The sequence below is a fragment of the Dermacentor variabilis genome, chromosome 8 (assembly GCF_050947875.1).
Source record: "Dermacentor variabilis isolate Ectoservices chromosome 8, ASM5094787v1, whole genome shotgun sequence".
In the NCBI taxonomy this organism is placed as follows: Eukaryota; Metazoa; Arthropoda; class Arachnida; order Ixodida; family Ixodidae; genus Dermacentor; species Dermacentor variabilis.
Window position 1 is genome coordinate 67,932,068 of NC_134575.1, and position 576,716 is coordinate 68,508,783.

At 44.9% G+C, this 576,716-nt stretch overlaps 4 protein-coding genes, 1 long non-coding RNA gene and 1 other non-coding gene across 9 annotated transcripts; 2 read left to right on the plus strand and 4 right to left on the minus strand.

The window, feature by feature from the left end:
• The first annotated feature begins 16,463 nt into the window (after positions 1–16,463).
• Positions 16,464–34,654, plus strand: LOC142591078 (uncharacterized). The gene is made up of 5 exons (XM_075703446.1): positions 16,464–16,727; positions 22,579–22,895; positions 24,878–24,971; positions 30,732–30,976; positions 33,990–34,654. Exons 1-5 carry the CDS (start codon positions 16,551–16,553, stop codon positions 34,357–34,359), a joined length of 1,203 nt encoding a protein of 400 aa, XP_075559561.1. The 5' UTR covers positions 16,464–16,550; the 3' UTR covers positions 34,360–34,654.
• A 30,903-nt stretch (positions 34,655–65,557) lies between these two features.
• LOC142591432 (uncharacterized) lies at positions 65,558–66,133 on the minus strand. Its single transcript, XM_075703759.1, has one exon. It carries the CDS (start codon positions 66,131–66,133, stop codon positions 65,558–65,560), a length of 576 nt encoding a protein of 191 aa, XP_075559874.1.
• Positions 66,134–102,634: 36,501 nt separating this feature from the next.
• On the minus strand, positions 102,635–401,112 carry LOC142591079 (uncharacterized). The gene is made up of 6 exons (XM_075703447.1): positions 401,044–401,112; positions 373,849–373,992; positions 369,521–369,546; positions 363,986–364,053; positions 350,928–351,029; positions 102,635–102,812 (listed from the first exon to the last, which is right to left on the minus strand). Coding segments are annotated over exons 3-6 (312 nt in total). The 5' UTR covers positions 369,523–369,546; positions 373,849–373,992; positions 401,044–401,112; the 3' UTR covers positions 102,635–102,672.
• Positions 401,113–404,446: 3,334 nt separating this feature from the next.
• On the plus strand, positions 404,447–423,452 carry LOC142591080 (uncharacterized). The gene is made up of 4 exons (XR_012830330.1): positions 404,447–404,523; positions 408,606–408,667; positions 421,663–421,724; positions 423,101–423,452. It is a non-coding gene; the product is annotated as an uncharacterized LOC142591080 (long non-coding RNA).
• Positions 423,453–477,685: 54,233 nt separating this feature from the next.
• Positions 477,686–565,982, minus strand: LOC142591081 (japanin-like). Of its 4 annotated transcripts, XM_075703450.1 has the most exons (8): positions 565,814–565,971; positions 560,299–560,476; positions 550,809–550,843; positions 526,141–526,284; positions 521,411–521,436; positions 514,496–514,563; positions 495,995–496,093; positions 477,686–477,862 (listed from the first exon to the last, which is right to left on the minus strand). In XM_075703450.1, the coding sequence occupies exons 2-8, from the start codon at positions 560,315–560,317 to the stop codon at positions 477,726–477,728; spliced, it is 528 nt and encodes a 175-aa protein (XP_075559565.1). In that variant the 5' UTR covers positions 560,318–560,476; positions 565,814–565,971; the 3' UTR covers positions 477,686–477,725. The 4 variants fall into 4 exon arrangements, with proteins under 4 accessions (XP_075559565.1, XP_075559567.1, XP_075559564.1 ...); XM_075703452.1 differs by lacking the exon at positions 526,141–526,284 and having other exon boundaries at positions 565,814–565,982; XM_075703449.1 differs by lacking the exon at positions 560,299–560,476 and having other exon boundaries at positions 565,814–565,972.
• TRNAS-GGA (transfer RNA serine (anticodon GGA)) lies at positions 489,362–489,436 on the minus strand. Its single transcript has one exon. It is a non-coding gene; the product is annotated as a tRNA-Ser (tRNA).
• Positions 565,983–576,716: the final 10,734 nt, after the last annotated feature.

A 576,716-nucleotide genomic window follows, 5' to 3' on the forward strand; every position in this document is an offset into this window, starting at 1 on the left:
TCAACCAGCCCTTTAGGGGGATCGATCTAATATTAGACACGCACCTGCACCATGTGTAACGCGATGACATACGATGCCGATGGACATGCAGGTGCGGGTACTCTTTACTTGAGCCCGTGTGAACTGTATATTATGCAGCTTTCTTTTCCCTTTCCGTGAATAGGATCGAAATAAACACATTTAGTGACTTCGTAATCTGGTGGTGGTGATGATGATGATGATGATGCTAAAAGCGGCATAAGCCTCGCCGACACAGCTGGCAATTGCTCCGTCTGCGGGTATTTTTATGTGCCCACTATGTGTCCATGATGAACATGTGTGCATCAGTCTCGCGGAAATGTGAGAAGAATGCGTGACACTTCTACTGCCATTGTTTTCCTGGCGGTGTGGTGAATGAGCCAGCCTGGTTTCGCGTCTCTGCGCTGGTGCAGACGCCCGGAAATGGAAGCTGTCAAATCGGGCGGTGTAATTATTTGCCGTTAAGATAACACCTCAACTGCAGATGCATGACGTGAGATCATGGTATCAGCTGACTGCAGCTGGATCATTTCTTGTCGTTTAATTTGATGTTTGCTCCCTTCTTACTCTCATGCGACGGCGTAGGTTGAATGCGCTGCCACTTCGGTTGGACCTTTATCTTAGCGTAAGAACCTTTTTTGGCTAAGAAATTTCATGCAAACAGCGCAGCTTATTGAATTCCGCCCCGGTTCCATCCACATCTTTCTCTGGAACACAATAAAAGCGATGACAAAACATAATTCGCATTCTAGTTTGAATAACTTTTGAATCATCGACCACTTCCTTTCGGGCCTGCTACATAAATGTCAATATATGGGTGTCCCAGCTAATAATTGATCATAATATAGGCAGCTCTTGCGCTTATCAAAAAAGTACTATCATAGAGTGTTTACAGTGCAGTCGCGTGTCTTTGCGGATGTTATGCATACTAATTAGCACTTGACGAATGGCGTTAGTTGACTGGGTCTAGGTTCATCCCGTCTAAATTGTCAGCCTGCAAATTATGTTGCCAGGAACTTGGTACAAATAAGCTCACATTTCTTTGGCTTGCCGGCAAACTTGAGTTCTGTATCGTAAATGTAATACTTGAGTCAGCGTTCCCACTAAGCAGACAATTCTTGAGCAAGAGCTCCGTCGCAGCTGCAACCTAGGAGGACTCCCGAACTAATATGAACACAGTATTTACCAACGTTTGACTAATTACTTCGATAACGCTTGAATTTAGTTGTTGTACCTATGTCTGTAGAAAGATTTATGAATTTCACAATAAAGGCATTGATATTGACTATACACTATTTTAAAAATGAAGTTTTTTCTATTTTAAAGACATAATATATATGGAAGCAACTCAGGAATCTGAAAATACATTGTTAATTTGAGCATAATGTAATTTAAATGAAATCTGTTGGATGAATTCATTTTCATTTTCTTAGATTAGTATTGCGAAGTATTTTATCAAATGCAAAACGCGTCCACGAAACGATATACATACACTACTCTAAAATATTCCGGTTCTGATGCGCTCCATAGCACGTGTTAATATTATTGCCATTCACGTTCGGTTTTGCTCTCTCCTTCAGTATTGTGCCGGCTTGTACATCGTTAGAGCGAATAACCTTGGGAAATTCGGCCTCGCTGCCTATGACGTCAACTACGACCAAGGCCTGAGCACCGTACTCTTGTGTGATTCGACCATCAACAAAATCGGCAACTTTGCTCGAGTAGACTTTATGAGAAAAATGACGGATGTCTTCCGAGACCCTAAAATCGGCACCCTTGATCCCAGAAAGTGCTTGGACGCCCTTCCAAAGTAAGGTAGGTAGCTCGTCATCGACGCATGAATGCTTCACCAAACCCCATATTCTCATGTTAAGGAAAACTTCCAAGAATTGATGATGCACTGAAGGAAGCATGAAATGCCTGGAGCGGGTGGTCGGTACCTTCGACTGGCAATATTATGACGCGTGAATAGTGCTGTCACTAGCCCAACTGAACCTGTCTTTGCCAATCCCTATTTAGACACGAATAGCTTGCGAGAAGGAGTATTCTCCTTGAATTACGAAGTAACAGCGCCAACGAAGACGATCACAAGTGGGGAGAACGACACAGGACCACTTGTGTCGTCTTGTTCTTCTTGTCTCCCCACTTGTGATCGTCTTCATTGGCGCTGTTCCTTCGTGATTCAAGTATGCACCATCTAGCCCAAATGAATGTTGTCCTGGAGTATTCGCCGATGAATGCTGGCGAGGGAACTGCTAATCCAGACGAAAACCAAATTAAGGAAGGCGTATAAAAGGTTTGTGAATTCTTCCTACGGTTTGAATGTATTTGTGATCGCCAGGACTGCGTTACGATTGCTGATACATGCCTCGTCATTTCAATTATTACACGAATGTCAGAACTACGGAGTGAATAATTTAGATCACGCATGCGGTTTGCAGCTCTGTATACATGACACCGTACATTAAAGGAACGCGCAAACCAGTTTTTTACGAGCCAGAGTTAATGTGGTATGCTCCATATTGAGTAGGGAAAATAATTTTAGCCTGTGCACTAAGACTTCCTGCATAGAATGAAACAATACGGCATTGCTTTTTCGTGCTCAAGATAGCCTTCGATATGTGCATCCAACGTCACGTGTCGAGGGTGCTGTCGTCGAAGACGCTGTGAAGCTAAAGAGCAGACAAACATTACTATCGCTCTCTTTGCTCGTTTATGCGTGATCTAAATTATTCACTCCGTAGTTCTGACATTCCTGTAATAATTGAAATGACGAGGCATGTATCAGCAATCGTAACGCAGTCCTGGCGATCACAAATACATTCAAACCGTAGGAAGAATTCACAAACCTTTTATATATATATATATATATGGACGAGAAGAGAGGATTACCCGAGGGGCACCATATTTATTAGTCATATCATCGGAAGCCAACAAACACTGACACGAAGGATAGCATAGGGGAAATTACTTGCGCTTAATAAATTAAAATAAAGAAGCGATAAAAAATGGAAATGAAAGTGGATCAAAAACTAGGAAAAACAAATACCCAAGAAAGTGGATGTGGTAACGGCGCCCCGGTAGCTCAATTGTTAGAGCATCGCACTTGAAATGCAAGGGTTGTGGGATCATTCCCCACCTGCGGCGAGTTGTGTTTTCATCCACATTCCTTTCCAATTATTCACTGTTTCTTCATTTCATTTATTAGGCATAAGTAATTTTTGCTATGTTCTCCTTGGTGTCAGTGTTTGTTGGCTTCTTATGATATGACTTTATATATATATATATATATATATATATATATATATATATATATATATAGATATATACACATACATACAGTCATATCATAAGAAGCCAACAAAGACATCAAGGCCAACGTAGGGTAAATTACTTGTACTCCCTAATTTTATGAAAGAAATTGAATGCTGTTCTGCAGCGGATGTGTAGGCTCTACAGCGAAACTCCTTCACGCCGACATGGCCGTCACGGTAGACGCAGCTCGAAGAGGCCTGTTGACGCTTAATTGGATCGCCGGGTATGGGCCACTCGGTCTGCGCAGGTATTCAGGGGGCCTCTTTGATGCCAACTTGTGTCACTAGGTATGTGCCAGTAAGCGTGTGCCACTCTTCAGTGAAGATATTTGATGCCTACTTGAGGAGGTAGGCTCTTGCCGCTAGGAGCGCGCCGCTCGACAATGACTAATGAGATGCCCTAAATTTCTGCAACGCTCAGCGGAATGGTGGCCACGTCGCAAGTGTTCGTCAAGGATAGCAGGCCGAAGCATGCGCACTGACGTGGGAGCATCCCGCATCAGTCCCAGACTGATCCCTCAGGACCTAAATAAAATTCTTGATACCATAGCATGCGCAATGAGTATGTGCCGCTTTCAATGAACCCGCTTCAATACCGACGCTTTAGCGAGCTGTGTCACGGATGCATTAGGTACGTGCCGCTCTTCAATGAGCCTTTTGCCGACTTGGGAGAAATTCGCAGCGTTTGCAGGCACCCGCGCGTCGCACTTCACGTCTTGGAGGCCAGGCGTAGGTTTTTCAGCAATGCCACTACTTGACGCTCCATCGAGTTTCATACAATAATTACTAGAGGGAAAACTGGGGATAGTGTCTATGGGAGCTATTAGAGGCTCGATTGCGCACCATTTGGACGACACACACACAGGAGAGAAACACACCACCTCAGAGCGCTACTTGCAACTATCGTTTTATTCCCTTGTCAATGGAATAAATACTGGAAGATGCTCGGGGGGGGGGGGGGGTAACGACGAAAACAAAAAAGATTTTTACACACATGGCCATCCACCAATGCCAAGCCAGCTTTGTCATGTGATCATTTTTGAGATCGCAAAAAAGAAAGCACGATACAAAATTCCATTTTGTATCAAACTTTGTGTAAAAAATTCCATATTTTAATTTTGTATCTTCCACAATTTATTCCATTGACAAGGCAATAAACGATAGTTGCAAGTAGCGCTCTGTGGTGGTGTGTTTATCTCCTGTGTGCGTCGTCCAAATGGTGCGCAATCGATCCTCTAATATGCTATACCAACACGCCCAGTACTGAACCTTGGCTATTGGAGCTGCAATGGGAGCAGTTGACCCAGCATGGGATATTCGAGAAGTACATGGATTTGCCTAAACTTCTTTTTTCTGGCCTGAAACGGCTTCGTCTCTTTGTAAGCGCGTCATTTTCACCGAAGAGTGTACTGGCATTCTTTTAAACCATTCGAGGACATCTTCTGGGCCTCCACAATTTGACATACAGTAAATCGGTACAGGGAGCATAGTGCCATTTAGGCAACTGAAAAACGTCAGTTGGTGGGGCCATATCGCCAGATAAGCCTTACGAACGTCGATTATACGACAGTTATGAGGGTGTTGGCCAGCGATTGCAAGGTGTGATAACGAGGCTAGTTGGCATGCATCAGACCTGTGGTTGAAAGGGTAGAAGCATCGCCACGAACATAGACGTAGCTCGAAGTGTGCTGGAATGTTGTGATGTATTTGGTGAGTGAGTGGCTATGATGCAACTAGATTTTGCTAAAACCTTCGACCGTGCTTCCTACGATGTTCTCTTCCCCATATTAGAGCATTCCGAAATACGAAGCGCATTAACAGATGGTGTCAGGATGGCGTATGCTAACTGCTCAACTCGGGTCATTGTAAATGCGGGCCTGACAGACAGCGTGCAACTGCGGTCTTCTGTGAGGCAGGGATTCCCGCTGTCACCCCTGTTATTCGCGGCTTACCTTGAGCCTTTGTGCAAGGCCATCCAAACAGCTAACGGATAACTGGCTTCAGATTGCAGCCAACAAAGGCGAAACTATTGGCGTATGCCGATGGCATCGTCATATTTTGTTTACATAGAGATAGTATTTGCGAGGCCGTGGTGGTAGTTGATAGTTGATGCCAAAGGCCTCGCCCGTGGCGGTAGTTGAAACCTTCTGCAAATGCACCGGGGCGCAAATAAACTGCGAGAAGAGTTATGGGTTTTGGCATGGTGAATGGGAAGAAACGCCAGGTTACTTCGTTCGACTTCGGCGGTCAACCACTGCAACAACGTATATAGGCGGGTCTAGCACTGCGCCTTCCCTTTGGTACAACAGGCTTCACACCGTTGAACGATGCGTGTCTACCCAAGCCTAATCACAGTCATGTCTCGCCACCGACCTAAGCACAGCCATCATACCTGGCTTAATAATAGTAATAGTAGTAGTAGTAATAATAATAATAATAATAATAATAATAATAATAATAATAATAATAATAATAATAATATTTAGCCTATCTTATGTTTACTGCAGGACGAAGCCCCCCCCCCCTCTCTGTGATTTCCAATTACCCCTGTTCTGAACCTAGCGATTCCAGCTAGCGCCGGCTAATTTCTTAATTTCATTAACCCACCTAATTTTCTGCCGTCCTGGACTGCACTTCCCTTCTCTCGGCACCCATATTGTAACCCTAATTGCCCAATGATTATCTAACCTACGCATTACATGACCTGCCCAGTTCCATTTTTTTTCTCCTAATGTCAATTAGAATATCGGCTATCCCAGTTTGCTCTCTGATCCTAAGCGCACTCTTCCTGTCTACTAACACTACGCCTAACATTCTTCGTTCCATCGCTCTTTGTGCGGTCGTTAACTTGTTTTCGAGCTTCTTTGTGAGTCTCCAAGCTTCTGCCCCGTATGTCAGCACCGGTAGAATACATTGATTGTACACATTTCTTTTTAACGATAACGGTGATCTTCCAGTCAGGATCTGACAATGTCTGCCGAATGCACTCCAGCTCATTCTTATTCTTCTGTAAATTTCCTTCTCATGATCAGGGTCCCCTGTGAGTAATTGACCTAGGTAAACGTACTCCTTCACAGACTCTATAGAGGCCGACTGGCGATCCTGAACTCTTGTTCTCTTGTCCGGCTATTGATCATTATCTTTGTATTCTGCATATTATTATTCACACCCACTCTTACACTATCTCTGTTAAGGCCCTCAATCATTTATTGGAATTCGTCTCCAGTGTTGCTAATTACGACAATGCCATCTGCAAATCCAAGCTTGCTAAAATATTCGCCGTTGATCGTTGCTCCTAAGCCTTACCAGTTTAATGGCTTGAATACTTCTTCCAAGCACGCAGTGAACACCATTGAAGAGATTGTGTCTCCTTGTATGACGACCCCTTTTTTATAGGTATGTTCCTACTCTTCTTGTGGAGAAATAAGGTAGCTGTGGAATCTCTGTAGATACTATCCAACATACTTGCGTGGGCATCATGTACTTCTTGATTACGTAATGCGTCTATTACTGCTGGTTCTCGATCTAACCAAGCGCCTTCTCGTTATCTATGAAAGCCATATATAAAGGCTGATTGTGCTCTGCGGACTTCTCGATTACCTGGTTGATGACATGAATGCGATCCATTCTAGAGTATCCCTTCCTGAAACCTCCCTGTTCCCTTGCTTGACAGAAGTCGAATGTTTCCCTTACTCCACTAGAGATTATCTTGGAAAATATATTATATAACATTGGAAGTAAGCTAATGGGCCAATTTTTTTTTCACTTCCTTGCCATCTCCATTTTTTCAGATTAGTATAATATTGGCATTGTTCCAGTTATTTCGGACCCTTGAAGTCGATAGACAGTTCATATAGAGGGCCGCTAATTTGTCAAACATTATGTCTCCACCACTTTTAAATAAATCGATTGGTAGTGCATCTTCTCCTGCAGCTTTCCCCCGTTTTAAGTGTTACAAGGCCCTTCTAACTTCACCACTAGTTATAGAAGGAGCCTCTGTAATCTGCTCTTTACTACTACAAATGGAGCTATCGTGGCTGCTTTGGGTACTGTAAAGGTCAGCATAGAATCCTTCCGCGGCATTTACAATATCTTCGAGATTGCTGATCATATTACCCTGCATAAATTTCCGTGCATAGTTCTTGGTTCATCCGATGCCTAGTTTCGTTGTTATAGTTTAAGAGGCTGTGTCCTTTTTTACTGCTTCCGCGGTCTTTCTGACGTTATAATTTCGAACATCTCTTATTTTCTGCTCGTAGATTAGTTTTGACATTTTCGCGAATTCTGTCTGGTCTCTTGAGGTTGACACTTTCATTCTTTGTCTTTTCTTTATTAGATCGTTTGTTACTAGGGAGATCTTACATACTGGTCGCCTTGGTTCCGCGGCATTTACAATATCTTCGAGATTCCTGATGATGTTACGCTGCATTAATTTCTGTGCATAGTTCTTGGTTCGTCCGATGCCTAGTTTCCTTGTTCTTATTTCAGGCTGTGTCCATTTTTACATCTTCCGCAGTCTTTCTGACGTTATAATTTCAAACATCTCTTATCATCTGATTTTTGATTAGTTTTGACATTTTCGCGAATTCTTACTGATTTCTTGAGTTGGACACTTTCATTCTTTGTCTTTTCTTTATTAGATCGTTTGTTACTTGGGAGATCTTACTTACTGGTCGCCTTGGTGCCTTACCTCTCACTTCAATTGCTGCTTCTGAAGCCAGCTGAGTTACGGTTTCATTCATTGCCTCTATGTCATCTTCATCTCTCGGTTCCAAGGCTGCATATTTCTTTGCAAGTGCCAATCTGAATGGGTCTGCTTTTGCCCTTACTGCATCTAGGTGGGACTGTTTCTTCTAAGGCAATTTTACTCTCTCTCTCTCTTCAAATTGAGGTGAATCCTTGCACTTACTAACCTATGATCCCTTTACCCTAACGACCAACGAAGCTGTGTATAGTGATGAATATATTGATTTAATATATGGTGAATACTGTATCGATTGAATAAAGACACACACAAGTGGCTTCGTGATTCCACCATCCTTTATCATATTTTGTTACCATAGTGATCATCGCTTTATGGTCACTATAGTAGACGGTCATGGGCTGAACGACGATGCCGGAAATACTTTTAGCAAACGTAAACTCTTTACGTGACCGATGGCGTGTGGTTGGTGCGTTGACATGTGTGTAGCATTGAATGCCGAACCCATCCTCCTCGCGGTATTCGGGGTCCCGACGGTTATCGCGCATACGCTTGGCAGTTGGCGGCCCGCTCGTCGTCGGCGGTCTCCTTTCGGCCTCCGCCGGGGCCGGTTCCTCTTTGTGTTCACAAAGGCGATACTCACGGGCACGCTGTGGTCGGACGGAAGGCGGCTGCGCTACCGTTCAGGCTGCCGGGTGCCTTCGCGCCCATTCCAGCGTAGCTCTTGTAGCGCCCATTGCATTCCAGCGTCGCTCTTCTAGGGTACGCGAACGTTCCTCGGTGCACACAGTACCTCGCCCTACCCATAGCACGGCCGGAACGCAACGGCTGATTAAAGTCGTTAGGCGGTGTTGAGGTCACAGTAAATAGGTGCACCCGCAACGTCCGACTACAAACGCGCCCTTATACAGTCCGACGTTTTCGGTGCGCGGGCGAGCGTTGCTCGACGCCGGGCGCGTCGAAGGGCTGGACTTAGCTATGTGGATTTCTTGGTCTACGCGAACCTCTCCTACGAGCGCAGCAAGAACTGAAGCCTGGCCATATGCAACTTCGCTGTAAAACTAATGAGTAAAGGAGGAGGCTGCGGTTGCAGCTGAAGACTACGATGTGTGAGCTTTTGCCGTAGTTTTCCTTAAAGAAGGGCTCGCAACACTACTCAGTCAAGCAGGCACACCGTATGAACTTCTGTGTTAGCTATAAACATGGATGAGTCACCCTGTAACGCGAACCGAATAAGTACCCAAATAATGCCTAAGCAAAGGAATGTATGAAATAAGGATGACCCAAATACTGCGAAAAGAGCGAGAAAGCCAGTTTAGTACGCGTTCGGACATAGCCGTAGGAGAAGGTAACACTTCATATATATATATATATATATATATATATATATATATATATATATATATATATATATATATATATATATATATATATATATATATATATATATATATATATATATATATATATAGGAACAACAGGGAACCTTTAAGTAGAATTTATAAGCGAAGGAAAACAACCTAGCAACTTTGTGAACTGTACCGGCGCACAGTATCGTTTTCTGACAACCTGGGAAAATAAAGGTGCGGCTACTGCAAGAACCTATATTTTAAGTTCGAACTTTTTATACAGCGTCGTACGAACATATTGTATTGAGATGGCTGTTGTGGTGTTACATCTGTCGATGATGTATACCGGCAATGGTAGAAAACAGCGTGCATTTCTTTTCCTTTCAGGTCACCACGCCGACTGGCCAATGCACTACGCTTTCGCCACCTGTGCTTCCGAGTGGAAGATGATATTTTGTTTGACGCTCCTTGGTATCATACTGAACTGTTATTAGGACGTCCGACCCAGAGAGCGGCTCGTTGTGTGTGCTCATGGGACAGTCCGGACTCACTAACGGCTCGGATTTCAGTGATTGCGCAATGGGACAGACATTTGAAATCACCTTTTGTTTATTTTGTTCTCGTTTTGTTAACGCTTGCAAGACTTATTGGTGAACGTATTTTCGCGTATACGTTCCTTTTTCGCATGCGTTGTCTGCGGCATTTGCGATGCACTTTGGTGTACGTGTCGCGCATCCGTTTCTTTTATGCCACATTTATCGCTGGTTTGTTGTATCTGAAATAACTACAATTTTGTTTCTTAAGTAACCTGTTGCACCAACCACCTATAGGTTGATGAGAAGTTCTTGTGCAAATGGCCTTTGGTTTACGCAGAATTTTACTTATTCTGTCACGTTTCTGTCGCCCTTTCACTTACCTACACTTGTGCACTTTCAAATGAGACCAAACTGCTGTTTCCTCTTGAAAGCACTGCTATATTTCTTGCAGGTTCCGAAGTCTTTCTTCTTTTCTTTATTTAATACTGCAAACCTTGTACAGGCCCAAGCAGGGTGGGTTAAATGGCAGCAGAACAATAATGACAAAGTTAAAAAAACATCAAAGTGTGGCGAAAGGCAATAAAGAATCATTCCAGTTGGTTACAGTGCGAGGAAAAAATGAAAACTTGAATAAATCTGTTCGAGCAAAATACGGTGTCAATGAATTAGGTTGATGGTTATTGCGTAACAACTTTAGCACTCTACGTAATAACTCGCGTTATTACGTAGAGTGATAAATATACTAGGCGGATCATGCTTCACCAACAATGAGCAGCGGCGTGTATTCGTGATTAATTTTAGGCTTGAACAAGTGTGAATGATGGGCTGAGGCGGAGAATTCGGTAACGTGGACGTGGGTCTATTGCCAGGCTTAAGAAATACCTTCGACAATAAAGCAATTTACAGCAACCGTAGCATTATTTAGTGGTGGTGATCTCAATCTTCTGGAGAGCTCTTGCGCAATGCTGACAACTCCGCCCTCGTCCGCTTCAAGTCTCCCTGTTGTTGCCTCCGAAGTGTACGCACAGAAGCCGCCGCTCTCGGAGTCTGTCTGGGGCGCAAAATCCCGAAGAAGTTTCGAAGCACTGCAAGGGTGTACACCTCCCAAATGTCCATTACCGTAGGAGTCCCAGTTCAATTATAGGTGGCTACTGTATGCAACAGTAAAGCAAGAGTGAGCAGATGCCGTGATCTCCATCCGTCGTTGGCGTAACGTAAAGGGCGCACAGACACAGTAACCAGTTAGAGACTCAGTCAGATCACTGCGCTTCCGTAGGCGACGCCATGCTTGGTCACGTGGTGATACTTGCATTTCTTGCCTCCGCTTCCTCTGTTCATGATATCGCGCTCGACGGTGGCGCGGCGCAGCAAGCTGCTGTTTCGATGCTTGTCGACAATAACAGTTTGAACGATGTGAAACATTAGCAAAGCGTCAGACGGGGTGTGGGGAAGGGGATGAGTATAAATATAAACGTCATACGTCAATTGTTGTCTACCCACGACACCTTGTGGAAGCGACGTGCACTAAAAAGCAGGGCTCCACACTTTTTTAGGACGGAGCTACTGCATACTTCCCGCCGGTGAATTAGATCTGGATAATTCTTTCTAAAACGATGGCTTTCTGTGGCTCTTTCCCTCGCGTTACCGTTTGTATATTTCTGGCCATTTATGCGACCTTGATGAAGACCTTGACGTGTCATGTGTTATTGCAAACAAATAAAGCTAATTTTTAAAATAAAGATGTGTTCCCTACCACAGCACTAGATCTGAAAGGTCCAGCTTGGCGGCCATGGGTTAGTTTCTTAACTGAAATCTGAAACGCGCCTTCAGTCATTATGTGCGATTTTGACATGCTGGCTCACGAAAACGCGCACCTAACCCCACATCGCGTGAGACCTGCATAAGTTTCGCGTCACGTTTTTGTTATTTGTTGGTCCCTTAGCTACACGTTTTCATATTTTTCGATGAGTAGAGCTTCTGGGCCGATGTCGTCTGAATAATGTCTACATATTTGCTTGCGAGTGTGGCTGTTTGCAGATGAAATGGTTTTGATGCGCTCATAGCTTAGAACTTGTATGAATTGAAGTTTTAGTAGCTTTTAGAGAAGGCGCACTATCGCCCGTCACTCGTTCACATCATTACTCGTCACAAAACGTTTAGCTTCGAACGTTCATATGTAGCGAAGGTAGACAACTCACTGGTCGGCATGCTCCCTAATGAGTGCACGCATTTCTAATACGCACGCGTGACTCTGAGTGCGGTGCGATGCCAGACGTCTGGATACCACAACAAAAAATTTAGCTAGTTTAGATACAAAAATCCTTATTTTAGAGCATATGGCGCCTCTGCATTTTATTCCGGCGTTCCGCAGTAGAACAACGAGCACAAAGAACTCAAGCATGCCAGCATTAGACTAGATTTAGGCGAAGTAAGCATTGTAACATATCCACAGCTACTCACGAGTGGTAAGTATTTTTCGATGGGTTTACATTGTGCCACAGCTGTGAGTAAACTAACCAGGAAGCACCCTTAGTGATATTACTTTTGTCATTTATGCATATTGACCTTACAATATTGATTCAAACCATAGAAAGGCGGCTTCGAAGTGTTCTACGGGCTGCAGCAATATTATGCCACCCCAATATGTGGACGTGATGTAATTATATACCAGAGCGCATTCTAACGATAAACCAGCTCTCACACAGTATCGGACGAAGGACCAAATTTTTGCGCGCAAGCGTACATGCCTCGTCTGTGAAATCGGCGAGATTAAGTCGGAAGCCGCCGAGCTGGGAGAGGTAAGCGAGCGCCGCACGGACGAGAAAAAAAATTTATTGAGAAAAGTAACTGCGAAATTGCTAGCCCGGGATCAGGCCACACGGGCATTACGTGCGGTGAGGCATAGACTTTCCGCCGTAGCCCGGGCCCGCTGGGTTGCCCATAGTTGGTCGCGTAGATCTGAGCTAGCTAGAGCGCTTAGCCATCTCACCCCGAGATGGCCCCGTTCTATGTTGTCCTCTACCCATATTTCTCTGATCTCTGTGCATGTGCATATGATGTGTGCCACGTCTGCGTGTTCGTGCTTGCTGAGCTTGCAGCTAGCTTCTGCGTACTGCGTGGAATTTAAACTGTTTAAGTATACTTGGTGTCGAAAGGTTCTGGTTTGCAACATTTTCTAATCTGTTTGTTGAGACCTGTCGAGTTGTTTGTGCGGTTGTAGGTATGCTTCTCTCTGTTTCGTATAGTGTGCCAATATGTCGTGGCACGTGACCAGTCTGTCGATGATGATAATGACCTTGATGTGGTTGGCGCATACCCCACTCACGGGGATTGTCCCTACCGTCTTGTAACGCTACCTCGTCGTCGTCACCTCATCCGTGTTTTCCATCACCGCCGCAGTCCTCCCCCTTCTAGGGAGGGGGAGGGGGTGGGGGTGTGCGGGGTGTTGTGCTGTCACTGTCCGAACTGCGGTGGGTTACTACTCGCGCAGCTCGGTGGGCTTTCTCGTTGAGGTCGGGAGGGGTGTTTGGGTCTTCTGTGGTTACTTCGCCCATATGTGCCAATAGTCATTTAAGGTGTACCTGTGTGATTTTGTCGCTCTTGAAGATTTCTGCTCCGAGGGTTAGGATTTTGGCCGCCTCGGTGGAGACCCAACTCTTCGTGAAGTTCCTAATGACTGTCTTGAAATCCCTGCCTTGTTGCCGACCGTTGATTAGAGCGAATGCGATTGCCGTTTCTTCCGCTGCCTCCGACTATCTCGTGCTTACGGAGTCCGCAGTGACGGTCTTTCCTTACGTGTGTACGGCCGCTATTGCGAAGAGGGAGGTACCCTTGTGACAGCCGACATCACCATTGTACTCCCGAATTTGCGGGTACCGGGCGGCGTCTACGAAGGGCACACACTCCCGCGCACCATGGTTTTTGAGGATCGCTTTCGAGCGGAATTTTCTTCTCTCGACATTGTGCACGGGGTGCATGTTATTCGCTGTGTTTCACGTGTTTATGGCGGTTTGTACGTCCGGCTGAATCTACGTCTTGGGGCCCTTCATTCCGTGGTAGTTTATGCCGATCTTTTCCATGACCTCTCTGCCCGCCTTGGTTTCGGAGAGTCCTTCGAGTTGCGCTATCCTTTGTGCTTCCGCGATTTCATCCAGCGTGTTATGGACCCCGAGTTGTTTTACCCTTTTGTTTCTTATGTAAGGCGGCAGATCCAGTGTCGTACTGCACGCTTTTCTAATGAGCGCGTCGATCTGGTCTTTCTCAGCCTTGTTCCAATGAACAAATGCCGCCACGTACACGACGTGGATGATCGCGAAGGCCTAGACCAGCTATACGACGCTTCTTTCTTAAATGCCCTTCTGCTGTTAGAGGCCCTTTGTATCAACCTAACGGTTGCCGTGACTTTCTTTATTAAGCGCATTAGGTTTTCCGCGTTTGTTCTACTGGCTTCTATCTAGATTCCCAGGACTCTGATCTTTAGGACCATGGCTATCTGTGTACTTTTCTCGTGGTTATTCTGGCTCCCGTTTTGTGTAGTTCCACCACGCCTCTGGACGGTTTGCCTAGCCTCCTGGGGCGGTAGAGTAGCAGTTCGGATTTCTCCAGTGGTCATTCTAGTCCGGTGCCCTCCAGATGATTCCCGATTGCCTCCATAGCCCCTTGAACCTCGTTCTCCACATCGCCCTCGCTTGCATCCTTCAAGGTCCTAAATCGTAATGTCGTCTGCATAAACTTTGTGATCAATGCCTTCTATTCGCTCCAGTTTTTCCGATACACCGATCATGACGAGATTGAAGAGCCTCGGTGCCTAGACGGACCCTTGCGGTATTTCCGCGCTGCCCATGTTTACCTGCATGCTCTCCTCCTCGTCCAGTGTGAATCAGGCTGTTCTTCCCGTAACTAAATTTTTGATTTACTTATACGATTGGTTTCTGAATAATTATACGTTCGTTTCTCGAAAGCAGAAGACTTCCCATGTCTTCTGGTGAGTGCTCGTCGCTTGCGTTCCCGCCTGTCAGCTCCCCTTAGAGACCGATGGCCAACATCAGCAATAAGAAAACTTTCCAATTGAAAGGAACAAGTATTTGTAGCATCTACGCGGGATTTAAGCGAACGCACGCGGAAAGAACCAAAGTCGCCAGTTACAAACGAGTTACTTTTAATACAGCAGAAGCTTCAACCATCGCGCTAGCTATTAAACTAAGGACGCTCTGGGACAATCGTCGATAACTCTTACAGTTTCCAAAGTCGCATGTAGACCCTTCCTCACCGGGAGGCTACCATACAGCACCACTCACCTATTAGGATCACACATAACGCAGAAACACATGATCATTTGGTGCCTGGGTCACGCAGGACTCGAGGGCAATGAGAGAGCGGACGGTGCAGCTCCTCCTTTTGTCAACCGAGCGGCCGACCACTTTGACAAAACCACCTTCTCAACACGACACATCCTTGAGCACCTACGGCGCGAGCGAAGAAAGTACAGTCCACCACACCCTGATCTATGCAGGTGGAACTCCTATGACTGGCGCCGAATACAGACGCACCTATTTCCAAACCATTATTTGAGACATGCCATTTCACCCACCGCTGTACAGCTTTCGCTGACCTTGGTGCGGAGGCCGGCCAACTCTCGCCCACATTACGTGGGAATGTCAGAACAGGCGACCCAAAATTATTACACCAGAAATATCTGGCAAGCTTTCCCGAAGGGAGCAGAGGCAGACTTGGCTCGCCAGCGAGGATCGGGAGATGCAACTATCGCTCCTCGACCAGGCACGGCGGACCGCTCAAGCCAGTGGGGCCCTGGACTAGGGGCTTCACCCACTCGCTTTCTGCACTTTTGTTTTTTAAATAAGCGTTTTGATATATATACTTATGCTGCGACTGCTCTGCCAACGCCGACGTTGGTTGCGCGTCGTAGTGCTAACCGACGCGGAGATCGCATGGGGGCTTCAGCGCTGCGACGAAGGCTCTCGTTGCTAGCTGCTCAGAGCTCGATTAGTCGATAACCTACATAACTTTATGAAAAGTCAATCGTTTCTGCCTTCACTAAATTAAAGGAGCTATGCAAGGCCAGAGAAATCGAAACCGAAACTAGGGCCAAACTCACCCGGACTACGTTGTGTATGAATGCATGCGCAGGGGCTCCACCCTGTCAGCTTTCCCTTCACAGCTAATAATATATGCAACGCGAATGTAGCATTGTTTCTGACTGCGGTAGCTTGCTTACAGCTACTGCCGCGGATCTATTTGTCAGATGAGTGCGTCCAAGGCTTTATAATTAGGTCAAAGTCTTACGTAGGTAAATCTGCTTTCTTTGGCATTAATTTCAGTTTCTTTATATTCAGGCTCTCCAATTTATTTTCTTTGATCCTTGTAATCAAATTTCTCAATTTTCACTTATTTGTGAATGAAAGCAACCTTTTCTGTTCATTAGTTTTACTCACTTGACCTTGCCGAATTTTTCATAGCGGCTGTGAAGCACGAGCGAAACGGGCAACAACAAGAATATGCACGAGCAGACAGCGCATGACCTACCGGTCTGAGAGGCATAGATGAGAACGTAGAAGAAGCGCCACATTTAGTCTCTTGGCAAGCCGATCAGGTGAAAGTTGCGTGAGCCGAAATGGAGGACCTCGCCATGGAGCAGCCGCTGCACCAGAACCGGGGCCGTCGCGCTGGAACAACGCCATTTGAGCTGCAATGGGCGGCCTCCCCTTACTGGCCCGCGGCTCCTGTCGACTTCTGGGCGCAATCGGCCACTGGACAGGGCTTTCCCGACTTCTCCGCTAGCTGCACCGAGGTCAGTGTTGTTTAGTGTCGATGGCTCGCTGGTCTCTGGTCTCGTTCAACTTGTGCTGCAGTAGTGCTATTTGTTCAGCAGCGGTTCCTGACAAAGACAGCCGGTGCTATAGCTTATAGTGGCTATGGCGCTGTGCTGCTAAATTCGAGGTCGCGGAGTTGATCCGCGCAGCGGCGGCCGTATCCAGTGATTGCGGAAAACTAGAAACGCTCGTCCGCGGTGAAGAATCCTCCACTGCGGCGTGCTTTGTAATCAGATCATGGTTTTCACATCTAAAACGCCCGAGTTTAATTTAGTTGAGCTGTTAAAAGGGTAAACTGGGCAACTTGAAAAATAACACCTGCGAAACGAAAACCACAAAACAGAAGAAGAACATTCACTCGCTTGGCTAGCGAGCCCATGGGAGCAATCAGCGACAACGTAACCATCAAGGGTGGACCGGGCGCACAAGAAAAAAAAGAGGCGGTGTTTATAGCGGTGCAGCGATGGGGAATTCTTGCCATGGTACATCGCACTGGCAAGTGAGAGATACATCTAAACACAATGGGAATGCTTCGCAGATGAAGTCTGTGTAACACGTTGACAAACGCGCCTTAAGAGCTAATTCTCATGCGAGTTGTCTGTGTAGACGCAGAGTGAACGCGGTATATTGTAGGTCGCATGTTTAACGCTACGGCATTAAAGACCCAGTGTCGCGAAAAATCCGGTGTGGGCGTCGGCCGTCGTTTCGCGAAAAATCATTCCCAACCACAATCACGCACGCCCTTCGCGTAGCGCAGAGGCGTTACTTAAGGAATTGAATTCCTCAAAGTAAAATACGCAACCATAGCCGTAAAGTACGACCTAAACACAACCTGAAGACCTGATAGCGTCGGATTGTAATTTGAATATACCAGCAAACATAATTTCGTTACGCGAAAACCCAAACACAAACCCCGTTTCCAGTGTTTCTCCCATTCATAGAGCGGCGGAGGCCACCCGGTTCCTTGCAACTACACCATGCAGATGCCGCTTACTTGCGCGCTTCCACTAATCTTATTTAGGGGCGTTACGCATCCGCAAGAAAGGTGCCTTTGCCGGGAAGTGTCATAAGCAGTCAGGAATCTTTGGATGATACCGAGTTCCACTCTCAAAGGCGTAGCTTAAGCTTCCTCCAATTTTTTATTGCACTGGCAACACCGCTGCCTTGCGGGGGTGCGGTATTAATAGCAACACGCCGCATTTCCAGCGCTGCCTTGAAGGACATTCCTATACGTAGCTTAACAAGTAGCTGTGAATGGTGAAGAAATAGTTTTGAGATAATGACAATTGTGTTTTTCAGCGTTATGAATGACAGTGCTTTAAGTATTGCCTTCATAATGTATTTTTTTTTGTTTCTGAGTGCGGTTGTGCCCATATGTAATCGGCTAATAGTGCTGTGTGTCGTCTCGTGTGTCTTATGGGCCCGTGTCATCGTGCCTTCACTTCAACAAATTAGAAGCAGCCAAACTCGGTAATGTTTCTGGCTTAACGTATCATGTTAAAATAGCAGCTTGTGGAACTGAGCTTGAAATTGTGTTACTAGAAAGTAGATAAGTAAACTGTTTTGCCGAAGTATGCTCGCGCGAAAACATTTTGCGTCTTACAGCGCAACTCCTATAGGCGCCCGTTCCTGCAGTGAGCGTCGGCGTGCCCTTTGTAACCGAGTGAAGGAACACAGCGAAAGATTAATGCGAACGTGGTGCGCAGCGGGAGGCTCGGCTAAGCAAGGGAAGAGAGCGCGAGGAGGAGTGTGCAGCGGAACCACGAAGGCTCAATCACACTAGCGACTTAAAGGGGTTGAGGCACCAAATTTTGACGCTATAAAAAGCCTGTTGTAGGCTGCTTCTGTATGCGAGGACACCCACAACGAGGTATTGGACGCTGCAAACATTTGAAAATAATTTTAATTCAGCTCCAGAAAGTCATTAAAACCTCCTCCTCGTGGTCGAGACCCATTGCTAGCGCGGCTGTTATGACGGGACAGCAGACGAACGAAAATATTGGCGTTATAGTACACTAGCACAAGAACGTGACGTATGATGAGTAGCGATGAAATTCGGATTGCTGAACCGAGCGACCGAGCATAGCTGCCACTATGACCGAGCTACAGGCACATAGAAATCCTTTCTCTACGCTACAGGCTTCTAGAACACTGTAACCGAGCTAACCCTGGCCCCTGGCTAACCGAGACATGCACAGCGCTGTAGCGGAGCGCTGTTGACGTTGCATCTGTGAGTCACATAGTTCGGCAGGTCGGAGTGGTGTCTTGTTCGCTTGGCGTTTCTCAATGTGTAAAGGCCCGTCCACGTTACCGGCACGGCAACTCGCCGCACGCCGTTCGTGGGCCGCCGTGCGACGGCGGTTTTGCTCGCGAACGGCGACAATTACTCGCCGTACATAGGATGGGTGCGGGACCCATATCTGCGGCAGCCGTACGACGAAGCGGCCAATCAGCGACCGAGGAGTGGTCACTTTGGCGCCGACGGCAGCCTCAGCGCCGCTGATAGTTCGGCAGCGCCGATACCGTCGCTAGGCCTCCTCCGGTTCACTTCAAAGCTAAAGCTGATGGCGCTTCGGAATGAATCACCTACGCTCACAAGCCGCAATAATTCTTACCGTTGTTGTCGCTCTTCGCAATTTTATAATTATCGCGACATGCACTTAGAGTCGCCAGTTGCTTACCTCTGCTCAGAGAGCACGCGTATGCGCTAGCAGACGACGAAGCATAGTTTTACGTCTCTATTTTTTGTGGCCCACGTGACCAAGCCGTGTTGCGTTTCCTCTCCTACGACGTCATAGCATCACCCGAAGCCCAGAAACCGAAACCGATATCTCTCGGGATAATAATGCTATTACTAAAGTATTTATCGAGTATATATGAATCCCGCGGTGTGTATCGTGCTTCCTGAAGCAATACGCAACGCCTGAGTAAAAGAACGCATGAACGAAAATTTTCTCGTCTCCACCCCTTTAAGGAGGTCGAGCGGCCATTTGCTACTGGCTACCAAAAAGCGACTGAAGGCGACCGATGCTCACACAGGTAGGCACGGTTGAGCGTGACCTGCAAGTCGCAATCTCGGAGAGTATCGTTCTCAGGGGGAGCTGTAGGGACCTACGCAGTTCACGCGCACTTCGCTGGTTTCGCGTTCTGACAGCAGTCATGGATATTGATTCGACCGAAGACGAAGACGTCGTCACTCTGCTGGTGTGCTCCGCCGCGGTGTCAGGTGTGGGAGTGCGGAAGCCTCCGAAAAAAAAAAAACGACTGTAATAGGTGCCCCCACGCCTCTGTTCGCGATAAGTGGGCGGCCGCACAAGTCACCTCCTGCACGAAGTCCGCGCTCATGACGAGAAGTATTATCGAGAGTAAGTCGTGATTTCTTGTTCGCGTTGCGTGGGAATCGGTGCATAATTTTTGCGCTGTCTTTTTCTGTTGTTTAACTTCCTGACAATACCACCGCGTTCATTTAACACGTTGCCGGAACTGCTGCAACTAAGCGCCACAAGCCAATACGCCAATTATAGGCCTGCAGTCTGCCGTGGACAATGTAGTTGGCGCGACGCAGGATGAAAACACATGATAACGTAACTTTCGGCGCGCTGCTGATTAGTTTAGGAGTTTTGCGACCACAGTCGCGCGACTGAAAAATTGAGTAGCGAGCGACTGGACCTGAATAGTCCCTTTTCGAGAAAAGCGACCATTTGCGACTCATTGCTGTGCAACCTACTTGGTCGCGCGACCGCTGTCAGTCTCCAGTGTGAATGAGGCAGCGGTGGAGGAGGGCATGTTGAAAGCTTGAGAAGGAAAGCGTAGTGCCGCGCTGTACGCGCTTTGCGGCGACGATGGCTACGAGATGGTCCCAGAGTAGCGCGCGTCATTTGTACGGAAACAAAGCACTGCATGAGTGGAGCTCTGTCTGCGGCGGCCCCTGTCAATCGCGCCTATGCGTCGCACACGCACGGCCTCTCGCTGTCTGCCGATTAGCGAGGCAGTCACGCCACACACCACTCTGTTTGCAACGTGCCGCACGAGATAGATGGTCCGTGTCAACCAAAATACTGAGAAATTAAAACACCTGTACAGCTGAGCTTAAATTTAGCATTAGGGAGTATCGTAATCGTCAGGGATATATTTTTAAATCTCTCGGTGCTCTGAAGGCACTACGAAGTGCATAACGGTCTGGCGTACATGATACCTTATGTATTTTCTCGTTACTGCCGAATCAAAACATTTGCCAATGGTATGACTTGCTGAAAGGGGCGCTGTGCGCGGTTTAGTTTGCCGTAAAATCCACATACGGCGGAATTAGGGACCTGTAAATACAAATGACCTTGAAGGTATATTCAACGACAAATAACGGGAAGCTACAACTACTCTTTGGACCGCATAAAAAGCCCATTGGGTAAGCTGGCGTAATAAGCACGGTGCAGTACAGAAGGGGCCTATGGCAAAGTTTGGCCGTGCTAAGTTTGCCCTTGGTCTTGGAAACACATATCCCCCCCACACGCACACAGAGACAGACAGACAGACAGACAGACAGACAGACAGACAGACAGACAGACAGACAGACAGACAGACAGACAGACAGACAGACAGACAGACAGACAGACAAACAGACAGACAGACAGACAGAAGTGCGGCCATCTCTACTCGCCGGAAGTGACAGACGACCTAGAACACGCTTCCTCAGCATGACCTTCAAGATAACCCAGCGCACGTGGCTACTCGCGATGTGTGAGCGTGTGTGTGAGCATAGCATCAGCCTCGAAGATAAGTGTTTGTTGTATTTCTAAAAATTCATCTCGGGAATGTCCTATTACCTCAACATTCTCCCCGAAATTCTAAGCGGTTGTTTAGCATGAATTAGTAGTGAAGAAACATACGCGACGATTGTAACAGTGGGTACTGTTTTGCTGCGAAATAAGTGGTGCTGTTTACTTTAACAAAAGCTCAAATCTTTATTAAAGATACAATACGCAACTGCCGCGTTTATTGGACGGGGTTACCACCAACGAACCAAATAGTTTGGTCAGGGATAACAGCCGGCCGTACAATATGAATCACACTTGCCGAGTGGTCGAGCGCGCCCGGCTATGAACAGGGCTAGCGTCCGAAGCATGTGGTAGCTGCTGGGTAATACATATGTTGGCTCTATAGCACTTGGGTCGGGCGTGCAACATTATCACGCGCGGTCCTACTGTGCAGTTCTTGCGTTTCTTTTCTTTTTTCGCAAGAGATGCCGACACAACTGGCCGATTGACCACTGCGCAAATGTTTTATAACGACTGGCACTTGGGCGTTTCGGGGTTGAATTGCTCTGGCCGCGTACAGGACCACGCTGACGTTTCACTTCCCGCGGGAGGCGATCAAATAGCAAGAATATTTTCCCATTGACGCTGACAATTCATAGACGCCGCTGCTTTTCGGAAGCCGATATAGCCAAAGTTGTTCGCAACGTAACCACACCGCGGCTGATGACGCGAATCGCATGTTCGCCCAGCCTGGAGACATTCCGCATGCCCTATAGTTACTTCTGCACCCGAAGGCTGCTATATGGTTTGAGGATAATCTTGTGCCAACTGACTTCAAGCAAACTTTTTGGAGAACGTGCTAATACATCACAAAATCTAACCGCAGTACGTGAAGGCGTAACGTTATGCAGCCCCGCTTCGGCTCGCAGAAGCCCCAGAGCAGGAATGGCCCGAAGCGCGTATTTTCCTCCTCGCCCATTGTAAAGTTCTATACTACTCCTTTATAACAAATTCAGCAAAAGTGAAAATTCGTGACAGTTGCCTTCCAAGTATTACCAACGCTGCATCCATCCTACAGGAGGCGCAGCCGTCGACGGCCAACAGCGGCGTCTCGGCCGGAGAGACCAACTGGATGGGCAACCTAGCCCGGATGCTGGTCTTTTCGGTGCTGCTCATCGCGCTGCTGGTCGCGTCGCTGCTGCTGGGACGCACCAGCGCCTGGCTGGCCGAGCACGACGAGGCCACTGGTCAGCCGGCGGACCTGCACCACCTGTCACCATTGGCGGCGGGTGTGGCGTCGGGGAGGGGCGGCGTCGGATCCTGGTTGCACGCGAATGCGTCGCGGCCACTCGCAGCTGGCGCAAATGACGACGCTCGAAGAAGACTTAACTCTCAGTGAGCACTGTGATATTTCGGTGGGCAATGTGCTGCTGATTGGCACCCTGGCAATCCAACCACAAGTATTTGACAAGAGGCAGTACATTGTTGGGTTTGGAAAGAGAAAATTATTATCCACCCGTCTGTAGCCTCAAGCTGCAAAAAAGACTCATACGGGTTTCTCATTTTGAGAAACCCGTATGAGCGCTCTTTAGAAGGACGTACAGTGCTCACTGAATGAAAGGTGACAGGGAAGATCTAGCAGAACCGTTGATATATAAAGTGCCATGTCCTGTCGCTAGGAATCTAGGGCCAAGTTCACAAAGCTTTTGCGCTCTTTTCCGTTGGCTGATTGCATTCGCTAATAATATTTCCCACATGACTATTCGCTGGCACGAACGCTTTTAGAGTAAGAACGTTTTGTGAATTTGGGTACTGGCCACCAACGGTTACGCGGATTCTGATCTGTGCTTGCGCGACAAAATTACGCCGATGTGACACGAACGTGAGCCGGTGGAAACGAACGTATGCGCATTAGCTAGGCCTAAATTGAAGCGTTTCATTCCGTGAGCACTGTACAAAGGATACGTGCGTCGGGAGGTTAGCTATTTAATTTTTGATGTCTATCCCTTTTAATTTTGCGGGCTTCCGTAAAAATGATTTGCCCTAATCGTACGATCTTACTTTACCACTGATTCACTGCACTTGCTATCCTTTTGAACAAGAGACCCGTACAGGGCCCCAAATGTAGTTCTTCACTTTTCCTTATACATTTGACGAATGTTTGTTCAAATTGCATCATAACAGAGTGATTGAGAAGAACAAGTACGAAGGAACCATTTTCGGCTGCATTAAGTCAACAGATGATGGAGCAAATGAGATCACAGCAGAAACATTTTTTTTATTTAAACGCAGACATCGTAAAGTAGGAATAACCAAGAAAAAAAATGAAAGTGGGATAAGTAGGCAGCAAGTTCATCCTTTGAGATAATTTTACCCATTGACGTCATTAGCAATCTTGCGATGGGCGCGTAATTAGTGGAGATATGTTCTATGTGTTATTACGATTGTTAAGGAGAGCAGCACATACTTCGTGGCGCACATTAGGTAACCGAAGTTGGCGTTGAAGAAGTCAATTGGAGTTAAGCAGATATACCTATTGGCCCATACTCAGTGACCGAAGTTGGCCTGAAACAATTAGATCAGGACATAGATAGCGGAAAGCGGGCGAAACATCCTAAGATTCCGAAGGGAATTGAAATACAACTTGGCGGTGGTGGGAGTAACACCGCGTACCTTCCGATTGTGAATGCGATGTTATGCCATTCGTCGTCTTCTGTAACTCTTGGGATGTGATAGAAGGAGGTATGGAGCATCGATTTACCACATTAGGTCGCCTAACGTTCATGGAAGAGTTTGTCCCTTGTGATTTTCTCGTTTCTGAGTACTGGAAAAATTGATTTGCCTCATTTCAGCAGAAAGAGTTCAGCAGTAGGCTGGCTGGAAGCGTAGGCGACATCAGACGTGATATTGAGTACAAAACGACTTGTGTTGAGTTAGAAGGTCGCCACAATTACTAGCACCATTAGATCAAATTTATCTCTATAGGCGTACCTGTATAAAAGGAGTGAAATATACCATATCTGTACGACAACTATTTCGAAAAAGAAAGACCAATAAATTTAAAATTTCTCAATGATTGCAGTTTTATGTTTCATCGAAACAGACTCTCAGGGACCAAAGTATCAATAAATATTGCTTAGCAACGCCGAATTTCATGAAATTCGGTGGAGCGTAAATTATCTTAGCGGCTGCTGATTAGCATGTCACCCATTAACTTTAAGTATGCGGGAGTTGGTAGCGTTTGTATACTTCTTGTTTGCATATTATCGGAATATTGGCTACGAATTTAACTGCTTAGAAAAAGTTTTGTCATTTTACGAGGTATTCGAACCATGCTTGTGCATTCAAGAGCGTGCTTTTTTGTTCGGATGGATCAGCGAGGTGACCAAGAGGACATCCAAAGAGGAAGTGGAAACGACAGAGGCTGAGACGAGCACGCCAGCGGATATGCCTCGTCAGGCTTCACGGCGGGTGAGCATGAATACCTTTCTCGACTCTTCTATATATCTTCACGGTTGTATGAGCTACAATTCTTCGTACCTTATTACATCAACATTTTAAATAACGCGGGGCACCAACGCCGATGAAAGTTTCTCGGGGGATTGCATCGTAGAATATACGTAAAATAGGAAAATATAATTCACATCCATCGCCACGAAAGTTTCTTCTTTATTTCAAAGAAATGAAAGCCCATATTTCTGTGTAAAAGCAACACATTTACGCAATTTTGGCAGGGTGCTTCCAGTGAACGATTAGACCATTTGTGCAATTTGAATATCAGTACAGATATAATTTTAAATACAACTGGTTGACAACGTCTCCGGACCTGCGTAACGTAGCACAAAAGCATATCCTCAAGTGTTGGAAATTTAAATTGCCTTACATTGATTGCCGCTGTATTGTTTGTCGTGATTCATTATTAACTGTCGCACAACAGGAAGAAAACGGAAAGAGACGAAGTGAACATACCGAGCGCTGAGGCAACAACAACAACCTCGTCTTCGTTGTCTTTCTGCCACGCAGCTGTCAATAACAGAGAGTTCTAGCATACCGTGATCTGCATTCTGCTTCTCTGATCCGCGACTGTAGACAGCCTCTGCGCATGCGCGAACTTCGCCTGGTCCTTTACAGCCACTGCGGCGCATCGCCGCGTTTTAAATCTTTCTTTTTTTCTTTTTTAACAGCCAGGGTGGAGGCACCAACTTCTGTCGCCATAGTGATGGCGTCGTGAAACTCGGCAACCATTTGTGTATGACGCATGTTTAAAAACTGGGATCAATAAATACTGTAAATGAATATTCGGCGCGCGGTGAAGTTGGTGCCACTGGGCGGCAGTCAGGTCAGCGAAACCCGAGGCCTCGAGTGATCGTTCGCGAACGCGTGTGGTTGTCCAAATGAACGGTTGTCAAGACGTGCAGGACCTCACGGGCCTACTTTGTCACTGCGCGTTCGCCACGCTGTCCCGACCGTAACGGAAGTGATTGTACCACTTGTACATGCCATTTTTTGACATATTCCTCTGTTCATACACCTGGCGCAGTATCGCGCCAAAATCCCTTGGTGTTCTCACAAATTTGAAGCAGAATTTCCCGTTTTTACGGCACTCCTTTTCGTCCGTAACAGTGTCACTGCCCTCCACCGTACTGCACGATTGGACAACTACACAGCTTCGCGAGCGATGACCGACAGAGCTCCGGTTTCACTGATATGACCGTCAACCAGTCTGTCGAACTATACCGTATAGGCCAGGAATTAGTTGACCGTATATATTGAACACATGTTGTATAATAAATATTATGAAGGGATGTAAAAAGCGCTCCTCATTCACGCGGCATCATCTTAGAATAGACGCGTTGTAGGAACCACTAGATTGACCGAAATACAGGATACGAGGGCGTTTTGTTTCTCGGACAGGCAGCGCGCGCAGCGACCACCATGGAGGCTGTTCGCCTGATTTGTTCTTTGTGGCCTACTGTATAGAGAGAAAGGAACATATTTTCATTTACGCGCGTCCAATTCATGCATACTTTCCGAATTCTTGAAGGGGGTTGTTCGGCATCGAAGTGCAAACCAGTGGGGACATTCATTAAGAGTACAGCTAGCGGACTGTCCATTCGGCCGCCGCTATGTGGCTGGAGCTTGACCAGCGAAGGGGAGACTTGCTCGGGGCGGCTGTCTCCTTTTCACTGATACTGCACCCCAGCCAACCACACACTTTAGGAGCAGCTGAAACGGGTAGATTGATACTTACAGAATACACCTCCAGGCGAATCACCTCACACAGCATTCGCTGCGCCTTTTCTGTCTACGAAGCCTCAAGCTCTCGGAGTGTGTCTTTCGACGAATCCAGTTAAGTGCTACACATTGATTCTCAAATGCGGTAACGTGGATGAGCTCGATTTCATCATCACTTGATGATACATATTACGAAAAAATGTCTGACACTAAGTGTTGCCGAGTTTCGCAGCGCCGTCACCAGTGAGAGAACTTGGAGCCTCTTGTACGAAAAAAAGAAAACAAAGAAAAACAACAACAATAATCGCGCTGGCATCACATAGGCGGTAATGAACTGGGCGAAGCGCATGCATGCACAGTTAGCCTGGCGTGGTGGCCTCGTAGCAGCGTCTATGGGAGGTGGGCTCACACCTATGTGTAGATGCATTTCACGGTAGCGGATTGCGGAAGCGGATCGCGGATCCCACTTTGCTATAACTATCTAATGAATCAACACCAACGAGCCCCACTGTTGGCTCTATTCTCCTCACCTGGCCACACAGTATCGTCGAGCTTAAGTTGGGGCCGCTGCCCGTTAGCTGTGCTCCCCAATTTGGGCGCACGCAATAAATGGAAAGCTTGAACACTGTGCGAAAACGTTGCGTAGTGGAGCTGTCCATACCGCTCACACCCCATTGCGGAGAGTGGATATCCCCGTAATTCCACTCGCGTTAATTTCTCGGAAAAGTGAGGAACCATTTGCACTCCTGGAGTGGCTTAGTCGGTCCATACCACTCCTTCAATGTATCGAGTAAATGAAAGCCTACACTATAATTACTTAATTACATACTTTCACTTGCATGGCTGGCGACAAAAACAACATATTCGCGAAGTCTTAGCATGATAACAAATAGCCTTACATATTTTTTTTCGCACCAGAACAAACATGTTTTGTGGCCTATATATATTCAGAGAATTGTTGAATGTAATGAATGAAATTAACAGAGATGGGCGAACATTCGAAGTTTCGAATACAAATCAACTAGTTCACATCACCTATTCACATTTGTATTAAAAGAGGAACTGCACGATATTTTGAAATAATACTAACACACCAAATATTTTGCGACAAAGGAATGTTAAAGTATGATTGCTGTTCTGTCCGCAGAAGAAAACATAGCAAATTTTCAGAAGTGAAACAACCACAAAAGTTTTCGAAACCATGCAGAAGCAAAATAATCAACGCAAGTCTTGTTTTAGGTCTTGTCACTGAGGCTTACATGACAACGTGTGGGTTCTACATGTATTCTATCATTTCAGCTTTCGGTTGTCTAGTCATGCCGCAAATTGTTTACGCTACAACCAGTTATGCTTTCTTTTCAATGGGCCCTTTCCCTCGTCTCCACGGCACACTTGTCCTTCTATAGCGATTTCTTTCTTTTTCCACAACGACTGACATTTTTTCAGCAACCAAATATATGGCGTTCTTGGAAAGCTAGTCATACAGCAGCCATCCATTAGTCGATAGTTTGCAACTTGGCTCTAAAGGTGGTTGAAAGGATATTTGTGAAGCTTTATTATGACACACTTGGTGATTCAGTGCTTAGAACTGATTGTCCGTACCTGATATAGTGATTTGTCTTTTTTTCCAACTGGTTAGTACATACGTGGTACTTAATTATACCGCAGTAGACATTTCTGCTGTATATATAGGCCTATACGTTTGACTATAAGGCATTCGAAACTTCGTATTCGTATTCGGCAAGTTGTACATTCTCCGACTTCTACTAATTATTATTCGGGTAAAACAAAGTACAAACTTGCCTTACTTCGTGTGTCTCGTAATGAGTGGGCCCAATTATTTAAGGAAGAAACAGGCCACCAAACATGGGATGGTGGTTTGTCAAGGAGAAGGCTGCTGTCGGCAGTAGACGAGTTCCTAGCCGATGGTGTCGCTGATGTCTGGGGCATATTCTTGTCTCACGTTTACTGGCGTATTCTTCGGTACTATGTTGTAGCCCACCTCTCTGCCCTACTACTACCGCGGCAACGTTATACTCGACAGTGTGGGAAAAAACAAACAAAAAAAAACCACCATGCCTAGCTTTTCAAACCGCAGCAGATCCACACAGTGCAACCGATTGCGTACCTGCCAACATTTACGATTTTATTGTAAAATGCTCGGATTTCACCGTTCATTTACGATTGTGGTATCGACAGAAATATGTTGCAGTACGGTATTGCCGCTGGGTACTGCCGTGCCACGATTAATGTGAAAGCATTAGCTGGTAGTGCTGCTCGATGCGTAGAGTAACGTGATAGGGATGATAGTGATATTGGTTAGGCATTGCGGAATAAGGCAACTACGTGACGAGCGAGAAATACTCATTCTCGCGAATATTACAGAACTTCAGATTGTCCATACAGGCATTACTCTTTACGCAAGTGGCGGGTTACAGTAAGCGTGGAGGACAGTAACAATGCCGGTAGCAACATCTGAAACTTCGTCCAATAATATGTGCTTCTGCGGATATTCTCGTCGTACCAATGTATATAAAAAAGAACTGCTCGTTGTGAATCACATCGCTGTCGACACTTTAAACGAGCGGGTAAGTAGCATGTTAGGTACCACAATAACAAATAATGCCACGTCCTCTTAATTAAACTCTCCATAACAATTTGGCGCCGCCAAAGGAGCTGCTTCAGTTTATGGTCCGAGTTAAAAGTGTTATCTACTTCTGCCACTTCGTCGCGACATAGAAGGGAATTTAAATTTACTCGTCCCTTGGTGGAAAAAACACGCGAGGTTCTGGCCGACGCCATGTTCCTGCTGCGGCTCGACTTGGTCCGGCTGAGTTCGCAATAGACGATGCACACGTTACCATATACGGCAAAGGCTCCTTACATTTCAAAATTTTATACGGAAATATTTCCCGTACGGCCTACCCGGATATGCGCACTTTTCTGGCCGGCACGGCATTACCGCACTTACCGCACGGCACACGAAACTGTTAAAACTCTCTAAGGTCGAGCGGCGCCGACAAAACACAAACGTCACAGAAAAGGGAAGATCTCGCATATCGCGCTGAATGCCGTGCTTCGCGCGAGAAATTACGGAAGAGGAACGTCACTATGATTATGTCGACGCTATTGGGATCAAATTCAAGCAATGCGGCTTGACACCGTAGCTGTCTTCAAAACACGTCGTGTATGATTCGCGTACTGCAGCGAGATTCTTCTCCCACGCTTCCGCGCTCTACCCGCTGTGTAATGTGGTTGCGCGCCCGCCATGTCCGGCTCATTTAGCCTGGCCTCCGACATTGCAATTGTGGCGCTCCAGTGCGTGCGAATACCAAGTTATTTCGTCGCTGCCCGCGGGCATTTGGGGTAAAAGCGCGAAAGCGTCGGGCTACTGCTTTTGGGGAAGCTGCGTGATGCGGCTTCAAATCCGCCCAGTGGAGGAGCAATTTTGAAGAATATTTTAAATCGAACAGTGGCGTAAAGAGGCTAGTGGTAAATACATAGAGACAAAGCTGTGGAAACAGGATAAGGATGTTAATCGTAATTAAACCGCGGGACAGCTCTTCCATGATGTAGCAGAGAAGGTCGCGGCGCGCATTACGAGAAATTCAAGTTTTTTCAAAATTTTGACGCGACAAGTAAGGTGGTGCGACGCCAAAATGAGTCCACCCTTACGCGACTATACGGTATATTAAAAAAAATCACGTTATCCGTGGCTGAACGGCATGTAGATTAAGGTGAAAACTTTTTTCTTAGCTGCGCGCGACAGGCCGTAGCTAGCTCTTCCCGGAGATGTCCAATTGCCTTTAACATGCGTGAATGTAATGGACACTATGCACACCAATGTTTTGTAATCTGTTCATCTAATTATCTGCAGTCCTCGGATGCCGATATCTCTCTTCGACAACATAAATCACACGGCCGTGAACTGAAAGAGACATGGGAGAGCGCGATAAACAGAGTGTATAATCAGTGACCGTCGTTTGTCAATTGCAGGCTAAGAGAGAGAAGTTTTGCGGGGCCTTCTACTTCGTGTTCTGCCAGTCTCCGGAGCACGAGTTCTACTTCGATGCATCTCAACGAGCGTGCGTCCCGGTAGCTGACCAGGAGGCGGCCGCCCTGTGTAACCGAGGGGCCAACAAGTTCACGTCACTGGCCAGCTGCGACGCCGCCTGCGGTGCAAATGCGAACACCGTGGAATCAAAATGCCACGAAGATGTTCTGTTCACTGAATGCAACAGGTAAGAAGGCCTTGCGACTCTTCAGTTTTCTACAGTCATCGAATGTGCTTTCATTATCGAAGTGTCTAAAGCTACGGTGGACTTATACGCGCAAACAATCCACTTTGTCGTCTTAAAGATACCGCCAATCTGTAAGGAGAGAGCCTTTTCGCAACTGGTTTTCGCGCACCTTCAGGAGTTAGAATACGTACAACGCTGCCTATCATGCGTGCATGTCTTCCCATGATCAAATGTACTACGTGGAATCGTGCGCAAACAAGCGGCATAATTTACGAGCTACAGCACACTTCGACGACACTCAGTGCCAGTGCTGCAGAGATTCTAACGAAAAGGCTGTTAAGAAGTTACTCGAAGCACTAGATACGTCATATGATAAAAGCGTAAAGCAGAATGAACGTTAGAGTAAAAGAATGGGCTTCGAAATGCTGAAATGGGCAGAAATGATGCGACAGAAGCCTGAAAAATTTTGTGCAGGATGTTAATAATAGCTATTAAATGCAACAATAGCCCTTATCTTACATGCGCTCTTGAGCGCATGTGAGAACGGCGTAATAAACTTACCTAGACTCGTAATCCGACTGTCCAATGTGTGTGGCTGTGCGGCAGCGTCGAGGAAGGACTGATTCCAGCCTTGCGACATGTGGCGAGAGAGGTGATAGCCACGTCAGGCAAATTACCACAGAGAAAAAGGAAGTGAAAGACAAATGATAGTGAATTGTTATCCCACCGAGGTACCTGGCGCATTAGTCGGCCATCACAAAACGACCGACTGTTCATCGTTTCTGTATCAGTTATATTAACTACTGACTCAACTGTTCATCTTTCTGCCGCACGAACTTCGTTAATTGGGGGACTCTGAAAAAGTAATTTAAGGGCGCTTTACCTACGTTCTACTCTAATATTTTTGTTTATATCATATTGAACGCATAGAGCCCCTGTATGCTTCGTTAAAAAAGCAAGCCCGCAGTGGCGCAGGCACTGATTACCATCCAAGCGCGCTATTGCATTTACACGCATATTTTATATTATGTCTACGGAGAACTCCATCTGTATACCATTAACTACTTTAAGCAGACAAAACATCATCAAAGCACGACGTTCTATAAATTGCAACGGCCGGAAATGAGTTTAAATATATACGAGCTTCTACGTCTCACGCCACAGCGTAACACGCGCCACCCATTTTTAAGTTCATATTAGTGGTCTGCACAGCGGTATCATTGAAGCAGGCTTGCGAAGTAGCGTCAGCAAAGAACTGCTTTGATTGACAAAGCAAACCTTACGACAAGGGTCACTGGCGCCTGATCGCGAATGAAAACTGAAGTTGACATGCATAGTATTCAGCGGCACAAACAGTTCGGAAACGGGTTGTAGTTGTCGGCGTCTGTTAGTAAACTCGTAAGCATTTCTGTGCTTACCCAACGAGAAAAGCCCGAAGGCAGCGGCGAGAACACACCGCTCACGAAACACACCACGCGCCCTGCCCTTTTCTCAGATCGCTTTGAAGATATGGGCCCGCGCTTCTCTCTGCAACGCGAAGCGGCGGAAACACAGTACTTTGAGCTATCAGCAGCCGGCACTCTCGGTCCGCACCGCAGATCGTTGTCGAGATACAAGCCGCGTGACCATGCCTTAGACGCAGGCACCACCGGTGTACGTTTGATCACGGTTCATAATGGTTCGACGGGGATGGATACGGCGCTGATGAGCGATAACGGTTTATAACGATGGAAACGTCATCAGCGCACCTGGCGTCGCCACTTGCAGTAATTTGCTTGCGTTATCAATGCACATTGCGCCACCGTTCGCTCCAGTTCGTGTCATCGCAGCGCTGTCGTTTGTACTTGGCGGATCAATCTCCATAGCATTGATAATGACACCGGGCTCGTGGAAATTAGCAGGTGGCACCATGCTTACGGCTACTTGGACAACACCAGTACGAGTTTCAACGCTTATTTTTTGACGTTTCTGTTAACTGTGGATCGCAGTTTCGAATTCCCCATCTTCGTAACTGCTGAATGCTGCGACAGGGGCGCATTTGCACCAGTCACGTTAGTGGATTGAAAGTCAGCCTTACGTAACTGCATGCTTGTTTATTTGCACTTAGCACACGTTGTCGTAGTATCGCGCTGAGGGGAAATAAATTGAATGCATTTATTTCTTGATAGGAAAGCGCGCATCGACGCACTGGATGCAGATGCGGCAGTTGTTACGGGAATGATGAGCCCGCCGATCGACGCTGGCTCCGCAACAGCACACGCAGTATAAGCGATGACGCGAAGGAAACATTTATTTAGTCATTCAGCGCGATTATTGCCGATGTATCCCAACGTCAGACACGTAAAACCTCTACGAGAAAAAAATGGACGTAAGTTAATAAAACACTGCCGGTACTTCTAACATACCTATAAAGAAAGTTGAAGAGAGACGACGAGCGCACCTTTAGCAACGGCATTTTACTAAAAGGTACGCGTTAATTAATATACCTCAGTTATAATTTTGTCCTATGAACGTTTAAGATCAAAACGAATTTTCTGTTCAGTATGTGCGGATACCAAACACCCTAATTATCGACTCTACGTGCCATTCTGTTAAGTTTGGTGTGCCGACTCTAAGTCAAGGCGCTGCTAGTGCTTCGATTCCATGCTATGCGTAAATATGAAAAAAAAAAACGCTTGAAGGACAAGCTGCCATAAATGTGAGCAGCTTCTCCTTCACTATATGGCCGCGTGTACTAGCAGAGCCACCTGTACGTGCACAGGATTAGAAACATACCTGAATACCATGGTTAAGCAGGTTCCTCTTCAGAATGACCATGCGCAGGTTGAGCTTGAACTCTGAGAATTCTTCGGTAAGGAAAGAGCCTTTTGACTACAGAGTTTCTCCTTGCGCATTTGTAGCCTTGGCACGCAAGGCCAAATGAGCCATAACTTATAATGCAAAAAAAAACAAAAAAAAAAAACAAAGCAGCAGGTGCAGAGCTTTTGGCGCCGACTCTCTAACCTGTCTGCAGTGAGGACGTCGTGGGCCCGCTCTGGTTCTTCAACGGCGATCGGTGTGGACCGTGGAACTTCCCGGGCGGCCTCTGCCCGGCAGCGAACGACAGCAGGGGCAATTTGTTCCCTACGTCCGAAGAGTGCTGGCGCTCGTGCCGCGAGCTCAGTTCGCGCACCACCGGTTGTCGAGTCCCCAGGGAGGAGCGCTGCGCACCGGAAAGACTGAAACAGCCGTACTTCGCCCACATGGCTGCGTCGGGTGTGGCTGAGCGATGTGTGAAAGCCACGGCCAAGAACCTTGCCCGCCACCTGTGCCTCTCGGGCAAGAACCGCTTCAGCGCATTGGAGGCTTGCAGAAAAGCTTGCGTGGGCAGCACTGGCGTGTGACAACAGTGCGTGGAGTGCCAGCGCTTCTCCAGAATTCATACACGGTTCTCTGACTCGGCTGCTCAATCGCGCTGATAATTATTAAAAATTTTTTCATCCCCGCCCCTTTCTTGAGCCACTCTATCCGAGCAGGTTTAAATATTCTAGAGCCATGAGCAACTGATAAGCTATTTTCTTCGACCATGGTTGCTTGGCAAAAGAATCGCGTTATGGGGGCGGGTGTCCTCATGGGATATTTATTGACGTGACGAGCTTTTTCGTATGTGCCTCTTCATGAAACCTATAACTCTAAACAAAAAAAAACATGAATAAATCCAAGAAATAGGTTATATGTAGATGGTAATTTCATTTCTCCCTTATGAGCATAATTGCCTTTGTGGGTGTGCGTCACGTCCAAAAAAGAAAAAGTGAACGTCAATACGAATGCAGCAAAAAAAAAAAAAAACTGGCTAACAGAAAGGACACTAGACAGACCTGCCCTCAGCGCCTTTCCTGCTATGTCTTTTCTATGTTCTGCTGTGTCGGTCTGTACAATTAAACAAACGCCTTGTACACATACTACTTCGCATCGTTAAGGATTTTCTCCGCCGATCAGTGATAAAAACAGGTAGATGAGGAACAATGTAATGAAATGCATGTGTTAGCTCAATATACCTCATTGCGATGTAGCCTTTGTATTCATCTGTGTTGTGCGGAAAGGTAAGGAATGCAACTCCTACCTGCTCTATCAACAACGTGTACTACTAGCCTAATGAAACTTTAAAAGGTGAAACCGTCTATGCATACAAGAACGGTTTCCAAGAGTGAGAAAGATAGCAAGATACGGAACAAAGTAACATGACAAGAGGTTCTAGAGTTAGAACGTGGCCCAAGGAACAAGCGACATAACTAAACAGCGTCACTGCTCAGTTCATATTTTTACTAACCGTCTTTCAGTGAGTTTGCATACAATGCAGCAAAGTGTTTAAACGTAAGATGTCTCTAGCTTCAACTTCAACAGCCTTCGAAAAGCATCAAAATCCTCGAAGTCCACGCCGAAGGAAACAAATGTTTGTATTTCGAGTCTCTTAAAACGGGGCTATTAAAACAATCAGATACTGCTCTCGGAAAGTAACAACTGCTGCTAAGAATCGTAAAGCTGTTCCTTTGAAGCGCTCGCCACGTAGCCTTTGAGTTCTGAAGAACAATACTGAAGAACAATAACGGCACTCGGAATGAGCGCGCTGAGGCTCCCTCAAATTCACCGGGCAACGGAAGCCCAACGTACAAAAGCATTTGTGTGATCAGTGTAGAACGTGTGAGGTGACTAGTGTACTTCGATAGACCGGAGGATATCGGGCCGTTCTGACGACCGTAGCTATGCACGCTACGCTTATATGCCTAGTCACACTAACCGTCATTACTCAGGTACTGCCACAAGCCTCGAGTCTCCCTTTGCGGTAAGTACGATGTGTTCGATTTCCGCATGTTGAGCGACGCCTCAATTGAACCCGACCTAATTGTTTCTTGACAGGGCAAGCAAGCTTGTGCAGCAGCTGCGGACGTTGCTTCGCTACCGTAGAATTACTGCCTTTATATTTGATACTGGAATTGAAATGCCGGCAGCGTAAATCAAATAATGCAATCGCAGGCTGTCTGAACGAAGCTCTCTAGGTACCGATCATAACTGACTCAACTAACAGTATACAGAAGCGGATTATCCTGTTCCTAGTCTATTGAACGTGCAGCCGACCGCGGTAATGCGATTCGCTGCTGGTTCGACATGGTTGAGCTTGCATAGGAAATATGTTAAGGTAAGGTATCTATTAGCAATTTAGAGCTAATCAGACCAAGCAGATGGGGACGCGGTAATAAGGACGGCAGTACAAATAGGATACCACAAAGCGAAGTCATACGTTACAGCTTTAGTGCAGGGATGAATGGATGGAAAAACTATTGAGGTCCATCGGAACTTGTACTAGCACGTAGCAAGCCGCTTCCCCGTCGGGACACACAGATCTAGTTTCTCCGCCACGCCGCAGGCCCGTTGCACAGCCCATAGTGCGTAGGACAGCCTCCCACTTAGACGACGTAACGTCTTCGTCACCCCGTAATGCGAGGCACTGCCAGAGAATATGATCTAAGTTGGCAAAACTTGAGCAAAGAGTGGAAGCGTTGAACATTTGAATTTCGGGGTAGGTCCGGTGTAAGACGGCGGGGCTAGGGTATGCCCAGAGTTACAAGAGACAAAGTCAATTCCTGATGTCTGTTCAATTTACTGTTCGGTGGCGGATACTTCCGCTTCGCCAGATAAAAGTACTTTGTGAGTTTGTTGTACGAGGCACGGGGCTCCCTACTGTCCGGAACCTCAGCGCCGCGCCACCCAATCACTACGCGGTCGACGACTCCTGGCGCAGCTCTGTGGGCTGACTCGTTGAGGTTGAGGCCCTTGATGGGTACCACGTGAGTGGGGAACCAGAAGCTCGTGTCTTGCTTGATTTCCTTATCCCGTAGTATCCGCAAGACCCGTTTCGAGACGGTGCCCTTGGAATGCTCGGAACACTGATCTCGAGTCACTGTATATAGTCGTTCTCCTTTCGTCCAGCAGTTCCAGTGCTATTGCGGCCTGTTCCGCAACCTCGGCCGCCATCGTCCGGACCGTGAGGAGTTTGTTATTTTCCTTTCTTGATAGACGCTGACTGTAGCGAACGCCTTTCCGTCAGGGTACCGGACTGCATCGACGAAACAGCAACTCCGCGCCTTTTCCAGGAGGGTTTTAGCCCTAGCCCTGCGTCTGACCACGTTGTGCTTGGGGTGGACAGTCTGAGGAATGGTGACAACGGTAATGCGTTGCCTCTGTTCGCGAGGCATGCCGCAGAAACTAGCCTCGATCTCCGTTGGGGCAACTCCAAGCTCTCTCAGGATTTCAATAGATTAAGCGCCAAAAGTGACAGCACACAAGAAAAAATACAGACAGGACAAGGAAGCGCCTTGTCCTGTCTGTATTTCTTCTTGTGTGCTGTCACTTTTGGCGCTTAATCTATTGAAAGCTATGCACCAACTAGCCCCACAGCGTGTTTTACTGCAATATCTCTCAAGATGTTCTTTCCCGGCACTCGTAGAAGTCATTCTGGTAAACTAAGCCCTCTCCTGTGACTCCACTATGTCTTCTAGCGTGTTGTGCATGTCGAGGAGCAGCAGTCGCTCCGAGCTCGCGTACATGGGAAGCCCGAGGGCTCCCTGGACCGCCTTTATGATCAACGCGTTCAATTTGTCCGGTTCCGACCTCTGCCAGTTGTGCATGGCCGTGACACGAGTAAAGTGACACATCACGAAAGCATGAACCAACCGGATGAGGTTGTAACTCCTCCCGTAACCTGGTTGTAACCGGTCGGTAACTCCTTTATCAACCCGATGGCGTTGTCCGTTTTCTTGGTGAACATCAATACCGTCTCGTTATTGGAGCCACTCGTTTAGATCGTCCTACCCAGAACCTGGAGAGAGTCCACCCTGGGGATGAGACAAGCCCTCACGTGTCCTTAGAGTGATGGCGATGCCCTCCAGAGGCCTCCAACCTTTCGGTTTGGGAGCCCTGTGCTTGGGCCTCTAAACAGTTGCGCCGATTTCCGAGGTGAGCATCAGAGACCGGTTGGTCTCAGTCTTTTGTGACTTCGATGGCTTGTTGAAGCGCAGCCTCTTAGCGTCCATCGCTGTCACCGCTGCACCATATGGTGACGTCGTCTGCATATATTGTGTAGTTAATGTCGTCAATCTCGGAGAGTTTCCTCGATAGACTGATCATGGCGAGGTTAACGAGGGCTGGGAATATGACTGACTCCTCTGGCGTGCCTCGAAAACCAAACCTAACCGAGTCTGACGTGAGGTCTGCCACAACAACACTCGACTAAAGCTTTGCTCCATATAATTCCGACATGTTTCTTTCGTCTGCCAAATTTTTGGTATATAGGAACAAGTAGCATTTGTCTCGCGGTTGCATGGCGAACAAATCATTATGTTTTCATTTGCTGTATACTATCATTATTTATCGGGTGCCAAAATGAATAAGTTCAGTAATTTTGATTCTGCAAAACAAGAAATCTTCTTCTTCACCTTATATTAACGTCAACGTCAAGATTATGACCACTTGATTCTTGGCAAGACAGGCAATCTTCATCATGGCGGCAGTGCCCAAGCACAACCTGCAATGACGCCTCGTGTTTTGAAGTTTTTATAGACATCTTGATGGTTTCCAAGAATTTACCTCAGTAACAATCCATTTCCATAATGTCCCTCCGTACAAAGAGCCTACTCTTCAACTTTGTGCGATGGAGCCTTAGCGGCGATGTTTCGTCAAGGAAATACAATAAAGCTTAATTATAGAACAAGTATATGACGTTGAGTAGAACCAATCCTTTTCTAAAATTTTTTATGTGCCTGCGGTGTCGATGATGAACCGAAAACGTAAAACCATTGACGGGGGAAACAAGGTTTCCCCAGTGAATGGTGCTACGTTCTTACGTTTTAGCCAGCAAAGTTAAGTGCGTTTTTCTTCTACTTACAATAGGCCGGACATATTTAAACCAAGTGGTAAGTGGACGGTCTTTGCTGAAATCTATGTCTCACTTCCTTATATATGTCGTAGCCAATAATTTCACCAAAGAATATCTGAGAAAGGCTTGAAGTACCCTCTACTGTTCCTTTATTTGCTTTCTTTATTGCAACTTCAGTAGTACAAATACTTCGTCGTTACGTTTAAGTGATGGGAAAAGACCAACTCTGGCAAAACCATGAAATAAACATATAACACCTCATTGGGCGAACTTGCACATAGAAAAAGTTCAGAATGTAGGAAGCATAATACTTTGACTCCAAATGCACATAATAGCTGCCTACGCAAATTGCGCGGCTTCGTATTAACTCACAGTGTTTGTTTAAAGTTTGAATAAACTTCTTAAAATATGCATTCATTATATTCGGCACTTTGGTATCTGCAGGTCGACATTCTGAAGGGACATAAGTTATGCGCATGAAAAATCACAGTGTCAAGACAGAAATTAAAAATGCTTGCTAATTCGCCTTCTGTATTCTCATTCACCTTACTACACATGTCGAAATTCGGATATTGAGGTCAGGCGCAAGAGATATGGCACATATGCTGAATGCCAATCCAAAGAAGAGCACCAGATTCATATAATCCGCCCTTCGAGTGTGCTACCGAATACATCAGTGCCCATTGAACTATTTACCAAAATTGCTCATGTAGAAGCAAGGGACAATCTAAGCTAGAATGCCGATGCTTCTTTTTGCATAGTTTGGGAATGCACATTTAGACTGTCGGGCTAGTCTCGCGATTGTAATGAAGTAGATGCAGCCTTGCCTCTGAGTACTCGTGGTACGACTATATAGCTGAACTAGTGTATCGGGGACCGAACACGACTGCTCCGAGACAGGGCTGCACGAAGAAGCACGCTACGCGATTTGTGACTTGTGGAGTTGGGTTTGGGGTTCGAGATTCCTCTCAGCTTCCGAAAGTCGTGTGAAGGCCAAACGGACTGATGCCTGAATGATAGACTGAGGACGCATTCCAACAAACTAAACATACTGGATGGTGCGCAGCTTAGCGCACATTGCAATTCCTGCCCGTGTGAGCCATACTTTAGTAGCTGTGCCATAGTGGATAGGAGTGGTTATAAAACTGCTTGTGAACCCTTGGAGGCACGCTACATCAAAACGAAACGTACCACGTGCGTGAGCATTACCTCAGTTACGTTGTATGCTACTGATAATGCACTTGTTTGAAGCAAAAATATATCGGCAGAGATAATACTTGAATGGCAGGTCATATCTGTTATGTTGCGCGTGGCAGGAATTGCACCGTGACTTCCTACCCTCCTACTTCAATAAATGAGTTGGTAGTTGGGGCTTCGTGCGTTTGTGTGTTTCTCCCTTGCGTGTGTCTCTTTGGCGCCCTAAAAGCATGTTTTCCAAATTGCACGAACTTCCCCAAGAAGAAGGTTTATTATTTAGTTTGGCTACATGCACATCGGAATTTCTCGTTCTGCTATTTCCCCAGCTACAAGAAATTTACCTAAACAGTTTGGATTTCTGCCACAGGCAATAATTCCGTGATGTTCAAACTAAAGAAGGAGGGATGCTGTCTCAAGAGGAAAGTTTAATACGATAAGCGTTGCCTTCAAACTTACAATTTCTCTTCCTAAAGATACGGCTCCACTCTTCATCTGAAAAAGTATATTCTATATCTCATAAAAGCCGCCGTGCTAACACCTGCATTACAAGACGTATCTCACGTTTTTCCTTTTGCGGTAAGCAAAAAAAAAGAAATCATGAGCCATTCCACTCTAAGAAGGTGGTTGACCAGCGAAGCTGTTTACCACACTATACGGCGGTGACACACAATTAGGAACAAAGGTACCAACTCATTTATTGTCTTGCTGGGTATTCATCGTGACGAAAGGCACGCACACTCATTTCTCTTGATCGGTGGTCGTTATTTCACTCGCACCTGCAATCACATTCTTCGATATTGTCCAATCGATGCACGTACACCTCTGGGTGGTCGGTTTCGCCGGATCGGTGTGGCATCGCAAGGGATTAGTCTGCAACACGGAATGCGTAAACCACTCCCTTTTCAGTACCGACACATCCACATTGAAATCACTGACAACAGGATTAGTATCATCGCAGCTAATTCACGCAAAGTGAGTAGCCATGAACCTTACGGGACTATGAATCGTAGCATTTTTTGCTTGCTTAAGGAGGTATGAGCCATTGATGAGGATAGTTTTCGATATGCTGTTCTGTATGGTATATGCGTGATTAGAAAGAATTTAATCACTGTTCGCTTCCATTTGCTGAGTGCTTAAGCCTCTGCCGTACTGGGATATGAGCCATTCCATTTTTTGCTTGCTTGCGGGCGTACGAATGCTTACGGGGATCTGAGCCATGATAATGATAGTTCTTGCTCACGGAAAACGAAAATTCACGGAACTGCGGCCATATACCGCGTCGCTGTAATATTTCACACGTTTTCGGATGTGTAATCACGCGCTTTGAAATATATTTGTACTGGGATTCTGGAATAAAAATCTATGAGAAATTATTATTTCGTCTGCTCCAGTTTTCATTTGGTAGATCTGTACACTATCGTCATCCCATTACGTAGAAACACAAGACAGAATTGAGGCCAAATATGTTCACCATCTTAACTTCTCAAGCCGTGTATTTATAGTAAAACCCCAAATAAAGAAAAGAATTTATGCCATGGACACCCCGATAACGAGTTATAAGCAGAGGGGAAGCTTTTTGAATGTGTTTAAGTTAGTGGTAAGGCTCGAGCCTTGTTACAGTTATGGATGGAGCACGCTGCTGCCATGGTTATAATGTCTTAAAATTGATAACTATTAGAGGCTTGAGCTGTTAATAGGAGAATTCGATAGTACACTACTTGCGATTCAATTTATTTATAGAATACGGTTCTCCTCTGACGTAGGCTCCACTGAAAGAAGGAGAGTGGAAAGGAAGTAAAAAATAAATTTTGGACTCTTTAATGAAGGATATTTCGGACTACTGTCAAAATATTGATGTTTCGTTCGCCATCTTTTCTTTGGTGATGCGAACTTAGATAAATAAAACTGTCAGTACGTGGTAACGAGCTGTGAGTTTAGTTAGACCGACCAAGTGACAGTCGGCATGTGACATAAGCATGTTTGCGGAAGACCTGACAAATGAGTACTATTTGAACTCGTCCTGAATATTTAAAGCGCCCCAAGCATGTTAACGTTAAGCGTTGAATGTTTAAGTCAGGTCAATTTATAAAAACAATCAACTATTTCACAGCCTTGCGGCATTTGTGTACAACATAGTAGTTACCTATGCTAACAAGAATACAAGAATACTTAATAATGCATATTGAACACTGCCAGTAGCAATGACGCAGAAGTTGTGTCCGTTATTATTTTCCAGAGTTTCAGGAAAAATATACTGCGTCCTAACTTAGGAGTTAAAAAGAATGATTGCTACAACAACAAAGCGTTACATTAACGAGCCCATTTCAATTCTTTGTTTCTCTGTTGACATAAAATTCTTCAGTAGTTGCCTGCAAATTTTTGTTTGTTTCTATCAGGCTAATAAATTGAAGCGACTGACAATGTAGGAAAAGTTGAGAAACAAAAGACGGCCGCACTCATATGTGAAAAGGGCTGTAGTTAGAGTTTGAATTGATAGTAAAAAGTTTCGTTGCTATACTGGACCAACTTTCTTCCCAAGCAAACATAATTGGTCCTATTATAAAAAGATCCTTCGCCTTATGGAAAAGCAGCACCGCGTATAATTTTCGACGCCAGATGCCCTTAGACATGCACATTTTTGTATAAACGCCCATTATGTAATTGGGAAATTTATGCAGGAGGGTCTCAGTTAATGGCCTTTATGAATGCATTTATTGAAAGTAACCAAGTGGAAGCCGCGTAAGGACGTCGGTCTTCTTTTTAAGCTTTTTGTGTTGAGTAAATAGTGGTATTTCGAGAATGAGACGTTGATGTAAAGGCAACGCATTTTTTAAAAATCGGCGCACTTGTGTGTGTGCAAGTCACGAAAGCAAAACCCCAGAAAACGCAACCGCGCGCTTTGATGTCAGTGATAAAACGAGGCCTGCAAGCGCGGACTACACGTCAAGTGCCATTTGGTCATCTGGTGTTGACGGAATGGTGGAACTTGTTCCTGTTAGAGTTGGCTAAAAATTTGCGGGAAAGTGACATGACTGCGTTCAATAAAAACACACTGAAAACAAACAAGCAAAACAAGAAGCACTGGCCAAGTTAAATCAAGGCCAGTGGCAAACAGAAATACAGGAGTCCACCCAACGCAAGCGGTGAAGTAAAATAGTGCGGCATTAGCGGAAAATTAAAGTATGTGCCACCAGACAGTGATTAAAAAACTAAATCCACCTAATGAGTAATCACAGCAGCGTCTCGTGAAGCAGGTCTTTAAAATAATATGTTCAACGATATATATATATATATATATATATATATATATGCTACAGTCGCTGCTGAAAAGCTCTGAAATATTTAATCATCTGTTTTCCCGTATACCCTGGATAAACCTTATTATTCGTATGCATCTTACCAACAGGAGATTTCATCTTTCCTAAAGCACGGCCATGCTTGACTTCTTGCCTTTTCCTTCGCGCGTCGAATAATCTTAAAATCACGCTTGTGTGCGTTTAACATAGGGATACAGAGCACAGACAATTCCTAGCCAATGTATAGCAACAATGAGAAACCCCTAGCGCCTATGTTTCTAAAACTACAAGCCTAATGAGCTCCCCTACTGGCAGGGATGTGCTCTCTCCATTAGCAGACGCATCAATCTTTTTGAAACAGGGGTGCAAAGTTAAACAGGGTACTAAAGCTCCGTAGTAAGTAGCTATGCTGAATTATATAGCTCTAAAGCAGGAAAAATGAAGGTTGTTGTAGCTCTCTTTCATTATGCATGGACCTGAAAGTACAAACCATCGAAACTGCAGGAACTAATAACAAAGCCCTGATCTACTGATATTTTACTCCAAATTGAATTATCGCCTTTCAAGAAATAGAGAAATAAATACAGAAGAAATAAAGTTTTGAAGAGCATGTTCTGATAGGTATATAGGTCTGAATGATTTGAAATATGGACGTTTTGGGCTGCAGTTTATTTCTGACAAGATATGGTAATGCCTTGAAAACCTCAAAACCATTCTTTCTTTTATTCTGCGGTTCTTTATTACTGTGACTGTTCCAGCAACAACGCGACGCAGGCATAAGATGCAATGGCTTCGTAACATACGCCCTTATTGACATCACGCTGAATTTGGAGAGAATGACTACTGATAGCAGGGCGTTACCAGTAGAATAAGCCAAAAGATTTTGGGGTGGAGAGTTTGAAGCAGGGCCGTACCGGCAGGGCAGAAGGACTGAGACAAACCGAATAGTAGAACATTGTTAAATAATATTTTAAAATGTGATGGTACATTGAGCTGAATACAATAAAATATCTCATATAATCATTAGAAGAATTCGACGAAACGATAATAATGTATGGCGTTTTATAAGAGGCTCCACTCCACACGACGTAGAGGGGAGTGTTTACCAGGGATAATTCAGCACTTCAAAAATGCTCAGTTCAGTCCCGTGACTATGCAGCCGGTAGCTGCCTTAGTAAAGAGCCGGCTCAATTGAAGCTGGGCACAGCTGGGCACTATAATATTTATTTACTTGACCTCCTCTGACATTAAATTTAGAAATCTAGCAATAGTGCCATAAGCCTTAACATTTATTCGTATTGTTTCGTGCGTTCGGAGACCTGCGGCTAATCATGCGAAGTGACGAAGTGCTCGACGTTAAGAAGCTTGCAGTCAAGTTGTACGTTTTTTTTTCTTTGACATCCAGATATATTCTCGGTGGCTGAGCGGAGTGCGCTAAGCAGATTACTACTGTCAAGCGGGTCGATTTACATCTGCCGGCGCCTAAGGTTCTGCCCACAAATTTAAGAAAATCCTGCCTTGAAGCAGGACAGGCTGCAGCCTTCCGCTATTGCCATATGATGGTGCCGTGTACTTTCTAATGTGTATGCAGTCATCACAACGCGACAGGTCGCAAGGAAGTTGCAAGAGCTCACCTTTTTTGCTAGTCCTCGAGTGGAAGACATGCCTCTGCTGGGAGTACATAACATTAACGTGAAGGGTAGGAGATAGCAAGATGAAAGTCACCTTGAACAGGTCCAACCGCCGACATTCTGACTGTGAGCGCTGATATGAGCAGTAAACTGCAATAAATGTTACTAACTGAGAAGTACGCCTCTTAGGGAACATAAATGAAACAGCTATAAAACTATCCTCACGCCAAAATATCCAAAGCAGCTGCATAAAAAATGGAGATATCACGGTTATTCCTGGAATGTTCAATTTCATGACAGAAGTTTCTTTTTTTCTCTTCCTTTTCTGTAGACATGTATATAGATGAGACAAACGACCGTAAGTACGAACTCAGTGACTTGATACAAATTAAAATTATTTGTTAGTAATTGGCGCTCTCTGCGGTCGGATAACGTAAAAAGAAATGATAGCCCAATGTAGTTAGTATAGATTTACTGAATGCTGGGCGAGTTGGTATTCTATATTGACGAAAAAGAGATCGAAAAAAAGGACACGACAAACAAACACGATATGAACGCAGTGGACTAGCAATTGTAGTTTATCCACAGGAATAGAAATATGTACGATTGCAATAACTCGCGAAAATGCTTAAGAATTCGCGGCTCACTAATGAATTCAAAGGTCATGCAGCATCATAGACGGCTTCGCGGCGCACATATAACCGGGTTTCGGAATAAAGAATTCTTCATAAATCTCCCGCGCAGTTCGATCTTTGTACCTTGACAACACCGTGACAACACCTCTGCGCTCGCATCGTGTAGCTTTCTCGCAGAGAGGCAGTGTCGCATCCAGTGAGGTTCTTTTGGTCCCGTGTTGTTTTTTATTGCGCCAATTTTCTTCAATCGTTAGTAGACTGCTTCATTTCAGTCCACGATTGTTCATTTGAGTGTTGAAGCGCGCCCCGACTTTCTTCAAGGGACAGAGTACATTTTTGGGAAACCGTTTCTTCATATATGTGCCTACAAACTGGAGAGAGAGAGGCGAAAAAAGTTCGAGCGAGAGCTGGGGGCTAAAGAGATTACTCGTTGGTTCCAAGGGTAGTCACGTCGCAATCAATGTGGCGCCCACCCATATCGCTGGCAGCGTTCGGGTCGCTCACAGGTTCATTAAGACGAGTGTCATCGGTTCGGGAAGGTTGTGGGATAAGAAAAGCAATGGCGGTAGACGAACACGCATGCAATATTGCGGTGTTCTTATCCAACAAAGTTCTTTGTACAGTTAAGTATATATATATATACATATATATATATATATGCAGGTTAACGAATACACGCACGTAGGTAAGCTAACGGGACTTTACTGACGCTTTGGCGAGGGTCTGGCCTCGCCAAAGCGTCAATAAATGATTCATTTGTTCTGAAAAGGTTGCATTTCAAATGTATTATACGTACACACATGAAAAACACACGAAAAAACCACAAACTCTCCAAGCTTATACATGCGCTGCAAATGTTCCATATGTGCTCCTTTGGTGACGCGACACACGTCCAGACGATAATCGAGCTCATTACATACATTTTGTAGCATAGGCCTGTAAGCTGTCTGCACTGCAGTACTGATGCGATCTTTGAGCTCGACTAAGGATGGCGGAAGTGTGGGTACCTTAAGGACCTTGTTTACATACCCGCACTACCGCAATCCTTAGTCCAAGAATCCAATGGTCCAACAATCTTTGCTTCACTGGCAGTAGTCCTTTCCGGACGAGCACAATGACGAGCACCTCTTTGACCCCATTTGCGACAAGTGACTGTTCATGGTTTTTTGTCGTCGCCGGAAGAGGGCCGTGGCCCAGGGTAGTATTGCGAGGCACAAGGAACGAAACAACGGTGGCTGTTACTGCCAAAAACAAGGTTGCGAATGAGTTGTTGTTCGCGAAATAAGGCCTAGAGGGCGACTGCCTTCGACTTCGAGGGCCGTGCAACGAATGTTAAAAGGCATAGAAATCGAGGAGTGGGAAGGGGGAGGAGGTTGTGGGGCACCTAAACGTTGGCACAACTCACAGCTGGCAGCGTACTTTCCCTCGCTGTCACGCATGTTTCGCGAGTAGGAACACTCGCATACTTACATCATCGTTCTGGGTAAAGTCATTCTGGTTTTCGTGCGCTGCGTCTTTGAAGGAATCAAGCAGCCAGACGGCGGCGCCGATTGGTAGTAATCACTGGCCTTGATGCAAACTGGCGCACGGTAGAAACTCGCGCCTGTTGTAGTGCGGTCGCAGGAAACCGTGGTGTCTGTGAATGTGCGCCGACGCTGAAATAAAAGCAACCAAAATAATAAATCACAATGTTTCTGGTTTCTGGTGGCCTCAGTGATTGAAATGATGACAAAAGGAATACCAAACGCATAGCATGTATTGTTAACAGGGAAATAAATGTATTGTCATTTTTCAGTTGCATTGCCACGAGATGACCCTGGAGAGGAAGCTGGTAAGATAGAACAATGTCAATATTGATTCGCATTCTTTACTAATACTACTATTGCAACTAGTACAATTAATATTGTACACAAACAAAAATATTGGCAGAAGACGCCTTTATATCACGCAAGCCGGCCCTTTCTTACGCCCTCCCAATTTTAACAACTTACGCGCGAAACAGAGCAACAGTCAAGGGGAGAGCATGTTCTCGCATGACATGGGCCGTTGCAGCAGCGTTACTTCCGTGAGACAGTGACTTCAGTGACGCAAAAAGAAGAGGTCTAGATTCCCTAGGAACACTGACATGCTGCACTTTTTGTAGGTCTACGCCCCTACATTCAGTCATGATGACCAGGAAGTCCAAAGCTTCTATGAAGACGTGGAATCGGTGATGGGTAAGGTCAAGATACGCTATACCGATGGGCGACTTCAATGCCAGGGTAGGTAAGAAGCAGGCTGGAGACAAGTAAGTGGGGATTATGGCATAGGTTATAGGAATCGCAGGGGAGAATTATTAGTAGAGTAGAGTTTGCTGAACGGAATAATTTGCGCATAATGAATATCTTCTTCCGCAAGCGGGATAACCAAAAGTGGACGTGGAGGAGCCCGAATGACGAGACTAGAAATGAAATAGACCTCACACTCTGTGCTAACCCTGGTATCATACAATATGTGGACGGGCTTGGCAAGGTGCGCTGCAGTGACCATAGGCTGGTAAGATCTCGAATTAGCCTAGACATGAGGAGGGAACTGAAGAAACTGGTACATAAGAAGGCGATCAATGATTTAGCGGTAAGAGGGAAAATAGAGGAATTCCGGATCAAGCTGCAGAACTGGTATTCGGCTTTAACTCAGAAAGAGGACCTTAGTGTTGAAGCAATAAACGACAATCTTATGGTCATCATTAAGGAGTGCCCAATAGAAGTTGGTGGTAACTCCGTTAGACTGAAGACCAGTAAGCTATCGCAGGAGACAAAAGATCTGATCAAGAAACGCCAATGTACAAAAACCTCTAACCCTACAGCTAGAATAGAACTGGGAGAACTTTCTAAGGTTATCGACAAGCGTAGGACAGCTGACATAAGGAACTATAATATGGATAGAATTGAGCATGGTCTCAGGAACAGAGGAAACCTCACAGAAGTAAAGAAGAAACTAGGAAAATGCAAGAATCAGATGTATGCGTTAAGAGATAAAGCCGGCAATATCATTGCTAATACCAATAAGGTAGTTCCAGTGGCTGAGGAGTTCTATAGAGATTTATACTGTACCAGTGGGGCCCACGAAGATAATAGAAGAGGAAATAGTCTCCAGGAATTTGACATCCCACAAGTGACGCCGGAAGGAGTAAAGAAAGCTTTGGGGGCTATGAAAGGGAGAAGGCAGATGGGGAGTATCAGGTTACAGCAGATATGGTGAAGGGTGCCATGGTGTGCAGATTGTTATAGAAAAACTGGCCACCCTGTATACGCGATGCCTCATGAACTCGAGCGTACCGGAATCTCGGAAGAACGCCAACATAATCTTAATCCACGAGAAAGGGGACGCCAAGGACTTGAAAAATTATAGACCGATCAGGTTACTCTCCGTTTTCTTCAAAGTACTTGCTAAGGTAATAGCAAATAGAATCAGGAACACCTTCAACTTCTGTGAATCAATGAACCAGGTGCCATTTCGTGAAGGCTACTCAACAAGAGATCATATTCACACTATCAATCAGGTGATAGAGAAATGTGTGGAATATAACCAACCGTTATGTTTAGCTTTCATTGATTACGAAAAAGCGTTTGATTCAGTCGAAACCTCAGCAGTCATGGAGGCATTACGGAATCAGGGTGTAGATGAGCCGTATGTAAAAATACTGAAAAAATATCTATAGCGGCTCCACAGCCACTGTAGTCCTCCATAAATAAAGCAACAAAATCCCAATAAAAAAGGAAGTCAGGCCGGGAGATACGATCTCTCCAAGGCTATTAAAAGCGGTTTTTAACAAGGTATTCAAATAATTGCATTGAGAAGAATTGGGGAAAAGAGTTAATGCAGAATACCTTAGTAATTTGCGATTCGCTGATGATATTGCCTTACCTAGTAACTCAGGGGACCAATCGCAATGCATGCTCACTGACCTGGAGAGGCAAATCAGAAGGGTGGGTTTAAAATCATTCTGCAGAAAAGTAATGTTCAACAGTCTCGGAAGAGAACAGTAGTTTACAATAGGTAGCGAGGCACTGGAAGTGGTAAGGGAATCTATGTACTTAGGGCATGTAGTGACCACGGATACAGATCATGATACTGAAATAATCAGGAGAATAAGAATGGGCTGGAGTGCGTTTGGCAGGCATTCTCAGATCATGAACAGTAGGTTGCCATTATCCCTCAAGAGAAAAGTGTACAACAGCTGTCTCTTACCAATACTCACCTATGGGGCAGAAGCATGGAGGCTTACGATAAGCGTCCTACTTCAATTGTGGCCGGCACAATGAGCTATGGAAAGAAGCGTGATGGGTATAACGTTAAGGTGATAAGAAGAGAGCAGATTGAGTGAGAGAACAAACGCGAGTTAACGAAATCTTAGTTGACATGAAGAAAAAGAAAAGGGGGGCATGGGCAGGGTATGTGATGAGGAGGGAAGATAACCGGTGATCACTAAGGGTTACGGACTGGATTCCAAGGGACGGGACGCGTAGCAGGGTGCGGCAGAAAGTTAGGTCCACAACAATCCACAACGATCAGTAGCATATGTCCATCGAATGGCCCCGCAGAGTCAGTATGGAGCATGGACCAACGCTCGCCCGTTCCTGGCCATGCGACAGGGGTTTTCTTGGGGGCATAGGCGCTGCTTCTACGCAACTGGGATATGACTTAACCATGTTCTCAATATCGTTATCAATCCCGGAATACCAAAGCAGGGAACGGCCTAGCCACTTCACTGAACAAATACCTTGAAGGGTGTCATGCAGCAGGCGTAACATTTCCGCTATTAGGCACGATTACGCGATGGCCCCAGTATAGAAGCCCATGACTTCAATTTATCTCAGCCTCCCGGTTGTAGCATGGTCGGAAATGTAGGTCCTTCGGCCCCAAGTTTCTTGGCCATCCTTCCCGCACCCATTTTTGCACCTTAGCAAAGTTGTCATCGTGCGAGGTGAGAGCGGCCAGTTGTTTCGCGGACATAAGACCATCATTGAAGTTTTCTGTGAGCAACACCCCATACTCGCCATCCCCGGTTTCTTCCAGGGTCTTTGGCTGAGACGTGGCGGGCGTCGGGAGTCGGCTGAGGGCATCTGCTGGATCGTTTTCCTTTCCCGGCATATGTTTGATGACGTAGTCGTATGCACTTAGCAGGGCGCATCGCGGGATTCAGGCGGCGGCCATCACTGGTACAGCCCGATCTGGATGAAGCAGTCCCACAGGCGGCTTATGGTTAGTCAGCAGTGTGAATGGCTCACCGAGTAGCGCAGCAGTTGATACAGTGGTGCCATGGCCGTAGATGCATTGAGAAGAAACTTGTAGTATTGTACCATGCTTAGATATGACCGTAATTCTTTGAGGTTCCGCGGCACCTGCATCTGAAGAATGGCCTCCACGTTTTCAGAGATTGGTTGCCGTTCTTGAGCACTAATTCGATGTCCCAGGAAATGCACCTTTGCTCGACGGAACTTGCACTTGTCCGCATTTATTCGCACGCCATTTTCCCTAAACCGCTGCAATAATTCCTGCAGTGTGGTGCAGTCATTGTGTTTCTCTGCGATGATGACGTCGTCTAAGTAGACCTGAACTCCAGGAAATCCTTGAAGATGGTCTCCATGCGGCATTGGAACGCTGCCAGCGCGGAAGCCACTTGAAATCGCAGGCGAGTGAAGCTAAACAGTTAATTGGTCGTAAGTAGCATGGCTTCCTCGTCCAAGGGTAGCGGACAGTAGGCCTCCCGCAAACATATTGTGGTGAAAACCTAACGACCGCGCTGTAGATCAGGATATCTGATATCCTGGTATCAGGATGTCTTCTAGCCGGATATCACGATATCCGGGCAGAAATGATATCTTCTACCCGGGGCAAAGGATATTGCTCAGTATGACAAGTTTTGGTTACCGTGAGTTTAAAATCACTGCAGAGGCGAATGTGGCCGCTACGCTTTACTACCGGCATCACTGGTACGGGCCACTTGCAATGAGGCATAGGGACAATAATCTCCGCGACCGAAAGGCGCTCATGTTCAGCATCTACCCTTGGACGAAAGGAGTCCGGAACTTCGCGTGCTTTCCGGAATTTCAGTACCACGTTGTCCGGCATCTCAAAGTGTACCGGCGGACCCCTGATGAGACCTAGGCCTGGCGTGAACATGAACACGTCAGCAAATTCTGTTACCAAACGGGGCACGTTAACATCGTCCGTCCCGACGAACGGCAATCGCTTACCTGTCGTGTTCAGGTTCATTACTGGCGCATCCAGCAAGTTGAACACCTGGCTCAGGTCGCATCCGCACAGGTTGGATCCGGAGCGACCAAGGGCTGTCAGGGAACCGTCCGTCGAGCGGTTTCCGCAAGAATCTTTGAGCTTGAGTTGTCCCCGAACGGGAAGCCTTCCCAGGAAGCAAGTCAGTTTCAATGGCGAATCACGCATCTTGGGCTACACTGTTTTGTTTTCCTCAAATGTGGGCCATGTGATGACCGACACTGGTGACCCTGTATCGACCTGCATGTCCACTGGAACGCCCCCACAATTGATTGCGCGTACAGTGGGTTGCGTGATGCCGACGTGGCTGACATGACTGTCTCCTGCTTCCAACGCAAATATACCGTCCGTGCCCACAGATGTGCTCTCCTCCTGAGACGATAGGTACTTACCTGAGGCGACAGCCCTGGTGGCCCTTCAATGAACTCTCTCTCACGGCGTAAACAAGCTCGGGCGATATGACCTTGCTGTTGGCACTGTAAGCATGTTGCCTAACGGAACCGCCAATCCTCTGGTTCGTGCCCTTTGGCTGGGTAGCGGTTGCACGAAATAATCCGTGGCCGTATTATTGGGCGATAAGACTGTCCTCCCATAGCATGTACATACGCTTCCTTCAGCGGCGTCGATCCTTATCTGCTGTGCGCTCGCTTCTGCCATTTCAGCTGATAGCACGATTTCTTCTGCTTCACTCCTCTTCAGCTGCGGCTTCGTAAGTGACTATCGACACACTCCTGCGCTTTGCAGCCCACAAACGATGTGATCTCGGAGCATTCGATCCACTGTTGAGCCAAAATTGCATGCGTCCGCTATTTGACGAAGGCAACTGAACTTGGTAAGCTCTCCACTTGTCGCTCATCTCGTCAAACTGCGGTGGGCTAGCATATCCTCCCTTGGTGGTGAAGGCTGCGGCGTAGTAAGAGTGCGGCCCGTTGTTATCTCATCCTCGTAGCCACTGAAGAATCTGTCCCATACACGGCGGTGGCTGGGCCAAGAAAACGTTTATTGCTTTGATGCTTATAAATATAGGCGTTGTACGAGACGGTTCCAGAAGGAGTGTGAGGAGGAGGAACATTGGCAATAAGTTTTGCCCTACGCTGGCGTGACGTCATTACGATGTAGCAGTATCTATCTATCTATCTATCTATCTATCTATCTATCTATCTATCTATCTATCTATCTATCTATCTATCTATCTATCTATCTATCTATCTATCTATCTATCTATCTATCTATCTATCTATCTTGGACCCAGTGGCAGAAGCTGCGTACCTGCTTGAGCCACTGGGCATGCGGTCGTGGTCGTAATGTCGCCGTTGTCATTCTGTTATCATTCCAGCTTCATGATATCTGACTATCGTCGTGCCGTCATCGTCACGCCTCCTGCTACAAGTGGCGCAAGATGTTTAATGCTTTCGGCCACAAGGTCTTGTGGTTGTGACATGGCATCCTGGTCGTTACATCGCCGGGGCTTCATTCCACCTTTATCGTCCGGCGTTATGCCGCCATTATGCCGTCGTCGACATGTCACCATGATCATTCAATGGTCATCGTCAGAGCTTCGTGATCTGGCTATCGTCATGCAGTCGTCATCACGCCTTGTATTCCGACCCAGCGGTCCATGTTGCCTAATAATCCGGGCCACTAGGTTTGTTTACAAGTTTCTGATGCCGGCATAGGAGTGGCATTGTGTTCATTACTGCTGTGTCATTACACTTCACAGGGGAGGCGAATAACATTATCATCCTACTCTCGAGATGCGGTAATCATCACACCATGCTCGCCAAATAGTATTCCTCATGCCATTCGTCTTCACGCTGTCGTTTTATTGTTGTCATCAGTTCACTAACGTCATCCTATTTTCATTCCATCGCCATCAAACAACATTCTTCGCTACATCAACGTCAATGTTTCTTCTTCATTGCATTGTAACCATGCCGCCTTCATTCAATCGTGACTATGCCATGCTTTTCATGTCGTCATCGTCAGACAGTCTCTACCATGCCTTCATTATGAGAGTGTCATCGTAATGCCGTAGCGGTCGTGCCATCATCGTCAGTTCAGCTTTGCCAAACCATTCTTGTCATGGCGTAGCCGGCATGTCATCGTGCTCTTACAGATTTCGTGAAGCAGTCATCGGCACACCATTGTCATTATACACTCGTCGTCATCCCTCAGTTCTTATACCGTGGTCATGTAATGATCATCGCTGCATCGTCATCATACAGTAGTCGTCGTGGATTCGTTGTCACACTGTCATCGAGATGCCGTCGCAGTCGTTTCGTTGTCATCAATGTAACTTCGACAACCAGCTATCGCCATGATGTCATCATCAAATCGTCGTCGTTATGCCATCATCGTCACTATGTCGTTTCCCCATTGTCCTCACTTCAGTATTATGATCCCATTGTCATCATGCCGTCGACGTCATCACTTCTTCCACATTCTGTCGTCATCATGCTGACATCATTCAATCGTTATGCCACCGTTGTCGTGCCATAGTCGTCATTGCATCCTCTTCACGCAGAGGCTACCATGCATTCGTTGGTCATAAAGTCGTTGTCATGGCGCTTTGATCGTGCCATCGTCGTTTCCCCTTCTTCAACTCGTTTTCGCCACACCACAGTCACCATGATATCGTTGCCATACAGTCATCGACATCTCATTCTCCTCGGGCCGTCGCCAATTTGTCGTCATTAATAAATAATTTAATTTAGCACTCTGCGTCACATTGTCGTCATACAACTGTGTCCTTCGAGTAATATCACTTGCTGCCCAGAGAAATATGCCCCACTGCCTGGCAGGCCACGCCGAATCGTTAAACTTCCCATCGAATATTTTTGTGCCTTCGACTACAGGGAAGGCATACTGCCAATGAGGCGCAGAACTTGGTTCTGTGGACCAGCGTTTGACAAAGGAAGCATGCCAGGGTTTAGACGGTTGCTCGTACGCTAGTACCATTTCGTAACCCAAGAAAGTTTCTTGTAGGACATCGAAGGAGACAAGAAGCATTTGTGCCTTCCTCATGATTCTAAATCGCAATTGTTATTATATTCACTGCGAATGTGACTGGTGGTGTATTCCGCGGTGAGCATCCGTCTAAGTTTCGTGACTTCCTTGCTAGTGACGCCAGCAGGTTTGGTTGCATCTTTTATTCTAACAGGTATGCTACGCACCTCAGCTGATGATCACAGCGTTATTGTGAGCTATTGCTGTTGCAGCAAACTTTGCAATAGCGGTTCATCCCAAATATAAATTCTGACTGCATGATTTCGGCTGTGCACCTAAATGCCGGATTTTAAGTTGCAACCTATAGGGATAGTCGGTGCTATGAGGCGGTTGATATTTGACTTTGGGATCTCCTTTACCGACACATGGTTAAGCGACCTGATGAGCACGAAAAGCTGAGGTTTACTCCCCTGCTCCTACCGCAGTTCCCTTGCGTCTTCGCGTGGTGTGTCTGGGGTAGTTGGTTGTGCCCCCACTTCAGCGCGTAATCGGTCTCGCACTCGATACTGTCCTCCAGGCTCGTCGTCGTGAGCGGCGCCACTGTCAGGGACGCCGATTCGGTCAACCCCACCTCCGTGTGCACGTAGGATGCCGGGGGCTTTCCCTGCCGTGTTCAGCTGGCGTTCCAGTGTTCAACAGAGATTTCATCATTACGAGAGGCCAGGGTTTATTCTGGGGGGCGCTCTAATTGTTGAAATGGGGCTAGGGAGGGTAGATAGCCGTGAGCTCATAGAGTCCATCCGGTAATACCAGCCGGCAGGGCCGTACTCGTGCTAAGCCTGCGTGTGAGTAGGTCTAGCTCGCTCGTCAGGAGTGAAATTGATTTGTTGAAGAAAATGTCCTGATAATGGTTGAAAAGAAACACTCCACTTCCGTTGGAGTGGTTCATAGTCCTGTGCACCAAGATTCGTACGCAGACTGTGAGAATATTTGCTGAAACGCTAAAAGAAAACAGCACCCATATGAAGCATGTCTGACCGGGAAGCGCCTTTTCTCTCTAATTTACCGCTAAATCACCACTGGATTTTTTGTCGCTTTGTTTATGCAGAACACATATCCATATCATATTTGCTAGCTAATCAATGTTCCTCGTATACATGTCTAGTTTAATCATGCGAACAATTCAAAAAGTTTCTTTTGCTCAACAAATAGCTATGTGGAATTTGTGTGGTCAGTCTATCACAATTTGAACTATTGCAATTTTTGCAGCAACAAGAACAACACCTTTTGCGAGTGAGTGACAATATTTTTAATAAATGCAGGTTTTCCTCAAAACAGACATCAGCTACTTGCTTTCCCGCGAAGGTCAGGTGTAGCTAAACTATCTGTTATTATCATATCATTAGGTTACCAGCAACAAAAACTGCAAACAAGAGGAAGCGTTGTGCACTGCTCGAATACAGGATCTGATGGGTCATAGTTTATTCCATAATATCATTTCCGGAGCTAATTGATAAGCCGCAGTTGCGAGAATTATGCAATATTTTTCGCGCAATCCTAACTGTCCAGCTCTAGAAATTGGCGGGAGATGTGTGAGGCCACGAAGCAAGAGATCGAGGAAGGGCCCTGGAGGTGAACAAAATCGCGCGCCGGGAAAAGGAGGGCGCTGCAAAGTACTGGCACCTAGACGAACGTGCAGGAGAGAGAGATAGAGATTGTAAGGAGAAAGAGGCGCTATTTTTTGCAGCCCATTAGGCAGACGACTCCGCGCCTTGGAGAAGGGAAGGGGGACATTAAGCAGAAAGAAAAGAGAAGAGAAAGAAAGTCGAGACGATTGCAGATCCGAGTACCATTAGGTACCGCTGTCAGGGGTAGCCTTGCGGCGTATTCACAATTTGCAAGACAGCCCCGTTTCCTCCAGGAACGTAAGAAGGTGCCGGAAGGCGGAGCCGGGAGACAGCAGCTGAGATGCCCAGAGTGCCGGGAGTCCGAGGCGTCGGAATGAAACATAGAGAGAAGCCCTCTCTTTGGACAAGGCGGGGCAGAAACGAAGTATTTTTTCGATTGTTTCGTTCTCGCCGCACGCTGATCAGGCTGGGGATGAAGCCTGGCTTTTGCTGTACCTCCAGGTTACCGTTCAAGAGCAGCCAGTTTGGAGGCGCAGAAGGTATGGCCGCTCCTTCCCTGTGAGACCGCGATCAGCAAGTAGACAGGTAGGGAGACAACTGGCGACGCGCCGATCCGGGTGGAGTATGCCGCTGCAACGTGTGCCTTGCATATTCGAAGGTCGTTACAGCAGGGCTGACTGGTACAGTGGCCTGGTTTGCTGCCTTTGCCAGGAAGTCAGCTTCCTCGTTGCCCTGGACACCGACGCGAGAGGAGAACCACTGTAGCGACAGTTTCAAGCCACTCGAAGCAAGGGCGCGAAGCTTTTCCGCCAGCCGGGCAACACCAAGGCCGGCGGTCATCGGTCTATGAAGAGCAAAGAGCGCCGCTCGCGAATCGCAGAAGGTCACCAGCCGGATAATCTCGGAGATCCTCCGCCAGAATGTCTGCAGCCAGAATGTCTGCAGCTTCTGAGGCCAGCCACCTCAGAAGCGGTGGAGCTTCACGCGGAAGGCAGCCGACACACTCACGAGCGCCGAAAGGTAGGGATCACGCAGGAAGCAGTGGCAGATCCGGAGTCTGTACCGACGGAGCCGTCTGTGTAGATGTGGAGATGTCCGTCTAGCCGGTCCTTTAACAGGAACGCCAGCGCCTGGTAGAAAGCCCAGGAGAATGTGCTGGTTAGGTTGAGCGAAGTGAGGATAGAAACGAGGCGAAACGTGCCGATGAGGAAGGCTGGCGGAGGCACTCTGGGTTGACATCCTCTAGCAGTTGCTACAGGTTTGAAAATTCGATGCATACGTGTCGGTTTCGTTTCGTGCTAACATCATCCTCGCGCGCCGTGCACTGTGTGTGCGAGTGAAAGCGTGCGACGGTGAGCCAACGGTGGTGGCTCAATCTGGAGTGCAGAAGGGCAAGAGGCGCGCCGTATTCCGCCGCGCGCATCGCACCACGGTACGAGGGATGTGGTGGACGCGTTCTATTTCGGCAGCGCATGGTCGCTCGCGCTTCTAAGTGGGCCGACGGCTTGCAGTTTCGTGTGCGCTTTTTTCACACCGTTCATTTCACGATGAAGCAATGAAAGCACAAATGTTGCTTCGCTCGCTGCTGCTGCCACGATTGCTCACATCAGCGTTGTAACAGCGAGTGGCCGCGGTCATCGATTGTGAAGTGTTAATGTTTGCCTGAGCGCACTGACACCATGTTAGACAACTTAAATAGTAAGCGGAAGCTTACAACGGGGTGGTCCACACCGGCGGCAAGTGCGGATGACACGGCCATGCGAGCACTGTCTTGAATGCAATCGGTGACACAGACAGTGCAGGCGTGAAGGTGCGCTGAGGGTTGATAGAGTCGTGTGCGCTATAGTACCCATCGCATTCGTGTCACGCGCTTTCACGACGTGAAACGTCATTGTACCTTTTTTGCCATAGCTTTGGATCTGGTAGAGCACTAAAAGTGGCATGAGCAATGTAAGGACTGGTTCAGGAGAAGGTGGTCTTGTTGTAGTCTTCGTGACAAGTGGAATTAGCTGTGGATTCAGTCGGGTGAGCTCATAGCCGAGTATTTTCTTTCTAGCTTGCATCAGTGGGCTTTCGAGTCCCTTTTAGGCGCTTCTCAACCAAATCACGGGAACACTCCTGCTCAATTTTCCCTGAATGGTTAACCTTTGCGATTTAAGTAAAAACAAAAGATAGGTAGATAGGTTCAACAAGATACGTGCCTTCGAGATCGTGCTGTCGTGGTGTCGTGGAATCGGATAGTTAGCAATCGTGGTGTCGGATAGTTAGCAATTGGGATGCGATCTGATGCCTTGGTTAGCTGGCAACATAGAATGTCTACTTCGAAAGTATGCCTGTTCCCAATACTGTATCAGGAGGAATTTCTAGCCACTCGTGGCATACTATCTGAACGGACTTTGCAAGTATTCATATTGTAGCTAGGGACCCGCTCCGTGGCGCAGAAAATCCTATGTCGGAAGTCTTCCGATTCTTTCGTGAGCGAAAGTTTGAGCTCCCGTTAAATGACGTTTTTCTTTCTTAAAGAAAGAACCCAAAGAGGTAATCTTGAGTTCACCATCTCCAGTACTCAAACGTTTACAGGCTTGGAGTGGCGCCTGACACCGGCTAGAACGTCGATAACCAGTATGGCTACACTAATCGAAATAGGAAGGCCCACTAAGCTTCAACAAGGACACTCCCTCACCAGAAGAGGAATTGGCCTCCCTGGTGCATCATTCGGCCCCTATCTCACTCGTGACTCCTACTATTAACCCATGGCCCTCAGTACCCAGCAGCTGCAGAGCCCCTGGCCAAGCCGGCGGTCAGGCCTGTAACGTAGCAGGGGGTGCTAAGAATCTCTGGACCCGGACTGGCCGCCAATGGAAATTGGCCCTTGCAACCTTTAAAACTCGATTTCTCTCGAATGAGGCTAACTTAGCAGGACTCTTTCAGGAACTATCAGGCATGATAGTTCCTGAAATCATTGACCTTAGTGAGGTAAGAAGAACTGGTGAGGCTTTTACAGCGCTGGCCAAAGGCCACGTCCTCTGCTATAGAGGACTTCCAGAGAGAAAGTTATGCGGGGTAGGATTCCTAATACATAAGGACACAGCTGGCAACATTGACGAATTATAAAGCATTATATATAGTGTAGCAGCAATCTTAATAAAACTCCATAAGAAGTACAGAATAAAGGAGGTACAAGCCTATACTCCCACCTTCAGTCACGATGATGATGAAGTAGATTAGTTTTATAAAGATATGGAATTAGCCAAGCCCCAATATTGAAGCAACGAATGAAATCGATGTCATACTTTCTACCGATCTCACCATAGTGCGGGATGTAGAAGTGTTAGGTAGCGTGAAATGCAGTGATCATAGGTTAGTGAAGTCTAGGATTCACCTCAATATGAGAAGAGAAAGACTACAATTGGTCAAGAAGAAGCAGGCCAACACAGACGCAGTAAGGATAAAAGCTGACAAATTCCGCCTGATAATTGCAAACAAATATGGAGCCTTAGAACAGCGAGATGTAGGGGACATAGAGGTAATGAATGAAACCTTAACAAGGGTGGCTTCAGAAGCAGCACTTGAAGTAGGAGGCAATGCACCAAGACAACCAGCAACCAGTCGCTAAGCTCCCCCATGCAACGAAGGACCTATTAAAAACGACAAAGAAATAAACAGCCCAATTCAAAAGATCAGGTAAAATTCACGGAATTGTCAAAACTGACCAACGCAGAGAAAATAAAGAATATCCGAAATGATAAAGTAAAAAAAGGCTGAGGAAGTAGTAATAAATGAACGCAGCATGAAATCAGTGAGAAGAAAACTTCGTATAGGTCAAGCAAAGATGTATGCACTGAAAGATGAGCAGGGTAATATCACCAACAATATCGGAGATATAGTAAAAGCAGCAGAAGAATTTTATAGTGACCTGTAGAGTACTCAGAGCAGCCAGGACACCTCCATTGAAAGTAGTAATGAGCATGTTACAAGGATATTTCTATACCTTGTAATGAAGTTAGAAGGGCGCTAGAAAACATGAAACGAAAATAGGTGGCAGGAGATGATAGAATAGCACTCGATTTGATAAAAGATGGAGGAGATATGAAGCTTGAAAAGCTTGCGGCCCTTTATACGAAATGCCTCACGACTTCAAAGGTCCCAGAGAACTGAAAGAATGCCAATATTATACTAATCTACAAAAAGCCAGACGTTAAAGAATTGAAAAATTATAGGCGCATTAGCGCACTTCCAGTATTTACAAAATATTCACCAAGATAATTTCCAATAGAATAAGGGCAATACTTGACTTCAGTCAATAAATTGAAGAGGCTGGCTTCAGGAAGGGATACTGTACTATGGAATACATCCAGTAATCAATCAAGTAATCGAGACATTTGCAGAGTACAATCAGCCTCTCTAAATGGCTTTCATTGATTACGAAAACGCATTTGATTCAGTAGAAATACCAGAAATCATAGAGGCATTACGAACTCAAAGAGTACAGGATGCTTACGTAAGTATCTTGGAAAATACCTACAAAGATTCCGCAGCTACCCTAATTCTCCACAAGAAAAGTAGGAAGGTACCTATAAAGAAACGTGTCAGACATGGAGACACAATCTCTCCAATGCTATTCAATGCGTGCTTGGAAGAAGTATTCAAGCTATTAAATTCGGACGGCTCAAGACTACGGATCGACGGCGAATATCTCAGCAACCTTCGGTTTGCATATGACGCCAGGTTCAGCAACACTGGGGACGAGTTGCAACGAATTATGGACGACCTTAACACAAAGACTGTTAGAGTGGGGTTGGAGATTATTATGCTGAAAATAAAGGTGATGATCAATAGCCTGGCAAGGGAACAAGAGTTCAGGATCCCCAGCCAGCCTTTACAGCCTGCGATGGAATAGGCTTACCTAAGTCAATTTCTACATAGTCAGCCTCTACAGATTGCGAAGGAATAGGTTTACCTAGGTCAAGCAGTCACAGGTGACCCTGATCATGAGAAGAAAATTTACGGAAGAATAAAATTGGGTTGGAGCGCTTCTGGGAGACATATCCAGATCCTTACTGGAAGCTTACCATTACCACTTAAAAGAAAGGCGTACAATCAGTACCCTCTACCGTTACTAACATATGGGGCAGAAACTTGGAGACTGACGAAGAAGCTCGAAACCAAGTTAAGGACCGCACGAAGAGCGATGGAACAAAGAATGATAGGCGTAACGTTAAGAGGCACGAAGAGAGCCGTGTGGATCATAGAGCAAACGGGCATAGCCGGTATTCTAATCAACCTCAAGAGAAAGAACTGGAGCTGGGCCCGTCAGGTAGTGTCTAGGTTCGATTACCCGTGGGACATTAGGGTTACAGAATGGGTACCCAGAGAAAGGAGATGCAACCGAAGACGGCAAAAGTCTAGATGGAGTGATGAAATTCAGAAATTCGCAGGCGCAAATTGAAATCGGTCGGCGCAGCACCGGGGGCAATGGGAGATCGGAGAAAGAGGCCTTAGACCTGTAGGGGACTTAAAATAGGCTGTTGATGATGACCCACCGTGGTTGCTTAGTGGTAATGGTGCTGGGTTGCTAAGCCTCGCGTCCGCTGCTAAGCCTCGGTGATGCAAGCAAAAGATTGACGCCAGTCCTATGTAGCCACGAACCCCCAAAAAACCCCGTGTTTATTAGACAGCCGCGTTTTATCCCTCTTCCTCGTTGACGTCACAGCCTGCGCACACGAGTGCTTGGTCAGATCAGAGAACCGATAACACTACATCTGCCTTTTTTTCTTTTTCTTTCTTTTACAACTGATAGAAAACATATGAACCACAATACAACCAAACAGTACGAAACATACAAACAGGATGAGTATAAAGCACTGAATTTCAGTATGAGGCTCTCAAGTATAGCCATATCGCTGTGGCGGCCTTATTTCTCGACCTTAGCGTGTCATATAACCACCGGGTCTACCATCCTCATATGAGGCAGCAGCCGGCGTTAAATTAAGCGCAGAAGGCTCTGCCGAGGCCTTGATTTTTTCGGATTGGCCTGCAGCGTCTGTAGTCGCAGGAAAGTCATAGAATGGGTCATGCACGCCGGTTCGCTCGCTGTACCGGACCAACGTGCGTCTGTTCCTCTCTAGTTCAACCCCGTCGTCTGTCCGCACCCAATAAGGCCGAGGCCGCATGGCTCGACTAAACACTTTTGCTGGAATTTTGCTGTCTTGTATCCATACCCGGTTTCCTGGGGCGAGCAGCGGTAGCTGCGTTACCTCATTGTGACGGTCGTAGTAGAGTTTTTCCTTAATCCGCACTGTCTTGTCTTTGTACCGGAGGCTCCTGAGACCACTCGTCATTTACAGTACTAGCTTTTTAGGGTGCACGGGAAGGGTAGAGCGCAACCGTCGGCCCATCAATAGCTGGCCTGGGCTTGTACCCAAAGGACCTGGGGAGCCCCTATAAGCTAGGAGTGCCAGGTACGGGTCAACCAATTTTTTCAACATCTGTTTTACCGTCGACACTGTACGTTCAGCAGCTCCATTTGACTTTGCGTACCTGGGGCTGGAAGTGTCGTGATGGAAGCCATAACTAGTCGCAAACAATGCAAATTCTGCAGAAGCCAATTGAGGACCGTTGTCTGTTACGAGAAGTTCTGGAATCCCGTGGCTAGCAAATATACTCTTGATTTGCTCAATAACCGCCGCCGAGCTCGTGGAAGATAAAAGGGCAAGCTCTGGGTAGCGCGAAAAATAATCTAGGACCACGACGTACGACCTACCACGCAAGTGGAAAAGTTCAGCTCCTACCTTCAGCCAAGGCAAGCTGGGGGACTCTGATAGCATCGTGGGCTCGGCATTCTGAACGCGCAGTCTCGCGCACTCTCGACAACTGTTTACCAGAGCTCCTAGCTCAGCGCTGAGATGGGGCCACCACACAGATTCCCGGGCCCTTGTGCGACATTTCACAATGCCCTGGTGATCAACATGCAATGAACAAAGTATTTCACTTCTTAGGTTCTGAGGCACCACAAGATGAGACCCATGCAGAAGCACAGCGTCACATATTGTAAGGTTTGCTCTCTCCAACCAGTAAGGGCATAGCCAACTGCTCACTTTAGCGCGATGTGGCCAGCCCTGTTTACAATACAACCGAAGTTGTTGGCAGGTTGAGTCTTTTTCTTGCGCGAACTTTATTTTGTTCCAATGGGCTGAAAATTTCAGTTCGCTGATGCATCCTTGTGCGTGGCTCGATACTTCACTGCAATCCAGCTCCCCTATGTCTACATCCGCTTCCGTGCAAGGTTTCCGAGAAAGGGCGTTGGCGGTGCCAATCTGCTTTCATGGGACAGAAGACGGAAAAGCGATATGGAATGAGCCTCAATCGGAAACATTGTATTCTAGGGGGAAGCACGTCAAAGGGTGACCGACCGAGTAGCGATATGAGTGGTTTGTGATCGGTCTCAAATTGAAATTCCAGCCCTATCAAAAACCCTTCCAACCTTTCTGCCACCAACGTAAGAGCAAGAGCTTCCTTTTCTATCTGCGCGTACAGTTGTTCTGTTGGCGTTAATAACGAGAGTGGTATGCAACCGGCCGCCTTTCCCCATCTGATTGCACTTGCATGAGCACACAGCCGAGACCAAATGACGACGCGTCGGCTGACATAATAGTGCGCTGCTTAGGGTCGAATTTTGCGACGCATTGCGCCGGGGTGGTCAGTTCTTTCAGAGCCTCGAAGGATTTTTGCTGAGGCAGGCCCCAGTGCCACTCACAGCCTTTCAAGAGAAGACTACGGAGAGGTGCTGACATGTCGGCAAGGTTGTTCACAAACCTTGCCAGATAGCTTATCATGCCCAAAAACCCGCGCACATCAGCAACATTTGATGGCGCAGCCATTTCGTTTATGGCTCGAACTTTCTTGGGATCCGGCGTCAATCCCGACGCATCGACCACGTAGCCTAAAAACGCTACTCTGCTGACACAAAAAGAACATTTTGTCTGAGTGTTACCACCGCTGCAACTAACCTTTTGAGCACTCCGTGCAGCCGTTCATCATGTTCACGCTTCGTTGCTCCGTAAACCAGAACGTCGTCCATCAGGTTCACTAATTCTTAAAGGCCATCTAAGATTTCCGCCATTCGCTGTTGAAAGTATTCCGGGGCCGAGGTGATACCGAATGGCAGCCGCTGAAAGCAGTACCTACCAAAGAGGGTGATAAATGTGAGTTCTTGACTTTCTTTCGCCGATTTAACCTGGTGAAATCGTGAATTGGCATCTAATTTCGAGAAGTATGTGGCTCCCCCAATCGCCCAAGTGCGTCGTCTACGGTTGGCAAGACAAACCGTTCACGTAGGACGCTGTTGTTCAGCTGGGTTAGATCCACACAGATTCGAAATTCCCCACTCGGTTTGACTACTGGAACCATTCCTGCACACCATGTAGTCGGGCCATCTGCCATACGAATAACTTTGCTTTTGACCATATTGGCTAACTCTAGTTTGATGGGGTTTTTAACGGTATGGGTACCCGCCGCGGCGCGAAAATTGCAAAGGGGGCAGCGCCCTCTTTCATGCGAAAGGTGTATTCGCCTGACATCTTGCCCAGTCCAGAGAAGAGCTGCGGATACATGTGCTCGTACTGTTTATCGTCAACCACATCAAGAAATCTGACTGCACCAAGTGCTTCAATGGCTGGGAGCCCTAATAGGACATATTGCAGTGCTTCTACAAACCACAGTGTGTGTCGCGTTGTTTTGCCTTTCCAAACAATATCTGCGGAAAAACAACCATTCACTTTTGCAGGGACGGCATGGCCACAATTAGTACATGACCGGGGTTGTTGGAGAAGTATGGGAGAGGCCTTTGCCCTGCAGTGGGCGTAACCAGGCTGATGATGATGATGATGAACCATTCACTTCGAGGATCTGATTCGCAGCGCTTCTCAACATCGCTTGTGACCCGTCTATACGAGGCGTTACACCGGGGAAATCGGGCGGAACAACAGTGACTTCGGCTCCTGAATCAATTTTTGCACTTACGCGTACACCATTGATAGACACTTCCGCGTATCTGGCATTTCAGCCGTTGAGCGTCCCAACAAAAAAGTTTTGTTCATCTCCTTCTAGCATACAAACGCCCACCTGGTTGTTTTCTGTTCTCTTGTGACACACCACGGCGAAATGTCCCTTGGTTCCACAGTGGTCACACCGCGCTGAACGTGCAGGACCCCGGGCTCTCGGGTGGCTCGACCGTCCGCAGAACTGGCACGCCTGCGTTCGCAGCTGTGCTTTGGCGCCAGGCTCCCAGTTGTTGGACGGCTTCCTCGTTGTTCGTCGGACCATGTCAAGTTCGCCTGTATTTGCCTCGTTGGTGACGGTCCGGAGTTCCAGTTGCTGTCGGTGAACTGTTTCCTTGAGCCTGGCCCTCGCCAGAGCGATCGCTAGCGTAAGGGTGGCATCCATCTGGAGCGCTTCCGACAGCTGTGCGTCCTCGAGGCTGACCACAAATCTGTCGCGGATCATTCGATTCCGGAATTCTGCAAATTCACAGCGGCCTGCAAGTTCGTGCAGGGCTGTCACAAAGTTGTCCGCACTTTCCCCGGGTTCTTGCTTTCGGCGATGGAAATTTGTGCTTTCATAGACTATATTCTTCATGGCCAGAAAATGGGCGTCAAACTTTTTTTCTCTTTCTCGTAGCTTCGAGATTCCTCTTCGGTAAGGCCGATTGTCTGAAAAATTTTTCTTGCTTGCCTGCCCATGGTGTACAAAAGCGTTCACACCTGGGCCTCCTCCGTTCTGTCGTTGAGCCCCGACCAGTAGCGGTAGTCATCGAATGAAAAATCGAAATGCGAAGGTTCTGGGTTCGGTTCACACCTGCGGCAAGTTGCTTTTTCATCCACTTTAACTTCTATTAATTTACTGTTTCATTATTTCATTTATTAAGCACAAGTAATTTCTCCTATGTTGTGTTTCGTGTCAGTGTTTGTTGGCTTTTTATGATGTAATCCATTCTGGCCATTCGGAAGTCCGGTCGAAGTGGAAGGGTGCCGATGGCGGGATGGCTGCCGGTGGCGGGGCTGCCGCCGCTGGCGGAGCCGTCATCATGCAGATCGAACGCCGGGTGAGCGCCGCAAAGGCAACTACGAAGGGGGGGGGGGGTCTCGATCCCACTTCTGACACCATGTCGCGTCCGCTGCCGGAGTGGTGATGCAAGCAAAAGTCTGACGCCACTCCGATGTAGCCACGAGCCCAAAAAACCCCGTGTTTATTAGAGAGCCGCGTTTTATCCCTTTGCCTCGACGACGTCACAGCCGGCGCACACGAGTGCTTGGTCAGATCAGAGAACCGATAACACTACACTAAGCGCGAGGCCGCGGGATCAAATCCCGACTACGGCGGCCGCATTCCGATGGGGGCAAAATGCGAAAATGCGGATGCACTTAGATTTATGTGCACGTTAACGAACCCCAGGCGGTACAAATTTCCCGAGTCTCCCACTAGGGCATGCCTTATAATCAGATCGTTGTTTTGGCGCGTAAAACCTTATAATTCAATTTAATTTGGTAGCTAGTGATACCTTACTGTAAGCGTTACCACTATAAGTCGCAGGTGGAACTATTTGTGAAACAGCTGCATTTCTACTCACTTGACTGCCCTAAAAAACATAGCTTCATCCTCATGGGTACGGCTGTTTATATGCAATGCTATCGCGGTAAGATTCAGCGATGGCGTAAAAAAAATACGAGGGCTAGATTACACCTTAGGGGAAAACTCGCCTTGCCATATGTTATATCGCGAATAGCACCAAACTAGGGATTGCGGGAAAAACAGGACGTAAATGTATCTTTTAATCTTGAGCCGATTTTCTGACACTTTTACGAGGCACTCTTCAGTAGGATCTAAAATTGTATTGTCGATATAGATCGAATGCCCTATTAACCCTTTGAGGGTCAATGACGTAAATATACGGCGCCGCGAACGAACTCCAAAATTGTCGATGCCGTATATTTACGGCGCCGTCTGCATATTTAAAAAGCGCGCCAAATTCCTAACTTTTTCTTTCCTGTCATGTGCTGCCACCATGTGGGAATACAGGGAATCTTTATCGCGCGCCTCCCTTTCTCACTTTTCGTTGCATGGTTTATTTTAGCGCTACTTTGCTCCGCGCGCACGCGCGGGCTGGCGGCGGCTTGGGTTTTGTTCCGCGGGCGGCTTCGGCCTCAGTGCGCTTGCAAAACTGATGGCTGTCTCGTTACTAATCGCTCAAAGGGCGACCGCTTGTTTCTCGCTCGTTTAGTGCTCACAGGGGAGCGCATAGGAAGGATGCCGCCATGCATGCATTTCCGTTGCTTTTCTTCTTTAGACTCGCGAAACCATCTTGCCTCTGGTTGGCGATAAGATGAATATTAGCGGAAGTTTGTCGCACATTTTGCTTTTTTGACGGGCAAACAACCACACAGTTTTCTTGAGTGAGCGCACCTACGCAGTTCGATCACGCTGTGGATGTACATATTAGTCTAAGAGCAGGAACATTTGGGTCTTGCGAAATATTCTAGTGTGCGCATTTTCAAAGCCTTGAAGTGTCACCATGTATACAATTTTCAATTCTTACCAGCTTATTTCCATTGTTATTGTTCTTATTCATGAATGAAGAGTACATATATACCAACGCAAAATGTCTTTTTCTCACTTTACGGTCATCGTAGAAAAATTACGGAAACCTTTTTTCGAAATAACTCCTTAAGAAGAATTGGAATCTTCCATAAAATTAGACCCTGGGCCATCGCATCTGGCGGAAGAAATCGCCCCTCAAAGGGTTAAATAATTTAATGTACTGAGACGTACAAAAATTGCAGCAATAGACTACGTAACAATGAGATACAAATGACTACACACCAAAGAAAAGTATTAAGAGATCATACTCGGGAGCTTAAGGATATAAATATAACCGCAGTGAAAAGGGTTCAGTACAGAAAAATTCACGGCAATCGATGATTTGTTGATAAAAAGAACCAAATAAAAGCACGCGCGGAAGCCACTGTTCTTGACCAGTGCTCCATCGTGTTTTTTCCAATATTTTTGTAACACAAAGAGCTAGAAAGCAACGAACATGTGACGAATAATCTCCAGTATTTTTGAAACTCTTTTGAAACGATTACATGCGTAAGAGCAGCGGAGTATTAAACGCAATGAAAACAGAAAGTCGAATACCAATGAAGGACATACTGGGACAGAGGAAGACAGACATATCGTACATGAATAAAAATTGCGACGTGTAATATATATATATATATATATATATATATATATATATATATATATATATATATATATATATATATATATATAAGCATAATACGCCGAAAAAGACACCAAGGACAACACAGGGGAAATTACTTGTAGTTACTAATTGAAATGAACAAATTATCAATTACTGGGTGTGAAAGTGAATGAAAAAACAACTGGTCACAGGTAGGGGACAATCCTACGTCTTCGCATTGTGCGTGAGAGGCTCTACCAATTGGGCTACCGCGGCGCCGCCTTCCCCTCCACTTTCTGGGATATTTATGTGTTACTATTAGAACTAACTCTGAGAGTGCTGACCAGCGTCACCACTCACAAACCGTGGCGGCGGATGGTCACGGTACTCATCACGCCTGCGGCAGAAAGGATGTACCACATCGGCCCCCAAGGTTTGTTGGTGGTGGCGCAGGCTAACACTCTCGGGGCAAGTTCTAATAGTAACACATAAATAACCGAGAAAGTAGAGGGGAAGACGGCGCCGCAATAGCTCAATTGGTAGAGCATCGCACGCTTAAGGCGAAGATGTGGAATCGTTCCCCACCCCTGCGACAAGTTGTTTTTTTATGCCCTTTCACTTCCATTAACTGATAACTTCTTTATGTCAATCAGTAAGTGCAAGTAATTTACCCTGTGTTGTCCGTGGTGTCTTTGTTTGTTGGCTTCTTAACATGGCTAATAAAAATCGGACGCATCGGTTAACTCCTTCCTTCTGATATATATATATATATATATATATATATATATATATATATATATATATATACACATACATATATATGAATTGAAATATGAAAAGTGCGTCGGAGGGGAATTGAACCGAACGCATACTAGTCGCAAAAGCCTATAGTAACTCAGTCAATTGTGTGTTTTCCCCATAACTCACTAATTAAGTTTAATTACCCAACTTTGTAATTATTGGCTGAGGGGTCCAAGTATGATACGCACACATGTAGAGCACTTTCAGAAACCACCGATCCAGTTGTTTCCTTTACGATACGTCTCACGTAGTCCTTTTTTCTGGGTTGCAAAGAAGGTACGCGAAATATGAACAAAGCCACGTGACTGAGCGCTTGCATAGTGGTATTGTGCTGCTCTCAAGCCTGTGTATGGTTGAAGGTTCATCTTTCTTTGACCATGACTTAAATAACCTATTTGACACCGAGAAGGTACTACGAGTTCTTAAATACTATGTAGATAACTTTCTCGTGATTTTAAACACTAATACCTTCCAGATGAGTACCTGTGTTGTTCATGAAATCTTAAGCCTCTTTAGAATGCATAGAGAAGGCCTAGTTTTTACTCATGAATTTCCTGACAATGACACCTTGCAGTTTTTAGATATTAATATGTTTTTAGTGGCTGCACAATTGCTGGAACTACTCTCAGCAAGCTCGTAAGGTGATAAAACGAGTGATCGCAACACAAAGTCTTGAGTCGGTGCTGAAGAAGACTTGTGCTCACTTGGCTCAGGATAGATTCAATTGCCACATTGGGCGCCAACTGGCGACTGGATTTCATTGATCGATTTTGACAGCTGTGTCCGAGACCCTCCTTCAGAAACTGAAGGGTTGAAAAATGCCTCAGCAGGTTATACGAATAAGGAAGCCGGAAGTGGTGCCCAACGTTAACAAGGTTGCGGACAATCTGAAGAATGTGGCAAAAAGGTAGGACGTGCCTATTGTGTTTTCTGCTCCACGAAAACTTGATGGGTTTTGCCATGCATTTCGGGACGTCCGAGCAAACCTGCCTGGGTAAAGAAGCATACCAAGCCATACGTCTCATTCACCGTTGGCCTGGTGTACGAGATGCCGCTTAATTGCGGAAAGGTGTATATCGGACAAACCGGCCGATGCGTCATCAATCGGGCGCGGTAATATGAGTGCTCTGTCGGTAACAAAACTTCTTTTCATTTTCCTATGCATTGTAGGGCCTGTCTCTGTGATCCAATTCTTTCCGCTATTCTAATTCTTGGCAGGAGTGGCACTGCTTTGGCCAGACATATCACGGAGGTATATCATATCAGAAAGAACACAAAAGTGCCCGTATCATCGATACATCAGCTGTTTTGCGTAACATAGAAAAGCTGATTTTATTAATGATGCTGTAATCCATACGCTTCCTGATATGATGCATTGGTTGGCTTGGCGGCTAGTGTGCTGTCGCGATCTAGGTCTGCTTTGTACTTAAGTAAGCGAAGTCTTCAGACTAAAATTTAGATGCGAGTTAGCGCTTGTCCTGTGCTTTTTTGTGTATCTTCTGTCCCGTCTCGGAATTGCGCTTACCAGTACCCAGTTGTTAAGCATGAACCACCTACCACAGAAACAAGTTTTGTTAAAGACGGATTATACCACCATCACCTGAGGGTGGTATATTCGACAAGTGGAGGTCTTAAAGCGATGTTTACACAAAATAGAGTTCATAATAATATGTTTGAATAATAGTTGTGCACAGCGTCGATTGCACATGTGCCCAGATTGTAACTTATAAAAATATTCTTTCTCACCTTTGTTTATTCATTAAAATACATATATGCACCCCAGAACAACCTGTGCTTGGAGAGGTCATTAGTATATATGCACGTAAGGTAGCTTTTAGAAAGATATCGCGTATATGTACTTTCAAGAAATAGCTACCTGTGGACGCTTCCGGCATAATATTTTTGCCAATTGAATATGAGGGTGGTATTCAATTCTATCTAATTATTCTCATGGGCCTCCACAGCATTTTGCGATTAAGGATGGCATTTCTGAACGCTTACATAGACGTGAAGACAATTAGGCTATATTCAAAAGAAAGCATAAGAACAATTATGGCGGTGCACTGCTTTCAAACCCCAGAGCCTGAATTTCTCCCAAGAATTGAAGCATTGTTAAACACGAGTGAATAATAACGGGATCGGCAAGGTCAGTTCCTAGAAACTGTTCCCTGGAATGTATAGTTTTCTGGGATTGTGCTGGTGCATTGTGGTAATAAAGAAAAAAATATTAATATCTCTGTCATTTTTTTTGCGCGTTGAGTTTCTCGCCTGTGTCATTTGTTCATTTATGCACAGTGGAGTTTACTATACGCAAACTTAATGTTCCTGACGTGACTCTTACGTGCCATTGTTGGATAGTGTTTAAACATCAGCTAACTATCTCGTCATGAGGCCCAAGGTTTTCTTTACTCTTCGGGAAATGCACGATGAAAACAGGTAAACGGGAACAACAATTAATCTAGTGAAAGTTGTTTTAAATGACTAAATACATTAATTAAAGCGTAATTAGTATTTCGCTAAATATTTCTTTCCTGCTTGGCGTTCTCCCTTTTACATCACGTGCCTACAATACGTTTTTAGAACACAAGCAACTTTATTGCTTTTTGGCAACGGAAGTGCCGCTAGTGAACGCAAAAGGCGCCACTAGCTTAATTTGGTTGTAAATGCATTGTATAAGTGCTGTTGCAGTCTATAGTTTGTAAAGTGGCTACATATGCTATTCGTATATGTAGTAACGCAACCAGCGCTGTTATTACCAACTGCCCTTAATCAGACTCTGTATAAACAACTGTATTACCGCAGGCATATTTTTGACACGCTTTCCAATAGCACACACATACATACATAGGTAGATACATACATAGAGAAAGACAGACAGACGGGAGGACGGATGGACGGACGGGCGGACGGAAGAACATATTTTATCAAGACAAGTGTCATACATGCACGATAATTGGACCAATAGCATCTGTATAGTGGAAGGTACCATGTCAGTTTCTGCCCGGCATATTCTCTGAGTTGCTTTTCTGGGCTTCGGTTTTAGGAAGTTAACTTTCGAGATTTTGTTTACTTACCCGAAAGAAAGAAATGATAAAGAAACCAAACCTGTTGGATTTTTTGCAAGTTTGATTGATCCAATCACCAGCCTTCTAAAAGAGCAGAATGCTCGCAACGAAGAGAGCGAGCACTGTAGCGCAGTGCGTTTGGCAGAAACCAATATGAGTGAGACCTATTGTGCAAGGAGCGGGTTTGAGAGAGAAACTGTCGAGTGGAGATTACATGATTTACGTGACGTTATATTACAATATAGTGTAGCTCTAATGCTAGCTAGTGCTACAATGATACTAAATCTATCTTTATTGCAGCACCATGGGAAGATATATAACAGCAAGCAGCAAGTGTTTATACATTTCAAAGAGGAAGAAGTGGTTTCGAGTTACCTGAAGATACCATATGACTAATAATATCTTTATGCATAGCCGTTGACCTAGACTTCTCTGAGATGCTGCACTGGTTAGGATGCCCTGTGATTTAATAAACGCAAAGTGAACAAAAATTATTTTGTTTTATTCAGTGAAAGCACCCAAATTATTCAAATCTCACTCCACGACATTTTGGGATTTGCTATCGTCCAACAAATCTACGTGTGGAATATGGAGCCATGTAAATTGTGAGTCATAGCAGAATTGTGCTGTCGAAAACATAACTGATTATTACGAACTCGAGCAAAAAAGTTTAGCTTCGCTACGCTTCAATGCTTCAATACGGATTAACGGCGGAAGCTGCAGTAATTGAGGCATTATTCGGGAAAATTATATTTCGATTAAGGTGGCCGTGGTAGGTATCGAGCGTTGAAAGGCACTGCTGGTGTGTCTGATGCAATAAAGTCATTACAATAAATGTAGAAGCAAGAGTAGTGATATTTGCTGTGTGCATATGCGCATATAACATACGCTAAGGGTCAGCGGTGAAACATAAACCCATTATTCTGCTATGCAGTCACAGGAACAACTGGAAACCAGGATGGCGGTAAGCGAGAGCCTTTGTCTCTCTTTGTTTTATTAGATGACTAGTACCACTGCGGGAGGAACTCTCAGTGTTTTCTAAGGTAGATACGCACTTGTGATGGCTTTTAAACGAGCTAGCAGAGGATCATATGAAATGTAAAAAGTGATTTACCTCGACAGGGAGAGAGTGCAAGAGATGCTAAGGAAATGCTGGACGATGAGCAAAACGAGAACAAGGTGAAAGCAGGAACCAGCGTTTCGACAAGTGGCCTTGTCTTCTTCAAGGCGACATATGCTTTCCTCGCCACTAGAATATACAGGTGGGGTTTTAAAGAGCGTAAGGTGGGTGGGTGCGGCAACGAGCGAAGGTGTGTTAGCGGCGAGGGTGTCGACTTGAGAATAAAGGACTGCTGTGCACAAGGCCAACACGGCCGTTTGTCAATCACGTGTCAACGCCCGTGTGTGAGCCAGCGTGTCTGGTGTGCTGGCGGTGGTGGGCTATCGTGCCTCTGAAAGAGACAATAGAAGGAGCGGCAAAAACCGGTGCTCATGAAAAAAAAGAATGAAAGGAAAGTACTAAAATGTTATAAATAAATAAATAAATAAATAAATAAATAAATAAATAAATAACATAAACACGGAAAAAAACAAGAAGAAAAGAGAAAAAGTAGAAAAACAAACAAAAGAACGGCTAAGGAAGCAAAGTTCTATCGTCCCACGCTTCACTATTCAAATATAGTTTCTCTACACTTCTAACCTTACGGAAAACCGCCTGCTTCTTGGCCAATCCCCCATAGTGGGTACGCGCCACTGTCTGGGACACAAGACAAGACTAAGTTTTCTTGCCCATAGCTTGAAATTTATCATAGCGACTAGATTCTAAAGCTCCCTTTGAAACGTTTGTGACTATGGAAAGAAATGCTGGGAAGTTAGGAGAAAACGTCTGGCTTGTTTATCTGCGTTGGGGTAAAGGGAAGGGCATTTAAAAATAGCACGTAGAAAAATATATAGAAGTGGGAATCGGAGCACAAGATGTCGCAGGCCCGTAGGCAACAGGAAGCGCCCTTGGGCTGTGGCTGCCTTTAGCGCACACGTTCGGTTTCATTAGTGTTGAAGTACATTTTCCTCTGACAAGCGCCAGCTGTCGAGAGTCTGGAACATGAAACATAGCTCCAGCTACTCCTTACTAATACATGCGCAGATTCACAAAAGACGTGATCGTTTTTTCACAGCTGCAAGGGCCATGGGTTGAGTTGCCGGCCCATTCAATTATGGGCAATTATGACTTGGTAAAGGCGACAGCAAGACACAGCAGCTACAGTAGAGTTTTTTATACAATGCTCGCCCGGGTGGTAGGCAGGGCTTGAAGCCAGGAGCCAGGAACTATCGGCGACTGTTCATGGAAATCGCTGATTTCCACATGGCCTACGTGCTATATTTACAACGTGCTATAATGCTACGTGTAAGTGCTTCGTATGCTATTGCGAGTGGAAAATAACAGATATCAGCCACTGTCGTGGGTACAACAAACTGGTTGACCCGCCGTGGTTGCTCAGTGGTTATGGTGTTCGGCTGCTGAGCACGAGGTCGCGGGATCGAATCCCGGCCACGGCGGCCGCATTTCGATGGGGGAGAAATGCGAGAACACCCGTGCGCTTAGATTTAGGTGCACGTTAAAGATCCCCAGGTGGTCAAAATTTCCGGAGTCCTCCACTACGGCGTGCCTCATAATCAGAAAGTGGTTTTGGCATGTAAAACCCCAAATATTAAATATAACAAACTGATTGGTTAACACGATTTCTTCAAGTCACACCAACGTTTGCGTCAGCCAGTCATAAAATGTATCGTGTCCCTATTGAGTCGCGTTGTAACTGCGGTATCTCTGACACTATTCACATCGCGAGATTCAAATACGACACAAAGCTCGTGTGATAATGGACACTTAAAGGTGTCATCAACTGCGCGCGAAATAAGCAATCATTTATCCATTCTTTGCACGCGTACACGGCTTGTTCATTTGTGTGTGAAAACTTGGCATGATCCTCATGGCACTGTGATTCACGCTCCACATCGGATGTCATGGTCGTATTAGTGGGTCGCTGCAGGAGCCAGGGAAAGGCCGTTGTTTCGGATTCTCCCAGCTTCATTGTTATCCAACACTGCCACTTTTGCCATTTACTAAGATTACACTTATAGACAACATATTTTTTCATATTTTTCATTTATTATATCCCTCAGGGCCAAGGGCATTACAGAGGGGGCGTGGTAAGTACAAAAAGAAGACAAAGACAGTTGGTTACATGAGTGTTTAAATGGCACCTGTATATAAAATATTAGCTAAGGCTTCACGGAATCGTTCATAATTGATAACGCCCACAACTTCGGCAGGAAGATGGTTCCAGTCACGCGAGGTTCGCGGCAGGCATGATTGTGAAAAACTTTTAGTGCTGCATGACAAAATACCGACTTTGTACTGATGATCAATGCGACGGGATACATAAATTGGATGGGGGATGAGGTGATCTCGTAGAGTATGGTGATGGTACAACTTGTGGAAGAGGGCAATACGAGACACTTCTCTGCAAGATGCCAACGATGGGAGGCAAAGATTAGATTTCATGTTAGTTATACTCGCTGTGCGGTTTAGTTAGCAAGAATAAAACGTACAGAGTTATTTTGTATCATCTCGAGGTCAGTGATTCGGTTTTCATAAGCAGGGTGCCATACCAGAGTCGCGTATTCGAGTTTGGGTCGTATTAATGTTTTATATAAAAAAAGTTTCAAATTAGTAGGTACGTTGAAAAAGTTGCGACGTAGGTAGCCAAGCATGCGATTAGCGTTTTTGATTACGTTCTCAGTATGAAGAGACCAGTTTAGGTGAGAAGTGATGTAAACACCAAGATATTTATATGAAGAAACTGATTCCAACGACATGCTGTTAATGTAGTACGACGGTATTGTAGATGTTTTCCTAGAAACACGCATGACTTTGCATTTGTTAATATTGAGCTCCATTAACCATTCATTGCAGCAGTTCTCTATAGCGGTAAGGTCTGACTGAAGTAATTCAATATCATTAGCCTTGGTAACTTCTCTGAGAATGACGCAATCATCAGCGAATAGATGGACATGGGAGTTGATAAGCGAGGGAATATGAATAATGCAAATTAGGAACGGTAGGGTTCCAAGGACGCAACCCTGTGGAACACCTGAACGGACCTCTGTAAAACCGGTGTTAATGCCGTTAGCACAAACCAATTACCAGCGGTTGAGAAGAAAACACTCAATCAATTTCAAAAGGTTACCATCTATGTCAAGTTGTTTTAGTTTATGAAGTAATAGTTTGTGGCACACCTTGTCGAATGCTTTTGAAAAATCTAAGAATATACAATCAGCTAGCGATGATTTGTCAAGAATATGGTGTAGTGCATGTGTAAATGATATTAATTGGGTTTCACAGGAGTAAGATTTCCGAAAACCGTGCTGCGCTGACGTAAAAAATGAGTTCAATTCAAGGGAATTAACCAGGCTAGTAAAATAATACGTTCGAGCATCTTACAGCATGTACTGGTGAGAGAGATGGGACGATAATTATTAGGGGATGCTTTGCTGCCGGATTTGTACACTGGAATCACTTTGCCTATTTTCCACTCATTAGGTAGCGTACAATGGTCAAGGGATTGCTGGAATAGTTTGGATAGTATGATGGAAGAATAATATGTGAAGTGCTTTTTTAAGGATTTCGAGTGAATACAATCGTATCCGGGAGAAGAATGAATGCATAGTCCATCAATAGGCTTAACGACACCGGATGGAGCAACAATTATGGAGGGCATGGTAACATAGTTACGGTGCTGTGTACTTGGCATATGTGTGCTGGATGTGGCTGTGAAATTTGCTGAAAATGTATAGTTTAGTATGGTGGCAGAAAGGTCGGAAGAAATTGGAACACCGGAAGAGTCGGTTAAGGTAAGGCTGTCGTCAGTCGCAGGAATAATTGCACGCCAAAATTATTTAACTCTAGTGGTAAGCATTGAAAGGAGAACCTGTGATTCGAAGTGCTTTTTGGCGTCTTTGAGCGCTTGCACATATGCATTTGACTCCGCAGTATACGATGCCTAGCGTTCAATTGTCGGTGAAAGCTTTGCAATGCGGTAGAGACGCTTCTTTTTATTCGAAAAGTGCCTAATGTAATTATTGTACCAGGGAGAGTTTGTGTAAGGTCTAATGGTACGTTGAGGAATGTACTGTTCAGTTAAATGGTTGACTATAGCTGTGAACATGTTCCAATTAGTCTGTACACTACGGTGTTCAAAGCCATTAAGGAAAACGCCAATAAACGAAGATACTGCATTATTTATGGCCTGATAATTTGCTCTGTAGTAGACTGGTATTATTTTTTCTTCTTCTTAGTTTTCGGACCGTTTAGTTTAATATCGAACTGTAGAAGTAAGTGGTCGCTAATTCCTGGCAGGTACGTTACAGGCGATACTATATCGGGTTGATTAGTGAAGACTAAATCTAGTGTATTCGCCGTGGTAGCTGTTATTCTCGTTGCCTGAACGCACATCTGCACCAGTGAGAATACTGAACACACATCTAAAAAGTCACGAGCTTGAGGTGAGAGTGGGGATAATAAAGGGGGGTCGGTATTCCATGTAATGTTTGGTAAATTAAAATCGCCAAGTAGGAACAGCGGTGATGAAGCAAAGCGTGTTGCAGCGGTGTTAACAGCGTCATAAAGTTTGTTACTAAAGTTTGGTGACGACGAAGGTGGACGGTAGCATACCCTTATTACATCTTTTTGATGATAAAGTGTTATTGCTGACCATACTAATTCTAGTTCAATCTGCACGTGTATACATGATGATGGTATATCATTGGAAATTGGGAGAAGCACACCGCCGCCTCTCTGCGTGTTACGATCACAGCGATGGAATGAGAAGCGATGAGCATTGACGAAGATATCAGCGTCGCAGACATGCGCAGTGAGCCATGTTTCCGTTAGTGCGATTATTTTAGCAGAACATGTATCAATTGCTGATGTGTGTGAGTTGTACTTGTTAAGGACGCTTCTGATATTAGTAAGAAGAAGCGATACTGAAGCCGAGGATGTCTGGCCACTACCCCTCACTCGTCCCTAGGAAATATTAGCAGAGATAGTAGCAGAGGGCGAGCTGGCATGTGCGCTTCTCATATCAGTGGAAATGACAGTGGCAGTGATAGGGCCATACATGTAAGATTTCTTAATCATAAGTAACTTGTTGTAGCGCAACTTATGGGTTGGGGATCGAGGTTGGGTTTTCGCAAAGTCGAGCAACTTTTTTCGGGCTAGACGTGTTGCGACCGAGTAATCTTCACTAATGGTGACCTTGCTTTCCTTCAGGCTGTTGCGTTTGGCGAGTATTAGATCTTTAGCTTTGAAGTTTAAACATTTTGCAATGACATGGCGACATTTGTTAGGTGCGAATCTTCCTAAACGGTGCGCGCGTTTAATTTGGCGAGGGGAAAGGGGGTGAGTTAGGCAATCACTAAGGATAGAAGTCAGTTTTCCCTCAGTCACCTGCCAGATTTCATCGGAATCTGGGATGCCATAGAAAATTAAATTGTTACGCCGTGACCGGTCGTCAACATCTTCCTGCCGTGATTGCAAAGTGGTGGCCAGTGCAGAAAGTTCGTCTGTTTGAGTGTAAATGGTGGCAATATCCTGGCTGAGTTCATCTAACCGTTTATAATTTTTCTCTAGCTCATCTAACCGGTTTTGAATTGCTGTGATTTTGGTTTCAATTGATTTCTGTCCAGTTTTAGTAGCTTTAACGTCAGCTTGCAATTCCGTTTGTGTTTTAGAACTATGCAGCGAACGGGTGCGTACGTCCTTTAGCAAGTGAAAAATTACTTTCATCTGTTCATTGGGATCCGAAGGTAAAGATTCAATGTCTAAAAAGGCTTTCGAGCGGGTGGGTGGGGGCCCAGGGTTGCTCTCAACATCACCGGCGCGCAACAATAAAAGGGTCATAGAGAAACATTCACAACAAATTTCGCACAACACTTGTGGGCACAGGAACAGCAATAAGCAGACGTTATTGCTCTTCTTAGCATACAAGGGAAGGTTTATACTTACCTGCATAGCAAACGGAAAGCAGCTCAGTGCTCTGTCAAGGATACTGTCCCCGTGTCCACTGAAGCAGCTGTTGCAGGGCCGGGTTCTTAAGTACTGGGCCGAGGATGATGTTGCTGTCGATCCGAGGGATGTATTAAGGTCGAGTTGTACAGGGCAGATGAGTCGACGAAGGGTGCGAAAGCAAGCTGCGATGAAGGTACCTCGTCAATGCGCAGGCGTAGCGATGATTCACGGTTACGGGTGAGGGAAGCTGGCATATCAGGTCACATGACGGGGCCGATAGCCAGGGCATGCAGAATGCAGGCAGGGCCTGCATACAAAACGGAAAGTAGCTCAGTGCTCCGTTAAGGATACTGCCCCCGTTTCCACACGGGGACATTGTCCATACTGGGGCATTCCCCGGGTCCACACGGGGACATTTTGCCCATAGTTTCGCTACTTTCCAAAATGTTTATTTATTTTTATGCTGTTTTCATGCAGTGCATGTTGGCCTGAACATTGTCGCGTATTTCGCCTGCACAAACGCATAGAAACACATACTGAAAGCCGTTTTCATATATTGCTAGGGTAAAGAAACCGGAAATTCTTCTCAAGCATTGTCTAGTTCCGTGGCACTGAAGAGAAATTACAAGATGCTCCAAGATGGCATAGCTCGGTGCAATAGCTATGCAAAAGCGTAGGTGAAGCTTCTACTCACAAAGGCATGTTATCCTACTAACGTCACAATCTGCCGATGAAACCTGAACGCAAGCCCCTAATCAATTCTCACTCTCTCGCTACTGTAATACAATTTTCCCGTACTTCGCCTGCAAGTGTCTAGTGCCTTAGCACAATTAGGTAGACGACCTGTTCATGAATGCCAGCCTAGCAGCCGTGAAGAACAAATGTTACGACATCATTCCACTTGATTACATGCTGCTGGTGTCTCTGTCATTTCTCTATGAAGGCAATCTGCTACTAATCCTAGTACCTCGAGGCGCACTTATCTAGGGCTTACGCACTTCCCCATGTTTTCCTAATGAGCCGGAAACTACTCTCTAAGCAGGCCCGCTTACCTGATGGAAATAGCGTTACAGATACCATAAGCATCTCTTCCGCTGAAATCGCGGTTAGCGGGTCTTTCTTCAATAGCAGTAAGCTACCTTGCTTGACGAACTAGTTCCTGGCAAAATTAGACCAACAAACGGCGCTATATAGATATTACACAACTTATACAACACAGGATAATGCTTTCCAGTTTTTACAGGCTCCATCCCTGCGACAGTTTGCTGAAATTCACAAAATTGTCGAGCACATTGTTAAGGCCCCTAGCAATGTACACTTGTCTGATGTGCTGTGGAGCCACATTAAACCCACTAGCGTCGTGTTGGCGTAGTATTTCGTGTCGTTGGACTGAGCTGTGTAAAAGAAGGTACGATGAAATGTGAACATTCTTCTTTACTCTACGTGTTAAGACCCTGTCAGTCCCTTAGCAAAGTTGCGAGAGCGGTAGATATTAAGTCATGATCGAGTAACATCATACGGGAAATATCAGAAGTTCGTTTTCTCAGATGACGCGCGCCGTTGACCACTGAGTAAAACATTAGGAAAATGGCAAGAATCCAGAAACGCCAACGTGTGCAAGAGGCGGAAAGAAGAGTGCAAAAAAAATTAGACAGGAATTCAAGATTAAAGGAGGAATGGTGATTAGTGTAGGCGAGTTAAAGCATTAAGATAATCATACGAGCTCCTGTCGTATCATGGATGACTTTTGAAAGCCTATAATTTTCTCAGTTTTGGCAACCATTCCATTTTGGCAGTGCTGGAATTAGACGATGAAGCAAGCTCTCTCTCGCTTGCTTAGAGTCCGTTGTTCGTTCTCTCACTCTCGCTGTCCCTCTCACTCACGTTCAAGTTCACGCTTTGCTGCTGGCTTGTTTCTTTTTTCGAGCAATTAGCTTGCATTTACAATTATTCTATATAATTAATGGTCACTTGTAATTGTGCTTATGTGTACTGACTGGATTCTCGCGTAACGTCCTTCTAACCCCAAAGAACACAATGAAAACAGGAAGAATTTTGACATTTTACACCGGTGCAGAAACGCCAACTTTTGGCGAAATGCCTAAAGAACACTGAAAAAAAAAAGGGAAAGTAATGCAAGATAAAAGGAGGAATGGCGATTTATGTAGGTGAGTGAAAACATTCAGATAATCACACGAGTTCCGGTGTTATGAAGGATGGATTTCTAAAGGGAATAAATTTCTTTGGCTGCTTTAGACATTTTCGTGTTTGGGCGGGGCTCGGATTACACGAAGATGCAAGTTTCCCTCTCGCTAGCTTAGAGTCTATTGTTCGCTTACTCACTCTCGCTTGAGCTCTCGTTCCCGCTTTGCTGTTGGATCGTTCTGTTTTTCTTGAGGGAATCAGCTTGCGTTGATAATCACCGTAGATTGTATTTGCTGTCTAATAGTAATACACTACAAGAGAGCAGCAGGCAGCGTGTCTCAGCCAGAGCAGCTCAGGAAATCTCGAGCTTGCGGCTCCCGGACGACTGGCGATGTGGCTATAGCGCCGGGCATTCCTATTCACTAGAATTGCCCACCCTCCATAGGAAAAGGGGCCATCCTGGCGACTCATGGTGAACATAGAATCTTGGGGTCACAATACTGCTTCAGGCGTTATACGTGGATGGTTTAAGGACCATGACACCACTGGTCCGTAGGTGGCGTGACTGGCTCGACAATATAGTTCACATGCGACGTCTGCGCTACAACGGACGGGGTAGGGTCCTTGATATTTGGAGGCAAGCTTGTATTATAGTCCAGCAGGAACGGCAAGAACCCAAAGCCACACAAGGGAGTCCGGAAGAAAGTGACAATGCGGGTGATCATTGTCACGTCGACATTTTCGTTGCCGTTGGTCAACGGCTGTAAAGAAGGGGTGAGCTGACGGCATTCCTCTGCGCGGCGGGCAGCTTCAGACATGGGTGTACATTCGGATGAGGCGGGCGTGTGCGGAAGAATGGTGTTGAGGGTAGTCGAAGGTTCGCGGCCGTACAAGAGCAAGAATGGGGGGATGTTTGTGGTCGCCTGTGGTGCAGTGTTGTAGGCGAACGTGATGAATGGCAAAATGGAGGTCCCCAACAGTGTGGTCAGTGGCGACGTACTTGGATAACATGTCGCCCTGGGTGCGGTTAAATATTTCCGCCAGAGCATTAGTTTTAGGATGGTAGGCGGTGGTGGTCCGATGAACGATGCGACATTCAGCAAGGAGCGCGCCTACGATTTCGGAGAGGAAGACACGTCCTCTATCACGCAAAAGTACGCGAGGTGCACCATGACGGAGAATAATGTTTTTCAGGAGGAAGGATGCTATATCACGAGCGGTGGCAGCAGGCAGAGCGGCTGTTTCTGCGTATCGCGTCCAAATGGTCGATAGCGAAGACTATTCAGCGGTTTCCGGAAGCCGTGCTCGGAAGGGGCCCATACAGGTCAATGCCAATGCGATCGAAGGGCCTGGCAGAACACGGGATTGGCTGGAGTGGACGACAGACATGCTCAGCAGGCGGTAACCTGCGGCGTTGGCACTGAGGGAACAACCAAATGTACTTGCACACAAAGTTGTGCATGCCCCGCCAATAAAATCCGGAGCGAAGCCGGGAGTGCGTCTTGAAGACACCCGCATGTGCACGCTGCGGGGCAGTATGGAAGGCAGAACATATTTCACCACAAAGATGTCGAGGTATGACCAGCAACCTCTTGCGGACCTCCGAGAGGTAATTCCGGCGATAGACAAGTCAAACCCGAATTTCGAAGTGAGATGCTTGACGGCGCAAAGCTCGAGAAGGTGAAGCAACGGTCGACGGGTTTGAGCGGAAGCGGGTAAGAGCACTAATCTAGGCATCCTTGCGTTGCTCCGAAGCCACGTCACAGCCTGCTGGGACCGAAAGTACTTGGTCAACGGCGGAGAGGCAGGCATCGCTTTCGGTAGACACAGGCGAACGGGAAAGCGCGCCGGCATGGGTGTGGCGGTGGCCAGACCTGTAGACAACGCGTACGTTGAAATCTTGACACCGCAAAGCCCAGCGAGCTAATCGACCGGAAGGGTTCTTCAACGTGGACAGCCAACAAAATGCATGGTAGTCTGCAATCACGTCGAAGGGGCGGCCATAGAGGTAGGGTGGAAATTTACCAAGTGCCCAGATTATGGCCAAACACTCCTCCTCCGTAACGGAATAAGTCTTCTCGACTTTGGTGAGGGTGCGCCTTGCGTATGCAACGACGTACTCGTCAAATCCAGATTTGCACTGCGCGAGTACAGCGCCGAGTCCAACACCGCAGGCGTCGGTGCGTACTTCGGTCGAAGCTGTCAGGTCGAAGTGACGCAGTATAGGCGGCGAGGTCAGCCGACGACGTAACTCTTGGAAGTCATCGTCACGAGCGGGCGACCAAGCGTAATCGTTCAAGTGGCTCCGTAGAAGCTGATTCAAAGGAGCGGTGATGGACGCAAAATTCCGAATCAAGCGGCGAAAGTAAGAACACAGGCCAAGGAAGCTGCGACGGTCGCGTATGGAGGAGGGTTTGAGAAAATCAGCAACTGCACTGAGCTTGGCGGCGTCAGGAAGAATACAGTGTTTAGTTGCTACATGGCCAAGGATGGTGAGCTGACTTCCGCCGAAATGCCATTTCTTCATGTTGAGCTGAAGGCCGGCGGCAGTTAGGCACTGTAACACTTCCTCCAGCCTACAGAGATAGGTGGGAAAATCGGGCAAAAAAATAACCACATCATCAAAGTAGCACAGGCACGTTTTGCACTTGAGACCACGCAAAAGGTTGTCCGTCATACGCTCAAATGTTACAGGGATGTCAAGCCTGAAAAGCATGACACGAAATTTATATAGGCCATCCGGTGTTACAGAGGCCGTTTTAGGTGGGCCTTCGGGTACCATGGGGAATTGCCAATAGCCGCTGCGTAAGTCGATAGAAGAGAGCTCCGCGCCTGGGGGACAGTCAAGGGCGTCGTCAATTTTCGAAAGAGGGTAAAAATCTTTACGGGTTATTTTGTTAAGACGACGGTAATCGACACAGAATTGAATCGATCCATCCTTCTTCTTAACAAGAACAACGGGAAATGCCCAGGGGCTGTCCGAAGGCTGAATGACGCCGCGCTTGTGCATGCCCGCTACTTGGTCGTCAATAACTCGGCGCTCTGTCGCGGATACACGATATGGTCTTTGTCGGAGTGGCTCACTGGTACCCGTGTCGATGCGATGACAAACAGTTGACGTGCGGCCCAAGGAACCATGCTGGCAGTCTAAAGACGAACGGAACTTGTCAAGAAGGCGTAGAAGCTGGGCGCGGCGATGGAGCTATGTAAAACATCGGGCGAAGTCGGCTACTGCGCGGGGTTACAGGTCACTTCGGCGACTTCATGAGTAGCGATGGAACCAGTTGGCATTTCAATGATGACAACAGGGTCGACACATTGGGCACGGCTAACGCACTCCCCAGGAAGCAAAGTGAGAGGACAGGACAATCGGTTGGTGATGAGCAGTCTGCTGACGCCGGCGTGAACGTCCAAAAGACCGAAAGGCAGCGGGGAACATTTGCGATGAGCGAAAATTGCAGATGGCGTAAAAAGTGTGCTGGCATCAGCAACAATGTTGCATGACACTGTGGCAAGGGGAGATGAGTGCGGTAGAATTGTAACGTCTTCGGCAACAAATACTTTATCACGAGGTTCACGAGCGTCAAGGAGTGGGGAATGATACAGCGTTTGAAATTATACTTCAGCACGAGAACAGCCGATGACGGCCTTATTAGCCGAAAGGAAGTCCCAGCCTAAAATAAGATCGTGGAAACAAGAACACAGAACCAAAAATTCCACGATGTAGAGGATGCCGTTGATCACAACGCGAGGAGTACACCCAGCTGCAGGCGTGATACGGTCAGCGCTGGCAGTACGAAATGACACGTTTGACAGTGGCGTCTTCAATTTTATGAGCGAACGGCAAATTTGGCACTAATAACTGAAACTGCGGCACCAGTGTCAACGGGGATGAGTGCAGCGACGCCGTCCCCGTATACATCAATACCATTAGTCGGAGAAGGGAGAGGCCTTGGTCTGTTCGTGGGTGACGCAGTTCGTGTCTCTGGAACTCCAACGATTAGTTTTCCCGTTCCGGCATAGAAGGACGACGACGCGCCGGCGAAAGTGAGCGGCGTAGAGGTGATGGCGAACGGTGGCCAACAAGAGGGCGGTGGTCCGAGTAGGAAGACGTTTTGCTAGGGTTCTGAGACGCGGAGGATGATGGGTATGGGGAAGCATATGGTTCCGTGTCGAAGCTACGGCGGTAGCAAGCCGACAAAATCGTGTAACGTGGACAGTTAGACCACAAGCAAAACATAGTGCCCGGTTGTCAGGAGTGCGCCATTGTCCACTGGTGTGTGGCTACCGCGGCTGAAGGAAGGGAGGAGATGGAAGCAGAGGCACGACTGATGAGAATGGCGCAAATGTCGGAGGTGGTGGCCACGCGAGAGCATCGGCATAGCTGAGAGGTGCAGTCACCTCGGGAAAGACAACGGGAGTAGGCACCGGCGGAGTCTCGCGGGCAGAAGGCAGAGCTGCGCAAACCTGGCGAAGGTTGGCCGGCAAAGGCGAAGGTGGTGGCGTGGCTAAGGCCAGCAGCGAACGCTGACGAGGGACATCAGCATGGACGAACTCCTTTATCTGGCAAAGCAGGGAGTCCATCTTAGGAGCCGCGGTCATGCTCGCGAGGGTTTCGTCGGACGCAGGAGGCGTCACGTGCGATGACGCTATTTGCAGAGCTGCTCGAAACTCTGGCAAAGTTCAATGACGTGAGAAACATTGCCTCGGTTTTTGGACAGCAGCATATGAAAGGCATCGCCGGAGATGCCCTTCATGATGTGATGCACCTTGCCCGCCTCCGCCATCGTCGGGTTGGCACGCCGGTAGAGATCGACGATGTCCTCTATGTCCCCGAATGGGCAGGGACCCATACGGGTTCAACAGTATTTTCATTTTTAAAGTCCCGTAGGTCATGCGTTGCACATGCGCCTATGCTGCCTCTCGAAAATTTGACGATTGCCCTTTCGGAATCACCTATGATAGTTTTCACGGAGGGGTTCATGATGGCCAAAGCAATGGCAGTCTCTTCCGCTTCCACGGTGGACGCTAAAGGGTAAACGTTCTTTTTAGTAATTCGGTTCAGGTCGCAGCAATCAACACTGAAACGCCACGTGTCATCTTTCTTTTTGAAGAACACGACTGGCGGTGCCCAAGGACTCGACGAGGGTTCAACAATGCCTCTGGCGAGCATGTTGTTTACTTCCTGCTGAGTAATTTGCCGCTCTGCCATGGACACGCGATACGGTTGGCGTTGAATGGGAACAGCATCACCAGTGTTTATGCGATGCTTTACAAGGGACGTCTGACCAAATGGTCGGTTGTCAGTGTCAAATATGTCGCGGTAGGAAAGCAGAAGGCGATATAGGGCGGCTGCTTGGTCAGGCGCGAGGTCCCGAGCGAGTATGGGACGTAATGAGCCGTCGAGGTTCAAGGCATCGTGCGGGTAATCAGGAGAATCTGGAGACGCGTCGGCTGCAAAAGCAGTGACGTGTTCACCTGTCACTGACCGGAGCGTCGTCACCGCTATGCCTACAGGTAACACTTGCTTCGTGAAGAAGAAGAAGAAGCAGAAGAAGAAGAAGAAACTTTATTAATGAATGGTCTGGCAGTTTTTTGTTCTGATGGCCTCAGGTAGCGACTCGAAGTCCTTGGACTCGGGCGGCATCTTCTGCTTGCCGGACGGCCCAGTGCTGGTCTGCTAGCTCTGAACTTTCGAGAGGCGCCTCCCAGCGCCGAGACAAAACTGATAAAGGGGAGACATATCCGATTAGCGGGAACGGTTACGACGGAGTGTGGAACAGCGATTTCGCGCGCCAGGAGGACATCACGAATAGGTGCGACGACATAGTCGCCATCAGGCACGGTTGCCATTGAGGCCAATTCGACGAAGGTGAGGGCTTTTGGAGTTAAGCTAACAAACGCTGTATTCCAAAGGGTGTTTGGTTTTTCGGGGCTAACGTCTGAAAGAGGAAGCCCGAGGCAAAGCGTACCAGTGGAACAGTCAGTGAGGGCAGAATGCTTCGTCAGAAAGTCGAGCCCGAAGATTAGGTCATGAGGGCAACTGGTCCGCATGATGAACAGGACTGGAACTTGGCGGTGAGCAATTCTTATGCGAGCAGTGCCCATACCCCTGATGCCACCAGTGGCGCCACTGGTGACGCGTGCTCCGTCTCGAGTGATGGCAGGCGTAAGAATTTTTCGAGACGACCACATAGGTTAGCGTTTATTATGGACACTTGGGCTCCAGCATCAATTATTGCCCTCAGCGGAACACCATCTACGTCTACTTCACTTGGGCTCGTGTTAGTGAGGAGCGTCAACGGAGGATTTGGACAGGACGATGATAATGCAGCACTACCTCCACGAGCTGCATGGTCTAGTTTTCTGTCCGGGATGGTCGGCGATGAATAGCGGTGGGGCTGGGGGGGAGACGGGTACAGACGGCGCTGGGGTGACTGCTAGCGAGCAGGATGAAGGACATCGACGGATACGCCCGACGTAGGAGGCATACGGCGAGGCGAGTAACGGCGTGGGTCGGCATATGGGCGAAGAGGCGGGGAAACGCAGCTCGAGTACGGCGACCTCGAGTGGCGAGCGACGTGGCCAATGCGGAGGCAACGGAAGCAAATGGGCTTGTCGTCCGGAGTTCCCTACTCGGTAGGGTTGCGGTATCTGTGACGGGAATACAGATCGCAGTGAGGCCAAGCAATCAGCACCGGTAGGGCGTCAAGTCGGGAGACAGAGCGGGCAGCAGAAAAAACCTAGGTTTGCAATTCTTGCCGTACAACTGCCTTAATGAGAGAGATCGCCGGGGCTGGTTGGTCAATGGTGGGTTCAGGTGTGCGTGAATGGAACACGCAGGACTTGTAGCCTCGAGTTTGCGGCGAAGAATACGTGCGACATGCTCATTTAAGGGTGGTGAAACGGTAAGTTCAAGGCAAGACGACGTCGCAGCCGTGTTAGGGAGCCGGGAGAACTGTGAAATGACGCGACGGCTTTTGGCGAGCACAAAGCGGCAGCAATCCTTGAGAGTGACGTCGATGGAGGACACATTGTTGAAGACCAACTAGTTGAAGGCGTCGTGAGCGATTCCTTTCAGTACGTGGCCGACTTTGTCAACCTCGGCAATTTTCTGGTCGACTTTCCGGCAAAGAGAGAGCTCGTCTTGTATGTACGAGACGTAGGATTCAGTATAAGACTGAACTCAGACAGCAAGCTCTTTTCTAGCAGCCAGCTGCCGACCGGTGGGATTTCTAAAAGGTCGACGAGCTTCTCCTTGAAAGCATCCCAGCTTCAGATCTCGTCCTCGTGTGTGCGGAACCAGACACTAGGAGTTGCGCCCAAATAGAATAGGACATTGGCTAGCAAATGGTAGGGTCCCAGAAGTTGTTCTGCCTAACACGCTCATACAGGTTGAGCGAGTCCTCAACGTTTACATTATCTTGGCCTGGAGAATATGCCAGGATCACGTGGATTGGTTACGGTAACGTACGTTGTTGTCGGGGTCGCAGGAGTATAAGGAGACGAGATGTCGCCACCGGGAGCCATGGTGGAAAGCAGGACGGTGCGGCCGCTGTGGAGCTCCGTGGCGAGGACGGGGAACGGCACCCTCCACCAAAATGTTACGCGAACCAAGGAAAAAGACTGGAGGGGCCAGTTCAGCCGACAGCTCGAGAGCCAGAGAGCCATCGTCGTCTTCATTGGGGCACCCATGCGCATCAGCCACAAGAAACACGCAATATGGATTTATCAATATTGTAGTCTACATGAGCGCAGCACGGACATGATCACAGTTTGCCTTTTCATTTCTGTTTTTTTCTTCACATTATGGTTAATTTGCACCACGTTAGTTCAACTTTTCAGATGTGCGTGCGCTTCTCGATTTTGCCACAGTAAATATTTGCTTGATGTTTGCTTTACATACTTTCGCGAATGCCATTTGTCTTGTCCTGGCCACTTTGGATCTCGCTTCTAGTGACACAAAGTATTATTGCGATATACTTGGGCGATGCTTTACAAAAAAAGATCAAAGCGACCCTGAAAGCAATACAAAAGCATTGATGCATAGGCCGAGTGCACGCAAGCAATTAGTTGAAGCTAATATGTGTACGCATACTTTTTTGCCACCTTATGTCTTCCTCTGTAAACAGGAATACATAGTATATCGTAGTAGTATGCATATAATAGTAGCATCCATATCGTAGTAGCATATCATAGTAGCATACAGAGTAGCATCGTAAATGGGCCTATAGATAGATAATGAGGCCTCCAAGCAACTGAGCAACCGTACCCATTACGGAAAACTGGACTCCAACCCAACTTCAGAGTACAGAAATATTGTTACGAAGAGTTGCGAAGAAATGGTTTTATTTACAGGAGATGGCCGATGATCGTAGCGTGATCGCAGCGCAGCCCGGCCTCTCAAACTCCTCGTTCTCTTCGTCTTCTCTTTCTTTTCTTCTTGTTTGTGCCTTTCGTATCTGTTACATTTCCCCGCAAGCAGACGAAGCCCGTGGGTATAGTCAGGATGGACAAGCAGGGTAGAAAGGCTTCAGGCGAGCAATATGAGTCAGCTAAGTTCTGCTTGATCGCCGACCATTGCACAGTACGTGAGCTATTACGTAAGTGAGTTCGCTCGGGCGGTCCACAACTACAAACGGGCCTGAATATAGGGACAAGAACTTTTGGCATAATTCACGCTTGCGTTGCGATGTCCAAAGGACTAAGTCACCTTTTTCCAGCGATACATGCACGTGACGGTCGTCGTATCGCTCTTTCGAACGACTTTGCGAGGCCAGAGTACGAAGACGAGCTATTCGACGCGCTTCTTCAGCGAGACAGTCTTCGATACAGAATCCTCACTGTGCAGAAAGAAGGGTAAGAAAGTGTCCAGAGGATTTCACGGTAACCTTGCATACAGGAGATAAAATGTGCTATAGTTCGTGGTTTCGTGCTTCGCCGTGTTGTATGCGTAAGCGATGAAGGGCAGCACATCGTCCCAGTTCTTATGATTGGAGGAGACGTACATGGCAAGCGTGCTGGTCAGCGTTCTGTTTGTCCTTTCAACGAGGCCATTGGTCTGTGGATGATACCACGTGGAATGACGGAACTGTGAAGTGCACAAACGAAGTAACTCTTCAATGGCATCAGCCCTGAACTGGCGACCACGGTCGCTGATGATGACACGTGGTGGGCCATGACGAAGGACCACGGAACGCAGCAGGAAGACCGCCACACAAGCAGCAGTGCAAGACGGTATGGCTGCAGTTTCTGCATACCGTGTAAGATGGTCTACGCAGACAATTATCCAACGGTTCTTGTTGTAAGATAACGGGAATGGACCCAAAAGGTGAAGGGCTACTTGCTCGAACGGCGTACTGGGCTGTGTCAATGGCCGAAGGGGACCCGGGGCTAACGGTGGTCGATCGCTTGTGAAGTTGGCACGTTTCACAACTAGCGCCATAGCGCTTGGTTGTTTCGTACATCTTGGGCCAGTAAACACGCTCCTGCGTGCGGCGCAGCGTTCCTACGAAGCCGAAATGGCCGGATGTCACATCGTCATGCATGGCGCGTAGAACGTCGGAGCGGAGACTCTCGGGGCAACAAGCAGAAAACGCGCTCCATTCCCGGAGTAATTAGTTTTGTAGAGCAATTTATCACGGAAAGTAAAACGACCGCTGCCGTACGGGCGGCGACAAAAAGCGGATCTAGGGTGACATCATCCCATTGTTCTCGCTGAAAGTCTGCCGCGTCAGGGAACGTAGAAGTAGCAGCAGCGAGACAGTCATCAAAGTAGCAGCAGCGAGACAGTCATCAAAATTCTCAGCATCGTTGTCGGTAGTCGCAAGAGGAATGCGAGAGAGGCAGTCTGCGCCAGCGTGACGACGGTCACTCTTGTACGATACCAAAAAGTCGTATTCCTGGAGGCGCAGCACCCAACGTGCGAGGCGACCAGAGGGATCACGCAAACCGACCAGCCAGCATAAAGAATGATGGTCGGTGATAATCTTGAATGGTCTACCGTAAAGATAACATTGAAACTTTTGTATGGCGAAAACGGCTGCCAGGCATTCCTGTTGCGTAACCGTATAATTGCGTTCAGATTTGCTCAGGCAACGGCTGGCATATGCGACAACATGTTCTGCGCCACTGTGACGCTGTACAAGCACCGCTCCTACCCTGATTCCACTAGCATCAGTGTGAACTTCAGTCGGGCAAGATGGATCGCAGTGACGCAAGAAGGGTGCTGACGTCAGTATAAACTTCAATTGAGAGAATGATGTGTCACACTCTGGTGTTCAATTGAAGGATGCATTTTGTCGCAAAATACTTGTCAACGGGTAAACGATGTCGGCAAACCAGGGAACAAAACCACGAAAACACGAACATAAGCCAATGAATGATCGGAGTTCTCGTGCTGACTGCGGTGGCTTGAAGAAGGAGCTCACTGCTTCAATCTTACGAGGATCGGGTCTGACGCCATCCTTGTCGACTAAGTGTCCCAGGATCAGTGTTTGACGTTCGCCGAACCGACACTTTGTTGAGTTTAGGACCAGTCCAGCTTTCTCAATGCAGTCGAGGACGAGGCTGAGGCGTTCGTTATGTTCTTCAAACGTACGGCCAAAGATTACAACATCATCGAGGTAACACATGCATATCTCCCACTTTAGACCACGTAGTACTGTGTCCATGAATCTTTCAAAGGTGGCAGGAGCATTGCAAAGGCCAAAAGGCATAACATTAAATTCGAATAGGCCATCTGGAGCAAGGAAAACGGTCTTTTCCTTGTCGGCAGGGTCCGTAGGTATTTGCCAATACCCCGATCGCAAATCAAGTGTTGAGAAGTAAGAAGCAGCGTGTAAGCAATAAATGACGTCATTGATTCGCGGTAGTGGATAGACATCCTTCTTCGTCACTGCGTATATATTTCTGTAAACAACGCAGAATCTCCAGGAGCCACCTTTTTTTCTGACCAGGATTACTGGGGCTGCCCATGGACTAGATGACTCTTGAACGACACCTTTGTTGATTATCTCGTTGTCTTGCCCTGCCATAACTTTGCGCTCGGATGATGACAGTGGGTAGGGCTTCTGGCGGATGGGGTGTGCTGAGCCGGTATCTATTCTGTAAGGAGCGCGGGACGACGGTAAATGAAGGGGTGCATCTCCATGCGTCAAGTCGACGGCAGCCTCATGTCTGGCAAGGACTTGTACCAGTGCTTGCCGTCCCGATCTACCGAGAGCCTTGCTGATCATGCCAAGCATTAGCTCTTCAGAATGGCGATTATCGCAAGAAGAGCAAGCTGTAGCAAGCTGTCCGTGGTTAGTGCCGCTATTGAGCTAGATGCGGCTTCATCCAAGAGAGCGGTTTTCATACCGCGAGGAAGGACAACCGGCATGGTGGAACAGTTCAGCGCCCACAATGTAGTGACTCCTTTCGTCATGCACACGACAAGTATATCTTTTTTAGCACAGTTTATGCGGAGAGGCCTAACTACGAGATCAATACAACCAGCATCAACAGTAGTTGCCGAAACACGATCGGGCGTCAGGCAACACGATGGTGGAATCACTTCATCAAGACTACTGTGTCTGTGTCTGTGTCCCTGTCTTCACCACCCGAGCTTTGTTCGGAATGTGCTGATATAAATAACTTGGTCAATGAAATTTCGCCACAACCGCAATCCACGGAAGCACCCCACTGTTCAAGAAAATCGATACCAAGAATAACGTCGTGCGAACAACGAGAAAGAACAAGGAATTCCGACACAAACACTTTCCCAGCCAACAAAACACTCACAGCACAAACACCAAGGGAATGAAGCTACTCGCCGCGTACTCCACGAAAGGTAATACCGTCGTTCCAAGAAAACATAACATTGTGGCCTAGCCGGTTTATGAAAGCGAGGATCATCACAGACACAATCGCCCCAGTATCAGCAAACGCCATGGTCGGTATTCCGTCAATCGTGACATTCACTTTGTTTTTGAACATCACAACAGGCAGACGTATTTCTTGCAAAGACCGTCCGGCGACCACACCTCCACTGGCCGCGGATGCTAGTTTCCCGTCAGCGGGGACGAAGAACGGCGCCGAGGGGACGGAGAGCGACGGGGACGGTTATTTGGCGGCGTCAAACTCCGCTCAGATGCTGGCGCATCGCTGCGTCTGGTCTCGTGTGAGAAGTGGTCCATTGGGAGGAAATCGGTCGTCCGCAAGTGATATAAAGTACGAGTTCTGGGTGGTGAGAACATCGGTGGTGTCCTACGTGATTGACGGCCTTGGCGACAATACCGAGCTATATGGCCTGTGGAAGCGCAGTTGTAGCACACGAGAGGGTCGCGGTTTACAGCGTCTTCCTCGAAACGAATGGTAGGCGGCTGCGGTCGTCGAGAAAGTTCGTTGTCACGTGGATAACGAGTCTCAGCTGCTTGCTGAAATCCGTTATATCGTTCATAAGTCGCGTCGTTGTAGTAGGGTCGGTGCTGTTCTTGTCGCGGCCTGACAGAAGTCACAGGGCCTCGGGAGTGAAAACGCGGCTGCTCTCGTTGTGGCCGAGCGTCATAAGTAGGGCCTCTGTCGTAGAGACGTGGCTGCTGTCGGGGCGCGTGTTCATAATCGTCAGTGCCTGTCGCCACAGGATACGGGGAGAAGGATGCCACGTTTGGCTCGACATCTGTTGATAGGTGGAAGCTATGAGTGCCTGGATGTGTCACTTGCGCGTGCAGGCTGAGCTCTTCCCGAACTATTTGTCGGATCATTGATGCCAGATCGAGGGGCTGGTTGCTGTCCAGGCTTGCAACTGTCGTCACATTGGCTAGCCTGCCAAACTTCGGCGTGATGCGCCTTGTCATCAGTTGCTCGAAAGTACGACAGTACCCAATGATGTCAGCGCCGGAAGCCAGATTGTCTTTTGCGACGAGGAAATTATAAACATCCTCGGCAATTCCTTTTAGGATGCGCCCGACTTTGTCTTCCTCGGACATTCCAGAGTCCACTATCCTGCACAGTTTTATAACTGCCTCAATGTAGGTCGTGCAGGTTTCGCCTGGCACTTGCGCACGTTGCAGTAGCATCTGTTCTGCCCTTTTCTTTTTCGTCGTGGAGTCGCGGAATCGCTCTTTGATTTCCGAAACAAATCTTCCCCATGTTGTGAACGTTTCCTCGTGATTGTCGAACCACAAAAACGCAGTATCCGTTAGAAAGAACACGACGTTCGAAAGCTGAGAAGCGCTGTTCCACTTGTTCGCGGCACTCATCCGGTTATAATGGATGAGCCATTCCTCGACATCTTCGTCCGATCTTCTGGCGAAGGAACGCGCATCTCTCAGTTGTAGAACGGAACTGCTCGGCGCCGCAGTTGGAATGGGCAGTTGTTCGTCTGCGTCATGGGACGTATTGAACGCCGTTGGATGCGGTGAGAGTCCAGCAAGGCGACGGCTCCGTCGGAGAACTTGTAATTCAGCCTCCATCTTCGGGTGTAGATTACCCAGCACGTCCACCACAAATGTTACGAAGAGTTGCGAAGAAATGGTTTTATTTGCAGGAGATGGACGATGACCGTAGCGTGAACGCGGCGCAGCCCGGCCTCTCAAACTCCTCGTTCTCTTCGTCTTCTCTTTCTTTTGTTCTTGTCCGTGCCTTTCGTATCTATTACAATATTGTGCAAAGCACAATAGCAAAGATGTTTTCCAGGGAAATAATCACGCAATCCGAATATCTACTCATGATGCCTAATAAGAAAGAATGAGGGCGCTTTTAGCTTCTTCCTAAAATACAGAAGTTCCCCGTAGAAGAAATATTTGCAGTAGAAATCCCAGGCCGGTCCATGGTGTCTAATAGTAATGGACCTACCTAGTCACTATCTAAAGTCAGAAATCACCACCTGTCAAACGTCCCCACCACCCTCTCATTGTTTGTTGAAGACACACCGCGCATCCTTCGACGGCATTAGCGCCAACCAAATCCTTTCTGACCGTGCGGTTCTAGTGAGTTTAGATGTTTCAGCCCTTTACACTAATATAACCATAAATGAAGGAATTGATGCCACATCGAAATCCCTCGTAGTCAATCCCCAAGCGCGCGCTCCTGAAATTTACCTGTCAATCGTTAAGTTAGTTCCCAGGTTCACCTATTTCGAGTTCGATTTTATTGCTTACTTGAAAACTTGGGAACACCGTTTGCTCCGACGTATGCCAACATTTTCATAGGCTAGCTTGAAGCAAAGCTGATCAAATTCTACCCTTTGAAGCCCCTCACTTAACTGCGTTACACTGACAACAAATTTACAATGGGGGAACACGGCATGAGTGCGTTAACCGACTTAATAAGCCATTAGCCATTAGCATTAAGTGTACCACTCACCCCTCTCCTAGCCAAATCAACGTCCTGAGCACGATGGTCTACATACAAAATGTGAAACTAAAAACGACACTCTAACGGAACGCTACGGATAGCCAGAGACATTTAAACTACAACAGTTATCACCCGCGACACTGCGTGCAAGAAATTTATTTGTCGGAGAAGAGAAACGAATAAGAACAATCAGCAGCGAAGACAACGATTATATCCACGACTTAAATGACCTTAAAGAAAAGCTAGCAGAAAGAAACTATCCACAAATTCCTCTCGACTGAGCTTATGACGTCTCTTCAACACTGGAGAGTCACCCGGAATTAGCTATGAAACAGTCTACACCCTAATCTTACAGACAATCAGCTTAAAAATAAAAGATTCGCTCCCACACATAGACAACGTCCTGAGAAAACACCAACCAATGTTATAAAGTAAAAAAACATCTCAAAAAAGCATTCCCCGTGGTACCAAGGGAGAAATGTCGCCGCAACACAAACTTTAATGACATGCTTGTGCACGCGAAAGCCAGCCAACATCATTTCCCCGTAGTAAAAGGATGTTGTCGTCCCAGATGCAAAACCAGCAGGTACAATGAAAGGGTTACAGAATAAAAGCACCGCAAATAGTTCTACACACGAAGTTAAATCTATCGATACTTGTACTACTTCGGATGTGATTTATGTGCTTGAATGTTCCTTTTGTAAGAAACAATATATCGGTGAAATGGGACAATCAATGAATGTCAAATTAAGCAAACATCGCGCCGACACAGCTAAAAAGCTTCGCAAAGCGGCCGCCGGCATTTTAACCAAAAATACACAGATTTGAATAACTGAAAGTCTGCGTTATAAATTCGAATTTCTGTTATTCGCGACAGAGAAAATACAGAGAATCATGCCTTACATAAGTTGGAGAGATTGCGACCAATAGGTATAAACGGCTCAAATGGGGTTTAGAACAAATTCGCTTTGCTAAATTTCAAGCTAATGGTGAAAGCACTTAGTTCTTTTCATTTAATGATATCGAGCTTTTTCTCTTTCTTCTTTTCTTATTTTCCCGTTTTCTTTTCCTATGTCTTTTCCATTTCAGTATTTTTTTCCAGGAGCACCATTTTCTCCCGCTGCTTTTGTAATGTATTTCAGAGAGACGATAGCTCACTGACCTCCAGCGAAGCAGGTAATCCAGCGCCCTCCCCTGTTCCCCCCACAGTCGTCCTGGCCCCTTACATTAAAGAACACACGTATGACCGGTTGGCACACGGCCGTGTGACAGCCGGCCATGTCAGTAGCTCCCCGTTCTTTCGAATTTTATGCCCTTCTCCGCTAACACACCTTCAGGCGTCGCCTTACCCGTCCACATTGCGCCCTTTTCCATTTAGGAGAACCCTACCCACGTATACTGTGCTGAGGAAAGCATATGTCGCCTTGAACATGACAAGTCGATTTGTCGAAACGTTGGATCCCGCTCTTACCTTGTTTTCGTTTTGCTCAACGTGTAAACAGGCAATGTGATTCGCATACTAATGCAAAATATCATTTAAGATGCACGTTCACAAGTTTATGCGACTAGTATAATTATTCATAGGACTGGCATAACAGTATGCTAGGAAGCAGACTTGCAGGATAGTTCGTTTTCACATTGACGTATCGTAATATGTAGGTTATGTTAAACTATTTGAGGACGCGAAAAGTGCTTAGAAACCGAATCCTGACACCGCACACTTCTGTCGGCATTCGTATGCCGCAGTCATCTTCCCTTTAAAACGCTCAATGGCTGGTTTTCAGATCTCTTACACATGATGATGTACATGCTTCAGAGCAATTTTCTTTTTGTTGAGATTTGATTCTCTGAAGAATTGTTCGATACATGGTATTTCTGCTGCATATTGATGCGTGCAGCTCCACCTTTTGGGAGTTTGGAGTGGCGGTTCCTTTAGCTTTGGGGAGACCTGATTTTCATGTCTGCGTTGTTGCGTACCCACTTTACTTGATACCACTGGGTTGAGTGACCGCTTGCTGCAGTACGCTTTAATCCAGATACGTGCCTGCTCGCCTAACATTGTACAAAAGCATAATCTCAACTATGGCAAAGGAAACATTCATGTTAAATAGGGCCGTAAATTTTTTGCCAAATCATTCCTTCTATCGTACACCTCTCGCGCAGCTACGGAAAACTCGTATCTTTTCTAACAAGAAATAACTGACTTGGCTCAGGCAGACATAGACAGCGTCTCGTTTAGATTGAACTTAGCTAATTAATAATTCCACAGACCACGACGCGCAATGAAAAATGAAAATGAACGGCTCTTTCAGACGGCAAAGATTAGGGGCACGCCCCAGTCTTGGGCGAAACACCAAGCTGTGTAAAAAGACGACTGTCGTTCTCTTCGTGCAGCCAAACGCTAATTTATGCCATGTGACATTCAACCGATTATTAATCATAACCCTGGAAGGCTTTGGAAATCAATTACAGAAACACTGACGGTGACATCATTGAATAAGTGCCTGATGACGGGACAAAAGTTCAACCGAAAGATTGCGCTACTTTATTCAATAATTACTTTACGGGTGTGTTTACAAAGGAAGACCATTCCGGGATCTTCTCTAGAGAATAAGTCGATTACAGGTATGAGGATCCCGTAGTCACAACTGCTGCCGGAATTACACCATTAATTAAGAACTTCAAAGTACAGCATGGGCAGGAATTCATGATATTAATACTAAATGCCGGGTATACACAGTCACAGTATCTTTTATTATACTTACCCACTTTAAACGATCATTCTCAACGATTGAAATACCGGAAGAATATAAGATCGGTAGAATCATACAAACATTCTTATCAGGGAAAAAATGTAATGTTAGTGTGTATCGTCGGATATCTTTAACGAGTGCCCCATGCAAATTACTTGAACATGTCATAGCTTCCAGCATCGCTCAGCTTGGCAAAGCAAAAATTTTGTTTTTGGCACGAACCATTAGGGCTTCAGAAAAGGTCTCTGAGGTGGCACTCAACTCGTGGAATTTAGCAATGATTTTCTCATATACAGGGATAATACCCTAGTCATGAATTGCATATTGATAGATTTTTATCAAGCTTTCGATCGCGTCCTGCATTAATGTCGATTATCGAAACTTTCGTCCCTTAATTTAGATACCTTCGCTTTATGCTGTGTGCGAAAGTTTCTTTTCTTCCGTAAACAATAGACCGTCGCTAATTCCTTCTACTCTCCTTTGAGTGACGTCACCTGCGGCGGCCCCAGGTTAGTCTTTTGGACCCCGTGTTATATTTAATTCAGAATAATGAGCTAACAGCCAATATCTTCTCTATCATGCGACTTTTCGCAGATGTAGTTTAGCGTATAATATATTCTTCAGCTTATCATCTTGCTATCGATCACGACCAGGATCTCGTAACTAATTGGTGCTCAGGCTGGCTAATGCCTGCTAATTTATATAAATATATAGACTAATGACCTTCACCCACAAGAAATCAGGATTAGCACCTTATTACTCTCTTAATAACTGCCACGTAGCACGCACAACGTCTTCCAAATATCTTGGCGTGCATCTTCCATGCAAGCTTTCTTGGACAACTCGCATAGCTAAAATCAGAGCAAAGGCATCACGCACACTCTACTACCTTAAACGAAACCTTCACGACGCTCCTACTTTGAAAAAATATCTAGCATATGGAACACTCGTTCGTTCTCAATTTGGTCGCCCCACCAAGCTTATCTAATTAACGCGCTTGAACACGTCCAAAACGGTGCGGCGCGTTTCATTGATATAGACTACAGCTGCCATCCCCGTATTGCTATTATGAAATATTCGCTGTCCTTACCCTCCTTAGGATCATGCAGAGAGATTGGTCTAATCTGCTTATTTCATGAAATAACAAACCGTCAGCACAATACCACCCTCACTCGTTCTCAACCATTACAAACGTCTCGCCGTTTAAACAACTTCTCTTTCAAACGGATCATTGGCCGCAAAGAACTCTTCAACTCTTTAACATTACAAGAAGCAATTGGACTATGGAATTGTCTCCCTGATAATATTGTTGACCTTATGACCCTTTTAAATTACGGCATGAAGTAACCGCCATGTGTTCGGGACCAGTTTCTTTCGTTCGTAATTTTCTCTTAGTCATGCAGCCACTTCTCGCTAACATCCGCATTTGTCGGTTTCAAGAGATTTGTAACTTTTGTAAGATTAGACAGCGTTAAATGATGAAGCCTTACATTGTGCCTGTCACCATCTATTCCACTAAAGTATGTTGCGTTTCACCAACTATTATGTAACGTAACCTTCTTTTATGCACCGCACTATACGACATAGATGTTCGTGATCTGTTCCCGTGCTTGGTATTGGTTCCACTTATGAGGATACGTATTGTATAATCCACCTCCCTCTCACAGAATCCTCCTACTGGAGCCTGGCAGGGGTTTTGATTGAATTGACTGAATTAGGCCGTTTTCCATAAATATAACGCATTTACAACATCGCTTTGTCAGTGCATGGATGCCAAAAGTAGAGAAAGATCCCTTGTAGCGTCGCATTCGTGAAAGGATAGTCCCATTGACAATATTATTACCGCTGAACTGTTAGCCTCGGAGGAATTTTTCTTAAGCCGTCCAGAGAAACAATGGACACATGGATGACGCAACGACTCCGTGGCCATTGCAGTACCTCGATCTTCGATCTAGCAAGGTGCACATTGTACGTTGCGCTCTACGTGTGATCGAATATCGTTGGATAACAAGAACAACCGAAGTAATTAGGCCCTGCCGCTTCATTCTCAATTCATTGTGTATAGTTGGGAAACCTCACAGTAGCACTTACTGTTATGATCTCACCAATGGGAGGACAGCGGTATAAATGCTGCAGCCTTCATTCAGAAAACATCATTGCCTTCCATTTTCCAGCGCAGTCACTCGAAGCTTCTTTGATGTGACAATTGTTAAAACAGATAGCAATTGTTTTAACATCTTTTTTAGTGTGAAGTGAAATATTGCAGCCATGTTAATCTACAAGTGATGATACCCTCAGTAATACACTTGCCTTCCCTGTGATGTTGCTTAGTGAGCTCGATTGAAGTTTGCAGTTTCCGGTTGTGGTCGAACGCGGATGGTTAGACATTGAACATTAGATATAATTGATTTAATCATGAAATTTTACATGAACATACGCAAACAAGTGTTGGGCCCATAGCAGAACCTAGTGTAGGCCCATATGGTATACGTGCCTATGTACAACAACGATCAAGACAGAGTTGAGCAATTGCACATAATAGTACAGAATTAATCAGGATGAGAAACAAACATACATCAGTGCAGCAATAAGATAGCATTATTATAGAAACAATATAATCATAATGAGAGTGCAACATTTGTAATTGATATTTGAAAGACATATTCTTTTTTTGGAGAACACCAATTTACTGCAACTCTTCACTTCTATTGGTAAGGCGTTCCACGTTTTTGTACCGCGGTACTGAATTAGTCTTTGACCGTATGTGTTTCGGGTATCTGGTCAATTGAAATTTATGGTTATCGCATATTTAGTATATCGTGTAGGAATCACGAACATAATAAACGACAAGCTTGTTATCGGCACCTTGCATGCACTGATTTTGCCAAAGATTAGGCTTTCTCAAATGATGGTGTCGTGTACCGCAGAGAAAGACACGACTGTTCCCGAAATTGACTAAGCGTTAAACGGCGCTTTCAAAAGGTTATACGTTTCACATCCCAGATCGTGCTGGTATAGGTTACAAATGTTTACAGTATAACATTTAGGTTTACCGGAATTTTGAAAACTTGCTTCTGGCAGATAGCGTAATTCTTGTCACGGAGCTGGAATATTCAAAAAGGTGGACCATTACTAGCATGAGAAAACCAAACATAAATACAACTAATTACCAATAAGATCAATTGATAACCTTGCTAGGCATTTGCAATTTAAGAATTGCACCCAGTGAGCTTGCAAGACTTACCTACTTGAAAGGAATCTCCAGGATAACAACAGATTTGAGATATTATTGCACAAAGTGGAGAATATAGATGGGCGTTCCAGTTCCTTGCGTGTTTCAATGTTTAAGAGAACGTTTTCTTAAAATAGTAATTGGATCAAGAGTCAAGTTTTATAGAGAGTTTCACGGCGCATATCTCCATGCTGGCCTTATTCTGGAAATTTATTCCCAGTGGATACGAGTTGCAAACGGACAAGCTACGATTACTAAATTACAACATGTGCATAAAGAAGTTTACTAAAGATGAAATTAGTGAAACTGCTCAATTTATTCAAGTCGTTCTTGAATAAATTGCTTTGATTTCTTCTGCAAGTAATGTCCGCTTGTCGCAATAATGTGGCGCAAGAATAAAAAATATATTATCTGCAACTGCATAAATGCATAAATCACTGTGGTGTTTCGTAGAATCCTTTCTGCAGTAACTCAATCAACAAAAACACTTATAGCCGTTTCTGCCAAAAAAATTTATTCGTGTTCCACGAGCGTCTTACGACTTGCCGCAGCTATCGAGATATGCAAAGTAGTGTGGGCTTTTGCAGTTTGTTTGAAAAGACAAATTTGTCATGGAAGGGATTTGGCTTTCTAGAGTGAAGTTCTCCTTCACCCAGACTGAACATCTCGCTTGTTCTGCAAATATAAAAAGTGAATATTGAGGTAAGCACGATGTGTAAGATGGGATTGTATGTTTTTTTAGAAATCTAGAATGTTTTGAGAACTTTTTAAGCTGAGATGTAACCCATAATTAGACTCACCTATTTTCAGGTTACTACAAGTCTCTGATGAGATGTTAAGCACGAGTGGGCAAATATAACCCAAAATACATATGTTAACATAACTCTAAATATTCTTACAACCTTGAACCCTACTTCGTAGCAATCAAAGGAACGTGGTTAACAAGTGTAATTGATGATCACGGAATACTACGCTAAGGTGTGCAATTATACGCAATGACGCGCTTACATGTGGTGTTAGTGTGGCAATATAGACAAGCAAAAGAATATTCTTCATAGTACTTTCAGATGTTGGAAGGCGCAGAAGTAATTTTTTTTTGCAAATAGCTGAGGCGTGCGCGTGCAATCATTTGCGCTGTGCTTACCGCAGCCCTTCACACACCAGGTACGTTGTTTCTTCCCTTCGTAACTACAAGTAGGGCAGTGTATCGAATACAAAAACATTTGTTTTTGTTGATTTTACTATGCCAAAAATTTATTAGAATTCTTTTATTTATATTACTCAGATGCTCCCATTTTTTTTGATGTATGCTTCCAATTTAACATACACCCAATAATGACTCAGCCTACGCCTGTACGCGGAATAATGTCTGACATCCTTGCTTAATTTTTCTTGGTGACCATTTTCTTCACAGGAATAGGAAAATTAAGATCATGCCAGGCATTTCGCACTGACAGCTCATTTTCTGCACCGTACAGCCGCTTGATGCGAAACTTCATCGACAAAAATCGCTATAGTATCATGATTTCAGCCATGCTGACGATGCAAACATGACTGATTGTATTTCTTTTGGATTCGGTTCTTTGTTAGCACTTTCAAATAACTTACCTGCTGATGCCAAAATGTGACGCGGAGTAAATTTGAACACATTGCTGCTTTATGCATAAAAGATTGTGCTAATTAAATCAACAAGAACATTACCCCATGAATAATTCGTGACCTAATGCATACGTAATACATACGAAACAAAAAGAAAGCAATTAAGAAAATATCTAAACACGAAGCGAGGAAATGTTGCTAGAATTGCGGTCAGAGTAGTTGTTAATCACATCAGGTATAAACAAAATGATATTACATCTAATTAAGTTGTGAAGATTCTTCCGAAAGTATAGCAAGATAGCTCAAATAAATTCTGAGACTATCTGAGTCCCAAGAAAAGAGACTAATACAGGCGTTCCTCTAAATACAACAGCGCTCTTGTAAATTCTTTCAATGGTAACTTCCAATCAGTTTTTACTGAAGAAAATGTAATGCTACCGTTCATGGAACCACCTCTACCTCTACGCCACCACTGCACGCACCGCTGCTTTCGCATAAGTACACACAAACCAATGTCACCAATGAGTATACGGGAAAGAGCACACACAAAGTGAAGTTGGACTCGACGATGGGAAACTTCCCGGCTGGTGCATTATATGTGACACTGATTTTCAATCTTCGAATTCCAAATGACTAAGAACGCTTATTTGTGAGCAGTTCTGACTAATAATGACTGAAATGACTTGTAATGAATAATAATGACTACGAAGTCACCAATCTGTCTAACGACAACTTGTAACGACTACAATAAATTAGAAATTATTAAATATGCTTAGTAATGACCAGTAACGACTAATTATGACTGAACTGACTTTGAATGACTACTCATGACTATGATATGAGCAACAATGTTTAAAGAAGGCTTGAAATGACTACAATTGAATACATATGCATAAAGATGCCTAGTAGTGAGCAAAAATGACTAAGAATGACTGAAATGACTTGTAATGACCAGTAATGACTACGAAATTACCGATATGTCTAACGACAACTTATAACTATTAAAGTTCATTAGAAATGACCAAATATACTTAGTAATGACCAATAATCACTGATAATGACTGAAATGACTTCTAAGAAGATAAATAGAAGAGGCAAAGAGGCGAATACTAAGATTAAAGAGAAATTGGTTTCGCCGTTCACCTCCTAACAGACCCTGTAATTTGAGAATTATTGAACTATACTTATATATATCAGATCCTTTCATCATACTAATCGTCATCATCATCAGCCTGGTTACGCCCACTGCAGGGCAAAGGCCTCTCCCATACTTCTGCGACAACCCCGGTCATGTACTAACTGTGGCCATGTCGTCCCTGCAAACTTCTTAATCTCATCCGCCCACCTAACTTTCTGGCGCCACCTGCAACGCTTCCCTTCCCTTGGTATCCAGTCCGTAACCCTTAATGACCATCGTTTATCTTCCCTCCTCATTACATGTCCTCCGCATGCCCATTTCTTTTTCTTGATTTCAAATAAGATGTCATTACCTCGTGGTTGTTCCCTCACCCAATCTTCTTTTTCTTATCCCTTAACGTTACACACATCATTCTTCTTTCCATAGCTCGTTGCGTCGTGCTCAATTGAAGTAGAACCCTTTTCGTAAGCCTCCAGGTTTCTGCCCCGTAGGTGAGTACTGGTAAGACACAACTATTATACACTTTTCTCTTGAGGGATAATGGCAACCTGCTGTTCATGATATGAGAATGCCTGCCAAACGCACCCCAGGCCATTCTTATTCATCTGATTATCTCCGTCTCATGATCCGGATCCGCTGTCACTACGTGCCCTAAGTAGATGTACTCTCTTACCACTTCTAGTGCCTCGCTACCTATTGTAAATTGCTGTTCTCTTCCGAGACTGTTAAACATTACTTTAGTTTTCTGCATATTAATCTTTAGACCCACTCGTTTGCTTTGCCTCTCCAAATCAGTGAGCATGCATTGCAATTGTTCCCCTGAGTTACTAAGCAAGGCAATATCATCAGCGAATCGCAAGTTACTAAGGTACTCTCCATTAACTTTTATCCCGTATTCTTCCCTATCCAAGTCTCTGAATATTTCCTGTAAACACGCTGTGAATAGCATTGGAGAGATCGTATCTCCCTGCCTGACGCCTTTCTTTATTGGTATTTTCTTGCTTTCTTTATGGAGGGCTACGGTGGCTGTGGAGCAGCTATAGATATCTTTCAGTATTTTTACATACGGCTCGTCTACACCCTGATTTCGTAATGCCTGCATGACTGCTGAGGTTTCGACAGGATCAAACGCTTTCTCGTAGTCAATGAAAGCTATATATAAGGGTTGATTATATTCCCCACATTTCTCCATTACCTGATTGATTGTGCGAATATGGTCTATTGTTGAGTAGCCTTTACGGAATCCTGCCTGGTCCTTTGCTTGGCCGAAGTCTAAGGTGTTCCTAATTCTATTTCCGATTACCTTAGTTAATAATTTGCAGGCAATGGACAGTAAGCTGTTCGGTCTATAATTTTTCGGGTATATAAGTAACGATCGGGTTATTTCCGCGCAGAAACTTAGTGACTGCCAACTTACAGAATTTCTGCGCCACATAAAAGTCCCGTTCAAGATGAAGCGCCGACATTTGGCAAGCAGATACTGTGGGAGAATTTCCTGTAGCTGATACCAACTTCCTCAACTTCCTTACAAATTAACCGGGCCAAGTCGTCAGACCACTCTCTGTCGCCTTTGCCTGCCCACGGTGACAAAACCTTGAAAGTTGCCAGACAAACTCCAGTGGCAGGAACTGTTTCGTTGATTGGCGTTCCTGGTGTTCCAATGCGCTGCCCCACTCAGTCTACCGACTCACCCAAAAGTTCACTGGAATTCTCTTTCAGAGGAACGGAACCCGCTAATTTGTTGCTTCCATCTTAGTCAAGGTAGTCACTGTAGCTGTAGTCACTGTAGCTGTCGCACTAGATCTGGGACGCCCAAATTTTCGCTCAACCCCCAGTGTGGCACTCGCGCCTTCGGTATAATTAGACTTTCGGTGCTATCGCTGAACGCTACAGGTGATATTGTATCTGACTGAAATACAATGACAGGAAGCGCTAATTGTGACGAGTGCTTCTCCAGACTGTTCAGCCCGTCTCCTTTATATCAGCGACCACAGAAGTGTAGTTCAAGATAATTTTGATACTGTCGCCAAGAGCAGTGCTCTGCCCACAAGTGCTGTCAACCACACCCTCCCCCATCAGCGACCACAGAAGTGTAGTTCAAGATAATTTTGATACTGTCGCCAAGAGCAGTGCTCTGCCCACAAGTGCTGTCAACCACACCCTCCCCCAAAAGTCGTATACAAACTACCTCATCGCGAAAATATTGTCTCTCACCGTCCAGTAGTGAATGCTAAGAGCAACTTGCAAACCGACGCACACGTGAGGCTCGGCGTTATCCGATCCTTGCCTCGAACGTTTTTCGCCAGCGCCCTCAACCACGCTGTACACGAAAAAAGTTTATAATAATTTTTCGTACCTGGTTGTCATTACCCAAAAGAAACTATTCTACTTCATTAAAGGCTTCGCAGTCAGGTGTGACTATGGCCACCTCTACCAGTCGCCTTTACTCTTTATGTTCGAGTCCCAACATCATAATGTTATCTGCTCCGGAAGTTTTCTTCTGTCGCCGCTACATCAGAATGGACTTAGCCTTGGAGGCGTAACCTCATGAATTTTATTGTCACTAGCGGCCAGAATACGCGTGCCACGCCAATTCATATCGCTCTCGAAAAAATGGCATTTCATGTAAATTTCACTTAAGTAACAAGGTGAGGTCGGGCATGCGGAGGAGGCCTTGTAGTGACAGTGTGATGAAGATTCACTGGAAAAAGAAAGCAAGCTTGATGAAATTAGGTAACAGAATTGGACAAAAATGCCGGACAAGTAATGTATGTGGCAGGCTGAGGTTGGCGGCCAGCGAAGATGATAGTTATTCACTGCGGAAGAAAACCAGGTGAGTCGAGGAATTAACAAGGCACTTACGCCGAATATGGAATTAAACGTTCTTATGCCGAATGAAGTCAACGTCTTAGATGTAGCTGGCGACATGACGATTAGAAATAGTTGCGATTTTTTAAGCAGACCCAGGTTGTGGCAGAGAGTATGTTCAACATATGCTGCAATCGAGGCCTTGTCAGCGCCGCGTGGATGAAAACTGAGGCAATTTTCAGTTTACGAAACACACTGCTTTGCGGACTTCAAAGCCGATCTCAGCGAACAAATACAGCCGATGTATGTTTTCAGTTCGAAAAAAAAACAGGCTTCCTTATTTTTCTTATCCTTCGTGTATGCTACTTATGAGCCGAGCAGTTTCATTGAAGGAGCGGAAAGCTCTGCATTATAATGTAGCCTTACTAAAATTGAGGTAGCGCCCATTGTGGCCATGTGCGAAGTGTGGGGAAAGCCATTTCGACTAAGAACGGCGGCCAGACGCACGGTGCTGCAATAGTCACCGAAAGCCGCAGGTTGAGCGGACAGGTTCCTAACTCCCTCACTGCACTTATTCTAGACACTCTGCACAGAGATGCGGCAAGGTGCGGGGAAGGGTCAGTGAGCGAGTAGGAGTTGATGCAATCGTTTATAGGGCAAACAACTTGCGTAACTTATTCGGCCAGCTTTCCCCACTCGACTAGTGAAAACTAGGCAGTTGACACGAGCAATGTATGAATGCGGATTGGATTGCGCTGCAGTAGCAGATCATGGAGGATCCACCGATTAAAAATGGCTCCCTTGCTGATGCGAAACCTTTGAAAGTAAGGCAAAATTCGTTGGAGTATTGTAATGACTTGCGCTCACCAAGTTTATCAGCAATGACTTGCTTCAATGAGCAATGCGGTCGATGTAGGTGGTTGTGCAATACAAGGCTCTGGTAACAAGGAATTGTACGGGTTGCATTTCGGAGGTGTAGCACTCAGGACGGATTGTTCGGTAACACTTTCGAGCGGCCTGCCAGATATAGCATGATTAAGTATTACTGTCTGCGACAAAATTCTGAGAACAGCAAATTGTGGCGTTCTTCGGGATCAGTCAGATATGACATTTGGTTGCCAGAACTACAAATGAAACGTCATGCGATATTCGATCGTTGTGAATTTTTGGGATCACTGCACTTTTCCAGGTTAACCGTTCATGAGGCAACATATTTTATGGCGTTTGTGGGAGAATAAACAAGGGATACAAGAAATAGGATACAGTGACAACTAGTGAGTACAGAGAACTTAAGTGAGCGGCAGTGGTTCAACATGATTTTAGCACTTTTTTGCCATATCTATTGGTTTTCCTCAGAAACGAAACTACTTAGTCTTCACTTTCGGAGGCTGGCGCTTTCTCTGCTGCTCGGTGACTGCCAACTGCCATCAGCTGATGCGTATGCTGGTGGTCTCCCCAATTTATGAGCAGTGTTGTTTATATGTAATGACATTTTGCTGCGAACACCTTCGCCGCATTTGGACATGTCAGTTCCGTTTTTATTAAGTTTAATGAAGCAGCTGGCACACAGCTTAATTAGCAGTAGCAAAAAAAGCCCAGCGAGAAAAGCAACAGCAGTATTTGTTTCCTCTTCCCATAGCGAGACAGCCAGAAAAACACCGGTTAAAACCCAGAGCAGCTGCACACGAATACCATACTCCGTGCGAGGTGGGTTACAAACGGATTTTGCTATGGTTAAGGAACGCAAGAGGAACAAGTTCGACCCTCGAAACGGAGGCTTTATCTTTCCATCAATAAACATACGTAAATGGCTCACGTCTACTCACGTGCCCTTTGTTAAGCGGCGACACCATATTTCTAGCTTGACGTGCTGTCAAACGTGCATACGGTACAGAAGCTGTCCGTTGCTGGGAAGCAGCAGAGCCCGGTTATTCTAACGGTAGCGGAAGTAATGCAGAGCAGCTAGAGTTCTAATGAGTGCCCCTATGAGTTCAGCAAATGATGGATCAGTCCCAGAGTGGGCAGCTGGTTGAAATGCGAGATCGCTGTTCAGTGAGTCAGGAGGTTCCGCTTACCGTGAACGCTTTGTAATCTCCTTTTGCGCTTTGGTGCCTTTTTATATGAAACGGCATTTTCCGCGGTTCCAGCGGATGCCCACGAGCAGTGACAAACTTCTATTATCTCCAGTGACCATTATTTCTTGCCCTTACGTCTATACAGTTTACTAAGCAATATACATTGACATATTGAGCTGTTACATCACAAACATTATTGCCTGGTTGATTGGTCTTAAGTGCTTAAACAACATCAACAAATGATGAGTTTAGATGGATCAATATGCATTGTAAAATCTAAGCAGGTTCGTGATCGAAATCTCACGCTCTGCGCGGTGCACCAGGCCCTGTCACAGGGTAAGGTGGAGGAGCGGCTGCATAAGAGCTCCATTTTTGTCAGAACGCACTAATGGGTCTACTTGGCGATGTCTCTTTCAGTAGTTTTCATGAGGACAATCTAAAATGTCAGCGCGGCGTCAGTGGCGAGCTATGGCTGCTGCAGCTCTCAGCACAGCGGTCTGCTGAGCCCGACGTCGTCTACGATTCGCTTCTTCAGCAACGCTTCGTACCTTGCTGGGAGTCACCATAAAGTAAACCGAAGGCTAAACACAGGTATCGAGAGCACTCAGCGCACATGTCACATTCTTTGAGCCGTGGAATGATACGATGTTCATGATAATGATTATGGGAATATTATTATCATCACCTTTCATAGGGAGCGGTGACAAATATTCACCTAGCTTGCTTGGCTTGACCACACGCAGCTACACATTTTTCATTCTAGAAATGTTGTATACAATTCATTAACCTTCTTTTTCATCCTCAAGACAGTCCACCTATTTCTTCGTCAATCCGTCATAGTGGGTTGGAAGCAAATACTTGATAGTAAACATAAACTACATTGTAGCACAGCCTATGCGACTGCTACAAGTCCTGACAGTCACCTAGCCTGCTTGATTTATTCAGGTATACCATACATATCCTAAAGCGCGGATTCTAAGGAACAGACAGTGGCACGCGTAGGCAAGCTTCGGCACTCGCCAATGCGTCTAAAGCGCCAAAAGCGTCGGTCGCGAACAGCATAGCGCGTGGCGACGCGTAGAGATTCTGTCGGCTGCTGATGCTAGAAGATCAGTAACGTGTGGCCAGGCTTCGCTGGCGTGCACCAATCAGAGTCTGCGACCGGTCGAAGGCGTCCACCGATCAGAGTTTGCGAGGCCTCCGTACTCTATGCCTGATAGTCGCCGATGCGAAGGCGCCGACACAAACGATCACAAAACAAACCGACTTGTGCTTGAAAAAACTAAGAAAAATGAATGAGGGCAAGGTTATACAGAAACAAGAATCGGGTTGAGCCAAGCTACGAATTACGTAAATTTTAGCTGTTATAATGTTTCTTGGTTTTCTGAACACTACAGGTGCTTCAATTGTTTTCGATGATTTTCTCAGAATCTAATTTTTTCATGTTTCTTTCATACACCAACAAGCACAAATATATCGAAGCCCATAATTTATCCGATGAGCGTGTTTCACCGAAGAACAGATGTTAAACGTTATCGCTTCGCGCTGGACGGGCCTGCACTTACCGGAATTTTCGCGAATATTATCGACGGTTCTATCCGTTGTCTGTTGTCGACGGACGTTGTACAATTTTATTGCATACGCAACAAGAATTTTGTTATAGCTTCAGGAAGGCGCACGGGCACCGGTGAATACGCTAGAACGTTCGAAGGCTGATATGTGAAAACGGACACGCTTGAGCCGTAGATCATGTTTTTGACCCGCCAACATTGATCGACGCTTTCGGTGCGATTTAGTGTTACTTGTTTGGCTGAGCGCAAGTTCGCCCAATGGAGATTTAAATTTAGAACTCCCTCTTTTGACTATGCATCATTCTTCACCGTCACTGCAACGTGACAATATTTCTTATACAGAGTTTTGAATAATACTTTACACGCGTAATTCTTACATAAATGGCTGTGCGTTGAGCTTCCAAAAATGAGAACGTACGACAGCTTTTGGTATAATATGACATGGTCGAGCAGGTGTTTGCAAAGTGATCTTGTAGACAGACGACGACGGGAGCGCAAGCGCTGATGCCGATATTTTGTGCACTATTGCTACTTCAAAGGTAAAAAAAACACCGTGACAGGCGTACATTCAATTATCAAATGCGGTTTTTATGTCTAATAGAGCATACATCATCATCATCATCATCATCATCCTGGTTGCGCCCACTGCAGGGAAAGACCTCTCCCATAATCTTGCAACTACCTCAGTCATGTGCTAATCCTCGCCATGTTGTCGCTGCAATAGAATGAAACGGAAAACTTTATTGACACTTTTAAGGTTTTAGCGGGTCGAGGCCGAAGTCTTCATTCTTGAAGCTTGAGTCCTCTTCAGCCATGGATGGTCCCCTAGTCCAGGGCTCCACTGAGCCGGGCCGCCTCGCACGCGTGCGCTATTAGAGCTCTTTGAGCCTCTAGCTCGCGGCTGGTGAGCCAGCTCTCCCATTGCTCCGCACTTGGTGTTTTGTGTTTGTGGAATGCCTGGTTTCTTGTACACTCTCATGTAATGTGGTATAATGTTGGTTTAGCTCCACACCACGGACATGTTGCGCTATACTGCGTAGGGAACATCCTACTTAGTATGTGTAAGTTTGGGAAGGGGCCCGTTTGCAGTCTCCGCCATCCTGCGGCCTCCTCCTTTGTTAATGCTTTATGTGGTGGGGGATATTGACATCTCAGCCCCTTATAGAGGTTTAATAGCTCTGAATAGGTTCCTGCAGTTGATCTGTGGCCCCTCTGGGGCGGTTGACGTTCCTGCTCGGCTAGTCATCCCTCGAGCTAGGCTGTCTGCCCCTTCGTTGCCCCTGATCCCTGCGTGGCTTGGGATCCAGATAATGTTATGTGTGGGTTGTCCCTCAGCGATTGGGACTCTGCTGAGGATCTTGAGCGGCGTGTTACTAATTCTGCCTCTTATATAGCTCCGGCACGCCTCTTGTGAATCTCTTAGAATATTGAGGGATATTCCTGTTCTATAACCTTCTTCCGCTGCCAGCGCGACAGCAATTTCCTCTGCCTCGGTTATGTTAGCCACCGCGGCCGTGAGTCCTGTGATTAATTCTCCTTGATTATTTACTACTACCGCTGCCGCGTTCTTTTGTGTGCTCGTGAGTATAGGGACGCATCGGTATACACTGTATTGTCCCGATGTCCCATCGTCTTTTCGTAATACTCTGCCCTAGCCTGTCTCCTACTCGCATGGAGGTTTGGGTCCATGTTGCGAGGGATAGGTTGTATGCGGAGTTTCTTTCTTAGTGGGTCTGATATTGTGGCCCTGCTACTTTGTGGTTTTTCTACTTCCCGACCTAGCTTTGTCAGGAGCTCCCTTCCCGTTGTTGTATTGCTGAGTCTTCGTACTTGTGCCTTGAGCTGGCATTCCCTTAGGTCTTCAAAAGTGTTGCTGATTCAAAGTTGCATGAGTTTGTCGTTGGATGTGTTCCTTGGGAGGTGCAGAGCTGTTTTATACGCTTTCCGGAGGATGGTTTCCACTTGCTCTTTTTCGGTTTTGGTGATTGCATGGTACGGCAGTGAGTATGTGACCCGGCTGACTATGAGGCTGTTGACCTACCTGAGTGTGTCCTCCTCTTTCATGCCATATCTCTTGTGTGCCACTCTGCTAATCATTCGGCCCACCTGTCCTGCTGCATTGTTTAGCAGGCAGATTGTGTGGCTACATTTCCGGCTTCCTTGCAGCCACATGCCGAGGATTCTAATCATCTTTTGTTCCGGGATGTTCTGTCCCGAGAACCTTACTTCGAGAGGGGCAAGAGTGGGGTGTCTGCCCACCCTGAGGAGTTCAGATTTCTCCATGGAGCATCTGAGGCCTCTTTGCTTTGTGTATTCTTCGATGCAGGCGGCAGCTTCTTGTAGTGACTCTTGTTTATCCCCTAGTGAGCCTTGAGTAGTCCAGATCGTTATGTCGTCCGCGTACATTGCGTGACTGATTCCTTGGATCTTGCTAAGTTTCTTGGTAAGGTTGACCATTGCTATGTTGAAGAGTACTGGCGAGATTACTGAGCCCTGCGGAGTGCCTTTGTATGGCGTTTGAAAGGCGACACTCCGTAGGTCCCCCAGGCCTACTGTCGCTGTTCTGTCGGTTAGGAAGCTTCTGATATAGTCATGGACTTTCTTCCTGCAATTAGTGGTGTTAATCCCCTCCATAATGGCGGCGTGGGACACGTTGTCAAAGGCTCCCTTGATGTCGATGGCCATGACCACGTTTTCCCCGTTTTTCGGCATTGTCTCGAGTACCTCTTCCTTTAGCTGTAGCAAGATATCTGGGGTAGACAAGTTTGCCCTGCAGCCGAACATGGTGTTGGGGTACCATCCTCCGTCTTCAAGATGCGTTTGGATTCTTCGGGTCACTATTCTTTCGTACAGCTTGCCTAGGCATGAGGTAAGCGAAATTGGTCTGAGATTTTCAATTTGGAGTTTTTTGCCGGGTTTGGGAATCATCACCACTACGGCGTGTTTCCACTCCGCTAGTACTTTGCCTTCCTCCCATAGTTTGTTGAGGTAGAGGGTGAGCTGATCAATTGCTTCGTCGCTGAGGTTTCGAATTAGCGAGTTTCAGGTTTCGTCCGCCCCTGCTGCTGTGTTCTTTGTTGTAGCCTTTACAGCCTCGACTACCTCTTCTCTTGTGATGGGTTGGTCTGTAGTTGAATTTTCTTCACCCTGGTAGTCGCCTCGGTAGCCTTCTACCCAGATCTTTCCGTAGCATTTTTCCCGTACTGTTTGGAGCAGTTGTACTTCTGTTCCTTCATACTGGTGGATTAACTTCTGAATGGATTTGCTGCTTTCCCCCTTGCTCTTGCTCGGATCTATGAGTGTTCTGAGGATATGCCATGTTCTGGCTGTGCTTAGCGTGCCATTCAGTGAGGTACTAACTTAATCTCAAGCGCCCTAATATGTTTCTTCCGCCCCCTGCTACGCTTCCCTTCTCTTCGAATCTTGTAACGCTTAATCACCATCGGTTGTCTTCCCTCCTCAGTACATGCCCTTCCCATGCCCATTTCGTTTTCTTAATTTGATATAAGACGGGATTAGCTCGCGTTTTTTCCCTCCCCCAATCTAATCTCTTCTTTTCCCCCTTCAACGTTACACCCATAATTCTTCTTTCGATAGCTCGTTGTACCGTCCTCAATTTAAGTAGAACCCTTTTCCTAAGCCTCCAGATTTCTGCCCCGTAGGTGAGTACTAGTAAGACACAGCTGTTATACAGTTTTCTCTTGAGGGATAATCGCAACCTCCTTTTCATGATCTCAGAATGGCTGCCAAACGCGCCCCAGCCCATTCTTATTCTACTGATTATTTGTCATGATCCTGATGCGCGGTCACTATCTGCCCTAAGTAGATGTAATCCCTTACCACTTCTAGTGCCTCGCTACCTATCGTAAATGGCTGTTCTCTTCCGAGACTGTTAAACATTACTTTAGTTTTCTGCAGATTAAATTTTAGACCCACCCTACTGCGTTGTCTGTCCAGGTAAGTGAGCATGCATTGCAATTGGTCCCCTGAGTTACTAAGCAAGGCAATGCCATCTGCGAATTGCAAGTTAATAAGGTATTCTCCATGAACTCTTAACCCCAATTCTTCCCAATCCACGTCTCTGAATACTTCCTGTAAACACGCTGTGAATAGCATTGGAGAGATCGTATCTCCCTGCATGACGCACTTCTTTATTGGCATTTTGTTGCTTTCTTTACGCAGGATTACGGTGGCTGTGGAGCCGCTCTAGAAAGCTTGCAGTATTTTTACATGTGGCTCGTCTACACGCTGTTTCCGTAATGCCTCCATGACTGCGGAAGTTTCGACAGAATCAAACGCTTTCTCGTAATCAATGAAGCTATGTGTAAGGGCTGGTTACATTCCGCACATTTCTCTATCACCTGATTGATAGTGTGAATATGGTCTATTGTTGAGTAGTCTTTACGGAATCCTTCCTGGTCATTTGCTTGACACAAGTTTAAGGTGTTCCTGATTGTATTTGCGATTACCTTAGTAAATAGTTTGTTGGCAACTGGCAGTAAGCTGATCGGTACATAATTTTTCAAGTCTTTGGCGTCCCCTTTCTTATGGATTATGATAATGTTAGCGTTTTACCAAGATTCCGGTACGCTCGAGGTCATGAGGCATTGTGTATACAGGGTGGCAAGTTTCTCTCGAACAATCCGCCCACCATCCTTCAACAACTCTGTTGTTAACTTATCCTCCCCAGCTGCCTTCCCTCTTTGCATAGCTCCCAAGGCTTTCTTTACTTCTTCCGGCGTTAACTGGGGGATTTCGAATTCCTCTAGACTATTCTGTCTTCCATTATCTTCGTGGGTGCCACTGGTACTTTATAAATCTCTATAAATCTTCTCAGCCACTTGAATTATCTTATTCATATTAGTAATGATATCGCCGGCTTTGTCTCTTAACGCATACATCTGATTCTTGCCTATTCCCAGTTTCTTCTTCACTGCTTTTAGGCTTCCTCCTTCCCTGAGAGCATGCTTAATTCTTTCCATATTATACTTCCTTATGTCAGCTATCTGACACTTGCTGATTAACTTCCCAAGTTATTCCAGTTCTATCCTAGCTGTAAGGTTACTAGCTTTCATACATTCGTGTTTCTTAATTATACCCTTCGTCTCCTGCGATAGCTTACCGGTATCCTGTCTAACGGAGTTGCAACCGACTGTTATTGCACACCCTTTAGTGATACACGCATAGAGCTGCGCTCAAATTTCGCATTAGGGAGTATCATATCCTTGGCTGGTTTTTTTATTCTAGCATTTTTATACATCTCCTTGATCTTCTTTTCCTTCCTCAAGAGAATCAATCCATTTCTTAGACTATGCCCCATAGTTGGCAGGAGCCTAATGATAGCTGCGATGGATACCCGCGGCGGCGGCGCGCACAATATCGGTAATTGAATAGGTTACTGGAATGAGCCTATAATACTTTACGCTGTGAAATGAAGTGCAAATATACGATCTGTATATGTTTATAATGCAGTTTAAGGAAAGGGAAGCAAGTTTATTGGTAGTTGCATTTCGTTGGTGTCTGGTTTTACCGAGATATGCTAGCGCTGGTGCCTTCAAAGTAAGCCCTAAAATTTGACTTATGTTTGCTAAGCGTAACCGCAGTTTTTGATCTGCTACAGTTATCTCAGCACGCCCTTCAGACAGCACCGATACCCTGTTAATCTTCGAATACTTTGCGACCGCTCCGTGGCCGCCAGATTGAAGATATTAAGACATTCGTCGGCTTTCCGAGATCTGCATGGTCATGTGTTGTAGCCTTTGTATAGTGCATCCACCGTCCACGTCTTTCTGCAAGTGTAAGCAGAGGATGCGAAGTCTGCCCACCTTCGGCATTTCTCTAGGGCCTAATCTAGCGTCAATGTTCGAGGGTCGGTGGCCGGTCACACCGTGCCATGGTGCCAAGGTATCGCTAGCTGGTGCAGGGAAATGGCAGGTTTTGAAATCTGCGCAGCAAAGCACACAGTCTTGCAGAAATATGGCAAAAAAAACCAACTCTGTGTCAATAAAACAAGAGCTGCAGTGAAGGAGATTATGCGCATGTATGATTGCGTCTGGTAGTCCGGTAGTGCGGGGTAATGATTTCGGTTTCATGGAGCAGATGCTGATTGAATGGTGCTTTCGAATGCAACATTTCGCATTTCCTAAGATAAAGAATACACGAGCAAGGCCGCATTTATCAGTCGATGCTGTATTTTATATAATTTAGCAAACGCGCTGGACCCGCCTTGGTTACTCAGTGGCTATGGTGTTGGGCTGCTGAGCACGAGGTCGCGGGATCGAATCCCAGCCACAGCGGCCACATTTAAATGGAGGCGAATGCGAAAACACCCGTGTACTTAGATTTAGGTACACGTTAAAGAACCTCAGCTGGTCAAAATTTCCGGAGTCCTCCACTATGGCGTGCCTCATAATCAGAAAGTGGTTTTGGCACGTAAATCCCCATAATTTAATTTAAACGCGCTGCAGCAAATTACATTATTTACAATGTCTCAGCATACGCTTGCGTTAGGAGGCTTTTGAACTATTTGCAGGAGCGTAGTTACCTACGGGCAGTCTACCTCTATACGTTTATGAGAGCACAGCTCTTAGGCACCCGTTCCTGCCGTGAGCGTTGCCATAGTCCCACGTAACCAAATTAACTAGTGCCGCGAAGGATGAAATCGAATACGGAGCGGAGCGGGAGATCAAAGACGGCGATAGCGAAGGCATCGCGAGGAAGAAAGCGGGCAAGCAGGCCACAGTGCACGAATGAGGGGGAAAATGGAGCAGAAGGATATGGCGAAAGCGTGACCAGAACAGCATAATGCTTCGCAAGAATGGCTGTGTGGCGAAGATGGCTACGAGACGGGTCCGGAGTAGTGCGCGTCGTCTGTATGGAAACAAAGCGCTGCATGATTGAAGGTCTGTCTGTGGCGGCTGCTGTTAATGAAACTCACCTGTCACGCAAGTGCTGCCTCTCGCTATGTCCCGATTAGCGAGGCAGTCGCGTGGCACTTCACTCCGTTTGGAACGTGCCGCAGGAGAAAGGCTGTCGGCGCCTCTCAATGTATTGCAAAAGTAAAACATGGTTAGAGCTGGGCTCGAATTTCGCTTTAAGGAGTATCTTAGCCGTCAGTGATTTTTTTTCGTGCTAAATAACGTGGTCCTTGTGCATAGTTGCCGCGAGGGAAGAATATAGGAAATTGGCATGTTCTGGCTTTTGCAAGCAATTTTTTACCGCATGCCATAGTGAAAAACTGGTATTGTTGAGTTATTTTCCCGTTTAATTCCTGCGTCTACGCCCTAAGAAAAATTTATTACTTGGAAAATAGTGTGCGCCCCGTCGCTGCTACGGCTACTATGCAAAAACATGGTAGGAAAATAACGCACATCCCCGCTGTTGCGGAAGCAGGTATTTCACCGCTTCCCAACCAGCTGAGTTGGTGCACGCACCAATGGAATGCTTTTTCACTTCAATGTACGCTCTGGATTAACCAGAAAATAAAAGCTGCTTGTTTCTGTCGAAAACGCTACCTTCTACTGATAATTGCTGCCGTGATCTGCAAGAAAAGCTGCTAAGACCTCAATGCTTCAACCAAAAACAAGTAACACAAAGACAGATTTCGGCCGTCTATTCTTACGGCTATATTTCATGTATTATGGACTATTATTTAGAAAACATCGCTCTTGTTCTTGCGCTGAATATTTTTGCAAATTGTAAATTTGGTCACACGTAGGCGGAGTCCCTTGCTCTGCGCCACATGACGTTGCGCATGCTAAGAGCTAATTGGGTTTCGCAGAAGAAAGAATGTGTGCTTTCGATGCGTAATGGTTAAAGAGGTTTATATTTAACAAATATTGTCGCGTCCATTCTCCAACAGAGCTATGTCAATTAGCTGATCTAGCAACACTTGAGCTCAGAACTAAATACGACACACTAAAATTCCTCTTCGAAGTTATTCATAATCAAGTCGATAATAAACCAGATGATTATTTTAAGCTTCCCATGAACCCATCATCGAGGCATCGTCATAATATGCACATTCCTCCTCCACTCGCCTGCAATGATTGCTTCAAGTTCAGTTTCTTTCCTAGGGCGATAACAGAATGGAATTTGTTGCCCGACTCTCTTGTAACCTCGATGTCCTTAACTGCCTTTTTGGAAAGTCTTAAAAGAACAATTTTTGTAATAACTCGTAATAAACTAATTGCCCCAGTAAGTACGCATTTACTTTGACACGTGTGACTCTTATTCTGTCTATGACGATACGGTGCCAAACTATGAAAGGTTTCTTTATTAATTTCCCATGCATGTTGTATTTCATACTTTTCCATTCTAAGACAAGCTTTGTGAGCCAGAGCTTGTAACGGGGTCACATTCTATGTGTCTTTTTGTTGTTTTTATTCTCCACTCCTGTAATAGCCCTAAGAGGGCTGACAATATGAATGAATGAATGAATGAATGAATGAATGCGGCTGTCGTGCTGGGCGACCGAGACATTATCTGAGCTTGCGGTCGAGCCTATCAGGAATATTTGGGAATAATTAACCTGAGACGGTGGGTTCTTTTTTTAGCAAAATAATTTGGGGTTTAGAGAAATTTTTGTGAACCAAATGTGTAGATATTTTGTCCCTATATTCTGATGCAGTTTTTTTCTGTTGTTCTATCTTCTGTGAGCGTTATTACAGACATAGAAAGCCCATTAGTATGTTAGATATTAAGCATCCCTTTCCACAAACATGTAATACAAAAAGCTATTTTGTAGAATGCGTCATCTAAGGCGAGAAACACAAGGGTGATCCTTCTGGGACCATGTAATGGCGTCCATATAGGCACGATATTATTGCGTCGACTACACTTGGGCGAAGATTGTAATTGTTGGCTGCGAAATGCATTTGACGCCTCTACTACTGAATGAAAATTTGTAGTTCAGTATTTGCTATGCCGTATAATGCCGCTTTTTTTTTTCGAGGAGCTCTGCCGCTATTTACGATCGAACAAATAGAAATATGAATTGCATTTCGCGATTTTAGAGGCCAGAATCACGATCGGACTGTGAGACACGCCGTAGTGTCGGCCCTCAGTTTAATTTGGAGAATGTGGTATTCTTTACCGGGAAGCCAATGCTAGATATCCGAGCGTTATTGCATTGCGCCAACACTAATAGGTGGTCGCAACGGCCGGGATCGAACCTGCGACCTCGAGCTCAGCAACGCGACGTCATAGCCTCTACGGTGCGTCGACCAGCTGGTATTTCAACGCAGGTACTTAAATGCATTGCTCATTTCTTAATTCGATTGACTGAGCTGTTACACCTACCAGGTCTTACAATTTTGCGCTGAAAGGACAAAATTGCTTATCGCGGTATATCGGTACGACTTTAACTTTGGGCTATGTGAAAACCCAAATGGCGCTCAGTAGCACGTGCCAATCATCGGTCCACAAGAAACATGGCAAACTGCAGATATTAGATCTGTAGTCAATGCTGACCAATAGAATCTACCTGTTGAAATTATAGCTACTCTATTAGAGGAGGGGAAAGAGAACTCGCTGTATTAAATTTGTTTTCTTATCCGGTAATGAAAAATTGCGCAAATATCAGTGTGCGCGTATTTTCGCATTTCGCTCATCAAATTTCGGCGGAGTAAAGGAAGTTTCCCCCAAAAAAAGATATTGCTTTGGGCGATAAGACTGTAGGCAATAAAGATGAGCTGTAGTACGCAAACATTTTGGACGCCTGACAATGCGCGCAGTAAAGCTCAAAGCAACACTGTTACTTAACTTAAAATAAGAACTACCCACACGTGAATGCCACGAAAATACGCATTTATTTGTGAATGCTTCCTACTATACCTCATAAAAGGAGACACCAGAGTCAAACAGTAGTTCAAGCAAGTTATTAGGTTCGTACGCGTGCTAGTTTTAGAGACAACAGGGCTGCCATTTGAGAGAAAATGAGAAATCTTCACGGCAGTGGCGGCTGCAATATTGCAGGATGGACGCGGGAAATCTTAGGATGAATAACCTACTTAATAGCACTGTACAAAAAGTGCATAAAATTCACTCACCCCGTAAGTTTGGCATCATGTTCCCGAGCACCATAGAATCATTATCGTAGTGGATTATGCGGTACGTCGATTGTACTTTAGTGTAGTTTATCAGGCCGGGGTCTGCGCACAGCACGATGTAGCGTTTTTAGTGCTGATTTTCTTTGGTAAGTAAAATATTTCTAGCCTTTTTCTCTTCGATATCTTTAAGTGGGCATTATTACTTCGAAATTTAACTTGCTTAATTCATTACAAAAGAACAACACCCTATTCAACATTATATAGAGCTAAGCATGTAACAAATATGAACCCAACATATCAAGTGCCACTTCTGTACAATAAGTTTCAAGTGAACGTTACCTCCTTGCGTCTTGTCTTATCTAAGACAGTTATTCTTCTCCGAAATTTTTCATTTAATACGAAACCGTAAAGACTTAGTTCTTTATAAGTAAAGACTGCCCTAGCAAAGTTGTCACTGAGTCACTGGGTCACAGAGTCCAAAGGTCACTTGGTATGTGCCACGGCGTTTGTGCATCGAGAGGGAACAAATGCCAGTGCTTGTAAGCACTGGCGTGCCTCGGGCATGTCGTCTCGGAAGCACCGCGCGAACTTATCGGCAGTGCCACTAGATGGCGCAGCGTGCCCACAAGAAAGCACGAGAGAGATCTCGGCATGATGGGTTACTTGCCCATGCACGGGCGAACTGTGTGTCTCAGAGGGGACGCATAGGCTTCGAGCTGGCGTCGCTGAATAGCAAAAGCTGTTTTTAGGGAAGGCCGAGAGAGGAATTTATTGTTACGCACGCCGTGGTGAATGACCTTGGATTAATTTTGATCGGCATGTAATCTTTAACGTGGCCCCAAAGCACGGGTCGTGAGCGTTTTTGCATTTCGCTACATGGAAACACCGCCGCCGTGGCCGGCATTTCATCCCGGGACGTCGTGCTTACGAGCACAATGCCATAGCCACAAAGCCACTGCGGTGACTAACCCGGAGAGAGGAGTCTCGCTCCACTGCACGTATCATATAAAGGGCGTTTTGACCGTGACGGTATGTGGGAGTCGCTATATTGCTTCAATGCTAAGTGCATTATCGTCTAAACACGACGTGTGATGGGGTCTATCATTTTTGTTTCTTCATGTTTATGTTTCGTTTGGCCCAGTGTATGAAGATGTTCTTGTAAAGCCTGTTACTATTGACGACGACATGTTTGTCTGATGTCTAATTGATGAGTACAAGCGCTTGTACCACACAAAAATATTCGAATATACGAGAAAAGAGGGAGCACACCGCATGCACCGTTTGTGGGACGCAGTGAATGTTACCACTTTTATGTGCATTGATGATTATTCGCCACTGAGATAAACAGTTAATAGACATCGGCAGGGTGGACAAGTCCTTGAAGTGAAAAACCACTCATATCATGATACCTTTTCGTATTAAGAATTATGTAACATTTTACATCGTATTTGGGATTCTGCATACAAAATAAAAATTATTAACGCGATTGTCGTGTTTCGTCAACATAACCCAGTATGCGGTATGTCTGCCTTTCTGTTTGACTGTCAATGCCGAATGTCTTGTACGCCGATTTGGCTCAGGTGTGGTCTTCCATGGTCTCGTTTGTGCTACACACGACAGCTGCATTGAGGCATTCCAGTTCAAAACTAAGTGTCAGAGCTGCTTGGGTCACAGGCTGCGTGCACGTAAACACTGAACAATATATATTTGTATTATATTCTATGTATACGGTATGTATGTTAACGTTTTTGATATTAAAGCTAAGTTGGCTATCAGCGCTCGTCCATGTATCCTATATTTTGTCCCTGCTGTTACCGCTCCGCTGTACACCCTCGGTAATGAACTCGTTTGACGTCAACATTGTTATATCGTGCATATTACTCAGTACGACAGCAATGGAGAGATTACTAATGCTGTGTGTTTATTCCATTCTGTTTTCCTCCCACTTCGGCGGCTCCAAGCACGCGCCTTCTAATGGCACTGCGGTAGGCAGCGACGCCTTATATAACAAACATCAATCAAAAAACATTTGTTCCTACGAAACCTAGGTCTTGCGGAAAGGCTTAAGGCTTAATGTGAAAATGAATTACAATACAACAGGCACCGATCGAGGAAAATATACAGGGCAACATCTTATAAGAAGCCCTGGGCGTTTGCCATTCGGTGTGGGATGGGCATCAGTGAACCTATTTTATGTCAACTTTGGTCACTGGGTATGTGCCGGCAGGCGTATTCCGCTCTTCAATAAAAGTCTTTAACGCCAACTTGGCTAAGTAGGTATGCGCCAATGAGAATGGCCGCCCTACACCGATGCTGTGGTGACACCTTTGTGCAAAGGAAGAAGAAGTCTCCCGAGCAGCAGCTAAAACAAAGCAGACTGGCTTTTACCCTGACAAAAGAGCGAGTTCTATAGCACCTCGTCTATATAACTAAAAATCCGGAAATTTCTCAGACGCTGAGCGGAATCGAACCCACATCCATAAGGTTCCTAAGAACAAAAACCCCGCGCATTATCAGGGCGCTCCCCAAATGCACTTGGGATGTGCGAACTCATTTCACGCCAACGCTTTAGTGAGCGGCGCCATGAATGCACTGGGTATGTTCCGCTCTTCAATGAAGCTCTCGCACACTTTGGTCCCTGAGTGTGTGCCACAAAGGGTGCGGAAAGCAAGGGATCAGTTCTCAGCGTTCTCTCGTCTCAGAGCTCCCACGCGGAGTTTTGTGCAGTGCCGTTAGGTGGCGCAAAATGCGAAGAAAGAAGCGCCAGAGAGGAGCTCTGTTGCCGCAAGCCGCGTTTCTCATCATTGGCACTCACCGGCGTGCCAAGGTATTCTGAGGCCACACGCAGACTTTCCTGTGGTGGTAATAGATTGCGCCAAGTATTCTTAGAGAAGTGCGAAAGAGCAGTACCGTTGCAATACACGCTTCATACGTGAGAAAAACTTCTATTTCTTGCCATTGAACAGCGGGGCGTTCCCAGTTGCAAATAGTAGTGACCCAAGTTGGCATCGAAACGGTTCATTCAAAGGCATCGCATACCTAGAGACCCCTGTTGGCGTCAAATAGGTTCATTAACGAAGTCGAGGGTTCGACGGAAGCCCATCTGGTCGGGATGAACATCTAGCAATAAAACGACGGACCGCGATCAAAAGAAGTACTAAAAAGGAATAAATCTAAAAGACATTTCGGCTTCCCTACGGAATCCTTGTTCGCAATGGGATGAAGGAAAGTTCACGCAAGCTCACGGAAGCTCACGGAAGTTCACGGAAATGAGAGAACCCTCCCCGTCACACACGCGCTGCTAACGTCACGTCCTGAAGTATACATAAGCTTCCGTAAACTTTCCTTCATCTCATTGTGAACAAGGCTTCCGTAGGGAAGCGCAAATGTCTTTTAGATTTATTCCTTTTTAGTACTTCTTTTGGTCGGCGTCCTTCGTTTTATTGCGTCAGGTTTATTAACATGCAACACATACCCACTGGCGCTAAAACAGCGGCTACAGTTTGTCAGAGAGGTTCATGAAAAAGCAGCAGATAGCCAATGACAAAATTTGGCGTGAACCCGGGTAATTGAGGAGCGGCCCATATTAATTGTTACATACTCAATGCGCCAAGTTGGTCCCGTTGTTTGTTTAGAAACCACTTTCCTCCCAAGAGCAGCCAGATTCTCTAACATTACAGAATTTACTGCACAGTGATGCAAGTTGGCGGGAGCCAATCAGACAGATAGCGTTTTTGACAGGAAAAACAAGGAGGTCTACCTGAGCTAGCGCGCTCTAGTCTGCTACCCTGCACTGGGGAAGAGGGAAGGTGAGTGAAAGTACTAGAGTGGGTGATAATGCTTAGAGAAGTGGTGAGTCCTTATGCATATATGACAGTGTCCCTACTAGTGTCACTCGTCTAGCTTCGTGTCCTGCAGAAACTTCGACATAGCTCCAGCTGCCCGTATTGAAGTGGCAGTATCCTCCGTCAGTGGTTGCCTGCGAACGCTGCCTAGGGAACTTCCCAACGTCCTTCGCTCCGTAAAGTGAACACATTATTATAAAAAAGCAAATCGCATAAAAAGCTGGAAACAATAAAAAATTTACTGATTTATGCATTTTTGTGACCAGACCTAACAAGCGGAAATTTAGTTGCAGCAGAAAACTCAAAACGATATTTAGTGCCGCCTGCCGTTTTATCTGCTTCGCCTCTTTACGAAGTTCAGGGAGCCTGGTAAATATTTTCTATCACAAACTATTCGCATCAGCATGATGACTACAGATATATAGAAAAGTGAATAATATTGTGAGCCAAGATTTCACGGATACGCAGAAATAGATCTCAGCAGAAGAAAAGTAATAAACTTGTGAAGCGTTACCTGTCGCATTCACTTCAAGGTTAAACATTATCGGAGTGTCTGGTACTTTTACTTGAAGTAGAAATGTCCTGGAAATAAAGAACAAGGAATTAGTGCCCTGAAACAAAACCAAATCAATGGTTGGACATAATGGGGACATCTCCCGATGAAACATATTAGTAGGCAATATAGTATAGTCATTAGTTTTACAAGAAGGAATACCTCATACAGAAATGTGGTCCTAAAGGTTCACACCTGACGCATAGAGCTTCATGTGTGTTTATTCACTTCATGTGGGTTTAGAATCACTCCAATTACAGAAGGCATCTATCAAGAAAACATAAATTCTGTCCAAACTTCTTTGAGTGATTTAGCTAGCGTTAGTTCAGGAGATAAATTCGCAGCGTATAATGATGGCAAGACGGTAAGTGGCCTAAGAATGCACACCTAAAAGACCAAACAACTTCTGGGTCTTCCAAAAAGCAAAAGAAAGGTGTCCCTCCCCAGTAACACTGTGAAAGGCTTTCCTAGCGTATAGGTTTTCTACCATGTAAAACACTACGAGTGTATTTTGATTACTGCATGTCCTGATATATTTAATCTGATTCACTGTGGGCAAGCTACCACAGACTGTTGATTGGTTTGCACAATCTGAAAGAACTCTTACTCAGAATCGAGATGCACATGTATGACGCATTCGTTGTCCCACACTTCAATTGTCTTCTTGTTTGAGACAGTACATGTACCACTTATCGACCCTTTGTATTGCAGAAAATAATTGCTTGCCTTAATTGACGCCTGTGCTTTGATTGATTGCTCCCACCCTCACTACCACAATTATAAAAGACTTGACATTCCCAAATCAATTTTTTAAAAATAATTGGTGCCATTTTTTAAGAATCAGAACAATACATACGTTTCTTTACACGTTAGCAAAGATTGAGAGACATCATTTAACACAGTACACACGTTACTAGATATGCGTACAAATTATGAACGACAATGATAGCAACACCCTCCCTTAGTTGCCGAACAAATCTGACGGAGAAAGTTTCAGTAATAATGAGATGGCCCCCTCTCAACGCGATTTGAGGCGAGGTGAACATGCAGCAATCTATTCACTCGCTAGGTGTAGGCTATCAATACCGCAAAAAATAATTGTTAGTTGGTTACCGCTTTCTCTTTAGAAATATAATGATCGTGGTCCTATGTATATGTTTGAACATATTGTATCGGTCCATCGTGTTCACATTGGAAATAAAAAATGCGGAAGTGAAAAAAAAAGAGGACGAGGTAGTGGCTGCTGGCGATGCTAATGCGTTTGTCCTCCTATTGTCAGGATGTGCAGCAATAAAGCAAAAGTGGAAATGAAAGGTCGTGCACCTCCGCACCAAGAACCGTGACGTATGATTTTAGCCACACTATGAGTGTAAGTGAAAAGCCAGAAGCAACTAAAGAAACCTCATATGAGGGAGGAAGGTAGGCTTCAACAATCTGCCCCCTCCGACTTACTTCGAATGGGGCTCGCGCCTCGGAGCCGCCGTTGTCAGCGCCTACGGGTTCGTGCATTTCGGACGAATTGAGAAACATTGCCCTCTTTTACCTTTATCGATAAGTTTCTGCCAAAAAGGTAATTGTGGTGTTTTCAATGTGTTTTAATGAAGAAATTGCGCAATGTGTCTTTCTTTAAGCGGCCTTCACCTGTGTTCCCACCTAAAATATCCTTCCTAATTTGAGAAACATAGTATTAAAACGAGCCATCAAAGTAATACACGACGCCTGTTTTGACGGTAATTTACTTTTCTAAGCTAAGTTAATTGCTGGCTGTCAGCGGTCCACGCACAGTCTCTATAACACGTTTGCAGCGCTTGGTGCGCGAAAGGTTTCTTCACTCAGTAAAGAGTACAGAAAGAAGGGATAACGGAACTGTGCAAACTGAAGCAATTTAGTAGATAATAATTCTCTCATTGTTCTTTATGCCGCCGTCGTCATACCATGCTTGTCGTTTCTTTGAAGTAATTTCTTTTTTGTCATTATATTGTCCTCACAGTATAGCAAAGCAAATTCGTTATCATACCACCGTGCTAATGGACATTTTCGTAAGCAAATGCCATTGCAGAGTAGGACGATACCCAGAATTATGTCACGTATAGCTGAAGCAACGACCATCTCAAGATGACCATTATGGATCCTTAATAAGTGTTACCTAAAATGTATGGTGCGCGGTTGCTTTGTATAAATGCTAATCGCTTATCATCAACAGTGGTCATGAGATGAGTTCTGCCCTAATTAATCGGTGACCGTACACCGCACTGGCTTCCGTGCTTATCGCTGCAGCTTGAAAATCTTTAGCGCAACCCGAGTCATTTGCTAAATATCTGCTAGTACTGCTATCATAAGTAGATAAACGTGTCGGCAAAACTATTTACGTAGGAAATATTTTTCAGATGACCTAGCATCTGAGCTGCCGCATCCTTGTATATCGAGTTAGGGGCTCATTTGGTCGCAAAGAACTTTGTCGGTAATGTAATGCTTATATTCCAAGGTGTTCTTTAGTACAAAACCGCTGTTTGCTACAACTATTTCATGAGGAGCACGCTTACTATATAGCTCTATGAAATCGTGCTTCTACATGATTATGGCCAAGGTTGTTGCTAAAGACACGTGATTCTCTTGTGTTTCCGCTTGTTCATGGCACAATTCCTTATGGCTTCGCTCACCTTCCTGAAACATGGGCCCTCTTCCAGTGAAACACACAGTACACTAGGATTGGCGTGGGGCCTTGCTGGCAACCAGGCATACCTGTGCTCGTTTCGACAAAGCGTTCGCATTTACAGAGAATGCTTTCTGCTGCCTTCCATCTTAGAGTGCTCCTGCTTTTGGTGAAGGTCCCGCAGGCCTGTTTTCGCAGGCTCTCTGGTGATATTTCGACAGGCAGCGTGACCAAGGAAGGAAAGGAAGTCTCTGAAAATTATATTCAGGACACTCGCAAAGAATGTGTTCTAGCATCTCCTGGCAAAGACAGGCCTAGCAGAGATCGTTGTCGGCAATTCCAATGCGAAATGAGCAAGATTTCGTGAATGCCACCTCTTGCCATAAGCGATAAGGCAGAGTGGCCTCTCTTCGGCGGAGTCCAGTTGGCATACAGAGATGCATCAAAGAGGGCAGGTGGTATTGACGATTGCTCCGGTTGGTCTGGCTGCTTGGTGTGCACCATAGAGAGAGCGTGATCTTCTGTGCAAGGAATACTCGAAGTCTGGTGGCTGCGTCGGACCGTGAAAGTGGTATGGCCTCTTTCTCTGTGTCTTGAAGAGCTGCCCGAGCGGCATTATCGGCGTATTCGTTTCCTATGACGCCGCAGTGACTTGGCAGCCACTGAAACGGCACGTGGTGTCCTTTCTCATGTGTTGTATGCAGTAGGCATCTAATATCGAATACAAGCTGTTCGAATGGCCCACGACGCAGAGCTGATAGCACAGATTGCAGGACTGCCTTTGAGTCACTAAAGATCGAGGTGGTTCCCGATTGACGAAACAATGTAGAGCGCGAAGAGCTGCTAGTTCAGCAGATGTCGATGTGGTTGGGTGCTCAGTTCTAAAGCTGATGGTTGCGGGGACCTCTTGCGGGGACAACTAAAGCACCGGACGAACACTGGAAGTTTGTGGAACCATCAGTATAAATATGTACACTGTTCGCGTACCTATCATGCACAAGGCGCAGAGACAGTTCTTTCAGCACAGGCGACGACAGCTCAGGCTTTTTCCCGATTCCTGGTAAACTGAGATGTACTGTGGGGTGGGAGTGATAAGACAAGGGGGTATTGATGGTTTAGCTGCAGCGGTGAAGCCCGAGGGAAGTTTGTCATTGTTCTTGACGACAGTTTTAGAGAATGAATCTGGGTACCTGTCTGAAGGTAGTGTTGCAAGGTGATGATAGGCGGCGCGTGCAAAATGTCTGATGTGCGTTCTCAGGGCTTCCACCGTAATGTGAGTTTGCCTTGGGTGGTCCCGAGTAATCGCAATAGTTGCTTCTGTTGACGTGCATCTGGGCAAACCAAGGCAAACTCCGAGTGCTTGAGCTTGTGCTGCCGGCAGAACACGAATATTTGTCTGGCAGGTGCTGTTCAGTACAGGTAGACTATATATTAAAAAATCGAGAAACAGGGAGAAAGAGAACAAATGAGAAGTTGTTGTCAGGCGGCGTTTCATGTAGGCGACATGCGGGCTCCAACAGAGTTCTCAGTCAACAATTACCCCAAGAAATCTGTGGGTTCTGACATCGGAAATGGGAAGCCCATTGATTGAGATGACATCAGGCGTCATTGGTTTGTGGCAAATGCCACTAGTGTGCATTTTTCTGTTGATAAGCTGACACCTTGTTTACACAAGTAGCTCGCTATCAAATCTGCCGCCCTTTGAAGCCGTTCAAGTATCTGAGGACGTGTGACTGCCGAAGTCCAGACACAGATGTCGTCAGCGTATACTGAAATTTTGATGGTAGTTCGCAAGTATTCAGCTAGTCCAACAAGAACGATCTTGAATAGCGTGGGGCAGAGAGCACAGCAAAAGTCGGTAATCATGGCATTGCATAGGTATTAAGAAAGTGGAAACTGGTTAAAGTTATTATTGCCACATTACTGTAACGAGACGTGAAACATAGTGGTTTCCTCAGGTTCCCATCGTAACAATCCTCGCTACCCTTTCCAGAACTCAGAAAAAATGATCAGAAAAATGAAAAAATTAAAACTCCCTTTGACTGTTGACCACTATATCTCAGAGTGCTGTTCCCACAAGTCACAGAAAGAATCGCGCTAAATATGTGGAAGAAACGCTACAGCTTCGCATAATTCAAGAACATATATCCTTTTTAGGTCAGTAGTAGTAACGATAGAAAGGTCTGACAGCAAATCAGCATTCTGAGCCGGTTCAGCAGGAGTGAAAAATTGACTTGTGGCAGTGTTGAGGGCATTTCCGGAACTTTCCCACGGTGATTTCTTCCGGGAAGCAAATGTTTCCACAAGCGTCACTCTACATAAGCCAACCTGGCCCATACAGCAATCATATTTACACATACCTACCTTAAATTTGTGCCATAAGGATTCATGACCGTGACAGCCACGCTTGCGATGGTAAAGAGGAGCGCATCGCCAGGATATTGGCTCGTGTGGTTAATCAGAATGACAACGTGTTTGTCGTAACACGCGTCCAGGACGTCCTAATGCATAACCAAAAGAAACATAAATGTTTAAAGTAAATATTGCGCATGACTGGCAAGAAGGAACGGAGAAAGTGATCCGTTGAACACAATCCAGAAAATTCCAGAGAAGATTGTAGTCGAGCGCTAAATTGCGGGAGTGTTTTGCTTTCTACCAATATGTACGCTTGGTTAGCACAACTCGCAGATAATAGGCTGCCCCTGCGCGAGTGAGCAGATGTGTTTCATTTTCATGAAGTACTGAAGACGCAACTGCCGTAAAAAGCCGCAATATGTCCGTTAGCAGTAATGCGGTGAGGGTCCACCGAGGCTTGCCTTCTGGCATGACACATTTTGTCGATGCTTAAGGCTATGCAGGCAATTCACTGTGTCTTCTGTGCTTGTAATCCCCCACACCTCAACAAAAGACCCCGACAAAGGATAATCTGCAAATAACATTCCCACGTGCTGCTTGGATTGGTTTAAACTGTTGTTGGTAAAATGACATCTTTTTTATGTGTGCACTTTATTTCCTTTTGGTTCATCATTACTTCAGCACCAACACATTGTACTTTACTTTGCCTGAGCTCTTGTGCTGTTAGCGCTAGTACTGAAATCTAGTCTGGTTCCTAATGATGTGCCGTCATTTTAAAAGACTAAATCGACATAAACAGGCACACGCGTTGACGAAACCCTAACAACATGCCAAGGGTGCCCAATGTTCTAATAGTATAAATGAAGCATACGTACTTTTCTACCGGCGGAGTTACGTTGAACTGCAAATAAAAATAAATAAATAAGTACACAAATACAATTAGCAATGCATGCACCTAATGTTCACTGTGTTTTCACACTTTCCTTTAAAAGTAAAAAAAAAACATACATCAGCCGCTACGCTCAGAGGCTCGAGTTTCGTTAAACTAGCGATCTCCCGAGCTCGAGTGACGCACCTATAAACCCTTGGATAGGCAATTACGAGCCCGTTGTGCTTTTTTATTTGATTCGCCAGAACGTGAGGCGTGTGGCTCGTACTTATTTCCTTAGGTGTCTGTGCAGTTTCCCTTGAACATCTCCGACATCCGTTGTTCCACGAGGCAGTTAAGTATTTAGGGCAGAACGACTTGCTTACCCGATATTTTTATGACAACGCAAACTTGAAATCTCCAACATATGGGAGCGCGTAGCAGCTCTAGAGCAGTGTAAAAAAGTGTATTAGTATATTCCCTTGAGGATCACTCTTATACACTCTAAATAGGAAGAGCATGCAAAAGACGCGAACATGACGCGACCATGATGAACTGTCTGCTATACTCTAACGACAAACGTGCGAATAAGAGGTACACGCTCCATAGAAGTATTGCAGACGAAACTAATTCAACGCTGGAAACTAGCGATGTTACCACACCCAAATGCGAGAAATTGCAAATGTCCCTTTACATTTTGACTTCCCTTCCTATATTTTGCTGCAGGTGGCTCAATCCACACTCTAGACTAGTTCCCTCAAAGTGTACGTGAGCCTCGAAGTAATGTCGTGAATATATTCTGGGACCCTTTGACGTAAAACGTTTCCAATCTGTTCAATTCCAATATCCTCACGTCGAATTTAGGAAACCGCCAACGCAAGCATAGGACGGCGACCCACTGCGTTGTCTGAAGAGCCCAATCAAACGTTGTCTGCGTTTATAGGAGGTCAGTTTTTCTTTGTGTTAAAAAAGGAATAACGTTGCCTACATTGAGACATTTTCCTTTTATATTGAGGTTACAAGAGGTGAGAGGCACACTCAAGTGGAGAGGGTTTCAAAGGGCAGAATGGTACAGGCAACTGGACGAGGAAGGTCGCGCCGGCGCTCGCCTCTTACTAGTTTGCGGTGGCTGCTCTAAAAGCGCGGCGGCAGACAACAGAAGGTTAAGAATGTCGTTTAAAAAACCTCAGCAAGGAGGAGTTGACAAATTGATGTCGTATACCTGCCGAGATGGCTCGATGACAATATTTTGCCCCGCAAGAACATTTATTATGCGCAAATAAATTCATGCTCTCCGGCAACTGCGGGCAACCAGTGCCTGAGCAATCGGAGGGCAGCCATCTGCTATTTCTGGCGGAATAGGGCAGGTTCTCGCTATTCATAAAAAAATGTAGCTTTGTGCGGCATATTAGTGCATCTTTGATGCGCACCTGGCACCTTGACGTTGTGTGTTCTTGTGGTTTTCCGATTTCGTTTCACAGATAGACGATGTGAGCGCGTGCGTCCTGCTTGAAAATCATGTTCGAGTCTTTTGTATGCTCTTCCGTTTAAGAGCGTATAAAAGTGATGCTCATGAGAATATACTAATCTATACCAGTCATTTTATAGTACAGAAAGCGCATTTACTTTTATTTGCAGTACTACAACTGCCATTGAATGGTTTTCGAATAATTATTGAAACAGCGGGGGTGAGGGGGCACAACGGAGCGCGATTCACAGGTAGGAAGATCAAGTGGGGGAATGTCCGTATAAACACATTCCTCAATCAATAGCAAAAGCAATGCTGCAGCAGATAACATAAATATTGGTCACCTGTTCCGTATAGTTGAAAGTCAGATTCCGAGTGACCATTTCCCCTTCCCGACTAATGAAGCTTGTCCTCACGCATGTTAGCTTCCCGTCCGAGCCCTCGAGAGAGTACCCTACGAGGTAAAGAGTATCCGTGCTGTTGGCAGGCTGCGAACGAATATATTTCATTAGTGGTAACATAGGCATCATGATCATAAAGGCAAAGCGGAATGCAAACTTACGTGCACACGGAGTGACCGAAGCATTCATTGTAGAACGAATTTATAGGGGAATTGTGAGTTGCCATTGAGCGTTGATAAAGATGCGTAACATATTAAACAACTGTTCACAGGTCCACGTTCTAAACACTTCCCTGAAATACTGGTGGGCAGCTTCATGCGACCTTGATGCTGACATTTATGTAGCTAAGTAGCCATTAGAGCCATGACCACAAGAGAAAAAAAAATAATTCAGCATAAAAATCTTCCTGGTTGCCGAAATCCCATGTCCGGACACACACATCAACACCATCCTTAAAATCGTTTGTAAACATTCAGCACATGATGTCTCATATAATGGATTGAAGGTTTAGAAGCCTGAGAAGCTGTGGACGGTGTACTATGTGATCGATCGAAGAACTTTAAGTGTAACGTTAAGACAAAAGAAAACAATGGTATAGATTTGAGCGTTAAATTATTTGGCCGATATAGTAGATATCAGAGTAACACGATCTGTATTGGCCTAGAAAAGTGGAGCCACTACCGCGAGAAGTAGTGCACAGTGTAAGGTAGCACGGTTAATAATGGTTGTTGTAAGTTCAAAAAACATCTTTATGTCTGGAGGTACATGATACGGGTAATCCCTGTTTGTAATGTGTACACGAAATAAATTGAACGTGCGGGCGCACTTCCCAGTCTACCGTACCAATAACTCCCAAAGAAAGCCTTGCCAAGTGGAACTTTCAACGGGAACATCATATCAATGGACTGATACTTGTATGGTTAAAACCAAAGCTTTTATTTCCTGCGTCCTTTGTCATTATGGCGTTGTTGTATAGTTTTTTTCGCTGCGTAATAGGTTTCAATTTTTCTTTGAACGCTACAAAGAAGCTCATTATTCAGCTTTTCTTACCTGCTTATACTGCATGAAAAGTGTCGGACTTTAAATTGTTCACCTTATGAGTCTGCAGAAACAATTGCAGCCGCCTTTCTCGTCATATGAAACGACAAATATACAACTATAGCAAAGTGCCCAGCGACGCATCAAAACGAAGACAAAGCCCGTTAAAATATGGAAGCACGTGCACCGCCGCACTTGCACCGTACACTACAGGACGCTTGCTTGCTGCTCCTGGGCTCGCGGTGAAGAAATCACCGTGAATCAAAAAGAAAAGTACGAATCAGCACACGCCACAAAAACTTGCCAGACGCTTAAGCTTCGCCTTTAGAAGTGGAACGCGACAGCTTTCAAAGATCCTGTACCGCTTCTCGCGTTTCCCGTCAACTGACTTCGCGACAGCGTCCGTACGCCAAATCATCTTGCTCAATGGAGGGGACTCTGTAGACAACCGGCGTTCTGGGACGTGCCTCGCTTGGGCTCCGCGATGTCTTCTCCTGGCTTTGACATCTCGTCCGGGATATCCTCCAGTTTCTACTACCGAGCACTCGAAGGCGTAAGGACCTTCCTGACACCTAATTCGCCCGGACTCATGCTTTCGCGGAATCATGCTAACGCGCTAACGATTCCTTAGTATTGCTGCGGCGCGTGCGGGTCCGGGCACTATGGTTGCGCGCAGCGCGGCGTGGTTTCGCGAGAAATGTAAAAAAGAGAGGAGAGCTGGTCCGATAGGCGGAGCAACGCCATGAGCAACGCCAACTTCCGGCTTCACTTTAGCTTCACAAAGAGTGACGTCAGGGCCTCTCCTTAGTTTCCTTCCTCCGTGACGGTACACCAAATGATGCGAGCGCCATCTGGAGGTGTTGGAAGGCAACGGGCATGCTGCTTTAAGGCCTTTGAGATTTTGGCGCGCCTGCACGGCCAAATCTCGGAGGCCATGGCCGCTCTTTGAATGCTCGAAACGCTGGGAAACGGTTTATGTTTTCAGCTTCCGTTTAACAGTATAATGTTTTCTCGTATATTAAAAATACAATCCGACCATATCTTGTCTCTAGGTTGTGTGTAAATCGAACATTAAGATTTTTCTGACGTATTTTAGCGTGAGAAATACGATTTGTTCAGTAACTTCCTTGCGCTATATGGATGGTCTGCGTGGTTGGGCATGGGTGGTGTAAAATGATATTTACAGAAACGATGGACGACGCTTGACGCGGTACGCCAACGCCAAGTTTCCTGCTAAAGGGGGGCTCTTAACAATAACGCGTTAAATATTTATAGGAATGCTTACCAGCTCATCAAATGGGAATGAACCCTGGGAAGTTTCAACATCTGCGGGATAGAAGAGTAACAAAAAATTTAGCGTAATGAAGCAAACCCGAGCATCGCAGGAGTCTTCCAGTACCTAAATGCAAATAGTGTTTAATAGGGATAACGTTCAAAATTATTCGAAAGAGATAGTGATTGACCTCACCCCGCAGCTGTTCGGCGGTGTCCCTCTTAATCAAGCAGGCGTTATTGTAGGGCATCGGGCACTGCTATCAATGAACGCATATATCACGCTGATCGTCCGGAATATATGCTAAGGATACTTGCGGTAGTATGCCCGAATATTTGCTGAACGTATGGGAGTACGCTAATATTTACTGGACTGTCATTAATTCTCTATGCTCATGTGTAATAAGAAAGTCGCAGCTGGTTTTCAAGGGGTCCTCAGTTTAAAAAAAACTAGATGCCTCCCTGTTATAGACATAAAAATACTCTCTTTTTCGTGGAGATCTCTCAGGGTTGAAAAGATATCAGAATTCTAGCCGACCGAACTCACCGTCATACTTTCTGAAATATATTTAGGAGAACGGCAGAGTGGTTTTAGGACAGAAATGCTCACAGATAAAAACAGCTGCATAACGCATCTCACGATGATTGCCCTATGTTATTACGATTAGCATTGAGACAATATAGGGACACAGCACAACACTACCTGAAGGGCGCATCAGGTATGAGGGCTGTATGTGGCTATGCAGACCGGCTGTCCTTTCGCGTTTCCATTCAGACACGCTGCGACATCTAGCGGCGCCGCCAAAAAGTTCGCGCTTGTTATATGTGCTAATATGTATTCCGTCGAGATTGAAGAGTAGCGCTGCACAGGGACACAAGTTGGCGTCAAAAAGTTTCACTGATCAGCAGGAAATACCAAATGGCTCATACCAAATGATACACGTTCACGTAAAAGGGTTTTCATGAAGAGCAGAACCAACTCATTTTATATAACCGCATGGCCAAAGTTTGTCTGGTGGCTGGCTTCGAATGAGCTTTCCTAAATATTGCCGTCCAATACTCAACTCATTAGGCCATGGGTTGCCTAATCACGCAAAATTGCCGTGGAAATGGTTAGTGAAAGACAACGGAGAGCGCGCGAAATATCCTAGGAAATTTAATCGCAATAAAAATAAATATTTTTCACATATATGCCATCGTACGAACTTCTCCAGCTTCTGCAGTGCTTTGAAGCCACCCTTTAAGTAAGCTGTTTCGACGGTGACCATTTTACTTTTCTCATTCCTGATGAAAGAGAAACGCGAGCACTGCAGCAACAATTTAATCATTTTAATGATAAGTGCCGATATTTATAATTGTTACAATAAGCATACACGCAGAAACAGATTCTCATCGATGTCAAGGAACTCGCAAATGAGTTTCATAGAGACGTTTTTCAACGTGAGTGTGTGTAGAACGGCTTCTTTAAACTGTAATATCAGTCACAATAGTACAGTGACTATGGGATGGTAAGGTTTCGAGTCAGCCTAGACTTTAGGAGAGAACGGAAGGAAGTGGTGCATAAGAAGCCAATCCTTGAGTTAGCGGTAAGAGTTAGCGGTTAGCGGTAATAGAGGAATTCAGGATCAAGCTACAGAACAGGTATTCGGCTTTAGCTCAGGAAGAGGGCATTAGAGTTGAAGCAATGAACGACCATCTTATGGGAATCATGAAGGAGTGTGCAATAGAAGTCGGTGGTAACTTCGTTAGACAGGATACCGGCAAGCTATTGCAGGAGATGAAAGATCTGATTAAGAAACGCCAATGTATGAAAGCCTGTTAACCTACAGCTAGAATAGAACTGGCAGAATTTTCCAAGCTAATCAACAAGCGTAACATAGCTCACATAAGGAAGTATATTATGGATAGAATTAAACATGCTCTCAGGAAGGGAGGAAGCCTAAAAGCAGTGAAGAAGAAGCTAGGAATAGGCAAAATTTAGATGTATGCGTTAAGAGAGAAAGCCGGCAATATCACTACTAATATTGATGAGATTATTGAAGTGGCTGAAGAGTTTTATAGACATTTATACAGTACTAGTGGCACCCACGACAATAATGGAAGAGGGAATACTCTAGAGGAATCTGACATCCCACAAGTATTGCCGGAAGAAGCCCAGAAAGCCTTGGGAGGTAAGCAAAGTGGTAAGTTAGCCGGGGAGGATCAGGTAACATCATATTTGTTGAAGGATGATGGGCACATTGTTCAAGAATCACTGGCCATCCTGTATACGCGATGCCTCGTGACCTGGAGCCTACCGTAATCTTGGAAGAACGCCAACATAATCTTAATTCATACGAAAGAGGACGTCGAAGACTTGAAAAATTATAGATCGATCAGCTTGCTATCCGTCGCCTACAAATATTTACTGAGGTAATCGCAAATAGAAACAGGAACACCTTAGACTTCTGCCAACCAAAGGACCAGGCAGGAGATCGTAAAGGATACTCTACGAGAGACCGTATTCACACTATCAATTAGGTGACAGAGAAATGTGAGGAATGTAACCAACCCTTATATATAGCTTTCAATGATTTCGAGAAAGCGTTTTATTCCGTTGAAATGTCAGCCGTCATGCAGGCATTACGGAATCAGGGTGTAGAAGAGCCGTATGTAATAATACTGAAAGATATGTATAGCGGCTCCACAACCTCCGAAGTCCTCCATAATGAAAGTAACAAAATCCCAATAAAGAAGGGCGTCAGGCAGCCAGATATAATACCTCAAATGCTATTCACAGCGTGTTACAGGAGGTATTCAGAGACCTGGATTGGGAAGAATGAGGGATATGGCATAATGGAGAATACGTTAGTAACTTGCGATTCGCTGATGATATGGACTTGCTTAGTAACTCAGGGGACCAATTGCAATTCATGCTCACTGACCAGTGCAGGCCAAGCAGAAGGGCGTGTCTAAAATATTTTGCAGAAAACTAAAGCATTGTTTAGCAGTGCCGGAAGAAATCAGCATTTTATGATAGATAACGAGGAACTGGAAGTGGTAAGGGAATACATCTACTTAAGGCAGGTAGTGACCGCGGATCCGAATCCTGAGACTGAAATATGCAGAAGAATAAGAATGGGGTCGGGTGCGTTTGGCAGGCATTGTCTGATCATGAACAGCAGGTTGCCATTATCCCTCAAGGTAAAAGTGTAAAACAGCTGTGGCTTACCAGTACTCACCTACGGGCAGAAACCTGGAGGCTTACTAAAAGGGTTCTACTTAAATTGAGGACGACGCATCGAGCTATGGAAAGAAGAACGGTGGGTGAACGTTAAGGGATAAGAAGAGAGCAGATTGGGTGAGGGAACAAACGCGAGTTAGTGAAATCTGAGTTGAAATCAAGAAAAACAAATGGGCATGGGGAGGGCATGTGATGAGGAGGGATGATAACCTGTGGTCATTAACGGTCATGGATTGGATTCCAAGGGAAGGGACGCGTAGCATGGTGCGGCAGAAATTGTGGTGGATGGATGAGATTAAGAAATTTGCAGCGAAAACATCGCCAGAATTAGCACATGATGGGGGTAGTTGGAGAAGTACGGGAGACGCCTTTGCCCTGCAGTGGGCGTAGCCAAGTTGATGATGATGATAACTCACTAAAGAATCCACCGATATCATGCTACTAGGCTTTCAGAGCAGTTTTCCTTTCATTCTTGCATGTCCTTTTGCGCAGGTAAATAAATACGTTAATAATGCGCATCTCCTTTGCTCGGCTATTTCTGGTAACCTCCGGTGACACACTCCTCGAATACCCAATGAGCAGGTAAGTCTGTCTCCTAATCCCGTAGCCAACGCGGCATCGCGATGAACTTCTGGTACACACTGTTATTTCTTTTACATAGATGCATTCAACACTTACACGTCATGGCAAAGACGGGGATATATATGGCGAGAATACCAGAAAAGTGGTGCTTCATTTCTTTCCCCAAGTGAAAATAACTTTCCCAATGGAGTCAGCTTACTGTTTTGAGGCAGCTTTCATGCAGTATTTATATACTCTCGGATAAAGTAACCCAATCGTAGGCTGAACTGCAAAAAGAAAATAGCATTTTGAAATAGACAAAAACCGTCACCTTCGTAATGCGTTTGGTCGTCAACCTTTGAAGTCAGCCTTCGTTATCCTTAGATGGCAGATCTTGACAGTGTCGAGCTGCCTTCTAATTAAGAGCATCTTAATTTAAGATATGTTAAACCAATGAAAAACATTTTATTTCGACACATGCTAAAGACAGCTTGACAAGAGACTTAACACGAATCAGCTTGATGATCAGTGCACGAATAACGTTTCAGAGCAGCTGCATTTAGTGCGAAACACAGACGATATTATAGAAAGCATGAGGTCCATTCTTTAAACTTACACTGGTCATTTTCTGCCGCACATAGAAAGGCCAACAATAAACTAACACCATGTTCTCATATTGACTTCCACGATGACATGATTGGCGCTGAATTTACAACAATACTAGCATAGGGTGAATAAATCTGCAATGCCTGTTGCTTAAAAGCATTGTTTACTATTTTTCAAGGACGTTCTGTTTTGTGGGATGATTAAGTTTTTTTACCCTTTGAATTTAATGGAACAACGCCCACGTACCGTAGGTTGGTTGCGAATTAAAGAAAGCAATAGCACCAAAATTATTCTTATGTCCCTCACTACGGCACGCCTTATAATGTAATCGCCATTTTGGCGTGTAAAACCGCAGACTTTAATTAAACGTTCATAAATATAACGACACAGATAAGAGTCTATTCATTTGAATACCTTGGTGTTGACATAGAAGACAGCCTTTAATGGAATTTGCATTAGGAATTCATAAATAATAACGTTACTCGCTTTGCGGGGCTCCTACGACGCTTCTTTCTCATCTGGTACTGTTCGGGTAAAGTTGTCCGTACACATAATAAACGAGTTTCGCACCAAAACCACGCACAAAAGAAAGGAGACAACAGGGGTGCTTGAACTGTGTCTCTTGCAGAGGTATAAGGTAGGCGGCTTATTCGTTTAACTTAGAACAATGTACAATATTAAGGCTGTGCGAACCGTCAAACAAACTTTGTGCCTGTGAGAAAAGGTCAAAGCAGAAATAGGAGTGTAAAGCTATTTCGCATTGTAAAAGCCTAAATCTGCAGATACTTGTTACTGATATAACTAATTGCAGCAGAAGGGTGTGAAATGCTTTCTTCTGTGTTAAAACATACAAGCCTGAAGCCCCATTTCGTACGATTGTCAACGAAATTGGGACCTGGCAGCACTGCGTCAGTAGGTTCCTGCAGAGAGGTACGAATAGCCTGAAAATCAGCGATCGCTTCCTTGGAAAATGTTCGGGGGTGTAGAAAATTTTTTCGCAGAGAATACTGACATAGGTTATGCTTCTTCTGTTGACGGGGAATAGCTATTCTAGTCTGTACCTCGTTTTGAGCTATTTACCTCTGGAAAAGCTTGGATGGACGAAAGTGGCCCCGTACGTTTCCAGAACACCGCTGGTATCACTACATAATTTTTTAGTCCTTTTAGAATTTTATCTTCTTAGCACTTTTATTATATTTGACGAGCAAGCTTGCTTGCAAAAGAAGAACGTCTGCATCGGCTCTTGCATAGCCTCTAAGCTTTGTAATAACTATTTGTAATTCATTGATCGCTCTTCACACGATCGTTTGAATCATTTTAATAATGGCCAAGACCTTAAAGTGTTTCGTTACGTCGGCAACTTTCTGGCTGCTTTGAACAAAGGGCTGCTTATAGTGAGGAACCGGTAAACAGTGTTTTAGGCAAGTTTTTAAAACTCGGAAAGTAGCTATCGTTCACCCATGAACTGCCGGTGACAGGCATGCTTCACCTTTTAGATCTAGGCTTAATGTTCATAGATGGGTATATTTGCTTGGCTTACACCCCTCGTGCGCAAGAAGGATTCCTACCGTATTATTCTGCCCACTCGAAAGTAGTAAAAAGAGGCATCGCAAACCTCTCCCTGGAGTCGTGATTCTGGATGTCATGTGGCCATGAGATGCAAAAGCTGGCTCGAACTGCATCAGTGATACAACCGTTTTTCGTACGAGGTCAAACAGAAATTTTTTTCACTCTTACCGACATAACGTGCTTTTTACCCTAATATAATTGATGCTTTACACGCGTGCGCATGCACTCGGGGTCTGGCAGGGCTATACAAGTAGGTTGGTTTTACGCTCATTTAACGGTTGAAGTAAGCGTCCGTGTTGTCTTCTTTCTTGCGTGTGTGGCTTTGGTGCAAAACTTGTTTATTATGTCGGATAAGAAACTAACGCAGCAGTTGACTCTTATCTTTATACAAAGCACCAATACGACCGAAGCTTGAATATGCATGTCCATATGGGGTCCTTGGCACAGTTTCTTTGGGAATATCCATTAGTCTATTCAGAACCGCCCAGTATGTTTCATTGTGTCTAATTATTCTCGTCGTGCCGTATCTCATCCGTGAAACGAACTCTTGCTTTACCTGACCTCGCCTTGCGGCGCAAGAATTCTCGTCTATGAGTGTTTTGACAAAATTTATTACAGCGATCGCTATCTAACTGAATCACTATCTTCTACGTCATCCTTGTATTTCCTCGTGCGTGGACCATCAGTCCAAGGTTGGATTGCCGATTTGCAACTCGAGCGTTTGCCTTAACTCCTTCATTCCGCGGGCCAGTAGAGAATGGAACCACCTCCCTGCCTCAATTCCTACTATCACCGAAATTGATAAATTATAGAAAGTGTACCACAACCATATGATGTCAATCAGCTCCTCTCGGTAATGCCCTGTGGACATTGAAGGTGCTGACAATAAAAATATAGGAATGAAACTCTGTGAATGATAATGTTTCCTGCGGCACACTTTCTTCAACTTGCAATCGGCAACCTTTGGAAACATGTTTCGTAGAGCGGGGGCTGTTTTGTGCCATATAATGGAACCTTCCATATGTGTGCATGTGCTCAAAGAAGAGGCCCACTTACTAGACTGCAGAGAAGGCATGTGCTTCTGGGATAGTTTTCAAAGAGCTGCTGTTACCGGTTTTATCATTGCGCTGTAAATAAGTGGTTTCGCTCCTTCTATAAATAAATGTAATCCACCATATATCATGTTCCTATTACATGACCTGCATACGGCTCGGATCATCTAATTGCAAGAGAGGCATGCCAAAGCGCGACGAAGCACTTGGTTGTTCTTCGCGCAATATGCTGCCTCCTCTCGCCGTGCGTAAACAGCACAATTAACACCGCCGGATGTGGCATTGTTATGCCCGCTCTATCTTGCTTTCTTGACATTTTAGTAAATGTGTTGAAAGTGACTTTCAACATTTGTAGCACTATCTCTTTTATAAACTCTACTACCGCCATGTAATATCGAAAAATGTTCACTTATATCTCCTCGTTTCGTGCACCAGGTTCCGAAGTGCACATTGCTACAGTGACGTCTGCTCGAATTACAGTGGTGGTGATGGTCGTAGATACAAGTTTGCCTTTCGAACCATTTATTCACCAGGGTGTGATAGTGCCTTACTAGATGGCCTGCCTATAAGAAATTGGCTTACCCGGTGATAATGGTCGTCGTCAGCTTAACGGAAGAAGCGTATTCAACAAAAGTCGTTTTCAACCAAATTTTCGGACAAAATGGCAAGAAGTCAAGCATTTCGATTCGAAAACAAGGCAAACCCCAAATTTACAACTCAATGTAAATGTCATGTACATCCTAATGTACCTGACATTTCCCGCACATTATTTCGTTACTCATAGGTGCAAAGCTGAAGCAGCTGACACGTAAGAGATGAAGTACATAGTACGTCCTGCAGCGTTGGATTTCGCTCCAGCAACGAATTTTCGTATTGTTCTCAAATGATGTTTGGGGGATGGTAATTTTTTAATAAAAGCTGGTCATTTATATATATAACAACGCCAATATTTGTTACTGCATCACACTTTTCGTTTCAGTGCTGGGTCGCAACGTCTTAGTACATGTTGAGTAAATATGTATACGATGTAAATAAACAAAGCTAACAATACCAACATTACATGTAATTTTTAATCGCCTGAATTAGGAACTCCTCCTCTCGTCTATAATATTGTTTGTAGTCATCTGCGATATTTCATCATATTGTATGTTTGTCAATGCAGTATTAAAATTATGAGAACATCAAAGCGCATAACGTAAAGTATTTGTTACATGACACAAAAACGGATACTTTGACACTTGTTTAGGAGCCAGCTTGATTTTTGGGAAGTTCATTGGTTTCTCTAATGTTTTCAAAGAAAAAAACTTATTCTACAGATTTAACGACTATTTTAAGATCGCGACATTATTCTACCACTGACGCCATTTGCTTAAGCACTAAGGTTGCCTGTCCAATTTCGTTTCGTTTCCACTTCAAGGGTCTCTTGGAAGCTTAATGCAGACAAAAAAAACCTTCGCTTTACATTTTAAGTTGTTTAGCGGCTCTAAATGCTGTCCATATGTTTTGATGGCATAATTTAAGACTGAACATCACGCTATACCTACACGAGAGGCGCATGACTCAAATTAAATTACCGTGACGCAATTGAGCGACGTTTTTAGGAGTATGCACAATGTTCATTAGGTTCATTAACAATAATCACATACGTTTTCAAAGTAAAAATTGTGGTAAATTTGCACGCAAGTGACGTTTGTTAAAAAGTTGCTGGGGCTCAAAGTGGTTGAACCTAGTTATACGATCGAAAGCGGCAACAATATATTTATTACCAATATTTATTCTACCAGACGTCAGATGGTTCGACACCAAGCTTCCTTTACAAACTATCAACTTAATTTTGGCTCCAACTTAAGGCCTTTTTAAAACAGATGCCGGATATGGTCTCCTTTTGATTACTTATTCTTGATTTATTCAGTGGCGTTCTTCCGCTCCTCATTCATTGGTGACAGATGTTATCGATTGTGAAACGTATGCAATGTCTGTGCATAAGGAACCCACCTCAATGTGTTAGTGTTGTTTTGCCCATGTAGCATTGAACTGGCGCGAAGTCTCTGGGAAATCCCATAAAGGTCTGGTACTTGTTTAGATGCTCACACATGGGAAAACAAACATTTATAACAAAACTAATTATTTTTACTAATAAAATAAAGGAACAGCACATTGCCATTAAAGTACTATTTCATGTTCACGGAAGGAAAAATGTAAGACTCTAGCATCACACATTGTTTTAAAGTAAGGCCGTCATTATGATAAATGGGCAAATTATAAATCGGAAGAAATTTATAGAAATGCTGCTTAAAAGCAAACTATTTGATTCTACAGCAAATTACACCGCACAAGCTAACTGCCCTAATTTCCGCTAATGAAGCGGTGACCATCAGAAACAGCCGTAACATTGCGGCTATCCTTCTATCACCCTAACACTTTGATCATGTTCATTGTTCTATCTCATTCGTTGGTCAATTAGGTGTTTTTGCCCACTTTATGTGTGAAAGAATAAAGTAATTGGCAGCGCGAAACCGAGACTCTCTTAATTGCATATAAATAATATAGTTGGAACTAATTTGCTGATATTAACGAAAAAATCAATTATCGCGTGTGCCTAGTTTTAAGGTTTTATTTTCGGTTGATTTGACATGAACGCCGTTTTCTATATATAGAACCGTACAGTGTGAGGATACCTCTGGTGAGTAAATGCAAAACATAATACACAAACACAGTGAGAGCGGCCATATTCAGTTGAATGGAATGGACGAACAAGGCAAGCCTAGTTTTTACCACTGAGCTGCTGTCGCAGGAAACTACAGGTAAACTGTGCCCAGATATCGCGAAAATTCACAGCTTGAAATATAACAGTCTAATGCTGTATCTGATAAGTGCGGAAGTGCTCCGTGGTTCCTATACACATAGCTTAGGTTAGCTTAGCGAAGGATCGGTTAGGCTGGGCTAGTTTTCTGTGCTTAGTTCTGTTGTGAAAACTATGGGGCACACGACGCGCTTCATACGCAATGCTTTGGACGAGATCAACATACTGTCTTTAAAAATATAATTACCATTGATTTGGAACCATTGCAGTGCCGTTGGTGTGCATTGCTTACGGGCTTTAAGCTAAAAAAAACATCAAGCCGTTTTAAAGAGTCGTTTTCAACAAAGTTTCTTCATCAAAATGACGTCAATTACAGTTGCAAGAAAATAGAAATACCAAATCTTCATCCATATATTGGTGAAATATGCTGCATAGGTTTCATTACTTATTCCTGTGAAGTAGTCCTGGTTGACATGCAAATCTTATCAGCTAGTACGTTTATTTATTATTTATTTATTACAAAAAACCCGCATTCGCTCTAAGAGCATTACAGTGGATTGTGTTGCATTGGTTTCTGGTAAAAGCTTTCGTGCGTTTTTAGCGCGTAGGTATGGCTTCATCTCTTTTATTGTTTCTTGTGCTGGGTCACAGAATCTCAATACAGGTTACGTAAAAAGTAGGGGATGTATTTGAACAAAGCTAACAAAACCAACAGTATATTTATTTTTTCAGTCGCCTTAACTAGGAACTTGTTCTTACGTCTATATTATTGTTCGTAATCATCGGAGATATTTCATCATATTTCACCACATTTGCGAATGCAGTACTAAAATTATGAGCACATTAAGATGTAAAACGTAGCCGAGTGTCCCCGAGCACCAAAGTGGATATTCTGACGCTTGTTCAGGAGCCCGCTCAATCTTCGCGTAGTTGAGCAGTTTCCTTAGTTGTTTTCAAAAGTAATTGAATATTTAACGAATTCAATGCATTTTAGAAAAGTCACATTATTCAGCGTCTGGCGCAATTTATTTAAGCTCTATGGCTGCTTGTGCATTTTCGTTTCGTTTCCAGTCCAAGGCTTTCGTGGATGCAGAAAGCAGACAAAAAATCCGTGCTTGACATTTTAAGTTCCTTTGCTGCTAGGAAAGGGGTCCATGAGTCTTGATGACATATTTTGAAAGTCAACCCTGCGCTACACCTACACGCGAGGCGCATCAATCAAATTATTTTACCGCGACACATTTCAGCGGCTTATTGAAGTCGATGCAGAACGGTTCCCCAGTTCAATTGCCTTAACCACATATGTTTTCAGAGGGAACCTTGTGGTACATCTGCAGGCAAGTGGCATTAGTCAAAATGCGGCTGCAGTTCAACGTGCCTTGAACCAAGGTATACGAGCGAAAGCGGCAGTAACATATCTAATTACAATACTTATTCTACCTTACTTAGGTTGGTTTAATAGGAAAGTCGCTTTACTAACTTCGTTTTGACTCCAACTTAAGGTTTCTTTGAAAACAGATGACGGATGTAGAACCTCCATTTTATTACCGTTTGTTCAAGGATGGTCTTTCCTTTCTTGCTTATTGATGATGCGTATTTTCGATTGCGACACTTAGAGAATGCCAGTTCGTAAGTAGCACTCATGAATCTCTTGGAGAGGTTCATGGACATGTGAAGGAGAAGTTGGCGGAACGCTGTTGGGAAATCCGACGAAGTTCGGGTGCTTGTTCAGATGATTACACATTGGAAAGCAAACACTTTTAACACATCAGACTATTTTACTAACAAAATGGGGAAAGAGCACGTTACCGCAGACCGATACAATTTTGTGTTCACCGAAGGAAAGCAGTGTGACTTAAGTCTCACACATCGTTTAAAGAAAAGCAGTCATGCTCTGAAAGGGAGTTATAAATAAGAAAAATTTCATACAAATGCTGCTTAAAAGCTAACTATTTAATTCGACGTCAATTTACCTCGCGCAAGTTATCTGTCCTCTACCTCCGCTATTTCTACAGTGACCATCAGCAACAGCCGCACCATGGCAGCTAGCCAGCTGTCACCATGAAACTGTTATATTGGTTGCGCTATCTCACCCGTCGCTCAATTAGGTGGTTTTGTCCACTCTATGTTGTAAAGAATCAAATATTGTGCCGCGCAAAGCAGTGACTTCCAAAATCGTATACAAGTAGAATAGCTATAACAAATCCGTTGATACTGAAGAAAAACATCAATTATGGCCTAACCGTAGTTTTAGTGTTTCATTTCTGTTTATTTAACATGAGCGCACAGTTTTGTAAATGTAGAAGAAGTACAGTGTGAGGATACCTCTTATAAATAAATGAAAAACATAATGCCAGTGACAACGCTCGTTTTCAGCTGAACGAAACGAACGAACAGGACAAGCCTAGTTTTGATAACGTAACTGCTCTCGCAGGAAAAAACAATGAAATTAAATATGCCAAAATATGCCGAAGATTCACTCTTGGAATTTTAACCGTATACTGCCTTATCTGATAATCAGGGAATCGCTCCGTATTTACCGTGATGATACATTAGGTTACCTTAAGGAAGGGTCGGATAGGTTAAGCTAGTTTTCTATACTTAGTTCTGTAGTAGAAACTATGGGGCATACGAAGCGAATCTTCGGTTTCTAATACCCCATGCTCTCCATACGACAAATACGTCTTTAAATATATATATATGTATATATATATATTTACCATTGATTAGGACGCCTAGATTGGCAAGATGGTATATTAGTTAAAGCCAATAATCAACGCCAACGAGGGCCACTGTTATGCTTCCCAGTGAATGCTATATATATATATATATATATATATATACGCAGGAAAGAGACGACGAACTTTTTGGGAGATTTCTTTTTCTTACTTAACGTTTTCGGCTGGTGGACCAGCCTTCGTCAGAGTACTCTGACGAAGGCTGGTCCACCAGCCGAAAACGTTAAGTAAGAAAAAGAAATCTCCCAAAAAGTTCGTCGTCTCTTTCCTGCGTATTTTACGTCGGGTCCAGCGTGCTGAATTTTGAAGAAAACCCCTATATATATATATATATATATATATATATATATATATATATATATATATATATATATATATATATGCATCATTCATTGGAAAGCATAACAGTGGCCCTAGTTGGCGTTGATTATTGGCTTTAACTAATATACCATCTTGCCAATCTTATCGCATAGTATGTCAGTTAGTGTAGCATTGTAGTCTGGTTAAAACTTTCGTGTGTTTTGACTGCGTAAGTATGGTGTATCTCTTTTGTCCTTTTTTAGCGCTGGGTCGCGGCAGCACAGGGAGAGAGAGGAGGGAAGGAAAGAAGGAAATTGCTGCGAGTTCACTGACGTGTGTGGTCTTACAGAAATTGCATTAAAAGTCACAGATGGTCGCACAAACCCGTCGTCCTTAAGAAACACAAAAGCGCCTTCACCGCTTTATGGGCCGACGGGCGATGGGGGCGGTGTTCCAGCAGCACTTGCGCAGAAAGTGGTGGATTGTCCTGTTTTTGGAAAGCTTTGACAAGTTATTGTCTCTCTGAGGCATATCTTGGACAGTGGCACAGCAGGTGGTCAATAAGTAACACAAAAAAGTATAGGGTGAAATTGAACAAAGTTAAGAAGGCCAACAGTATATATAATTTTTGAAGCTGCTTAATTAGGAACTCCTTCTCTCGTCTAGAATACTCTTTGTAGTCGTCAGCCATATTTCAACCTATTGTACATTTCACAGAATAGTACAAAAATTATGAGCCCATAAAACGTAATGTCTAAATGAATAATATGTGGGAGAAACACGGATTTTTCGACACTTGTTTAGGAACCAGCTCTATTTTTCGTGAAGCTGAATGTTTTCTTTAATTCGTTGGTAACTGAAATTGGATATTCTGTTGTTCCAATTTCTTTTTTCAGAACGCGACAGTATTCTGCGTGGGACGCCATTATTTTAAGCAACAAGGTTGCTTTTTCAATTTCATTTTGTTTCCAGTTCAAGGTTTTCTTGGAAGATGAAAGCGGTCAAGAATCTGCGGTTTACATTTCCTTCGATAATACAATTACAATTAGAATTCTTTCGATAATAGTCACGCTGTCCGCATGTGCTGATCACATGTTTCACGCTTTACTCGGATCACAGCGCAGGCTATACCTACACAACAGGTGCACCAATCAAAATTACTTTTCCGTGACGTACTTCCCGACTTTTTGGTGTGGATGCAGAACATTTCCCCGGGGTCATTTAGATTGATCACATGGGATATCAGGTTGAACTTTCTCCAATATCTGCACACAAAGGGCACTTGTCGAATATACTTTCGTGTTACTTACTATTGAGGCAGAAAAACTCATTTAGCGAAATGGCAAAATTACAAAATTACGCGGTGACAAAACGACAAATTTACGTGGTGACAAAATGTGTGTAGTTTAGCGGCTTCTTTGAAGATTAAACATATACAAAAGGAACAGGAATTCTCGGAATTGTCGACTAATGCACAAGCTTCGTTGGGCTCAGCTGGGACTTTTCTGCTTAATTTTGTTGACGTAATTTTCGTAGCCGAGAGGCCTTTCCGGTAGCAAAGAATGATTAGGCTTCTGTTGAAAATTGTCAGATTTTCTCGGAGTGTCAGGCTCGCATAATGCAACCATACATATTGAGCCGGAACGCCAGGCACCCGCCCGTATCATTGGAGTAGAGCGGTTAAAAGAGAACAGCAGCTGCCTTAGTAGCGCGTGAGGCGTTTCGTGAGGGGAGACTGCACCGCCGCGAGGCGATACCATCATGGTGTAACAAAAATATATTCTGGTGCTGAAACTGCACTTGGCGGGTATCCATAAGCTATTCGTCAACGCTTGGGCGCTCCTAGTAGCTCTGCTGCCAGTCGATAGATGGCGCCGCCGTCGGCGGTCCCACCTTGGTGGCGCGGGCGACTTGACAAAGGAGCAAGTCAAATTGAAAGCACGAAGCAAATTCGTTGTTTCATAACGAAGTGATAAGTGGCGTCATGCGTTATTAAGTTGTTCCAAATTAAGTTGGCCTACACCAAACTTCTTGTTTGCCTATCTCTAAACATTACATGGCCCACCCCCAAATTTAATTTGGCTCACCAGCAGATTTCAACTTTGTTCACCCCGGAATTTATTTGCCCCCGCCCCCTGATTTAACTTGCCCACACACATTTAGGTTGACGCGGCTCTATATTTCTGTTGGCCCATCTCGAAATTTCAATTGGCACACGTCTTAGTTTCACAATGACCCACCCCCAAATTTCTACTTGCACCATTGGCCACTTTAGGTTGACCCACCTCCGAATTTCATGTTGGGCTGCCCTTAAAGTTGGGAAGGCCCACCTCTAAATTTATGTTGTCCCACTCCCATATTTCAAGTTAGCTTAACCCCATATGTAAGTTCACGCACCCCAAAATTTCAGTATTGACCACGCTGAAATTTGAGTTGGTGCACCATCAAACTTAAAGCTGACCCACCTCTGAATTTCAGTTGGCCAACCACTACTATAACCTTCGTCATACATTTTCTAAGGAGCCCTATGTACTTCTATACGTGTGTCATTCTTATTTTATTTTTTGCTTTAATTGGATCTTATCACTTAAAAGCCACCAATCATCTAAATTTACAAGATCATACCAATTAAGTGCCTTAACTTCGCATATTAAGCATATTTATGCTGATACAAGGCATTGCAGTTTTCGCTTGGCAGGGAATGGGTGTTTGCTAAAGAAAGCTTAAGCATCAATAACTATTTCAGTATGCACATCAAAACTTTTCTGATTCTTTTCTGTATAATATACAATTTTGTCGCAAGAACAAGTTTTGTATTAGAATACGCGTACATGTGGAATATTCTCCTATGCAATCCTATATTCTCCCAGCCAGTCCTTAGATTATGTGCTAGGGTATGTTTACTAGGGCAAATACTGGTACAGCACCCTCATCACGAGACAGATGATTACAGAAGAATAAATGTGTGATAGAGCGCAAAGCGCGAACATTGATAATGTTGATAATTTTTTGATAATGTTCGCGCTGTCATCATCAGCAACCAGAATGATTATTATTATTATTATTATTATTATTATTATTATTATTATTATTATTATTATTATTATTATTATTATTATTATTATTATTATTATTATTATTATTATTATGATTATTATTATTATTATTATTATTATTATTATTATTATTATTATAAAAGCGCGAACATTATCAAATAATGGCGGCTGGTTTACCGTAACCGTGAATAAAAAAGTGTACCGCTTTGGATTTATACCGACACTAACGTGTGGCGCTGGAACTTGGAGCTTAACATAGAAGCTAGAGAAAATATTAGGAACAGTGCAACAAGCGATTGAACAAAACAAGTTCATCGTGACTTCAACAGACCGCAAGATGCGCTGTGGATTAGAGACGAAACACGAGTACTCAATTTTCTAGAGGACATTAGGAGATAACGGGCACTCTCGAGTTTAACGCAAATTTGCCGAACGAAGGGAAGTGCAATGAAGCACGGCACATAATTAGATGGTGTAAAGAAATTAGAAAATTGGCACGCAAAACATCGAATAATATACATCGAGACATCCCTAATCCTATATCCCTGGGAGACGCCGTCGTAATACAGTAGACAATAATAGATTCATGGTTATCGGGATCCGTGTCTGACAACTATAGGCTGAACGTATCTCAATATGGTGAAGCTACCATGGCAATATTTACACCTCTCTCAAAATATTTTTACCCATTAGCCATTCATTATCACTGTGCCTGAAATATTGCGCGCAAATTACGTACCGTGTTAACCACGTCGAAAGATATTGGAATTAAAACATTTATGTGCTTTATTCTCGTTTTACTACAAGAGAGAGACAGCGATTGACTATAAATCAGGCTTTCTCTCATATTTTCTAAGGATATGTATTTTTTTTTCGCAAACGTCGGTTGCTTCATTTCGATGGATGCTACATATGCGCTATACGAGTCCGCGAAACCTCAACACGAATATCTGACCAAAAAGAGCAAATCACTGAAGGAGGAAAGTCGACTGCTGTAGAAGCGTCTCTCAGTTCTGCGACGCTACTGTCGTCAAAATTATGCCGATATAAAGGGCCTTCAACGCTACGCAGGGCGTAAATTTTCTGGTGGTCGTGCAGGCCTCTGGTGATAAGGCTGGCTGTGCTATCATTGAATTTGACATTCAAGCTGTGCATCGCGTTCTTGCAAAAAGGGACAGGAAGATTTCTGCGGGTTTTTGTTCAAGAGTTGAGCGTGCAGAGTTTGCCAACAAGAACGGCAAAGCCGATGACAACAGGCATCAGTTATTCTTCCGAGTAACAACAGACCAATTTTCATCAATGGTAACCTCACGCCTAATAACAAACGACTCTTTGCGCAGGTTCTTGAGCTAAAAAGCAAACATTCGAAGTGCATCCAGAATGATAACTGCACGACCAAATCCAGGAAACCAAACAGGAGCCGCACCTATCGCATCTATGGTGTCTACATAGCACCAGCAGACTCAAGAAATGAAGCTTTGTTGCTTTCGCAAGTGGCGGTCTTCTCAGTGTTGTTAACCGAATAAACGGAGAGCATATTCCACCAGTTTATGAAAGGTGTCCTGTATTTCCACGCTGCTTCTGCTCTAAAAAAATCAAACTATAACAACATTGAGGAAGATATTTCTTCTGTCAAAAAATAGGTACAATGCAAAAAAGTATATCACAAACACATTAGTTATACGATCGAAAGCGGCAACAATATATTTAAAAATTGGAGGACGCTTAAGCTTCGCCTTCAAGAGTGGAACGCGACAGCGTTCCCGTCGACCCGCCAAGGGGTATTGGGCTACGGCGCAGCGACTACGCGCCCCGCATCGGACGCGGTGAGCGTCGAGCAACGCAGCGTTCGGCGCGACAACGAAATGTGCGCCTCAGCAAGCGACGCACGCCTGAGCCATAGAAACAGCTCGTTTCTAAGGTAACACCGCGTTCACTAGAGGCGCTTTTGTACCGCTTTGAAGCATCGAACTCGTGGCTCAGTCAAAATAAAGAAAAAAAAAAAAAACTCGTGGCTCAGTGGTAACGTCTCCGTCGCACACTCCGGAGACCCTGGTTCGATTCCCACCCAGCCCATCTTGGAAGTTGCTTTTTATTTATGAAGTGGCTGCCGTGATTTATCGCTCACGGCCAACGCCGCGGACGCCGACACCGACGCCGACGACACCGGCTTTTCTGCGACACGAGCTCATTAACGCTATCGCGTTAATACCAAAATTTATTCTACCAGACGTCAGATGGTTCGATACCAAGCTTCCTTTACGAACTAACAACTTGATTTTGGCTCCATCTTAAGGCCTTTTTAAAAACAGATGCCAGATATGGTCTCCTTTTGATTACTTATTTTTCATTTAGTCAGTGACGTTCTTCCGCTCCTCATTTATTGGTGACCCATGTTTTCGATTGCGAAACGTATGCACTGTCTGTGCGTAAGGAACCCTCCTCAATGTGTTAGTGTTGTTTTGCCCATGTAGCATAGAATTGGCAGGAAGTTTCTGGCAAATCCGATAAAGGTCTGGTGCTTGTTGAGATGCTCAAACATGGGAAGACAAACATTTTTAACAAAACAAATTATTTTTACTAATAGAATAAGGGAACAGCACATTGCCATTAAAGTACAATTTTATGTTCACCGAAGGAAACATGTAACACTCTAGCATCACACATTGTTTTAAAGAAAGGCCGTCATTCTGATAAATGGGCAAAATATAGATCAGAAGAAATTCATAGAAATGCTGCTTAAAAGCAAACGAATTAATTCTAGAGCAAATTATACCGCACAAGTTAATTGCCCTAATGTCCGCTAATGAAGCGGTGACCATCAGAAACAGCCGTAACATTGCGGCTATCCTCATATCACCCTAAAACTTTCATCATGTTCATTGTTCTATCTCATTCGTTGGTCAATTAGGTGTTCTTGCCCACTATATGTGTGAAAGAATAAAATAATGGGCAGCGCGAAACCGAGACTCTGTTAATTGCAGATAAATAATATACTTGGAACTAATTCGTTGATATTACCGAAAAAAGAATCAATTATCGCGTGTGCCTAGTTTTAAGGTTTTATTTTCGTTTCATTTGACATGAACGCTGTTTTCTTTATATTGAAACGTACAGTGTGAGGATACCTCTGGTGAGTAAATGCAAAACATAATACACAAACACAGTGAGAGCGGCCTTTTTCATTTCAATGGAATGGACGAACAAGGCAAGCCTAGTTTTGACCACGGAGCTGCTGTCGCAGAAAAATACATATGAACTGTGCCCAGATATCACGAAGATTCACCGCTTGAATTATAAAGTGTAATGCTGTATTCGATAAGTGCGAAAGCGCTTCGTGGTTCCTATACACATAGCTCAGGTTAGCTTAGCGAAGGCTCGGTTAGGCTAGGCTAGTTTTCCTTGCTCAGTACTGTTGTAAAAACTATGGGGCATTCGAAGTGCTTCATATATTCGGAATACACAATGATTTGGACGAGATCAACATACTGCCTATAAAAATATAATTACCATTGATTTATAACTATTGCAGTGCCGTTGGTTTGCATTGTTTATGGTCTTTAAGCTGAAAAAAATCAAGCAGTTTCAAAGAGTCGTTTTCAACAAAGTTTCTTCGTCAAAATGGCGTCAAGTACAGTGTTGAAATTACAAAAAAAGAAATACCAAATATACATCCAAATACTGGTGAAATATGCTGCATAGGTTTCATTACCTATTGCTGTGAAGTAGTTCTAGTTGACATGCGAATCTTATCAGCTAGCACGTTTATTTATTATTTATTTATTAAAAACCCGCATTCGCTCCAAGAGCATTACAGTGTGTTACGGGGTTGCATTGTTGTCGGGTAAAATCGCGCGTTTTTAGTGCATAAGTATGGCTTCATATCTGTGCTTATTTTTTTGATCTGGGTCGCAGAATCTGTAAACAGGTTACGCAAAAAAGTATATGATGTAATTGAACAAAGCTAACAAGACCAACAGTACATTTAATTGTTCAGTCACCTTAATTAGGAACTTGTTTTCCCGTCCATAATATTGGTTGTAATCATCTGAGATATTTTATCATATTTCCCCACATTTGCAAATGCAGTATTAAAATGAAAACGTAAAACGTAGCCTAGTGTCCCGGAGCACCAAAGTGGATATTCTGACGCTTGTTCAGGAGCCCGCTGAATTTTCGTGAAGTTGAGCGGTTTCCTCAGTTGTTTTCAAAAGTAATTGAATATTCTACAAATTCAATTTATTTTAGAAAAGTGACGTTACCCTGCTTCTGGCGCAATTTTCTTAAGCTCTAAGGTTGCTTGTCCATTTTCGTTTCGTTTCCAGTCCAAGGCTTTCTTGGATGCTGAAAGCAGACAAAATATCCGTGCTTGACATTTTAAGTTCCGTTGCCGCTAGGAAAGGGGTCCATGAGTCTTGATCACATATTTTGAAAGTGAACCCTGCGCTACCCTTACATGCGAGGTGCATCAATCAAATAATTTTACCGTGACGCACTTCAGCGGCGTTTTGAAGTCGATGCAGAACATTCCCCCAGTTCATTTCCATTAACCACATACGTTATCAGAGTGAACCTTGTGGTAGATCTGCACGCAAGTGGCATTAGTCAAAATGCGGCTGCAGTTCAACGTGCCTAGAACCTAGGTATACGAGCGAAAGGGGCAGTAACATATTTAATTAAAATATTTATTCTACCTGCCTTAAGTTGGTTCAATAGGAAGGTCGCTTTACTAACTTCGTTTTGATTCCAACTTAAGGCGCCTTTTAAAGCAGATGACGGATGTGGAATCTCAATTATATTACCTTGTTATTAATTTGTTCGGGGATGTTCTTTCGTTACTTTTTTATTGATGACATGTACTTTCGGTTCCCACACTTGGAGAATACCAGTTCGTAAGCAGCAGTCATGAATCTCTTGGAGAGCTTCATGGACATGTGAAGTAGAAGTTGGCGGAAAGTTGTTAGGAAATCCAATGAAGTTCGGGTGCTTGTTTAGATGATTACACATCGAAAAAGAGACGCTTTCAACACATCAGACTATTTTACTAACAAAATGGGGAAAGAGCATGTTACCGCACACAGATACTATTTTGTGTTCACGAAAGGAAGTTTTGTGGCTCTAGTCTCACACATTGTTTAAAGAAAAGCTGTCATCCTTAGAAAGGGCAAATTATAAATCAGAAGAAATTGATACAAATGCTGCTTATAAGCAAAAAATTTCAATCGACGTCAATTTACCCCGCACAAGTTATCCGCCCTCAACCTCCGCTAATGCAACGGCTACCAGCAGCAACAGCCGCACTATTGCATCTAAGCAGCTGTCACCTTGAAACAGTTATATTGGTTGCTCTATCTGACCCATTGCTCAATTAGGTGCTTTTGTCTGCTATGTGTTTGAAAGAATAAAATTGGGCTGCGCTAAACAGTGACTTCCAAAATCGTATACAAGTAGAATAGCTATAACAAATCCATTGATACTAAAGAAAAACATCAATTATGGCCTACCCGTAGTTTTAATGTTTCATTTCTGTTTATTTAACCTGAACGCACAGTTTTGTATATGTAGAAGAAGTACAGTGTGAGGATACCTCTTATGAATAAATGAGAAACATAATGCCCAAGTACAGTGACAGCGGTCATTTTCAGTTGAACGGAATGAACGAACAAGGCAAGCCTAGTTTTGATCACGCAACTGCTCTTGCAGGAAAAAAAGAAATTAAATATGCAAGATAAGCCGAAGAGTCACTGTTGGAATTTTAACTGTATGCTGCCCTATCTGACAATGACGGAAGCGCTCCGTGTTTTCCGTGCAGATACTTTAGGTTACCCTAAGGAAGGGTCGGTTAGGTTAGACTAGTTTTCTATACTTAGTTCTGTAGTAGAAACTATGGTGCATACGAAGCGATCGTTATGTTTCCAATACGCGATGCCCTCCAGGCGATAAACATGCTGTTTATATATAGTTAAATCTAGCATTGATTAGCAAGCATAGCAGTGACCCTAGTTGGCGTTGATTATTGGCTTTAACTAATATGCAATCTTGCCAATCTTATCACATAGTTTGTCGGTTAGTGTAGCATTGTAGTCTGGTTAAAACTTTCGAGTGTTTTGAGTGCGCTAGTATGGTGTATCTCTTTTGTTCTTTTTTAGCGCTGGGTCACGGCATCTCGGGAGAAGTAACGCAAAAAAGTAGAGGGTGAAATTGAACAAAGTTAGAAAGGCCAACAGTATATATAATTTTTGAATTTCTTGAATTATGAACTCGTTCTCTCGTCTATAATATTCTTTCTAGTCATCAGCCATATTTCAACCTATTGTACATTTGAGAGAATAGTATTAAAATTATGAGCCCGTGAAATGGAAAATGTAAATGAATTATATGTGAGAGAAACACGGATTTTTCGACACTTGTTTAGGAACCAGCTCTATTTTTCGTGAAGCGGTATGCTTTCTTTAGTTCCTTGTTAAATGAAATGGGATATTCTGTTGTTCCAATTTCTTTTTTCAGAACGCGACAGTATTCTGCGTGGGACGCCATTATTTTAAGCAACAAGGTTGCTTTTTCAATTTCATTTTGTTTCCAGTTCAAGGTTTTCTTGGAAGATGAAAGCGGTCAAGAATCTGCGGTTTACATTTCCTTCGATAATACAATTACAATTACAATTCTTTCGATAATAGTTACGCTGTCCGCATGTGCTGATCATATGTTTCGGAGCGAAGCGCAAGCTATACCTACACAACAGGTGCGCCAATGAAAATTACTTTTCCGTGACGTACTTCAACGACATCTTGATGTGGATGCAGAACATTCCTCCTGGTTCATTTATATTGATCAGATGGGATGTCAGATCGAACATTTTGCTATATCTGCACACAAGAGGCATTTGTCGAATATATTTTTGTGTTACTTACTATTGAGGGAGGAAAACTCGTTGAGCGAAATGACAGCATGACAAAATTACGCGGTGACAAAATCTGTGTAGTTTAGCTGCTTGAGTGGAGATTACACATTTACAAAAAGAACAGAAATTCCGATAATTGTCTACTAATGCACAAGCATCGTTGGGGTCGGCTGGGACGTTTCCTCCTAAGTTTATTTACTTAATTGCCGTAGCTTATACGCGTCTAGCCGAGTCCTTTCCGGTAGCAAAGAGTGATTAGGCTTGTGTTGAAAATTGTCAGATTTTCTCCGTGTATCAGGCTCCCATAATGCAACCGTACCGATTGAGCCGGAAGGCCAGGCATGAGCACGTCTTATTGAAGCAGAGCGGTTGAAAGAGAACAGCAGCTGCCTTAGTAGCGCGTGAGGCATTTCGTGAGGGGAGAGTGCACCGCCGCGAGGCGATACCATCATGGTGTAGAAAAAATATTTTCAGGTGCTCAAACTGTACTTGCCGAGTATCCATAAGCTGTTCGTCAACGCTCGGGCGCTCCTAGTACCTCTGCTGCCAGCCGATAGATGGCGCCGCCGTCGGCGGTCCCACCTTGATGGCGCAGGAAACTTCACAAAGGAGTAAGTCAAATTGAAAGCATGAAGCAAATTTGTTGTTTCCTAACGAAGAGATAAGTGTGCCCTGCTTCGTTAAGTGGTTCGAAATCAAGTTGGCCTACACCAAATTTCTGGTTCGCCTATATCTAAATATTACATGGCCCACCCCTAATTTAATTTAGCTCACCGCCGAATTTCAACTCCGGAGTTTATCCCCCCCCCCTTATTTAACTTGCCCACCGCACATTTAAGTTGACGCGCCTCCATATTGTTGTTGGCCTATCCCGAAATTTCCATTGGCTCACGTCCTAATTTCCCAATGTCCCATCCCCAAATTTCTACTTGTACCATTGCCCACTTTAGGTTGACGCGCCTCCAAATTTCAAGTTGGGCTACCCCAAATTTGGGATGGCCCACCTCCAAATTTAGATTGGCCCACCCCCATATTTCTAGTTCGCTCAACCGCATATGTAAGGTCACCCACCCTAAAATTGCAATTTTGACAGCGTCAAAATTTCAGTTGGTGCACCATCCTAACTTAAAGCTGGCCCATTTCTCAATTTCAGTTGGCCCACCACTACTATGACCTTCCCTATACATTTGAGCCTTATGTACTTCTATAGGTGTGTCATCTTTAGAGCATTTTTTACTTGAAATCGTTCCTTATCACTTAAAAGCTAACAATCGTCTAAATTTACAAGATCATAACAATTAAGTGTCAATTTTGTAAATTACGCACATTTATGCTGATACAAGGCATTGCAGTTTTTGCTTGGCAGGGCTGAGGTGTTCGCTAAAGAATGCTGGAGCATCAATAAGTGTTTCAGTATGCATATTAAAATGTTTCTGCTTCATTTCTGTATATGATATTCAGTATTGTCGCAAGCACAAGTTTTATATGAAAATACGCGTACATGCGGAATATTGTCCTATGCCAATCTACATTCTCCCAGCCAGTCCTTAGGTTACGGCTAGGGCATGTTTACTACGGCGAATACTACGATAGCACCACCATCACGAGGCAGAAGATTACAGAAGAATAAATGTTTGATAGAACGGATTGCGCGAATATTATCCGAAAATGGCGGCTGGTTTACCGTAACCGTAAATAGAAAAGTGTACAGCTTTTGATTTTTACCCACACTAACGTGTGGGGCTGAAGCTTGAAGCTTAACATAGAACCTAGAGAAGTAATTAGGAACAGTGCAACAAGCGATTGAACAAACTAAGTTTGCCGTGACGTGAACTGACCGCAAGATGCGCTGTGGATTAGTACGAAACACGAGTACTCAATTTTCTAGATGACATTAGGAGATAACGGGCACTCTCAGGTTTAAAGCGAATTTGCCGAACGAAGGGAAGTGCAATGAAGCACGGCAGATAAGTAGGTGGTGTAATTAAATTAAAAAATTGGCACACGAAACATCGAATAATATACATCGAGACATGGGTAATTCGACATCCCTGGGAGATGCCTTCGTAATGCAGTAGACATTAATAGTTTCATGATTATCGGTATGTGTGTCTGACAACTATAGGCTGAAGATATCTCAATATGGTGAAGCTACCGCGGCAATGTTCACACCTCTCTCACAATATTTTTACCCATTAGCCATTCATTATCACTGTGCCTGAAATATTGCGCGTAAATTACGTGCCGTGTTAACCAGCTCGAAATATATCGGAGCTCTTTCAAACTTTACCAACCCGTTAATGGTGGTCCAAGGGACTACCACGTAAATCAGGGCGTTTTTAAGCAGCAAAATATATCATGCGCCAGTCTTTTCCCCAAAGCAATTTCCAGACTCTTGGTAAGCAATTACTAGTTTATTGCTAATCCTTGGCCGAGTTGTAATTCCGCTTTCTTTGGGAAATAATATTAAATGTGTTTAAGAAATTGTCAAGGAACAAAACATTTATGTCATTTATTCTTGTTTTGCTACATTATCAGAGAGAGGCAACGATTGACAATAAATCAGGCTTTCTCTGATATTTTCTTCGGATATGTATTTTTTTTCGCAAACGTTGGTCGCTTCATTTTGATGGATAATACACATGCGCTATACGATTCCACGAAACCTCAACACGAACATCGGACCAAAAAAGAACAAATCTCTGAAGGAGGAAAGTGAACTGCTGTGGAAGCGTCTCTCCGTTCTGTGACGCTACTCTTGTCAAAATAATGTCGATATCAAGGGGTTTCAACGCTACACAGGTCGGACAACCGGACCTTTCAACAGGCAGCGCCACAAATGCACTGGTTACGCGCCAGTGGTGTATGAACAACTCACTAACTTATTCCACTATGTGTCATTTGTTCTACGGCAAGCGAGAGAAAGATTGCCTGCGTTCGCATGCACCGGCGCGCCACGATTGATGTCTTGGAGGTCGCGTATGGACTTCTCAGCTGCGCCTCTAGATGGCCCAGCCAGTCCAGAAATGTACGTGAAAGAGGAGTCGTAGCAGTGGCAGTTTTTCACCATTGGCACGGTTCGGTGAGTCATGTATTTCAGATGCCACGTGAAAGCTTCCCCAATGCACCGCTAGATGGCGCCGAATGTTCCAAGGGAAGGCCAAAAGAAATGTGCCATTGCTGTACACACATCATGGCTAACTAGTTTCGACAATATCAATAATGTGTGTCGCTATGTTACAGCATGGTTCTTTATGGTTAGGATCCCGTGGATTTTTTTTGGTCCGTAAATAAATATGCGTGTCCAAAAACTGAGCTCCCAAATATGAAGCAATATCGCTCCATAATATGCAGAAATTTATACGTCTCAGCTCTTGCATATGCACTTTGAACAGATTAGTTACAATTGGCTTCCTTTTCAAGATCAGTACGCTCTCAGGTAGATATTTATTGTTTTTGCTTGTTTAGCAGGGTATGAGCCAATCATTGTCTTACGCGACACAAATTTCTCGTTGCGTATGCATACAATGCAAACGCACCTAATAATGGCGATAGGAGACTGCGTTTGCGTACCTACCCTATTGGAAAATCCTATTTAAATTCAAACTGGGTTATACAGGTTTAAACTGGTTTTAACAGGGACCTGTTTAGCAACAAACAGGTATAAACTGGACCAGTTTACACACGAACAGGTCTGAACGGGGTCCCGTTTGGCATGCAAGCAGGTATAAACTGGACCAGTTTACACACGAACAGGTCTTAACGGGATCCCGTTTGGCATGCAAAGAGGTATAAACAGGACCAGTTCACACACGAACAGGTCTGAGCGGGGCCCCGTTTGGCATGCAAGCAGGTATAGGCACGACCAGTTCACGCAGAAATGGGTCTTAACAGGGGCCCTGTTTGCAACTAAACTGGCTTATACGGGACGCAGTGGCACCATAGAGGATCGCCTGTTTGGCACAAAAGCTGGTTTAATCTGGAGCTTTGTGGCAACCATACTGGATGGTATCATGCATACCAGTTTAATGCTTCAATAGAACTGGGGAGGAACTTTTTTATTGTTCGACATCCTGACAACTTAGCCCCTAGTGCTAAATTGGGGCCATTATCAAGCTCTACAGAAATTGCGTGACCACCACCGAACATTCACAGACCAAACTGCGATATGCTAGCTGCGAATTTCAAACCGATTCCCGGTCCTGCCCAGTTGAAAAAGACAACAGGAATTCCTGCTGCAACTACAGAAATTTCTGTTGTACGACAGAAGTTCGTAACGTTTCTGTAGTTACGACAGACATTTCTGACGTTACGACAGCAATTATGACGTCGCAACAGAAACATTCGGTCGCGACGGCCAAGAGTTCTGAAGTCGCAACAGAAGCACCTTCCGTCGCGGCCCTTTAACATGTCAGCTTCGCATCGGTGGTGTACACTGTACTTTTCTCTTGCGCGGTATTCAATCGTGCTTCTCTGAAGCCGGCAATACTGATAGCACCGACACCGGTAATAAAGTCGACGTGGCCAATTGTAATAATTGTGCCGTGACGACGCGGCACCAGCAACGCCCTACCGGCCTCCTCAAAATCGGCCGCCGATCAAAATCATACCATCTGCGGGAATGGCTGCGTATCCGCTTTGTTTTATTTGGTAAGATGGGGCACACAAGCCTGTGGACTTACATGTGCGGTTACACTGACACATTAGTTAATTCCCAGAAATATTGCATAAGCTTATGCCAAGCGGAAAAGAAGTTTTGGATTGTTCCACAAAGTTGCGTGAAAAGCTGTCTCGCTCAGGTCTCATGAATCTGGTACAGCGCTGCCGTGAGAAGCCAGTATTCTGTCGGGATGAAGACTCACCCACGAGTGTTTATGTAGCTACACAGCATTGAACACACGAATTATATGCGAGCTCAAAAGTGTAAAGAGCAAAGACAACTGTCGAAATTAGCAGTAACAACCCTCAGTGTCCCCGGTCACCGTTGTCTATCATATCATATCATATCATGTCATACCGTTGTCTATCATATCTTATCAAATATGGATATCGTTACAGCAAAATCGATGGTCTCGCACTCCACGATGTACCTGTCGATCGTAACAACACGTTTGCTCATCTAGAGATGCGGCAGTTGACGCGGTGAAGTGAAAGCGCATCTTGGCTTTTAAAATGTAAATGTAAACAGCAACGAAGACAGCGATATACACTGTTGGCACAGCCTAAACGATTCACTAGCACGTATGTTTGGCGTGGTGCAGTGGTTAGATGCTTGTCTCGGCAACGTCAGGTCCCAAGTTCGATCCCCAGGCGAAAGCGTTTTTTTTTTCTACTTTTATTTTTTTATTTTTTTGTATTAATAATTTTACATATCCTTAAAGTGGTCTCTGTCAATTTTTAATCAAATATTTATCAGGAACTACAGAATTTTCGACTACAGGACGGCACACTACAGAGAACAGAACGACAGTCACGACGTCCCAAAATACGACAGACTGAAAATTTCCTGTTGTGTTTTTCAAGTGGGTGAGAAGTCTATACGGCGTATACGCAGATTGCTGTCCTCTCTATTAAAAGCAACGTTGCTGAAACACGTCGTACAAGACGCTGTACGACTCGCATAACATCAATATACAACGCCGTCACCATCCATGAGATCACCGAAAGCACGGTCGCTTTCGGTGGCGGCCTACAGATGGCAACACAGGTAGCGCCGGTAAAGTTACAGGTGATATTATTTTGCCGTCTTCAGTTTGTCGCTACATGTGAGTGCTTACAGTGTATTGACGCCGTCCGATGTAGTTGTTTAATCGTGTGTACGCTGTGCCGAGAAAAATTGTGGTGCATCTTGTATGCATTGAGAATCACAAAACCCCTGGGACCGCGTAATGTAGCCCGCAGTATCCTTCGTGTAGTGCGCCGATGTCGAAGATATGACCCTTCACGCTTCCTTTGTTCCGGGCTCATGAAAAGGATCTCCTCCTCTGGCACAGTCGCATCGTATCGCACTGTACGGAAGAATTTGGTGAAAGTTGTGCTCTTACGTCCTGTAGTTGATCCGCAATTCAACAGTGTGTGCGCCGGAAGACCGTTGGTGCAGTAGATGCCGCGGCACCTGTGACACTAAAAGGAGCGTTTTCCGAGTACGCCGAGAAAGGTAAGTCCGGCGCTTGCGCGCATTCTTCCTGTCTATGGTTCGTGAAGTGTGCGTTGTTGTACGTATCGCAAGATCCGTACAACAACCGAATCCAGATTTGTAAAGCAGGAAGAATTATAAATGTGCTTTTCAAATGGTTGTTCTTGATGTCGCAGTGCACATTTAGCAAAAAGTTCCATGGAAATTGCCCTAAAACGTATTCATGTTACCAACAGCTCTATCTGTGGTTTATTTACTTTCACCTATGAAGCACGCTAGCGCGGGTGGTTCTTTGATCTAAATGGGCACAAAAATTCAAGCAAAGAAAGTTACTGTTTGTGTACATAATTTTTCATTGAGAAATGGTATAGGCATTTCTAGAAGTAGTACGTCGATGTGTCGGTCTTCACAGCTAACAGCTGCGCGAGATAGCACCCGATTCCTTCGTCGACGCATGGCCAGATTTTTAGCTTGTATGGAAATTCTTCTGTTTATAGAGTGTCGTCAGATGACGTGTATTAGTGTCCTGTGTGTTTTCGTGTACTTGTAAAGGGTTCCGATCTTGCAGAGAAGCCGAAATTACATAAGCAATGTTTCTTTTTAATCGAAAAATCTTTCTCTTTTCTGTATTGTCTCTCCAGAAAAAGAGGTGGTCTGTTGTAATTTTGAGCGCATCGTCCTTTGGGAGCAGTGCTTTGTTGCGCCGCATAAACAAATTAGGTTTGGGAACGCTTTTCATGTCCTACGGAATTTTTTGATAGTACAATTCACATTTCACGTTATACAGCTGTACGTTTGTGTGAACCTTTTCATAGTAGATTCATGTTTGCTACAGTTCGATTTACGTGTTATTTAACCGCCTGTGATGTTACAATCAGATATTTGCACAACCAGTTGTAGCTTCATGTAACTGGTTGTGTGAGACTTTTTTCAAAATATGACGTGATATTTTTATATCACAAGTTTACAGTTTCAGCAGGGATTACAATAAATTGAGCATTTATTATTGTTTAGGGATGGCAAGATTTTGTGAACCAGAGGCACCTCCACATATGCCCCTGCGGCACTTCTGCAGCCTCAACAGCACGGAAAAGTACCTGATGTGCATGCTGTGGCAAGGTGTGTGCAAAGCAGTTGCTGCCACTTACACGAGCTGCAGATTTTGTTGGTATCATCCATGTTTGGAAACTCTCCTGAATTTTTCGTGGGTTTACGAATGTGGGCTCATTTTACAATTTTATGAATGTCACTTTAGAAAGACAACGAAGTTGTGTTGGTTAAGATGTTTTAAAGCTGTTGAGAGATTGACGGCATGACATTGTTAAAATGCATGTAAAAAATTAATTGTAATGGTACTTGTACTGCTTTATTATTAGAAATGCAATATCTCTAACGACAAGATCAGAGGGGCACTTGCTTTTGGGAAGTTTGGTCAGATAAATTCCTGAAGCAGCGTAAAGCTCTGTAATGTAAAAAAAACAATGTTGTCAGTTACTGGTTTCAAGTTCGCTGCTGCTTTTTGTGCTGCACGACAAGTTAAATAATGGTTGATAATGTGTGTGTGACGTAATAGTTCTGCGCAAACACACGAGGTGGAGAGAAGTAATTAATAAAGGGAAAATCAGACGTCCACCCGCTCGTAGCATTTGCTACAAAGGAAACCCGTATGTGTTCCTCAAAAGGAAAGCCGCACAGTTGAAGAAAAATTCGTCCTGGTCCGGGACTCGAACCCGGGACTACCGCCTTTCCGAGGCAGCCACTCTACCATCTGAGATAACCAGGTGGCTAGCAGATGCCAGGGCGAAGTCGAACTAGTTGACAACACGAAGCAAAGGCAAGGGTTTGACGTAATTATTTTTTCCCCTTTATTAATTACTTCTCTACACCTTGCGCGTTTCCGCAGAACTATTACGTCAGACCCTTGCCTTTGCTTCATGTTGTCGACAAATTCGACTTCGCCCGGCCATCTGCTAGCCGCCTGGTTATCTTAGATTGTAAAGCGGCTGTCCCGGAAAGGCGGTGGTCCCGGGTTTGACTCCCAGACCTGGACGGTTTCTTTTTTTCAAATGTGAGGCTTTCCTTTCGAGGAATCCGTACAGGTTTCTTTTGTAGCAATTGCTACGAGCGGGTAGATGTGCGATTTTCCCTTTATTAATAATGTGTGTGTGTATGCAACAATGGGGGTGCTGAGAGCAAGCTTTAAAATAATGTGTGCTATGTCACTAACAAAGAATATAGTGTGTGCAACATTTTTACAAAATATGTTCACAGGTTGGCAGGTATGACATAATGTACAACAATAATGTACAACACTTTTGCTGTAGATACATTTTCATAAAGTCCATTTTCTGTCTACTTGAATCGTATATTTAGAATTTGGCCCACCTTCAGTTTGATCAAGTTACATAGGTAGCCCCCTCGGAGTTAAATATAATTAGGGGCTATTGTAGAAGGCAGCTGGGGAGGATCAGGTAACAGCAGATTTGTTGAAGGATGGTGGTCAGATTGTTCTAGAGAAACTGGCCACCCTGTATACGCAATGCCTCATAACCTCGAGCGTACCGGAATCTTGGAAGAATGCTAACATAATCCTAATCCATAAGAAAGGGGACGCCAAAGACTTGAAAAATTATAGACCGATCAGCTTACTGTCCGTTGCCTACAAAGTATTTACTAAGGTAATCGCAAATAAAATCAGGAACACCTTAGACTTCTGTCAACCAAAGGACCAGGCAGGATTCCGTAAAGGCTACTCAACAATAGACCATATTCACACTATCAATCAAGTGATAGAGAAATGTGCAGAATATAACCAACCGGTATATATAGCTTTCATAGATTACGAGAAAGCGTTTGATTCAGTCGAAACCTCAGCAGTCATGGAGGCATTACGGAATCAGGGTGTAGATGAGCCATATGTAAAGATACTGGAAGATATCTATAGCGGCTCCACAGCCACCGTAGTCCTCCACAAAGAAAGCAACAAAATCCCTATAAGGAAAGGCGTCAGACAGGGAGATACGATATCTCCAATGCTATTCACAGCATGTTTACAGGAGGTATTCAGAGGCCTGGAGTGGGAAGAATTGGGGATAAAAGTTGATGGAGAATACCTTAGCAACTTGCGATTCGCTGATGATATTGCCTTGCTTAGTAACTCAGGAGACCAATTGCAATGCATGCTCACTGACCTGGAGAGGCAAAGCAGAAGGGTGGGTCTGAAAATTAATCTGCAGAAAACTAAAGTAATGTTCAACAGGCTCGGAAGAGAACAGCAGTTTACGATAGGTAGCGAAGCACTGGAAGGGGTAAGGGACTACATCTACTTAGGGCAGGTAGTGACCACGGATCCGGATCATGAGACTGAAATAACCAGAAGAATAAGAATGGGCTGGGGTGCGTTTGGCAGGCATTCTCAAATCATGAACAGCAGGTTGCCACTATCCCTCAAAAGGAAAGTGTATAACAGCTGTGTGTTACCAGTACTCAAATATGGGGCAGAAACCTGGAGACTTACGAAAAGGGTTCTGCTGAAATTGAGGACGACGCAACGAGCTATGGAAAGAAGAATGATGGGTGTGACGTTAAGGGATAAGAAAAGAGCAGATTGGGTGAGGCAACAAACGCGGGTAAATGACATCTTAGTTGAAATCAAGAAAAAGAAATGGGCATGGGCCGGCCATGTAATGAGGAGGGAAGATAACCGATGGTCACTAAGGGTTACGGACTGGATTCCAAGGGAAGGGATGCGTAGCAGGGGGCGGCAGAAAGTTAGGTGGGCGGATGACATTAAGACGTTTGCAGGGACAACATGGCCACAATTAGTACATGACCGGGGTAGTTGGAGAAGTATGGGAGAGGCCTTTGCCCTGCAGTGGGCGTAACTAGGCTGATGATGATGATGATGTAGATATGCATGATATATCTACTCACTGTATTGTGACAGATATTTTTAAGACTGTGATGTGAGGCATGCATATCCTTTTACCTGTATGTCTTGCTGCAGGTTGCCCGACAAAAGCATAAATGCTTTGCCCACCTTTATTATTATGCTTTCATGTAGAGTTCTAACGTCTGTGCCCACATAGACTCCATGTTCTTAATTACATTTTTCTAAGTATTCACTGTTGTGCATTACATTATTGTGTTACATTACTGTGCATTACATGTTTTTCTTCGTTTTATTTTGGAGGGGGGTATTAATTTCTATAATAGTACAGAGAATAGGACTTCAAAACAAAAAGCCACGAAAGGTGGCTTAAAAGTGTATGAAGCTTGGAATTCTACATTCCATACCCTAAAGCGCTACCAGTAGTAAAACATTCCTAATTGTCTTTTTTATAAACTAGCTGCCAGATACGTAGTCCCATTATGAGAGTATGTTATTTTTTCTTCCTTGGTCTGACTTGTTTTGTTGAATGTTCTCCTTGTTAGTTCAGAATTTGTAAGCCTCCAGGTTTCTACGGAGCAGAAACCTGGAGGCTTACGAAAAGGGTTCTACTCAAATTGAGGACGACGCAACGAGCTATGGAGAGAAGAATGATAGGTGTAACATTAAGGGATAAGAAAAGAGCAGATTGGGTGAGGGAACAAACGCGAGTTAATGACATCTTAGTTGAAATCAAGAAAAAGAAATGGGCATGGGCAGGACATGTAATGAGGAGGGAAGATAACCGATGGTCATTAAGGGTTACGGACTGGATTCCAAGGGAAGGGAAGCGTAGCAGGGGGCGGCAGAAAGTTAGGTGGGCGGATGAGCTTAAAAAGTTTGCAGGGACGGCATGGCCACAATAAGTACATGACCGGGCTTGTTGGAGAAGTATGGTAGAGGCCTTTGCCCTGCAGTGGGCGTAACCAGGCTGATGATGATGTTTTCTTGCCACCTCATGCAATACTCCAACTGGAGCCTATGAGCTATGTGTATAATAAATAAGTAAATTCCTAAAGCATGCAACAAACCATGCAGCATAGCATTTAAATGTTGCCAGTTTATAATGCTTCTCGAGTGCAGCGCATCATGGAGCTTGAGGCTGATCTCTTCAGATGTAAAAAAAATAGAAGGTTATGAAAATGTGGTCCTACAAACTGCTGGTTACGCATGTCAGTCAGCCTGTTGCAGTGGTCACAAGTGAGAATGTAACCAAAAAGCTGGGCGTGCTCGGCCATTTTGCATATGGCACAGGATAAAGCTTCACCTCTGCTATCGCTTCTCTTATAATAATTGCCTCCGAGTATACATGCCGAGTTATGCTTCTGGGGACACTTATTAGTTAACCTTATCAGGTAATACCATTAGACTTATGGGTGCTATAATGTTGCAGTGCCTGCAGGATGGCGAGCATTACAATACACATTAAAATTATTGTACAAGTCATGCAATGGTGTCGGGATTGGCCCACCAAGTGACAACCTTTAATTACACTATACCTGGGATCAGCCCAGCTCACTCAGTCATGGAGACATCCATGCATAAGGGGAGGAGTATGGCAAATAGAGGGCGTTCGATTAATCTTTCTCACATAGATAGCTCATACATATAATCTTTCTTAAATTGGATGCTTTGTTGCTCAAAGTGAAGTTACTTATGGGCATAATGTCAGCATTTCTATCCTATTTATGCTTAACGAAAGTTGCTTTGTTCAGTGTCACCTTTTATATTGTTTCGCTTGTGATTCTAAGCTTACTTGTTTTATAGCTGCTATAGGTATGGCTGGACCTGGAGAAGAAGTGTAAGCAGACCATGCTATGTTGCTGATCTGCGCTGATCTCCACATCCAAGTTGGTCCCGCGACAGTTGGGCACCATTGTGCCTTGCTTCATTGACAGGGTGATATAATATGGTGAGCTTGTACTTCAATATCGGTATTGAAAATTATGTTAAGGAAAAAAGACAAGGATTGGTCTTTATGATAGATACACTCATGTTCTTTCTTTAAGGTGTTCTTTTGGCACTGTTCTGCATGGACATATTTTTACAGAATTATAACTCCTTTATTGCAAAGTGCCATGGCGCTAGTTTATGCGTTAAACTAGCACTCTTTCACCAAAAAAGCCTTATTTAGCACACAATTCACAAGGAAAAAAAGGCAACATGACAGACTGCTACTAACAGCTCAGTATTATTGCTCGCACAGTGATATTGTGCAAAAGGTGAAAGGGGGAGGATAGATTTGAATAAATGCTGTTCGCACGGAAACGAAAAGGACGCATCACATGGTGAGCGTGACACTTGTTTTACAATGATAAGAAGCAGTCTCACTGTGTAGTAATTCTCTGCATGGGGAGCTAGTGCTAGGTTCCTCGTCATACACATAAGAAAAGCCTCAGATATCTCACCAGCGCTTTTGTCTTTATATTTTGCCACGATCAAGCAGCTTTCAAACATAGGTGCATGTGCGCCGAGAGCAGTGCACTACCACTGCTAACTGACCCGCGCATCAAGTTTGCTTTGTCACGCTGCCAGTCATTTATACAGTGGCCGGTTTATCCTATGTAGCCTATACTGCACTAAATGGTATGTGATAGACACTGCACCTGTGTACTGTACAAGCTTTGTTGCATGATTTTTTTCAGATAGTGATGCAGGCCTTTTCATTATTTACATGCCTACACAACAAACCAAGCATTATCTGTGCTTAGAAAGAATTGTAGGAAAATCCAGCATGAGGCAACTGTTCTCGGCACGAAACAAACTTGATTCGTTGGTTTTCGTTCATTGGTGCCATCACACTAAGGCAGACAAGCTTGTAGGCTGTGCTTCTGCAATTTGTACAGCACACTGACAGCACTGATGTGGGCCTCATCTGTGGGCTGACTGATGGCACCTTCTACGGCGCAGACCACTTGTGTTGGGCGAGGCACCAATGTTGACGTTTGTTCCCTTGTGCAAAACAGCAGTCCTAGGTTTCGAGTAGTTGTAGGAAGACAAGGTAAACATAACTTCGATGGCTTGAGTGGGCTCATTTCTCTTGGGGCATCTAGCTTTTTTTCTTGCAACTGTGCAGAGGTGCTTCCCTAGAGTCGGCGTGAAAATGGCATGGAGTTGTGCATTCGGGAACTCCTGAACAATGATCTGCTGTAGTTAGGGCTTTGTGAAAATGCACTGTCTACCAATTGGTAGAAGGTGCATTATTCAGCCACTGATTTCCTGTTGGCATGCTTGCACTCGTGCTGTCAGTAATTTCTTGGCTTGCCGAATTATCTTGAGGCCCCACGCTGATGATGCTACCGATGTCTTCATGTGCAGACTTTTCAGGGTGAGGTTTTTTGCTTTGCAAATGTTGTTGAAAGGTAGGTGGTGCTTACAGGTAGCTATTCTAGATATTAGTGAAATGAATTGGCCCATCTTGCTTCGTCAAACATCGTCACGCCGACATCAGTTGCACAAACAAAAAACCTGGCCTACTCGCAGCGTCGTGCACGAAGAAACAAACAAATCAGCTGCTGGATTGTCTTAACATGGCGTACTAAGCTGAGACCGGAACTGCTGTAGCTACAAACCAGGCAGAAACGATGATGATGAGCATGGATTTGCAGTAGCGCCACTTCGTGGGGCAGCAAGGAGGCTCCGTTCAAAACAAAAATGGCGTTCAGCAAGTAGAACCATGCAACGGTCAGAGTCGGTTCATGGTGCTCTCGATCAAGTTGGCTCAAGGAGTGTCCGAAAAATCAGACGAGAGGTTGCAAGGCGTCCGAACATTCGGAAGTTGTTATACATTATGGTCCATGGGGAGAATGGCGGTGCCGTGAAGCAGACCGAGTAATCATGTCCGAATTTTCGGAGTCCGGAAAATCAGTCGGTGACTGTACCTATAGCTATGTGTCTATGTATACCTAGGTGCAACAGTGTTTGCTATGATCTGTGCAAGAATTGCTGTTGCCCGTAGATGCCCAACATGTCGGGTGTCAAATTGTAAAATACCTTGCAAAAGTGATCTACGGAAAAATACCGCTTCTGCTATATTTCACTTTTGCAAGATATTTTGCGGCTGCTGGCACCTACCTTAAAAGGCTTTATATAGTCTTCGCATGGCCAGGGCCTTCTACTTTTGTGAGTTTGCTTATCTCGAAATTTACCCCGGTTTTTATAACTTCAAGTTGGCGGGATCCCTAGTCTCCTTTAACATGTACCCAATACACCTAACATAGGGGTTTTGGTATTTCCCTGCCATCTAAATGCAGCCATTGTGGCCGGGATTCAATCCCATGCCCTCTGCCTGAGCAGCGCAATGTCAAAGCCAGTACACTACGGTATTTTGCTGCCAGAAGGGTTTAGTTTCTGAATAATTTATTATCTCAACCTGTCGGTGTTGTTTTTAAAGGTATTTCATGTTTGTATTCTGTTGCTTCAATACTAGTAAATATTGTAAATCAAACGACGTGTCCATCTTTTTCCTATAACACTTGCTTCAATTGCCTGCTAATTATGACAGCTTATTCTCCCACAGTAATCCATGTTCCCTTGAAACATAGGCATTGCATGAAAGCACATATTTTTCAATAAGATTTATTCATTATCTCCTATGACCGGAATGCTGAACCTTTCTTATCTGTGGGAACATAGGCAAATTTGCCTATGTGCCAACCTGTTGCATGAGTCAAGATAAATTATTGGCTTTACTTTTTCAGGTGCCCTGCTCGCTCTCACCCAAGCAACCCACTCCAGCGGTCTTCTCTCAGCAGACTGGATGCAACGAAATACCGTTAGAAGGTCCAATAAACAGTGCTTGGGACATTTATGACATGCTTTTACTTAAGCCGGACTTCAGGCTTAATGAAAGCTCAAGTGGGTGTACAGAAATACCTACGTAAAGTATACTTGTCTTTTTCACTTACAAGTACATGCCAATACTTTGCCTGACATTTTCACCCCAAAATTACGCTTTACTGTGGATTTGTGAACAAACCGTTACAGCAGAAAGGACGAGTACAAGTAAACGAACATATACTAAACTTGCAAGAATTACATTTGCATACTTGTAGTAAATAGGAAAATGAGGTACAGTCTTCTTCAGGGTGCATTTTCTTGTAGATCATACATAGAGAACGTACTCGTGGGTCATACAAAACTTGTTCATGATGTATCACATCAGTGTTGGTAGTGCTAATCAATTTATGCCGAAAATTGTGTTCATCTTCGTATCAAGCAATGTACCAGGCAAACCTACATGTGAAAGTGGCATTCTTGTTGCAAACATAATGCAGATCTACTTCTCTTCAATGCTGATCGCAAATACACAAGTGTACAAAATAGGTTTAAAGAGTAAATTATATTAAGCAACATCAATCCATTCTGAAAGGACCTGGTATGAATGTAGTAAAATATAGGTCTGAACAGGGGCAAACAGGTCTGGGTTAGATAGGACGGGATTAAACGGGTCAGGATTGAACAGGATGTAAACGTGTCAGGATTAAACAGGATTTAAACAGGTCAGGTTTAAACAGGATTTAAACGGGTCAGGTTTAAACAGGAATAAACAGGATTTAAACAGGTCAGGACTGAACAGGATCAAACGGGGTCCCGTTCCATAACCCTATTTGATGAAACCCGTTTGAAAACAAATAGGATTTTCTAGTAGGGTAGTGGCACGATGACGACCGGTCAGTACAATAATTTAGTTCGTACCTTTGTTCAAAATCCTGTGTCAGCTCTGTGTTTTGTGCTAAACAGCTTCACTCGTTATCTTCCTCGACAACTTGCCTCACTGAGCATGTTCCACTGAGTGTTTGGCAAGCGAGGCACCAAATCTTAGTTTTTCATGTCTTCGGCGCTCGAGGGCTCTTGTGTAGTAGAAAACGCTCGGTCTTATGTGAAGGGCTACGACATGGTGCAGCGTGTCCAGAAAGAAGCGCGAGAGAAAAACCAGCTGGCCGCCTAACGTGTTTCTAAGAGGTAGCCCGCACCGACGCGCCATGCCATTGACCGCGTCATGCCGACTGACCGCGTCGCTACTCCCTATCTCTTCGTCTCTTCCTGCCACCGTGTGCTTCTTTGTACTACACGCTGAACTTCGAAAAGAACGACGGACCGACGAGGAATATAACTGCCCCGTGCCCTTTGTCCGCGTCCGTGCAGAACATGCTTCTCGGTCTCTCTTTGACCGGTGGCTCGAGCGTGTTTGATGCGTCAACATCGTCAGCGACGACCGCATCTTTCTTTTCTTTGCGCCCGTCGCCGTTTTTGGCTTGGCTACATTAGCCACCGCATTCCGATCTTTACGGCGCTTCTTTCTGCGGCGCTTTCTCTTGGAATCCCCTTTTATGCCGTCCTCTGGTGCCTCGTGCTGGCCGTTACACATTTCGTTGGCCCGGATCGGTCTCTACCCCGAACAGTCTGAGTGATTTACATTTAAATCTACTGTCACTTTGCCTCGACTGGCGGACAGCTCAACCGACTCTGGAACAATGCAGAAGGCTTTACTCGAGTTATGCAACTCGCACTCTTGCGAACTGCCCTCTACTGCATTGCGCAGCTCACGCTGTGCACCGGCACACAGCCCGTCGGTATCGATCGCTGTCTCACACGCACAGTCCGAATGATTAATAACTAAATCATCCCTATCTAGGCTATCTAGACTGGCGGAGAGCTGAACCGATCCCTGAACAATGCAGTGTACCCTCAACTGCATCGTCCAGCTGGCACTTCGCTTCGGCACGCAGATCTGACTCGAAATGGGTGCCCGTGTCTGTCGGGTCAACAGTACCCTGTACCTCACTAACGACCTCGATACCATGAGATGCGACGCACACACGCAGTAACTGTGCCAATTTGTTCGCAGCTCGCCTAGCTGTCTTTACAGTCCTCTGTTGGCACAGCACCTCGTCGCTTTCACTCTGACCTTTAACGGCCTCTGTTGCCACTAAGGCATCGTTAGCAGCTAGCCTTCTTCCTCCACCTATGAATGGGCAGCCAATCTCACAGGCACTACTCTTCTCGTCGGATTTTGGCGAAAATCCGCTAGACAATTCCTCATTCTTGTGCTCTGTACTGCCTACAGAATTGTCAGACAGGCGTTGCCTTTGTTCCTTCAACTGCTGAAAATATTGTATCTGTTTTTCCAATGCTGCTATCGCTTTCTTGTGCTTTTCCTCACGCTCACGTTCTTGACGCTCACACTTAATCTTAAGTTCTTGGCGCTCACGCTTACGTTCACGACGCTCACGCTCCCGTGGTTCTTGTATCACCTCCCAAGCAAGCTCAATGCTTTTATCATCATTGCCACTATCTTTAATCGCCTTTATGATAGCTGGCGTTTTCATCTCTTCGTCCGCCTCAACGTCCAAATCGTCGCGCACCAACAACAAGTCTAACCTCGTCAACCTTCTAAGATCCATGGCAGCTGCCCCGACTGGTGGTTAGAACTGTTTTCCTTAATTAATTTGTGCAAACACACAATGGAACAAATTCCCGATTCCTGGAACTATCAAAATGAACGCACAACATTTGAAGTCTGGCGAATCAAAAAGGAAAAAAACTACGCGCTCACTTATGGTTGCAGCACCCTGCCGCTGTTCCCGGTTCCTCAGGACTCCCTGGGTCGAAGGCTCGCTCTTCTTCGCTACTACCAGTTTCTCAGGACCTCTTTCGACGAAGGCTCTCTCTTGTTCGCTCTTCCCGGTTTCTCGCGACTCCTTTTAAAGAATGCTCTTTTTCGCTGTTCGGGGTTCCTCAGGATTTCTCTCGACGAAGGTTGATCCGCAGCGCTGCCACCAGTTGTTGCATTTGGAGGCGATCCCACCGCTGGCAACCAGTTGTAAGAGTTGAGGAGGACCTTGGGATGAAAAACTTGGGTGGTTTATTCACATTATTTGCAGTGAGCCGACCAAGAAATTAACAGTCATGGAAGTCATTACGGGCCGGCAGCAACTCGGATGCAGCGGCCCGTCGCAAGAAGCTCGAAAGAGATGAATCAAAGAATCCTCTGGAATGCTCTCTTGCTGTTGGTCTGTGTCTTTTTAAGCCCTTCGGTGTCTCGAAGACACGTCACTTTCGGCCAATGAGAGAGCCCGCTCAGGTGACGCCATCTTCGGCCAATCGGCGAGGGCTTACTTCTGCCTGCGGTCTTGCCTTGCTGACTTTCAATGCGCCGTAACAATAGATGGATGGGGGCGATGCTGCCAGGTTTTCACGGCGCATTACAGCCGTCTTGCTTCGGGACCCACTTTACCCGCAACAGTGCCAGGCTCTCGCTTCACTTTCAGGAAGAGTCAAGCAGTGATTAGCTCCACCTGAGGCACACGAAGTGGCGGCCGCCAACTTGTTTGCACATGCCGTGCCTCGGGAATGTCGTATCCGTGCTTCTGCGCTCCTTAATTAGCTGCGGTGCGATTCGATGTGGTCTGATGAACTCGAAGTAGGCTCAGGAAACGGTCCCGTATCTAACAGCGCCCCTTTCGCTTCTGCAAGCAACGCACATTCGGATCGGTCCAGCTCAAAGAGGCAGCAGAGAACGGTGGCATGTTTCGGTTAACGCCAATTGAAATTGTACAGTAGGCCTTCAACGGAAACGTGCCGCGCTAGATAAAGATGCTTACTGCGGTAGTTTTGGCGGTGATAGGCGATAAGGCGAGCGCATCGGCGGCTGTGTTCCTAGGCGACGTCGTCATCACACCTCTGTTCATTTGCGCTAGTGTATCCGTGTACAGTCACCGCGCGGAAGCTGCGACTTATCGGTTGGCCTTGTTCGCAAATCCCAAAGAGGCGAAATATATCTTGCGGCGTGCCGCATCATTAGGCGCAACATAAATCGAGGCGCCTTAACCGCTACGGCACAAAAGGTGATCACACTGACCGTATGGTATACGATGAGCCACTACGGATTAAAAAAATAATGATGTCCTACGTGCGAAACCAACGATCTGATTATGAGGCAGGTCGTACTTGTGGACTCCGTATTAATTTAGACTTCCTGGAAATTTTTACGTGCATACCATGCACAATCCACGAGCGTTTTTGCATTCCGCTCCTTTCGAATGCGGCCGCTGCAGGGATCGTATCCACGACCTCGAGCCCCAAATTGCCACCTCGGCCCCCATAGTTACGAAACGCGTAAGCGTGACGTACAACACCGCCTTCCGGTGCGAGTGTGGTACAAAAGTAGCACAGCTGCACACTTGCTGCACAATTATTTGTCGGGGTTCTCCTAAGCTCGTAGTGTCTGCCTAAATAGCTTGAAAAGCAGCGTGCCTCTCACGTATCGGAACGCGATAACAAGCGCTTAGACGGCCCACGTGAGCCCCTATGAAAGATGGCGTGGCCACTGCACAAAATTATCACTGCTCAGAGAAGCTCATCCTCATGTTCCAATTGTGTTCTCTCATACAAATTAACGAAAGGTCATTAGACAGGAACAAATGAAGCAATGGAATTTTACTCACGTGGGGCGCCGCGGCGTCTTCGCCTACCATTGTTTCAAATGAAGTGACGGTGGCAGCGAGAGTTAAGTATCGTGCGCATTTGCTCCGGGGCATGCGGTTTGCTTGTAAATATTCATTCATCTCATCTATAGTATCTAAAGCGCGCGTTGTTTCTTGCCTCTGCGTGTAGTAGTTAAGAGCGCCAGTTTAAGGGCGGAGAAGAGGGAAGGAAAAGAAAGCAAACTTGCAGCGCCGTGGTTTTAAGGCGCAACCGTGGTAGAGAAACGGAAAGATGAGATGAGATGAGATGAGATAGATGAGATGAATATTTACAATTATTATTAGGGTTATAATTATATTCTAGTGCTGATTGCCGTGTTATAGTTTGTTAACGAAACTACCCCTCAATTCTAAATACCTTAAGGCAGTTTTCCTAGTCTCTAAAGCCGCTCGAGTTCACGCTGCTCCTCTGGCGGCCATTTTTCCAAGAAATTATGCCTTCCAACCACTCTACTGTCGCGGACAACACCAGCCCCTTTCCACATAAGTATGAGGCTCGGAGCAGGAGCTATAGCGCTTGAAAGTAACCGCTGGCTTGACGAATCAACCGACTGAGCTACCTTTCCGGGCAACATTGAAGGATCACGAGTTCAAATCACATGTTATGTTCCTTTTTTTTAAAAGGTATTTTCCTTCCTTTTATCACAGTACGGAAACCCTCCTAAAAAAAAAAAAATTCTATATCCTCAATTATGTGTGACCACACATGTGCATGTCATAAATACCAGGTTCTCTAGCCGAGTGCCATCCATGCGGTATAACCGAGCTCAGATTGGTCCACCTCGACTGATCAAATAGGGCGCCACTGTAGCTTAAATGAGGCGTACAACTCCTGCGGGACCCGCCGTGGTTGCTCAGTGGTCATGGTGTTAGACTGCTGAGCACGAGGTCGCGGGATCGGACCCCGGCCACGGCGGCCGCATTTCGATGGGGGCGAAATGCGAAAACACCCGTGTACTTAGAATTAGGTGCACGTTAAAGAACCCCAGGTGGTCGAAATTTTCGGAGTCCTCCACTACGGCGTGCATAATCAGAAAGTGGTTTTTGTCACGCAAAACACCATAATTCAAATTTTAATTTAACTCCTGCGGGGACGGTAGAGTATCCGTCTCCAGTGCAAGGGGACCGTGATTCAAATCCCGGTGCCGCGCAATTCTCCTCTGGGAAATACAAAAAAAAAGAAAAAAAAACCGTGTGTTGAGAAATTGTACAAACAGGCCTGGAGTGCGGCCTGATCCCGGTGACCAGAACCGGTAACGTACTCTCTCACCAGAGCAGGATTGGCCACCCTGGTGCAGTACTTGGCCACAAACTCCTATATGAATACAACAATCAAACCCCGGCCCTCAGTCCCCAGCAGCCGCGAAGCAACTGACCACGGCGGCGGTCAGATCTGTAACGCTGCAGAGGGTGCTAAGAATACCTGGCTCCGGACAGGCCGCCATTGGAATCTGAACCTGGCAACGTTTAACGTTAGAACGCTATCTAGTGAGGCGAGTCTAGCAGTATTATTGGAGGAATTAGAGGGTAGTAAATGGGATATAATAGGGCTCAGTGAGGTTAGGAGGACAAAAGAAGCATATACAGTGCTAAAAAGCGGGCATGTACTGTGTTACCGGGGCTTAGCGGAGAGGCGAGAACTAGGAGTCGGATTCCTGATTAATAAGGAAATAGCTGGTAACATACAGGAATTCTATAGCATTAACGAGAGGGTGGCAGGTCTTGTTGTGAAACTTAATAAGAGGTACAAATTGAAGGTGGTACAAGTCTATGCCCCTACATGCAGTCATGATGACCAGGAAGTCGAAAGCTTTTATGAAGACGTGGAATCGGCGATGGGTAAAGTCAAAACAAAATACACTATACTGATGGGCGACTTCAATGCCAGGGTAGGCAAGAAGCAGGCTGGAGACAAGTCAGTGGGGGAATATGGCATAGGCTCTAGGAATAGCAGAGGAGAATTATTAGTAGAGTTTGCAGAACAGAATAATATGCGGATAATGAACACCTTTTTCCGCAAGCGGGTTAGTCGAAAGTGGACGTGGAGGAGCCCGAATGGTGAGACTAGAAATGAAATCGACTTCATACTCTGCGCGAACCCTGGCATCATACAAGATGTAGACGTACTCGGCAAGGTACGCTGCAGTGACCATAGGATGGTAAGAACTCGAATTAGCCTAGACTTGAGGAGGGAACGGAAGAAACTGGTACACAAGAAGCCAATCAATGAATTAGCGGTAAGAGGGAAACTAGAGGAATTCCGGATCAAGCTACAGAACAGGTATTCGGCTTTAACTCAGGAAGAGGACCTTAGTGTTGAAGCAATGAACGACTATCTCATGGGAACCATTAAGGAGTGCGCAATCGAAGTCGGTGGTAACTCCGTTAGACAGGAAACCAGTAAGCTATCGCAGGAGACGAAAGATCTGATCAAGAAACGCCAATGTATGAAAGCCTCTAACCCTACAGCTAGAATAGAACTGGCAGAACTTTCTAAGTTAATCAACAAGCGTAAGACAGCGGACATCAGGAACTATAATATGGATAGAATTGAACAGGCTATCAGGAACGGAGGAAGCCTAAAAACAGTGAAGAAGAAACTAGGAATAGGCAAGAATCAGATGTGTGCGTTAAGAGACAAAGCCGGCAATATCGTTACTAATATGGATGAGATAGTTCAAGTGGCTGAGGAGTTCTATAGAGATTTATACAGTACCAGTGGCACCCACGACGATAGTGGAAGAGAGAATAGCCTAGAGGAATTCGAAATCCCACAGGTAACGCCAGAAGAAGTAAAGAAAGCCTTAGGAGCTATGCAAAGGGGGAAGGCAGCCGGGGTGGATCAGGTAACAGCAGATTTGTTGAAGGATGGTGGTCAGATTGTTCTAGAGAAACTGGCCACCCTGTATACGCAATGCCTCATAACCTCGAGCGTACCGGAATCTTGGAAGAACGTTAACATAATCCTAATCCATAAGAAAGGGGACGCCAAAGACTTGAAAAATTATAGACCGATCAGCTTACTGTCCGTTGCCTACAAAGTATTTACTAAGGTAATCGCAAATAGAATCAGGAACACCTTAGACTTCTGTCAACCAAAGGACCAGGCAGGATTCCGTAAAGGCTACTCAACAATAGACCATATTCACACTATCAATCAAGTGATAGAGAAATGTGCAGAATATAACCAACCGGTATATATAGCTTTCATAGATTACGAGAAAGCGTTTGATTCAGTCGAAACCTCAGCAGTCATGGAGGCATTACGGAATCAGGGTGTAGATGAGCCATATGTAAAGATACTGGAAGATATCTATAGCGGCTCCACAGCCACCGTAGTCCTCCACAAAGAAAGCAACAAAATCCCTATAAGGAAAGGCGTCAGACAGGGAGATACGATATCTCCAATGCTATTCACAGCATGTTTACAGGAGGTATTCAGAGGCCTGGAGTGGGAAGAATTGGGGATAAAAGTTGATGGAGAATACCTTAGCAACTTGCGATTCGCTGATGATATTGCCTTGCTTAGTAACTCAGGAGACCAATTGCAATGCATGCTCACTGACCTGGAGAGGCAAAGCAGAAGGGTGGGTCTGAAAATTAATCTGCAGAAAACTAAAGTAATGTTTAACAGGCTCGGAAGAGAACAGCAGTTTACGATAGGTAGCGAAGCACTGGAAGGGGTAAGGGACTACATCTACTTAGGGCAGGTAGTAGGTAGGTAGGTCTCATGATCCGGACCACGGATCCGGATCATGAGACTGAAATAACCAGAAGAATAAGAATGGGCTGGGGTGCGTTTGGGAGGCATTCTCAAATCATGAACAGCAGGTTGCCACTATCCCTCAAAAGGAAAGTGTATAACAGCTGTGTGTTACCAGTACTCACATATGGGGCAGAAACCTGGAGACTTACGAAAAGGGTTCTGCTGAAATTGAGGACGACGCAACGAGCTATGGAAAGAAGAATGATGGGTGTGACGTTAAGGGATAAGAAAAGAGCAGATTGGGTGAGGCAACAAACGCGGGTAAACGACATCTTAGTTGAAATCAAGAAAAAGAAATGGGCATGGGCCGGACATGTAATGAGGAGGGAAGATAACCGATGGTCACTAAGGGTTACGGACTGGATTCCAGGGGAAGGGATGCGTAGCAGGGGGCGGCAGAAAGTTAGGTGGGCGGATGACATTAAGACGTTTGCAGGGACAACATGGCCACAATTAGTACATGACCGGGGTAGTTGGAGAAGTATGGGAGAGGCCTTTGCCCTGCAGTGGGCGTAACTAGGCTGATGATGATGATGATGCGTTTTGCTTGAAGAAAGTGAACGGTGTGCTTAACATCTCACGCTTGTCAATGTCAAAATAGAAAAAGAGGCTACGTGCCCAAGAAAACGATATTAGTTACCTATCTTCAGAAGTGCGGCTGCGACTGTTTCGGGGTGCCTTCTCTCCAACAGGCATCATGACCTCTGCCGCGCAACTCATCAAAACAGCCAGGCTCCCACATCAGTAGAAGACTAGTAGCTGGGTGAGCCAACCACTTCAGCGGATAAACGTCCCACTTATCGTCGTTAAAGCATTTCACTAAAATGTGCGTCCATGATGTCCGAAAAGAAAAAAAATACTTTCATCAAGAAGCACGAGGCGTGAACCACCGCACAACTGCAGCCGAATAACTGAGTCCGAAAGCCGTTCACAGCTTCACCAACGTAAATATACCTGGTAGCGAAGCTTCCATAGGAGCCTATACGTTCAAAACATGGCGGTCCATCGGCGGTTCATGGGGCTTGGCGCCATCTGTATGTGGTGGGAACACTTCTGCCGGAAGAAAAAATAATGTGTCGACATGTCCGTTAAAAGCATAAGTGACGTCATTTTGTTTTCGAAGGCGCGAAATTTGTTTTGTTGGCCTGCCTTTGGAGCTATATATTCATATGCCCTGCCATTCGACTTGATGGGCGTTTCGAGCTTTCAGCGCGGAAAGCGATGCAAGGCCAGCCGTACGGTTGTCGAAATCGCACCCCTCACAGAACATACTTTCTTTGGAGGCCGACGAAAGCTTTAGATGTAGAGCGCTACTCCTATCGTCGGATGCCAAGCCCGTCGGCCAGCGCACTCGCACGAAAACAACTGCACAATCATCTGGCGGTCGTAACTCACTACTTTTGACTGAACAGATTAAGAAAAGATGAAGCTACCCGCGTCACCAAATTCATACAAACTTCTGCAAGCAAAAGAGCACAACGTTTGAGGGGGGCGTAATTCAACAGGAGAACTTACGAGCGCGCCTTTCTGCTCATTTCAAGACGTGCATTGCATTGCGAGTGATAAGGGCATTAACGCCCCCTACAACGATGGACGCTGAAAAGAAATGCATTCATTAATAATAATAAAAGCAATAAACTTGTATTTTCTTAACTCGTCACGAATATATAAAATTGACCAGGAATTTTATTTTCGTTGAAGGAATCTAACTGTGGTCTCGCTTGAATTAAAAAACCCTTTTTTCTTTCCAAACGTTTGTTCCCTCCAAACATAGTCGCGCTTCAATCGTTGCTCCCATAACCCTCCTTGCTGATGTCGGTGACAATTTGTACTGAACCGCTTTTCGCCCGAAGCTTCGCGACCTATCTGGATCGACCTTGGCTTACTATCGTATTCAGTTATAAAAACCTTTCAAACGCAACATAACGCACTTAAAGACGGCTAATTAATTAGCAATAACTTTTATCAACTACCCTTTATAAATTTTTAAGAGCAACCTAATTTGTAGCGTAAACAACAAAAACTACTACCAAAAAATGCGACTACGAAACTAGCGGTAACCGTGTGTACTGTTGCAAAAGTGTGCGCAAAACGAAGCTCGGTTGCAACCGCTTGCGCGCACACATACACACCCGAACACTACCTTGACGTTTGTCGCGCCACCTAGAAATAGAGACTACTACTAGTTTTGCTATTTTACAAAAATAAAGCTTCTAAAATAGTTTGTAACGCCTTTGCAGATGACGAGGTGACAAGTAAGCTATGATAAGAGTCCGTTAACTGTATTTCTTTCGTTTCCCTTTGGTCTTCTATTTAACTGAAAAGGCGGGACCTGTCCTTCAGACTTGGGGGACGAGAGGTCGACAGTTCGGCGAGGCTCAAATAAATCGCAAGCTTCTTGCAAGGCGACAGTCTGGAGCAGCCGCAGATACAGCAATCAGCTGCGATACTGCTGCGGCTGTTTCTGAATCAGAAGCTCTTTGAAGCCAATGGTTATAGCGGCTGCACGCTGCGATATCAAAGCGTGTTCGTTGTTTGATCTAGTACCGCGACCGTTGGATAAAAAAAAGCTATATTTACTTTCCCGAAAGAGGGTGCGTCGCAGGAAATTCGAAGACCTCTCACGTGTATGTTTGCAGCGTGTGCGCCGCTTGCATCCTACGGTTCTCACAGCGCGTCGGATGCTCGAAGGTAGCGTCATCGCGTGTCGGCGCCTGTCTCATCGCCGGCCGCACTGCCGCCGTGTCTACTTTTGGGGAACTCCACATGCGCGTAGTCACCGTGCATGTTTGCGAGTGAACTTCGCATTCTTCTGCTCCCCGAAACGTGCTCATTTTGGATCGTACCAATTGCTATGTCATCTAGTGTATGTTAAAACGACCATGGCATTTGTACACCAGCTAAGAAATAAATCTGCTTTCTTTTCTCCCGCCGTGGTTGCTCAGTGGCTATGGGGTTAAGCTGCTGAGCACGAGGTTGCGGGATCGAATCCCGGCCACGGCGGCCGCATTTCGATGGGGGGCGAAATGCGAAAACACCTGTGTACTTAGATTTAGGTGCACGTTGAAGAACCCCAGGTGGTGAAAGTTTCCGGAGTCCCCCACTACGGCGTGCCTCATAATCAGAAGGTGGTTCTGGCGCGTAAAACCCCGTAATTTCTTAAAAGAAATAAATCGTTCTGAACTTGGGCGGTCATGAAGCTAGTCTAACGCTGCATTTTTTACAGAGCGAAAACGGCTACGAAAGTGGGGCGGTGCCGGAGATAGGCGCTTGAAAACGCCAGCTGTATCGACAGCACGAGCAACTGGCACGCTGCGCACGCGCCAAGCATTTCAGAACTTACTGGCTTTCGAATGAGAGGAGCATGCGCGCGTTCGTGGCCTAATGGTTAGAGCACCGGGCTCGGCGGCCGACGTTCGATGCCACCCCATCGGTAACACATTATTTTGTTTTAATGAAAGCGAGGCGAAAGAAGAATCTACCTGCCGCAAAGTGACAGGAATGAGGTTGGAACGCTACGCATTAAATTTTTGGAATGTCTTCATATGCGAGTCCTAATTATTGTATACTGGACTCAACTGCTACACAACAAAAAACAACTACAAGAATCAACACAAATTACCCAATAAATTGTTTATTGAGGACATTCGACGGTAATATTATTGTGCAAGGGTTGAGTGAACTCAATTGCTCTTGAAAATTTGTTCGACTCCGTTTTTCCAACAACATATCAATGGTTAATCAACAGTCATTTTTGTACGGGTATGCATGCGTCCTTCCCCAGACATGCCACCGAAGCGAGCGAGGCCGGCTCGGCGACTTGTCTCTTTTGGATCTAGCCCGTCTGTCAGACTCCCGGCGTTTTCTTGCGGTCCGTCTGCATTTCTACACGGCACCGCTGAACTACTTGACTAAAGCAAGGTGAGAAATTTTGTTTGACAGTGTGCGACGCACTCCAAGCACATTAAGGCTTACTGCAAAAAACTGAACCTATATAGTGACGCAATTATCGAAAAACAGCTCCGCCGTCCAGGCCTAGTAAAATTGAGTTAATTACTCGTACTAGGGATGTTTGCGACGCTTTCTATGAGCCCAAGCATTATCATAACTTACTTCAGTACGAGACATACAATTGAGTAGAAGACTGAACTATGGTAGCAAGCCCTTGTCTCGCAGCCAGCGGCCGACTGTTTGGATTACCAAAGAGGTCTCTGAGCTTCTCCTTGAAAGCATCCCAGCTAGAGATCTCGTCCTTGTGTTTCCGGAACCAGACACTAGGAGTTCCGCCCAAGTAGTATAGGAAATTTGCTAGCATAATGGTAGGGTCCGAGCGGTTTTCTCGACTAACACGCTCATTCCGGCTGAGCCAGTCCTCAACGTCGACATTGTCTTGGTTGCATAACATGTCAGGATTGCGGAGATTCGTTGTTGTCTGCGACGCAGGAGTAGAAGAAGATGAGGTGTCGTCACCGGCAGCCATGACGGAAAGCAGGACCGTGCGGCCGTTGCGGAGCTCCGTGGCGAGGACGGAGAACGAAGGATTAAACGATGTTGCGCGAACGAAGGATTAAAAACTGGAGACGATTTAAAAGTATATTTACAAAGGATAACTGCCGGGATCGCCAGTTCAGCCGACAGCTCGAGAATCAGAGAGGGTTCGTCGTCTTCGTCTGCGCGCACGCGTGCATCGTCCACAAGAAACACGCAATCTGCATGTATCAACATTAACGCGATAGTGTTAAGGTGTTGAGACCTTTAAGGAGATGCTTTAATTGAGGGTTCGTTTCGGCACGCCCTACCTAAGTTGTCCGCTTTATAGATTTGCATTGTGTTTATTTTAGTCCCATAGCATTTATATGAACATTCGAAACGCATTTTTGCCGTCGCTGTCGCAGTGATGTTCCGCACGAAGTCCAACGGTGATAACACCGTCGCCGCATGTCGTATGCTGTGCGTGCTAGTGAATTCATGCGAGGGAAGCCGACGATTGCGGCTCGATCTGGGCGCGTGCGCACGAAGAAAGCGGAGAGCGAACGCGCTGGGGGCCGTGGCGAGATGGAAGGGAGGGAGGGAATGGAGGGACGCTATTCTCCGGAAGCATCTGCGCATTTAGACACAGGCCTCAAGAGAAACTAACGATGGCGTCTCAATCTCGCACGCTATATATGGAGGGAAACGGGTAGGCCGAGAGGGTGGGAGGAGCAGTGGCTTCGATTCTACCAACAAGTGCGTACTTTGCACGGCGGCACCGTATAATTAAAGGAATCTGCAGATATAACGCACATTTGTGCGCGCTCTGTTCTCGCCGCTTATGCGTTCGAGCCGTAGACCGCACGAGCGTAACTTCGCTAGCTCCTGCGGCCGCGTTTGCTCACACCAGCGTTGTAACAGCGAGTGTCTGCGCTCAGTGAGTGGGATGTGTTCATATTTGCTTGTGCGCACTGGCAACATGCTTGGTACTTCAGTTACGAAGCAAATGTTTCCGTATTTACAAAGCCTGTAGAACTACTATCCTTACTTCCTATCAATGCCTACTAATTTGCTATCGCAATCGATAGCAAATTTTATTATATGTTTCGTGCGACACAGCGACTTCCTTTTTTTTCAGAAATAGTAGAAATGTGTCGTGCCCGCCTTGAGCCTAAACCTTTCCCGTTTCCCGCTACCGATGCCATGTTCGCGCGTGACCTTTTCTTTGTTTCAACCCACCTTGTATGGTAATTGCGAGCGAAAGGTGGCAAGGCTTTTGTTATTCACTCGCTTCGCGACTGCGTCGGTTCTGCTACCATTCTATCAAGCTTCCTTCTAGACTAGCAGATTATCAGAAAGGTAAACGCTACAGTTCCTGCAATCCTTTATCGATTGGTTACGGATAATGACAGTTGTGAAGAGGCTAATGTGGTGACGCTTAGGGATCTCTAGCGGTCATTGTTCACATTATACGTGGAACAAATCTTGAAGCGAGTAATTTGCGTCGTCTTTCCGTTCTTCGGCGCTTCTGTCATCTATGCACACATACTGAACGACCCCCCCCCCCCCTCCCCCGTCCCCACGGACATGGTGTTCAGGACAGCAGCAGCAGCAGCAGCAGCAGTAGGAAGGTCAAAACAAAAGGGAAACACTGCTTCATGTTGAAAGATGCGCCTCATAACGATGTATTGAAATTTTAGCAACCTAAGAATTCGGTATTCGTGCAAACATGACACATCATTAGCGTTGGCGTTTGCGATGAGTACTACTTCAGTTGCGTGAAAACCAAAGCCTCGAATGCTATATTCGAATATACGCTTAATGAATGAACGCGCTGATAATGAGATCACCAGTCGTGCCCGTTTATGCTGGAACACGAACAAGAGCTCACAGAAAGAGACGTCAAGCACGCTCACGCTGGCACACACACATGTCAATGCACGACGCACACATACATCATCAAACGTGTCAACGTTATCCTGCTAGAATTTGTCGGCTGTGCTATTTGCTTTATTTTATCTTGCTAATCTGTTTCCGTTATTTGAAGCTCCGGGAACTGAAATACGTGCCTTTCTCCAATAGTTCATCGCACACCAACATAATTCCCGTCATTCAGTCTGTAAAGAGGTTCAGTCCTCTGCGCTTTGCCTGTTATTTCTCATGTTACTGGCAAAAGTCAAACAAAAAATTCGGCGGAGCGCATGTCACAATGACTGCTTTCAGTTTTGCGTTTAGCACTGAATCATTATATTGACAGAAAGTGTTGCCATCGCCGAAACGAATCATACCCTGTGCATCAGCTTATGTTATCTTTGCTGTTCTACGAAAAAAGAAGCTCAGAAAAACAGTATACTAGATACAGTTATAAAAGTTACGGAGTTTGGTCGTGAGATGTATGATGACATAACAGTGTAGATGTTAAAGTTATACTTTGGGCCGTCTTTTCAAATTTCCCTTTTTTGGGCAGGGCGGAGAGGGAGGTAGAACAACTTGGTAAAAGTTAGCTGGGGCACTCTGTATATGGGATGATTATCGCAGCGGGGGTCCTTTTTTGATACCTATTAACACTTGGCGCCGTCTAGCGCCGTCGCCGCGAAGCCTGCGCGTGGCCTCTTAAAGGCATGACGCGTCGGTGCGGGCGAGCTCTTAGAAAGAGGTCATGCAGCCAGCTGGTTTTTCTCTCGCGCTTCTTTCTGGACACGATGCGCCATCTTGTAACCCTTCCCATAAGGCCGAGCGTGTCCTCTAAGACACCAGGCCTGGAGCTTCGAAGACTTCAAACACTAAGACTTGGTGCCTTGCTTGCCATACAGTGGCATGTGCTCTGTGAGGCAAGTTGGCGGGGAAGATAACGATTGAAGCTTTTTAGCACAGGACACAGGGATGATACAGGATTTTGAACAAAAATACGAACTAATTTATTTTCCTAACCAGTCATCACGGTGAAGATAGGTACGCAAAGACAGCCTCGTATCACCATTACTGATAAATGCATTTGCATTCTATGCCTACGCAACGAGAAATTAGTGTTGCGTAAGGCAATGGTTGGCTCATAACCCATTAAGCAAGCGAAAAAATTATCTACCTGAGAGTCTACTGATCTTGATAATGGAGCTATTGAAACTAATATGGTTTAAAGTGCATATGCGAGTGCTAAGACCTATAAATTCCTGCATATTATGGAGCGATTTTGCTTCATATTTGGGAGCTCAGTTTTTGGACACGCATATTTATTTACGGACACAAAAGTCCATGGAAACCTAACCATAATGAACCACGCAGTAACATAGCGACACAGATTACTGATACCGTCGAAACTAGTTATCTATGATGTGTGTACTGCAACGGCACTTTTCCTTCGCCCTTCTATGGGAGCATTCGCTGCCATCTAGCGATGCCGTGGCAAAGCTTTCACGTGGCACCCGAAATACATGACGCACCGATCCCTGCTAGTGGTGAGAAACTCCCCATGCTGCAGCCGAACTCCTCTATCGCGCATATTTCTGTACTCACTGCTCCATCTAGGGGCGTAGCTGAGAAGTCCGTACGCGACCTCCGAGACATCCATCGTGGCGCGGCGGTGCATGCGAACGCCGGTAATTTTTCTCTCGCTTGTCGCAGAGTAACTGACACATAGTGAATTAGTTTAGTGAGTGGTTCATACACCAGCAGCGCGTAACCAGGGTATTTGTTGCGCAGCCTGTTGGAGCGTGGGGTTGTCCTTCAGGAAATCCTGTGGCGTGGGTTGAATTCCGCCTAGCGTTGCATCAATTTAAAGGTACTATCATAGCATTATAATTGCGGGGTATTTCACGCACTTTCCAAAAGCTGCGTACCTATCTCTTTTTGAGCTAATCACTTTTCTGGCTATTTTGCTTACTGAGTAGCTCGTGGTTTAATGAGTAGACTATCGGGTAGTTGTGCTGAGATAAAACGGCAACTTTATTCGTCAGAGTGGGGAGCTAATTTTGTTGTGCTGAGATAGTGGGATTCGAAGCCACGCTTCGGACCGAGTAGGGTCTATGAGTATGTGGCAATAGCAACACAGATGCATGCCTCTCTTCAACAAAGCTCTTTCATGGTCACATGGGTCACCGTAAGGTGTGGGGTTGCGTAGGCACTTTTGTTAAAAAAAACAACTCTTTGACACTAAATAAGAGCATTATGTAGGCTCCGCCAGGTCGGTGGTTCTCTTCGATGAACCTCTTTAATGCCAGCTTGTGTGACTGGGTATGTGCCATTGGGTATGTGGCGCTATTCATTGGATGGATGGATGGATGCAAAACTAATGAAGGTCCTGGGGTACGCGACTTCGCGCGCTGCGGGCCGCTCCCACGTTGGAACGGTCAGGCCATGCCAGACCACCGCATCGTGGGCACTCTGGGCAGCCCATAGTTGCGCCCCGGCATCGGGGCTCTTGATAGCGGAGAGCCACTTGTCTTCATTGATTGGTTCTGTGCGTCGTGCCGAGGGGCATCGCCAGAGCATATGGTCTAGGCTAGCGAAGTCATTGCAGTGCCTGCATGAACTAGTGGCAGAAGTGTCGGGATAAAGCTTGTGGTGTAAAGCAGGTCGGGGATACAAGCCTGTTTGCAATAATCTGAGGGTAAATACCTGCGCTCTATTTAACTTCTTGTGAGGAAGGGAACAGTCTATCCTTCCGAGATAAAAGTGCTGCGTAATTTGATTATATGTAGTCGGTTGATCTCTGTTCTCCACCACTGCGGGCCGGCTTTGGTAAGTAGAATACATGAGTATTCTACTTACTTTTGCGCTTCAATGCATTTCAGCGTATTTTGTTAAAAAAGTAAGTGGAACAACAGTGCAATTTTACGGCCAGTTTGATGGCATGTATCTCTACATTGTTGTCATTCTTGAAATTCATTCGAAGTACATACACCTTCTATAATTACTGGCTAAAATTCATAAAACATTACTTAGGAAGTGAGTTTTGGTAAATTACCTGAATATATGTCCTTAGTTCTCGTGCAAGTAATGTTTCGCACGCTGTATCTAGAATTACGTTAGCTGGAACAGCCAGTCTTGAATTAATTCCATAAAACCTAACGGTAATCGCCTTGTGTGTCTCAGTGATTGCGGTGGGCTCAAGTGAATTGGGCCATGGTTGTAGTACCACTGGCTTCCTAATAAAGTTTTAAAACTACTAAATACAAGCTGGGGGCATAAAGAGCTTTCAATATAATTTCTGTTGACGTTCAACATAGCTTCAACAATATTTATAAGCAACATATTCCAACATTATTTCAATGGAGTTTCAATATTGAGACACCTGTAATAATGCTTTATTGGGCTTTTAATATCGACAAACAAAACATTTCACTATTACCGTGGGCATTCAATGTTGAGACTCAACACACCTTCAACGATGATTCAAGGAATTTTCACTTCTGAAATACATCATAGTTTCAACAATGTACCAATGTTCGTTCAAGTTGAAAGGCCCGATGATGTTGCAACAGAATATCACGGGCCAATTTCTCAACACTCGTCAAGAAGTTCCTCAATAATATTTTAACAATTAGCCAATGTGCTTTCAATGCCATTTGCTGACTTGAACAATGACATTTCAATAACATTCCGCCAATTTTTTGTGAGGGTGTAGAGTGAACTTTTTCTGTGCCATCACTGTTCGACTACACTGAGTCGTTGAATTGGGATCCAGATGGTAATATAAAGCGCACTAATTCTGCCCATAAAAAGGAAGTGCTTGGCATGCAGCACACGAGCCAGAGAACAAGGAGTGTCCCGGTACTCAATTATTGTTGTTTTCCCAGTCGCTGTGGCCATGCCTCGAAATGACCTTGCCTCTGCCACAAGGTAGAACGGCGCATACGCAATGTACACTGCCTCAAGTGCAGGTTTGATCATGTTTACCGTCTATATGCGCGCAGCACTGACATGATTACAGCTTGCCTTTCCATGTCTGATTTTTTTTCTTCCCATTATGGCGAATTTGAATCGTGTTAGTTCAACTTCTTGAATGATAGTTTGCTTCTAGGTTTTGCTATAGCCAAAGATTGGCTTGATCTTTGCTTTGTATACTTCCCCGAATGCCCTTGTCTTGTCCTGTCCACGATTTGGGTATCGCTTCTAATTACTTAAAGAATTATTGCGCTATGCTTGCGCGATGCTTCCCAAAAAAGTTAAAAGCGACCCTGAAAGCAATACCAAAGCGTTGATGTATACGCCGAATGCATGGAAGCAATTAGTTGTAAGTAATATGTGTACGCATACTTTTTTGCATCCTTATGTCTTCCTGTGTAAACAGGAATACATAGTGTATCCTAGTAGTATACATATAGTAGTTGTAGTATACATAGCGTGGTAGTATATCATAGTGGTATACATAGTAGTATCGTAATCCGGCCTATGGACAAGTACTAGAATGAGGCCTCCAAAGAAATGTGCAACAACACCCATTACGGAAAATTTGACTCTAACGCAACCTCAGAGTACAGCAAAATTTTGCAAAGCAAAATTGCGGAGATGCTGTCCAGGGAAATAATTCCGCAATCCCAATATCTACTCATGATGCCTAAAAACGAAGAAGCAGGCCACTTTTAGCTCCTTAGTAAAATATAAAACTTTCCCTTAGAAGAAATATTTGCCGTATAAATCCCAGGTTGGACTATGGTGTCTAATAGTAAGAGACCTGCCGAGTCACTATCTAAATTATGAAATTACCACTTGTCAAACGCCCCCATCAACCTCTCATCTTTTGTGTAAGACACGCCGCACTTCCTTCCAATTATCAACGGCATCAGTGCCAACCCAATACTTTCTGACCGCTCTGTTCTAGTCACATTAAATGTTTTTGCCCTTTACACTAATACACATATGAATGAAGGAATTGATGCCGTATCGAAATCCCTCGCGCTCAATCCCTAAGCGCGTGCTCCTGAAGTGTACCTGTCAATCCTTTGGTTAGATCTCAGGTTCAACTATTTCGACTTCGATTCTACTCCCTACCTAAATCTGTCGGCACTAGCACGGGAACACCATTTGCTGCCATGTATGTCAACTTTTTCATGGGCCAAATTGAATCAAACATGATAAAATGCTAGCCTTCAAAACCCCTCCCTTATCTGCGTTATATTGACGACAAATTTGTAATGGGAGAACACGGCATAAGCACATTAATGGACTTAATTCGCCATTTCAACCACTTTCACCCGAGTAATAGGTTTGCTGCTCACCACTCTCCTAGCCAAATCAACTGCATCTGCACGATGGCCTACATAGAGAATGGAAAACAAAACACGACGCTTTAACGGAACCTTACGTATAGCCAGCAACATTTACACTACAATAATCATCACCCGCGATACTGCACGCAAGAAATTTTTGTCGGAGAAGACAAACGTAATGTTACAGAACGTCCGCCTTTATCACAAAATATTCTAATTGCCTCACAGACGTAAACAACGTCCAAAGAAAATACCACGTAATGTATTAAGGTAACAAACATCTCAAAAAAGCATCCCCAGTGGTACCAAGGGCGATCTGTCGCCGCAACAGGAACTTTAAAGATGTACTAGTGCATGCAAAATTCAGCCAACATCATTCCCCCGAAAAGAAAAAGCATGTTGTCGTAGATGCAAAACCAGCAGCTACAAGAAAAGTGTTATAGAATAAAAGCACCGCAACTGTTTCGACACACGAAGGTAAAACTAGCGGTACTTGTACTAGTCCGGATTTGATATAAATGCTTGAATGTTCCTTTTGTAAGAAACAATATATCCGTGAAATGGGATAATCAATGAATGTCACATGAAACGGACATCACGCGGACACAGCAAAATACCTACCCAAAGCCGTCGCCTAGCATTTCGACCAAAAAGGGGCATATCTTTCATGAACTGAAATTCTACATCAAAAATTCGAATTTTTGTTATTCAAGTCAAAGTATATAAAGGGAATAATACCCTACGTAAGTTGAAGACATTGCAACCGATAGGCATAAATGGTTCAAAGGTCGCTTTAGAATATATTCGCTATGCTAAATTTCAAGCTAGAAGCAACAGCTATTAGTTCGTTTCATCTAGTGGCTGAATTTTTTTTTCTTTTCCTCGATTTCATTATTTCTTTTATTTCTATATTCTTCTAATTCAGTCATTTTTCACCAGGAGCACCATTTTCTCCTTCTTATTTTTTATCTCTTTCAGAGAAACGGTAGTCAATGACCTCCATCGAAGCTGATATTCCAGCTCCCTCCCCCGTGGCCCCCGTCGTCCCGTCCGGGCCCCTGCCACGAAAAAACACGCGGACGGCAGCCTGACACACGGCCGTGTGTATAGCGCCCCTTTCTTTTGAATTCTACGCTCGCTGCTAACACACCTTCGGTCGTTGACATACCCACCCGCCTTACCTCCTCTCCCGTTTTTTGAACTCTGCCCATATATACTGTGCCGAGGAAAGAATATGTCGTCTTGAAAATGGCAAGTCCACTTGTCCAAACGTTGGATTTCGCTTTTGCCTTGTTCTCGTTTTGCTAATCCTGTAAATAGGTGGTATGATTCTTGTACTAATGCAAAAGCGGATTTATGATGCATGTTCAGAAGTTTGTAAGCGTAGGATAATTACTCATAGGACTTGCAAAACAGTATGCTAGGAGCCGGAGTTGGAGGAAAGTTCGTGTACACATTTACGTATTACTGTAAGTAGCTTTTGCAAAGGTGGCCCCGAAACGCGCCGATAAACCAATTCTTTATTCCCTGTTGAACTATTTGAGGACGCGAAAATGTGCTTAGAAACCGAGTCCTTACGCCGGACCCTTTTGTCGGTATTCATATGTCGCAGTAATCTTCACTTTGAGCCGCTGCATGGCTGTCTCTCACATCTATTACAAAACGGGAATGTGCATGCTTCCCGGACGTTTTCTTTTTGTTGAGGTTTGATCCTGTGAAGAATTGTTCGATGCGCGGAAAACAGGTTTTTCTTATGATTGTTGAGGTAATCAAATAAGAACGGACGCGGAAGAACACATGCGCCATACATGAACAGACATGAGCATGGTCCACGCTGAGGAGGGCTGCACAAAGGGTGACGCCGGCGAGTTCATTGGTGGCACTTTCGTCGCGGTTTGCCGCGCCCCCTTTATATTAAGCATGTGTTATATACATGGAGCTATGCACTACGTATACATGGTATTTTTGCTGCATATTGATGTGTGCAGCTCTACCTGTGGCGGTTCCGTTAGGAGGGACGGTTCCTTTAGCATTGGGGAGAAACAAAAAATTGTTCACCCAGCCGATACTTTTTGCGTAGCCCCAAAGTTAACGGTCTGTTAGAGCATATTAGTTGAATAATAGCGCAATTTAAATTTTTTTTAAAGAATGGGAGAGTAAACATACTTCTCTTACATCGATAGATCCTACTGCACATTGTCAGCAACCTGCGGCCTTGTGAAGTAGAACTATTTCAACACGTTTTTATTACAATCTCCTCACGTCAAATTTGCGTAACCATCGACGCAAGCATCGACCCGCAGGGTTGTCTGAAGACACCAATCAAACGCTCTCCTCATTTATAGTACGTGACTTTTGTTGGCTTTATAAACAAATACATTTGCCTACACTGTGCGGCTTGTCTTATCTAATTGGCTCACAAGAGACGAGGAGCACGCTGAAGTGGACAGGGATTCGTTGGGACCGAGCCAGCACACTGAAAATCGATAACCGGATGCAGAGGGTGGTGCCGGCGTCTGCGATTGGTTCATTCTGCGTTACTTAGCCTGCGGTGGTTGGTCGAAAACCACAGTGACATGCAAGGGAAGGTTAAGAATGAGGCTAAAAAGTATCCTCAGCAAGGAAAGGATGGCTGAGTAAGGACGTAAACGTGCCGAAAGTGCTGTAAGACGTTACACGGGCAGTTTTATTTTACGCAAATAAACCCATGCTCTCCGGCAAGTGCGAGTAGCCAGTGTTTGAGCCATCGGCAGCAGCCATCTCTTATTCATTTCTGTACGGAGCAGCTTGCGGCTATTCAGAGAAAAATTCAGTTTTGTTCGGCATAGTAATGCAGCTTTAACGCGTACACGTCACTGTGACACAATGAATTTTGCGGTTTTGTGATGTCGCGTGACTGGCAGGTGAAGTGGCTGCAACCCTAAAACGTTTGACCAATAGCCGATGTCTAATGGCAAGAAGGCATCGAATCAGAAATAACTATTTTTCTTTTGTATGGCCCAATCATGCATAATCAGTGCGTACACGTCATATCAGATCTGCAGCTATCGCGGTTTTCGTGAAGTCGCGTGACAGATAGGCGAAGGGGGGGGGGTGCAAAAAAAGTTTGTGACCAATCGCGGACGGCTTATTGCAGAATTGGAATAAAAAAAAAGTTTCGAATAGCTTTACGTTATAGCGCCTCTGCTCTCATCACTTATGTGACGACAATGTCGAGAGCCAGTGCAACAATATACAAGGTGTTCTCGACGTAAACCCGGACGTTTTATATCTTAGGAATACAAAGAATTTTTGAACGTCTGTAAGTGATCCTATTTGTGGTCCATATGCAAGCTCGCTTTTGAAGGAAAGCAAATGAACAATTCAATGTATATGTACGATGCTGCAGCCGATAGAGTAAGGGAATTGCCTCGGTAGCAAGCTCGGCAGTATAAACTACATCAACCTGTTCAGCTAATAGTTCAGCGTAATAGTAACTGTGACATTCTTCTCATAACAGAAACGTGGTTTTATACGGATATTGTGAGCTCCTAAGTACTAGGTGACATTGATGGATATGTGATATACCGGAAAAACTGGTATAGTGGAAGAGGTGGAGGCATGCTCATTGTTATAGAAGAGGTGTGGCCGTGTTCATTGTTGTGAAAAACACTTTCCCAGTTTCCTTGCTGGTGTTAGCAGCCATAGAAAATTCAATCGATCTACAACGCATCATCAGCTTCTCCATCTCTCTTCGGTGAGTGCTACCGACCACCACCTAATGCTGCTTTGTTTACGATGTTTGCAAGAACCTTGCCTCTCTTCGACATAATTTTTTAGAGCCAAAATTAACTTTCCTGGCGACTTCGATTTCCCTGATGCGGATTGGTCTGACCTAACGTCACACTCAAGTAGCACTCGTGATTTGATTCATCTGACTCTTAAGTTCTCATTTACTTTAACTTGTTTATGAAGTCACACGTCAAGCGAACATTTTGGATCCTATTTTCCCATCTGCGCCCGATAGCGTAACCGTTTTACTTAATAAAGTGAAGATGGGGTCCTTTCTGGGCGTGTTGGTGCATAATAACTTGTGGGTTAAGTGCACGAGGACGAGAGAAGAAAGGATACATACACGCGCGCGTGTTTGTTTTCATCATTGTCCCGTCCTCGCGCAGTTCACCCACAAGTTGCTTCATAATACGGGGCTAAGTGACCACTTGCTCTCTTTCTGCTGCATTCCAGATACCTGCCTGCTCGCGTAACCTTGTACAAAAAGCATATTCTCAACTATAACAAAGAAAACATTGACGCTGTTAACGAGGGCCATAAAATCGTTTGCAAATCTTTCCTTCCACCGTTCTCCTCTTGCTCAGCCACGGAAAACGTGTCTCTCTTCCAACAAAAACTCACTGAGTTGGCTCAGGCGGACATACCACGTGTCTCGTTTAGAATGAACTTATATAAGCCATCATTGCGCTGATCACTACGCGCAATAAAACAATGAAAAGAAACGGCTGCATAAGGCGTCAAAGCTTAAAGGTACGTCCCAGTCTGGGGCGAAATACCATGCTGTGAAATGTACTACTGTCGCACTCTTCGTGTCATGCCATATCTCATCTATCAATTTACGTCGTGTGACCTTCAGTCACTTATTAAACATGAGCCTAGAAGATTTTGCAAATCAATTTATTCCACCAACACCGACAATGACACCATTTATTGGGTGGCTGTTGACGGGCCAGCCGTTAAACCAGAGGATTGTGCAGCTTTATTCAATAATTACTTTACGAGTGTTTTACAATGGAAGACTATACCAGCATCCTCTCTACGGACCAAGTTAATAACAGGTATATGAATCCTATAGTCATAACTACTGCCGGAATTACAGCTTTGATTACCTTCAAAGCACAACCTGCGCAGGAATTGATGATATCAATACTAAATACCTGAAATACACAGTCACAATATCTACTATCATGTTTACCTTTCTATCAACGAACATTCTCAACGATTGAAATAACGCAGGAATGTAAAATTGATAGAATAATACCAACATTCTAATCAGACAATAAATGTAATGTTAATGTGTTCTGTGGGGTACTTTTTATGAGTGTCCCATGCAAATTATTTCAGCAAGTCATAGCTTCCAAGATCGCACAGCACCGAATAGCTAATAACTTTTTTTACACGAACCATTACGGCTTCAGGAAAGGTATCGCATGTGGCACTCAACTTGTCGAATTTACCAATGATTTACTCTTGCACAAAGATAACCTATTTATCAATTGCATATTCATGTATTTTTGTGAAGTGTTAAATGACGTTACGCCATATTGTCTGTTCTTGAAACTTTCGTCCCTTAATTTATATACCTTAACCTTATTCTGGGTGGGAAAGTTTCTTTCCTTTCGTAGAAAAATACAACGTCACTAAGGCCTTCTATTTTCCTTTGAGTGATGCCACCTCCGGCGTCACCCAGGTGTGTTTTGGGTCCCTTGTTATTTTTCATTTACATTAATGACCTAAGAGCGGATATCTACTCTATCATGCGACTTTTCGCATACGATAGTATAGTCTACCGTAAGATCTGTTCTTCAGCTGATCACCTTGCTCTCCAGCAGGACCTGGATCTCGTAACTAATTGGTGATCACGCTGACGAATGCCTTTTAATGCAGATACATGTAAACTAGTAACCTTAACCCGCAAGAAATCAGGTTCGGCATCTAACAACACTCTAAATAACGGCCACGTAGCTCGCACAAAGTATTCTAAACACTTTGGCGTGCATCTTTCACCCAAACATCCTCGGACAACTCAAATAGATAAAATCACACCAAGGGCATTACGCACACTGGGCTACTTCACAGAAGACCTTCACGACGTTCCTGATTTGACCAAATATCTAGCATATCGAACATTCGTTCGTCCTAAACTTGAATACACGCCCTCAAATTGGCCACCTCAATCAAGCTTAGCTAATTAACACTCTTGAACGTGTTCAAAATCGTGCTGTGCATTTCATCGCCGTAGACTACGGCCGAAAGTCTAGTATTATACATATAAAATCTTCACTGTTCTTACACCCCTCGGAATCAAGCAGAAACATTGCTCTGATATGCTTAGTTTATAAAACAACAAACTATCCAGACGAAACCACCTTCTCTCGTTTTCAACCATTACAAAAGTCTCGCCGTTTAGACAGTCGGTCTTCCAAACGCATTTTTGGCCGCACAAACGCTTTCGAATCATCAACGTTACCACTAGCAATTGAACTATGGAATGCTCTCACTGTTGAAGTTGTCGAAATTCATGACCCTGTTAAGTTTCCTTATGAAGAAACCGCCATTTTTTCTTGACCAGTTCTTTTCCTTGTTAATTTTCTCTAAATTATTCACATGCTTCCCGCTAATATCTGTATTTGGCGGTGTCAAGACATCTACCCTTAGATTGCTTTTGCAAAAATTGACACGGTTAAAAGATGAACCCTTACATTGTGTATGTCACAATCTATTTCGACAGTGTATGTTGCGGTTCACTAACTGTTATGTAATTTAACCTTGTTTTATGCACGTTAGTATACGACTTATGTACTTGCTGTCTTTTCTTATTCTTAGTATTGCTTCTACTCATGAAAATGTATTGTACGAACCCCTCCCTCTCACTCAATACTCCTGCTGAAGCCTGGGAGGCTTTTAATTGAATTGAATGAATGAGGAAATATTCCATAAAACTAAAGCACTAACACTATCGCTTTGTCAGTGTATGAATGCCAGCAGCACATAAATGTCTCTCATAGCGTCGAATCCATGAATGGACAGCCACATTGACATTATTATTACCGCTGAACTCTTAGCCTTGGAGGAATTTTTCTTCCAATGCCAAGAGAAACATTGGGCACAGGGAAGAGGCAACGATTCCGTGGGGGATATGGCAATACATCGCAACTTAAACCCAGCAACGTGCACATTGTATGTTGCGCTCGATGTGGTTGCGCCAATTGTCCTGGATAATGAGAACACCGAAAATAATCGAGCCCAGCCGCTTCATTCGAAATTCAGTGTGCATAGTTGGGAAGCCTCACAGTAGTACTTGCTGCTGATAGCCTCACCAATAGCGAGGACGGCGGTATGAATGTTGCAGCCTTAATTCACAAAAATAATGGCTTTCTGTTTCCCGGCTCAGTCACTCAAAGCTTCTTTGATGTTACAAATTTTACAACAAATTACAATTGTTTTGATATCTTTTCTTTCCTGTGGAGTGAAATGATGCACTCATGTTTATTCGCAGGTTATGATCCACAGAATAACATACTTGCCCTCCCTGTAATGCCGCTATGTGTGCTCGATTGAAGTTTGCAGTTTCCTGTTCTGCTTGAACGCGGATTGTTGTTTCGGTAAATTGCGTGCACTGACTTAGCTGAACATCAGGATTTCACAAATGATGGTGTCGTGTGCCGCGGAGAAAGAGACGACTGTTCTTGAAGTTGACTAAGCGTTAAGCTGCGATTTTAAAAGACTACACTCTCCACATCACAGATCGTGCTGGTTTAATATACGGAGTGATAAGATTTTGAAAATAATTTTTAGAACTTGCTTTTGGCAGGTAGCATAATTCTGGCCACTAAGAAGGAATATTCGAAGAGGTGGACATTATTAGCATGAGAAATTTAAACATATATAGAACTTATTACCAAAACATTTAAGGATTACCTTCTTAGTTATTTGAAATTTATGAATTACACCCAGTGAGCTCGCAAGACGTATCCACTTGATAATATTCTCCAGGATCACAACTGTTTCATTATATTACTGTGCAAATTGTTGTATAAGATAGATGGGCGTTCCAGTTACTTTTGTGCTTCAGTGCTTAAAAAAGGGCGTTTTCTTAAAATAGTAACTGGAACAAGAGTCAAGTTTTCCAGAGAGGTTTATGGTGCGTATCTCCATCCTGCTCTGGTTCAGGAAATTCATTCCAAGTGCACGCAAGTTGCAACTGACCAGTTACGATTACTACTTCGCAGTATGTGTGGTAAGGAAGTTTATGAAAGAGTAAATTAGTGATATTCTTTAGTTTGTTGAAGTTGTTCTTGAATAAGTTGTTTTGATTTCTTGCGCAGGTAATGTCCGCTGCCCGGAATAATTCAGCTCAAGAACTTGAACTAAGTTATCTGCTCCTGTAATTTTTTTTTGTAAATTCTTCAAAACCTCAAATTTCACACCCGGTATACCTGCTCGTGTTTTTCTTCCCTTCTCTTTCTTTCTCTCTCTCTCAATTAGAAGCGACGTCAGCAAGCAGATGTGTGCAAGCCGACAAGCGCCAGGTGGAAGTGGTGCCGCGCTTGTTGGAAGTACATGTATCTTCGCTTTGGTGCCTCTTCTAGGCAGCCTGGCCGGTTTTGTAAGGCACAGTACGAAAAATGCAGGCTTCATGTGAGGTCCGTCGTACATTTAGTAACTCAGTGCAATGGTTCTCAGCGTACAGTGGCGGAAACAAATAAAGAGGAGAGGGCTGCGAGGAACATTTTCAGCATAGCAACAGTCGCCAATCTAGTTAAGCTGGCAGTTGCCACGAGCAGTTGTTGACGGCAACTGACTGCGCGTTTTCTTTGCAGGGCTGCGTATCAGAATAAATCAGTGTTGTGTTACCCAGGCTCCTTTTCTGCAGTGTATCAATCCACAAGAACACCTACTACCGTTTTTGTCAGAAAAATTCATTCGTGTTCCACGAGTGTCTTATTACTTTGCGCATGTATTGGGATATCCGTGGTATAGTGCATGTTCGCAGTTTGTATGAAAAGACAAATTTGCCGCTGAAGGGATTTTGTCTTCTAGAGTGTAGTTCTCCTTCACCCAGAGTGAACATATCGCTTTTCCTGCAGAAATAAAAAGAAAAATATCAGGTAAGCACAATGTGTAATATGTGCTTGTAAATTTTCAGAAATTCAATATGCTTTCGAAAGTTTTTAAGCTGAGATGTAACAGATAATTAGGCTCATCTATTTTCAAATTACTGCTAGTCTCAGATAAGATCTTAAGCACGTCTGGGTAAATGCTCCTTAATATACATACGTTATTATAGCCTTAATATTCAGGTGAGCTTGAACATGTCTTCGTAGCAATCAGAGAAACGTGTTTAACAAGTGACATTCATAATCACGAACTAGGTACGCCAAGCTATGCAATGATACGCAAAGACACGCTTACATGTGGTGTTAGCATTGTAATTTATATTACGGAAAATACGGAAAGCCAAATACTTAATAGAAAACACAAACTCCCTTGTGGCTCAACCTATTCAACTGCTACAAGTCATGCCAAACAGGTGACTTGCCTGCTTGACTTAATCAGGTGCGCCACACATGTTTTAGAGCATAGCTCTTAAATGCCTGTTCCTGCGGCGAGCGTCAGCGGTGGCGTGATCCCGCGGCGTAACTGAGCGAACGAGCTGATGATTAAAAAGCCAACGGGTAGTTCCACCGGAGGTGAAAGACGTGAGCCCGAATGCGTTGAAGGGGGTGAAGCGGAAAGATTGGGCGGACAGCAGAGCAAGGTATGGCGATAACATGGGAAGAAAAGCGCAGAGAGACGACGATCGCCACATTAGCGCGCGTGGTGTCGGAGGTCTGTGGGCGGTGGCAGCTGAGTCGTGCCCATGTGTCATCCACGCGATGGCTCTCGGGATATCATGATTAGCGGGGCATTCGCGCCATAGTTCGTGCGTTTTCAACATGCCACAGGAGACAGATGGGTCCGCACCCGCCAATATATCGCGAAATGAAAACACGCATAGAGCTGCGCTCAAGTTTCGCCTTAGAGAGTGTCCTAAAATTGGGTGATTGTTTTTATTGTAGCATCTTTTATACATCTCCTACTAATCTGCTTCTGCTTATAATCTTCCTTTCTTTCCTCAAGACAATCTAACCGTTTCTTGGGCAATCCCCCGTATTCGGTAGGAGTCTAACGATAGATTGGAAGGATAGCGGCTCAGGCAGCGGCGGACAACATCGCTAACCGAAATGGCTATTGGAATGCGCTCATGACAGCTTACGCTGTAAATTGAAGTGCTAATATAGGAACTGTATTTGCATATAATGCAGTTTAAGGAAAGGGACGAAAGTTAGTGATAATCGTATGTCTTGTGGTTTCGTGTTGTTGCCGTGATAAGCTACCACTTTTGCCTTCAAAGCACGCCCTAAAAAAGAATTTGATGGAAGTTCGCCGAACGTACGCGCAGTTTTCCATCCACTGCAGTGATCTCAGGACGTCCTTCATACACCACTGATATTCTGTTCTTCATTGCGTACTTTCCGAACGGTTCATGGCCAGCGCATTGAAGATGTTCTATACATTCATCAGCTTGCTGAATTAGACGTGGTCATGTGGTGTAGCTTTCGTGTAGTGCATCCTCCACCCGTTTTTTTTTGTGTGAGTGTAAGCCGAGGAGGCGCAGCCTGTACACCTTCGGTATTTCTCTAGAGCACATTCGAATGCTCATGTTCCGGGGTCGGTGGCTCGTCACACAATTTGGCACATATGACACATTTTGACACACCATTTGAAACGTGAAATCTGGGCAGTCAAACGCAGCTTCTTCAAGAACTATGGTCGGAGAAAAAAAAACTATTTGTCAGTTAAAGAACTACACGGATTGATATTCTGTGCACGTGTTACTGCGCCAAGCGCTTGTCAATCAGTGTGTACACTTTTTAGCAGATGGGCAGCTCTCGCAGATTTTGCGACGTCGCGTGATAGAAAGGGCATGTGGCGGGGGCCCAGGAGCGTTCAGGGAATAGTTGATGCCTGATTCCAGAGATGAAATTTCGAAGAGATGGAAACATTTATGTATAGCTTTAGTTTAGAGAGACCCAGGATGTACGCACACGTATTGAAAAACTATTACGTCTCCATTGATAGGGTCCCACCTCCGTCTCCCAGCAGAACAGCTTGCTGAACTAACCATTGAATTGAACTAACCATTACTTCTCTCCACCTTGCGGGTTTCCTCAGAACTACTACGCCAAAACTCTTGCCTTTGCTTCGTGTTGTCGACAAATTCGACTTCGCCCTGCCTTCTGCTAGCCGCCTGGTTAGCTCAGATGGTAGAGCCGCGGCCCCGGAAAGGCGGTGGTCCCGGGTTCGAGTCGCGGACCAGGACGAATTTTTCTTCAACTATGAGGCTTTTCTTTCGAGGAACCCGTATGGGTTTCCTTTGTAGCAATTGCTACGAACGGGTGGATGTCTGGTTTTCCCTTTATTCATTACTTCTCTCCACCTTGCGGGTTTCCGCAGGACTACTACGTCAAAACTCTTGCCTTTGCTTCGTGTTGCCGACAAATTCGACTTCGCCCTGCCTTCTGCTAGCCGCCTGGTTAGCTCAGATGGTAGAGCGGCGGCCCCGGAAAGGCGGTGGTCCCGGGTTCGAGTCCCGGACCAGGACTAATTTTTCTTCAACTATGAGGCTTTTCTTTCGAGGAACCCGTATGTGTTTCCTTTGCAGCAATTGCTGCGAACGGGTGGATGTCTGATTTTCCCTTTGTTCATTACTTCTCTCCACCTTGCGGGTTTCCGCAGAACTACTACGTCAAAACTCTTGCCTTTGCTTCGTGTTGTCGACAAATTCGACTTCGCCCTGCCTTCTGCTAGCCGCCTGGTTAGCTCAGATGGTAGAGCGGCTGACCCGGAAAGGCGGTGGTCCCGGGTTCGAGTCCCGGACCAGGACGAATTTTTCTTCAACTATGAGGCTTTTCTTTCGAGGAACCCGTGTGGGTTTCCTTTGTAGCAATTGCTACGAACGGGTGAATGTCTGATTTTCCCTTTATTCATTACTTCTCTCCACCTTGCGGGTTTCCGCAGAACTACTACGTCTGAACTAACCATTAGGCCGCAATTATGCACGCATACTTATATTGTGCCTGCGCCGAGTAGCTATTTGACAGGAATTATACGTTCTTCACCCCACGTCATTCGGCGTGCGCCGAAGAGACAATGAGATAAAGCCGATCGTATAAAAAGCGTTTAGTTTTACAGCGTTTAAGAACTACTTCATGAAGGCAACGCTGTACAACATCTTAAGTTGTGCCGAGGGTTGGCATATGTTTCTTTTTTTACTGAAGAGGCTTGAAACCATACAAGACAAGACTTTACCATTCCACCTACCTGCCTACCACTAAGTACATTGTATGAGCGGGAAATATTTCAGCAGAACGCACACTTGCTCTTTGAATAGTATTGAGCAGAATTCGACATGTAAGGAAGAAAAATATAGGGAATAAATCGCCTTGGATGGTGGCTTGTTTTATCGAGGAAAAGAATTTGGGGGGCAGAGAAACCTTTGCGAACAAAATGTGTAGGTCTTCTGTCCGAATATTCTAATGTAGTTTTTTTCTCTCATTATATCTTCTGTGAACATTATTATAGACATACAATGCCCATTATAATGTCAGATAATAAGCAGCCCTCCCCATGAACATGTAACACAAAAGCCTATTTTGTAAAATGCTTCATCTAAAGAAAGAAACAATCAGGATGTTTGCTCTTGGACCATGTAATGGCGTCCATAGAGGCGCAATGTCTTTGCCGCCACTTCACATGGACGAAGATTGCTATTGCTGGCTGTGAAATGCATTTTAGGTCTTTACTATTGAATGAAGATTTGTTGTTCAGTATTTGCTATGTGGCATACTGCCGCTTTTTCGTTTTTTTCGAGGAGCTGTGCCGCAATTTACGATTCAACATATAGAAATATGAAGTACATTGTGTGATTTTACAGGCCAGCATCATGATCTGACTGTAAGGGCCGATCTAACCGTAGTGTGGGCTCTCGGATTAATTTGGAGAATGTATAATTCGTTACTGGGAAGCCAATGCTAGGTATTCGAGCCTTATTGCATTGTGCAAACACTAACAGGCGGTCTCAATGGCCAAGATCGAACCTGCGAGCTCGAGCTCAGCAGCACAACGTTATAGCCTCTGGGCTGCCTCGACGGCCTGGTATTTAAACGAATGATTTTTAATGCGTTGCTCATGGACTTCTAAATTCACCTGGCTGGGATGTTACACCTACCAAGTCATACAATTTTACGCTGAAAGGACTAAGTTTTCTAAGCGTGGTATATAGGTACCACGTGAAGCTTGGGCTAAGTGAAAACCGAAGTGGCACTCAGTAACACGTACCAATCATCGGACCACAAGAAACAAGAAAAACCGCAGATATTAAATCTGTGGCCAATGCTAACGAATAGTATTTAGCTGTTGAACTTATTGCTACCCTATCAGAGGAGAGGAAAGAGAACTCGCTGTATTAAATTTGCTTTCATTTCTGGTCATGAAAAATTGCTCAAATATCAGTAAACGCGCGCTTTAGCATTTCGCTCATTAACTTTTACGGAGTAAATGAAGTTTCCAAAACCCTACATAGTGCTTTGGGCGATAAGACTGCAGGCAATAAAGATGAGCTGTAGTACGTAACAATTTTAGATGTGTGACAATGTGCACATTAAAACTCAGTAAAGCACTGCAACTTTAGTCAAGTCAAGTCAAGTCAAGTTTATTTACAACATGTACAAAGTACAGTGTTGATAAGAAGATAAGAGATGTTGATAAGAAGTTGATAAGATAACAAGTTGATAAGAAGATAGAAACAACCCACATGTGAATGTCACGAAAATATGTATTTATTTATGAATGTTGCCTAATATATCACATAAATAGGATACACCAAAACCAATCAGGGGTTCAAGTTCAAGCGACCCCAAGCGATGTTAAGAATGGCGAGCTGCAATGCAGGATTGCCACCCAATTACGACTGGGGAACAAGACGCGCATCCCCCACTCTCCGTCGCTTCAGCTAGGATGCGTTCGATGAAGTGGGCTTTGTGCTGAAAACCGCCGCCATCCTCTAGCCCCATCGCCGTTGTGACGGAATGAGTTCGGCGGGCGAACTATTGTGCCCGAACTCCCCAGCGCGGACCTGATCTGCTACGCGTGCGCGAGCTGCCGCGGGAAAGCCGTTTTTTGTTGCTTCCCACGCGCCGACCGGGACGCAGGACAACGAGCTACCCAGAATGGCTCCGAGCTACCCGGAACGGCTCCCCTCTGACGTCGGTTCCGGACACTCGAACGTGTGAGCCTTTGTGTGTGTGGGCCGTCCTGGGGGGGGCGGCTAGTTTACAATGAGTAAACGAACGTTCGCGTCACCTTATATCGTGGGAGCACCGAGTGTTTAAAAATTGCTGTGGTGCGACTGCTCTATACACTTCTCTTGAGCAGTCATGTTGGACTGACACCCTTTTCTTAAGCAGTCATGTTAGACTGATGCACTTTTCTCAAGCAGTCATGTTAGACTGATTTAAATACTGTAAGTAAACCCATATTCCTCGTTCTCGATGAGAAGCAGTTCTTCCCTTCATCAACGTCCTCAGCGTGGATAAGTTGGACGACGGCATGGGCCAGCTACCTTCGAATTCATGCCGGACTCCAATCTTGACAACAGATCACGAGTGATGGGATTGAGCCCCCACTCCTGACAACTGGTGGCAGCGGTGGGATGGACTTTGCGACGTGGTGCTTTGACTGCGGTGAGTGCTTGGTTCTTGCTTTGACTCTCTAGGCTTCATTTTGTGGTTATTCTGTTTAGAACAGTAGGGAAGCTAGATTGTTGAGTGTTAGCTAGGTTGTGTTTTCCTAGCTAGATTTAGAGAGCAGAATCAAGGCAGTAAAGCAGCAATCATGGAGTTAAGGACCCTGCTGAGAGACGAGTTGTTGATTGCTGGTGAGGAACTGGGTCTAGATGTACGCAAGGAAATGCTAAAATCGGAATTATTGCATATAATTTCCGAACAGGCCAGTGAGGAAGAAATTGAACTGGGGTTTGAACTTCTGAAAAAGAGAGAAGAACGAGAGAGAAAGGAAAGGGAGGAACGCGATAAAGATCGCGAGTTAAGAAAAATGCAACTTGAACTTGAAAGCAAATGTTTGGAGTTGTCTCAAGGAAGTGAAGGCGCTCTGGGACGATCAAGTGAGGCAGAATCGTACCGCATGGACAGGCTATTAAAGCCATTTGAGGTCGGGACCGACATAGGCTTGTTCCTTAACAATTTTGAAAGGACTTGCGAAAAGATGAAGTTCGGCCCGAGTACATGGCCACAGGGGTTGCTGTCTATGTTGCCGTGTGAGGCTGCGGAAGTAATCGCCAGACTGAGTGCACAGGATGCATATGATTATGCAAAAGTTAAGGCTAGTCTCCTGAAGAAATACCACCTTTCAGCCGAAGCTTTTCGGCAAAGGTTTAGGAGCACAGGCAAGAAAGATAGCGAGGGATATCCGGAGTTTGCATATAGCTTAAAGGCTAACCTAGTCGAGTGGCTTAAAAGCGCGGAACCGTACGTCAGCAGAGACATGATCATTGAATGCATGTGTCTAGAGCAGTTTTACAAAACCATCCCGCAAGCTGTGAAACTCTGGGTGCAAGACAGAGGGAATGTAAACACTGTGGAAAGGGCGGCCGAATTAGCCGAAGAGTACGCAACCCGTAGAAAGTTGAACGCCGAGGACGGAAACTTGGACGGTCGTAATGGACCGCGGAAACCAGTTCCGTTCAGAAGTGGTGCGCAGACTAGACGATCGGAGCCTGTAGACATAGCGGAAGAGCCCGCAGAAAAGAGCGAGGAGAAACTTAACGGAGAAACCGCACAAAAAGAACAGAAAAGAAAATTCGAATCTTTTAGACCGATTCGCTGTTACAAATGCCACAAAATGGGACATATAGCTGTAAACTGCGGGAAGTCTAGCGTAGTCTTCTCCTACGTGGAGGAAAAGATGAGAATATGGAACTTTTAAGTCCATATCTTCACGACCTGCAAGTTAATGGAAAACCATGCAGTGTGCTAAGAGACAGTGCCGCCACGATGGACATTGTCCATCCATCTTACGTGACGGTAGATGACTGCACCGGAGAAGTAGCATGGATAAAACAGGTTGTAGAAGAACACAGGGTGTGTCTGCCCATGGCCGAAGTCAAAATCAGTGGACCATTCGGGGAGCTAGAGACTGAGGCTGCAGTTTCCAAATTTTTGTCGCTGCAGTATCCTTACATCTTTTCGAATCGTTCGAATCTGTTACTGCGTGACAAAGGGCTCAAACTGGGAGAGGGCATAGTACAGGCATTGACCCGAGGCCAAGCTCGCAAGATCGCGGCTCTTTCGACTGAAAATGCACAAGCTCCTCCAGCGGAAGCAGAAAAGGGGATAACTTCAATACCCAAATCCGAGCAAGGCCCGAGGGACAAAAGAACAGTTGAGGAGAGCCTGCCAGCTGACCAGCTCAATGAGAGCGTTGCACTAGAATGTCAAAGTTCTAGCCTGCACGAAGAGCAAGCTGACGCACTCAAAAGCGAGACAGGGTCGTTATTATCACCGGCCTCAAAGAACTTTGATCAGCTTTTACGTGTAAATAGAGAGTCACTGGCAGCTGAGCAAAAGAATGATGAGAGCTTAGCTAAATTACATGACACAGCTAAAGAAGGCATTGCTAGGCGCAATGTGACGATACATGAGAGAGGAGGATTGTTGTATCGGCACTACAGAGATCGAAAGGGTAGGATTTTAGATCAGTTAGTCGTACCTACTAAGTATAGGGAGGACCTTTTGAGTCTCTGTCATGGAAATGGGTGGTCCGGCCACCTAGGCATAAACAAATCAAAGGAAAGATTGCTTATGGAGTACTACTGGCCTGGCTGTTTCAAAGACGTAGAAAACTTTTTAAGATCATGCGACGCCTGCCAGCGTTCTGGTAAACCAGGAGAGATATGGAAAGCTCCACTGAAGGTAGTGCCCTTAATAACAGAGCCTTTCAGACGACTTGTATTAGACATGGTAGGGCCTCTTCCAAAAACAAAATCGGGCTGCAGGTACTTGTTTACCATGCTGTGTCCGGCTACCAAGTTTCCAGAAGCAATCCCTTTGAAAGAGCTCAGCTCCACCGAAGTAGTAGACGCGCTTTTGACACTGTTTGCACGAGTTTGGTTTCCAGCCGAAATTCAGGCAGATCAAGGGTCAGTATTCACGAGCGCACTGGCTTCCACATTCTTGCAAAAGTGCGGGGTAAATTTACTACACAGTTCCCTCTATCACCCTCAGTCAAACAGTGTAGAGAGGTGGCATTCAGTGCATAAGTGAGTTTTGCGTGCGCTCTGTTACGAGCATAAGGAGGACTGGGAGAACTGTCTGCCGGCAACTTTGTTTGCTTTGCGAACGGTTCCACATGAAGCGACAGGGTTCTCACCAGCAGAACTAGTGTATGGGAGGACACTCCGTTCTCCACTGAGAATGTTAAGAGATATGTGGGAGGAAAGAGGGGAGAGTCCAACAGTGGTTGAATACGTGCTAAATTTACTGTAACGGCTAAGCGCAACCCAAGAACTAGTCGGAAAGAACATGGCAATAGCGCAAAAGAACGCCAAATTCTATTACGACAAGAATGCGAGGCTTCGTACGTTTAACGCCGGAGACCAGGTAATGATCCTCAAACCTTAAAGAAAGAACAAGCTTCAAGTTCACTGGGACGGGCCCGTTAAAGTGTTGCTCAAACTTTCAGATACTAACTATGCTCTGAAAGCGCCCGGTCGCAGGAAGGAGGTGAGGATATATCGCTGCAATTTGATGAAGCCGTATATAGAGCGGAGCGGAGTCGTTAACTATACCATCAAAGAGCAGGATGGCACTAGTACCAAGTTTAAAGAGTATAGGGCGACCTCCAACTCTGAAATCGGCCTAGAAGAAGTAGTAGAACACTCGGTAAGCTCGCACGCTCTAAGACCCGAGCAGCTACATGAGCTAAAAGAAGTGTTAGGGGAATATCTCGACAGATTCAGCGATCGTCCGGGTAGAACCGAACTAATAACGCATGAAATAGAGCTGACATCAACCGAACCAGTAAGATCAAAGCCTTAAAGGGTGTCTCCAAAACAGAGCGAGATTATGGAGGCAGAGATACAGCGCATGCTAGAGTTGGGAGTTATTGAGCCCGCTGAGAGTGACTACACATCACCACTAATACTCGTAGAAACCCCTAACAAGGACCCTCGCCCGTGTGTTGACTACAGGAAGTTAAATGCCATCACTAGGGATCAGCTGTACCCGATACCCAACATTGAGGAATGAATTGAAAGAGCTGGCGCTGTTAAATACAGTTCAACTATAGATCCCGTGCGGGGGTACTGGCATGTTCCCCTTTCAGAAAGTGCCAGCCGCTATGCCGCATTCATCTCACCTGTAGGCACTTTTCGCCCTCTCGCACTCAGCTTCGGGCTGAAGAACGCGCCGTTTAGCTTCTCTAAGTTAATGGATATTGTCCTAAAAGAATTGCAGGAGTTCGCCTTGCCCTATCTTGATGATGTAGCAATTTTTTCGGACAGCTGGGAACAACACGTATCGCACCTCAAACAGGTGTTCTCACGGTTGAGGGAAGCCGGCTTAACGATGAAAACGGAAAAGTGTAGGTTTGGTTGTTCGCAGCTTACTTATCTGGGCCATGTTGTCGGTCAGGGCATGAGACGGCCAGCCGAGCTGAAAATAGATACGATTGGAGAATTTTCTCAGCCGCGCACGAAAACAGACCTTCGTTCATTTTTGGGACTTGTGGGGTACTATCAAAGGTACATTCCGAATTACTCGCAAATGGCAAGTCCATGAACGGACGCCCTCCGAAAGGGAGCACCGAGTAACGTACACTGGGATAAGGACAAAGATAACGCTTTCCAAAGTTTGAAAACGGCATTGGTTTCTCGCCCTGTGCTTCGCGCGCCAGACTACACAAAGGAATTCATAGTTCAATGCGACTCAAGCGACCGAGGTATGCGCGTGGTACTTAGTCAGGTCGGCGACGATAACGAGGAGCATCCTATCCTCTATGCCAGCCGTAAACTAAATGTAAGAGAGGAAGCCTACAGCGCTTCAGAGAAGGAATGTGCTTGTTTAGTTTGGGCCGCCCAGAAGTTGTGTAACTTGTACGGAGCGAAGTTCATCTTCGAGACCGACCACTGTCCTCTGACGTGGCTCAATCAAATGTAACACAAAAATGGTTGCTTGCTCCGATGGAGCCTCACTTTCCAAGAGTACAACTTCTCCGTTAGATATAAGAAGGGAAAGTTGCGTAGCAATGCGGATGGATTGAGCAGGCTAAATTGAATTCTGCGTTTGAGGGTCCCGCCTAAATTTTAGGGTTACTAGTGTTAATTTTATTAAGCGAAGAAGATCCTCTCTCATTTAGCAGGATTCCCTCGAAGATTGCAGAATTTGTCAGCAGGAATTTCCTTCAGAAATTGCCATAGCGAAATGCAGCATTTTTGTTTGTTTCTGCACTTATGTTTTTTTTTTTTTGAAGCCTAGTGGGTCTAAAGTGAGGGCCAATGCGCGTCTTCTCGGCGCAGAGTCGTGTTGTGGGGTTCATTTTGCAGTTGCCTGTCCTTGTTGGATGTTTTGGGGCGGTTACATGAATACACAAGTGGTCGCTGCGAGCCAAGACATCAATCCCCCCCTGACTACCAGCCGTTCTCTTCCTGCCTAGCGGTTGTCAGCGCTAGACAGTCTAGATTTTTCGGGCCATGGAGGCGCTGTTAAGAATGGCGAGCTCTAATGCAGGATTGCCACCCAATTACGACTGAGGAACAAGACGCGCATCCACCACTCTCCGTCGCTTCAGCTAGGATGCGTTCGATGAAGTGGGCTTCGTGCTGAAAACCGCCGCCATCCTCTAGCCCCATCGCCGTTGTGACGGAATGAGTTCGGCGGGCGAACTATTGTGCCCGAACTCCCAAGCGCGGACCTGATCTGCTACGCGTGCGCGAGCTGCCGCGGGAAAGCCGTTTTTTGTTGCTTCCCACGCGCCGACCGGGACGCAGGACAACGAGCTACCCAGACTGGCTCCGAGCTACCAGGAACGGCTCCCCTCTGACGTCGGTTCCGGACACTCGAACGTGTGAGCCTTTGTGTGTGTGGGCCGTCCTGGGGGGGGCGGCTAGTTTACAATGAGTAAACGAACGTTCGCGTCACCTTGTATCGCGGGAGGACCGAGTGTTTAAAAAGTGCTGTGGTGTGACTGCTCGACACACTTCTTATGAGCAGTCATGTTGGACTGACACTCTTTTTCTTAAGCAGTAATGTTAGACGGATGCACTCTTCTCAAGCAGTCATGTTAGACTGATTTAAATACTGTAAGTAAACCCATATTCCTCGTTCTCGATGAGAAGCAGTTCTTCCCTTCATCAACGTCCTCAGCGTGGATAAGTTGGACGACGGCATGGGCCAGCTACCTTCGAATTCATGCCGGACTCCAATCTTGACAACGGATCACGAGTGATGGGATTGAGTCCCCAATCCTGACAGCGAGTACAAGCGAGGTCCGCACGCGTGCTAGTTTTACTGTGAACGGGGCTGCTGTAAGAGACAAAATGAGAAGCCTTCACTACAATTGCGGCGGCGATACTGCAGCAATGATGCGGGAAATCTTAGGATAAACGACCTCCTAAATAACACTGTACAAAAAGCGAATAAATTTCACTCACCCGATAAGGTTGGCATCTTGTCCCCAAGGACCATAGAGACATTGTTGTAATAGATTATGTGGTACGTGGATTGTACTTCAGTGTAGTTTAACAGGCCGGGGTCTGCGCACAGCACGATGTTAGTGCTGTTTTTCTTTAGTAAACAAAATATTTGAAGCCGGTTCCTATTCAAGATTTTTAAGTGAGTACTCTTATATCGAAGTTTAACTTATTTATTTCGTTGCAAACGGACGACACCCTATTCAACATTATATAGAGCTAAGATGTAACAAATCTGTACCCAACATATCATTTGCCGCTTCTGTACAATTTCCTTGAAGTTAACTTTACTTGATTGCGTCTTGTCTTATCTAGGACTATTATTTTTCTCCGATATCTGTAATATCATGCGAAAGCGTAGAAGAGTTATTCCTTTATAAATAAAGATTGCCAGTCCGAAGTTGCCAAATTTTGTTACCAGCCATAATCTAGTATATTTGGCAAAACTACCACAGGTTGAATGAATAAAATTTTCGGTCAACGTTTGCACTGCCACTATGCAACATCAAACTCACCAGCGCGTTACAAGGTTTCAAACACCCCCGTCAGACCAATCCACGCGCAACAGACACATGCGAACTAAACGCTGACCTCGCTGGACTTGCTCAATGTGACCCCTTTGAATATCGTGCTGAAGGAGCGTTGTCTTATTTAAAGTACTCACTGTGTAGTGCTGGCTAGAGTGTGCATAAATTGCGGAATTATGCACTCAACCAGTAATGTACAATTATCCTTTTAGAGTCAGAAGGTTAACGATGAACACAAAATCAAAGAATGCTGAGAATAGTGTTATGCAGATTTGCTGAAACAATGAATCCAGGATGACGCTGTTTTAGAACCATCCACTCTGGTTAAGCACGCTTGCTTTGTTGAGAGTTAACGTCAGAGTGTGTGCATCCACTAATTGTAGCACGCGCTGCAGGCGATGAAAGGCATCCAATTATAACTATTTGTTTGTCTAATATGTGTGTGTGGGTGTGTGGTGTGTGGGTGGGTAGCTCCCAACAAATGGTGACCAAGGACATTTCCATTCTTTATGCCATGGTCGACGCTGTCCCTACCCCTGCTAACAAAGAAGACGCCACGATTACGTCTCCTGTCATCACTGCAGAGGCTCAGCTTCCCAGATTTTGGCAAAACAATTTGCCAACTTTGGTTTATGCAAGTAGAGGCCTGCATTTAACTCCCACGAATCACTTCACAGACAACACGGTACCTGCATGAGATTTTGCCAATGTCGTAGACAACTTGCTATCACGTACACCTTCGGTTACAGCATACGGCGACCTGAAACGAACGGCACTGCAGCACCTCGAGCCATCGCAACAGTGTAGGCTTCAAGCGCTCCTCTCCGAGCAACTCCGAGTTGCGTCAGTTGCTGTGTGGCCGCTCCGTTAACTAGACCCAACTTCCAATTTCGCGCTAGCTGTTCTTGCGGTGCCTCCCACAGTCCTCGATCAATGTGCTGACGGTTCCGACGAGACGAGTCTCGATCGACTAGCTGCTCCCACTGACCGCATGTGCGACTATTCGTCTGCGGCACGGCTACCTGTTGCCGCAGCGAGTCTCAGAACCAGGAGACCGACTCTCTCGCCTGGAGGAAACAATCGACCGCCTTAGAAGCGCACTGGAGAAGCTGACGACGGGTGGCAACTCTGGTGATCGAACATCGGCGCAACCGTTCGCCTTCACACTCTCGCAGCGAACCTAGAGTCTCCCCGCGGTGACTGTGTTGGTATCACCGTCGCTTTCGCGAAGAAGGTAGTCGCTGCACCCAGCCCTATTCGAGGACGGACAACACGCCGGCAAGTCGCTAACAGTGGCATGTGACAGCGGCCCTAACGCGGCCGCCTATCCTTCGTAGTCAACTTCATCACCGGCACCCGCCTCCTCGTCGACACCGAGGCCGAGCTTTCTATCGTTCCAACCATGGCCGCAGACTACCAACATGGCAAATCCACACCCACGCTCCATCCAGTGAACAACACTGCCATAACATCGTATGGGCTTCTGTGAATAATGCTAGATCTTGGATTCCTGCGCTTGCACAGATGCGTGTTTGTGATCGATGAAGTGAGCTTTGTCACATACTGGGAGCGGACTTTCTCAGTCATTTAAACCTAGAATAAGGGTTCGCTATCGGCGCCTAAAGGACAATGTCACGTGCCTCGATGCACTTCACGTGCAGTCTAATCCCACTTCATCTGGTCCCCCTATGTTTCGGCTGGTCTCAACCTACGGCAACGTACTTGCTGAGTACCCGCAATTCACGAAGCCTCGAAACGATGCGCTGCCCCTGAAACACAAGGCGACGCATCTTATCACCCCCACTGGCCCACCTGTCGCAGCGCGGCCACGGGGGCTTGCTAGAACGAGGTTGGAAGTCACCGGCTATGAGTTCGAACACATGCTTGAGCGTGGCGTTATTGGTCCTTCCACAGCAATCGGTCTTCACCTCTCCATCTGGTTTCAACGAAAGACAGTGGCGCACGGAGGTCTTGTAGTGATTATTGAGTTTTCCATAACGTCTCTGCTTTGCATCAGTATCGCCTTCCCTACATATATGACTTCGTAGCTCGTCTCGTAAGAACCAAAAGAGACAGGAAGATGGATTTGATGGGTGCGTACCACCCAGTTCCTGTCGAACCCAGCGACTGTCCAAGACAGGAATCACGGCTCTATTTCCCGTATTTGAGTTTAAGCGCCTGCCTTACGGCCTAAAGAATGCGGTGTGAACTTTTCAAATATTCATGGACGAGGTTACGTGCGGGGTCCCATTCATTTCCGCCTACCTTGACGACATTCTCGTTGCTATTCGCACATACGAAGAGCACAAAGAGCATCCTCGCCTTCTGCTTGAGCGACTAGGTGAATGTGGCCTAGTCCGGAAGACCCAGAAATGCATATTTGGAGTCGAAGCCCTAGATTTTCTCGGACACCGGATTTCATCCAAGGCAATAAGCCCCTCGAATCTGGGTGCGGGCTATTGAGGACTTCCCCTCCAACCTTCTTCCGAACTTCGCGCGAGTTTCTTCGTCTCATAAGTTTTTTCAGGCGCTTCATACCATCCTGTGCACTCGTTTCTCAGCCGTTTATCCACCTGACGCGTCGTGACTCCACACAAAAAAAAACGCCTACCTTCCGCTGCCAAGGAGCCAAAACGCGGTTCGCTACTGCAGTGTTACTGATTCGTCAGTTGCGCGGCACCTCAACTCACCTTCCACTAGACGCATCAACCAAGGCAGTCGGTGCAGTACTGCAGCAGTGCGATGACACAAACTGGAGGCCACTGGCCTTCTTCTCAAAGCGCCTCAAACCCAAAGAAGCTCGCTACAGTACCTTCGGGAGGGAGACGTTGGTTATCTAATGCGCTGCCCAGCTCTTCCGTTTTTTTCTTCAGGGCCATGGCTTTTACATTCTGGCCGATGAAAAGCCTATAAGCTTTGTTTTCAAGAACAAGAGTTCCTCGTACTCAGAACGTAAGCTTCGGCAACTTTCCTTTATTTCCGAGTTGTGTACGGACATCCTTCATATCTGGGGAACCGAAAATCGGGCAGCTGACGCACTGTCACGGATAGGCGCTGTTCCTACTCGCCCTGTGGATTGCCAAGCTCTAGTCTCCGCCCTCTAAAGCGACCTTGAGTAGCGCCAATTGGGGCAAGAAGGATCATCACTTCAGCTTGCGGAGGTTCCACTTCCCTAAGCAAAAACACTGGTAACGTGCGACATATCGCACGCTGTTTCCCGATCACTGAGCAGTTTCCTTGTTTCCCTACAATGAATACTAGCACGCACGTCTTTCTGCCTCGCGACTCTATACGGCCACCGCTGGCTCCTTGCTATGAAGGTCCCTTTCGCGTAGTTTCACAAACCTTGAAAACCTTGAATATTGACGTATGCGGCAAGGAAGGGACAGTACCATGCGACCTCGTGAAACCAGCTTATGTTGAACATTAACAGTGTTAATGTTCTCGGAAACACAGCCATTCGGCAAACCTCCTTTTGCGGCGAAATAAAGCCAATCGGCTATCTGTTCTCAACCAGTCCACACATGTGTTACTTGCCTCCGCTAGACCGAGCTTCTATCTATCTATCTATCTATCTATCTATCTATCTATCTATCTATCTATCTATCTATCTATCTATCTATCTATCTATCTATCTATCTATCTATCTATCTATCTATCTTTCAAACAAACCCCTTAAACATAGCAGCATTCATTAGTAAGCTGTACAGGTTTTGTGCCACCTTTCAATGAATGTCTATGGCGCGATGCTTTAGGAAGCTGCGCCATGAATAACTTGATATAGTCGCCCGTTTAATGAACATTTCGCCGATTTGGGTCACTATGTATGTACCACTGGGTGCGTGGAGAGATAGGCAACAAATGTTAGCGCTTGTAAGTACCGGTGCGCCACGCATCTCGTGTCTGAGGCACCGCGCCAGCAGTGCCTCAGACACACACCGCGTGGCAGTGCCACTAGATGGCCCCGCGTGCCCACAAGAAAGCACCAGAAAGATCTCGGCCTCCCCATGATGGGTTACTCGCCCATGTACCGGTGAACTGTGTGTTACAGATCTAACCCACAGACTTCGACGTGGCGCCGCTGAATAACAAACGGTGTTTATAGGGAAGCCCGAAAAATGAATGTATTGTTACGCACGCTGTAGTGGGTGACTTCGGAATAATTTTGACCACCAGGTGATCTTAACCGTGCCCCCAGTGCAAGGTACGTGGGTGTTCTTGCATTTTGCCCCCATCGAACTGCGGTCGCCGCGGCCGGGATTTCATCCCGCGACGTCGGGCTTAGCGGAGCAATGCCATAGCCACTAAGCAACCGCGGCGGGTAAGCCTAAAATAGGAATCTCGCTCCAAAACAGGTCTCAAATGAAGGGCGTTTCAACGGTGACAGTATGTGTGGCGCTATATTGCTTCAATGTTAAGTGTATTATCGACAGCGCACGACGTGTGATGGAGTCTACCATTTCTTTCTTCGTGTTTATTTTTTGTCTGGCCCTGTGCATGAAAATTTTATTGTAGAGCCTGTTACTATTGGCGATGACATGTCTGTTTGACGTCTCATTGACAAGTACGAGCGCTTGTAACACACAAAAATATTGAACTACACGAGAAAATAGGTGGCACACCACATGCTTTGTTTGTGTGACTCAGTGGGTGTTTCCGCTTTTATTTGCAAGTATGATTATGCCACATTGACAAAAATAGTTAATACACGTCGGCAAAGCGACGAAATCCTTGATTTGAGAGACCACTGATATGAGATATTTCCGTATGTGCAATTTGTTAAATTTTAAAATGGTATTTATGGTTTTGCATCAAAGATATAAAAATTAATAAACGCGATTGTCGTGTTTCGTCAACAACACCCCATTTGCAGTATGTCTGCCTGTCTGTCTGTTTGACTGTCCATTTCAAATCTCTTGTACTCCGATTTGGCTCAGTTGCAGTCTTGGTGTGGTTTGTGCTACACCGTGCTGTACTGAGGTATCCAAGGTGAAAACTAAAAGTCAGAGCTGCTTGGGTCACTGGGTGCGTGCATATAAACACTGAACAATTTATATTTGTATTGTATTCTATGTATTCGATATGTATCTTAATGTTTGTGATATTAAAGTTCAGTGGGAAATCAGCGTTCTTCCGTGTATTCGTTTTTTTTGTCCCTGTTTGTACTGTCACGCTGTACACCCTTCGTAATAAACTTGTTTGACGTCAATATGAATCACGGAAACTTTTGTTCCAAAGGAACGTAGGTCTTACGGAAAGGCTGAAGGCATGATGCGAAAATGCATTGCAAAACAACTGGCGCAGATCGAGCACAATATAAACGGCGATATCTCCTTAGAAGCACTGGGTGTGTGCCATTCCGTCTGTGCTGGATATCGTTGAACCTATATTACGCTAACTTGGGTCCCTGGGTATGTGTCGGCAGGTGCTTTCCGATCTTAAGTAAACGTCTTTAAGACCAACTTATCTAATTAGGTATGCGCCAATGGGAATGGCCGCCTTACAATGACGCTGTCGTGACACCTTTGTGCAAAGGAAGAGGAAGCCTCCGGAGCAGCAGTTAAAATAAAGCAGACTGGCTTTTACCTTGAAGAAAGTGGCAGTTCTTTAGCACCTCGCCTCTATAACTAAAGGTCCGTAAATTTCTCAGATGCGGAGCGGAATCGAACCCACATCAAAAGGGTTACTAAGAACAACAACCCCGCGCATTAGCGGGCCGCTCCCCAAACGCACTTGGGATGTGCCGCTTTTCAATGAACTCATTTCACACAAACGCTTTACTGAGCGGCGCCATGAATGCACTGGAATAAGTTTCGCTCTGCGTTGAATATCTCGCCAACTTAGGTCACTGATTGCATGGCACTGAGTGTGCGTCAAGCCAGGGAGTAGTTCCCAGCGTTCTCTCGTCTCAGAGGCCATGCGTAGTGTTCTCGGCAGTGCCACGCGCTGGCGCAAAATGCCAAGAAAGACACGTGATAGAGGAGCCCGGTTGCCCGAAGACGCGTTTGTCACCGTTGGAGCTCAATTCTGAGGCCACAAGCAGGCGTCCCTGGGGTGGTGTCAGATTGCACCAAGTGTTTTAAGGAAGCGCTAAAGAGGAGTACCACTGCAGCGCATCATTCATAGGTTTACAAAACTTTTATTTTTTGCGAGTGGACAGCGTGGCGCAGCCAGTTGCAAATAATAGTGACCCAAGTTATCATCAAAACGGTTCATTGAACAGCGGCGCATACCTAAAGACATATGTTGGCGTCAAATAGGTTCGTTAACATGCAACACATACCCAGTGGCACATGTACCTGTGGCTGCAGTTCGTGTCATAGAGGTTCATGAAAGGGCGGCAGATAGCCAATGACAAAACTTGGATCAGGGAGGTAGCAGGTTGTTTGGTTGGTTGCTTGGTTCAGCACTCGCATGAAAGCGGGTAATTGAGGAGCGGCACTTGATAAGTGTTACATGCAGATTGAGCCAAGTTCGTACAGTGGTTCGTTTAGAACAGGCTTCCCCCCTACAGGAGCCAGATTCTCTAATGTTAGACCATTTACTACACAGTGAGACATTGGCGCAGTGAGGCATGTTAGCTATAATTTTCTGACAGGAAAGACAAAGAGGCCGACCTGAGCTGGTGTGCTCTAGTGTGCTATTCTGCACTGGGGAACAGTGAAAGTACGTGGATGGGTCATGATGATAACCGAAGTGGTGATTGCTTATGTATATTAGACAGTGGCCCTTCTAGTGCCACTCGTCTAGCTAGTTGTCCTGCTGAAACTTCAAAAGCGCTTTAGTTGCCCGCATTGAATTTGCAGTGTCCTCCGACAGTGCTTGCCTGCCAACCCTGGCTACAGAAATTTCTGACGTCCTTCGCTCCTTAAAGTGAGCACAATATTATAAAAATGAAAATCGTATAAAACGCTCAAAACAATTTACGATTTAGTTGTATACGTATGTTTTACGGCTGGACCTCACAAGCGAAAATACAGTTCCAGCACGAAACTCCAAACGATATGTAGTTCCGCCTGTGATTCTATCTGTTTCGCTTTTTTATGAAGTTCAGAGCACCTAGTAAATATTTAGGCGCAAACCATTCGCTTAAGCATGATCATTAGAGATGTATATATATATATATATATATATATATATATATATATATATATATATATATATATATATATATATGAGCGAATGATATTAGACCTCAGCAGACAAATGTAGTAAATTGGTGTAGCTTTACCTGTCGCATTCACTTCAAGGGTAAACATTATCGGAGTGTCTGGTACTTTCACTTGAAATGGAAAACTCCTGAAAATAAAGTACATGGAATTGGTGCCCTTAAACAAAACCACATCAAAGCTTCGAGTTAATGCTGACGACTACAATAGTAGGCAATATAGCGATATTCCATATTTTATAGGAAACAATATTTTACACAGAAATCTTGTCCTAAACGTTCACGCCTGACGGATAGAGCTTCGCGTGTGTTTATTTGAAACAAATCATACAGAATCCCTCCAATTACGTGCGGCATCCCTCAAGGAAACTTAATTTGTGTCTAACATCGTTTTGAATGATTTAGTTAATGCTAGGTCAGGCGATCAATTCACAACGTATGATCATGGCAAGGAGCAAAATGGCCTAAGAATAAACACCGGAAAAACAAACCAATTCTGTGATTTCCAAAAAAGCAACAGAAAGGTGTCCCTCCCCAGTGACATTGTGCAAGGCTCTCCTACCATTAAGATGTGCGTAGTGCGCGACATGGTGCGGTGGTTGGAGAGGGCAAGAAGCAGACGACAGTTAGTGCGCGCGCCGAGGCGAATTCTGTGTGAGTGCGCCAAAGAGCGTCCCGCACGTGAATACGTGTCGTAAGAAAAGAAACTAAAATGAAAAAAAAGCTACTCCGATCAGAATAAACCACGGAGCTTCAAGCATTTAATGAGAAAACGAAGAATAAGCCAGAGCGGCAGAAGAGCGCTGGCAGAAGGGCGGAGAGTTCCAGGACGCGACGCCAGGAGAAGGTCGGCCACCGGAACAGGAGTTGAAGACAGCCTGTCGGGTTCCAGACCGGAGCCATCAGGACATCACCCGACCGGGGCCTCCTTCCAACCCGTTCCTCTGCGTCGCCGCACTACCCGATGGTGAACTGCTGCCCGAGGCTGGCGAGCTTCTGCGCCCGTGGGCTGAACGAGAGCAGTCGGGCTACCGGCCCGAGTTATTCGCCCAGCTGCCTGGCCAGAACGCCACCGCCACCTGCCCATGATGCCAAGCCGCCTGCCTTCCCTCTCCAAGCCAGAACTGCCGCGTTCTCACCGCCCTGTCAACGGTCCAACCCCCCGACCTTTGCTGAGACAGACATCACTTCTCACGTCATCTTGTCTCCGCTTTTCCACGTCGAGACTACTATGCACCCTCACAGTCGTAGCCAGCCCGGACTCCCGTACTGTTAATACCATCCTAGCCCTAAGCGCGTTTCTTGCCGTGATGTATCTTTGAGCGTTTATTTTAAGGGTTTTTTAATCCTCGTTGTAGCTTCAATAAATTTTTGTGTTTTTTCAAACAAACGGTTTTGTCCTCAGTTGGGTACTCAGAGAACCGCCTGAACCTTCAAACAAAAAAACCAGCATCACAACCATATAGGTTTTCTACCGTGTAAAACACTAGCAGTGTATTTTGATTACTGCATGCACTGACATGTCACTTCATGTTGTCATTTACGCGGTTAAATTAGGCACTCAAATCTCCTAACTGCAATGGCAAAGTAAAGTCGGCGTCATACCACCATGCAAATATGCACCCTGGTAAGCAAATGCCATTGCAAATAAGGACGATGGCCAGGTGTATGTTGCATATAGCTTTATGAACGACTGCCTGAATATGTCCATTACGGATCCTAAATATACGTTACGTAAAAAGAGTGGTGCGCAGCCACAGTGTTACAATGCTAACTGCTTATCGTCGACAGTCATCATGAGATGAGTTCTGCCTTAATTATTCGGTTAACATACACCGTCGAGGCTTTCCTTGTCGTCGCTGAAGCTTGAAAATTATTTCGCTCAACCACAATGATTTGCTAAATATTGGCTGGTACTGCTATCGTAAGTTTGGAAACGTTTCAGCGAAATTTCTTACATAGAAAATATTTCTTTGAGATGACCTAGCATCGGCGTTGTCGCATCCTTGTGTTTCGAGGGAGTTGCTCATTAGACCGCAAAGCACTTTGCCGGTAATGTAATGCGCATATTCCAAGGTATTCGTTATTACAAACCCGCTGTTTGCTACTACTATTTCACGTGGAGCGCACGTACGATTTAGCTATATGCAATCGTGCTTCAACATCGTTAAGACTTAGGTGGTTGCTAAAACACGTGATTCTCTTGTTTCCGCTTGTTCATAGTGCAATTCCTTACGGCAGCGCTCACCTTCCTGAAACATGGACCCTCGTCCAGTCAAGCCCATAATTATCTGTACACTGGGATTGGCGCAGTGCCTTGGTGGCAACCAGGCATAACTGCGCTCGTTTCGTCGAGGCATTCGGCTTTCTAGAGAACGCTTTCTACAGCCTTCCATCTTAGAGTGCTCCTGCTTTTGGTGAAGGTCCTGTCGTCTATTCTTGCACGCTGTCTGGTGATGTTTAGACAGGCGCCATGGACAGATTACTCAGCAGTTTTAGTAGGAACAGTCCTGGCAGCAGGAACAAAGGAAGGATATTTACACCCTAACCATCAGAAAACTATTTGGCTGCAAAGAAGGAGAGTTCGGAAAGCGCTTTTGTGCTAAATGTCATTTCTTGTTCCCTTCGGAGGAGCTGCCATAATATAATTCTCTGAGTCAGCCTCTATATTCGAATGGTGCTCTTTCAGAGAAAGCTATTACAGGTCAGATTTTCTTTTTATTATGCACATGCTGTGATGCCCACAAAGTCAAAATACATACCACGCAGGAAGCAATTTTTCTGTTGCGTATGATGATGTTATTTCCCATTGTTGTGCCAGTGAAAATAGCTAGACCTCTGCAACTGCTGTACCGCTGAACTTATCTGTAAGCACCGCAGCAAGCCTGCACAGCGGCTACTGCCATTTTCCAAACACAATATTTTTTTAAATCACCACAAAACCTTTCTTGCCTAATACAGCAGAGCCTGTTGTGGCATGCCAAATACACGCGAACATTGGACCATTTTCAATGTTGAGGGAGGGTTGTCAATTATGCCTAGAGCAAACAGCGCAAAAGAAGTGCGATGCCGCGTTAAATATCACGTCCTACTGTGAATTGCACGTCACCGCAACTACGTGCCTTCAGAAACCAGTAACAGTTGAGGAAATGTTTTAAGCAGAGAAGCATTTGTCGGCTACCGTTCATCGTGATCTGTGCGGATACACTCCTTGTTGGCCAAATGAACAAAACGCCGAGTAGATATAACGGCGCTGCATGTGCTGTAACTCAAAGTCGACGAGGAAGCAGACAACGTGAATCTGCGGCAGGATAATCCCAGCTAAGTTCAGCCAAATATCAGACTTCACGGTGGAAAAGAGTAAAGCCCGGAATACATGGAGCGTTTTTGAGGCGATTTTCGCCTCACGGCACCGATTTGACGCCCGGCGTCGAGAAAAACGCCCGCCGCCGCCGATCAGGACCGCCTAGATTTTGACGCGGCGCGCACGCGTCTGACGCTACCAGAAGTGCCTGTCGGAGTCACTTCCGTCTGTTTTCGGCGGGAGCGGCTAGCCGTCTCAGTCGCTCAAGGTCGCCAGACGAAACATTTCCGGCCAACTCTCTCCGCTGAATATCCACAAAAATATTGATACAATACTAAACATACCTGGTAATGTGTATAGACATATTAGTGGGGTATTTATTGCATAATTTATTAATTAAAACACAAGCAAACAACAAATGAGCATTGTTCGTTCATTTAGTGGTAGCCAAAACATTTTTGTCTTGTATGGCCACACTGCGGCGGCGTTCGCCGCTCGTACGCCTCATGTAGACTGAGGTGCTATTCTCGACACGCATGGCGGCTGCATGGCCGCCATTATCCGCCATGTTTACACTCTGACTGGCTGTGGAGAGCTCACGTGCCTTGAAATTTGTGACGGGAAACGGAAGTTTTGCGAAATGTCATTTTGCGTTTTCATCAATGTGACGAAACGTGACGTGGAGCTGCAAATTTTATGGACTAATACATTTTGTGGTCATTGGCAGATATATTCTGATGTTAGCGCTTCAAAAAGAATGTGAGCGGAAGCGTGTAGAAGCCAGTGCAATGCATCTGCAATTGCGCGAATGTGTGATGGCGATCCAAGATATGCGCCATGCCAGCTTGCTGATTGGCTGAAGGAATATCTCGTGAGGAGCGTCACAGGAAGGGCTGTTTCGTAAACGTCATTTTGACGATGCGTGACGTTGCGCTGGGCCGCCATTGCTGAGAATTTCCGCCATAATTTTTCCTGCGACGAGCTGCGCGAATTATGCTAATGAGCAGCCATATGCAATGGCAACCGACAGGAATGCGTATCGCCACATTTTCCCCGTCGTTTGGCGCCACTAAAATCTTTTGTTCATAACGCGTGCTCATAGTATTTGCATCGTTTTCGGGCGATGTTGGCATTTGTGTTTGGGGCCATCGTTTACTATAAGAATGCGTTTATACGAAATAATATTGGTTGAACATTGCAAAACTTTCGGCAATGTTGTCCAGTTTTCACTGCTGCATTTGTATTGTAATCAAGATAATTGCCTTTTCGCACAATCAGAAGTTATGACAACGGCCTCTTTCTAATTTATAAAAAGAAATGTACGCAAGGCGGCGCCTTGAAGTTTCCTCCCGCGGTGCGAGTAACCAGCGAAACGAACAAGAGATGGCAGCGCCGCCGCTAGCGCCGCGCTAGTGGATATCTCTGGCGCGCGCAACGCTATGGGTGATATACGGCCGTTTCTCAGCCAGCCGAGTCGGGCTGAGTCACTTGCCTTTCACGAGATAGTGATAACGTTGCCTAGAACGTGGGCGCATCACCACTGGTAGGTCGCGTATGTTGCCTCAAGCAAAAAAAACAAGCGCGTTGGCGCCAACATGCTATGACTCATTCCATTTTCCGGGTACACGCATCCTAGCTATTGAAGCAGACGACGGCTTGTACGCAGCAGGCGACGGAAGCGAGAAGCGTTTTCGACGGAATAATAATACGCTTTTAGATAGCTGCTTTATTTTTACTACGGAGGAAAACTGTTTTGCTTTACCGATAACGCTATATTCAGTGCCTTAATTTCAATTTCTTAGGGGAAACGTCAAGTTGGCGTCACATTACGTAAGCAAAACGGGGACACCAGCGCCATTTTGTTTGCGTCGCGCCTACGTCACGCATCGAAGAAAATGGCGGAATGTCCAGAATAGCGCCCCTGGCCGGAGTCCCGCCAGCGCGTCTTTTTTTTTTTTGGCTCGCCATAATCGCAGGAGAAAAACGCCCCATGTAGCCCCCGCTCAAGGCGGAGACGGCAAGCGTGGAAGATGTGGAAGGAGGGCTAAAATGATCTGCAGGGCACGTAAGTAGCAGGCTGCTCAGTTTGCGGCTCAATGTCGCGGCACGCTCCCAAATAGGCACAAACATCACGTCAAGCTCCTTCTCGCAGGCCGTGGTTGGTGAACGCGCAAGTGGGTACAACCCGGGTCATTACAGTGGCTTCAGAGCCCTTTCCCCACTCGGGCTACCTAATGCTGAAAGGACATCCGGCCCTTGCCCATCTGCATGCAGCCCAACGCACTACACCTACGTCGACATTAGTTATCTGGTTAGCATTGTGTCAGTGGTAACATCAGCATGGGCCTCTTCACAAGTGCCAGATTGTCTCTGCCATGTATACCAGGGCATAGTGGCAGAATTCAGTTGTTATAACGTCGCATGCACCTTGTCACGAATGCTTGCGCTTGTGTTTTCTTTGGCTTGTTTTTATCTACGTTTTTTGTGTGTATACATACGAAACGCCTCACCATGCACTATGGATAGTCACTTTAAAATATTGAAAGCACGAAGCGCATATTTTTTAGGCACCATCCCCGTCTCTAGCTAACTTGCATGCGCAACATGTAATCCGTCTAATCGTAAAACCGTGATATCCGGAGTTTCAACTTCATCTGCTGGGACATGGTAAATTTATTTTAGTAAAATTGGATTGTATTGTATCCTGAAGGCGTCCAACACCAAAGCTAGCAAGGTTAAAATTTTTTGCTGATACAACAAACGCCCGAAGTGCGAGACATCAACTTGAAACCGGACATGGCACTGACGTGTGGGTTTTGGGGTGAATGAGCGAAATTGAACACTCGAAATGTGCCCTTCATATTCTCTTCTACAATCAAATTATTTCTGCCACGCTAGCAAAAGTTGGGCTCTTAAATTACTTTATCAAACTTTGCTGATTCAGCGTTTCTCTTTATTGTGTCTCATTCTTTAAATTGACTATTACAACCATTGCACTGGCGAAAAAGTGCTTCATGAAAGACGGAGAGCTGTATTATGAGCAGCTTTCTGTTCTATTGGTCATCTGCAGAAAAAGGCATGGCTACTTGAGGCGAATAAATAAACTTGAGCACTATACTGAAAATGTCTATTTACCAGTTGAAGCCATGGAACGATTATGACAGTGGGAACATCCCAGGTGGAATGCGCACTGATAAGGGCACTCCAGAATGCACGTGAGTCAGATAAATATGCATTACATAAATGGAAGGCCGATTCGAATTAACAAGGAAAGGTAAAATATGTTGACTTGTGGTGATCACCAAATTATGCATGGAAGAGGAATGGTGCAGTCTCAGATGTATACCACCAAATTTCTGAGCTCTAGAGAAAAGTCCGGCAGTTGCTAAGCAGCAATTTTTCAACGTACAGTGCCTGAAGCCATTATGGTAAAGATTGGAGCAGCAGATAGAGGGCATCAGCTAAAAAAAAAGACACTCGCTGGCTCGTTTATAGATTTCCAAGGACACCTTAAACAAGATAGCAGTTATACAACTTATCAGTTCAAACTTGGAGATTGTGTTTTGTATGTACCTTGTGCTAGAGAAGAAAAACCTTTAAATAGTTGCACAATAGACTTAAGGGCAAGTGTTTAATGTTCTAGCTTTTGTTTTCCTTATGGCGCGACATCATGAAGCTAAAACATATATAATAGGCTTGCCTAGTGATTCTTCTGGACACGTTTCAGTGTGTCAACCAACCGCGTATATGCCAGCGGAAGGTAACAAAAACAAAAGTCGGTAATCATGGCGTTGCATGGGTGTGAAGAAAGCGAAAACAGTGCCCAAAGTTGTTATTGCAACATAATTGTAATCAGACGAGAAAGGTCGTTGTCTCTTCAGGTTCCTATCGTGAGAGTCGTCGCTACCTTTTGCAAAACACAAAAAAAGGATCATTCTCAAACGTAAATTTCCTTTCAGTATTGACCACTCTATGCGCTTCTCAGAGTGTTCTTTCCACATGCCACATGAAGAATCGCGCTTGCTATGTGGAAGAACTGCTACAGCTTCGCATTACTGAAGAACATATTTTCTCTTTAGGTAGGAAGCGGTAATGATACAAAGGCCTGACAGTGAATTAACGTTATCCGCAGGTTCTGCACGATTGAAGAATTCACGTGTTGCAGAGTGTAGAGCACTGCCTAAACTTTCTCACGTTGATTTGTTCCGGGAAGGAAATTTTCCCACAAACGTTATTCTACCTAAGCAAATCTGGCAGATACACAATCATATTTACAGGTTTCCACCTTAAGTTTGTGCCATAAAGGTTGAAGACCATGAAATGATCTCTGTGATGCTAATCAGGAGCACATCGCCAGGACATGGACTAGTGTGGTTAATCAGAATGACGAGAAGTTTGTAGCAACAAACGGCCAGGAGGGCAATACGCCTAACCAAAAGCAACGTAACTGCTGAAAGTAAATATTGCGAATGACTGCCAAGAATGAACGGTGGAAGGAATTCATTGAAAACAATCAAGAAAGTTTGAGAGAAGATTGTAGTCGAGCGCTAAATTGTGCCAGTGTTTTGCATTTTACGAATATATATTCTTGGTTATTACAGCTGCCCGACGATGAATTCCCCCTGGACGACTGAGCAGATGTATCTCATTTTGTTGTCGTACCGACGACGCAACTGCTCTAAAAAGCTGCAAAATGCGCGTAGCAGTAATGCGATGAGCGCCCACCGAGGCTTTCCTTCCAACATGGCACATTTTGGCTAGGCATTAGGCTATGCAGCAAATCACTATTTTCTGTACCTTTAGTGCCCCACACCTCAACAAAAACCCGATAAATTTAAATGTTCAAATAAGATTCTCACGTGCTGATTCGATGGATTTAAACTGCAGTTGGCACAATCATATCCTTCTTTATGTGTGCACTTTATTTCATTTTGGCTCATCAATGCGTCGGCGCCAATGCATTTTAAGTTACTTTACCTGAACCCTTGTCTTCATAGCGGTAGCACTGAAACATAGTCTGGTTCTTAATGATGTGCATTCATGTTACAAGAGTAAAATGACATAAACAGGCACACATGTTTATCAACCCGGAACAACATGCCAGGGTGCCCAATGTTCTAATACTAAAAACGAAGCTTACGTACTTTTCGACTGCGGTAGATTCGTTGATCTGAAAACAAAAATATTAAACAAATACATAAATAGAATGACAAATTTTCAGTGTGTTTTAAGACTTTCTTTTAACAAGTAAAAAAAAATTACGCCGGCATTACGGTGAGAGGCACGAGTTCCGCTAAACTTGCGATCTCCCGAGCTCGAGGGACACACCTATAAACCCTTGGATTGACAATTACGAGCACGGTGTGATTTTTACTTGATTCGCCGGAACCTGGGGCGTCTGGCTCGTTGGGCAGAACTTATTTTTTTGCGTGTCTCTGCGGCTTTCCCCGAGCCGCTCGGACGTCGTTTTTTGCACGAGGCAGTTAAGTATAAAGTAAAGAACGACTAGCTTTCCGAGTATTTTTATCACAACGCAAACTTGAAATCTGCACCTTACGGGTGCGCGTAGGAGCTCTTGAGCTGTTTAAAAAAAGTTTGCTTTCGACAAAGATTCAGACAACAGGGGGCAAAAGAAAGTTTAGCGAGAAGCACCAGGAAAATTTCCTAGAAACGGCGTTTCTGTTTAAACGCAGGCGAGAAGTTGTGCATATTCTCTAACGTTTGTCGGAATTGTTCTCAAGGCCACATACACTAATGTAGCCTGTGCAGCAAGGAACACTTCATTTAACAAATAAATACACCCTTTTCACGTATTTCGTCCATGCTGCAGATGGCACTTTACAGACGAGGACGAACGCGTAATCATAAAGCAGCGTCGGTACAATATTCCTCAAAGAATCGACAGACGCGGCCAAGCCGTGACCCGTATGTTAATGTAAGGATAAAATGAATGCTATGGTAAGAAAGGAAAGCGATAGCAATGCGTACAAAAAGATGTATCAGCAGAAACGCATAAAAAGTAAAAGGCTGGTGTAATAAATTCGCCACAGGCGCAAAGCGTTTACGTTTCGCCAAATTACAAGCCAGTGTGGGTGCTGAATTGCTACAGCCACAGCTTAAAAGCGCGCGTTTATTCATGCGTTTGTGTCTGACTTCACGTGTTAGTGAAACTAAAACACCACCTACTCCTAAATATTGAGCGAGTAATAAGGTCTCGGCCTTAGTGCTGAGGTTTCAGTACTTAGTACCTAGTAGCCTAGTACTTAGTAACCCTAGTACTTAGTACTAAGGTTTCAGTTTTTTTTTAACAGATCACCATAGCTCTCAATGTTTATTGTTTTCTCTTTTGGGGTGCAATGAACGGCTACCACACCTTCCATGTCCCAGAATAGTGTTAGCACAATGTTACCAGATGATGGTTCACGTTTAAATTTCATAACTTCTGGTGATGAAAAATGTTTCCAAAGCATTCTCGCAACCTCACTTTCCGATTCGTGATGATGTACCGAAGTATCAACTACAGTGACGATTTGCTGTAAAAATCCATCTTCCCCGCGACGATAACGGGCCAAATGTTTACGAGAGATGTCGAACCTTTGTGACTTATGGTGTGCTGACAAATATTTCGGGGCCCACCTTGCACTAAATTTCCGAAATTTTAGCCTGTCCGGTAAGAAGGAATGCCCTGAACCATGACTTATATGTAAAGTATTTGTGATTTCGTCTACGGTGGTTTGTCTGTTTTTCATCACCATACCCTCAACAACTTTCAAATTGTCCTCAGTCGTTGACGTCGATGGCCTGCCCGATCGTTCCTCGTCACGTAAAGAAGTTCTTCCCTGTTTCAAACGCTCAATCCATTCGTAGATCTTGCTTCGCGATAAACAACTGTCACCATACTGCGCTTGCATTCGACTAATAATTTCCGCAGATTTAGCACCTTCCGCAAAGAAAAAGCGAAGGACTGCCCTTTCGTCCTTGGTGCAGAGCGACAATGAAGCTGTCATGTTTAAAGGTCTTCGACATTCTAACGACTAACGCGGAAATAAAAGCAATGCGTTCCATAGAAGTGTTGCAGACGACACTAATTCAGCGCTGGAAACTTGTAGTGCTACCGCACCCTAGAGAGAGAAATTGCAAAAGTCCCATTACTTTTTCACTTCCCCTCGTATATCTTACTGCCGGTAGCACAGTCCACACTCTAGACGAGTTCCCTTAATATCTAGGTGAGCCTCGAAGTAACCTCGTGAATGTATGCTGGAGCGCTTTAAGGTAAAACATTTTATAAATAATAAATATATAACAGAAATTTATGTTATGGAATGCGTATTTACTGTTGATTGCGGTGATGCCACTGCCATTGAATGGTTTTCGAATATTAACTGAAACGATGGAGGTGGGGGTTAAGGCGCACTACCAAGCACGATGCGCTGATAGGAATAACTAGGAATTAATCAAGCCAACCATTCCTGCATTATTAGCAAAAGGAATGCTGTAACAGATAAGATAAATTTTGCTCACCGTCCCTGTAGAGTTTGTATAGTTGAAAACAAGGTACCGATTGACCATTTCGTCTGCTCGACTTGTAAAGTTTGTCCTTACGCATTGTATCCTCGGTTTTAACAAATCGGTAGAGTACCCCACGAGGTAAAGAGTATCGGTGCTGTTAGCAGGCTGGAAACGAAATATTTTATTAGTCATAACATATTCCTTACGAGCATAAAGGAAAATCGGGATACAAACTTACGTATACACTGAGAAACCGAAGGATTTATTGTAGAACGAAGATATAGGAAAATTGGCGGTTGCCATTGGGCATTAATGATTAGGCGTATGGTGTTAAAGAACGCGCCCACATCGAAAACACTTGCGTGAAATATCGGTGGAGAGCTTCATGCCACCTTCATGATGCTGATATTTATGTAGCCAAGTAGCCATTAGAAGCCAGAAACACAAGAAAAAGAAATTAATTCAGAACAACAATGTCCGTTGACGCGAAACTCGAACATCACGACATGCACATCCCCACGTTACTTGAAACTTTTGCAAACAATAAACACATCATTTACCTTATAAACAATTGAGGGTTTACAAGGCTGAGAAGCTATGGGCAGTGTAACAGGCGATCGATCGCAGAAACCTACATGTTACTCGAAGATACAAGAAAACACTGGCATAGATTTGACAGGAGAATGATTTAGCTGATAATAGGGTAGACACTAGAGCAACTAGTACTTGACGGACCTAGAGAAGCGGAGGCACTGCCGTGCTAAGTGGTGCACAGGCGAAGCAAGTACGGTTATTAATTGTGTCATAAGTTTAGAAAACATGATTCGGTCGGAAGATACAAGGTACGCGTAATCAAGATGTCTAATGCGGACAAGAGATAGGCCGAAAATAAGGGCGCATGCCTTAGTGTACCGTACAGACAACTCCAAAAACAGCTTTGTCAAGTGCAACTCCCAACTGGAACATATATCCACGGTCTGATACTTGTATGGTTACAAGCAAAGCTTTTATTCCTTTTGTCCTCGATCAGCCAGGATGCTGCAAGCATACTTTGTCATCGTAGCGTAGTTGTGTCGTTTTTCCCGCTGATTATTGCGCTTCAATTTTGGTTTTAATGATATAGTGAAGCTCATTATTCAGCTATCCTCTCCTGCTTATACCACGTGTAAAATTTCGCAGTCTAAATTGTTCATTGTATGAGTCTGCAGAAACAATTGCAGCTGTTGTTCTCGTTTAAAATTTATTGTATAGTGTGGTCACACAAAACGTGAAATGCGCGGCTGTAGCGAAGTGCCTAGCCGCACATAGAAAACGATAACGAAGCACGTTAAAAATGTGGAAGCGTAAGCATCGCGGCTCGTGCTGTGTTCACTACGGGACGACTCCTCGCTTCTCGTGTGTTCATGGCGCAGAAAATAGTAATGAATCAAAAAGAAAACCACAAATAAGCAAACGTCAAAGAAATTTGGTAGACGCTTAAGTTTTGCCTTTAAGAGGAAGCTTTACATCGGGTACTCCTATCTAAATACATGTAGAAGGAGACTTCGTTTTTCTCGGCAACCACTGCGCAAATATGGCGAGGTTTGTTGCACCTAAAAAAAAAAACGTAAAATCTAGTGTCTGTTAGCCTCTAATTTTTTATTTATGTCGTCAACATTTGTTAAAGATTGGCAAAAAATGCAAATTTTCAAAAAGTAAACTATCAAGTTTACAACTCTAACTCAGCAATGAAAAATGATACCACAGTTCTGTGAATTGCATCTAATAGTACATCAAAAGCGGACAAAATTCACATGTCACAAATAAATCTAAAAAAAGTTTAGCAATATATAAATACAGCTTTTGCAGAACCCTTATATACAACTTAACTAATTCACGTAGTATGCAAGTTGACATACCAAATTTGTCCGCTTTCAATGATCTAACGGATGGTGGTTCCAGAACCACGTAATCTGTTTTTCTGCAGAGCTATTAACTTGTAAACTTCGTGATTCTATATTTTTCAGACTTCGGCATTTTTGAATATTGCTTTAGCACAATTCAGGCCCTAAAACGAAATTTCGCTTCCAACCGTCACTAGAATTTAACATTCTCTCATCATCATAATCATCATCATCAGCCTGGTTACGCCCACTGCAGGGCAAAGGCCTCTCCCATACTTCTCAAACAACCCCGGACATGGGCTAATTGTGGCCATGTCGTCCTTGCAAACTTCTTAATCTCATCCGCCCACTTAACTTTCTGCCGCCCCCTGCTACGCTTCCCTTCCCTTGGAATCCAGTCCGTAACGCTTAATGACTATCGGTTATCTTCCATCCGCATTACATGTCCTGCCCATGCCCATTTCTTTTTCTAAGATGTCTTGAACTAGCGTTTGTTCCCTCACCCAATCTGCTCTTTTCTTATCGCTTAACGTTACACCCATCATTCTTCTTTCCGTAGCCCGTTGTGTCGTCCTCTATTTAAGTAGAACCCTTTTCGTAAGCCTCCAGGTTTCTGTGCCGTAGGTGAGTACTGGTAAGACACAGCTATTATACACTTTTCTCTTGAGGGATAATGGCAACCTGCTGTTCATGATCCGAGAATACCTGCTAAACGCACTTTAGCTCATTCTTATTCTTCTGATTATTTCCGTCTCATGATTCAGATCCGCCGTCGCTACCTGCCCTAAGAAGATGTATTCTCTTACGACTTCCAGTACCTCGCAACCTATTGTAAATTGCTATTCTCTTCCGAGACTGTTAAACATTACTTTAGTTTTCTGCAGATTAATTTTTAGACCCACTCTTCTGCTTTGGCTCTCCAGGTCAGTGAGCATGCATTGAAATTGGTCCCCTGAGTTACTAAGCAAGGCAATATCATCAGCGAATCGCAAGTTACTAAGGTATTCTCAAATAATTTTATCCGCAATTCTTCCCAATCAAGGTATCTGAATACCTCCTGTAAACACGCCGTGAATAAATTTGGAGAGATCGTATCTCCCAGCCTGACGCCTTTCTTTATTGAGATTTCTTGCTTTCTTTTTGGAGGACTACGGTGGCAGTGGAGCCGCTATAGATATCTTTCAGTATTTTTACATACGGCTCGTCTACACCCTGATTCCGTAATGCCTCCATGAATGCTGAGTTTTCGACAGAATCAAACGATTTCTCGTAATCAATGAACGCTATATATAAGGGTTCGTTAAATTCCGCACATTTGTCAATCACCTGATTGATAGTGTGAATATGGTCTATTGTTGAGTAGCCTTTACGGTCCTTTATTCCTGCCTGGTCCTTTGGTTGACAGAAGTCTAAGGTGTTCCTGATTCTGTTTGCGATTACCTTCGTAAATAGTTTTAGGCAACGAACAGTAAGCTGATTTATCAATAATTCTTGAAGTCTTTGGCGTCCCCTTTCTTATGGATTAGGATTATGTTATTATTCTCTCTCAAATGCAACAAATTTCATTAAAATCGGTCGGGGGGTTATCTCAGAGAAACTTTCTTGCGTTTTACATATATTTGAATAGCCCGCGTAGGAGTTGGGCCTGGGCTAAAGTTTCGTCTAAAGAGTGGAACGCTAAAGGTTTCAAAGATTCCTTACTGCTATTCGCGATTCGCGGCAACTGCAGCTTCTGCAACCATAATGTCTACCGGGAAACGCTGGTGGCGAACGCTATACACGAAGGCGAGCTTTCCGGTAGAAACGCCGTCTCTAGCATGGGTCGATCTCCTGTCATTTTTTCACACTTTTAATACTTCAGTCTGATTGTATCTAAAACAAAAGATATGTGCAGACGGTGTCTTTTTTATGAAATTTATTTTTTGATGTCATTCCCAAATATAAAAAAATGGAGGACGCTTAAGCTTCGCCTTCCAGAGTGGAACGCGATAGCGTTATCGCACCCCTTTTGCACTGCCCACTCATGCGCTCGGCATGCTCTTGAGTTGGCCCCAGTGTACTCAAACGAGACGACGGACAGAAGCGGGCGAGTGGCGCGCCACCTGTCGGGGCAGCGCCGTACATTGCGAGGAGGAGGTCTTCTGTGTTTGACGCAAGATGGCTCTGCGTGTGTGCCAAGCGCAGAAGAAATGTAGCGAAAACGTACTTGGCTACTCGTCTAACTGCGACTTCTGAAATTTACATGCTCATAATTACCAATATTCACCGCAGTATAACTTTCTACAGCCCGTTTCTAAGGCAACACAGCATTCACTTGAGGCTCTTTTGTTCCACTTTGAACCATCGAACTCATGGCTGAGTGATAGCGTCTTCGCCCACACTCCGGAGACGCTGGTTCGATTCCCACCCTGCCGATCTTGCAAGTTGATTTTATGTATGAATTGCCTTCCGGAATGTTTCGCTCACAGCCAACGCAACCGACACTGACGACACGGCCTTTATGCGACACGAGCTCTTTAACGCTGCCGCGTTAAAAAAATGTAAAGATTGAAAGACAAGGTATGAGCAACTTAGGTGAGAGAAAAGTGGTTCGGTATGCGTGGCACGGAAAGATATGTATGCGAAATGACGGTTGAGGCTCAACGCGGGACAGCGACAGCTAATTTTCTGTGACGCGAGACACTTAAAGCTATTGCGTTAAAATAGCGCTGAGCAAATCACTGAATAAGGCGTGGCTCAAGCAGCCTACAGAATGGGAAGAGACCAAGTCGGCTGAACAAGCGGAGCTGAGAAGCGTAGTGAGGAAGGCGCGTTGGCTTGGTTCGGGCGTCCTCGTTTGGGAGGCCAACAGCTTTGGGAGGGACCCGGTCGAACGTGAACGCACGAGGGGACCTCTTAACAACACGTGTTTCGCCTCTGTCAACCTACCTACAAAGAAGTGTCTGCAATAGATAGCCTGCTGTCTCCACTAGTCAAACTGCGAGTGCGCTGTGGTAGTCGGTCTGACACTTTTTAGGGAGGCTTGGCCTCCCTTTCCAAATAGCCTTTTGTCCCCGCACTTGCAATTCGTATGATTCAACACGTGTTTGTGTGCAGTGATTGTGCCGTTCCTTTCTTGCTGCCCTCAGAGGAGTCTCTGACTTTCACAATTAGGCCTGCTTCACGAACCACATCGGAATAGTAGCCTACTATTCTAGGTAAAACTTTTGGAGGACGCTCAAACTTCGCCTTTAAGAGTGGAACATAATAGCATTCAAACCTCCCTCGCAGCTTCCTGGCAACTGCAGCTGATGTAACCGTAACGTTTACCGCGAAAAGGTGCTGGCGAACGCTATGCATGAAGCCAAGCTTTCTTGCCGAAACGTTTCCTCTTGCCTGGGCCGCTATGGATGGATGGATGGGTGGATGGACTGATGGTATGAGCGTTCCCTTTGAAACGGAGTGGTGGGTCGCACCACCAAGCTATTGTTATTACATTGGCTAATGTCCTGCCTTTGTTAAAGAAGAAAGAAAACGAAAAGGAAAAAAAAGAACACTGCGACGTCACAGTAAGAGCTGACTTTTGTTGGGCCCGAAAGACGCGGCGAAGGAGACTCGGCACTGTCAACTATGATGATGCGCCTTAGCGCACGATGAACAGGGCCACGCAGATGATGAAGATGATATGCAGATCATGACGAAGTGCACAATAAATGCCCAAAACGCGATGAACTCACATAACCAACATTTATGAACCCATATCGTGAACTTTGTTTTTGCGTATCTCCGCTCTTTTTCGTTTCCCGAAATTTTTTTAACGACCTTCCAATCACCGCTTGTTAATATAATGGAATCTAATAATAATAGATGCTCAAATCAACCACTGGGCCTATATGTTCGAATTTTAATGCAACATGCCTAGTTGTTTTCCTAGCTTTACCGCAGCAAGAGCTTGCATCTTCTTTATTTCTCGCTTGATAAGTACGTGTTCTAACGCAGCCTGATTTCGCTTCGAAAAGTAATACGCGACGCTTTGAGTTATAATAACTTGTTTCGTTCCTGATTTCATTTTTGCCTCTTAAGTAGTTACTCACAGCATGTTTCTTTCCAATTTTTGTTGCCCGTGAGATTACCTAAGCCTCTGTGACTTTCTGCTTCGCCTTATTTGCTGCTTTCTTACTCACCATAGCGGTCGCATATATGCTGGTAAGCTTCCTAGTTCGTTTCGTCCACTGTGAATCAATGCTTTTCCGGTAGAAATAAATGAAAACTCTCCCAGCCTATTTGAGTTCACCCATATTCCTCAGCTTCCCCTCATAATCAATTTTACTGTGAGCATCCCACTTCACAGTTTATCCAGCCCATAACAGCCTGTAAAGGTTCATTGGTAGGATTTCCGTGAGTGCCCAATGCGAAGCGTACCACTGGGATTTGGTTGCCACCGACTCCGGATTGTACTGCTGATTTCAAACAAACAACAGCGTTTCCAAATGTGAGTCCTGGAAGCATTACACCTTCCCATGTACCCAGGAGCACCTCTTATCTATTGTACAACCAGAGCGCTCTGTGTTTCATTATGATGGCTTTTTTCTTCCCCGTTGGTGTTATTGTTGTTTCCTGTGTTTCCATACATCTATTGCCTTCATTTTTCCATATACTATAGTATTTATATTATTTTACCAGATGAATTTTCTGGCCCTTAATTGACACTGTCTGCTCACAGCTTTGTTTGTATACCATAACATCAGATTTTTAACGTAAATTACAGGCCTACATTCTCACCTTCCTGTCCACAGATATTAGCCAGACGTTGGATATCGCTTTGCTTGTTAGCTAGCAACACAATGTCGTCCGCATAAATCAAACCCGGGAGGAACGCCTGTATTACTGTACCCGCCTGTTTGTATGAGAGATTTTCCTCCAGCGCACTTTCCATTCTGACCATGTGCATCATAACAAGCGGTGGGGATAAACGGCACCCCTGCCTCAGTCCCTTGTTGATATCAACTTTCTCGTCGCTCCTCATCCATTTCCGTTCAACGCAAACGGTATAGGTAAATTTATCTCAAAAGTTGTAAACAATCGTCGCCCAAGCCTTGCCCTTCCAGAATATCCCGAAAAATGTAGCGGTGTACGTGTGATACGCTCCTGTATTGTCTAAAAAAGTCACATATAACGGTCTCCCTTCTATTTTGGATATTTTTATTTGCTGAATAAGGACAAATGAGTTATCATCCAGACGCCTACCTATACTTAGACATTCTGAAGTACTTCCAAAATGTCGGCATTCTCTTCCCATGCTTGTAGCTTTAATTTAAATGCCTGAATTGCTAACCTGTTCATTACTGTCCTTATGGTCAACGGTCTGTACGAGTGAATTACATCTGTCTCCCCTTCACATTTATAAATTAAGTTCTTTATATTTTGTCCTCAACTGTCTGGAATTCTTCTAGCTTTTAAATTTTTTCTACTGCTTTCAAAATAGCTTCCTTAATTTTTGCACCTAGTTCAATAATCAGCCTAACGTGAACCTCGCCTAGCCCTATGCGGCTGTGCGCTTAAGAATTTTCTCTTTGGCTTTCTTCCCGCTGAACTTTTGCCAGCACCAGCTCCTTTTCCTCTTTCATGCTCTTCTTTAAGTATAACCTCGTCATTGCCTAGGAAAGATTCTACTGTTATTGTTGGGATGCAATTTATTGCCCCATCCCCTTGCAGTTTGTTTCCATTTTCATCTGGCATATGCTGTTGTATTGTTGCAGTCGTGCTGCCTAATCAGTTTATGTGGTTCCAAAATATTCTTAAGGCGGCCTTCTTTTTCGCGCCTATTTCTGACAGCTAACGTTCACCTTCTCTTTTTATCGTTGGTTGAAGGAATACTTGAACCATCAATTTTTCCAGCTGGTATATTTTCGATTTTCTGGCTGCTTCATCCTGCGGCAACGTCGCTTTTTTGCCTGCCTGTGCTATCGGGAGGCTTTCTTTCGTTCGACGATCACTTCTGGTATCTCCCTATTCCACCTACTTTTAGGTTTCTTTTTACGTTTCTAACGAGCATGTTGCTTCTCTTTCCGTACTTCTATCGCTATTACACTTAGCCCCTCAATATATTCCTACCCTTTTCTTGACCATATGCCAAGTTCTTCCTCAGCTCTTTTGACTATATTTGTTATTTTCTCAGCGTTGGCATTTTTACTAGTCATTTTGTACTCTTTGCTCTCTTCCCCAACTACATATTCCATTTTAAAAGGATGCATTTTTGGTCACTACCTATGCATAGTGCTATACCTTTCCCCGTTAATGATCATTTCTCTCAACTCCTCATGAATTCCATCTGTCATCAGGCAAGTTTCAATGGTCAATTGCCCGTTTCTCGCTTCCCATGTGGTCTGCCCGTGACACTAAGTCCTTGTATTCACGATAACGAGGTTATGTTGCTCACAAAGATCTAGCATTCACCTCCTGTTGTTCTCGCTATAGCCATGTAGATCCTGTAGGTGGGAATTCATATCACCTAATGGGATAATTTCCGCATCATCCTCGAACTTCTTAATATCAGCGCTTTGGCATTTAGCCCACTCTCAAATCTTCTTTGTGTAATTATTTCCGGTCCACAAATACGTTACATCCAGCCATGTTTTCTTTCCACTTGTAGAAACAGAAGACCCACAAGAAAGTGCCTTTTACTAAACAGATTATTGCGTTTATGTAGCGGCTACCAGCGTCTAGCCTATGTGCCTGATGGCGCTAGTCCAGCCTCTTTTTCTTCTAATATAGGACTCTATGAGTATGGTCCACTACATCGCTCCCCCCCCTACCGATGAAGGCACTGCCGTTGAGCAATTTAAGTTGTGGAGATTACACTGCCAGCGTCTAGATCAGCTGGCTGCGAGCAGCCGACAGAAATTGTCTCTTTTACAAGAAGTCTGAAAAACTTGGCGTCAAGCTTGAGCACTTTGAAGGGACTATCGTAAGGAGCTTGTAACAGCAGACGCTTGATGTGGGCGAGTTGGTTTTGCATGCACGAAGAAAAGAGACGGAAAAGGCGCCTTGTCCAAGGACAAGTTAGACAAGGCGAAGACAGACAAGGCGCCTTGTGCGTCGTACAGGTTTCACTTTTAGTCCGCGTCTTCTTAGCTCTCTTTTCTTCAAGGAACTTGCAAAGGAGCGCGAGCAAGGTCGTCACGGATAAATGCGTGACTACTATGAAGTAAAGATGAGCTCGTGTAAACATTTCTACCGTCGTTATAAAGGAAAGTAGTGCCCGTAATAAAGGAAAGTAGCGAAGAGAAAGATGACCGACTGAAGCAACAACCCAACGAAGCACTCGCTGCCACGGAGCCAGTTGCTGCCCAGCAAGCGAATGAGGGAGCCGGAGATGACTCATATGGTACACCCAAGCATCTCGACACGTGCGCTGCGCTGGTAGAGGACAGACGGACAGAAGAAGTAACGCGGATACTTCAATTCGGAAGCGCCCTGCGACTAACAGATCGGGATCAAGCACGGACAGCGAGATGACCAGTACTACAAGAAAAGAACGTCGCCCCAAAACATGGAAACGCTCAGGAAAGTGCCGACGATCATGGTCCAGAAGGCCTGATGGGGGTTCGGAGGGAGCCTCACCGTTGCCCTCTAGAACCGATCACATAGATCCTTAGGTCCAAATAGTTGGTAGTCACCATGGCCCTGTGCCAGTAACTTCTCTTCACAACTTTGAACGTACGAGGTCTTAGGTCATTGCAGACACAGGCGCAGCTTCACCAGCATCTGTCTAGGAAGCGCCTCGACTTCAATCATTGAGATTGATGACGAGACAGAAAAGGCTTTGCGACCTTTTCTGTCTGAGTATAGTGTTTGCGTTTCACGCGCTCTTGGTTTATCTGCGGGCTGTTTCCTGTTTCTGAAAAAGAGTTTAGTCACTTAGTAAACATGTCGACACTGAAGGTCGATATGTATGTTGTGATTTCGCGTTGCAGGGTGTGCCATGGCGAATAGTCCATGTCTATGCATTAATTGACGCCGCTAAACGAATTCTTTTATTTGATACTGTGTCTATTCTATTCGACTGCGATGGTTGTATTGCTTTAATGGGAGATTTCAATTTTGTTACAGTTAGCAATGCAAATGCAAATGAGGTGGAGGGTACTTTTACTAGTACAAATGTGAATAATTCCCACCATTTGCCATAAAGACGCGTAAAGCCGCAAAAGAGAATTGAACTAACGTGTACCTCACAGGTACGCCTGTGAGATTCACCTCTTCTTTACTTGGCAAATAAAGAACCACATCAACTGGGCTCGCGCATGAAAGATGCGCAGGAAGAAATTAGCCAAGAACAAGTTAACAAACAAAATTGCAAAATAAAGATTTGTAGTAACGTTTTTTGAATCAGCCCTGGAAGAATTTTAGACAAATGTATATTTGGGGAACGGTCACAGTTATTTTGCATCCCTTGTTTACTGCCCTGCCAAGTGGCAAAACCGACTCGTGTTGTTATATGTGAAGTTGCGTAACGATGCGTGGTCACCAGCCCCGTACAACCGCGTAGAGCGTAGGACGCTGCGGTTCTAGACGTACTGCGCACTACACGGAAGGTTAGACTCCCCCCTCCCCCCCCCCCCAATTAGCACAGCAGGGAAGTGCCTACATCGGCGGCTCGATTGATAACTGTAGAAGTGTCATCCAAAACAAGCGGAATTATTGTCCAGTTCCAGCGGCGTTTTCTCTACTTCCTCTTTAAATAAAAAGACGTTGATCCAAAAATATTTTCACAAACAATTTTCGCTTTTGCTCCCTGTTTGGTTGTTGCCTTGGCTTTCTCGCTTAGTAGATCAAATTTCTCATCTCCTTGGGACTCTTGTCTCCAGTTGCCAATTTTGCACGAAAAGTGCAGTACAATAAGAAAAAAACCAGACGAGGTAACTGGTGACAGTCATATTGCTTATGGGTTTAAGGGTTATTGCAAGGTCTGATCATTGACGCTGTTTGGCAATATCTTATTTTACACCTTATCTAACCCATATCGCGGATATATGGTTCCGAGGATCTACCAGCGTCGCGGCGAGCTGTCACTCCAGGAAATAATGAAACAAAAGGAAAAGTTATACGCAACTGGCGTTTTCTCCGGCCACAACTCGTTCCACAAGCTTACAGACCAGCCGACTATCAACCGAATCTCTTTGCTGGCCCCTGGATCAGTCTAAACAACGAAGCTTGAACTAACGAAGCAACATGGATGTGCATGATCGTTGAATAGATGGTGACATCAAAATTGTGTTGGGCGTTATTATTAAAATAATATATTATGATTAAAACAACAAACTACACCCTGCCTGCTGCAATAGATGGTGACAACTGAATTCATCTTGAGTTAATCGCGCGGGCACCGAATCGATGACGAAACAGGCCTCCACACCCCAGGAGATGCCGATAACTACCACCATTCAAAAGGAGTGAAAATATTGACAACTATTCCACTCCGTGAATATGAAATGGCAGCGAAAGCTAACGACAGTCATAGCTCTCAAACGAAAAGCAAAGAGTTTCACATCCGCTGCGGGTAGGCCTGAAGATAGTGCAATGTCGGGCCGACCCGCGGCGGAGGTGAAGCAGGCGTTAAGTACCCCGCATATGTGGGCCAATACCGAAAGTAGCGCAATGCCGGGCCGACGCGCGGTGGAGATGAAGCAGGCGTCATCATACGTCGGCCCATGCCGAAGATATTGCAATACCGGGCTCACCTGCGGTGGGGATGAAGCAGGCGTTAAGCGATCCTCACACGTGGGGCCATACCGAAGGTATACAGTGCAATGTCGGGCCGACCCACGGTGGAGGTCAAGCAGGCATTAAGAACTCCCCATACGTAGGCCGATCGCGAACATATTCCAATACCGGGTACACCCGCGGCGGGGCTGAAGCAGTCGTTAAGATCTTCCCATATGTGGGCCCATCCTGAAGATTCTGATAGGCGCGTTATAGGTTGCCGAGTCCACGGGGGTATGTGCCGTTGACCTTGTACCCTTTTTGCACTAATACCAGAATCGTCCCGCATGATGAATTCTTTTGTTAACGGACGCCGAAAAAAACTACGGAACTTAGTCATACACTGCTTTCGCTGTAAAAGGCAGCAAAATGTTGACCGCTGAGTAGATTGATTTGTCATAGCTTGAGGAATGTGTGTGAGCAGTGGTGCCTTGGGCGGATAGGGCGGGAGGTCTGCCACCTAATTTCGAGGGGGGGGGCGGCGGGCCCCCCATTGGGTACGTGCGTGTCGATATAGCCTCATTAGCAGCCACTACGGCTCTTTGTACGCTAATGTCACGTGCAGACACCTCCGGCACTGTGCACACCACTATCTGCAACTGAGGGGACATCTCGCAAAAGTCATCTGTGGACTTCGCTGGGTGCTGGGCTTGTCCTGTCCATTTTTTCTTTAGGAAGTCCTTTAGCCCACCCACTACTATGGCAAGATTGTTGCTGTGGGCTTTTTCCGCGAGCTTTGCTTTTGCTCGCTCTATGATGGAACCCAATGTTCGCCCATGATATGTCCGTACCGCTACTCTTTTATCGCCTTTCACCTCCTCCACAACAGCTTCTGCACCCCTAGCCACGTTTGAATCACCGATGATAATCACAATTTCACTCTCCCTTATTTACGAGGCCTCTCACCGCTTCCATTTTTTAGAATTTTCCGCGCGATTCGGACCAGACCAGGGGCATTGACCCCCTGCGTTCCCGATTTTCCTTTGTGGCGGCCTCAAGGTAGGTGCGGCTCTTTCCAGCTACCCCCTCACCCGTTGCACTATTTCCACGTACTTTGCAGACACTCCCAGTCCTGTCACGTCGGGAGACTACTTTCCATTTTCAGGACTATTCTCGTTCATGATGGCGGCCTTGTTGAGCTTTTCCTCTGCAGCTTGAAGTCTTTTTTCTACCGCCGTCCGTGCATCACGCTCCAGATTTACCTCATTTTTGGGCTCTTCGAGCTGTTTCACCAGCTTATGCTGGAAATACTCCGCTCTCTTTAGCCCTGCATTGACCTCCCAATGTCTGCCGATTGCCTCGATTTCTTATCCATTCTCATCATTCGCCTCGTCTATCTTTATGGACCCCCCGAACATTGCACGCTTTGCCGTCTCTGTTGCCATCTGCAGCACTTCGCTTTTTTAATGCTAAGGCCGAAGCTTTCAGAGCATGTGCCTTGTAGCAAAAGCGGATACGCACAGTATCTAAATCCTGAAAATGCGGCAAATTACCACTACTGTTTTAGAAGCTATAATGCCGCACCGACTTAATATGTGACACATGTTCGCAGGTGTACAACTACCCGGCCATGTCTCGCAGTCATAGCAAAGCAATGTTCCCGACACCAATGCACACATGGTAAAATTACTAATAGCTATGAGTGTTGCCACTTCCAAACCACTTCTTAAAGGCTATAAAGGTTTAACGTGCCACATGGTTGCACGTGCTGAAGCACGAGGCGCGAAAGCAAGCTCTGACTATCCTGCAAAACCAAATATACACAAAACACATCCGCGCTCACGAAAAAAAGAGGGAAGGAAAACTAGTTTAATATGTAAAGACTAACAAAATGTCAGCAAGTCAAAAACAGAAGCAAACTAAATGCGTGCACAAAAATGTTTTCGTCGCCGCCATGGAGCCCTGTAAAAAAACGTGCGTGGGCAACAAACATTCAGGCACGCCGAATTGTGCGAGTGTCAATCTGGAGATATTGGAAGGAAACAGGTGCGCTGCTTTGTGGCCTCCTGGATTCGGGCGTGGCAGCGCACCGAGATCTCGGAGGCCACGGTTGCTTTTCGAATGCCAAAAACGCTCTAAAAGGGTTTGTGTTTTCATTCTTCGTGTTAGAGAATTATGTTTTCTCGTATATTCAAACTACAATCCAGCGCTATCATGTCCGTATCATGTCTGTTGTGACATATTTTAATTCGGGAAATTCAATTTGTTCAGTAACTTCCTTGCGCTACATGGATGGCTTGCGTGGTTGTGTATGCGTGGTTCAACAGGTTTACGATGGTCGACGCTTGACGTGGTACGCCAAAGCCGAGTTTTCTGCAACACGGAGCTCTTAACGATACCGCGTTAAATACTTATAGGAATGCTTACCAGCACATAAAATGGGGATGATGGCTTGGAAGTTTCAACATCTGTGGAATAGAAGGGTAAAAAAATTTTGCGTAATGACTCAAACCCGAGCATCACAGGAGTATTCCAGTACCTAAATGCAAATAGTGTATTATAGGTATAACGTTCAAAATTATTCGGAAAAGGTGCATTGAATCATTTTGTTAAAACGGAAAGTATTGAATACATTTTTGTAGAAGTTAGCCTGTTATTGCAAAATTAGATTTACCTCACCCCCACAGCTGTTCCCTTACAAAAATGTCTTTAGACTGTCTATAGAAAGTCTATAGACTTTTCATCGACGATCTTTCCTTTCTATAGATTTGGACTTTTGTTGATATAAAGTCTATAGACTGTCTATAGACGAAAGTCGATAAAGTTTCTATTTCTTTTTCTCTATTCGCAGTCTATAGACGGTCTATAGAAAAAAGTCGATAAGGTCTTTGTTTCCTTTTTGTCTGCTTCCCCTCTATAGAATACCTACAGACGAAAGTCGACACAGTCTCTATCTATTTTTGTCCATACTTTGTCTATAGACTTTCTATAGACGAAAGTCGATAGGGTTTCTATTTCTTTTTGTCTACTCGCAGTCTATAGACGGTCTATAGAAAAAAGTCGATAAGGTGTTTGTTTCTTTTTTGTCTGCTTCCCCTCTATAGAATACCTACAGACGAAAGTCGACACAGTCTCTATCTTTGTCCATACTTTGTCTATAGACTTTCTATAGACGAAAGTCGATAGGGTTTCTATTTATTTTTGTCTATTCGCAGTCTATAGACGGTCTATAGAAAAAAGTCGATAAGGTGTTTGTGTCTTTTTTGCCTACTTCCTCTCTATGGACCACCTATAGACGAAAGTGGATACAGTCTCTATCTATTTTTGTCCATACTTTGTCTATAGACTTTCTATAGACGAAAGTCGATAAGCTTTCTATTTCTTTTTGTCTACTCGCTGTCTATAGACGGTCTATAGAAAAAGTCGATAAGGTGTTTGTTTCTTTTTGTCTATTTCCCCTCTATGGACTACTCTTAGACGAACGTCGATACAGTGTCTATTTATTTTTGTCCATATACTTTGTATATAGACTTTCAGTAGACGAAAGTCGATAAGATTTCTATTACTTTTTGTCTACTCGCAGTCTATAGACGGTCTATAGAAAAAATTCGATAAGGAGTTTGTTTCTTCTTTGTCTACTTCCCCTCTATATGGACTACCTGTAAACGAAAGCCGATACAGTTTCTATTTCTTTTTTTCCATACTTTGTCTGTTGACTCTCTATATTATGGACAATAGTCGACAAGGTTTCTATTTTTTTCTCTATTCCTGGTGTATTGAATGTCTATAGGGGAAAGTCGATAATATGTAATTCCGAGTTCCCATACCCCCCGCCCTCTGCGAACGCGATGATATGGCACTGGTTCATGCACGACGGCACCGCAACCCCAGCGCGGCGGGCAAACCGTGCAGACTGCTAGTCCGCGTTCGGTGCAGCTGCACCGAACGAGGACCGCGGCGGAGCAGGCACCGCCCGAGTCACCAAGGTCTTCCAGGCACCCGAGGGCCCTAAACCTGGCTGCTTCCCGGACGTACACTTCGCGAAGACCAGGTGGTGAAGGTCAGATGGTGAAGATGTGGCAAAGGGGGTGAATAAGTGGCGAAAGCCCGCAGACCAGGTGGTGAATTCACCACCGCTGAGCTGTCGTGGTCTTGCATGTCTATAGATTAACAATAGACAAACATCGTTAATCTGGGCCCAACCCGTGTACGCTGTAACCAAGCGCAGGTACCGGTGGATAATACATAGCTGCATTTGATATAAGCCACTAAAGTTGTATACTGCTGATATTGCTGTAGAGCCTATTTGTAGACTTTAGTATACACATAGTGTATATCTCCGCATTTGTTGACCACATATGATCTACGTAGTCGCTCTCGGCAATCCCAAGACAGTCTTCACAGTTGTCGCATCACTTTTGTGGCAGTAGAATAACGGAAGCAAAACGCCGATCCAATTGTTAAAATATATGTTATGAACGCCAGCTTCAGATACAAGTGGATTCGAAACAGGCATCAAGCTAACAGCAAAGACACTCGTAATGTTGGTAGCGGACAACGCGGACTTTGTGAATGTGCCATGAACCGATGTCGCGCATGTGGTGTTCGCGTTGTGTGTCGTCCGATTCTCGGATACTTTTCACATTGTCTTCATATCTCGGCTGCGTCACTAACATCGGGCGACTTTTGTTGCCTAATATCCTGCACTATAAACTCATCAAAGTTTCTCATTCACTTAAAATAGGTGCCAAATTCTCTGAGCCCACCCAGTATTTCGCCGGCGGTATGCCTGCGCAGCCACGCATATATGAGTACCTCAATGCTGTACTGATTGCTTTGACCTATCATCCGAACAGAAAATTAGCACTAACATACGTGCGGGCATCACATTTGGCGGTACGCTGGAAGATATGCTACAAATACGCTGTATTACTCATCGAAGCTGGCAATAATGCGTCTAAACGTCTGAAGGGCCCCGTAACGGCTTTTACAAACAGCGCATTCATGTTAGCGTTCCAGTCTCATAGGATAGCCCACAGCGTTTGTCATACAACCTGCCAGCGCATATCCTTCGTCCACGAAAAAAAATGCATAACGGAAAAGAAAAGCCACCCGTTCCGGCGCGCATCGCGCGCAGAGAGAGAGAAATAGACAAAGAAAAAAATTAAGGAGGAAAAGGCGCTCACACTCTTCAGAGCGCGCACGCCCTCCCGAGCGGAGCTCCTGCGCATGCTCGGAGCTCTTGCGCATGCGCGGCGGTGCGTCGTCTCAACGAGTGCGCCAGGCACGTAAACGGTTGTGCCGGTGTGCGGTGTCTTCCTGAACGTTGGTGTCTGTGTATGTGTGTCTTCTTTGTGGCATCATACGTCAACTACACTGAATGGTAAGCTTTATCAAAGACGTTTTGGGTCAATACCTCTTGATTATGTGAGCGCATTTCGTAGCGCGAACCGGCTGCATGTAGCGCAGGCGACTCGGGTATAGTGTCGGTTTGTCGTTGACATGGTTTGATAACTTGTTCTCGCTTCTACTATACGGAATGTTTTACGGCGAGCGATCGCTCGTGTTTGTTGATTTTATCATTATAGCTTAGGTGCGTAAAAAAGGAAGTACACCATGTTTTAAGGGTGGAAGAAGAAGAAGCCGAGGTGCGGACGTCCCTCACATCGGCTCCGTCGTTTTTGAATGTTTGTGCAGCCTTCTTTGCCACCATCACTGATTCAAGCACATCACTGGATTTGTGAAGTCACCGGGAATTTGCGGACACCTTTCTTTAAGGTGGGACTTTCATTTTTGGACTGTTACTGGCCTTTCTTGGTGCAAGACCCAAGTAGGCCTACTGGCCCCGCCGTGCCGCTATGGCGGCAACGCGCATGGAAGATGAAGACGCTACCGGATTAGAAGAGAATGAGGAAGATCTAGGTTGGCAAATTGTGACAAGCCGAAAATTTCGCTCCACCACAAGGATTACTGGCGATGGGAAAACATCGCCGCAGAGCCAGCGAGAGCAAGGCAACAGCAGCAAGAACAAGGGACCTACAACCACTATGTTCAAAAATCGGATTGTCAAGGCATCAAGGATGCCCCAATTGCCCGAGGAGCACAGCAAAATCATCATCCGCGCACGAGGAGGTCTCAACTTGAGCAAAGTGAGCACCACAGCGATAGGCGTGGCGGCTATTGAAGCATCGGGCCTGACTCCGCAACAAGCCCGAGAGGATGTCGTTTGCCCTAACTTCACGCAAAACATCGTGGTGGTTAGTACACCAGATCCGAGCCATGCTGCCAGGTATGTGCGAATCAGGTCAATCATTATAGTGGAAACCGAATACGAAGTGAACGTCTACGAGACAGCTCCGCATACCACGTGTAAAGGAGTGATTCGGAGATTTGACCTCAGAGACAATCAGGCCACGATAACGAAGAACATTGTGCATGACTTTAACCCACTGGCATTGGCAGCCAAACGTATTAAATCCACGGGTTCGGTTATTGTTCTGTTTGATGGGCTCAAGGTACCCAATTATGTAAGATACGGGTCGACCCTCGTCAAGTGCTACCTGTATAGGAAGCAGTTTGATGTCTGCTATGCCTGCGGAAAGATTGGACATCGATCAGATGTATGTCCAACACCGGACGTGGTACAGTGCAGAGGATGTGGAACTCAAAAGCCGGAGGACAATCACATGTGTGTGCCTAAGTGCAAATTCTGTGGAGGGGACCATCCAACTGGGGACAAGACTTGCCGACAGCGGTACCAAATTCCATACGTGGTACGAGTTCGACGACGAGAACGCAACAGATCTGCATCGGAGGCGACATCAGCACAGCTGCAATGGGATGCCCAAACGGGCACCAGGGGGCGCACGTGGTCAAGGAGCCCCACACGGTCAAGACGCCGCTCGCCGTCGAAGGGCAGAAGCCGCTCCAGATCACGCGAAGTGCAGGTGCGCTTCGAAGGAGGAGGGCAGACGCCTGGCGACAAGACGACATCTGGAACAACCTGGGCCGACAAAGTGAAAGGTACTGTGAGGGCTGCGGAGAGCGGTGCGGAGCGGCTGGTCGGAGATAATGATGCCAGGGTAGAACAGCTAATTAAAGAAGTAACGTATCTGAGAAAGGCAAATGAAGAACTTGCTAAGCAGGTTGTAGAACTTCGCAAGAACTCGCAGACTAACTCCACAAAAGTAGCAATAGCCAAACCGGTGAATAATGACAACAGCCAGGATGAAGAAAACACACCAGCCCCAAAGAAGCGGGCAATAAGCCCAGTAGAAACGACAGTGTGCTCTGCTTTGGAAGAGATCAAGGAGGCGATTAAACAACTTAGAGATGCCATAGATAAAACTACCTTCAAAGTTGATAAGTTATGGAAATGGAGACTGACGGCTGAAAAGAGGCTCACCAAAGTAGAAGCACAGGGCGATGACGACCAATACCTACCCTCAGAAGCAGAAAGCGTCAGATCGCTCCCTAGCGTGTCGGGGGGTTCTACGAAGCGTACTCTAGCGGGTAGCAGTAAGGCGGGTTCTATAAGCAATGGCTAGCAGGGGGAGCTTTACCGTGTGGCAATGGAATTGCCGAGGATTTTATCACAAAAAAGCACCTCTTATGCAGTTAATAAAAGCCTCTCCAGACAAACCTAAAATATTTATGCTGCAGGAAACCTTGGCGGATGAGATCAGCCTATCCGGATACAAAGCGACATGCAGGGGCAAGGAGCCGGGTAGGGGGCTAGCCACGCTCGTAGATAAGAAAATACCTTACATAGAACATGATTTGCGCCTTGGACTAAACAAATTAGAATACTTACTAGTGGAAATATTTTTGAAAAGGAATAGAAGCAAACCGCAAAGCCTCTTTTGTCTTAATGTTTATAGCAGCCCTAGCGACATGAAACAGAGTTTCAGGGCACTTCTTAATAAGACTATGGCTGTTACTAAGCACGCTCCACTCATTATTGGAGGGGATTTCAACGCCCCACATCAAACCTGGTGATATCGCTGGAATACTAAGAAAGGGGATGGACTCTGGCACCTAGCTACAGATCTTAATCACTCCCTCATCACAGACCCAGCTTATCCCACTAGGTGTGGTACATCTACATGCAGGGACTCCACCCCAGACCTTACTTTTGTATCAAACTTAGCGAACGCTGGCTGGAATAACTCCAATATTGACCTGGGTAGTGATCATTACATATTACAAATACTATTGGAAACACCAAGTAATGAGATAAAGCACTTTAACTACATTGACTGGGATCTTTTTCGGAAAGCAAGGAAAATCAGAGCTGAGACAGAGGTAGGACAAAAGAAAACACTCCAAACTTGGACCACTCAGCTCAAGGAAGATGTAAAGGCGGCAACGAAGGATATTACCACAGAGGAGGATATCGAAATCATGGACAGTAGGCTGGCGCACTTGATTGAAGCGAAACAATCTATGTTAAATAGATGGAAAACGCAACGGCTCAACAGGAGACTCAGGAAGCGCATAGCATTGTTGAATAGGGAGATTGAAGAACACTCCAGAAATTTACAGAAACAACAATGGGATGAGCTTTGTAATTGCATAGATGGTCGAATCAGACGTGGTGGGAATTGGAACTTACTTAGACATTTGCTTCATGAGAACGACACGAAATCTAATAGGAGAACAGCAGTAGCACGACTCGTCCATCGTGAGAGTCAGGACACAACGGAGGAGGCCATTCTGGATCGGCTCGCAGCTAAGTATTTACCACTTAAGGATAGCGATGAGAGTACAGACCTGCCTGAATATACAGGGGAAGACTGTGAGCCTATGGATCAAGACTTCACAGAAAGCGAAGTTCGTGCAGCCCTGTACGACCTCAGCAGTAGATCTGCTGCCGGTCCAGATGGCATTTCCAATAGGCTGTTGAAAAATTTGGACGATCATTCCATAAAATATTTAACAGAGTATTTCAATGAACTCTGGAAAAACGGTGATTATCCGAAGGAATGGAGAATTGCTAACACAATTCTTATTCCCAAACCAGGCAAGCAACTCAATCTAGATAACCTAAGACCCATATCATTAACATCATGTCTGGGCAAAACCATGGAGCATGTCATACTCAATAGACTGACTAAGTATGTAGAAAACAGAAATATTCTTCCGCATAACCTGATCGGTTTCCGTCCTGGACTTTCGGCTCAAGATGCAATGCTTTTAATCAAGCATCACCTTATTCTTGCTAGCCCGCTACATACGAGAGCTCTTCTAGGCCTAGATGTAGAAAAGGCCTTTGATCGCATCAAGCACAGGGCCATATTGGATATCCTCTCGGAGATGGGATTGGGTAAGCGATTGCACAATATCGTCAAAGCCTTTCTCGGTGGCCGTTCTGCTTGTCTCAGGTTAGGCGAACTCCAATCGACAACCCTGGAACTTGGGAATCGTGGGACACCACAAGGGTCTGTCCTATCTCCCATGTTATTTAATTTGGCAATGTCAAAAGTGGCTCGAGGTCTCGCGCAGATTGAGGGTATCCACTTTGCTATATATGCAGATGATGTAACAATCTGGAGTGCCGAAGGTAATATGGGACAAACAGAGATCAAACTACAGGAAAGCATTTATGTGGTAGAAACAACACTTGAGGGTATGGGACTGAACTGCTCTTCTAAAAAATCAGAACTATTGGTATTACGGAGCAGTAAGCGTGGGCGCAGGCCGAACGGATATATCCCAGAGGAAGAACCCCGCATTGATATATGCGCCAAGAATGGAGAACCAATCAGGCAGGTGGAGACTATTAGAGTGTTAGGACTTCTCCTGCAAGCGAACGGATCTAATTGCAGGATGATAGAATACATCTCTAACAAGTCAGAAGAAGTCATTAGGCTTCTGCGTAGAGTTACCAACAAGCATAAGGGGCTAGGAGAAGACAGTGCCATAAGATTGGTACATGCATTCGCCTTTTGCCACTTCTCGTACGTGGCTGGCATGCTGCAATGGACACAGGCTGATAAGAACAAGCTAAACGCTTTAATCAGACGACTTATAAAGACTGCACTAGGACTTCCCATCAGCACGGCCAATGATAGCTTATTGCGCCTAGGGCTGCATAACACACTAGAGGAGATAGCTGAGGCTCAACAGGTGGCCCACCAGGAGAGACTAATGGGGACACGCCCTGGGAGGGCGCTACTTGAAGAAATTGGCGTAGAAATTAACAACCACACCAACGAAGGAGAATTATTAACACAATTGCAAGCGGGACTACGGGAAACAATAAAGACGACCCCGTTCCCTAGGAACATGCACCCGACACATAACCTCGAGAGACGGAAGGCAAGGGCGAAGGCACTCCTTCAAGACATAGATCAACATAAGCAGCAGGCGGTGTTCGTTGACGCTGCCTGGGTTAAAAATAAGGATGCGTATACCTCCGTTGTCGTAGACACTCAAGGTAACATAAAGGATGCCATCACCGTCTATACCAAGGACCCCACAGTAGCAGAACAAGTAGCAATCGCCTTAGCCATCCGGGCTAATCGGTGGACACATATTTACAGCTACTCTAGAACAGCCATACGCAACTTTACCAACGGATATGTGACACGGATACCAACAAAATTATTAGAGAAGGTCAAGAGTGAGAGGATCGAAATCCGCTGGTTTCCTGCACATCTGGGGGTGGTGGACGGAGCTCGGAGAAACCTCAATGAGGTGGCAAATGAAGCAGCACGAGGACTTTCTAGCCGTGCTCTTCAAGACCGAGCAACTTACACTTCACCCGGGGAACACAGGGATCGATTATTAGCATATAACGAAATCACGAAGCATTATTATTTAAGCAGAAGGGAATACCCATTGCCACACGGTAAGCTTTGCAGAGCCCAAGCGGTCACATTACGTTTGCTACAGACAAGAACATACCCAAGTCCATATTTTATTAACAGGATCTATCCGGAGAGGGAAATTCAAACCAACTGTAATAAGTGCAATGGCATCATTACTCTTGACCACATGCTTTGGCAGTGCCCCGCGGTCTTCACAGACCGTGACAAGGAACAAGAATGGTGGCGGCAAATGCTACACAGTGAATCACTCTCTGACCAATTACGGGCAGTCCAGAAGGCCCGCGATGCGGCTGAAGGGCTCGGCCTGACAGTCCCAACGTGGGAGCGGCCCGCGTCAACGTATGGTTGACCTTCAGGACCCAATAAAGTTCTCCATGCCATACCATACCATACCATGTTTTAACTTGATACTGAGCTACCACTAAGCGGAATGTGTGTGTTGGGCAGCCAGTGTGGTAGATCTCATTTAGTGGCGCTTGATCCGGCCGCGATGAATGCTGCACCGTATGTGTAGTGAAATTCTCGTGACACGCTTTACTTATATATCTCGAAATTGTGATAGCATCAAGAATTTTCAAACAGACAGGCATAGTTGAATAACTGCTAGCGTACTCGGATGAAAGGCCGTGTTTGAGGGGCATGCATCAGCAGTGTGTGCGCTGCCGTTTTCGCATAGTTTAAATGTAGCAGTATTTTTAAGGTTCCTGGCAACCAATCTAAATAATTTTGGGAAGTTACAGCAAGCAAAACACGAGACTTGAAGAAATATCTAGTAGAAATCTCTAGATTCACCCAATCAATTTATATGCAACCACAAACGCTTTTGGAGCATGAAACCTGCGATAAGCTCAGTCACTTGCAGCTTCGCAACTTAGCCTAAAAAATTTGAGAACAATAAATTAGTCGCTCCGGGAACACCTTTACACGTTTCAAACTGAAGGCATTGCGTTTGACGGTAGTTGGAAGATTTGTTTTTTGTCTCTTTTTTAAACAATTTAGCAGCAGAAGTTATCTTTCGAGCTATATGAAAAGCGTTAAGCGGCTTCCGATGCTTCGGCGTTCTGCAGTTTACGTGCTCTTAATCACAAGGCAGCTGCTGGCGCAGATTCGCATTGTGCTAATCGTGCATGGTATGAAGCCATTGTCGTGCGTAATAAGTGTTCCGGTTTTCATTACTGTTGCATGTAGTGCCGTTGTCTTGGACAGACTGCATACAATATGTGCTGTACAAAAGAAAAAAGAGCCAGATTATCAATTTGGTGGTCTTTTCTAAGTAGATAACGCACAGATTATTCAAATAATTCAGTGGGCATTGCATTTGTTCTACCCTTATCAACACACCTAAGAGATCGTAACATGTTTTAGTTGATAAGTAACCTGATCAGTACGCCCCCATTCATGTGCATTCTACTGAAAGTGTGGCAAATGTATTCACCTCGAAGTATGAGAAAAGAGACATTGCAGACTGTTCTAAGCGGAAATAAATTGCAAATCTTAATGTGATTGTTCAAAACTGCAGTCAGTATGCTGAGCATGTTCGTTCGGCACGGGCATATTGCATTAACACCTGAAAAAGGTGCACATTCCAGCCGGGTATCTTTGTTTCAACAAGTATTATTATAGGAATCGTTTGGGATTCTCGCATTTCTTTCATTTTTATAAGTACACTGTGTGTCACATGAACCTGTCTTAAAACGAAACGTACCGTTGCTGGCACCGGCGACCATTACGGTTGTCTAACTGCTTATCATACTGTAGTATAACGAAACATCATAATGGTACTGATTAATATTGCCATGTAGTCTTTAGTCAGAGGTAAACAAAGCTAACTAGAGGCATAAGTGATGAGAGCAAATTATATTGAAAACTACTATTGAACTGTAAAAATAACTAATTGTATAACTCATTGTATAGTTTTTCCTCACATTGTTGCATTTGCTTTACGTGTGTCTCTGTGTCTTCCGTGCTGTACTCGTGTGGCCATCAATTACGAACTTGCCGAAGCCCTTGTCAGCTTTATTAATCAAGGGATTCAAGTCAGTTGGATCTAATACTGCATGTCAAGTGACTGACGTGTTATTCGTTTTATCTAAATATTATGGACTGGCAGTACTTGGCAAGCATTAAACCACAATATTTTTTATTACACTTAAGCTGCAGGCGTCATAGATTGCCAGAAAATTTTCATGAAAACAGCCAGGGAAGGCTCGGAAAAAGATCGGGAAATTTTAAAATGGCCACATAGGTATCCTGTCTTGTTATACGTCATACAAAGTTTCCAGAGAATCTCTGAGTTAAATATATTTTTAAAACGTTTCACCTGATAAAAATTGAAGGAAATTGGTTCCATTTATTGAAAAATAAAAGAAAGTCAAGCTTACTGACAAGGCATTTGTTACTCAATATGTGTTTTTTTGCGTTAACTAAACGTCCCGAACCTCGATAGCCTAGAAAAAATTTTCATCTTTCAAAGCACCTTAAATAATTTACTGTAATAGAATTCATTCGAACTATACTATCAGTTCTGTTTCCTAGGAGGTGCATATCTGTCGTGCCATGACACAAAGTGCTCGTGTGGTATTTCGGGTGCTCATGTGGTATACTTAACTTGGAAACCTGTTAGCACGCCCAAGAGGCCTCATTACCTGTAACAAATTAAGTGACCATATCGATACAATCAGCCCATCTGCCTTCCGTTGAAGTTATGGCCAATCACCCATTCATTTAAAAGTATGAGAAAGACATTCAAATGTGTATTAAGCAAAATAAATTACAATCTTAGGCATGATACTGTGAATATTCCAGTCACGTCTTCTGAAAATATCCCTCTGCACGGGCATACTTAACTACCAGCCAAAAAAATGTACAGACAGCCCAACTGGGTAACGTTTCAGCAATAAATATAGAGACCATTTGGGATAAGTACAATAATGCATCATATATGAACTTGTCATAAAAGGGAACATACTGTTGCTGGCACGAGCAGCAGTTGTGACTGTTTAATTGTTCACCATACCATGCAATAAAACATTGTATAAAGGTGCTGATTTGTATTGACAAGCAGCCATTAGTCATAGTTAAACCGCATTAAGTATTGACTTAGATGGTTTGAGCAAATATATTAAGCCGCTTAATGAACACACAAAGAATATACACTTGTTATTTTTGCCTCATATTGCAGCATCTACTTATTTGCAGCATGCACCTGCAGCACCTTTGGGACTAATGACACAAAGGTCAAGGCCAGCCTGGCGACTATGCTTGCCAAGGAGTAGTGTAAATACTTAATCTGTTTCCATAATAGCATACGACATGAATTTAAGGAATTCATCTATTATATCGAGCAATAAAAATGGTGAATGCATTGCTGGTGCATTTGTTTTATTTTTCGCACTGCATGATTCAGCACTGTATAAATTCTTTCTGTTTATGCAACATATATGAAAGTACAGCTGGTTCACAAGCATTATTAATCTACTAAAGGTAATGCATAAGTGCAGATGAAAAGGAACAGGTGCACATGCATAAATACATTCAAAACTTTTTGCTACCGCATGTAAACAAAAATGTAAACTAACTTGTAGATAGCCGCTATGGAGTTATGGCTTTATACACTCTTTGTAGACTTGTCTATAAGATGTCTGTGTATATAGAGTGCCTATAGATTAAAAAAATTCATATTTGTTAACAAATGTCTGCAGAATGTCATAGAAAAAAAGTGTATCGGACTATAAAGTTCTGTTTTTGTAGACTGAAGTCTATAGAATGTCCATAGACTATCTATATACATTTGTATATAGACATTCCATAGACTTCAGTCAACAAAAGTAGAACTTTATATATAGTTCTACTTTTGTAGACTGAAGTGTATAAAGTGTCTACGGACAAATCTCAACTGTAGACATTCTATTGACTTCAGTCTACAAAAGTAGAACTGTAAGCGTATACACGTGTCCATAGACAGTCAATAGACAGTCTATAGACTCAGACTTCTTATAGACTAGTCTATAAAAAGTGTATGGCCATAAGTGTATAGACCGTCTATAGACAGTCTATAGACTCAGACTTCTTATAGACTAGTCTATAAAAAGTGTATGGCCATAAGTCTATAGACAGTCTATAGACAATCTATAGACTCAGACTTTTTATAGACTAGTCTATAAAAAGTATGGCCATAAGTCTATAGACTGTCTATAGACTGTGTATAGACAGTCTACAGACTCAGACTTTTTATAGACTAGTCTATAAAAAGTGTATGGCCATAAGTCTATAGACTAGTCTGAAGAAATGTCTATAGACAGTCTATAGACTCAGACTTTTATAGACTAGTCTATAAAAAGTGTATGGCCATAAGTCTATAGACTGTCTATAGACTAGTCTAAAGAAATGTCTATAGACAGTCTATAAACTTCATAGACAAATGTCTATAGACTCTATGGGCTTTCTATAAAAATTTTTGTAAGGGTTCGCCGGTATCCTTCTTAGATAAGCAGAGGTTATTGTCGAGCATGATGCACTGCTATCAATGAGCGAATATATTGAACTGATCGTCCAAGAAATATTCTAAGGAAATTACTGTGGTATGCCCAAATATATTCTGAACGTATGAAGGTATGCTAATATGTACTGAACTCTCATTTATTCTCTGTAGTAATGCGTTATAAGAAAGTCGCAGTTGGTTTTCACTCAGTCTTTGTTAAAGAAACTAGGCACATCGCTCCAATATACATAAATATAGTATTTCTTTTCTTAAAAAGCATCGTGCCGGCTCATCTATAGTCTGTGGAATAATGTAAACCATGAAAAGATATAAGAATTCTAGCGGATGCAACTCACTGCCATATGTTCTGAAATAGTTTTGAGAGAACTGCAGAATGGTTTGAGCACGGAATTGCGCACAGATACAAATAGCTAGACAACCCACCTCACGATGATTGATCTATGTTAATACGATTAGCACAGGCGCATTTTAGGGACACAGCACATCAGTACCGGAAGGGCGCCTGGTGTATGAGGGCTGTATGTGGCTATGCAGCCAGGCTCTCCTCTCGCACTTCCATTAGGACACGCTGTGACATCCAGTGGCGCCTCCAAAAAGTTCGCGCTGGGTGTATGTGCTAATATTTATTGCGACAGGTTTGAAGAGCAGCGCATGCCGAGTGGGGGACCCAAGTTTGGGTCAGAAAGTTTGACTGATCAGCAGGAAATATGCAATGGCACATACGCAATGATGCAAGCTTTCGAAAACGGGTTTTCTTGAAGAGCAGCACCTACTCATTTCATATAACCAAATGGCCCAAGTTTGTCTGGTGGTTGGCTTCCACCAAGCTTTCCTAAATATTGCCGTCCGATGCTCTACTCATTAGGCCATGAATTATCCATCCACGTAAGATTGCCCAGGAAATGGTTAGTGACAGACGACGGAAAGTGCTCGAAATATTTTAAGCAATTTATAGGAATGAAAAGTTAAACCTTTTTCACATACATGCCATCGTAAGAACTTCGCAAGCTTCCGCAATGTTCTGAAGGCACCCTTTAATTAAGCTGTTTTTATGGGTACTATTTTATTTTTCTTATTTCTGTAAAAAAAGAAAAACGCGAGTACTGCCACAAAACATCAACTTCATCGATGTAATTATAAATGCCAAGATTTTTAATTGTTACAATAACCGTACGCGCATAAGGAGCTTCTCACCGATGTCAAGGAACACGCAAATGAGTTTCATAAGGAAGGTTTTCAACATGAGTGTGTGTAGAACGGCTTCATTAAACTGTACTATAACTCATTAAAGAACGCTCCGATATCATGCTACTATGCTTTCTCAGCAGTTTTCCTGTATTTAATGCATGTCCTTTCCCGCAGGTAAATAAATACGTGAATAATGCGCAACTTCTCTCGGCTATTTCTATGAATCTCGGGTCTTCACCTGATATTTACACTCTTAAAATGCCAACTGAGCAGGTAAGTCTGTCTCCTAAATCCGTAGCCGATTCGGCATGGCGATGCATTGCTGGAACACCCTGTTATTTCTTTTAGATAGATGCATTCAACACTTACTCGTGATGACAAAGACGGAGATATATGTGAAGAGAATACCGAAGTGGAGCTTCATTTCTTTCCCCAGCTGAAATTCACTTTCGCAAAAGAATTAGCTTACTGTTGTGAGGCGGCTTTCGTGCACTCTTTATATAGTCTCGAATGAACTTACAGAATCCGAGGTTGAGTTGGAAAAAGAAAGCAGCATTTCGAAATAGACGACAACCGCGAGCTCCATCATGATCCGCTTTGTCGTCAGTCTTTGAAGTCAGATTTAAATATTCTGGGAAGGCAGCTTGACAGGATCATGCTGCCTTGAAAATGTTTCTTGAGTCTTCAAATGCTTAAAATATAAAACGTTTTTAAATATTTGAAATGCCTCTAAAATTTCTAAATGTTATTTTATTTCAAATTTCTAATGAAAGTGAAAATAAAATGAAATAACAATCTTACCGTTCATAGCCAATGCAAGCTGTCTCATACCGAGTTTTGCCACAATATCTTCAGGGGCTGAATTAAAAAATTGTTTTTTATTCAAAACAGTGTCTGCCATTGGCTGGCCGTGCCGGCTAACAGTATGACCTACATTAAGAGTTGCTGAGTTCTTAAAGAACAATTCTACACTGAAAGGTTGAGAATGTAAGCTCAAATGCACTTGCTTCGATTATAGCGTGCGTGGTAAAACGGAGTAAAGGATACAGCACATATTTTGACAGAAAGCATGAATATAATATTGATATTGGTAATTATTCTGTGGTCAGAACTAGCAGAAACTGTTGCTCGATTCATAGCACAAACAAGGGAAAACATACACCGAAGCGCATTTTTCTTTATGAAACATGTAACGTAGCCTTGAAATATGTTGACACACAAGCGCGTTCAGAGGAATAAGCTTGGTGATCAGTGCACGAATAACGTTTGAAAGAAGATGTCTCCAGTGTGCAACAAAGGTGACTTTAGAGAAAGCCTGAGGGCCATGATTTTAACATACATTGGTCCCTTCTGCCGCACATGGAAGGTCAACGATAAGCTAACACCATATTTTTATAATGACTTCCGTTATGACATGATTGGCGCTGAATTTACAACGACGCTAGCATGAACTTAATAAAGCTGCAATAGCTGTCGCTTAAAACCATTGTTTACGATTTTTCAAGAGGGTTCTGTACTGCAGGGCAATTAAAAATCATAACGCTTTAAATTTCATGCAAGAACGCCCGCGTACCGTAGGTGGGGTGCACGGTAAAAAAACAATGGCGTCAAAATTAATCCGACGTTCCTCACTACGTCTTGCCATACACTCAAATCTTGATTTTGGCGTGTAAAACCACATACTTCAATTAAAATTTCATCAATTCACCAACAAAGATAAGCGTCAAGTCATATGAATACGGTGGCGTTCACATAAAATACAGCCTTTTATGGAATCTACATGTGGAATTCGTATCTAACTGCATCATTCGCTTTCTGGGGCTCTTACCACGCAATTTATTATCTGGCGCTGTCCTGGTAAAGCTATCGGTATACATATTAAACGAGTTTCCCTCCGAGCTACACGCACATGAAAGGAGACAACACGGGCGCTTGAACTTTGTCTCTTGCAGGCAGATAATTTAGGTGGCTTCGTCGTTTTGCCTAGAACACTGTGTACTAACAAAGCCGTCGAAACCGCAGAGAAACACTTTGCACCTGGGAAAAACGTCAAACTAGAAGGAGGAGTAAAGCTATATCACTTTGTAAACGTGTAAATCTGCAATGACTTGTTACGGATAAAAGTAATCGCAGCAGAGGGGCGTTAAATGTATTCTTGAGTGTTAAAACTCACAAACCTGAAGCTCCAACACGTACAATTCTAAATGAATGTGGGACCTGGCAACACTACGTTGGTAAGTTACTGCAGAGAAGCCAGAATGGCCTGAAAATAACCTATCCTTTTCTTGGAAAAAGTTGGGTGATGTAGCCCATTTTTTTTGCAGAGGATAGTGACATGGTTATCCTTTTTCTGATGACGTGGCTAGGCTTTTCTATTCGGTGCCTCATTCCAAGCTATTTGCCTCTGTAAAAGCTTACATAGACGAAAGTGGCCCAGTACCTTTCCAAAACACTACTGGTATCACCGTAGATAAATGTTCAGCCCTTTTAGAATTTCATCTTCTTAGCACTTTTAAGATATTTTATGAGCAAGCTTGCTTGCAAAAGAAAGGAATTTGCATCGGCTCTTGAATAGCACCTAAACATTGTAATATCTTTTTATGATTCATTGATCGCTCTTTACACAATCATTTTAATACTGACAAAGTCATTAAAGTTTTTCGTTACGTGGGCGACTTTTTAGTTGCTTTAAACAAGCAAAGGTCCCTTTCTAGTGAGGATACCGTAAACGGTGTTTTAGATGAGTTTCTAAAACTAGGAAATGTGCTATCGTTCAGCGATGAACTGCCGGTGAATGACATGCTTCAGTTCTTATATTTATGCTTAAAGTTTGTAGATGGGTATTCTTGCTGGGCTTACTCCCCTCGTGCGCAAAAGCGACTCCTGTCGTATAAAACTGCCCACTCGAAAGTAGCAAAAAGAGGCATCGCAGATCTCTCCCTGGATTCGTGATTTTGGAAGTAGTGTGTGCATGAGATGTAAGCTAGCTTTAAGAACCAACTCGGCAGGCTGGTTGCCGTTGTTTTCCCTCAGTCGGTCTTGAACCCTGTGGTCGAAACACTTCTGAAGAAGACAAAAGCTGGTGCCAGCAGGAAAGAATGGGTGAGCAACGATTGGCCTGTAATGGTTCGCTACATCCACAGGGTTTTGCACTGCCTCAAGAAAGTGGCTAATCGACACAAAGTAGCAGTAGTGTTTTCAGCCCTCAAAAAGCTAGCCCAGCTTAGCCGACGCATATATTGCAAATGACCATAGGATGGCTGTCAGAAAAGGCGTGCCTAATGTTTCATAATGTGTGCCACAAGCGTCGTTTATGAAGTTGCCCTGCCCTTTTAAGAAACATACATTGGACAAACGGGCCGTTGCGTGATTGACCGTCTTAGGGAAAATGCAAAAGATATTAAAAATAATGATTGTGAACGGCAAGTAACACACTGGATGGCTTGCACCAATTGTATTCCACGGTTCCGAGGTGTGAGGATTTTGGGTCAAGGCATGTTACAAAGGGCACGTGAAACCTTGGAAGTGTTCACACTAGAAAAGGTGGCCCGAATTTTGTCAGTGACGCAAATGTTTCTCTGTACAAGGCTGAGCAGAAAATTTTTTGACGCTTACTCTTATAATGTCGTTTTACCCGAATCTACTTGATGTCTTGTACGCGTTAGCATGCACTTTGGCTCTAGGAGGGCTGTATATGTAGGATGATTTTACGCTCGTTAAACAGTTAAAGTAAGTGCTCGTGTTGTCTCCTCTCTTGAGTGTGTGGTATTGGCGCAAAACTTGTTTATTATGTCGGATAACCAACTATCTCAGCAGTTGACTCTTATTCTTATACAAAGCAGCAATATGAGCGAAGCTTTAACATGCATGAGCCATATGGGACCCTTGGCATGGGTTCTCTCACGAACATTCATGAATCCATTCAAAACTTCGCAGCCCCTTTAATTTTGTCCCGTTAGGCTCGTCGTGATGTATGTGATCCATAAAAAGAACCCTTGGTTTACCCGACTTAATCTTGCGGCGCAAGAATTCTCGTCTGACTTTTTAAACACAATTTATTAACCAATTCCTTTCTTACAGAAGAACTTTTACGTTGCCCTTATATTTACTCACGCGTTCACCATCAGTCCAAGGTTCGATCGCCGGTTTGCCGGTCGAGTGCTTAACTCAACCCTTTCCTTCCGCGCGCCAGTACCCTTCTCTGAATACAACCATCTTTCAGCCTTCATGCCTACTATCACCAATATTGCCAATTTTTAAAAAGTGTACCAAAGCTATATTGTGTCAATCAGCTCCTCTCAGCAGTGCCCTGTGGGCAATAATATCATTGACAATGAAAAATAGAAGGCAAACCCTCTGAATGATAATGTTTACAATGTTTCCTACGGCACATTTCGTTCAAGTCGCAATCGGCCACCTTTGGAAACGTTTCGCAGAACGGGGCAATTTATTGCCGTATAAAGCAATCTGCCCTATGTTCCCATCTGCTCAAATAATTGAACAATCTTACTAGACTGTAGGGACGCCATGAGCTCCTGGCATGGTTTTCAAGGAGCTGTTGTGATCAATTATTGCGCGGTAAATATTTTCTTTTGTTCCTTAAATAAAAAAATGTAATACATCACATATCATGTTCATAATACATGACCTACATCGGTTTCGGACTGTCATATTGCAAGAGAGGCATGCTAAAGCACTATGAAGTACTTTGTCCTTCTTTACAGAATATTCTGCCTGCTCTCACCATGCATACGCTGCACAATACACACCGTCGGATCTGACATTGTTATATCTGCTCTATCTTGCTTCCTTGACATTTCAGTAAATGTTCTGAAAGTGATTTTGAACAATTATCAGACTATCTCTTTTATAAACTGTATTACTAACAGGTTATTTAGAAAAATGTTGGACTATACCTCCTTGTTTAGTGCAACAGGCATCGAAGTGCACATTGCTAGTGTGACATGAGCTCGAACTACAGTAGTGGCGGTTGTTGATAAGTTTACGTTTTCAACCTTTTATTCAACATAGAGTAACAGTACCTTAATAGATGGCCTGACTATAAGAAATTGGCTTACACGGTGACAATGGTCGTCGCCAGCTTAACGCTGTAAGCGTCTTCTGCAAAATCGTTTTCAACCAAATTTTCGATGAAACTGGCAAAAAGTCAAGCATTTCAATTCGCAAAAAAACCCAAATCCAATGTTTACATCCTAATGTACGTGAGATTTCCAGCACAGTATTTTATTATTTATAGGCGCAATGTTGCCGTAGCTGAAACGTAAAAGATACGGTACACAGTACGTAATAGCGGTGGATATCGATCCAGTAAGGAATTTATGCGTTGTCCGCAGCTGATGCTTAGGAGGATGGCGATTGGCCACAAAACGCTCCTATATATATATATATATATATATATATATAGCGACGCCAAAATTCGTTCCTGCACTCCACTGATTCTTTTAGCGCAGGGTCCCTGCGTCTTAGTACACGTTACGCAAGAAAAGTGTACGATGTAAGTAGACAAAGCTAAAAAGGCCAATAAATGTAATTTTTCGTCGCCTTAATTAGGAACTGGTTCTTTCGCCTTTAATATTGTTTGTTGTGATCTGCGATAAATCATCATAATGTAAATTTCTCAATGGATTATTAACGTTATAAGCGCATCAAAGTGTAAGACGTAAACTAGCTTTATATACACAAAAACAGATATTTTGACACTTGTTTGGGAGCCAGCTCGATTTTCAGGAGGTTCACCGGCTTACCTAATTTTTTAAAAGAAAGTCGATATTCCACAGATTCCATGTCTATTTTTCACAAGCGACATTATTCCGCGTTTGACGCCATTTGCTAAAGAACTATGGACGCTTGTTCAATATCGTTTCGTTTCAAGCACAAGGCTCTCTTGGAAGCTGAAAGCAGACGAAAATATATGTCCATGACATTTTAAATTCCTTCGCTATTAGTGACGCGGTCCATCTGCCCTGAACAAACATTCTGAGAGTGAACCCAACGCTATCCATACACGAGAGACGCATCAATCAACTAACTTTACCGTGACGCACTTCAGCGGCGTTTTGAAATGGATGCAGAAAGTTCACCCGGGTTCATTCGCAACGTCACACACGTTTTCGAAGTAAAAATTGTGGCATATCTGCACGCAAGTGGCGTTTGTCAAAAAGTCTCTGGGGTTCAACGTGACTTCAACTTAGGTATACAAACAAAAGCGGCAATAACATATTTATTACCGCTATTTATTCCACCTTACATCAGACGGTTCGATACCAAAGTCGCTTTCTTCAACTTCATTTTGGCTCAAACTTAAGGATGCTTTAAAAACAGATGATCGATATAAAGTCTCCTTTTAATTGCCTCTTTTTCATTTGTTCAGTTTTCGAAGTCTGGGTGGCGTTTTTCACATGTGGCATAGAAGTTGGCGGGAAGTTTCAGGGAAATACGATAAAGGCCGGGTGCCTGTTTAGATGCGAACGCATCGGAAAACAAATAATATTAACAGAACAGATCATTCTTGATACTAAAGAAAAAATCAATTATGGCGTACGCATAGTTTTAATGTTTGATTTCCTGTTTAAGCGACATGAACGCAAGGTTTCGAAGATATAGAAAAAGTTCGGTGTGAGGATACCTCTTTTAATAAACGCAAAACACAGTGCACAAACACAGTTAAAACACAGTTGAACCGAATGGGCGAATATATATATATATATATATATATATATATATATATATATATATATATATACATAATTACCATTGCTTAGGAAACAGCAGTGCCCCTATTGGCATTGATTATTGGCTTTAGGTATTATATATCATCAAACCGTTTTACAAGTCCTTGTGAACAAAGTCTGAAATCTAGTGTAGTCAATAAATAAAGCCAAATTTAATGTTTTTATTTAAATCCCAAATTTTCATATAAGTATTGGTCAAATATGCTGCATATTTTTTATTATTTATACGTGTGAAGTAATCCTAGTTGACATGCGAATCTTATCAGATTGTTTGTGGCATAATGCTGCATTGTAGTATGGTAAAAACTTTCCTGTATGTTGAGTGGGTAAATATGTCTCCAGCTCTTATGTTCTTTCAGTGCTGGGTCGCGGAATCTCAACAAGAGTTACGCAAAGAAAGAATGCGTTGATATTGAACAAAGCTAAGGAGCTAACAGCGTATATCACTTGAATCTCCTTAATTAGGAACTCGTTCTCTCGTCTATATTATTCTTTGTAGTCATCTGCGATATTTCAACTCAATGAACATTTGACAGCGTAGTAGTAAACTTATGAGCTCAGAACGCGCAGCATGTAAACGAATGAAACGTAGCAGACGCGCGGGTTTCTTCACGCTTGTTTAGGAACCAGCTCTATTTTTCGGTAAGTTGACGGTTTCCTTATATTCTTTTCGAAATGACATTGGATATTCTATAGCGTCAACTTCTGGTTTTAGGACGCGAAATTATTTTGTATGTGACACCATTTGTTTAGGCACCAAGCATTTTTGTGGAATTGTATTTTGTTTCCTGTTCAAGGGTTTATGGAAGCTGAAATAGTCATGAATTCGGCGCTTTACATTTAATATTCCTTCGCTAGAAGTCACGCGGTCCATGTGTGCTGATCACGTGTTTGAGAGTCAAGCCTACGTTTTAAATATATTCAGGTGCTGACATTGCGCGCTACGAGTATCCCTGGTCTGTTCGTCAACGCCCAGGCACCGCTAGTAGATCTGCTTCGAGCCGATAGATGGCACCGCCTTCAGCGGTCCAACCTCCGTGGCGCGGGCGACTTGCCATGCCTCAGCCTCTTTGGAATTTTATTTAACAGTGCAGTAAGTCACATTCAAAACGCGAAGAGAATTCGTTATTTCAGAATAAAGTGAGGATTGTGCCATGACATCAACAACTTGTTCTTAATTAGGTTGGCCTTCCCAAATTTCTCCTTAGCTCATATATAGATATTACTTGGCCCACCCGAAAATTAAATTGGCTCACCACCAGATTTCAACTTTGCAATCTCGTAATTTATACCCCCCCAAATTCACCTTTCCCACAGCACATTTCGGTTGACCCACCTCAAAATTTTTTTGGCCCATCGCAAAATTCAAGTTGGCATACATTCAATATCACAATGTCCAACTCCCAAATTTCAATCTGTCCTTATGCCAATTTTAGGTTGACCCACCTCACAGTTTCAAGTAGCGCTACTCCTAACATTGAAATGGCCCATCTCCCAATTTAAAGTTGCGCTACTCCTAAATTTTGGTTGGCCCACCTCCAAATTTAGGTTGGCCCCACTAAAATTTTAGTTTGCCCACCCTCACATTTCAAGTTGTTTCCCCCAAGTCCATATGTATTTACACTGACCCCAAAATTTCAATTTCACCTTTGCCCTAATTTCAGATGGTTCACCTTTAAATTTAAACTGAAGTATCTCCGAATTGCAGTTGGCCCAAGCCCTGCATTACCTTCCCCATACATTTTCTAAGGAGTGTGAGCATTATATCACCCCTTCATCTTCTTTATCTGTATATATTCATCTTCATGACCAGCGTCATCTTTTTCAGCGCGCGAGCTGCGAAATAAACCGTTGAGTCTCGCAAGCGGCTGTCTCGCAAGTGGTGCAAGCTGCTTTCGATCCCTTGGTCGTGTACGCTTTCGAGTTTTCTTGGAGCTTCGTTCAGGCCGCCGCCTCCTCCGCCTTTCCGCCAGCATGCCCCAAGAAGATCCTCCAAGCGCCTCCGGCATCACCGTCTCTGCCCCACCGGCCGTTCCTTCATGGACTGTCAGCCCGCGGCAGCGCAATCCCACCATGTTTGCTGGCCTTCGTAGTGACGACGTTGATGACTGGCTGGAGAATTATGACCGCGTGAGTGAGTCTAACCGGGGGGATGACATGCACAAGCTTCGCAACGTCGCATTTTACCTCACTGACGTTGCCAGGACTTGGTTTCTCAACCACGAGAGCACCTTGCCTGACTGGGCGGCATTCAAACACCAGCTTCGGCAGATTTTTGGCGCTCCCAACGTTCGCTCTGAGGTCGCCAAGGAAAAGCTTGATGGACGCACGCAACTTCCCGGCCAAACATACCCCTCTTATATCGAGGACGTCCTCGCCCTTTGTCGCCGTGTTGACACCACAGTGACGGAATCTGATCGCGTTCGTCACATCATAAATGGCATTGCCCACGTCGCATTCAACGCACTGGCGATCAAGAACCCAAATACCGTAAACGATGTGATCGCGACTTGCCAACACCTGGACGCACTCCAGGCCATCCCATTACAACCTGTTGCCGGTGACGCGCCTCCTTCGTCTGACACCGACCTGCGTCTGCTTATTCGGACTCTCATGCGCGAACAGCTCCAAGCGTGTGGCCTGCTCCGTCCTCCCGCTCTCCAGCCTCAGCCTTCGGTTCCTGGCCGGCACGACATCATCAAAGAGGAGCTGTCCTCCATGACCTGCGCTGCGAGCTGTGGCCCTCCTTCGCCATCCACCTCGTATGTGTTCAGGTTTCGGCTATGCAACCAGCGTTCATTCGGACAGCGCCTCCTGCTTCTTCTACTGGCCCCAACCATCTGGCGGCTCTACCACCCCGTCCGCCTGCCACAGGATTTCACACTACCCGGCCTACGCCCCGCCCCGTTTGTTATTACTGCGGTATTCGGGGGCACATATCGCGTTTTTGCAGAAGACGACAACAGGACGAACGCCGTGGCTATGATATTTATGAGAGAGACCCATTGCTTCCTCCGAATCCTTACCAGCGCCGGCTCTCCCCACGCTCACTTTCTCCACCTCCCGAGGCGTCTCGCAACTATGGTCCATGTCGCCGCCGCTCGCCCTCCCCTCTCCGACGCGCGACATCACCCCTGCAATGGGCCACCCGCACTCGTGACTGCCGTTCGGAAAACTAGATGGTGCAGGTTTTGGGGGGGAAACTGCATAGCTCGCACAGACAATTCCTCCAGCGTGCCCGGCCAATACTTTATACGTGTGTGTAGAAGGTGTACCTGCCCAAGCATTGCTTGATATGGGAGCTGCTATTTCCATTATTCACGCTGGCTTGTACGCTCGTCTACGCAAAGTTACTACACCTTAGAGTGGAGCACTTCTTCGTGGTGCAAATAATTTTGTGATTCGGCCATCGGCGCAATGCACCCTTAGAGTATCGATGCACAGGATACGCCACCATATCCAGTTCGAAGTGTTGACTTCCTGTGCTCGCATGCTAATACTAGGGTGCGACTTTCTCTCTTCGGCGTCTGCTGTTATGTCATGCCGTCAACGCCTAGTTAAATTGAGAGAGACCGACCATTCTGACGACGTGGACGAACCACGCCTTCGCTTACGATATGCTGACGATTGTATGGTGCCCCCTGGTCGCAAACAACTCCTTGCAGTTAACTCTGACCTCGCCGATGGTGACGTTTTAGTTGTACCGTCAGCCCGTTGCTTACCCAAAGGGATTGCTCTGGCACCAAGCATTGTTCGCCTTACCAACGGTACGGCCACTTTGGCTGTACTCAACAAAACTATTGAGCCAGTTCTGCTTTTTTAAGGCGCCGCTCTCATGTGTGTCTTGGACACACAGTCTGTCTCTTTGCTTACTTCGACTGCTGCTGTTTCACAACCACCCACAGCTATGGATCCGGTCCCTGCTTCTGTTCTCGCTAGTACTATCAGCTCCGATTTAACGCCACATCAGACGGTGGAGTTGCTGGCGTTGTTATCCAAGCATAAACACTCCTTCGACGCACACTCTCCTCTTCTGGCAGACTTCTGCGACGGTTCATCGCATACACACAGATGGAACTTCCATCGTGCGCCGGCGGCCATATCGCGTTTCTTCCGCTGAACGCCGGACCATCAATACCCCCGTTGATGACATACTGAAACGTAGCATTACCAAGCAGGAGTGTCTCGCCGTTGTTTGGTCCGTCCAAAAATTCCGGCCTTATCTGCACGGCCACCACTTTAAGGTCGTTACTGACCACCACACCTTGTGCTGGCTGGTGACGCTAAAGAATTTACCGGGACGTCTCCGCCGTTGGATACTTTGTTTACAAGAATACGACTTCGACGTCACCTACAAGTCTGGAAAGAAACACCAGGATGCCGATGCTTTCTCTCGTTGTCCCCTACCGCCGTCTTCAGGCGCTGCTTGTTTACCACCTTTCGTGAGCAAACCGCAGGGCACGTCGCCTGCATTCTCTTCGCTGGCTGCTCTCGACCGGCTCCCATCCAGCCATTCGCATATGTTTGCCTCTAACCAACGGAAAGACTCCTACTGCCACTCCGTTATGGAACGTATTCGCGGATCATCTCGCACACCTTACGCTCGGCTCCGTCGGCAGTTGAAGAACTTCAAGATCGAAAATTCGATATTTTACCGGTACGTGTTTCATCCCGAAGGACACCGTTGGGTTCCTGTCATTCCCCGATCACTTCGGGCCCAGATATTGGAGACCTTTCATGACGATCCCACTGCCGATTAATTTGGTTTCCATAAAACCTATGAGCGAATTCGCAGCCCCTTCTCTTGGCCTGGACTTGCAACCAGCGTAGCGAAATACGTGGCTTCCTGTTCGCTCTGCCAACACCGCAAACGACTTACCTCCCCTCGGGCTGGACTGCTGCAACCTGTCCCGTGTCCTGAAGCTCCATTCGCAGTCGTTGGTATTGACCTCTACAGACCGCTACCCTTAACCACCGGCGGAAAACGATGGATCGTCACAGCTGTAGACCACTTGACAGGGTACGCTGAAACAGCCGCACTATCTTCGGTATCCGCAGAGGAGGTTGCAGCCTTTTTCTTGGAAGCCATCTTTTTACGGCCCGGAGCCCCACGTTTCCTTTTGAGCGACCGCGGCTGTACCATTCTCTCTAAACTTCTCGACGATATTCTCCTTGCGTCCAATACCATCCATAAAACGACTTCCAGCTACCATCCTCAAACTAATGGTCTCACAGAGTGCTTTCATCGCACGCTGTCCGACATGATATCTGTGTAAATGATCCCTGACCACACCACTTAGGATGTCATTCTACCATTCGTCACTTTCGCATACAACACGGCCGTCCAACGCACTACGGGGTACTCGCCCTTTTTCCTTGTGTATGGTCGCCAACCGCTCACTATCCTCGACGTTTCTTTCTTCGTTGTCTCCGTGCCTTCGTCCAGATCAGTGTGTGAGCAGTTCGTTTCGCGCATTGCCCGGTGTAGCGAACGTGCCCGCCTCAACACCGACGCCAGTCAACAAGACCGCAAGATTCGCTATGACGCATCTCACCGTGTCGTTTCTTTCCACCCAGGAGACGAAGTGTTACTGTGGACCCCAGTTCGCGCTCATGGATTGTGCGAGAAATTTCAGTCTCGTTATATCGGGCCCTACATTGTTTGGGAACAGACTTCGCCAGTGAACTTTCGTGTCACTCCAGTTGTTCCGCCTTTGGACTTCCGCCGGCGTGCCACAGAGATCGTGCATGTTTCGCGTTTAAAGCCTTTCATACGGCGTTTCCCGCCATAACCCGCGGACAGGTTGACCGCTTCCACACCCGGGGGATATTGTGTGAACATTATATTACCCCTTCATCTTCTTCATCTGTATATATTCATCCTTATGGCCAGCGTGATCTTTTTCAGCGCGCGAGCTGCGAAATAAAGCGTTGAGGCTTAACAGCTGTCTCGCAGGAGTCCTATGTATCTTTATAGGTATGTCCTTCTTGTTTCATTTTTTTGCTTTGAATTTTTCATTATCGCTTAAAAGCTACAAATCGCCTAAATTTACAATATCATAACAATTAAATGCCCTAACTTTGTAAATTACGCATCTTTATGTCGATAACACCCATTACGCTTCTTGCTTGACTGAGCTTGGGAGTTCGCGAAAGAATGCTTACGCATTTTTAAGCATTTCACTATATCATTAAGATATTTCTTATTCCTTTCTGTATAATATGAGTATTATCGCAAGCACACGTTTTATATTAAACTACATACGGAAGGAAGGAAGAAAGGAAAAACTTTATTGCTCTATTTACCGCTTTCCGCGGCTAACAGAGGTCTTCATGTTTTACTGAAGTCTCCGTCGTCTTGAGTGGTCGGCGCCCTTTCTCCAGAGCACCGCTGAGCCTGGCCACATTGAGAGCATGCTGCACCAATCCTTTTTGGACTGCGAGTGCGCCGCTGGTGAGCAGGCCCTCCCACTATTGCGCATTGGGTTCTTTTTCTTTGTGGAAAGAAACGTTATTTGTGCACTCCCATGTGATGTTATATAGTGTTGGAATGGCCCCACACCATGGGCATGTGTCCCTGTATTGACTGCGAAACATTTAATGTAGGATGCGTAGATTGGAGAATGTTCCTGGCGGCAGCCTTTGCCAGCCAACTGCTTCGTGTTGTCGGCTGGCAAAGGCTGCAGACAGGAACATTATCCATTCTACTCATCCTACATAAAATGGAAATGGCTGGAAGAATATAGGATTGGAAATGGAAATGGCTGGAAGAATATAAAAATTGCATGTGCGAATACGGAATATTCTCATATACAATCCTACATTCTTCCAGCCATTCTCTTAGTTATGTGCTAGGGTTTTTTTTACTTGGGCAAGTACTCGTATAACAAGCACCCCTATCACTAGATAGAACATCACAGAAGAATAAAGATTTTCAAAAAGTGCGCAACACCTCCTTGTTTAGCACACCAGGTTTCGCAGTGCGCATTGCTACGGCGACATGAGCTCGAATAACAGTGTTGGTGCTTGTCGATACGTTTGCCTTTTCAAACTTTTATTCACCATAGGGTAACAGTGCTTTACAAGGTGACCTGCCTATAAGAAATTGGCTTACACGGTGACGATGGCCGGCGTCAGCTTAACGTAATAGGCGTTATCAAGAAAAGTCGTTTTGAACCAAATTTTCGACGAAACTGGCAAAAAGTCAAGCATTTCAATTCGCAAAAAAAAAAGCCAAATCCCAAGTTTGCATCCCACTGTACGTGAGATTTCCTGCACAGTATTGTATTATTTATAGGCGCAATGTTGCCGTAGCTGAAACGTAAAAGATAAATTACAAATTGCGTAGTAGCGTTGAATTTCGATCCAGAAGCGCATTTTTGTGCTGTTCGCAAAACATGTTCAGGGGGATGTCGAGTGTTGAAGAAGCGCTCCACCGGTGTATATTATATATATAAGTATATATATATATATCTTGTTACGGGGATGTTGTCAGTATATAGAAACTACATTTACAATATATATACAGTATGACTCAGAAAAGCTAAGATGGCTATCGACCTACAACCCGCGGCGTCTAGCGTGTCCAATCTTCTTCGTCCTCTCTGTTCTCTCATCCTTTCGTAAAAGGGCCCCCGGCTGGCGAAGCGCCATTTCGGCGCATGGCAGGCGAAGAATTGCTAGCGAAGTATGGCTACAGCCGCGAAGCGTGCACGACGTCGACAGGCGACTGACTTGAGGATGCATCAAAGTGTAGCGGCGAAATTTCGTAATTCAAGTCGTTAACTTGGCTTAGCAGTTCATAATGGCATGTGTAGCTAGAGAGAAGCTCCTGGGAGAGGCCAAACCGATGATATGGTGACCAGAGGAGCACCCAAGAACTTGGTGCTAACATAACATCGGGATGGTAGCGTTGGTAACGTTCATTCTGTATGTGGTGTGACGCTAATAAACGAGATTGGGTGACTTGACGTGCCATGCGAGCGTGATCGATGACTTCACGAGCCTATTCAGTTCCAACACGTGGCACAGAAGGGAGGACGGTGTCAAACGGCAGTGTGGGGTCGCGACCATACAGGAAATAAAAGGGTGAATTTCCTATATTTATATTATAGCAACGCTCCAAAACTCTTTGCTGCATCATACTTTTTCTTTTAGCGCTGGATCGCAGTGTCTTAATACAAGTTACACAAGAAAAGTTTGCGATGTAAATAAACAAAGCTAAAAAGACCGAAAATAAAAGTGATTTTTAATCGCCATAATTAGCAACTCGTTCTCTCGTCTATAATATTGTTTGCTGTAATCTGCGATAAATCATCATAGTGTAAATTTGTCAATGCAGCATTGAAATTATAAGCGCATCAAAGCGTAAGATATATACTGGTGTTACATGGCACAAAAACGAGTATTTTGACACTTGTTTGGGAGCCAGCTCGATTTTCATGAGTTTCTCCGGTTTCCTTAATTTGTTAAAAGAAATTGGATATTCCACAGATTCAATGTCTATTCATAAAAAGCGACATTATTCCGCATTTGACGCAATTTGCTGAAGCACCATGGTCGCTTGTCCAATTTCGTTTCGTTTCAAGCACATGTCTCGCTTGGAAGCTGAAAGCAGGCAAAAAAGTGTGTGCGTGACATTTTAAATTCCTTCGCTACTAATGACGTGGTCCATGTGCCTCGAACAAACATTCTGAGAGTGAACCCAACGCTATCAATGCACGAGAGGCGCATCAATCAAATAAAATTACCGTGACGCACTTCAGCGGCGTTTTCAAGTGGATGCAGAAAGTTCACCCGGGTTCATTTACACTGATCACACACGTTTTCGAAGTAAAAATTGTGGCATATCTGCACGGAAGTGGCGTTCCTCAAAAAGTCTCCGCGGTTCAACGTGACTTCAACTTTGGTATATAAGCAAAAGCGGCAATAACATATTTAATATCACTATTTATTCCACCTTACATCAGATGATTCGATACCAAAGCTGCTTTCTTCAACTTCATTTTGGCTCAAACTTAAGGATGCTTTAGAACAGATGACCGATTTGCAGTCTCCTTTTAATTGCTTCTTTTTCATTTGTTCAGTGGCGTTCTTCCGCTCCTCATTTATTGACGACACGTGTTATTAAATGTGAAACTTATACAATGTATGTGCGTAAGCAACCCTTCTCGATATGTGGGTGGCGTTTTTCACGTGTGGCATAGAAGTTGGAGGGAAGTTTCAGGGAAATACGATAAAGGCCGGGTGCCTGTTTAGATGCGCACACATCGAAAAACAAACATTTTTGAAAGAACAGATCATTCTTGATATTAAATAAAAAATCAGTTATGGCGTACGCCTATTTTTAATGTTTCATTTTCTGTTTATTCGACATGAACGCAATGTTTCGTAGATATAGAAAAACAGCGGTGTGAGGATACCTCTTGTGAATAAATCCGAAACAAAATGCACAAACACAGTCAAAATGGTCGTTTCCAGCTGAACCGAATGGACGAACAACGCAAGCGTATTTTTGATTACGTAGCGGATCAATCACAACTGTGCCGAAATATGCCGAAGATTCACTGTTCGAATTGTAACTATATAATGCCTTGTCCAATATTTGCGCAAGAGATCCGTGATGTCCATAAAGATGGTTTAGGGTAGCTTAGGAGGTTAGGCTTCTTTCCTATATTTAGTTTTGTTGTAAGAACTATTGGACATACGAAGCGCTTCCTATGTTTCCAATATGCGATACTCTCAATATGAAAAACATGCTGCTTAAATATATATATATATATATATATATATATATATATATATACATATATATAATCAACATTGATTAGGAAACGTAGCAGTGCCCCTAGTTGACATAGATTATTGGCTTTAAGTAATCTATCTTTAAGGCGTTTTAAAAGTAGTTGTCAACAAAGTTTCGGCATCAAAGCGGCGTCAAGTCTAGTTCTGCCAATATAAGAAAGCCAAAGTTAAAGTCTTTATCTCAATCCCATGTTTTAACGTAAGCATTGGTTAATTACGTTGCATAGTTTTCGTTATCTATAGGTGTGAAGTAATCTTAGTTCAGATGCGAGTCTTTATAGTTTGCTGGATAGTGCTGCATTGAAGTCTGGTGAAAACGTTCGTGTGTATTGAGTTCGTAAGTATTGTTTCATCTCTTTTGTTCTTTCAGTGCTGGGTCGTGGCATCGCGGTACAAGTTACGCAAGAAGAATGGGAAGAAATTGGAAAAAGCTAAGATGGGCAAAAGCGTTCACAACCTTTGAGCCTCCTTAATTAGGAACTCATTCTCTCGTCTATATTATTCTGTGTAGTCATGTGCAATATTTCAACCTAACGAATATTTGACAGCATAGTATGAAACTTATGAGCTCAGAAAACGCCAAATGTAAACGAATGAAACGTGGAAGAAACGCGGATTTCATGACACTTCTTTAATATAATAATAATAATAATATTTGGGGTTTTACGTGCCAAAACCACTTTCTGATTATGAGGCACGCCGTTGTGGAGGACTCCGGAAATTTCGACCACCTGGGCTTCTTTAACGTGCACCTAAATCTAAGCACACGGGTGTTTTCGCATTTCGCCCCCATCGAAATGCGGCCGCCGTGGCCGGGATTCGATCCCGCGACCTCGTGCTCAGCAGCCCAACACCATAGCCACGACACTTCTTTAGTAACCAGCTCTATTTTTGGGGAAGTTGAACGGTTTCTTTATATTCTTTTTGAAATGATATTGGATATTCTATAGATTCAATTTCTAGTTTTAGAACGCGAAGTTATTCTGTATTTGACGCCATTTCCTTAGGCACCAAGCATTCTAAGTGGAATTTTACTTTGTGTTTCCTTTTCAAAGGTTTCTTGGAATCTAAACAGTCAAGAATTCGGCGCTTTACTTTTTATAATCCTTGGCTAGTTGTCACGCTGTTCATGTGTGCTGATCACGTGTTTGAGAGTCAAACCTACGTTTTACCTACACAAGAGGCGCATCAGTCAAAGTTACTTCTACCTGACGCACTTCACCGGCATTTCGTAGTGGCTGCGCAATATTGACATTGATCACATGCGTTGTCAGATTTAACCCTATGCTATATCTGCACATAAGGGACATTCTTCGAATATACTTTCGTATTGCCTACTAGTATGGCAGGAAAATTCGCTGAGCAAAATGACAAATTTACATTAGTACGCGGTGAAGGAATGTGTGTAGTTTTGGTGCATGTTTAACATTATACATCCATAAAAACGACTGCAGTAGTTCTGAGATTTCTCTACGAATGCGTAAGTATTGTTGCGATTGGCTGGGACTTCGTTTTTGCTTAATTTTGCTTAGCTACTTTTCCTACCTTAAACTTCTCTTCCGGTGGCCTTTCCGGAGACAAAGCATGATTAGGATTTTATAGAAAATTGTCAGATTTTCTCACTCTATCGATCTCTTTCAATGCGGCCGAACGCCAAGCAGAAGCCCGTACCATCGGAGCAGAGTGGTTGCAGAAGACCAGCAGCTGCCGCAGTTGTGCGTGAGGCGATACGAGAAGGTCGAGTGCATCGCGGCGATGCGATGTATTCGCGGTGTATGAAAACTATATTCATTGCCGACACTGTGCGCTCCGAGTATTCCTGGTATGTTCACCAACGCCCAGGCACCCCTAGTAGCTCTGCTACGAGCCGATAGATGGCACCGCGGTCAGCGGTCCAACCTTCGTGGCGCGGGCCACTTGGCATGCCTCCGCCGCTCCCGGAAATTTAGTCCACAGTGCGGTAAGCCAAATTGAAAACGCGAAGAAAACTGTTTATTTCAAAATAAAGTCATAATTGTACCATGAGAAAATAAGTTCTTAATTTTGTCTACCGAAACTTCTTCTTTGTCCATGTATATATATATATATATATATATACATATATTACTTAGCCCATCCGAAATTTAAATTGGCTCACTGCGAGATTCCAACTTTGCCAACCCTGTCATTTATTGCCCCCTGCCCCGAATTTAACTTTACCACCCCAAATTTACGTTGACCCACCTCGAAATTTCTTTTGGCCACCCGCAATATTTAGGTTAGCACACGTCCAAATTTCACAATGTCCCACTCCAAAATTTCAATTTGTCCGTATGTCTACTTTAGGTTGATCGACCTCCCAATTTCAAGTTGCGCTACTCCTAACATTGGGTTGCCTCACCTCTAAATTTAGGTTGGCCCACCTCCAAATTTAAGTTTTCCCACTCACAGATATCAAGTTGGCTCCAACTCCTTTGTAAATACACCAACCCCAAAATTTCAATTACGCCTTCGCCCAAAACTCAATCGGGTCACCTTTAAGTTTAAAGAATTCGAATGGGAAAGTTTGGAATAGATTTACGTTATATCGCCCCTGATCACGAAACAGAACATCAGAGAAGAATAAAGATTTTCAAAAAGTGCGCAATGCCTCCTTGTCTAGCACACCAGGTTTCGCAGCGCGCATTGCTACGGCGACATGAGCTCGAATGACAGTGTTGGTGGTTGTCGATGCGTTTACCTTTTCAAACTTTTATTCACCATAGGGTGACAGTGCCCTACTAGGTGACTTGCCTATAAGAAATTGGCTTACACGGTGACGATAGCCACCGTCAGCTTAACGCAATAAGCGTTTTCCAGAAAAGTCGTTTTCAACCAAATTTTCCATGAAAGTGGCAAAAAGTCAAGCATTTCAATTCGGAAAAGAAGCCAAATAATAAGTTTACATCCCAATGTACGTGAGATTTCCTGCACAGTATTTCATTATTTATAGGCGCAATGTGGCCGTAACTGAAACGTAAAAGATAGAGAACTAGCTAATTGCGTAATAGCGTTGAATTTTGATCCAGTAGCGAATTTTAGTGTTGGTCGCAAAAGATGTTGAGGGGGATGTCAATTGTTGAAGAAACGCTCCTCCGGTATATATATATATATATATTACGGGGTTGCTGTGAGGATATAAAAACTACATTTACAATATATATACAGGATGGCTTAGAATAGCTAAGATGGCTATCCATCAACAGCCCGCAGCACTTAGCGTGTCCAATCTTCTTCATCCTCTCTGTTCTCTCATCCTTTCGTAAAAGGGCCCCCGGCTGGCGAAGCGCCGTTTCGGCGCATGGCAGGCGAAGAATTGCTAGTGATGTATGGCTACAGCTGCGAAACGTGCGCGACGTCGACAGGCGTCTGACTTGAGCATGCATCAAAGTGTAGCGGCGAAATTTCGTAATTCAAGTCGTTACCTTGGCTTAGCAGTTCATAATGCCATGTGTAGCGAGAGAGAAGCTTCTGGGAGAGGCCAACGCGATGATATGGTGACCAGAGGAGCACTCAAGAACCTGGTGCTAACATAACATCGCGATGGTAGCGTTGGCAACGTTCATTCTGTATGTGGTGTGACGCTAAAAAACGAGATTGCGCGACTTGACGTGTCATGCGAGCCTGATCGATGACTTCACGAGCATATTCAGTTCCAACACGTGGCACAGAAGGGAGGATGGTGTCAAACGGCAGTGTGGGGTCACGACCATACAAGAGATGAAAGGGTGAATTTCCTGCGGTGTCATGCCAGGACGAGGTATACCCGAATATCACGTAAGCCAGCGTAGCGTCTCAGTCGCGGTGATCGTTGGAGACGTACATCGACGGCATCTCTGTGATTGTTCGGTTGCGATGTTCCGTAAGACCGTTTGTTTGTGGGTGGTAGGCGGTGGACAGCTTGTGCTCAGTGGCACAAGAACGGAGGAGGTCGTCCTCAATTCCAGACAAGAACGAGCGCCCGCGGTGGGTAAGTAACGGTCGAGGAGCACCGTGCTGGAGAATGACGTCGTGAAGGAGAAAATCGGCAACGCCAGTTGCGCAATAAGTCGGCAGCGCCTTTTTAATGACGTAGTATGTCGCGTAGTCAGTAGTGACGGCGATGCACTTGTTTCCTGTAGTCGTTGTCGGAAAAGGGCCAAGCAGGTCAAGGCCTACGCGAAAGAACGGTTTAGAGAGAACTTCAATGGGATGGAGTCGTCTGAAAGGTGCCAGGGGAGGTTTCTTCCGGCGCTGACACAATTCACAAGTTGCGACATAACGACGCACAGAGCGGGTGAGGCCCGGCCAGAAGAAGCGGCGTCCACTCGGGTCCCGTAGGGAAGACAGTCAGCAGAGTGCGTGGTGGCCTGGGACCACCGAAAGCGTGCGCCCGTACAAGTATGGCCGAAACTTGGCGACAGCCCAAACTAAAGCCAAGCAGTACCACTTAGTGATGGAGTAATTTCTCCCGGCAGGTGAGAGCAGGCGGCTGGCGTAAGTTATCAAGCACTCGGTACCATTCTGGTGTTGGGCGAGAACAGTGCCGATGTCATAGCCGCTTGCATCAGTGTGTACTTCGGTCGGTGCAGACGGACCAAAGTGGGCATGTATGGGAGGGGTGGTCGGAAACCCGATGAGAGCGGAAAACGCGTGAGCCTGCTGTGGGCCCCATGAGAACGGCGTGTTCTTCTTTAGAAGATCTGTCAAAGGCCGAGAAACGTCGGGGCAGTTTTTGACAAAACGGCGAAAGTAAGAACACATGCCGACGAAGCAGCGCACGTTAGAGGCACAACGTGGCACAGGGAAACTGCGTATGGCGCCAACTTTTTCGGGATGTGGTTGTACACCGGATGCGTCAACGAGGTGTCCCAGCACGGTGATCTGACGGCGCCTGAATTGACACTTCGTGGAGTTCAGTTGAAGGCCGGTTTTTCTGAAGACGGCAAGAAATGCAGCGAGTCGGGTAAGGTGGCTGCCGAACGTGGGAGAAAAAACAATAACGTCGTTAAGCTAAGAAATACAGGTGGTCCATTTGTAGCCCCACAGAAGAGAGTCCATCATAAGTTCAAATTTAGAGGAAGGATTGCATAGGCCAAAGAGCATGACTTTGAACTGATATAAGCCATCCGCCATGATCAAGGCCGTCTTCTCGCGGACCATTTCATCAACTGAAATCGGACATTAGCCGGAGCGAAGATCGATGGCCGATCAGTATTTAGCTCCGTGCGAGCAGTCCAAGGCGTCATCGATGCGCGGTAGTGGGAAGAGGTGTTTTCGCGTGATCTAGTTTAAGTAATGCTTTGTAGAAAATCTTGCCCATGAAATATTTTGCTGCTTCGATATGCATTTGCTTTATATCATTACTTATTTATATTGCTCTGCATATCATAGTATATTTTGCTTCGATATGCATACTGAACTACTTATTAACGCTTAAGCGTTCTTTAGCGAACAGCACAGACCTGCCAAATGAAAGCTGTAATGCCTTATATCAGCACAAGTATGCGCAATTTCCAAAGTTGAAACACTTCATTGTGATGATATTGTAAATTTAGATAATTGATATCTTTTAGGGATAAGGAATAATTTAAAGCAAAACAATCAAGAGGGCACAACTATAGAGATACATAGTGCACCTTAAAAAATGTATGGGGAAGGCTATAGTAGTGGTGGGCCAACTGAAATTTGGAGATGGGTCAGCTTTAAGTTTGAAGGCGCACTAATTGAAATTTGGGCGTAGGCAAAATTTTAGTTTTGGGGTGGGTGAACTCGTATATGGGGTTGAGCCAACTTGAAATGTGGCGGTGGGCCAACTTAAATTTGGGGTAGGCCAATTTAATTACAGACAACCTAATTAAGCACGGTACACTTATCAATTCATTTTGAAATAAAGAAAATTTTTCCAGTTTTCAATTTGACTTACTTCACTCTAAACGAAAATTAAGGGATGGTGGAGTCATGTCAATTCGCCCGCAGCACAAAAGTGAGACCGCCGAGCGCAGAGCCATCTATCAACTCGCAGCAGAACTACTAGGAGTTCCTTGGCGTTGACGAACAAACCAGGCACACTGGGCGCGTACAGTTTCAGAACTTTATTATATATTCATTTTTCCACACCATAATGGCATCGCATCACGCCGATACACTCTCCCCCACGAAACGCCTCACGCACTACTGCGGCGGCTGCTGTTCTCATTCAACCGCTCTGCTAAAAATTCTAACTATAACATATCCAATTTCACTTACAAACGAATCAAAGAAACAGTTCAACTTCATCCAAAAGTAGAACTGGTCCCGAAAATCCGTGTTTCTACCACGTAACAATCGTCTACAATTTCGTTTTATGAGGTCATAACTTTAATACTACGCTGTCAAATGTACAATAGGTTGAAATATCGCACATCACTAAACAACATATTATAGACGAGAGAACGAGTTCACAATTAAGGAGATTGAAAAATTATATCTACTGCTGGCCTTTTTAACTTTGTTAAATTTCATCCTATACTTTTATGCGTAACTTGTACTTAGGTGCCGCGGCCCAGCTTTAAAGAACAAAAGAGATGGAGCCACACTCACGCACTCAAAACACACGAAAGTTTTAACCAAACTACAAAGCAACACTAGCCAGCATATAATCTAATAAGATTCGCAAGGTGATATAATACTTAAATCAATGGCAACTAGGGCCACTGCTATGTTTCACAATCAGTGGCAATTCTATGAATTGAAACAGCATGTTTATCTTACTGAGACCATTGTGTAGATGAAAACATAAGAATCGCTTCCTATGCCCCATAGTTTTTACAACAGAAGTAAGTATAGGAAACTAGCCGGACCTAACCGACCTTTCCCTAAGCGAAACTAAGCTATCGTCACGGTAAACACAATCATTAGATAGGGCATTACACTGTTACAATTCAACAGTGAATCTTCGGCATATCTTGTCACAGTTCAATTCTTTTTTTGATGCGAGAGCAGTTACGTGATCAAAGCTAGGTTTGGCTTGTTCGTTCATTGCATTAAACTGAAAACGACCGTTGTCACTTTGTTTCATCGTCATGGTTCGCATTTATTTGCAAGCGGTATCCTCTTACTGTACTTTTTCTCTATATACAAAAGTTTGCGTTCGTGTCAAATAAACAGAAATGAAACATTAAATCTAGGCGTGACCCATGACTGATTTTTTCTTTAGTATCAACGGATTTGCTATAGCTATTTCATTTGTATACGATTTAGGATATCACTGTTTAGCGCTGCGCAAGATTTGATTCGTTCAAGCATATAGTGGACGAACACCTTACTGAACAACGGGTGAGGTGAAGCAATCATTATAAGTGTTTAAGGTGATAGCTCGTCTGTTGCAATATCACGGCTGGTGGTGGTGGTCACCGCTGCACTAGCGGATGTTAAGTTTAGATAATTTGAGCAGGGTAAATGGAAGTAGGATGAAAAAGCTTGCTTTTATTCAGGATTTGTATGAATTTCTTCCGATATACAATTAGGCCTTTCTCAAGATGACTGCTTTTCTTTAAACACTGTGTGATACTATAGTCACACTTCTTTCCTTCCGTGAACACAGTATAGTACTTGCTTGTGGTAACGTGCTCTTTCTCTATTTTGTTCGTAAACTAATCGGTTTTGTTAAATGTGCTTGTTTTCCGATGTGTAAGCATGTGAACAAGTACCCGAACTTCATCTGTTTTCCCAACAACTTTCCGCCAACTTGTAGTTCAGATGTGCAAAACTTTACCAAGAGACTCATGCGTGGTGCTTACGAAATGGCATTAACTAATTTTCGGAATAGAAAATACGTGTCATCAATTAAACAAATTATTGAAAAGGCAATAAAATGGAGACTCCACATGCGTCATCTCTTCTTAAAGAAGCATTAGGTTGGAGCCAAAACGAAGTTGGTAAAGCGACCTTCCTATCGAGCCAACTGAAGTAAGGTTTGAGACACGTTGAGCTCCAGCTGCTTTTTGGCAAATGCCACTTGCCTGCAGGTATACCAGAATGTTCACTCTGAAAACGTATGTGGTTAATGTAAATGAAACGGATGAACGTTCTGCATCGACTTCCAAGCGCCGCTGAAGTGCGTCACCGCAAAATCATTTGATCGATGGGCCCCACGTGTAGGTTTAGCACAGCGTTGATTTTCAGAATATGTGATCAAGACTCATGGACAGCTTCCCTAGGAGCGAAGGAGTTTAAAATGTCAAGCAGAGATTTCTTGTCTGCTTTCAGCTTCCAAGAAAGCCTTGGACTGGAAACGAAACGAGAATGGAGAAGCAACCCTAGTGCTTAAGCAAATGGCGCCGGATGCATAAGAATGTCGCTATTTTTAAAATAGGCATTGAACAATAAAGGAAACCGCTGGACCACGCGAAGATTGAGCGGGCTCCTCAAGAAGTGACAGAATATCCACTTTTGTGCTCCGTGACACGCGGCTACGTGTTACGTTTTCATTTGCTTATAGTTTTATTACTGCATCGGCAAATGTGATGAAATATGAAGAAATATCTCGGATGATTACAAACAATATTATAGAAGTGAGAACGAGTTCTTAATTAAGGAGACTCAGTAATTGTGTGTACGCTAGGTCTTGTTAGCTTTGTTAAATTACATTCCATATTTTTCTTCCGTTACCTGCAGTGAGACGCTGGGATCCAGCAGTAAAAAGAATAAAAGAGGTGACGCCATACTTACGCGTTAAAGACACACGAAACATTTACCAGACAACAATGGAACACTATCCACTGTAATTCTGTTGGAGCGAATGCGGGTTTTTGTAATAAATAAGTATAAATAAACATATTGGGTGATAAGATTCGTATTTCAACTGGGACTACTTCACAGCAATAAGGAATGAAACTTATGCAGGAAATTTCACCAATATTTGGATGAAGACTCGAGATATGGCTTTGCTTTTGCAACACTGTATTTGACGCCGTTTTGATGAAGAAACTTCGTTGCAAACGACTCTTTGAAACGGCTTGATGTTTTTTTTTTTAGTTTAGGGCTCATAAACAATACAATCCAACGGCATTACAATGCTTCCTAATCAATGGTTAGTATATATAAAAAGACAGCATGTTGATCTCGTTCAAAGTATTGTGTATTCCAAGCATATGAAGCGCTGCGTATGCCGCGTAATTTTTCCAACAGAACTAAGCATCGAAAACTAGCCTAACCTAACCGCGTCTTCGCTATGCTAACCTAAGGCACGGCCGGTCTCGAGGGGTGCGCGCACTTTTCTTACGGCCTTCGCAATGGGGTCTGTTTCCTCCTCCGACCGCACCGCGTTGGGGTCGCCACTGTCCCACTGCTCCACCGCTGCGACCGCCGTTCACGCGGAAGGAGAACGCGCGCCCGCTCCAAGTCCGTCCCGCGTGAGTGGTTACCGCCAGGTCCTGATATTTCACCCCTATGCATTGTGCAAAGACCGCGCAATCAGCCTCTTCGATTTCACAGCTAAGAGTTAAAAACAACAGAATAACTACCCCGCGCCATCGCGTGCTCTTCTTCAGTATGACTGCATGGTCGCATGAGGGTTTGGTACACTCACGTCAACACTTTCTACCAGTTAAATTTGGAGAGAAACAAATCTATCATCCTCTTCAGTGTGCCTACTGACGGGTTTTAACCAGTGTGTAGAATTATAAGCGACCTGAAGCGTTTATATGACAGATTCCTAAGAATTCCGAAGGGTATAAAATATAGCTCCTGAAATCTCAAGCGCTGCCATTTTTGTTTTGCACGAAAGCGGATTTAACATGAATTCTTCACGCTGGACGGATTCGGACGCTGGACTCATCAGACACGGTTGGCACAGCACCAGGCAAAAGTTTTCTGATGCGGCACCCTGAAACGTAGTCACTCGCGAGGAAATGCAGGCTGCAAACCACATTCGATGCCGACTTGTCGTTACAGACGAAATTTTCTCTGGAGATGTTTTTAAGCCACTTTGCAAACAGTTCTGAATAACTCGGGAATTGATGAAAAGAAACGCCCTGAGTCTTACACAACTGCGACTTGCAAAGCGGTATGCAGCAGTACACCATCGCCGCTTTGGATGATCAACGGCGGGCAATAAACACCATCGCACAGCAAATAACCTAATCCGTGGAAGAAACGGGTAGAAACGTGCACAAGCGCTCACAACACTAAAGGCCACGCTGTCTGCCGGCACACAGTGCGATGAGAGCCCTCCGCGTCCAAGAGAGAAATATGCGAGGCTCGAAAAAAAAAAGCAAGCGCAGACCAACATTGATGTTTGCGCTTCGCACATAAAAGCGAAGTCAAGTTGGCAGGCTTTTCTGCACATTGTTAAGATCGGCGAATTCGGACCTTGGGATGATTCTAAATAAACCAACGTAAAGGCGGATGAGTGGGAATTCCAGACATAATTCGACACGAAGCTGCGAGGAATGCCGTTCGCGGAAGCAGCGGCGACAATGGCGTCGTCAGGTAGCCGAGTCAGGAGACGATACCTCCTATTCCTGACAATGTGGCGAGAAAAAGAAGGCAATGAATATGGCGGCATTGAAACTTATATGAATCCACCGCGATGGCTCTGTGGTTGGAGTGCTAAGCTACTGAGCCATTTCTATGAAGGCAAAATTCTAGAGGCCCGTGTACGGTGCAGTGTCTGTGCACGTTGAAGAACTCCAAGTGGTCGAAATTTCCAGAGCCTTTAACATTGGCGTCCCTCATAGCCCGAGTCGCTTTGGGACGTTAAACCCCCATAAACCGCAAACCATTCCGTTAACCTTCGCATTAACTATATTCTCCACCAGCACTTAACTACGGCATGGACTATGAGACATGCAAGAAATTGACCGAAATACGACATTCGGCATTTCTAACCGCAACATCTGTCATTTCCCTGCCATACCTTTCAGGAACGAGAGTGATTGGACCTTTGATGTTTCTATAGTTCGAATTTTTCTATGAAAACTTTTCTTTCGTTTCGGTGAATCATTGAACAAGAAGCAGCGGAAAAACAGCGCGAAACCAGGTGATCACCGCCCGCCGCCGCAGATGCAGGCGGGCAGAGAGCTGTCCCTCGCAGTAGGGTCGTCGCGCCCCTGGCGGCGGCGAAAGGTGTAACTCTTGGAGAAAAACTCCCATTGCTTCCGCGGCGAATGCGAAGGCCGTAAGAATGAAAGCGCGCGCTCCCCTAGAGACCGGCCGTGTCTAAAGTACGTGTATGGGAATCAAGGAGCACTTCCGCAATTATCGGATACAGCATTAGATTATTTAAATTCGAGTGGTGAGTCTTCGCCATATCATGGCAGAGTTCATATGTATTTTTTCTGCGCGGGCAGTGGTGCGATCCAATCTAGCCTTGCCTTCTTCGTCCATTCCACTCAACTGAAAAGGAACATTTCCACTGTGTTTGTGCATTAGGCTTCGCATTTAATCACAAGAGCTATCCTCACACTGTACTTTTCTATATCTACAAAACTGCGTGCATGTCAAATAAACCGAAAATGAAACCTTACAACTAGGTGTACGCGATAATTGATTTTTTCGTTAATACTAACGAATTAGTTCCAGCTATACTACTTGTATACAATTCAGAGAGTCACTGTTTTATTGCTGCCCAATATTTGATTCATTCAATCATAGAGTCGACAAAAACATTTAGTTGAGCAATGAGTGAGATAGAACAATGGAACATGATACATGTTTTAAGGTGATAGCAGGACAGCCGCAATGTTGCGGCTGTCGCTGATGGTCACAGCTTCATTAGCGTAAGTTAAGGGTAGTTAACTCGGCCGTATAATTTGCTGTAAAATGAAACAGTTTGCTTTTAAGCACCATTTTGTCTGAATTTCTTCCGATTTATAGTTTGCCCATTTATCAGGATGACTGCTTTCCTTGAAAATATTGTGCGATGCTAGAGTCGCACTTCTTTCCTTCAGTGAACACAAAATATTACTATTTTGATCTAACGTGATTTTCCACTATTTTATTAGTAAGGATATTCTGTTTTGTTAAAAAATGTTTTACGTTGCACAGACATCTAAACAAGCACCTGAACTTCATCGAATTTCCCAACACCTTCCCGCCAACTTCTATGCCACATTTGCAAAACAACAACCACACATTGATGAGGGTTCCTTACGCACCGACATTGTATAAGCTTCGCAATCAAAAAGGAGTGTCATGAATAAATAAGGAGCGGAAGAACGTTACTGATTATATGAAAAAGATTTAATCAAAAGGAGACTTAATAACCGTGATTCGTTTTTAAACCAGCCTTATGTTGCAGCCAAAATGAAGTTGGTAGGGAGTAAAGTAACCTTGGTATCGAACCGTGTGATGTCTGCGAGAATAAAGATTGGTATTGAATATGTTGCTGCCGCTTTTGCTCGTATAAGTAGGTTGCAGCCACTTTGCACTCCAGCTACTTTAACAAACGTCACTAGCGTGCAGATATACTACAACATTCACATTGAAACCTATGTGATCAATGTTAATGAACCCGGTGAACATTCTGCATCCATCTGAAAACGCCTCTGAATTGCGTCATGGTAATGTCATTTGTTTGATGCGTTTCTCGTGTTGGTATAGCCTGAGGTTCAGTCTTAAAATACGTCATCAAGATACATTGACAGCGTGTAGAGCTGCGAAGAAGTTTTATATGCACGTAAAGTGCAGATTTTTTTTTGTCACCATTCAGCTTCCAAGAGACCGTTGGACTGGAAACGAAATGAAATTGGACAAGCAAAATTATTGCTTAAGCAAATAAAGAATTTTCTTCGCGCTTTCAATTTTACTTACTCCACTGTAAACGAAAATTCAGGAACGGCGGAGGCATGTCAATTCGCCCGCCCCACCAAGGTGGGACCGCCGACTGCGGAGGCATCTATCGGCTGCAGCAAAGCTACTAGGAGTGCCCGGGCGTTGACGAACAAACCAGGTACCTTGGGCGCGTGCAGTTTCAGCACCTGAATATATTTTTTCCACACCGTGGTAGCATCGCACCACACCGAGGCACTCTCCACTCACGAAACGCCTCACGCGCTACTGCGGCAGCTGCTGTTCTCATTCAACCGCTCTGCTTTAATGATACGTGGTCGTGTCTGGCGTTCTGGCTCAATCGGCAAGGTTGCATTATGGAAGCCGGATACAGCGCGAAAATCTGACAATTTTCTACACAAGCCTAATCATCTTTCTCACCGATTATGCCTGTGGTAGAAGCGTATAGGCTACCAACATTGAGTAAGCAAAATTAAGCAGAAACGATGTCCCAGCCGAGCCCAACGATGCTTGTGCATTAGTAGACAATTATCAGAATTCATGTTGTTCCCTTTGTAGAAGAATAATTTTTAAACAAGCAGCTAAACTACACTGATTTTGTCACCGCGTAATCGCGTCATTTTGTCATTTCGCTCAACGAGTATTCCTGCCTCAATAGTAAGTACCACGAAAGTGTATTCGACAAATGCCCCTTGTGAGCTGATATTCCAGAATGTTGAATATCACAACCGATGAGTTCAATGTAAATGAACCCGGGAGAATGTTCTGAACCACATCCAAATGCCCGTAAAGTGCGTCATAGAAAAGTTATTTTGATTGATGCGTCTAATGTGTAGGTATAACGTAGGCTTCACTCCGAAACATGTGATAAGGACATATGGACAGCACAACTATTATCGAAGGAATTTAAAATAAAAAGCGTAGATTTCTTGACTGCTTTCGTCTTGGAAGAAAACCTTGAACTGCAAACAAAAAGAAATCGAACAAGCAACCTTGGTGCTTAACGAAACGGCGTTACATACGGAATACAGTCACGTTTTAAAACTAGAAATTGGAATTACAGAATATCCAATTTCACTTACAAACAAATCAAATAAACAGCTCAACTTCGCCAAATGTAGAGCTGCTTCCTAAAAATGTGTCCGAAAATCCGAGTTTCTACCACGCAACATTTGTCCAAATTTTGAGTTTTATGAGCTCATAACTTTAATACTGCGCTGTCAAATCTCCAATATGTTGAAATATCGTAGATCACTACAGAGAATATTATGGACGAAAGAACGAGTTCATAATTAGAGAAATTAAAAATATATATCTGCTTCTCGTCTTCTTTGTTCAATTTCATCCTATACTTTTTTGCGTAACTTGTACTAAGGCGTCGCGACCCAGCTCTGAAAAAGAACAAAAGAGATGGTGCCATACTCACGCACTCAAAACACACGAAAGTTTTAACCAGACTACAATGCAAAACTATCCAGCATAGTACCTAAGAAGATTCGCAATATGATATATTATTTGAATCAATGCCATCTAAGGCCACTGCTATGCTTGCTAATCAATGGCAATTATATGTATAAAAACAGCATGTTTATCTTACTGAGGGCATTGCGTATTTGTAAACATAAGAATCGTTTCGGATGCTCCACAGTTTTTACAACTGAACTAAATATATGAAACTAGTGTAACCTAACCGAATTTTCCCTAAGAAAACCTAAACAATCGTCGTGGTAAACACGAAGCGCTTCCGCAATTATTAGATAGGGTATTACACAGCTACAGTTCAAACAGGGAATCTTCAGCATATCTTGTCATAGATCGTTTGTTTTTTTGATGCGAGAGTAGTTACGTGATTCAAACTACGCTTGCCTTGTTGCTTCATTGCATTCAACTGAAAACGACCGCTGTCATGGTGCTTGAGCCTTATGTTTCGCATTTCTTTACAAGAGGCAACATCGCAGTGTACTTTTCTCTATATATACAAAACTTTGCGTTCATTACAAATAAACAAAATTGAAACATTAAAACTAGGCGTATCCTATAAATGATTTTGTCTTAAAAGGAAGCTTTAGCTCGGGTGCTCCTATCTAAATACATGTAAAACGAGAATTCGTTTTTCTCAGCAACCACTGCACCAAATTTGACGAGGTTCGTTGCATTTAAAAGAAAAGCTTAAAATCTAGTGACTATTGGTTTCGAATTTTTGAGCTAGGTCGTTTCGCACAAGTCGATTTTAAAAAACCAAACTATGAAGTTTACAACTCCGTCACTCAACAACAAAAAAGGATAATACAATTTGTGAATGGAATCTAATAGTACATCTAAAGCGGACAAAATTGGTATGTTACACATGAACATAAAAAAATTTATATATTATAGAAATACAGCTTTTGCAGAACCCTTGTAACCAACTCAACAAATTCACGTAAGATGTAAAAGGACATACAGAATTTGTCCGCTTTGAATTATCTAATGGATGCCGTTTACAGAACCATGATATCTTTTCTTGATGCAGAGCTACAAATTTGAAAACTTCGTGCTTCTATTTTTTTCGAACGGTCGAATATTTGAAAATTTTTTAAACAAAATTCGGGCCCTAAATCGAAATTACCCTTTCAACAGTCACTAGTATTTAACATTCTCTCTCAAATGAAACCAATTTCAATAAAATCAATCTAGGGGTTACCTAAAAAAACGTTTTTGCGTTTTACATGTACTTGAATAGGCCGCGTCGGAGTTGGGCCCAAACTAAAGCTTCCTCTTAAGTATTAATGGATTTATGACAGCTATTTCATTTGTATACGATCTAGAAAGTAAATGTTTAGCGCTGCCCAATATTTGATTCTTTGAAACATATAATGGACAAAAAAACCTTATTGAACAACGCGTGAGATGCTACAATCACTATATGTGTTTTAAGGTGATAGCTGGATAACTGCAAAGTAGCAGCTGCTGCTGATTAGCGGAGGTTAAGGGCGGATAACTAGAGCGGGTTAAATGGAAGTCGCATGAAATAGTTTGCTTACAAGCAGCATTTGTATGAGTTTCTTCCGATATCTAATTAGGCCTTTCTCAAGATGACTGCTCTTCTTTAAACAATGTGTGATACTAGAGTCACACTTCCTTCCTTTCGTGAACACAAAACAGTACCTGTGTGCGGTAACGTGCCCTTTCTTTATTTTGTTCGTAAACTAACCTGTTTTGTTAATAGTGCTTGCTTTCCGATGTGTAAGCGCATGAACAAGCACCCGAACTTCATCTGATTTCCCAACAGCTTTTCGCCCACTTGAACTTCACATGTGGAAAACTTCCCCAAGAGACTCATACGTGGTGCTTAGGAAATGGCATTAGCTAATTTTCGGAATTGAAAATACGCGTCATGATTCAACAAGGATCGGAAGAACGTCACTAAACAAATTATTGAAAAGGCTATAAAATGGAGGCTCCACATGCGTCATCTGTTTTTAAAGAAGCCTTAAGTTGGAGCCAAAACGAAGTTGTTAAAGCGACCGCCCTATCAAACCAACCTAAGTAAGGAAAAATAGATATTATAATTAAATATGTTATTGCCGCTTTCCCTCGTATATCAAGGTTCAAGGCACGTTGAACTTCAGCCGCTTTTTGACAAATGCCACTTGCCGGCAGGTCTACCAGAATGTTCACTCTGAAAACGTATGTGGTTAATGTAAATGAAACGGATGAACGTTCTGCATCGACTTCGAAACGCCACTGAAGTGCGTCACCACCAAATTATTTGATCGATTGCCACGTGTAGGTGTAGCGCAGGGTTGACTTTCAGAATATGTGGTCAAGACTCATGGACAGCTTCCCTTGGAGCGAAGGAGTTTAAAATGTCAAGCAGAGATTTCTTGTCTGCTTTCAGCTTCCAATGAAGCCTTAGACTTGAAACGAAACGAAAATGGAGAAGCAACCCTAGTGCTTAAGCAAATGGCGCCAGATGCATAAGAATGTCGCTTTTTTAAAATAGGCTTTGAACAATTAAGGAAACCGCTGAATTACGAGAAAATTAGGCGGGCTATTGAAGAAGTGTCAGAATATCCACCTTTGTGCTCCGTGAGACTCGGCTACGTTTCACATTTTAATGTGCTTTTAATTTTAATACTGCATCGGCAAATGTGATGAAATATGAAGAAATATCTCAGATGATTACAAACAGTATTATAGAAGTAAGAACGAGTTCCTAATTAAGGCGACCCAACAATTATGTGTGCTGTTGGTCTTGTTAGCTGAGTTAAACTACGTCCTATAACTTTTTTGTGTAACGTGTCGTGAAATTCTGTTACCCAGCACTAAAAAGAATAAAGGAGGTGAAGCCATACTTCCGCGCTAAAAACACACGAAACATTTACCAGACAGCAATGCAACACTATTCACTGTAATGCTCTTGGAGCGAATGCGGGTTTCTGTAAAAAATGATAAATAAAAATACTAGCTGATAAGATTGCCATTTTAACTAGGACTACTTCACAGAAATAAGTAATGAAACATATGCAGCAAATTTGACCAAGGGCGCTATAACCTAAAACTATTCCAAACTTTTCTATTCCAATTCTGCAATCAGGCCTCCGCGATTGGTCAAAAACTTTTTTGGACCACTCCCATTTCACCTGTTTCACTGCGACGCGACGTCTCGAAAACCGCGTTGCTCCCAATCTGATATGATGTCTACACACTGATTATGCATGATTTAACCGAACTAAAGAAAAATAGTTATTTCTGATTGGACGCCTTTTCGCCATAAGCCCTCGGCTACTGGTGCAAAGTTTTCGGGCGGCACTCACTTAACCTGTCTGTCACGTGACGTCACAAAAGCGCAAGAACGCACCGCGTCAAAATGACGTGTACGCGGTAAATATGCAATAATATGGCGAACAATACTGAATTTTCTTCTGAATAGCCACAGGCTGTCCCGTTCCGAAAGGAATGGAAAATGGCTGCCGCCGATCGCTCAGGTACTGGCTACTCGTACCTGCCGGATAGCGTGGCTTTATTTGCGTATAATAAACGTTTTTGGGTGGCCATGTAACCTTTTCGAGAAAACTTTCGGCACGTTTACGTCATCGTTCTGCCAACTCTTTTTTGCCGAGGATACGGTTTAGCGTCATTCTTAACTTGCCGTTGCATTCCGCCGTGATTTTCGACCAGCCACCGAAAGGTCAGTAAGGGAAAGCGGACCAATCGCAGACGCCGGTACCACCCTCTTCATCCGGTTATTGATTTTCAGTGCGGTGGGGCGGCCCCATCGAAATCCTCTCCGTCTGAGCGTGCTCCTCGCCTCTTGTCAGCCAATTAGATAAGACAAGCCGCTCAGTGCAGGCAAAGTTATTCGTTTTTCAAGCAAACAAAAGTGACTCCCTGCGAACGAGGAGAGCGTTTGCATGGTCTGTTCAGACAAGCCGGCTGGGGACCTCCCGATGCTTGCGTCAGTGGTTGCGCAAGTTTGACGTCAGAAGATTGGAATAAAAACATATTGGAATAGTTTTACGTTATAGGGCCCCAATATTTGGATGAAGACTTGGGATATGGCTTTCTTTTTGCGAAACTGTACGTGACGCCGTTTTGATGAAGAGACTTTGTTGAAAACAACTCTTTAAAACAGCTTGATGTTGTTTTTAGCTTAAAGCCCATAAACAATACAAACCAGCGGCACTGCAATGCTTCCAAATTAATGGTAAATATCTATAGAAACAAAGCATGTTCATCTCGGTGAAAGCATTGTGTATTCCGAACATATCAAGCACTTCGTATGCCGCTTAGTTTTTACAACAGAAGTAAGCATAGAAAACTAGCCTAACCTAACCGAGCCTTCGCTATGCTAACCTAATGTACGCGTATGGGAATCATGGAGCACTTCCGCAATTATCGGATACAGCGTTAGATTATTGTAATTCGAGCGGTGAATCTTCGCCATATCTTGGCACAGTTCTGTAATTTCTGTGCGAGAGTAGTTGCGATATCAAAACTAGGCTTGCCTTGTTCGTCCATTCCGTTCAACTGAAAAGGATCGTTGTGACTGTGTTTGTGCATTATGCTTCGCATTTAATCACCAAGAGGTATCCTTACACTGTACTTTTCTATATCTACAATACTGCGTTCATGTCAAATGAACCGAAAATGAACCCTTACAACTAGGCGTACGCGATAATTGGTTTTTACGTTAATATCAACGAATTAGTTCCCACTATATTGTTTATATACAATTTCGAGAGTGACTGTTTTAGTGCTGCCCAATATTTGATTCATTCAAACATATAGTGGACAAAAACATCTAATTGAGCAATATCGAACATGATAAATGTTTTAAGGTGATAGCGGGATAGCCGCAATATTGCGGCAGTCGCTGATGGTCACCGCTTTATTAGCGGAGGCTAAGGGCCGTAATTTGTGTGGCGTAGAATTGTGTAATTGTGTGGCGTCCGGCTGTAGAATGAAAAAGTTTGCTTATAAACAGCATTTGTATGAATTTCTTTTGATTTATAATTTACCCATTTATCAGGACGACTGCTTTCCTTCAAAAAAATGTATGATGCTAGAGTCACACTTCTTTTCTGCGCTGAGCACAAACTAGTACTATATTGGGTTAATGTGCTGCTCCACTATTTTATTAGCAAATAAATTCTTTTTTGCTAAAAGAATGTTTGTTTTGTGTTGCACAGGTATCTAAACAAGCACCCGAACTTCATCAGATTTACCAACACGTTCCAGCCAACTTCTATGGCACATTTGCAAAACGACACCCACGTATTGATGAGGGTTCCTTACGCACAGACATTGTATAAGCTTCGCAATCGAAAAGACGTGTCATCAATAAATAAGGAGCGGAAGAACGTCACAGAGAAAACTAAAAAAAGTAATCAAAAGTAGACTCCATATCCGTCATTCGTTTTTATACTTGCCTTATGTTGGAGCCAAAGTTGATAGTACAAGAACCTTGGCATCGAACCGTCTGACATTTGGTAGAATAAATATTGGTATTAAAATGGGTGCTGCCGCTTTCGCTGGTATAACTAGGTTGCAGCCATTTTGAACTCCAGCGCCTTTTAACAATTTTAAACGTCACTAGCGTGCAGATATACTACAACTTTCATTTTGAAACTTATGTGATCAATGTTAATGAACCCGGTGAACAGTCAGAATCCACCTAAACACGCCGCTCAATTGCGTCACGGTAATGTAATTTGTTTGAAGCGCACTTGTGTTGGTATAGCGTGAGGTTCAGTTTTAAAATATGTCATCAAGACACATGGACAGCGTGTAGAGCTGCGAATAAATTTAAGATATAAAGCGCAGATTTCTTCTTTTTTTTGTCTGCATTCAGCTTCCAAGAGACCATTGAACTGGAAACGAAACGAAATTGAACGAGAAACCTTAGCGCTTAAGCAAATGGCGTCAGATGCACAATAATTTCGCTTTCTTAAAATAGTCATTAAATCTGTAGAGTAAGTAATTTCTTTACGAAAATAAGGAAACTGGTAAACAAACACTCACACCAAGGACAACATAGAGGAAATTACTTGTGCTTAATAAATGAAATAAAGAAACGAATAGGTAAAGGTAAATAAAGTGGATGAAAAAACAACTTGCCGCTGATGGGAACCGAACCCACAACCTTCGCATTTCGCGTGCGATGCTCTACCAATTGAGCTACTGCGGCGCCGTTTTCCTATCCACTTTCTTGGGTATTTACGTGTCCTAGTAGATCCCTGAGAGTGTTAGCCAGCGCCACCACTCACAGACCTTGGCGGCGGACGTGGAACGTCTGTTTTGCCGCAGGCGTCACAAGAATGTGATCTTTTTGGGTGAAGGCAACTCGTCAATAAACCCACATATGCTACCTGAAGGCATCAACGTTGCCGGAGTCGAGAGCTTCGTTATGTAATAAACGAAGAGAAAGGGGGTTAACCGGGCGGCTCGATTTTTTATTAGTCATAAGAAGCCAACAAACACTGACACCAAGGACAACATAAGGGAAACAACTTGTGCTTAATAACTGAAATAAAGAAACGATTAGTTAAAGGTAATTAAAGTGGATGAAAAAACGAATTGCCGCAGGTGGGAGCTGAACCCACAACCTACGCAGTTCGCGAAGGTTGTGGGATCGCACGCGAAATGCGAAGGTTGAGAACGGAGAGAAGACCGGTTTTGTTCAACAGTAAAATTAGGTTTGCCGAGTGGCTGTGGTGGAGCCTCAGTCGGACAGGCACCTCAGAGTGACATACGGTCGCTACACACATCTCATGGAGTCACTACAAAATTATGCCAAGTGCCATTGTCGTATCGTCATTATGCATAGCCATTGTGTATACACTGTATATGTTCAACATCATTTCATATATTGCGGCAATTCGTTTGTGTGTAACTGAGTGTGCTCTTGGGCATATGTGGTTATAAGTTAGTGAGGCGATGCGGTGTCGTTCATTTCTTTGCAATCCTGCCGTGTATTCAATGTTCCGTAATTTGTATTATTGTGCGATGGAACTGTGCCGTCATTGTCAATTCTAGTATTCGTACATCTTGCGTTGAAATGAACTTTTTCAAAGAACAGAATTAAATTGTCTCGTGTATTCAAATTACAATCAGAAGCTACCATGTCAGCAGTGCGCGTGAAAGCCGCACTCAACGCATTTCCTGGCGCAGCATACTTTTACACAGGAATTTAGATCAATAAGGCGCTTGCAATGGGTGGACAGCCTCGAAGAATGAGGACGCATGCAACACTTCTGCACACGTTCGTGCGCTCGTGGCGTGCGTGGATTCTGGTGGTATTGCTTGCGTAACATCTTCTAACGTCAGTGGTACTTCTCTAACATCCGCACAAGCTTCACCGTACATTGATTTCCACAGGGTGAAATGGGGCGAACATCTTTTCTTCCACTTTATTTTCTATTTACATGCTGTTTATTTCATTCAACAAAGCAATTTCTCCTATGCCACCATTGGTGTCATTGTTTGTTGGCTTCGTATGATTAAAAAAAAACGGGCCCCTTTGTTTTCTTTCTTCACCTCCCTTGATATGTGCACATAAATTTGCACACACACACACGTAATATATATATATATATATATATATATATATATATATATATATATATATATATATATATATATATATATATATATATATATATATATATATATATATATATATATATATATATATGCATGCTTGGTCGTATTGTTTACGTATGTTTCTCAATTATCAGATTTCTCAAGTCCTCAGAAAACAGTGCGTGGAGCACCCGGTACAGATGGTGATGACTGTTTAAGGTATGTATTTTCCATGTGAGACGGAGCGCGACGATTCAGTTACGCAATATGTAATACAGGCAGCTTAACTCAAATACCGCGTTTATAATTGCATGGCGCTTCTCTTGTGGTCAGGATCAATGACATGAAACACGATAAGAGGAATGTCCATGTCAGAAAGTTTTTGATTGCAACTGCGAGCTGTCATAACTCCTTATTCGCTGTCTCTCAGCATAGTAACACAAATGTGCGTGCTTTCATTCCTATGTTTGCCTGTGATGAGGATAGTAATTGAAATTTTACTAAAATACGGAGTTGATGTGGTATCTCAAGCGATATGCATTCCTTGTGTAGTGTGAACAAACTTGTAAAGTGCATCTAGTCTCGCGGAGCGGCTTGTGCGGTAACTGCGTGCTTAGTTTGCAAGCGTCAGATGTTCTATCTCTCTGGGCCACAGTAGTATCTGGATACTGTGGTTCAGTAATAATACATAGCGCAAATTCTCTACCATCACAGTCTTGCTGGCCTTTGTTCAGCGCATAAATGAAACGTGTGAAAGCCGGTATTGTCTACGAATAGTTCTAGAAGGCCATCCTAGCAACGCACGACCGCTGCTGTGCACAGTGCGTATTCTGTTCAAAGTAATTCTCACAAGATAAATCTAATGTATATCGGCAAGCCACGTTATACCAATGCTATTTTTGGAGGTTTACATTTAGTGTGGAATTTACTAAACAAATAGAAATACGTATGCATACTAAAAGCCATGAATTACCGTTATCAGTAGTCTGGTACAGCCCCATGTGCACAAAGGGCAATATTATTGGAAACAAGTTTGCTTGCGGACATTTCCTCTCTTTAGAAATAATATTGTAATAACCTAGTTATCGTCGCGTATTTGAGACGTATGGCTAATTTTGGGGTTTAAGAAAATATTTTCTCTTCTTTCTTTTCAGGAGCTTTTCGGTATCCGTGGAAATTCCAGACAGTCCGATGGTAACCAGAATGAAAGTCACTTTAAGTGAACGTAAGATTTATTGGTATGGTTTTAATCGGGAATATTATTCAAAGAATGCGACGACCTTGCATCGGGCTGGGTATACTGTTCAACCAAAATATTTACCTATACTAAAGGAAATGGCATTTGCCAGCAAATATTTACTAAGACAGCAAGACTGAAACTTGATGTGTGACAAGTTAAAGAAGAAAAAAATAGTTAACACGTTCTAATAGCAGATTTCAACACATTCTCAAGAAGTAAAACGATAACGAGTAACTTACTAGATCAGTGTCGCCAGGGCAATCACTGCAGAGGCTTAGTAGACGCAGATCATTCGAACTGTTAAAGATTAGAGTGTGCGTCATTGATGTTGTTTCTGTGTGGAGATGCTTTATAGCGCATATATCAATTGTCCGGTAATTAAGGCGCTTCAGTCAATCAGTTGCTCAGGCGCATGTCTTTTCTCGTGCAGCCCCGTGGCTGGCGAAATATCGCGCACTGCAAATTACGCGCTGTCTTATGTAACTTTGGTTCGCACCAGCATTAACATCGACACATGGCGCAATATTGTACCAATAAAAAAAGGCCGTTATTGCGGAAGCGCACACCTTCACCGTAACGTGTCAAGAAGCAACACATTTGCCCTCTTCTCTCCTTCCTGGTTTTGCGGATTTTACTGCTAGCTTCACTTGACTTCTTTCACGTAGGTGAAATATAGAAAAACTGAAGCGCTCTAAAGCGGGAGGCTTATAGAGCGTGAAAAGCCAAGGACGAAAGGAATACGTGACATACACAGGCACTAACTTGCAAGTTATCGCCTGTGTGTGTCCCATTTTCCTTTCTTCCTTCTCTTTTCACAAGCTATAAGCCTCACGATGTCTTACCGACAAGCTCAAATCACTGCATTACTGATAAGCGTGGTGTTAGTCTATCGCAGCAGCTAGACGGGCACCTGCGCTCTTAGGAAACTGTACTGTTGCGAACCATTGCGCCGTCGAGTGATAAAGAGGTAACACCTGCGAATAGAAATCTATAGTTTCATAGTTCGAAGCCAGGCTGCGTGACAGTTTTTTGCTTTGTTTCTTTATGAACTTCTCGGAAAACTCTTTTGGATTACGTCAGCCGACGTGCGAAGGACTTTAGCGCTGAAGCATAAACGATGTCGCTGTAGAAATAAAACGTAATCTGCACATTCGAAAAATACGAATTGGTGGAAAGTGCGCAATTCCAAAAAATTAGCCTTTCAAAAGGGTGTATTGGTTCTTCTAAACTATGGGTGTACGGGGGGGGGGGAATCATAGATACGAGAAAATAACATTAAGCATTGAATTTAGCTTAGTGTGTGGCGTCTGCCGGTGGCACGGAGTGAATGATGTAAACACCTACTGCGCCGACGACACGGCAAATTCGACTTCTGCAGAGGGACTCCCTCGCCTTTTCCGTAGTACTTGTGACTTAGAACTTACGCTTTATTCATCTTTACACTGAGAGCAAAAGATGTTGCCTGGTTCAAAGTAACGGTGATCTGTGCGTCCGTACGAATCATAGCGCAATTAGCGGATAATGTGTAGTGGTGATAGGTGTGATCCTTCAAACTTAATCGCAATTCGTCTGCGCGTTGTTGTCAAGAATGTCTTAACACATACAGAGATGAAGTATCCATTGCGCCCTCCCCGCAAGGGACAATGGGCGACACATACCACAGAGGACGACCTAATAACGCCGTAACATTAGAATTGTCACAGTTCAAAAAGTGTACGGGCTATATATATATATATATATATATATATATATATATATATATATATATATATATATATATATATATATATATATTGAAAAGGCGTTTATTAGTCACCGGCGTTTGGCCGCCTCCCTTAGACAAGGGAAAGGTCTCCCAGCACGAGCGGCGTCCCTTCAACAAGAGCGCTGGAGTGATTGGTCCACTATAGGGTCCCTCTTCGCTACAATTGCCCCTGGGCACGGAAAGGTAGCCGTCTGGCGACCTAACAACTCCTCATTATAAGTGGATCATTGTTCCTCTTGAGCCGTTCCACGTTAACAATGTCTTGTCTACGACCGAGCATGCCCGAAGATTGTTGAAAGGATTCAATCACGTATTTAAGGGGGGTTGCGCGATCGACTGCACGGTATGGCCCTTCACACTTGTCCCGTAGTATTAAAGAGAGCGCAGCTGCAGCGGACATAATGGAAAGCCACATCCAGAATCCAGGAACAAAGGTGGGTGCGGAGGTTATGCCACCGCTAGGGCTCTTCTGGCACTCTTGGTTATTGGAGGTAAAGGACCGTGCGAGAACGCGGCACAGTTCTTCCCTTCTTTCTTTCTTTCTTTCTTTCTTTCTTTCTTCCTTTCTTTCTTTCTTTCTTTCTTTCTTTCTTTCTTCATTCTTTCCTCAAACACAATTTAAGAGGGGGCCGAGGCTGAGGGCGACAGTGCACCTGACAGGGGCCCTGGTCCCTTGCACAATATGCAGAGACAAACTACAACAACTAGGTTCAGTCAGACAGACGTCATAGGTTCAGAGAGTAGGCAATATTAAAAGTGGATTAGGCACTACTGGAATATGAAGTCACCGAAGCAAATAATTTGTACAAAATATTTACATACGCAACATAATGTCTGCAACGTGAATTCACAGCACAGCAATCAAGTTACTAGTCAGCACATTCAACACCATAATTCACAGCCATGGCACTCATCATAAAAACGAAGGCAAAAAAAAAGAAGCATATACTCCTTAGGGCTCACCATGCTTTCCTGATCAGCCATGTCATTTACATAGTCGCGGCCCTCAATTGGACGAAAACAGAAATGGATAAATTAGACACGCTTATGCGCAAAAGTATCAAAAGGGTGATCGGCGTGCCAATCACGGCTAGCACAGAGAAACTCATGACATTGGGAGTACACAACACAACTTCGGAATTAATAGAAGCACAGAGATCAGCACAAATTATTAGATTATCAAACTCCAAAGCAGGCAGAAAACTTCTGGATGCGGCAGGCCTCCGTCCTAGCTTCAACCAGGGAAATATCACGCAACTTGATATTCAGTCAAGGAACTCCTTTATTGTAGACCCTTTTCCAAGAAATGTCCACCCCCAACACAATGAAGGTCGAAGGTTAGCGAGGGCTAGAACTTTCCTAAAGAACATATCCGGAATGGAGACCTTTGTTGACGCGGCGCGACACGCCAGTGCCACCAGGTTCTCCGTAGCCGTAGTCGATGACAGGGGAGAACTCCTTTCGGCAGCCTCGCTGAAAACTTCCTCGGTCGATGTTGCAGAACAGGCTGCTATAGCTCTCGGATTACTTGACTCAAAACGCACTACGGTGTACACGGACTCCCGAGCAGCTGTTAGAGCGTTCGCATCGGGATTGATAGGCAAAGAAGCAGCCAGGATTCTAAACGGCAAATACCCCTCTGACATTGTTCACCACATAGTCTGGTTCCCAGCTCACATGGGACCAGACGTATTACCGGGTCACCTGAACCCTAATGAGATAGCCCACGACCGTGCGCGAGGTTTTGTATGCCGCGACGGGATGGTGTCTCGGCAGAGTTCGGGAGAGCTCGTCCAGAGTGATCCACTGGTTACTTTTCATGAAATCACCTCTCATTACAGAGTGAATAGGCAGAGTTTTCCTTTCCCCCATCATAAACTCAACAGGCCACAAGCTAGCACGCTTCGCATGCTCCAGACAGGGTCCTACCCCTCTAGGGGCTTTTTGAACATCCTCCACCCGGACATCGATCCACTCTGCCCAGATTGTGGCACTGAATTTAGCTCATTGAATCACATGCTCTGGCAGTGCCCTGTGTTACAGGATTTCAATACAGAAGAAGACTGGACGAAGGCCATCACAGACCCGAGGCAGGACGTCCAGCTCCTGGCTGTCCAGAGGGCCCGTGAACGAGCGGAGAGGCATGGCCTCTCTGTTCCGACATGGGGCTAGCCAACGGCTAGGTAGGGACCTGCAGGCCCCCGCTTAGCTCCTCAGGACCCCAATAAAGTCGTTTGCTGCTGCTGCTGCAGCACAATTTCTCGGCCGTGTATCAAAATTGCCGTAGGTGAGAAGAGCATGGCAAGGGTGAACGAAGCGCACTTTTTGAAGTCATTTACAGTAATGAAAACATAATGTCTCTTTCAAAAAGACTTCCTACGGTATACTTAAATAGATGTACACCTTTAATAAAGTCTACCTGAAAATATTTTCTGTTTAGAGCATTGGTTATTTGAACAGATTATGCTTGCTTTCTGTAGTCTTGTCAGCATCTCTTGCCGAGGCATAAATGGGCGCACATTCAGAAGCATCCGGCAGGTATTGTAGATTCCATAATGTGCGACGGGTGCCTACAGTAGAGAAAGAAAAAGCGTGAAAATGAGGTGATTCTCTCTGTGGAGTTGTTGTATGCATAAGTTACGAAGGGCAGAATGGCGTGGCAATGTGCGTGGTCGGAGGTGAAGTACATTGCAAGCATGTGTGCGAGCGTACGGTTGAAGCGTTCTGTAAGGGCATTGGTTTGGGGATGGTACGCCGTAGTTGTTTGGTGAGCAACGGAGCACTCATTTAGCATTGCTTCAACTACTTCGGATATGAAGAGACGTCCGCGACCACTAAGCAGTTCAGCAAGCAGTTCATGACGCAGGATGAATCGATGACGCAAGAAAGAGGCAACATCGCGTGCTCTAGCCGCCAAGAGGGCGGCAGTTTCGGCGTACTCGTGAGGCGGTAAACCGCCATACTTACCCAGTGATTTCCAGGCAAACTGAGAGGAGGGCGCCCATATAAATCGATGCCGACGCGCACAAACAGCCGTGTAGGGCAACGTAAAGGTTGCAGACCGGCAGGCGATAGGAGGGGCGGAGATTTCCGGCGCTGACAATCGGGGCAAAAGCGAACGAAGTTGTGAACGTAGGTTCACATCCCTCCCAAGTTGTAGCGCTGTGGAAAGCACTGATAAGTTTCAAGTAACTCCTGAGTGCGCCTACTGTGGCTGGGCGGGGAAAGCTGTGCAGAAGTCGGAAGGGAGATTGAGAGGTGCTACTATTAACCGCTGGCGGAAGTCGGGGTTATGATTGCGTCGGTGATGCAGGTTATCGTAAACGGCGAAATGGTGAGCTGGACGATGCAGCGTACGAGTGAGTGGTGCTGATGAAACAGAAAGCAAGTATATAAGAAAAATAATGCTATGGTTCTTGAACGGTAAGGTAAAGTGGCATAGTGAGCAGCATGGATTGTCGTCATGCAAGGGAGATCGCGAGAGGCCGTCGGCGACAGCAAGCCGCGGTGCAGCACGCGGATCCCGTAGTTCTGCAGGCGAAGTACCCATCGCGCAAGGTAGACTGAGGGATCACTCAAGTAACACCCCGCACATAGTGCACGATGCTCCGGGAATACATCAAATCTAGGGTCATACATATCAGGCCTGAACTTGATGAGAGCCCAGATGATGGTGAGGCATTCCTTTTCTGTCAAATCGTAATCGGTTTGAGCTGCCGTAAGCGTAGGACTTGCATAAGTCACGACATTTTCAGAATCCCCTGTTTGCTCTGGGGCAAAAACAGCGCCGAGACCAGCGCCAATGGCATCTGTATTGAATACGGTAGGGTTTGTTGGGTCACAATGGCGAAACTTGTCGGAGACTTTAGCAAACGGCGGAGCTTTGTGAAGGCCTCGTGGCACCTGGACGACCACGAGGTGAGGGGCCCGTTGCTTATAAGTAGCTTCGTCAGGGGCGATGTGATGGCGGCGAAATTGGGAATGAAGCGTCTGAAGTAGGAACCGAGACCTATAAAACTGCGCAACTCTGACGGATGTTCCTTCATGGAATTCGGCGACAGCCCGAAGTTTGGCTGCATCAATGAGAATTCCATCCTTGCATACGACATAGCGTAACATGGTCGGCTGCCGATGAGCAAATCGGCACCTCTCGAGGTTTAGTAGTAGCCCTGCATTTGTTAAACACGTTAAAACAGACCGGAGTCACGGAAAGTGTCAGATGAAGTCAGGGGCTAAAACAACAGCTTCGTAAAAATAGCACAAGCATGTGTGCCACTTCAAGCAGCGCAGAACTGTGTACATCCTGCGCAGAAGCGCTGAAGCCGCATTACAAAGTCTAAAAAGTGTTACGTCATATTTCTCTAAAATTTCGTTTGTTACAAAAGCTGTATTCGGCCGATCGGCGTCTGCCATGGGTACTTGGCAATACCCTTAGCACAAATCCAGATATGAAAATAATTCTGCGTATTGTAGACTGTCGATAGCGTCGTCAAAGTGGGGGAGAGCGCAGATGTTATTGCGCGTGAACTTGTTGAAGCGGCAGGAGTCCACATAAAACCATACAGAATCATTTTTTTTTCGTAACTAGGATGAGAGGGGATGCCTTTAGACTGTTGGAAGTTCCTATCACTTCGCGGCGAAGTGTATCGTCGACGTGTTCGTTGATTATACGACCTTTTGCAGGAAATACACGATACGCACGTCGCACGCAATGGTGGTTGTGGGCTAGTTTAGTTGCGATGTGAAACAGTTGGCGTCCGGAAAATGGAAGATTGTCCTACATCAAAAGAAATGCAAAAAAAGGGGCTGACGGATGAAATGGCACACTATGGTGTAAAAGTTATAGACAGAGATAAAGTGCCTTAGAAAGCCTGGCGCACATAGGGGGATCTATCTGCGTCAAAGGCAGCCTCGTATTCCTCGGCATGTTAACTTTAAAAGGTTAGTAGAGTGACGTCAAGTACGGCTGTTGTCGGTGGCAGCTGGTGGTAAAGGGAGAGACTGCACAGAAAATGAGCGCTGTTGCTTGACGTTGTAAGCGTGGTTCCTAAGACGAGGCGACAACAATGCGAGGGTGGGAAGGCAGGGAGAAAAGAAAGAAAAAGAAAAGGAGAAAGAAAAAGAAAAGAAAGATAAAATCACACGAAAAGCGAACAAAAGAACAAGAAAAGAAAAACGGCATGGGAGAGGGTTGCAGAAGGGAGAGGTTAGGAAGCATTCAGGAGTGTTGTTGGCGGCGTGCCTTTGTGGCTTTAGAAGAGCCGGTCAGGCGGTCATTGCATGAGAAAAAAAAGACGACGAAGGATATCAGTCGAAGGAACGACTTTAGTAGCGTAGCAGAGATGCGCCGGTGAATTTCGAAGGAGTTAAGATGGCGGCAAGGAGTCTGGGGTGCAATGCAAGGAGCGATTGGAAGGCAGCGGCATGGTCTTTCAATGGACGTTATTCCCAGTAGCTCAACCTAGGCGTCGTGAATATGTCGTAATATGTCGTCTTTGTATCGTAGGTATGTGTAGGGTTTGTCAGTGCAGCGCGATAGGAAATCTGTTTCTAGAATCCCCACCAATATGTACGCGTAGGTTGAAGCAAAAGACGTACCCACGTATTTGTATGTAGTCACTCGCCTGAAATTCCATCTAGTTATGTGTTAGCACTAATTTAACGAGAGACAAGTAGACTTCAATAGAGTGTTGTACATTGTGTTTAGACAGCGTTGGTTTTATCGAAGATAAACAATCGTGGATTGGAATGTCAGTGTACAGGGCCGTAACGTCTAGTGTTGCGAGAATTATGCTTTGGGGTAGTGTACCTTTAGTATTCATGTCCTCCATAATTTTCAGCAGGGAGGGTTGTGGCTTGTACAAATGACGGCAGTGCTTTTGGCAAGTCACCAAATAAGTGGTTAAGGAATGTGGAGATGGTCTCTGCCATAGTGTTTTTGCTTAATACTATCGGTCGAACTCGGACATTAGCGATGTGTAGTTCTGTGAATGTAATTTTATGAATAATTGGAAGGTTGTAGAAGCGCACTACCGGTTTGCTGCTTGGTTTGAGAAATTTGTATTTTAACGGTGTTATCTATTCATCAGCCAAAATTGATTTCAGCCTGTTGGTAATAGTCAGTGTACCGGATAATGTCGGATCGTTATTTAGCTTAAGGTAATGAGCTGTGATGTTTAGTTTTCTGTGAGCCTCGTGTGTCTATTTTCCTACTGTCCAAATAACTATATTTCCACCCTTATCTGCTTCCTTTAAAATTATGCCATTTTTTGAAATGAGGTTTGAAATCATACGACTCTCCAACGCAGTTATGTTTTAACGTCGCTTAGATGACTGGGATTGGTTTCTAATTTCTTTATCCACAGTTTTAAAATATATGTCAAGTTCTATGGCTTGTCCTGGTTCGGGAGTCTAAGCGGATTGAGCTCTAAGTGGTGTCATCCCGGTTTCTTGTGTATTGTCTGTGAAAACGTGTCTGATACGCATAAATTCAAAGGTCCTTGTGAAGCTCGAATTCATTTTTTGTGTTGTTCCTAGGACAAAAGTTTAGGGCCTTGCTGAGGACGCCTATTTCATTTTTACGTAATGTTTTTGAAATGTTTACGACATTAGACTGGTTCAATTTTGCGGAAGCTTCCGCCAAGTCTGGTATTTTTGTTCGCATGAGGTGGCTGTTTGGTTGGAAGATTAATTTTTTTTCATTGAAGTTCCCTTTCTCCCTTTCTTTTTAAAGCAATTTTCTTGTTTTTTTTTTGGTCGTAAGGTTAGAAATCTTTCTTATCTTCCGGTATCAGAGCTATGTTCTGAAGTCCGTGTCTGAAGCTTTCGAGCTGTTCTTCGCAGTGTTCCTTAAGGTTATTCAAAAGTGAAAGTAAGGCATTCTTCAATGTTCTTTGCCAGTTTGCACAAAGGTATGGTGGGAGTCTTCCTGGAGCCGGTGGAGCTTTCAGTGTTAGACTTTTAAGGAATATTTTGTTTTCTGTGCCGACGGTGTATATTTTCAGATGGGAGGTGCAGTTCAAAGGTTTTTGGTAAGTTTTCTAGCCTGTAAGAATTCAGTGCTTCGTGCAGAGAAGAGTTATTGATTTGCGTTGGCTGTCATTTACTTGACTTGTTGCTTGTACACTTGCACGGGATGTATTTCTGTTTTGCAGGCTTCTTACCGCATGTCTGGCTTAATTTTAGCTCGGTTTCTATTTGACTCTGTGCGCGAGGAGGCGAGCGCGTGAGCGTTTTTGTGAACACTTCAGCAATGCATTTACTGTTGCATGTTACAGTTGCGTCTGTTTACTCTGCCGTTGATGTCGTTTTTGGAGTAGTGTGTGTCTTGTGGCTCGTTTCACATTCCGCTGTCTGTGTTCTGAGTATTCTTGAGGTTACGGTTGCACGTGTGCCGTGGCTGGTTTCAAATTCCTCTGTGTTCTGCGTGTTTCAGAGTTGACTGTCGCAGTTGTTTGGTTCGGGGTGGCATGGTTGGCGGGGTAGAATCAGAGGTAGATTTAGACAATGCTTTCCTGTACTTGTTCTTAATAAGGGATTTGATGTGTTGGCAAACTGGCTGTATAATTCTGCGGTTTAAGTGGAAACCATCCCAAGTTCGTGCAATGCTTCGTGTTTTTTGCGTGGTGCATTGTGTCAACGTTCTGGTGGAAGTGTTCTGAGTTGAAAATGGATTTTTTGTGCTTATTCGTCTCCGCACTCGGATTCATGAGTGTGTTAGTTTTGTGGATTAGTGGGCGGTCTTCGTTTTGTAGGCGGGCAGCAACAGTCGCTACGGTTATGTGTGCGTTTGGGCGAGCGGCTTGAGTTGTTTGTGTTACTACGTTCATAGACTCGATCGTTTCCGAGGCGTTTTGTGAATTGAGGTTAATGTGCCTACATTGATAGTGAAGTGTGCGATGTCAACTGGCGTATGGCACACTAGCAGGAGAACATCTAATGTTTGCGCCCCAATCAGGCATCTTATGTACGGCACGAGTGGGCCTGATGGAAAGCGTTCCTTCAGGTATCTGTACTGACTGTCTCCAAGGACTGCTGCATGGGCAAAGAATAACAAGGAGCATTAACAATGTTCCGTCGTCCTACATCATCATCATCATCATCATCATCATAAGACTGCTTACGCCCACTGCAGGGCAAAGGCCTCTCCCATATTTCTCCAACAGCCCCGGTCATGTACTATTTGTGGCCATGCCGTCCCTGCAAACTTCTTAATCTCATCCGCCCACCTAACTTTCTGCCGCCCCCTGCTACGCTTCCCTTCCCTTGGAATCCAGTCCGTAACCCTTAATGACCAACGGTTATCTTCCCTCCTCATTACATGTCCTGCCCATGAACATTTCTTTTTCTTGATTTCAACTAAGATATCATTAACTCGCGTTTCTTCCCTCACCCAATCTGCTCTTTTCTTATCCCTTAACGTTACACCTATCATTCGTCTTTCCATAGCCCGTTGCGTCGTCCTCAATTTGAGTAGAACCCTTTTCGTAAGCCTCCAGGTTTCTGCCCCGTAGGTGAGTACCAGTAAGACACAGCTGTTATATACTTTTCTCTTGAGGGATAATGGCAACCTGCTGTTCATGATCTGAGAATGCCTGCCAAACGCAGCCCAGCCCATTCTTATTCTTCTGATTATTTCCGTCTCATGATCCGGATCCGCCGTCACTACCTGCCCTAAGTAGATGTATTCCCTTACGACTTCCAGTGCCTCGCTGCCTATTGTAAATTGTTGTTCTCTTCCGAGACTGTTAAACATTACTTTAGTTTTCTGCAGATTAATTTTTAGACCCACTGTTCTGCTTTGCCTCTCCAGGTCAGTGAGCATGCATTGCAGTTGATCCCCTGAGTTACTAAGCAAGGCAATATCATCAGCGAATCGCAAGTTACTAAGGTATTCTCCATTAACTTTTATCCCCATTTCTTCCCAATCCAGGTCTCCGAATACCTCCTGTAAACACGCTGTGAATAGCATTGGAGAGATCGTATCTCCCTGCCTGACGCCTTTCTTTATTGGGATTTTGTTGCTTTCTTTATGGAGGACTATGGTGGCTGTGGAGCCGCTATAGATATCTTTCAGTATTTTTACATAGGGCTCGTCTACACCCTGATTCCGTAATGTCTCCATGACTGCTGAGGTTTCGACAGAATCAAATGCTTTCTCGTATTCAATGAAAGCTATATATAAGGGTTGGTTATATTCCGCACATTTCTCTATCACCTGATTGATAGTGTGAATATGATCTATTGTTGAGTAGCCTTTACGGAATGCTGCCTGGTCTTTTGCTTGGCAGAAGTCTAAGGTGTTCCTGATTCTATTTGCGATTACCTTAGTAAATAGTTTGTAGGCAACGGACAGTAAGCTGATCGGTCTATAATTTTTCAAGTCTTTGGCATCCCGTTTCTTCATAGATAGATCACATAGATACATAGGTCCTACATAGATCACATGTAATAACAACACTCAGTGCACTGGAGCTAGCACAGTAACTGTCATTGGGCGCCTTCATAACTTGCACATCTTCGATATCCTTCTGTATAACCAAGACATTCCCCATGCAGCAGCAACGGTGAGTACAGAAACGGGTTGCAAACGAAAATGCTGCTGCAGCCCTGTGTAATGTCCACTGTGGCAAGAGGCAGAAGCAGACCTTTCTGAGTGAGAAAGTTGTCTGATGGAGTCGGTAGCGCAATAGCGTCTGAGAATCCGCTGCAGGATATGTGCACGACCGTTGAGTTGTTCGGAGGATGTGGATAACTAGTTTCCTCGAAATTGAAGAACTGTCGGTGAGTGGCAAGTCTAAAAGCGGCGACAGCTTTATTTCGGCCCATGTGCAATGAGCAGCCGCGTTGTGGTGCCAGAAAAAAACCCAGCCGAAGATAACAAATCTCATGCGAGCACGAGGAATATATAATGAATTCTATGGCGTATAGAACGTCGACATGGACATTATGAGCAGTGAAAGCCGCCAGGAGGTGAATATGTTCAACACTGGCTGTGTGGAGGGACAGTCCAGAAAAGGGCGTCGGGACATTCCGAAGTTACCGGCAATACTTAGCGTTCCTAATACATACGCCAACTACAGTGTCCTCGTGTACCGACCCAGTCAAAATTTCCATCAGGCTACTGCCTTACATCTCTGTTTGCTCACCGTAATTTGGGATCTTGATTGTCTACAAGCCTTTCAGCCTACAAGCCTATCGTCATACAAGTCTATCGGCCTACAAGCCTATCGGTCTATTGGTCTACAAGCCTACTAGCCTGATGTATTAACCTGCTGTTCTACTGTATGTCATGCCATTTTATCGGCGAGTCCACTGTAGAAATATATATTGTTTATTGACATGATAGATCTTCATTTTCACTTTAATTACAGTCGTGTAGTCTTCATTACAATATATACAACGCCTTTGAACACCTCTTCATGCCAGTCAGCATTTATGGTGGCTCACTGCATAATAAGTGGGCGCACAATTTTGTTTGAAATTTTAGAAATTGTATGTGCGTTATGCGGGAATAAGACATTTAATCTATCAAAGCTATATGGGCTGAACTCAAGCTTTATCTCAAAAGTTATCAGCTACAGCACATTGCCAAACGGGTAGAAATGCGGTGCCTTCAGCCTCTTTTGCGTCACCCTCTTTGTCACGGTGTTGTCAACATTGTGAAAACAGCCACACAAAATAATGTATCATTATTGACATAAGACACAGAAAACTAAGTACAACACAATACACTGAGAAACACTGAGGAATTGAGCATAAACACAGTGGTGCGAGTGCTGCTTCAATGTCTCCAGTCTAGGGTATTTCAATAAAGTTGCTACATTCTTGCTACAAATGAGATAAACTGCTTCAAATCTGCCCCAGGATGAGCTGCGGCGCGCAATATTGGAAACCATTGCGAAGAGAAGTTTTATGGAAGGTCAGGTAGCAGTTACCACCACCCTATGCAAAGAGCGCTGCCACATCGCCTGCCATTATTAGAAGTAACATGAACTAAAAGGTCATTCAAATACAATCTTTGAACAGCCCGAAAGTATTCGTATCTTTCTCATGGGTAGAGATGTTCCCTGGTCTGGTCTTCAACGTCTTGTGGGGCTTCTCATTTCGTAAGGGCGCCCAATTGGAGATTTCATGCGTAGGTTGCTGGTTGCTTCTTGTCCAAGCACAGACGGCTTTGTTGAAGAGCAACCGCTGCAGTTGTGAACGGCAAGTGCTGCCACCAAATACCTTGCTATAAAATAGTTACAAGCGTGCTTGGAAAGGGTTGTCTGTCCCCAATTTGAAGGCATCCCCACTTTAGCTGATTTTGGGGCACCACATGGGAAATTGCGGCTATGGGGACGGCCGAAACCCTCTTTTTCGTGCTCACAAGAGTTTTCACTACAATTCTGAGTCCAAGATCCTTTCTCAATCGCATCATCCCTTATGAAAGCGGAACGCTATGCTAGGGTACGCTTGTGTCCATTTGAACCAGTGGGCGCCCGGCGGTGGTAGGAATCAAACCCACAGCCTCCCGCAGCCGAGGCGGGTGCCCTAGAACAAGCGCAATCAAACGAGTACACATTATGTCAAGTAACGCCAGCCGCAAACTAACTGAACTGGTACACTCACAAAAGTACCAGGGCAAGAAATTCTCGTTGGAAAACTCTCGCCCATTGAAGACAGGCAGGTAGGTAATTCTGCTTTGACCTTATGTGAATTATTAGGCCAGACATAAAAGTTTGCATAAATGCTCAACTGTGTGTTCGCCTCAGGTGCTGCTTGACACAGCGCATCGCCAAATTAGGGGCCTGAAGTACCGTTCTACTGCTTGGTAAGTTTTCCCATCAGGAAATGGCTTCATGCAATCAGTCCCTGTTCTAGCCTCTTTTGTTTGGTTCGTATACCCCACCAAACAACTTGCTGAACTAGGTTGAGTCGCGAAAACTTTGGTACGTAAACGATGCATTCATGTGGCAATAATGCTGATTTCAAATGGCACTAAAGTTTGAAGCTGACTACCCATATTCTCGCTAAATTATCATTAAAATTTGTTCTAATGTTGGTGTGTGAATGATATTTGGTGAAGTGTACCAATGCACGTAAACGAATTGAACGTTATTATGACTTTACCTTTGAAAGCGTTTGACTATAGGTTGAAGCTTTCTGGGGACTACAGCATATCTGAAATTTTGTGCACACAAATATGAATATTTAGCTCAGGTATAATGCCCATGGGCTGAAAGAGCACTTTATTAAAGCATCTAGGGCTGGGATAATGTAGAGATTCCTATTGCAATTCTTGTTTTTCTGGTACAGTGTAGGTGTTGCATTCTACCTATGTTATGATGATTGGCTATACCTGTTCACTGGTGATAGGAATGGAATATAGAATGAAGACAAAGGAATTGCTAGATTACGCCAGCCCTGCCGATACTGTGCCGCTTACTTTTTGTGGAACTAGCATACACACTAGGTGTTTTAAGACGATGGACAGCCTTAAGTGGCTTGCTGCAATGGCTCATACCAGTGCACGCCGTGCACCCTGCGCTGAATTGATATAAGTGTCCACATTGCGATGAATGCTAAGCGCTTTACCACACGGTATGGGCTTCCGTAAGCACACCACACCTCATACCCATTACAGACCTCACCACACGGCAATCGGAGGCCCCGCTGTACAGCTCACAGTAGACGGACCAGATTAACCTGGTCAACCGAGTGAGAAGCGCAGCCAAGGCCACTGGACTCCTGCACTGAGGGGACCACCCACTGCATTGCTACCTACGCTCGTGTGCTCCTTTCTATGAAGTTTACTACCCCTGTCTGTCTACCCGTAAAAACGGTGCCTAGGCCAGTGAGAGAAAAAAATATCATAATCAGGAATGGCACATTCCGTGAGCAAGCAAAGATGCAATGGCTGAATATAAATGAGGAAACGAAAAAAAATGTGATCGGGTCATTGTAGAGCGCTACAAAGGAACAAAAGAAGATAGAAATAAGAATGAATGTGCCTTCAGGTAGTGCAATATGGGCTCGCATGTGTCGTTGAGGAGGTCGACCTAAAGTGCCATACGTTTACTTCACACTGTCGCTCATTATGCCTTGCAAGAAGTTTGATCCCTCCGATCGTACAACATAAAGCATTACGACATGCGCAGCGGATTTTAGCCTTCATCTGTTACAAAAATATAACGTGCTGCTTAACGTTTTCATTAGTTCTTTCACAACTATATATATATTAACCCTAACCCTATATATATTAACACCTAAATATATTACACAAGGTTGGGGGTACATTTATATAGAGGGGGTAAAATGTAAAGTGAATTTCTACCTCCGCCTAGTTCAACCTAATCAATGCTTCGCTGTGAATATATTAAAAGCCAGTTACCAAAGAATCAAAGATAGGTGTAACTTGAAAGAAGGGACTCAGTTTAATTTTAGAGCCTTGAAAGCACGCATTTTGAATATGAATTTGTACTTGAGTAATTCGCACATTTACCTGGCTCTCCAGTTGCTTCAATTTAAGTAGTGTCGTTGCTCACAAGGTGGTGCTCAGTTCATCAGTCGAGCTTCAAATTCCAGTTCTCTTGAAGCTTTTGTTAACAGTGTTATCAGAAATCATGCTCCATGCTTCTATGACCAATGTACAGAACAGTTTCACCGGCAGCCTTTAAGCTTGCCTCCTGGCAGCTCAGGATCATCACAAATAGTGAAAGTCCGTGATTCGTTGTAATTGGAAAGCAGCTGTTTACATATCCTTCTTCGGTAGGAAAGCCCATGTTGCCACATTAAACGCGTCATGGACTTGCTGCCTGCATCAAAGTTTGTAGCCGGAATGCCCTGTTTCCTTGCAAAGGGGCAAGGATTGCTCTTCACCAGCTCTATTCACACATTACAGCTGTTTATGCATCGGTTTCTGAGCCGTGAAGCACTGTTACTTCAACTTGCGGCTAAAACTCTGTCTTCATTTTGCGGAAATCCACGCTTCTTTTTCTGGTAGCATACAGCGTTTCGTGCGGCTGTCTCTAATAGCAGATGTGTATTTCGTTGATAATGAAGTCCCTTCCCAATAAACTATTGTCACTCTGTAAGTATGCTGAACAGCATTGACCTTGAAGCCGGTGCTCTAGCTTGCTAACCGCCTCACGTGGCGGGCTACCAGTATGACTACTCCATGCATGTGCGGCACGACCAATGGCCAAGACTGACAAAAATACAATGGATTAATGCTAGCTTTGTGCAGACAGCCCTAGATAGCTCCAGCGCAGCTAGTGCGAGAACAGCTGGCATACGCGGTTTGCCATCATCATTATCCACTCGAAGTCGAAACCAGGCCAGCGGTTGCAGGGCTGACTTGGTCGACTGGTAAACGCACGGGGTCAATGCATTGACAATGCACGGGGAGGCGGGGGGGGGGGCAGAGATAACCAGCGATTTTGCAGTGTATGCATACTCATGTTGTGTACTATTAGGTTACCAAGCAGGCACAGAATAAGGCCTAGCTAGTTTGGGATTATTGGCGCTATTCAATACGAATATATGTAGTGAAGACCAGCTTGGCATGCCTAGCCTACAAATACTTGAATGTATGAATTTGATTCCAGTTGACCCTTTGCCAGCTACAAAGCCTCCTTTTAAAAAGGTCATGGCTAATCTACTGCTTTCACCACTTGTGGTTCTTTAATCACGTTTACATTGGTGGGAATGGCCAAGCATTTTAGAGCAGGTTCTGGAACAGGAAAAGTGATGATTTAGAGCAGCTTTTGTAGCAGTCAACAACGATTATGCCGAATGGTTGTTCGCAGGATACCATTCCTGCACGTCTAACTGTTTTAGAGTAGGTGTGTACATCATTACAAATATGCTCAAGTAACATGACCTTTGTATGCGACCATTCAAGAACAAATTACAGCTATCACATCGCCATAGCGCGTCTGTCGCTACTCTTGAAGAATAAAGTATTGCGCGTTCCCATTGCTAAAGAACTACACACAAACACACCATACGCACGGCTATACAGTCACATGGTATGAAAGACGACGATTTGATTTGCTTTGTTGAAAGCCTAAGGACTTCTAGCTACGAAAATGGTAGAGGTACAAACGCACTGCGTTACGAGCACTCACAGATAAACGCAACATAGTAAATCAGATAACATCGAAGCGGCAACCTTTAGTTTGCCAAATGCACAATGACACAGCTGCCACGCCCAGCCTGTGAAGTGCACGTCGTCGGTTGAGGAACACCTCTCCCACAAAGACCACAACGTCGATACAAAGTACAAACACGGGCCTTTTCCTATTCATTATTACTCTCTATCTGTCACGCCAAGAAGCTTATTGTACTAAGCACCCACCACTAAGCCGAACAGAAGTACCTCCTAAATTGCACATAACCGGCGAATGTTGCACCTGCAGTATCTAAGTGGCTGACCGTGAACATGCGCGAGTGCGCTGAATTGGACGATCTGAATGACCTTTTAGCTCATGTTACTTTTAATAATTGCAGCAGATGTGGCAGCGCTCTTTGCATAAGGTGGTGGTAACGGCCACCTGACCTTCCATACCTCTTCTGTTCAGAGTGGTTTCCAATATTGCGTGCTGCAGCTCATCCTGGGGCTTACTTGAAGCAGTTTATCTCATTTGTAGCACGTATGTAGCAACATTATTGAAATACCGTAGATTGGAGAGATTGAAGCAGCCCTCGCACCACTGTGTTTATGCTCAATTCCTCAGTGTTTCTCAGCGCATTGTATTGTACTTAGTTTTCTGTGTCTTATGTCAATATTGATTCATTCTTTTGTGTGGCTCTTTTCACAATGTTGACAACACCGTGACAAAGGAGGTGACGGGAAACAGGCTGAAGGCACTGCATTTCTACCCCTTGCAGCAGTTTGGTAATGTGCTGTTGGTGATAACTTTTGAAATAAAGCTTCATCTCAGCACATATTGCTTTTATAGTTTAAATGTCTGATTCCCACATAACGCACATACAATGTCTAAACTTTTAAACAAAATGGCGAGCTAACTTATTATGCAGTGAGCCACCATAAGTGCCGACTGGCATGAAGACGTGTTCAAAGGCGTTGAATATATAGTAATGAAGACTACATGACTGTAATTAAAGTCAAAATGAAGATACATCACGTCAAACAACAATATAGATTTCTACAGTGGACTCGACGATAAAATGGCATGACAAACAGTAGAACACCAGGTTATTGCACCAGGCTAGTAGGCTTGTAGGCCAATAGACCGATAGGCTTGTAGGCCGATAGACTTGTATGCCGATAGGCTTGTAGGCTGAAAGGCTTGTAGACAATCAAGATCCCAAATTACAGTGAGCAAACAGAGATGTAAGCCAGTAGCCTGATGGAAATTTCGACTGGGTCGGTACACGAGGACACTGTAGTTGGCGTATGTATTAGGAACGCTAAGTATTGCCGGTAACTTCGGAATGTCCCGACGCCCTTTTCTGGACTGTCCCTCCACACAGCCAGTGCTGAACATATTCACCACCTGGCGGCTTTCACTGCTCACGTTGGCCATGTCGACGTTCTATACGCCATAGAATTCATTATGTTTTCCTCGTGTTCGCATGAGATATGTTATCTTCGGCTGGGTTTTTTTCTGGCGCCACAACGCCGCTGTTCATTCCACATGGACCGAAATAAACTGTCGCCGCTTTTAGAATTGTCACTCACCGATAGCTCTTCAATTTCGAGGAAACTAGTTATCCACTTCCTCCGAACACCTCAACGGTCGTGCACATATCCTGCAGCGGATTCTCAGAGGCTATTGCACTACCAACTCCGTCAGACCGCTTTCTCACTCAGAAAGGTGTGGTGCTGCCTCTTGCGATAGTGGACATTACACAGGGCTGCAACAGCATTTTCGTTTGCAACCCGTTTCTGTACTCACCGTTGCTGCTGCATGGGGAATGTCTTGGTTATACAGAAGGCAATCGAAGATGTGCCAGTTCTGAAGGCGCCGATGACAGTTACTGTGCTAGCCTCAGTGCACTGAGTGTGTTTATTACATGTGATCTATGTAGGACGATGGAACAGTGTTAATGCTCCTTGTTATCCTTTGCCCATGTAGTAGTCCTTTTAGACAGTCAGTACAGATACCTGAAGGAACACTTTGCACCAGGCCCACTCGTGCCGTTCATAAGATGCCTGATAGGGGCGTAAAGATTAGATATTCTCCAGCTAGTGTGCGATACGCCAGTTGACATCGCACACTTCACTATCAATGTAGGCACATTAACCTCAATTCACAAAACGCCTCGGAAACGATCAAGTCTAAGAACGTAGTAACACAAACAACTCAAGCCACTCGCCCAAACGCACACATAACCGTAACGACTGTTGCTGCTCGCCTACAAAACGAAGACCGCCCACTAATCCACAAAACTGATACACTCATGAATCCGAGTGCGGAGACTAATAAGCACAAAAAATCAATTTTCAGCTCAGAACACTTCTACAAGAACGTTGACACGATGCACCACGCAAAAAACGCGAAGCACTGCACGAACTTAGGATGGTTTCCACTTAAACCGCAGATGAAAACAGCTAGTTTCTCAACACATCAAATCCTTTATTAAGAAGAAGTACAGAAAAACATTCTCTCAATCTACCTCTGATTCTACCCCGCCAACCATGCGACCCCGAACCAAACAACTGCGACAGTCAACTCAGGAACACGCAGAACACAGGGGAATTTGAAACAAGCCACGCCACACGTGCAACCGTCACCTCAAGAATGCTCAGAACACAGACAGCGGAATGTGAAACGAGCCACAAGACACACACTACTCCAAAAACGACATGAACGGCAGAGTAAACAGACGCAACTGTAACATGCAACAGTAAATGCATTGCTGAAGTGTTCAAACAGACGCTCACGCGCTCGCCTCCTCACGCACAAAGTCAAATAGAAACCGAGCTAAAATTAAGCCAGACATGCGGTAAGAAGCCTGCAATACAGAAATACATCCCGTGCAAGTGTACAAGCAACAAGTCAAGTAAATGACAGCCAACGCAAATCAATAACTCTTCTCTGCCCCGAAGCACTGAATTCTTACAGGCTAGAAAACTTACCAAAAACTTTTGGACTGCACCTCCCATCTTAAAACATACACCGTCGGCGCAGTAAACAAAATATTCCTTAAAAGTCTAACACTGAAAACTCCACCAGCTCCAGGAAGATTCCCATCATACCTTTGTGCAAACTCGCAAAGAACATTGAAGAATGCCTCAATTTCACTTTTGAATATCCTTAAGGAACACTGCGAAGAACAGCTCGAAAGCTTTAGACACAGACTTCAGAACATAGCTCTGATACTGGAAGATAAGAAAGATTTCTAACCTTAAGACAAAAAAATACAAGAAAATTGGTTCAAGTAGAAAGGGAGAAAGGGAACTTCAATGAAAAAAAATCAATCTTCCAACCAAACAGCCACCTCACGCCAACAAGAGGGGCCTCCTTCTAAAAATACCAGACTTGGCGGAAGCTTCCACAAAATTAAACCAGTCTAATGTCGTAAACATTTCAAAAACATTACGTAAAAATGAAATAGGCGTCCTCAGCAAGGCCCTAAACTTTTGTCCTAGGAACAACACAAAAAATGAATTCGAGCTTCACAAGGACCTTAGAAATTTTTCCGGTGAATGCGTATCAGACACGTTTTCGCAGACAACACACAAGAAACCGGGATGACATCACTTAGAGCACAATCCACTTAGACTCCCGAGCCAGGACAAGCCATTGAACTTGACATATATTTTAAAACTGTGAATAAAGAAATTAGAAGCCTATCCCAGTCATCTAAGCGGCCTTAAAACATAACTGCGTTGGAGAGTAGTTTCATTTCAAATCTCATTTCAATATATAGCATAAATATAAAGGAAGCAGATAAAGGTGGAAATATAGTTTTTTGGACAGTAGAAAAATACGAGCACGAGGCCTACAGAAAACTAAACAACACAGCTCATTACCGTAAGCTAAATAACAATCCGATATTACCCTGTACACTGACACTTACCAACGTGCTGAAATCAATTTTGGCTGATGAATAGATAACACCGTTAAAATACAAATTTCTTAAACCAAGCAGCAAAACGGTAGTGCGCTTCTACATCCCTCCAAAAATTCATAAAATTACATTCACTGAACTACACACCGCTAATGTCCCAGGTCGACCGATAGTATCAAACAGCAACACTATGACAGAGACCATACCCACATTCCTTAACCACTTCTTTGGTGACATGCCAAAAGCACTGCCATCATTTGTACACGATACACCCCACCCTGCTGAGAATTATGGAGGACATGAATACTAAAGGTACACTACCCCAAAGCATAATTCTCGCAACACTTGACATCACGGCCCTGTACACTGACATTCCAATCCACGATTGTTTATCTTCGATAAAACCAACGCTGTCTAAACACAATGTACAACACTCTATTGAAGTCTACTTGTCTCTCGTTAAATTAGTGCTAACACATAACTATATGGAATTTAGGCGAGTGACTACATACAAATACATGGGTACGCCATTTGCAGCAACCTACGCGTACATATAGGTGGGGATTCTAGAAACAGATTTCTTATCGCGCTGCACTGACAAGCCCTACACATACCTACGATACATAGACGACCTATTACGACATATTCCTAATAGGGGGACATGGTCAAGACAGTATAAATAAATATGTAGCCCCCCCATTTCTAAATTATTTCTAAATTAACATTTCTAAATTTCTAAATTATTTCTAAAGCAATTCTAACTTAACGGAGAGCAAACTTTCTGGACAACATACATTGAAAATGGGGCACTAAAGACAACGCTGTATATGAAACCTTTCGACAAACATCAGTACCTAGGATACACGAGCCACCATCTCAGACAATGAAAACAAGACATCTTTAAAGGCCAAGCCACACGAATACGTTGTATTTGTGTTGAAAACCAAGACTGCATCTATAGATTAGATCACCTGAAAGAAACCCAATCAAACAGGAATCACCCAAACAGTGCCCTTCAATAAGCCTATACCGATGCAACCAAACATGATCGCGCCGAGGTCCTCAAGCCCCACCCTCTGATCCCGATAACCAAAGCCTTTTCCTAATACTAAATTCTCAAACACACTCTCAAACATGAAAATCCTCAGTAAATACAACCCAATTCTCAGCAGCAACTAGAAACTTAACAAGATTTTTTGCGACCAGCCCAGCGTAGCCTACAGCTGCAACACTAATCTTAAGGATATTGTCGTGCATTCCACACTAAGGACAAATACGAAGTTGGGAGCCCATCCCTGCGGCCACCGCAGGTGCTGTACATGCAAACATATTCAATCTACTATTACAGTAAAGAGTACAGCGTCGAGTTACTCACACAAGATAACAGCACATCAACCAACGTTGGCTGCTGCCTAGAAATGCCGCTTTCACCAAACAATATACAGGTGAGAGTGGACAAGAAATTCATACAAAACCCAATAGTCACCGCGCAGCTACAAAATAGAATTTACCTAGGGAAGTAACCAGCCACATCAATGAGCATGATCATATATTCGACAAAGGACGTATCTATATCCTGGAAACAAATTTCCTTTAACATCGCGAAAGGAAATAGAGGGAATCATACCTCATACACAAGTTTAATTTCCTACACCCGACGGGAACTAATTTGGCACCTGGTAAATTAAAATTTTTGAAAGGATGAGCAAAACGGGAACAAGGTGAATGCAGGAAGTTTGGCTATGCATTCAAGTTGCAAGTTAGCATAGCATGAAGTTTAGCTATGCTAAACTTCAAGTTATAAGCAACCACACTTAGTTTGATTTCTTGGCGTTCCCCCCCTTTCCTTTTTTTTCTCCTTTTCTTTGCTTTTTTCTTTTTTTTGTCACCCGGCGTGTCAGACGCCCTTGACACGCCTGCGAACGCGCGTGTGTTGACAGACCGGGGTGCGAGAGGAGGATTGTGCCCTGGCTTTGACCTTGTACACAGTGTTGATTTACTCTCAATTCTACCCGCTAACACATTTTCCCTTCTTTCCGCATCCTCGGGACACACACCCTCTCCCCTTTAGAAGAACTCCACCTATATATGCTGTGGCGGGGAAAGCATACGTCGCTTTGAAGAACACAAGTCCACTTGTCGAAACGTTGGCTCCTGCATTCACCTTGTTCACGTTTTGCTCATTGTCTTGAATTTCCATCTCCTGCATTCCCCGTCTTTTCTCTGAATTTTTTCAAAGGAATAACTTGAATCTCGAGTTCTCATATTCCCAACCAAGGCATCAAACAGATTGTGCTACCGGCTAACCTTAATTCATTAACCTCACCTAATCCTCTGTTTCCAATTTTTTTCCTGCCTACTACTCAAATTATAGTACTATTTCATATTTTTATGTTTATATCAACTGTATAACACCTTTTCCAATCTGCACCTACGCTCGCCCACTTCTACTCATGTCAACCTCCTATTCGGGTTTTCGTTCCCCCCTATTATGTCTGTCTTTATTTTATATATATATATTTTTAAACACCCTCACCAACACATTCCGAAGTCCCAGACACCAGGATACCTTTTTCGGCCCCTCAGTCACACATGGTATCACCGTTTGTATGTAACACCGAAACGACGCCTACGTTTATCTACTGGGAATAACGTCCATTGAAAGACCATGCCGCTGCCTTCCAGTCGCCCCATTAATTGCACCGCAGACTCTTTGCCGCCATCTTAACGCCTTCGACATTCACCGGCGCATCGCTGCTACGCTACTAAAGTCATTCCTTCGACTGATATCTTTCGTCGTCTTTTTTTACTCGTGCACTGACCGCCTGACCGGCTATTCTAAAGCCACAAACGGCATGCCGCAAACAACACCCCTGAATGCTTCCTAACCTCTCGCTTCTGCAACACTCTCCCATGCCCTTTTTCTTTTCTTGTGCTTTTCTTCCCTCTTGGTGCGCTTTTTTCCTTCCTTCTTTTCTTTTCTTTCTCCGTTTCTTTTTTTTTTCTTTTCTGCCTGCCTTCCCACTCTCGCATTGTTGTCGCCTCGTCTTAGGAACCACGCTTACAACGTCAAGCGACAGCGCTCATTTTCTGTGCAGTCTCTCCCTTTACCACCAGCTGCCACCGACAACAGCCCTACTTGACGTCACTCTACTAACCTTTTGAAGTTAGCATGCCGAGGAATACGAGGCTGCCTTTGACGCAGATAGGTCCTCCTATCTGCGCCAGGCTTTCTAAGGCAATTTATCTCTGTCTATATCTTTTATACCATAGTGTGCCATTTCATCCGTCAGCCTTTTTTTTACTTTTCTTTCGATGTAGGACAATCTTCCATGTGCCGGACGCCAACTGTTGCTCATCGCAACTGAACTAGCACACGACGGCCATTGCGTGCAACGTCCGTATCGTGTATTTCTTGCAAAAGGTCGTATAATCAACGAACACGTCGACGATACACTTCGCCGCGAAGTGATGGGAACTTCCAACAGTCCAAAGGCAGCCCCCGTCGTCCTGGTTACGAAAAAAAATGATTCTGTATGGTTTTCTGCGGACTCCTGCCGCTTCAACAAGATTACGCGCAACAACATATATGCGCTCCCCCGCTTTGACGATGCGATTGACAGTCTACAATACGCAGAATTATTTTCATATCTAGATTTGTTCTAAGGGTATTGCCAAGTAGCCATGGCAAACGCCGATCGGCCGAATACAGCTTTTGTAACAAACGAAATTTTAGACGAATATGACGTAACGCTTTTTAGACTTTGTAATGCGGCTTCAACGCTTGAGCGCATGATGTACACAGTTCTGCGCTGCCTGAAGTGGCACACATGTTTGACGAAGATGTTGTTTTTGCCCCTGACTTCATCTGACACTTTCCGCGACTCCGGTCTGTTTTAACGTGTTTAACAAATGCAGGGCTACTACTAAACCTCGAGAGGTGCCGATTTGCTCATCGGCAGCCGACAATGTTACGCTATGTCGTATGCAAGGATGGAATTCTCATTGATGCAGCCAAACTTCGGGCTGTCGCCGAATTCCATGAAGGAAAATCCGTCACAGTTGCGCAGTTTTATAGGTCTCGGTTCCTACTTCAGACGCTTCATTCCCAATTTCGCCGCATCACATAGCCCCTGACGAAGCAACTTATAAGCAACGGGCCCGTCACTTCGTGGGCGTCGAGGTTCCACGAGGCCTTCACAAATCTCTGCCGTTTGCTAAGGTCTCCGACAAGTTTCGCAATTGTGACCCAACAGACCCTACCGAAGTCAATACAGATGCCATTGGCGCTGGTCTCGGCGCTGTTTTTGCCCAGAGCAAACAGGGGATTCTGAATATGTCGTGACTTATGCAAGTCCTACGCTTACGGCAGCTGAAACCGTTTACGATTTGACAGAAAAGGAATGCCTCACCATCATCTGGGCTCTCATCAAGTTCAGGCCTGATATGTATGGCCCTAGATTTGATGTATTCCCGGAGCACCATGCACTATGTTCGCGGTGTTACTTGAATGATCCCTCAGGCTACCTTGCGCGATGGGTACTTCGCCTGCAGAACTACGGGATCCGCGTGCTGTACCGCGGCTTGCGGTCGCCGACGGCCTCTCGTGATCTGCCTTGCATGACGACGATCCATGCTGCTCAGTATGCCATGTTACCTTACCGTGCAAGGACCATAGCATTATCTTTGTTATACTTGCTTTCTGGTTCATCAGTACCACTCACTCGTACGCTGCATCGTCCAGCCCACCATTTCGCCGTTCTCGATAACCTGCTTCAGCGACGCAATTATAACCCCGACTGGCGCCAGTGGTTCATAGTAGCACCTCTCACTCTCCCTTCCGACTTCTGCGCAGCTTTCCCCGCCCATCCACATTAGGCGCACTCAAGAGTTATTTGAAACTTATCAGTGATTTCCACAGCGCTACAACTTGGGAGGGATGTGAACCTACGTTCACAACTTCGTTCGCTTTTGCCCCGATTGTCAGCGCCAGAAATCTCCGCCCCTCCTATTCCCAACCGGTCCGCAACCTTTACGTTGCCCTACACGGCCGTTTCTGCGCGTCGGCATCGATTTACATGGGCCCCTACCCCTCAGTTTGCCTGGAAACCACTGGGTAAGTGTGGCGGTTTACCGCCTCACGCGATACGCCGAAACTGCCGCCCTCTTGGCGGCTAGAGCGCGCGATGTTGCCTCTTTATTGCGTCATCGATTCATCCTTCGTCATGAACTGCTTGATGAACTGCTTAGCGGTCGCGGACGTCTCTTCATATCCGAAGTAGTTGAAGCAATGCTAAATGGGTGCTCCGTTGCTCACCGAACAACTACGGCGTACCATCCCCAAACCAATGGCCTTACAGAACGCTTCAACCGTGCGCTCGCACACATGCTTGCAATGTACTTCACCTCCGACCACGCACATTGCCACGTAATTCTGCCATTCGTAACTTATGCATACAACACCTCTACACAGAGCATCACCTGTTTTCACCCTTTTTCTTTCTCTACTGTAGGCACCCGTCGCACATCATCGACAGAATTCTACAATACCTGCTGCATGCTTCTGAATGTGCGCCCATTTATGCCTCGGCAAGAGATTCTGACAAGACTACGGAAAGCAAGCATTGCCTGTTCAAATAACCAATGCTCTAAACAGAAAATATATGCAGGTAGACTTTAAGAAAGGTGTACATCTATTTAAAAATACCGTAGGAATTTTTTTGAAAGAGACATTACGTTTTCATTACTCAAAGTACTTCAAAAAGTGCACTTCGTTCACCCTTGCCATGCTCTTCTCACCTACGGCAATTTTCATACACGGCCGAGAAATTGTGCTTCTTTTTTTGCCTTGGTTTTTATGATGAGTGCCATGGCTATGAATTATGGTCTTGAACGTGCTGACTAGTAATTTGATTGCTGTGGTCTGAATTCACGTTGCAGACATTATGTTGCGTATGTAAATATTGTGTACCAATTATTTGCTCCGGTGACTTCATATTACAGTAGTGCCTAGTCCACTTTTAATATTGCGCACTCTCTGAACCTATGACGTATGTCTGACTGAACTTTGTTGTTGTAGTTTGTCTCTGCATATTGTGCAAGGGACCAGGGCCCCTGTCAGGTGCACTGTCGCCCTCAGCCTCGGCCCCCTCTTAAATTGTGTCTGAGGAAACAATGAAGAAGAAAAGAAAAAAAGAAAGAAAGAAAGAAAGAAGCAAAGAAAGAAAGAAAAAAAGAAGGAAATAAAGAAAGAAAGAACTGTGCTGCGTTCTCGCACGGTCCTTTACCTCCAATAACCAAGGGTGCCAGAAGAGCCCTCCCGGTGGCATAACCTCCGCACCCACCTTTGTTCCTGGATTGTGGGTGGGGCTTCCCATTATGTCCGCTGCAGCTGGGCTCTCTTTAATACTACGGTCCAATTGTGAAGGGCCATACCGTGCAATCGATCGCGCAACCCCTCTTAACTACGTGATTGAATCCTTTCAACAATCTTCGGGCATGCACCGTCGTAGACAAGACATTGATAACGTCGAATGGCTCAAGAGGAACAATGATCCACTTATAATGAGGAGTTGTTAGGTCGCCAGACGGCTACCTTTCGTGCCCAGTGGCAATTGTAGCGAAGAGGGACGCTATAGTGGACCAATCAGTCCAGCGCTCTTGTTCAGGGGACGCCGCTCGTGCTGGGAGACCGTGCCCTGGTCTAAGGGACGCGGCTAACGCCGGTGATTGATAAACGCCTTATATATATATATATATATATATATATATATATATATATATATATATATATATATATATATATATATATATATGTGTGTGTGTGTGTGTGTGTATAGCCCGTACAATTTTTGAAGTGTAACAATTCTAATGTTACGGGGTTATTAGGTCGTCCTCTGTGGTATGTGTCGCCCATTGTCCCTTGCGGGGAGGGCGCAATGGATACTTCTTGTCTGTATGGGTTAAGAAATTGTTGACAACAACGCGCAGACGAATAGCGAATAAATCTGGAGGATCACACCTATCACAACTACACATCATCCGCTAATTGCGCTATGATTCGTACGGACGCACAGATCACCGTTACTTTGAGCCAGGCAACATCTTTTGCTCTCAGTGTAAAGATGAATAATGCGTAAGTTCTAAGTCACAAGTACTACGGAAAAGGCGAGGGAGTCCCTCTGCAGAAGTCGTGTTTGCCGTGTCGTCGGCGCAGTAGGTGTTCACATCATTCACTCCGTGCCACCGTGAGACGCCACACACTAAGCTAAATTCAATGCTTAATGTTATTTTCTCGTGTCAATGATTCCCCCCCCCCCCCCGTGCACCCATAGAACAGTATGTTTAGAAGAACCAATACACTCTTTTGAAAGGCTAATTTTTTGGAATTGCGCACTTTCCACCAATTTTTATTTTTATAATGTGCAGATTACGTTTTATTTTTACAGCGATACCGTTTATGCTTCAGCGCTAAAGTCTTTCGTACGTCGGCTGACGTAATCCAGAAGTGTTTTCCGCGAAGTTCATAAAGAAACAAAGCAAAAAAATGTCACGCAGCCTGGCTTCGAACTATAAAACTATAGATTTCTATTCGCAGGTGTTACCTCTTTATCACTCGACGACGCAATTGTTCGCAACAGTACAGTGTCTTAAGAGCGCAGTAGCCCGTCTAGCTGCTCTGATTGACTAACACCACGCTTATCAGTAATGCAGTGATTTGAGCTTGTTGGTAAGACATCGTGAGGCTTATAGCTTGTGAAATGAGAAGGAAGAAAGGAAAACGTGACACACACAGGCGCTAACTTGCAAGTTAGCGCCTATGTATGTCGCGTATTCCTTTCGTCCTTGGCTTTTCACGCTCTATATACCTCTCGCTTTACAGCCCTTGACTTTTTCTATAATTCACCTACGTGAAAGAAGTCAAGTGAAGCTAGCAGTAAAATTCGCAAAACCAGGAAGGAGAGAAGAGGGCAAATGTGTTGCTTCTTGACACGTTACGGCGAATGTGTGCGGTTCCTCAATATTGGCCTTTCTTTTTATTGATACAGTATTGCGTCATGTGCCGATGCTAATGCTGGTGCCAACCAACGTTACATAAGACAGCGCGTAATTTGCAGTGCGTAATATTTCGCCAGCCACGGGGCTGCACGAGAAAAGACATGCGCTTGAGCAACTGATTGACTGAAGCGCCTTAATTTCCGGACAATCGGTATATGCACTATTAAAGCATCTCCATGCAGAAACAACATAAATGACGCACACTCTAATCTGTAACACCTCGACTAATATGCGTCTACCACACTTAAGCCTCTGCAGTGATTGCCCTGGCGACACTGATCTAATAAGTCACTCGTTATCGTCTTACACCTTGATAATGTATTGAAATCTGCTATTCAAACGTGTTAAATATTTTTTCTTCTTTAACTTGTCACACATCAAGTTTCAGTCTTGCTGTCTTAGTAAATATTTGCTGGCAAATGCCATTTCCTTTAGTATAGGTGAATATTTTTGTTGAACAGTATACTCAGCCCGATGCTAGGTAGTCGCATTGTTTGAATAATATTCCCCATTAAAACAATACCAATAAATCTTGCGTTCACTTAAAGTGACGTTATTTCTGGTTACCATCGGACTGTCTGGAATTTCCACGTATACCGAAAAGCTCCTGAAAAGTAAGAAGAGAAAATATTTTCTTAATGTTTCGCTTTTTTGAGTACGTGACAATGCCTTTCAGATTAAAACGTACCAGCACTTCGTTCTAGAAGTGATCTGTGGTGCCGCAGCTGTACTCGCCGGCATCAGTGCCATTCTTGTCGCGACTACTACTCCAGCAGGCGATGACCATCACATGCGTCCATTATTTCAATGCTTGCAGCCATATGGTATTGCCTTGAGTGTCCAGAAATGCGTGTTTGAAGTTTTCGAGGGGATGTTTTTAGGTCATAACATCTTTTTGCTAGAAAGCCATTCTTTCTTCTCTCACATTCAATCAGCGAAGGATTTTTCGCGAGCGCCAACGCTTTACGAGTTGCGAGAATTCTGAGGCTCTTGAACATCCCTACCCGTTTGAAAACTCCCTGCACTGAGTTCCTACAGTCGCACACCGACCTTCTTTTGCTCATCATCATCATCAGCCTGGTTACGCCCACTGCAGGGCAAAAGCCTCTCCCATACTTCTCCAACTGCCCCGGTCATGCACTAATTGTGGCCATGTTGTCCCTGCAAAATTCTAAATCTCGTGCGCCCACCTAACTTTCTGCCGCCCTCTGCTACGCTTCCCTTCCCTTGGAATCCATACTGTAACTCTTAATGACCATCGGTTATCATCCCTCCTCATTGCGTGTCCTGCCCATGCCCATTTCTTTTTCTTGATTTTAACAAAGATATCATTAACTTGCGTTTGTTCCCTCACCCAATCTGCTCTTTTCTTATCCCTTAACGTTACACCCATCATTCTTCTTTCCATAGCTCGTTGCGTCGTCCTCAATTTAAGTAGAACCCTCTTCGTAAGCCTCCAAGTTTCTGCCCCTTACGTGAGTACTGGTAAGACACAGCTGTTACAAATTTTTCTCTTCTCTTGAGGGATAATGGTAAACCTGCTGTTCATGATCTGAGAATGCCTGCCAAATGCACCCCAGCCAATTCTTATTCTTCTGATTATTTCATTCTCATATCCGGATCCGCAGTCACTACTTGTCCTAAGTAGATGTATTCCCTCACCACTTCCAGTGCCTCACTACCTATCGTAAACTGCTGTTCTCTTCCGAGACTGCTAAACATTACTTCAGTTTTCTGCAGATTAATTTTTAGACCCACCCTCCGGCTTTGCCTCTCCAGGTCAGTGAGCATGCATTGCAGTTGGTCCCCTGAGTTAATAAGCAAGGCAATATCATCAGCGAATCGCAAGTTACTAAGGTATTCTCCATTAACTCTTATCCCCAATACTTCCCTATCCAGGTCTCGGAATACCTCCAGTAAACATGCTGTGAATAGCATTGGTGAGATCGTATCTCCCTGTCTGACGCCTTTCTTTATTAGGATTTTGTTGCTTTCTTTATGAAGGACTAGGGTGGCTGTGGAGCCGCTATAGATACCTTTCAGTATTTTTACATACGGCTCCTCTACACCCTGATTCAGCAATGCCTCCATGACTGCTGAGGTTTCGACTGAATCAAACGCTTTCCCGTAATCAATGAAAGCTATATATAAAGGTTGGTTATATTCCGCACATTTTTCTATCTCCTGATTGACAGTGTGAATATGGTCTATTGTTGATTAGCCTTTACGGAATCCTGGCTGGTCCTCTGGTTGTGGGAAGTTTAAGGTGTTCCTGATTCTATTTGCAATTGCCTTAGTAAATACTTTGAAGGCAACGGACAGTAAGCTGATCGGTCTATAATTTTTCAAGTGTTTGGCGTCCCTTTTCTTAGGGATTGGGATTATGTTAGCGTTTTTCCAAGAATCCGGTACGCTCGAAGTCATGAGGCATTGCGAATACAGGGTGGCCAGTTTCTCCAGAACAATCTGCCCACCATCCTTCAACAAATCTGCTGTTACATGATCCTCCCCAGCTGCCTTCCCCCTTTGCATAGCTCCCAAGGCTTTCTTTACTTCTTCCGGCGTTACCTGTGGGATTTCGAATTCCTCTAGACTATTATCTCTTCTATTATCGTCGTGGGTGCCACTGGTACTGTATAAATCTCTATAGAACTCCTCAGCCACTTGAACTATTTCATCCGGACTGGTTATGATTTTGCCGGCTTTGTCTCTTAACGCATACATCTGATTCTTGCCAATCCCTAGTTTCTTCTTCACTGCTTTTAGGCTTCCTCCGTTCCTGAGAGCATGTTCAATTCTATCCATATTATACTTCCTTATGTCAGCTGTCTTACGCTTGTTGATTAACTTCGAAAGTTCGGCCAGTTCTATTCTAGCTGTAGGGTTGGAGGCTTTCATACTTTGGCGTTTCTTGATCAGATCTTTCGTCTCCTGCGATAGCCTACTGGTATCCTCGCATTCATGAATTGACAGTCACATTGACATTATTATTACCCCTGAGCTGTTAGCCTTGGGGGAATTTTTCTTCCAACGTCCGGATAAACATTGGACCCAAGGAAAAGGCAACGATTCCGTGCGGGACATGGCAGTACATCGCAACTTCACCCCAGTAATGTGCTCATTGTACGTTGCACTCGATGTGGTTGCGCCAATTGTCCTGGATAATGAGCACACCGAAAGTACTCGAGCCCTGCCGCTTCATCCTAAATTGATTGTGAATAGTTGGGAAAGGTCGCACAATTACGTGCTGCTGATAGCTTCACCAATGCGACGACAGCGGTATGAATGATGCCGGCTTCATTCACAAAAATTATTGCTTTCTGTTTCCCTGTACAGTCACTCCAAGCTTCTTTCATATTACAAACTTCACAACAAATTACCACTGTTTTGACATCGTTTATCCCTGGAGTGAAATGATGCACTCCTATTTATTTGCAGGTTATGATCCACGGAATAATGTACTTGCCTTCCCTGTAATGCCGCTTTGTTTGCTCGATAGAAGTTCGCAGTTTCCTGTCGTGGTTGAACGCGCATGGTTGTTTTGGCAACTTGTGTGTACTGACTTTGCTGAGCATCAAGATTTCACAAACGATGGTGTCGTGTGCCGCTGAGAAAGAGACGTGTGTTCCTTACATTGATTAAGCGTTAAGCTGTGCTTTTAAAAGACTACACTCTCCACATCACAGATCGTGCTGGAGTGATATAGGGGGTGATAAGCTTTTAAAATAATTTTCAAAACTTGCTTCTGGCAGATAACGTAATTCTGGTAATTCAAATGGAGTATTAGAAGAGGTGGCCATTATTAACATGAGAAATGAAAACATATATTCAACTTATTACCAAAAATGTATCGGATTACAAGCTTAGTTATTTGAAATTTACGAATTGACTCAATGAGCTCCCAAGACGTATCCACTTGAAAATATTCTCCAGGATGACAACAGTTTCGATATATTATTGCGCATAGTGTTGGACAAAATAGATGGGCGTTCTAGTTACTTGTTTGTTTCAGTATTGAAAAGAACATTTTCTTAAAATAGTAATTGGAACAAGAGGCAAATTTTCCAGAGAGATTTATGGTGCGTATCTCCACCCTGGTCCGGTTCTGGAAATTCATTCCATGTGGATACGTCTTGCAAAATGACTATTTAAGATTACTAATTTACTGTAGGTGTCGTAAAGAAATTTACTAAAGAGTAAATAATATCTTTTAGTTTGTTCAAGTTGTTCTTCAATAAGTTGTTTTGATTTCTTGTGCAGGTAATGTCCACTTCTCGGAATAATCCAGCTCAAGAACTACTACTAAGTTATCTGCAACTATGAATTTCTTGGAAAATTCCTGAAAAGTTAAAAGTTAACACCCCGTATAACTGCACGTCGTTTTCTTCCCTTCTCTTTCTTTCTCACTCTCTCAACTAAAAGCGACGACAGCAAACATACGTGTGCAACCCGACAAGCGCCAGGTGGAAGTGGTGCCGGGTTGTTGGAAGTACATGTGTATTTGCTTTTGTTCCTCTTCTAATCAGCCTGGCCGGTTTTGTAATGCACAGTATGAAAAATGCGGCCTTCATGTGAGGTCCGTCGTACATTATAGTAAATCAGCGCAATGGTTCTTCTCAACGAACAGTGGCGGAAACAAATAAATGTGGGAGGGCTGTGAACAACATTTTCGGCAGACAAGCAGTCGCCAATCTAGTTAAGGAGGCAGCTGCGAGGAGCAATTGTTGACGGAGAGTGATTGCGCGTTTTCTTTACAGGGCTGCCTAGCTGCATGAATGGCTGTTGTGTTTCACAGAATCCTTTCTTCAGTGCATCAATCCACAAGAACACCTATTACCATTTTTATCAAAAAAAATTTATTCGTGTTCCACGTGTGTCTTATTACTTCGTGCAGTCTTTGGGATATCCATGGTATTGTGCACTTTTGCAGTTCGTATGAAAAGACAAATTTGCCACTAAAGGTATTTGGCTTTCTAGAGTGAAGTTCTCCTTCACCCAGAGTGAACATATCGCTCGTTCTGCAGATATAAAAAGAAAAAATTGAGGTAAGCACAATGTGTAACATGTGCTTGTAAATTTTAAGAAATTCAGAGTGCTTTCGGAAGTTTTTAAGCAGGGATGTAACAGATAATTAGGTTCATTTATATTTCAGGTTACTGCTAGTCTCTGATAAGATCTTAAGCACGTGTGGGTAAATACAACTTAACATAAATACGTTAATATATCCCTTAATATTCAGACAAACGAGATTAAGAGGTGACATTCATAGTCACGAAGTAGGTACGCGAAGCCATGCCATTATTCGCAACGACACGCTTCCGTCTTGCGTTAGCGTGGTAATTTATATGAGCAAACGAATATCATTCGAGGTTCTTCCAGACGTTGAAAAGAGCAGAAGCAATTTTTTTGTAACTCTCTGATGGGTTCACGTGCCATTCTTCTTGACTGTGTTCAGCGCCGCCCGTCACACTCCAGTGACGTGATTTCTACACTTTGTTACTAAAGCTAGGGCCATGTATCGAATACCAAAATAATTCTTTTTGGTGTTTTTACTATGCCAGAAATTGATTGGAATTATTTTCACTTACAATACCTCGGACGCTCCAATTTTCTGTGAGACTGTGTGGAGCGGCGCGAAATGGGACAGGGGACACAAGAAAAAATCGAGGACAAGCGCTTACTATCAACTGAAATTTGATTGTCTGATACAAGGTGCTATGTAGAAAAAAGCAGATGAAAAACAACATAAAAATTATTTTGTTCAGTTTTTTTTTTCCATATAACACACCTTGTAGCAAACAAAAAAATTTAGGTTTGCAGTAAGCGCTTGTCCTCGATCCTTCCCGTCTTCCTTCTCCCACTGCGCTCTGCACCACACCGTCTAATGAAAAATTAACTAGCCCTAACCATCTCCCTTCCAATTTTCTTATGCAATCCTCAATTTTAACTTACGTCAGACAGTGACTATTGCCCCACGTGTACATGAAATTATGTCCAACATCCTTGACATCATTTTTTCTTAGTGACCATTTCGCACACGAGGCTACGAAAATGGAAATCATGTCTATCATTCGAGGCATTCTGAACTGCCAGCTTATCTGGTGCAAAGTATTGACGGATGATGCAAAATTTATGCAACAAATCTCCCTGTTGCATCACGGTTTAAGCCACACCGATGATACAAGCGCGACCAACTGTCTTTCTTTTGGATACGGTTCTTACTTAGCGCTTTCGAATAACTTATCGGCTGATATCCAAATGCTGCGGAGTTGATTTACAGACATTCCGATTTCATGCACAAAATATGTACCCAATAAAGAAACGAGAACATCAACCCCATGAATAATTCGTGACGTAATACATACGAAGCAAGAACAACGCAGTTAAGAAAATAGCTAAACAGGAAGCGAGCAAGTGTAACTAGAAGTGGAGCTACAGTTAATCTTAATCATAACAGGTGTAAACTAAAGGATGCTACATCTGATTAAATTGCGAAGATTCTTCCGAAGGTTTAGCAAAACAGCTCAAATAAATTATGAAAGCACCTAAATCCCGATAAAAGTGACTATTACACGCGTTCCTCTAAAGGCAACAGCGCTCTTGTAAACTCTTTCAATGATAACTTCATACCAGTCTTTGACATAAATTATGGGATACCTACCATTCTTGGAACCGTTCCAACATACACCAACAAAAATTCTAGCACTCACAAAGCAAGGCGCGCATCAATCACATGTAAAAATTCATACAAAGAAGGGCACTTGTCCTGACAACACGCCTATATCTTTCTTAAGAAGTATGCAGAGTGGGTAGCTCTGTACTTTTCTATATTTGTTAATGAATCACGAAAGGCATGTATTGCGTTTACAGTGGGTGAAAACGGAAAAATAATACTGCTAGCTGATATCACTAGCTACCCGCCGTGGTTGCTGAGTGGCTATGGTGTTGGGCTGCTGAGCACGAGGTCGCGGGATCGAATCCCGGCCACGGCGGCCGCATTTCGATGGGGGCGAGATGCGAAAACACCCGTGTGCTTAGATTTAGGTGCACGTTAAAGAACCCCAGGTGGTCAAAATTTCCGGAGTCCTCCACTACGGCGTGCCTCATAATCAGAAAGTGGTTTTGGCACGTAAAACCCCAAATGTTATTATTATTGATATCACTAGCTACTTATGTATTTATATTTTTAGAACATTCAATAATAAAATGGAATGCCGACACGAGTACTTATTTGTGTTTATCAAGCGACACGTTTCACCGCCTAATAAATGTTATCGCACAGCGCAGGACACGCCTGCGTATATCGGAAGTTTCTGGAATGTTATTGTTGCTTCCATCCGCTGTCTGTGACCAAACCTTGTGTAATCTGATTGCATGCGTGCGTGACGCGAATAATGTAGAACTTTGTGGAAGGCACGCAGGTCCCAGCGATACTTTGGAACATTCGAAGACTGATGTATAAAAGCCGACGCGCTTGACCCGCTGATCAGATTTTCGACGATCGCCGACTGTGTTCACCGCTGTCGCCGTTCTTTGAGAGTAACCTGTTCTTTAGGGCCACAAGTTCGCCCAATAAAACGCTAGTTTCGTCTTTCCTAGTTTGGCTGCTTTCTTCGCATTCACTACCATGTGAAAATACTATATACCTGGGAGAGCATCGTGTCCTGTCTTCTGCTCAGCATGGTTTCCGTAAGGGCCTTTCAACGTTTACTAAATTTTTAGATTAACCACGTAATATTGCGTAGGCTATCGATAAGCAGAAGTAAGCTAATCTCACTTTTGAGATTTCTCTAAAGCATGAGACCACCTTTCACATCAGAAAATAATAACAAAGTTAGAGCTATAAAACTGTGCACCAACAAAGAACAAATGTGCGCTTTCAGTTAGAAACTATATTTTATGGTTCTAAGATGGCAGTCATGCTACTTGTAAAGCGAGCTGCAAAGCGACCATTTCCACATGTGTGGCCCCTTTGTTTACTAGATTGAAAATTACTTTGGTAACGGCCCAGAATTTGTACGCATATGTCATAAAGCATCTAGAAAATACCAGTGACGTCAGGCCCAAAGAGGGTTGTGTTCTAGCCGCCATATTATTTCGAATATTTATAAATAATCTGACCCTCTCCATTATTATAAAACTCACGCTTTTGGCCGATTCACTCAGGGATTTTTCCAAACGTTATTACATTTGCAGACCACCTATTCCTATTAAACACTTAGAATACGAGCGCTGGTAGTATAAAGACTGAGAAAAGTCTGGCAATTTTCGCAAATAGATTTACTTGGCAATACCTCACAATAGTTAGAAGTCAAACTTTTAATACGCTAATTACAATTGTCATTTGATCCAAGTAAGAAATTGGAAATATTGGGGTGTAACAACTTCAAACAATCTGAGATGGGATACACTCATCAAATACAATACTTATACAGTTCTCAAACGACAGTTTTCATTACAATGTAATTTTGGCTTTAACGGTCACATACCGAACTAATAGCTTGTAGAACACTCATGCGATTTGTAATCGGTAATGTTAGCGCCGTTCTTGTTTTTCTTTTACCTTGAAACAGGTGAGCTAAATATAATAGCTATAATTAAAAGCAATCGGGTTTATTTTCACTAAGGCTATACTTACAGACTCCCCATAACATCTAGCTGATCCCGCCGCCATCGATACGCTACAAAACGGAACCAAACTATCACAACTAAAACTGATGTTTCAGCTATTTATAACGCAATAAAAAACGCAATATAACGCAAAAAAAAATTCGCGTGTTGATAAAAATTGCACAAACAGGCCTGGAGTGTGGCCTGATCCCGGTGACCAGAACCGGTAACGCACTCCCTCACCAGAGCAGGATTGGCCACCCTGGTGCAGTACTTGGCCACAACCTCCTATGAACACAACAATCAAACCCCGGCCCTCAGTCCCCAGCAACTGCGAAGCAACTGACCACGGCGGCGGTCAGACCTGCGACGCAGCAGAGGGTGCTAAGAATCACTGGCTCCGGACAGGCCGCCATTGGAATATGAACCTGGCAACGTTTAACGCTAGAACGTTATCTAGTGAGGCGAGTCTAGCAGTGCTATTGGAGGAATTAGAGGGCAGTAAATGGGATATAATAGGGCTCAGTGAAGTTAGGAGGCCGAAAGAAGCATATACAGTGCTAAATAGCGGGCACGTCCTGTGCTACCGGGGCTTAGCGGATAGAAGAGAACTAGGAGTCGGACTCCTGATTAATAAGAATATAGCTGGTAACATACAGGAATTCTATAGCATTAACGAGAGGGTGGCAGGTCTTGTTGTGAAACTTAATAAGAGGTACAAAATGAAGATTGTACAGGTCTACGCCCCTACATCCAGTCATGATGACCAGGAAGTCGAAAGCTTCTATGCAGACGTGGAATCGGCGGTGGGGAGAGTGAAAACTAAATACACTATACTAATGGGCGACTTTAATGCCAAGGTAGGCAAGAAGCAGGCTGGAGACAAGGCAGTGGGGGAATATGGCATAGGCACTAGGAATAGCAGGGGAGAGTTATTAGTAGAGTTTGCGGAACAGAATAATTTGAGGATAATGAATACCTTCTTCCGCAAGCGGGATAGCCGAAAGTGGACGTGGAGGAGCCCGAACGGCGAGACTAGAAATGAAATAGACTTCATACTCTGCGCTAACCCTGGCATCATACAAGATGTGGACGTGCTCGGCAAGGTGCGCTGCAGTGACCACAGGATGGTAAGAACTCGAATTAGCCTAGACCTGAGGAGGGAACGGAAGAAACTGGTACATAAGAAGCCGATCAATGAGTTAGCGGTAAGAGGGAAAATAGAGGAATTCCAGATCAAGCTACAGAACAGGTATTCAGCTTTAACTAAGGAAGAGGACCTCAGTGTTGAAGCAATGAACGACAATCTTGCGGGCATCATTAAGGAGTGTGCCATGGAAGTCGGTGGTAACTCCGTTAGGCAGGATACCAGCAAACTATCGCAGGAGACGAAAGATCTGATCAAGAAACGCCAATGTATGAAAGCATCTAACCCTACAGCTAGAATAGAACTGGCAGAACTTTCGAAGTTAATCAACAAGCGTAAGACAGCTGACATAAGGAAGTATAATATGGATAGAATTGAACATGCTCTCAGGAGCGGGGGAAGCCTAAAAACAGTGAAGAAGAAACTAGGAATTGGCAAGAATCAGATGTATGCGTTAAGAGACAAAGCCGGCAATGTCATTACTAATATGGATGAGATAGTTCAAGTGGCTGAGGAGTTCTATAGAGATTTATACAGTACCAGTGGCACCCACGACGATAATAGAAGAGAAAATAGTCTAGAGGAATTCGAAATCCCGAAGGTAACGCCGGAAGGAGTAAAGAAAGCCTTAGGAGATATGCAAAGGGGGAAGGCAGCTGGGGAGGATCAGGTAACAGCAGATTTGTTGAAGGATGGTGGACAGATTGTTCTAGAGAAACTGGCCACCTTGTATACGCAATGCCTCATGACCTCGAGCGTACCGGAATCTTGGAAGAACGCTAACATAATCCTAATCCATAAGAAAGGGGACGCCAAAGACTTGAAAAATTATAGACCGATCAGCTTACTGTCCGTTGCCTACAAAGTATTTACTAAGGTAATTGCAAATAGAATCAGGAACACCTTAGACTTCTGTCAACCAAAGGACCAGGCAGGATTCCGTAAAGGCTACTCAACAATAGACCATATTCACACTATCAATCAAGTGATAGAGAAATGTGCAGAATATAACCAACCCTTATATATAGCTTTCATTGATTACGAGAAAGCGTTTGATTCAGTCGAAACCTCAGCAGTCATGGAGGCATTACGGAATCAGGGTGTAGATGAGCCATATGTAAAAATACTGGAAGATATCTATAGCGGCTCCACAGCCACCGTAGTCCTCCATAAAGCAAGCAACAAAATCTCAATAAAGAAAGGCGTCAGACAGGGAGATACGATATCTCTAATGCTATTCACAGCGTGTTTACAGGAGGTATTCAGAGGCCTGGATTGGGAAGAATTGGGAATAAAAGTTAATGGAGAATACCTTAGTAACTTGCGATTCGCTGATGATATTGCCTTGCTTAGTAACTCAGGGGACCAATTGCAATGCATGCTCACTGACCTGGAGAGGCAAAGCAGAAGAGTGGGTCTAAAAATTAATATGCAGAAAACTAAAGTAATGCTTAACAGTCTCAGGAGAGAACAGCAATTTACAATAGGCAGCGAGGCACTGGAAGTCGTAAGGGAATACATCTACTTAGGGCAGGTAGTGACGGCGGATCCGGATTATGAGACGGAAATAATCAGAAGAATAAGAATGGGCTGGAGTGCGTTTGGCAGGCACTCCCAAATCATGAACAGCAGGTTGCCGTTATCCCTCAAGAGAAAAGTATATAATAGCTGTGTCTTACCACTACTCACCTACGGGGCAGAAACCTGGAGGCTTACGAAAAGGGTTCTACTCAAATTGAGGACGACACAACGAGCTACGGAAAGAAGAATTATATGTGTAACGTTAAGGGATAAGAAAAGAGCAGATTGGGTGAGGGAACAAACGCGAGTTAATGACATCTTAGTTGAAATCAAGAAAAAGAAATGGGCATGGGCAGGACATGTAATGAGGAGGGAAGATAACCGGTGGTCATTAAGGGTTACGGACTGGATCCCAAGGGAAGGGAAGCGTAGCAGGGGGCGGCAGAAAGTTAGGTGGGCGGATGAGATTAAGAAGTTTGCAGGGACGGCATGGCCACAATTAGTACATGACCGGGGTTGTTGGAGAAGTATGGGAGAGGCCTTTGCCCTGCAGTGGGCGTAACCAGGCTGATGATGATGATGATAACGCAATAAATATCAACAACCCCATGTTTGTCTCTTAGTCGTACGCAAGACCAACACGCCACAAGCAATATCGTGCACTAATCGAATACTCTTCTCACACTAACTGCTTCAAATATTATTTTAAGCTCCCACAATTCTAGAATGGAACTCACTTAATCCCACCCACCCTTGATGAAGATTAATCATTGAGCATGTTTGCAACAATGATTGAAAATGAGGCCCTCGCTCTACAAATAAGATGACTGCCTAGTTAGAACCTTGAAATATAGTTCCTAACTGAAAGCGCAGATCTGTTTGTTGTCAGTGCACGGTCGTATTACATCACCAATATTTTATCTCTTATTTGTCTTGTCGCTTTGCTTTGTAAAAAAATAAGTGACACTTGTAACCTGTATGCTTAGTGTTTCATTTATAGTTTGCTTTACTGAGTTGTGCACGTATTGTGTTGTTCGAGCTACAGAGTCTTGTTGTCCTTTTTTTTAATTTGGTCATATTCAATAGAGAGCGATATTTGGTTAGTGTAATTTCAAATAGGTGTTGCTAAATTTATTTGGTCTCATACGGTTGTAAGTTATCATTCATGATGTTAAATCAACATGTTTAAACGCAATATTTATGTTCCTTCCATCCTACAATCTGTGAGGATATTGGCTTTACTAATAAATAAATGAATAAATAAATAAATAAATAAATAAATATCCGTTAAGCAAGTAAAGATACCCCGACAACGAGATACATTGCATTGATACCGAAATGTCATTAAAAGAAGCAAACAGAAAGAAGCGAAACATTTATTGCAAGTTTGTGTTAGCAGGTGGCCCCCAAAACAGGAAAACTAAATTATCGGGCTTGTACATGCCAAATCAAGGACCCGATTATGAGGCACACCGTAGGGGAAGGCTTTGGAAGTTTGGACCACTTGGGGTTCTTTAACGCGCACGTAATCTAAATACACGGGTGTTTTCGCATCTCGCCCTTACGGAAATGCGGCCGCCGTGGCCAGGATTCGATGCCGCAATCTCGTGCTTAGCAGCAGTTTTTCGGTGATTATCACATCATCATCTGATTTATCGAATTTTTGCAATACAAGTCGATGGTGGATGACTGCACCAACTCTGAAGGCAAAGTTATTGCAACAGTCGGTGTGTTCTCCAGAAATACGCACGTCGAGCGCTAGAACAAGCGCGAGGCACCATGTACCATGTAACAATAAAAAATGATTGCCTTGCCGACGTGGTGCTTCTGAAAGTGTGCAAAGGTTACAGAAGTATTGTGATGGCTTGCGATAGCCAAGTTCTTCAGCAGTGATTTGTAGTTCCAGTCAGTGCACAGTGGAAGAGGTTGTGCGTTGAAAGGCTCGGGCATCAAGCAGTTGTACGGGTTGGACTGTGGAAGCGTTGCACTCAGAACGCATAGTTCTGTAACACTTTCGGGCGGCGTGCCAGCCATAATATGATAAGGTCTTTGTGTCTGCGCCAAATTCTGACAATAGCAAACTGGGGTATTCGCCTGGACCAGTGGGCAGGGGCGTAGCTAGGGGGGGGGGAGGCTTATGGGGCTTCAGCCCCCCCCGAAATTTTTTCGTGCTGTCCATGCACCGTCGACCAAAGCAAGTCCCAGCGCCGGAAATCATTCTGGATTTTGTCTAGAGTGTCTTTTTCACGGTCGAAAAGCCTTTTCACCGCGAAAATTGCGAACTCGGGCTGAATTTCGCGGCAACGCCCATGTACCGGGAGTCGCATAACGCAAGCAGCCCAATACGAGCACAAAGTTTCAAGGATGTTTTGATGGCGAACGGGTTCACTGCAGCATCTCGTGGAGGCCGCGGAGTGTACACTCTATCACGGAGTTTACGGAGCGCGTGGATATCAATTCCGAAACATTATGCGTATAAAGTTCTCATAAACTTTTGATGTGAAAGGTGCATTGAATTTCCAAACGTGTGCTTTAGATTTTCAATTGCGGAATTTTGTAAAATTAATGCTCCCAGAAATATTTTACGCCAAAGGTGCATTGACTTTTCCAAAGTCGTACGATGGGCCATACAACGAGACAAGCCAAATCAACAGACTTTCAGACAAGTTGACAAAGCCCGCAGCGAGGCCCGAAGAGACGAAGCGTTGTGGTGGTTCATTCGTGCCGTCATGTCACATAAAAAATATCAACATTTTTTTTCACCTGCGCCAAAGCATCCAGTGAAGATACTAAAGCCAGCCAAGGTAATTACGTTCTTATTTATTTCTTTACTTGGACTTTAATTCGCGAGGACGCATTGAGCCTCTTCCATTTTTTTTTCTCACTCTCCTACCCCCGCGCTGCCAGAGCCAGCCAGAACGCATGCGTTTTTCTCGTGTTGTCTCGACCACCGCGCGGCGCACTTCGGTGGGCGTTCGGCTTTCTCTGGCCGGGTGCATTTTCGCCTGGCAGAGCTTTGGACGCTTTCTAGCTAGCAGAGGAGAAAAAGAAACAATGGTCGCTGGCCGCCATCACTGTGGGGAATCGACATATTGCACCGCGTTCGCTTGAGCGCAACCTGTCCAGAAAGTTTTCTCTCGCCGGTGTAGGATACCGAGCAGTATGCGCATGGTTCTTGGTGAACCAAGCGTCTTGTATTTTCTTCGGTATTCCTTTAATAGCCATATTAGTTGCCCAAAGTAGGCATTCGATTGTGACCAACATACTTTGCGTTTTTTTTTATTACAATGCCCCCGCCCCACAAAAGGAAAAAAGAAGCGTTGTTGCGGTGCAGCGAATTGTCGCATGGTGAAAGTTCTGTTTTGTTATTTCTTTTGCGGAAAGTAATGGGCCATGGCACTCTTCAGCTGCCGGATATTCTTATTATATTATTGCGATAGCAATTATATGGACGCTATAGGCGCATTCCTGCCGTCGCCTTCATGTTCCGCATGAAGTCCAAGTGCGATAACATCGTGACCCCGCGCCGCATGCTGTATGTGTGAGTGAAAGGGTGTGGGGAGTGGGGGCGAATGGGTAAGCCGACGATGGTGGCTCAGTCTTGTGTGCGCAAGGGAGAAAGGTGAGGAGCAAGTGCGCCGCCTTCCGTTGCGTGGGGAGTGGATGGAATGGGGCCAGGATCTAGGATTCTGTGAATCTGTGACTATGCAACATGATTATTTGCCTTGTTTGACGCATTATATACCGTGACTTTGTCTTGATACGTAGTTTTATTGGAGACTTACTTGTACGTATGTTTAAATATCTTGTTGCGAGGTTTAGTGTATACGTGCAGTGAACTTTGCTTCCAGTGACACTTTTCTGCCCTTTATCAAGCTGTATCATCGCATTTGCATATTTCATTGTATCTTCGCATTTCTAATGTACGAGGGCGAGTCAAATAAAAGTGAGCCTACCCACCCCGCGCAATTATGGTTCTGTTCATTATCTGCAAGGCCTGCGCGCAGCATTCAGGCATCTGTCATTTACAAAAATGACACGCAGGTCTGAGGATAAATGTTCTTTAATGCTCTCATACACTGGGTTGAACATGGTTGCGTGCCATAATGGACGCTCCAGAAGTTGAGCAGCGTGGTGCCGTGAGGTTTTTCACAGCTGAAGGTGTTTTCCAAAAAGAAATTATACGCCGTATGGTTGCCGTGTACATGGAACATTGCATTTCATTAGCCACTCTGAAGCGTTGGAACAAACAGTTCAAAGAAGGACGTGAATGTTGCAAAGACGATCCCAGACCGGGCCAAATCCATCGGGCAATTACCCTTAACAAAATTTCAAAGGTTCATGAGCTGACGAGACAAGAACGGACGATGAAGTGGCACAGCGTGTGAACATCAGTCATGGTTTGGTTTACGACGTAATTCGTGAACATGTCGGTTATCGTCTCTTGTGGGCGCAATGGATGCGAAAGATTTTGAACCACCGCCAGAATACGGAGAAGATCGGGGCTGCCTTTACTCATCTGATCCGGTATCACAATAAGGGTGACGATTTCTTGTCTGCAATTGTGATCGGAGACGAACCATCATGCCAATATATATACTACGAGCCTGAACTACGACGGCAAAGCTTACAAAGGAACCATTCGAATTCACCACCCCCCAAAGAAAGCAAAGGCCGTCATTTCCGCCAGAAAGGTGTTGTTGACTTTTATTTTTCGATCGACAGGGGCCATTACTGCTGAAATTTGGTAAATCTTAAGAGACTATCAATTGTTCCCGATATCGTGAAACACCGGATCGGCTGCATGTGCCAATCAAGAGCAAACTACGTGGAAAATTGACAAATGCGGTCATTTTGTTCCACGACAATGCCCGTACATACGTCGCTGATGTGGTTAATACAAAACTGGCAAAGTTCAAGCGTGAAACGCCGCAACATCCGCCATACAGCTCAGACCTCTCGCCTTGCGACTTCCACATTTTGGGGCAACCAAAAAAAACAGCTCAAGGCAACCAGATTCGTCTCTGACGATGTCGTGAAAGTTAGTTGCAGACGTTTTGAAGCAGCAACCCAAGGAGGTTTATGAGACAGGGATTGCGCGACTCGTTAGTCAATGGGACAAATGTCTAAATGCTCATGGGGGCTACTTTTAATTAAAGTACCCTGTTTGTCATATATTCGCATTGGCTCACTTTCATTTGACTCGCCATCGTATATTCTGCAGAACTCCTGCTTTTTATACGTGCTCTCTGTTGCGACTATAATTTCGGTGCAAATATTCACCATACACGACCGGTAACAGCTGCTGCTGCGTCATACATAGAAACAAATGACAGCGTCATTGAGATTTTTCACTGGCCGTTGCATATGTACAAGAATGTAAACAAGGATCTTGAATGACAAAGTGTCATTAACATATATTTCTCAACTTGTTCATTTCATGGCCTTTAAATTTTTCATATCAGCGGCATGCACTGCTTTGCTGGCTTCGAACTGATGTTCTTCTAAAGCCCGTGCGATATTTTCTTTACTTATTAAATAGACAACAAACATGGAAGCATTGACATCAGTTATGTTGGGCACAATTTTCGGCAGATACGAGTATATTTTTTTATGAAAAGATACATATTTTAGTTGTATTGACAGTGCGTAGCGTTCAAGAATTCGTTTGCAGCATCTTTCGCAATGGCAATGCAGTTATTATTCGTGTATTTGATTCCTAGGCAAACTGTTTAAGAGGAAGCTTTAGCTCGAGCCCAACTCCGACGCGGCCTGTTCAGATACATGTAAAACACAGAAACGCTTTTCTGAGATAACTCCTGAATCGCTTTTAATGAAATTTGTTGCATTGGAGAGAGTAAGTTAAATTGTGGTGTCTGTTGGAAGCGCAATTTCGATTTAGGGCCTGAAGTTTGCTTAAAATATTTTGAAAAATTCGAAAAAAATAGAAGCTTGAAGTTTACAAATTAATAGCTCAGCATCAAAAACAGATATCGCGGTTCTGTAAACGGCATCCATTACACCATTCAAAGGGGACAAATTCAATATGTCAATTTATATCTTACGTAAATTGGTTATGTTATGTACAAGAGTTCTGCAAAAGACGTACTTGCATAATACTTTTTGAGACTCATGTGTAACATATAAATTTTGTCTGCTGTAGATGTACTAATATGTGCAATTCGCATAATTGTGATATCAATTTTCATTGCTGATTTACAGAGTTGCAAACTTAATTGTTTCGTTTTCTGAAAATTTTCAATTCTTGACACTTTTCAATAAAATATTTACGATGAAAATCGGAAATTCGAAATAAACAGTCACTAGAATTTAAGTTTTTCTTTCAAATGCAACAAACCTCGTCAAATTTGGTGCAGTGGTTGCCGATAAAAACGAATTCTCCTTCTACATGCATTTAGATAGGAGCATCCGACCTAATCTTTCCTCTAAGGAGGAGGCCGAGCTGCATCGTGAGCCCCCCCCCCCCCCCCCTGGCACTGCCAGTGGGATATGGGAATATGTTGCCAAACTTTCGGCAGGTGTAGGGTTAGCAATGAAACATCACGCGAGATTTGATCGATGGGAATTTTTGGCATTGGTGCTTTTTTGTAGGATAACCGTCCGAGAGCCAACAAATTTTGTGGCATTAGCCGGACAATATACAAGTAATGCCAGAAATTGGTTGCAGTGTCATGTACTGAGTATAGAAACCATGGGCCAGCGGCGTTAGTGCCACCTGATTCAAGCTCTTCTATTTCCCTATCTCTTACTTGTCTTCGGAAGCGAAACTGCTTAGTCTTCGTTTTCAGAGGCTGGCACTTCGTTTGCTGCTCAGTAAATGCCAACTGCTACCAGGTGCCACATATTTTGGTCGTTTCGTCATTTTATCAGCCGTCTGGTTTGATGCTTGATGACACTTTGATGCGAACACCTTCACTGCATTTGAAGATATCTGCTCAGTCTTTTTTCGGCGCAAGAAATGAGCTGGTGCATAGCTTAATTGGCAGTAGAAGAAGCACTTGGCGTGAAAAGCATAGCCGTTTTCATGCCCTCTCCGTATAGCGAGATATTCCAAGAAAGAGCGGTTACAAACCAATAGTAGTTCCACATGGATACCATACTCGAGGCTAGGCTGCCTACAAACGAATGTTGCAATGATGAGGGAACGCAAGAAGAATAAGTTCGACCGCGAACAGGTAGCCTTTAACTTTCTGTCAATAAACTCAGCTGAAAATTCCCCAATTCTACCCAGGTGTCCTTTACTTACAGGCGAAACCACATTCCTAACTTGCCGCACCGTCAAATATCCATGTCATACCCAAGTTGTCCGTTACTGCAAAGCAGAAAACCCCGGTTATCCTAACGGCAGAAGTAACCAAGCAGTGGATGCCTCTATGTGTTCCGGAAATGACGGGTCAGCCCTAGAGTGGGCAGCTGCTTGAAATTGGAGATCGCGGTTCAGTGAGTTAAGACATTCCGATTTTTGTGAATGCTGTGAACTCTGTGTATATTTTGCGTCCCTGTGCACGCCTACGCGCTGTGACAAATCGAGTCACAATCCTGGCATGCTGACCACCACTTCTAAGTGCTTAAACAATGTCTACAAATATTTATTATAGATAGATGAGAATGTCTTTGAATAACACAGCTGATTGGTGAATAAGAAAGCCACAGGTCTGTGACGCACACCCAGCACGGTCTCAGCGTAAGCTGGCGGACCGGCTTCGTCGGAGCTCCATCTTCGGCATCACGCGCTAAAGAGTCCTCGCGACGATGTCTCTTTCCTTCGTTTTCACGAGAATGATCAGAGGTGTCCACCTGGCGTGGATGGTAAGCTATAACTTCTGCGCAGTGCTCTGCTGAGCCCCACGTTGCCTACGATTTGGAGAAGATCCCATCAAATTTACTGAAGAGTAAGCACAGGTATCGAGTGTACGCAGCGCACTTGTCGCATCTCTTGACCCGCGGCACTATACTATGTTGTTCTTGTTGATGATGATCATTTTATCGGCATCGCATTTCATACGGAGCGGTGAGAAAAAGGTACTTAGCCTCCTCGAGTTAACCAGGGCCACTCACACGCAATATGCAACGGCTACATGCCAATGCTATCCCATATCGGGACACCTGAGAGAATACAACGCAACTGCAATGCAAAGTTTGCGCATATCAACGCTACGCGGCTCGCATGTGGCATCACGTGGTGAGCAGCACAATTTCATGGTGGTGATAATTATTTATTGGGTTCATCATTGAAACGGAGCAGCCACAAACAGTCACCTAGCCTGCTTGATCTAATCAGGTATGCTACACAAGTTTTTCATTCTAGCATGGTTGTACACATCTCATTAATTGTTTTCTTCTCGACAGAGTCCATCCATTTTTTGGACAATCCGCCATAGTATATTAGAACCGTCTACTTGATAGGAAACACAAACTGCCTTGTAGCGCAATCTATGCAACTGCTACAAGTCGTGACAAACAGTCACCTAGCCTACTTAAGTTAATCAGGTGCGCCATAGATGTTTCACAGCGCAGTGCTTAGGCTCCTGCTCCTGCGGTGAGCGTCAGTGGCGGCGTTATCCTGCGGCGTAACTGAGCGAACGAGCAAATCATATATGAGTGAACACGGAGCTCTGTGGGAGATGAAAGACGGTAGCACGAAAGCGGAATAGAGGGTGCAGCGGAACGACTAGACGGTAAGCGGAGGAGGGTATGGCGCAAGGATGGGAAGAAAAGCGTGGAGCGACGACGATCACCACATTAGAGCGCGTCGTGTCGGAGGTCTGTAGGCGGTGGCAGCTGTGAAGCGTACCCATGTGTCTGTCATCGGCGCGCTGGCTCTCGGGATATCATGATTAGCGAGGCAGTCGAGCCATACTTCGATCGTTTTCAACGTGCCCCGCGAGACAAATGGGTCCACGTCCGCCAGTGTATCGCAATATGAAAACACGTATAGAGCTGCGCTCAAGTTTCGAATTAGTATGATAGATATTAAGCAGCCCTCCCCATGAACATGTAACACAAAAACCTATTTTGTAGAATGTGTCATCTAAGGAAAGAGACAATAAGGCTGTTCGTTCTTGGAACATGTAATGGCGTCCATAGAAGCGCAATGTTTTTGTCTCCACTTCACTTGGCCGAAGATTGTAATTGTCTGCAACATGCATTTTACCCCTACACTTCTAGATGAAAATTTGTAGATCAGTATTGCCTATGTGTTATACTGCCACACTTTCCTTTTTTTTCCTGGGGCTCTCCCACTACTTACGATCCAACATGTGGAAATATGAATTACATTTTGTGATTTTACTGGCCAGAATCACGATCTGACTGTGAGGGCCGATCTGGCCGTATTGTGGGCTGTCGTATTAATGTGAAGAATGTCCAATTCTTTACCGGGAACCGAATGCTATGTATGCCAGCGTTATTGCATTGTGAAAACACTAATAAGTGGTCGCAGCGGCAGGGATTGAGCCTGCGACTTCGAGCTCAGCAGCGCAAAGTCATAGCCTCTAGGCTGCCTCGATGGCCTGGTATATAAACAAAGAATTTTAAATGCGTTGCTCATGCAATTCTAAATTCACCTGGCTGGGCTCTCACACCTACGAAGTGATACAATTTCACGCTGAAAGGACGAAATTTCCTAAGCGTGGTATATAGGCAGCACGTGAAGCTTGGACTATGTGAAAACCCAAATGGCACTCCGTAGCTCGTGCCAATCATCGGCCCTCAAGAAACATGAGAAACTGCAGATATTAAATTCGTGGTCAATGCTAACCAAATAGGATTTTCCTGTTGAACTTATAGCTACTCTATCAGAGAAGGGGAAAGAGAACATGCTGTAATACATTTATTTTCGTTTCAGGTAATGAAAAATTTCACAAATATCAGTAAACGCGCGTTATCGCATTATTCCAATAAATTTTTCGGAGTAAATAAATTTTCTAACGCTTAACATAGGGCTCTGGGCGATAAGACTGTAGGCAATAAAGATGAGCTGTAGGACCTAAAAATTTTAGACGTCAGACAACGCGCACAGTAAAACTCAGTACAACACTGCTATTTAATTTAAGAACAACCCACGTCTGAATGTCACGAAAATATGCATTTATTTGTGAATGCTGCCTAGTATATCACATCAAAGGAAACACCAGAACCAAACAGTAGTTCAAGTTCAAGAGAGTTATTAGGTCCGCACGCGTGCTAGTTTTACAGAGAACGGGGCGGCCGTATGAGAGAAAATGAGAAGTCTTCATGGCAGCGGTGGCAGAGATATTGCAGAAAGGACGTGAAAAATCTTAGGATGAATGACCTACTCAATGACACTGCACCAAAAGCGCATAAAATTCACTCACCCGATACGGTTGGCATCTTGTCCCCGAGAACCATAGCGACATCATTGTAATAGATTATGCGGTACATCGATTGTACTTTAGTGTAGTTTAACAGGCCGGGGTCTGCGCACAGCACGAAGTAGCGTTTTCAGTGCTGATTTTCTTCAGTAAATATAATATTGAAGCCGGTTTCTATTCAATATTTTTAAATGAGCACTCTTACATCGAAGTTTAACTTGTTCATTTCGTTGTAAAAAGGCGACACCCTATTCAACATTATATAGAGCTAAGATGTAACAAATGTGCACCCAACATATCATTTGACACTTCTGGCAATTTCCTTGAAGTTAACTTTACTTGATTGCGTCTTGCCTTATCTGGGACTACTATTTCTCTCCGATATCTGTAATATCATGCAAAAGCGTAGAAGTGTTATTACATTATAAATAAAGATTGTCCATCCAACGTTGTAAAATTTTCTTACCAGCCGTAAGCTAGTATATTTGGCAAATCTAGCGTAGGTTGAATGGAAAAATTTGCGGTCAACGTTTGCACTGCCACTATGCAACATCAACCTCACCAGCGCGTTACGAGATTTCAAACACCCCCATCAGACCAATTCGCGCGCAACAGAACATGCTTACTAAATGCCGACCTCGCTGGTCTTGCTCAATGTGACCCTTTTAAATATCGTGCAGAAGGAGCGTTGTCCCAATTAAAGCACTCACTGTGTTGCGCTGGCTAGAGTGTGCATAAATTGCGGAATTACGCACTCTGCCAGTAATGTACCATTATCCATTTAGACTCAGAAAGTTACAGACGAACACAAAATAAAGAAATGCTGGGAAGAGTCTTATGCAGACTCGCTAAAACAATGAATCCAAGGAGACGCGGTTTTAGAACAATCCACTCTGGTTAAGCACCCTTGCTTTGTTGAGAGTTCACGTCACAGTGTGCCTACACACTTTGCGTGTATCCACTCACTACAGCACGCGCTGCAACCGTTGAAAGGCATCCAATTAAAATTATTTGTTTGTCTCATATATGTGTTTGTGTGGGTGACTGGGGTGTTGGTGGGCAGCTCCCAACAAAAGGTGACCCAGGACATTTACGTTTTTTTAACACTGCCATGGACGACGCTGTCCGTACTCCTGCTAACGGAGAAGACGCCACGATTACGTGTCCTGTCATCACTCCAGAGCTCCACCTTCCCAGCTTTGGGCACAACAATTTGCCACGTTCGGTTTATGCAAGTAGAGGCCCGCTTTCAATTCCAGCGAATCACTTCATAGAAAACAAATTACCTGCACGAGATTTTGCCAATGTCGTAGACGACCTGCTATCGGGTACGTCTTCTGCTACACGATGCCATGACTTGAAAAGCACGGCACTGCAGCGCCTCGAGCCATCGCAACAGTGTAGGCGTCAAGCGCTCCTCTCCGAGCAACTCGTCGACCAACAACCGTCACAAATCCTACACTAGTTGCGTTAGTTGCTGTGTGGTCACTCCGTTAACTACAGCCAGCCTCCAATTTTGCGCTAGAGCTGTTCTTGCGGCGCCTCCCACAGTCCGCCCCCATTGTGCTGACGGTTCCGACGAGACAAGTCTCGATCGACTAGCTGTGCTCGCTGACCGCATCTGCGACTATTCGTCTGTGGCACGGCTACCTATCGTAGCAGGGAGATACTCAGAGCCAGGAGACCCACTCTCTCACCTAGAGGAAACAGTCGACAACCTTACCAGTGCACTGGAGAAGCCGACGACGAGTAGCAACTCTGGTGACGAACATCGGCGCAACGGCTCGCCTTCGCAGTGTCGCAGCGCACCTAGAGACTCTCCGCGGTGATTTAGCTGGTAACACCGCCGCTTCCGCGAACAAGCAAGTCGCTGCACCAAGCCTTGTTCCTGGACGGGCAACGTGCCGGCCAGTCGCTAAGAGCAGCTTGCGACAGGGCCCTCACGCCGCCCGCCTATCCTTCGTAGTCGACTTCAATACCGGCACTCGCCTCCTCGTCGATACCGGAGTCGAGCTGTCTATAGTTCCCACCACGGCCGCACACCGCCAGCACGACAAGTCCACACCCACGCTGCATGCAGTGAACAGCACTGTCATCGCATCGTATGGGCGTCGGTGAATAACGGTTGACGTTGGACTCCTGCTCTTCTACAGATGGGTGTTTGTGATCGCTGACGTTAGCTTTTTCACATACTCGGAGCGGACTTCCTCAGTCATTTGAACCTAGATGTGAGGGTCCGCGACCGGCGCCTAAAGGATAGTCAAATCCCTCGATGCACTTGGCGTGCAGTCTAATCTCACCTCATTTGGCCCCCCTACATTTTGGCCGGTCTCAACGCATGACAACATACTTGCTTAAAACCCGATATTCATGAAGCCTCGAAACCACGCGCTGCTCCTGAAACACAAGATGACGCATCATATCACCGCCGCTGCCCCACCTGTCACTGCGCGGCCACGGAGGCTCGCTGGAAGGAGGTTGGAAGTCACTCGCTGTGAGTTCGAACAAATGCTTGAGCTCGGCGTTTTTCGTCCTTCCTCAGCAATTGTTCTTCACTTCTCTATCCGGTTCCAATGCAGGACAGTGGCGACCGGCGGCCTTCTCGTGATAATTGAGTTTTGAATGGTGTCACTGCTCTGTATCAATATCGCCTTCCCTAGATATATGACTTCGGCGCTCATCTCGCAGGAACCAAAGTAGACAGCAAGATAAATTTGATGAGGGCGTACCACGAAGTTGCTGTTGAAACCAGCGACAGTCCGCAGACAGCAATCACGGCTGTATTTGCCGTATTTGAGTTTGTTCGTATGCCTTACGGCCTGAAGAATGTGGCGTGAACTTTTCAAAAAATAATAGACGAGGTTACGCGCGGACTCCCGTTCATTTCCGCCTACGTCGAGGACATTCTGGTTGCAAGTCGCATAGACGAAGAGCACAAATAGCATCTTCGCCTTCTGTTTGAGCGACTGGATGAATGTGGCGTAGTCCGGAAGCCCTGAAAATGCATATTTGGAGTCTAAGCCCTGGATTTTCTCGGCCATCGCATTTCACCCCAAGCCATTAAGCAACTGGAATCACGGGTGAAGACAATCGACGACTTCCCCTCTAAACACCTTCCGAAATTTGCGCGAGTTTCTTCGTCTCATAATATTTGTCAGGTGCTTCATACCATCCTGTGCGCTAGTTTCTCAGCCGCTTATCCACCTGACGCGTCTTGATAAAAAAAAACCGCCGACTTTCCACTGGCCTTCGGACAAGTTACACTCCTTCAAGGGAGCCAAAACGCGGTTCGCTACTGCAGTGTTGCTGATTCGTCACTTGCCCGACGCCTCAACTCACCTTCCGGTAGACGCGTCAACCACGGCAGTGGGTGCAGTACTGCAGCATCGCGATGACACAAACTGGAGGCCACTGGCCTTCTCAAAGCGCCTGAAACTCACAGAACCTCGCTAAAGCACCTTCGTGACGGAGACATTGGTCATCTAATGTGCTGTCAAGCTTTTCTGCTTTTCTCTTCAAGGCTATAGCTTTTACATTCCGACCGAAGACAAGCCCTCAACCTTCGTTTTCAAGAACATGAGTTCGTACTCGGAACGTAAGCGTCGGCATCTTTCCTTCATTTGCGAATTGTGTACAGACATGCGTCATATCTCGGGGACCGAAAATCGGGCAGCTGACGCAGTGTCAGGGATCGGCGCTGTGCCTGCTCAACCTGCGGATTTCCAAGCTCTAGCCTCCGCCCAGCAATGCCTCCTTGAGCTTCGCCAATTGCGGCAACAATGCTCATCGATCGATCTAGCTAGCGGAGCTGCCACTTCCCTACGCAACAGCATTGGTCACGTGCGACACATCGCAAGCAGTTTCCCGATTACAGAGCAGTTTTCGTAGTTTCCCAGCAATGGACGCAAACCCGCACGTCTTTTTGCCTCGCGACTCTAAAGCCACCGCTGGCTCCTTAATACGAAGGTCCCTTTCGTGTAGTTTCACATTCAGAGAAAACCTTGAAGATTCACGTAAGCGGCAAAGAAGATACAGTACCATGCTTCTTCGTGAAACCAGCCTATTTTGAACATTAACAGTGTTATTGTTCTAACAGTGTTAATGTTCTAACACCACAGCGACTCGGCAAGCGCCATCTTGCAATAAAGCCAGTCGGCTATCTGTTCTCAACCTGTCCAATCATGTATTACTTGCCTCCGCTAAACCGAGCTCCTATCTATCTATCTATCTATCTATCTATCTATCTATCTATCTATCTATCTATCTATCTATCTATCTATCTATCTATCTATCTATCTATCTATCTATCTATCTATCTATCTATCTATCTATCTATCTATCTATCTATCTATCTATCTATCTATCTATCTATCTATCTATCTATCTATCTATCTATCTATCTATCTATCTATCTATCTATCTATCTATCTATCTATCTATCTATCTATCTATCTATCTATCTATCTATCTATCTATCTATCTATCTATCTATCTATCTATCTATCTATCTATCTATCTATCTATCTATCTATCTATCTATCTATCTATCTATCTATCTATCTATCTATCTATCTATCTATCTATCTATCTATCTATCTATCTATCTATCTATCTATCTATCTATCTATCTATCTATCTATCTATCTATCTATCTATCTATCTATCTATCTATCTATCTATCTATCTATCTATCTATCTATCTATCTATCTATCTATCTATCTATCTATCTATCTATCTATCTATCTATCTATCTATCTATCTATCTATCTATCTATCTATCTATCTATCTATCTATCTATCTATCTATCTATCTATCTATCTATCTATCTATCTATCTATCTATCTATCTATCTATCTATCTATCTATCTATTACGCCAACCAAGTGGCCCAAGTCGTCTACAAGCTTTACCAATAGGAATGTGCTCGTGGTCGGGATGCCTTCGGGGTTGTTTAATTACGATCATTCTAGCTTTGTGATCTGACTCTCCTTATGCCGACGTCGTCACGCTTTCCACGTCGACCCAGTGACCCAAGTTGCCGAGCAGGTTGGTTCACTAGCTATGTGCTCGTTGTCGTGATACATGATGGTTATTGCATGTTCGGGATCGGCTCACGTATGGGGATTGCTTAACGCCTGCTTTACTATGCAAAAAAGAGGTGAGGAGTGCAGCCAGGACACAAGAGAAGAAAAGTGGACAACGCGAACGCTATCAACTGAAGGGAGCACTGAGGCGAAAAAAAGAAAGACACAAAACTCATCTGCGCAAGCACAGGGATGGTATTACCACGTTTCAGTCGGGTACATGTGCCGGTCTACGTGAGGGATAACTGTTAAGGCACTCAATCTCTTCCTTATGTAAAGTAATCGAAGGCTAACTGATGCACGCACTTCCACCATTATAGATATGCCATGCCTCTACCATAAGACGCGCATTCATCTAACTCTGGCGTGCAGTTACAATCTTGGCAATGTAGGGAAATGTTAAAAGGCGATCCACCGGTTAACGACCTTTTATGTTCCATTAGCCTCTAATTGATACACCGTCCCGTTTGCCCTACGTAGAACTGACCACAGCTAAAGGAAATATTATAAACCACACCCATAGGACAGTCAGAAAAACAGTTGTTCTTATTGTGCTTCATTGAACAAATATGTATTCTTTTTTTGCCTTTCACCTGCTCCTTTTTCCTCCTCTCTACGGCAGCGCATATCTTACCTAGCTTACTGGGAGCAGTGAAAACAAAATTAACATCATATCTACTTGCAACTTTTTTAAGCCTGTGCGACACTGAATGGATGTACCGGATAGCCACTACTCCTTTTTTGCTATTACTGTTTTCTGTAATCACGTCCGTCCCCCTCGAAACCGATTTCTTTAAGCGCTCAGCCACAGTGTCCACTCTACACTAGGATAACCTGCTTCTAATAGGCGCCGGACCTGCGCATTAAAACTGGTGCTCCTTTTTTGTGCACGCAGGATCTGGTGAGAGAAGACTTGAGGCACGGCATGGCCATTGTGTTTTTTACTACTTTGGAATGCTTGGATTGAAAGTTTAGCAAGGGCTTCGAAGATCTTGGGGAGTACTGCCAACAAACGTAATTTTGTTCGAAGACCAAGGAAATGTCAAGAAACTGAATTACGCTTAGCTGAGAAAATTCCTTGGCAACCTTCAATCCTCCTCCATAAAGTTTAAATTGCTCACTTACTGAGGTAGCAGCGGAATCGAATTTATGCCTATTACAGAAAATCAGGTAATCATCGACGTAACGAAATGTCTGGATAATACTATCACCTAAGGCTTTCTCTAAGGAGCTGTCACCCTTACTCAGGTAAATATTGCCAAGAGTAAGGGGAACCTTTGAGCCAATACGAATGCGAGATTTCTGAAAAAAAAACGCCACCTCTCCACCCAATCAGCGTCGACTTCAGGTACATTGAAAGAATTTCTAGAAGATCTCCCGTCGAAACACCGCATCTGTCAAAGCCGACTCTTGTACTTGTTCATTAATGCAGTCATTTACGGAATTTAGCAACCCGTCATGCGGCAAGGAATAATACAGGTCTGCGATATCCATACTAAAAGCTGTATAATCACCAGGATTTTCCCGTCTCAAATACTGAACTGGTGGCTGAGAATTACGCAAGCAAACAGGTTCTGAAAAAAACTAGTGAAGCTAAACAGTTCTGTAGGTAACTGGCGACACAGACTAGCCATGTCGCTTTCTCTGACACCATGACACGAAAAGGAATTTCTTGCTTATGGGTCTTCGCCAAGAAAAAAAGTTCTAAGGTGAGCGATTTTGGTTTCTTGACATTAGAGACAACCCTATAAAGATTATGTCCTGACAGGAGTTCAAAGGCTCGTTGCTTAACTGCCGAAGGCTTGAGTTTTACTGGCTGTAAATTCTTTTCTATGCTGAAATCAATTTTTCTCAAAATATGTTATCTGGCATAATTAAGAAGTAACCTTCCTTGTCAGATATTACTGGTGTATGTTTATACTCCCCAAGGTAATTAACTAACGGTTGGACAGGGTCAGACTTCTTAAAATTAGAATTTGATTGTTTAGTGCTAGCAATGCAATCTGAAATACAGCGCGAGCGTTCTTATTACGGGACGAACTTGGTTATGCAGCGCGATATGCTTAAAACGTCAATTGGTTTTATGCTGGGCTTAAAACAGTGCTTAGGGCCTAAAGCAATGGTTTTTCTATGGGTATCACTTACGATGGCGTCTCCAAGAACAAGTGCGTTATTTGACGGTGAATTATTAGAAAGGTGTTTCCTCTTACTTTATTGAAGCTTCGGAAGTTTCATCCTCCATAGGAAGTTCGCGTGCTGCACGGCTAACCTATTCCAATCGGCGTAGGGGCAGTAACAATGGCGACAGTCTCCCAGGACCACGCAACGGACCTTTATACACTCCTGATAGAACCTAACTTGGCGCCATGATTCAGCGGAAAGAATAGCTCCAATCCTCCTGCCATGCCCAGTTGATGGTTGAAGGAAGCCCCACATCATTTGAACTTCCAATGAGACGACATGATTACGACTAAACCATGACATTGTTCTAGCGCGGAACATACATATCGCAATTAAGGAAGCTAAGGAAGCAGGATTGTGCAAATAAGTAGGCGAACATGGAAAAGGGCTCACAGTACTAGAAATGAAGCTTATAACGACAGAAAGCTGAGCTAGTTTGTAAAGATTCATTCCTGAGCTTGCGCAGATGAGTTTCGTGTCTTCTTTCTTTTTTCGCCTCAGTGCTCCCTTGAGTTGATAGTGGGCGCTCGTGTTATCCACTTTTCTACGCTTGTGTCCTGTCTGTACGCCTCACTTTTTTTGCCTAATGAATCCTTACCAACTAGCTCAGCTTTCTATCGTTCTAAGCCTGCTTCACCTCCACCGCGGGTCGGCCTTGCATTGCGCTATCTCCTAGATCAGCCCACGCATGGGAAACTTTTTCCTTACAACGACACGAAAATTTCCTTTGATGGTAGTGGTAGCTTCGCTGTAATAACACGCAGGGACATGCTTGCGTGATGTGAGGGACGCGGTGGTTTGCTGGAGAAACCCAGCATCGACTGCTACCAGCATGGCTACTACGTGTTGGAATAAGCTGGCACAAGCTGGCAAGGTTCGGATAGCTATATTGCGAATTGCTCCAACAAGCACAGCTGTCTAACCTGACATCTTAGAATACAAGTGCTTCTGTGCACAAGTCTGTGCGATTGTGACGAGAACACAGCTAGACATATTTCGCCACGTGGCGTTCAAATTATGACGCGAAGGGAAGGTATGCAAGTAATGTGAATATTGTTTTTCAGAAAGCGCACTGAAACTAAAGAAATGAATTATGTGTGATTATCTACGATGGCGAAAGGCCACAAGGAGTGTTTTTATAGTTGGTGTTTAAATAAAACACGTCATGGTGTCTCAACGCACCTGCTTGCACAAGGGAAATGTAAGCATCTTCTATTCAGGATGTGGGGCTTGTGCCTCTGGTCTAATGATTTGAGCATCGGCGGGGTATACTAGAGTTTCGGTTTCTAATCCGGCCACTCCTCCATCTTTATGTGTAATTCCTTTTTATATAAGTATTCGAAATAACACGGGAGAGCAGTGGTTCGAGGGACATACAATGGCTTACATTTTAGGCTTAATTATCTCCGGAATCAGCATACGGTAACAGGCTAGAAACACACCCCATACGGTAAAGTGGCGAATTGCTAAGAAAAGCTGGCTTTAAAAGAAACGTGCCTTAAGACATACGGCGTGTCACTGCATTGCTAAAATCTTAATCTCATTAATATCAGCAGCATCACGAGATGAGGTGCACCGTAACTCTGTCTATTTATCTATTTGTCTCTCTCTGTCTCTATCCATTTCACGCATACTTGGACCATTGAGTAGTCTATGGTCGAATGGGTAGATCGTCGGGATGCTGTACTGAGGAATTGGGAGAGAAACGAATCGTCAAAGCAACTTCTGTGGCTGGCTATCTGGCACAGTGTATCTATGTGCCCTCTCCAACTAAGCTCTTCGACGGCGATCCGGAACACTGGGCATGCAGATTAAGTATGGGGCATGGTATGCACAGCTCTTCAATGAGCACTGTGCATGTGTCACTCGGTTTGTACTGCTCCTTATTGAACTTCCGTCATACCAATATGGGCCACTAGGTATGTGCAATCAGGGTTGCACCTATATAAACTTGATCATATTTGACGCGAACTTCGAAAAGTACGTATTTGTCCCAAGTAATTTGCCAATACGTCAATAGAAATTACCACTATCTAAGGACCTACAAATATATACTTTTAATTTCGAGGATGCCCACAGGAATCTAACTTGTGCCGAATGGGGACTTGATGGCGGCACGCGCAGACGGCAGAGCGTCTGCAGTGAAAAGCAGTGTTAAATAGCCGCCGGGCAGTGGAAACGTAGGCTGGTTGTAACTCGACCACCCAATTTGCGGACGCGCACTTTCGGCCAGCTGACAGCACTACTGGGGAACTTTTGCAAGTTTTCTGATGCTGGGTTGAATTGAAGACACTTCACACATATCCCTTAAGCGTAGCAACCTTCATTAGTAAGCTGTACAGGTTTTGTGCCGCATTTCAATGAGTGTCTATGGCTAGACGCTTAAGGAAGCTGTGCCATGAATAATTTGATATAGTCGCCCGTTCAGTGAACATTTCGCCGATTTGGGTCACTATGTATGTACCACTGGGTGCGTGAATAGATAGGGAACAAATGTCAGCGCTTGTAAGTACCGGTGCGCTACGCACCTTGAGTCTGAGGCCCCGCGCGAGCTTATCGGCAGTGCCACTAGATGGCCCTGCGTGACCACAAGAAAGCACGAGAAAGATCTGGGCCTCCCCGTGATGGGTTACTCGCCCATGCACCGGTGAACTGTGTTGCACCGCGGCTTCGCGGTGGCGCCGTTGAATAGCAAACGGTGTTTTCAGGGAAGCCCGAGAAAAGAGTTTATTATTATGCACGCCATAGTGGGGGACTTCGGAATAATTTTGACCACCAGGTGATCTTCACCGTGCCCCGAATGCACGAGACATTGGTATTTTTGCATTTTGGCCGCAACGGAATGCCATCACCGTGGCCAGGATTTCATCCCTCGACGTTGAAAATTGCAGCCCCACCCCTGCCATAACCACTGCCACTGCCATGCCATAGCCACTAAGCCATCGCAGCGGATAAGCCTGAGATAAAAATCTCGCTAGACTACAGGTCTCATATGAAGGGCATTTTGTCCCTGACAGTAGGTGTTGTCGCTATAATGCTTCAGTGCTAAGTGTATTATCGAAAACACACGACTTGTGATGGAGCCTATCATTTCTTTCTTCTTGTTTATTTTTCGACTGGCACTGTGTATGAAAATGTTCTGGTAGAGCCTGTTACTATCGGCGATGCCATGTGTGTTTGACGTCTCACTGACAAGTACGAGCGCGTGTACCACACAAGAATATTGGAATACACGAGAAAACTCGTGGTACACCACATGCTTTGTTTGTGTGACGCATTGGATGGTTCCACTTTTATTTTCATGGATTATTATGCCGCATTGACATAAGTAGTTAATGCACGTTAGAAGAGTGACGATGTTCTTGATGTGAGAGACCAGTGGTGCCATGAGATCTTTCCATATGCGAAATTTATTAAATTTTTAAATTGTATATAGGGTTCTGCATCAAAGACATCAAAATTTATTACGGCGATTGTCGTGTTTCGTCAACATCACCCCCTTGGCAGTATGTCTGGGTGCCTGTCTGTTTGACTGTCCATTTCAAATCTCTTGTACTGCGATTAGGGTCAGTGGTACTTGGTCTTGTTTGTGCTACACCGGACTGCTACAATGAGGGATCCAAGCTCAAAACTAAGTGTAAGATTTGCTTGGGCCCCTGAGTGCGTGCATATAAACACTGAACAATATATATTTGTATTGTATTCTATGTATTTGGCATGTATCTTAATGTTTTCGATATTAAAGTTCAGATGGAAATCAGCCTTCACTCGTGTATTAGTTTTTTGTCCCTGTTGATACCGTTGCGCTGTACACCCTTGGTAATGAACTTGTTTGACGTCAATATGAATCACGTAAGCTTTTGTCCAAATCAAATGTAGGTCTCAAGGAAAGGCTGAACGCGTGATGCGAAAATGCATTACAAAACAACTGGCACAGATCTAATGTGACACTGCCATTTATTTTGTGCTCGAAGCACTGGGTGTGTGCCATTCCGTCTGTGCTGGATATCATTGAACCTATACTACGTTAACTTGGGTCACTGGGTATGTGTCGGCAGGTGCTTTCCTATCTTCAATAAACGTCTTTAAGGCCAACTTGTCTAAGTAGGTATGTGCCAATGGGAATGGCCGCTTTACATTGACGCTGTCGTGACACCCTTGTGCAAAGGAAGACGAAGTCTCAGGAGCAGCAGCTAAAATAAAGCAGACTGGCTTTTACCTTGAAGAAAGTGCGAGTTCTATAGCACCTCGTCTCTGTGACTAAAAATCTTTAAACTTCTCAGATGCTGTGCGGAATCGAACCCACATCAAGATGTTTACTAAGAACAACTCCTCGCACTAGCGGGCCGCTCCCCAAATGCACTTGGCATGTGCCGCTTTCCAATGAACTCATTTCACACAAACGCTTTACTGAGCGGCGCCATGAATGCACTGGGATACGCTTCACTCAGCAATGAACCTCTCGCCAACTTAGGTCACTGAGTTTATGCCACTGTGCGTGCGTCAAGCGAGGCAGCCGTTCCCAGCGCTCTCTCGTCTGGGAGGTCATGCGTAGTGTTCTTCGCAGTGCCACTAGCTGGCGCAAAGTGCCAAGAAAGACAGGCGACAGAGGAACCCAGTTGCCCCAAGATGCGTTTGTCATCGTTGGCACTCTATTCTGAGGCCACAAGCAGGCGTCCCTGGCGGTGTGTTAGATCACGCCAAGTGTTTTAAGGAAGCGCGAAAGAGGAGTACCCCTGCAGTGCACACTTCATACGTTAACAAAACGTTTATTTTTTGCGATTGAATAGCGGGGCGTAGCCAGTCGCAAATAATAGTGACCCAAGTTTTCATCAAAACGGTTCATTGAACAGCGGCGCATGCCTAGAGACACATGTTGGCGTCAAATAGGTTCGTTTACCTTCAAGACATACGCAGTGACACATACACCTGGGGCTGCAGTTCGTGTCAGAGAGGTTCACGAAAGGGTGGCAGTAGTAGAGTTTGGATCAGGGAGGTAGCGGGCTGGTTGGTTGGTTGGTCGAGCACTGGCGTGAAAGCGGATAATTTTGAGGACAGGCACGTAATAAGTGGTGTACGCCGAATGAGCCAAGTTCCTACAGTGGTTCGTTTAGAACCTGCTTTTCTCCCTAGAGCAGCTAGAATCTCTCACGTTAGACTATGTACTGCACAGTGACGCAAGTTGGCAGTAATCGGATTAGACAGTTAGAATTTTTTGACAGGAAAGACAAAGAGGTCGGCCTTAACTAGTGTGCTCTAGTCTGCTACTCTGCACTGGGGAAGAGAGAAGGTGAGTGAAAGTACTTGGATGGGCGATGATGATAAATGAAGTGGTGAGTGCTTATGTATATTAGGGAGTTGCCCTTCTGGTGCCACTCGTCTTGCTTGGTGTCCTGCAGGAACATTAAAAGCGCTTTAGTTCCCCGCATTGAAGTTGTAGTGTCCTCCGACAGTGGTTGCCTGTCAACGTTGGCTATAGAACTTTCCAGCGTCCTTCACTCCTTAAAGTGAGCAAATTATTATAAAAATGCAAATCGCATAAACGCTGGAAACAATTTAGGATTTACTGGTATACGTATGTTTTATGACCGGACCTCACAAGCGGAAATACAGCTGCAAACGGTATTTGGTGCCGCCTATTATTCTATCCGTTTCGCCTCTTTATAAAGTTGAGAGCTCCTAGTAACTATTTAGGCACAAACAATTCGCTTCAGTGTGGTCATTACAGATATATACATACAAAAGCAAATAACTGCAAATCAGCAGACAAAAGTAATAAATTTGTGTAGCCTTACCTGTCACATTTAATTCAAGGTTAAACAATATTAGACTGTACCGTGCTTTCACTTGAAATGGAAAGCGCCTGAAAATAAAGAACATGGAATTGGTGCCATTAAACAAAACCAAATCAAAGCTTGGAGATAATGCTGACATCTCCGGATGAACTACATTAGTAGGCAATTTAATAGTTTTACAGGAAACAATACTTGACAGAGAAATCTGGTCCTAAACGTTGTCACCTAACGCACGGAGCATCGTGTGTTCATTTGAAACAGATAGTGGCGAATCACTATTTATTACGTGCGGCATCCCTCAAGGAAACCTAATTTGTGTCCAACATATTTTTGAATGATTTAGCTAACGTTGGGTAAGGCGATAAATTCTCAACGTGTGATGAAGGTAGGGCGCAACATGGCCTAAGAATAAACACTGAAAAGCCAAACCAATTCTGTGTCTTCCAAAAAAGCAAAAGAAAGGTGTCCCTCCCCAGTTACATCGTGCAATACTCTCCTACCATATAGGTTTTCTACCATGTAAAACACTAACAGTGTATTTTGATTACTGCATGCACTGAAAACTTCACTGCATGTTGTCGTTTGCGCGGCTAAATTATGCATTAAAATGTCCTCATTGCATCGGCGATGTAAAGTCGTCGTCAAACGACCATGCTTATGGGCACCCTGGTATGCAAAAACCATTGCAAATGAGGACGATAGCCAGGTGTATATTGCATATAGAGACATCAATCACCGCCTCAAAATGACCATATCGAATCCTAATATACGTTACCTAAAAAGTATGGTGCGCGGCCACAATGTTTGAATGCTAATCGCTTATCGTCGACATTCAACATGAGATGAGTTCTGCCTTAATTAATTGGTTACCATACACCGTCCAGACTTTCAAGCTCATCAATGCAGCTTGGAAATTATTTTGCTCAACCACAGTGATTTGCTAAATATTGGCTGGTACTGTTCTCACAAGAAAGTAAACGTCACAGCAGAACTTTTTACCTAGAAAATATTTCATTCAGTTGAGCTAGCATCTGCGTTGTCGCATCCTTTTGTATTGAGGGTGTTGCTGATTTCGCCGAAAAGAATTTGTGGGTAATGTAATGCACATATTCCAAGGAATTATTTAGTACCAAACCGCTGTTTGCTACAACAATTTCATGAGGACCCCGCTCACTACGCAGCTCTATGACGTCGTGCTTCTATATCACTATGGCTAAGGTTGTTGCTAAAGACACCTGGTTCTCTTATGTTTCCGCTTGTTCATGGTGCAATTCCTTATGGCGTCGCTCACCTTCCTGAAACATGGACCCTCGTCCAGTGAAACAGATATTTATCTACACATTGGGACTGGCGTGGTGCTGTGATGGCAACCAGGCACAATTGCGCTCGTTTCGACAAAGCGTTCGGCTTTCTAGAGAACGCTTTCAGCGGCCTTCCATCTTAGAATGCTCCTGCTTTTGGTGAAGGTCCCGTGGGTCTCTTCTTGCAGGCCCTCTGGTGAGGTTTCGATAGGCAGCCTGGCCAGATTCCTCAAAAGTTTCAGTAGGAACAGTCCTGGCAGCAGGAACGAAGGAAGGACGTTTGCACCCTTACCATCAGAAATCGATTTGGCTGCAAAGAATGGAAGTTCGGAAAGCGTTTTTTTAATAAGCGCCATTTCTTGTTCTCTTTGAAGGAGCTGCCACATTATGATTCTCTGAGTCAGCCTCTTTATTTGAAAGGTTCTCTTACAGAGGAAGCTACTACAGGTCAGATTTTCTTTTCATTATGCACATGCTGCGATGCCCACGGAGTCGAAATACATACCACGCCGGAACCGATTTTTCTGCTGCGTATGATGCTGTTAATAGCAATCGTCGTGCTAGTGAGAATATCTAGGCATCTGCAACTGCTGTACCACCGAAATTATCTGTAACCACAGCAGCAGGACAGCACAGTTGCTACTGGCATTTTACAAACACCATATTTTTTTTAAATCACCACGAAACCGTCCTTGCCTAATACAGCAGTGCCTGTTGTGGCATGCTAAATACACGCGAACATTGCACCATTTTTAATGTTGTTGAAGGGCTGTCACTTGTGCCTAGAGTACCAAGCGCGAAAGTAGCGCGATGACGCGTTAATTATGACGTCCTACTGTGAAGTGCACGTCACCGCAACGACGTGCCTTCAGAAAAAAGCAACAGTTAGGATATGTTTCAAGCAGAGAAGCATTTTTCGGCTACCATTTGTCGTGATCTCCACGGATACACTCCTTGTTGGCCGAAAGAACGGAACGCCGATAGATAGAACGGCGTTGCATGTGCTGTAACTAAAATTTATCGAGGAAGCAGACGATGTGAATCTGCGGCAGGAGAGTCCCTGCTAAGTTCAGCCAAACATCAGACTTCACGGTGGAAAAGAGTAAGACGGAGACGACAAGCTTGGAAGACGTGGCGGGAGGGTTAAAATGGTATGCAGGGCACGTAAGTAGCAGGGTGCTCAGTGCGGGGCTCAAGGTCGCCACACGCTCCCACCTGGCTACATACATCACATCAAGCTCCCTCTCGCAGGCCGTGGTTGGCGAACGTTGCAAGTGTGTAAAATCCACGTCTTTGCAGTGCCTTGAGAGCCATTTCACCACTTGGGCTGCCTAATGCTGAAAGGGCATCTGGTCGTTGCCCATCTGCATACAGCCCAACGCGCTACACCTACGTCGGCATACGTTATCTGGTGAGGACTGCCTCAGTGGTAACGTCTACATGCGCCTCTTCAGAAGTGCTTGAACGTCTCGGCCTTTTATACCAGGGTATAATGACAGAATTCCGTAGCTGTTATGGCGTCTCAGGTACCTTGTCGCGAATACTTGCTCGTTTGTTTTCTTTGCCATGTTTTTGGTATGTTTTTTTTCTGTGTATACGTATGAAACACCTCACCATTTTCGATGAATAGTGACTGTAAAAAATTGTAAACACGAAGCGCATTGTTTTGATGGCCCATCCCCGCCTTTAGCTCACTTTCATGCGCAACATGTAATCCGTCTAATTATGAAACCGTGATATCCTGAGTTTCGACTTCATCTGCTGTGGCTTAGAACATTTATTTTAGTAAATCTGGATTCCGTTGTATCCTGAAGGCGTCAAACACCAAATCTAGCAAGGTTAAACAATTTTTACTGGTACAACAAACGCCCGAAGGGCGTAACATCAATTTGAAACCGAACTTGAGGGGAAGGAGCGAAATTGAAAACTCAAAATCTGGCCTTCATATTGCCTTCTATAATCAAATTATTTCTGCCACACTAGCAAATGTTGGGGTCTTAAAATGCTTTATCAAACTTAGCTGATTCTGCGTTTCTCTTTATTGTGTCTCATTATTCGCATTGCACTCGTGAAAAAGTGCTTCATGAAAGACGGAGAGCTGTCATATGAGCAGCCTTCTGTTCTATTGGTCAGCTGCAGAAATAGCATGGCTACTTGAGGCGAAGAACTAAAACTGAGCACCATACAACAAATGTTTGTTTACCTGTTGGTGCCAAGGGACGATTATGACAGTGGGAGCATCCCAGGTGGAATGCACGCTCATAGTTGCACTCCTGAATTTACCACGAGTCAGATAAATGTGCATTACATAGATGGAATTAACAAGGAATCAAATTAACAAGGAAAGGCAAAATATGTAGACTTCTGGTGATCACCAAATTATGCATGGAAAAAGAATGACACAGACTCAGATGTATCCCATCAGATTTCCGAGGTCTGAAGAAAAGTCCGCCAGTTGCTCAGCAGCAATTTTTCAACGTATAGTGCCTAAAGCCATTATGGTAAAGATTGGAGCAGCAGATGGAGGGCATCAGCGAAAGAAGAAGGCACTCAATGCCTCTTCTAAAAATTTCCAAGGACACCTTAAACGACATAGCAGTTATAAAACATATAAGTTCAAACTTGGAGATTGTGTTTTGTACGTACTTTGGGTTAGAGAAGCAAAGCGCACACAGTTACACAAGAGACCTAAGGGCCAGTGTTGAATGTTCTAGAATTCGTTTCTTTAAGGATAGACATCAAGGAGTGAAAAACATATATAATAGCCTTGCCTTGTCATTCTTCTGGCCACGTTTCAGAAGGTATGGCAAGAGGTGTGTCAACTAAGTCAATATATGCTAGTGCAAGTTAACAAAAACAAAAGTCGGTAATCATGGCGTTGCATGGGTGTGAAGAAAGTGAAAAGAGTGGCCAAAGTTGTTATTGCAATATTATTGTAATAAGACGTGAAACGGTCGTCGTCTCTTCAGGTTCCCATCGTAAGAATCATCGCTACCGTTTGTAAAACACAAAAAGGGATCATTCTCAAACTTAAACTCCCTTTGAGTAATGAGCACTATATACGCTTCTCAGAGTACTCTTTCCCACAGGCCACATGAAGACTCGTGCTTAGTGTGTGGAAGAAATGCTACAGCTTCGCACTATTGAAGAATCTATTTTCTCCTTAGGTCGGCAGTAGTAATGATACAAAGGCCTGACAGTGAATTAACATTCTCTGCGGGTTGTCACAACTGAAAAATTCACTTGATGCAGAGTTTGGAACTCTTACGGAACTCTCCCAAATTGATTTCTACCGGGAAGAAAATTTTCCCACAATCGTTATTTTACCAAAGCGAATATGGCAGATTCGCAATCATATTTACAGGTTTCCAGCTTAAGTTTGTGCCATAAGGATTGAAGAGCACGACATGAGCTCAGCGATGCTAATCAGACGCACATCGCCAGGACATGGACTCGTGTGGTTAATCAGAATGACGAGGTCTTTGTAGCAACAAACGGCCAGGAAGGCATTATGCCAAGCCAAAAGCAACATAAATGTTGAACGTAAATATTACGCATGACTGGCAAGAAGGAATGGAGGAAGGGATCCATTGAACATTACCAAGAAAGTTTGAGGGAAGACTGTAATCGAGGGCTAAATTGTGCGAGTGTTTTGTATTCTACGAATATGTAGGCTTGGTTAGTACAACTGGCAGAAGATGAGCTCCCCCTGGTCGATTGAGCAGATGTGTCTCCTTTTGTTGTCGCACCGACGACGAAACCGCTGTAAAAAGCTGCAAAATGCGCGGTAGCAGTAATGCGGTGAGGGCCCACCGAAGCTTTCCTTCCGACATGACACATTTTGGGTAGGCTTTAGGGTATGCAGCAAATCACTGTATTTTCTGTAGTTGTAATATCCCACACCTAAACAAAAACTTGAAAAATTTCAGTCTTCAAATAACATTCCCACGTGCTGATTCGATTGATTTAAACTGTCGTCGGCACAATCATATCCTTTATTATGTTTGCATTTTATTTCTTTTTCATTCATCAATGCGTCGGCGCCAATGCATTTTATTTTACATTGCCTGAGCCCTTGTCGTGATGGCGCTAGCACTGAAACATAGTCTGGTTCTTAATGATGTGATATCATGTTACAAGAGTAGAGTGACATCAACAGTCACACGTGTTTATTAACTCGCAACAACATACAAGGGTGCCAAATGTTATAATATTTTAAATGAAGCATACGTACATTTCTACTTCGGGAGTTTCATTGAACTGCAAAAAATATTAAACAAATACATAAATAGAATAAGCTATCTTCACTGTGTTTTCAGACTTTCTTGTAACAAGTAAAAAAAAATTACGCCATCCGCTACACTGAGAGGCACGAGTTTCGCTATACTTGCAATCTCCAACGGACACACCTTTAAACCTTTGGCTAGACAATTACGAGCACGTTGTGCTCTTTTATTTGATTTGCCGGATTGTGGGGCGCCTGGCTCGTTGGGCAGTACTTATTTCCTTACCTGTCTGCACTTTTCCCCAAGCACGTCCTACAGCGTTGGTTTCACAAGGCAGTTACGTATATAGGAATGAACGACTTGCTTCCCGAGTATTTTTATCACAACGCAAACTTGAAATGTACACCGTATGGGTGTGCGTAGCAGCTCTTGAGCAGTTTCAAAAAAACGTTTGCTTTCGACAAAGATTCAGACAAAAGGGGGCAAAAGAAAGTTTAGCGGAAAGCGCCAGGAAAGCTTCCTAGAAACGGCGTTTCTGTTTATAAGTAAGCTAGAAGTTGTGAATATTCTCCGTTTGCCGGAATTGTTCTCAACGCCAAAGACACTTATGCATCCTGTGCAGCAAGGAACACTTCATTTAAAAAATAAATAAACCATTTTAACGTTGTTTGTTCAGGCTACTGACGGCACTTTGCACACGAGGACGAAAGCGTAATCTTAAACCAGCATCGGTACACTAATCCACTAAGAATCGACAGACGCACCCAAGCCGTGACACGGATGGTATTGTAAGGATAAAATGAATGCTATGGTAAGAAAGGAACGCAATAACAATGCATACAAGAAGATGTAACAGCACAAAAGCATAAAAAAGTACAAGGCTGGTGTAATAAATTTGCCACAGGTGCAAATCGTTAACGTTTCGCCACATTACACCTTAATGTGGGCGCTGAGTTGCTAAAGCCACAGCTTAAAAGCGCGCCTTTATCACGAGCTTGTGCCATAGTGCACGTGTCAGTGAAACTAAAACACCATCTACTCCTAAATATTGAGCGAGTAATATGGTCTCGGCCTTCGTACTAAGGTTTCAGTACTTAGTACCTAGTACCCTAGTAATGAGTAACTCTAGTATTTAGTACTTGGGTTTCAGTTTAGTTCGCAACACATCACCATAGTTCTCAATGTTCATTTTTTTGCCTCTTGGGGTGAAATGAACGGCTACCACAACTTCCATGTCGCAGAATAGTGTTAGTACAATCTTACCAGCTGGTGGTTCACCTTTGAATTCCTTAACTTCTGGTGATGAAGAACGTTCCCAAAGCATGCTCGCAAGCCTACTTTCTGGTTCTTGATCATGTACCCAAGTATCAACTACAGTGGCGATTTGGTGTAACATCCATCTTCCTCGCGACGATAACGTGCCAAATCCTTAAGATAGATGTTCAACCTTTGTGCCTTATGGTGTGCTGACCATTATATCGGGGCCCCACTTTGCACTAACTTTCCGAAAATTTAGCCTGTCCAGTAAGAAGGAATAATCTGAACCATGACTTATATGTAAAGTATTTGTGATTTCGTCTAATTTGATTTGTCTGTTTTTCATCACCGTACCTTCAAAGTCTTTCAAAATGCCCTTAGTCGTTGACGTCGACGGTCTGCCCGATCGTTCCTCGTCACGTAAAGAAGTTATTCCCTGTTTTAAACGCACTATCCATACGTAGATCTTGCTTCGCGATAAACAACTGTCACCATACTGCGCTTGCATTCGACTAATAATTTCCCCTGATTTAACACCTTCCGCAAACAAAAAGCGAATCACTGCTCTGCTTTCGTCCTTGGTGCAGATCGACAATGAAGCTGTGAAGTAGTAAAAGAAAGGCGTAGAAGACCAGGACTAAAGAAGAAGAACACAAACGACAGGACCGGCGCATTGCGCTCTTCTACATTGGGCCCTTTCTTTCAACAGAGCTAAGGCGCCGGTCTTGTCATTTGTGTTCTTCTTCTTGAGTCCTCGTCTTCTGCGCCTTGCCTTTACTACTTCAAGCATGAACCAACTAGCCCAAGCAAAAATTTTACTTGAGGCTGTGAAGTTTAAAGGTCTTCTACATTCTAACGACTAACACGGAAATGAAAGTGATACGTCCCATAGAAGTGTTGCAGACGACACTAACTTAGCGCTGGAAACTAGGAGTGTTACCACACCCTAGTGCGAGAAATTTCCAAAGACCCTTGACTTTTTGACTTCCCTTCGTATATTGTGCTGCAGGTGGCACGGTACAGAATGTAGGCTAGTTCCGTCAAAGTGTACGTGAACCTCTAAGTAACTTCGTGAATGTATTTTGGGGCCCTTTCATGTAAAACGCTTCCGATCTGTTTTATTCCAATCTCCTGACGTCGAATTTGCGAAACCGCCGACGCAAGTATGCGACGGAGACCCATGGCGTTGTCTGAAGAGCCCGATCAAATGCTCTCTGCGTTTATAGGACGTCACTTTTTCTTTGCTTTAAAAAGGAATAACATTGCCTACATTGAGCCATCCTTATTTCATAATGAGGTTACAAGAGGCGAGAAACACACTCAAGGGGATAGGGTTTCAAAGGGCAGAAGGGTACACATAACTGGATAAGGAAGGTGGTTCTGGCGTCTGCAATTGATCTGTTTCCGCTTACTAGATTGCAGTGGTTGGTCTAAAAGCGCATCGGCGTAGAACGCAAGGTTAAGAATTCCGCTAAAACTGATCCTCAGCAAAGACGATTTGGCAGAGCGATGTCGTATACGTGCTGAAATGGCTCGATAACATTACACTGCCCCACAAGAAAGCTTCATTTTAGGCAAATAAATTTATGCTCTCCGGCAATTGCCAGTAGACAGTGCCTGAATGATTTGACGACAACCATTTTCTATTCCTTACGGAACGGGGCAATCTTCCAGTATTCAGAATTCAGCTTTGTTCGCCATATAAATGCATCTTTAATGTGTGCAGTTCACTTTGACGCGGTGTTTCTTGCACTTTTCCGATTTCGCAGGACAGACAGACGATGTGGGCACGTGCATCCTGCTTGCAAACCCCGGTCACGTTCTGCAGCCAAGCTGTATATGGCTAGCTCATTCGTCCGACTCTCAGTATGTCGGCCGCCAGTATTCTGAAAACTCTTTGGGTGCTATCCTATACGCATGTGCAAAAAAAAAGAGAGAAAGAAAGGTGATCGATTACCCAACACCACTTTATAGCACAAGAACGGTTCACTACAATCCGTGGCGTCACACTACCCGGCCCTAAATTTCCACTGACAAGGCTGGCGTTATAAAAGCGATGACGTCGAAATCACTGTTGCCTATTCGGGAGAATTTTGATTAGATTCCATGGCAGTCGGCCTAGGTAACATGACCTCATGGATAGGAGCGAAAAGGCCTTGTGATATGCAGGTGGTGATGGATTAGCTGCGTGAGTACTGACGTCGTTGCTCCCCGTCGAAGCCAAGCGCACGCACCAGTTTCTCTGTGCCTACGAAATGAGTACGCCACTTGTGATACGTACTCTTAGGAGCAGGCAACTTTCGATCAGCAACGCCACGAGCAGAACCGGGAACTCGGTCGTCTAGGCCATGCCGATGCTGCAGTCCAGGCACAAGAACAGGCTCGTGTAGCCGAGCGCAAGCAGCAAATTCATACTGAGGATCCGGCAGCCTAGCAAGCCGTCGTTTAATGAACCGTCGGGATTAACCCAGTAATCAAAGCAGGGGCCACACGTTTCAGCTTCGCTTGTTAACTATCTGTACACAGTGCTCGGGCGGTGATTTTTTCCGTATCACCACGCGACATGGTAGCGCCGTGGATACGGCATTACGCTGCTTAGCTCGAGGTCACTGATTTTACACCGGCAGAAGCGCCGCATTTTGATGGTTTGAAATGGAAAAACGCTCGCCTGTATCTAAATTTAAGTAGCCATAAAGAACCCCAGGTGGCCAAAATTAATTCGGAGCCCTTCACTATTACACGCCTTATAATTATCGTTGGTTTGGGCGCGTAAAATGCCAGAATTAAATTTTTTTCAAACCTTTTGTTTTGAGAGCATATATTAGCAATGCTCCTGAGAATACACTAATCTATAATATATATTTTATGTTATGGAAAGCGTATTTACTGTTCATTGCTGCGATGCAACTGCCATTGAATGGTTTTCCAATATTAAATGAAGCGGTGTGGGGGAGGGGGCGGGAAGGGCGCACTACCGAGCACGATGCGCTGATAGGAACAACTGGGGAATAATAACGCAAGCCATTCCTGCAATAATAACAAAAGCAGTGCTGTAATAGACAAAATATATTTTGCTCACCCTTTCCGTATAGTTGAAAACCAGATTCCGATTGATCACTTCGTCTTGCCCACTTGTATAGTTTGTCCTTACGCATGTTAGCCTCCAATTGAACAAATCAGCAGAGAGCCCCACGAGGTAAAGGGTATCGGTGCTGTATGCAGGCTGCAAACGCAATATTTTATTAGTGCTAGCATACTGGTTACGAGCATAAAGGAAACTCGGGATACAAGCTTACGTGTATGCGGAGCCACCGAAGCATTTATTGTGGAACGAAGTTATAAGGAAATTGGCGGTTGCCATCGGGCATTGATGATTACGGGTATGGGCTTAAAAAACGCGTCCACGCCAAAAACACTTGCTTGAAATATTGGCGGAGAACTTCATGCCACCTTCATGGTGCTGATATTTATGTAGTGCAGTAACCATTAGAGCCCAGGACCACAAGAAAAAGAAATTAATTCAGAACGAAAAAGTCCGTTGTCGCAGAACTCGAATATCACGACATGCACACCAACACGTTATTCGAAACTTTTGCAAACAATAAGCACATTATGTCTATTATAACGAATTGAGGGTTTGCAATCCTGAGATGCTATGGACAGTGTAACACGCGATCGAACGAAGACACTTACATATAACCTGAAGATACAAGAAAACCGTGGCATAGATTTGACAGGAAAAGGACCTAGCTGATATTATGGTAGACATCAGAACAACTAGTACTTTATGGAACTACAGCAGCGGAGGCACTGCCGTGCGAAGTGGTGTGCAGACGAAGATAGTGCGGTTAATAATGGTGTCGTAAGTTCAGCCAACGTGTTTAGGTCGGAGGATACAAGATACGTGTAATCAAGATGCCTAATGTGGACATGAACTTGACTGAAAATAAGGGCGCATTTCTCAGTGTACGGTACAGACAACTCCAAGACAACTCCAAATAAAAGCTTTGTGAAGTGCATCTTCCAACGGGAACATATATCAACAGTCTGATACTTCTATGGTTAAAACAAAGCTTTTATTTCTTTTGTCCTCGATCAGCCAGGATGCTGCAAGGATACTTTGACATCGTAGCGTAGCTATGTCGTTTTTATCGCTGTTTAATACGCATCAATTTTCGTTTTATTGATATAATGAAGCTCATTATCCCGCTATCCTTTCCTGCCTGTACCACAGGCAAAGTTTTGCAGCCTAAATTGTGCATCTTATGAGTCAGTAGAAACAATTGCAGCTGTTCTTCTCATCTGAAATTTATTATATAGTGTGGTGACACCAAACGACAAGCACGCGGCTGTAGTGAAGTGTGCCTAGCCACGCACTGAAAAATTGGAGGACGCTCAAGCTTCGCCTCCAAGAGTGGAACGCGACAGCGTTCCCGTAGACCCGCCAAGTGGTGTAAGACAATGGGTCACGGCGCAGCGACTACGCGCCCCGCATCGGACGCGGTGAGAGTCGAGCAACGCAGCGTTCGGCGCGACAACGAAATGTGCGCCTGAGCAAGCGACGCACGCCTGAGCCTGAGAAACAGCTCGTTTCTAAGGCAACACCGCGTTCACTAGAGGCGCTTTTGTACCACTTTGAAGCATCGAATACCTAGGAGCACCTTTAAACTGGTATGATGAGCCTACAGAATACTGGAGAGAAGAAGCTGAGAGAATGCGCCAGGAAACTATGAAATGGGGCGGGAAAAATTTATCCATATTTACCAGGTCAACTATTTGCAATACGTTCCTTGTTGCGCGAATTTGGTATGTGTTGCAGGTGCTCGCTATGTCACGAACTAGTGCGCAGAAATTCCATAGAATTCTTGCATCGTTTGTATGGAATTCAACATGGGAACGCACAAGTCGTCTCAACTTATTTCACTCACTGAAAGCAGGAGGGCTTGGCTTAGCTCATCTTTTTCTGAGGCAGATTGTCTCAAGGTTTATTTTCTTGCGGGACCAGCATGACCCATTTTTACGAGCAGTGCTTCAAGTGAGACTGCAGAATGTTCTCCCCGAGTTTATTGTGTCATCGTGTGGCGTTACTGGAAGCGGCTTGTGCGGGTATCTACGCGAAGTTGTAAGTGCCTTCAAGATTCTTCGAGTACGTTTCTCTTTTGATTATCTCATTATAGTATCAAAGAAACAATTGTACAAAGATCTCCGTGACGTGATGCTTCCAGTACCTTTATATCGAGCCATTTTTTCTGTCGGTCCGGGTAAGGATGTTTTAAAGAGAGTTAAAAAAATGCCGGTTCGGTCGTCTGTGAAAACTTTCTTTTTTCAACTCCATAGTGGCACGCTACCAGTCAAACCCTGGCTGCAGGAAAAGGGCTTTTTTCTTCCCGGGTCAGTTGATTGCATTTTATGCCGCAAGCCAGAAACAGTAACACATATATTCCTAGACTGTTTAGATTCAATTTTTCATTGGGATGTCCTCCAGAGAACGCTGAAAAAAGATTTGCCCCTCACACCATATGGAATTAACTTTCTTGCGGTTAACAATGACGGGGGTGTGCCCTATGACATGTTCATGGTATTAAGCATGCATAGCATGTGGAAAACAAGAATGGCTGTGAGACATGCAGATCCTATTGTAAGCTCGGTAAGAGAAAACTTCATTGAAAGCATTGCCTATATCCGAGATGTGTACCAGTCCCAGGACGAACAGCCAACATGGTATCCTGTACTTAATGACCTAGTGTCATTAAAACATTTTTAGCAATGTCGCGTCAACAAGCTACTGGTTGGCGCATTTAACATTTTTGTGTTGGTTTCTCTATTTTGTGTTGTCACATTGGAAATAAAGAAAAAAAAAACTCATGGCTCAGTGGTAACGTCTCCGTCTCACACTCCGGAGACCCTGGTTCGATTCCCACCCAGCCCATCTTGGAAGTTGCTTTTTATTTATGAAGTGCCTGCCGTGATTCATCACTCACGGCCAACGCCGCGGACGCCGACACCGACAGCGACGCCGACGACACCGGCTTTTCCGCGACACGAGCTCCTTAACGCTATCGCGTTAAAACGACGACGAAGCACGTTGAAAATATAGAAGTGTAAGCACCGCGGGTCGTGCACCGTTCGATTCCTCGCTGCACGTGCGTTCGTGGCACAGAAAAAAAAACGAATAAGAAACTACGGGCAAGCAAATGTCACAAAATTGTGGCAGACGCTTTAGTTCAGCCTTTAAGAGTGGAACGGGATAGCTCTCAAAGATTCCTTACTACTACCCGCGCTTCCCGGCAACTGCAGCTTATTTAACTATATTGTTTACCGGGAAACGCTGACGGCGAACGCTATACGCGAAGGCGAGCTTTCTGGTTGAAACGCCGCTTCTTGCGTGGCCGATCTCCCGTCATCCCTTCACACTTTAATATTTCAGTCTGATAATATCTAAAATAAATTATATGGGCAGTCGGTGTTTCTCATGACATTTGTTTTGTGATGTCATTCTCAAAATTTAAAAAAAAAACTTTTTTACAGAATGAAAGACAAGGTATGAGCAACTTCTGTGAGAGAAAAGTGGTGGGGTATGCGTGATTTGGAAAGCTATTTATGTAAAGGACGGTCGACGCTCAACGCGGGACTGCCACACCTTATCTCCGACACGGGGCATCTAAAGCTATTGCGTTAAGGGAGCGCGGAGCAAATCACCAGATAACGCGTGGTTCAAGCATCCTACAGAATGGGAAGAGACCAAGTCGGCTGAACAAGTGGAGCTGAGAAGTGGAGCGAAGAAGGCGCGTTGGCTTGGGTGGGGCATGAGCGTTTGGAAGGCCAACAGCTGTGGGAGGGACCCGGTCGAATGCGAACGCGTGAGGGGACCTCTTAACAACACGTGTTTGGCTTCTGTGAACCAGCCTACAAATATCAGTCTGCAATATATAGCCTGCTGTCTCCACTATTCAAACTCTGAGTGCGCTGTGGTAGTCGGTCTGACGCTTTGTAGGGACTCTTGGTCTTGCTTTTCAATATGCCCTTTGTCCACGCACTTGCATTTCGTTTGTTTCAATGCGTGTTTGTGTGGGTTGATTGTGCCATTCCTTTCTTGCTGCCCTCGGAGGAGTCTCTGTCTCCCAAATTAGGCCTGCTCCACGAAGCACATCGGAACAGCCGCCTACTATTTTTCGTGAAACATTTGGAGGACGCTCAAACTTCGCCTTTAAGACTGGAACATATTAGCATTCAAAGATCCCTCGCAGCTTCCCGGAAACTACAGCTCATGTAACCGTAACGTTTACCGGCAAATGGTGCCGGCGAACGCTATACACGAAGCCTAGCTTTCTTGCACAAACGTGGCCTCTTGCCTGGGCCGCAATGGGTGGATGGATTGATGGTATGAGCGTTCGCTTTAGAAGGGAGCGGTAGGTTGCGCCACCAAGCTATTGTTACAATATTGCCTAATGTCCTACCTACGTTAAACACGAAAGAAAATGAAAAGGAAAAAACGAACGCTGTGACGTCAGAGTAAAAGCCGACCTTTACTGAGGCCGAGAGACGCGGCGAAGGGGACTCGGCACTGTCAGCTATGATGATGCGCCTAAACGCAGGATGAAGAGGGCCACACCCATGATGGTGATAATATACATATCATGAAGGAGTGCACAATAAATGGCCACAACGCGATGAACTCACATAACCAAAATTTAACATTTGTTTTTGCGGGACTCGGTTCTTTGTCGTTTCCCGATTTTTTTTTTCACCGACCTTCCTACCACCACTTACTAATCTATATTGCAGACACGCTTACTCACCCTTGCTCTTGCTGAACCCAAGGACTCAAGGAGGTCATAGATGCTTAAATCGACCGCTGGCCAGATATCGTCGAATTCTAATGCAATATGCCCAGTTGTTTCCCTAGCTTTACCGCAGCAAGAGCATGCATCTTCTTCTTTATTTCTCGGTTTATAAGTTCGAGTTCAAAGGCACCCTGATTTCGCTTCGAAAAGTAATAAGCGTAGCTTTGAGTTATATTAACTTGTTTCGTTCCTGATTTCGTTCTTGCCTCTTAAGTAGTTACTCACAGCAGGTTTCTTTTCAATTTCTGTTGCCCATGAGATTCCCTCAGCCTCTGTGACTTTCTGCTTCGCCTTATTTTCTGCCTTCTTACTCACCATAGCGGTCGCATATGTGCTGGTAAGCTTCCTAGTTCATTTCGTCCGCTGTGAATCAATGCTTTTCCAGTAGAAATAACTGAAAACTCTCCCATCCTATTTAAGTTCATCCAGATTCCTCAGCAACTCTCATAATCAATTTTACTGTGACCATCGCACTTCACAGATTATCGAGCCCATAACAGCCTGCACAGATTCATTTGTAGGATTCCCTTGAGCGCCCGATGCGAAGCGTCCCACTGGCCTTTGGTTACCCTCGAGTCCTGATGGTACCCCTGATTTCAAACAAACAAACAACAGCATTTCCAAATATCCTGGAACCATTACACTTTCCCATGTACCCCGGAGCACCTCTTACCTATTGTACAACCATAGCCCTCTGTGTTTCATTATGTGTAGTGGCTGCACATCTACCGATAACCGACACGTGTGCTACTGCGACACGCCCCTTTGATAAGGCATTATATACCACGGAGCAGAGCGTAGCCCGCGCACGCATTCCCGGTTTATCACAGCTGGCGGCCCAGCTGTGCTGGCAGTCGCCAGGCACATTGACCATGGAATAAAGAAATTCCTTTGCGTGCTTTCCTTGGAAGAACACCACATTATGGACGCATTTCTCTGCCCCGTTGCTGTTGTTTTTTCCTGTGTTTTCACACATCTATTGCCTTGATGTTTCCATATACTATGGTATTTTTTTATTGTAATAGTGGTATTTCCTGGCCCTTATTTGACACTGTCTGCTCACAGTTTTTTTGCATACCATAACATCAGATTTTTAACGCTAAATTACAGACCTACATTGTCGCCTTCGTGTCCACAGATATTAGCCAGACGTTGGATAGCACTTTGCTTGTTAGCTAGCAACACAATGTAGTTCGCATAAAACAAGCTCGGAAGGTGCAGCGGTATTATTGTACCCGTTTGTTTATATGAGAGATTAAACCCGCTCTTATTTTCCTCTAGCGCCCTTTCCATTCGCACCATGTGCATCATAACCAGCAGTGGGGATAAATAGCACCCCTGCATCAGTCCCTTGTTGACATCAACTTTCTCGTCGATTCTCATCCATTTCCTTTCAACGCAAACGGTCTAGGTAAATTTATCTCAAACGTGGTAAACAATCGTCGCCGAAGCCTTGCCCTTCCAGAATATCCCACAAAATGTAGCGGTGTACGTGTGATACGCTCCTTCAATGTCATAAAAGGTCACATATAACGGTTTCCCTTTGGATATTGTTATTATCTGAATAAGGAGAAATGAGTTATCATCCAGACGCCTACCTATTCTTAAGACATTCTGAAGTAATCCCAATATTTCAATATTCTCTGTCCATGCTTGCAGCTTTAATTTAAGTGCCGGCATTGCTAACCTGTGCATTACCGACCAGATGGTCAACGGTCTGTACGAGTGAATTCCATCTTTCTCCCCTTCACCTTTATAAATTAAATTCACTATATTTTGTCGGCAACTGTCTGGTATTCTTCTACCTTTTAAATTTTTTTTCTACTGCTTTTAAAAGAGCTTCTTTAATTTTTGGACCTAGTTCAATAATCAGCCTAACGAGAACCTCGCCTGTGGCTGTGCGCTTAAGAATTTTCTCTTTGGCTTTCTTCCCGCTTAACTTTTGTCAGCACCAGCTCCTTTTCCTCTTTCATGCTCTTTTTTTAAATTATAACCTCTTCATTGCCTAGGAAAGATTCCGCTGTTATTTTTCGGATGTAATTTGATGCCGCGTCCTCTTGCATTTTGTTTCCATCTTTATCTAGAATATGTTGTATCGTTGCAGTCTTCCTGTCTAATCAGTTTGTGTGGTTGCAAAATATTCTTAGGGCGGCATTCCTTTCTCGCCTATTTCTGACAGTTAACGTTCGCTTTCGCCTTTTATCTTTGGTTGAACCAATATTTGAACCATCGCTTTTTCTCCCGGTATATTTTCCATTTTCTGGCCACTTCATCCTGTGGAAAATGCGCTTTTTTGCCTGCCTGTGCTCACGGGAGGCTTTCTTTCGTTCGACGATAACTTTTCGACCACCTTTTCTGTTTCTTTTTTTGTTTCCAACAACCATGTTCCTTTTCTTTCTGTACTACTGTCGTTATTACACTGAGCACCTCAATATATTCATACTATTTTCTTGACCATACAAAGTCCTTCCTGAGCTCTTCTGGCTATATTTGTTATTTGCTCAGCGTTGGCATTTGCACTAGTCATTTTGTGCTCCTTGCTCTCATCCCCAACTACATATTCCATTTACGAAATGATACAGTTTTTGTCCCTCCCTATGCGTAGTTCTATACCTTTCCCCATCAATGATCATTTCTTTCAACTTCTCATGAATTCAAACTGTCATCAGGCAATTAATAATGGTCAATTGCTTGTTTCCCGCTTTCCATGTGGTCTGCCCTTCACAATTAGGCCCTGTATTCACGTTAACGAGGTTATGTTGCGCACAAAGATACAGAATGGACCTCCTCTGGTTTTCAGTATAGCCGTGTAGATTCTGTATGTGGGCATTCATCTAACCTAATGGGGTACTTTCGGCATCATTCCCGAAACCCTTATGAGCACTTTGGCATTTCGCTCACTCTCAAATCTTCTCTTTGTAATTACTTCCGGTCCACAAATACGTTACACGCAGCCAAGTTTTCTTTCCACTTGTAGAAACAGAAGACCCACAAGGAATTGCCATTTAATAAACAGACTACTGCGTTGATGTCGCGGCTACCAGCGTCGAGACTATGGGCCTGATGGCGCTAGTCCACTCTCTTGTTCTTCTAATATGGGGCTCTATGAGTTCTGTCCACTACATCGCTTCCCCCCCCCTACCCTACCTATGAAGGTAGTGCCGTTGAGCGATTCAAGTTGCGGAGATGACACTGTCAGAGTCTAGATCAGCTGGCTTCAAGCGGTCGACAGAAATTGTCCCTTTTACAAGAAGTGCGAAAAACTTTGCGTCACGCTTAGGACTTTGAAGGGGCAGTCCTTAGGAGCTTGTAAAAGAGCGCGAGCAGCGTCGTGGCGGATAAATGCGTGACTGCTATGAAGTAATGATGAGCTCATGTATACATTTCTACCATCATTACGAAGCGGTGGTGTAGAACAGTGGCCATTCTAATACGAAGGTGGTCGGCGTAGGATTGCAGGTCAGCAGATGACGGTTCCGAGGCGAAGAACTGGCTGGGTAAACGAAGTGCCGCGGCGAAAACGAGTTCTGCTGAGGAACACTGCGCATCTGCTTTCAGAGCTGCGCAGAGACCAAGTAGAACCAAAGGCAGGCGCCCTGTCTATGTAATCATGGAGTTATGAGCCCGAAGTGCTGCTTTTAGTTGACGATGGAAGCTTTCCACTATGCCATTGGAACTTGGGTGATAAGCTGTCGTTCGTATGTGCGTCACACCCAGAAGACGGCAGAGAGCTTGAAAGAGGGATGAGCCAAATTCCCTTCCTCTGTCTGTCGTTATGATGTTGTGCACGGCGTAAGCAAAAATTCAGGTATTTAAGTTCGCCAGGGTTATGGACTCTACAGTAATGTGAGAGAGTGGCATTGCTTCCGGCCACAGTGTGAAGGGGTCGCTACAAGTAAGTATATATCGTTTATTGGCGAACGTAGGTAGCGGACCAACGATATCAATGTGAACGTGGTCGAAATCAACGTCTGGTGGTCGAGAGTGATCAGGCGCACTCATAGTGTGCCTACTGGCCTTGGCACGCTGGCATTGTATGCATGACCGTGCCCAGCAACGAATGTGAGCGTTCATACGGAGCCACAGATAGCGGGAAGTGACCAGACGTTGTGTGGCACGTAGTCCAAGGTGTGATAAGGAATGTAGTGCGTGAAAAACTTGCTGCCCATATTGTTGTGGAACGTACGGTTGAAGATGGACCCATAGACAAGTCGCATATCACTATCACGTTGCAGCCAGGCTGTAAGATATCTTCGAAGCGCAGATAATTGTTGGCAGTGCGGAGTGATTGAAGTTCACGGTGTGTGGTAGCGACCGGGACGAAGTCAATGTCGGAGAGATTTCCCTGGCTTGCATTTGAATGAGTACGTGACAAGAGTGTCAGCGACTGGATTATCGGCAGGACGGATAGGCCAAATATAATTAGCGAATTCAGAGATATATGAAAGCTCACGAATTTCGCGGGTAGTGTGCGAGGAACTGTTGCAGGTAATCGCATAAATGAGCGGTTTCTGGTCGGTGAGAATGAAGAACTGACGCTCTTGGAAATTGTGACGGGATTGGCTGAGTGCGAGGTAGAGTCCTAGCAATTCGCAACCGAAAGTGCTGTACCAGGCTTCTTGCGGTGTCAGCTACCTTTAAAATAAAGATATAGGCAGCCATGTCTTGCCAACCAGTTGTTTAAACACAGCGCTAACACCTATGTCAGAGGCGTCAGCGATGACGGACTGTGGGGCGTCTGGTTGCTGGTGTGCCAGTAGAGTAGTGTTGGCAAGGTCGTTCTTGGCGGAGATAAAGGCAGATTAAGCAGCATTATTCCACGATTCAGGCGTGCTAGCTCACGGTGTGCCAGAGAGTAGATTGAGCAGAGGCTGCAAAATTGAAGCACAACGAGGAATGACACGGCGAGAGTAAATGATGAGGCCCTAAAATGCCCGTGATCGCTTGGTGGAAGACGGATGTGGGAAATCTTTAATGGCTGGACACGGGGTGGGACGGGTCGAGTGCCGTGCTCGTCTGCTAGATGGCCCATAAAATCCAGAGAAGCAACGCCAAACTCACTCTTCAATATGTTTATAACCAGGGCACATCTACGAGGGCGTTCATATACATTGCGTAGGTCTCATTCATGTTCCACCTCAGAGCGACTGAATACAAGAATGTCGTCTAATTAGATAAAGCAACAAGTCAGGCCACAGAGTACTTTGTCGGCGAATCGCTCAAATGTTTGAGCGGCATTACGGAGACCGAAGGGCATGCGCACGTATTCAATCATCCCAAAAGAGGTAATGATTGCGGTTTTAGGAATGTCAGAAGGCTTGATAGGAATCTGTTAGTAGGCTTTTACTAGATCCACCTTGCTAAAGAAGCAGCACTCGTGAAGCGATGGGGCGAAATCGTGGATGTGAGTTATAAGATACTTATCGGCAACTGTCACTTTGTTTAAGGCGCGGTAATCGCCACATGGTCGCCAATCACCCGTCTTATTGGGCACAGTGTGTAAAGCCGATGATCAAGGGCTAGGGGAAGGACGAAAGAAGCCAAACTCGAGCATGTGTTCAAATTCTTGCGTTGCAATTTTCAGGTGGTCTAGTGCTAAGCGACAAGGTCGGGCGTATACTGTGGTCCTTTAGTCACTTTGTAGTTCGTGACGTTGTGCACTATTGCACGATCTGGCGAGAGTGATTCGAAGAACTCTGGAAATTCCAGCACGATGGTGGACCACCCAGTTGAAGAAGGCAACAGGAATTCCTGTGGCAACTACAGAAATTTCTGTTGTACGACAGAAGTTCCTGACAATTTTGTAGTTGCGACAGGCATTTCTGACGTTATGACAGAAATTTTGATGTCGCAACAGAAACATTGTGTCGTGAAGACCGAAAGTTCTGAAGTCGCAACAGAAACGTTCTGTGGCGACAAGAAGAGTTCTGAAGTCGCAACAACAACTTTCTATGGTGACACTAACTCTGTCATTACGACAGCAATTGTGACGTCGCGGCAGAAACGTTCTGTCGCGACAACAAATGTTTATGAAGTGGCAACAACTTTCTATCGCAAAAGTGATTCTGACGTCGCGACAGGAAGTCTCTGTCGGGACTGCAAATTTTCTGTCATGGCATTAGAAATGGGCCACTTTCTGTCGCAGCGACGTAAGTTCGGACGCCGCGACAGAAGTGCTTTCAGTCATGACTCTTTAAAATTGTATGTCACGTTCGCATTGGTGGTGTACACTGCACTTTTCCCTTGCGCGCTATTCAATCGTGCTTCTCTGAAGCCGGCAATGCTGATAGCACAGATGCCGGTATTAAAGTCCACGTGGCCAATTGTTATAATTGCGCCTTGACGACGCGGCACCAGCAACGCCCAAACGGTCGCCTCAAAATCGGCCCCTGATCAAAATCATACCATCTGCGGGAATGGCTGCGTATCCGTTTTGTTTTATTTGGTAAGATGAGGCACACAGGCCTGTGGACACACATATGCCGTTACACTGACACATTAGTTAATTTACCAGAAATATTGCATAAACTTTTGCGAAGCGAATAATTACTTTTGGGTTGTTCCACAAAGTTGCATGTAAATGCTGTCTCGCTCGGGTCTCATTATTCTGGTACCGCGCTGCCGTGAGACGCCAGTATGCTGTCAGAATGAACACTCATCCACGAATGTTTATGTAGCTATTTTGCATTAAACACACGAATTACATGCGCGCTCAAAAGTGTAAAGAGCGAGAGTGAACTGTCGAAATTAGTGTAGGAGGATCGACATTTGGGCGAGTTGGTAATGGTAGAACATCTTGAAGGGGCAGCGCAATAAGACGATGGCAGTTGTGAAGTTGTAAGATGATAAAGTTAGTTGTGAGTTCAGCGCTGTCCTGTGTGTTCCTGCCTTCTGTCACCGTCTTATTGCGCTGCCCCTTCAAGATATCGAAGTTAGCAGTAACGACCCTATCAGTGTCACCGGTCGCCGTTTGTCTATTTCTGCGTTTATTACTTATTGCGTATATTGTACAGCAAAATCGATGTTCTAGCCCATCACGGTGTACCTGCCTATGGTGAAAAGCTTTTGATATTCTAGAGATGCAGCAGTTGACGCGTTGGAGTGAAAGCGTATCCTAGCTCCTAAAATGCATATGTAAACATCAACGCAGACAGATATTCTTAGCGTTGACATCTCCAAAACATAGACATATTCAGCGTAGTGCAGTGGTAAGATGCTGGGCTCGGGATCCTCAAGTCCCAAATTCGAATTCTCGACAGGGAGTTTTCTTTTCACTTTTATTATATTTTCCTTTATTGTACTAACAAATTTACATAGCCTGAAAGAGGTCACTGTCAATTTTTAAATAAATATTGAATGAGAACTACAGTATGTCACACAACAGAACGTCAGAAACAACGTCCCAAAATAGGACAGATTGAAATTTCCTGTTGTGTTTTTCAAGTGGGCATGGTGTCGGTACCATGGTTGTGTGTTTCTACGAGACGCAAAGGTGATGCAAACGTGGTTATACCTTGTAGGGACAGGTTTGTTTAGGAGTTAAGAAAGCGGCAGTTGCGAAGTTCAATGAGAAGGCTAAACTTCCACAGAAAATAAGTGCTCATGATCGGCCCACGGACGTCAGCGATGGTGAAAAGCTATATAAAAGGGCGCCGCAGACCAAGGTATGGAGTGACCGATTTGTGACCGCAGGTATTAATGTTGCAAACGTTGACGGCAGTGAGAAAATACGTGCGATGCCGATGTCTTGTGTGGTCTTGAAAAGTACGGGAAAGACAAAAATTTACGCACCAGTGTCTACAAGATAGCGAACTTTCGTGACAGAGCCCATGACGTACAAGAGAAAGCTTGAAGTAGAGCCAGCAGCACTAGCCGTCACCAGTGACTGGCCCGACGGTATTCTGAAAAGTTGAAAGGTGGACGGTGCTGCCGTGCGCGAGTGCCATATCAGGCGTGATACCAACAAATAAAGGAAGACGGAGGGCGTGACATGGTTCGCTCATGCGAGCGATGCCGCTGTTGATGGTTATTCGCCCAAAAGCGTAAGCCAGCCAACTGGTTTGTTAACTCCTCTACTTACGTAGCAAGGTGCGTACTTGAACTGTCATCATCATCATCATGTTTACGCCAACTTCAGGGCAAAGCCCTCTCCCATACTTCTCCAACAACCCCGGTGATGTCCTAATTGTGGCCATGTCGTCCCTGCAAACTTCTTAATCTCATCCACCCACCGAACTTTCTGCCGCCCCCTGCTACACTTCCCTTCCCTTGGAATCCAGTGCGTACTTAATGACCATCGTTTATCTTCCCTCCTCATTACATGTCTGGCCCATGCTCATTTCTTTTTCTTGATTTCAACTAAGATGTCATTAATACGCGTTTGTTCCCTCACCCAATCTGCTCTTTTCTTATCCCTTAACGTTAAACCCATCATTCTTCTTTCCATAGCTCGTTGCGTCGTCCTCAATTTAAGTAGAACCCTTTTCCTAAGCCTCCAAGTTTCTGCCCCGTAGGTGAGTACTGGTAAGACACAGCTATTATACACTTTTCTCTTGAGGGATAATGGCAACATGCTGTTCATGATCTGAGAATGCCTGCCAAACACACCCCAGCCCAGTCTTATTCTTCTGATTATTTCCGTCTCATGATCGGATCCGCCGTCTCTACCTGCCCTAAGTAGATGTATTCCCGTACTACTTCCAGTGCCTCGTTACCTGTTGTAAATTGCTGTTCTCTTCCAAGACTGCTAAACATTACTTTAGTTTTCTGCAGATTAATTTTTAGACCTACTCTTCTCCTTTGCCTCTCCAGGTCAGTGAGCATGCATTGCAATTGGTCCCCTGAGTTACTAAGCAAGGCAATATCACCAGCGATTTGCAAGTTACTAAAGTATTCTCCATTAACTTTTTTCCCCAATTCTTCCCAATCGAGGTCTCTGAATAGCTCCTGTAAACACGCTGTGAATAGCATTGGAGAGACCGTATCTTCCTGCCTGACGCCTTTCTTTGTTGGGATTTTGTTTCCTTCTTTACGGAGGACTACGGTGGTTGTGGAGCCGCTATAGATATCTTTCAGTATTTTTACATACGGCTCGTCTGAACTGTAAGTTCGTCACACTCCTTCTGTAACTGTGGTTGTGTCGCAACGGGTGCATTAGAATGGTCAACAGCGGATATCACAGGATCGAAAGAGTACATAAACTAGTCTGTCATCGTGGCTAAGGCCTCGACAGACGTCGTTGTAGGTGAGGCACTTACAATCATGCGTACCTGGTTCGGTAGATGCTGTAAAGAGAATTCCCGAAAGATTTTCGAGTCTCTTGATGATGCACTATTTCCCAGGAGTTGTGTTATGCGGCGGAACAGCTCAGTCGGTCTTTCGTCACCAAGGTCCTCCGATGATAGGAGCTGTTGAATCCGTCGCGGCTCATAAGCGGTGTGCGCAGTAGTAACTGCCGCCTGAAGGTATCGTACAGATCATCGGGCGGAGGACCTAGCGAAGTGTCGCACACCAAAGCTGCAGTGGTAGGGTTAAGCGCACTCACCACGTTGTCGCACTTGGCCGCCTGAGGTGTTACTCCGTGACAGCAAAACTGCGCCTTGATATTGTCACGTGGTAGTGACGTTATAGAACACAGTAGCAGTACTGTGAAATACAAAACTAGCTTTTATTGGGCGAACCTGTGCCCACAAAACAGGGTACACTTAAAGCACAACGATAGCGGCGAACACAGTCGGCGATCGTCGAAAATCTGATCAGCGGGTCAAGCGCGTCGGCTTTTATACTGCAGTCGTCGAATGTTCCAGACAAATCGTTCGGACCCGCGTACCTTCCACAAAGTTCTACACCATTCGCGTCACGCGATGAAATCAGATAAGACAGGGTTCGGCGACAACAGACAGCCGGATAGAAGCATCGATAACTTTCCAGAAACTTCGGATACATGCAGGCGCATCCCGCGCTGTGCGATTACATTTGTTAGGCGGCGAAACGTGGTCGCCCGATAAAGATAAGTACACGCGTCAATATGGACGAACCAGAGTTGAATGCTGAGGGCCAGAAATCGGGTAGTTTAAGAGCGGCGATGGGAGACATTACGTTTTGTTACAGTCGCCGTTATTCGGCGGCCGGTTTTATGGCGTCGAGAACAAACATGATAGGCGTATACGGTTGTCATGTGGTATCACGTCCGGGTCGCCGACTTGTAGGAACAGAAGGCCAAAAAGAATTGCCATTTATTAAACAGGTGACAGCGTTGGTATCGCGGTTACCGTGGTCCAGCCTACATGCCTGATGGCACCAGTCCGGTTTCTTCTTCTACCGCTGGCCTCTATGAGTACTGTCTACTACATACTCATTGTACATTGTAACCAAAGATGCTTTTAACACTTGCTTCACTCTTTTTCTTTTGGCTCCATGATGGATAAGCATTACGACATCCCCTCCCCTTTATTTCATATTTCGTTCTGTTGCACCTTTCCCAAACATAATGTTCAATCACTGGCGGTTGTTTTATGTCTCTAATGTGCGTTTATGCAACTGCACATCGCCCTAGTGGTTCTCTATTTAACTGCGCCTCAATATCTAGCCACTTTTCCTTGCTTGTGCCGTCCAGCATGTTTATGTAGTTTATTCCATAGAGATATTTCTTTCTTGTGTTCGTCCCTTTTCTGTTATTTATGGCGACGCTGTTCTGAGGTTCTGCTAGGGAATTTTCATTACTACATACACTTGCCTCTGGAGCCTCCATGGGCCTTCTAAACAGCAACTGCGCGACCAGCAAGTCAGAATCAGAATCAGAACCAGTTTTATTTTCCTCAAGGAAAGGAAAAATGGACCCCTGGCAAAAAGCTACTCATTGAGCAGCTTGACGAGGCCTGAGGCCCTACAGGTAGTGGCAACAGCGGCAAAACAGCAGTGTATGTCGTACACCCATACAAGAAGAAAAAAAATGAAGCAACTCGAGAAACGAAAAACAAAAAAAAAGAAAGAAACTGCTCGCACCAAGCTATGACGAACGTGAAAAAAAATATTTACATATACATACACCAATAACAAACCAATATTGTACACTGACATGTTATATTCACACGTACACACGCAAACACCCGTAGAAGTGGCGCGCATACGCCCCTATATATACATATATGTGCACCTACATATACATTTACATATACACGCGTACATGGCATATATACACACACCATTCAAGTGCACACATGTATAACGTTAAGTTAAATGTTTTATGAAGAACGAACTGTTACAAAAACGGAGTGAGAGGAAAAAAGAAGTGAAATTAGACAATGCCTGCAAAACTAACACCCACAAAAGAATGCACAACGCCGAATGTAAGCTGTATGATATAAATCTGTTGCCCATTAAGCTATACTGTGCAAAAGTACTCAATTAAAGCACGTTCATTTATTGGGGGGCCATCAATGAAGGTTGTATTATTGTTCAGGGTGTAAGGTATTATATACTTTAACATTTGTTGACCGTAATTCGTTAGAGTTTTGGGAAGACATCACTTTTCTAATTGTCGAGTGTTGGCTGCCGGTACACGTTACTTGAGCGCTGATATTCTGATAAGGAAGTAAGTACGAAACGTGGTTTTAGCGGTGAATAAAGAAACAATAATGTGCGGTAGCATAACACTGATGGGCAGAATTTTTAACCGAATAAAAAGTGGTTTGGAGTGTGCGCAGTACTCTTCGTCTGCAATGACACGAATCGCTTTCTTTTGCACGCTCACAATTCTATCCATGTTAGTCGGTGATGCCGTGCCCCAAACACGATGACAATATGCAACGTGCGATTGAAATAATGAAACATATATCTGTTTTTTAATGTGCACTGGAAGAATGCCACGACACCGGGAAAGTGCTCCAACAGCTTCAGATAAACTTAGGCATACGTAATTAGTGTGCTCATTCCATCGAAGGGGCTCATCAAATACAACACCCAGTGTTTTATGGTGGCTAACGACCTCAATAATATTATTGCCTAGGTAAATGGTTAAGTTAGTCCCTATGTGACGATTTATAGCGCGGAAAATAACAGCCTTTGACTTAGTTGTATTTATTTTGAGATTGTTTAATTTAGACCAATTTAAAAGGCTGTTTAGGGCATTGTTTGCTTTTGAAATTATTTCTGTAGCCGAAAGACCAGAGATAAATAGGGAAACGTCATCGGCATAAATTACAAAATCAGCTTCTGTCGAAGTTGTTATCACATCGTTTATATAGACATTGAAAAGAAAAGGTCCTAATATGCTGCCCTGAGGGACGCCGCATTTCAGATATAGTGTGGATGAACAAAAACCGTCTATGTTCACTATTTGTTCACGGTCTTTAAGGTATGAACTAAAAATTTGAAGTGTCCTTCCGCTAACGCCATACTTGTTTAACTTACCTAAGAGAATATTATGGTCTAGACAACCGAAGGCCTTACTGAAATCCACAAAGATTCCTAGTGTTAAGAGTTTGTTTTCAATATTCTATAAAATAATTTCTTTTTGGACTAATAAAGCTGATTCTGTAGAAAAACCTTTACGGAAGCCGAATTGAGGGTGTGATATTAACTGATTTGCACCAAAGAAGTTCTGCAAACGTTTCAGCAGAATTTTTTCTAGCACTTTCGAAGAAAGAGGTAGATTTGAGATGGGGCGATAATTACTCATGACGTTTTTCGAGCCTGACTTGAAAATGACTGTGACCTTGGCGAGTTTCATTCTTGCAGGGAAAACACACGATTCTAGTGAAAGATTAATTCTGCACATTCTGCTCTCATCGATTGCACCGCCAGTACTCTCTGCCTCGACCTGCCTGTTCTGGATCCCGCTGAACAACACCCTATTCGCCTCAGTTCTGTCGACTTCGTTCACTTGCCACCTTCGGTACAGACTTACGTTGACTTCGTGTCATCCCCACCAGTCCCCGACGGTCACTACATGGCGGCTCCTATGCAAGACGTCCTCCTAACACACGGGATCACAGTACCTCATACCGTTTTATCTATTACGGCGAATTGCGTCTGCCTTCCAGTGGTCAATTTCGGCTTGACGACACAAGTGCTGCCACGCGAGAAGTCCCTGGCCCAACTTTGCTCATTCGTGGATCACTCTGTAGCATCGATATCTGTAGACGACCATTCAGCCGATCCTCCTCTACCATCGCAGTGGGCAACTTGTACCATTGCCAACTTACAGCAAATGATTGCAGCCGACATGCCGCCCGAGCACGCTCGTGCATTCTACCGCGTGCTGATTTCCTACCAAGATATTTTTGACTTGAACGATCGTCCTTTGGCCCAAACAACAGCTGTCAAACATCGCATTAATACCGGCCTTGCCCCTCCTATTCATCGCCGCCCGTATCGAGTATCAACAGCTGAGCGTCAAGTTATTCACGCCGAAGTTCGCAAAATGCTTGCCAAGAACATTATTGAACCGTCATGTAGTCCATGGGCGTCACCTGTTGTGCTGGTAAAAAAGATGGATGGCTCATGGCGCTTTTTCGTGGATTATCGGCACCTTAACAAAGTTACCAAAAAGGACGTGTATCCCCTACCTCGGATTGATGACGCCCTTGACTGCCTCCACGGTGCTCGCTATTTCTCCTCTATTGACCTTCGCTCCTGCTATTGCCAGATTGCCGTGGACGATCTCGACCGCGGGAAGACTGCCTTTGTAACACCTGACGGTATTTATCAATTCAAAGTGATGCCGTTCGGTCTATGTAACGCTCCTGCCACATTTGAACGCATGATGGACTCCCTTCTTCACGGTTTCAAATGGTCCACGTGTCTGTGCTACTCGGACGACGTTATAGTATTCTCCCCAACATTCATTACGCACCTCGAGCGCCTCTCAGCAGTCCTGGACGTTTTTCGGCGAGCCGGTCTGCAACTCAACGCATCGAAGTGCCAATTCGGCCGTCGCCAGATTACCGTCCTTGGACATCTCGTTGACGCGAACTGAGTGCAACCGGACCCAGGCAAGATCCATGCTGTTACGCACTTCCCTGTTCTAAAGTGTGTCAAGGATGTGCGCAGCTTCATCGGCCTTTGCTCGTACTTCCGCCATTTCGTGAAAAATTTCGCGGCCATAGCGCGACCACTAACCGAGCTTTTGAAAAAAGACGCCCTTTTCCAATGGGGCGATAACGAGGCATCTGCATTCTCGCTTCTAATCGACCTTCTCACAACGCCTCCCGTTCTGGCCCATTTCGATCCTTCTGCGCCTACCGAAGTCCGTACTAATGCCAGCGGTCACGGAATTGGCGCAGTACTGGCACAACGCCAGCGTGGCCACGACCGTGTTATCGCTTACGCCAGCAGGCTCCTCTCGCCCGTGGAGCGCAACTATTCCATCACTGAGCGTGAGTGTCTGGCCCTAGTTTGGGCGGTTGCGAAGTTCCGCCCATACTTATATGGCCGACCCTTTTCCGTTGTCACAGACCATCACGCGCTTTGCTGGTTATGCTCATTGAAAGACCCTACAGGAAGACTTGGTCGCTGGGCCTTACGCCTCCAAGAATATTCGTTCTCTGTCACCTACAAATCTGGCCGACTACACAAGGACGCTGACTGCCTGTCTCGCTACCCGGTAGACGAGCCTGACGACGCCGACAGCAGTACCGCCGATGGCATTTTCTCTGTGTCTGCCTTCGCTTACATCGCCGATGATCAGTACCGAGACCTATCGCTGCGAGTACTCATCGAAGGTCTGCGCTCTACACCTGCCGACGCATCCGTTCGCCGATATTTCCTCCAGGGCGGCATTCTGTACCGAAGGAACTTCCTCCCTGATGGCCCTGATCTTCTTCTTGTCGTGCCAAAACATCTACGACAGACTTTGCACTTTGAGATGCATGGCGCACCCACTGCAGGACATGTTGGGGTAACCCGCACGTACGACCGCGTCCGCCGCCGCGTCTATTGGCCTGGTCTCGCTCGCTCCGTCCGACGCTATGTTGCTGCCTGTGATCCCTGCCAGCGTCGGAAAACACCTCAGGTGCTACGTTCCGGTTATCTACAGCCGATCACCGTCCCTGTGGAACCGTTCTTTCGTGTTGGATTAGACCTCCTCGGTCCCTTTCCCACGTCATCCACTGGGAACAAATGGGTAGCCGTCGCAACTGATTACGCCACCTGATACGCTATCACGCGAGCTCTCCTTACCAATTGCGCCACTGACGTCGCGGACTTTCTCTTGCGGGACATTATCTTAGTGCATGACGCCCCACGGCAGCCGCTTACTGACCGTGGTCGTAACTTCCTCTCGAAAGTTATCGCCGACATTGTGCGTTCCTGCTCTATTCAACACAAGCTGACTACCTCATACCATCCTCAAATCAATGGCCTGACACAGCGGTTAAACCGTACCTTTACCGACATGTTGCCCAAGTACGTTCCGAAGGACCACCACGACTGGGACGTTGCCCTTCCTTACGTCACATTCGCTTATAATTCTTCCCGGCACGACACCGCCGGATTTTCTCCATTTTATCTACTCTACGGTCGCGAACCGACCTTGCCCCTTGACACAGTACTTCCTTCTGCTGCGATCTGAACAACCAGTATGCGCGCGACGCCATCGCCCTCGCCGACCATGCACGCCAGCTAGCCAGTGCTCGACTGACGGACTCGCAAACCACGCAGCAGCGTCAATACAACGCCCGCCACAGTGACGTACAGTTTTCGCCTGGTGCACTCATGCTCCTGTGGTCGCCCTCTCGTCACGTCGGACTTTCCGAAAAGCTCCTTTCGCGATACACAGGGCCCTACCGCGTGCTGCGCCAGGTGACGCCTGTGACTTACGAAATTGCTCCTGCGAGCTCAACCTGGTCATCTACTCTGGCATCTACTGATGTCGTGCACGTCAGTAGGCTCAAGACCTACTACACTGCTTCAGACTCCGGCCTTTAGTCGCTCCGGGACGGCGCTTTTGCCGCCAGGGGTAGTGCTACGGGATAGTATTTCCACTGACGAAGAGCCGAGCAGTAAGAAGACGACGACGACGATTTGAAGCTAGCGCGGGCTGTTGCCTCTTGGCCAAGCGCAGCCTATTTTCTTGTAAATATACTTGTACATAGCTTTTCGTCTCCGTCTTCCTCCGTAACAATATGACACAGAGGTAGTGCAAGAAAGTCAGCAACAAACTTTACTGGTTTAATTGTGAGGCCTTCTATATCAGAGCTGTAATTATTTCTTAAGGACATGAGAACGGCAAATACTTCTGATGGATCTGTTGGGCTAAGAAATACTGAGCTGGTTGTTTTATTTGAAATAACAGAACACGCATCTGCTTTATATTTTGCTGTTGCTTGCTCGGTGAAGAAGTTGTTAAAGCAATCGGCTAATAGTACGCCTGATTTTGGTGACCCGTCGATAATCAATTCGCCAATGTCATTAGATGCATTTCTATGGTTAATTACCTGATTTATTGCACGCCAAATTAGCTTTGAATTATCGTTTCTTTCACCGAAAATTACCAAGTAATAGTCACGCTTGGCTTCGCGCAACTCATTATTTAATTTATTCCTAAACTGCTTAAACACAACGTAATCGTTAGGATTTCTGTTTACCAAAAAACTGTGGTACAGGCGATCTTTTTTCTTAATCATTCTGAAAAGGCTAGGTGAAACCCATGGTTTCTTAACTTTTTTGGGTGATTGTCTCGTTTTTAATGGGAAACTTAAGTCATAAAGCCCTTTAAATTTATCAATGAACGCATTATCAGCCTCATCCACTAAACGATAGTTGAGACATTGTGTCCATAGTGTCTCACTTATTAGTCGCCTGAATGATTGTAGTTTGTTATCAGTGATTGCCCGAAAGGTTACCGGTCTGCTTCGAACAGGTGCAGGTTGATGCTTTTCTATTGTTATGAAAATAGGACAATGATCGCTTAGATCACAAGACAGTGTACCCGAAGATTTTACCATGATATCTATATTAACAATAAACAAGTCAATAATGCTTGACGAAGAGACCGTGATTCTCGTAGGAGATGTGATGGTGTTGGTGAACCCATTGGATTCAATGGCCGTAAGAAATTCTACTGAATCAGCGTTCACTTCGTTTAGATTATTATTAAAGTCACCGCCGAGCAATACGGTAATTAAGCAACAGTAATTAAGAAGAACATTCAAAAATTTGAAAGAGGTGTTATGGTTTCCACCAGGGGGCCTGTAAACTACAGAAAGAATGTAGGTGTTGTGTTGCAGCACGAGAGCTTCATAGTCATTGGTTATAACGGTAAATTGTGGAATGATGTTGCACTTCAAACAAGACCTAACATAAATAGCTACTCCTCCTCCGCGGGAAGGCCTATTTAGGAAAAAGGTGGCGTACGATGTTAATTTGAGTAGGTCTGCTTCATGCTCACACCACGTTTCAGTGAATAACAAACAATCAAACGTCAATTCAAGGTTACCTAAAAAACTTCGCCAGCCCACTTCTCATCCAAGCCCGTAATTGAAGTGGATCTCCTCTCGTTCAAAACCACCACACCTTCTCACTTCCCTGTTTACTTCGACAACCTCGAAACCTTTCTCTCGACTCATTGTCCATATAGCCTCATTTGCAGCCACTACGGCTCTTTGTACGTTACTGTCACCTACAGACACCTCTGGCACTGTGCACACCACGACCTGCAACTGGGGGGACAACTCGCACAAGTCATCCGTCGCCTTCGCTGTATGCTTGGCTAGTCTTGTCCATGTTTAGGACGACCTTTAGCCCACCTGCTACCACGGTAAGCTTGCTGCCGTGTGCTTTTTGCGTGAGCTTCGCTTTTGCTCGTCGTATGATAGAACCCAATGTCCATCCAGGAAATGTCCCTACCGCCACTCTTTTATCGCCTTTCACCCTCTCCACAACTGCTTCTGAAGCCCTAGCCACGCTTCAGTTACCGACGATAATCACCATTTCACTCTCTCCTATTTCCGAGGCCTCTCGGCGCTTCACTTTGCTATCATTTTCCGCGTGATACGGACATGACACAGGGCATTAACCCCTGCGCTCCTTTTCCTTTGTGGCGGCCTCAAGGTAGGTGCGGCTCTTTCCAGCTGCTCCCTCCTCACGTCACTCATTTCACGTGCTTTGACGACAATCCCCGCCCTGTCACGTCGGGAGACTACTTTCCATTGTCAGGACTTTTCTCGTTCACGATGGCGGCCTTGTTGACCTTTTCCTCGGCAGCTTGAAGTCATTTTCCACCGCCTTCCGTGCATCGCGCTCCATATTTACCTAATTTTTGGGCTCTTCAACCTGTTTTACCAGTTCATGCTGGAAATACTCCACTTTCTTTAGCCCAGCATTGACCTCCCTATGTCAGCGGATTGACTGGATTTGTTCTCCATTCTCATCATTCCCTTCGTTTATCTTTAGGGACCCCCAAACATTGCAGGCTTTGCCGTCTTTCTTCCCATGTGCAGAACTTCGCTTTCTCTAATGCAAACACCGAAGCTTTCACAGTACGTGCTTTGTAGCAAAAGCCGATACGCACAGTATCCATAATCCTTAAAATGCGGTAAAGCAATTACCACCACTGTTTTAGAAGCAATAATGCCGCGTCGGCTTTAGATGTGGCACGTGTTCACACGTATACAACTACGCTGCCACGCTCTCACTGTCATACTAAAGCAATATTCCAGACACCAATGCACCCACAGTAAAATTACCAATAGCTATGAGTCTTGCCACTTGCAAACCACTGTTTAAAGGCTATAAAGGTTTAACGTGCCACGTGGTCGCACGTGCTGAAGCACGAAGCGCGAAAACAAGCTCTGACTATCCTGCAAAACCAAATCTACACAAAACGCACCTGCGCTCATGAAAAAAAGAGGGAAAGAAAACTAATTTCTTCTTTAAAGGCTAACAAAATACCAGCAAATCAAAAACAGAAGCATGCGCAAAAAATGTTTTCGTCGCCGCCATGAAGCCCTGGGAAAACACGTGCATGCGCCACAAATATCAAGCCACACAAAATGATGGGAGCGCGATGTGGAGGTGTTGAACGGAACCGGGTGCGCTGCTTTGTGGCCTCCGAGATCAGGGCGTGTCGGCGCGCCCAAATATCGGAGGCCGTGGTTGCTTTTGGAATGCTATAAATGCTGGAACAGGCTTCCTGTTTTCAGTCTCCGTGTAAGAGAATTATGTTTTCGTGTATATTCAAACTGCAATCCAACGCTATCGTGCCGGTAAGTTGTGGGTAAGTCGTACTTTGCGAGTTTTCTGACGTATTTTACCTTGAGAAATATGTAATACCTTGAGAAGCAACTTCCTTGCGCTACATGGATGGCTTGCGTGGTTGTGTATGCGTGGTTGAGTGAGTGAGTGAAGAAAATTTGTTATGAATGCCTGCAGAACGGTTAGCCTTCCCCTGTTAGGGAGGTGTCACCATGACGCGGCCATGACGTCTTCGGGGCGTGTGGCGCCTCTACTTCTGCCGCGGCCGCACTGCTCCCTTTGGTCCACGGCGCCTTCCCCTCTTTTGGGGTGGCAGCCTCCTTCCGGTTTCGCTCGGTCGTTGCCTTTCGAGGGCCGCCGAGATCTGCTGGACGGTCTGGGCTTTTTAATAATAATATTTGGGGTTTTACGTGCCAAAACCACTTTCTGATTATGAGGCACGCCGTAGTGGAGGACTCCGGAAGTTTTGACCACCTGGGGTTCTTTAACGTGCGCCTAAATCTAAGCACACGGGTGTTTTCGCATTTCGCCCCCATCGAAATGCGGCCGCCGTGGCCGGGATTCGATCCCGCGACCTCGTGCTCAGCAGCCCAACACCATAGCCACTGAGCGGTCTGGGCTTGGACACCTTGATCATAGCACCTCATTGCAGCCTCGAGCCGCGGCGGGATCGTTGTTATCGTTGCGGCTTCGTGCGGAGTCTTAGCACTGTCCCAAAGATGTGAGATGCAGTGGTTCTTTCCTTTCGGCACACACAACACAGGTCACTTACATAAACACTTGGACGCACGTCTCTCATCAGCACTGGGGTGAATATTGACCCCGTTTGAAGTTATCGATATAAAACCCCTTCCTTACGGGTCGAGCATGGATGAGGTGGCGGCATAGTCCTTCGCTCCATTCTGTACCACAATTTGCTTGTAGGAAGTCATTTTGTTCTTGGTTTCCCACCACCACGACGGGTCGACCGCAGTAGCAGCGGAACGGTTGGTTAGTCCTCGCGCCGCCGCGTTTGCCGTCTCGTTGTGGTTTGCGTTGCCGCGATCCGACACATCACTGCCCATGTGGGCCCGAAACCACTTTGTCACGACACATCGATTTTCACTCGTGATATCGACCGCACGCAACACATGCGTGGCTTCACCACACACCCTTGCTCTGGCGTAATTTCTCACTGCCGTCCTAGAATCACAGAGCGCACTCATGCGCGCGGGGTCGGCGATGGCCAGGGCAATGGCCACCTCCTCGGCTTCATGCGCCCCTCGAGTCCGCACACTCGCCGCTGTTGTCATTGCACCGGTCGATGCGCCGACGACTGCAGCGGTGAATGCCTTTCTGTCATGTGGATTCTCTGCCGCGTCCACAAACACGGCACCTCTGTCCTTTGACATTGAGATCGATGAGTGCCTTGGCTGTCGCCGCCCGTCGCTCCTTGTGGATCTCAGGGTTCATGTTTCTTGGCACCGGACATACCCGTAGCCGTCTATTAATTGCGACCGGTACAGGCAGTTCTGTATTTTCGGGTCCCTTTTCCTTTGGCCCCAGGCCTAGGTCACGCAGCACTTGTCTGCCCGTTCTTGTTTCCGATAGCCGCGAGAGCTCAGCGGTCCTCTGCGCCTCGGCGATTTCCTCCAGGGTGTTATGCACTCCCAGGGCCAGGAACTTGTCGGTGCTTGTGCAGTCGAGAAGTCCGAGTGCAGCCTTGTACCCTTTGCGTATGAGCGCATTCATGTTATTTCGCTCGCACTGCCTCCAGTTGTGGAAAATAGCAACGTATGTGATGCGGCTTATAGCGAAGGATTCTACTAGCCGGGTGAGGCTTTCTTTCTTCATGCCTGCTGTTCTGTGTGACACCCTCTTGATGAGGCGGATGGTCGTGGTGACTTTGCTCAATCAGCATCCCCAGCACTCGGATGTTCTGGACAACCGGGATCGTGTGACCGCCGCTCATCTTGATCTTTATTATCTCTTGGTCTCTCGCAGGTTCGTTGCCTTTCGTCTTCCTACCTGCTTTTTTCGGAGGAATCGCCAACAGCACAGACTTGCTTGGGCAGCAGACGAGCCCAGACCCGTCCAGCTGCTGCTCGATAGCGTCAACCGCCTCTTGCAATGTACTCTCGATGTGTGCGTCGCTTCCTCCTGGGATCCAGAGCGTTATGTGGTCGGCATAGATGGTGTGTCCAACCCGCGCGACTCGCGAGAGCCGCTCGGCCACCCCTATCATTACAAGGTTGTAAAGTAATGGCGAGATGACTGAGACCAAGGGGGGTGCCAACACTGCCGTGCTTCTTCTTTTGGAGCCGCAGGTCGCCGGCGATGATTTCGGTAGTTCGCTCCGTCAAAAAGTTCTTGATGTACGCATATGTTCTCTTTCCCATGTTTAGCCGTGGCACCTGGGCCAGGATCGCAGAGTGTCTCACTTTGTCAAAAGCGCTCTGCAGGTCCAAACCCAACATGGCTCGCTTGTCTTTCGTGCTAGTAGTGTCATCGAGGATTTCATTTTTCAGTTGTATCCTGGCGTCCAGAGTTCTTAGCTTGTTTCGGGACCCGATGATGGTGTTTCGGTAGAGCCCCGAATCTTCCAGGTACCTCAGCTACCTGTTCATGTGTACATGCTCCAACGCTTTGCCCACACAGGACGTACGCGAGATCGGCCGGAGGTTCTTAAATGCCTACTTAGTTAGGTATAATCTAACCAACACACTGGAGCAATGGGAGGCACAACTCGCCAGCTCAGACCCGAGGGTGCAGAAGGCCCTTCTTGGTCACGTTCGGCTAGCGGCAGAAGCCAGTGGAGCCCTGGACTTGGGGCACCACCCATCAAGCTCCTAATCCCCTATCCCCATTTCCCCAATTCAATAAAGTTATTCTCTCTCTCTCTCTCTCAATGTTGGATTGCTTGCCCGGCTTGGGTATCAAGATGGTGTTGGCTGGTTTCCACTGCTGGGGTAGTGACCCGGCTCGCCAGCAAGTGTTGAAGTATGCCGTGAGGTTCTCGATGGCCGCTTCGTTAAGATTTTTTAGCGCTCTGCTCGTAACGCGGTCGGGACCAGCGGCGGAGTTGCTGTTGAGATCGTGCAGGGCAACCCTTACTTCACATACTTCAATGTCTCGAATGCGTGGTTCAAAATTTTTTCAGAAATGATGGTTACGCTTGACGCGGTACGCCAACGCCAAGTTTTCTGCAACACGGAGCTCTCAACGATATCGCGTTAAATACTTATAGGAATGCTTACCAGCCTATAATATTGAAGTGATTGGTTGTTGATGCTGTTGTTCAATGACCGGTTGAAAACTGAAGTTTCAGCATCTGTACAATACAAAGGTAACAAAAAAATTAGCGTAATGAAGCGAACCCGAGCATCACAAGACTCTTCACATACCTAAATGCAAATAGTGTTTAATGGGTATAACGTTCAAAAGTATTCGGAAAAGATGCATTGAAACATTTTGTTAAAACGGAAAGTTTTGGATACATTTTTGTAGTAGTTCGCCCATTATTGCAAAACTAGCGATTTAACTCACCACCACAGCTGTTCGCCGGTGTCCTTCTTAGGTAAGCAGAGGTTGTCGTCGAGCATGATGTACTAGTATCAATGAGCGAATATATTGTGCTGATCGTCCGAGAAATATTCTAAGGAAACTTAAGGTGATATGCCCAAATATTTGCTGAACGTATGAAAGTATGCTGATATTTACTGAACTGTCATTTATTCTTCATATTCATGCGTTATAAGAAAGTCGCAGCTGGTTTTCAAGCAGCCTTTCATAAAGAAACTAGGCACATCGCTGCAATATACAGAAAAATGCAAATTTTTTCTTAAAAAAGCATCATGCCGGCTTATCTATAGTCTGTGCGGCATAGTAGGTCATGAAAAGATATAAGAATTCTAGCGGACAGAATTGTGCACAGATAAATATAGCTGCACAACCCACCTCACAATGATTGCCCTATGTTAATACGATAGCACTGACGCAATTTAGGGACACAGCACATGAGTGCCGGAAGGGCGCATTGTGTATTAGGGCTGTATGTGGTTATGCACATATCGGGCTCTCTTCTCGCGCTTCCATTCAGACACGCTGTCTAATGGAAGCGCGACACGCTGTCTGTTACATCTAGTGGCGCCACCAAATGTTCGCGCTTGGGTTATCTGCCAATATGTATTACGACAAGGTTGAAGAGCAGGGCATGCCGAGGGACCAAAGTTGGCGTCAAAAATTTTGACTGATCAGCAGGAGATACCCAGTGGCGCATACTCAAAGATAAAAGTCATCGTAATAGGTTTTCTTGAAAAGCAGCACCGACTCATTTCATATAAGGAAATGGTCCAAGTTCGTCTCGTGGTTTGCTTCGAACGAGCGTTCCTAAATATTTCCGTCCAATGCTCTACTCACTAGGCCATGGATTATCCGTTCAGGCAAAATTGCCGTGGAAATGGTTAGTGACAGATAACGGAAAGTGCGCGAAATATGCCAAGAAATTTGTAGGAAGAAAAAGTTAAAGCTTTTTCACATATATGCGATCGTAAGAACTTCGTCTGCTTCGGCAGTGCTCTGAAGGCACCCTTTAATTAAGCTGTTTCGTTGGTGACCATATTTGCTTTTCTCATTTCTGAAAAAAGAAAAAAAAAACGCGAGTTCAGCCACGGAATATCGATTTCAACGTCGTAGTTAAAAGCGCCAAGATTTACAATTGTTACGGCAAGGTCCAGGCCATGGGTCACACGATCTACGCGGACATCGCTGTCTGGTGCGCGGGTGGCAGTGACGGACAAGTCGAAGCCGCTCTCCAAGAAGCTGTCGACACTACAGAGCGTTTTCTAACCGACACGGGACTCCGGCGCTCACCAAAGAAATCGGAGCTCCTTCTCTACAGCCCAAGTAGAAAGGGCCGCAAGCCACAGAACTGGAAACCCCCCTCTGAAATTGACATTAATCTCTACACCAATTGCGGAGATCCCATTCCCAAAGTACCGTCCATTCGAATCTTGGGAATGACACTCGAAGGGGCGGGCTCGAATAACATCACCATTCAAAAACTAGCAAAAAAGACGGATAGCGTCATCGGTCTAATCAGGCGGGTAGCTAACAGAAGGAGAGGCCTGAGCGAAGAGAATCTGTTAAGGCTTGTCCACGCTTTCTTGTTGTGCCATTTTAAGTACGTAGCGGCCATGCACGTCTGGAAGAGGGCCGAGCGAGACAAGCTAAATGCCATGATAAGGAGGGGGATCAAGAGCGCGCTCGGACTACCCAACTACAAACGCACCGACCGACTCCTGCAGTTGGGTATTCATAATACCCTGGAAGAGATTGCAGAAGCACAATAAAGGGCACAGATTCTTAGGCTCTCGGGCACCAGGGCGGGCAGACGACTCCTAACTGAGATGGGCGTCCCCCCGGCCACTGTCGAAGACGCCTACCAGGGCCTTCCGAAAGAGCAGAAAGATAACATCATAATATCGCCCGCCCCGCGCAATATGCATCCCCAGCGCAACGTAGAAATAAGGAAGGCCAGAGCGGTAGCGCTCCTACGCCGCGCAACCGAACTCCCTGGCGGCAGCTGCTTCATTGACGCGGCCCAGTATGCAAACAGCAACAATTTCACGGTAGTTTCAATCAACCACAGAGGTTCGACCGTTAACGCCGCTTCGGTACGAAGCACGTCGTCGCATGCGGCCGAGCGACCGGCCATTGCCTTGGCCCTCCTGGACGACGGACATGCCAATATCTTTAGCGACTCCAGGGCAGCCATCCGCGCCTTCAGCGTTGGCGCCGTGTGTAAGGAAGCCTGTCGCATCCTCGAAGGCAAAAGCATCGCCACCCACACTCTCACGTGGTTCCCCGCTCACATGGGATCCATCATGGGAGGCCCAACAAACCTCAACGAGCTGGCCCATTCCAAGGCGCGAGGTCTCGCTTTCCGCGACCATGGAGAACTCCAACGCCGGCCCGCAGTGGTGGAGAACAGAGATCAACCGACCACATACAACGAAATTGCGCAGCACCTTTATCTCGGCAGGAGAGACTTTCCCCTTCCACACAAGAAGTTAACTAGAGCGCAGGCATTGACCCTCAGATTATTGCAAACAGGTTCATATCCCAACCCGGCTTTATTCCACAAAATTTATCCCGACACCTATGCCACTAGTTCTTGCAGGCACTGCAATGACATCGCTAGCCTAGACCATATGCTCTGGCGTTGCCCCTCGTTACGAGGCACGGAACAAATCAATGTGGACAAGTGGCTCTCCGCTATCAAGAGCCCCGATGCCGGGGCGCAACTATGGGCTGTCCAGAGGGCCCACGATGCGGCGGTCGGGCAAGGCCTGACTGTCCCAACGTGGCAGCGGCCCGCAGCGCGCTGAGTCGCGTACCTCAGGACCTTATTAAAGTTTTGCATCCATCCATCCATACAATTGTTACAATAAGCGTATACGCAGAAAGAGCTTCTCACCGATGACAAGAAACACACAAATGAGTTTCATAAGGTTGTTTTTCAGCATGAGCTTGTGTAGAACGGCTTCTCAAAACTGTACTTTAACTCACTAAAGAACTCTCCGACATCATGCTACTATGCTTTCGCAGCAGTTTTCCCGTATATTCAAGCATGTCCCTTCGTGCAGGTAAATAAATGCGTTAATAATACGCATCTCCTTCACTCGGCTGTTTCTATGAACCTCCGGTGACGCGCTCTTCGAATGCCAACTGAGTAGGTAAGTCTGTCTCCTACTCTATAGCCAATGTGACATGGTAATTCATTCCTGGTATACACTGTTATTTCTTTTACAAAGATGTATTCAGCACTTACATGTCGTGGCAAAGAAGGATGTGGCGAGAATAACAAAAAATTGGAGGTTCATTTCTTTCCTCAACTGAAGATAACTTCTGCAATGAATATAGCTAGCTCACTGTTGTGAGGCGGCTTTCCGTGCAGCTTTTATATACTCTCGAATGAACCTGCACAATAGTAGGCTTAATTGGAAAAAGAAAACAGCATTTCGAAATAGACAGCAACCGTGAGCTCCTTCATGATCCGCTTTGCCATCAGCGTTTGAAGTCAGATTTCAATATTGTTGGAAGGCAGCTTGACAACGTCAAGCTGCCTTTAACATGTTTTAAGATGCTTTAAGATGCCTTTAAGATGTTAAGTGTAAAATACGAAATGATTTTAAATATTTTAAATGTGTTTAAAATTTGTAAATGCTTTTTTATTTGTTTGTTTCAAATGAAAGTGAAAATGAAACGAAATGAAAGTTTTACTGTTCAAAGCAAGTGAAAGCTGCCTCATACCGAGTTTGGCCAGAATATCTTTAGGGGCTGAATTCAAAAATTGTTTTTTATTCAAAACAGTGTTTGCCGTTGGCTGGCCGTGCCAGCTAATAGTATGACCAACATTAGGAGTTGCTGAAGGCTTACAGAACAATTCTAACTAGCTCCCTCAGCTAGCTAGCTCCCTCAGTCGGTCTTGAACCCTGTGGTAGAAACACTTCTGAAGAAGATAAAAACTGGTGCCAGCACGAAAGAATCGGTGAGCAAGGATCCACCTGTAGTGGTTCCCTACATCCACAGGCTTTTGCACCGCCACAAAAAAGTGGCTAACCGATACAAAGTAGCGGTAGCGTTTTCATCTCCAAAAAGCTAGCCCAGCTTAGCCTACGCATATCTTGCGAATTACAATAGGTTGGTTGTTAGAATAGGCATGCTTAATGTTTCATGAAGTGAGCGACAAGCGTCGTTTATGAAGTTACCCTGCCCTGTCAAGAAACATACATTGAACATATGGGCCGTTGCGTGAATGACCGTATTAGGGAATATGCAAGAAATATAATAAATAATGATGGTGAACGGCAAGTAAAACACTGCATGGCTTGCACCAATTGTATTCCACGGTTCCGAGATGTGAGGTTTTTGGGTAGAGGAAGGTTACAAATGGCACGTGAAACCTTGGAAGTGTTCACACTAGAAAAGCTGGCCTGAATTTTGTCAGTGACAAAACTGTTTCTCTGTACAACGCTGAGCAGAAATTTCTTTGACGCTTACTCTGATAATGGAATTTTACTCGAATCTACTTGATGCCTTGTACGCGTCCGCATGCACTTTGGCTATCGGTGGGCTGTATATGTAGGATGCTTTTACGCTCGTTAAACAGTTTAAGTAAGTGCCCGTGTTGTCTCGTTACTTGAGTGTGTAGTTTTGGCGCAAAACTTGTTTGTTATGCCGGATAACCAACGATCTCAGCAGTTCACACTTATTCTTATACAAAGCAGCAATACGACCGAAGCTTGAACATGCATGAGCCATATGGGACCCTTGCCATGGGTTCTCTCACGAACATTCATGAATCCACTCAGAACCTCGCCGCCCCTTTCATTTTGTCCAGTTATGCTCGTCGTGATGTATATCATCCATGAAAATAACCCTTCGTTTAACCGACTTCACCTTGTGGTGCGAGAATTCCCCTCTGTCTTTTTTAAACACAATTTATTAGCCAATCCCTATCTTACAGAAGAACTTTTACGTCGTCCTTATATTTACTCGTCCGTTGACCATCAGGCCAAGGTTGGATTGCCGATTTGGCGCTCCAGTGCTTACCTCAACTCCTTCATGCCGCGCGCCACTACGGAATAGAACCACCTCCCAGCCTTCATTCCTACTATCATTGAAATTGCCAACTTTTAAGAAGTGTACTACCGCCATATCGTGTCAGTGAGCTCCTCTCAGCAGTGGGCTGTAAGCAATAAAAGGATTGACAATGAAAAATAGAAACCAAACCCTCTGAATGATAATGTTTCCTGCGGCACACTTCCTTCGAGTAGCAATAGGCAACCTTTGTAAACATTCCAGAGAACGGGGTAATTAGTGCCGTATAAAGCAATCTGCCCTATGTGTCCATGTTGTTACGTTTCGCCTACGAAGCGCGGTATAGCCGGCGCGGATGCAACGGACGCCGGGGCTTCATTCAAAGCGGCGGATATTTTGGCCCGTTCAGCGCTGCCGCAACGCCTCCCCACCAAGCGCGTCCAGGCATGTTTCAATGCCACGTGTATTCGTGTGTGCGTGTGTGTGTGTGTGCATGTTGGTGCCCACGCTTGTCAAAGCGCGGCAGCCGGGGAGAGGAGCTCCCCGAGTGTGAAGCGAGGAGGCCTGACCGGCGCCGGCCCGGCGGATGCGTCACTACACTCGTCTCAACGTGTCTCTCAGCGTATCCGTGCCCCGCCGTCACGTGCGCCTCTGACGAGGCGTTCCTTCTTGCCCTCGACTCCGAGAGTATAAAAGCAGCTGCCCCTGGACGCGAAGAGACAGGCTCCGATTTCTTCTGTCGAGTAACGTGCTCTCCCGTCTCTCCACTTCGGTCGACCTGACCGGCCGCTCTTTTGCGATGCTAGGATAAACAAGTTGTTTTGTTAGCAGTCGACTCATGCTTTGCCAGGGCCTTCGGATGCTTCCAGTTGTGCCCCAGGCCACCAGGCCAACGCTACCCTTGGGGCTTGCGACCCAGATGCAACAATGTGCTCAAATAATTGATCAATATTAATAGACTGTAGGGATGCCATGAGCTCCTGGCTTCATTATTCTACTTCATATTGGCTCAAACTTCAGGATGCTTTAAAAAGAGATGACCGCTATGAAAACTCCTTTTGAGTGCTTCTTTTTCATTTATTCAGTAGTGTTTTTCCACTCCTTGTTTATTGATGACACGTATTTTCATATGGGAGACTTATACAATGTATGTGCGTAAGCAACCCTTCTCAATGTGTGGCTGGCGTTTGGCACATGTGGCATTGAAGTTGGGGGAAGTTTTTAGGAAATCTGATGAAGCTCGGGTGCCTGTTTAGATGCACACACATAGGAAAATGAACATTTCTAATAAAACAGATTATTTTTATATTAACGAAAAAAATCAAATATGGCGTAAGCATTGTTTTAATGTTTCATTTTCCGTTTATTCGACATGAACGCGAAGTTTTGTAGATGTAGAAAATGTGCGGTGTGAGGATACCTCTTGTGAATAAACGCGAAACATAATACCAAACACAGTTAAAACGGTCATCTTCAATTGAACCGAATGGACGAATAAGCCAAGCCTAGTTTTTATCACATAACTACTCTCGCAGCAAAAACACAAGTGAACTGTGCCAAGATATGCCGAAGATTCACTGTTCGAATTGTAACTATATAATGCCGTATGCGATATTTGCGGAAGGGCTCCGTGATTTGCAGAAAGATAGTTTATGTTAGCTTTGGGAAGGCTTGGTTAGATTAGGCTGGTTTCCTATACGAAGTTTTGTTGGAAAAACTATGGGTCGTACGAAGAGCTTCTTATGTTTCCAATATTCGATGCTCTCATTAAGATACACACGATGTTCATATATATATATATATATATATATATATATATATATATATATATATAGATATATATATAAATATATATATATATATAGTTACCACTGATTAGGAGGCATAGCATGGTCTCTAGTTGGCATTGGCTATTGACTTAACCTAATATATCTTCACGCCGCTTTAAAAGTCGTTGTCAACAAAGTTTCTGCATCAAAGCGGCGCCAAATCCAGTGCTGCCAGTAAATGAAAGCCTTTACCCAAATCAGATGTCTTCTTCTAAGTATTGGACAAATATTCTCCGTAGCTTTCATTGTTTACAGCTGTGAAGCTTTTCTAGTTGACATGCGAATCTCATTGAATAGCTTCTTTGATAGTGTTGCATTGTAGCCTGGTAAAAACTTTCGTGTGTGTTGAATGCGTAAGTATGTCTTCATTGCTTTTGTTCTTTCAGAGCTGGGTCGCGGCATCTCAGTACAAGTTACGCAAAAAAGAATGGGATGAAGCTGAACAAAGGTAAAAACGCCAATAGCGTATATAACATTTGGATCTCCTTAATTAGGAACTTGTTTTCTGATCTATATCAGTCTTTGCAGTCATCTGCAATACTTCAACGTAATAAACATTCGACAGCGTAGTAATAAATCTATGAGCTGAGAAAACACAAAATGTAAGCGAATGAAAGGTGGCTTAAACGCGTAATTCTTGACACTCGTGTAGGAACCAGGTCTATTTTTCGGGAAGTTGACGGCTTCTTTAAATTCTTTTATGAAAGGACATTGGATGTTCTATAGATTCAATTGCTAGTTTTAAGACGCCACATTATTCTGTATTTGACGCCCTTTCTTTGAGCACCAAGCATGCTTGTAGAATTTCATTTTGTTTCCTATTCGAGGGTTTCTTGGAAGCTGATAGTCAAGAATTCGGCGCTTTACTTTTTATAATCCTTCCCTAGTAGTCACGCTGTTCTTGTGTCCTGATCACATGTTTGAGAGTGAAGCCAGCGCTTTAACTATACAAGATGCATCAACCGAAGTTACTTTTCCGTGATGCACTTCGCCGGCATATTGAAAAGGTTGAGGAACATTCCCCCGGGTTCATTGCCATTGATCTCATGCGTCTCAGATTGAACCTTATGCTATAGCTGCACTCAAGGGGCATTTGTCGAATATATTTTCGTGTTGCTTACTAGTGTGGCAGGAAAACTCGCTGAGAAAGTGACAAATTTACAAAAGTACGCGGTGAAGAAATGGGTGTAATTTGGCTGCATGTTTAAGCTTATACACTTATAAAAAGAACTACTGGAGTTCTGAGAATTGTCCACTAATGCGCGAGCATTCTTGCACTTGGCTGAGACTTCATTTCTGCTTAATTTTGCTTACCTACTTTTCCTATCTTATGCGCTTCTGCCTGTGGCCTTTCCTGTGGCAAAGAATAATTCGGCTTTTGCAGAAAATTGTAAGATGTGCTCACTGTATCAAACTCCTTCAAAACGATCGTACCGATTGAGCCGAACGCCAGGCCCAAGCGCGTACCATAGGAGCAGAGCGGTTGAATGTCCTAACTCTGGAAATTGCGCATCTTTGGGCTGATACAAGGCATTACCCTTTTTGCTTGGCAGGGCTTGGAAGTTCACTAAAGAATTCCTAGCATTTTAAGTATTTCAGTGTACTATGAAGACGTTTGTTGGTCTTTTCTGTATAATATGAGTAATATCGGAAGCACAGATTTTATATTAAAATACATGCGGAATATTCTCATATACAATCCTATATTCTCCCAGCCATCCTCTAGGTTATGTGCTAGGGTACGTTTACTTGAGCAAGTACTGGTGAGCGCCCTGATCACGAGACAGAACATTACAAACGAATAAAGATTTTCAAAAAGCGCGCAATGCCGCCTTGTTTAGCACACCAGGTTTCGAAGTGTACATTGCTACGGTGACATGAGCTCGATTTACAGTGGTGGTGGTTGTCGATAAGTTTAGCTTTTCAACCTTTAAGTCACCATAGGGTGACAGTGCCTTACTACATGGCCTGCCTATGAGAAATTGGCTTACATGGTTACAATGGTCGTCGTCAGCTTAACACAATATGCATTTTCAACAAAATTCTTTTTCAACCAAATTTTCGACGAAACTGGAGCATAATGAAGCATTGGAATTCGAAAAAAAAAAGCCAAACCCCAAGTGTACATCCGCATGTACGTGAGATTTCCTGCATAGTATCTCATTAACTATAGGTACAAAGTTGTCGCACCTGAAACGTAACGGTAAAGTAAATAGTATGTAATAGCGTTGGAGTTCAATCCAGTCACAAATTTCTGTGTGGTTCGCAAGTTGTATTGCGGGGGATTGCGATTGTTGAAGAAACGCTCCTCCTATATATATATATATATATATATATATATATATATATATATATATATATATATATATATATATATATATATATTCTCAGGTGGCTGTCACGTTCAAGAACAGAGTAGCAATACGGTGAAAGACAAAAAATAGCTTTTATTGGGCGAACCTGTGCCCATAAAACAGGCTACACTTCCAGCACAACGAGAGCGCCGAACACAGTCGGCGATCATCGAAAATCTGATCAGCGGGCCAAGCTCGTCGGCTTTTATAGATCAGCCGTCGAATGTTCCAGAGTAATCGCTGGGACCCGCATGCCTTCTACAAAGTTCCACGCCATTCGCGTCGCGCATACATGCAATCAGATTACACAAGCTTCAGTGACAACAGACAGCGGATAGAAGCATCGATAATGTTCTAGAAACTTCCGATTCATTTAGACGCGTCCTGCGATGAGCGATAAGATTTCGTGGACGGTAAAAGCGCTCACCCGTAAAAGATAAACGAGTTCACGTGTCAATTCCCCCTCTCAAAAGGCATCGTCCCGGTGCTGCAAACATAACACGAGAGTAAAACACAAAAGGATCCTTGTTAAACAAAGTAACAACAAAGAAACAAAGTCCAAGGTGACACAGTGCAAAAAAATAGAATCAAAAGTTCAGCTATGCGACGTCCCCAAAGTTTATTAGCGCTTGTGAAACTCTTAAGACGCACAACATGAACTACTTCAGGTTGTGAGCGGCGCCGCTGTGAATGCGAAATGCCATTAGCACGACCTCATAGTGCAGTTCGGCAACGCATCGGGTGACCTTGTAGGATCCGAAATTGCGTCGCAATAGTTTCTCACTGAGTCCTCGTCGATGTATTGGGGTCCAAACCCAAACACGGTCACCAGGCTGCTACTGGACGTTGCGCCCTCGGAGGTTGTAGTGCCGGCTGTCGGTACGCTGCTGGTTCTTGATCCGAAGGCGGGTGAGCTGTCAAGCCTCTTCGGTGCGCCGGAGATACGTAGCGACGTCAAAAGTATCCTCGATGGTCACGTGCGGCAGCTGTGCGTCGAAAGTCGTCGTCGGGTTCCTGCCGTAAACCAGCTTGAATGGTGGGATCTATGTTGTTTCTTCCACCGCCTTGTTGTAAGCGAAGGTTACGTACTGCAGGACGGCATCCCACGCCTTGTGCTCGACGTCGACGTACATTGCTAGCATGTCGGCGAAGGTCTTGTACAGGCGCTCCGTGAGAACATTCGTCTGCGGGTGGTAGGCAGTTGTCCTCCCGTGGCTTGTATGGCTGTATTGCAGAATGGCTTGGGTGAACTCTTCTGTAAAAGCCGTTCTGTCGGTGATGAGGACGTCTGGAGCACCATGTTGCAGCACGATGTTCTCGACGAAAAATTTCACCGCTTCGGCTGCGCTGCCTTTCTGCAGAGCTTTAGTTTCAGCGAAGCGGGTGAAACAGTCCGTCGCTACGACAATCCACTTATTTCCTGAACTCGATCTCGGAAACGCTCCCAACAAGTCCATCCCGATCCGCTGAAAATGTCGGTAAGGAGGCTTGATCGGCTGCAGCATTCCCGCTGGCCTTGTCAGTGGTATCTGTTACTGCAATATACTTTTTTTAGTGCGCGATGGCATCGTATTAGTACAATTTACGCAAGAACAGTGTGCGATGCCAATAAACAAAACTAAAAAGGCCTACAGTATATTTAAATTTTTATACGCCTTAATCAGGAACTCGTTCTCTCGTCTAAAATATTGTTTCTTGGAAACGGCGACAAATTATGATATTGTAAATTTGTCAATGCAGTAATAAAATTATGAGAACATCAAAGCTTAAGACGTAAACCAGTGTTACATGGCACAAAAACGGCTATCTCGACACTTTGGAAGCCAGCTCGATTTTCAGGAAGTTCCCCGGTTTTCTCCTATGTTTAAAGATTGTCTATATCCCAAAGATTCGATGTCTATTTTTAAAACCCGACATTTTTCCGCATTTAATGCCGTATGCTTAAGCACTAAGGCTGCTTGCCCAATTTTGTTTCGTTTCCAGCACAAGGCTTTCTTGTAAGCTGAAAACAGACAAAAAATGTGCCCTTTACATTTCAAATTCCTTCGCCGCTAGTGGCGTGGTCCACGTGCCTTGATCACACATTGTTAGAGTGAACCCAACAGGAGATCCGTATCAGATAACTTTGCCGTGACGCACTTCAGCGGCGTCTGGAAATGGATGCAGAAAGTTCACCGGGTTCATTTATAATGATCCCACACGTTGTCGAAGTAAAAGTTGCTGCATATCTGCACGCAAGCGTGTTTTGTCAAAATGTCTCTGGGGTTGAACGTGACGTCAACCTAGGTATACAAGCAAAATCGGCAATAACATATTTATTGACCATCTTTATTCTGCCTAACATCAGGCGGTTGGATACCAAAGCTTCTTTTTCCAACTTCATTTTGGCTCAAACTTATGGATGCTAAAAAGCAGAGGACCAATATGAAGTCCTTTTTTGATTGCTTGTTTTTTTTTATAATTATTGAGTGGCGTTTTTCTGCTGCCTATTTATTGATGACACGTGTTTTGAAATTTGAAATTTATACAACCTGTGTGCGTAAGCAACCCTTCTCAGTGTGTGGTTGGCGTTTTGCACATGTGGCATCGAAGTTGGCGGGAAGTTTTCGGGAAATCCGATAAAGGTCGGGTGCCTGTTTCGGCTCACGACCTTCTAATGTTTCATTTTCTGTTTATTCGACCTGAACACAGAGTTTTGTAGACGTAGAATATGCGCGGTGTGAGGATACCTCTTGTGAATAAACGCGAAACCTAATCCACAAACACAGGTAAAGCGGTCGTTTTCGGTTGAACCGAATGGACGAACAACGCTAGCCTAGTCTCGATCACATACCTGCTCTCGCAGCAAGAACAACTGAACTGTGCCAAGATATGCCGAAGATTCGCTGTAACTTTGTAACTATATAATGCCCTATCCGATATTTGCGGAAGGGCTCTGTGATTTCCTTAAATATAGTTTACGTTTGCTTAGGGAACGCTCGGTTAGGTTAGGCTAGTTTCTTATACTTAGTTTTGTTGTAAAAACTAAGGTGCATACGAAGCCCTCTATTGTTTCCAATACACAATGTTTTCAATAAGATGAACATGCCGTCTCTTTACATATAATTACTATTTATTTGGAAGCATTCCAGTGTGGTTGGTTTGCATTGTTTGTGGCGTTAATCTAAAAACCATCAAGCCGTTTTAAAAAGTCGTTTTCAACAAAGTTTTTTTCATGAAAATGGCGTCAAGTCCAATGCTACAATTAAAGAAAGAGAAATCCCAAGTCTTCATCAAAATATAGGTGAATGTTTTTAATAGGTTTCATTACTTATTGATGTGAAATAGTCCTAATCGACATGTGAATCTTAGTACGCGGCATAAGGATACACTGTAGTCTGGCAAAAACTTTCGTGCGTTTCGATTGCGTAATAATTGGGGAAGGGCTTCGTGATTGCCGTAAAGATAGTATAATGTAGCTTTGGGAAGGCTCGGTAAGGTTAGGCTAGTTTCCTGTAGTTGTGCGGTAAAACAATGGGGCATACGAAGCGCACCTTATCTTTCCCATACACGAAGCCCTCAATAAGGGAAACATACTATATTATATATATATATATATATATATATATATATATATATATATATATATATATATATATATATATATATATATTGTTACGAGGAGTTGCGGAGGAATGGTTTTATTTACAGGAGAATTGGACGATGATGGTAGCGTGATCGTAGCGCAGCCCGGCCTCTCAAACTCCTCGTTCTCTTCGTCTTCTCTTCCTTCTCTTCTTGTCCGTACCTTTCGTATCTGTTACATTTCCCCGCAAGCAGACGAAGCCCGTGGGGCGAGTCAGGATGGACAAGGAGGGTAGAAAGGCTTCAGGCGAGCAATATGAGTCAGTTGAGTTCTGCTTGATCGCCGACCATTGCACAGTAGGCGAGCTATGACGTAAGTGAGTTCGCTCAGGCGGTCCACAACTACATATGGGCCGGAATATTGTGACAGGAACTTTTGGCACAATCCACGCTTGCGTTGCGGTGTCCAAAGAAGAACTAAGTCACCTTTCTGCAGCGATACTTGTACGTAACGGTCGTCGTATCGCTCTTTCGAACGCCTTTGCGAGGCCAGAGTACGAATACGAGCTATTCGACGCGCTTCTTCTTCGAGACACAAAGTCTCCGATACAGAATCATCACTGTGCAGAACGAAGGGTAAGAAAGTGTCCAGAGGGCTTCGCGGTAACCATGCATACAGGAGATAAAATGGGCTATAGTTCGTGGTTTCGTGCTTCGCCGTGTTGTACGCATAGGTGAGGAAAGGCAGCACGTCGTCCCAGTTCTTATGATTGGAGGAGACGTACATAGCAAGCATGTTAGTCAGCGTTCTGTTTGTCCTTTCAACGAGGCCATTGGTCTGTGGATGATACGGCGTGGAATGACGAAACTGTGAAGTGCACAAACGAAGCAACTCTTGAATGGCATCAGCCGTGAACTGGCGCCCACGGTCGCTGATGATGACACGTGGTGGGCCATGACGAAGGACCACGGAACGGAGCAGGAACACCGCCACGCAAGCAGCAGTGGAAGACGGTATGGCTGCAGTTTCTGCATACCGTGTAAGATGGTCTACGCAGACAATTATCCAGCGGTTCTTGTTGTTGGATAACGGGAATGGACCCAAAAGGTCAATGCCTACTTGCTCGAACGGCGTACTGGGCGGTGTCAATGGCCGAAGGGGACCCGGGGCTGCGGTGGTCGGTCGCTTGTGACGTTGGCACGTTTCACAACTAGCGACATAGCGCTTGGTTGTTTCGTACATCTTGGGCCAGTAAAAGCGCTCCTGCGTGCGGTGCAGCGTTCGTACGAAGCCGAAATGGCCGGATGTCACATCGTCATGCATGGCGCGCAGAACGTCGGAACGGAGACTCTCGGGGACAACCAGCAGAAAACGCGCTCCATGCCCGGAGTAATTAGTTTTGTACAGCGATTTATCACGGACAGTAAAGCGACCGCTGCCTTTAGAAGTACGGGCGGCGACAAAAAGCGGATCAAGGGTAACATCATCCCGTTGTTCTCGCTCAAAGTCTGCCGCGTCAGGGAACGTAGGAGTAACAGCAGCGAGACAGTCGTCAAAATTCTCAGCATCGCAGTCGGTAGTCGCAAGAGGAATCCGAGAGAGGCAGTCTGCGTCAGCGTGACGACGGCTACTCTTGTACGATACCACAAAGTCGTATTCCTGGAGGCGCAGTGCCCAACGTGCGAGGCGACCAGAGGGATCACGCAAACCGACCAGCCAGCATAAAGAATGATGGTCGGTGATAATCTTGAATGGTCTACCGTAGAGATAACATCGAAACTATTGTACGGCGAAAACGGCTGCCAGGCATTCCTGTTCCGTGACCGTATAATTGCGTTCAGATTTGCTCAGACAACGGCTGGCATATGCGACAACATGTTCGGCGCCACTGTGACGTTGTACAAGCACCGCTCCTATCCCGATTCCACTAGCATCAGTGTGAACTTCAGTCGGGCAACATTAATCGAAGTGACGCAAGAGGGGTGCTGACGATAGTATAAACTTCAGTTGAGAGAATGATGCGTCACAGTCTGGTGTCCCATTGAAGGATGCATTTTGTCGCAAAATACTTGTCAAAGGATAAACGATGTCGGCAAACCGGGGAACAAAACGACGAAAATACGAACATAGGCCAATGAATGAGCGGAGTTCTCGTGCTGACTGCGGTGGCTTGAAGGAGCTCACTGCTTCAATCTTAGGAGGATCGGGTCTGACGCCATCCTTGTCGACTAAGTGTCCCAGGACCAGTGTTTGACGTTCGCTGAAGCGACACTTTTTTTAGTTTAGGACCAGTCCAGCTTTCTCAATGCAGTCGAGAACGACGCTGAGGCGTTCGTTATGTTTTTCAAACGTGCGGCCAAAGATTACATCATCTAGGTAACACATGCATATCTCCCACTTTAGACCACGTAGTACTGTGTCCATGAATCTTTCAAAGGTGGCAGGAGCATTGCAAAGGCCAAAAGGCATAACATTAAATTCGAATAGGCCATCTGGAGTCACGAAAGTGGTCTTTTCCTTGTCGGCAGGGTCCATAGGTATTTGCGAATACCCCGATCGCAAATCAAGTGTTGAGAAGTAAGAAGCAGCGTGTAAGCAATCAATGACGTCATCTATTCGCGGTAGTGGATAGACATCCTTCTTCGTCACTGCGTTTAGATGTCTGTAATCCACGCAGAATCTCCAGGAGCCATCTTTTTTTCGGACCAGGATTACTGGGGCTGCCCATGGACTAGATGATTCTTGAATGACACCTTTGTTCATCATCTCCTTGACTTGGTCGGCAATAACTTTGCGTTCGGACGATGACACTCGGTAGGGCTTCTGGCGGATGGGGTGTGCTGAGCCGGTATCTATTCTCTGACGAGCGCGGGACGACGGTAAATGAAGGGGTGCATCTCTATGCGTGAAGTCAAATGCAGCCATATGCCTGGCAAGGACTTGTACCAGTGCTTGTCGTTCCGATGTACCGAGACCCTTGCTGATCATGTCAAGCATTAGCTCTTCAGAATGGCGATTATCGCAAGGAGAGCAAGCTGTAGAGACGTCCGTAGTTAGTGCCGCTATTGAGCTACATGCGGCTTCATCGAAAAGAGCGATTTTCATACCGCGAGGAAGGACAACCGGCGTGGCGGAACAGTTCAGCGCCCACAATGTGGCGACTCCTTCCTTCATGCACACGACAGAGCAGGGCACAAGTATATCTTTTTTTAGCACAGTTTATGCGGAGAGGTCTAACTACAAGGTCAACACAATCAGCATCAACAGTAGTTGCCGAAACACGAACGGGCGTCAGGCACCACGATGGTGCAATCACTTCATCAAGAACACTGAGTGTGTTTGCGTCCCTGTCTTCACCACCCGAGCTTTGTTAAGAATGTGCTGATATTAATAACTTGTTCAATGATATTTCGCCACAACCACAGTCCACGGAAGCGCCGCACTGTTCAAGAAAATCGATACCAAGTATAACATCGTGCGAACAACGAGAAAGAACAAGGAATTCCGACACAAACACTTTCCCAGCCAACGAAACACTCACAGCACAAACACCAAGGGGATGAAGCCACTCACCGCCTACTCTACGAAAGGTAGTACCGTCGTTCCAAGAAAACATAACTTTGTGGCCTAGATGGTTTTTGAAAGCGAGGCTCATCACAGACACAGTCGCCCCAGTATCCACTAACGCCATGGTCGGTATGCCGTCAATCGAGACATTCACGTTGTTTTTGTACATCACATCAGGCAGAGGTATTTCTTGCAAAGACCGTCCGGCGACCACACCTCCATTGGCCGCGGATGCTAGTTTCCCGGCGGCGGTGAGGAAAAACGGCGCCGAGGGGACGGAGAGCGACGGAGACAGCTATTTGGTGGCGTCAGACTCCGGTCAGATGCTGGCGAATCGCTGCGTCTTGTCTCGTGTGAGAAGTGATCCCTTGGAAGCAAATCGGTCGTCCGCAGGTCATATGAAGTACGGGTTCTGGGTGGCGAGAGCATCGATGGTGTCCTACGTGATTGACGGGCTTGGCGACAATACCGAGCTATATGGCCTGTGGAACCGCAGTTGTAGCACACGGGAGGGTCGCGGTTCACAGCGTCTTCCTCGAAACGAATGGTTGACGGCTGCGGGCGGCGAGAAAGTTCGTGGTCATGTGGATAACGTGTCTCTGCTGCTTGCTGAAATCCGGTATATCTTTCATAAGTCGCGTCGTGGTAGTAGGGTCGGTGCTGTTCTTGTCGCGGCCTGACAGAAGACGCCGGGCCTCGGGGGTAAAAACGCGGCTGCTCTCGTTGTGGCCGAGCGTCATAAGTAGGACCTCTGTCGTGGAGACGTGGCTGCTGTCGGGGCGCGAGTTCATAATCCTCAGTGCCCCTTGCCGCAGGATACGGGGAGAAGGATGCCACGTTTGGCTCAAAATCTGGTGGTAGGAGGAAGCTAGGAGTGCTTGGATGTGTCACTTGCGCGTGCAGGCTGAGCTCTTCCCGAACTATTTGTCGTATCGTTGATGCCAGATCGAGGGGCTGGTTGCTGTCCACGCTTGCAACTGTAGTCACATTGGCTAGCCTGCCGAACTTCGGCGTGATGCGCCTCGTCTTCAGTTGCTCGAAAGTACGACAGTGCCGAATGATGTCAGCGACGGAAGCCAGGCTGTCTTTTGCAATGAGGAAATTGTAAACATCCTCGGCAATTCCTTTTAGGATGTGCCCGACTTTGTCCTCCTCGGACATTACGGAGTCCACCATCCTACACAGTTTGATTACTGCCTCAATGTAGGTCGTGCAGGTTTCGCCTAGTACTTGCGCACGTCGCAGTAGCGTCTGTTCTGCCCTTTTCTTTTTCGTCGCGGAGTCGCCGAATCGCTCTTTGATTTCCGAAACAAATCTGCCCCATGTTGTGAATGTTTCCTCGTGGTTGTCGAACCATACCAACGCAGTATCCGTTAGAAAGAACACGGCGTTAGAAAGCTGAGAAGCGCTGTTCCACCTGTTGGCGGCACTCACCCGGTGATAATGGATGAGCCATTCCTCGACGTCTTCGTCCGCTCTTCCGGTGAAGGGACGCGCATCTCTCAGTTGCAGAACAGAACTTGTCGGGGCAGCAGTTGGAATGGGCCGTTGTTCGTCTGCGTCGTGGGACATGTTCAGCTCAGGTGAATTCGGTGGGAGTCCAGCAAGGCGACGGCTCCGTCGAAGAACTTGTGGTTCAGCCTCCGTCTTCGGGTGTCGATTACCCAGCACCTCCACCACAACTGTTCCGAGGAGTTGCGGAGGAATGGTTTTATTTACAGGAGAATTGGACGATGATGGTAGCGTGATCGTAGCGCAGCCCGGCCTCTCAAAGTCCTCGTCCTCTTCGTCTTCTCTTCCTTCTCTTCTTGTCCGTGCCTTTCGTATCTGTTACAATATATATAATTACTATTCATTGGGAAGCATAGCATTTCCCCTAGTGTGCACTGAATATTGGTTTAACTAATATATGATCATGCGAAGCTTCTCAGATGGTATGTGGCATAGTGTTGCATTGCAGTCTGGCAAAAGCATTCGTGTGTTTTGTGTGCGTAAGCATGAATTCATCTCTTATGTTATATTTAAACGCTTTGTCTCCGCAACTAGTACAAATTACGCAAAATATATATGAAAAAAGCTAAGAAGGCCAACACTGTAAATAATTATTGATTACATTCATAGGGAACTCGTTCTCTCTTCTTTATATATTCTTTGTATTCATCTGCAATGTTTGAAGCTATTGTTTATTTGACAGCGTAGTATTAAACTTAATGGCTGTGAATACTCAACATGTAAATAACGTTACCGGGCAGAAACACGGATTTTTGACACTCGTGTAGAAAACAGCTTTATTTTTGGGGAAGTTGAACGATTTCTTTAATTCGTTCTTAAAACATATTGGATGTTCTATAAATTCAGTTTCCAGCTTTAAAACGCAATATTATTCTGTATGTGACGCCATTTCTTTAAACATCAATGCTGCATGTCGAATTTCATTGGGTTTCCAGTTCAAGGGCTTTGCGGAAGCTAAAGCAGTACAAAAATATGTGCTTTAAATTTTGAATATCTTTGCTAGTATTCGCGCGGTCCATATGTACTGATTATATGTTTGATTGAAGCCTGCGATATACTTACACAAGACGCCGATCAATAAAAATAATTTTCGATGATGCATTTGACCGACATTTAGAAGTCGATGCAGAACTATCGCCCGTGTTTATTTACATTGATCACTTGAGTTGTCAGATCGAACTTTACGCTATATCTCCACACAAGGCGCAATTTGTCGAATATACTTTTGTGTTACTTACTAGTGTGCAGGAAAACTCGCTGAGCAAAATAACAAAATGACAAAATTGCGTGGTGACAAATTGGGTGTAGTTTGGGTGCTAATTTATTGCTTACACGTTTATAAAATGAAGTACGATACCTTTAGAATTGTATACTAATCCGTAATCATCTTTAGGCTCGGCCGGGACTTCGTTTCTGCTTAATGTTGCTTACTTTCTTTACCTAGCTTGTGCACCTCTGCCCCTGCCTTTCGGGGTTCAAAGACTGATTGTGCTTTTGTAGAAAATTGTCAGATTTTCTCCGCTGTATCCGGCTCCTTCAATGCGACCCCATCGAGAGAGGCTAACGCCAGACAAGATCGCACATCGTCGCAGCAGAGTGGTCGAAAAGCACAGCAGCTGCTGCAGTTGTGCGTGGGGCGTTCCGTGAAAGTAGAGTGCATCGTCCTGATGCGATGCAATCACGGTGTACGAAAAATATATTCAGATGCTGGCACTGCGTGCACCGAGTGTCCCTGGTATGTTCGCCAACGCCCGCGCGCTCCTAGTAGCTCTGCTGCGAGCCGATATATGGCGCCGCGGTCAGCGGACCCACCTTGGTGGAGCGGGCAGCTTGACATGCCTCTGCCGCTCCTGAATTTCAGTTCGTAGTGGAGTAAGTGAAATTCAAAGCGCGAAGAATATTCGTTATTTCAGAATAAAGTGATAATTGCACCATGCATAATTACTTTGCTCATAATTAAGTTGGCTCACCCAAATTTCTTCTTTGTCCATCACTTAACCTACTTGGCCCACCCCCACTTTTAATCTGGCTTACTGCCAAGTTTCAACTTTGCATATCGCGTAATTTGCTTGCCCCCATCCGCCCTACGAATTTAACTTGCCCACCGCAAATTTAGGGATGGGCAAGGTAAAGCGAACCTCAATATTTCTCTTGGCTACCCAAAAATTTCAGCGGATACGCGTCCAAATTTTAGTGTCCTACACTCAAATTTCAACTTGTCCCATTGCCCACTTTAGGTAGACGCATCTCCAAATTTCAAGTTAGGCTACCCCTAAGTTTGTGACGGTAGTCCCAAAATTTAGGTTGGCCCACCCCCAGATTTCATGTTGGCTCAACCCCTTATGTGTGTTAACCCCCCCCAAGAAAAAAAATTCAATTTTGCCCTCGCCCAAATTTCAGTTGGTGCACCTTCAATTTTCAAGCTGACCAAACTACGAATTTCAGATGGCTCCCCCCTAACATAAGGTTCCCGATATATGTTCTTGGAGCCCTATGCATCTATATAGGTGCGTACTTCTTATTTTATTTTTTTGCTTTAAATTGTTGCTTATCCCTTAAAAGCTACGAACCATCTAAATTTTTAATAATGCAACAATTAAGTGGCTTAACTTTGGAAATCACGCGTATTTGTACTGACACATGGCATTACAGTTTTCGCTTGGCAGGTCTTAGGAGTTCGCTAAAGAATGCTTACGCACTAATATGTGTTGCAGTATGTATATCAAAATGTTTCGGATTTTTCTGTATAATATGAGCATTATCACAAGCACCAGTTTTGTAGTAAAGTACAAGCGGAATATTCTCCTCTCTAATCCTATGTTCTCCCAGTCAGTCTTTATGTGCTCAGGTAAGTTTACTAGGGCAAATGCTTGTCTATCACAGTGATAAGGAGACAGAACGTTACAGACAATAAATATTTGTTAGAGCGCATACTGCCAACATTATCAAAAATGACGCGTGGTTTACTGTTACCCGGGAATACAAAAGTGTACAATATTTGCATTATACCGACACTAACATATGGGACTGAAACTTGGAACCTTACATGCAAGCTAGAGAAACAAGTAGGAACAGTGCAGCAAGCGATTGAACAAAAAGCGTTATTCATGGCGTTAACAGACCGCAAGATGCCGTTTGGATTAGAGAGCAAGTGGGATTACTCAATTTTCTAGTTGACATTAGGAGACAACCCGAACTCTAAGGTTTAGAGAGAATTTGCTGAATGAAGGAATGTCAGCCAGTAAGCGGTCAAGCACGGCAGATAATTGGCGTTCTGATGAAATTAAATATTGGCATGCAGGATATCGAATAATTTACATAGAGACATAGGTAATTTGAAATCACTGGGAGAGGCATTCGTACAGCAGTAGACAATAACAGTTTGATAATTTTCGTTATGTGTATATCACTATAATTGGCTCACTATATCTCAATATGGTGAAGCTACTGCGGCAAAGTTTACGCCTTCCTCGCTAGATGTTTACCCATTCATTCTCAATGTGTCTGAAATACTGCGCACAATTTGTGCACCGTCTTAACCACGTTGAAAACTAGCGGGGATCTCTTGAACTTTGCTAAGCCGTCAATAATAATCTTAGGGACAACCGCGCATTCCAGCGGGTTTTAAGCAGCAAAATCTTTCATGCGTCACTTTCTCCCAAAGCACTTTCCTCCAAAATGGAAATCAATTGTAAGTTTCTTGCCATTTCTTGGCCGACTCGTAGTTCTCCTTTCTTTGGGAAATAATAAAATACGAAATTGCCGAGAAATAAAATATTTTCGTCATTTAGTCACGTTCTAGTACATTACCATAGAGTGACAACAATTGAAAATAAGGTCACGCTTTCTGTGATCTGCTCTAAAGGTAATCATTCTTTTGCAGACATCGGTTTCTATGTTTTGAAGGATGATACATATGTCCTACACGAGTTCATGAAACCTCAACATAAATGTCTCATGAAACAGAACAAATCACTGAAGGAGGTAAGTGAACTTGATGAAGCGTGTCTTCGTTCAGGAACACTACCCTCGTCAAAATAATGTCGATAATAGGGGTTGAACGCTACGCAGCGCGTAAATTGCCTGGTGGTGGTTCAGGCCATTGCTGATAGGATTGGCTGTGCTGTCATGGAATCGGACGTTGCCCCTGTGCATCGCGCTCCTGATAAAAGGACACGAACATTTTTGCACGTTTTTGTTAAAGGTCTGAGGGCGCCGAGTTTGCAGACAAGGCAAGAAAGGTCAGGCCGGCTATATGAGGCATCGGTTTCTTCTCCGTTTAACAACCAGCCAATTTTCATCAATGGTCACCGCAGACGTTGTAACAAACGAATCTCCGCGCAGGCCGTTGAGCTCAAAAAAGTAAAGGTTTGAAGTGCCTCTGGACTGGCCACTCTGTGAACAAAGCCGGGAAATCAAACAGCAGCCGCGTCCATGGTATGTATGATGATGCGCATATGTGATAGATATGGCGATCATTCAGTGATCGTGCAAGTACTTTTCGCATTAACTACAGTTGCTGTTTTGTCTTTTTACAGCGAATTTGTTTATGGCTGGCTAATCCATCCGCCTGTCGCGTGTACGCCGAAAACTCCTCCGACGCAACCCCATGCGCATGCTCAAAAAAAGATAAAAAGAGGCGTGTGATTGGCTGCGCCAGTAGTGACGTCATTGCTCTCCGTCGCAGCCGAGCGCACGTGCTGCACTTTCTCTTCGTCTCCGAAATGGGTAGGCCACGTGCCATAGGTACTCTCGCAGTACAGGCAGCTTTCGACCAGGAACGCCACGAGCATAAGTGGGAGCGAGCTCATCTACGCCATGCCGATACTGCAACCGAGGCACAAGAACAGGTTCGTGCAGTAGAGCGCTAGCAGTAACTGCCTCCAGAGGATCCGGCAGCCTACCAATCTGTCGTTTAATGAACCATCGTTACTAACCCAGATTTAAACATCTGGGCTGCACGTTTCAGCTTTCCTGGTTAACTATTGGTACGGAGTGCTTGGGCGGTAATTTTTTGCCTTGTGTTTTCCTGTGACCAAGGCACATCTTTTTTCAATGATAATTCACCTACGTTCTCTTTCCTTTACTGCAGCATTCGTACTTTACGCAGGCATCATGCCAATCTATTGAACTTTCTTTCCATGCCTGACCACTCTTTATACAGCGTTTACTCATCGGAGACCTGGACACATCTTCTTATGGTACTTTGTATGGTCTGTAGGCTCTAAATGCGAACTAAATAATTGTACTTCACACAGTGGAGGCGGGTGGGCTGCTTTCATCAGATGATCATTGCCCTACGTTCGACAGTACGATCTTGCTTTTCGTGACATGTTATGCAAATCAATCAGGTTAGACAAGGGCCGCAATTGTCTGCCAGTCAGTAAGTCTATACAGCACTAGGTGAGGTGCATTTTTCATCGTCAACATCATATGCGGGATTCGGTTCTCAACTCGAAGCTATATTACATAAGTTGGCGAATGCAACTTATGTAATATTACTAATGTAATAATTGTGTTTGACATATGCTGTTGTTAACCCCCCCCCCTATGTAATGCCCATAAGGGCCTTTAGGGTATCTGAATAAAAAAAAAAAGATATAATAATTTGCGGACGCCAACACTCTTCTCAATTTCAACTGTCATTCCCACTGTGCCTATGTACCTTGTCTACTGAGGTATGGCTTTTCTTCCCTAATTCAGGCACCAACTAGACGTGATCTTTTAGGCTCTTCCACGCTGATTGATCACATATTTTATTCATTAGGTTCTCATTCTGATTGCTTCTCTTATGTAATCAATTATGCAATTACTGACCAATCAACTTTTATTTTTGGCTACGTTCAGAAACAGTTAAAATTGTAAAAGAAATGTTAAAGCTTCGTTAACCAAAACAAAGTTTACTCTAGAGGTTCATACTACAAACTGGAATGACGTATGTATGAAATTTTTACTGAGAAAGCATTTTCTATTTTCCATTCCAGAATGACTAAATGCTTTGGTCCGTGTAGTACTTATTTACAAGTCACCCATTGGTTTTCTACTCAAAGAAATTCGTGGATCACAGATGCTATCTTTTATTCCATAACAAGAAACCACAATCAACACGAAAAGGTGAAATCAGAGCCCTTTAACATAAATTTTAAAAATCGCTTCTATTAATACTCAGACACAAAAGGAGACTTCTAAGAAAACGAAATACTTGAAAATGAAGATAATACAAGGCGTATCTGGAAACAAATTCAACAGTGTCTAAATACGAAAGCGTCCGATTCGGCTACCAGAAAAATTATCGTCAGTGATCATGAGCACACCAGAAATACTGATGTTTGCTAACGCATTTAGTGAACACTTTGTTCCTTCTGATAACGGACCTCCAGCTAGTGCAGTGCCTTGTATCTGGCGTCGATCGGGCTCATTTATTTTGGTCCTGTTTCACCGCCTAAAGTCTGCAATGTTATTTCATCCTTTCAATCAAGTGGACCTGGCCTTGATTCTACCAAACCAGGTCTTATGAAGCTTGTTTCTTCTAACACGTCACCTCTCCTTGCTGATAATTTTAACAAAATGTTCCGTGCTGGTATATTGCCTAACTCGCCCGTTGTTATTCAAATAATTCATGTATTCAAAAAAAAAAGAAATCGTGAAAACAATAACAATTACCAGCCCCTTTCTACCTTGCCATATTTAGCAAGGTTGTTGAAAGTCGTGTCTATACTCGCCTCATGCATTTCCTAAAAAAGTATATATATATGCCTGACGACGCCAGCCAAACATCACCTACGGCATCGCCAACAATGATTTGTCCTGGCTTAGTGCGTCATCGTGATCATCCGATTTTCAGCGCTTCCGAAGAATACGACGTAGAAGATTGGCTTTCGACATATGCTCGGGTGAGTGCCCACAATAAATGGGACGATGCTGCGAAGCTCAGTTACATGAACGTCTATCTCACGGGTGTAGCTAGCTTGTGGTACCACAACCACGAATCCGACCTCAGCACCTGGCCAGATTTCAAGGTGCGCATTAAGCAAGTCTCCGGTCGCCCTAAGGTGCGGAAGCTCCGTGCCTAAGAGCGCTTGCGCGACCGTTCCAAACAACCCGGTGAAAACATCACCAAGTACATAGAAGGCGTTGTGGTCCTTTGCAAGCGCGTCGATCCATCGATGACTTAGTCTGACAAGATCCGTTACGTAATGAAGGGCATGGAAGACGACACATTCCAAATGCTCCTCTCGAAAAGCCCGCGGACCGCGGTCTAAGTCGCTGAACTTTGTCAAAGCTACGATGAACTCAGGAGGCAACGCCTACTCACTCTACGTTCTTCGGTGCCCGATACTTCCCTTGCAAGTTTAGCCGCTGGGACTAACAACGACCATCTGTTCGGCGAAATCAAGGAATGTATACGCTACGTAGTTGCCCGCCAGTCTTCTTCCCTACAATATATATATATATATATATATATATATATATATATATAGTATAGCAACGCCATAATTTGTTACTGCAATATACTTTTTTATTGCGGGATCGCATCGTCTTAGTACAATTTACGCAAGAACAGTGCGCGATGCAAATAAACAAAACTAAAAAGACCTACAGTATATTTAAATTTTTAATCGCCTTAATCAGGAACTCGTTCCCTCGTCTATAATATTGTTTCTTGGAAACGGCGACAAATTATGATAGTGTAAATTTGTCAATGCAGTAATAAAATTATGAGAACATCAAAGCCTAAGACGTAAACCAGTGTTACATGGCACAAAAACGGATATCTCGACACTTTGGAAGCCAGCTCGATTTTCAGGAAGTTCCCCGGTTTTCTTCTATGTTTAAAGATAGTCGATATTCCAAAGATTCGATGTCTATTTTGAAAACCCGACATATTTCCGCATTTAATGCCGTATGCTTAAGCACTAAGGCTGCTTGTGCAATTTTGTTTCGTTTCCAGCACAAGGCTTTCTTGTAAGCTGAAAACAGACAAAAAATGTGCCCTTTACATTTGAAATTCCTTCGCCGCTAGTGGCGTGGTCCATGTGCCTTGATCACACATTGTTAGAGTGAACCCAACAGGAGATCCGTATCAGATAACTTTGCCGTGACGCACTTAAGCGGCGTCTGGAAATGGATGCAGAAAGTTCACCGGGTTCATTTATAATGATCCCACACGTTGTCGAAGTAAAAGTTGCTGCATATCTGCACGCAAGCGTGTTTTGTCAACATGTCTCTGGGGTTGAACGTGACGTCAACCTAGGTATACAAGCAAAATCGGCAATAACATATTTAATGACCATCTTTATTTTGCCTAACATCAGGCGGTTCGATACCAAAGCTTCTTTTTCCAACTTCATTTTGGCTCAAACTTACGGATGCTAAAAAGCAGAGGACCAATATGAAGTCTTTTTTTGATTGCTTGTTTTTTTTTATAAATATTGAGTGGCGTTTTTCTGCTGCCTATTTATTGATGACACGTGTTTTGAAATTTGAAATTTATACAACCTATGTGCGTAAGCAATCCTTCTCAGTGTGTGGTTGGCGTTTTGCACATGTGGCATAGAAGATGGCGGGAAGTTTTCGGGAAATCCGATAAAGGTCGGGTGCCTGTTTACATGCGCACACATCAGAAAATAAACATTTTAACAAAACAATAGATTATTTTTATATGAAAGAAAAAATCAATTACGGCGCACGCCTAGATTTAATGTTTCATTTTCTGTTTATTCGACCTGAACACAGAGTTTTGTAGATGTAGAAAAAGTGCGGTGTGAGGATACCTCTTGTGAATAAACGCGAAGCCTAATCCACAAACACAGTTACAACTGTCGTTTTTAGCTGAACCAAATGGACGAACAACGCTAGCCTAGTTTCCATCCCATACCTGCTGTCGCAGCAAGAACAACTGAACTGCGCCAAGATATGCCGAAGATTCGCTGTAACTTTGTAACTATATAATGCCCATTCCAATATTTGCGGAAGGGCTGCGTGATTTCCTTAAATATAGTTTACGTTAGCTTAGGGAACGCTCGGTTAGGTTAGGCTAGTTTCTTATACTTAGTTTTTTTGTAAAAACTAAGGGGCATGCGAAGCCCTCTTGTGTTTCCAATACACAATGCTTTCAATAAGATGAACATTCCGTCTCTTTATATATAATTACTATTTATTTGGAAGCATTCCAGTGGGGTTAGTTTGCATTGTTTGTGGCGTTAATCTAAAAAGCATAAAGACGTTTTAAAAAGTCGTTTTCAACAAAGTTTGTCATGAAAATGGCGTCAAGTCCTGTGCCCCAATTAAAAAAAAAAGAGAAATCCCAAGGTTTTTGGACGCTGCTGATATCAGTGCCCGTGATGATGAAGTGGCACGGCATGTACTTGGCGTTACGTCATCACAAATAATAGGACATCTCGGCGTAAGCTAGGGCACAAAGATGGAGTCATCCGCCGCTGTTTCTTGAAGCAGCTGGTTTATTTCTCGTTTTCATACTTTCTGATGATAGTCCATGCGTATGGTATAAAGCCTCACTTCCATGCACACATGTATGTGTGTATATATATATATATATATATATATATATATATATATATATATCTATATATATATATATATTGTAATGAAGAAGAAGAGCACAGAAAAAGAATGCCTGGCCATCGTTTGGGCACTCGGGAAGTTTCGCCCCTATTTATACGGCAGGCCTTTCAATGTGGTTACTGACCATCACGCCCTTTGTTGGTTATCCTCTTTAAAAGACCCGTCTGGACGCCTTGCCCGCTGGGCTCTGCGCATTCAAGAATACGACATACACGTTATATACCGCTCCGGTCGCAAGCACACTGACGCTGACGCTCTGTCCCGCTCTCCGCTGCCTGCCGACGCGGCCTCCCTCTCCACCATTGAGGTGGTATCCTCGGTCGACATCGACACGTTCGCATCAGCACAGCGCAAGGATCCTTGGGTGGCCTCTCTTTTGCATCTCCTTTCTGGCTCGCCTGCATCTCCCATCTCCCGCTCCCTGCGTCGCCAGGCTGTCCATTTTGCTGTGCGGGATAAACTCTTGTATCGACGGAACTACCAGCCCGATGGACGCCAGTGGCTCCTGGTTATCCCTAAGACTTTGCGCTCCGACATGTGCGCGTCTTTCCATACTGACCCACAATGTGCACACGCAGGCATTTTGAAGACGTATGAGCGCCTGCGGCAACGTTACTACTGGCGCGGAATGTTTACTTTTGTCCAAAAGTTTGTCCGCTCGTGCCCGCAATGCCAACGCCGCAAATCTCCGCCTCATCCAGCAAACGGATTATTGCAGCCGCTTCCGTGCCCTGCTCGTGCCTTCGACCGTGTGGGAATTGACCTGTACGGGCCGCTACCACTAACACCCGCTGGAAAACGATGGATTATTGTCGCAGTTGACCACCTTACACGCTATGCCGAAACCGCTGCTCTACCTGCAGCGACCGCCAGTGACGTTGCATCCTTTCTGCTCCATCGTTTCATTCTTCGTCATGGCCCACCTCGGGAGCTGCTGAGTGATAGAGGCCGTGTCTTTCTGTCGCAGGTGGTTGAAGCTCTGCTTGCTCAATGCCGCATAGTTCACCGGACCACCACGGCGTACCATCCTCAAACTAACGGACTTACAGAGCGTTTCAATCGCACCCTTGGTGATATGCTCGCCATGTACGTTTCATCGGAGCATACAAACTGGGACATCATCCTCCCATTTGTCACGTACGCATATAATACGGCTACACGAAGTACCACAGGATTTTCTCCATACTTTCGTCTCTACGGTCGCGATCCTTCCCATACCATCGATACGGTTTTGCCTTATACACCAGACGCGTCAGAATGTGCTCCCGTTTCAGCCGTCGCCCGATACGCCGAGGAATGCCGTCAATTAGCCCGAAAGTTCACCTCCGCTGACCAACAACGACAAAAAGCGAATCGTGATGGCGACGCTACGAATCCGAACTTCGCTCCCGGCGCCCTTGTCTTGTTGTCCGTGCCTTCTACCACGCCTGGACTTTCGACAAAACTTCTCTCACAGTATGATGGACCATACCGCATCGTCGAACGGACCTCGCCCGTCAACTATGTCAAGAGCCGCTTACATCGACATCCGACAAGCGCCGCCGTGGACGGGATTTTGTTCACGTGCGCCGCCTGAAACAATTCTATGAGCCGCTCGTCTCCACGTCGTAAGTCGCCAGGATGGCTCCGCTTTTGCACCGGGGGTAATTGTAATGAAGAAGAAGAGCACAGGAACGAGGCCAGCCAGATCGTCTCTTCCATGCCTGCTGTGCAACCAGTGGGCCAGGCGGATCGCCAGTGCTTGGCACGAGTCTGAGCCGTTCGAGCTACCAGCTGTTCCTGCTCTGCGTCACCTGCCTCCTCGGTTACGAAGAGACGTTACCAAACTGTTCAGTGCATTCATTACAATATATATATATATATATATATATATATATATATATATATATATATATATATATATATATATATATATATATATATATATATATATATATATATATATATATATATGCGTCCTTCCTCTTATTGCCATTTGCAGATCCCACGGCAAGGATCATGTTTACATTCAGCTCATCAGAGAAAGACATTGCGACTTCTCCGTGCAGCTAGGGCAACCTGTAGTGATTCATCGACTCTGCCTTCACTACCGCCGTCGCACCAGACTGTGATGCCATCGGTGTAAGGAGCGTGATTAACGCCGTCCACGTCGGAGAAACGCGCGGAGAGGCCGCGCATGGCGACGTTGAAGTTAAGCGGCGCGAAGACCGACCCCTGATGGGTCGCCCCCTTGCCACCGAGCTCGAAAGGATCAGACTTTACGCAGCCCACTTTGAGAATGGCGCGCCTGCCCCGAAGGAATGAACTGAAGAAGCCATGCAACTTAAACGCAAGGCCCATGTCCGAAACTGAATGGAGGATCTGCCTATGCCAAGTTTTATCGAAGGCCTTTTCGAGATCCAGCGCTTGGATGCCCCTGACGTCTCAGATGTCCCTATCGATATTGTAGTGTTTAATGAGTTTCATGACGTCCTGATTTGACAGGGATGTGCGAAATCCCACCATGTTGTACAGAAAGCGTTCGCGTTGGTCGATGTACCGAGATATGCGGTAATGAATGACATGTTCTCCGACATTTCCCACGCACGAAGTGAGCGAGACGAGTCAGTGGTTTTTTAGGCTGTGAGTCCGAGCTTGTTTTGGAATGAGAACTGCCGAAGCGAGCTTCGAATCGTCCACTATTTCACCCGAGTTCTACACACAATTGATCTCCTCTGTTTAACTGGTGATGTAACATTCGTCGAGATTTCAAAGTAGCCTGTTCGAAATGCCGTACGGCCCGGGCATTGATCAGCTGTTAAGGTTAAAAACGGTTTCCATGACCTCGTTTTTAGAGAAAGGGGCGTCCAAGTCCTTCCTCTCGATGCCCCGGTGGCAGCGGTAATCTGCGTTGCCCCAGGGGCCCGTGGGTAGATATCTCTCGGACAGCGACTGGATAATGCCCGCCACCATGGAGCCCTCCTGTTTGGTTTCATGCAAAACGCTATCGATAGCTGGTATCTGGTTGGACTTGGAGGTAAATTCGTCTGGGGGTGGCTTCAGGAGGTTCCACTTTCCTCCAGTGCGCACGTGCGCTTCAACCGAATTAGAAATATGGTCTCACTGTTGCTTAGCGAGCACGTGACAGTATTCCTCAATGGTGCGTTTCAGTTCAGCTATCTTATTACGGAGTCTACGAATGAGTCGTTGCCCCTTCCGCCTGCCCAGGAGAGCAGCCTTGGCCTCCAGAAGGTGGGCGAGGCAACTGTACATTCTGTCCACCTTGAGGCCCGTGCTGAGCGTCTTGGTGGAGGACTCTACGTCCCTTTTCAATTGCGACAACCATTCGTCAAAATTTGTGTGATCTGCCGTCTTTCCCTTCCTGATTTTGCCAAAGAGGTCCCAATCTGTGACCCTAAGTTCGCGGAGGTCCTCTTCGACACCTCGAAGGAGGTGGCCAGGATGAAGTGATCGTTAACTAAGTTCTGGTGCAGGTTACTTCAGGAGGTCGGCCCCATCCCCTTTACGAAGGTGGGGATCCGGCATTGGATCAACAGGGGCTATCCTGTTGATCAAAGTACCCATTCTGGGGCGGAAGGGTGGGTCTGGTAAAAGTACAAGCACGTGATTGGCGGCCGTTTACCAGAGGCCACTCCCCTCACGACGGGTAGCCCCACTCGCGGTGAAGGGCGTTGAAGTTGCCCACGATGACCAGTGCAGAGGCCGCCGCCAGCCCCGCGGCCTTCGCCACAAAGGACGCGAAGTGGTGTCGTTGACCCCTGTGAGAATTGTATGTGTTGAGAATAAAGATGTTGGATTTTAGTCAGTCGTTGGGAATGATTTCGATTAGCGAATGCTTGAACTTGCTGTGATGCGTGCGCATGGAGTGTAGTACAAAAGAGCATCGCTTGCACTCGAGGAATCAAATGCCCCTCCTGCCCACGCTAAAGACGGAATGAGACCTGTAACCTTGCAGCAAAACTGTCTCTCTGAATGTTTCCTGTAATAAAGGAACGTGCGATTCACGCTCGCGTGAACGAACGAACTGCTGTAGGCCCGCCCATTTCGGAGAGAAACCGGTGCAGTTCCAGTGGCAGATCAGGAATGCGTTACCTGACAAGCCATGTTTGGAGCTTTTGCTTGTACTTGCATATGGGGAACCACGTTTGGAACCCTCCGCCTCTAAATTAGACCGTTCCTAACCGCGTCCAAGGAACCGGGAGTCGACTCCCCGAGGCCGACCCTAGTTTTGAAGGTGTTGACCCTGCTCGTGAGAGCAGCCACCACATCTACTAAGCTCATGACTGAACCTTGGAGGCTGTGCACTGAGCCACTAACCTCCTTCATAGAGTGCCTCATCTCGATGTCGAATTCCTCGATGTGCTCTTCGCCCTCACCGGTGGCTCCGAGGGCCCGCTTCTTGGCGGAGCTCGCCAGCGCTGGCACCTCCGTGGGGAACTCCCTGGGAGCCGGCGCGAACGAACCTGTATCGCGAAAGGACTCGAAATCAGGCCTGATATGCTGCAACTCGGCTCTTAGCTGCATCTTCTCGTGCTCTAAGTGAACGACTCTAGGATTGCTCGGCTCTAGTGGTGAACCCTTCGTTACCTTTGGAGGTTTCTGCTTCACTCAATCGGGCCAGGTGGTTTCCCGGATCCTGCCCTCGAGCGGGAACGCTCCCTGAAGTGGGGGCGTCCTCTGGACCGGCTGCGGCGGCCTGCTGGCGTGGCGGAGCGCCCCCTCGACGACGCCCTGGCCACGCTGGGACTACGTACTTGACAGCTGGGTGTCATCAGCGGACCAGGTCATTCACGGCGCGCGTTCGCTGCCTCCTTCTGCGATGGATGTGGTAGGGCACTTGGAAGCGTTGCTTGGAGGCCTTGTCCGCCGTGAGATGAGACCCGCCGCAGAGGGCGCACTTGATTGAGTACTCGTGGTCATTCGTGGGAGACGCGACTCCGTATCCCCTGCAAATCGTTTTCTCAGGGGCCGGGCACAAGTCGGCGCAGTGACCCAGCCCCCAGCAGGTGTAGCAAACGCCCATCTGGCGGCTGTACAGCCTACAACTAAGCATGTTGGCACGGCACATTACATAGTTCGGCACTTTGAGTCCGTCGAGAAGAACGACGGTCGTGGTGGCATCGTTGATGCGTTTCACTTCGAGGGCCTTGGGATTGCTTGGCTGGACGACCATGTCGCGCAGCTGGTTGGTATCAAATAGAGGTCGGCGCCTCACACGATCCCCTTGCACATGTTATCCGGCACGGCCAAGTACGAGTTGACTTCCTATCGAGTGGATCCCACGAGTAGAGTATTCACCTCCGCATAAGCATGGCAGTTCTTCTGTGTAGGGGTACCCACGACAAAGGTGTGGACCACGTTGGGGCAGGCGATGTCCCCCTCGGTTTCAGCCGGGCGAGCTGAACCTCCATGGCCAGCGCCTGTGTCGCCTTTATCTGGCTGATCCTCGTGACATTCATCCCGCCTCTGGGGCGGACGATGATACTAAAGTGCTTCCTTGGCAGGCGGGAGAGCCTCGACGCCACCGCGAGGCGTTTCTGACGCCGCCTGCACCGGGAGTGCGGGACAAGCCATGGCCGTTGCAACGTTTTGTTCAACTTGGCCGACCGCTTAACTGCGGGCTGGCTTTGCGACGTGCGCTTTGAAATTGCCATGGCCCATCCGGACTGCAGGCACTCCTCGGGGGTGATGTCCTACCCCTCAACCGTCACTTGCATGCACATTCTTAGGAGTAGTGCGTGCACGGCGGCGTGCGAGACATAGGGCTTGACGCGCTGTCTCCGGGAAAGCAGGCCCAGCAACCGAGTAGCGGTGTCGGGGTAAAAAGTCCAGATAAATGGCAAGATGGCCACCCACTGGCAAGAACGTAGTGTCGGCGTGGTCCTCTGGACGAACTGTGTCGAATGCTTTAAAATTCGCTAAAGATGAGACGTTTTTCCGACTGAGAACGTTTACAGAAGCTGGAGCCGATGTTTGCGCGTGAGCACTACTTGGCACTACTTCCTCCTCCGAAGCCATGAATAGAATAAATAAGTTCATCCTGCGGTGAAAGAATACAATTCCACAAAATTTTGCTAGTTTGGCAATTGGCTTTTGATTTGCTACCAAATTATTGTCTACACGAGATATTCACATTCATTTGTCTGGACAATGGTACATGTCATGACACAAGCAGCAATCTGCTCACTGCAAAGTACGCTCCGATGTCCCACTACACCTAAATTCACAGATTTAGATAGCAGACATGCCTGTCGATTACAGAGTTACACATTTACCAAGCCATTGTAAGCACAGTGTTTGTGTTTAGTAAATATCAGCCCTTTCTTTCCTTCACATTGTGAAATTCTTATCGGGTCCTTCCATAATGCTTAGTATAATATAGCATAGGGACAAGCAAACATTACGAAGCACAAATGTCACATACGAGTACAAGCTTTCAGCACATCATTCAAAATTGATTTTATGAAATCTAGAGCCGCATATTTTAATTCATTAAAACCACCTTGTTTGATGCTTTTCAACAAAGCATTGGAATAGTATGCATTCCGAAGTCATTACACTAATATATTTTGTGACTACTTGTTTTCGGAAGCTTCATATTTGCCAATCACGTAGAAGAGCGAGACTAGAATAAAACAAGCCTAATATACACCGAGTTGTTTGTCCGCCGTAGTTTAAGCATTTCCCATGGGACTTCTATTTCTGCGAAGGAAAACATTGAAGTTTCCGTTATTATAATAAGAGTTGAATATTGAATAGGTGTTAAGCAGTAAATTGTATTTGTAAATTGAGACGAACTGGAAATCTATAGATATATGTGCATACACAATGTATCATCACTTTACATATATCAAGAGAAACCACCAAACGTAGACGCCAACGGCAACATAGGGTAAATTACTTGTACTTGCTAAGCAAAATGAAGAAATTAGAAATTTATGGCAATAAAAGTCGATGAAAAAATATATTGCTGCTGGTGCGGAACAATCCCACGTATTCACACTACGCGTGCGATGCTCCTGGTTAATCCCTTACTTCTCGTTCATTATTCGATAAAGCATCTTTGTCATCTATGCCGTAATGTGGCAAGCGCATGCCTAAATCCGTGGTTATTAAAACTTTTGTGCTAATGTAAGCAATGTCATAATTAAGCTCATGTTTTCTGTCATAAGTTACAAGCACAGCTCTCTTGCAATGGTTTTCATTGTAATGGCTCCATCTTTGAAATCTTCAGCTTCCTACTCTCATTTCGGGTCGCCACGTTTAATCATTGAAGCTTTTTCATGCTCTGATTACCTCTTTAAGATTTCCTTTACTAATGAGCTTCATGACAACTGCTAGACCTACATCCACTTAACACCATGCTCGCCTAATATGCCTCCTTCCAAAAAGTTGTGCAGAATAAGAATTATACAACAATACAGTTTTGAAATTTTTATTGCAGAGGAACTTATTTTGTAATTGTTTCTTTCAAAATCTTACTTTGGACTGTTAACTTCGCCAGTAACCTAGCATTATTATTCAAAGAGCAGCTTTGGCTGCGTAACTATTTGGCATACACAGCTATTCAAGTAATCCTACAGAGTTAATTCTACAATATATGTAGAAACATTGTAGCATGCAAACATGAGTTAAAGCTCTTACTAGCCACGAACAATATTGCATGAAGATAGCTACTTGGGCCTGCTGGTTGCATGTCATCCGCTTGTGTCCAGACATGGCCGCACAGGATCACATAGAGGGTGCAAATGAATCTACACTTAGGGCACGAAAAATGAATAATAGGCAAATTTGGTTCTATACATGACACGTATTGTTCTGTACGAGGCACATATAAATGGATGCGGGACACGTATGCTTCAATACGAGGAACATATTGAAAGCATACGTGGCATTTATGAACGGATACGTGGCACCTATGAACGGATACGTGGCTCGTTAGATTGGATACGTAGCTCGTGAGAGTGTATGCGTGGCTCGTATAATTTCATATGAGATTTTTAGATAGTGACTACAAGTACATTGATGTGAAGAAAAAATTGATGCTAGAAAACATGCAAACTCTGTTGCTTTAACTCTAATAAAATATGTATGGGCAGGGAAGTATCATAATTAAATTCTATAAAACTGGGCATCAGCCTGGCCGTCGTGACTACAGAAGTATCAGGCAATAAATCAGAACAAAAATGACAGCCCAATCGGTTTGAGAATTCTGCACCATGTCTACCATCGTAATGAAGTTGAGATGCTAAAAGTAAGTATTGCAGTGTGCGATATACTTACAGTGAATGGTGAATACGAATGTATATAGTGCCAAGGAAGCCAAGAGCCGGGCGTACATGATAGCAGTAATGTTCCCCTCAGCAGGGCGCATTTATATGTCAGGAATCAGCAAAAGTAGTTCCAGCTGCAGGTGCGTCCTCTGCGATGTCCTCTGCTAAGGGCTTCCGAACACAATAGGTAACTTTCTTTTCTCGACACTGGCGTGTCATTTGTTACCTTAAATTGAAAAGTAAGCATTCCGCCTCCTCTAGGTTGCAAGCATGAAGCAGTTGAATTAATATGTATTCAATACAGATGTTCTTTGCTCGGTGGCTACGTATTGTCCTATGATCGTGCAAAAAACGCCCATAATCGACACTATGTCTTGAAAAATATACAATTGCTGCATTCTCGGAACAAAACGCTAAGTGAAAATAAGATAGAGAGCAAGTTCTTCTGAAACGCATACGCGCTCAGGCTACTGAAGCTATTTTTAGCATACTACCGTGAATTACTGTTTCAATTCCATTCTATTCCATGAAGTTGAATTCACAATAGCATGCTAAAATGTCATGTTCACTTACGTACACACGATTACGTAACTGCGCTCAAAAGCTCGGACGAAAAGACGTGGACTTCTGGGAATATGACGAATGCTCTAGCTGACGTCGTTGGACATGCTAGTCCCTAGTTCGTTCAAGTGGCGTTTTCTGCATTATAAAGGTTGATGAGTTTGGCACATATCCATGTGCATCGGTTTTGCGACGTTTCTGTACTTGAAATTTTTAAATTACACATTTTGGCGGTATTGCCTCTTGCTATCGTTTAGCATAAGAAGTGAAGATCCTTGGAAGCAGCATTTGGTAGTTTTGAGCGCATGATTGCATTTAATTTTCGTCACTTCAGCTTCATTGTTACCTGTATAAGGTGTTTCAGGAAGTCGTATAGGTGTTTTGCATGTCTCGCCTTTTTCAGTCAAACAACAACTTTATTTTTCATAGAAAGCTTTACCTCTGGTGCTCCTATCTAAACACTCGCAAAAGCAGAATTCGTTTTTCTGTGCAACCACTGCACCAAATTGAACAAGGTTTAATGCATTTAAAAAGAAAACGTAAATTTTAGTGACTGTTTGTTTCCAATTTTTATTTCGGTCGTCTATCTTTTGCTAAAAATTGTCAAATATCGCACACTTCCAGAAGATGACACAATAAAGTTTACAACTATTTAACTCAGAAAAGAAAAACGATATCACAATTCTGTGTCTTGCGTCTAATAATACACCTGAAGCGAAAAAAAATTGATATATAACACATGAATCTAAAAACATTTATCAATATCGAAATAGAGCCTTTGCAGAACACATGTACACAACGTAAAAAAAGTCAGGTAATATATCAACTAACAAATGAATTTACCTGCTTTATATGGTCTAATGGATGCCGTTTACAGGATCTACTCTTGACGAAGAGAGGTTAAGCTGTTAATTTGTAAACATCGTGCTTCTATCTTTATTACCATCCGAATTTTTTAGTACTTGCCCTACAAAATTTAGATCCTAAATCGAAATTACACTTCTAGCAATCACTAGAACTTATCTTTCTCTCTCCAAAGCAACAAATCTTATTAAAATCGGTCAAGGGGTATCTCAGAAAAGCGTTTTTTGCATTTTACATGTATTTGTATAGGCCACATTGGAGTTGTGCCTGAGCTAATGCTTCCTCTTAAGGCTGCTTTAAAAACAGATGACGGATATAGAATCTTCATTTTATTGCCTTTTTATTAAGATGCTCACTGACGTTCTTCCACTCCTCATTTACTGCTGACACGTGCTTTCGATTATGAAACTTGGAGAATGTGAGTGCATAAGAAGCACTCATCAATTTGTCGGTTTCGTTTTGCACATGTGACGTAGAAGTTGGCGGGTTGTTTTGAAATCCCCTACAGTTCGGGGGCTTCTATAGATGCTTACAGATGTGAACATAAACATCTTTATAAACAAATAATATGTTTAATAATAAAATAGGGGAACAGCGTGTTAACGCTTACATGTGCTATTTTGTGTCCTCCGAAAGAAGGACATGTGACTCTACCATTGCGCATTGTTTTACATGAACGGAATCATTGTGTGAATGTGCAAATTATAAATCGGACGAAATTCGTGCAAATGCTCATTAAAAACAAGCTATTCGATTCGGCTACAAATTGGATATTTGAAGTTATCTGCTCTAACATTCGTATATGAAGTGGACAACCTCGGCAACAGTCACAACTATCCAGCTATCATTTTGGAACCGCCCTCAACTGTTTCTTGTCCTTTATATGTTTGAAATAAATAAATGTGTGGCAGTCTTTTTTAGTAACTTCGCAAACTCTATAGAAATAATGTATCTGCCACTATTCCAGTGATATTAAAGATGCAATCATTGCGCGCATTTATTTTTCAGGTTTTGTTTTCTGTTTATTTGACATGAACGCAAACTTTGTGGATACACAAAATAGTATGTTGTAAAGCGACCACTCGCGAAGAAATGCACTAACAGCGTGTACAGAATAGAAACAGAAACTAAGAAGAGAAAACTAGAAAGGAAAGTCAAAGGACCAGCATTGCAAATTGCGAGAGCTCTTTGGACTCTTCGATTTCTCTACGTGTTTCCTACCTCTCTCTGTGCGGAGTTCCTACAATCGCTCACCGACCTTCCTCTGATCGCGTGAACCCAACCAGCTTTACGCACTCCGTCTGGTTCCGTGTACCATCGCACGCATTATCGCATTAGAATTGAACTGCCACGGTTATGAAACGAATGGAACAACCGTAACAGGAGATTTCCTGCGCACGTGAACTGCGATCGCAAAGATGACCCGGATACATTTAGAACTTGGCCGGAGACGGCTAGTTTCCAGGCAGTTCGCTGTCGCGGTGACTTTGGTAAATACAGCTAAAGAAAGTGGCCTGAACGCCAGCTTTCACCGTAGTGCACACGGTCTAGAATACCATGTGATGGCGTTCTGTCAATGTAGGCCCGTGAGGAGTTTTGAAATCAGACGCAACACTATTGCTTCGGTAGCACATACAGTAACGCCTGTTCCCATGACTGACTTGCCCTGTTTTTCTACCGCAACACAGGCCTTTCTTACTCTGACCCGAGCTGTAAACACATGAACATGAAATTCCTCAGCAATCTTTTTATGTCGATACGGGACCCTGAGTACATGGGGTAGCACTGGCGTTTCATTCGCTGTATAAGCCAGACCTTCATGTGAGCCATGCCGCAATTAAACGCTATTCAATATTTTAGACAGTGTAATGGAAACGCGTAATAATGTGAAATACGAGAAATTGGCATTTTTTTCAGAGGGGATCCTTGTACCTTAAATCTGTGGCCAAATCCCCAATGCGTGGACACGATTTCATGGTGCAATATTAAGACATTGTTTTGCGGTATGCAGATGCCATGTTATGCTATGTGTAACGTAGATGTAATGCATGTGCTACTATTCCTTCTGCGGAAGCTGTTGACCAGATTGAATTAACATAGTGTCGTTATTATTTTAGGAAAGAAATATAGATTCAGTGTTTACCATTCGAATATATACATAGTAGCAGCACCTTTCAACGGACCCTAAGCACTGAGACGCAGTTCATTTCGTGGTCGAAAGAGATTTCCACATACTCAGGTGTGCTAAACGTATCACTTAGCATTTAGCGCGTCTAGTTTCCTTGCCAAGATAATAGCTATTGCACTTCCCCATCTGTAGTTTCGTCAATGTCCTTTAGGGTGTCTTCGGAACATGCGAACACACTTTCTGAAGAATAAGCCTGCGCTTGTACGTAGGCACCAATTTTCCAAACTCTCCACACTAATATCAAAGGCACTTTTCGTGGAAGCGCCTATGACGCAGTTTCTTCCATCTATGCACTGCTCTTTGTTGAGCACCGCATAGTTGACTCTCCATGGGACTATGACGCGATCCCGACATCTGTCTGGTAGCACCCCGCTGCGTTTACTGCATGAAATTTCCGCACCTAGATCGCGCAAAGAAGCCAAGAAGAGCTTGGCGTACATGTGGTGCCTGACTGACACAAACGCGGCTGTATTTTGGTGCTATGCAGGTTGATACATTTGATTTCAGTGCTTACATGATAGCCTCCCACAGCAAATAATATTAAAGCTGTCCCGGGAGCCCGTATTGCGCACTGCTAGTAGTATCGGGACCATGACTGCCCTCTTCTGATTGCAGTGTCTCCGCGATCTGCATAGATTTGTTTATTACTTCTGCAGAATTTTCCCGATTATCCCAGTGAGATATTCTGAAGAAAATTCGTGTGAAGGCGCAATGGAAAGGATCCGTTTTAAATAATGGTACTCCTCGGCTTCGGGCTGACGCCGCTGTAATGTTCTTCGGTTTCGATCCGGTGCGGATCTATAGATATTAAATATTTACTGAATCAGTTTGACGCAATGCGCACCGTCTTCGGTATCATTTGTAGCAAGACACGATGCAGATTTGCATGTGCGACTCGACTATTTTCGCGTTTTTACCTAGATGAGTCAGACGTGAACTCGCTCATACACGGATAACCGAACTTCAACATATGCGTGGTTTTGAGCTTGTAAATCTATTTTTACGTTGCTACAGTACATGAATACCATGCATTTCAGCGAACACTGGTTGTATTTGTCGAAATCTCAGAATCTGAGAAAGAATGGTAGTCTTTCCTGGCCGAGGCCCAAAGCAAGAGAGAACAAAATAATAATCGCTGGTGAATTTTTAAGTAGCATGATTGATTCAGGCCCGCTTGTCTCAGACACAGTTCGGCTTGTCTTGTTGAAAATTCACATTCACTCGAAGACTACCATTCTTTAATGCGGAATCTAATGAGGATTGCGTACGTACCATTCACTGGCATGCCATGCATTTCAGAGGCCACGTAAAGGCTTCGCAGCGGAGCTTCTAGTTAGTTAAATTCTAGACGTCTAGAGCTTCTACAGCTTCTAGAGAATTCCAGAGCTTCTAGATGCTACTGGATGTTCCTATGCAAAGTCGAAAGGCGAGTGCCGCTGCAGTACACACATCATAGACAACTCATTTCGACGGTGACAAATACGCTTTCTCGCTATATTGATTCAAATATAAATGAATTACAATTCGACAGTCATCGAGTCCTCCTGACATGGGCTCTGCCAAACCTTTCGTTCACTGGATTCACGCCTGTAGATGCGCGCTCAGCTTCAATAAACATCTCATTGAATGAAGTTATGGGGTTCTACATGCTAAAATCCTGATTTGATTACGAGGCACGCCGGAGCGGGGGACTCCGGATTATTTCAAACCACCAGGGGATCCTTAACGTCCCCGCAATGCACGGCACACGGGAGTTCTAGCATTTTGCCTCCATGGAATCCCTACCACCGTGGCCGTGATTCCATCGCGTCTTGTCTCGATAACTGTCTCCATAGATACATATATAGATAGGCAGCCCCGAAAGGTGCGTGAAATAACCTAATAATGCTAATGAAAAAATAAAGAGCCTTCGCAAACGGCGCGAAGTGCTCTAAGAATGCGCACGCATTAAGACATTTCTAAATTTATACGACGTTGAGCGGACTGGAGCTCGCAGAAGAAAGCTTCCTCATGAGCATCTGCAGGATGCTATTTATTATCAGCCTGCGCGACAAGTACACATTGTGTGTCGTCTTCTTAAGAACATTTCTTTTAAGTAAGCGTTTCAACGAGTTGTGGTATTGCACAGTGTATGTACGGCGTTGCAATGAACATCTCAGCAACATGGATTGCTCACTCAGTATGTGCCACTTTGTGTCCGGTGCCTCCGGCCTCTCTTTTTGGAGAACACGCATGGTCTCATGGCAAGGGCTACAAGACGGCGGATTATACCCAGAAAGAAGCTCTAGTAACAAATCCGGTGGTCGCATGACGCATCTTTAAGAGTTTACCCGCGCCGTTGCGCCATGCATTTGAGAGGCCATGGGCCGGCTTGCGGTGATGGCGCCTGATGGCGCCAAGTGGTAATAAGAAACCGGAAGAAGGACTCTCACTGCAATTCACGCGTCATATATACGGTGTTGCAGCTAACCTTAGCCAACTAATTCAACAAGAAAAACTGTAAAAACAAGGTCCAAATTATGAATTTAAGCACCGCGCTGATGGGTCATCAGACATCTCACAACCGGAAACCGTAAGTCTCATAATTTTGTATCCTGAACTGTGTTTTCTGATCTCTATTTTACGTAGAAGAACTTGGCTAACATATGCTGCGGCAAATGTTAGAACTCGTTTCGGCGGAGGCAACACGTTCTGAGCTACATTTCATCAGTGCAAAACGCAGAACAGTCGGCACTCGTCGTGATATGGGCTCTGCTGAATCTTGTCTGACTTCATAAAAAACATGAAAAACAACAAGGAAAGCGCACATCACCGAATATCTTTAACATACTGAACGGGAACGAAGTTGGACTGCGTTGAACTATTACACAAAGGGTACTTATTCATTGTAATTCATTTAAAGGAATTCATTTATTGCCTATATAAAACCATGTCTGGCTTCCGAAGAATTTCCGTTCGAGGAACTTCGAATGACGCAAAAAGGTTGGCAAGATAAAATAAAACAAATGACGCCGCTGACAAACATTAGCACAGCAAGGTTGACGTGTTTTATGAAGAACGTGTGCGTCACGTATCGGTATTTGTTTGTGTGAGCGCGAATGTCCGTGACGTCTGCTTCTGTGTGCACATGTTCGAGAACAAAGGGCACGCATGGCTGGCGATCGCATTCCCGGCGAGCACATTCCCAAACGTGTATATTCGAATCTAAAGCAAGGTAAATATAACTGGTAGCAAAGGCCAGCCGTACGGTTGTTGAAACTGCAGCCCTGCACAGAACATACTTTTTTTGAAGGCCGACGAAAGTTTTAGGTGTACAGTGCTGATCCTATCGTCGGACGCCAAGCCCATCAACCAGCGCAGTCGCACGAAAACAATATGGAGGTCGTAACTCGCTGCTTTTATACTAGCACGGAAAGGGTGAGGCTTTTGAAGAGGCGTGTTGGCGTCGTGCATCGGCATGTGCACGTGCGACCCCGAGAATACTTGAAGGCTCTTTCTCTGTGCGCGTGTTCATGTTCGAGCATAAAAGGGCAAGGGCTAGTGATCTCAGCAGCAGCGCGCGCATTCCTCTAAGCGTATATTCGAATATAGCGTTCCAGGCATGACATTACCGCAACTGAAGTACGGCTCATTCCATACGCTTGCGTTATTGCTGTTTAAAGTTTGTAGGAAAAGCGCCGTCTTACAGTTGCGAAAATTTCAAGAAATTCCTATACAGCGCATCCTCCTAAAGGAAGCTTTCTTTCCCTCTCCCATCTACCTTCCTACTGCTGCTGCTGCTGCTGCTGCTGCTGCTGCTGCTGCTGCTGCTGGTACTTTCTGGAACACCATGTGGGGAGGGGGGGGGCGTTTAGGGTCTGTGCACAGACGACAGAAGCGCCGCAGAGTGGAAAGACGACGCAAGTTACTCGTTCCAACCTTTGCACCATATCGAATGTGACAAATGCCTTATGGAGCTCCCAAAGTGCCGCCACCTGTCAACCCCCCAAAAGCATTGAAGAAATTGTAGCGTTTAGCTTTCTGCTAATCTGCTAGCTTAGCGGGAAGCTTGATGGAATGGTAACGAAGAGGGGGAGCCCAGAGAAATAATGGGCAGAATTGACGGAGTCGCGAAACGAATGAATAAAAAAAGCCTTGCCGCTCTTCGCTCCCATTACCTTACGTGGGTTGGAACAAAGAAAAGGTGACGTGGGTACAGGACAGCGGTTGCGGGCACACGGAAAACATTTAGGTTCAAGGCGGGTACGACATGCTTGTACTATTTCTGTAAAAACGAGTCTTTGTTTGGTACGAAAGGCAAAACTATATTTGCTATTGATTGTGTTAGCAAATTACTAGGCAGCTATACGAGGTCAGGATAGTAGATTTATGGATCATGTAAACACGGAATCATTCGTTTGGTAACTAAAGCACCAAGCATATTGAAAGCACGCACAAGCAAACATGAACCCAACCAACTCACTGAGCGCGGGCACTCGCTGTCAAAACGCTGGTGTGATCAAACGCGGCCGCAGCAGCTAGCGAAGTGACGCTTGTGCGGTCTATTGCTTAAACGCAAGAGCGGTGAGAACCCAACGCACGCATAGGTGTGTGACATCTGCAGATCTCATTAACGATACGAGGCGGCCGTGCAAATTGCGCACTTGTCGGAATCGAAGCGGCTCCCCTCCCTCCCACTCGGCCTGCCTGTTTCCCTCCATATTTAACGCGCGAGATTGAGACGCTATCGACAGTTCACCTTGCTCCCCGTGTCTAAATGCAGAGTTGCTTCAGGAGCACAATCTCATCTCCTTCCCTCCCTTCTTCCCTTCCATCTCCCCAATGCCTTTCGGGCGACGGAACACGGCGCGTTCGTTCTCAGCTTTCTTCGGCCTCGACAAAGGTGGGAGGGGCCCACTGAGCGGCATTGGAACAAAAGAATGCTCTACACTTCTGTTCTTTGTGAAGAAGGATGACCAGCGAAGCTCTGTATTTGGGCCCCTTATTGGAGATCTGCACCTGCACCACGGGTCGGCCAGGCATTGAACTATCTTCGGAATCGGCACTCGTATGGGGAGTGCTCAACGCCTTTGTCGCCACCGCCACGGGTCAGTCCGGTATTACACGATTTTAGGGTTGGGCCCCGTATGGGAGTGCTTAATCCCTGCTTTAGCTCCGCTGTGGTCAGCCCACTATAGTACTCTATTTGGCATCGCCCCACGTACGGGAAGTTTTGTGTCTACTCACGGACACGATCAAGGGTAACAGTAAGGGCCCGTAACAGCTTTGCTATAAAAGCCATTTGCTAAGGTTTTCCCCAGTAAACTGTAATAATAATACCCTAGACGCTTGTCTTCGCCTCATGTTTAAATTCAAAAGTTAAAGAGGTTTTAGATAGTTAGCTGCATTCTCATCATAAGCTTGCACCGTTTCATTGCTCAGCTTAGATGCTGGCCGCTCTGAATTTGCGCAACTATGCGTGAACGGTTTCTGTAATGTGAGTCGGAGCAGCGATATAGCTGTATAAAAAAATGTTCTGATTTGTTCACAACTCTAAGAATAGGCTCCTTGTTCGGACGTAATGCAGGAATCACGAGAGCAGAGATTGAAGTGCGACCATGTTGGGAGGGAACAATGATTGGGAAAAAAGCGCCTTTTTTAAAATTCAAGCGAGACAGTTACAGTTATTCAACGAAAATAGAATTCCTGGTCAATGTTGTACATTTGACATGAGTTAAGAAAATACAAGTTTAGTTACTTTTATTATTATTAACAAATACATTTCTTTTCAGCGCCCATCATTACAGGGGGCGTTTACGCCGCTATCACTGGCAGCGCAATGCAGCTGTTGAAATGTGAAGAAAGATGCGCTCGAAAAGTTCACCGGTTGAAAATTGCCGTCCTCACAAGCTGTGTTTTTTTTTTTGCTTGTAGAAGCTTGTCTGAATTTGGCGACGCGGGCAGCTTCATCGCTTCTTACCTGCTCAGTCAAAAGTAGCGAGTTACGACCACCATATAATTGCTCAGTTGTTTTCGTGCGACTGCTCTGGCTGACGGGCTTGTCATCCGACGATAGCATCAGCACTGTACACCTAAAGCTTTCATCGGCCCCCAAAGAAAGTATGTTCTGTTCAGGGGTGCGGTTTCAACAACCGTACTGCCGGCCTTTTCCTGCATCGCTTTCCACGCTGAAAGCTCGAAACGCCCTGCAAGTTGAATGCCGGGGCACTTGAATAGATAGCTCTAAAGGTATGCGAACAAACAAATTTCCTACCTTCGAAAACAAAATGACGCCACTTCTGTTTTTAATGAATACGGCGTCACATTATTTTTGGTTCAGCCGGAAGTGCTCCCTCCACATACAGCTGGCGCTAATCCCCATGAACTGCCGATGAACCGCCATATCTTGAACGTACAGGCTCCCATGGATGTTTCGCTACCAGGTATATTTACCTTCCTTTAGATTCGAATATACACGTTTGGGAATGGCGCTCGCACAGAACCAGATCGCCAGCCATGCGTGCCCTTTGTTCTCGAACACAGGCACACAGAAGCAGACGTGCCGGACCTTCGTGCTGACACAAACAAATACCGATACGTGACGCACACACGCTTCATCAAACACGTCACCCATGCTCTGCTAATGATTGTCAGCGGCGTCATTTGTTTTATTTTATCTTGCCAACCTTTGGTGTCATTCGAAGTTCCTCGAACAGAAATTCTTCATAAGCCAGACGTGATTTTATTTAGGCAATAAATGAATTCCATTACGAATTACATTAAGTAAGTACCCTTTGTGCAATAGTCCGACGCAGTCCAACTTCCTTCCTGTTCAGTACGTTTAAAAGGTTTGGAGCTGTACGCTTCCCTTGCTGTCTTCCATGTTTTTTGCTAAAGCCAGACAGCAAAATTCGGCAGAACCCATGTCACGACGGCAGCCGACGGTTCTACGTTTAGCACTGACTCAATGTAGCTCAGAATGTGTTGCCACCGTCGAAACGAGTTCTAACGTTTGCCTCAGCTTATGCTAGCCAAGCTGTTCTACAGAAAATAGAGATCAGGAAAACGCGGTTCAACGTACAAAATTATAAGACGGTTTTCGGTTGTGAGATGCCTAATGACCAAACAGCGTATTGCTTAAAATCATAATTTGGACCTTGTTTTTATAGCTCTTTGTTGTTGAACGGTTTGGCTAACGTTAGCTGCAACACTGTATATATGACGCTTGAATTGCAGCGGCAGTCCACCTTCGGGTTCTTTATTACCACTTGGCGCCATCTAGCGCCACCACCGCGAAGCCTACGGGTGGCCTCTGAAAATCGCGGTGCACCGGCGCTGGTAAAGTCTTATTAACGCGTCATGCGACCCCCGGGTTTATCACTAGCGCTTCTTTCTCAGCACGATGCGCCATCTTGTAGCCCATGCCATGAGGCCATGCGTCACCTCCAAAAAGCGAGGCCTGAGGCGCCTGACACTGTGGCACATACTCATTAAACCATGTTGCAGAGATGTTTATTGTAGCGCTTCACATAGACTGTGCAATAATGCAGGTGGCTAAAACCCTGACTTAAAAGAAGTGTTACTTAAAGGAAGCTTTAACTCGGGTGCTCCTATCTTAATACACGTAAAAGGAGAATTCGTTTTTCTCGGCAACCACTGCACCAAATTTGACGAGGTTTGTTGCATCTAAAATAAAAACTTAAAATATAGTGACTGCTGGTTCTAAATTTCTTATTTAAGTTGTGAATTTTTAATAAAAATTGGCGAAAATCAAACATTTTCAGAAAACTAAACTATCAAGTTTACAACTCGGTAACTCATCAACCAGAAAAGACAATACAGTTCTGTGAAATGAATTTAACATTACATCCAAAGCGGACAAAATTGATATGTTACAAATGAATTAAAAAAAAATTAATACCATGGAAATACAGCTTTTGCAGAACCCTTGTAAAAAAGGTAACAAATTCACGTAAGATGTAAAATGACATACAGGATTTCCCCGCTTTCAATGATCTAATGGATGCCGACCACAGAACCGGGATATCTGTTCTTGGTGTAGAGCTACGAATTTTTGAACCTCGTGCTTCCATTTTTTTCAAACTTCCGAATTTTAAAAAATTCTTTTAACGACATTAAGGCCCTAAATCTATATTCCGCTTCGAACAGTCACTAGAATTTAACTTTCTCTCTGAAATGCCATGAGTTTCAGTAAAATTTGTCCAGGGGTTATTTCAGAAAAACGTTTTTGCGTTTTACACGTATTTGCATAGGCCACGTCGGAGTTGGGCCCGAGCTAAAGCTTCCTCTTAAGAAGGTGACATACCCAGTCTGCTTGTCGTGAAGGCTGATACAGCATCCCGCTGATGCTCATGAGAAAGCTTTGCTGCGTGCGCTCTATTCCGATCAACGTTGTGTAAATTTAAGAATCTTTTGATGCGTTCGCATTCTGAGAGCACTTCGCGCCGCTTCCGAGGGATATTTTTTTGTTGCCTTAGCATTATTAGGGTATTTCACGCACCTTCCGGGGCTGTCTATATATTGGCTGCGAGGAGGTACGGAATAGCAATCTATCGGAAGCGCCTCCCTTGCGTAGTATGTGGGATCACGCGGAGCGCTCCTCATAGGTTTTGTTTACGGCGCTCAATAAAAACACCACGCGGCAGCCCTCCTGGACATTTGTGTAGGTACTCTCAAAACGAGGGAAGTCTTTGTCTGTCGATATAATAATCTTGGGCAAACTGAAAGCACATAATCGTTCACAGACGCTATCTCTTTACCGAATACGTACAGTGAACGCCACTGCGCGCGATCGCCGTGATGGATTCTTCCGAGCCGGCTTCTTACGTGAAAGGTAGCCAAACGCTGAGAGTAGAGTATGTGAAATATGCTCTTATAGTGGGCTCTCTGTATAACCAAATGAGGCATAAAAGAATGGAGCCTCAATTCGCAGCGGGTTCGCAGCGACCGACTGCATGTCTGCAAGCATGTCTGTGCACAATGTTTTGTTTTCGCTGTGAGCGCGTTTTCGCACAATGCCGTGAGCTTTACGCCGCAGCATATGAGCATTTGACCGTACACTAGCAACCATTGTAGTGTAAACGCTATCAGAACTGTTCAAAAATAATTCCATTGTAGAGACTTCGACGCCTAGCTACGGCGACTGTGACATGCCTTCGCGACGATTCCATCTTTTTTTGTCTTCAAAATTCTTCTACATATCTTTAATATTTCTCAAGTTGAGTCGCACTCTATATTTATCGGTCTTCTAAGCGTGCGATTTCCCTCTGCTTGTTTTTCGTGGCCCAGTGCATTAAATCATAACACAAACATCACCATATGCCGTGCCTTTTTATATTGTGCGCCTTACCGCTCCTTTTCCGTTCCAGTGAACTTGCCAGTATATAGAATAAAAAGGTAATATACCAAACTCTCATGACATTAGCCGGGCAGCGGGCGCGGGCGAGAGTCTCAGTGCGCGTTTTCTGCTACTCACCGAACATCGCGCAGTCCCGGCGCCGTAGCAGAAATCTTCCTCGCGTCTGTCCTTGCTGCATACCCGAGTGTGTAGCCGATGGATGTCTGCCGGTTCTAAGTTTCGCCAGGCAAGCTTCACCCAGCTCCTTGCCCTTCGGCTACGTGTGAATGAAGCTGACACCGGGCTCGGTTGCGTACGTCCGGCACTGCGGCACCGAGTAGTAGCCTGCCTTGCTACACGCCCCCAAAGGCAGCCACTACCTATTATAGTACTTTCAAACGTTGTCAAGGAGACACCCAAGGCGGTGAAGCCTCAACACTTAATCAGAACCGCGGCGCAGGTGGGACTTTAAACTTTCGTTTTCAGCTCGCTTCGGCGCTTCCGAAGCAGCCGACACGGCCCTCATGCCACGTCACGTCGGCGGTGGCGCTAGCTTTTCCAGCGGTGGAGCTCGCCCCCAATATATGTAACCATATAGAGCCAAGACGCGCTAGAATCATGGCCACGACGGTAGGGATTCCATGGCGGCAAAAAAAAAAAAAAAAACGTTCGTGCCCTGTGCACTGCGGGCACGTTAAAGATCTCCTTGGGGTTTCAATTAATACGCAGTTCCCCGCTACGGCGTGCCTCATAATCAAATCGTGGTTTTAGCACGTTGAACCCCACACCTTAATTGTATAAGACGTTAATTGCAGGAGCGCACGCAAATACAGGCGCGAATCCATTGACACAAAGATTGGGCGCATTTCATCTCAGGAGGATTCGATGACTGTCGAAATGTAATGCAATTAATATTAATAAAGGGAAAATCAATAAAGGGAAAATCAGACATCCACCAATTCGCAGTAATTGCTACAAAGGGTACAAAGTCAAGATCGCGATAATGGGTAAGGTTACCGTCGAAACAAGTTGTCTATGATTTGTGTACTGCAGCAGCACTCGCCTTTTGACCTTGCCTAGGCACACTCGGTGGCATCTAGAGGTTCCGCAGGGAAGCCTTCACGTGGCCTCCTAAGTGCATGGCGCACCGGTGAATGGTACTTATGCAATCCTCATTAGAATCCGCATTAAAGAATGGTCGGATTCGACCGAATGCGAGTTTTACACAAGACAAGCCAAATTGTGTCTAAGACAAGCGGACGTGAATGAATCATGCTACTTGTTAATTCACCATATCACAAGAAGCCAACAAACACTGACACCAAGGACAACATAGGGTAAATTACTTGGGTAACATTAGGTAAAATTGTGGAACGGTTTCCTTTACCCAAAACGATCACGTTCTCCTGACGCCTGCGGCAGAAAGGATGTTCTACATCCGCCGCCAAGGTCTGTGAGTGGTGGTGCTGGATAACACTCTCAAGGTTCTACTAGGAAAGAATGAATACACAAGAAAAGAGATGGGGAAACGGCGCCGCGGTTTCTCACTTGGAAGAGCATTGCACGCGAAATGCGAAGGATGTGCGATCGTTCCCCACCTGCGCAAGTTCTTTCTTTCTGCCACTTTCCAATAATTTGTTGTTTCTTTATTTCATTCATTAAGCACAATTTACCGAATGTTGTCCTCGGTGTCAGTGTTTTTTGGCTTCTTGCGATGCGAATAATAAGAATGTCGTGCCTCTAGGTTATTAATTCACCAGACGTAATTATTTTGTATTCTTTTACTTTGGACCTTCGCCAGGAAAGACGACCATTCTTTCTCAGATTCCGAGATTTCAACAACTACAGCCAATGTTCGCTGAAGCGCATGGTATGCATTTACTGTAGAAACGTAAAAATAGATTGAAAAGGTCGAAACCACGCACATGTTGAAGTTCGTTTATCCGTGTGCGAACGGGTTAACGTCTGATTCATCCAGGTAAAAACTTCCGCAAATAGTCTAGTCGCTTATGCACATCTGCATCATGTCTTGCTACAGGTGATACAGAAGACGAGGTGTGTGGCGTCAAACTGATTCAGTAACTGTTTTAGTTTCCATTGCACCACACTGGATCCATACCGAAGAACATTCCAGCGACCTCAGCCCGAAGCCGAGAACTACCGTTATTTAAAACGGATCCTTTCCATTGCACCTTCACACAGACTTTCTTCACACTATCGCACTGGGAAAATTGGGGTAATCCCGCATAAGCAATAAATAAATTTGCGCAGATTTCGGAGACACTGTAATCACAAGTGGACATTCATCGTGCGAATACTAGTAGCAGTGTGCACTATGGGCTCCCAGGACGGCTTGAATATTCTCTGTTATGGGAGGTGATCATGGAAGACCGTGCATACCCATTTTCTAATTCCATCACAATGCCTAATTATCTGCCGTGTTTTGCTGCACTTCCCTTCGCTCGGCAAATTTGCTTTATATCTTCAAGTGCGCGTTATCTCCTAATGTCAACTAGATAATTGAGTAATTCCATTTGCTCTCTAATCCACACCGCATCTTACGGTCTGTTAACGTCACGACTAACATGATTTGTTAAATTGCGTGTCGCGTTGTCCCTAATTGTTTTTCTAAATGCCCTCTAAAAATACTTATTAGTCTGTGTTCTCTCTCGAGATCAGGGTGATATATGATTATAGAGTGTATATGATTGGATAGCAGAATATTCTGCTTTTATTTTACTATAAAATGTGTGCTTGCGATAATACTAAAATAATACATAAAACAATCAGAAACATAATGATATACATACTGCAATGCGTATTAATGCGTAAGCGTTGTGTAGCGAACTCCTAAGCTCTGCCAAGCGAAAGGTGTAACGCCAAGTGTCAGCACAAAGTTGCGTAATTTTGAAAGACAGGTAGTTGTTATGATATAAATTTAGATGGTTGGTAGCTTTCATGCGATGAGGAACAATTTAAAGAAAAAATAAATAAAAATGACGCACCAATATTTACACTTAGGGCTCCACGAAAATGTACGGGGAATGTCATAATAGGGGTGAGCCATGTGAAATTTGGTGATGGGTCAGCTTTCAATTTGAAGGTGCACGAACTGAAATTTGGGCTGGGGCAAAATTGAAATCTTGGGGTGCGTGAACACGCATATGGGGTTTAGCCAACATGAAATCTCGGGGTGGGAAAACTTAACTTTGGGGGCGGGCCATCAGAAATTTAAGGGAAGCCCAACTTGAAATTTGGAGGTGCGTCAACCTAAAGTGGGGAATGGGACATGTTCAAATTTGGGTGTGGGAAATTGTGAAATTTGGACGTGCACCAACTTAAATTTTGGGATGGGCCAACAGATAGTTCGAGGTTGGTAAACCTAAATTTCGTCTGGGCAAGTAAAAAAAAAAGGGGGGGGACAAATTGTAGGATAGGCAAAGCTGAAACCTGGCGCTGAGCCAATTCAATTTGAAGGGTGGGCGGAGTAATATTTAGGGATGGGCAAAGAAGAAATTTGGGTAGGCCTGAATAATGACCAAGAAATTAATTATGCATGGTAAAATAATCACTTTATTCTGAAATGACGAATTTTCTTAGCGCTTTGAATTTAACCTACTCCACTGTGAACAAAAATTCAGGAGCGGCGGAGATTTGTCCAGGCGCCCGCGCCACCGAGATGGATGGATGTCATGAGCGTCCCCTTTGGAACAGGGATGTGCGTTGCGCCAACAAGTGCTTGTTATTTACTGTGTAATGCCCTAACTTGGTTAAACAAGAAAAAAAGAAAAGAAAACACTATGAACACCAACAACCAAATTTTCTTATACCCTATTGAAAACAGTGATTTTGTACGTCCCTTTTATTTATCGTTTCACTAATTTTTTTTCGCCAGTCCTCCAATCGCCTCTTACTAATCACTGTTGCGGACATGTTTACTTTTCCACTGCTCTCGCTGAACCCAAAGGCTTCAAGGAGGCCAGTGGTGCTTCAATGGACCGCTGGTCAGGCGTCTTAACATTCTAATAAAACTTGCTCGATAGTTCCCTAGCTTTATCGGAGCCCAAGCAAATGCCTCCTTTTCCTCCTTACATCTCGCTTTATAGGTGTGTGTTCGAAGGCATGCTGATCTCGCTTGGAAATATAATGATAGATGAAAACTTTGATAGATGGTGCCGCTGACTGCAGCGTCATCTATCGGTTTGCAGCAAAGCTACTAGGGGCGCCTGGGCGTTGACGCGCCTACCAGGGACACTCTGCGCGTTATGTGTGAGCACCTGCATATATATTTTTTTACACCGTGCTGGCACTGCAGCGGGGCGATGCACTCTCCCTTCACGGAATGCTCCATGCACAGCTGCGGTAGCTGCTGTTCTCCTTCAACCGCTTGGCACCGATAATACGCGCTTGTGCCTGGCGTTCGGCTCAATCGGTAGGGTCACATTGGAGGAACCGGATACAGCGAGAAAATGCGACAATCTTCTACAAAAGCCTGATCACTCTTTGCCACCGGAAAGGCCACGGGGAGAAGCGCATCAGGTAGGAAAAGTAGGTAAGCAAAATAAGCAGAAATGAAGTCTCAGCCAAGCCCAACGATGCTTGAGCATTAGTAGACAATTCTCAGAATTCCTGTAGTTCTTTTTATACATGTATAAGCTTAAACATGCAGCCAAACTACACCCATTTCTTCACCGCGTACTTTTGTCAATTTGCCATTTTGCTCAGGGAGTTTCCTGCCACACAAGAAAGCAACACGAAAGTATATTCGACAAATGCCACTTGTGTGCAGATATAGCATAAGGTTCAATCTGACAACGCATGTGATGCATGTCAATGAGCCCTGGGGAATGTTCCGCATCCGCTTCAAAAGGCCGGCGAAGTGCGTCATAGAAAAGTTACTTTCATTGATGTGAATTTTTTGGGGTTATTGCGTAGGCTTCATTCTCAAAGATGCGGTCAGGACACATGGACAGCTTGACAACTAGCGAAGGAATATAAAAGGTAAAGAGCCGAGTTCTTGACTGTTTCAGCATCCTAGAAACCCTTGAACAGGAAACCGAATGAAATTCTGCAAGCATGCTTGGTGCATAAAGAAATGGTGTCAAACACAGAATAATTTCACGCTCTAAAACTAGAAGTGGAATCTATAGAATATCCAATGTCATTACAATATGAATATAAAGAAACCGTTCAACTTCACGAAAGATAGAGCTGGATCCTAAACAATTGTCAAGAATTCCGTGATTCTGCCACGATTCATTCGTTCAAATTTTGCGTTTAGTGAGCTCATAAGTTTAATACTACGCTGTCAAATATATATAACGTTGAAATATCGCAGATGACTACAAAGAATATTATAAACGAGAGAATGAGTTCCTCATTGGGGAAATTGAAAGGGTATATAAGCTCTCGGCCGCTCTAGCTTTGTTTATTCTCGTCCTATGCTTTTGTCATAACTTGCACTGAGATGCCGCAACTCAGCACTAAAGGAACAAAAGAGACGAAGCCTTACTTACGTACACGAAGGTTTTCAGTAGTACACACACACACACACACACACACACACACACACACACACACATATATATATATATATATATATATATATATATATATATATATATATATATATATATATATATATATATATATATATATATATATATATATATATATATATATAAATATGTTTATCTTACTGTAGCGTGTATTGGAAACAACAAACAACAAGTATTGGAATCGTGTATTGGAAACATAAGAAGCGCTTCGCAATGCTGCATAATTTTTAAAACAAAACGAAACAAACTAGCCTAACCTGACCGAGGCTTCCCTAAGCTAATCTAAACTATAATTATGGAAATCACGGAGCTTTTCCGCAAATATTGGGGAGGGCATTATATCGTTCCACTTTGAACAGTGAATCTTCAGCATATATTGCCACAGTTCATTTGTTTTTTGTGTGCTGTGACAGCAGTTATGTGTTAAAAAATAGCCTTGGCTTGCTCGTCCATTGCGTTCAAGTGATGACCACCGTTTGCCCTGCTGCTGTGCATTATGTTTCGCATTTATTCACAAGATGTATCCTCATACTTTACTCCTATTATATCTACAAAACCTTGCGGTCATAACAAATAAACAAGTAATGAAGCATCAAAACTAGGCGTACACCATAATGGATTTTTTTCTTAATACCAACGAATTAGCTCCAGCTAATTTATTTGTATATAATTTAGCAAGTAACCGTTTAGCGCTGCCAAATATTTGGTTCTTTCGACAATATATTGAACCAGAACACCTAATAGAGCAACAAGTGAGATAGAGGAATAAATATGATACGATTGTAAAATGTGGTAGCAGGATAGCTGCAATGTTGCGACTGTTGGTTGTGGTCACCGCTTCATTAGCGGAGATTAAGGCCAGATAGCTTGTGTGGTGTAATTTGATGTCGCATGAAAAAGTTTGTTTTTAAGCAGCATTTGTATGAATTTTTGCGAGTTATACTTCCGCAATTTATCAAGATGACTCCTTTTTTTAAAAGAAGGTGTTATGCTGGAGTCACACTTCTATCCTTCAATGAACACAAAATGGGACATTTATTTGTAACGTGCTCCTACACTATTTTATTAGTAAAAATAACCTCTTTTGCTTAAAATATTTGTTTTACGATCTGTAAGTGTCTAAACAAGCACCTGAACTTTATCTGATTTCCCAAAAACCTCCTGCCAGCTTCAACGTCACATGTACAAAACGTCACGAAGAAATTCCTGAATGCTGCTTACCAATGGGCATTCTTTATTTTCGGACTCGAATATACGTGTAATCGATAAGTAAGCAACTAAAGAACGTCACAGAACAAATTATTGAAAATGCAACAAATCGAGATTCCATATCCTTCATCTGTCTTTTAAGCAGCCTTAAGTTGGAGCCCTAATGAAGTTGGTAAAGGAACCTTGGTATCAAACCACCTGATGTGATGTAGAATAAATATCAGTAATAAATATGTTATTGGGGCTTTCCCTCGTACATCTATGTTCAAGCAACGTTGAACCCCAGTGAGCTTTGGCCAACGGCACTTGCGCGAAGATATACCAAAATTCTCACTTTGAAAGCGTATGTGATCATTGGAAATAAATCCGGTGAACGCTCTGCATCGACTTCAAAACGCCGCTGAAGTGCGTCACGCAAAAGTTATTTGATTGATGCGCCTCGCGTGTAGGTGAGGCGCAGGGTTGTCTTGCAAAATATGCGATCAAGACGCATCAACCGCTTGCCTAGCAGCGAAGGAATTTAAAATGTCAAGCACAGACTTTTTTGTCTGCTTTTAGCTTCGAAGAAAGCTTTGGACTGGAAACGAAACCAAAATGGACAAGCAACCTTAGTGCTTAAGCATGTGACGTCAGATGCAGAGTAATGTCGCTTTTTTGGAATAGACACTGAATTTGTAGAATCTTCAATATGCTTTAACAAGAATTAAGGAAACCGCTGAACTTCTCGAAAATCTAGCTTGCTCCTGAAGAAGTGCGAGAATATCCGCCTTTTTGCTCCGTTACAGTCGGTTACGTTTTACGTTTTAATGTGCTCATAATTTTAATGCTGCCTTGGCAAATGTCTTAAAAATTGATAAAATATTTCAGATGAATACAATCAATATTATAGAGAAAAGAACGCGTTCCTAATTAGGGCGATTCAAAGATTATATGTAAAATTGGTCTTGTTAGCATTATTCAATTATATCCAATACATTTTGCATCACTTCTACGGAGATGCTGCTACCCAACACTAAAGAAAGAGACGAAGGCATCCTTACGCACTCAAAACACACGAATGTTTTTGCCAGACTCCGATGCAAAGCTATCTAGCGTACTATCTGATAAGACTCGTCGGTCAACTTAGGCTACTTCACAGCAATAGTTATTGAAACATACACAACAAATTTCACCAATATTGGATAACCACTTCGGATTAGTTTTTTTAATTGCACTACTGCACTTGACACTGTTTTGATGAAGAAAGTTTGTTGAAAACAACGTTTTCAAACGGCTCGAGGTCTTTTTTTTTAGTTTAGAGCCAATAAACAATGCAAGCCCACAGCACTGCAGTCCTTCGAAATTAGTGGTTATTACATATATAACATAGCATATTTATCTTACTAAGAGCATCGTGTATTGGAAAAGTAAGAAGCGCTTCGTACGCCGCATATTTTTTTACAACCGAACTAACTATAGGAAATCAGCCTAACCTAACTAAACCTTCCCTAAGCTAACGCAAATTTGTTTATGGGAATAACGGAGCACTTCCGCAATTATCCGATGCATCATTATATAGTTGCAATTTGAACAGTGAATATTCAGCATATCTTGGCACAGTTCATTTGACTTTTCTGCGGGATAAGCAACGTGATCAAAACTAGGCTTACCTTGTTCGTCCATTCGGTTCAACTGAAAACAGCCGTTTTCACAGTGTTTGGGCAATATGTTTCGCACTTATTTCCCAGAGGTATCCTCACACCCCACTTCTTCTATATCTGCAAAACTTTGCGTTCATGTGAAGAAGCACGACATCGTACACTAAAGCTAGGCGTAGGCCCTAATTGATTTCTTGCTTTAATATCAACGGATTAGTTCCAGCTATTTTATTTGAGCACGATTTAGCAAGTCACTGCATAGCGCTGTCAAATGTTTGATTATTTCAACAATATATTGGAGAAAAATACCTAATTGACCGACGAGTGAGATAGAGCAATCAATATGGTAATCGTTTTAAGCTGATAGCTGGATAGCTGCAATGTTGCGGCTTTTGCTGATGGTCACCGCTTCATTAGCGGATGTTAAGGGCAGATGACTTGTGCGGTGTAATTTGATGTCGCATGAAATAGGTTGCTTTTAAGCAGCATTGGCCTCCGATTTATAATTCGTCTATTTATCAGGGTCTCTGCTTTCCTTTAAGATGACTTTTATGGGTAACGTGTTGTTCCGCTATATTACTAGGAAAAATAACTTGTTTTGTATAAACTGTTTGTTTTACGATGTACAAGTGTCTAAACAAGCACCCCAATTTTATCGGATTCCCCACCAACTTCCCGCCAAATTCTACGTCGCATCTGCAAAACGTCACCAGAAGATTCATGAGTGCTTATTACAAACTAGCATTCATTAATTTTCGGAATCGAAAATACATGTCATCAAGAAGGAAGCACCTGACGAGCGTCATTAAAGAAATAATTAAAACGAAATAAAATGGAGATTCCATATCTATCATCGGTTTTTTAAGCAGCTTTAAGTTGGAGCCCAAAAGAAGTTGCTAAAGGAACATTGGTATCAAACCTCCTGATATCAGGTAGAATAAATATTATTATTATATTTGCTATTGCCGCTTTTGCTCGTATAACTTGGTTCACGCTACGTTGAACACCAGCGACTTTTGACACACGCCGCACGCGTGCAGATATATCCAAATTTTCACTCTGAAAACGCATGTGATGAAAGTAAATGAACCCGATGACCTTTCGGCATCCACTCCCTAGCACTGCTCAAGAGCGTCACCGTGAAACAATTTGATTGACTCTTAAAATATGTCGTCAAGACACATGGACACCGAACGAATTTCAAATGTTACGCGCAAATTTTTGTCGTTTTTGTCTAAAGAACGTTTCGACGGGAAAAGAAGCGAAATTTGACAGGCAACCCTATTGCTTAAGCAATTGACGTCACGAGTAGAATAATGTCGCTTTTTTAAAAGGGACATTGCACCTGTACTATATTTTATTTCTTTAAAAAATGAAGGAAACCGGTGAAATTTCTGAAAATCGAGCTGGTTGCTAAACAAGTGTATAAATATCCATGTTTCTGTGAGTTAACAGTATTTCACGTGTTAGGTTCTGATCTGTTCCTAATTTAGATACTGCATTGACAAATTTATAGCTTGATCAAATATCGCGGATGACTACAAACAGTACCATAGACAAGAGAAGGAGTTCTTAATTAACGCGACTCAAACACTCATGGCCTGTATATTAAAAAGTATGATGCAGTTAAGAATTTTGGTGTTGCTGTGCATATATATATATATATATATATATATATATATATATATATATATATATATATATATATATATATATATATATATATATATATATATATATATATATATATATATATATATATATATATATATATATATATATATGTGTGTGTGTGTGTGTGTGTGTGTGTGTGTGTGTGTGTGTGTGTGTGTGTGTGTGTGTGCAGGAGGAGTGTTTTTTCAACCATCAATCTCCCGTTAAACATTCTTTGAGAACGACATGAAAATGTGTTACAGGATGGAACTCCAACACTTTTTGACGACATACCGTATACTTTATCATTTACGTCTCAGCTACAGCAGCTTTGTACCTATAAATAATTATATACTGTGCAGGAAATATCACGCACATTTTGATGTAAACTTGGGATTTGGTCCTTTTCGAATCGGAATGTTTGACTTCTTGCTGTTTTGGTCGAAAGTGTGGTTGTAAACGACTTATGTTGAAAACGCCTATTCTGTTGAGCTGAAGACGACGATTGCTACCGTGTAAGACAAATTCCTATGAGCAGGCCGTCCAGCCAGGCACTGTCACCCTATGGTGAATAAAATGTTGAAAAGGTAAACTTATCAAGAAACACCACCACTCTAATTAGACCTCATGTCAGCGTAGCAATGTGCACTTCGAAACCTGGCGCGCTAAACAAGGAGCTGTTGCGTCCTTTTTGAAAATCTGTATTCTCCTGTAATGTTCTGTCTCGAGATATGGGTGCTATATTAGTACTTTCCCAGGCAAATATACCCTAAGATATATTCTAGGGAATGGTTCGGAGAGTATAGGATTAGATAGGAGGATATTACACATGTATCTTAATATAAAACCTGTGTTTGCCATAGTACTTATAATATACCTAAATAATAAGAACCAAGTTTAATACTACGATGGAAATATATGGGGTTGAAATATCGCAGCTGGCTATAAAGAATATTATAAACAAGAGAATGAGTTCCTAATTATAGAGATTCAAATGTTATGTACACTGATGGCCGTTTTAGGTTTGCCAATTTCATCCTATGCTTTTTTCGGGACTCGTACTGAGATGCCGCGACCCAGCACTAAAAGGACAGAAGAGATGAAGCCATACTTACGCACTCAACACGCACGAAAGTTTTACCACACTACAATGCAAACTATCCAACAATCTATCTGAGACGTTGCGCATGTCAACTAGGATTACTTCACAGCTGTAAGTAATGAACACTGTGCAGCATATTTGACCAATACTTGGATAATTAGCGATTTAGATAAAGAGTTCACCTTTGACTTTTTTTAATGGCAGCACTAGACTTCACGCCTTTTTGATGCAGAAACTATGTTGACAACTACATTTAAAACGGCTTGATAATATATTAGTTAAAGTCAATAATCAATTCCAAGAAGGGGCACTGCTGCGTTTCCTAATCAATGGTAATTATATGTATATATAAACTTATCTTCGTATATATATAAGCTTCCTTATCTTATTGAGAGCATCGTGTATTAGAAGTATAAGAAGCGCTTCGTATGCACCATAGTTCTACAGCACACGTATAGTAAACTGGCCTAGCCTCACCGAGCCTTCCCAAAGCAAACCTAAACTATCTTGATGGAAATCATGGAGCCTTTCCGCAAATATTGGACAGGGCATTATATAGTTACAATTCTAACAGTGACTCTTCAGCATATCTTGGCCCAGTTCATTTGTTTTTTTCCGGCGAGGGCAGTTATGTGATCAAAATTATGCTTGCCTTTTTCATCCATTTGGTTCAACTAATAAATGACCGTTTTCACAGTGTTTGTGCATTATGCTTCGCGTATATTCACCTGAGGCATCGTCAAATAGTACATTTTTCTATATTTACAAACAGTTTGCCTTCATGTCATATAAACAGGAAATGAAACAATAAAACATACGAAGGCCTATATTAGATTTTTTCTTTAATATCAACGGATTAGTTCCAGCTATTCTATGGATACGATTTAGCAAGTGACTATTTAGCACTGCTCAATATTTCATTATTTCAAACATATATTGAACAAAAACACCTAGTTGAGCAGCGACTGGCATAGAGGTTTAAAGTGATAGCTGGATAGCTGCAATGTTTCGGCTGTTGCTGATAGTCACCACTTCATTAGCAGCGGTTCATCATCATCATCATCATCATCATCAGCCTAGTTACGCCCACTGCAGGGCAAAGGCCTCTCCCATACTTCTCCAACTACCCTGGTCATGTACTAATTGTGGCCATGTTGTCCCTGCAAACGTCTTAATGTCATCCGCCCACCTAACTATCGGCCGCCCCCTGCTACGCATCCCTTCCCTTGGAATCCAGTCCGCAACCCTTAGTGACCATCGGTTATCTTCCCTCCTCATTACATGTCCGGCCCATGCCCATTTATTTTTCTTGATTTCAACTAAGATGTCGTTTACCCGCGTTTGTTGCCTCACCCAATCTGCTCTTTTCTTATCCCTTAACGTCACACCCATCATTCCTCTTTCCATAGCTCGTTGCGTCGTCCTCAATTTCAGCAGAACCCTTTTCGTAAGTCTCCAGGTTTCTGCCCCATATGTGAGTACTGGTAACACACAGCTGTTATACACTTTCCTTTTGAGGGATAGTGGCAACCTGCTGTTCATGATTTGAGAATGCCTGCCAAACGCACCCCAGCCCATTCTTATTCTTCTGGTTATTTCAGTCTCATGATCCGGATCCGTGGTCACTACCTGCCCTAAGTAGATGTAGTCCCTTACCCCTTCCAGTGCTTCGCTACCTATCGTAAACTGCTGTTCTCTTCCGAGCCTGTTAAACATTACTTTAGTTTTCTGCAGATTAATTTTCAGACCCACCCTTCTGCTTTGCCTCTCCAGGTCAGTGAGCATGCATTGCAATTGGTCTCCTGAGTTACTAAGCAAGGCAATATCATCAGCGAATCGCAAGTTGCTAAGGTATTCTCCATCAACTTTTATCCCCAATTCTTCCCACTCCAGGCCTCTGAATACCTCCTGTAAACATGCTGTGAATAGCATTGGAGATATCGTATCTCCCTGTCTGACGCCTTTCTTTATAGGGATTTTGTTGCTTTCTTTGTGGAGGACTATGGTGGCTGTGGAGCCGCTATAGATATCTTCCAGTATCTTTACATATGGCTCATCTACACCCTGATTCCGTAATGCCTCCATGACTGCTGAGGTTTCGACTGAATCAAACGCTTTCTCGTAATCAATGAAAGCTATATATAACGGTTGGTTATATTCTGCACATTTCTGTATCACTTGATTGATAGTGTGAACATGGTCTATTGTTGAGTAGCCTTTACGGAATCCTGCCTGGTCCTTTGGTTGACAGAAGTCTAAGGTGTTCCTGATTCTATTTGCGATTACCTTAGTAAATACTTTGTAGGCAACGGACAGTAAGCTGATCGGTCTATAATTTTTCAAGTCTTTGGCGTCCCCTTTCTTATGGATTAGGATTATGTTAGCGTTCTTCCAAGATTCCGGTACGCTCGAGGTTATGAGGCATTGCGTATACAGGGTGGCCAGTTTCTCTAGAACAATCTGACCACCATCGTTCAACAAATCTGCTGTTACCTGATCCTCCCCAGCTGCCTTCCCCTTTTGCATAGCTCCTAAGGCTTTCTTTACTTCTTCTGGCGTTACCTGTGGGATTTCGAATTCCTCTAGGCTATTCTCTCTTCCACTATCGTCGTGGGTGCCACTGGTACTGTATAAATCTCTATAGAACTCCTCAGCCACTTGAACTATCTCATCCATATTAGTAACGATATTGCCGGCTTTGTCTCTTAACGCACACATCTGATTCTTGCCTATTCCTAGTTTCTTCTTCACTGTTTTTAGGCTTTCTCCGTTCCTGAGAGCCTGTTCAATTCTATCCATATTATTGTTCCTGATGTCCGCTGTCTTACGCTTGTTGATTAACTTAGAAAGTTCTGCCAGTTCTATTCTAGCTGTAGGGTTAGAGGCTTTCATACATTGGCGTTTCTTGATCAGATCTTTCGTCTCCTGCGATAGCTTACTGGTTTCCTGTCTAACGGAGTTACCACCGACTTCTATTGCGCACTCCTTAATGGTTCCCATGAGATAGTCGTTCATTGCTTCAACACTAAGGTCCTCTTCCTGAGTTAAAGCCGAATACCTGTTCTGTAGCTTGATCCGGAATTCCTCTAGTTTCCCTCTTACCGCTAACTCATTGATTGGGTTCTTGTGTACCAGTTTCTTCCGTTCCCTCCTCAAGTCTAGGCTAATTCGAGTTCTTACCATCCTATGGTCACTGCAGCGTACCTTGCCGAGTACGTCTACATCTTGTATGATGCCAGGGTTCGCGCAGAGTATGAAGTCGATCTCATTTTTAGTCTCACCATTCGGGCTCCTCCACGTCCACTTTCGACTAACCCGCTTGCGGAAAAAGGTGTTCATTATCCGCATATTATTCTGTTCTGCACACTCTACTAATAATTCTCCTCTGCTATTCCTAGAGCCTATGCCATATTCCCCCACTGACTTGTCTCCAGCCTGCTTCTTGCCTACCCTGGCGTTGAAGTCGCCCATCAGTATAGTGTATTTTGTTTTGACTTTACCCATCGCCGATTCCACGTCTTCATAAAAGCTTTCGACTTCCTGGTCATCATGACTGCATGTAGGGGCATAGACTTGTACCACCTTCAATTTGTACCTCTTATTAAGTTACCTCTTATTAAGCGGCGGTTAAGGGCCGTTAACTTGTGCGGTGTAATTTCATGTCAATTTGCTTTTAGGCAGGATTTGTATGAATTTCTTCTGATTGATAATTTATCCATCGGATGATTGCTTTCCTTTAAATAATTAGTGATACTAGAGTCTCACTTCTTTCCTTCGCTGAACACAAAACAGTGCTCTTTTGGTTCCTATGCTATTAGTAAAAATAATCTGTTTCGGTAAAAACGTTTCTTTTCCGATGTTTAAGCATCTAAAGAAGCACCCGACCTATATCGAATTTCCCTATTGGAATAGATTGGGGCCAACTTTGTGCCTGCAGTTGGGCGGTCGCGCGCCCCGACGAGGGCCTACGTCATCTACGAAGTCACCGTTAGTCAGCGCGGGTCTCCGCTCACCGTTAAACTTCCTGCCAGCTTCTGTGCCACATTTCCAAAACGACCCCCACACATTGAGAAGCGTTGCTTACGCATAGAAGTTGCATAAGTTTCACATTTGGAATGACATGTCATCAATAAGTAAGGAGCCGAAGAACGTCACTGAACTAATGAAAAAGAAGCAATCAAAAGGAGAATTTATATCGGTCATCTGTTTCCCAACCACCCTGAAGTTTCAGCCAATATGGAGCTCGGAACGAAACGTTGGTGTCGAATCACCTGATGTCAGGTAAGATAAATATTGGTATTAAATATGTTATTGCCACTTTCGCTCGTATCACTACCTCCAAGTCATCTTGCACCCCAGCGACTTTTTCATAAACGGCACTTGCGTACAGATATGCCACAGTTTTACTTTGAAAACGTGTGTGCTGATTGTAAATGAGCCCGGTGAACTTTGTGCAGCCACTTGAAAACGCCGATGAAGAGCGTCACGTAAAAGGTATTGATTGATGCACCTCTCTAGTAGGTATAGCCTGGCGTTAACTTTAACAATGTGTGATCAAGGCACATGGACAACGTCACTAAAAGCGAAGGAATTTCAAATTTGAAGCGCAGATTTTTTGTCGGTATTCCTCCTCTAAGAGACCTTTCGATTGGAAAAGGAGCGAAATTTGACAACCAACCTTAGTGCTTAAGGAAATGGCCTCACATTCAGTATAGTGCCGTTTCTTTTAAATGGACATCACAGCTGAACAAAATTGCATTTCTTTGAAAATTAGGCAAACCTATGAATTTTCCCAAAATCGAACTGGTTCCTCAACAAGTTTTAAAAATATCCGTGTTTGTGCCATGCAACAACATTTCCCTTTTTACGCTCTCATGTACTCAAAATTTTAATACTGCATTGACAAATTCACAATATGATGAAATATCGCAAATGACTACAAACAATAGTACATAAAAGAGAACCAGGTCCTAGTCAAGGAGATTAAACAAATACGCTTGCAGTTGGTCTTCTGAGCTTTGTTCAGAAGACCGACTGAATATATATATATATATATATATATATATATATATATATATATATATATATATATATATATATAGGAGGCGCGGTTTTTTTAACAGTAGACATCCCTATACACACAATTTTAAACCAACGCAGAATTTCGTTTCTAGATCGAAATCCAACGCTATTGCGTACTTTGTACTTTATCTGTTACGTTTAGGCTACGGCAATTTTTCAGCCATAATTGATGAAATACTGTGCAGAAAATCTCCAGTACATTGGGATATACTTGGGAATTACGTGGCAGGATATACGTGCCAACCAGGGCAATTTTTATAGGCAGGCCATGTCGAAAGGCACTGTCACCCTATGGTGACTAACAGGTTGAAAAGGTAGACTTATCGACAACCACCTCGACTGCAATTCGAGCTCATGTCAGTGTAGCAATGTGCCCTTCGAAAGATGGTGCTCTAAGCAATCAGGTGTAGTGCTACATTATTCAATCATAAGTTTTTAAAATATTTTCTACAAATGTTGAAAGTCACTTTAAACAAATTTACTAAAAGGTAAAGTAAGCAAGATAGAGTGAACACAACAATGTCAGGTGCTGTGGTGTCCATTGTTCTGCATAGGACACGGTGAGAGCAGGTAGCATATTCCGTAAGGAACAAACAAGTGCTTCGCAGCGCTTTATTATGCCTCTCTTGCAATCAGATATTCCGAAACCTATGCTGGTCATGTAATAGGAACATGATATACGATGGATTACAATAGCAGATAAAAGGAAGGAAACGGTGTGTTTACAGCGCAATGATAAAATCGACCACAATAGCTCCTTGAAAACTATCCCAGAAGCACCTGGTATCTCTACAGTGTAGTAAGCTTGGTCAGGTATTTGGGAACTTGGACGCATACTGAACATTGCATTATACGGCACAAAACAACCCTGTTCTCCGAAACATGTTTGCAAAGGAATCCGATTATAAATTCAAGACAATGTGCCGCAGGAAACAGGATCATTCAGAGGGTTCGGATTCTGTCTTTTATTGCCAAGGCTTTGAGACATACCATGTCAATCCACTCCTCTCGGAGCGTATTGACATGATATGGTCGCGGTAAATTATTTAAAATTTGCACTTTCGGATATAGTAGGAATGCAGGCTGGGAGGTAGTTCTATTTCGTACTGGCGCGCAGGATTACGGAGTTGATGTAAGCACTCGAGGGGCAAGTCGGCAATTATTCCTTGGACTGATGGTCAACGCTCGAGGAAATATAAGGACGACGTAGATGTGCTTCTGTGAGATAGGGATTGGTGTAATAAATTTTGTAAAAAAAAGACGGGAATCCTTGCGTCGCAAGGCGACGTCAGGTAGGCAAAGGGTTCTTTTCATGGATGAGAAACTGCGCGATGTGAATAATTGGAACAATTGGAAGGTGCTGTGCGGTTCTGAATGGACTTATGAATATTCGTTAGGAAACCATGCCAAGGGTGCCATATCGAACATGCATGTTCCAGCTTCGGTCGTATTGGTGCTTTGTAAAAATATGAGTTCACTGCTTGGCTAGTTGGTTATGTGACATAATAAACAAGCAGTAAAACAAGTTGTGCGGCTAGTTGGTGCATAGCTTTTAATAGATGAAGCGCCTGCAGTGACGGCACAAAGGAAGGAATAGAGACAGGACAAGGCGCCATGTCCTTTCTGTATTCCTTATTGCGTGCCTTCACTATTGGCGCTTCATCTATTGAAAAATAATAAACAAGCTTTGCGGCAAAGCCACAAACACAAGAAAGGAGTCAACACGGGCGCTTACTTCAACTGTTTAATGAGCGTAAATGCATCCAACGTATAAAGCCATCCCGGTCCCGGAGTGCATGAGCAGACGTACAAGGCAGTAATTACATTCGGGTAAAAACAAGTCATGTGACTAACAGTGACAGACATTTCTGTTCATCCTCGTACAGAAAAACAGATGTGTCACTTACACAATTCGGGCCAACTTTTCTATGGCGAAAACTTCCAAGGCTTCCCGCGCCGTTTGTTGCCTGCCTCTAGCCAAAATCCTAAAATCTCGGAAACGCGGAATACAATTGGGGCAAGCTCTGCAGTGTTCTACTAGCCATTTACCATCATTTTACTATATCTTATGCATGTTCCCTAAAGAGGTCATTCATACAACGGTCCGTCTGTTCAATTTGTGTTTCTTCACAAGGCAGGAAAATTTAATAAACTATATTTGTGGCACACTTTATGAAACGTTAGGCATGTCTTTTCTCAAAGCTAACCTTTTGTCCTTTGCAATATATGCGTCGGCTAAGCTAGGCTAGCTTTTTGGTTGGTTAGCGAATTTTTTCAGGCTGTGCAAAACCATGTGGATGTAGGGAACCAGTACAGGCCAATCGTTGCTCACCAATGTTTTCCTCTTGCCACCAACTTTTATTTTCTTCAGAAGCATTTATGCCCCAGGGACCAAGGCCAGCTCAGGGAACCCAACTGCAACAAGCCTGCCCAATTGGTTGTCAAAGCTAGCTTGCATATCATGCACACACGACTTGCGGACTGTCGACTCCAGGGAGAAGTTTACGGTGCCACTTTTTACTGCTTGCTTGTGGGCATAATTATACGGCAGGAGTCCTGTTTGTCTATGAGGGGAATAAGCCTAGCAAATGTACCTATCTATGAACGTTAAGGGCAAATCCTAAAACTGAAGCATGCCATTCACTGCAAGTTCATGGGCGAACGTTAGCTCCTTTCCAAGTTTTAGAGACTCATCTAAAATCATGTTTGCCTTATCCTCACTGGAAACAGCCTTTTGCTTATTTAAAACAGCCAAAAGGTCGTCCATGTAACGAATTATTTTAAGGCCTTTGTCATGATTAAAATGATTATAACAATCGTGTCAAGAGTGTTCAATGAATGACAAAAATATTGCACAGTTTATATGCTATTTCAAGAGCTGATGCAACTGCCTTTCTTTTGCAGGCAAATATGATAAAAGCGCTAAAAAGATACAATTTTAAAAGGGCTAAAACGATACCTACAGTGATACAAGCGGTGTTCTAGAAAGTTACAGGGCCACTTTCGCCTATGCAAACTTCTACAGAGGCGAAAATCTCATAATGACACATGGAACAGAATAGCTCTTCAACGTGAACAGAAAAAGAATGACCTATGTCACTATTCTCTTTAAAAAAATGGGCTACACCTCCCGAAATCTTGCAAGGAAAGGATAACTTATTTTAGGCTATTCAGACTTCTCTGCAGGAGACTCAGGTTTCTGCGTTTTAACACTCAAGAAGATATTTAACACCCGTCTGGTGCTATTATTTATATCCATAACTATTCTACAAAAGGTCTAGTGGTTATTCTAGTTTGGGATTTTTTTTCAGACGTACAAAGTTTTTCTTGACGGATTCCAAGGCCTTATCATTACACATTGTTCTAGGCAAAATGACTAGGCCGCCTACCTTATCTCTCTGCAACAGACAGTTGAGGCCCCATGTTGTCTTCTGTCTTGTGGTTGTGGTCTTGGCGTAAACTCCTTTATATTGAGTACAGATAACTTTACCGGGATAAGCCCAGATGAAAAATTGCGTCGTAAGAGCCCCAGAAAGCAATTAACGTTGGTACCAATGAATTCCACATGCAGACTTCAATAAAAGGTGTCTTTTCCGTGAACACCAAGGTATTCATATTAATTGACGCTTTTCTGTGTCTTTCTAATCATGAAATTTTAATTAATGTCTGCAGTTTTACACGCCAAAATCAGGATTTGATTATAAGGCACGCCGTATTCAGGGACGCCGGTTTAATTTTGACACCGTGGGTTCTTTAACGTGCACCTAACCTACGCTATACGGACGGTACACGGTTTTTTGCATTATATTTATAGTGTTCCAATATTTATTTGCCCTATAAAACAAACGCCCTTGAAAAATGGTAAACTATTCTTTTAGACACGAGCTATTGCAGGTTTATTCACCTTATGCTAGGATCGTCATAAATTTAGCACCAATCATGTCATCGTGGAAGTCGATATGAGAATATTGTGTTACTTTACAGTTGACCTTCCTACGTGCTGCAGAACGTGACCAATGTAAGCTATAAAAAAGTCCCTCAGTATTTCTATAAGATGATCTGTGTTCCGCACTAAATTCATCTTCTTTGAAACGTCATTCGTTCACTGATCACCAAGCTGATTCCTCTCAACTTTCTTGTGTGTCTACATATTTCAAGGCTAGATTACCTGTTTCATAATGAAAAATGCGCCTCGGTGGAAGTTTTCCCTTCCTTTTTGCTATGAATCTAGCAGCGGTTTCTGTTTCTGTTCACCATCGATTATTTACAATCTCAATAGTAAAATCATGCTTTCTGTCAAAATATACGCTGTGTCCTTTACCCCATTTTGACACGCTATGCACAAAGCACATGCATTTGAGCTTACAATTCACGACGTTTCAGTCTAGAATCATTCTTTAAGAAGTTAGCCGCTCCTAGTGATGGTCATACTATTAGCCAGTGCGGCCAGCCAGCGGCAAACACAGTTTTGAAGGAAACAGTTTTTGAATTCAGCCCCTGAAGATATTCGGGAAAAACTCGGTATGAGACAGCTTGCACTGGCTTTGAACATTGGGCACTTTCATTTGACATTTAAATTCAAATAACAGTTTGGCAGGCATTCTCAAATCATGAACAGCACGTTGCCAGTATCCCTCAAAAGGAAAGTGTATAACAGCTGTGTGTTACCAGTACTCACATATGGGGCAGAAACCTGGAAGCTTACGAAAAGGGTTCTGCTGAAATTGAGGACGACGCAACGAGCTATGGAAAGAAGAATGATGGGTGTGACGTTAAGGGATAAGAAAATAGCAGATTGGGTGAGGCAACAAACGCGGGTAAACGACATCTTAGTTGAAATCAAGAAAAAGAAATGGGCATGGGCCGGACATGTAATGAGGAGGGAAGATAACCGATGATCACTAAGGGTTACGGACTGGATTCCAAGGGAAGGGATGCGTAGCAGGGGGCGGCAGAAAGTTAGGTGGGCGGATGACATTAAGACGTTTGCAGGGACAGCATGGCCACAATTAGTACATGACCGGGGTAGTTGGAGAAGTATGGGAGAGGCCTTTGCCCTGCAGTGGGCGTAACTAGGCTGATGATGATGATGAACACCTAAAATGTTAAAGACATTTAAAACATTTAAAACATTTAAAAGCATTTGAAATCTGCAACAGTTAAAAATTTGAAAACATATTAAAGGCAGCTTGACACGGTCAAGCTGACTTCCAATAATATTGAAGGCTCAATTGAAACGTTAGTGACGAAACGGATCGTGAAGGAGATGATGGTTTTCGTCTATTTCAAAATGCTTTTTTTTCAAATTCAGCCAACGTCTGTGTAAGTTTATACGAGATTATATAATGACTGTACGAAAGCCGCTTCACAACAATAGGCTGGCTTCATTGCGGAAGTGATTTTGAGTTGGGGAAAAAAATGAAGTTCCACTTTTCTGATATCGTCGCCATGTACATCTCTGTCTTTGCCATGACGGGTAAGAGTTGAACGCATCTGTGTAAAAAAAATAACAGCGCGTACCAGAAATGTATCGCGATGCCGCCTTGGCTACGGATTTCGGTGACAGACTCACCGGCTCCTTTGACGTTCGAAGAGCGTGTTGCCGGAGGTTCATAGAAATAGCCGAGAGAAGGAGATGTACATTATTAACGTTTTTATTTACGTTACCGTTATTAACGTTGTTTAACGTTATATAATGTTACATTAACGTTAGCGTTGTACAAAAGTATATCCTCTACTTTAACAAAGAAGACATGGACGTTGTTAAACAGAGACATAAAACTTTTTGCAAATCCATCCTTCCACCGTTCTCTTCTCGCTCTGCCACGGATACTCGGCCTCTTTTCCAACAAAAACTGAGTTGGCTCAGGCGGACATACCACGTGTCTCATTTAGAATGAACTTATAGGAACCATGACTCCACTGATCTCTACGCGCAATGAAAAATGAAAAGAAGCGGCTCTTTAAGGCGGCAAAAATTAGGGGCATGCCGCACTCTCGGGCAAAATACCATGCTGCGAAAAAAAGACTACTGTCGCACTCTTCTTGCAGCCAAACGCAAATTTTTGTAATGTGACTTCAATCGCTTATTATACATAGACCTAGAAAGTTTCGCAAATCAATTTAGGCCACCAACGCTGATGGTGACACCATTTATTGGGTGGCTGACGACGAAATCTTTTACGACGAAATCCGCCTCAGGCCCGGACGGTATAACCAACAAGACTCTCAGGAACCTCGATGATGAATCGATAGCCAAACTAATAGAATACATAAACGAGTGTTGGGTGAAGGAGAAGTGCAAGCTCAGTGGAAGAAAGCGACGATAACGCTTATTCCAAAACCTGGCAAGAAGCTTGAGATCGACAACCTCAGACCAATCTCCCTATCATCCTGCGTCGGAAAATTAATAGAACATGTAATTTTAAACAGAGTAAACAACTTCTTAGAGGATAATAACATATACCCAGATACAATGCTAGGATTTCGCAAAAAACTTTCGACACAAGATGCGATGCTCCAACTTAAGCATCAGATAATTGATTATAAAACGCGCTCGACAAGGGCCCCATCTTGGGCCTTGATCTTAAAAAAGCTTTCGATAATGCCAACCACGCAAACATATTGGAAAACATCGAACGAATAGGACTAGGGCAACGGACGTATAACTACATCAAGAACTTCTTATAAGGTAGGAAAGCAGTCATCACCGTCGGAGGGCTCAAGTCCCCTAGGAGATCGACATAGGGGAGGGGGTGGCACGCCGCAAGGCGCTGTCATCTCGCCGATGCTGTTTAGTCTCGTCTTGATGGGACTCCCCGAAAAATTAAATCACATAGGGTCCCTGAATCACACAATCTACGCAGAAGGTATTACTATCTGGACCTGTGATGGCAGCAACGGATCAATAGAACAACAACTCCAGACTGCAATTACCACAGTAGAGGAACACCTCATAGTAACAGGCCTCACATGCTCTGCAGAGAAATCTGAACTTCTATTGTACCGCCCCACACTTAGAGGCAGGCCTCCCAAAGGATACGACAGAAACAAGGCTCATGAGAAAATCAAGCTACACACAAAGAACGGGCGGAATATCCCAATAGTCAACCCGCTCAAAGGGCTGGGTCTGGTAATCGAGAACAAAGGCACAAATAGGGATACGGTAAAGAAGTTAGACACAAAGTTAACAAACACCATGAGATTAATCAAACGAATTACTAACAAGCACCAAGGTATGAAGGAAGAAAGTATCATACGGCTGATACAATCATTCGTAATCAGTCAGATCACATACATAGCAGCCTTCCACAATTGGTTTGCAGCTGAAAAGCGTAAAATTAACAACATAATAAAAGAAACATACATACTAGCACTAGGAATTCCCATCAGTACGAGCACGAATCTCTTGCTAAAGTTAGGACTCCTCAACACACTGGACGAACTCATAGAAGCACAACAAACATCTCAAGCGGAGTGACTAACCAAAACCAAAACGGGACGGCATATACTAAGCAAACTAGGAGTGAATTACCACAATCTATACGGGGAAAAGAGGACGATAACGAGAGAAATTCGTCACAAACTCCTAGTACCAAATATACCCAAGAACATGCATCCAGGTTACAACGACGGCAGACGCAAGATTAGAGCAGAGAAAATTATCCGAAGCTTTGGGTCAGACGACAGAGCAACCTTCGTAGACGCGGCTGAATACCCAGACAGAAATAGCTATGTAGCAGTAATCGTAGATCACACCCAAAAACCCCTCACAAGCGTGTCAGTTATTACCAAACATTCCGAGACCGCAGAGGAGGTAGCCATTGCACTAGCATTGTTCTCCACGAATGCTCAGTACATCAGTAGCGATTCTCAAGCGGCCATTAGAAATTATGCAAAAGGTAGGATCTCTCCTGAGGCATGGCACATCATCAGAGTCAATGGAACAAAATTCTCCAATGCAGAGAAGAACGGCAGGCAATTGCTCTGGTTCCCAGCGCATACGACTCCAGACATTCCCGCAGTCAACCTCAACGAGGTAGCACACCGCGAAGCTCGAGGTCTTACTCGCCGAGCTGAGCAAAGAGTGACTTCCATCGGTCAGGAGAACGCGGAGGAGGAAATCTGGAGAGAAAAAGATATATTAACAAGATTTAGCGATGTTACCAAATTCTATCAAAATCGGAGGCGATTATTACCACCGCCTCACACTAAACTGAACAGATCTGAGTCCGTTACTTGGAGGCGACTACAAACAGAAACTTATACGAGTCCCGTGCAACTAAAACTTTCCACCCCGATATATACGAGAGCGATATGCGCAAGCTATGCAATTCTGTTAGAGCCACCCTTCAACACATGTTGGGGTGATGTGAAATATACCAAAATAAAATGGCAGTCTCCCCAGAAAATCTCCGGGCGCGGTGGTCGGCCGTGCTGCTCAGCTCAGAACTCCAAGACCAACTTTGGCCGTCCAGCGAGACAAGGAAGCCGCACGGGAGCAGTGGCCCAGTGGCCATCTAGGCGGCCCCAGGCCCGGGCCTTCCAATCGGCGGATTCCAAATAAAGTCATCACATCACAGCGTTTTTACAATTGAAGTCAATTCCAGCCTCCCCTGTACGGGTGAAGTTGATTACAGGTATATGGATCCCATAGTCATAACTACTGCTCAAATTACACCATTGATTATTCTCAAAATAAAACCTGCTGTGCCGTGAGTTTCATCGCCATAGACTACGACCGCCACTCTTGTATTATTATTATAAAATCTTCACTGTCATTAACCTCCTAGAATCCAGCAGAAAATTTGCTCAAATCTGCTTACTTTAAAAAGTAACAAACCGTCAGCATCAAACCACTTTCCTTCGTTCTCAACCATTACGAACGTCATGCCGTTGAGACAGGCACTCTTTCAAACGCATTTGTGGCCGCACAAACGCTTTCAACTAATCAACATTGCCACTAACAATTGAGCTATGGAATGGTCTTACTGATGATGTCGACATTCATGACTCTGTTAAGTTCCGCCATGAAGTAAGCGCCATTTTTTCATGACCAGTTTTTTTCGTTGTTAATTTTCTCCTAATTATGCGCATGCCTGTCGCTAACATATCTATTTAGTGGTATCATGACATGTACCCTTACATTGCTTTTGCAAAATTTGACAGTGTTAAAAGATGAGTCCGTACATTGAGTATGACACCATCTATTCCGATATTTGTTGCGTTTCTCTAACTGTTATTTAATGTACCCTTACTTTATGCACGTTTCGATGTGACTTATGTACTCGTTATCTCCTCCCATTCATGGTATTGCTTACACTTATAAAGTTATATATTGTATACTCTCCCTCCCTCTCACACATACTCATGCTGAAGCCTGGGAGGCTGGATTGATTGAATGAATGAATTCAACTGTATTGATTGAATGATGCAATTTTCATAAAACTAACGTATTTACACCATCGCTTTGACAGTGCATGGATGCCTGCAGCACATGATTTCTCGTAACGTAGCATCCATGAATGGACAGTCACATTGACATTATCATTACCACTCAACTGCTAGCCTTGGAGGAATTTTTCCTAAACCGTCCAGAGAAACGTTGGACACATGAAAGAGGTAACGACTCCGTGGGGGATGTGGCAGTACCTAGCAACTTCAATCCAGCAAGGTGCACATTGTACGTTCCGCTCCATGTCGGCGCAAACAGTCCTGGATAATGGGAACACCGAAAGTAATCGAGCTCAGTCGCTTCATTCTCAATTCATTGTGCATAGTTAGGAAACCTCACAGTAGTACTTGCTGCTGATTGTCTCACCAATAGCGAGGACACTGGTAGAAATACTGTATCGTTCACTATAAAAAATTATTTGCTTCATTTTCCCAGCACAGTCACTCGAAGCTTCTTTAAGGTTACAATTGTTACAACAGAGTACAATTGCTTTCACATTTTTTTCTTTCATTTGGATCGAAATTATGCACTCAGGCTTATTTGCATGTTATGATTCACTGAATATTATACTTGCCTTCGCTGTTGTGCCGCTTTGTGAGCTCGATTGAAGTTAGCAGTTTCCTGTTCTGGTTGAACGCGGATGGTAGTTTCCGGAAGTTGAGTGCACTGACTTTCTCTAATATCAGTCTTTCACCAATGAAGGTGTCCTGTGCCACTGACAAAGATTCGTCTCTTCCTGAAGTTGACTAAGCATTTAGCTGCGCTTTTAAAAGACGCTACACACGCTACACATCACGCTACACGCTACACATCACAGATCGTGCTGGTGTGGTATACGGGGTGAGAAGTTTTTTAAAATATATTTTTTTAAGCTTGCTTCTGGCAGATAGCGTAATTCTAGTCACTGAGATAGAATATTCGAAGAGGTGGACATTACTAGCATGAGAAATGAAAACATATATTCAACTTATTGCCAAAAAATTAACGGATCACTTTAGTTGTTCAAAATTTCAAATTGTACCCGGTGAGCTTGCAAGACGTATTCACTTGAAGATATTCTCCAGGATGACATCATTTCTATTTCTTATTGCGCTAAGTGTTGGATAACATAGATGAGCGTTCCAGTTAGTTTTGCGAATGCTCAAAAGTGCGTCTTCCTAAAAGAGTAATGGAACAATAATTATGTTTTCCAGAGAGGTTTATGGTGCGTATTTTCATCCTAGCCTGGTTCTGGAGATTCATTCCAAGTTGATACGAGTTGCAAACTGGCCAGTTACGATTACTATTTTGCAGTATGTGCTGTCATGAAATTTACTAGAGTAAATTAGTGATATTCTTTTGTTTGTTAAAGTTGTTCTTGAATAAGTTGTTTTGATATCTTGTGCAGGTAACGTCCACTTCTAGGAATAATCCAGTTCAAGAAATAGAAATATGTAATCTGGAACTGTAAAGTTTTTGAAAATTCCAGGAAACTCTAAATTTAACACCCAGCATACGTGCTCGTGTTTTTCTTCCCTTCTCTTTCTTTCTCACTCTCTCACTTAAAAGCGACATCATAAAGCAGACGTGCGCAAGCCGACAGCTTTAGGTGGAAGTGGCGCCGGGTTTGTTCAATGTATACACGTCTTTGCTTTTGTGCCTTTTCTAATCAGCCTGGCCTGTTTTGTAATGCACAGTACGAAAAATCGCGGCCTTCATGTGAGCTCCGTCGCACATTATAGTAACTGAGCGCAATGGTGTTTTTCAGCCAACAGTGGCGGAAACAAATAAATTGGAGTAGGCTGTGAAGAACATTTTCAGCAGACCAACAGTTCCCAATCTACTTAAGGAGGAAGTTGCCAACAGCAGCTGTTGATGGCGACTGGTTGTACGTTTTCTTTGCGGGGCTGCATATCTCCATAATTATTGTTGTGCTTAGAAGAATCCTTTCCGCAGTAAATCAATCCACAGAACACCTTGTACCGTTTCTGTCAGAAAAATTTATTCCTGTTCCACGAGCGTCCCACTACTTGCTGCAGGTATCGATATATCCATAGTATAGTGCATTTTTGCAGTTTGTATGAAAAGACAAGTTTGCCATGAAAGGGATTTGGCTTTCTAGAGTGAAGTTCTCTTTCACCCAGAGGGAACATATCGCTCGTTCTGTAGATGCAAAAAGTAAAAATTGAGGTAAGCACAACGTGTAAAATGCGCTTGTACATATTTAGAAATTTAAAATGCTTTTGGAAGTTTTTAAGCTCTGATACATGTAACAGATGATTAGGTTCATTTATTTTCAGCTTACTGCTAGTATCTAATGAGAGCTTAAGCACGTTTATGGAAATAAATCCTAACATGTGTACGTTAACATAACCCTTGATGGTCATAAAAACTTGAACATGACATTGTAGAAATCACAGAAACGTGGTTAACAAGGGACATTCATGATGACGAAATAGGTATGCCAAGTTGTGCAATCTTACGCAAAGACACGTTTACATGTGGTGCTGGCGTGGTAATTTAAATGGGCGAAAGGATATCCTTCAAAGCACTTCTAGATGTTGAAAGGTGCAGCAGTAATTTTTTTGCAACTGTCTCTTGGGTCCACGTGTCATCATTGTTGACTGTGATAAGCGCAGCTCCTCACATACCAATGATGTTATTTCTTCACTTTGTAACTATAAGTAACGCCATGTGTCGAGTACCAAATATTTCTTTTTTTAATATGCCAGAAATTGATTGGAATTCTTTGACTTTCAATTTCTTGGACACTCCAATTTTCTGTGACACTGTATGGAGCAGCGCGAAGCGGAACAGGGGACACATGAAAGAATCGAAGACAAGCACCTGCTACCAACTGAAAGTGTATTGTCTGATACAAGGTGTTATGCAGGAAAAAGCAGCAGAAAAACGACATCAAAATAATTCCGTTCTTTTTTTTCTCTATATAACACACCTTGTAGCAAAAAAAAAAATTCAGAACTGCTTGTGCTCATTTTTTGCTGTGTTCCTTGTACCGCTTCCATCTGCACCACACCGTCTAATGGACAACCAAGTAGCCTTAGCCCTCACCCTTCCAATTTTCTGTGATGTAATCCCCAATTTTAACTTGCATCAGATGCACAGATGCAATTTTAACTTGCACTATGGCCCCGTGTGTACACTGATTAATGTCCCACATCCTTGATTTTATTTTCCTTAGTGACCATTTCCCACATGAGACTACAAAAATAGAAATCATGCCAATGATACCAGTAATGTCGAACTACCAGCTTATCTTCTGCACAGTATCGACGGATGATGCGATATTTAATCGACAAACATCGCTATGGTATCGCGATTTCAGCCATGCTGACGATACAAGCATAACAGACTGTCCTTCTTAACACGGATTTTTCTTACTACTTTCGAAAAATTTATGGACTGATATTTGAATGGTGCGGAGTTGATTTACATACATTCCGACTTCATGCCCAAAAATGTGTACCCATAAAAAACGAGAACCCCATTAATATTTCGTGATGTTATACATACGAAGCAAAAACAAAACAGTTAAAAAAATGGCTAATCAGGAAGAGACCAAATGTAACTAGAACTGGAGCCACACTATATGTCAGGTGTAATTTAAAGGATGCTACATCTGATTACGCTGCGAAGTTTCTTCCCAAAGGTTAGCAAAACAGCTCAAATAAATTGTGAAGGTACCTTATTCCCAAGAATTGTGACTAATATACGCGTTCCTCATGTAAGCTCTTGTAAACTCTTTCAATGATAACCTCCTACTAGTCTTCACCGTAAATTACGGAATACTTACCGTTCATGGAAAAGTTCCAGCATAATCCAATAAAACTGCTAACACTCACAGAGCAAGGCGGGCTTATGCACATGTAAAAATTGATACAAAGACGGGCACTGGTCCGGACATCATGTCAACATCTTTCTTAAGAGGTATGCAGAGTAACTCTGTACTTTTGTATACGCTTTATTAAATCACTAAAGGCATGCATGGCTTTCACAGATGGTAAAAACGTAAAAAATACTGCTACCTAATATCGTTAACTACTTCTGTATGCTAATCCTTAGAATATTCAATATTAAACGCATAACTATATACTTGGAAGAACAACGTACCCTGCCTGCTACCCAGCATGGTTTCCACAAGGGCGTTTCAACATTTAGTAACCTTTTAGAATAATGACGCAATATAGTGCACGCCATTGATGAGCAGAAGCAAACTAATCTGACTTTTTAGATTTCTCTGAAGCATGAGACCACCTTTCACATAAAAAAATAATAAGAAAATTTCAGCTAATACAACTGTGCACCAACGAAGAACAGATCTGCGCTTTCAGTTAGAAACTACAATTCATGCTTTTAAGAAGGAAGTCACGGTACTTGTAAAGCGAGCAGCGAAGGGACCATTTCCAACTGTGTGGTCCTTTTGTTTACTAGATTAAAAGATTGCTTTAGTAACAGCACACAACTTGTACGAATAGGTTACACTGCATTGACATTAATACCGGTCGCGTCAGAGCCAACGGAAGGTAGTGTTCTAGCCACTACATTATTTACAAAATTTATTAATAAAACTCACACTTTCGGCAGCTCACTCAGTGATTTATCCAGATGTTATTACATTTGCAGTCTAGCTAACTCTTGGTAAAAACTTGGAATACGAGTGCTAGTAGTATAAAAACTGATAAATGTCTCAATTTAGGTAAATGGGTTTACTTCGCAATACAAACAAGTAAAGATACTCACGAACGAGATACATCGCATTTGTACTGAAATGTCATACACATAAACCAAACAGAAGGAAGCGTAACATGTATTGCATCTGTGTGGTAGCACAAGCCCCCCAATACAGGAAAACTAAATTATCGGGTTTTATGTGCCAAAACAACGAACTGATTAGGAGGCACGCCGTACTGAAAGGCTCTGGAAATTTGGACCACCTGGGGCTCTTTAACGCGCACCTAAATCTAAATACACGGGTGTTTTCGCATGTTGCCCTCATGGAAATGCCGCTGCCATGGCCGGGATTCGATGCAGCTACCTCGTGCTTAGCAGCAGTCTTTCGGCGACTATTACATATAACTACCCGATAAATCATCTGATTTATCGGGTAGCTAATAAAACTTGATGCTGGATGACTGCACAAACTCTATGGACAAACATTTACTAACAGTAAATATGTGCGCTATAAATATGCACGCGGAGGGCTAAAAGAAGCGCGAGACACCATGTACCATGTATTGATGAAAATTGATTCCCTTGCCTATGTGATCCTTCTGATAGTGTGCAAAATTTACAGAAGTATTCTGATGGCTTGCGATAGCCAAGTTTTTCATCAGTGATTTATAGTTACAGTCAGCGCACACTGGAAGCGGTTGTGAGCTGGTAGGCTCGGGCACCAAGCAGTTGTACGGGCTGGACAGTGGAAGCTTAGCACTCAGGACGCACAGTTAGGTAACACTTTCCGGTGGCATGCCAGCAACAACATGATAAGGTCTTTGTGTCTGCAACAACATTATGACAACAGCAAACTGGGGTACTCGCCTGGGCCAGTCGGATATAGGAATTGGTTGCCAGAATTTCGGCAGGTGCAGGGTTAGCAATGAAACATACCGTGGTATTTTATCCGTGTGCATATGTGGGATGGGTGATCCTTTGCAGGTTAACCATTCGAGAGCCAACACATTTTATGGCCATAGCCGGAGATAAACAAGGGATGCCAGAAATAGGTTGCAGTGACATCCACTAAGTATAGAGAGCATAGGACAGCGAGGTTAGTGCCAGCTGATTCGAGCTCTTCTCTTTCCATACCTTGTCTTCGCAAGCGAAACTGCTTAGTTTTCGTTTTCGGAGGGTGGCACTTCGTCTGCTGCTCGTTGAATGGCAACTGCGACCGGCTACTACATATTGTATTGCACGAGTTTGTGCCGCTGCGGACAAATGGGCGTTGGGAGGTGAAGAGGAGGTTGAAGTGTGTCGGCGATCGGTAGGTGGTATTACCATGGCTACTGAGGTACAAACTTGTATCTGTATATATGTTAAATACATATATTTTCTCTCAATAACATTTTGGTGCACGTGCGGGGTACTCTCGCCACAAGCTGGCCCTGGATCTTCGCAGTGGGCGTCACATCGGTTCTGCTGGTATGGTTACTGACGCTGCCTCCGCCACCCACACACCAGCGGAAATAGTGTTAACCCAGTTACGTCACCCCGGAATATTAATCGGCACTGGCGAGGTCGATGCTGAACACTGGCTGTCGTCGTATGAACGCATCGGTAAGCACGGCAACAGGGATGCCGCACTTTTCCTGGCCAACGTGATGTTTTACTTGGGAGAAACCATGAAGGTATGGTTCGAGACGCATGAAGCCAACATTAGAAGGAGGGACTCCTCGTAAGGAAAAACTACGTGATCTTTTCAGAAGACCTGTGGGACGCTAAATGGAGGCCAAGCAAGAGCTAGTGTCTTGTACCTAGACATCAACCGAATCGTACGTCGCGTATATTTAAGAGGTTCTAGCTTTCTGCCGTAAGGCGGACATCACCATGCTGGAGGCCGATATGGTTGGACACATATTGAAAGGCATCGTGGACGATGAGTTCAACCTGCTGCTTTGCAGGAACTGCTCAACGGTTGAGTACATCATTAATAAATGCAGATCATCATGCCTTATGTTGGAAATCCCCACTCAGATACCCGACAGGCTGTCTTGCCCGCTGGGCTTTACGCCTGCAAGAGTACACATTTTCCGTGTCCTAAAAATCTGGGTGACTACATAAGGATGCCGACTGTCTCTCCCGCTATACTCTCGACCCTCCCGATGGCACCAAAACCGATACAGATACCTGCGTTTTGTCGATCTCCGAATTTTCACGCGTTGCCGACGAGCAGCGTCATGACCCATGTTCGCGATCCGTCATCAAACGCCTTACCTCGGAACAACAGGGCGTTTCCCTCCGTATGTTTGTTCTCCAGAAGGGGACCTTATATCGACGCAATATGAATCCACATGGGGCTGAGCTGCTTCTAGTCGTTCCCCAGCATCTGGTCTCGACAATTCTCTAGAAGCTACACGATCTGCCCACGGCTGGTCATTTGGGTGTCTCCCGTACGTACGACCGTGCCCACAAGCGATTTTTCTGACCTGGACTATATCGCTCTGTTCGATGTTGCGTGGCTGTCTGCGAACTTTGCGAACGCCGAAAGAAGCCTCCATTGTCCCCCGTTGGGCACTTTCAGCCTATAGGTATCCCCAGTGAGCCATTTCCCCACGTCGGCCTCGACTTCCTTGGCCCATTTCCATCTTCATCCTCGGGCGACAAGTGGGTGACCGTTGCGACGGACTATACCATGAATAAAGCAAAAATCAGACATCCACCCGTTCGTAGCAATTGCTACAAAGGAAACCCATACGGGTTCCTGTAGCAATTGCTACGAACGGGTGGATGTCTGATTTTCCCTTTATTCATTACTGCTCTCCACCTTGCGGGTTTCCGCAGAACTACTACGTCAGACTATACCATGAGTTATGCCATGACACGGGCCGTCACTACCAGCTGCGCCACTGGTGGGACTGATTTTTTTCTTCATAAAGTGATCCTAAATCACGGTACCCCACGTCAGCTACTGAGTGATAGAGGCCGCTGTTTTCGTTCTAAGGTTGTCGACGACATTCTTCGCTCTTGCTCCATGTCCCGCAAGTTCGCTATGGCTTACCACCCACAAACAAATGGGCTTACCGAGCTTCTCAGCCATACATTCATGGGCATGCTCTGCATGTAGATGTCTTATGATCAACAGGATTGGGACTGCACCTTACCCTTCGGTTACGTTTGCATACAATTCGTCGGGTCACGATATTGCTGGTTATTTTTCGTTCTATCTGCTATATGGCCGTGTCCCACCTCCTGCTTCCTTCCGATGCCAAGACTACCATGGTATATGCTCACAACGCCATTGTTCGCGCAGTTACAACACGTCGCATTGCCCGTGACCGTCTTCTGGTGCCTCAGGGTCTCCAAAAGCACAGTTACGGCAGTCGTCATCGGGCCATTCATTTCAGCCCTGGGTCACTTGTCCTGATTTGGTTACCCTGCCTACGCGTCGGCCTTTGCGAAAAACTGCTGACGCGATAGCTTTGACCATACCGAGTTGTTCGTAAAGTCACCAACCTCATATTTTAGATATCACCTGTGACTTCGACGTCTTCTACCCCACCAAGGACAGATATCGCGCACGTTTCGCGACTAAAGCCATATAATTCGCACACTGATTCGATACCCTAGGAAGCATCTATACGATGCTTCTGCCGCCATGGACTAATGTCACGTACGAGTTTGTGCCGCTGTCGACAAATGGACGTTGGGAGGTGAAGAAGAGGTTGAAGTGTCTCGATGATGGATACATGGCGTTACCCGGGCTACTCAGATACACCCTTGTAAGTGTACGTATTGTAAATACCTATATTTTCTCCCCCGTAACAATCTTTTGGTCATTTTGGCATTTTATGAGCCATCTAGTTTGATGCTTGAGCACAATTTGCTGCGACCACCTTCACCGCATTTAAACATGTCATTTCCGTTCGTAGTAGGCGCAGGCACTAATCTAGTGCATAGCTTGATTCGCAGTAGCAAAAGCACTCGGCGTGAAAACCAATAGCCGTTTCCGTGCCATCTCCATATAGCGAGATATTCCAAGAAAGTGGGGTTAAAAACAATAGCAGTTGTACACAGATACCATGCTCCCTACTGATAGTAAACGGATGTTGCAATGATAAGGGAATGCAAGAGGAATAAGTTTGACCGTGAACAGGTAGCCTTTAACTTTCCATCAATAAACTCAGGTGAAAGTGTCTCTGCGGCTTCCCAGCAACACTTTGCTGGGAAGCAGCAGACCCCGGTTATTCTATCGGCAGTGGAAGCATAGCAGAGTAGCCAGACTTCTAATGAATGCCTCTATGAGTTCAGGAAATGATGGATCAGTCCCAGAGTGGGCAGCTGCTTGAAATCCGAGATCGCAGTACAGTGAGTTAGGACATTCCGCTTTTTGCGAACGGTGTGAACTCTGCTTCTAAATTTTGCATCCTTTTCCATATTATCGAGCATTTACCGGAGTCCCTGCACACGCCCACGTGCTGTGACAAATCAAGTGACAGTCCTGGCATGCTGACCATTATTTCTCACGCGTTGCACCTGTACAGTTTACCGAGCAACATAGATTCACATCTACAGCTAATACAACACAAACGTAATGGCCCGGTTTATGGCATTGGGTGCTTAAACCATGTCCACAATTATTTATTACAGATAGATGAATATGTCTTGTAATAACCTAGCTCATTAGCAATAAAAAAGTGGTAGGCCTGGGACGCAAACCCAGCACAATCACAGCATAAGCTCGAGGAGTGACTGCATAGCAGCTTCAACTTCGGCAGCACGCACTAAAGAGTCTTCGCGGCGATGTCACTTTCATTCGTTTTCACGAGAATGATCTGAGGTGTCCCGCTGGCGTCGATGGTGAGCTATGGGTTGTGCTGCTCTCTGCACAGCGGTATGCTTAGGCCCACGTCGCCTACAGCTAGCTTCTAAAGCAGCACTTTATCCCTTGGGAGAAGATGCCAGAAAGTGTACCGAAGAATAAACACAGGTATTGAGGGTACGCAGCGCACATGTCACACCTCTTGACCCGCGGCACGATACTATGCTGTTGTTGATGATGATCATTTTATCGGCATCGCTTTTCATACGAAGTGGTGAGATAAAGGCACTTAGCCTGCTCGAGATAACCAGGGCCACTCACATGCAATATGCAACGTCTACATGCCAATGCTACATATCAGGACACCTGGGAGAATACAACGCAACTGCAGTGCAAGGTTTGCACACATCAACGCTACGCGGCTGGCATGCGGCATCACGTGATGAGCAGCACAATTTGAGGGTGCTGATAATTATTTATTGTGATCATCATTGAAACGGAGCAGTCACCTAGCCTGCTTGATCTAATCAGGTATGCTATACATGTTTTCATTCTGGCATGGCTGCACACGTCTCATTAACCTTTTTCTTCACAAGACAGTACACCCATTTGTTGGACAATCTGCCATGGTGATTGGGGCCACATACTTGATAGGAAACACAAGATACCTTGTAGTGCGACCTATGCAACTGCAAGTCGTGACAAACAGTAACCTAGCCTGCTTCAGTTAATCAGGGGCGCCATACGTGTTTCACAGCGCAGATCATAAGTTCCTGCTGCTGCGGCGAGCGTCAGTGGCGGCATTATCCGGCGGCGTTACTGAGTGAACGAGCGAATGATCAAAGAGCGAACACGGAGCTCCGTGGGAGACAAAATACCCGAGCGAGAAAGCGGAGAAGAGGGTTCAGCGGAATGAATAGGCGGAAAGCAGAGGAGGGTATGGCGATAGCATGGGAAGCAAAGCGCAGAGCGACGACGATCGCGACAGTAGCGCACGTCGTGTTGGAGGTCTGCCGGCAATGGCAGCTGTAGATCGTGCCCATGTGTCATCCACGCACTGGCTCTCGGGATCTCTCGATTAGCGAAGCAGTCGCGCCATATTCCGCTCGTTTTCAACATGCCCCACGAGACAGGTGGGCCCGCGTTCGCCAATATATCGGCAGTATATATAGAAATGTAGTCGCCAATATATATAGAAATGAAAACACGTATAGGGGTGCGCTCAAGTTTATGAGAGAGTATGGTATTCCTGGTCGATTTTCTTCTGCTAGCTTTTTTTATACGTCTCCTTTTAATCCGCTTCTACTTATAATCTTCTTTTCTTTCCTCAAGACAATCCAACCATTTGTCGGGCAGTCCCCGCATTCGGGAGGAGTCTAACGACAGCAGCAACAGATGCCGCCTCGGGCGGCGGCGGACATTTCTAGCCGAAATGGCTATTGGAAGTAGCCCATACGAGCTTACGCTGCAAAATTAAGTGCGAATATACGAGCTGTATTTGCACATGATGCAGTTTAAGGAAAGGGAAGAAAGTTAAGTGATAGGGTTATATCTTCTGGTTATGTGTTGTTCGCGTGATAAGCTACCACTTGTGCCTTCAAAGCACGCCCTCAAAAAAGAATTAGATGCATGTTCGGCGAACGCATCCGCAGTTTTCCATCCACTGCAGCGATCTCAGGATGTCCTTCATACAACACTGATATGCTGTTCTTCCTTGGATACTTTCCGAACAGTTCTTCGCGAGCACATTGAAAATATTCAATACATCCGTCGGCTTGCCGAAATTTGCGTGTTCATGTGGTGTAGCTCTTGTATAGTGTATCTTCCATCCGCACCTGTCTGCAAGTGTAAGTCGAGGATGAGAAGCCTTACACAATCGGTATTTACCTAGGCCCCATTTTAACGCCAATTTTCGGGGCTCGGTGGCTCGTCAGATCGCGCCAACGTAGCGCTAGCTGGTGCAGAGAACTGACACATTTTGAAATCTGGGCAGCCAAACATAGCTTCTTCAAGAACTTTCTTCAAGAACTATATTTAAGGAAACGCACTACTGCAAATGATATTTTTTACAATGTTCCAGAATAAGCTAGCACTCAGGAGACCTTTCAACTACTTTCAGGAGCGCAGTTATCTCTGTACAGTTTGCCCCCATGGCACTTTTAGAGCGCAGCCCTTAGGCACCGGTTCCTGCGGCGAGCGTCGACAGCGTCCCTAGTAATCGAGCAAACTGATGCTAAAAAGGATGAAAGCGAACGCGGAGCGCAGTCGAAGATAAAAGACGCCGATAGTGAAGACACACGAGGAAGAAAGCGGGTAAGCAGGCTACGGTGGAAGAATGAGGCGGGAAATGGAGCAGAAGGGTAAGGCAAAAGCGTGAAAAGAACAGCATAATGCCGCGCAAGAACCGCTGTGTGGCGACAATGGCTACGAGACGGGCCCAGAGTCGTGAGCATCGTCTGTATGGAAACAAAGAGCTGCAAGAGCGCAGTCCTGTCCGCGGCGGCTGCATGTAAATCAAGCCCACTCGACACCCACGCGCTGCTTCTCGCTATCTCCAGATTAGCGAGGCAGTCTCGCCAAATTTCGCTCGGATCGGAGCTGGCCGCAAGAAACCGGTTGTCTGCGCCAGTCTGTAAATACTTCGCGAAATTAAAACACGTATAGAGCTGCGCTCAAGTTTCACATTATGGAGTAGCTCAATCGTGACTGAATTATTTCATTGCTAAATAACATGATCCTCGTGCATAGCTGCCGCGAGGGGAAAATAGAGGAAAGCGGCGTGTTCTGGCTTTTGCAAACAATTTCTTACTCCATGCCATGACGCAGGATTGCTGTTGTTGAGAGTTATTTTCCCGTTTCATTCCTGCGTCTGCGCCCTAACAAAAATGTACTACTTTCGCGCCCTCGTGGGTGCTGCGGCTGCTCTGCAAAACCTGCTTGCAAAACAAGGAACACCCCGCTGTTCTATAGTTGTTATTTCAACACTTCTCAACCAGCACGCACCGATCGAATGCTTTTATCGCCAATCTACGCTCTAGGTTAACCAGAAAATAAAAGCTAGTTGTGCCTGTCGAAAGTGCTACCGTCTACTTATAATTGCAGCCGTGACCTGCAAGAAAAGCTACTAAGACGTCAAGATTTCATCTCAAAACAAGCAACACAAAGACACATTTCGGCCATCTATTCTTACAGCAAGATTTTATATCTTATGAAATATTATTTGGAAAACATCGTTCTGTCTCTTGCGCAGAATATTTTTGGAAATTGTCGATTGGTTCACATGTGCGAGCAGTCCTTTCTTCTAGGCGAAATGACGTACGCGCATACTGTCTAAGGGCTAGTTGAGTTTCGCACGAGAAAGAATGCGTGGTTTCTAGGCGTAATGGTTATACAATGTGGCTGTTGGGCTGGGCGACCGAGGCCCGATCTCAGCATGCGATCTATGCATTTAAATCGAAGCGTTCTCAGGTAACTGTCAAGCGCAAAATTGTTGATCGTGGCTGTTTTTTGCTGCTGCTTTTATGCCAAACAGGGGTCGTGTAACGTGAAAGTATTCTCATCTTCGTTTATTCGAATCTTTCCGTGTGAAATTTACGTATCTGGAGAGGTTAGCATTGGACACTGACACGCAGCACAGTTTCAGCAGTCCAATTAAACCCTATATTTGATTGTATGAGCTCGTTTTTGTTTACATTCAAAGTAAATGCCATTGCCGATTTAGACAGGTTCTTCTCGTTTTATTGGCTGAGAAAAGCCGAGGAACACCCAGAACTGTAAATGATTTTGGTAGGATGGAGCTAGCACAATGAAAGGAGATAGCTGGTGAGCAGGGTGGTACCGGCACCTACGATTGGCCAGCTTACTCTTGCTTATCATGAGGTTACTGGGAGAAAATCGTGGCTGCAAACAACGGAAAGCTAAAGATGCAACAATACGAATGTTGTTGAAGAAACGTTGTTGGGGCGATGTCATGTACGTGTTGAATACGTTTGAGAAAGTTATACGATCAATTTTTTTATATGACGTAGTAGTTCTGCGGAAACCCGCAAGGTGGAGAGAAGCAATGAATAAAGGGAAAATGAGACATCCACCCGTACGTAGCAATTGCTACAAAGGAAACCCATACGGGTTCCTCGAAAGAAAAGCCTCATAGTTGAAGAAAAATTCGTCCTGGTCCGGGACTCGAACCCGGGACCACCGCCTTTCCGGGGCAGCCGCTCTACCATCTGAGCTAACCAGGCGGCTAGCAGATGGCAGGGCGAAGTCGAATTTGTCGACAACACGAAGCAAAGGCAAGAGTTTGACGTAGTAGTTCTGCGGAAACCCGCAAGGTGGAGAGAAGCAATGAATAAAGGGAAAATGAGACATCCACCCGTACGTAGCAATTGCTACGTACGGGTGGATTTATTCATTGCTTCTCTCCACCTTGCGGGTTTCCGCAGAACTACTACGTCAAACTCTTGCCTTTGCTTCGTGTTGTCGACAAATTCGACTTCGCCTCGCCATCTGCTAGCCGCCTGGTTAGCTCAGATGGTAGAGCGGCTGCCCCGGAAAGGCGGTGGTCCCGGGTTCGAGTCCCGGACCAGGACGAATTTTTCTTCAACTATGAGGCTTTTCTTTCGAGGAACCCGTATGGGTTTCCTTTGTAGCAATTGCTACGTACGGGTGGATGTCTCATTTTCCCTTTATTTATTGCTTCTCTCCACCTTGCGGGTTTCCGCAGAACTACTACGTCAAACTCTTGCCTTTGCTTCGTGTTGTCGACAAATTCGGCTTCGCCCTGCCATCTGCTAGCCGCCTCGTTAGCTCAGATGGTAGAGTGGCTGCCCCGGAAAGGCGGTGGTCCCGGGTTCGAGTCCCGGACCAGGACGAGTTTTTCTTCAACTATGAGGCTTTTCTTTCGAGGAACCCGTATGGGTTTCCTTTGTAGCAATTGCTACGTACGGGTGGATGTCTCATTTTCCCTTTATTCAATTTTTTTATAGTACACAACTAAATTCATTCGCTTCTGCAGTTCCATGTAGCCGCACAGAGATATTTTATTACTTTCAAAACCGGGTAGTCTTCCGCATTCCAAAAAAAATTCAGCTGTGTTAAACACAATAACTCATCTTTTATGCGTACACTTGCCTTGGACGTGGTGAGCTTTCGTGGTTTTGTGACACCGCGTGACAGCCAGGAGAGATGGACGTAGCCAGAAAACTTCGCACCAATATCGGAGGGCTGGCGACGCAAAAGGCTTAGAATTGAAAATATTTAGGTTACAATGTTGGGCGCACTTTGAATTGAGACTATATTGTACGGCCTATAACCTAAAACCCGCAAATGCCGGACAAATCAGCGGATCTCTTAGGCATGTAGGGCACTCTGGGCTGTACTTCTCGGCGATCTGACTAAGGTATGTCGAATGCTCGGTTGGGACAGTCTAAATTTTGAATCCTCTTTTTTTCTATTTTTTTTTACTTCTAACGATGGTGTGCCTGACTTCGACCTCCTCCTGTGCACAGCATCTGCCGGCTTGGAGTGATGCCTGACACAGGCAAAAGATGCCGAGTGCGAGTGGGGCTGTACTCATCCAGGTACCACCAACTTCGGAAGGCCAACTAAACTTTGAGAAATACACCCCTCACCGGAACACGATTTGGCCTTCCTAGGGCTGTATTATGCCACCCCCTCCATCATCGTTCCTACAATTAACCCATGGCCCTCAGTTCCCAGCATCTGCGGAGCGTCTGACCAAGGCGGTGATCAGACCTGCAACCCAGCAGAGGGTGCTAAGAATCTCTGAACTCGGACAGGACGCCAATGCAAACTGACCATTGACAACCATTGGCAACCATTGACAGCCGAACTCTGTTGAGTGAGGCTAGCTTAGCAGGACTCTTTGGGGAACTATCAAATATTGTTTGGGCCTCAGCGAGATTAGCGGAATTGGTGAGGTTATACAGTGCTGGCTAAAGGTCATGTCCTTTGGTATAGAGGTTTCGCAGATGCGAAGCAATATGAGGTAGGATTCCTAATCCAGAAGGACAAAGCGCGCAACATTGACGAATTCTACAGCATTAATGAGAGGGTAGCAGCAGACGTAATCAAGCTTATTAGGATGTATAGATTAAAGATAGTATAAGCCTATGCTCCAACATCTAGTCGCGATGATTAGATAATGGATAGAGATCCCATTATTGAAGATGTTGAGTAAGCGATGAGAAAAGTGCAAACTGAGTATACTGTAGTAATGCGTCACTTCAATGAAAAGTCGGGAATAAGCAGGCTGGTGAACAGGCAATTGGCAACTGCGGCGTCGATTCTAGGAAAGCTAGAGGAGAAATTGTGGTAGAGTTCGAAAAAAGTAACAGGCTGAGATTAATGAGCACCGTTTTCAAGAAGGATAGCAACAAAAGATGAACCTGGAAAAGCCCTAATGGTGAAACCAAAGATGAAATTGATTTCATACTTTCTGCTGATGCCAGCATAGTCCAGGATGTAGAAGTCATAGGCAGGGTAAAGTGCAGTGATTATAGGTTAGTGAGGGCTAGTATCCACCTTAATTTGGGGAGGAAAAGAAGAAAATTGGTGAAAGAGAAAGATGCCAATCTAGAGGCAATGAGGGTGAAAAAGACAAATTCATGCTGGTGGCTGCACACAAATATGCAGCCTTAGAATAGATAGATGAAGATGAAATAGAGGGGATGAATGAAATTGTCACTAGGCTGGCTTCAGAGGCAGCACTTGAAGTGGGAGGTAATACACGAAGGCAGCCAGTAGGCAAGCTCTCCCAAGTAACAAAGGACCTAATAAAGATACGACAATAAATGAAAGTGTCCAACTTAAGAGATAAGATACAATTTGCGGAGCTGTCAAAACTGATCAACAATGTGAAATAAGTGATATTCGAAGTTATAACGTGAGAAAGACTCATGAAGCCGCAAGAAATGTACGCAGCCTGAAATCAGTGAGAAGGAAATTTGGCATATGACAAACCAAGATGTAGGCACTGAAACATAAGCAACGTAATCCCGAAGGTATAGTAAAAGCCGCGGAAGAAGTCTGTACTGACCTGTGCAGTACCCAGATGACTCAGGGTGACTCCATTCAAAACAGTAATCAACAGGATACAAAAACACCTCCTATAACTAGCTATGAGGTCAGAACGGCTATGCAAGAGATGAAACGAAGAAGAGCGGCCGGAGAAGATGGAATAACCGCACACCTAATCGTAGATGGAGGAGACATATTTCTTGGAAGACTGGTGGCTCTCCATACGACGTATCTATCCACTGCAAGAGTCCCAGAAAACTGGCAGAATGCAAATATTATACCAATCCACAAAAACGCAGACATTCAAGAATAGAAAAATTAAAGACCCAATAGGTTACTCCGAGTATTGTATGAGATATTCCTCAACATAATCTCCAATAGATTAAGGGCGACGATGGACTTTGGTCAAAAAAAGCAACAGGCAGGTTCCAGGAAGAGATACCTTACAATGGATCCCATCCATGTCATCGACCAGGTAATGAAGAAATCCGTAGATTACAATGAGGCTCTCTATATGGCTTTCATATATTACGAAAAGACACTTGATTCCGTAGAGATGCCAGTAGCCATAAAGGCATTACGTAATCAAATAGTACAGAATGCCTACGTAAACATTCTGGAGAATATATATAGAGGTTCCACAGCTACCTTAAGTCTCTACAAGAAAAGTAGGAAGGTACCTATAAAGAAAGGGGTCAGACAAGGAGGCGCTATCTCTGCACTGCCTGTTTCGATGAAATATTCAAGCTATTAAACTGAGAAAGCTTAGGGGTAAGGATCGAGGGCGAATACCTCAGCAAACTTCTGTTTGCCTATGACATTCTTCTACTCAGCAACATTGCAGACAACTTAAAACAAATGATTGAAGACCTTGACAGAGACAGTGTAAGAGTGGGGCTGAAGATTATTATGCAGAAGAGAAAGGTAATGATGAGTAACCGGGCAAGCAAATGGCAGTTCAGGATCGCAAGTCAGCCTCTAGAGGCTGTGATGTAGTGTTTTACCTAGTTCAATTAATCACAAGAAACCATGATGATGAGAAGGAAATTCATAGAGGAATGAAAATCGTTTGGATCATATACGGCAGACATTGCCAGCTCCCGACTGGAAGCTTACCATTATGATTGACAAGGAAGGTGTACAATCAGGTATTTTAACGGTGATGACACATTGGGCAGACTTCGAGACTGACCAAGATGTTTGAGAACAAGGTATTGACCGCACACAGAGGGATGGAACGAAGAATGTTAGGTACAGCCTTCAGAGACAGAAGGAGAGCGACTTGGATCAGAGAGTAACGGGTACAGCCAATACTCTAATTGACATTAAGAGAAATAAATTGCGCTGGAGAGGTTATGTAACGCGTAGGTTATATGCCCATTGGAGCATTAGGGTTACAAAATAGGTACTAAGAGAAGGGAAGCGCAATAGGGGAAAGCAGATGATTAGGCGGCGCAATGAAATTAGGAAATTTGCGGTTCTAGTTAGAATCGGTTCGCGCAGGACAGAGGTAATTGGGGATTTCAGGGAGAGGCCTTCGTCCTGCGGTGAACATAAGATAGGCTGATGATGATGATGATTTTTATTTTCTTTGGTCTAGTCATGCAGAATCAGCGTGTACACTTTTTAGCAAATGGGCAGCTCTGGCGGATTTTCCGACGTCTCGTAATAGAGAAGCGATGTGGGGAAGGCCCAGAAATGTTCAGCGAATATTTGATGAATGACTGCAGAAATGGAGTACAGACATTTTAGAATAGCTTTAGTTTAGAGCGACCTCAATACGCACGCGTATTGAAAAACTATTACGTCTCCATTGGTAAGGTAGCACCTCCATCTCTCACCAGAACAGCTTGATGAACTACCCATTTGGCCGCAATTACACGCATACTTATATTGTGCCAGAGCCGAGCAGCTATTTCACAGGAATTACACATTCTTCACCACACATCATTCGGCACGCACCGAAGAGACAATAAAGTAAAGCCGATCGTATGAATAGCATTTAGTTTTACAGCTTTCAAGAATTACTTCACGAACGCAATGCTTCAAATATATTCTAAGATGTGCGGAGGATTAGCATATAATTCTTTTACTTAAGAGGCTTGAAACGAAACGAGACAAGACATTACCTTTCTAACTACCTGCCTGCCACTAAGTGCATTCTATGACGGGGAAATATTTGGAGGAAAAACGCACACTAGCTCTTTGAAATTTTTGAGCGAAATCCGACAGTAAACGAAAAAAAATATGGAGAATAATTTGCGTGGGACGGTGGGTTCTATTATTTTGCAAATGACTTTGGGGTAAAGAGAAATATTTGTGAACAAAATGTGTAGATTTTTTATCCCAATATCCTGATGTAGTTCTTTTTCTTGTACTATCTTCTGTGAGCATTATTATAGACATACAATGCCCATTAGTATGTTAAATATTAAGCAGCCCTCCCCATTAACATGTAACCCAATAAAATATTTTGTAGAATGCGTCATCTAAGGCGAGAAACAATAAGGGTGTTCTTTCTGGGACGATGTAATGGCGTCCAAATAGGCGCAATGTTATTACCTCCTCTACACTTGGGCAATTATTGTATTTGTTGGCTACGAAGTGCATTTTACGCCTATACTACTAAATGAAATCTTGTAGTTCAGTTTACGGTATGTGGCGTACTGCTGCTTTATCGTTATTTTTTTAGGAGCTTTCCCACTATTTACGATCCAACATATGGAAATATGAATTACATTTTGTGATTTTAGAAGCCAGAATCACGATCTGACTGTGAGGCACGCCGCAGCGTCGGCCCTCGGATTAATTTGGAGAACGGGGAATTTATTAACGGGAAGCCAATGCTACGCATTTGATCGTCATTGCATTGTACCTCACGCTCAGCAGCGCAACGCATAGCCTCTATGCTGCCTGGACGGACTGGTATTTCAACCGAGTTTTCAGTGCGTTGATCGTGCACTTCTAAATTTACCTGGCTTAGCTGTTACACGTACCAAGTCTTACAATATTACGCTGAAAGAACGAAATTTCCTAAGCGCTGTATATAGTTACCACGGGAAGCTTGGCCTATATGAAAACGCAAATGGCACTCAGTAACACGTGTTAATCATCGGGCCACAAGAAACATGACAAACTGCAGATAATAAATCGGTTGTCAGTGCTAACCAATAGGATTTACTTGTTGAACCTATAGTTATCATTAATGTAATATAGTTAAAAGAGAGCTCGCTGTATTAAATGTGCTTTCGTTTCTGGGAATGGAACATTGCTCAAATATCAGTGCGCGCGTGCTTTTCCGTTTCGGTCATTCAATTTTGTGGAGTAAAGGAAGTTTCCAACGCCTAACATAGTGCCTTGAGCGATAAGCGTGCAGGCGATAGAGATGAGCTGTAGGACGTAACAATTTTACAAGTTTTACAGTGGCCACAGTAAAACTCAGTACCACACTGCTACGTATCTTAAAATACGCAATACCCACATATGAATGTAACAAAATTACGCATTCATTTGTAAATGCTGCCTAATATATCACATAAAGGGAGATGCCAAAACGAAACAGTAGTTAAAGTTCAATCAAGTTATTAGGTTCGCACCTGTGCTAGTTCTACAGAGAACGGGGCGCCACATGGGGGGAGGGGAAGAAAATGAGAGGTTTTGATGGCAGCTGTGGCAGAGATATTGCAGAAAGGACGCGAAAAATCTTACGATGAATGACCTACTCAATGACACTGTACAAAAAGTGCATAAAATTCACTCACCCGATACGGTTGGCATCTTGTCCCCGAGAACCATAGACTCATTATTGTAATAGATTATGCGGTACGTCGATTGTGCTTGAGTGTAGTTCACCAGGGAGTCTGCACACACCACGATGTAGCATTTTAGTGCTCATTTTCTTTGTTAAGTAACATATTCGAAGCCGATTCCTTTCCGATAGTTTTAAGTGAACACTTTTGTTTCGAAATTTAACTTGTTTATTTCGTTGCAAATGGACGACACCTTATTCAACATAATATAGAGCTACCCATGTGACAAATACGAACCCAACATATCAACTGCCACTTCTGCACGATATCCTGGAAGTGAAATTTACTTTATTGCGTCTTATCTTATGTAGGATTATTAGTTTTCTCGGATATTTTTAATATCATGCGAAAGCGAAAAAAGAGTTATTTCGCAAAATTTTCTTATTAGCCGTAAGCTTGTATATTTTGTAAAACTGCTACAATGTACTTGAAAAATTTGCGGTCAGCCTTTGCACTGTCAATGCGCAACATCATACTGACCAGGGCGTTACGACGTTTCAAACACCACCATCAGACCAATTCACGAGTCACAAAACATGCTTACTAAATACGAACCTCGCTGTATTTGTCCAATGCGACCCATTTAAATATCCTGCTGAAGGACCGTTGCCCCCTATAAAGTACTTACTGTGTTGTGCTGGCTAGAGTTTGCATATATTCCGGAATTACGCACTGTGCCAGTAATGTGCACTAATCCCTTTAGACTCGGAAAGTTACAGACGAATACAAAATAAAAGAAATGCTGGGAATAGTCTTATGCAGACTTACTGAAACAATGAATCCAGGGAGACGCGGGTTTAGAATCATCCAGTCCGGTTAAGGACGCTTGCTTTGTTGAGAGTTAACTAACGCCAGAGTGTGTGTATATCCACTAATTACAGCACCCGTTGCAGGCGATGAAAGGCATCCAATTAAAATTTTTCGTTTGTGTCGTATGTGTGTGTGGGTGAGTAGAAATGTGTATGTAGGTGAGTGGGGTTTGGGTTGGTAGCGCTCAAAAAGTGATGACGCAAGATATTTACGTTTCTTTAACACTGACATTAAGGACGCTGCCCTTACTCCTGCTGACATAAAAGATGTCACGATTGTGTTTCCTGTCATCGCCACAGAGCTTCAGCATCCCAGATTTTGGCACAATAATTTGCCATGTCTGCTTTATGCAAGTAGAGGCCTGTTTTCAACTCCGGCGGATCACTTCCCAGGCAACAAAGTGCCAGCACGTCGTCGCTGGGCTACCCTCCAATATTGCCAATGCCATAGACGACTTGCTGTCGGGTACACCTTTCGCCACAGCATACGACGACCTGAAACGCATGGTCCTGCATCACCAATAGCCATCCCCACAGAGTAAGCTTCATGAGCTACTATCCGAGCAACTCGGCGACCAATGACTGTCACATAGCCTGCAACAATTGCGTCAGTTGCTGTGTGGTCACTACGTAAATTAGAGCCAGCTTCCAATTTCGCGATAGCTGTTCTTGTGGCACCTCTCACAGACCGTACGCATTGTGTTGACAGTTCCGATGAGACGAGTCTCGATTACCTAGCTGCTCTCACTGATCGCATGTGCGACTACTCTACTGTGGCACGGCTACCTGTCGCCGCCGCGCGAGTCTCAGAGCCAGGAGACCGACTCTCTAGACTGGAGGAAGCAGTCGACCACCTTACAAGCTCACTGTAGAAGCTGATGACGGGTGGCAACTTTGCTGACGAATATCGGCATAACAATATGATTTGACAGCCTCGGAGCCCACCTAGAGGCTCGCCGCGGTAGTTGTAGCTTTTGGATTTCGCTTTCGGGAACCACCAAGTCGCTGCATCCAGCCCTGTTCGTGGACGGGCAACGTGCCGGCCAGTCGCTAACAGAGGCAAGTGACAATGGCCCTCACGCAAGACATCTATCCTTCGTAGTCGACTGCATCACGAGCACACGCCTCCTCGTCGTCACCGGAGCGGAGCTGTCTATCGCTCCCGCCACGGCCGCAGATCACCAACGCGGCAAGTCCAAACTTACTTTCCATGCAGTGAACAAGACTGACATCACATCGCACGGGCTCCGCTGAATCACGCTAGTCACTCTAGCGCTTGCACATATGGGTGTTTATGATCGCAGACGTCGGCTTTGTCATATACTGGAAGCGGACTTCCTCAGTCATTTGAATCTAGATGTGAGGGTTCACAACCGGCGCGCCTCATGACTCCAGGAAAACCGCGCACTTGCCACTGGTTCCGGCAGAAGGGACACTCCTTCCAGGAAGCCAAATCGCGGTTCGCTGCTGCAGTGTTGCTGGTTCATCAGTTGCACGACACCTCAACTCACCTTCTAGTAGACGCGTCAACCACGGCAGTGGGTGCAGTACTTCAGCAGCGCGATGACACAAACTGTAGGCCACTGGGCTTCTTTTCAAAGCACCTCAAACCCCCAAGAGCTCACTAGAGCACCTTCAAAAGGGAGACGATCATCTGTTGCATTGTCAAGCATTTCGATTTTTCTATTGAAGGCTATAGGTTTTACATTTTGACCGACCACAACCCGTTAACCTTCGTTTTCAAGAACAAGAGTTGCTCGTACTCGGAAGCAATCTTCCTCAACTTTCCTTTATCTCCGAATTGTGTACGGACGTCGCTTATATCTCAGCGAACTAAAATCGGGCAGCTAACGCACTGTCACGAATCGGCGCTGTTCCTACTCGCCCGGTGGTTTGCCAGGCTCTAGCCTCCACCCAGCAAAGCGACCCTGAGCTGCACCGATTGCGGCAAAAAGGCTCATAGCGCCAGCTTGCGGAGGTGCCATTTCCCTACACAACATTGGTCGCAAGCAGCTTACTGATTACCGAGCAGTTTTTCTAGTTTCCCAACAAAGAATACAAACACACACGTCTTCCTGACTCGCGACTCTACAAATTTTACAAAGGCACCGTTGACTGCTTCCTATGAATGCCCCTTTCGTGTGGTTTCATGTTCAGAGAAAGCCCTGAAAGTTGACGTATGCGGCAAACAAGAGACAGCACCGTGCGACATCGTGAAACCAGCCTATCTTGAACATTAACACTTCAGTCCTTCCGCCAATCACGGCTAAATCTCCATCATTCTAGGGAGGGAGTCTTCGTTGTGGCCGTCCGTCACTATACGTTGTCATCCGCTTCTGCGAAGTTCAGTTACCTAGCCTGGCCTCCATGTGAAGGTCATTGCCCCCTGCTCTTTCTTGGAAGTGAGGTGGCTGCCCCACAGAGGCGCCACCACAGCCACTCGGCAAAGCTTCTTTTGCGGTGGAATCAGCTAGTTGGCTATCTGTTCTCAACCTGTACAAACATATATTACTTGCCTCCGCTAAACCGAGCTCCATCCATCCATCCATCCATCCTCTTACGCCAAACAAGTGACCCAAGTTGTCTGCACGCTTTACCAATAGGAATGTGCTCGCGGTCGGGATGCCCTCGTGGTTAGATAATTGTGATCAGTCCAACTTGGTGATCTGACTCTCCTCATGGCGACGTCGTCATGCTTTTCACGCCAAGCCAGTGACCAAAGTTGTCAAACAGTTTGGGTTACTAGGTATAGCCTCGTGGTAGTGATGCATGATGGTTGTTGCACATTCGTCATTTCAGGTTTGTCATCTGACATTCGCCATGCCTTCGCCGTCATGTAGTGGCTATGCGTTCGTTGTCACACCTTCGTATTGCCATTGTGGCAGTTCTATGGTCGTCACTCGAGCTTCGTCATCTGATGGTACCCATGCCAACGTCATGTCATCGTCGTCACAGAGTCTTCTTGATACAGTCGTCGAGACATTGTCATCATACACACGTCCTTATGCCGTTGTCTTCACACCGCTTTCAAACTATCGTCATCATACCTTCATCATCATACAGTCGTCATGAATGCAGTAGTTGTCTTGCGGTCGTCATTCCAGCTTCGCCATTCGACTCTCGCCATGCCGCGGTCCTCACGCTGTCATTTTATCATTGTCATCACTGCGTGAACGATATGCCATTGCCGTCGTCCCGTCGTCATAGCACCTTCCGGGATCGATGGACGTCAATCACAATTCGTCATACGTCTTGAGACAACCGCTATCATGCATCCAGAAGCATACTGTCGTCTTCATCCCGGTATGGTCCTACCATGTTCTCATTCCTGCTTCGTCATCCTGCGTTCTTCATTCGATTGTAGTCACGCCATCGTCAACGAAGGCTCATATTCGTCACATTACTTCGTGTTGTCATTATAATGCTGTTGTCTATATACTACCTTTGTCGTTTCCCCGACGTCACTCCTTCTTCAGTCCATTGTCGACTGTGCATTCGTTACAATCGTAGTCATGCCGTCAGCTCATAATAGAACTTCACAAACAATACCTTAGCAGAGTAGGATGACACCATAGCAAAAGTCTCAGAACGGCTACTACACACGTTTAAGTAGGAAGGCGATTAAACCCCCTCTTGAAGTTGTTTACAGATGAACTAATACTTACCGAGTTGGGGGCGAGATACGGGCGGGGTCACTGCACACGGTAATTTGTCGAGTATCTCTTCGCGCGAGGGAAGTAGGAGGACTGCCAGACTCAAACTTCTTTAACAGCTCTACTTTCGGGATTGACTGACATTTTGGCATATGATCACGTAGTAATCGTATTAACTAATTTCTAGGATTTACCATTTCGAAATTACGATCTGATTATGGGGCACGCCATTATGAGAGAAATCTGACGGTTGTCTAATTCTTGCAGTATCACGCTTCTGAGCTAGTTGTGTTGTCGATGAGGCTGTTGGACAAATCTGTTGGGTCACGTATTTTGAAATTTCGAATTTCCCTAAAAGGTCGCAACAAAAAAGGCGATAACCGCATATTGCACAATCACACGAAGAAAACCTCGTAGCTTTAGTGTCAATATGAACTGTAGGAAACATATACTGGCTAACTAACCACGCCTGGCATGACATACGTGGACACGCATGGACACAAAGAACCTGATGACTGCGAGCAGCATCAGCTACAACAACAGGGTCTTGTCGGCTGTGACGGCTTCTGTTGATCTCACGTTCCCGTACTTTCGCGGGCTCACAGCGGACACGATGGGTGCGTCTGCTTCGGGCTTTTGAGCTGTACGGCTTTGTCGACGTTATCCTGTAGCATCGAGCCCGGTTCCTGCAGCACTAAAACTGGACGCCTGCGCCGTTGAACGGCAGTGCGCCCCACCCACGTACCTGCACATTGTTTCTACTAGACAACTGAATGGTCCTTGAGCGTATGCGGGTCCTTCTTGCTTAAATTAAGTTAGTAGCTTACAGGAGATTCTTGTCTGGCTTTCTGAAGAAAATCATAGTTTCGCCACAAGGGTGAAGTAATGAATAAAATAGCACCACCCGCCGTTTTCGTTTAGCGGATATGGTGCGTCGCTGCTTAACAAGAGGTTGCGGGATCGAATTCCGGCCTAGGCGGCTGTATTTCTATGGGGCAGAAATCCTAAAACGTGTTTGTGCCGTGCGTTCGGAGCACGTTAAGGATCACATGATACTCAAAATTAATCCAGAGCCCCACATTACGGCGTACCTCGTGATCAAGACCGTGGTTTAGGCACTTAAAACCCCAGAATGTATTTGTTCTCTCGCGCGATACCGACATGTTATAATATTTTTACGCAGGAAGATGCAGGCGAAAGGATATATATAAATATATTTACAAGAAAATACGCCGCATCTGGCCAAGAGGCAACAGCCCGCCATAGCCTCTGATCATCGTAGTTGTCTTCACACTGCTCGCCTCTTCGTCATCGCAAATACTGTTCCGTAGCACTACCCCCGGCGGCAAAAGTGCCGTCCTAGTGCGACTAAAGACTGGACTCGGAAGTAGTGTAGTAGGCCTAGAGCCTAATGACGTGCACGACACCACTAGATGCCACAGTAGAGGACGAGGTTGAACTCACAGGAACAATTACGTCATAGGCGTCACCTGGGGCAGCACGCGCCAGGGCCATGTGTATCACGAAAGCAGCTTTTCTGAAAGTCCGAGGTGACGAGAAGGCGCCACAGGAGCAGGAGCACACCAGGCGAAAAGTGTACGTCATGGTGGCGGGCGTTGTACTGATGCTAGGGAGTGGTTTGCGAGGCCGTCAGTCGGCACGCTGATACTTTTTACGTAACATGCAGTCGTGCACACAATAACAAGTTCTCATAGGTAAACAAAACATGTTTTCGCGTAATAATAAAGCTAAAACAGCTTTTCACGTGCTGTTTTAGTAGAAAGTGAATCATTATGACAGACGGAACGGTATTTGCCAAGCGCGTCTTCAAGGTGTCCTGTCTCTACAAGAACGATGCCAATCCGAAGTCGCAATATACCGGCATTCCCATGCATACCACAGCGCAGCAGCGCCAAATTTCCCTCTAGGTAATGTAGTGAGAAACTCTATGCCTAGGTCTGGTTGCACGCCGTTCGCGTCAACGAGATGTCCAAGGACGGTAATCTAGCGATGGCCGAATTGGCCCTCCGATACGTTGAGTTGCAGACCGGCTCGACGAAAAACGTCCAGGGCTGCTTAGAGGCGTTCGAGGTGCGTAGCGAACGTTGGTGAGAATACTGTAATGTCGTCCTAGTAGCACAGGCATGTGGACAATTTGAAACCGTGAAGAACGGAGTAAATCATGCTTTTAAAAGTGGCAGGAGCGTTACATAGACCGAAGGGCATCACTTTGAATTGATAAAAACTATTGGGTGTTACAAAAGCAGTCTTCTCCTGGTCGAGATCGTCCACGGCAATCTGCCAGTAGCCGGAGGGAATGTCAACAGAGCAGAAATAGCGAGGACCGTGGAGGCTGTCAAGGGCGTCATTAATCCGAGGTAGGGGATACACGTCCTTTTTCGTAACCATGTTGAGGTGCCGATAATCCACGCAAAAGCGCCAAGAGCCATCCTTCATTATACCAGTACAACAGGTGGCGCCCATGGACTACATGACGGTTCTAAGATGTTCTTGGCAAGCATTTTGCGAACTTTTGCGTGAATAACTTGACGCTCAGCCGGTGACAGTCGATACGGGCGGGGATGAATAGGAGGGCCATCGCCGATATAAATACCATGTTTACCAGCTGTAGTTTGCGCCAAAGGATGAACGTTAAAGTTAAAGACCTTGTGGTAGGAGAACCGAACGCGGTGGAGCCCACGAGCGTGCTTGGACGGCATGTCGGGCGCAATGCGCAATCATTTTCTCTAATTCGGCGATGGTACAAGTTGCCGACTTGATGGTAGAGGAAGATCGGCTGAATTGTCGTCTACAGCAATATATGCTACAGAGTGATCCTCGAATGAACAATGCTCGGCCATAGACATCCCGCGTGGCAGCACTTGTGTCTTCAAGCCAGAATTTATCACTGGCAGGGAGAGGCAATTTACCTTAATAGATTAAACTGTATGAGGTACTGTGATCCCGTGTGTAAGGAGGACGTCTTGCATAGGAGCCGCGATGTAGTGACAGTCGGGGACTGGTGGGGATGACACGAACTCAACGTAAGGCAGTGCCGAAGGTGGCAAGCGAACGAAGTCGACGGAACTGAGGTAATTAGGGTGTTCAACGGGATCCAGAACAGGCAGATCGAGGCGGAGAGTACTGGCGGAGCAATCGATGAGAGCAGAATGTGCGGAGAGGAAGTCTAAGTAGCGGATGATGTCGTGGGGACAATGAGCGATGACTGTGAATAGCACGATAGCAGAGCGATCGGTGAAGGAGACGCGGGCGGCACACATACCAATTACGGGGGCTGTTCAGCCATCGGCGACACGGAGAACAGGCGTCGTCGCGAGCATGATTATTTTCTTGAGGAGGTTACGAAGTAAGCGCTCCTTACCGACAAATTCACCACAGTGCCTACAAGGGCAGATACAGAAACACAATCCAATTGCACGTCAAGAAGGTTCAGATGAGTGGGCTACGCAAATAGAGGATTTGGCGGGGTCGAGAACAATACAGCGTTAGCTACAGGCGCTGCATGGTCTAGTTTTCCACCTTGGAACGGCGTCCGAAGACAGTCGGCGAAAACGAGCGACCGGGCTGGGAGAGCGAGATTGTCGTCGTTGGGGCGAAGGAGAATAGGGGCGGCTCGGCGCAGGAGAATGAGTTGCCGCATTATCGGAGCATTTAACATAGGGACGAGAAGGGCCACCTGGGGGGTTAGAGTAGCCAGTATAAGTAGACCGGGTTGGGCCACTCCCGCAACTGCGGCAGTGCCGAGAAATGTGCTTGATTCGACGGCAGTGAGAAGAAATGGGCTTGTCGTCAGCAGTGGGCCGTTTGGATGGGTCGCGGAAACGTGGTGGGTAATAAAATGCGGGACGGGGCGGAATCGAAGAAGCCGTATGGATATCAGGGCGATTGTTCGAGCAGATGGTGTGAAGACCCATGTTCGCTAACTCCTGGCGGATAACGGCCTGGATCAGGAAAACTGTGACTGCAGGTGCATTGGAGGAGCGCGAGTCGAAGGCAGCCGGATAGGTGGCCTCAATCTCACGCCGGACGATCGTGGTAAGTCCGCCAGTGTTGTAGGGACGAGGAGTGTCGGCACAGGAAGATGTCGCTGTGGCGTTTGGCAGACGGGCAAACTGCTGGTCGATACGTCGGCTTTTAGCGAGTTCCAAGCGGCGGCACTCAGTTATAACTTCATCCACCATTGCCACGTTATTGAAAACGAGCAAGCTGAAGGCGCCATCGGCAATGCCTTTGAGGATGTGGGAAACCTTGTTTGACTCAATCAAGTGTGCGTCAACTGTGTTGTACGGAGCCAAGGCGTCCTGAATGTACGTGACGTAGGGCTGTGTTGACGTCAGTACACGGCCGGATATCACATTCTGCGCGGTAAGTTGGTGACCGTAGGGGTTGCCGAACAAGTCTCGGAGCTTTTGCTTAAGGGAATCCCAAATGGTAAGCTCATCTTCGTGCGCCCGACACCAAACTCGAGGTGTGCCACCGAGGTAGAAGACTACGTTGGCGAGCATAATAGTAGGGTCCCACCGGTTATTGCGGCTGACGTGTTCGTACAGTCTGATCCAGTTCTCGAAGCCTTTGCCAGAGAATAAGCCAGATCACGGGGAGCGGGGAAAGCGGTGTAGGTCATCGAAGTGGCAGCAGGTGTCGGAGGCGGCTGAGTCGAGTTGTCGTTGCCAGGAGCCACGAAGCAACGCTTGACGTACCGTCCATTGCGAAGTTCCGTAACGAGGTACAGGGAACGTCGGCCTCCACCAGATGTGTTACGTAGGAAGACGCAGACGATAAGCTATATACAAGTATGTTTACAAGGAGATACACCGTACTTGGCCAAGAGGCAACAGCTCGCGCTAGCGTCTAATCGTCGTCGTCGTCTTCACAGTGCTCGCCTCTTCGTTATCGCAAATACTGTTCCGTAGCAATAGCACACGAAGCGTAAGACTCGTAGCTGAAGTGTCATTATGAATAGAAGTAAAAGTTGTGTACATTAAAACGAGGCACTGTGCTCGGGATCCTCTGTTTGAATCCTGCCATAGTGGAATTTAATTTGTGTTTATTGAATAAAGCTAACGGTCCTTCTCAGCGACATTACCGCAACTTTCTTGTAGGGAGGTTGCTTCAAACATCTTTCCTGTGCCGATCGCTGAGGTAGTGAATAGCGGTGCCAAAAAAATTACGCCATTTTCAGGTTCGAGCGCTGTTTATCTTTCGCACTTTTAATATTTAAGTGTAAGGAGATTTAATATAACAGGCATGGAATATCGCTGTTTTCTTTCCCGGCATATGTTTGTGGGCAGTCATTCTAAAAATTCCGTGGAATAATTTTGCCACGAAGTTAAGACGTGGTATGAGCAAATTTAGACATAGAATGGTTTGGCAATATACCTTCCATATACCGCATGTCACATACGATAGAACCGAATAAACCATACGTGTGCGAAAATATATAAGGAACCTCTAGGCGACGCCGATGGCAACGACGACAATAAAAATTAACTTGAAGTGTCCATGTCACCGTTATCGCAAAAAGTGACGGTCACTAAGGTATCCTTAGTTGAGTTGAATGAGAAGGCATAATGACTTTTCTAAGTTATTGCCTTAAATTAAAACTCCACTTTATTCACTTTTCCTCGATTTCTACTGACATTATTCCAATTTTTCCCCCTTAAACTATATTGGGGGGGGGGGTGACTCAATTCAATTTTGGGAGTGGGCTAGGTCGGATTTTGAACTTGGTGCAACTCAATTTTTGAATTTGGCAATATGAACTTTTTCTGTATGGCCCACCCAAGATTTATCGATTGGCAAAGCCAATCTTCAGAATGGGCCACGTAGGTTTTCAATGTGGGTGAAGTTATTTTCGAATGGGGCACATTTGCTTATTTGGGTGGGTGGGCCACGTCGTCACCCCGACGTCGTGGCTGTTTACCGCAGGATTTCGGAGGGCGTGCTGCAGAAGGTGCAGTGCAGGGAATGTGACGTCATAACTTGGTGAGTTGGGTTTTCGAACTATCGTATGAAAATGGCGGACGCCATATTTCTGCCTCATAGTGCGCCTAATGCTTCTCTATTAATAAAAAATCTTAGTACCATTCCTTTCTGTGAAGAAGGATGACCAGCCTAGCTATCTATGTGGGCCCCTGAATGGCGAACAACACTTCCGCCGTGGGTCGGCCTGGCATTGCACTATCATCAAAATCGGCCCATGTATGGGGAGTGCTTATCGCCTGCTTCACCTCCGACGAGGGTCGGGCCGTTATTGCACTATCTTCGTGATCGGCCCACGTATGGGGAGGGCTTAACGCTTGTTTCCCCTCCACCGCGGGTTGGGCCTCTATTGCACTATCTTTGCACACGAATCGGGAGTACTTGACGCCTGCTTCACTTCCGCCGCGGGTCTACCCGGTATTGCACTGTCTCTGCGATCGGCCCATGGATGGGAAGTTTTTTTGCTTACAACGACACAAAAATTTCCTTGGATGTATAGAGCTTCGCTGTAATAACACGCAGGGGCATATTGTCGTTATGTGGGGACGCGGTGTTTTGCTTCAGATATCCAGCAACAACACTACATGTTGCGTGTCTACTACGTGTTGGAAAAAGCTGGCACACGCTGCCAGGGTTCAGACAGCTATGTCGCAAATTGCACAAACAAGCTTTGCTTGTTGGAGCAGTTTGTGACAACTGAATATCTGATCGACAATACCTAACCAAATTTGCTACTTCTTAGACCTGATATCTTAGAATACATGTGCTTCTGTGCGGAAGCCTGTGCGATTGTGCCTGGAACACAGCTAGAGGTATTTCGCACCGTGGCGTTTAAATTATGACACGAAGGGGAAGCACGCAAGTAATGTGAATATTGTGTTTCAGAAAGCGCCTTGGGCCGAAACACGTGAATTATTTATGTGTAGTTATCGATGATGGCCAAAAGTCGGAAGGGGTATTCTTGTAATTGGTGCTTAAATAAAACACGTCATATGTCTCAACGCCCCTGCTTGCATGCGGGAAATGTTAAGCATGTTCTATTTGCCTGTGATGCTTGTACCTCTGGTCTAATGGTTTGAGCATTGGCCTGCTGGGCTAGAGGCTTGGGTTATAATCCGGCCATTGATAAATTTTACGGGCTAATACATGTTTATATAGGTATCTGAAATAACACGGGACACCACTGGTTCGAGGGACATATATTGGCTAACATTTTAGGCTGCATTATCCCTGCAATAAAGCGCACCGTAACAGGCTAGACACATACGCGATACGGTAAAGTGGCGAATCGGCAGGAAAGCGTGTCTTTAATATAAGCCTGCATTAAGACATATGGGGCGCTATAACGCAAAACTATTCCGAACTTTTCTATTCCAATTCTGCTATCAGCCCTCCACGATTGGTCAAAAACTTTTTTTGACCACCCCCACTTCACCTGTCTGTCACGTGACGTCACGAAAACCGCGATACCTCCCCATCTGATATGATGTGTACACACTGATTATGCATGATTCGACAGGAAAAATAAAAACAGTTATTTCTGATTCGACCCCTTTTCGCCATTAGCCCTCGGCAATTGGTAAAAAGTTTTCGGGCTGCGCCCACTTCACCTGCCTGTCACGCGACGTCACAAAACCGCAAGAACTCACCACGTCAAAGCGACGTGTACGCGATAAAGTTGCATTATTATGCCGAACAAAACTGAATTTTCTTCGGAATAGCCGCAGGCTGCCCCGTTCCGAAAGGAGTAAAAGATGGCTGCCACCGATCGCTCAGACGCTGGCTACTCGCCCCTGCCGGAGAGAATGGGTGTATTTGCGTATAATAAAACTTCTTGCGGGGCCGTGTAACGTTTTCGAGCACTTTCGGCACGTTTACCCCCTGATTTTGCCAACTCTTCTTTGCTGAGGGTCCGTTTTAGCGTCATTCTTAAGCTTCCGTTGCATGTCGCCGCGATTTTCGACCAGCCACCGCAAGCTAAGTAAGGGAAAGTCGACCAATCGTACACGCCGGCCCCACCCTCTTCATCCGATTATCGACTTTACGTGCAGTGGCTCGGCCCCATCGAATCCCTGTCCACTTGAGCGTTCTCCTTGCTTCTTGTCAGCCAATTAGATATGACAAGCCGCTCAGTGTAGGCAATGTTATTCGTTTTTCAAGCAAACAAAAGTGACCTCCTATTAACGAGGAGAGCGTTTGATTGGTCTGTTCAAACAACCCTGCAGGTTACCGCCCGGTGCTTGCGTTGGTCGTTACGCAAATTTGACGTCAGGAGATTGGAATAGAAACATAGTGGAATAGTTTTATGTTATAGGGCCCATGGTGTGTCACTACATTGCTAGAATATCATTATTGTCTATTGATATCAACAGCCATCGCGTGATAAGGTGTATCGTAGTTCTGTATATATATTTAGTTGTCTCTCTATGTCTCTATCCGTTTCCCGCATACTTGGGTCATTGAGTAGTCCATGGTCGAATGGGTGAAGCGTCGGGCTGCTGTGCGAAGCCAGTAGTCAGACCAAATTCTGTGACTGGTTATGTGGCACACGGTATCTATGTGCCCTTTCCAACTATGCTCTTCCGCGCCGACATGGAACACTGGGGATCCAGACTACCTATGGGGCATGGCATGTATAGCTTTTCAATGAATTTCTCGCATCTTGACATGGAGCACTGTGTGTCAGTCGGTTTGTACTGCGCTTCATTGAACTTTCCTCGTACCAACATGGGCCAACGGGTATGTGCAAGCAGAGTTGTACCGCTGTTCAATGATCATCTTTGACGTGAACTTCGGCAAGTACATATTTGACACAAGTAATTTTCCAATATCTAAATAGAAATTACGATTATATAAGGATCTATGAATATATAGCTTTAATGACTTCGAGGTCCACAGGAATCAAACTTGCGCTGAATGATCTTGATGGCGGCAACGACTGACGGCAGAGCGTGTGCTGTGGAAAGCATGGTTAACTAGCGGCAGTGCAGCGAAAATGTAGGCCGCATGCGATTCCATCACCTGATTCGACCATCTGACAGTACCATTGGGGAACATTTGCAAGTTCTCTCATGCTGGGTTGAATTGAACACACTTCACACATATCATTCAAACATAGCAGCTTTCATTAGAAAGGTGTAAAGGTTATGCGCCGCCTTTCAATGAATGTCTGAAACAAGGCCTTAGGAAGCTGCGCCATCAATAACTTGATATGGTCGGCCCTTCAGTGAACCTCTCGCCGACTTGGAACAGTATGTAGAAATGGGTGTGTGGACAGATACGGAACAAATTTCTGCGCTTGTAAGCAGCGGTGCGTCAAGCATCTCGTCTCGGAAGCGCCGCGAGAACTTATCGGCAGTGCCACTAGATAGCACAGCGTGCACAAAGAAAGCCCGAGAGAGATCTCAGCCTCCCCGTGGTGGGTTACTCTCCCATGCACTGGCGAATTGTGTGTTTCAGAGGGTACGCACAGGCGTCGATGTGGCGCCGCTGATTAGCAAACGGTGTTTTTAGGGAAGCCCGAGTGAGGAATTTATTGTTGCGCACTCAGTGATGGGGGACTTCGAAATAATTTTGACCACCAGGTGATCTTTAACGTGACCCCAATGCCGGCGACGCGGAGGTTTTTGCATTTTGCCCCCCATCTAAATGCGGCCATCGCAGTCGAGGTTTCATCCCGCGACGTCGGGCTTAGCAGCGCAGTACCATAGCCACTAAACCACCGCGACGGCTAAGCCTCACAGAGGAGTCTCGGTCCACTACACGTCTAATATAAAGGTCGTTTTGATGGTGACCGTATGTGGCGTCGCTATTAGCCGGGAGAACGAACTACAGGGGCGCTGCGAGCGCCACTCGCGTGACGTCAGGGCACGGACTCGCGCCTGTCGTCTGCTACAGTTCGGGTACAGTAAACTTATTCAAAGAGCTCATTTCTTAGACGAGAATGCAGCTCTCAAAGGCAACTCTACAGTACCAGCCATAGGAGCGCAGACCAGCGCATTGTGGATTTTTCATGCGCGGATCGACAACTGCAAGAGCATAGCATATAAGAACGCAGTTATGATACCATATCGGCCACAGTGCCACAAGTCTTTCCCAAACGCTATCTATATATGATGTCTACAAAAGTTACCTTGATTTTATTCCGCTAAAACAGGCTTGCTCACGACGAGTGGTTCATGGTATAATATCGAATGTTTGCATTTCTTCACAGAAATGCTCGGCTGTAACACGAGAATTCAACGCTGCAGTTTAGATTCTACAAGCACCACTTGCTTCTTTATGTGCTTCTCAAAATTACACCGTTCTTCACGTGTTTATTTTAAGTGGCGGTAATCTGAAATAAAGTTAATGAATGCTTGCAGCTAATTGAAGAATACGAAAAGGAATGCATCAATATATATTCCCTTTTCTCTGCCACACGTTGAACTCAATTGAGAAATTTACTGGTGCTTGTTGCTTGAGGAATATACATAACGAATCTGTTTGGCGAAGTGGCACACGCCGCTCGGGCCAAACGTTTTTGTGAGATAAGCCTTTTGGAGCGTATAGTTGCAGCCAAAAAGAAGTCGAGGTGTTAATCATTCGTAGTATTTGACATATTCAAGATATCATAATTCGTCGGTGTAGGGTTCAAAATCAAGTGAAATATGTAAGACTTGTGGTGTGTTCTTTATGAAGGTTTGGGAGGTTCTCTTTTATGTACCGACGAAACGAATAGTCATCCGTTTGTATAAATAAATAACGCTAGATCGAGTCATGGTGAGGCAGAAGGTGTTTGAATTTTCCTTTTCTAGGCATTATAAGCTGCGTTGTAGTACCCCTAGAATACTTTCGGTGTTTAGCAAAGCATCATACACAAATTCGCATGCTGAATTTGCAGACATTGTTTTTACGCAAATTTATGGACAGACACGGCGCATATATGCATTGTATAACCAGTAGTCCCCTTCAATGCTACATAGCTTGCCATATCCAAGCTGTAAATTTTCTCAACTCCCGCGCTCTTGAAGAAGAAACTGCGGTTCAGGCATAGCAGCAGAAAGAAGCCGACATGCCCTTCAATAAGTACGGCTCGGGCCGCCCATACCCCAGGTATCTACGAAGGGAACGAGGGCGCGCGGCAGCCGAGAGAGCCGCAGCGAGTGGCGTCCTGGCCGTGACGCCATTACCGAGAGGGCGCCACTCCAAATTCTCGCCGCTAATATTGCTTCAATGCTAAGTTCACTATCGTAAACATACGACGTGTGATGTGGTCTACCATCTTTTCTTGATGTTTATTTTTCGTCTGGCCCTGTGTATGAAAATGTTCTTGTATACCCTGTTACTATTGGCGACGACATGTGAGTTCGGCGTTTAATTGACGAGTACGAGCGCTTGTACCACACAAATATATTGGAATACACGAGAACAATAGCGGTGCACCACATGCTTTGTTTGTGTGAAACAGTGCATGTTTCCGCTTTGAATTGCATGGATGATTATGCCATATTGATAAAAATAGTTAACACACGTCTGCAAGGTGACTAAGTCCTTAATGTTAGAGACCACTGATGTCATAATATCTTTCTGTATGAGAAATTTATTAAGTTTTAAATGATATTTAGGGTCTGCATCAAAGATATAAATATGTATTAACGCGATTGTCGTGTTTTGTAAACTCCACCCCGTTTGCAGTATGTCTGCCTGTACATCAGTTTCACTGTCCATGTCAAATCTCTTGTACCCCGATTTGGGTCAGCAGTATTAGTAGTATAATCATTAGTGGTAGTATTATTTGAGTTGTAGTAGTAGGTCTCGTTTGTGCGACACCGGACTGCTGCACTGAGGGATCCAACCTCAAAACTAAGTGTCAGATCTGCTTGGGTCACTGCGCGCGTGCATCCAAACACTGAACAGTATGCATTTGTATTGTATTCTGGGCATACGTTATGTATCTTAATGTTTTTCGTATTAAAGTTCAATTGGAACTCAGCGTTTCCCCGTGTATCCTTTTTTTTGGTTCCTGTTGTTACCGTTGCGCTGTAGACCCTCGGTAATGAACTTGTTTGACGTCAACATGAATCACTACAACTTTTGTTCCTACGAAACGTAGGTCTTACGGAAAGCGTGAAGGTGTGATGTGAAAATGCATTACAAAGCATTTGGCATAGATCGATCACAATATAAAGGGAGATATCTCATTAGAAGCACTGGGTGTGCCCCATTCGACCTGTGCTGCACATCATTGAACATATTTTATGTTTACTTCAGTCAATGGGTATGCGCCAGCAGGCATGTTCCCATCTTCAATAAACGTCTATAACGCCAACTCCGCTAAGTAGGTATGCGCCAGTGGGAATGGCCGCCTTACAATGACGTTGTGGTGACACCTTTGTGCAAAGGAAGACGAAGTCTCCCGAGTAGCAGCTAAAATAAAGTAGACTAGTGTTTCCTTTGAAAAAAGTGCGAGTACTATAGCACCTCGTCTCCATAACTAAAAATCAGTAAATTTCCCCGATGCTGACTGGAATCGAAACACATCGAAAAGGTTCCTAAGAACAACCACCCCACGCATTAGCAGGTTGCTCCCCAAATGCCGTTGCGATGTGCCGCTTTTCAGCGAACTCATTTCACGCCAACGCTTCAGTGAGCGGCGCCATGAATGCACTGGGTACGCTCCGCACTTCAATAAAGCTCTGGCCAACTTAGACCGCTGTTTATATGCCACAGAGGTTGCGGAAAGAGAGCGAGAGCAGTTCTCGGCGTTCTATCACCTCAGAGGTCACGCGCGGACTTCTGAGCAGTGCCGCTAGCTGGCGTAAAGTGCCAAGAAAGAAGCGCGAGAGAGGAGTCCGGTTGTCGCAAGCCGCGTTTGTCACTTTGGCACTCACCGAAGCGCCAAGGAATTCTGAGGGCGCGCAAGCTTCCCTGTGGTGGTATTAGATTGCGCCAATTATTCTTAAGGAAGCGCGAAAGAAGAGTACCGCTGCCGTGCACGCTTCATACGTGAACAAACCTTTTATTTTTTTGCCATTAAACAGTGGGACGTAGCCAGTTGGAAATAATAGTGACCCAAGTTGTCATCGAAATGGTTCATTAAAGAGCGGCGCATACGTAGAAAGTTACGTTGGCGTATAACAGGTTCATTACCACGCAACACATACACCTGTGGCTTCAGCTTGTGTCAGAGAGGTTTATGAAAGGGCGGCGATAGCCAATGACAAAATTTGGATCAGGGAGGTAGAGGGTTGGTTGGTTAGTTGGTTTATGCAGCACTGGTGTGAAATTGGGTAATTGAGAACCGACACATAATAGGCGTCGCGTGCTAAGTTCATACAGTGGCTCGTTATAAGCATGCTTTGTTTTCTACAGCAGCCAGAATCTCTCACATTTGACCATTTACTGTACAGGGACGCAAGTTCGCCGAAAGCTGATTAGACAGTCAGAATTTTCTGAAAGGAAAGACAAAGAGGCCGACCTGAGCTAGCGCGCACTAGTCTGCTACTCTGCACTGGGGAAGAGGGAAGGTTAGTGAAAGTACTGGGAAAGGTGATGATGATAACCGAAGTGGTGGTTGCTTATGTATATTAGACAGTGGCCCTTTTAGTGCCACTCGTCTAACTCAAACTTCAGAAGCGCTTTTGTTGCCCGCATTGAAGTTGCAGTGTCCTCCGACAGTGCTTGACCGCCAATGCTGTCTACAAAACTTTCCAACGTCCTGCGTTCTTAAAGTGAGCACATTACTATAAAAATGCACATCACCTAAAATACTCGAAACAATGTACTATTTACTGCCTAACAAGCTAAAATATAGTTGCAGCAGGAAACACCAAACGATGTTTAGTGCCGCCTGTCATTCTACCTGTTTTGCCTCTTTATGAAGTTCAGAGCGCCTTGTAAATATTTAGGCACAAACTATTCGTTTATGTATGATCATTACAGATATAAATATAACAGCGAATAACTAGACCTCAGCACAAAAAATAAATAAATTTGTGTAGCTTTACCTGTCACATTCAGGTCAAGGTTAAACATTATCGGAATGTCTGGTACTTTCACTTGAAATGGAAAGCTCCTGAAAATAAAGAACATGGAACTGATGCCCTTAAACAAAACCAAATCAACGTTTGGACATAATGCTGACATCTCTGCAAGAGCTACATTAGAAGGCAATATACCGATACTAAATAGTTTTAAAGGAAACAATATTTGACACAGAAATCTGGTCCTAAACGTTCATCCCTGACAGATAGAGCTTCGTGTGTGTTTATTTGAAACAAATCATCTAGAAACACTCCAATTACGTCCGGTATCCCTCAAGGAAACGTCATGTGTGGCCAACATCTTTTTGAATGATGTAGCTAGCGTTGGGTCAGGCGATAAATTCGTTACGTGTGATGATGGCAAGGCGCTTAATGGCCTAAGAATAAATACCCAGAAGACCAAACCAATTCTGTGCCTTCCAAAAAGGAAAAGAAAGGTGGCCCTCCCCAGTAACACTGTGCAAGGCTCTCCTACCATATAGGTTTTCTACCATGTAAAACAGCAACATGTAAATTATTCATTGAAATGTCCTCACTGCATCGGCAAAGTCGTCGTCATACAATCATGCTAATGGGCACCCTGGTAAGCAAATTGCATAGCAAATTAGGACGACAGCCAGGTGTATGTTGCATATGGCTGCATCAACGACCACCTCAAGATGACCATTACGGATCCCTAGTATACGTTACCTAAAAAGTATGGTGTACACCACATTGCTCAAATGATAATCGCTTATCGCCGACAGTCATCATGAAACGGGTTCTGCCCTAATTATTCGGTTACCATACAACGTCCAGGCTTTCATGCTCGTAGCTGCAGCTTGGAAATTTTTTTCGCTCAACCACAGTGATTTGCTAAATACTGGCTTGCACTACAATCATAAGTAAGTAAACTTTCAGCAAGACTTTTTACCTAGAAAATATTTCTTTCAGGTGAACTAGCATCTACGTTGTCACATCCTTGTTTATCGAGGGAGTTGCTCATTTGGCCGAAAATAACTTTGTCGGTAATTGCTTCCTAGAACAATTTCACGTGGAGCCCGCTCACTACGCAGTTCTATGAAGTCATGCTTCTGCATCATTATAACTAAGGTTGTGGCTAAAGGCACGTGATTCTCTTATGTTCCCGCTTGTTCATGGTGCAATTTCTTATGGCGTCGCTGCCCTTCCTGAAACATGAACCCTCGTCGAGTCAAACACATATTTCTTTGTATACTGGGATTGGCTTGGTGCCTTCGTGGCAAACAGGCATAACTTGCGCTCGTTTCGACAAAGCGGCTTTCTAGAGAGCGCTTTCCGCGGCCTTCCATCTTAGAGTGTGCCTGCTTTTGGTGAAGGTCCCGTGTGTCTGTTCTTGCATCCTGTCTTGTGATTTTTCCACAGGCGGCGTGGCCATATTACTAAAGAGTTGTAGTACGATCAGTCTTGGCAGCAGGAACAAAGGAAGGCTATTTTCACCATGACCATTACAGAACTATTTAGCTGCAAAGGAGGAGATTTCGGAACACGATTGAGTGCTCAGCGTCATTTCTTGTTCCCTTTGAACGACTGCCATAATATAATCCTGCAAGGCAGCCCCTTTAAAAGGTGCTCTTTCAGAGGGAGCTAATACAGGTCAGATTTTCTTTTTATTAAACACATGTGGCGATGCCTATGAAGTCGAAATGTATACCATGCAGGAGCGGATCTTTCTGCTACGTACGCTGATGATGATATCCATTGTTGTGCTAGTGACAATATCTAGACATATGCAACCGCTGCACCAATGAACCTATCTGTGAAAACAGCAGGATGCGAGCACAGCGGTTGCTTCTATTTTCCAAGCAGAACATTTTTTGAAATCACCACAAAACCGTCCTTGTCCAGCACAGCAGCGCCTGTTTTGGCATGCTGAATACGTGTGAACATTGCGCTGTTTCAAAGTTGAGTGGGGGTTGTCGATTATGCCCAGAGTACCAAAAAAGAATAGTGCGTTGACGCGTTCATTATCATGTCCTTCTGGGAAATGCACGTCACCGCAACGACGTGCCTTCAGAAATCAGTGACAGTTGAGGAAATGTGTTAGGCAGAGAAGCATTTTTCGGCTACCATTTGTAGTGATCTGTGAGGGTGCACTCCTTCTTTACCAAAAGAACAAAACGACGCATAGATAAAGCGGCGTTGCATGTGTTGTAACTAAAATTCGCCAATGAAGCAGGCGACGTGAATCTTTGCATCTGAATCTGAACATAGCAGGAGACTTCCTGCTCAGTTCAGCCAAACATCAGACTTCATGGTGGAAAAGAGTAAGACGGAGACGGCAAGCGTGGATGATGTGGCGGCATGGTTAAAATCTTGTGCAGGGCATGTAAGTAGCAGGCTGCTCAGTTCTTGGCTCAAGGCCGCGGCACGCTCCCACCTAGGCACAGCAATCACCTCAAGCTCCTTCTCGCAGGCCATCGTTGGAAAACGTCGCAAATGCGTACAGCCCAGGCCTGCAATGCCTTCAAAGCCCTTTCCCCACTCGGGCTGCCTAATGCTGAAAGGGACGCGGCCGCTGCCTATCTGCATACAGTCTAACGCGCGGCACCTAGGTCGACATCCGCTATCTGGTTAGGACTGCGCCTGTGGTAACATCACATGCGCCTCTCCACAAGTGCCAGAACTTCTCGGCTTTTATACTAGAGCAAAATGATGGAATTCAGTAGCTGGTATAGCGTCACGTGTACCTTATCCCGAATGCTTGCTCGTTTGTTTGCTTTGCCTTGTTTTTATGCATGTTCTTTTTCTATGTATACTTATTAAATGCCTCGGTATTCTCGATGAATAGTCACTTTTGGAAAATCTGTAAACACGAAGCGCATAATTTCGTGGCATCATCCCCGTCTTTATCTCATTTTCATGCGCAACATGTAATCTCTGTAATTATAACACCGTGATACCCCGATCTTAGACTTTATCTGCGCACACTTAGTAAATTTATTTTAGTAAAATTGGAATGAAGTGTATCCTTAAGGCGTCAAACACTAAAGCTACTAAGGCTAGAGAATTTTTACCGATACAAAAACAAACCCCGAAGTGCGAGACATCAATTTGACATCGGACATGGCAGTGACGTGTGGGTTTTGTGGTGATGGACCTCAATTGAAGTCTGAAAATCTGCCCTTCATACTGTCTTCTACAATCAACTTATTTCTGCCACACTAGCATAACTTGGGCTCTTAAAATACTTTATCAAACTCAGCTGATTGAGCGTTTCTCTTTAATGTGTCTTATTCTTTAAATAGACTGATACAACCATATCACTAGTGAAAAAGGACCTCATGAAAGACGGAGAACTGTTTTATGAGCTGCCTTCTGTTCTATTGTTCAGCTGCAGAAAAAGACGGCTTCTTGAGGCGAATAAATCAAATTAAGCATCATACAACTAAAGTAAAGCATGTCTATTCACTTGTTGGAGCCATGGAATAATTATGACAGTGGGGAAATTCCGGGCGGAATGCGTGCTCATATTTGTACCCCTGAATGCAGCATGAGTCAGATAAATGTGGAACACATAGGTGGAAGCCCGAATCAAATTAACAAGAAAAGGAAAACTATGTTGAATTGGGGTGATCACCATAGTATTCATGGAAAAGGAATGGCGGCGTCTCAGATAAATCCCATCAAATTTCTGAGCTCTGGAGAAAAGGCCGCCAGTTTCTAAGCAGCAATTTCCGCAACGTATAGTGCCTGCAGCTATTATCGTAGACATTAGAGCAGCAGATGGAGGGCATCAGCTAAAGAAATAGGACACCCGCTGGATCTTTTAAACATTTCCAAGGATGCCTAAGACGAGGTGGCAGTAATACAACATATCAGTTCAAACTTTGCGAATTTGTTTTGTATGTAGCTTGTATTAGAGGCGAAAAACGCTTAGATAGTTGGGCAAGAGACATGAGAGCCAATGTTGAATGCTCTAACATTCGTTTCCTTAAGGCTAGAGATGAAGAAGCTAAAACATATATTATAGACTTGCCTAGTTATTCTTCAGGCCACGTTTCAGAAGAGATGTGACGACGTGTGTCAAATAAGCCGATATATGCCAGCGGAAGGTAACAAAAACAAAGGTCGGTAATCATGGCGTTGCATGGGTGTGAAGAAAGTGGAAACAGTGGACAAAGATATTATTGCAACATTATTGCAATCAGACGTGAAACGTCGTGGTCTATTCAGCTTCCGATCGTAGCAATTGTCGCTATCCTTTGCAGAACACAGAAAAAAGAATCATTTTCCAATGTAAACTCTCTGAGTAATGAGCGTTTTATACTCTTCTCAGAATGCTCTTTTCCACAGGCCACAGGAAGAGTCGCGCTTAGTATGTGGAAGAAATGCTACTGCTTTGCATAATTGAAGAACCTATTTTCTCTTCAGGTCGCCAGTGGTAATAATGCAAAGGCCTGACAGTGAATTAACGTTCTCCGCCACTTCTGCATGGCTGGAAAATTGAGTTGTTGCAGAGTTTAGAGCAGTTACGAAACTTTGCCACGTTGATTTCTTTCGGGAAGGAAATTTTTCCACAAGCGTTATTCTACCTAAGCAAATCTGGCAGACACACAATCATATTTACAGATTCCTACCTTAAGTTTGTGCCATAAGGATTGAAGACCATGAAAGCCACATTCGCGATGCTAAAGAGGAGCGCACCGCCAAGACATGTGCTGGTGTGGTTAAGCCGAATGATGAAGTTTTTGTCGCAACTAACAGTCAGGACGGCGTTATGCATAACCAAAAGCAGCATAAATGTTAAAATAAATATTGCGCATGACTGGGAAGAAGAACCGGAGGAAGAGATCCATTGAGCAGAATCCAGAAAGTTTGAGAGAAAATGCGGTGAAATGCTAAATTGTGCGAGTGTTTCGCATTCTAGGAATATGTACGCTTGGTTAGTGCAACTGACACACGATGTGCTCCCCCTGGACGAGTGAAGAGATGTGTCTCATTTTGTTGACGCGCCAACCATTCGTCTAGAGTAAAAAGCTGCGAGATGTGCGTAGCAGTAATGCGGTGAGGGCCCACAGAGGCTTTCCTTCTGGCATGACACATTTTGGCTATTCTTTAGGCAATTCAGCAAATCACTGTATTTTCTGTACTTGTACTTGTACCCCACACCTCAACAAAAACATGACAAATTTCCAACTTCAAATAAGATTCCGACGATCTGCTTCGATTCATTTAACCCTCTATTGCATGAGTTATGAAAAAGTCATTTTAAAGATTATTTTTTCAGCTTTCAGTATTGATTGAATGAACAAACAGTTATAGAAAAAGTTTCAGAGTTGTAACGACTGTATTAATAAAGATACAGATGGCCAAGCGGTCTTGCTGCCATGGGCGGAAAACAAAGCTTCACGGACGGCGGTCTTTCTATCGCGATGTGTGGAATGAAACTAAACAGTTGTTTCCGGCGTTCAGGCACAGATGAATATTGCACTTCCTCTATCTTACCGACGATTTGTTTGTGCCAGATTGCCGCTTACATCTTTGTTTCTTCTCATCAAATTCTGGCCTGTGGCCGACTTGGTCACATCGGACGTCTTTGGGTGGCATTGCGGCCACTGGACCCTGTGCTTTTTTTACTTGAACCTGGAAGTCGATGGCTTGACTAGAAGGCCTTCCTGGTCGCTTGTTGGGTAGGCGCTTCTTATGCGAGGTAAGGCATTCTGAGATTTCTGCTTTGAATTGAGCCAGCGGTAGTACTCGTTTCTTCCCAAGTTGCTCCAGCACCCTCCTGTACAATAGCCATGCTGCTACTACCGATAAGTCTAGCATGTGCGTAAAAATTCGAAAGTGCCATTTCTTCGACCTGATATATATGCAGTAAAGTCCAAGCAGTGAGTCCAGTAGGTCGATCCCGCCTATGTGCCTGTTGTGGACCTTTACTACGCTGGGGCAATCAATTTCGCGAAACTCTTTGGCGGAGGCAAATCTTAGTCTTTTGGACTGGATCTCTCCCAACAAAGCTCGACAGAAATGTCACGGCGCGGTTATCGTACCACCGCTCACACGATAACTCCATGTCATCTGTCGCGCTTGTGAGTTCCTCTGAAGCGCCACGTCCTTAACATTTCAGTTCCATTTCGCTTTTCAGGCGACAGTTTGGTAGACGATTAGCCCTCACCGTACCGATTGAAAAAATTACATCTTGTGATATAGTGACCTGCAGCTACACGCTTTCGAACAGATGGCAGCACGTTACCATATTTTGTCTTTCAAGTTCAAACTGTGCCAAATGTGGCACACACCGATTTCGGGTTCTCTGCTGTAGTTGCAGACTAAATTGAGAAAACTAATAACTGGCTTGAATTGGTGAGACGATAAAATATGCCAAAATAATTTTTCTATGTTTCTGCGGTGAAAATATTCAGAGGAAAAAAAATCAATTGCTCGTGTTTGCCCCCTCCGAGTTTCACATCGCTTCCCACAATCTACTTCACTTGTGTTTTGCGCATCCCTCAAGCAGCACTTGCCCACAATAGGTGCGCATAACTATGAGAATTACTCTGACAGCATCACATTCTCAACTGGGCATATCACACAAGCGAAAAAAATGGTAATCGCTATGTGGCAAATATGGGACGCCATGCAATAGAGGGTTAAACTGTAGTTGGCACAATCATACCTTTTTTATGTGTACACTTCATTTCATTTTGGTTCATCAATGCATCGGCGCCAAAGCATTTTACCTTACTTTGCCTGAGCCCTTGTTCTGATAGCGTTAGCACTGAAACCTAGTCTGGGTTTTAATTAGTGCATTCATGTTACAGAAGTGAAGTAAATAAACAGTCACACATGTTGATTAAGTCCTAACAACATGCCAGGGTGCCCAGTGTTCTAATATTATAAAGGAAGGATACGTACATTTCTACTTCCGGAGTTTTGTTGAACTGCAAACAAACATAATTAAGAAATACGTAAACACATTTAGGAACACATGCACCTAATTTTCGCTGCGTTTTCAGACATTCTTTTAACAAGAAAAAAATTACGTCCGCCGCTACACTGAGAGGCAGGAGTTTCGCTAAACTTGCGATACCCTGAGCTCTACGAACACATCTATAAACCATTGCTTGGACAATAACCAGTACGCTGTGCTTTTTCTTTGATTCGTCGAACGTGAGGCATGTGGCTCGATGGGCAGTACTTATTCTGCATAAGTGTCTCAGCCGTTTTCTCCGAGCACCTCCGACATCCTTTGTTCCACGAGGCAGTTAAGTATTTCAGAACGACTTGCTTTCCGAATGTTTTTATCACAACGCAAGCTTGAAATCTGCAACGTATGGGTGTGCTAAGCAGCTCTCGAGCAGTTCAAAAAGGTTTGTTTTGGACAACTGTTCCGACGAATTTCTAGAAAAATTTCCTACTAACGGTGTCGCTGTTTAACAGTAGGTGACAAGTTACAAATACTCTCTCACATTTCTCGGAATCGTTCTCAATTCCACAGACACTTATGTAGCCTGTGCATCAAAAAACACTTCATTTATGATATGAATACTCCTTTTTAAAGGAATTCGTTAAGACTACCGACGGCACTTTACCGACGAGGACGAATGCATAATCCTAAAGCAGCGTCGGAAGAGTACTCTACTAAGAATCGACAGACGCATCCAAACCGTGACACGTAAAGTACTGTAAGAACCCATGTGACAAAATCAATGCTATGGCAAGAAATAAACGTGATAGTAATGAATACAAAAATATGCACCATCGCAAACACATAAAAAAGTAAAAACCTGGTGTAATAAATACGCCACAGGCGCAAAGCGTTTACATTAAGCCATAGTACAACCCAATATTGGGCCCTGAGTTGCTATAGCCACAGCTTAAACGCACGCTCTTGTGTCTGAATTCACGTGTGATTCACACGGAAGCACCATCTACTCGATAATATTGAGCGAGTACTAACGTATTGGTCAAGAGCATAGAGCTAAGGTGCAAAAGAACGTGGGCCAATATTTCTCACCGCTATTCAACTAAACATGGATGCCGTGTCAGAAAAAGGCTTTTGTCTTCGATAGCAGTGCCAGAACATTGACGCCGAGACCATATCCAGCGGCCATGTTGCATTAGCGGCATTATTTATCGGTGGGCAATTTTGCAGTGACGCTGTCTGTGAGCAATACAGCTCAATATATTCCGTATCTTATTATGATATTTGTGATGCGCCGGTCACCACACGGCATCCTACACTCACTGTGCCAATAAACAGAAAAATTACAGGAGTATAGGCCACTGAACAAACATCTTCGAACAAATGATGTACTACCCGTTGCCCCGCGGCCGGCACCACCGCCTATGCAAACTGCGCTCTCTTGTACAAATTGCAAAAAAGAACACGAACATTTCGACCCTTTGTACCCAACATTAGTTTCTGAGCAAACAGGCAATGTGATTTATATATAAAAAAATAAGCATTCCAAGAAATACTTGAAATTAGGCACAGTGACATTTTAATACATGAGGACGAAGCCAAATGGCACACTTAAGTCACGCTAGGTCTGCCTTCTTTGCCTTAGAAAATGCGAATTTCAATTCAACACATTCGTATAAAAGCCCGCTGCTCAGAGAACAATGGACGTACCGCAAAAATACGCGAGAGGCAGTAGCTGGCGAGTCTACTAATTGGTAGTGGGACAACTAAGCTACCATGCAGACGTTGCTGTGGGGCGCCTTCGTGCTGGAAGGTGCTGTTCTCCCAGTTACCGTTGAGAAATGTGCGCACTTGAAGGGTACTCGGGCTTCCATGTGTAGCTTCTTTTAGGAAGCTGATTACCCACGCCTTTCAGTGGTGATGACGCTCAGGAAACTCGCGGTTGCCCTAGTTAAGCATAACGACCAGCCAAACTGTCTGTACATACAGTTTCCCTATGTATATTCACGCATATTCTATCAATTTCAGCTACCTATTACAAATCATCGCCGCATGTTGATGATAGCTATTATTTGCAAATTATCGCACATATCATCAACAGAGGCTAGCTGAAGCGATGGTCGGTACATTTAACATACAAATGAACAAATTATGAAAAACGCGAACATATAATATTGTCACGTGGTGGTGACGTTGAATAACACAGTAGAAATACTGTGAACGACAAAGCTAACTTTTATTGGGCGAACATGTGCCCCCAAAACAGGCTGCACATATAGCACAACAATAGCGGCGAACACGCTGGGCGATCGTCGAAAATCTGATCAGCGGGTCAAGCGCGTCGGCTTTTATACAGCAGTCATCGAATGTTCCAGACTAATCGTTGGGACCCGCATGCCTTCTACAAAGCTCTACACCATTCGTGCCAAGCGATGCAATTAGATAACACAAGGTTCGGCGACAACATACAGCGGATAGAAGCATCGATAACTTTCCAGAAACTTCGGATACATGCAGGCGCGTCCCGCGCTGTGCGATAGCACTTGCTAGGCGGCAAAACGTGTCGCCCGATAAAGACAAGTACACGTGTCAATATTTCAGACATTTTGTACCATGGGTATGCTAGAGAACATGCATGCGGCAGTTTTATTTACAACGAAGGCGCAGAAATGTAGTGGGAAAATTTACAGTATGCCAATATTAACTTCACAAAAGCTTGGCTTCAGAGAGCTTCAGAGAGTGTAGTCATTGAAGCTAGTGAATGGGATATGACCTAAGGTATTTTGCCTCACTAGGCGAACATAAATCTGTTTCAGTATAAAATACTGCTGTTTTGCCGAATTCGGGGCTCCGAATAATAAATGTAAGTGCATACTGCTTTATGTAAGTGGCGTTTTGTATCTACCTGATGGCCGTTGGTTCTTGTATCATCTTGTGCACTCTCCCCTATGTCCGAGGGGAAGTATAAAGTAAAGGTACATTTTAGGAAAGGCACGGTTATTCTAATGGATGGAACTGAAACATAGATTATTGTTTGCACAACCTGCCTGCACTTCAACGCACTTTGCCCAAGGGTTCATAAGTTTTTTGATTCTGTGTGAAAAAAAGTTTTTGTATTGCACCTCTAACCGATCTAGAACCGCATCAATGACTTCTGCATCGATTGCAAATAGTCTTGCCCTGAGCGCTACTTTCACTGGTCCAAACATATGAAAATCGCTTCGAGTCAAGTCTAAACTGTATGGCGGGTGTTCCAGCCATTCAAGTCTCAATTCCTTTTTGCTTCGGCCGTCTATCTGTCAGAGTTTAGGTGAGCGTTATCTTGCTGCAGGATGATACCTTATCGCAGTTCTCCACGACGTTTGGATCTGATTGCAGGTCTCAGTTTAGTTCACAACACATCCCCATAGTTCTCACTGTTCAGAGTTTCACCTCTTGGGTTGAAATGAACGGCTACCACACCTTCCATATCCCGGAATAGTGTTAGAAATATCTTGCCAGGTGATGGCTGACATTTAAATTTCTGAACTTCTGATGATGATAAGTGTTTCTAAAGAATGCCGGCACCCTTACTTTCCCGTTCGTGATGATGTACCCATGTATCAACAACAGTGAAGGTTTGCTGACAAAGTATATCTTTCTCGCGAGGATAACGGGCCAGATGTTTATGAGTGGTTACCAACCTTTTCGAATTATGCTGTGCTGACAATTATTTCGGGAACCACCTTGCGCACACTTTCCGAAAATTTAGTCTGTCGTGTAAGATGGAATACACTGAACCATGACTGATATGTAAAGTATTGGAGATTTCGTCCACTATGGTTTGTCTGTTTTCCATCACCATAGCCTTGACGAATTTAAAATTGTCCTCAGTCGTTGATGTCGATTGCCTGCTGGATCTTTCCTCGTCGCATGAAAGCGTTCTTTGCTGTTTTAAACGCTACATTCATACGTAGATCTTTCTTCTCGAAAAACAACTGTCACCGTACGGCGCTTGCACTCGACGAATTATTTCCGAAGGTTTAGCACCTTATGCAAACAAAAAGCGAATCACTGCCCTCATTTCGTCCTTAGTGCGGATCGACAATAGAACTGACATGTTTAATGGTCTGCTACACCCTAACGACTATCGCGGGAATAAGAATGACACGTTCCGTAGAAGTATTGATGAGGAGGCCAATTCAACGCTGGAAACTAGCAGTGTTAACACACTCGAGTGCGGAAAATTGCAAAAGTCCCTTTATTCTTTACTTCCCCTCATATATATTGCTGCTGGTAGCACAGTCCAGACTGTAGACTAGTTCTCTTAAAGTGTACGTGAGCCTCGAAGTAAACTCGTCAATGTATTCTTGGGCCCTTTAACGTAAAACTTTTCCAATCTGTATTAATCCAGTTTGCTGACGTTGAATTTATGAAATCGCCGAGACAAGTAGGGCCCGGCGATTTCAGCGTTTTATGAAGAGCGTTTAATGAAGTGTATATTAGTGATGCTCATGAAAATACTCTAATATTTAACATATGTCTTATGTAATCGAATTACTGTTGATTGCGGTGATGCAAGTGGCATTGAATGGTTTTCGAATATAAATTGAAATGGCGAGGGAGGGGGGCACTACCGAGCACGATGTGCTAAAAGGATCAACTGGGGAATGTCCGGGCTAACCCTTCCTAAATTAATAGCAAAAGCAATGCTGTAATAGATGAAATGAATTTTGCTCACGTCTTTTGTATAGTTGAAAATCAGATTCCGATTGACCACTTCACTTTGCCGACTGGTGTAGTTTGTTCTTACGCATGTTAGCCTCCATTTGAACAAATCGACAGAGTGGCCCACGAGGTAAAGGGTATCGGTGCTGTTTGCAGGCTGCAAACGAAATATTTGATTAGTGTTGACATTCTCAATACGTGCACACAGAAAAATCGGGATACAAACTTACGTATACGCGGAGTTACCGAAGCATTCATTGCAGAACGAAGTTATAGGGAAATTGGCGGCGGCCATTGGGCGATGATCATTATGCGTAAGGTGTTAAAGAACACATCCACGTCTAAAACAATTGCGTGAAACATCGGTGGAGAGCTTCATGCCACCTTCATGATCCTGATATTTATGTAGCCGAATACTCTTTAGAGGCCAGCACCAAAAGACAAAGAAATTAATTCAGAATAAAAATGTCCGTTGTCGCGCAACTTGAATATCAGGACATGGACATCAACACGTTACTTGAAAATTTCGCAAACAATCAGCATATGATGTCCCTTAGCGGATTGAGGGCTTGCAAGCCTGAGATGATATGGACAGTGTAACGCGCGATCGATCGAATGAACTCATATGTAACTTGAAGACGCAAGAAAATAGTGGTATAGATTTCACAGTAATATGATTTAGCTATTATTTTGGTAGACATTAGAGTGACTAGTACTTTAGGGACCTAGAACAGTGGAGCCAGTGCCGTGGGAAGTGGTGTACAGACGAAGATAGCATGGTTAAGAATGGTGTCGTAAGTTCAGAAAACGTGTATAGCTCGGAAGATAAAAGATACGCGTAATCAAGGTCTCTAATGTGGACGTGATATAGACGGAAAATCTTGGCGCATTTCTCAGTGTACTGTACAGACAACTCCCAAAGACAGCTTTCTGAAGTGCAACTTCCAAGGGGAACATATGTCAACGGACTGATACTTGTATGGTTACAAACAGAGCTTTTATTTTTTTTTGTCCTCGATTGGCCAGGATGCCGCAAGCATACTTTTTCATCGTAGCATAGTTGTATCGTTTTTATCGCTGTATAACAGGGTTCATTTTTTGTTATAATTATACAATGAAGCTCATTATTCAGCTCATCTTTTCTACTTATGCCACATGGAAAGATTTGCAGTTTAAATTGTGCATCTTATGAGTCTAGAAAAGCAATTGCAGCTGTACTTCTCGTCTGAAATTTATTATATAGTGTGGTCACACGAAACGACAAATACGCAGCTGTAGTGAGGCGCCTTGCGATACCTAGAAAACGACGACGAAGCACCTTAAAAATATGGAAGCACGTGCTCCGCAGCACGCACACCGTTTACTACAGGACGACTCCTCGCTGCTCGTGTGTTCGTAGCATGAAAAAATATTGAATAAAAAAGAAAATTGCAGATAAGCAAACGTCAGAGAAGTTTGGCTGAAGCTTCAGTTTGGCCTTCAAGAGTTGGCTAACGCTATACACGAAGGCGAGCTTCCTGGTAGAGACGGCGCCTCTTGCCCGCGCCGATCTCCTTTCATTCTTTCTCATTTTTTTAAATATTTCAGCCTGAGAACATCTAAATTAAAAGACGTGCAACGACTGTATTTTTTTCATGACATTTGTTTGTGGGCTGTGTTCTCAAAATTTCGAAACAAAAACCTTGTAAAGAACCAAAGGCAAGATATGCGTAGCTTTGGTGATAGTAAAGTGATTGGGTATGCGTGGTTCGGAATTATATTTATGGGAAAAGACGATCGACTCTACACGTGGGACGCCGGCACCGGATTTTCTGCGACACGGGGCACTTAAAGGTAATGGGTTAAAAGAGCGCGGAGCAAATCACCAAATAACATGTGGCTCAAGCAGCCTACAGAGCGTGTACACATCAAGTCGGCTGAACAGGTGGTGCTGAGAAGCTGGGTAAGGAAGGCGCGTTGGCTTGGGTCGGGCGTCAGTGTTCGGAGGGTAACAGCTGTCGGAGGGAAACGGTTAAACGCGAACGCGCGAAGGGACCTCTTAACAACACGGGTTTCCCTCCTGTCAACCACCATACAAAGAAGAGTCTGCGAGAGATAGCCTGCTGTCTTCGCTTGTGCAACTCATTGAGTGAAGCGCCACCCGCCAAAGTGTGAGTGCGTTGTGCTAGTCGGGCTAACGCTGTGTAGGGACGCTTCGTCTCGCTTTCCGAAATGCCCTGTCGCCGCGCACTTGCATTTGTATGTTTCAATACGTGTTTGTGTGGGGTGATTGCGCCATTCCTTTCTTTCCGACCTCGGAGCTGTCTCTGACTCTCACAATTAGGTCTGGTCTCCAAACCACATCGTAACAGCAGCCTACTATTCTTCGTAAAAAATTTGGAGGACGCCTAAGCTTCGCCTTTAAGAGTGGAACGTAACATCATTCAAAGATTCCTGACAGCTTCCCGGCAACTGCAGCTGATGTAACCGTAACGTTTACGTCGAACCGCTGTCGACAAACACTATGCTAGGAAGGCAAGCTTTTTGGCAGGAACGTGGCCTCATGCTTCGGCCGCGATGGATGGATGGATGGATTGTTGCTATGAGCGTTCCCATTGGAACAGAGCGGTGGGTTGCACCACCTGGCTATTGTTATTATATTGCCTATAGTTCTACATATGTTAAAAAGGAAATAAAAAGAAAAGGAAAAAGAAACACTCTGACATCACGGTAAGGACCAACCTTTTATGGGCCCGGGAGACCGCGGCGAAGGACCCTTGGCACAGTCCACTATGATGATACGCGTAAATGCACGATGAAGAAAGCTACAGACATGATGATGATTATATACACATTATGAAGGAGCGCACAATATATGCGCATAAGACGATGACCTCTCATAACGAAAATTACTGAACGCGTATTGTGAACTTTGTTTTTGCATGCGTACGCTCATTGTTATTTGCCGAATTTTTTTTACACCGATATTCCTATCACGGCTTACTAATCTATACTCCGGGCATGCATACTTATCCTTGCTCTCGCTGAACCCAAGGACTCAAGGAGCTGAGAGCTTCCTAAATCGACCGCTGGGCAGATATCTTCGCATTTTAATGCAACATGCTCTATTGTTTTCCTAGCTTTACCGCAGCAAGCTAATGTTTCTTCGTTCCTATATCTCGAATTCCAAGTACGTGTTCTAAGGCATCCTGATCTGGCTTGGAAAAGTAATAAGCGTCGCTTTGAGTTGTCATAAATTGTTCATTTGCTCATTTTATTTTGCCTAAGTAGTTACTCACAGCAGGTTTCTTTTCCATTACTTTCGCCCGTGAGGTTACCTCAGCCTCTCAGACTTTCTACTTGGGTTTATTTGTTGCCATGTTGTTCACCATACTTGTTGCATTGCCAGATGGTGTCAAAAATGCGGAATGGCAATTAACGTAGCAAAAACTTCAGCCATGTATATAACTCGATAAAAGGTACCCTTAAAATTTGCGTATCATATAATTGGATTACATGCAACAGAAACCGACACATTAAATACTTGGGTGTTACCGTGACAAACACATTAAAATGGGACGTTCACAATAAACAGACGTGCACAAAAGCATATAGACAGCTGGGACGTCTTCGCAGGAAACTTGGACTGCCACCTTCTAAAGCCCTTGTATGGCAAATCCTTGAATACGGCTGTATTATCTGGAATCCGCACCATATCTACCTTCTTAATCAACTGGAGGGAATTCAAAATAAAGCTGTCCGGTTTGTGTATTCGCAGTGTTCACGTGACGTCAGCATAACCGCACTACGCAAGAGGGCAAATATTCAAACATTGGCGATTCCCCGACGCGCTGCTGCCTAAAAGTTTCTCTACCTTCTTTATCCTTCTTTATCATGACAAGGTTAATTTAAGCAAACACGAGTACCTAAAACCACCATACCAGCCCTCAACCAGAACAAACCACGACAAGAGTATCAGGCCATATATCTCCCGCTGTAATACATTCAAGTATTCCTTTTTTCCGTCAGTCATAGAATTATGGAATAAACTGTCACATGGCATTGTGTCCTCAGAATCTGTCATCACATTTTTGTCAAATTTTTTTTACCCGTAGGTTGCGCCGTCGTAGAAGAAGAAGCACTGCGCATGGAGTGTATGATTCATGTGTATGCTGATCGCAGTTATTTTTAGTTTAAGCTTCTGTTGTGTATGCCGCTTGCAGTTCTTATTCCGAAATCAGAGTATAACGTGTACCCTTTTCTGTTAGTCTGTACTGCTTTGGGATTTTTTCGCTTCATTTCTTATTTTCGGATCTTTTTCTTTTATTGTTAGCAATCTGTACTTCATTTTTTTTTGTTCCCACTACTGTAAGAGCCTGTTAAGGGTTACAGTATAAATAAATAAATAAATAATACTTGCTGGTAACGTTCTTAGTTATTTTCCTCCACTGTGAATCAATGTTTTTCTGTACAAATACATCAACACTCTCCCAGCCCTTTTACTTTCTTTCATATTCCTCACTCGTTCTTCATAATCAATTTTACTGTGAGCTTCCCTCACTTCAAAACATGTCGAGCCCGTATCACCCTGCACAGCTCCATTTGTAGTCTTCCCGTGGGCGCCCAGTGCTATTGACCTTTGGTTACCATCGAGCCCTGAATGTAGCCCTGATTTCAAGCAAATAACCGCATTTCCAAAAGTAAGTCCTGAAACATTACACGTTTGCGCAATACCGAGTGCACCTCGTACCTATTGTATATCCCTAGTTCTCTGTGCTTCATTATGGCAGCATTTCTCTTCCCTTTTACTGATATTGTTTTTTTTTGTGTGTTTCCGTATGTATATTGCCTTCGTTTATCCACATACCAAAGTATTTATATTCTTTCACCCGAGGTATTTCCTCATTCAGTATTGCCACTGTCTGTTCACTGTTTTCATTGAATACCGTAATACCTAATTTTCCAACGGTAAATTTCAAACCTAAATTCTCAGCTTCATGCCCACAGCTATTAGCCAAACGTTGGATATCACTTTGCTTGTTAGCTAGCAACACAATGTCGTCCGCAAGAAACAAACCCGGAAGGTGGTGCTGTATTATTGGACCCGCCTGTTTGTATGAGAGCTTTAACTCGATATTACGTTCATCTAGTGCCCTTTTCCTTCTCATCATGTGCACATAAACAGCCGTGGGTGGTATAAACGGCACTCCAGCCTCAGTTCCTTGTGACACCAACTTTCTCCTCGCTACACATCCATTTCCATTCTACGCGAACGATGTTTTTTTCTATTAAATTCATCTGCAAAGCTGTAAACAATCATTGCCCAAGCCTTCCCCTTCCAGAATATACCACAAAGTGTAGCGATCTACTTGTGATACGTTCATGTAATGTCTAAAAAGGCCACATATAACGATTTCCTTTCTACTCTGAATATAATAATTTACTGAGTAAGGAAAAATTAGTTATCATCCAGACGCCTACCTATTACCAAGCCATTATAAAGTTCTCCCAAAGTGTCATTATTCGCTGTCCATGCTTGCAGCTTTATATGTCTGCATTGCTAACTTTTATATTGGCGATGTAATGGTCAATGGTCTATGCAAGTGAATTCCATCTCTCTCCCCTTCACTTCAATTCTCTTTTGTTGCCAACCCTCTGGTATTCGTTTAACTGTTAAGGTTTTTATCTACTACTTTCAAAAGAGCTTCCTTACTTTTTGGACCTAGTTCAATTATCAGCCTAATGAGAACCTCCCCTTGCACTGGGGCTGTGCGCTTAGGAATTTTCTCTTCGGCTTTCTTCCATTTGAAATTTGTGAGCACCAGCTCGTTTTACTCTTTCATGCTCTTTTTTTCTTCAAATATAACCTCGTCATTGCCTTGGAAAGATTCGGCTGCTATTTTTCGGATGTAACTAATTGCCGCGTCCCCTTGCAGTTTACTTCCGTCTTCATCTAGATAGGTTATATTGTTGCAGTTTTCCTACCTAATCAGTTTTTGTGGCATCAAAGCATTCAAAGACCACCTTCTTTTTCTCGCCTATTTCGGAAATCTAACATTCACCTTCCCCTTTCATCTTTGCTTGAACTAGTATTCGAACCATCGATTTTTTTCTCCCGGTATATTTCCCATTTTCTATCTACCTCAACCTTTGGCAAATGTGCTTTTTTGTCTGCCTGTTCTCTACGGAGCTTTTTTGTCGTTCGGCAATCACTTCTCGTATCTCCCTGTTCCACAAGCTTTTCAGTTTCATTTTTCCTTTTCAACGAGCATGTTGCTTCCGTTTCCGTATTTCTGTCGGTATTACACTTAGTAGTTCAATATATTCCCACACTTTGCTTGACCATTTGCTAAGTTATTCCGCGGCTCTTGTGAATATATTTGTTATATGCTCAGCGTTCACATTTGGAATAGCAATTTTTCTCCTTGCTCCCTTCCCTAACTACATATATAATTTTAAATATGATGCGTTTATGGTCCCACCATATGCTGCTATACCCTTCCTCGCCAATGACCATTTCTCTCAATTTATCTTTCAATTCTTCTCTCATCCGACAGTTATAAATGGTCGGTGGCCGGTTTCCGGCTTCCCATGTGGTCTGCCCGTCACACTTATGCCATGTATTCACAATAACGAGGTTATGTTGCTCTCAAAGGTCTTGCATTGACCTTCCTTTGTCGTCGGTATAGCCACTTACATACTGTATGTGGGCATCCATGTCACCTTATACAATAATTTCAGCATCATTCCCAAAATTCCTAATATCGGAACTTTGGCCTTCTACTAACTGTAGATTTTTATCTGTGCAATTATTTCTGGTTCAGAAATACGTTACACGCAGCCAAGTTTTCTTTCCACTTGTAGAAACAGAAGGTCCACAAAGAATTGCCCTTTATAATAGAGATGACTGGGCTGATGTCACGGCTGCCATCGTCCAGCCTATATGCCTGATGGCGCTAGTGTAGTCTCTTCTTTTTATACCATGGGGCTCTATGAATACTGTACACTACATTGCTCCCCCCTAGCGATGTAGGCACTGCCGTTGAGTGGTTTAAGTTGTTTACATGACACTGCCAGAGTCTAGATCATCTGGTTTCACGCGGTTGATGTAAAGTGACTTTTTGCGTTTGACGTTAGAAAAATTTGAGTTCACGCTTGAGGACTTTTAATGGATGGTCGTAGGGAGCATAGGGAGCGGGAGTAGTGCGGTGACAGATCAATACGTGACTGCTATGAAGTAAAGATGGGCTCATGTAAAGATTTCTGCGGTCGTTACGAAGCAATGGTGGTATAACATTGGTCCATGTAATGTGAAGGCGGTCTGCGTTAGATTGTAGGTCAGCAGACGACAGTTCCGAGGCGAAGAACTCTACGAGGAAGTGAAGTGTCACGCCGAAAACGACTTCTGCTTAGGAACACTGTGGATCTGCTTTCAGAGCACGCCAAAGACGTAGTAGAATCAAAGACAGGCGCTCTGTATAAGTAATCATGGAGTTATGTGCCTAAAGTGCTGCTTTTATTTGACGTTGGAAGCGTTCTACCAAGCCAGTGACAAGCTGTCATTCGTATGTGCGTTACACCTAGAAGACGGTAGAGGGATTGAAAGAGGGAACAGTCAAATTGTGTTCCTCTGTCTGTACTTATGATGTATTGTACGACGTAAGCAGAAATCCAGGTATTTAGGATTGCCTTCGTTAGCGACTCTGCAGTAATTTGAGACAGTGGCATTGCTTCAGGCCAGAGTGTGAAGGGGTTGATACAAATGAGTATGTATCGTTGGTTCGAGGACGGTGGTTGCGGACCAACTGTATTAATGTGAACGTGGCTGAACGGAACGTCTGGTGGTTGAAAATGATCAGGCACGCTCATAGTGTGTCGCCTGACCTTAGAACGCTGGCACGGCATGGATACCCGCGACCAGCAACGGGCTTCAGTGTTCATACGCGGCCAAAGATAGCGGTAAGTGACCAAACGTTGTGTGACACGTAGTGGAATGCGTGATAATGAGTGTAGTGCGTCAAAAACTTCCTGCCGATATGGTTGTGGAACGTACGGTCGAAAATGACCCGTAGACATGTCGCATATCACTCCGACGTTGCAGCCAGGCAGTAGGATATCTTCAAAGCGCAGAATATAGTTGGCAGTGCGGAGTCTTTGAAGTTCACGGTCATTGCGTTGAGAGGTAATGAGGCGGACGAAGTCAATGCCGGAGCGATTTCTTTGGCTTGCATTTTATGAATCAGTGACAGAGTCTCAGCGACGGGATTGCCGGCGCGACTGATACGCCGAATATAAGCAGCGAATTCGGAGATATGTGCTAGCTGGCGAATTTCGTGGCTAGTGTGCGAGGAACTGTTGGAGGTAATAGCATAAAAGAGTTGTTTGTGTTCAGTGAGAATAAAGAACTGACGCCGTTCGAGATTGTGACGGAAGTGGCGGACTGCGAGGTAGAGCCCAAGCAATTCGCGACCGAAGGGGCCGTATCCAGATTCTTGCCGTGTCAGCTTCCACGTGCTCAGTGGTTCCTCGAAAACACAGATATAGGCTGCCATTTCTTGCCAACCAGTTGTGGAAACACGGCACCAACATCTATGTTCGAGGCGTCTGCTGTAACGGACTACGACGCGTCTGGTTGCGGGTGTGCCAGTAGTGTTAGCAAAGGTGTTCTTGGCAGAGATAAAAACAGATTAAGCAACGTTAGTCCACGGTATAGGTGTACTGGCTGGTGGTGCGCCAGAAAGCAGAATGCGGAGAGGCTGCAAAATTGAAGCGCAAAGAGGAATGACACCGCGATAGTTATTGACAAGGCCCAGAAATACCCGTAATTCCTTGGTGGAAGACGGACGTGGGAAATCTTTGATGGCCTGGACACGTGGTGGGACGGGTTGGATGCTTTGCTCATGTATTCGATGGCCCGTCAAATCGAGAGAAGCAACGCCGCACTCACTATTCGATATGTTTACAACAGGACCATATTTACGGAGGCGTTAAAACATCGCGCAGGTCAGATTCATGTTCCGCAGCAGAGTCACTGAATAGAAGAATGTCGTCTTAATACACAAAGCAACAAGTCAGGCCACGGAATACTCTTGGTCGACGAATGGCTGAAATGTTTGAGCCCCATTAAGGAGGCCGAATGGCATGCAGACGTATTCAAACATTCCAAAAAGGTAATTATTGCCGCTTTAGGAATGTCCGAAGGCTTTACGGGAATCCTATAGTAGGCTTTTACAGATTCACCTTGGTAAATAAGACGCACTCGTGCAGCAATGCGGCGAACTCGTGGATGTGAGGTATCGGATACCTATTTGCAATCGTCACTTTGTTTAATGCGCGGTCATGCCAACGCGGTCGCCAGTTACCCGTCTTCTTTGGCGCCATGTGTAAAGCAGATGACCAAGGGCTAGCGAAAGGACAAAAGAAGTAGAACTCGAGCATGTGTTCGAATTCTTGCTTTGCAATTTTCAGACGGTCTAGCGCTAAGCGACGAGGTCGGGCGTTTACTGCGGTTCTTTAGTCGCAATGTGGTGCGTGACGTTGTGAAATATTGGACGATCGGGCAAGGTGGGCTTGAACAGCTCTGAGAATTCCAGCAGGATGGTGGACCATGGTTTCGGTACCTGGGTGTGTACTTATACGCGACGGGAACGTGGTGCAGACGTGATGATACCTTGTACGGACAGGTTTGTTGAGTTGCCAATAAGGCCGCAGCTGCGAACGTCAACGAGAAGGCTAAACTTCCAAAGAAAATCAGCGCCGCTGATCGACCACCGGGCGTCACCGACGGTGAATAGCCAACGAAAAGGGCATCGGATACCAAACTCAAGAATGACGTATTTTTTACCGTAAGTTCTAATGTTGGAGCCGTTGACGGCACTGACAAAAGATGTGTCATTGCGATGCCTTCTGCGGTGTTGAAAAGTAGGGGGAATGAGACTGATTGCGAACTTTCGTGACACGGTCGGTGATGCAGATAAGACGGCTTGATGTAGAGCCAATAGCACTAGCGGTAATCAGTGACTGGTTCAACCCTTTCCCAGAAAGTTGCAAGGCGGATGGCACTTCCATGAACATCCGGCGTGAAAGCAACACGCCACATCCGGCGTGATAGCAACAAATAAAGGGAGACGGAGGGCGTCACACGTTTTCGTCATGCGACCGATGCCGCTGCTCATGACTATTCGCCCGAAAGTGCTAGGCAGCCAACTGGATAGTTAGCTCCTCTACTTGTGTGGGAATCTGCATGTTTGAACTGTGGGGTTCATCGAAGTGCTGCTGTAACCGGGGTTGTGTCGCGATGGGTGCATTACAACGGTCAACAGTGGATATCGCAGGATGGAAAGAATCCATAATCTCGTCTGCCATCGTCGCTAAGACCTCGAGAGGCGTCGTAGTAGGTGAGGGATATAAAATGAAGCGTACCTGGTTCGTAAGAAGCTGTAAGGAGAGCTTCCGAAAGATCTTCTAGTCTGTTGATGATGGACTGGTGCCCAGGAGTTGCATCATGCGGTGAAGCAGCACAGTCAGTTTTCTGTCACCAAGTTCCACCAATGAGAGGAGCTGTTAAATACGCCGCAACTCCGAGTCGGCGGTGTGCCGTAGTAATCCCGCCTAAGGGTATCGTACTGATCATCTGGTGGAGGAGCTAGGCCAATGCAGCGGACCAGAGCGGCAGTGGTCGCGTTAAGCGTACTCATGACGTTGTTGTACTTGGCCACCTTAGACATGACTCAGTGATCGCAAAACTGTGCCTTGATATTGTCACAGTCGGTAATGTGGAAAGAAGACGACGCTGATGGTGGTCTTGGAGACGACGAAGAAGTGTTTTAGCAAGATCGATGCTCTACGCTTGTTGGCTCAGCCATTAAAAGCTACCTGTAAATAGACGAACGCTTCTTCCTTCCCGTAACATCATTGGTGGAGGTGCCGGGGTAATCGAGCAAGACGGAGCTCCGCAGCGGACGTAACCTGGCCGCCATGTCTTCCGAAGGAGACAGTTCAACCGCGGCCCCGTCGTCGCCCCCGACAGTCATCCTGGCCCAGCCTCGCGACCCTGGCATGTTTTCCGGGATTGACAACGTTGACGTCGATGACTGGTTACAGAATTATGAACGGGTCAGCGCATACAACAGGTGGGATAACACGCTTATGCTGGCTAATGTAATATTCTACCTCAAGAAAACAGCACGGGTCTGGTTCGAAACACATGAAGAAGAGATTACGAGTTGGGACCAGTGCAAACAGAAGCTTAGGGATTTGTTCGGCAAACCCGTCGGCCGCCAACGTGCTGCAAAGAAGGACCTTGGGACCCGTGTACAGACGTCCACTGAATCGTACGTGGCCTATATCCAGGACGTCCTCGCTCTTTGCCGCAAAGTAGATAACAATATGGCAGAGGCAGACAAGGTCAGCCACGTCTTGAAGGGCATCGCGGACGACGCGTTTAACCTGCTTGTTTATAAGAACATCACAACGGTCAATGAGATCATTAACGAATGTCGCCGCTTTGAAGACGCGAAGAGTCGCCGCATAGTTCAACAGTTTACGCGCCTACCTAATACCGCAGCTTCGTCGACGTGCGAAGACATTTGTCCACCGCGTGAGCCCACCTCCTCCGAGAACGTCGTCCGTATCGTTCGGCGAGAAATCGAAGCAGCGTCTCCTGCCACGCCTGTGACGCAGTGCTTTGACGATTCCCGGCCGCTTGTGTCACTCATTCAGTCGGTCATTCGCCAAGAACTTGCGAATGTAGGTCTTCCATCCATCTGCTCCGCCAGCCGTCCTGACTTTGCTTCGTCTGCTGCCTCTGCCCCTGTTCACCGGAGCCAATACGGTCCGTATCCGAGCTATCGCAACCCGGCCGAATGGCGCACCCATGACGATAGACCCATCTGTTTTTACTGTGGACGTGTGGGCCACATCTCTCGCCACTGTCGAAGTTCCTGGCCAGCCCACTCACGACCAAGCTTTCCCACCTACCGCCGCTCCCCACTGAATCCTCGCCCGCCATCACTCTCCACCGAGGTTGAAGACGCACCTGACAACGCTCGAGCCACCGCGACCAGCCGATCGCCATCACCACATAGTCGCCGCTCCCGTTCGCCCCAGCTGCGTCGCTCTCCATCCCCAGCTTACCGTCGCCGCTCTCCGACGGGAAACTAACTGGGGCAGCTCCTGGAGGTGACGCTGCTCTAGAACACCGGCCTGAAATTCCTCTGCTGACCCTGCCTACTAATCGGAACCTTCTGGACGTGGACGTGGATGGTTTGCCCGTTACAGCACTCATCGACACTGGAGCCCAAATTTCCATCATGAGTGCGGAGCTTCGAACGCGCTTGAAGAAGGTACTTACCCCTGCTCCGACTCGACTGCTCCAGGTCGCCGATGGTGGAACTCCGACTGTGCTTGGAATGTGCACTGCTCATGTCAGTGTCGCCGGTCGCCACACGTCCGTTTTGTTTAGTGTGCTTGAACGTTGCCCTCACAATGTGATCCTCGGACTCGACTTTTTGTCCGCCCATTCTGCTCTGATTGACTGTTCCGCCGGTGTCGTACAACTTGACTTACCCCTACCTGTTCCCATTGACCTTCCTGCTCAAGCTCCAGCTCAGCTTTGTTCCGGCTGGCTATTCCGGCTTTGTTCCGGCGACACAGCTGGCTATTCACCCTTCTATCTCCTCTTCGGCCGTGAGCCGACTTTGCCTTTCGAGACACTCCTCTCGACCACGCTCGACTCGCCGACAGAGTACACTCGGGATGTAATAGCCACAGCGACCCAAGCACGCCAGATTGCCCGCATTCGTCTGTCTGCTTCCCAGACACGCCAGAAGTACCGTTACGACAAGCGGCATCACGACGTGAACTACGAACCAGGCGCTCTTGTGCTAGTATGGTATCCAGCTCGGCATGTTGGTCTTTCCGAGAAATTACTCTCGCGTTACTATGGCCCTTACCGCATCCTTCGCCAGGTGACCCCTGTCACATATGAAGTGTCTCCGCTGAATGCCACGGTGCCTTCACCCGTCTCTGACATCATCCACGTCAGCCGTCTCAAACCTTACCTTTCTTCGACCGATGAGCCGCACCAATCAGGTGCTTTTTCCGACGGGGGTGATGTCACAGTCGGTAATGTGGAAAGAAGACGACGCTGATGGTGGTCTTGGAGACGACGAAGAAGTGTTTTAGCAAGATCGATGCTCTACGCTTGTTGGCTCAGCCATTAAAAGCTACCTGTAAATAGACGAACGCTTCTTCCTTCCCGTAACAATATTGATGAACCAGAGTTCAATGTCCGAGGAACCGAAATCGGAGACCTTTCCCCCGGCTCATTGCTCATATAGGCCCATTAGTAGCCACTACGGCTCTTTTTACGTTACTGCAAAGTAGACACCTCCGGCACCGTGCACACCACGATCTGCACCTCAGGTGACACCTCGCGCAAGTCATCTACCGCCTTCGCTGGGCGCTGGGCAAGTCCTGCCCATTTTTTTGTTTAGGACATGTTTTAGCCCACATGCTACTGCGACAAGGTTGCTGCCGTAGGCCTTTAATGCGAGCTTTGCTTTTACTCGCTGCATGATAGAACCCAGCATCCGCCCAGGACATGTCCCTGCCGCCTGTCTTTAATCGCTTTTCCCCCTCTCAACAACTCCTTCTGAACCTCTAGCCAGGTTTTAGTTGCCGACGATAATCATCCTTACACTCTCTCCTACTTCACAGGCCTCTCCCTGGTTCCCTTTGTTATGATTTTCCGTGTGATTCTGACTTGACAAGGGGTGTGACCCCTGCGTTCCTGCTCTCCCTTTGGCGCGGCCTCAAGGTAAGTGCCGCTCTTGCCACCTAGCCCCTCCCCACGTTGCAGTCATTCCACGGGCTTTGCCGACACTCCCTGCCCGCTCACTTTGGGAGAATACGTTCTATTGTCGCGACCATTCTCCTTCACGATGGCGGCCCTGTTCAGCTTTTCCTCGGCAGCTTGAAATCCTTTTTCCACTGTATTGCGTGCACCACGCTCCATATTTAACAAATTTTTGGGCTCTTCGACCTGTTTTACTAGCTCAGCCTGGGGATACTTCATTTTCTTTAGCCTAGCATTGACCGCACAATGCCTGCCGATTGACTAGATTTCTTCTCCATCCTCTCGCTACTCTACATTTAGGGGCCGCCCGAACATTGCATGCTTTGTTGCCTCTTGCCGTGTGTTGCACTTCGCTTTTTCTAATGCAAACACCGAAGCTTTCAGAGCACGTGCCTTGTAGCAAAAACCGGTACTCACAGTATCTTAATTCTTAAATTGCCGCAAAGTAATTACCTCGATTTTTTTAGAAGCAATAAATGCCGTACAGACTTAAGATGCGACACCTGTTCGCACGTGTACAACTACGCGGCCACGCTTTCAATGCATTACCTAAGAAATATTCCCGGTAAGAATGCACACACACTAAAATCACTAATAGCTATTAGTCGTCCCACTTTCAAAGTACTACTTAAAGGCTACAACGATTCAACACCCCACATGGTTGCATGTGCTGAAGCACGTGGCGTGACAGCAAGCTATAAACTATTATTTAAAGGATAAAGAAAAGTCTGCAAATCAAAAACAAAATCAAAATAGAAGCATGCACAAAAACTTGTGTTCGTCGCCGCTACGGAGCCCCGGAAGAACACGTCCGTGCGCCACAAACATCACGGCACAACAGTTGATGCGAGCGCCATCTGGAAGTGTTGGAAGAAACCGGGTGTGCTGCTTTATGGCATTTGATATTTGCGCGTGGCGGTGCGCCCATTTCTGGAAGGCCATGGCCGCTCATCGAATGCTAGAAACGCTAGAAAAAGGTTTCTGTTTTCCGTATCCGTGTAACAGAATTATGTCTTCTGGTATATTCTCGTATACTCCATTTGTGGAGCATTTTGTCCAGTTCTAATTGGATGAACCGACATTCAGCATGCGATACAAGATTGGGACGCCGACAAATAGGATTCGTATCTCCAGTGTTTATACGATGGTGAACAACAGATGTTTGGCCTAATGGCCGGTCGGTGAAATCAAAGATGTCACTGTACGATTCAAGCATGAGACGTATGTCCGTGGCCTGTGCAGAGGTGAGGTCAGGTGCAATCATTTTCGATAATTCATGTCCTAAGGAACCAGAGCTGTCAGCTGATGTGATGCTAATAAGCAACGCTCGGTATTCAGACTCTCAATGTGAAACTCGCAACCACTAGAAACCCTGGCCAAGAACATCCCGGCCGGAAGCACTTGAGGGCACTGGCTGAAATTAAGAGACGGTAGAATGACGTCGTTATTAGTAGCCGTCACCAATGTATGTGGAACGGCAACGTTCCAGTTGAAAAGCACGTCCATGATGCGATGAATGACATATTCACCGTCAGGAACCTGTGGCTGCGCTGTCAAAATGATGTAAGTAACTGCCTCTGCTGACAGGTGCACATATTGAAGTGAGCACAAGCGCGGTGGGGCGGTACTCAGAGCATCGGTGAGTTGAGGCAGTTCTAACTGAAGAAGGCCGGTCGCGCAGTCGATGAGAGCAGATGAGAGCAGGATGGAAAGTCCAATCCAAGGCTAACGTCGTGGGGGCAGTTGTCAAACACAGTAGGGAAGCCGGCTATAATTAAACACGCAGTATACATTCCAGAAACGACCAGCAAGCCGCCGTTGGCCACAGGAAGCACTAGGGCAGCTGCTGGGATGGGGACCTTTTTTAAACTACTACCTAAATTACTGTTCCTGCTTTGCGGCAATTTTACAGTCTGCTGGTGTGCCAAACAACTATGTCAATTTATCTTTACCTTGGTCCCAGCTGGTTATCTCTTCTTCGTGTTTTTCGTACCACAGCTTTGCCCTGCCCCTTAGGTAGAACAACAAGCTAGCTAGCATAAGCGTAGGGTAGCATCTGTTGATTCCACTCACGCGTTTGTACATAGCCACCCACTCTTCCACGTCGGCGCCATCAGTCCTGCAGAAAGTTGCAGAACCCATGGGCCGAACAACGACAACCGAAGGGGACAGCGACGTTGCTGGCGACGGTAACGTTGGAGGCGACAACGACGTTGATCCCACGCGCTCACCGTTATTCATCTTGCGGACTCCGTTTCCCGCCGTGGTACGCACCACCTCCACCAATATGATACGGGGATGTAGCGAGTTCATGAAAACTGTATATTTAATATATATATATATATATATATATATATATATATATATATATATATATATATATATATATGTATGTATATATATTACGGGATGAGTGAGATGATCACCAATAGCATGCAGAAACCAGCGTCTCCGATCTTCTTCTTCCTCTCTCTTCTCGCATCCTTCTGTAACAATATATTAGTTCAAGCCAATAATGAATGCAAACTAGGAGCACTGCTATGTTTCCTAATCAATGGTAATTATACAATAATGAACTGCTTGTTTATCTTATTGAGAGCAACGTGTATTAGATACATTGAAAACTCTTCGTATGCCCTATAGATTTACAGTACAACTGTACGAAACCAACCAACCTAACCGAGCCTTCCCAAAGGTAACCTAAACTATCTTCATGGAAATCACGGAGCCCTTTCACAAATATCGGATAGGGCATTATGTAGCTACAATTTGAACAGTGAATATTCTGCATATCTTGGCCCAGTTCATTTGTTTTTTTTTCCTGCGAGAGAACTAGGCTTGCCATGTTCGTCAATTCCGTTCAACAGAAAACGACCATTCTCACTGCTTGTGTACAATGTTTCGTTTTTATCTACAAGAGGTATCCTCACACGGTTATTTTTCTATATCCAGAAAACTTTGGGTTCATGCCACATAAACAGAATGTGAAACAACAAAACTATACGTACGCCATTATTGATTATTTCTTTAATATGAAAGGGATATTTACGGATATTGTACTTGTTGTATTACTTCCGTTGTTTCCAAATATTTTATTTAGTAAATAAAAGTTTTATTTATTTCAATACTCTGAATGTCACATAGTACGTTATGGAGACGAATGGATTTATTACAATGCATCCAAATCGCTGCTCTGAAGCATGATGGAAAAGCTGTTCGCTGTGCTTGGAATTATGGAATGAGCGTGCAGGTTTGTAGGCGGACTTCGGACGTTGAAGTGAGTTGTCAGCATCTCTATTACGATCTTAGGACTTGCAGCACGTGATGGTTAATTGGCCGGCCTCGCTGCTGAACTCATCCACGCTTGTCTTCACGGTTTGTATATTCGTGTCAAAACGTGCCGTGCAAATTTCTCGGAATAAGAAATGTTTTGGGAGATTTCCTGGGCTGCTCCCTTTTTAACGTGGTTGGATGCATGCTATTGTCGTGACAAGTATACCGCGGGCTCCTTTTCTTTCCTTCCGTGAACCTCGTGCGTTCGTCGATGCGGGGGAAGCCTTTCTGCGGGAATGACCGAGGCGGGGCCTCGGGCATGTGCTGCCGCCCGGCCGACGCCGCCGTACCTGACCGTCACATCGTGCACGTGTCGCGCCCTCTTCTCCCGCTCGGCTGTAGCGGGCGTCAAAAATTGATGAGTTAGGGGCAAATTGATTGTGTATGCGGAGTGTCCTCGTGGAAATCATTGGCCACTTAAGCTCTGGCCCTTAGTAGATCCTGTCGGCCTTCTTGATTGGTCGAAGTAGGCCATTGATGGAGAAGCGTGCACCTCCCGCCGATCCGCGGGTTCCTTGAATGATGCAGAAATTCATTTTAGGAAGGGTCTGAGTAGTTTTCAAGAGAGCAATGAGACAGCAGCCCACGGCACCACTTCACCAAAGGAGTTCGTGAGTTGGAGCTCGTGAGCAGCAAATTCCTTCCACGGGGTTTCCCCGGAATGTTTGGATACGGCGTGGGTTCCTGAGGGTTCCAGCCAGGTGCCCATCCGTTAGGTGAGCTGCCCTCGTAGCTTTCTTCCCTGTGTTTTTTTTCTGCCTTTAGCTAAGGCTTTTATCCTTTACACTAGTGTAGTGTTAGCTTCCATTCTACTAGGCGCGGGTGCCACGTGGTTTTCCCTGCGATGGTGGCCCCATCGCGGCTTCGTCTGCTAACTTTCCTTTGGTCGTGCTTCGAAAGGCGCGACCAATGTTGACGATCGCAAGGCGCGTGAGCAGCGCTTTACGCTGTCCGATTTTATGCCAGCACAGGATTTTGGTGTGGGTCCTTTTGAGCTTACGTTCAAGTATAATGCCGCGGTTTATCGCTTCTCCGCTCATCCCTTCTTGAGAGAACGCAATATCGAGGTCCGATACGAGTATCGAGGTGTTCGTGTGCAGATAATGAACGTTTTTGGCTAAGCTGTGGATCTTCCAGACCAAACTCTTGCCACCGAGCTAGAGCTCTTTGGTAGAATCCATGGGATCTCTGAAGAGTGCGTGCCGGGCTTCTTTGCCATTGATACAGGGAACCGGCTCACTTGGATAGGGTTAAAGATGGTGCGGCTCGTTCCTAACCTTCTTCGTGTAGGAGAGAGTGTCGTGCAGTGTGAATACGAGAGAGTCGTTGGCCTGTGCCGTAGGTGCAACCTGGAAGGTCAACATGCGGCGCTGTGTGACACGCCAAAGCACGCGCGCTGCGAGCAGTTCGGCCACGTGGTCTGCGACGTGGTGTGCGTACGATGCGCCGGATACCACGCCGTCTCGACGTGTAGTGTCTGCAACTACTCGTCAGTATTCGTGCGGCCATAACAGCAGGAATCTGCAGTAGTGCAGACGGTTGTTTCGCCGGTAGATAGCATAGCAGCTGCCTTGGAGGACGAGAACAGCCGGGCTTTTTTGAACGTGGTAGACACCGCCGAGGGATGCGAGAATTCCGTGGATTCCGGAACGCACACTATCCCGTCTGACGCGACAGTCACGGCTGCCCCCGTAGTAGTTGCGGTGCCCGCAGCACCGGCCGCGGCCTGTGGCGGGCCGGAGCCACTGACTGACAAGACCGATGGTGCTCCTTGGACGCTGAAGGCGACCAGAAAGCTTTAAAAAAGCATCGCAGTAAGCGGGCTGGCTAGGTTGCTGGAGACGCGTCGAGCTCGGACGACGGTGGCTCCTATGGCTGGGAGCCTGTTGCTTCTAGATTCAAGCGCACTGCGGTGACACTTTCCAGTTCCGACTCGGAGACTCACGTGGCTTCCGACATGGAGAAAACTATTCCTTATGTGCACTGTAAAGGGGTTCGATGCGACTGATCCGAAATGTCAGACAACTTCTATGATTCTACTTTTGAGGAGTCTGCAGTTTGGGAGACTACCTCATGGCAGTTCTAGCTTTTATAGCTTATTCGGCTAGTATTACTCAATACTAGCCTACTCTTTCTCTAGCCTTTATATTGTGTTTCCTTTGCGTTACTTAGGTTTCCGCTAAATTTCTTTCAGCAATATGGCTCCTTGTCTTACTATAGCTTCTTTCAATTGTAGAGGTTTGTCTCGATCTTCGAGACAGAAGTTTCCAACTTTGCTAAATCCAAAAAGGTAGATATTCTCGTATTCCAAAAAACTTAATTCCAGCATAGGTTAGGTCAGATCCACTTTGACAGCATTTCTCGCACCAAGACTTCCTGGAGTTATGGCGAGTCGGGCTGCCGAGGTACGGCCATCATTCTGATGCCGAATTTTAATGGCCTTGTTCTTCGTCATGCCAGGGATACCGAGGGACGTATCCTATCAGAGGATCTTGATTGCGACATTCGAGTTATTAAGGTTTATGCTCCAACAAGGGTAGCGGTCAGAGAGAGTTTTTCGCTGGATTAGATCCATACTTGGTAGGCCATTCTCGGCTTATCGTTGTGGGAGATTTCAGCTGTGTTAGAACAGGTTGATCTTGTCTCGTATTCTGGTTGAAAATTTTGCAGCGCAAGATTGACATCACTCGCAGACGAAACCTTCGCTTCTCGCACTGCACCAACATCAATTTGATGCTGCCTAAGGCCGTGAAATAACTGCTGCTGACGCCTTATATTACGTAGCCCACGCACCCTGAGCGTCGCTATACATAAGGGGAGGGTTATCGCGGTAGCCATCGTGCTTACCTACAGCAAGCTTTTGTTTCTCATCGCCCTTGGCCGCAGGTAAATCTGTGTTGTTGCTCCCTTTGGACTTCCTTGTGGCACTCTCTTGACTATGCTGATAAAACTGGCGCGGCACATTATCAACAGGAGAGGGTCAACATTATCACTAGAAGAAACTTGCTCGGGTGCCTCTACTGCGCTTTCCATTGCTTCGTCGTTGCATTGGCGCCGGACGTTCCCTTGCCTGACTGCTGTCCAACACCTCTTCTTCTTCCTTGCCATCAGGTTGCTTTTCTTTAAGGTTTATAGGCCCCGTGAGCAAACATTCATGATTGTCAGTCAGCATCTGCAGCAGTATGCTTACCTCGCTCACTTACTAGGGTCGCAGATGATGCTAAGAAAATTTACAGAAAACTATAAGATGGTTTTGAGTGCATACGACTGGCATTATCAAATTCTGACTGAGAGCTTGGAACCCTCGTCGAAAAAGAAATTGTTGATTATTGCATTTCAGCTATTCTAAGTCAGTCGGAATAAACTTGATGGATAACAAAAAAGTATGTGAATGAGTTAAGAAGCATGGAACGAGCGATAGAACGAAGACTGTTACGCATAACTTTAGGAACAGGAAGAGCAGGGTGTCCCAAGTAGGCGATAGGTGCTGCTCTCAGCAAGGACAAGCTAAAGATCAACACTTTCACTTTGTTTTCGTGGAGAGCAGCCAGAGTGCGATAACTTGTCGTTAAACTTTATTGAGCGAGCCTGTGCCCAGCAAAACAAGTAACACTCAGTGCAAGGATAGCGGAGAGCCCATTTTTCTATGGTTGAAATCTGACCAGCAGGTCAAGTCCATCGGATTTTTTCATGACTAATCGAAGGTTCCATCGTAATCGCTAGTGTTCGCACACATTCCAAGATGAACAACGCTAATCGCGTCGTACATGCTAGCTCATTCGAACGTTTCGGGACAACACAGTGAGCAAACAGGACTAGCTGCACAAACAACGAATGTTCTGATACGTGCAGGTGCTTCTCGCGCCGTGGAATGACATTTACCATTTGTTAGCCGGTGACACGCCGTCACCGGAAAAATACAAAGTAGATGTGTTAATACGAAGAAAAAAATTGTTTTCCAGAGAAGCGGTTGCGTTCGTTGAAGAATATTTGGCGGGCACAAGAATGTAGGAAGAAAAAAATAAGTGTGAAGGATTTTTAGCTTAAAGATTCGTATGACTTGCATTCACTACATGTTTGGTCGAGAACTTCAATGATTCAATAAATATTTCACTTTGAGCACATTGTGTACAATTTTACTTATGCAGAAATGCGTTCCCTTAGTATTTAATTGTGTATTTATTTTTTTACGACATTCTTATAGTCTACGACAGTCTTATAGCCCCAGTCCTGACAGGCTCTAGTCAGGACTGGGGCTATAAGACTCATCAATGCGACATCATAAAAATAATATATGAGTTGCACGTAAAGGCACTTGTGCACCAAAATATATATGTGGGGATTTCGTGTACAACAACAACGATACAATCAATAGATCACATCGCAAGACATGCGCGTACGAGCTAAGAAGAGAGGCTCAACCTTTCTAGCAAAAACAACCTATATACAAGTGTGCCTTGACTGCTGTTATGAAATCAGCAGAGGACGAGCATTTTACAATGTTGGCTCAGAGGCTGTTCCATTCTCGAATGCTTAGGGGAAAAATAAATATTTAAGTACATCATGCCGATGGTAAAGATCGCGTAGGCATTGGAGCTGTTAGAGGATGTGCTTTTTTGATGACACACTAGTTGAAATTATCTGTTTTCTATTTTTATTTCGCTGCAAAACAGTACACACTGGTACTATAACCAGCCTACCTTACGCCGGGATTGCAAGAAATCCAGTTTATATTTTTTTTTTGGCCGAAGCACTAGTTGACAAGCTCCAGCTTTAGTTGCCGTACACAAAGCTTTATTTTCTGTTAACACTTTCTAACTTGGCGAATCCCACGTTTCTTCTTTGACGTGCGGAACCCGATCTATTGCTCCATAATGAAATTTTGGCAGGATGAACGCGTTTTATGCTATTTTATTAAAATCTTATGGTGCCTTCCGCAAAGTCTGTCTTAAGTGCCCAAGTTTCCTTACTGATTTTTTTTTGATGACAGCAATCTGCTGTCATAATATAAGTAGGCACTTGCAACTACTTACTACAGTCAAAAAAACATCCATTAAAACATTATATTTTGTAGCGGCAAGCGCTTTGCGTTGACTCTTATAGGAACAATTTTCTGGGGGTTTATCTTTATTTACCAGATCTCGCACCAATTTTCTAGCCTCATTCAGGAGGACCTGGACATAGGGGTTATTAATCAAATGATAATTATGCAGTAATTTGCAAAAAAGATCAATTTAGACAAGTATTTCATAAATGACATCGTTTATAAAATAAGAAAAAAATAGCGGTCCTAGAATCATCTTTTTTATGAAGCACCGGACATTGCAGCTGTAATATTCGTGTAAACATCTTGAATTATTGCACGCCATTATCGAGAGAAAAAATAGGCCTCTATTCATGAAAGTAACATACCTTTGTTAATAATAATATTTGGGGTTTTACGTGCCAAAACCACTTTCTGATTATGAGGCACGCCGTAGTGGAGGACTCCAGAAATTTTGACCACCTGGGGTTCTTTAACGTGCACCTAAATCTAAGCACACGGGTGTTTTCGCCCCCATCGAAATGCGGCCGCCGTGGCCGGGATTCGATCCCGCGACCTCGTGCTCAGCAGCCCAACACCATAGCCACTGAGCAACCACGGCGGGTAACATACCTTTGTTCTTAGTATAGAATTTACCTTCAGCAAAAGTTTAGAATGCGCAACAGATGAAACGCTTTTCAATAATCGAAATTACATCATTTCATATCGAGCATCAATAGGAGGTGCCAATTCCAGAATGCAAAGGTCAGTGCCAATACATGCTTAAATATTATTAGGCGCATTATTTTAGAACATTAGCACAGCAAAAAATTTATAGTCAAATGCCAAAAGGCTGTATCGCATGGCACGATTTCCAGTCAGTGACACAGCGAACTGACTCAGTGACTGCCACGACGTCGTGCGCTTTCCGCGACTGGACTCCAAGTTTGTCGCGCCGTCGCTAAATCGCAGCGATCGGCGCGATGTGGGAGGGGGCAATGTGGGACGAAACGAAGCGCCGTCAAAATAGACGCTTTCCTGTTTTATCACGCGGTGGTGGCACTGCGAAGCAATGTCGCGGGGCCGTTTTCGTTAAGTTTCTAAAGGACGTACCAACCAGCGCCTGTGGCTTAGGAGCTTCATAAATATTTTGTTTTTCTTCCGCCTACACAATTCCTTTAAAAGGAGAAGCTGCACAATATCCAGGTCGGGAGAAGAACACCGCCTCAACATAAGGCACGTAGCCACTCGATCGCCACCGTCGTCAACCTCTTCCTCGCTACAAATTTTGCCAGCTGCTAATACATTCACATCAAATGATAGCCTGTTCTTCTGCAAAAGCAAATACTCTTCCAGGAAAAAAGTTGTGCCTTCCATAGGAAGAACAAAGCTAGAGTGTACTAAACGGCACCATCCCACCGACGCCGCACAAGCCGCACGCTCATACTTGCGGTGTTGTGCAGCGTCTCACTCACTACATCTGCAAGCTGTCGTAAGGTGTCCACGCTTCTTAACGTTAAAAAATGTGCGCTTACTCTGTTATCAATATTAGGAACATTCAGATATTTGACTAGTTTCTATGTTGTTTTCATTTAACGATGCAGGCATGGATACTTCGGAAGCAGGGGGCAACGTTGCGCATAGCTGGGACGCAAAATGCGCTGCCGCCAACGCATCTGAAAGCTGCCAGCAAAAATAACTCTGTGATGTGCGCAGCAGAACAATCTTTTTCGCCCCAATCGTGTCATCTGAAACAGCCTAAAGCCACGATTTTCCCACGATTTTGTTGCAGTAAAAGATCGGAGTCAAGGGGCGCGCAACACGCAAACGATTATCTCGTTGTCATTGAATAGTATAATTGAATGTCAGCAGCAAAAGGACGGGGGAGGATGTTGCTTCTCTCATAAAAATTGAATATTCAGCGAGCAGTACCAGGTTATTAGGCAACATGCAACATAGTACTACACAAAGCACCTACAATGAATGAACTCTATGCAACATCAAAATACTGCGCAACGGTCTATAGATAGCATATAAACAAAATAATCAAGAAATGAATTATCTACTCAAGCAATAATAACGCAGATCCTTCAAAAGTTCAGTTGGAAGCTTTTTATAAATGGCACAGGACTAAACTGATTATGATAAAGATAAAAAATTGTAATGAACTGTCCTTCTTGAAATGGGTGTATGCAGACAAAGTTATTTTTAGCCTCAATAACCAATTTTTAACATTTGTATATATTTACGGCATATGCACATCCTTTTAGGCCCACCTTCCTCCTGCACCTCACTCCTTTAGTTATGATTTTCACTTGAGAACCGTAGTTTTCCCAATAGAATAAACTTCAGTATATTACGCTTATTAGATCTTGGTGCGATCGGTGGCGCCGGTTACTCCTTTATTTTATAGAAATGCAACTGATGAACGCGACAGGCAAATAATCCCACCCATTCAAAATCATTTTGGTTATAGGAATATACTTACGAGTACGTAAGGGTAATACTTCCGGGCCTCAATGTCTTCACCAGCCAGGCATGAGGATTGTTATGAAAATAAATTTGGAGTTTTAACGTGAGTTTTACATCACTGAACAATGAAGCATAATCTTCATCACAGCATACCAATAGATAGCGCATTAAAGAACAACGTTATCCAGGATCAGTGCTCACTGCATGAACGAAACAAACAATAAGGAAAACGTTGAAACAAGAAATCTTAAATTTTATTTTAAATGGTATAGTTTTGCTGTTACAACGCTGTCATTAAACCTGCTTCTGGTTATAGGTAAAGTGGTCAGATGATGTAAATTCACCAGTACAATGCCGTCTCTTCGCTATTTCAGCTAACATATGATCTGATAAACTGAATAGATTTTCAAACATTTCCATGAATTCTGTTTTCAGGGGAAACTCACCAGCTAATACTTGGTTATGTTATACCACATGTACAACGGAGCTACTGTTTGGCATATTTTCACACAATAACTATGCTACTACATTTTATTTATCGTCTCGCAAGCACAACGCCTTTTCAAAATACTGCAATTTCCCTTCAGGAATGTACGCTAACCAGGCAGAATGAAGGTTAAAATTATTGAAACAAAATGTGAATATACACATAGCTTCATACTTGTCAAAGCAGCGTGTGCGTGGAAATTGTTGTGGACAATTTTCCATTGATTTCCTACTACCCTTCTATGCAGCCTCACCGCTTGATTATTTCTAAGCATGTTGTCTGCTGATGACACTTTCGCATTGATCAACGAGCACATAACTTGCGTTAAGTGATTAAGAAACTGTCTAAGCGCTAGCATTGCATTACAATATGCAAATGGTCAAGATAACTTTTATTAGCCTTAGAAGGAAGCCATAACTTCGTATTAGAACTCTGCCACGAAAATGTATGCAATGGTAAGTTAATCTGCGCTAATAACAGTCGGTGGCTATCCTCAAGGCTCAAAAGCCTTCTGCATAGCTAATGAAAGCAATTTTATTTAAAAACAAGTCGTTCTTGTTGAAAACGTATTCGAAGATTATAATTTACTTTAAAACAAAATATTCTTTACATGCTTACAGCCCAGTTCCGGAAGCTGTTTGAAGAGAAACGATGTTCTAGGAATTCGTGGCGACAGCTCACAGGCAGTGCCGTTGAACCTGCGTTTATTCCGGCAGCTGGGCGAAGGCGGTGAGCCGAGCGGTGGCTGTGGGGAGCTACCTAGCAGGCTTCCAGAACAACACTGCGCGTGCCGAGCTTGCGCCTCGAGCACGTGCTGCCGAACTATGTTTTTATATTCTTTTAGCAGCTGGTACCATAGCGCCGGCTGAGAGCGCCGACCGCGCGTAGCGGCGTTGGCGGGCGATGTAGGGCCCCCGCTTAGACGGCACAGCTAGAAAGCAAGCCAGGGTAACATGATTTGAATATGGTCTGTGGCGAATCTAGGAAGTCACCATGGAAGGCGTCGATTCACTACCGCAGAGCTCAGGTGGGCGAGGGAGCCGATGAGAGGACGGTAGTGGGACGAATGCGCCAACTTGAGGAGACGACGATTGGCATATTAGTCCCTAGAATGGAGGAGCGGCAAAACCCAGGAGGCGAATGGTGCGTCGGCGATGCCCCCGCGAGCGTCGCTGGCGGCGCACCGCGAAACACACCGTTGAACAGTGTGGGGTGCGCTCACGAGCAATTCAGTCAAAGCGTAGGGCGGGTCACGACGCGTGCACTGCATGTGGACGTCGCACTACCTGCCCGCAGGGGAAAACCATGCGGTGCAAGCAGCGACGGGGCGCATCGTGAGCAAGCCACGGGCATTCCGGGCAAAGTGGGGTGAAGTCTCGCAGGAGTATCTGGTCGTTGGTTGAGGCCGCCAGACGTGGGATTCAGCGCCGCCAGCACTGCGACATTGCAAAAGCCGGGAGCGGGACGAGGCAGAGAGGCTTACAGTGACGATGCTCGAACACCTAGGAAAGCAGCAAAGATGAAGACCCGGAAGGGCAGGGTAGGTGGACTGTCGCAGCACCGAGGACTGCACTGAGCGCTGAAGACATGACCCTTTTGATCTGCTGGCCGCAGAAGACCGATGCCTATGTCCGCGGTGGTGATAGTCGGCAGGGTTGGGGGCAGCGGAGTCGGCAAGGTGCAGAGCTCGCGCACCGGCTCGGAGGTCGAATGAGCGGACGGCGTGGACGGGTCGGGTAGAGGGCCAGTCGGGTTTCGAGAGGCAGGTGTCATGTCGTCTGAGACAGCCCCGACAGCGTGTGGCGCGGGAGCCAGCGTTGGGTCGGCGATGGCACGAGTGGCGCGTGCTCTCAGTGGTGGCGATAAAGGCGATCAGGCCGAGGACTGTGCCACGGCGCCTCTGTCGGTCAGCGAGACGGTATCGTGGCAGGTCGAGGAAAGAATGCTGTCCTGATGGCAATGGCTTACGAGTGCAGGAAGATGTGCGCTGGGTCGTCGTGTTGGCAAACCTGTGTCACGTACCGTGAAGTCAGCATCCGGAAGAGGGTAGCACATAGCTCCGTGGAAGTCCAGCACAGCCTGACGTAGCTCGTCGTAGGGGCGCAGGCCAGGCGTTGGAGCGCGGAGGCGCAGTTGAAGTTTAAGTGGCGGAACGGAGAGGAGTACCTGGTTCTGAGCTCCTGGATCATGATGTAGTTCAATTCTATGACGAATTCAAACAGCGCGAACCTGCGCGGCCGTAGCAGAACAGGAATGGCGGCAGCGGTTGGATGTACCGGGGCTCCGGCCTTTATGCCATGATAGCTTGTCGCTTGACGCAAGGCCTGCTCTTCCTGGTCACCACTGTAGGAACACGCCCGGGTCACCGCTGTAGATAGTTGTAACGGCAGCCCATGAGCCGTGCTGTGGTCCCTACATTTATTTCCACAGAAGGGCGAAGACGGCGAGCGGAGCGGCGGCTGCGGCAACCAACGTTGCAGGGTTACAGAACACTGCCCATACCGGGCGTGCGCCTCGAGCTTTCGCCGCCCAACTTTACTACAGTGAAGCTGTACATGAGTCAGATCCAGGGTATCGTGGCGTCTGCGAGAAGAAATTATCATCAGCCATGGCTGCAGCGTCGCCGTCTTCTTCGTTGGCGCCCCTCCACGCAAACGCGCCAATATGCTCGTGCCACAGCTCGCGTGTTCGTCGTCATCTTCGACAGCTGGCTCGGTTGTGCAAAACTCTATTGATATCACCAATGGCTCTGTCGAGTGCGGCTGACATCGCGGCTCTGTCGGGGAACGACATAATTGACCTAAGCTTCGTTCCGCCAGTGCAGTGGTCATACCGCGAGTCCTAAGGACTGCGAACAGCACACGTATGAAGAGCGACGGAGGGAGCAGCGACCCGAGTGTGAACGTCGACTGCGTGCGGACGCTAATGCGGTGGCGGACGACCGTGCCCGCGAGATGGCACGGTACTATCGAGAACTGACGAAGCATGCTGTGAATTATAAAATGGCGCGAAGCGCCTTTGACGTGAAGGGGCCTACGTTAATGAGTCCGAGGATGCGAACGCGAGGTTCCAAAGAGACTTCCTTGGTCGTCCTTTCAACTCTACCTGCAAGGTTTGTGACCGACTACCGTTCCATAGCAAACTCTGTGTCTTATCATCTATTTATATTGCTCGGGGATGTTTGGAGTTAGAAAGATTGTATTTACAAGACATATACAAGATGAGTCACGGTGATTAAGATGGCTGACCAACAATAACACGCAGCAGCCAGTGTCTCGCGATCTTCATGCTTTGTCTTCTTTTATCGTTCTGTTACAGGACCTGCGGGTGCTGAAGCGCCATCTCGGCGTATGTTAGGGGAAGAACTGCAAAGGAAGTATGGCTGCAGCCGCGACACGTGTACAATGTCAGCAGGCGTCGGACTTGAGGGTGGATAAAAGTTTAACGCCTAGATCTCGTAATTGACGTGTTAACTTGACGTAGGAATTCAAAAGACCCTTTGTAGCGACAGAGAAGCTTTCGGGAGAGGCCAAACAGACGATATTATGACCAAAGGAGCATGCAAGCACATGTGGCGAACTTAACATCCTGATGTTACAGGTCATAACCTTCTTTCTGTAAAGGCTGCGAGGCTAATAAACGAGATCGGACGACTTGACGCGTCACGTGAGTACGATCAAGGGCTTCACGAGCGTACTCAGTTGAACCATGTGGCATAGAAGCTAGGATAGTGTCAAACGACAATGTGGGGTCGCGACCATACAAGAGAGAAATCGGTGAATATCCTGTAGTGTCATGTCCGGACAAGTTATACGCGAATGTCACTAGGCCAGTGTGGCGTTCCAGTCACTGGGATCGTTGGAGACGTACATCGACGGCATCTCTAAGTATTCGGCTCAGACGTTCCGTAAGACCGTTTATTTGTGGGTCGTATGCGGTTGATAAACTAAAAGCAAAGAAAATACATATTAAAAAGGGGGGGAAAGCAGGAAAACAAAAAAGGAAGAGAACAGGCCGTAAGTGGATGAAAGTGGACGTGGAGGAGCCCGAATTGTGAGACCAGACATGAAATCGACTTCATACTCTGCGCGAACCTTGGCATCATACAAGATGTAGACGTGCTCGGCAAGGTGCGCTGCAGTGACCATAGGATGGTCACTGCAGCGAACTCGAATTAGCCTAGATTTGAGTAGGGAACGGAAGAAACTGGTACGTAAGAAGCCATTAAATGAGTTAGCGGTAAAAGGGAAACTAGAGAAATTCCAGATCAAGCTACAGAACAGGTATTCGGCTTTAAGTCAGGAAGAGGACCTTAGTGTTGAAGCAATGAACGACAATCTTATGGGCATCATTAAGGAGTGCGCAATAGAAGTCGGTGGTAACTCCGCTAGACAGGAGACCAGTAAGCTACGCAGGAGACGAAAGATCTGGTCAAGAAACGCCAATCTATGAAAGCCTCTAACCCTACAGCTAGAATAGAACTGCCAGAACTTTCGAAGTTAATCAACGAGTGTGAGACAGCTGACATAAGGAACGCTAATATGGATAGAAGTGAACATGATCTCAGGAACGGCGGAAGCCTCAAAACAGTGAAGAAGAAACTAGGAATAGGCAAGAATCAGATGTATGCGTTAAGAGACAAAGCCGGCAATATCGTTACTAATATAGATGAGATAGTTCAAGTGGCTGAGGAGTTCTATAGAGATATATACAGTACCAGTAACACCCACAATGATAATGTGAGAGAGAATAGTCTCGAGGAACTTGAAATCCCACAGGTAACGCCGGAAGAAGTAAAGATCGCCTTGGTAGCTATGCAAAGGGGGAAGGCAGCTGGGGAGGATCAGGTAACGGTAGATTTGTTGAAGGATGGTGGAACATTGTCCTAGAAAGACTGGCCACCCTATATACAAAATTCCTCATGACCCAGAACATACTGGAATCTTGGAAGAACGCTAACATCATCCTAATCCATAAGAAAAGGGACGCCAAATACTTGAAAAATTATAGACCAATCACCTTACTGTCCATTGCCTACAAAGCATTTACTGAGGTAATCGCAAATAGAATAAGGAACACCTTAGACTTCTATCAAACAAAGGACCAGCCAGGATTTCGTAAAGGCTACTCAACAAAAGACCATATTCACACTATCAATCACGTGATAGAAAAATGCGCAGAATATAACCAACCCTTGTATATACCCTTCATTGATTACGAAAAAGCGTTTCAATCAGTCTAGACCTCAGCAGTCATGGAGGCACTACGGAATCAGGGTGTATATAAGCCACACGTAAACATACTGGAAGAGATCTATAGAGGCTCCACAGGCACCGTAGTCCTCCATAAAGACAACAAAAAAATCTCAATAAAGAAAGGCATCAGGCAGGGAGATATGATCTCTCCAATGCTAATCGCAGCATGTTTACAGGAGGTATTCAGATACCTGGAGTGGGAAGAATTGGGGATAAAAGTTGATAGAGAATACCTTAGCAACTTGAGATTCGCTGATGATATTGCCTTGCTTAGTTATTCAGGAGACCAGTTGCAATGCATGCTCACTGACCTGGAGAGGCAAAGCAGAAGGTTGGGTCTGAAAAGTAATCTGGAGAAAACTAAAGTAATATTTAACAGTCTCGGAAGAGAACAGAAGTCTACGATAGGTAGCGTGGCACTGGAAGCGGTAAGGGAATACATCTACTTAGGGCAGGCAGTGACCATGGATCCAGACTGAAATAACCTGAAGAATAAGAATGGGCTGGAGGACGCTTGGCAGGCATTCTCAAATCTTGAACAGCAGGTTGCCACTATCCCTCAAGAGAAAAGTGTATAACAGTTGTGTCTTACCAATACGCACGTGTGGGGCAGAAACCTGGAGGCTTACGAAAAGGATTCTGCTAAAATTGAGGACGACGCAACGAGCTATGGAAAGAAGAGTGATGGGTGTAACTTTAAGGGATAAGAAAAGAGCAGATTGGGTGAGGGAACAAACGCGGGTAAATGACATCTTAGTTTAATTCAAGAAAAAGAAATGGGCATGGGCCGGACATGTAATGAGGAGGGAAGATAACCGATGGTCATTAAGGGTTACGGATTGAATTCCAAGGCAAGGGAAGCGTAGCAGGGGGCGGCAGAGAGTTAGGTGGGCGGATGAAATTAAGAAGTTTGCAGGGACAACATGGTCACAATTAGTACATAACCAGGGTATTTCGAGAAGTATGGGAGGCGCCTTTGCCCTGCAGGGGGTGTAACCAGGCTGCTGCTGCTGCTGCTGCTGCTGCTGCTGCTGCTGATGATGATGATGATGATGATTATGCGGTGGAGAGCTTGGGCTCACTGGCCCAACAGCAGAGGAGGTCGTTGACAACTCGAGACAAGATCGAGTGGCCGTGGTCTTTAAGCGACTGTCGAGGTACACCGTGGTGAAGAATAAGCTCATGGAGGAAAAAATCGGCGACGTCTGTTGCGCAACTAGTCGGCAACGCTTTTTTTTTGTCGGTTAGCGCATCGCGTAGTCAGTAGAGACGGCGATCCACTAATTACCTCTAATCGTCGTCGAAAAAGGGCCAAGTAGGTCACCGCCTACGCTAAAGAACGGTTCAAAGAGAACTTCTATTGTGTGAAGTCGTCCGACAGCTGGCAGGGAAGGTTTCTTCCGGTGCTGACACAATTCGCAACTTGCGACATAACGCCGCTCAGAGCGGTAGAGAACCGGTAAGAAGAACTGGCGTCGTGCGCGGTTGTATGTACGCAAAACTCCAAGATGTCCCGCAGTCGGTGAATCATGAAGCTGTTCGAGAGCGATGGATCGCATTTGACGAGGAAGGACAAGGAGCAACTCAGGGCCGTCAGGGTTGATATTGCACCAGTAGAAGATGCCGTCGTGCAGCACGAACATACGGCACATGCCACCCGTGCTGCTAGATTGCAATCGAGCGATTATGGACTGTAAAAATGTTTCGCGCTGTTCAGCGCACATGTCGGTCATGTCAGTAAAAGCCATCACGCAGGTCCTCGGATCATGCGCAGCATGATCAGGGGGATCCACGGGCTGACGAGAGAGGCAGTCAGCGCCCTTGTGGAGGCTTGCAATCTTTTAATGGACAATAGATAAAAATTCGTGGAGCCGCAAAGCCCAGCGATAAAGCCGTCCTGTCGGGTCCTGGAGGGAAGATCACCAGTAGGGTGCATGATGGTTTGTAATGACCGAGAACGTACGGCCGTACAAATATAGCCAGAGCTTGGGGACAGCCTAAACTAAAGACAAACACTCCCGCTCGGTGATGGAGTAATTTCTTTCGGCAGGTGAACGCAGGCTGTTGGCCTAAGCTATCATGCACTTAGTACCATTCTGTTATTGGGCGAGAACAGCGGTGTGGTCATGGCCGCTTGCGCCAGTGTGGACTTCGGTCGGTACAGACGGATGAAAGTGGGCAAGTATTGGAGGTGTCGTCAGAAGCCCGATGAAAGCGGCGAACGCGTGAGCCTGCCCCGGCCCTAAGAGAATGGCGTGTTCTTCTTTAGGAGATCTGTCAAAGGCCGAGCAATGTCGGCCAAGGTTTTGACAAAATGGTGAAAGTAAGAACACAGGCCGACGATGTGGCGCATGTCAGAAGCAGAACGCGGCACAGGGAAACTGCGTACGATGCGAAATTTTTCGGGATCCAGTTGGACACCGGATGCGTCAACGAGGTTTCCGAACACGGTACTCGGACGGCGCTCAAAATGACGCTTTGTGGAGTTTAATTGGAGGCAGGCTTTACGGAAGACCGCAATAATGGCAGCGAGTCAGATAAGGTGGCTGTCGAACTTAGGCGAAAACACAATAACGTCGTAAAAGTAACAAAGAGAGGTGGTCCATTTGTAGATTCGCAGAAAAGAGTCCGTGATATGTTCAAATGTATCAGGAGCATTGCATAAGACAAAAGGCATCACTCAGAACTGACATAAGTAATTAGGCGTGATGAAGGCCGTCTTCTCGAGGTCAATTTCAGCAACTGAAATCTGCCAGTAGCTGGATCGAAGATCGATGGACGAGGACGATGGACGATGACTCATCGCAGTCTACATCACGTTTGCTTGTGTTTGTTGCGTTTGGGCCTGTTTACAAACTCATTGTCGTGCAACATATATTTGACAGTTACACTGATATGTTAATGGGTGTATAGAACTGTGTGCTGCGAATTTCTGACCCTTAGACGTGGTTTCTTTCCATTTTCTTAGATAAAATTTTTATATTGTTGGTTCCGCTATGCGAAAAGACGTAGCCGTCACCATTATAAGCTGACTACGTCTCTTTTATTGTTGCTTTTAAAAAACGTTGTTTTAGCAGGGTGGTGGCGTTTACGAGGGTATAAGCCACTGCCTAAGGGAGTATGAGTCATGCAATGTCTTACTCGTGACGGACATGTTTAATGACAAAGATGATGCTGGAATGTGCGCATACCTAGTCACGATGGTCACAGATCAGGAAATTAAATACGTTTATACCTTTGTTCAAAATTCAGGGTCACTTCTTTGTCGTTCACTAAACAGCTTCGCTGGTAATACCCTTTCGCAGAGTGTAATGAGTGAGTGCGTGATATGATATTATTTAAAATCCGGCCACATTGAGGCACGGATCTTGGGATATCTAGATGACCCCTAGGATCTGTTGCTCGCGCACGTGCTCCATGGCTCACTCAACGGCGCAAGTTTGGTCTTACAGTTCTGAGCTTAGCAGCAACGCCGAGCACCGCGCCCATGTATTAACCGGGGAGACTGCAATTTCATTTTCATATAGTTTACATCCCCACAACATGTGTTCAAGGGTGGCTCTAGCAGACTTGCATAACATGCACATATGGCTGTCGTACATCACGACGTAGAAAGTCTTTAGTTTTAAGGGACTCTTATAAGTTTCTCTTTGTAATCGCATCCAGTTAACTTACTCAGGTCTGTCCAGCGGTGGTATTAATCGCCTCCGATTTTCAGAGAATTTAGTAACGCCGCCAATCTTGTTAATGTGTCTTTTTCTCACCAGATCTCCTCTTCCACATTCTCCTGACTGATGTAAGTCACTCCTTGCTCAGCTGGGCAAGTAGGAATTTGAGCTTCGCTGTGTGCCACTTCAATGGGGTTGATTGCGGGAATGCTTAGAGTAGTATGCGCTGGGTACCAGAGCAATTGTGTGCAGTTCATCTCCGCCTTGGGGAATCCTGCGTTGTTGACTGTAATCAAGCGCGACGCCTCAGGAGAGATCCTACCGATAACATAATTTGTAATGGCGGCCTGAGAATCGATAATGATGTATTGAGCAATCGTGGAAAGAAATGCTAGTGCAATTGCTACCTCCTCCGCATTCTCGGAATGTTTGGTATTTACTAATAAGCTTTACGGGCTTTTTTGATGTGATCTAATACTACTGCTACGTAGCCATATCTGTGTGGGCGTTCAGCGGCGTCTAGAAAGGTTGCTCTGTCGTCTGACCAATCGTTTCGCATCATTTTCTCTGCACTACTCGTGCGCCTGCCCTTGTTTTAACCTGGATGCACGTTCTTGGGCATTTTGGTACTACGAATTTGTCACGAATTTCACTTGTTATCATGCTATTTTCCGCCTATATCTTGTAGTAATTCATTGCTAGCTTGCGTAATAATGCCGTCCCCTTTTGGTTTTAGTTAGTCGTTCCTCCTGATATGTTTGCTGTGCTTGTATGTTCATCCAGTGTGTTGTGGAGTCCTAACTTTGTCAACAGGCCCGTGCTCGTATTTATGGGAATCACTAGTGCCAGTTTGCATGCCTTCTCTATCAATCTGTAATTTTAGTTTTTTTCGGTTGTAAACCGATTGCGTAAGGCTGCCATGTATGTGATCTGACTGATTACGAACGATTTTATCAGCCGTATGATAATCTCTTCCATCAAACCCTGGTGCTCGTTAGTAATACCTTTCATTAATCTCATGGTGTTTGTTACCTTATTGTATACTTTTTTTATGAATTCCCAGTTTGGATCTTTATTCTGGATTACTAAACCCAGCGCCTTCATCCGGTTGACTATTACGATATACCGCTGGTCCTTGGTGCGTAGCTTGATTGCCTCATGAGCTTCGTTTCTGCCGTATCGTTCCGGACGCACGCCTGACCCTAAGTGTGGGGCGGTATAACAGAAGTTCGGATTTCTCTGCACAGAATATGGGGCCTATTCCAATGAGGTGTTCCTCTACTGTGTATATTGCAGTCTGCAGTCGTTCTTTTATTGATTCTTCGCTACCATCCCATTCCTAGATAGTAATATCGTCCGCGTAGACTGTGGGATTCATGGACTCTATGGGATTTAGTTTTTCGGAGAGTTCAACCACGACCAGACCAGAGAGGACAGCGTCTTGTGACGTGTCCACTCCCCCCTATATTGTTTTCTCTCGACATGAGCCATGCGACGTAGATAACTGCGTTCCTGTCTGCTAGGAAGCTCTTGCTCTAGTGATACGTCCGTTGCCCTAGTCCTATTCGTTCGATGTTTTCCAAGATGGTTGCGTGGTCAGCATAATCAAATACCTTTTGAAGATCAAGACCCAAGATGGCCCTTGTAGATCGCTTTTTATACTGCATTATCTGATGCTTAAGTTGAAGCATCACATCTTGTGCCGGAAGGTTTTTGCGAAATCCTGTTATTGTATCTGGATATATGTAGTTATCCTCTTAGAAGTTATATACTGTGTTTAAAATTTCTGTTCCTTTAATTTTCTGACTCAGAATGTTAGGGGGAGTGGTCTGAAATTGTCGATCTCAAGCTTCTTAACAGATTTGGGAATTAGCGCTATCGTCGCTTTTTTCCATTGAGCTAGTGCTTCTGCCTTTATCCAACACTCGTTGATGTATTCTGTTTAATGATCGATTCATCACTGAGCTTTCTGAGAGTCTAGTCTAGAGTCTACAGGGCCTGGGGCTGATTTGTCTTTTCACTTTTGTAGGGCCGCGCAGGTTTCTGCCTCCGTGAGTTTCTCGTCTAATTTTGCATCTATTTTCCCGTTGTAGCTGGGATGACTGCAACGGGGAGCCTGTGTGATGTATTTCTGCTCTAATTCACTGAGATATTCCTTTTGTGTGCCCTTATATGCGTGGATTATATGTATAAATTATTAACTTAATAGCTCATGAATGACTCTTTTTGTAGCAGCCGGCACCATGCCGCCAGTTGAAAACTGCTTAATTGTGTCCCCACTCTGCGGTGTCGCTGGGCGCTAAAAGGTTTGAGGACTTTACAACTATGACTTTATGATGCTACTACTCACTTTTGTCGTGATGCTATGCCAAACTAGAGTAGTAGGTTCAAAATTTCCGGCTGAACGATACTTATTCGGGTGTTGACTGACGTCATATTGTAATGTAAGCTATATTATATTGTGAGAAGATCTCAACTAATACACAGTATGTGTCATTGGCTCTTAGATATCTATAACCTGAAACACGGTGAGAGTGCAGCGGGAAAACACGACCACCTGAATAAACAAGCTGCGCAGATGTGCATCCTACTACAAATAATGATTCTCGCGGCGTCACACTGGAAGCCAGTTTCATTATTAACGATCCTTAAGAATGAGGTTTGGAGCAGTGACGCACAGAAGCCAGCTGCATTGAAATTTTTTGTGTCGTTATTGCTCTGACTTAATAGATTGTCACTGAGTGCAGTTTATTTCCTGCATTACTGTAAAGAACAAACTGTGATATTTCATCAACTAATGAGCTCGCCTACTTTAGCAGTGTAGCCTTTATATGTTCAAGGGTGTCGAAGTAATGCTTCAGGGGAAGTCGGTTTTTCCAGCCAATGTTCTTGTCCAGTATTTATTCAGAAGACTGACTTATTCAGTAGTCCGTCCGTTCATCACAGTTACCTGGCTCGCTTTCACTACAGGTGCTCCCAATATAATTTTCCCGCTTGATTTATTTGGAAAGAATGATTCCCATACGATATAATTCTGTACTATACTTATACAAGCAGCCCGCAAACCGAGATAATGGAATTTGCTGCGCTTGCTAGAGCTACAGTAAGCGATAACTTTTTCATTTCTCAAGTTTGCTTATGTCGATCAAGTGGTCCATTGCGCACGGAAAGATATTTATCTTTTCGACGTTCTCATCGCGTGCTTCGTACGCCCCTCAAATTTGGCTCCGGTGAAGTATAACTTGCGTCTTACGCTTGGAAGGGCAGTTGTTAGCCTTGCGCATTTGTTTCTTTGGCAATTAGTCTCACGCCTCGCATGCATCGGCAGTGCCATACGCCAGTTTCTATATGAAGTGCTTCAGTATCGTAGTGTATTGTGCTTTGTGTTTGCTTCTTTATTTCGTTGTTTAACTGTTCATATTTTGTTTCTTCAATGCAAGTGTTTCATTTCATGATATATTAGGATCAAGGTTTGATTTCATAATATGTTACAATCAACTCGCAAGGCGTTTGTCAAAAATATTATCCATGTATATTTTCGAGTGCCAGTACCATATTGATACATTACAAAACTTAATTTTTCTTGCTCTCTCCCGTTGATAAAGTGTTTGCGCCTCTGAGAGTCGACATTTCCTTATGGGTTCATATTTGAACGCTTAATCTACCGAACTGAAACAAGAATCAGTTATACTTCTATCTATCTGTCTCTAATGCCAGCATATTAAAATGCCTGACTCCTCGTCCGTGTTTTCCTTAGTGCTTACACGCGGTATTTCTCTGGATGTTCAACAGGGCACACTGAAGAGACTCTAAGTTTATTTCAATGTGTACAACGTATATTCATAAAAAATTACCAACTTTTGCTTTGGCACCTCATTTTTTTGCCCACATAATCTCTGAACAGTAAGAAAGTTTAATCCTAATCACCACCAATATTAGAAAGAATTTTTAGCAACAAATCAAAGATATGCATGGGATCTAGCAGTACCCTAATAATAATTATAATTAGTTTTACTCCGTTAATAGTGTCTTAGTTGCTTGAGAATTGTATATATTGTGTTTCGTCCAAACGTAACTATCTCAGCTTTGCTTTCCTGTCCTCTGTAAAAATGCGACGATGGAGCAATACAGGAGCCATCGATGAGCCAAATTGCGTATTGCCTAATGTAGCCAACGATCTCTAAACAATAAGTGCACTACCGAAATTTTCCCGCTGCTTTTTTTAACCCATCAAAATGTAGGTCTAATAAATTGGGCGTAAGTATTTGCAGGTAATATATTGGTGATATTGTTTAAAAAGGATTGCCGCGGAGGCTATCCATGGATGACTCCGAATATCAATGCGACTAGCATTAAAGCAACGTAGACACACACCGAATGGTCACCGCCGAAATGTGTCATCATGGAGGCGTGTTAGAGGCCGCGCTTCCTTCTAACGAATTCCTTCAGACACGCTGCGCCAACTAGCGACGTTATAGCGAACTCTGTACGTGGCAAGCACTTTATAGTATATTAAGACGACATCGCCGGAATATACAGGACGCAGTTTTGATTCCGCCTGGCACCACAGAAAGTTTAGAGCATGTTTTAATGGGGAACGATGAGCATCTATTAAGGATGAGCAAATCCAGAACAAGTTAAAGCGGCAGCCAACGTTTGGAGAAATGGGATTAACTTTTTCAAGGCGACATATGGCAAAAAAGGAACCCCCAATTTGCGTGAAATACTCTATAGACGGGGTAGGCGGGAGGTGGAAATGCTAATTCCATATGATCCGAATTCGTTGTGAGATGAATTCTATTGAATTTTTTCGGTCCGTTTACAGCGGCTAATGCCCAGTGTAGCATATCCAGTGACTATAGCTGGCGCGAAAGAGGTTTACTAAAGATCAGAGTAAAACTGCTGCCCTGTACTCATTGGCTGAAGTTGATTTATTGGTTCGTTTTGACACGGATGCCGCAACATGAAAGCCCGATAATGTGCCCATCAGACCGTGAACTATACATTGACCAAAGCTGCTGGAAGAATGATCAGAACACAGAAGAAAGCCCAAAAGAGCGTGAGGTATCCTATGTATGTTAATTATGAGGTAAGAAGGGCCAAAGAAAATACAGTCACTCGTTTCTTTCAATGGCACCTTGCATCATTGCTCCATGAGTATTAGTTTTGGTAGTTACAGTGTTGTTCCTGTTTGCACGTCAAATATACGTAACGGTCGCTTCACTCTGCGTAAAAATTAAACAGTGTGCAGAGTTCTTTCTCGAATGATTAGTGTATTACTCTTACGATATTACCTTGCTATGGTATTTGAATGCATGTTCAAACAATTTTCATAAAGAGCTGCAAGTATATTGATTCCAAACATCAATAAGGCTTTTAGAAAACATGCTAATTCTCTTGTTTTCATCCATATAGAAATATATGCCTGGAAATACTGTATTGAAATTTGATAAATATGGGCACCTGTTTGGCCTTCCTAACTATGTAGGTATAACGCAGTGCATCAAAACAAAGATGAGAGCCTACTCTATTTGACAATGCTGCACCATGTCTATCGTCGTAATAAATCCTAAATGGTAATAGTAAATATTGCAGTGTGTGATATACTTACAGTAATTGGCGAATACGAATGCATATAGTGCAAAGGGAGCCAAGAGCTGGATGTACATCTTTGCGAATGACTGGCGTTTGGCAGCGAATAAATGCAGCCTTAACAGGGCGCGTCTTTTATGCCAGGAGTCGGCAAAATTGGCTGCATGATGGTGCATATTCGGCGATGTAAAAATAGAACAATGTCACCGAGAACAATAGATAACGTTGCGCACGATTTGTTATTTAAAATTGAAATGTAAGCTTCCCAGTTCTACTTTTCATTCGCATCCCCTTGCTCGCAAGCTTAAAGCAGTTGGAGGAATCTGTACACAATGCAGGTGTTCTTTGCTCCGCTTCCAAGCACTGTGCTATGATCACGCCAAAAGCGCGCCAGACCCCCACTATGTCGTGAAAAATAGACAATTGCTATATTGTCCGAATGGAGCGCAATGTAAAACAAGAAAGAGAGCAAGTGTTTCTCAGAAACATAAGGCCTGAGCTTACTGATGCTATTTGCAACCTAACCTTGAGTTACTGCTTCAATTCCGTTCTATTCAACGATAGTGCTTTCGAAAACACATGCTAAAAGGTCATGTTCGCTTATGTCAAAGAGATTACATAACTCCAATCGAAAGACCGAAGCAGTAGACGTGCACATCTCCTTGAATCTGGCGAATGCTGTTGCGGGCGTTGTTGTTTATGTTGTCTGCTATGTTTGTTCTACTGCCGTTTTCTGGATTATGAAGGCTTAACAGCTTTTGCACATTTCCATGAACTTATTCATTTTCACAATGTTTCTATACTTAATACCTTGAAATTACGCACCTTAGGGGCATTGTCTCTTAGTTCATTTAGTAGGCATTGCGAACGGCCTTGCAAGGAGATTTTTGTTAGTTTAGATGGTGTGATCGTGTGGCTGCGGTTTATGTTATATACCGTGTACTAGATTACGTTTTGCTACATGTAACAACTAGCGCGTCTTTGCTTTTGATTTAGTTTAAAAAGAGCCGCCGCGGCGGCATGCTGAACCATCGACAAGGGCACCTACATTAGAGCGCAATATTCAAAGGCGACATTAAAAGGCCTACTTAGAATATTGCGATCTTATAAAAACCTAAAGCTTTCCGTCTGTAGTACTTGACGTTTCTTGTTACTTTGGGGGACAAGCGGAAGCCTTAATCATACCTTGCTCTTCCTCGACGCGACATTCTGGAAAAGAGGCCGCGAGGTGCGGAAGGCCACAGTGTTTGCAAAACTTTTCATTGGTTTCATTTGTACAGCCGTCAGTGCGCTTAATACGAACGCTCCGGAGCGCGGCCTGCACCGGCTTAGCCTGTCGCCAACGCCGCGAAGTACTGTCCTCTGTTATCTTTTGATTTAGTTTAAAAACAGCCGCCGAGGTGGCACGCTGAACCATCGACAAGGCCACATACATAAGAGCGCAATACTCAAATGGGACATTAAAAGGCCTACTTGCAATATTGCGATCTTATAAAAACGGCACTGGAGACGTCACATCAACAACAGCAACCGCCGCAAGAGGGCAAACTGGCAGCGATACTCGCAGCCATCAATCAAATCAACGAGAATCTCGGAAATATGAATGCCAGGTTAGAGGTCTTCGAAGGTCAAATAAAGATCCTGTCAGTCAAGCACGAACGACTGGCGGCGAAGACAGCGACCATAACCGTGAAGAACAAGTTCGCAGCGCTAAGGAAAGAACGCGCCAGTCAAGTCAAGGAATCGATCGCATACATGCGCGGTCGCATCAAAACGTCAAAGCAAGATGGCACAGACGCCGAACAGTGAAATGCAAATCTGCGGAGGGAAACAACGATCATTTACCAGTGGAATTTCAGGGGCATCCGCACCAAGGAAGCCGAGTTACAACTTCACATAGATGGGCTCGACCAGAAACCGGATATGATCGCGTTGCAAGAGACACACGGCAGACCCAGATTCCCGGGTTACGTGACCTACACGGATCCGACGGAAGGCGGGACGGCGTTACTGGTGCGCACCAACATAGCAGCCACCCAGCACCTCACGGCGCAAAACGGCTGCGAACACACGCGGGTCGAGGTTCACACAAGGACGATTGGCAGTGCCGGAAACCTGTTTGTGATGAGCGCATACTGCTGGCAGTCACAAAGGCAGTACGACTTTGAAACCACAGTGAGCCAGGCGAATAGGTTGGCAGGGAACAGGCCGCTCCTGGTCCTGGGCGACATCAACGCCCCTCACAGTACATGGGGTTAGAAATACTAATCTAAACGAGGCAAGGCTCTAGCAAAGGCAATGGAGGACCAAGAAATGGCGCTCCTTAATGAACCAGGCGTCGTCACCTGAAAGGGAAACAGCATCAACAGGGACACCACCCCGGATCTGTCGTGGATGGCGGGTTCCCTAGAAGTGGCCTGGCGGAACGAAGACGTAGACCTGGGCTCCGACCACAGCATCATAAGTGTAACGATCAAGGGACCAAGGTTCCGGGCAGCCCTCGGCAAAGCCCTGATCACCGACTGGGACCGAATGCGCAAGCAGACGGATGAAGAAAACGAGACCTCCGGAGAAAACAGGGAGGAGGGCAGACATCAAACGTACGCAGAATGGGCGTGAGAACAAAAGATCGCGCTCGACAGATTTACTCAAGAAGTTGTGACAACGACACAGACGCCCTTCGACGATGCAAAACTAGCACACTTGTGGGCGGCGCGGCACTCGCTCACGTGAACATGGAAGTGTCAACGTCGAAACAAGCTCGTCAAACGCATCGCGCTCCTCAACATACAGATCGCTGAATATGCAACCAAGCTGTGCCAAGAGAACTGGATGAGTATGCGCGACGGGCTGCAGGGAAAGCTGTCGGCGCGCAAGGCCTGGTGCCTGCTCAGACACCTGATCGACCCGTTGAGCAGCAAGACCGCAACCAACCGCAACCTCACGAATGTTCTGAACGCTTACGATGGCAACAGCTAAAGACTCATTGAAGACCTCAAGGCGATCTGCTTCAAGACGGAGAAAGGGCGATTTCGGATACTGGAGGAGTGCGGGGGACCGGAATATCCTGCATTCGATGAAGCGTTCACCATCACGGAGTTAATAAGAGTCATAGACGAAAGTAATAACACGAGCGCACCCGCAACGGACGCCATTACATACAAACTGCTCAATAACTTGAATGATGCGGCGGCACGCGGGCTCCTGGGTCACATCAACAGAACCTGGAAAGCTCGAAGTTGCCCGCAGAATGGAAAGAGGCCGAGGTACGGTTCATACCTAAACCCGGCAAACCTCTGACGATCGAGAACATGTGCCCTATCTCGCTCACGTCCTGTGTCGGCAAAGTCATGGAACGCATGGTTCTCAGAAGACTTCACGCACACCTGGACGAGACAAGTCAGAAGCCGGCGACCATGTATGGATTCCGCCAGCACCTGAGCACCCAAGACGCCCTGCTCCAATTACACGAACTAGTTATTAAAAGAGCAACGAGGCACGCGCCCCAGGGTATACTGGCTTTGCACCTCAAGGGGGCCTTCGACAACGTGTCCCACGCCAGCGTGCTCGAGAACCTGCGCAAGACGGCTATACGGTTATATTAAAGAATTCCTAACCAATAGGACAGCAACTATCCGGATAGGAAATGAACGGTCAGAGCCTGTGGAGCTCGGAGACAGGGGTACCCCACAGGGGTTTGTACTGTCGCCTCTGCTTTTCAACGTAGTACTCCTGCCCCTGCCCGAACTACTAAATCAGATCAAGGGCGTGGACCACGGGTTCTACGCCGACGATATAACGGTGTGGACGAACCGCGCGGGGTCCGATGCTTGGGCAGAGGAAGCCCTGCAGAGAGGAGGAACGACCGTCCACGAGTATGCCACGACATGCGGCCTCAGCTGCGCTCGACAGAAATCGGAGCTGTTCATGGTACAGCCCGGAAGACCAAAGAAAGAGCCGCCACCGAACATAATCATCACCATCGACGGCACAGAGATCAAGTCAACGCAGCCGATCCGGAAACTGGGCCTGCTGTTGAGCAGCGACGGAAAGGCGCACGCAGCCGTCAACAAAATCAAGACCACATCAGAGCAAGTCCTGGGCATGATCCGGAGGGTTACCAAGCGGTAGAGGGGAATCAAAAAGAAGACGCTCTGCGCCTTGTGCAGGCATTCGTCGTGTCACGCGTAACGTACTCCGCCCCATACCTCCAGCTTGCGAAGATGAACCGTGAGACGTTGAACACAACGATAGGGAAAGCAGTCAAACTCGCCATGGGCATCCCAGTCTACTCGTCGTCGCAGAAGCTGCTGGAAATGGGTGCCCAGAACATGTTGGAAGAGCTGGTGGCAGCACACCTATCCCACCAGAGAGTAAGGCTGAGCCGGACAGAGCACGGTCGGGCAATCCTACGCAAAATAGGATGGCAAATTGAACAGCAACCGACAACGGAACCGCTCCCCACAACGTGGAGAGACATTATTGAGAACAAGCCCCTCCCCCGGAACGTGCAGCCGGGTAGGAAAGACGAGAGACGCTTTGCGCGGGCCAAGGCACTGGCTCGGCAGCTGGAAGAGGACCCCGAGGTTCTCTACGCGGATGCTTCACTTCGCAAGCACGGAACCAGAGCAACGGCGGTCTTCACCAACATCGATACGGAGGACGAATGCAGCCGAAGCAGAAGTTGCCGTGGCCCTCGCACTCGCACAGCCGGGAGTGAGGACCATGGTGACAGACTCCCAGACAGCCTACGCAAGATACCGCAAACGGAATATCTCTGCCACGGTACTAGCGATCCTCACCAAATGCAAATCACTGGGACGGGCCATTGAGCTCGTGTGGGTGCCGGCTCACTCGCAACTGGAAGGCAACGCACTCGCCGACCACTATGCCCGAGAACTGTCCATCCGGGCCAAGGACGAGCCAGAGCTACCGCACCTCGTGACAAGTTACAAAGAAACCACGCAAATGTACAGAAGCGGAAGACGTAGTCTTCCCGGTTTGCATTGGAAACTCACCCGAATGCAGCAAACGATCGTGCGACGCACGCAAGCGGGGTCGCTGGCGCATCCCGTGCTCTAGCACAATATGTTCCCAACAGAGCATGACACTTCATGCCCGTTGTGCAGACGGTCAAAAGGCACTCTAGCACACATCCTTGCAGAGTGCACTAAGCTCAAGAACCTCCCACTATCACTACCCCCCCTCCCCAGCCCCAACCCCCCCGAGCGATGGGAGACCTTGTTGTCCAGTCCCGTCCTACCGACCCAGCTCGCGCTGGCGGCTAGCGGCCAGGAACTGCTGAACGCATATGGGACCTGAGAAGAAGGTTCCACCCCATCTCGTGCCAGCGTGCACCAACAGTTACAAAGGGCTCAGTACAAAATTTGATTCTCTCTCTCTCTTATGTCAGTATGTTTGTGGATGCTTACGACAGCTGTAGTGTAGCTCGATTTGACTGATGGTCTTGTCTTTCGATTGTACCTGACCAGCGGGGAGAGTGTGCTGACTTGACATATCCGCTTCGCAACGTTTGGCTCGTGGCTGCGGCCTCACGCGCGTCCAGACAGCACCTTGCGGTTTGCTTATCTCGGCCAAGCGAAATGGCGTGCCTTTCGAGTTCGGCTTCAAAGCTGGCGCTTTAAGGAAATGATAACTAGGAAAAGGATAGCAGGGGGATCGCAGGTTTGTGGTATTTGTGAAGGTTCGACAATAAATAAATCTTAAATCCGGTGACATAGCTCATGTTCTCCATTTTGCGGTTCACTGACGGCGCGCATCGGAGTGCTCTCGCATGTTGGTGCCTATAGATTCCTGTGTAGTCCACGCTGTTCAGGACATTCAGTGTCGGGGCGTAAGAGTTGCGCGGGTCCTGAACAAGAAAGACCCGTGGATGCGATTGAAACTAAGATTTTAATTTCAATTTATTGGCGAAAAGCGCTAAGTTGAATCTTGTCGGATGATAAACTGACTTTTTGGTAACTAGAAATACTCTGGCCATAGATGCAATGTATCGAAAGGTAGCATCTTATACCTTATAAGTACACATAAGGTAACTCGTCGCCCCCGTTGCATCTTGGTGACTTAAACGGTCGGTCCCCGATATTATTCACATTGGCATGCTTGACACTTTGGCATGCGTGTTTTCTATATGCTTTTTTTTGCTAGTTTTCAACAAGGCAAACTGCAACTGTTATATTAAATGACTCTGTGTTCCTATAGAAAAGAACTTCGGTAGAGACACGTAAGACTGCTTGCTTGTGAGAATGCGAAAACATGTAGTGAAGATATGGAGGGCTGGTTGCGGTTTGTGAATTGAACTTCATAAATGCGAAGCATTTCTTGGCGAACATTTGCCACTTTGAGATTGCCATCCATCCATCCATCCATCCATCCATCCATCCATCCATCCATCCATCCATCCATCCATCCATCCATCCATCCATCCATCCATCCATCCATCCATCCATCCATCCATCCATCCATCCATCCATCCATCCATCCATCCATCCATCCATCCATCCATCCATCCATCCATCCATCCATCCATCCATCCATCCATCCATCCATCCATCCATCCATCCATCCATCCATCCATCCATCCATCCATCCATCCATCCATCCATCCATCCATCCATCCATCCATCCATCCATCCATCCATCCATCCATCCATCCATCCATCCATCCATCCATCCATCCATCCATCCATCCATCCATCCATCCATCCATCCATCCATCCATCCATCCATCCATCCATCCATCCATCCATCCATCCATCCATCCATCCATCCATCCATCCATCCATCCATCCATCCATCCATCCATCCATCCATCCATCCATCCATCCATCCATCCATCCATCCATCCATCCATCCATCCATCCATCCATCCATCCATCCATCCATCCATCCATCCATCCATCCATCCATCCATCCATCCATCCATCCATCCATCCATCCATCCATCCATCCATCCATCCATCCATCCATCCATCCATCCATCCATCCATCCATCCATCCATCCATCCATCCATCCATCCATCCATCCATCCATCCATCCATCCATCCATCCATCCATCCATCCATCCATCCATCCATCCATCCATCCATCCATCCATCCATCCATCCATCCATCCATCCATCCATCCATCCATCCATCCATCCATCCATCCATCCATCCATCCATCCATCCATCCATCCATCCATCCATCCATCCATCCATCCATCCATCCATCCATCCATCCATCCATCCATCCATCCATCCATCCATCCATCCATCCATCCATCCATCCATCCATCCATCCATCCATCCATCCATCCATCCATCCATCCATCCATCCATCCATCCATCCATCCATCCATCCATCCATCCATCCATCCATCCATCCATCCATCCATCCATCCATCCATCCATCCATCCATCCATCCATCCATCCATCCATCCATCCATCCATCCATCCATCCATCCATCCATCCATCCATCCATCCATCCATCCATCCATCCATCCATCCATCCATCCATCCATCCATCCATCCATCCATCCATCCATCCATCCATCCATCCATCCATCCATCCATCCATCCATCCATCCATCCATCCATCCATCCATCCATCCATCCATCCATCCATCCATCCATCCATCCATCCATCCATCCATCCATCCATCCATCCATCCATCCATCCATCCATCCATCCATCCATCCATCCATCCATCCATCCATCCATCCATCCATCCATCCATCCATCCATCCATCCATCCATCCATCCATCCATCCATCCATCCATCCATCCATCCATCCATCCATCCATCCATCCATCCATCCATCCATCCATCCATCCATCCATCCATCCATCCATCCATCCATCCATCCATCCATCCATCCATCCATCCATCCATCCATCCATCCATCCATCCATCCATCCATCCATCCATCCATCCATCCATCCATCCATCCATCCATCCATCCATCCATCCATCCATCCATCCATCCATCCATCCATCCATCCATCCATCCATCCATCCATCCATCCATCCATCCATCCATCCATCCATCCATCCATCCATCCATCCATCCATCCATCCATCCATCCATCCATCCATCCATCCATCCATCCATCCATCCATCCATCCATCCATCCATCCATCCATCCATCCATCCATCCATCCATCCATCCATCCATCCATCCATCCATCCATCCATCCATCCATCCATCCATCCATCCATCCATCCATCCATCCATCCATCCATCCATCCATCCATCCATCCATCCATCCATCCATCCATCCATCCATCCATCCATCCATCCATCCATCCATCCATCCATCCATCCATCCATCCATCCATCCATCCATCCATCCATCCATCCATCCATCCATCCATCCATCCATCCATCCATCCATCCATCCATCCATCCATCCATCCATCCATCCATCCATCCATCCATCCATCCATCCATCCATCCATCCATCCATCCATCCATCCATCCATCCATCCATCCATCCATCCATCCATCCATCCATCCATCCATCCATCCATCCATCCATCCATCCATCCATCCATCCATCCATCCATCCATCCATCCATCCATCCATCCATCCATCCATCCATCCATCCATCCATCCATCCATCCATCCATCCATCCATCCATCCATCCATCCATCCATCCATCCATCCATCCATCCATCCATCCATCCATCCATCCATCCATCCATCCATCCATCCATCCATCCATCCATCCATCCATCCATCCATCCATCCATCCATCCATCCATCCATCCATCCATCCATCCATCCATCCATCCATCCATCCATCCATCCATCCATCCATCCATCCATCCATCCATCCATCCATCCATCCATCCATCCATCCATCCATCCATCCATCCATCCATCCATCCATCCATCCATCCATCCATCCATCCATCCATCCATCCATCCATCCATCCATCCATCCATCCATCCATCCATCCATCCATCCATCCATCCATCCATCCATCCATCCATCCATCCATCCATCCATCCATCCATCCATCCATCCATCCATCCATCCATCCATCCATCCATCCATCCATCCATCCATCCATCCATCCATCCATCCATCCATCCATCCATCCATCCATCCATCCATCCATCCATCCATCCATCCATCCATCCATCCATCCATCCATCCATCCATCCATCCATCCATCCATCCATCCATCCATCCATCCATCCATCCATCCATCCATCCATCCATCCATCCATCCATCCATCCATCCATCCATCCATCCATCCATCCATCCATCCATCCATCCATCCGCCCACCCACACACCCGCCCACCCACCCACCCGCCCACGTCCTGGTGCTCTCATGGTCGTTTCCTTAACTTGGTAGGCTCCCCGCGCACTGCTTCGCATAACATCGATTGTCACAGGGCACGGGATCTGTCGGCTTTTTCAGGCAGTCAGTCTTAAGTTTTTCGAATTTTAAGCACCACGCACACACATAGACACGCGTGTAGGACATCACCCGGAACGTTGTACGACGAACGGTTGCGTCACAATTTTGGTACGAATGACACCATATGAAGGTCGCTCAGTGGCGGCAATATATAGACGAACGACATGTATAGGATTGCCTGCAGTGGCGGTGCTTGGCTTGCTGTGTGCATCCTACGGCTGCTTGATGACGTCACCCCTTTTCCTGGCCATCCGCTGGGAACTAAACAAAACCTAAACGAGCTGAGTTTAAGCATAAACACAAAATAAGGACAGAACAGTCGTGGTTTGTGCGAGAAATAATGGCTGAAACACTTGTCGGCCAATGTAGTAATAACACACGAAAAACTACACGGTGCAAAGTACCATCTACCTGAATGACAGTCAAGGCGCGTTCTTCAGCCATGTGCGCTCTTCCCAGCGCCCATTCGCTCAGGCAGCGAATTCTAGAGTGCGCTCACGACCTCGTTGCTCACCCGCAGGAGCTCCCGTTCTTATTTTATGGCAATCCAGAGCTGGTCCGCCGTGGTACAACTCGAGCCCAAACACCTCGAAAGCCAGAACTTCATAATTTTCCAAACATTTGCGATTATGTTTAGATCAGGGCTGTGATTCGGCGACTGCAGCTGCGTGACCGATTAGTCATCTAGAAAGTTATGCGCAGCTCGTGCAGTGAAGATGGGCGCGCGGTCACGCTGAAACCTGAATAATCCCTCCGGGAAGGACACATCCAGCACGTAATGCATGAGCACGTGCTCCAATGTTTCTACGTAGGCCTGGAATTCTGTGGATTGGCCACATGCGCAAGTAGCTGATCGCCCCCCACACGTTCATGGCTGTGCGCCGCCCACTTGTGCGCACGTCACAGACGAACCGCTCGTCCTACCTAAAAAAGCGACCTTTTCTCCTACCGTATGGGTAAGAAATGGGGATAAAATCACTTACCGGTAGTGTTCCGGAGGCCAAACTCTCTGCCGTTGGTCCAAGCGAGTACACAAAGTTGATTCGTCAGTGAAAACGACGTGTGTCCAGTCTTCCAGTGTCCAGTCCTCGTGCTCTTGTGAGTCGCTGGTGGCGATGCGACCTATTAAGCACTGGCTTCCTCGCCGCGACCTAGCTTCGAAAACCGCTTCATGCACTCGTCTGCGCACGGTGTCTGTACTAACGTGCAGACCAAGCTCATCACGTATTTCGCGCGCTGTGAGGAAGGGGTCGTCGACATAAGCAGCGACAAAGAGATCTTCTTCTGTGGTTGTTGCCCACTCCTGAACTGCACGTGTAGCATGATCTATCCGGTCTTCATCACTGTATGCCCGGATAATTTTGTTAACGGTGGAAACGGGCCACTCTACTGTAGCAGCTATTTCATGTTGGACATTGTGCGAGGCATGGAAACTATAGCGAGGCGCTATTCTCTCGGTATTCTTCAAGGGATCGTTAGC

Excerpts from the sequence above, each read along its gene's own strand:
- LOC142591078 (XM_075703446.1), top strand. The coding sequence starts at position 16,551 with ATGGAGGACCTCGCCATGGAGCAGCCGCTGCACCAGAACCGGGGCCGT. Across the intron at positions 22,896-24,877 it reads CGAAGAAGACTTAACTCTCA|CGAGGTGACCAAGAGGACAT; the intron begins GTGAGCACTGTG and ends CGGATGGATCAG. Across the intron at positions 24,972-30,731 it reads CTCGTCAGGCTTCACGGCGG|GCTAAGAGAGAGAAGTTTTG; the intron begins GTGAGCATGAAT and ends TGTCAATTGCAG.
- LOC142591432 (XM_075703759.1), bottom strand. The coding sequence starts at position 66,133 with ATGAAGAATATAGTCTATGAAAGCACAAATTTCCATCGCCGAAAGCAA.
- LOC142591079 (XM_075703447.1), bottom strand. Across the intron at positions 351,030-363,985 it reads CCTTGAATTAAATGTGACAG|ACCCCGGCCTGTTAAACTAC; the intron begins GTAAGGCTACAC and ends TGCTGTGCGCAG. Across the intron at positions 102,813-350,927 it reads CAAGATGCCAACCGTATCGG|AACAAGCGAGATGTTCAGTC; the intron begins GTGAGTGAATTT and ends TTATATTTGCAG.
- LOC142591081 (XM_075703449.1), bottom strand. The coding sequence starts at position 565,970 with ATGCACCATCATGCAGCCAATTTTGCCGACTCCTGGCATAAAAGACGC. Across the intron at positions 526,285-550,808 it reads AGTATTACCCTTACGTACTC|CCTGCAAACAGCACCGATAC; the intron begins GTAAGTATATTC and ends TTTCGTTTGCAG. Across the intron at positions 496,094-514,495 it reads CCTTGACCTGAATGTGACAG|ACTCCCTGGTGAACTACACT; the intron begins GTAAAGCTACAC and ends TGGTGTGTGCAG.